The sequence below is a fragment of the Ochotona curzoniae genome, unplaced genomic scaffold, assembly GCF_017591425.1.
Source record: "Ochotona curzoniae isolate NIBS_2020 unplaced genomic scaffold, NIBS_Ocur_1.0 contig_4501, whole genome shotgun sequence".
Lineage (NCBI taxonomy): Eukaryota > Metazoa > Chordata > Mammalia > Lagomorpha > Ochotonidae > Ochotona > Ochotona curzoniae.
In genome coordinates this window covers 9,697,847-10,167,300 of record NW_024466307.1, presented here as the reverse complement: position 1 = coordinate 10,167,300, position 469,454 = coordinate 9,697,847, and the positions used below count along the sequence as shown (strand labels likewise).

At 41.1% G+C, this 469,454-nt stretch overlaps 1 protein-coding gene and 1 long non-coding RNA gene across 9 annotated transcripts; one reads left to right on the top strand and one right to left on the bottom strand.

The window, feature by feature from the left end:
• The first annotated feature begins 57,869 nt into the window (after positions 1–57,869).
• Positions 57,870–464,480, top strand: MCTP1 (multiple C2 and transmembrane domain containing 1). Of its 8 annotated transcripts, XM_040986050.1 has the most exons (24): positions 57,870–58,601; positions 74,181–74,191; positions 214,012–214,118; positions 242,267–242,409; positions 245,529–245,608; positions 248,138–248,249; positions 255,757–255,795; positions 264,317–264,376; positions 268,392–268,460; positions 272,033–272,203; positions 276,131–276,261; positions 287,837–288,023; positions 292,730–292,823; positions 310,175–310,277; positions 312,011–312,113; positions 312,448–312,549; positions 312,939–313,013; positions 314,984–315,103; positions 371,162–371,281; positions 390,215–390,268; positions 449,007–449,116; positions 452,918–453,027; positions 455,036–455,133; positions 462,590–464,480. In XM_040986050.1, the coding sequence occupies exons 1-24, from the start codon at positions 57,870–57,872 to the stop codon at positions 462,659–462,661; spliced, it is 3,003 nt and encodes a 1,000-aa protein (XP_040841984.1). In that variant the 3' UTR covers positions 462,662–464,480. The 8 variants fall into 8 exon arrangements, with proteins under 8 accessions (XP_040841984.1, XP_040841985.1, XP_040841986.1 ...); XM_040986051.1 differs by lacking the exon at positions 268,392–268,460; XM_040986054.1 differs by lacking the exon at positions 74,181–74,191 and having other exon boundaries at positions 57,945–58,601; positions 214,004–214,118; positions 268,392–268,454.
• LOC121160330 lies at positions 449,115–455,036 on the bottom strand. The gene is made up of 4 exons (XR_005884533.1): positions 453,827–455,036; positions 452,757–453,146; positions 451,163–451,304; positions 449,115–449,299 (listed from the first exon to the last, which is right to left on the bottom strand). It is a non-coding gene; the product is annotated as an uncharacterized LOC121160330 (long non-coding RNA).
• Positions 464,481–469,454: the final 4,974 nt, after the last annotated feature.

The following is a 469,454-nucleotide window of genomic DNA, read 5'->3' as shown; positions in this document are numbered from 1 at the left end:
GAGTTATCAAAGACGTTCTTGCAGAATGAGTTACTGATGACATACTGATTTTTAAGGAAGTCAGTTAAGATTCAAATATGAAGCCCAGAACTAGAAAACTAGTCTTGGTAATTTTATTTTGTAACAGAGGGATGTGAAGCTTATTGAATGAAATCAATGAGAAATAAAAGCACAAAGTTTAGCTTTATACATAATTTATTACTATTAAGTATAGTGGGCTTTATGAATACTTAACTGATAATATTTAGTCCGATAAAATTATACTACTTAGAAAGTTCTTTCTACATGTAAATTGGTAACTTGGCAGCATTTCTATAAGGAAAGAGGATATCAAATGTGTTTGCTATTTTACATATGCTGAAAATACTTTAAGCTCTTCAAGGTTTTGTTTTTCAGTTTAAGTGTAAGAATCGGGCTACAGATTTATGTTAATTTTAGTTAATTTGCATAGCCTATCCCTGAACTGAATTCAACCAGAAGAGTAAGAGTGGTATTTTATCTAGTTCAGAAAATTAAACCAAATAAATCCCTAGGGTGTTTTTTTTCTTGGTTTATGTTACTAAGTATCATATGGGCAACATGTCTGAAGACATACACAGAAATCCATCCTATTGCAAATACCTGATGAACCACCTCTTTTAAATTGATGGCCAAAAAACACCTTTAGAAAGTTCCCGCTTGAACACACAGCAGTAACAGCAACCCAAAATCAGATTTGGCAAGTCCATTATCAAGGGAGTGAACAAAGGCCGGGTGTCCAGTGCACCTGATTGAGTCCAAAAGGATTATGGCTGCTCAGAATGGAGTCCTTGACTCTTAGGTACTGGGTTGTCTCTTATTGTGGAATGGGGTCTGATGCTGGTAGGCCCAGCCTTCATGGAGAGAAAGGCCCTGCTGCTCTACTCAGTACCCCAGTGTCCACGTGATGACAGCCATCCTAACTCGCTGGAGGACTTGACTGATCTGCCTTGGTGCCCATCCATTCTCCTTCCTTCTGGAAGCATGGTGGACCCTGGGTTTCCCCCTACTTCCTGTGAGTTCGTTCCTCCTGCATGTTCACTGCTCCCTTGACCAGTGGGAGTCCATCTTTGGTAGTTCTTCAACAACTGGTTGGTCTCAGTGGTTTGGCTTCTACTACCCCTCTGTAAGTATTTGTGCATTGTGAAACAGTGCCATGAATAACGTGTCCAAGGTTGCTAAGTCAATGGATTTTTGTCCTTCCTCCTAGAGTGCAACTCTTGGAAATATATCTGTTATTTTTCTCCTGATTATTTTTTATGTCTTATTTGAAAGACCACAAGTAGCATTCCTTTAAAAACATACCCAGGACACACACTTTCTAAGTGTCCAATGTTAAGCAAAATGATGGAGGGGAAAATTGTAAAAATACAAAAATGTAAATTCCAGATTAAAAACCGCCTCCCTTGAAATTCTACCACCTATTGGTGCTAACACTGTAATATAATTTTCTTGTTTTAATACATTGTTATGTAACAGACAGTATTTACATTCTTATCTTTGCAAATTAACACAGAAGTTCTGATATATCTCATACCCACAGCTAGGTTGTAAATATCAATACAAATTTTCACGAAAAGTTTGACTGGTAGGGTTTGTTTTTTTGATGTTTGTCAGTTTTCATTAATTTCATAATACTTGCAAATATTATAATCCCTTATGGTTCTGTGGACCATAAACATTTTTAAAATATTGTACAATTTCTTCTAATTCCATTAAGGTGAAAAATGGGATTAAAAGATAAGTCTGGGGTATAAAATTTTAAAAATCCATGTGTAATTTCTTTCATAGAATGTATTTCATGAACTTTTGAGGATTGCTCTTGGGATTTCAATAGTTCTTTTTTTGTCCCCAAAATAAGCTTTTAATTCCATTTTCCAGGAGCTTTCTGACATATTCCTGTAGTTCACTTTATGAATGACATTGTAACTTTGTGTGACTGAAACCTTCCCTTACCCAGGATTAGTTGAAGATGCTGATTTTTATAGGTGACAAAGCAAAGGCTCTGGGAAGGTAATGGACTTGCTCCAGATCAGGCAGATTTCAAAGAATGTAGTGACTGGGCTCTGCCTACCTGTTCAGCGCGTTATCAAAGTGAATTACACCTTGCAATGGCTGCAGGGTAGGTCTAATTAATTCATTTTAGAGGAGAGGAAACAGTCTGACAAAATTACCCAACCTCCCAGGGCTACCGACCGAGCAGTACCTGCAACAGGCAACCCAGGAGCAGCATTCGCTCTTGATTTTTTTTTCTGTTGCCCTTTTCATGACAAGAGGCTGCATCCACAAGTCAGGTGTTTGGGGAATTGCAAAGCATTGTCTAAAAACACTGCTTGTTTTGAAGGTCCACGTTTGTTCATGAAAAAGGTACAGCAAGTACTAATAAACTATTCTACGTAACCATTCTTTTTCCTGTTATATAAAGTCTACACCCGGAGGTTATCAGGGCTTCTTTTGATCTTTAGAGCATCATGATCAAATTTTTAAAAATCCTTAGGTCGACATAGTAAAAGTCAGCCCAAATATGTGTAGACCAATTGAGATCCTTTTCTTCCTTCCTTTTTTTCCTTATTAGTGTGTGGCATTCTCAGCCACTTGATCATGGCAGAACAAGCTAGGGATATGGCCAGAGTGAAAGGAGAAACCATTCTGCCAGGACCCCGTGAAATTCCCTAAGCCACCCTCCGCTCTAAGGAAGCTGAGTAAAGATTCCACTTTGGGAATGAACTTCTAAAGTACTTGCTTTCTGTTCTTGGTCAGCGGCTGAGTCGGAAGCTGGGCCATCAGGTTCATCAGGCAGCTGCTGTTCCTCCGCAGTCGGGGAGACACTTTTGTTGACAACTGTATCTAGGCAACCAGAATGCTGAGTCAGATTAGGAACTCTGGCAAATGAACTTGTGACATGGTGGATTTCTTTTTCTTTTTCTTTCTCTCTCTCTCTCTTTTTTTTTTTTTTATAAGTATGGACAGTAGTTTTTGAACCTATGGTGGAACCTCAAGGGAAATCTCCAATTTGTTTTACTTTTGTCCTCTTCCAGCCCCGATTTTGACTCTATCGCCCCTGGACCCAAAAAGTGTAGAGTTGGTTTGATGACCATAACTTGCAAGCATTTATCGAAGCAGAAGCTTCAGAGGGCTGACATTGTGGTGTAACTGATTAAGCTGCTACCTGCCACACCAGCATTGCATATGGGGACCTACTGCTATCCTTAACGCTCCACTTCCCATCCTGCTAACTGTGCACCCATGTCTGGGAGACCCTCATAAAGCTCTAGACCTTTGCCTGCCCAGAACTTGCCACGGTGGCCGTTTGGGGGAGTGAACCAGCTGATGGGAAATCTAACTCTGCCCTTCAGAATAAATCAGTTTTAAGAAAGACACTAACTGCATGAGGTCTAGCCATTCTGGAATAATGGGGGATGATCCTCAGGCTGTGGGGCCCAAGTCGGCTGAGGGTCTTTCCTGGGATTCATTAAGTTTGGAATAAGGAATACAGGGATGGGGTACTAGTGCTGTGACATAGCAAGTTAAACCACCACTTGTAACATTGGCATCTCATATGGCCTCTGGCTGCTAATGTTCCCAGGAAGGTGACAGATGACTCCCCCTGTTACCCAAGTGGGAGACCAAGAGGATTCCTGGTTTCTGGGATCAGCCTGGCCACCTTAGGGAAGTGCCCAGTTGATGGAAGATTTCTCTCATTTAGTCCCTCATTGATCTCATTTATCTCTCTGTATTTCAAATATATAAAACGTGACCTTGTATACTTCAGAGAATAAATACCTGAGCTCATGACTTTGAATTCCCAGCTCTATTTTCAGTTGATTTGATGGTTCTGGTTTGTTTTCTTCTCTTTCTCAGAAAGTCGAAGCACTAAGGAATCTTGGTTGTGTTCTAGCAAAAGTCTTCCTTGGGCATCTTCCTAAAAGTTGCTCAGTGGCATTGTGACTGCACAAAGCATTTGTGATGTCAGTGGGGTTGACACTCACGTTCTGTGTTTGGCCCTGGGGACTTCGGTGCATCCGGAGATTTCCTCAATGCTCTTTATCATAAAAATCCCTGGGTCTTTGCTTCTTTAGCTCCTTGAGTGGGAAGTAGCTCTTATGAAACCAGTAGTTCACACCATTCTTCTGATTCCTTCTTTGAGGTTGGTTATGAGAGCAGTTTCCACCAGTCAAATTAGAATGTGAAATGCTTCAGCATGGCCCAGGTTTTCTCCAGAGATACTAGGTGAGGAACCAAGCTGTCCAGCCATCCACCAGGGACACTACCAGGTGAGGAACCAAGCTGTCCAGCCATCCACCAGGGACACTAGGTGAGGAACCAAGCTGTCCAGCCAGAGGGAAGAGGCTCACAAATAACACAGCAGTGGATGTGGGTCAGGGTGGAATTCAAAGAAGATTGTCAACTTTTTCTTTGAAAGTTTTATTCAGTCACTTGGCTTAAAAGGAGAGGATTGTTTGAGATGTAAAATGTTCTAAGTTAAGAAATTAGAATTTACAGGTTCTGTAATCTGCAGTTTAGATGCAGAAATGATGCAGTTAGTGAAGTTATAGCCCAGTCATATGGTGTTGAATGTGCTTTACTCTATGAACTCCTGGTGTTCAAGGTGACAAATGCCAACCTTGTATCAGGCAGGTTAAGAGCACCGTGGTTTGGGCTTCAGGGGTATAACCTGCAGGATCCCAAGGCTGTGGGCCATCCTCAACTGTTTTCCCAGGCCACAAGCAAGAAGCTGGATGGGAAATGCAGCAGCCAGGATATGAACTAGCGCCCAAATGGGATCCCAGTGTGTGCAAGGCAAGGACTTGAGCCACTAGGCCACCACACTGGGCACTAAAATGGCACTTTTAAATGCCTCTAGAGAAGACTGTTTTGTTCAAGAGGCATATCTTGTATCTATAAAGTTGCTACTATATTCAATCAATCCACTCCCCACCTATACAATTAACCATTCACCCATCTACATCCATATATCTATCCATCCATCATCTACCTGGCCATCCATCCATCAATCCATCATCTACCCATCATCCACCTATCCATCTTTCTAGTCAGCCGGCCATCGTCCATCCATCCCCAATTGCAAGTTCTGTGCTCATCCACACACTTGTAGCAGTGTTGGAACAATTTTCAGAGCAGTTCCCCCAGGTCCTAATGACCACCTACACCTCCCACAGGCTGAGGGGAAGTACCAGGTGCCAACAGGCAATCTGCTTTCAATTCCTACCTTGGTTTTCTATCTAGTTATTCTACCTCCTCCCAACTGTCTGAGTTTTCTTTGTCTCTTCTTCATTTTCCTGTCACCACTTCTGTCCCTATGAATTCTGAACGAAGTTTTTCTACTGACGCAAAACTGTTGTCAGACTACTCTGAGAAATTTCTGTTCTCATGTTAGCTACCTTTAATTCCCATCACCACTTGTCTGGTTTTGGCTGACATCAGCCAAACAAAAGGGATCCTCCAGTTGGAAGGTGCAGTGCAGTAAAAAACAGTGACTGATACCTTCCAACAAAATAAAATGTCAAGGAAAAACTATACTCAGGAAACGTACCAGTTTGTTACATTATATTCAGACATGTAGATAACAGAACACAACCTAAAATTTGATTAAAAACCTATCTGACTGCAAAAGCCATCTAAAGGCAAGTTAGCTAAGGTTTCAAAGACAAGGAATACACAAGTTGCTGTTTACCGTGTTGCCACCAGGTTCAGGGACCATTGGCCTTGGCGAGGTTCTAGGAGCCTGTGTATAGTGTTTTATTATTTTACAGGGCTGCCTTGGTCTATTTTTTGTTCCTAATACCACAATAATGCAGGCTGGGTAACGGATAAAGAGATATATTTTGGCTCACGGTTTTGGTCCAAAGCCAAGGGATGACATCTGTTGACGGTCTTGCTGGATGGGACTTGAGGCAGTGCAAGTGCCCACATAGTGAGATAGGGAGTGCCTGAGAGAGCCAGAATTTAGAACTGGTTTTCCTAACAGAATCACCCTCAAGGTGACCATTAACTCATGCTGTGATAGTGACAGCAGAGTGCTAGTCACCTGTCCCAAGTTCCCACTGTTTCTAACGGATTATCTCATTATTGGGGTGATATCTCAGTGCATCGCCAGAGGTGACAGCCCTGAGGCAAACTGGATTTCTGGAGCACTGGCAGCGGGAATGCCAAATTTCTGGCTGCCAAAATCTCTTTTGCTTTGTGGCAATCTCTGGCTCTGCCAGAGAGGTTTCTGAGGAAGGCTCTAGGATTTAGCAGTCTCCTGAGAGCGCCTTGGTTCAATCTTCCTGCAAGTGGCCAGCCACCAGACACAGGCTGGTGTTAGGCAGCCCTGTCCCAGCTGCTGGCTCTAATGGCCTCAGGGATCCTATTGATGTTGTGGAGTGAGCTTGGTGTCCCCATCCAACCAGCCTAAAGCAAGTACCAGGGCTTCAAGGTGACCAGAAATGTCTGGAAAGTGCGTAAATTTCAATCCCACAATCAATGGATGTGTTTTTGGCCTTAGACTTCTATGTGTTTAGCCAAATGGCTCTAGGACAGAATTTAATGTGTTTTGTCTCGGTAATAGGAAGGGTAATGACAGAAGCAAGAAGTTTTCCTGGGCTCTAGGATTAACCTAGGTCCCACCAGGAAGAAGTAGGAGATTCTGTTCTCCAAAACTTACCCGAGTGACTTGGTTCTTCTGCAGAAAGGCCTGTCACCGTGGGCTACACACCCTCACGGCCTTATGACTGTGAAGTCCAACCTTGAAAGTGTTTGGCCTGCTTTCTGTAGCCTATGCAAGCCACCAAGTATGATTCATATTTCATAAGAAATGTTTCATTTATTTGAAAAACAGAAAGATAAGGATAGAGAGCTTGCCTCTGTTGGTTTACTCACCAAATGCCTGTAGGGGCCGGGATGAGGCCATACCAAATGTTTGGGAAACTTGGTCTTTCTACCAAAACCCAATTTAGACATTGGAATTTCTGGCTTTTCAGGAAGAGTCATTGTTTTATTTCATTGCAGTTCTGCATGATTGAATCTTCATGAATTTTTTCATTGAACAAGAACGTGAAACCTAAAATGTGAAATGAATAGCTTTTAGCAATGCTGTATATAAGAGAAGGTTAAAGACAGATACCAAGGTTGACATGGTTATCTCAGCATCCAAATGCTGTGAAGTGTGAGAAAGATCATGCCAGACAAATCTAGAATATATTAAGGAGTCTTTGTTAACCAAGCTTGGTGATAGCAGTGCCCACTAGAAATTAGCGAATGACAAGTCCACATGGTAATCCAGTCTGAACTGAAACTCTGAGAAGAACAAATGGTCATTACTGTGAAACTCATCCATTAAACTGAAGACCTATGTTCCAGCTTCAACAATATAAATTATTCTATGAGACATGCAGCAAAGAACCTGAACACACAAAGCTGCAAACATTCATTTTTTCCCCTGGCTTCTTTGTCCATATTTCATTACTGCTAGGCCTCATCTCTCCTGGAACTCTTTAAAGTATACAAATTAGAAATACAAAGCATCTTAGCATTTGCATCTTGACTGACTCGCATAAATCAGTGAACAAAGAGGGTTATAGACATACAGGGGCCATGATCAGCGGCTACTTGTCCTTGGAGTCTGTTTGTGGAAAGCCAGAGAGCAGGTACTGTGGAAGGCTAGGAATTGGAGTGCCAGAGTGACAGAAGTGCACGACCGAGAGAGCCATCGTATCACTGGACTTTATGGGCACTTGCAAGGGGAATGGTTATGCAACAACAAAATACCGCCCCCTCTCAGGTTCCAGGTGATGATGGGTGGGCAGAAGGGACCACATAGCTGGGGGAGGTGTGGCTTTCAAGCTCCTGATCCCAAGCTAGATGCCCGAGACGACAACACAAAATGATAGTTCAATGCAAAAAATAAGAGCTTCCAACACTAAACATAGCTGGAATTACTTACAAAAATTGAATGGAAAAATATTATTTGGATAAGAGGCCATTGGGAAAAAATTTTGCTGTAGAGTTGGAGAAATGGTTGAAATGGCAAAACACTGTGTCCACGCAAACACTATTTTCATAGTTATGAACCTATCCAAAGGGCAAAATATAAGAAAATTGCTCTATAAATATTTTATAAGTAGAGAACATTTTAGCTGAGCAGCCTAAACATAGCCTTTTATGTTGGAGGCAGCATACTCTCTTCATAGACTATGAAGAAGTCATCCATCATTTGAGAAAAAAATTTTGCACTTAAAAATTTTTTTTTTGGATGAAACAGCCCTGCTGATTAAGGATATTTGAGGAAAAAGGGTTATTATCTTTCAAGAATTCTTCTGATCTGTCTTGATTGAGTTGTTCTTTCCAAGTTGTGATGTTTTGAAGATTTTGGTGATCAATTGGCACAAGTCTTACAGGAAAGCAGTTTCTTTTCTAGGAGGTAGGAGACTTAGAGGAGATAGGACGAACCAGGTAGAGTTACCATGTCCATATACAGGACTGTGCCCAGGAATATTGGTGAATGGCCAATTTTGGGGGGAAGGTCACAACCCTTTCTACAAGAATATTTACCTCTTCCCATCTTAGTACCTTCATGTGGAGGTTCTAACCTTTAAGTTACCAACAGATTCTTCTTGGGACCCCTTGTGGCCCGCTTCTGTAATGCACCTATCCGTAATTTTTAACTTTAAATCTTGCCTTCTGACCTTATTCACAGAAGCAAAAACAAATTTGAAAAAATAGATTATGATGAGATAGTAATCAATAATAGCACAATTATTGATTACTAAAAACTGCCATGTGAAAAGAAATATCAATTTTACTTATATGATCTGCAAGTAAAAGCTATACATTGTATACACATATAAATTCTACATAAGCTCTCGATGCACACCTATCTACACAAAAGTATACACACAGGTGTTAATAGTGCTGCCTCTTTGTACAATTGATTTTTCTCTTTCATTCATTCCAAATACCTTATAACAAATAGGTATTACTTTGCTAATGAGAAAGAATAAGAATTATTTAAAAATAATTGAATTATTTTCTTATGGCTTATTTCCTTGAATAACTAGGATTTGCTACAGTAACAATCTCTTTGTGTCATTATGTTAACATCTGCTGTGCAGCCTTTCACACTTTATGTGAAGGAGCCCTGTCCTTGGGGGCCCTGTGACCTTGACAAGGAACCTCAACACCCTCATCATCAAGAGGTTTGCAGGAAATGATGCTGAGGTACTACACTGGGAACTTGAATCTGCAAATGTCATTTCCCCGCTTTTAAAAAAACTTCTGTTTCTACTCGAATGACAGAGACATAGAATGTATAGAGAGATCTTCCCTTCTCTAGCCTACCTTCAAAAATGGCTGTAATGGCTCACTGGGATGTGCCAAAGCCAGGAGCCTGGAATTCCGTCCAGGTCTCTCTCACATGTGGCAGGGTTCCCAACACTTGGCCTTCGGCCATCTTCCACTGCTTACCCAGGCTCATTAGCAGGGAGTTGGATTGAAAGTGAAGCAGCTGGAATTGATTGGCTCCTAAGTGGGATGCCAGTGTCACAGGTCAGTTTAACTTGCTGTGCCACAAAATCAGCCCATTACCTCGATGTATATGTATGTATAGATTAGGCCAAATTGATTCTGGTATGTAGTTTTGTATGTTTATAATTTTTTATTTTAGATGATGGGGTCCAAGTAATTTTTAAACTCTTGGTTTTTTTCTGATTAGCTTTGATACAACTCCCTGCAACAGCTCTAGGCTTAAGCCAGGAGGCAGGAGTTCAACCCATGTCACTCACGTGAGTGTCAGGAAGCAGACTCCTTGAGTCCTCCCTTGCTGCCTCCCACAATGCACATGATCAGGAAGCTGGACTTGGAAGTTGAACCAGGACTTGATGTAACCTCTGTAATGTAGGATATAGGTGTCCTAGCTGGTAGGCGTAGCCATCAGGCCATACAGTTACCTCTGTCCTGTTATTTAGAAGGCACAACATGAAGATGCACATAGACTTGGGTGACCAAACCCCAGAGGAGGATAGAATGATGACTTTGTTTTCAGTGGGTTTGGATTCTGTACACCTGCTGAGAGGAAATTGGGTACTTTCCAGTCTGTTGTTCATGGAACACGCTCTTGGGAATGAATTGGATATTCTTCCAGGAAGATGAAAGAGGTGCTGTTGCAGGGGGCAGGAGTCAAAGTGTCGCTATTTGTCAAGCTTTCCCCCAATAGGCATGTGACCTCAGAGATGAAAAATAGAGTACAAGGTGGCTGTGACCTAAGATTCTCCAGTGAAGAGGCAATGGAAGGTTGCTGTTCAAATGCTTAGGGTGAAGAATCTTCTTGTTTATCTGGATGACTTTAGGGGGTTTTGGTGCTGCTATAGGCTAGCTATACTGTTGTTGGCACTAGGGCATGTGAGTGGGATTTTTGGCTTTATTCTCAGCTGATAAGTTCCAGATCATAAATTTGAGTGAGCTATTAGAACACAGCATCCTATGGTCATTTCCAAGAAAATATCCAAAAAAATAGTTGCATGATTTGGATACATCTACCACAAGGATGAAAAAAGTCAGTAGTTGGAGATGGAGAATGATGTCATTGGATAAAGTGGCCCCAAAATGAAAGGGGTGTGTGTGTGTGTGTGTGTGTGTGTGTGTGTTTACAGTACTTACTTGAAGCCCAAAGAGCAGCCCTTCTGTTGGATTCCTGGAAGAACATGATGTATGTCCCTTTAAGTTAAAGCACACATTTGTAGGTGTCTGGTTCCTTCAAAGGAAATACTCCTACTAACCTTAGCAAATATCATGGTCCAGAGACGAGAGCTGCTCTGAGCTCAGGATTCCGTCTATACGATGGCTTGCTTCATATTGGGGCCTACAGGCCAGGGACAGGCAAACGAAGCAGAGCAGTCAGGCCTGTGGCTCGGATGCTCCATACAGATTTGGGTATGTCAGGGTTACTGAGCCCATTACTGTAGGTTTTTGTGTGCAGTGTCTTAGGCACTCCAGAGATGTTAATGCAGTCCATCTGTCAATGCATGCAGTGTCCTCAAGTGGAAATTCAAATAACAAAATCGCAAGATGGAGCCAAGCAACTGACAAACCAGCTGCTTGCAGGCAGTCCCCACGCTGTTACATGTTGAACCAATTAGGGCCACATGCTGTGGTTAGTTGTGTACCTATGGCTCACTGTAGTTATGTCCGAAGTCCATACGTCCACTTCGCAACCACAAGTCCTTCCCTAAAACCACACTGCACATCCATTTGCTTCACAGAAACAACAAGGTTGGGGCATTTTGAGCATAGATCCATGAGATAAAAATACCCCATCAACTTGAGTTAGAGTACATGACTTAATTTGGTGGATTTTAAGTTCCAACAAACACTTCTTTATTTGAAAAGAACATGTTTCAGCATGGTAGCTTATCAGGCAAATCCTCTACCTGCAAGCACTTGTTCTAGAGCCAGCTGCTCCACTTCTATCCAGCTCCCTGCTTATGGACTGGGAAAGCAGCAAAGGATGGTCCAAGTCCTTGAGCCCTTGTACTCACATGTGAGATCTGGATGAAGCGCTTGGCTCCAGGTTTTAAAATGCCTTGACTCCAGCTGTTGTGGGCCTTTGAGGAGTGAAGCAGTGAAAGGGAAGGTTGTATGTGTGTGTCTTTGTAAATCTGCATTTCAAATAAAAATCTTATTTAAAAACAGGAAACAATGGGAGGCTGTCATCACATGGATTTGTGGAGACTTGAATCAGACATCACATTTTAGAGTAAAGGCAACCAAACTTAAGTTATATATGTTGTTTTGTCTTATAAAATTTGATCATTGGATGTCTATTTGGGAGGGAATTTCAGGGATATTGATTTGTAAGTTCCATACTAGATTATGCTATATAGAGAAACTTAATTTTTCTTTTCCTTTTTGAATATTTCTTTTTTGAGAGGCAGAGTGAAAGGACCTATCTTTCATCTGCTGGTTCATTCCACAAATGACCACAGTTGGCTGGATGGTCAGGACAAAACCAAGAGGCCTAGAATTCCAACCATGACCCCTGCCACTGCAGTCCAGTGAGAACTAAATACTTGGACAAGCTTCTGCTGCTTTCCCAGGCACATTAGTGGGAATCTAGATTATAAGTAAAGCAGGCAGGGGGCAGTGCTATAGATTAAAAGGCTGAGTCTCTGCCTACAATGTTGGTATCTCATATAGGCACTGGTTCATGTCCCAGTGGCTCCACTTCAAATCCAGCTCCCTGCTTATGGCCTGGAAAAGCAGCGGAGGATGATTCAAGTCCTTGGGCTCCCATACCACATGGGAGACCTGGAAGAAGCTCTTGACTCCTAGCTCCAGCTGTTGGCAACCATTTGGGGAGTGAACCAGTGGATGGAAGATCTCTTTTCTTTTCTCTGTAACTCTATTTTTCAAATAAAAATGAAATAAATCTTAAAGCAATGAATTGGAGCATCTGAGTCTCAAACCAGTGTTCATATGGGATGTGGCATGGCAGATGGTGGCTTAACACATTAGGCCATCACACCAGCCCCAGAAACCTCATTTCTTACAGTGTTCATAACAGAAAATGGTTTTTCTTGGGAAGTTCATTTAACCATAGGAGGCTGAGTGTTGATAATAATTGACCACTGGTATCATTAATGTAGGTCAAATGAACTCAAAAGGAAAAAAAGAACTAGCATTTTTGAACCGTAAGGAGCATAGCTGAGGTTTTCCTTGTGGTATTTGTTCATAGTTGAGTAATCTAACACTAATTTAGGACATTTTGAGAGTCTTGGTTTCTTTCTATAGGTCCTAGTCACCTGTATCCTTACTTACTCAGCCCAGTCTTCCTTTGTAACTGAGGAAGCCACAGATGTGATCCTGAAAACCAGAGAACTATGACTCATTTGGGCCTCTCCACTCAAGCATTATTCAGAACCCTTTTTGTTACAATTTACAATCCATATAAACCTGATTCCAGTAACAGAGCTCAGCTCCCGTAGCTATGAAGGTTCACAGTGGGTATTTCAGCATGTTCCAGTGGCCTGAGGCTGTCAAGGACTGGCTCTGTCAGCCCTGGCGTGAACTTCATCCTCAGGCAGCTTCTCAATCTGCTCAGACAGCCACTAGCTATTGCAGCCTGCAGCTGAGCCATCCCAGCGGCAAGAGAATTGCATTGCCAATGCCTATAGCAAAATGTCCTGAAACTGGTTCTCCGTGGTTCTGGCCCACAGTCATTATTGCAGAAGGATGCAGTGCTCTGGCTGGCTGAGCCTTGGTTGCATCTCTCCTTCTGACTAGCAGGATGCAGACCTGTCTGTCACATAGAGCCAGCGTGCAATGTGGCTTTAGTAAGACAGAGATGCCTGTGTGTTGTATACTCTCTCTCGTCAGGTCTGTGCTTGCATTCCCTTTTCCTGGTTACATCCTGTGGTTGTCACAGACTGGGCCATACACATCATGCCTGCCCCTCACCATCTTCATTTGTTCTCTGCATCCTCTGCCTTATAACCTTGGCTCCACATTGGAAGTCATGTGGGACATTTTAACTTTAGAAATGAACACTGCCCAGGGCATTCTGTTTCAATCAGCTTAAGGTAGAGGGCCCTGACTGTTGTCCTGTATGAAAATGCCCTCAGGTTTTTACGGGCAGGCAAGTTGAGAAGAGCCTTGAGCTTGACTTGTTGCAGGGGATGGGAGTGGGGGCCCCTAGCCACCTTTCATGCAGCGGAAGCACAAGTGTCAGTGCTAACTTTCTTGGGAGAATGAGCTTTGTAACCAGATCTGACCCTCAGGTGAAAGGAGCAAAGCACCAGTGACATTTTGGTCTTTTCCAAGGACAGAGAAGGCGTTTGGAGAACTACCAAGGCCTTCTCAAAGTCTGAGATTATGTCAGAAGCATTTCCTGGCTGTGCCTTTGCATGTAGTTAACTCTGTAGCCATTTATTGACTTTTATTAACTTTTAGACCTGAGAGATGTTTTTAAGTGCAGGCATATGCATGTGTATGTATCTTTATCAAAAAGATAGTCTTCCATACCACTGGATTTTTTTGTTTGTTTGTTTTTTTCTTTTCTGTCTCAGGATTGAGCTGTTGCCAGAATCAAACTGTGTATTTTCTACCGTGTGAATCATGGTAAACAGTAGCTTTTGAAAGTCACTCGAGGGCCAGTAATTACCCTGATGAAACAGGAGACTGCCTTCCAAGTGAGGTTAATTTTAGCAGAAGTCAGATCAAAATGTTGTCAACGCACCGGCAAACGTGCTGGTGGGGGCGCCCAAGTCACTGATGGCACAGGCTGGGTGTAGAGGCTGCGCAGTTCCCAGGGTCACTGCAGGGAGCAGACTGGATCCTCAACCAGCCGCTGGCAGTCCCAAGTTGCTTTCAAAGCTCAGGCAGATGCATGGAGATGATTAGGGAGCAACTCTGAGGAATTACAAGTGAAAAGTCATTTTCTGTTAGAAGTAAAAGCAAGAATAGAGAATGCTGATGGTGTGCGTGTGTGTGTGTGTGTGTGTGTGTGTGTGTGTGTGTGTGTGTATGTCAAGAGCATATTCATGCCAGACAGCTTAAAGGCTCGTGGACCTAGATGGCCCAGAACTATTATGTAACAAGAAATCATAATCTTTCTCTTCATTCAGGGAAAGTCATTCAGATAGTGCTTTGATGAATTTGTGTTGAAATACTGCTCAGAATTCTATTTCCTGTGAAGAATACAATCCCTATTCCTAAAAGGATCCTCATGCAGTTTACAGAAATGATAGTTACTATTTAATTGCCCTAGTCTTTCTGGGAAAAATTGAGAGGTAGGCACTGTGGCACCTAGGACATCCACAACCCAGATAAAAGTGCTGGCTTTACAAGTTCCCACCACTCTGCTTCTGCTCCAGCTCCCTGCTGATGTACCTGGAAGGTAGCTAGAGGATGGCTTAAGGAGAGTCCCCACCTCTCAATTGGGAGATCTGGAATGAGTTCCCGGCTCTCAATCCAGCCTGGCCCAACCTAACTGTTGTGGCCATTTGGGGAATGAACAGTGGATAAAAGTGCTTTCTCTTTGCTTTTCAAGTGAATTAATAAAAAAAAATCTTCTAAAAAAAATTAAGCGCAAAACTCTAAATTAGATTTGTAAATCAATCTTCCATGGAAGAAGACTTTAAGGAATTTAAAACTTAAAAAGTGAAGAACTTCCAAGAAACTCAGTTTGTTTTTGGAGAATACAAAGGTACAAACCCATTACAAATATGATCAATACAGGGACATTATCGAGTATTCTGATTTTCCTAAATGAGGTCTCTCTTACTTAGAGGAACCAAAAAGGTTGATAAGACCACTTTTCCTTAGCCAGGTATTTTAACAAAGGAAGGGATGAAACCATTAGCAAATCACCATTTTACAACTCTTACTGAATTAGTGGAGCTCTGAGTTTGTCAGCATTTTTCTAACATCATGGGAAAAGGGGCAGTGCCCAAAAGGCTTGAACACAGTACTTCTCATCAGGTGGTGTGGCCAAAAAAAAAAAAAAAAAAGGCACAGAAATACCTGTTGCTGTATCAGGTGATAGGGCGATCTATCCATCCACTCTCAATGCAGCCAAGCTTTTAGATACTGCTGTCAATGTACAGGAAATAAAAAGGCTGGGGAATAGACTAAAAGCCCCATTGCGAATGCACACAGCGCAAGTCAGATTACGGGAAATGCCATGAGACAGACAACTTGGTGTCTTTAGGAACAAAACAGCCAGGGAGAGACACCGTATGTTGTGGAACCAGCGGCTTGCTGCAGATGTATGTCATGCTAAGTGACAGTGTTGTGTTCTTATGAATTCCAATTTTGGCTGAAGAGACTTCAGAAATCCATGTAAGCCAGTTGTACAAACATGAGCACACAATGGATCTTGGAAACAAAGCACAACTGCTGACTTTTAAAAGTATTTCACTGAAGATGTACAGGGAAAGAATTCATGAATGAAATGCTTAATGCTTGGAATTTGCCTCGAGCTAATGTAATTGGAGTAGAGAAATGGGAAAGAATTAAGAAAGTTACGTGACCCACCTGACAATTTCTGAAGCTAGTGGCAGGGACCTTGAGTTTAACATGACTTACAAGGGATCCAATTCTTTTAAACTTTTTATTTGAAAGAGAGAATGATGGAGATTCCCCGTTCACTTTCCACGTCGCTGGAATGAGGTCAGACTGAAGCTCGCAGCCAGGAACTTAGCTCAGGTCTCCCACGGGGGTGATGGGTGTCAGCTGTGTCACTGTTCACCGGCTCTGTCAGGATAACACTTCTTTTCTGTTTCACTGGGGACACCAGGGAGCCTTTAGAGAGAAAGTCAGGTTGAAATTTTATTAGCAGGTGTTGATTTAAAGTGCGTGAATCTGAGTTTCCTCTCACCAGAGGGGGCAGTGCTCAGGCCATGGTCCTCCTGAAGCCCCTAGTAGTAGGCAAAGCAGGGTGATGTGATGGAATGGGTACCAGATGGCCTTGGGAAGTTGTTGACTTAGTACCCCCTCGACACCTGCTGTGTCTCTGCGGTGCGGAGTGGTTAGTGGGTATTCCTCTGCTCACCTGAAGAATGGACTTCATTAACAAGGATCAGGAAATCGGCATCTGCTTTTGTTGATGTGCCATGTCGGTTATATGTGTTTTTGCACTTTATTCTCAGAACAAACCAGATGTGTAGTTATCCTTCTTTAATTGATTAAAAAAGTGTGGCAGGAAGAAGTACATGTGTTACCTATGGTTTTGATGCTGGGGAATGGGACCCTGTAATGTGTATTTTTGTTTGCTGGAAGTCAAAGTCCCTCTTTCGGGTGAGTGCCCCATTGTGCTCCTGCAGGGAACCTCCTCTGTTGTTCCTGTGGATCTGGGGCAAAGCTGGAGCTGCAGTTCATCTGCTGTGCCTGGCTTCTTCCTGGCCTTGTGCCTCTCAGGGAGCAGATGGAGCGAACGCCAGATCGTGCTGAGCTCAAAGAGGCCGCCAAGGCCTGCTCCATCCGTCTCTCTCACATGACATTTCATTAGACAAACTGAAATGTTATTAAAATCGGGCACCAACAGTCCAAGAGAAGCAGAGCCTGGCTCAGTAGCTGTGTGCCGAGAGAGGCTGCTTGTTACGATATTGAAAGTAAGAAGGATTGTTTTTGTGTCTCTAAAACACTGGCCAGTGTGTGTGTGTGTTTCTTTAAATAGGACCAACATTTTCTATCCAGATTTTCTGACTGGGAGGGTTTCTTGGCAGCTAACCTGGCATTTGAGGGAGGTGTATTAACTCTCGGTGACCACTGATGTGGTAATGGATGTTTTTCCTATGTGGACGGAAAATGTTTTGTTGCTGTTCCTGAAGGGTTAAAGACACTCATTCAGACTGGAAGCACTTCCTCTCTGTCTCTCTCTCTGTATATCCGCCTTTCCAATAAAAAAATAATAAAAATAAATCTTTAAAAAAAAATTACCTAATCATGTATGGAAAATAAGTCCTTGTTAAGTCTAACAGTGATTAACTAACCAGGAAACAAACAATGCATTCAGTCTTTCTATGGGGCACAGCTGTGACCACAGTGATAGCTGAGAATGACCTGGCCATGCTGGCTGCCTTTCCCCATCGCAGCCACTGGACATTTGCGTGTGATGCCTTGGTCTGGAACGCTTCCCCAGCCCAACTCCCTGGCTGTAGTGCCTGGAGTTTTGGGGAGATCCATAAAGATAGAGAATTCAACAAGTTCAAGGAAAAAATGGGATTAAAAGTAAATTAATGTTGTTAAAAGAAACTTTGAAATTCCAGCGTAAGTGGCATCTTTGAAGTGTTAGTTGAAAAGATATATTATGAAAAAACTATACATGGACTTGTAGGTGTTTGCACCAAAATAAATTGATTATGGAATCAATTTTTTGAAGTACCTTTATATTTAAGAAATTAATGATCAGCTATGCTTTGGTATGTTTCGATGATTTAACATGTCAAATCTATTTATATTAAAAAGCTGGAAATTGTCTACCAAGTTGATCTTCCTCTCAATAGTTGGTTTTCAGAAGAAGTTGACAAACATAATGCATTGGAAATAACAAGTAGATATATGAAACAATGTGTTTTAATTTTTTTTTTTATTTGTGAGCGCGGGAGACAGACGAGAAAAGATGTTTCCACCCATACATCCACTGCTCAATGCTTGGAACGATTTTGGCTAAGCGAGGCCTAGAACTGGGAGCCAAATACTCAATCCGGGTCTCCCCTGTTGGTGGCAGGAATCCATTTCCTGAGCGACAGTTGCCAGCTACCAGGGTCTGTATTAGCCGGAAGTTGGATTCTGGAGCCAGCACTAGATATGGAACCCTGGCAGTGGCATCAGAGTGTTAGCATTAAGAGTAAATGCCCCTTTCTTTTGTTTGGAAAGGAAAATTAAAAATTATTGCAGATGGTTCTGTAGAGACTGAGGGCGGAGACAGTGTTGAAGTGGTAATGGGCTTGCCTGGCCTCCACTTGCCTGAGTGGGAGGAGTATGGACAGAAAACACCAGAAGCAAGCTTAATCTAGGACTCTGCTGAGAGTTCATGAACATGGGAGACTGCTGGCTTAGCCTGGCCCAGCCACGGCTGTTGCGACCATTTTGGAAGTTAAATGGATGGACGAGGACACATTTTCTTTGAAGTATGTTGTTTGCTTGCTGAGTATTCGTTTTTTTTTTTCCTTTCAAGCTTCAAGGTAGTCGTTGAAAAACCCATTTCCTCTCTTTTAGAGAGTACTGCAGAGCTGACGGAATGCTTGTTGATGTTTGCAGCAGTACTGTGGTGCCCAGCATGAGGCAGCCTCGTGCTTCCTCTGGGGAAGCCATCCCAGGATGTGGCCAGGCATGGTCCCAAGCTTATCCCATCTTGTGGGGAGATGAAGAAACTTGGGGGTGGCAGAGCCCCAAGATGGGGAGAGGAGGCTTCCCACGCATTGGGAGCGCCTGACTTCGGTGTGTCCATTGATCTTCGTTTGAGTGGAGAGTTGCCTGTCCAGAGTTTTCATGTTGGTTTCCTTACCAATGACTGCCTAGGATAGTTATCAAACACTCCTGGTGAAATGGGAACGATCAGCTTAGAGTAAAGGGCTTTGTAAGAACTAGCATCTCCAGGGCCCAGCGCGATAGCATAGTGGTTAAAGTCCTCATCTTGCACATGCTGGGATCCCATATCGGCACCAGTTTGTGTCCTGGCAGACCCTCTCTCCATCTAGTTCCCTTCTTGTGGCCTGGGAAAGCAGTTGAGGACAGCCCAAAGCCTTGGGACCCTGCACCCGTATGGGAGACCTGGAAGAAGCTCCTGGCTTCAGATTGGCACAGCTCCAGCTTGCAGCCACTTGGGGAGTGAATCATTAGACAGAAGATCTTCCTCTCCCTCTCCTCCTCTCTGTGTATCTCTTTCCAAAAATAAATAAATCTTTATAAGGATAAGAGTTAGCATCTCCATTTGAAGCATTGCTCGTGTTTCTCTTACATTTTTTTTGTCCTTTCTTGGTGACAGTAGATGGTACTTTTCAAAGCCTCCATCTTTGGAATGTCAGTTTTGGCAATTACAGCTGCTCTAATCCCCAGATACCAATGAAGTTACCTAATTAATTCTGTCTTCCTTAAATTCATTGTAACTCCAAGGTGTACCCTTTATGCTTACTGTGAATCTAGGCTTGTTCTCTTTTGGGCTTCTACCCTCTCTTAGGTCACCATATCCTCTTTCCAGTCTCCCATGCAGGAAGAGAAAGGACTCGTAAGAGATTCTGATTGGCCAAACCAGAGATGGAGAATAATTGTTTCTATTTCTGTTTCATTGCTAACAACTCAGTGCGGCCAAATCTACCAGCAAATGATTCTGGGACATTCATTTAGCAGTATGCCTGGGAGAAAAAAGAAGCAGAGTTAGTGGCAAATTAGCCAAAATGTCTTATATTTGGCAAAATTAGGTTTCAAGACTTCTGCCTTATCTCCATTTTGCCTTTGAAAATCTAGTTCATAAAGATCCGATAGTGTGGTAAATAAATACTATTCTACTTCACTCTCTCTGCTTTACAAATGAGCAAGTGTTTTCCAGAGGGTTAAGTGGCTTACCCATCAGTACTGCTATAGAAGGGCACATGTGTACTTAAGTGAACTGAAGTCAGGACAGCCAGTATTACCCAATTTCAATCGTTCAGATCATTCCATTGCTATCTATTGACTGGTACCCTCCCCCAGTGTTTGGAAATAAGGCCATTACAAAGAACATCAGGTCAAAATGAGCCAATGAAGGTGGGTCTTCATCTTATAAGACTGATGTGCTTATTAAAGAGGGAAATGTGGACACAGGGCCAGAGGCGCGTGGTAGGGACATGACTGAAGATACAGAGAGTGGGCCACATGCAAAGGTTAGGATGCCCAGGGGAGAGGCACCTTGAGCGTGCACTTCCCACCCTCATGAGCTGAGAGACAAGAGCTGGCTGCTGCTTGAGTCCACTGGTTAGCAATACTTTGCTATGGTAGCCCTGGGCAAGAAAAACAACCTGCACGATTTTGCCATGTTTGTGAACCTCTTGCCATTGTAATTACTGAGGATTTTTTTCTCAGATGAGTCACTTTTAAAAATGCAAATCCACGTGCTGTGCTGAGTCCTCTGTGTGCAGCTTCACGGCTCCCTGTCCTTAGTGTGGGTGGGCGCTCCCACCTGCTTCTCTCTTCCGAGTGGAGCAGGCTGGGTGGGAGGGAGATTCCTCTGCTAGTAGGGGAATGTAGCCCAGCATCTGTTCTTGTCCTGGGGTTTTCTCACTGCTCACTCCTCCAGAATGTCTTGGTCTCTGGACTTACACAGGTGCTAAGGGTCCTGCACCTGACAGTAGGAAGCAGGAGCTAGTTTCTGGCAGTCCTACTGTGTGGTGATATGTCTGGCCTCACCTCCTATGTTTGATTTTCAGGTATTAAATGTGAGGTGATTGTCCTTGCATTGGTTGAACTGATGCTTCAGCTCCAGTGTTGCAAGGTCTATGCTTTGGGATCAAACTCTTGTCAGCATGTTATGTCACATTGCCTTTCCTGCCTACCTGGCAGGTCCTCACCTCCTCATCTTGTTATGCACGTCTCAGCACATATTGACTGCTCTTCCCGGACTCACCATTTCCCTCTTCCAAGTCCTAGCCTTAGGTTGTTATTTACCTGCTCAGGGATTCATGTCCTTTGCGTTTCTATATCTTCATGCACATTTTCATAATTAGGCATGTTGAAAAAAATTTTATTTATTTAAAAGGAAGAATTACCAAGAGAGAAGAAAAAAGAAGGAAAAACAAGAAAGTGGAGAAGGAAGAGGTGGAGGAGGAGGAGGAGGAGAGAGAGAGAGAGAGAGAGAGAGAGAGAGAGTTAATCTGCTGATTCACTCTTCAAATGGCCACGATGATCCAAAGCTGAGAGCCAGAAGCTTATTCTGGATCTCCCATGTGGGTGCAGGGTCCTAAAGTTTTGGGCCATTTTCCATTGCTTTCCCAGGCCACTAGTAGGGAGCTGTATCAACAGCCAGACTGGATCTGATTTTCATGTGGGGTTCTGATGCCTCAGTAAGAGGATTAGCATGTTGTGCCATGGCACCATCCCCTGTGATTAAGCACTCTTTGAGCAAGGGCATGGCAGATGAGATAAATGAAGTCAAAACAAAAAACAGTGATATCTCAATCTGTTTTAAAAATACCCATGAAGACATTAAGGTTCTCCAAAGGCAGGTAATGTCAGAATTGAAATAGGAGTCACGAAATGGGTCAAACCTGTTTTTGTCAGGCAAGACTCTAGATGAATTTTGACAAGGGCCAGGGAATGAAGAGGCAGAAGGGGAAGGAGAATAGAGGGAGGGAACTTCCTGTAGTCCTACAGAAGAGCTGGAAGGAAATTGTAAATATAATGAAATCAGATTACTTTGCTCGTCTTCCCAACTGCACAGAGCATCACTTTGTAGCTTGTTCGCCTTATCTTCTGTCTGGAACAGTTCCCTGTTTACAGGTTCTTCCATCAGGGACTAGAGGTGGCTGCCAAGGACAGGTGGGGTGATCAGGCCACCGTTAAGTGATGATACGGCTCAGGTTCTGCAGGGGGAAATCCTTTGTGTTCCCTTCCAGGGACACAGTACCACCTCTAGGGTTTGTCTTCTCACTTCTAGTGGTCTTTTGTGCACTTTGCATGTGACATGAACCACTCGTGCTTGAGGACCAGAGTCTGCTGAATGAAACCATATTTTATTTCAGTCGAGTTCTCACAGGGAAGTAGGGATTTTTTTTCAAAACCCTGTTAGATTTACTATTTTTATTTCAGCCAGAGAATTGAATACTGAATGACTGGGGAAGGAGAGTAGTTAGTAAAGGGTTAAAAATACTTATACATTTAGTTTTAGAAATAATTGAGATGGGAGGAGTGAAGAAAGTACTCAGTGTTATTTTATGCCAGATATTGTGTGATGCACACATTCATTTGTTTGTTGTTTTTCAGATAGACAATATATTTGTTGGTTCAAAATTAAAAGAGGGTAAGCACTATGGTAGTCTAAGCTGCTGTTGAGGCTACCTACAGCCAAGTATGCGAGTCCCAGGAGCAGTAGATGCTGGTGCAAGTACTTGGGGCTGTGCTAATTCCATGGGAGTTCCTGCCTGGCTCCTGGCTTCAGCCTGGCTCAACCTGGGCTCTTGTTAGGCTTTTAGGGAGTGAACTAGTGAATGGAAGATTTCTGTTTTTTCCTGTTTTTCTGTCACTCTGCTTTCAAACATATGAACAAATTTTGGTGGAAAAAATCATGACAGTAGAAAAGGATGCATAGAGACAGGGTGTCTCCCCCAGCTCTGTTCTCTAGCCTCTCTGTCTTCTCTTTTAGGAGTCACCAAGCTGATGTGATCCTTCTGTGTCCCTACCAATGCCATGTGCATTAAAACAAATCCTTTTCTTCATAAAGGATACAAATGGCGATGATACATGGGCACAATCTTGTAGCCCACTATTCCATTGGACTATTTACCTTGTAGATTATTCCACATAAGTACACAGATACCTTATTTTTTTTATAGACTTTTAAAATTGTATGGATATAAGCCCATGTAATTACAATCCAGTAATGAAAAACCAAGCACATTTTGTCATTTATTAATTGGAGGCACGTGTGATCAATTCCTTGAGGTAGAATTGCCTGTTCAAAATATGGGCACATTACATGTGACAGACATTATCACGTATGCCTCCATATGTGTTGTATGAGTTGTGATTCTCATGAGTTAAGAATGGACTTTGGTGTTAGGACCTTGATATAGGATCCTGGTATTATCCCATTTTGCAGGTGAAGAAATGTAAGCTCCAAGGAATTTGTACACTTGCCAAAGTTGTCCCAGCTGAGGGCCAGGCTGCACTTGGGCCTGTCTGCGTAGGCATTGATCTACAGTTTTTCTCTGGGGCTAGGAAAAACTTCAGGCAGAGCAAGCTCCTACTCACTGGTTCACTTATTAGATGTCTACAGTGGTCCCTGGCTGGTGATAAACCAAGAGCACAACTCAATCTAGGTCTGTCATGTAGGTGAAAGGAACCAGTTACTTGGGCCAATACTAATACCCTCGAGGTCTATACTAGCAGGAAACTCGAATCAGAAACAGAGCCAACTTTTGAACCCAGACACTTTTTAAGGTTATGACTTGAGTCCTGGACCTTCCACTTTGGCTCCAGCTGCAGTACCTTTGGAGGCTGCAGAGGACGGCCTAGTGCTTGTGTCCCTGCCACCCGCGTGGGAAGAAGATAAAGTTCCAGGTTCTTGGTTTTAGCTTGGCCTTAGCCCTGGCTGTTGCAGGTGTTTTGGGGATGAATCATTGGATGGAAGAGCTTTCTGTAAATTTGTTTTTCTCTCACTTTGCCTGTTTATTAAATAGGTGAAAATTAAAAAAATAAATAACCCAAATTCACATGCTTTTAAAAAAATCCTTATAGCAGTACACAGCTTAAGTGTAGCACTTAAACTTTAAAACATTTGGGCCTGGCGTGATAGTGTAGTGGTTAAAGTCCTTGCCTTTGCATGCCTGGGATCCCACATGGTCACTGATTCCTATCCTGGCAGCCCTGCTTCCCATCCAGATCCCTGCTTGTGGCCTGGGACAGCAATTGAGGATGGCCCAAATCCTAGGGACAGAGAGAAGGAGAAACAGGAAGATCTTCATCTGATGGTTCACTCACCAAGTGTTCACAAAGAATGGAACTGAGACAATGTAAAGCTGGTAGCCTTTTCTGGGTCTTCCACAAAGGTGCAGGATCCCAAAGCTTGGGCTGTCCTTGGCTGCTTTCCCAAGCCACAAGCAGGGAGATGGATGGGAAGTAGGGCTGCCAGGATTAGAACTGGTGGCCATCTGGGATCCTGGTGCATGCAAGGTGAGGACTCTAGGCACTAGGCTACCACACTGGGGCCCTGATAGTCCCTTTTTAAAGCAAATACTTGATGAATAGAGTATATGTCTGGTATAAATCATAATGATAGAAGACACAAGGAGCTAGCATGCAACCCGACATCCTGACTCTACCTCAAAGGTCACCTGTAGATTCCTCACTTAGCCCACCTCCCTGTGTCCCCCAGTTTGTGGCTTTTAAAATCATTTCAATCCCTTACATAAATATTCCTAAACAGTATGTGGTTTATCTTTTGAGAGTTTCATTATTTCTAGAATAATGCACAAACTTAATAAGCATTTGTGGAAAGGATGAGTGAATGAATGACAAACCAGGAAGCCCAATTCATTTTCTTTCACCAACCAATGAAACTAGCATGGGGCTTTACTGAAATCTCTTTGGAACAACACCAACAATGCCCTTTGCTATATATATTTTTAATGTATTTAGCTATTTTTTATGATGAAAGTGATTTTTCTTAAAGCCATTAAGAGTATGAGAGTGGGACTCCCCAAACTATTGAGAGGCCCATTTTCCTACTCGGTAGGCATGAAGATGGATGTTCCCTGAGGTTGTGATCTGTGGGAGGATCCCAGAAGCTATTAAACATAAAAAGACTTTCTATTTTATGTAGGTGACAAAAGCGTGTTTTTGTGACATATTTTGGAGAAAGTAAATTAAGCTAATCAAATGCTGTCACACCATTAGATTTCCCAAATAAAAAGGCTAGGTGTACTATAAATATATCAAATATGATATACTGCAGGAAGAAGTAAAATTTGAAGAATGGCTGATGTTGCTAAGGACCATGAAGTCATGGGTCATGGTGGTGAGTTTATCCCCCTGTCCTGCCTGATGCACTATGAAGCCCCCAGGATAACCATGGAAGGCACCTTGGCTCTCTCAGTTGGATCCAGAACTGAAATGACTAAGTTTATTTCCGGGTCTTGGTTTCAAATGTGAAGTCATCTGCCAGCAGCCCTATAATTACAATGTTAAGGAATGGGAGAGTTATTTTTAAAAAACAGTGTAGCACGGCTAGTACCAGTGAGAAACAGGCAAGATCAGTTAATAGTTCAAGATTAAAAACACAAGTTCTGTAGAAGGAATTCCAGGCAGCTGAGGACAGCAGAGCTCTTATGTACTTGGTGAGCATTTTTCTTATGCTGTGTAGATGGAATTAGGAAAATCTCACATTTGCATATGGTTCTCAGACAAACTCTCATGCTAAAAATCAAAGGGAAAAGTAAATGAAAACCAGCAGCCAAATGATAGCATTTAACATTTGTTGAGCCTGTGCTACGTGTCTGTTTATTATAAGTATGATCTGGATCATCTAATTTAATCCCCAAGAATATATCATTACTCAGTCTCATTCTCATGAAACACTAAGTAACTTTCCCCAAACCCCAGATAGTCAAGACTTACATTATGCAGTTTATTGATTTTCTCTTGTTGCTACATATCTGGCTACAAAGTTAGCAGTTTAATACAAACGTGTTCTCTTACATTGCTGTAGGGTGCAAGTCGGAAGCAGGTCTCACTGGAGGAGAGCAAGATCTATCACAGAACTCTAGGAACTAAAGACCATATGTTTCCTTCTTCAGACAGCCCGTTTCTCCTGACCTGTGGCCGCCTTCCTCCATGGCCTAAGCCAACAGCAGCCAGCTGAGCCCTGCTTACTCCTTTGACTTCTCTTGTTAACTTTGCACTTGATCTTAGTCAGGGGACTGAGACGCAGTTTGGCTTGCTCACCCTGAAAGTCCTCTGACTGCATTTCCTACATCTGTTGGCGGTGGGAGCCTCTGGCTTTGAAGGCCAAGTTGACTGGCAGCCTGAATCCCATCTGCAGCTCTGATTTCCCTTTGGCCTGTAGCATTGTACAGTTTCCAGCTTGAGAATGCTAAGGTCTTGTAGGGAACAGCCTTCTATGTACCACACAGTCTGATTCCAAAATTCATGCTTTTAATACCTCCCGGTTATTAGTAGGATGCAGAACTGTTTATTATTTTGGGAGAATTGGTTGATAGGTTTTGGGTTGTCTAAAATAGATACTTATAATAGGAGGTTACCAGATGCAGAAACCATTTAAAGTTGAAAATGTCATCTACTGAGGCTGGCATTGTGTTATTAGTGGGTTAAGCTGTCTCCTGGGTGCTGCCATCCCTAATGGGTGCTGGTTCAAGTCCTGCTGCTCCATTTCCAATCCAGCTTGCTGCTAATGAGCCTGGGAAAGCAATGAAAGATGGCCCAAGTGCATTGGTTCCTACCATCCACATGGGGTACTCAGAAAAAGCTCGTAGCTTTGGCCTTGCACAGCTCTGGCTGTTGCTGCCATGTGGGGAGTGAACCGGCAGATGAAGGAACTCTCTTGCTATACCTGTGTTGCTAGGCTACAGTGTTTGACAACTTAGGTATGTTAAATGAGTCTTTAATACATGACATTTCCTTTTTCTATTTTTGATAAGTGCATTTCTTTGTAAGACAGAATTGCCTCCTTTGCCCATTGTTTCTGTTCATAGCAGTCATGATGCATAAGAGCTTTTTTTGGGAAGGACAGGAGGGAGAGAGGATTGGGTGGAAATTACCATTTCTCTCTCTTCCCCTTTTTAAAAAATTTACTTTTATTAGAAAGATTTGATTTATTAGAAAAATCTTCCATCCACTAGTTCACCCCGCTCCTTGCGGCTGCAAGGCAAGGACTTTAGCCACTAAGCTACTATGCTGGGCCCATCATTTTTCTCTGAAGTGTAGCTCTTATACATTAAATTTGATCCCTTTACATAAATTAGTTAAATTAAAAAGAAAAAATAAAGACTTCTCATATAATTTCATAAAAAATCTTTTGTCTTTTGATACTTGCTCCTGTATTTCTAATCCACATGCAGATTTGGCTAATTCAAAATATTACAGACCGGTTCACTGCAGATTGGTTTTTACAAGATGGAAGGTTCCCTTTTTTAAAGATTTATTTATTTTTATTGGGAAGTCAGATATACAGAGAGGAGGAGAGACAGAGAGGAAGATCTTCCATCCAATGATTCACTTCCCAAGTGGCCACAGGGGCCAGAGTTGAGCAGATCCTGAAGTCAGGAGCTTCTTGCAGGTCTCCCATGTGGGTGCTGGGTGTCAAGGCTTTGGGCCATCCTCAACTACTTTCCTAGGCCAGAAGCAGGGAGCTGGATGGGAAGCAGGGCTGCCAGGATTAGAACTGGCGCCCATATGGGATCCTGGCGCATTCAAGGCAAGGAGTTTAGGTGCTAGGCTATTGTGCCAGTCCCTCAAGATGGAAGATTCCCTTTAAACAACTCTTGTCCTGATTTCCATTTTATACATACTCATGTCTCTCCCAGTCTTTCATACCTCTTGTTAGGATCAACAGCCAATGTTGATGTGACCGTGAGTAAATGCTAGTCACAACTCAACCACACACTGTACCTTGGTTGCCTCTCCTGCTGCTTCACTCAGCTTTCTCTGGACTTTGTGGTGGTGCTCACTTGCTTAGTGTTCTGTGTGCTTAATAAAGGCCGATGGATGTCCTAAAGTTCTTCATGTATGGCCTCGACCAATGGACGTGTTCCCAGCACTGGTCTGAATCGTTTGCTCTCCAAGCCCTGTTCATTCCTGTTATGTTGGCTTCTTTTGTTTCTGTCTTTTATTAAGCAATCTGTGTCTTTGTTTTACATCTTGCTTCATTTTGATTCACTTCCTTATTTTGGTAGGACCCAATATGAGTTATCATCCTAGGAAAGGGTACGAGGGGAAGAGGGCGGGAATACTTGTATCTGGCAAACCTGTCAGTTTCACTTGGTTTGCTGTGTGGGATTTTTCTTTCTGGCTGAGAGCATGCTTCTGTACAGGGTCGGCGGGGAGGTGAGTATTGGGAGCTTTTGTGAATCACAGACTTTCTGGCACAATGGTGCTGTAGTGTGAAATGAGCCGTAGAGAGGATGCAAACAAATGAGCCAAGCAGTGTGTTCCAGGAAGAGGTTATTTGTAAAAACAGGTGGTGAGGGTGTGGCTTGTGAGGGTAGTTGGCTGACACCTGATTTAGAGGCTTAGGAGATTTTTCGGGGGGGTGTCCATCGTTCTGAAATCACTTCATAGGCCTTTGGGCAGGCCCTGTTGAGCTGGGCTTTCCTGTATCATACTGGACTATGAGGCCACATGGCTTCTTAGGTCTGCAAAATTGTCTCAAATTCTTTCTTGGAAAGTTGATTTTTCTACATTTTTTTTTTCTGTCTGAAAATGCTGTTGCTGGATCTTCAGAGCTATTTTTCTAACTATATCTTTTTCTTGGCTATGTCTATATATTCTAATTTTGCAGAGATTTCTTCAATTTTATCTGCCACCTCCTCTATTATACTTTGTTTATATGAACTTGTTTTCTGAAGAGCCGATATATGAGTGTTACTTATTTTAAATTATTTTCTTTAAAAAAATTTTAACCAGTACATAAAATATAAGAGATATTATTGATACATATGCACATGGCATAATATCTAAATATATCTAGCTCTTCAACTTGTTGACATTTCTCTATGGTGAAAACATTTAAAATTCTATCCTAAGTTTAAAAAAAAAATTGCAGGGAAGTATGCAACGCATCCACATATATAGTTATCCTACTGTTCATTACAACCCTGTAAGTCAGTGCAGTGAACTAGAAACTAGACCCGTTAACCAGCTTTTCCTATTCCTATTGCTGCCTTTGCTCCTCAGCCTCTGGTAACCACCATTATAATTTTTTACTTCTATGAGATGACCTTTTCTCATTCTGTTGTTTCCTTTGTAATACAAAAGGTCTTTGGTTTGATGAAATATGCTTTTACTTTCATTTCCTGTGCTTTTAAAATCGAATCCCCCAAAGAATTCTAATTCAGGATTTCAATGTCCTAAAGCATTTTCCCTAAGGTTTCTCCTAGTCAGTTCTAAGTTTCAGATCTTACACTGAGATCTTTAACTTATTCTGAATTTTAAATGTTGTAACTATCGGGATCTAGTTTCCTTCTTCAGCATCTCAAATTTCCTTAGCACCATCTACTGGAAAGACCACAGGAGGACCTGGGGTCAAGTCTCACCCTGCTTCTGATCCAGCTTCCTGCTAATGGACCTGGAAGAGAGTTCCTGGCTCCTTGGTTCAGCCTTAGGCATTTGAGGAATGAACCAAGGAGAAGTGTTTGTCTCTTTCTCCTAGCCTCACTCTTTTCATCTTTTCCCCTTCCTCTTTCTCTGTCCTTCTGCCTTTTAAACAGATCTTTTTTTAAAAAAAAAAGACTATCCTTTCCCCTTAGTGCATATTAGCACATTGGAACAATGAATTGGCTGTAGATGTGAGTTTACTTCTAGAATTCCTTTTCTGTTCCATTGGCTTATTGATCCACTTTTATGCCAGTAGCACACTGTTCTAATTACAGTAGCTTTGTAATATATTTAAAGTCAATGAGTGTAATGCCTCCTGTGGTGTGTTTTGTTGAAGATCATTTTGGTTATATACATATAAGCCAATATGTATATAAAGGAGAGGGTCAGGGTTGGGGCCCTGCCTTCCTTATTGTTTTTAAAATTGTGCAACATGTAATACCTGTATGTCTTTGTGGTTCCCAGTATAGTATCTCCACACACCCCCTATGATCCATCAGATCAAATCAAGCCATGAGGTTTTCTACCCTTCTCAGTTTATGGCACCCATCAACGCCCCTCCTCCAGGTATACATTATCATGTAGATATCATGTAGTCATCATGATACCATCATCACTCACCCTGTGCTGCGGTGTTCTAGACCCTGTTACTTCCATCTAACTGTGTGCTGGGGCCTCTGACCCAACCCTTCCTCCTCTAACCACTCTGGGAACTGCCACTTCAAGTGATACTTGTCAAAGTTTTTCATATGTGAGAAAGAAGGGACAGTATCTGTATTTCTGTGTGTTTTACATCGTATAATACAACGCCTTTTGGAAAGTCTCTTCCAGCCTGAACAAGGACATTTGAAGGGCATGTGAGTGAAATTCTCAGTTGTTTGGTCTGGATGGGGGAGGATAGCCCGGTGGGAGGGCCAAATAGAGGATGAAGCAGAAACTTCAGCAAGGGTCTTAGATGCTCAGCAGAAGCGTGGACATTCTGGAGAGTGAAGTGTACAGCTCCTGAGGAAGTAATCGCCACAGTGGGAGCTGGAAATTAGGTCAGTGATGGGTACCATGATGGAGGCTAACCTGGAAAGAACAAAAGCTGGGAATGACTGCTGCGTTGTGGAGTTGCTCATGGAGCCCATGTGGGACCAAATAACTGTCACAGAAGGTATCATATTTGTCCAAATGATGGACCACTGTTGCTGCATTTGGTAGTAATGCCACACTGCCCTAAATTTCATGGAAAAGTCTGTAATTTAGAGTATTTCAGACTATGAACCATTTCAAATTGAAGACATAGCTAAATAGGCTAAACTGTAGGGCCTTCCAACTCCAGAATTTAAAAAAATATATCTATTTTTAAAAGAGAAAGAAAGAAATTCTTATGCCCTGGTTCACTCACCAAATGTCTGGACTAGTCCAAAGCCGGGAGTCAGGAACTCTCATGTGGGTGACAGGAATCCAAGTATTTGACTTATCATCTGGTGCTTCCCAGGTATATCAGCAGAGAGCTGGATCAGAAGTGGAGTAGCTGGGACTCAAACTGGCATTCTGCTAGGGATTTAGACATCTCAAGCATCAAGGTTGACTTATTTCACTCCACTGTAACAACCCTCTCAATTTCTTTCATTCTAACTGGAAGCCTTCTTTGGGCTGATAGTCTTCAGATATGAAAAAAGTATTTTGTGGTGAAACACATGAGATTTGATTTAGGATAGACATGAATTTCAACCCTGTCTTCATTTCCTGATCCTATGATTATGATCAAATGCATCATTGATCATGAGTGTGACTTTTCTGTCTTTAAAATAGATATGATATTCACCACATTGTGTGTTTGTAAGTGATATTATATGTAAAGAGCAAAAGCAGGGCTCGGGACCTTGCTGGTGCAGAGGCCCCATAGCTCCTAACTCCTAACACCTCATTTTCAGGAGAATATTTGCTTTGTGGAAGGTCTGTAAGACTAGAAATAACCCAAGGGCATCTAACAAGGACATGGGAGAAAGAGATGGAATGGAGGCAGACAATAAAGATCTTTTGCCTAGGGAAGAACTTGGGTGGCCTTGTAAGACTCATCTGGGACCGAGGACTGGGCGGATGGGACCTGATTAAAATTCATCTTCTGGCATTTGTCTTGAAGTTGGCTCTCAGGAGAAGATCTTTCACTGACATTAACTCATCTGTTAGCTGAAATGATTTTCAGATGATCTATAGGCCATTCTTTCACTGGGAAATTAAGATCTCTGTAAAAACTGCGACTGGTTTATTCTCAGAGCAGATACGTGGTGGCAGGCAGTGGATTGTGGAAGCGTGTAGCACATAGCTGGGCTCCTGTCCAGCTCTGTTCTCCCTGGGAGAAAGAATAAACAACATAAGCGTGATAGAACACCAGCCCTTATTGCGAGTGGGGGTATGGGAAGGATATTTTCAGCCCCAGAATTTGAGGATTTGCCTAATACTTTCTAATTATGTGTTTTCCAAAAAATGGTGGCATTCAGAGGAATTAAGGTATATGGCACCTGGTGCCAGAGAGTGGTACCCTCAGTTGCAGACTGGCATGTCAACCTACTGTGGGTACTGGCCAGTATGACTCAGCATATCTGTTACTAATTCCCCTTCCAAGGAAAATTCCTAGTAATAAAAAAAACCCCTCAACATTTGGTAACCCTTATGCTGGTGCTTGCATTTAATCTTCAAAAGAAACGACTGAACTAGATGAGGAAACTGAGGTGCAGTTAAATGAATTTGTTTGCACACCTTCGTGGGGGCAATTGTGGAAGAGGATAGAAAGTGGTTCGAAAGAGTGACTATAATCACTGCATGAATTTTCCTAGACACAGCTGTAGTGAATTCCATGGGAAGAAAGCCCATGCTTGGTTAGATAATGGAACCAACACCTAGTCTGGTATGGAGTTGGAGAAATTTCTTATGTCTTGGCTGTCCACTAATAACGCGAGAGGAAGGAATAGAATGAAAAGTTCTCAGGAGGCTGAGTAGAACGGGCCACCTTGTGCCAAGCTGGACTCTGAGAGCAGGTGGGAAGCAGAAAGGGCTGCAGTTAGAGGAGAGAAGATGGGAGTAGGGACTGATCTAGGAAGCAGGAAGTTAGAGCCAGGAGCCAGGGGAGCATACATGAGAATTCCTGACAAATCCATGTTTTGGACACATATCATATACATTGGGGTTTCTTCCTGTAGGATCCCACCCAGAGGTCCTCAATGATTTTCAAGGTGATTTGGGAGAATTTGGCAGGGAGTTAGGCAGGAATAAATATTGGAACATTTTCTCACAGTTTCTGTCTCTTGGTCCTGTGCTGAAACCACCCACTACCTGCCAATCCAGTATGTTTGCTTTCCCATGATGCAGCTTTGCTGCCGTGATGAGCACATGGAAGTTCAATTCCATGTGGAGATGCCATGGAACTCCCAGAATACCTCACCAACTTGCAACCCTGCCCCAAATCCATCCTGTTTGTGTATTTGATTAAGGTTTTTACTCCCCTACCTCAGAAATGGGACTGTTGGACATGGGAGCAGGCTTTCTTTTTGACCTCCATTCTCTTGCCTACTCTTGTACTCTCTCCTCCAAAGCAGCTTTCTGGTCCACTAATGGCAGATAAGTCTCATCAGAAGGTTGTCTGTGCCCACCTGTGAATATCTGTTCATGCTCTCATTTTAATAAACCCTGCTGTCATTTTTGTGTTGCTTTTTAAAAAAGAGTTATTTTTATTGCAAAGTCAGATATACAGAGAAGAGGAGAGATAGGAAGATGTTCTGTCTGATTCACTCCCCAAGTGAACACAACGGCCATCCGAAGCCAGGAGCCAGGAACTTCCTCCAGGTTTCCTACACTGGTGCAGGATCCCAAAGCACTGGGCCATACTCAGCTGCTTTCCCAGGCCACAATCAGGGAGCTGGATGGGAAGTGGAGCTGCTGGGATTAGAACAGATTCCCATATGGGATCCTGGCGTGTTCAAGGTGAGGACTTTAGCTGCCAGGCCACACCACCAGGCCCATTGTTGTGTTACTAATGCCTGTCTTTCAAATGCTTATCTCACTTGGGGTGAGAACTTGGCATCCATTCTGTGATGCATATTTTTTTTTAACAAAGGTAGCGCATCCCATCTCACTATTAAATTAGTGGCTTTATCTCTTTGTATCAAAATAAACCTCACCAAAAATAAACTTCAATTAATTCTGTCAGTGAGCTTTTTGAAATGTTCTATATTTCTCTTCCTAAAATTCTCAGTCTTAAGCAGAGTTAGTGGACTTGTACCAACAGAGAACCTCTATCTTGCTGGCCATCATGGGCCTCTGAAGTCATTTAGTCTGGCCCGGTCAAGGTAAACGCAGGCTGGACTCGAAAATCAGTGAATTCATAGCAGGCTGCTTGTTAAGGTGATGATTTTGTATGGCCCATAAATGATGTTATAAATACCCAAACAGTCCTTCGAAGAAAACAAGACTTCTCCTTCCTGCTAAATAATGAAAGGTAAGGTGGCCCCAGTGAGTGTGGGCCCCAGCACTGGTGGTAGTGAGTGACCGTGAAGGATTTAACTCCTGGGGTCAGGGGTAATCCCCTGAAGCCCAGCTGCTTCCTGGGTGTGTGTGCTCTGCATTGCACAGGCAACACTAGCACATGGGGAAACAGAGGCAGCTCAGCTGTCCTAATCTGGGCTCCTGCTCAAGTGCACCCAGCTCCAGGCTGTCACTCCTGGGTGTGCACAAGTTCCTCGTTCTGTATGGTTTTCCGCTGTTGTGTTTGTGGGAACAATTCCGTCGTATCCAAGGAATTCTCACTGGAGAGTACAAAAGCGCTAAAGAAGTAGTCATAGCTTAATAGCCACACAGTGTTCAGTTGAACTAAAAGCATGCTTTGTTGGGTCCAGGTGAGGATTTAGTCTATAAGGTAACATTAAAGCTGAGTTTACTCCCTTGTGTTTTTAGTGGAATTCGTGTATCTCAGTTCAACATGAGCTAACACTGCATGATATGAAGTAGATGGATCAGGAGGGTAAGGCTGATGTGTCACGGAAGAGCACTGTGTAGCTAATACATAATTCTGTTGGAGTAAAGGGGGGGTGGTGTTTGACCTAGTGGTTAAATCAGTTGAGATGCCCATATGGCACACTGAAGTGGCTATGTTTGGCCTCTAATCCCAACTCTGTGCTTACACAGGCCCTGGGAGGCAGCGAATGATAGCTCAAGTCATGGAATTCCTTCCACACTGGGAGGACTGGGAACAAGTTTCTAGGTTACTCTTCAGTCTGACCCAGACCTGTAGGTGTGGGTATTTGGGGAGTCAATCGACACATAGGATCTGTTCTCTTTCTGCTTCTCTGAAATAAGAACAGTGTTGATGGAAACTAAGAGAGGAACACTGAATTGAGGTCCTATCTGTATTCTTTTAATAAAGAAATATATCGTAAATAGCCATGTCTCCATGGCAATGGCAATCTAACGCTTTCTTTAATTTTTATGGATATATTCTAGACTACATGCTCTCGAGCTCTTACAATTCTTTCACTCATTCCACATTTATGTGGAAATGATGCCTTTTTGAAGCCCATCTGGGAGATAGAAAATAAAAAAAGCAGGACAAGCAAGTAGTCAAAATAGATCCAGTGCAGGTCTTAACTCTAAGGACTGCCCGAGGAAAAAATTTTGTTGGCTAAATGAATGCTTAAGTCAATTTATGATTTTATTTAAAGAAGTTTTTTTTAAATATTTCTTTTTTTTTTTTACCAGTCAATAGGAAATTAGGAGAAATACCAGGGAAGGAATTGGTAGCATACATGGCAGGGATTGGAAGAGACAGATGTTGAAGCACTGTAAAATGCAGACATGAGAATGAAAAAAGGCACAGTTATTGAACTTACTACTCAGTAGTGTAGGGCTTTAGAAAGTGTGGTCCTTGGACCAGCAGGATCCCTTGTGAATTTAGAAATAAAGTACTTGAGCCCTACTCCAGGACTTCTGAATCAAACTTTGACAGGGAGTACTTATAAATGTTTTGTCACCCCCTAGGTGATTCTGTTGCCCACACAGGGCAAGGTCCACTCATAGAGTGGTACAGGATATCTTAGATGGGACATGGTGTGAGGGCATCTCTGCATGTCAGTAGGGAAGAATGACTGTTGACTTGGAACATGGTGGAACGGTTGCTTCTGTAATATTCTGTCTGGGAATGGAGGAAAGTTACTTCCAGTTGAGCAGGTGACTTGTTTCCTGGGACATGTTGCCTGAAAGTGATGAAAGCATCATGTGTGCTTCTGAAAGCTTCTCCATTGGGTTGATAAGAGATAGAAGATCTTCCATCTGCTGGTTTACTCCCAAAATGGCCACAATGGCTAGAGCTGAGTTGATCTGGAGCCAGGAGCTTCTTCCAGGTTGCCTATGTAGGTACATTGTCCCAAGGCTTTGAGCCATCCTTGCCTGTCTTCCTAGGCCACAAGCAGGAGCTGGATGGGAAATGAAGCAGCTGGAAGATGAACCAGTGCCAGTAGGGGATGCTGGTTCTTGCAGGTGGAGGTTTAGCCAATTGAACCAGCTTGCCAGCCCAGTTTTCTGGTCTTTTTTCATCCCTCATTTCTTGATATTGGCAGAAGTTAATAAGAATTAGCTTCTCCCTACTTTTCTTGCCAAGACTTACTTCACTGTTCTACCACCAAAGGTGTATTTTCACCCTTCTCACAGTTTTGTTTTTATCCTTTGCTGAAGAAGACATAGACCACCATGTGACCCCATTCATGTCAAACCTATAGTCAGTGATGGAGAAGGATCAGAAATCAGAGCATCTTGCCCATCCCAATGAATCCAAGTGCCAATATACTTCAATGTCAATAAATGTGATCACTGAACTTCAGGTCTTTGATCTTGTACCCTGCTCCCTGAACCCAATCAAATAAGTGTTGGAAATACTATATACCTTGATTAAATCTGTAAATGAGGTTGCTTCACTCAATTGGCTGTTAGAATAATTTATTTTGATACATTTTGGAGTTAGATGGAGAGCAGTTAAATAAGAGATCAGTATCTTGTCCATAAACACATGAGTGATTTTGTTTAAGATTTATTTTAATTTCAAAGGTGGAGTTACAACAGCAGGGTTGGGCAAGGCTGAAGCCAGGAGCCAGGGCTTTCATTTGTTCCCCCATTTGGGTGCAGGGTCCCAAAGCCTTGGATCATTCTCTTCTGTTTTCCCAGGTCATGAACAGTGAGCTTGATGGGAAATGGAGCAACCAGAACTTGAACCAGTGCCCATATGGGATGCTGGCACCATAAGTGGAAGCTTAGATTACTGTGCTGCAGTGCTGGCTCCACATAAATGATTGTTTTAAGGACTAAGACAGGAACACAAATATTCTGAGGAGGGGAAGGATTGGGAGAAGAGAAGAATAGAGAAGAGATCTTACATCCACTGGTTGACTTCACAAATGGCTGTAATGGCCAGGGATACTGAAGCTGAAATCGGGAGCCAAGAATCGCATCCAGGCCTCCTACAGGGCAGGGACTCAAGCACTTGAGTCATCTGAAGATTTCCCAGGTGCATTAGTTGGGAGCTGGATAGGAAGTGGGGTTACTGGCATCCTGTTCAGGGCTCATATGAGATGTTTGCTTCCCACGCAGCAGCTTAGTCACAGCACTGGCCCAACACTACTTTTTAAAATTCACTTTGGGGATGGTAAAAGTGAAAATACCATTATACAGAACTTTCCAAATATTTTTAGTAGAATGTTACTTTTTTCCACACTCTAAGTGAAACAATAGAATAAGCTTATTTATGCACATTTTTAACATCTCCACGTAGAATAGGAGTCCTATTTTAGTCACATGACTTTTCAGATGAGTGAGCCACTTCCTCCCACTTCACAGCCCATGCTGCCAGCGAGAATCTAGGAGAGCAGGATGCTTTGGTGCTTGATAATACTAATAACAGGCCAGCCAGTGCTGTGCAGTGGTGGGTTTAGCATCGCCTGCAACCCTGGTGTCTCATAGCCAAAGGCTTGCTCTGCTTCCAATCCCGCTGCTTATTAATGTCCCTGAGAAGGCAACAGAAGTTGACCTGAGCACTTGGACTCTTGCCACCCAAAGGGAATCCCAGAGTTCCTGGCTTCTGGCCAACAACAGCCCTCGTTGTTGTGGGCACTTAGAGAATGAATAAGTGGATGGAAGATCCAGGTCTCTCTTTCTCACGTTCCTTCTGTGTCACTCTGCTTTTGAAATAAGTGTTATCTTTACAGAACCCCTGATACTGATAGGAAATGGCTGAGAGTTTCCCAATCTCGCCATCTGCTCCAGTTTGGGAGGAAGGCTCACTGTTTCTCCAAGCAGCTTCCCTTAGGGCATCCGTCATCAGTCGGATGGTTCAAGAGCATCACTCTGCACTCATGGAAAATGAGGAATCTGGGCAAAGATGCGGCTAAAACCGTATGTGAGTCTCAGGGTTTTGTACAGTACACTTTTCTGATTTTCTATAGAAGAAAAACGCAGTAGGTGTTAGGTTGAAATTTAATATATCATGAAATCTGCATTCACATTAGTAGTTATAAGTGTTGTGCTAATATTTCATTATGTGTTTTAGAAAGGGTTTTATTGGTTTGCTTGAACAGCAGAATGATAGTGATGGTATTTTCATCCTGGCTGGGGGTGGCCTAGTAGAAGCCAGAAGCCTGGAATTCTCCCACAAGTGCAGAGGCCCAGGAACCTAGCTAAACCCTTACTGCTTTTCCAGTTGCTTTAGTGGAGAACTGGATGGAAAGTAGAGCAGCTGGCACTCTTATTCTGATGTGAAACGTTTCAGTTACAACTGGCAGCTTAGTTCATTATGCCATAACAGCAACTGCCTTTATTAAGTTTTAGAACACCGATCATCTAACAAATCATATCAAACAATTACCTAACCCAAGGAGAAAGTGTATTTTTCAACTGACCTCTCTTTTCAACAAAATGATCATTGGTTAAAATGTAGTTGTAGTACATTTTTAAAAAAGATTATTTTTATTGGAAAGGTAGATCAGATTTATGAAGAGAAAAAGAAGCAGAGAGAAGGATTGTCCATCCACTGGGTCACTTCCCAAAGGCTATAGTGGCCGGAGATGAGCCAATCCAAACCTAGGAGTCAGGAGATTCTTCTGGGTTTCCCATGTGAATGCATGGTCCCAAGGCTGTTGGCCATCACCTGCTTGTGGCCTGGGAAAGCAATAGAGGATGGCCGAGAGCCTTGGGATCCTGCACCCATGTGAGAGACCCAGAAGAGGCTCCTGGCTCCTGCCTTCAGATTGGCTTAGCTCTGGCCATTGCAGTCACTTGGGGAGTGAATCAATGGACGAGGTTCTTCCTCTCTCTTCCTCTCTGTGTATCTGACTTTGCAATAAAAATAAATGCATCTTTAAAAAAAGAACAAGAGGCCTCTTAAGATTACATCTGGAGAAGGGAGAGAGAAACCATCTCATTAAGGCATGTACCTACTGTTTAAAGGATAGTTCCTCATTGAAGTGAACTTAAAAGCAAACTTAAATGGAAAAGAAAAGTTCTAGGATGTGATATTTATGGCTCGAAAACAGCCTGAAGTGTGAATTCATTTTATTCAAGAGAAGAAAGTTGGTTTATAACATAAGTATTATTTGAAACCATTCCAAAGAAAGAGAAAAATTTCAAAACAAAGATTAGAACTCATGCATCAGTGAAATGCATCTGAACTTTACCTGTGGACCCATTCCATATCATAAAACCAAGGTAAACAGCAGAGCAGTTACTAGCTCTTGTCAGTTTTGTTTAATTCAGTGAAAACAAATGAGAAAAAAATTAGTTGAATTATATTGTAGTTCATTTTAAATCTACACATCTTAGAAGTGTAATAAAAGGGGTCTTCCAAAAGTTCATAGGAGGACTTACATTGTTGCATAAGAGGTTAAGTTGTCAGCTATGACAGTGGTACTGGTGAATTCCAGGCTGCTCCACTTCTGATCCAGCTTCCTGCTAATGTGCCTGGGAAAGCAGCTAAAGATATCCCAGGTACTTGGGCACTAGGCCCATGTGGGAGAATGAGATGGAGTTCTAGGCACTTGGCTGCAGCTTGGGCCTGTCCTGGCCACTGCAGTTATTTAGGAAATGAATCAATGGACTAAAGATCTTTCTCTATCTCCCTCTTGTTCTCTATGCCTTTTTATTAGAACACAAGATATACAGAGAGGAGAGACAGAGGAAGATCTTCTGTTCACTGGTTTGCTCCACAAGTGGCCGCAGTGGCGGCATCTGCTCTGATCCAAAGCCAGGAGCCAGGAGACTCTTCCAGGTCTCCCACGCGGGTGCAGAATCCCAAGGCTTTGTCCTGTCCTTGACTGCTTTCCCAGGTCACAAGCAGGGAGCTGGATGGGAAACGGGGATGCTGGGATTAGGACCAGCACCTATAGAGGATCCTGGTGCATGCAAGGCAAGGACTTGAGCTGCTAGGCTACCACACTGGGCCTAAAATACGAATTCTTGATATACCGATAATAAGTTCAGTAAATGCAGAAATAACCCATTTGTTTTGGCGGGGGTGGGGTGCGGGGGGAGGAAGGATGTTGAAAGTAATTGTTAAAGTAAAAAGACCACTGTTCACCAGTAATATAGAAAAGAGCTCTTACATAAAATATGAAAGGCATTAAATTATATAAGACAGAGGCTGGAGATTAAATCATAACTCTTTTAAAGGCATTTTTAAAATCTTTAATGGAGATCAACCATGTAGGGACTTTAAAAAGTTCATAGAAAAGGGAATTAAAAGGCACATTTAGTTTGGTTTAAATCTTTGAAATAGATGTATAGATTTTCTTATTTTTTGAGAAAATATTACACATTTTATGGACAGATGTCAAGGTGAAAATGAAACTACTTTACAAGATGAAGAAACATGAAAAAAAAAATAGCAAAACAGTAGTCTTCACCTTGGTGACTCCAGGGAACCCCCGCATGAGCAACATGTTGGTGTTGATGGGAATGCCTGCCGTGGAAATTGTGACATGGCTTCCCTGGGGTGGTGAGGACCTGAAGTGCTGGCTGAGGCTTGGGCTGTCAGACGGAGCTGACTACACAAGTGAGGACTGTCACCTCCAGCGGCCAGCCAGGGGCCTGCCTGCCCTGCCCCTCTCTCCTGGCTTCCCTTCCTGGAGCTTCTGTCGGTACCCCAGCCACTGGAGTTCTTTCCTGGTAGTCTCTCTGGTGTCTGTGGCACTCTGTTGAACATTCTCACAGGCCCGTATCCTGCTCAGGCCTCCGCAGAGCCAAGCTAGCTTCCTACGGGGAAAACAGTGCCAATCCATTGAAGGCAAGAAACGAAACATAGGAGTCTTAGCCATCTTGTAGGCAGTCAAGTATGTTGGAAGCTAGGAGTCATTTTCGCGTCAAAGTTCATTTGACCAAGATGCAATTAGTAGGAGCCTGCACTGTACTGATTTATATTTTAATTTTACCTCTCTCATCCCCTCATTAGGTTCAAATTCTTGGTGGGTGGACTCAGAAGCCCAGTTCTAGAGAGCTAGAAAGTGCTGGTGACATGATAAAGAGCATGTGACCAGAGTTGATGATACAATGTTTTATGCCTAAAATTTACTAAGAGCCATAGCTAGCCATGGAGAGCAGGAATTTGGGGAGTGGCCAATGGATGAAAGTACTTCTCTTGTTCTCCGACTCTCCCTCCTTCTCAAATAATTAATTTTTTTAAAAAATCAAGTTGTATATACTAAATATATACAGTCTTTGTCAACTCTACCTCGTTTAAAGTGGGGGAAGAACATCGAAGCACAAACTCGGCACTTGCCTTCAGACCTCTGTCAGCTGAGTGTAGCTGGAGCTCTGCCTTAACTCTTCCTCCCTTATTTCCTTCTGCCACTACAGAACTCCTGGTCCTGTCATTCTGTCACTTGCTGCTTCATAACATGTAGGTTACAGGGAATCAATGGACATTTAAATTGTTTGCCTATATTGGCAACCGTGAATAGTACTGCAATGAATACTATTTTCTGACATGCTGATTTCATTTCCATCAGATTTATACCGACTAGTGAGACAGCTGGACCTTGCTTTTTTACTGGCAATAGAAATACAGTAAATCATAAATGTTATATCATAAGCATGTAAGAAGCATTTTGCAGTCAGGATGCATTTTGAAGATAGAGCCATCAGAATGTCCTCATATGCTAGGCATGTTTAGTCTGATAGTTGGCAGGATGGAGTTGCTACCAGTAGGGATTAGGAAGGCTGCAGAAACAACGTGGGATGGAAGATTAGAGGTCTTACTTAGACATGCTTGATCTGAGACAACTATTTCTATCCTATCTCTAAAATGTTTTCTGTCTTTATCTTAGAAGTATGCATCATTTTTTTTATTTAATATTGGCTTATTCCATCATAGCTCCCTTTTCAGAATGTATACTTGGAAAGGGCAAAGACCAGATATGATTCATTTCTGTGTCCACTTTGCACCTGGGACACTTGGAATGCTCAGAATGTGGGCACTGAATTGTATTACCGGTTCCATTTCTGGCATTCTTGTTTTCAAAATGAAATTACTGACTGAAAAGTAAGTCTTATCACTGAAAACTTCTTAGTTGTTTATTTTCTACCAGAAAGACAAAGTCAGAAAATATAACACCAAATCCCCCGAAGACAGTATTTGACTGAAATAAGCACAGTCTGCACTTACAGAATATTTTCCCAGTAAAAAATAACAAGATTACTTCTAATTCAAGTTGATCAAATGATTTCCAAACTGAAATATAGTTTGTAGTTATTAGATAAGTCATGATGGTGCTTAGGAAGTTTGGCGGGGGGGGGGGGGGAAGGAATGACAAATTCATTCCTAAGCAGAAAGCTTCCAAAGTCCATGCATAGTTTTCCCATAATACAAGTTTCTTGAAAACTTTTGAAGACCCCCACGTATATTGATCGAAAAGCAATTATCTTTATTGTTCTCAGTGTGCTCAACATATTAACTTTTCTGCCTATCTCTTTACCTACCTCTTACTGATTTCATCCTTTTGTATTGCTAGTGTAGTTGAGTAACTCAATTAAAATATTTGTTTCTAAGTTATTTGCAATGGTGTCATAAACAAAGGTGTTTGAAACATATTTATAATATACATTGTAAAGATAAAATCAGGTTACTCAATATTTGAGAAAGAATTATGTGAAAGCAATCCCAGCAGCTTGCATTTACAGATTCAAGCTGGGAATTCTGGGATATGAGGCTGGCAAAAATGAGCAAATCCAAAGAGCTTTTTTAGGGAAGACATATGCCAGTCTGACATATAACAACCAACGTTTGATCACAGATTGATGACAAATTCACTCAAATGAAATAATATTTCTATCTTTGCTGTCTCTAAGAAGTGATATTCTTTCATGTACTAAGTTTGTGAACATTATTTTCTGTAAGATGTTTTGCAAGGAAAGGTATGTTTGCTGTCTATTTGCACTAGAACCAAGCTAAGGAGTTTAGTTGTGATGGCACATCCTTCATACTCAAGAAGTAATTTTGGAATGCTCATTAAAGTCAATGCAGCTTAACTGGTTTTCCCAATAATTTGGGAGATAATTTTTCAGATGCAGAAATTGCATTCTAAATAGGTTATGTGACAACCAGTAAATGGGGTTGTTGGCTCCAGAGGGAGAATGCCTGTTCTTCCCTCTTCGTTGGTAGATTTCCACGACTTAGGAGAGATGCACTAATATTTCAGGAAGTATAGTTTTGATGAAAGAATGAGAGTAAATTGGGAAGCAAGCTGAATTCCCATGTGGTCCTTCTAGGATTTAGCCTTAATTTCCAGCTTTGTCTTCAGCTTCCGGCTTCCTTCCAATTCAGACCTTGGGAAGCAGTGGTGACGGCCCAAGTGATTGAGTTCATGCCGCCACATTGGAAGACCAGCTTGGGGCCTTGCACAGCTCCATTTGGAAGACACTGGGGAGAGATCCAGTGATGCAAGCACTCTGCCTGTCTGTCTCTTTACTGCTCCAAAAACAAAACCCAAAATGCCACAGCTGTTAAAATATCAAGCCTCTGTTGATTCCACAATCTTGCATTAAATTCATGATTATCAATTTTAAAGTTCTCCCACATCATTTTAACAAATTAGTCAGAAAAACAAGTCTTTAAAAGTTCTTTGTTTTCTTTTTTTATAACAAAGCTATCCAATGATTGCTACAGAAGGTCTGCTAGCTCAGAGCTCTGAGAAACCACTGACGCGGCTGCCTGTAGGTGATGTGTGTGTCCTTGCAGACACACTGGGCACATGCAGGGTGTGAGCGGAGGACCAGTTGTATTCAGGTTTCTGCAGGGAAACAGAACTTGGAGAATGTCAAATCTTAAAATTCCCGGTGCCCTGATTTGGGATTACATCAATTTCATTGGTTCATTAAGCAGAAATAACATCTCTTCACTAACAAATCATTCCACCTAAGTGTTTTCTGACACATTTAAGAGCTTTAAACCTTGGCCCAGTGTCATGGACTAGTAGCTATTTCCTTACTTGGCATCCGCTGGAGCTCGATATGGGCACTGCTTCATGTCCCAGCTGATCCACTTCCCATCCAGCTCTCTGCTTGTGACCTGGGAGGGCCAGGTCACAAGCAGAGAGCTTGTGGAGGATGACCCAAAAGCTGGGGACCTGCATTGGTTACCCAGAGGAGGCTTGTGGCTCCTGACTTTGGAGCTGCTCAGTTCTGCCCATTGCAACCACTTTGGGGAATGAACCAGCAGACGGAGGATCTTTCTCTCTGCAGATCCTTCTGAGTATCTGTCTTTCCAATTAAATAAAAAAAAAGTCTAAGTCTTCAAAATACTTTCCTCATGTAGTTTTTGATTTATGTTATCAGGTTTTTAAACTTGTTCCAATGTTTGGTATATAACATAGACTATGCATAATATATAATAGAATGGAAAACTCTTGTCTGATATATGATGATTAACCTCACAGCTGATCATGCCACTAGCATCTCTTGTTTCTAGTTCTTTTTTTTTTTCAACTTCGGTTATCAAGTATGCAATGTCATCTGTAAATAAGGGGAACATTTTCTCCTCTTTTCTACATTGACACATCCAGTTTCCTTTTCTTGTTTAAAACCATTGGCATGCTCCGGCAGTCACTTGGAGTAGTCAGTACTTCTGGCGGCATGCTTGCCTGATTTTGACACCCACAGTGTTGTTTCTACTACTGCTTTATTCTGGATGGCATTAGGGGTGGGTTTTTAATAAGCAGAAATATACTACTCCATTACATGAAGAAAAGAATTCATCTTTTTCTATTCTACTGAGATTTTACATTTTAAATTGGAAAATGATGTTGAATTTGTTAGATGCCTTCACAGTGTTAATTGATGTCATATAGCAATTAATAGTGCAGTGCATATTCTTTTAATGTCCAAATGTTGAACATTTATTCCACTGTGGAGATGAAGCAAAAGGATTCTGGTATGTTATTTTTTCAACATACCATGGACCTCCATTTGTGAATTTTATGTTATAACAAAGTAAATGTCAGTCTATGGCTTGCTATCTTCAATTTTCATGATTGATTTCACATACAATGGTGGTCTACCCATTTTGTTTTTGAGTGTTGTGTAGTATTTTACATGTAAATCAGTTTGTTGAAATATATCCTTATCCCCTGCCCAACCACCACTTTTCCCTTCCTATCATTGGCCATTGCTGCCATTTCTAACAAGACTGCAATATAGTTCTTACACCTGTCTCCTATTGTGTGTACAGTATTTTATAGAAGTGGCATTGCAGAGTCATAAATTATGTGTATTTAGATGTTGTGACAATGACCTAGTAAGTGGCTATAACATTTACCCTGACCATTAGTAACAATTAAGATATCCATTACCCATACCAATACCAACAGCTGATGTAAGCTATTTTATATTTTGTTGCTGAGAAAGAGTTTAAACTGCATGTTAGTGGGATTTAAATTCTATTTTTTCTTCTTTCACTGGTGAGATTTTTATTGTGAATTTCCTGTCTTCAGTTTTGTCTGTTACCCACAGGGATGCTTGTTTTTTTTTTTTTTTCTTGTCTAAGGAGTTCTTTTTACTTTCTGCATTTTAGTCTCTTGCCAGTATCTTGTTACTTTCAACCTTATTTATGATGCCTTTTCCTGCATTTAACCTCTGCGTAATTAAATTTAGGCATGTTTCATTTTATGATCTCCCACCAACCTGTATAGCATCAAAGGTTTTGTTCTTTTTATCAAAGCATAAGCTTATTCTAGTATATTTCCTTCTAATACGTATTTACTGCATATGTATATATTTATATGAACGTCTTTGCATCTTTGTGAAGTTCATATGAGGCAAGAAACTTCCTTTACTTTCTTCACTTTCCATTCATTTCTCAGCTAGCCATCTTTCATGATTTGGAACAGTGTATTTACTGTGAACTGATTCCATGGGTACAGGAATCCTTATTCTTATCTACTCTCCTATTTATTCCTAATGGATCAACTATTTTAATTACTATAACCCAACAATTCTTGGACATATGCCTAAAAATTCTTTATCTTCGGTCTTTTAAAAGTAATGTCTGGCTCTCTGTGTATTGTAGTCAGCTTCTTAAGTTCAACGGGCGGTGTAGTTTCTTTTTCTAAAATGGTATCTCACACTATCGCTATGTGAGAACAGAGTATTTGCTTATATTTCATGAAACTTGGGACATATGGTCTTATTTATTTAAGTGACTTCACATGCCCGTTAACAGATGCAGAAATTTCCGCATGCAAAGGAATGGAATCAGACCTTTTTCTTATGCTCTACTGAGAAAAAAAGCAGTTAATATGGATAAAAGACCCTAAATATGACCCCAAAACAGAACACCCAGAAGAGACCATAGGAGGAAATCCCCCCGCATTTGTATTGGCAGTGGATTTTTTTTTGGATAGCACAGTGAAGAAGGCTCAGGCTAAAGACAAATGTGAATAAATGGGACTACATTGAACTGAGCAGTTTCTGCAAAGCAAACAATCAGCAAAAGGAACAAGCAATCCTATGGGAATGGATCAGGATGCTACAAATTTATTCTTTATTATATATTTAGAGTATATTAAGAATGTGAATGATGAATATGTACAAATTGAAATTATATATATATCTAATTAGAACATACATTTTCACTTGGCTAAAAATTTTTGTTTAGGGGTAGGCATACATATATTTGAGCATATGTGAGAGTATTTTAGCAAAAGAAGGTCCTGAAAGTGAAATATTTTAGAGACAGTGCAATGACATGCCCCCTTTCAATTTATACATTTTCATATATTTGTAGTCCTATTATTAATAACACTGGTAACTTGAATTTTATGGTCTGTGGTAACATGGTAAGGGAAACATATGATTTTTTTTTAAGATTTTATTTTTATTATTTTTTTCATTGGAAAGGCAGATATACAGAGAGGAGAGACAGAGAGGAAGATCCTCCGTCCGATGATTCACTCCCCAAGTGAGCGCAACGGGCCGATGCTATGCCGATCCGAAGCCAGGAGCCTCCTCCGGGTCTCCCACGCAGGCGCAGGTTCCCAAAGCTTTGGGCCGTCCTCGACTGCTTTCCCAGGCCACGGGCAGGAAGCTGGAAGGGAAGCGGGGCTGCCGGGATTAGAACCGGCGCCCATATGGGATCCTGGGCGTGCAAGGCGAGGACCTTTAACCACTTGCGCCACCGTGCCGGGCCCGAAACATATGATTTTAATTTTATACTAGTTTCTTCCCCTCTTTTAAATGTTATCAATAACAATGAACAAAAATATAGTGACATTTGCTTATATTCTTCATGTATGTTTCATGTGGGCTTTTTTTGTTTTTCTTTTTAAGAGTTGTAGTACTTCAGAGTAGCAGGTATACCCACCCTATACTTTATTCCTGAGGCTACTATCACCAGTCACCATGAATTAATGGCTCAAAACAACTGGAGTTTATTCTCTACACTTGTGGAATTGGAGCTCTATAGCAACAATGCCAAGGGGGCTGTGTTCTCCCCAGAGGCTCTCCGAGAGAATTAATTCTTTGTCAAGATTCTGGTGGTAGTCAACCTTCTGACTAGTGGCTGCATCAGTACAATCTTTCTCCATCATCCCACTGACTCTTGGCTGTCAATCTCCTTCTGTCTCACCCTTATAAAAACACTTAGGACTGGATTTAAGGCTAAACAGGTAATTCAGGATCATCTCCTTATCTCAGAATCACTAACAAGTGGCCTTGCAACTACTTCCCTCTCTTTTTTGCCTGATCAAGTTGACATTCATAGATTCCAGGGATCAGTCCTCCAGATTTTAATTTCTCAAGATTTGAAATGGACATGAAATGAATAACTATAACTTTAGGTGAAAACCAAGGATCACTTAAAAAAAAGCTCTTGTGTTCTCAAATAATGGCAGTGATGGATTTACAATGTATAATTTTGTCGTCTTTTCTGCTTTTCTGAGTGTGAAACCATTGACCTGTTTTATTGAGGAAACCAGAAAAGTTTACAAGTTGGCGCACAAAAACTAGAAAGAAAAGGATCATTGTATATTTTAGTCACTCACTCATGTGCCAAATAGGTTACCTTAATGGAAAACTCATCTTGTTTGTAGGCTCTGTATTTTAAGATTTTAATGAAGACTTTGACTTCCCATTCTAACATGCATGACAGCAGCTGAGCCTAAGACAGTGGTGGAAGGGAAAAGCCCCCATGATTTTCTTCAATGGGCTGGCTGAAGTAAGAAGGCCAGCCCTGGAAAGGGTGGCTTCCCAGGGGCCTTATTTCTAACTTGGGAGTGTCACTCTGCTGCCTCCTCCATCCTATTCAGGGCAGGAGAATGGGACCTGCAAAGGCATCCGCAGAGACTCTGGTATACCCTGGTTTCTGCTGGAATCTGTCTAAGGGAGCCACCCTATCTCAGAGCTGTCCTGCATTTTATCTTCCTAGCACGTTCCTTTTATACTGGAAAATCATTAAGCATTGCAAGGAGGTTGCATTTCTCTGTTGTATTTCTTCATACTTTGTCAGAAATCAACACAAGGACAAGTTGGAAACACTAACTTGCTAATTCATTAAAATGTCAATAATGAAACTATTCCACATTAACATAAATATTAAGATAGTTATATAAAGGATACTTGTAAAAGTTCATAGAAATGGAAATAAAAGATGCATTTTGGTGCCATTTTTATATCTATGCATTACTTTACAATACATCTTTCTAATGAATTTTAGGGCCACCCCTATAATTTTTCAAAACAGAAACAGCAGTGAGAAGAATAATAGTTTTATACTTTTGCTTTAATGTCTGGATTAATAAAAAAAATAGCTCAAACCTAATATCTACTTCTTTGAGGTGCTAGGATATGACACACCATCTCGTTTCTGGAAAATTCCACTGTGCACTCTGAGAGACTCAGAGTGAAAAAGACAAACGGCATCTTAGCATTATTGTGAAAATGGCTTTGATCTTGTAGATTCCCCCAAAGAATTCGAAGTCCTCCAATTACCTTCTGAGAGTCCTGGCTGTAAACTTTGTTAGACTTTTGAAAATATTTAAATGCATACCACAGCTTCTTATTTGAATGTCATGCATTTACTATTGAGACAGCAACTGAAGAATCTATTCTGTCTGGATACTAAAACACTAGAGGATGGAGGGACAGGCAGGTAGGGAAAGGAAAGAAGAATGCATAAGTGTTCCAGTTATGTGCTGCTAGGATGGAGCTTTTGCAAAATGATTTAGGATGAAACCACAACTGAAAAAACTAGGAACTGCTCTATGACTGGCAGGAAGAGTACCTGGCATTCAGATTTGGTGAACTTACTCCATTAAAATTATTTACTTGAAAGGCAAAGTTACAGGGAGGGAGGGATAGAAAGGAGAAGAAAGGGGAAGGAAGAGAGAAAACCAGGTCATGAACTCTTGTACAGATGGGATTCTGGCATTGCAGGCAGTGGCTTACCTATTATGCTACAGTGGTAGCCTCCATCTCATTTTTTGAGGAACTGTTGCTTAACTGAGAGGCAGTGAGCCTCTGAGACCTGTAGCAGAAAGTCAGCATGGTTAGGTAATCGGGTGAAGTACAAGATAACGGAAGTGCAGGTGTCAGTGGCAGACAAGGGGAGGCTTGATTCCTCTGGAAGCCCCTGGGAGACCAGATGGTGGGAATGGAATCTTGCTCATTTGCATCAGCAGGCACACTAGATGGACAAGGGATATCTCTGCTACACCAAGGGAGGCAGAGGACACTATCGTCACATTCACTTTCCTTCCTTGATGTGACAGTTACCTCCCCCAACCATTCAGATAACTCCGGAGGAACACAAAAGCAGAAGAGAAATCTAGCTGTGAGACGACTGTTTTTCCCAAGGAGGCACTGGACATGTCCTGAAGGAGCGTTTAAATGATTAAGTCATAATGACTTAAAATTAGATTGAATATCTCATTAATTGTTCTACTCATCTTCGGTTGAGTGGGGTTCCTCTAAAGGAAAATCAGATTAGTTAAAAAAAAAACGTTAAAAGGTCTATATTTTCTGCACATTTGCATAAAATAGGATTTTGGACTCCAAACCACTTCCATGTGCAGTGTGAAGCTGTCTGCACTGGTGCTTAGCCTCTTGTCATATACTTAATCTCATTAGAGTACAGGTCTCATTTATATATGCCCAAGCTCTTAGGATGTTTATACTTCTGTTTCTGTTTTAGTAGTAATTGTAACCATCTCAAATTAGCTCTCCAACCCAATATTGGCAAAGTTGTAGCGTGTTCCCCGGGGCAGCTGGCCAGACCCAGGCAGGAGCTTGTAGTTCCTGACCCAGTGTCTTTGGATTTCAGACTGGCATCCAATGAAGCCTCATAGACAAATGACTCACGACCTTGGAGTAATTAAATTGTTGTTGGAGCCGATATACTGAATTGGGGAATTGAATGAACATCCTAGCAGAAACACTGGGAGTAGTGGGAGTCAGGGAGGCTTACTCCAGAGGACCCTTAAAGGATGCCACTGTTGTCATCTCTGCCCTGGTTCTCCACTGACTGCAGGTGAGACCTGGCCAGCTGCCCTCATGCCTCCATTTATTGGTCACTTTATCAGAGGTCACAAACAAGATCAGTACTAGCTATCCACCTATATGACATACTGAGTATTCACCACGGATGAAGGCAAAAGTTGAGATTTAGAGCAAGCCCCACTTCAGGGAATGGACTGTAGGCTCCTATCAGAGTTGTATGATCCAAAGGAATTGTGTTGAAGAACATTGCCTTTATTCTGATAGAGTGGCCCAGCTAGGGAGTGACACACCCCCTTGGGGTTCCCTCAGTGCCAGGGAGAGAGGGAAGCACAGGGGAGCCAATAAAAGGCATGTTGCAGAATCGGCTACCACAGCTGAGCGCCGCATTTGGAGAAAAACAGAATCTCTGCTTCTCAGTTGTCCCTGAGTGGGAGGGATCCAGGGATGCCGTGGCCATCATCAGTTCAACACTCATTGCTTGAGGGTTGATTCAGGCACTTGGTGGGAAGCCTGCAGCTTGGAAAGCAGTGTTCAGGCACATACCTGCACTGGAAGACTGAGAGATTGATGTAAGGGCTTCTGTCACACAGTTTGCCTCCAAGGAGGTCTAGCCACTTGCTCACCAAGCTCTGTCTGCTTTTCTGCATGCCCTCTGCAAGCAGGAAACAAGATTAGCAATGAGTGGATGGATTGTATTCTCTACTGGAGAATTGATTCCAGAGCCTTGCCCAATATTTAAGCTGAAAGGGACTCTGGAGTGTAGCTAGTCCTTATGACTTAAAGCAGGAAAACCCAGGAGCTGCCCATTGTTACAGGACACTGGATCTGCATCTTCTGGCTTCTGTCAGCTCAGCATTGATGTCCAGGGAGACCAGGGGGACACTTGGGGTTTTTTCAACTCTCATTCTTGATGTGGGCAACTGATTTTTCAAACATTTGTATAAATGTACCTGTAAGTCATCTTTTTACTTTCTATCCTGTGGACTGTGGACTGTTCTATACTCCTGTTTAGAAATGGTAGAGTCTCTTTGGGTCTGTGGTTCTAGAGTTTCTACGACTTTGAGGTTGAAAACATGCAGTGGTTCAGGGCCCTTAGGACAAGGAGAAATGGCCCCTCTGAAATTACCCTAGTGAGAAATCACATGTGAGAACTCTGCTGAGATCATTTTCAAGGAGAAAAAAAGGCAGAAATGAGTTTACACTGCAGCAGAAATGTATCCCATACGTCAGCTTGTGAAGATTGCGATCCTGACCGAGAAGGTTTCAACATGCTTCCCTTCCCCGTCTCCAGTGCGACACACCACTCTGGCAGCTCTTCTTGTTTGGATTCCCAAAGCTACAGTGGTGTCTCTCTTTGGACAGGATTTAGCAATCAAAATTATATTGGTCTGCGCACTGGGTCCTGGGGTGGTGGAGTCAGGTGGATAGATATTCTCCCCATTTCAGAGACCGTGAGAGCTAATGAGGGCCTGAAAGCGTTTGGCCCAGGGCTGGGAGCTGGGCTGGCAGCCAGGCCTCCTCTGAGAGGAGGGCTCCTTAAGTGCCGTTTAGTTGGCCTTCAACTCAATTAGTCTCAGAAACAATGTTTTTATACTTCCATTTGGGCCTTGGAGCTCATCAGTGGGAGCTGTGGCTCTGCCCAAGTCACCTGCAGCAAGGACAAGCATCAGTTTCTCTTCTAGAGCTTCTTTCAATCCTGTATTCAATTTATCTGTGTGTGTAGTTTGAAATTAGAGAGACTGTGGGAGTGCTGGGAGCTGATGCACTTGAAGTCTATTGCCACATTTACTGATGAGTTGGCAAGTGACCATGTCAGTCAAGTAACACTTCAGACTCAGCTTCTTTGTCTCTAAAAGCAGGTTGCTGAGAGAATTACATTTGGTAAAGGGGGCAGTTTTGCCACCAGCTTGAGGATCCCATTTTGAGTTTGTGACCAATCCTCTGAGTTACTTCCTCAATGCATCATGTATTGAGAAGGTGACCTCAGGTGGCACTGCTCACCACTGCTGGGCAAACCCCCATTGTCCCTTCTGCTGCTTCCTGTCTAAATAAGCCCACTTAGGCCCTTCCTCTATTCTGTCAACACAGAAGCTAGCATGAGTCTTTTCAATGGCAAGTACATGGTAGAGAAGCTGAGACCCTGCTTCAATGCCTTCCCATCTTGCCCAGATCAGAAAGCCTTCCTTTTGCCTACAAAGCCCCACCAGACATGTGAGCCTCCTCCAGGCTGTCTTCAGTTCTCACTCACTCCAGTTTGACTCTGTCCTTCCTCACCATCCCACCACCTGCATGTGTTCTTGCCTCCCCCTCTTTACCCTTCATCTTCCTTGTTCATACAACAATTTCCCCTCAGATTCCTTACTTGGTACCCTCCTCTCTCACATCTTTTGAGTTTCTGTATAACTATCACCTTATATTTTGGAGCTGGTGCGTAGTAGACTAAGCGTCTCTCTTTAGTGCTAGCTTCCCATATGGATACCAGTTTGTGTCCCAGCTGCTCTATATCTCATCCAGCTCCCTGCTTATGGCCTGGAAGGAAACAGAGGATGGCTCAAGTATTGGGCCCCTGCACCTACATGGGATACCCAAAGGAAGCTTCTGGCTCCCAGTTTTAGATCGGCCCAGCTCCTACCATAGCCAGCACAACATAAACAGGGTTGGAGAGCAGGTGATATGCAATTGAGGAAATAAGAAATAAGACAGACAAGATAAGGACTATGAAAGCAAACAACCAGAGGGGAAATATCTTCTCGGAGGAAGGAGATACACTAGAAAGCTCACTGCCTCCATCTTTCATTGGGCTGCTTGGGGAGTCAAATTACAAGAATTAATATGGCACAAACATTGATAGCTACATCCCATAGTGATGCTGACCAGCTAATACTTGATGATCGGGAAGTAACAGTGTGACCCACATACAGAAGTCAGTATGTGACTGTCTCAAGGATATCTTAAAACACACAATCCTGGGGCCTTGGACTTTCACCCAGCTGTGAACCCTTGCCCACAGGCCTCATCCTTGGTCTCAAACTTTTGCCCATTCGCAGACTGTTGCCTGCAGAAGTTGACCTTGGATTGGGCACCAGTAGTCTGTGAACTCAATATTCCAAACATAGTCTGTTTTGCTTTTTTTTTTTTTTTAGATGAAGTCTTGGCTTTGTTTTTCACAAACTGCTTGTGGAAGTTCTGGCCATTGTGGCCTTTTTGGGAGTGAACTGGCAGTTAGAAGACCTCTCCTTTTGTCTCTCCATCTCTGTGTAACTCCATCTTTCAAATAAAAATAAAATCTTAAAAAAATCACCTTATATCTTCCCAACCTTCTGTATATCTTTGCTTGATATATATATTGATTTCATGTAAATCAAAGGACTAGATATATTGACAATATTTAAGATCGCTAGTAAAATTCATAGTGACAAAATAGTAGCTGCCATTCTTGTCACATGGTTAGAATTTTGTTTTGACTTGCTGGTTGCAATCTACCTTCTTGGTATACCTTGTCACCTGCACAAGATGCCTCCAACAAGAAGTCTTATTTTATTTTTATTGGAAAAGCAGATTTACAGAGAATGAGAAAGATCTTCTATCTTCTGGTTCACTCCCCAAATGGACTTAACAGCTGGAGCTGAGCTGATTCAAAGCAGGAGCCAGGAGCTTCTCTCCAGGTCTCTCACATGGGTGCAGGCGGGACACAAACCGGAGCCCCTCTGGCACGCCAGTGTTTGAAAGGGGAGTATTAGCTAATCGAACCACTGCACCAGGCCCCACATGTGCTCTTTCAAGTTTTGAGCTCACCTTGACAGTCCCCTGTTATAGGGAATCAGAGTACAGAGCTCAAAATCTGATTATTCTTTAAGACAAAATCAACAGTAAGAGAAGTAAAAACACTAAACTACAAAAGCTGCATGAACGTTAAAGTTGAATTGCGTAGGAGTCTCTCCAGCATCAACTATGACAAACTTGGCATAGTGATGAAGTCCTTGTAGAAAACAGCCACTTCTGCTTCTCCAAGCTTCTTTTTTTAATCTCATGTCACAGAACTGGCAGCAAAGTATTTGTCCTCTGTTCGAGGAAGACTTTGTGTATTGTAGTGTCTCTGGAGGCTATCAGAAGAGTTCTATGCTGAGACATTTGCTTATGGTCTTCGGACATTCAGCTTGTCTGGTGTGGGAAAGATGGTATTCCCTGGGCTTTTGAAAATGAACACTTTTCATCGATTGAATAAAGGCTGAGACAGATTGAGAACCCTCGAATGACGGTGGGCAGCTCATTTTGCAAAACGAATGCCACCCTGAGTAGCCAGGTCTGGAATTGCAATTTCTATTGATTTCCAAGAGGCTGTGCTGACCTCTGCATACACTCGCCATCACTTGCGCTCTCCCCGTGTGCAGAAGCAGCAGGCATGGCATTTTCCTGGGGGGCTCTTCCTTCTTCTCCACTCCCATCTTTTTTTCAGAGTCTGATTATTCAATTTCATCATGAACATCATGACTTACTGATCTACATTGGTTCCTGGCAGCTCAAAGGGACACCTCTTCCTAGAGTGTATCAGTGGAGGTCCATAAAACCCAATAGCTGTAATTGAAGCCAACAGAAATTGGCGATCTTGTCCCAGCCTGGGTTCTGGATGATCCATGTTGGTCTTCCACTCGGTTGCCTGCCAGGGGCTCCCTGGCTGATGCAGGGGCCAGGTGGGCAGTGAGAACACAGCTGGAGGCAGAGCAGTCCACTTGACTTTCAAGACCACTTTGGTTCTCCAGTCTGGAAAGCGCCATAGGAAACATTCAGATGTTTTATTTATGTATGTATTACAAATCCCACTTGATGACCACTTCTTTATTCTGAACTAATTAGAAATGGACAGAAATTTGCCAAAATACTAGAAATTGGTCCTAGGGGGCCTTGATCCAATATCCCTCAGTGTAGTCATGCACCACTCTGGTATAATATTGAAATCAGGAAATTGCCACTGGTCGGGCTCAATGTCACCGTTTTAGATCACACCAATTTTTGCCTACACTCGTGTGTGTGTGTGTGTGTGTGTGTGTGGGCAGGAGGGAGAAGGGGTTTCTGTATCGTTTAATCAACATACAGATCTGCCCCACTGTCACAAACGAGCCTCCATATGCCCCCCTTTCCACTTGCACCATCACTAACCCCTGCCAAACATGATCTGCTTTCTACATCTGTAACTTTGTCATGACATGGACATTATTGCAATGCAGCCTACAATCTTTCACCACCCACTTCCTCTCTTCCCAAAGCACAGTATTCATAAACTTACCAAACGCTGTATGCTTGCCGTGTGCATGGCCCTGAACTAAACCCCTTTTCCACGAATTCATACAGTAGCTATATGAGGCATGTATTAGCAAGTCACATCACTGCTGACTTTAAAACTCTCTACTGGCTCCCCTTTCACTACAGTACACTCAGATTCTCACTATAGCCAGGCCCACCCTCCTAGAATTTTTAACATTTTTTTTCCAACCCACCTGTTAGCAGCCCCATCCTCGTTGCTCCTCTCTGAGCATACACAGCCATCTTCCTCTGTCTCAGGGCCTTGACAACTACTGGCCCTGCTTTATCTGTCTCTGACTAGCTCTTTGTCCTCAAGTCTCAAATTTTATCTTCTTGAGAAATCCTCTATACATGTTTATCCCCCACCCCCTACCAAACCAAGAAAACTCCATATGGAGACCCCAGACTTCACATACAAAAATACAAACATCCAGTTAGTTTTAGTTCCAGATAAACAAGTATGTAGTTGTTCAGTTTAAGTGTGCCCTGTGTTTGGAAAGGTATTCGTTGCTTCTCTGAAGCACAGTTGGGTGCCTAGCACGTTCTTTGTCAGCCCTTGCCTAAAGCCACTCTGTTAGGACCCTGTTTCACGATTACGTGAGCCCTTTGATGGTTAGAAAAGCGATTCGTTGTCTGGCTCTCTCCGTGTGGTGGGAACCCTGCTCTTGTATCCACAGGAGTATCCCCAGAACCTAACACAGTGCTTGGCTTCCATTGGGTGCTCACTGAAACTTAATTGTTTTCAATTATGGCAAATATTTTTTTAAAAGTAGAGAAGTAGGTTAACACCGCCAATGGTAGCCAGTAGCCAGACCAAACAGTAATCAAATTGTGGGGTGCCAACTCTTATGCGCCTCTCCCCTGTTATGCATACTTACAGGTACAGTGGAACAAAAGAAGGGGCATTGGGCTGCCTGCCTTTCAGAAAGCTCTCCTGCCTAAGAAACTTTACTGTAGCGTCGACAAGTAGATTGCCAGAGAAGCAAAGCCTTGCCCGTTTGCTGTGCTGGGAACCGCATGAAGTCGCTAAAGAAAGCACTGGATTGACAAGAGCGAAATGCTCTTTATAGCGAATGGGGTTGGAGGCAGCGATCACCGCTCCTTCTCCCACCTTGGTCCCCAGTAAAAGCCTGCACAGTCTTTATCTGTAGACTCGGGAAACTGCTAGATGCTAATGCTCAGAGGAGTCACCTGCGCACATGCAAATCGAGGGCGGGGAGGGGCGGGAGGAGACGGACTGAGACGGGAGAAATCAAAACTCTCCTCCTAGATCGGGGGGAGCGCCGCGGGGGCCCCGGCAGGCACGGGCAGTTGTCAGAGCTGGAGAGGTTCTGGGCGCGACTCGGCCGAGGCTCACTTCCAGAGACTCTTAAGATCGCCAGCAAACGAGCTGCGGGGGAAAGCGTGGCCCGATCCCTGGACACAGGCGGGCTCCAGGCCCTGCCCTGCTCCGCCTGCCTCTCGTCTGCCCTTCCACCTGGGAGCTGGATCATGGTCCTGGCGTGCTTGGCCCGGGCTGCTGGTCCGTGGCAGCATCTCCAACCAGACGCGCCCGGTGCTGCGAGCTGCGTGCGCGCCCAGTTTGGAGGCAGCAGTCCCTGCTGTTGACAGGTGCTGCCCAGAGGGCGCCGGGTGCGGTCCCTGGCGCTGCTGGACGCTCACGCCCGGGCTTGTGCAGCTTCGCGAGCTTGGCCCCCACGAAGAGGGCGCCAGGGCGCGGCCTGGGGTACTCAAGTGGACTGGAGCCGCGGAACTCGGAGCTAGAAACTTTGCAGGCATCTCGGCCTGGAGTCGGTGACGGCGCCGGCTCAGATCCGCAGGTGCAGGAGGAAGAGGCGGCGCCGGATACCCGCGGCCGGCGAGCCTCAGCAGCTTCTCTGCTAGGAGCTGGCCTGAAGCCGCTGGGCACCCAGGGCTTTTGCTGCTGCGTCCGCCGCCGCCGGGCTCGGAGAGGAGGCGCCGCCGGCGCGGGGGAAGGAGAAGCAGGAGGAGGAAGAGAAGGAGGAGGGGAGAGGAGGGGCAGGGGGTGGAGGATGGAGCCCCGGGCTGCGGTGGCGGCTGGAGAGCCCGAGCCGGCGCCGTCCTCCTCCTCCTCCTCCTCCTCCTCCTTCCAGGCCCGGCTCTGGAAGAACCTGCAGCTGGGAGTGGGCAAGGGCAAGGGCGGCGGGGGCGGGCGCACGGGGGGCTCTGAGCGCCGCACTGCGGACACCCCGTCGGCCTCCCCGCCGCCCCCAGGGCGCACGCGGGACGTGCTGGCCGGTGTGGGCAGCAGGTGGAGCGGTTTTAAGAAACGGAAGCAGGTGCTGGATCGGGTCTTCTCCTCCTCCCAGCCCAACCTGTGCTGCTCCTCGCCCGAGCCCCTGGAGCCCGGAGGCGCAGGCAGAGCGGAGCAGGGCTCCACGCTGCGCCGCCGACTCCGCGAACATTTGCTGCCCGCCGGAAAGGGGCCCTCGGTGGGCGCCGGAGCATCCCGAGCGACGCCTCCTGGCGGACGTTCCCCGGACTCGGCTCTCTCATCTTCCTCCGCCTCATCCTCCCTGTCCTCCTCGCCCCAGCCACCCCCGAGGGGCGACCGCGCCCGCGACCAAGATGCCCGGCGTCGGGACTCCGGGGCGCACTTGTGCCATCAAAAGAGCTCATCTCTGCCGGGCACCGCCTGTCTGGAACAGCTGCTGGAACCGCCGCCACCGCAGCCCTCAGAGTCAGTGCCGAGCCCTGCAGAGCCCGGGACCCCGGAGAAGGGCGAGGAACTGGGCAGCAGCCAGGTGAGTGCCCAGTGGGCCCGGCGGAAACTCTGGTGTTTGCGGTCACACCTCCCGCGGTGCGAGGGCTCCAACCTGTCAGCTGGAGTGAGGGTCAAGCTGCTAGGTGGGATCAGACAGTGGGAAAGCTGGCATCGGGTGTAGTAGAGGCGAAGAGCCCTAACTTGCACCCGGACTTTAGTATTTTTGGTAAAGCTGACACCTGTTGCCGGAAGCAGTTTGGGTGGCTTCAAGACGGGCCAGGGAAACCACAGATACGAGGTGGATACATTTTGGAGGTCTCCTGGAAGGAGATGTTCTTGCTAAGTCCCAAATAGGCGTAAGAGAAAGTCAAGAACTTTAACGGCGGCGTGTATGGCTGTATGAAAGGAACTAATAGGAGGCACATGGCATAGAAATGCGCGCAGGTGCGTTGATGGCGCAGGTGAGCTCCCTGGCTGGGAAAGCCATCCGTAGGCGTTGTTTGCCCCTTTGCCGGACCGCACGCTGAGCCTGGGACTGGGGCCTCCTCTGGGTCGCTGCTTAGCAGTGTAGAACGTGACAGTTCCTCCTAGTTCATCCACACCTGGGGCTTAGGTTAGCTTAGGCTGATTCTAAGTATGCTGCCTAATCGCCCAGTTGGCTCTTTGCTTGGACAAGGGTCGTTCCTGTGTGTGTTTATTGAACATTTTGCCTTTAAGATTTGTAAGATGACTCCTTGGGAGGCTTGCTAGGATCAGAGAGCGCTCTTCTTTTTAAAAATTACAAATGTTGGCTCAGAGCACATTAGTGCTAGGATATGCATTTCAGAAACTTCACCCTGCCTTTTCTCTCAAGACATTTAAACTCTCCTCTCGGCCCGGAGTAATTAGGAAAGATAGATGACAGGTGTAGTGAAGTTTTAATTAAGGTAAAAGGCCAAGTTTTCAAAAGTAAGGTAAAGGAACAGGTGGGCTTTTGAGTTGAAAAATTTTGTTTAACTGTATGAGTGTGGTTTTAGACAGTAAACCAGAGTGAGGGTGTATCTTAGGGTTAGGCACATTTTCTTGTTGTAGCCAACACTTGTTCTGTGTGAAGAGTTCATTTCCAGAAAATTATGTATGGATAATAATGAGTAAAAGAATCAGTAGCTGTATCTGATCTGTCATCTTGAATATGGCCTGGAGGGAAGCTCTGTATTTGGATTCCAACAGAATTAAAAAGCATAATTTTAATTCAGCATGAATTATGTCACAGAAAATACTTATTGTTGACTTGCACAGAATTTGAATGTTGGGGTATATTTATAATTTATTTTTCCTTCCGGAATAATAGAGCAATAAGTGATTGATTTACTTTGAGAGATAAATGTCACAGTGCTGTGGCTGTAAACTTGATAAATCACTTTGCAGGAATAATAGAACAGTAATTGATTTATTTTGCAAGATATGTGTCATGGTGAACATTAGCTTGCTAAATCACTTTGTGGTTCACTGAACCAAAATAGTTGCAAAGCTAGAGAATTTTAAATTAATCTTTATGTTCTACCAAAAAATTTTAAGAAATTTAACAGGGTGTTCTAAAATACTAGTATCTGACTTTGAATTTTATATTCAGGAGATCTGAACTGCCTTTGGAGAAGATCCCAAACCAACATCATGCATGTCTTGGTTTGATGCAACCCTGTGTGCTCTATCCCTTACAGGAGCTCTGAGCTGCAACTTATAATTGTCAACTTGTAGATTAGGGAACCAGTGTTCAAAGAGATTAATCTGTCCTGGGCTCACACTGTTAGTAGCTGTCAAAAAAGATACCATCTAGCCAGGCTCTAGGTTCTTTCCATTATTGTAGCTGCTTGGGATAACTTGTAGAACTTGGTACATTTTGGGGGAGACTTTAGTCTCATTGATAGTACTGGAAGTATGTATATAGATGCACTCTGAAGCTCCCCCCTTCCACTGCTACCATGGAATCAATTTTATGATGGGAGAGCCCTAGTGTGGTCTATGCTGTGGTACTATGTATTGTTGCCTGTTTGACTTCGCATTTACATAGGGTGCTGTCACTTGAAATCTAATTTTAAAGGAGTTTTTCATGTAAAAGAACCAGCATTGTAATGGGGGGAAAGTTAATAGCAATCTTTCAAAAACTAGGTGACAGGTGGGATGTAGGCAGGAAGGACAATAGCCTAGAAGGGCTTACTGGCTCAAGAAGAGATGCCATGGGGCTCTCAGTTTTGTCCCCGGAAGAAGCAGACAGCTTTGCTTGTCGTCAGCCATAGATGCAGCTTGGGGATAAGCACTGTTTCACCAATGTAGCAGGGGTGTCCCCAGGTCCTTGGGGCCCAAATGCAAAGAATCTCTGAGAAAGAGGATAAGGAGAGAGGAAACTGGAGCCAGGATTCATTGGACTGTTCAGGAGCTGCTAATCTGCCTTGGCTGTGCCCCTTAGAGCCTCCTGCCTGTCAGGGGTCTTGTCTCACCTTGCTCTCCTGTCTCAAAAAATACCTGAGTGTGCGGAGGGACTGCCTAGCAGGAGCGGGAGCACCCGGCCCTTGTATTCCCAGTTCATTTGTATAGCTGGGTGCATTTTCATGAAGACAACACAAGCATTTACTACCTCTTCAGATCACATAGGTGCAAAGATCTTCCATGGCAGAAATGAAATTGGTTGCAAAAACAGGTGGATTCTTGACTATGTTCTGTTGTTCTCTGCTTGTGCCTGGCATCACCCGTGTTCTCCAACACACTCCCCTGTGTCTCCACCCGCAGCCCAGCATGAGGCTCCAAAAGCATATGTACACACACCTGACAGAGGCTGGAGATGTTGAGCCAAGGCACAAAAGGCAGTTTGTACTGCTGAGCCAAGAGATTTGGAAGTCCCTGATGTACAGTGATGGAAGCCAGCAAGCTCTGCCGCCTCCATGCCCCTGCCTGCCTTCTCACTATTATGTCTTTGGTAGCGGCATGTACCTCTGGAACACAGATCAACAGACTTAATAATGCCTTGCTGTTGGCATGTGTGCATTATTTAAAATGCTCTGCTTTGAGACTAAGAAAAACAGAGCAAAGAAGCTCCTTTCTTCCCACTGATCTAGTTCACGTGTCAGGCCATATTGTCACACCAGATGCATTTTCATTTTCTGCAGCACAGTTGGGAAAGCTGGTTTCTCGATTTGTGTGCATATCAGAAACATGCCAATTTTATGTATTATGCCTTGATGAGTTACTAAAATTATATTTTGCTAGAATCAGTCAGTATTTTAAGATAGTTAGGGATGAATATGTTGCATTTTTTTCTTTCTTAGTGTTTTAACAAAAGCATGTCATGTTGAGGAATGTTTACCTTTTTTTTTTCTCCTTTTAAATAAATTTTACAAGATTGTTTTCACAGAGCAGAAAAAGTATTTTTGAAAAGAAGTGGGCAAATTATGCAGTATATGATAGAAATATTTTTAAATATAGCAAGAGGAGTGTTTATTCATTGGGATAGAATTTCTAAAGCATAATTGGAAGCCTTTATCAGATTATGGAAAATTATTTTTTTAAGATTTGATTTGTTCCCAGAATGTGTCTTGCCTTACTAAGTACTTGAACTTGAGTATAAAGCCCATATTTCTGAAAAGCTATCCCCAAATGTGATTTGGGTTAATTTTTGCTATCTATGAATATTTTTCAGTTGTTTTAAACATTACTTCAAAGTACACAGATTGATCTTGGGGGAGGCATAGATTTAAAAGCATGATTTCTGATGTTAATTTCCGTAAAGCTATCCTAAAGCTCCTGAAAGCATCGACAGTGGCTTAGCTTCACAAGTAGCACCTTTCAAATTCACAGTAAGAGAGGGTATATGAAATCTAGGAACATTTTGGAGCTGGATTTGACAGGTTAAAACATCCCAGAGAGGGATGCCGGGACCATCAGTTTATTCCCAAAGAAAAGAATTAGGCAGTGGAACAGGCTTCCTTTGCAAAAGAATATTCCCCGTTAACCATTTACTTCTGTCATGTGTTTTCAAGGTTTGACAACTACAACTCTTGCCTGGTTGGGAGTGGCACATGTCCATCTTGTGAGAGAAGGACTTGAAACACAGTAGATACTCAATATGAACAGTGTATTGAGGTTTTGCAACTGTCGTGTGTGTGTGTGTATGCGCACGTTATGGCTTAAAAATTTATCTGAGACTTCTTCCAGCTTTTTTCCTTGAATGTAAGATGTGTATTAGTTTAATGGAAGTGATAGCAAAGTTAGCTCAAGAGTAACCAAGGAAGTGCTGGTGACATCATAGCCTCACACAGTAAACAGGAAAATATTACTTTTATCAAGTGTGTATGCATTGTAATGAAAGAGTAAATAAGTACTTTGAAGGCAAAAATAGCATGAATGGATTCAGGAAAGTAGGACAAACATTCCTCCCTTTCCTTGTGTAGTGCTTGTTTGGTAATACCACACAGTTTCACAAAATAAGGGTTAGTAGTGTATCCTTGGAACCTCAGAGAAAATGCAGTATGGCTCCTTTGCTTATCACGACTATTAAAACATTATCTCTTGATGAATGAAGAGTGAGTGATGTGTCTAGATAAATTTGTAATCATTGTTGAACTCTTCAGATTCAAAGTCAGTTTCATGTGTTTTTTCCTGATCTCCATTTTTTTGTAACATAGCAAGCACGTTATGAATGTATGTGTTTCAGATACACATTTTTTTTGGGGCGGGGAATCACATTGGTTTGACTTTTGCTGCTGGAAAACATAACAAAGTTTCATTGTTTCTCACGTCAGTGAACTAAGCATTTAAATAAAATTGCTTTTTGATATTAAGGGTCACTGAAAACTTTTTTTCTTGTTTGGTTTGTTTAATGTGAACTAGATATTATCCTAGAACATGCTTGTGTAAACTTGTGTTTTGGTGCAAAATTGGAGTGAAAACCACACCTACTTATGACATATTTCCCTTTTGGCAAAGTTAAACACAGAGTCAACATACATTTTTCTAAAGTCATTTTTTTTTTCACTTGAAAGATAATCTTGGTGTACAGTTCGGTTTGTCCAGACCATTAAAAGTGTCGTCATCATCTTCAATTTCCTGCACACTTTTAATTTTCTCATCACAGTAAATGTTTTCTTCTAGCTAACACTTTTTCTGATCAGTGTAGAATGTAATTCCCGTCCCTTTGAAATTCAATATTTTATTCAAAACATTTTATTCCCTCTCATTTGTACAGATCTCTTGTCATTATGACCTTTTTATCCCCAAACACAAAAATCAGAATATCATGATTTTCATGAGGTCTCCAATTATTTTTGCTTGATGTTAATGTAAGCACAACATAGAAATTGTATTTTCATTAAGATTTCTAATTTATGTGTACTCTCACCTTCAGGGAACAATTTTAGTGTGAAGTCCCTTGAGTTTTTTTTTTTTTTTTTTTTTTAACAGCTGAAGTTATTTGAAAAGCAGAAAGATGGGGAGACAGGGTGTGGCACTGGTGTTGGGACTAGACTGCCTCAAGGAGCCGAGACCTCCGTCCAGCTCTTCTGCACGAGTGGCAGTAGAACAAATACTCGGGCTGGCTTTCATTCCCAGGTGCATTGGTAGGGAATGGGTATGAAATGGAACAGCCAAGACTCAAACCAGCAGTCTGATGTGTGCTTGCAAGTAGCAGCTTAACCTGTTGAAACACAAATAGGTCCTTCTCTTGAGATTTTGCACCAGGTTTATTTTGTGTTCTTTTGTGCTGTAAGTAATCTTGCAATATAGCACAGATGACAAAGCATTGCTTCTTTGGACATCTTAGGGTCACTACAGTTTCCTCCTCTCTGGATTATCTGGTTATGTAGCCTAGTGTCTTCTGACAGTGTACCTATACCTCTGGAGTCTAGCTCCCTGCCAGCATGACCTCACGCATGGCCTGAGCGTCTTGAATTCTACTTGGGTCGTTGCTCTACATACCCTCCTGCCTGATTCACTGCCACTTCTTGGCCCATCTGCTTAACCTGCTTTGTGTCCTGAACATGTTTGCATTCCATGCCATTCCTTGCGAAGTAGTCCTTGTTCATCCTCTCCCAGCCAAGATTCAGAGAGATCCTGGTGCTGATGGAGAATCCAGTCTTCACCCGCCTGCTCTGTTCTGTTGCCACATGCAGTTCAGTTGCCTGGTTGTGTTTATGGGGATCTCCTGTCTGCTACTGAGCCTAATTAGAAAGCACCACAGTCTCTTACCAGAATATCTAAAGTGCTGGTCAGCTGCATTTGTTGTTCAAGGATGATTCTCCTGGACAACAGCTGATTCTCATTGCCTTCTGAGTTGCTACTCCCGTCTCTCCCATTTTACACATCTCCAATGCCTGCCCTTTAGCATCAATACTCTGTTTTGTTCTTTTCCCTCAGTATTTCTCTCCCCATTCTTTTAGCTCCAGCTGGAATTGAGATGTATTGGAAGAGTCAAATACAAAGAAAAAATGTGAACTCTCCTATTATGAAACTTGGTTGTTGCATGCTGCAGTAAGATTTTGAATAAGGTTTGAACCTCTGCCTCAGAGCTCATCTCTGACTATCCTTTTCTATTTCCTTTACTCCATGTGCCAGGCATTTGTTGTCCAGGATGTAGCAGGTACCAGGGTGGAAGCTGTCCTTGGTAAGATGTGTGTGAGCATGCAGTGGGTTGAAGGTGTGGAAAGGAGGCAGGTGGGCACAAGGACTTGATTTTTTACGGGGTATGTAAGCAGTGGTAGCAGGAGAAAAAAAAACTGTTGAAAGGGGTCATGGGATGCTTTTAAAAAATGAGGAATGCTGGACCTGGTGCAGGTTCATGTCCTGGCTGCTCCACTTTCCATCCAGCTCCTTGATTGTGGCCTGGGAAAACAGTGGAGGATGGCCCAAAATCTTTGGATCCCGCACTAGTGTGGGAGACCTGGAAGAATTTCCTTGTTCCTGGCTTCAGATCAGCTCAGTTCTGACCCTTGTAGCTACTTGGAGAGTGAACCCGCAAATGAATGATCTTTCTCTGCCCCTTTCTCTCTGTAAATATGCCTTCCAGTAAAAATAAATAAATCTTTTAAAAATTTGTATTGGAAAGTTAGATATACAGAGAGGAGAGACAGAGAGGAAGATCCTTCATCCTCTGATTCATTCCCCAAGTGGCTGAAGCTGAGCTGATCCGAAGTCAGGATGCAGGAGCCTCTTCCATGTATCCCATGCAGGGTCCCAAAACTTTGGGCCTTCCTTGACTGCTTTTGCAGCTCACAAGCAGGTAGCTGGATGGAAAACAGAGCCACTAGGACAGGAGCTGGCTCCCATATGGGATTGCGGTGTGTGCGAAATAAGGACTTTTGCTACTAGGTTATTGCACCAGACCCAAGGATTGATATTTTAAAAAGAAAATCATTCATTCATCCTGTTTTTAAAAAGATTGATTTTAATTTGAAGGACTGATTTAGAGAAAAAAGTAGTAACAGAGAGGGAAAGACCCTCTATCCATTGGATCACTCGAATGGTCACAATGGAGCCTCTTCCACAGGTGTATGGTTCCAAGGACTTGAACCACCCTTCACTGCTTTCCCAGTTTGTAAGCAGGGAGTTCAGTCAGAAGTAGAGCACCCGGGATAGGAACCTGCACTGATGTGGGATACCAAGACTGCAAGATTGGAATCAGCCTGTTGAGTTACCTAACCGGCCGCTAGGAAGATAATTTTGATGAAAAGTGAGGAGAAATTGAAGAAATAGAGATGAGAGCCAGCCACCTGCTCGAGTGTGCTGCTGTTGGGTGGATTCTTGTCAAAGTAGGACAATGGTGGAGAAGCAGACATCTGCCTGAACTTTGCATTTCTTCCATATGCAGTTATTTCTACTGAACCATGAGTGGATCTGAAAAACATTAAATAACGTCTTCCACTGTTTTCAGCTGCTTCTCAAACTTCAGAGTGAGGACTAATGTGACAGTAATAGCAGATGACAAAAGTCTAAGTCAAGAGTATTCAGAAATAAGCAGGAGCATCATGAAGTAACTCAAGTATCGGGAATAAGTTTGCTAGTTTCTCAAAACTCGTTTCTTCTGGAGCCCTGGGCACTGGAAGTGGTGATTGGTGCTGGAGCAAAAGAAATGGAGAAATGTAGTTTTGTTGATTTAAAAATATTGTACAAAGAAAGCAAGCCTCTTCTGCTTCCTTGTAGCCTGAATTATTACGGTGCCTGATTTCAGAGTGGCCTTGTAGAGAGTCCTGAGAGGGTGTGCAATCCAAGAGCTTGGCTGGAAGTTTTCATACAAGCGAAGCATTTTTTCCCCCTTTGAAGCAAGATTGAGATGTACATGTGGCAAATGGTGAATTCCCAGATCCTCTGAAAACAGAAGTTATGTTCTGTTTAGATCCTTGAAGCCATGGTGGACTCGTGTTTTTTTTTTTTTTTTTTTGTGGGAAATGCAGAATAGCTTTTCATAAAAAGAAAATCCAGCACTTTGTAAATGTCCTTGAACTGTTTTCTCACCATCCTAAATTAGAAACCTGAGCACTTTCCTAAGTGTCTCTGGGGATGATGGGAATAGATAGAGGAGACAAGCTCTGCCAGCGCAGTGCTGTGGCCAACACCTTGTAGGATGAGGGCCCTGGCTCAGTGGGGGCCTTGCTGCCTGTGGCTCAGCATGTACAAGGCCAACAACTTCCCCTCTCCTCCCTTTCTGCTGCTTTGGCTTCCTTCATTCCCACTGTTGCATCTTTTCTTCTCCATTGACAGCTTTTAACTGCTACATAGTTATGTGGGCTACAGTGTGATATTTCAAGACAATGTGGAATGATCAAATCAGAGTAATTCACATATGCATTCCCTCAAATATTTTCAAAGTCCCATTCTCTAGTTGTTTTGAAATACACGATGAATTATTTTCACTCGTTCCTGTGCCGTGCCACAGAATGCTCAAATGTATCCCTCCTCTAATTGCAGTTTTATACATGTTAACCCATCCTCCCCAACTCCTCCTCCCTGTCCCAGCCTCCAGTAGCCACTGCTCTGTTTTTTTTTTGTTTGTTTGTTTTGTTTTGTTTTTTTTGCATCCGTGAGATCAACTTCTTTAGCTTTCCCACATGAGCATATATTTGTTATTCTGTGTCTGGCTAATTTAACTTGGCAACCTCCAGGTCCTTTATAATAGCAACATAACATTCCATTGTGTGTATATGATTCCTGTTCACTTAACCCATTGGTTTGGTGAGAAACAGATGATTTGTAGTTCTGATCGTGACTTGGCTTGGCTGTCCAGCCTTGCACATGTGCAATTCAGCTCCAAGAAAAAGACAAAAACAGCATTGCTGGGTTCCTTGAGTTTCCCCCTATCCCTTTGCAGGAAGTAATGGCACTGACAGAGCTAGTAGGTAACCTATAGTATGTGGAGTTCCCAGGTCCCATGCTCTCCACCTCTGAGCTTTAAAGGAAAGTGAGATTCTGTCAAGTGATCTTACATCTGCTCCCATCTAGTTGCTGTTTTCCCTTTCTTTGCCTTCAGCCTTTCTTCTCTCATGAGTTTTGTCAAACCCGAGGAAGAACCACCTGGCACTTGGCATGGAAAGATGTGGCATGTGAATGAGTGACCAGTCAGGATTCATGTACTGAATTCTGTCCCAAAACTGTCCAGTGGGGCTATGGCCTGGGTCTTGGCTCTTCTCTTTCTGCCTTGCTAATCTCTGTCACAAAGCTATTTGGCTTCTGTTTCCCTGCTTGGAAAATGGGCAGGGAAAGGAAAGGCCGGTGGGACCAGTGGTCAGGTTAATCCTGTGGTGCCAGCATCTCATAGGGCCACCAGTTTGAGTCCCAGCTGTTCCACTTCTGATCCACCTCCCTGCTAATGACCTGAGAAAGCAGCAGAAGATGGTCCAGGTCATTGGGCCTCTGCACCCACGTGGGTGATCTGTAAGAAGCTCCTGGTTCCTGACTTCCTATTGGTTGAGCTCTGGCTGTTCCAGCCATCTGGGGTATGATTCAGAGACATCTCTGTCTCTCCTTCTCTATGTAATTGGCCTTTTAAATATAAATAAATATTTTTTTTAAAAAAAGGCCAGGCAGTTTTTAGCTTTTGTGATGTGTGTGTGTGTGTGTGTATGTATATGTGAATATATATGATATATAAACTCTTCCTGTAGTGTTTGTGGTGTTTGGGGTTTCTTTGACATTCTTTATACTTGCACAGGTACCTTCTCTTCACATACTTCCTGTTTTCCCCTTGGCCAAAGATCATTAAAAAGCCAGTATCCCTCCTTATCTAATTTTAACCTTCTGTTTAAATCTGAAAAATGTCTGTGCTGAAACAATTTTTACAAATGGTTTGTTTCATCTGCATAGATGTGCAATGAGCATCCTAGCCAAAGAGAAAGATGGGTGAGAAGATGGTATGTTTGGCCCATGATGGGCTGTGTTCCTCAGAGAATGAGGAACCCTCCTTTGAACTGTATTGTAAAATGACAACAGCATTTCCCCATAAGAAAATGTGATATTTACAGTCTCTGTGGGAGAGGGCGCATTAGATCATCTTCTTAATCCTTCTAAACCCAGCTGCTACAATCACAGATGGCCATGATGTGTGTCCCCAAGCCTGGTCTGATTTTACCCTCACCAGATGATCCTTACAGATGACAAATGAGGCAGCATTTTGGCGAGCTACTCTGTGGATGTAGTTGATCTTCTTTAATCCAAGAAAAGGATCATAGAGATGTGTGTTCTCATAATTACTGGCTGCTCATTCTTTGAAATCTCAGAGTGAGAATGAGGAATGAATGGATCCGGGACAGCAGGGGCTTGCTTTGTGGGAGAGGCTTAAAGACCTGGGTTTTCTGCTGATATTTCTCTTTGGCATTAAGGAAAAAATTCTTATACTACTTATTGCTTTTGATTATAACCTAAAGTGATAAGAAATGGAAATAATAGGTAAATTTATTTTGATGTAAAAAAATTGAAATTCCCTTGTAGATTTTTTCGTACTAAACATTTCCCATGAACTTTTTGAATAGCTCTTGCGAAAATAATGACCTTTAGAAGACCTCATGCTGACGTGGCATCTCTTGCATATTGGGTGTCATTCCAAGTGCTTGCTGTGTTGTATTAACACACTGATTCGGTGCAGCATTTGGGCTATGTGTCTTTTGCAGTTCCCAGAAGAGGAAACCCAACCACAGGGCATGAACTAATGTCCTAGAAGTTACTCATCAGTGTCATTGGTATGTAGGTTTCTTCTGCCATGGTCCCTACCTCAAGCACCAGACAGTAGGGCTCTGAGCTGTAGGTTGTACCCTGTCAACACAGTCAAGGAAAATAGGATCCCAAGCGCAAGCTTTTGTCCACTGTCTCATGTAACACTGAAGTCTTTTTCTACTTCCATTTTCTCCCCAGATTCCTAAAATAAAGATTAGCTTCTAGAAAGTAAGTTAATAAAGACAGTGTAATAGATAATACTGGAGTCAGACGTATCCCTGGCTTCACTATTTATTGGTTGAAAGCCACCTAAGCTCTCTTTGATTACCAGGAAAAAATGTCACTAGTAATTCTTGATTGGCAGGTCATCCTCACCAGATAGCCCACTAGGTCATCATTGTTGCTTTTATTGTTGCTTTCATTGTTAGGAACATATAATGAATTGTAACTCTTTCGCCGTTGCATATTTTCTGTGTAATAGCCACATTATATTTCTGTCAGTGTTTTCTTATCTCTCTGAAAGGTTTGGAATTTTGAGGGAGTAAATAAAACTATCTGGTAGGTATTTTATGCACAGAATGTCAAAATATTGATTATGATTATGTACACTGTCCCATTTAAATCTCGTAACAGTTTTGACAGAAGTTATTGTCTTGAAAGTTTTATTTTCTTTTGAATGACAAAGAGAGAGACAGACACACAGAGGAGGGCAGACATGTTCTTCCATCCCTTTGGTTCACTTCTCAAGTACCTATAATTGCCATAGTTGGGCCAGGCTGAAGCCACAATATTGAAGAAACAAGAAGATAAAGGTGCCATTACAAATTGGAGAAAGTTATCCATGATTGGAGTGGTTGGTGTTTACAGGCTGAGTTCCAAAAACTCGAATGTGAATATTTTTTAGGACCTCCTTGTCGGTTTGGTGTGTGTTCATGACTTCCAGCCACGTTAAACCCCTCTGGAAAATAAAGCTATGTGTTCTGAGTCTAGTTATGATCTGTAGGCAGGCAAGCAAATTGTTGGCTGAATATCTAGCTCTTTTTTGAAGAAGTCCTTTTTGGATATTTTTCTTTAACGAAGAGAAGACAAAATGAGATAATGTCTTCTGCTTTTAGCAGAACTTCCAATGTTTCATGCTAATAATAATTCCAAGTGCTGTGCCAGTCACTGTCATATGCTTCGCAGGCATTGCTTTGTTTAGTCTTTGTGACAGCTCTGGGAGTTAGGAGATATTCACCTCATTTTGTAGATGAATGCTTGGAGGCTCAGCAAGGAAATGGCCCAGGGTTCCACAGCTGGTGAGTATCAGAGTTGTGATTTGGAACTGATGTGGCTGACTTCCAAACTCCTAAGTCTGACTGCTGTGTTACCTGGCTTCCCTGGGTGTGCTCTAGGGTTGCTAGGTCTGGTCATGGGCGTTGTCACTTTGCCCCACCTTCACCCTGGGGGAAGGGTTCAGGCAGGGAAAGGTTTCTTCAAGATGTGACCTGTAGGGTGAAATGTAAAGAGTGAATCAGAGTTGGCCAGAATTGGGCGATGTGGGGGCACATGTGAGGTGTCAGACCATTCTGGGCAGAGAAACTGCAGCAGAAGGCAGGCACAGAAAGACTACAGGGGCAGCTGGGATAAAAGAAAGGAGTGTGTGTGTATGCATATGTGTGGGTGTTTGTGTGAGATGGGCTTCAGGTGGCTGGGAGAGGATAGACTATGTGGGACTTCATAGTGGCACGAGGAGATTTTGAACTTCAGCAACTAATGATGACCATGGGAGCCTAGATTCCTAGCCAGGGGAATGAAAGCCATCTTCAGGAAGGTTCCCAACTTTGGGAATAGCTTTGCTGTCATGTGTGAAACAACACTGCACCCATGGAACTGTGGGAAGATAGGGAGGTAGGTGGAGCTACTTTTTGTCTATTTGGGATTTCTTTTTTTCAGTTTATTGCAATGTAACATTTATTCATTTTTAAATTATTTTACTATGTAGTTCCATAGGCTTTGAGATTTCTCTTACCTGCTTTCCAAAAAAGCCCCTCCCCCAAATGATTTCTCCTCTATTATTGCAATAGTGTAGTTCTTCATAAATAGTCATAAGTCCATCATTGCAGGCATGGTCAGTGACATAGTCCAGTATCCTATTGTCAAGATATATTCAAGCTTCATTCAGAGTCCATTTTTGATCTAAAAGTAGAGATGCATACTGCATTGTATCTTCACATCTATATATGATAGTCTTCATTGCACAGTTACTGTACATCCCCTTAAATGAAAAGCCACAAAGCAAAATCAACAGGAAGAAAGCTAGAAATTTATAATGCCATGAAGTTAAATAACACCTTACCGAATGACTAATGTGTTGCTAAAGAACTGAAAATCAAGACCTTTTTGAAGAAAATGATGCTACTGTATGACCTATAAGTCAGTGAAGAATTTAATATGAGGAAAAAACTGTTTTGAAGAAATGAAAATAAAAACATCAAAATCCATGAGATAGTGTTTCTGCTAATCTTTATTAGTGAGATGTAGGCAACGGAAAGATGGGTTTTTTTTTCTTTGTTCCAGTCCACAAATCTTTGATGTTTGATCAATAAGTTTAAGCCATTTACATTCAGCATTAATATGAATAGGTAGTAATTTGGTTTCATCATTCTAGAGATGGGTTGTTCATTGATTGTGTGACATTGCTTCTCTGGGCCAGTGAGGCCGGTGACCAGTCAGTGCTCTAGTGACCTTCTGAACCTGCCCCCTTCAGGAAGTCAGGGCTCTCTGCACTTTGTAGATAATGTTTCATAATGCTTAGGCCTCCTAAGAATTTCTCTTTGTCATGTCTTAAGTGGTGGGTGTTAAAAGGAGTCATTTGTTGTTACTTCCTGTCCTTCATACATGCCTTATTCATGGAAAGTAGCCTAGGAATGAGAAATAAAACCAAGTAACTAATGGGTGGTATTTTCTGCTAAAGTGGATCCTAGGAGGCAACAGGTGATGGTCCAAGTCCTTGCGTCCCTGCCTCCCACAGGGTGGTTGAGCTGAATTGAGTTCTCCATTTGTATCTTCATCCTGGCTCTGCCCGGGCCATGAAGAGACATGGAGAGTCCGCAGCAGATGGGAAATGGCTGTTTCTGTCAGTGAAGCATCTATATTGATTGTAGAGACTTTTTTTTTTTCAGTAGCTGGGTCACTTTGGTTTAAGATGCACTGAGAAGATAAATGCACAGTGACTTAGGACTGACCCTCACCCATGGACACAGTGCTGCAGCACCCAGGCTCTCTCATCTCAGGATATGCCCATCCCCCTCCTGCTGGGCTTGTAGACTGTAATGGCTTCACAAGGTGCACCCCCACAGGACATGTCCTCCAGTATGGGCCAAGTCCTGCCCTCTGTCACAAGAAATCAGCTTCCCAAAGCAGTGCCCTGTCAAGGACCAGTGATCGGGTGATGAGGGCACATAAAAACCCAACATTCTTGACTCTGTTGGGGACAACTGGGTCACGCTTCTCTACCCAAACTTGCTTCTTCACTCCTTTATCTTCCCTCCCTTCTTGCTCAGCAGTCTATAGCTCTCCACTGCAAACAACATTGGCAGGGGACTTGGTCTTACTGACACTGTTGTGGGGTTTCTTGAGGTGATCTGTAAGTGTGAGGAAGAAATAGTCAGGTATCCTGGAAATGGAAGCAATGGTTTTGAAGGGCTTGATGATGGATGGACATTTGGAAGACAATCAAGGGAAGTTTTGCTGCTAGGGACACACCCAGTCCCAAAATAATTATTGGAGCATAAAGCACAGGTGTGTCAGGATGAGCATTAGGTGGCACTACAGGACAGTCAAGTCACATTCAGATTGCAAATGCTGGGGGGAAATAATTTATGAAAGAAACAATTTATATTTTAAAAGCAGTCAAGGTATAAGAAGTGTTAATGTGAGAGGATTTTTTTTAAGATTTATTTTTATTGGAAAGTCAGATATACATAGAGGAGGAGAGACAGAGAGGAAGATCTTCACTCCCCAAGAGACCACAACGACCGGAGCTGTGGTGCTGTGCTGATCCGAAGCTGGGAACCAGGAACCTCCCCCAGGTCTCCACTCAGTGCAGGGTCCCAAGGCTTTGGGCTCTCCTCGCCTGCTATCCCAGGTCATAAGCAGGGGGCTGGTTGGGAAGTGGAGCTGCCAGGATTAGAACTGGTTCCCATATGGGATCCCGGCACGTTCAAGGCGAGGACTTTAGCTGCTAGGCCATGCCGCTGGGCCCAGGAGGATTTTTTTTTTTTCAGTTACAAAATCACATAGTGGTCTGGAGATTGAATTGCTGCAGAAAATTAGTATATAAACATTCACAACTTAAAGGCATGTACTATGTTGTTGTCAGGACAGTGACATGGTCTTCAGCTATCAATTGTAAGAATTGTGTAAATGAAGGGGCTGGGGTGGGCTGCTTCATTAAGAAGCAGGCTAGAAGCTTTTAAAGTGTTTGCTGCAGGACAGTTGCTCATTCACTGAATGAATGCATGAGGCAGTAAGGCTGGGAGTTGAATACAGGGCTGGGCATTTTCCTTACTATCTAGAGAAATGTAAATGAAGTCAGGAAAGTTTCCCAGTGCAATGGCACTGCAGCTGCTCTGGGCTGTCTGCTGTACTCACAGGTGTCATTTTAGCTTTTCTGGAAATTAGAGTGAACTTTAAGAATCTATTGCAAAGGTATAATCAAAGATGTGAACCAAAAGTTCATATAGAATTATTTCTCATTCTGCTAATTTTAATGGGAAAAGATGGAAAAGACTAAATTTTTCAACATTAGGAAAGTGTTGAAACATGATGAAAAGTAAATCCTGTGGGGTTATTATGTTGATCATTTAAAATGTTTTCACTGGTGTTTGGCTTGGTGGTTAAGACACCTTGAAGTGCCCGAGTTTGAGTCCTGGATCTGTTTTCTAGTCCGGCTTCCAGCTAATATGAACCCTGGGGCAGCAAGTGATGGCTCAGTATTTGGGTCTCTGCTGTTTACATGGGGTACCCCGAGTGAATTCTGAGCTCTTTGCTGTCTCCAGGCTGATCCAGCTCCTGCAGCTGTAGGCATCTGGAGAGTGAACCAGAGTTTGAGAACTCTTACAAATAAATGAAACAACTAAAAAAATTTGAAAAATGATTTAAAAATATTTAGGTTTTTGTTACATTTTAGTTTTTAGAATAATCTTAGATTCATGAAAGGATAACCAAATAGTAAAGGGTGCTCCCTTTCTTACGCTGTGAATGCATTCTTTGTTTTTAATATCTTGTGTTGCAATTGTACTTGCTATAGTGATTATACCACCATGGACTCTCATGATGAGCTTTGAGTATTCAGATGTCTTTGTGTATGATGACCTTGTCAGGTCTGGGGTGGACAGGACAAACATTTCGTAAAGCATTTGTCAGGAGGATGTGTCTTCCGTTTCAGGAATAGGTTGGAGTTACGGGTGGTAGGGAGGAAGCCTACAGTGTTGTTTTTAAGCCCCTCTTTCGTTGCATTCACGTCAAGGGTACTGACCATCACCATAACTCGGGATGGCTGAGTCTGACCTTCATCACCTGGCAGAAACAGGATTTCTCAGGTTTCTCTCTTGGCAGGTTGTCCTGCACCTCTCTGCTCTTCCATGTTGCAGTCTGGAGGCAGGATTGGGGTGAGAAGGTCACTGTGCCGGCCTTGCACTTACTGGGAAGCTGCGTTCACCTCTTTAGGGGGTCAGCCTCTAAATGGACTACTTAATTTCAGTGCAGATTTGCCTGTTATCCTCCATGACTTATTCAATCGTTTATTTGTACCACAATTGACTCCTGAATGTTTGTTTCCTGTGTGAGGATTTTAACTAACCCAGTGCTCCTGTGGATATTTCTTGGCTCAGATTGTTGTAGCTTTGGCTAGGGGATCTTTTTCACTTGGCCCTTTATGTCCCTTTGACACACACCTATTGTGTGTGTTTTGTTGAATGTTCCTTCCTTCCTCTCCTACTAAATCAACCTCCAGAATGTCTTGTAATTCCTGTGCTAGTTCTAGACTGAGTGATTCTTGCAGATATCGCTGGTTTCTTTTATTGAAGAATGGTATTAGCCACAATATCAGCATGAAATTTGGCCATTGCTATTGAAGTATTTTAAAAAATATTTGAGGGGCAAAGAGAAGAGAAAGATGAGAAAGAGAAAGAGGAGACAGATTCCCTCTGCTGGTTCACTCCCCAGATGCCCGCGTGAGACAGGGTTGTGTTGGTCTTTGGGTGTGAAGTTGGTGGCTAGAGATTCAAGCCAGGACTCCCACGCAGGTGACAGCATGATTACTTGAGCTGTCACTGTTGTCCCCTGTGGTCTACATTAGCAGGAATCTGGATCAGGGGTGGAGCTGGACTTGAACCTGAAACTCTCATTACTGATGACCTAACCAGTAGGGCACACCCTTGTCCTTGGAGGAGCATTTTAAAAACCACAAAATTGGGTAACTTGTATATCCATTGTGTGTGTATATATGAATATAAATATAAATCTATAAGTCCATAAAATAAAGAAAAATGTCAACAATCCATTTTTCAATTGTGATACATTTTATAATACTTTCCTATTTTTATCCAAGTTCTTTGTCATGGATTATGTACATTTTAATTATGAAAAAGTAGCAAATATTTTTCAAAAATATTTTTCAAACAGTGAAATATCATTTATGTCCTCAAACTGTTTTTCTTGTTTATTATGCTACTGTATCCTTCAATCTCTTGTCATGTACCCAAGAAATTGAGCCAGAAGCTCTCATCAACATCTGTTTGGGGGAGAGTTTGAGGACAGTATTCTGAGGGACATGTCCTGGCAATCTGCAATATCATTAAATGCCTTTACCGGTTTTGAAGTGATTCAAGAACTTTGAAATTTCTTAGTCCAAGTTTTCCTAAGGCTTTAGCAATTATATCTACCCCATCAAGTATGTAGGATTTGTTTGGCACTGGTTTACTCTAAGCCAAGTTTTAAAACTTTTAATTAAAAAGTAAAATGCATATTTCAGAAAAATTTTCACTAGGATAAATAAAAATCCCATGGTTTGGACTAAATGTAAACATATAATATGATGAAACATGACAGTGTTAATATATTCAGAAAGTTACTGAAAGGATGCTCTAAACCTCCTGCCTGGTTTTAGACCCTTTCTCATTTCCTTATCCTGCTTTTCCTTTCTTCCTTGTCTTTACTGGAGAACTTTTAATTGGTCATAGCCTTCCTGCTATGCTGTTTTCTTAATTGGGAGCATTTGGCTTATGCCTGCTCATTTCCCAGCTGTCAACACAGCCTTGGAGAAGCAGTTCCCCATCTCCCCAGCTTGGCCACACTCCCAATCTGAGCTCTCTGTGTCTTGTTACTTGACTTCTGCTTAGAATGTTCCCAAGGTGAACTTACTGGATTGCCCATCTCTCTGGCTGCTGCTTCTCCACAAGGATGCGGATTTTGAGTCACTTTGATAATTCCCAGTAGCTAGAGTGATGCTTAGTCTAAACTGAGGACTCATCACACCCTGACACAAATAAATAACTCTAACACTCTAGACTTAGGACTTTTTAATTAGTAAATTGGAATCATTCCCATTGAGTATGTTTTCCTCTGTCTTCAGTGTTTCCAATGGTCTCTAGGCCATGTTGAATTTGATGAGCCAACCAAAAGCAACCAACATTCCTCTCTGAAGACTCTTAAACAACAGAATTCTTTACTGCTCTCAGATAATACTCTGCCAGTTGCTTCTAAACCCAGTGCTCTGATTTTCACATAGTAAAATGCCTGCTCTGGCAAATCTGAAGTTTGAGCACACTAAAAATTGCCTGTCTAATTAGATCAGTTATACATCCTCAAAAATAATGTTGCACACCCATAATGATCATGTGAACGTGACTTTAGAGCTGGCAGGAGATGAAGAAGAAATTTTTAAAAACATTTTTTTCTTATTATCCATTCTGCAGTTTAGGTATAGGGATTCCCTCTTTCCTTCCCCATTATCCCCTATCTCCATTTTCTACCATATTATTACAGTACTATAGCCCTCTAGTAATAGTTGCAAGTTGAACATTTTGTTATTTACATGCACCACGGCATTGTATGTATAGATAAAGGTAGAAACTGATTATCATATTGCCAACGTATATTTGACACTTTCATGGAGGGAATCCTTTTATTTGCAAGTATAAATGTGTGCTGTAGTGTATCTTCACTTCCTGGTAAGCTAGTCTCCTTTATATAGTTCATCTAACAGAATATATGTCTATACTTGTTCACCTATGTATCTATTTGTACTTTGTATGAATGTTACCTTATGTCAGAGAGAACATGTGATATTTGTCCTTTGGGATTGGCTTATTTCACTGAACATAATGGTGTCCTGTTAGGGCTGTTGTAATGCTTATGGTAGACTCTCATCCTTTTAGTGGCTGAGTAGTATTTCATGGAGTAGATATACCATGGTTTCCTTAGCCATTCTTCTTTCAATGGACATCTGGGTTATTTCCATGTCTTCACTATTGTGGATTGTGTTATTATAGAGTTATAGGTCTCTTTCTCATATGCAGGTTCCACTTTATTTGGATATATTCCCAAAAGTGGGATAGCTGGGTCAGTTCTTAGTTGTCTTAGCAATCTCCATACTGACTTTCATAATAGCTGTACTAGCCTGCACTTCCACCAACAGTGAAGTAGGGTATCTTTTCCCCCACACCGCTGTCTACAGGTGGTGTTAGTAGATTTCTAAATGTAGGTATTTCTCGCTGGAGTTAGGTGGAACCTCAATGTGGTTTTTGTATTTCCCTGATAGCTAAGGGAGCCTGAGTTTTTTTTTAATGTCTTTTAGCCGTTTGAATTTGTTCTTTTGAAAAATGCCTGTTCATTTCCTAAAAGGATTTTTTTTAAAAGTAATTTACTATATTACCAAAAAGAATTTTATCACCATCACAATTTTATAAAGATTTATTCCCTCATCCTTTAGCTAAATTTCTGAAAAAATTCCCTTAGAAAAACAAACAGAATTACACAGAGAAAGTAACATGAGGAATTGTTGATTCAGACTTGAAACTGTCCTTGGGACTGTGTTAGTCAGCTTCTCATTATTGCAATGAAATACCCCAGACAGCTAAATAAAGAAGTTTGGGCTTATTGTTTGGAGGCTTGGGAATCCAAGATCAGTCAGGTCATGTGTTACTGCTGCCAGGGTGCCAAAGCAGCAGGGCTCCAAGTGGCCAGAGAAAACACATATGTCTCCTTACAGAGTACCAGGATTCAGTCACAGGAACTCCACCCAGATGACCTGATCTGGTCATCTCCCAAAGGCCCCGGCATCGAACACTGTAACCAGAGCAGCTCCTTTCCTCCTTGGCACCATTCGTAGGAAGCTTGTGGGGTTCCAAGCCTGTTACCCACATGGGGTGTTGTGGGGATAGGCAGCATCCAAAGTAACATCTAAGCCGTAGTGGGCACTGGCAGATTGCCGAGAGTTTGGCAGCGGCAGGAGACCACTGCTAGGAGGTAAAGAGGGCAGTGGCACTGGAACCCCATATTACAGTCCCCCAGAGCAGCAGGTGCCAGGTGCTCCTGCTTTCCCCTTTTAAGCCTCTCCTGTTGGTTGAACCCAGCTTAGTGCCAGCTGACATCTAGCAGGCAGAGTTTGAGGCAAGCAAGAGCTTGGCAAGCAGTGGATCAGCTAGCCAACCAGCAGTGCTCTGGCCAGACATGCCAGGCCCCTTGATAGATGGAGGACAAATTCTTCCTTTATCTCAGCATCTGTTCAGCATCCTTTTTCCTTACTGCCAGAAAAAAAGTGTTCATCAATTTTCCTAGCTTATTTTTTTCTCTTTTTTTTTTTCTCCTTTCTTCCCATTTTCTCTTCCCTTTCTTGGAAATCTCAAAGATGAACTCAAGGCAGAAAGCAAAGGAACAAACACAGAAAGGATTGAAATGCAGTCCCTTGGACTTGAGTGTCACAGAGTGGGCCTTGGTTGAATGTATCCAGTTTTCCCGAGGCTAACGTGCAGCCCTTTATAGAAGAGCCGTCCACCCACCAGGTTTTGGATTGGGTGAGGTGCAAGGAATCCATCTTCCTTTGTGCTAGGTCAGGACTGAATTTGCACTTGGTTCAGAACTGGGATACACAGATGGCCTAGGGCAATATGTTATTGATTTCTCTGGAAGATTTCCTGAGCTGTTCTAGGGAACCAACTCTGAAAAGCAGAAGGCAGTTAGATACTTAATTAGAATTTATCTTAGGTCTTCCATTCCTGCCTGTCTGGTCCTCTCCTTTGTAAGCAATGTCTAAGCTTTCTGTACTGTGGTTTAAATTAGGAATCATGGAACAAGGTCCTCCAGTATCCACATTTTCTAAGAAAAGGTGACTCAGCCTTTGTCAGTCTTGGGCTACAGGACCTGTTACATCTTATTTAGAGTGGGGTGGGATCAGTCCTCAGGGGAAAGATGCCTCCCAGTTCCCTAGCTCACTCTTCTTGCTCCAAATCTTTTGTTCTGTTTCCTTTCCAATCCTAGTAAGTAGTCAGGGAATGAAAGAATAAATCTTAGGAATATTTGCTGCCCCATTGCAGTAGCCTAATGGTTAAGTCCTCACCTTGCATGCAGCAGGATCCCATATGTGTGCCAGTTCATGTTCTGGCTGCTCCACTTCCATCCAGCTCCCTGCTTGTGGACTGGGAAAGCAATCGAGGATGGCCCAAAGTCTTGGGCTCCTGCACCTGTGTGAAAGACCTGGAGAAGCTCGTGGCTCCTGGCTTCAGATTAGCTCAGCTTTGGCTATTGTGGTCAGTCAAGGAGTGAACGAGTGGATAGAAGACCTTTCTCTCCTTCTCTCTGTAAATCTGACATTCCAATAAAAATAAGTAAATCATTTTTGTTTAAAGAATGTTTGCTCCTCGCTTAAATTCCAATTGCTTGGAAAGTCTATTTCTGTTTCCCCCTCATTTGTTGAAGATTGACTCTGCTTTGGCACTGCTGGGGCCCCTGCTGGGGATACAGATGTTCGGTTCCTTCCTTTGAGTTTACAGTGTGGGAAAAGTGGTTTGCTCACCCTAGCAAAGAACTCAGATAAACAAGAATTTATCCCTCATGTGATCTCTTTGAACTCCTGTCAGTTTGCAGAACTGTGACTTTCAAACTTTTATGGCTCTTATATTAAGAAATACATGTTGTAGCAGATTTTTGACTGAAATTTACATTCACACTTAGCAGATTTTGTAAAAAAACTTTTTTTTTAAATTAAAGTCTGAGATTATTTTCCACTCTTGTTTTTGGGTTTGATTTCACTTTATTGATTTGGCAACTCACTAATGGATTGGAACCCACAATTTGAAAAAAGCTTGTGTCAGTAGAATTTGTAATTATACAAATTGGAAGAACAATGATTCCCAGAAGCAAATTGACTTGGCCAAACCATAGACTGGTGGGTTCAAATGTCAGAACTGGGCCCATATCCAGTAGTTGTCCTACCTCCTTTGGAGCTGCATAATATGTGTAGATAGCTCACTTGGAAATTAACATAAGCACTTACTTTTTGAATTGCATTCTAAAGCCAACATTCTATCTTATATTTTGCATAGCTTTGAAATTTACTTTTTGAAATTCTATTTTGTTGGTTTGTTTGAAAGGCAAAATTAGAGTGGGGGAGAGACAGAACTTTCCATCTGCTGGTACACTATCCAAATGGCTGTAGCAGCTGTGGCTTGGCCAATGTGATGCCAGGAGCCTGGAGCTTCTTTTGGGTCTCCCATGTGGTATAGCAGCCCAAGCACAGGGGCCATCTTTAGCTGCTTTCACAGGCATATCAGGGAGCTGGATTGAAAGTGAAGCAGCTGGGATTTGAACTGGTGCCCATATGGGCTGACAGCATCACAGGTGGAGGCTTAGTCAGCCCCCTAAATTAATTAATTAATAATTAATTGAGATATGTTGTCCCATTTCCTATTTCACTCCCCCAGATACTTTCAGTGTAGAGGGCGAAGTTAAGGTCAAAGCTGGAAGATGAGAATTCCATTCAAGAATCCCATATGAGTGATTGGAACTCTATTACTTGAGCCGTGACTGCTACATCCAGGTTCTGTTTTATCAGATAGTTACAGCTAGACTCAGAGATTGAACCCAAGGTATTCTGATGTAGGATAAAGGTGTCTTTAAGTACTAGGTTAAATAAATGCTTGGTTCTATTTTGAATCTGTTGATAAAATACCACAGCGACATGGCTCAACATAATGACTGATCAGAAGAGAACCAATGTTAGCTTACTTTGAGAGTAAGTACTGAAGGGCATCATTTGTAGGTGATCTTCAAGGGCAAAATGCTGGATTGTCAACTTTGTGAATGCCAAGTGGGTTGTAAATCCAGTCTGCTTGGGTTGCAATTCTGACTCTTCTACTTATTTACTGTGTGACCTTAAGTGTGGTTGATTTTATAGGTTGCTTTTAAAGAAATGGAAACGTAAGGTCATGAATATAAAATTGATGGGAATACAACAAGGGAGGGAATTCTGTGGTGCTCTGTTAGTCTATTATGAATGAAAAATGCCTCAGTAGTTTGTGGTTTGGTTGACTAAATTATTTACATTTTTATTGACTGACTTTTTAGCAGGAGTAGTAAAATTGCCTGACTTAAGAACTCTAGGAATTTATTGCTGGTTCAATAAAAAAGTTAATGCAATAATAGGTATTTGTGGTATGTGGACTATATTTAGGAATTAGACTTAGAAAATGAACAGCAAACTGTCTGCTCTTAGGACGTTGTGTTACGCTTTCAAAATAAGCAAGGTTGCAAGTTCCTTCCATACCAGTCCCTACTATAGGATTTCATATGCAATGAAATAAAATAAAATCCTGTCTTTCCACAACCGTAAGTAGTTTTGTCTGTTTGTGTTTGAGTTTGTGTATTTACTGATGGCTTTACGTTCTTCTATGAAGTCTCTCATAGAATGTTCTATGTGAATTTGGCTATCTTTCTGCTGATTCTTTATGTATAGTCATTAGTTGAGGATAGATATTCACCATGCAAATGTGAAAGACAGAATGTGTATTGGTTCATTGTTTCATTGCATTTTTGCTAGTTTTCTGTTAGATTTAATTCAGCACATCTTATTTACTATCCCCCTTTCCCCTTTTTGAGTCGTTAAACTTACTGTAATCAAAGGGAAGTATTCAAATTATATTGACAAGTGTTTATCCTTACTCCAGCATTATAACTTCTGTATAAGAATTCCTGGATGGCATATGGATGAAAGATTTTAATAAATGTTTCTTTAAAATAGCTTTTCATATATATGGAATTAAAAAATTCATCTACAGTTCTTGCTGCATCTTGATCTCCTGTATACTCTGCTTGTCTGATCTGTTGGACGTATTACACTCAGTGTTCATTTTGCAGATATACTGAGTGTTTTTGCTTTGAACATAAAAGGGGAGGTATCTAGAGTTTTATTCATATAATATTAATTCCCTTTTCTTGTTGAATAACATTCTGTTGTTTGGACACATTAGGATTTGTTCATCCTTTGGCCTGCTTTTGGAAATTGGGTTGGCTCTATTTTGGTGCTGGGCTGACCAGAAATATAAAGCTCATTCTTCCAGTAGAATCTTCTCCAATTACTCCTTATAACTGAGTAACTTGGAGCTTCTTGTTGAAAAACAAGTTTTTCCTAGAGGCCACCCACCAGGAAACGTCCCGAATTTTGATTTGGTCATCCAGTGACCAAGTTTGCTTCGTACTTTTTTCTTTTGCTTTTCCACTGTCTCTTTTCAATGATACTTCAGCATAAATCAGTGGCAAACCAAAAATGGGGAAAGGAGCAGCAGGATAGGGGAAACGGAAAAAAAAAAAATCTAGCTTTTGTTGGTGGGAAATGAATCTGATGATTTCTTATTTGGAAACTGCTTGAGGATTGTGAACTTTCGATGAATAAGTGCCACTTTATTGAATGAAATGATTATAAGCATTTTTCTGAGAATGATTTTCTGCCCCACGGAGTGCATGGGCGTTTTTGACTCATCAAGGTGTTGGTGTTCTTAGACCTTTACTCAGTTTATAGACTTATTTTCTCTGCCTGTGTTCACTTGCCAAGTAACAATGGCTCAGCATTGCCTTTTCTGGTACACGTGGAACTTTCTAGCTTTTCAGAGTTGTGCTGTATGTCTCCCCCAGGAAGGGAAGTGACTCACTTCTGTACAGTGGCATGTAGGAGTTGGATGAATACAGCTGCCAGGTAATAGGCCGAAATGCTTGTGTAAATGGAATTTAGAGCTACTCCAATCAGTCAAATTTGCTTTATTTTTTCACTTTAAATTGAAGGGAAATAATTTCAGAAGATGACAAAGGCTCTGTGTTCCCAGGGAAAACTTTGGGTACATTAAAATGTTGCATACATGTTGTGAAATTTGCCAGGAGCCCAATGCAAGAATGAGGTTTTCTTGTACCTGGAGATGCTTTGTATTTGCGAGAGCCTGGCTTGGGCCTTGAGAAGCTCTGACAGGATGAAGCTCTGGGGTTGGCACAGGCTTCCTGGATCACTTATTTGGACTTGCACTGCCTTGAATTCATGGCAACCTCCAAGTCTGTGTGATCTCACAAAATAAATGAGGAAGTAAGCTGCATGGTTATCTTCCTCTGGCAGACTTCTTGTGCTAAAAATAAAGGCACCATCACTGCCATTATGAGCTGTGAGAAAGATCTTGAGTTGTTTGCGGAGCTAGTGTCAGTGTTGGTAGACGCTTCTCCCACATGGACAGGGCTCATAAACTATGCAGGGCGGTAATAGGTAGGAGATACCTGGCTAATTCAAAATTGTTCTTCCTGAGGAGACCACATCCCACGAGTCACGGCAGAACCTAGGTATGGATATGTAGTGGAACCTTGATGGTTTATAAAAATAGATAAGAGAGCTGAAAGGCAGTGCTGTTACACTTAAAACTCTTCCTTGAGGTGTGATTATGAAGCTGTCTGTTTTACACTTTGTGATTCATGGGCAAAATGTATTTCAGCACAAAGCATGGTCCTGTTATTGTAGCTTAGTGGGTTAAGATGTGGCATGCAGCACTGATGGTCCACATGGGCATCAGTTAAGTCCTGGGTGCTCCACTTTGAATCTAGCTCTCCGCTAATGACCTGGGAAAACAACGAGGGGTGGCTAAAGTCCTTGGACCCTGCCAGCCACGTGGGAGAACCTAGATGGTGCTCCTGGCATTCGCCCGGTCCAACCCTGGTCTTTATGGCCATCTGGTGAATAAACCAGCAGATGGAAGAACTCTTGCTCTCTTAGTTTGTTTCTCCTTCTATAACTCTGAGTTTCAAATAAATAAATCTTTGAAAAAGCAAAGTGACAAACATAAAAGAAATGGAATATTTCATTGGTTTAGAATAAAATGCAGTTAATAAAATTAACTGGATATTCTCTAATATGAAATTCTCCTTTAAAACAAAGAAAGATGTTCAGCATAATGGAAGTAAAAACAGGGATTTTAAAAAGTCATTTATTTATTTAAAAGAACATCAGAGGAGGGAGAAACAGAGGCCTTCCATCTGCTTTTCACTTCCCAAATAGCCACACAACAAGAAAGCTCGAGGCCAAACTGAAGCCAAAAGCCACAGCTCCATTTTAATCTCCTGTATGAGCATCAAGAGTCCAAGTACTTTTGCATAGTCTTCTGTTCCCTTCCTAGGCACAGTAGCAGAGAGCTGGCTTGAAAGTGGAGTAGCTGGAACACCGATAGACATTCCAGTCTGACTTGTTATTTCTACCTGGGGCTTTAACCCACAATGGTAAATGGTGGATTCATTTCATGGTGGAATATTTTTAAAGGTTATTAAACATTCACTGTTGGTTGAAATTATCCTGTGAGAAATAACGTAGAGCACCTGCCTTCAGAAGTTCCTTGCTGTGTTGAGGGAGACAGAAGTAAACCAGAAATGACTATGAGGGGTTTACAGTGGTGCCCCCCATGGTTCTCATGGCTGCTGTCAGATGTCAATCTTCAGGGACTTGAGGGCAAGTCTCTATCTTGGCCTTTTTGCCCTCCATGAACTTGTATGTGAACTTTGGGTTAGCATTGTATCTAAACTGTATGACCACACCTCTTATGTGCACAAGACATGACCTTTAAATTTCACGTAGATTTTAGGATACTAACTTTTAAATAGTGGACATTATAGATATAGCATAAAATATTGAATAATGTGTCCCTCCAAAAAAATTAAATAGAGGAATTAGATGAATAAGTAATATAAATATGAAGAGATATTGCTTCTAGGTAACTAGAAAGAGTATACTTTCAATTAATACATGTTTATAAAAATCATAAAACTTGCAGGTAAACCAAAATGTGTGTTACAATATTTTCATTGTCCATATACAGAAGAGAACAAATGAAATCATGTTTATAGTCTTTGTAGAAAGGTTAATTTAGTAGAAAACTTCAATTTAAAATTTTGCAAGGGGAAAAAAATCACTTTCATAGTATATAATATCCATGAGCAATAACCAGTCAGACACAATAAGTGACCTATGAGGTGTGAGGAAGAAAATATTTGAGAAAATGGAGTGCCACACAGGAACAACCCATCTCTGAATCAAGTGAGCATGTATTTATAATACAGATGTGTAAGTAAGTGCAGGCTCAGTGGGAGACAGGCTGGGCTGGGGAGGGGTTAATTGTTATTTTGGAATGCAGTTTCAATAGCTTTTGTGTGAATGGCCATGTGGGAGGATCTTTCAGAGTGACTGTTACAGTGTGCAGATCCATTCTGTCCTGGGAAAAGCCATCTCTGCCTCAGCTTTGGTTGAAGGTGGGTTTTTGACCTCAGCTCCCATGTGGCTGAGCTCGGCACAGGGCAGTAGGAGCATTTCCTGGAAGGGCCGCTAACCCCACATGGGCTCAGGGAAGGGGCATCCCTGGGCTGTCTGGAAGGATATATGGGACTCACAAGGTAAGGGCAGGATGTGGTGAGTAAAAGGAATGAGATGGGCTCCACGGACACAGTCTGCCATGGTGGGTGTGAGGCAGGGAGCAGCTAGGGTGTGTAGGATTTATCTGCTGGGTGGAGGGGGGAATGATGGAGGCTTTTTTTAAAGTTTAAACATTTTTTAAAATGCATTTTAAAGACGCACATGCACAAACACACACTCACTCCCTTCTTTCCCTCCCTCCTTCCTTTCCATATGCTCATTCATTCTCCAAGTGACCATACAGCCAGTGCATGGCCAGGCCAAAACCAGGAGTCTGGTACTCAATCCATGTCTGTCATAGGGTGGCTAGGACCCAGATACTTGAACCATCATTTGCTGCCTCCTCAGCTGTGCATTAACAAGAAGGTAGAGTTAGAAGTAGAGCCAAGATCTGAACCCACGATCTCTAAAAGTAATGTGGTCCTGACAATAACATCTTAACTGCTGTGAAGGGATGAGATAGTGAAACAGACTGAGACACTGGAGGAGGTGAGGTGTACTTCGGAGGTCAAGTCAATGGAACTGGGAATGTGTAGCTTGAAGAGAAAGAACTCAAAGAAGCTGCCTAAGATGCAAGGAGGGGGAAGCAGTTCCAGGGATGACTGTAGGAGGACATTGGTGGAAAGGATGGTGTAAGGGTGAGCTCTCGTGCTGGGGGGTTTCAGGTGGTCAGGATCGTGGCTGTGTGGACAGACACATGTCAGGCTGAGAGACATCTTGGGTGTGACCATGTAGAAAATACGCTGTGCACAGATGGACTCACTTGAAGAGAGCAGCACAGTGTTGGAGATGATGAAAAAAACAAAGAAAATGTAACAAAGAAAGATGAGGGCTGGAGTATAGCAGAACATGTAGGCCTTTTGTCAAGACTTTGCTTTTTACAAGATATATTTTTGTTTGCAAGGCAGAGATGGAGTAGGGAGGAAGGCAGAGAGAGAGAGGGAGAGAGAGAGAGAATGCGAATGCTTCCGTCTGCTGGTTTACTCCCCAAATAGCCACAACAGCTGAAGCTGAGTCTGTTCAAGGTCAGGAGCCAGGAGCTTCTTTCAGGTCTCCTTCACAGGTGCTGGGCCCCAAGTCCTTGATCCATCTTCTGCTGCTTTCCCAAGCCATAACAAGGAGTTGGCATGGAAGTGGAGCAGCTGGGACATGAACTGACATCCATTTGGGATGCCAGCATAGCAGATGAAGGAATAATGCTGTGCTCTGACTTAAATCACATGAGTTGTTGTGGCTGCTGTGCTGGAGCTGTGTGGGTCAGCACAATCGTGTAAGCCAATGGGACCATATGAGGTGTGACAGCAATGAAGCCAGAGCGTCCAGGCTTGTTTCCTGCTGGTCTCTGGGCTCCTGGAACATGGAGTCTTCACTTGCAGACTCACTGTAAGGGACAGTGCATGCATATCATCTTCCACGTGAAGTGTCATTCTGTTGGCCCTGCATCTTTGCCTAATTAGCCCTCTGCTATTCTATGTCAATCTTGAACACCACTTTCTCAAAAAAGAGTTCTCCCTAATAGGTGCTACTGTTATGTCCTCAAGGCTCCTCATATTCCTCCTTCTTGTAGCTGGTTTATGAGTGCCTGAGTTATACCCTGTGAAGACTCCACACTTCGTGAGGGTGGGGGAGCCATGGCACCTGCTCCCTAACTGTTGGGTGAGCTATGAGTGAGTGTGTGTTTGAGTGGATGGAGGAGGGAGGTGGAAAGAAGATGCTAAGCCTGTGGTTGACGTGGTCTGTAAGCTTGGCCCTTGGTTTGGTAATGGCAGTGAGGAGACAGAAGAAATCAGCAAAGCCAGAAGCCTCAGAGGTCCAGGAGTCTTCAGTGTGAATCAGCTATAAAGTAAGTGCCTCTTGCCTGACTGCACCCCACGAGAACGTTAGAAAAGGAAAGAAGGGGATTGTAAATTAAAATTAAATTATTGATTAAAATATATGGCTGTGAAAGGCAACAAACCTTAGGTAAATATATTGGAGAGAAGTTAGCTGTCATCAGTATTACCTGAGAGAGAATTTTTCCAGAAAATGAAATGCTTCGAAAGTGGTTACAATTGAAGTTGAGCTGCTGATGTTTACTTGCAGAGTCCAGGAACTTGACAAGTCAGATTTGATTTTGGCTACTGTCTTCCCACTTGTCTGCAAGACAGGTAAGCCAGAGTGCTTGGATGTGCATCACAGCATTTTCATCATTTTGCCACTGGAGGGCTCAGTGGTCCTTTTGAAGTTTCTATTAGGAAACAAAGTCTTACAGTTGAAAACCGTGAGACTTTGAAACAGAGCTTGTCATCGAGTTTTTGAGGAAAACCTCTTTAGAAGGGTATGCTCAGAAAGTGGACTATCCAGGATTCAGACTGGCCCTGTGATGTGGGATGTGTGTGTGTGTCCCAAATGTCGGCCTATCCCACTGCAGTACACACCCATCCCGAGACTCTAAACCTTAGACTTCCTTACGTGGTGCTAGGTATTTGCTGCTTCTAAAATTTTAAATCACCAACAAATTACCCTTGTTCTGATGTCAGGCTTATTCTTCTTCATTGTGTTTGTGATTGGCCTTGCTATAGAGTTTCTACTGCAGAGAATGCACTGGTTGTGTCAGTGTGAGTAGTCCAGTCCATGTGCTGTTATGATGTTCACATGAGCTCAGTGCCTACCAGCATGTTGTGCTGAAGCCAGAAGTATCCAGAACAAAGCCCTGGTTCATGGTGAATTCCACAAGGTAAATGTTATGTTCTCAGGCTTACATGCAGCCAACCAGAGGACCTGCTTTAGGAACGCCTCTCACTGTCCAGCTTCCTTGTAGTCCCTACGAATTCTGTAAACTATTTCCAGCAATAAATCAGAGAAGGAGGCTGGTACCAGGGGAACTATAATTTTCAAAGTGAAATATCAAGTTTCATTAAATTTTCTCATCATATTTAATTAATGCATCCAGGAAATAATTTGCTACTTACAGTGTACTTAATATTTTACATTCCCTTCTAGTCCCTCTGTAATTTACCAAGGCAATAAGGTGAAATGATGCTGCTTAAGAGCAGCCACAGCTTCCAGCTAAGGGTTCCCTGGGAGGTGGAAAACAGCCAGCAGGGCTTAACAGTGGGGCGCCATACTGCTTTTATGTCCAGAGGACCTAGTGGTTCATCACTCACAGGTTTGGGGTCCATCCTACCAAATATATTCACTTTTTAAAACAAGATTCATTTATTTTTGTTACAAATTCAGATACATATATAGAGAAGAGGAGAGATAAAAGGATCTTCCATCTGATGATTCATTCCCCAAGTAACCACCACGGCCGGAGCTGAGCCGATCCGAAGCCAGGAGCTTCTTCGAGGTCTCCCACACAGGTGCAGGGTCCCAAGGATTTGGGCTGTCCTTGACTGCTTTCCCAGGCTACAACACAGGCACGGAGCTGGATGGGAAGCAGGGCTGCCAGGATTAGAACCAGTGCCCTTATGGGATCCCAGCACATTTAAGGCAAGGACTTTAGCTCTAGGCCACTCTGCCAGACCCCTTAACAGATATATTCTGCCCAGTTACAGCCTTCTCAGAAATTTCCATGATCAGCCAAGTTCACTGGCACCTTGTTGACTTCCAGATGAGTTCAGGGTTCTGCCTAAGAAACCAGCTGCAGAGAGACAGTACACATTTGATCATCCTGACAATGTTAACTCACAGGAAGTAGCTGAGTGTGCAAGGACTAGAGGGAGGGGCCAGAACACCCAAGTGAAAAAAAAAAAGCCATGTGGCAAGCTCACCTGGTGAGAGATTTTGTGATAGTCGTTCAGAGTTCAGCTGCTCCCCAGAGTTGGCAGTGACGCAGGCCTCTTATAGGTGCTGTCATCCTCAGGGCATTGGTAATATCTTATCCATTGTCACAACATGCTTGTGGCCATTCTGATTTCCCCATCTTCTTGCGTGTGTTATGGCTGCTCTTGTCCAACTTCAGAGAGGTAGATGCTGCAATATGGGTTGGAAAAAAGGAATTCTGCCATAGTTACTGTATTGATATGATATCTGCATCATGTGTGTACATGTGTCATTTTTAGGAGGGAGATAAATGATAGCCAACAAGGAAGGTTTAGTCATATTCATCCAGTAGGCTTTGTTTTGGATTAAGTATTGTTAAAACTGGATAGCAGACCCATCAATGCCCAGTTGCATGGGCATTTCAAAAAGTTCATCTGAAAATGGAATTCGATTATGAGTTTGCATAGGTCCAAAGAAAGCAAAATCTGTATATCGTAGTATAATGCATATTTTCATGAACATTTTGTAATTCTGATACAGTATGTAGTGTATGTTTTAATGTACAACGATATGTCTTCTTTTGAGCTCCTATGCCTGTATTATCTGTGCAGTTTGGGTTAACATGCACTGACCTTCCCACCCAACTAGAGTATAAACATCTTCAGAGTAGAGCTATCTTTTCCTTTGAAGCAAAGGATCATTAACTGTGGTATTAATGTAAGAAGGTGCTGAAATGTAGTAGGATGCGTATAATAGAATGTCCCTCCTCTATGTCTTTTGGTGGATGATTTTCAGACCTGGCCCATCCTCAGAGAACAGGTAACATTCTTCTAAGACAGCTATGCAGCTTCACTGACCACAGAAGATGGAAATACTTACGACTGCCATCATGCTGCCTTGCAGCTCATACCAAGTCTGCTTCCCATGGGAATCTGTTGCTCCTCAGATCTCATTTTCTCCTCTTTGTCTTATCTGAGTTCTGGAGACTGCTGCGGTTTGGCACTTGGTCTGCTAGAAATGGATGAATGAGTGACACACTCATACTTAATAGAACAATACTTGAAGTATGGAGTGGAACATCTTTTCTCATGCTCCTACTAATCATCTCTGAGTGTAACTTGGAGGTGTTAGATGTGGAATAAGTCACCTTTTCTAGCCTGCTTTTACTCCTTTGGAGATTAGGAGTAAGATGAAAAGATCTTAGCAGAAAAGAAAACCTGATAATGTCAGAGTAAAATGGGATTGCCACGTGAAACATGGATGGACAGAATAAAATCTTCCACAATTGTAAACTTACCATTTATATCAGGACTTGAATTGTCAGGTTTACATTTTTCTTTTAAACTAAGGAAATGAATCATGTTTGGTTTTTGGCTTATTGGAGCTGAGTCTGTGGGTCTCAGAGGTGGGCAGAGGCAGAAAATGATACTGTGGATCTTCTAATCCAAATCCTCTGTATTTATAGGCATTTTGATGTGGAAGAAGTAGGATCTAATTTTATTAATTCATGTCCTTGCCTTTTATTTACAAAGCATTTTAATAGGCTAGGGTGATGATTTAACCAGCTAATCCTCTGTGTGCAAGTGCCAGCATCCTAAATGGGCACTGGTTTGTGTCCTGGATGCTCTACTTTCCATCCAGATCCCTGCTTTTGACCTGGGAAAGAAGCAGAGGGTGGCCCAATGCATTGGACCCCTACATGTACAGAGCAGACTTGGAAGAAGTTCCAGGGTTTGGATTGGCTCAGCTTTGACCAATGTAGTTGTTAGAGTGAACCACCACATGGAAGATCTTTGTTCTTCTCTCTCCTCTGTATAAATCTGCCTTTCCAATAAAAATAAATAAATTTCTAAAAAACGTTTTAGGAACAGACATATATATGGTGCACAAGGTGATAGTTTATTTAGAAGAAGGCAAATGCCTGACATAATTGGAGTGGGCTGGACAGAGGAGTTAAAGAAGGGAGGTGATAGGATGGGGGTGGGCATCTTCATCACTTTCTCTTGTCCTTATCTCCAGCTGAAGAGAATGAGCAATTCCCAGCACCTCCTTTTTTAGGCGGTGATGGGGTCACTTACATGATTCATGGTACTTTCCTAAGGTTTAGCGTAATACACATGTTGATATGGTGACCTTTCCCTGGGTCCTGGAGGACAGTAAAGTATTGGGGAAATAGTGTGTTCGGAGAAGACAATTACATGGGCAGGGCTTTGTGATTTTTGACCTCTGACTCAACTTGCTATGGCATCCCATATCAGTCTGATCTCTTCTCTTAGTGACCTGAAATCCCATTATGGTTTGTACTGTGCCTTTTATCTGAACTGGCATAGCTATTTTGGCAATTTCTTCTGAAAAGGAAGGATTCGTCTTTGACCTTATGAGGAAAATCTCAAGATAACTGTTGGTCTTGCATTCATCTTGCTGTTACTGTAATTTGAAATAGGACTGCTTATTTGAAGCAAGTCATTAGAGTTTGGTAGGCATTGAATTTTTCTTTGAAAAGTTACATTTTTGTTTAACAGCAAATATTTTCACAAGACAAAAATTCCAAAACCTGTAAAACTTAATAAAAACTATGAAAAATAGAGGCAGAAGCTTTCCACAGCTATCAAGGTAAAAAAAAAAGTGTTTTTAAGGAAGTGGTAAAAGATTCCTACTGAAGAGCACCCTGAGGTGCAGTGGACATCATTTAAGTGATGAGATACCTGCCGTGCATGTAAGAGATCAAGATGTAGTTCCTAGCTTTTGACCTGTGTTTGGTGCAGCCCTGGCTGATGCTAGCATTTGAAGCATGAACAAGCAGATGGGAACCTTCTCTGCCTGTCAAAAATGAATACATAACTTTATAAAAAAAGACACATTTGCTGCAGAATAACTTGCAACTTATGCATAGTTTTTTTCATCACATATGATTTCCATCAACTATTTGAAGATTCCTTGGATGCATGAATGTCAAGATTTTTCTGTATCACAACACTTATTTTTAAATTCTTTTTTTCCCACAACTTAAGAGTATCAGAGTATCATCACACATGATATTTTCCTAATAAAACAAACTAATAAACACAAGAGCATTCATCAAATATATTCCTTAGGTCTAGGTTATAGACAGGTCAGGGAGATCGGGGGAAGAAAGCAGGAGCCAGGGAGATGGAGGGAAGAGAGAAACAATCTGGAAGAGAGTAGCCAGGAAAAGGCCCCAGCATGAGAGCAAGACAGATGGGGGAAGGGCAAGGAGGCCGAGGGGGAGAGCGGAGACCCAGAAGTGAAACAGGGAGGCAATAGCAGCACTCTCCACCCTAGTATCTAGAATGCAAGTGAAAATGTCAAGGGCTGTCTTCCATTTGAACTTGGAGCATGTACCACTCCTAGTATTGGCTCATTTGTAGTATAGGACAGTGTGTGGTGTGAATTTTCACTTTAGCATTTATTCATTTGCTCCTGGTTGTTGGAAGTTATGCCAGTCTATTAGCAGCTGATTGCTTCTGGTCCTGGTATGTCTCCGTTCCCTGGATGTTCTCATATTCTAGGTCAGAGCTGGATCTGGAAGATGCTAAACCTGACAGAGTTACCATTCAGAGTTATTGCCACATCTCCATTATCCATCCTAATTACACTTTGCATGAATAAATGATCTGTTAGCTGCCAGACCTTTTTAAAGAAGAATCTTTTAGGAAGAATCTTTTAAACCATAGCAAGTAAGTAGGCTGTAACGTGTTATTAATAGCAGGTTAAGTCCATAGAGAATGCAGAAAAAGCAATACTGTGTGGCAGCTCGTTATTCTCTGCTGAGACACCTTTGAGCTATTTTTGCATACTTAGCTGAAACTCTAGGAAAAGTTTCTTCATGTAAACTAAAAAAGTCTCTCTAGTTGCATAGTTTATATTTTCAGTGAAAGTTTTCTCCTATGACTTTCACTGCTATTCAAACATGTGTTCTGATGCATGCTCTTGCTATTACTAGTAGAGAGGCAGCCAAAAGGTGGAATGCCATGCTTTCTCAACTGGGGAGTTACATATGTGTTTTTCTCTTGAAGTGTTTGAAGCATTCAGGAAGAGAACACATGGCTGGGGATGGGGGTTGTAGAGGCCCCACCTGCACCAGGCAGCTGTGCCTGGATGATGTTACTAAGAGGTTCTGAGGTTCTGTTCCTAAAAAGTGGGAGTTTTTGCTGTTTGTATGAATCTTAGGAAGGCAGTGGTTCTCCCATCTATCAGAAAGTGACTTTTTTTTTTATAACAAGTCATCTGTGATAGGAGGAATTTAAGAGCGGGAATGACTGGGTTAATGACTGGTTCAGCTATTTCTAGTGTGATGTCATACATGGTAATTTTGACCATAGGTGACTTACCTGGCACACACCACACTTGCTCTACCATTGAAAAAAGAAGTTACTGGCACTGATGGATAAAATACAAAACGTGCTTAAGGAAACCTATGAGCCAAGGCGATATCATTGTAATAGTTATTAAAAATGAAATGTTCTAAATCTAGATGTTAAATATTGCCCAAAGGGAATATGGCATTGCAATATTTTGTTGGTAGATTATGTGTTTATACTTTCAATAATTAAGAATCAAGATTAAGTAGTTCATACTTTAGTCTGGTAAGGTAAGTTAAAGGATAGATGAGTATTTCAAAAATACAAATTGAGGATTGGAAACTATAATTATTGACAGAAGACATCATATCCGTGGTTATGGATTTATCTGATTTTAATCTTTGGATATCACTTCACCTTAATGCTGTGGTAAAGGAAAATTTAGATAAAATATAATTGTTAAATACTTTCTGTCTTTTGAAAACCTGTGGCAAACTGTTCCATAATGTTTGTTTCTTAAGCCAGATAGCTTAGCTAGCTATAGAGATGTCCTGACAGGCAGGTTAAGGGGATTTTAGAAGTTTTCACAACATACAAATGATAATCTTTGGAGGACATAAGTTGGCACTGATAATTTGATATTATACTGTACCTACATGTATTGAAACTTCATATAGCAGCCTGTACAAATGTATGATTTCATGTATCCATTAAACAGTTTTTAATAAAGATTTTTGCTTATTTTTCTTGAAAAGTCGAATTCATACAGAGGAGAGGCAGAAATAAGGTTATTCCATATGCTGTTTTCTTCCCTATGTAGCCAAAATAGCTGGAGCTGAGCCATTTCGAAGCCAGGAGCCTCTTCTGGGTTTCTCATGCAGGTGCAGGGTCCCAAGGCTTCGAACCATCCTAGACTGCTTTCCCAGGCCACAAGCAGGGAGTTGGATGGAAAGTGGGGCTGCCAGGATTAGAACCAGTGCACATCTGGGATCCTGGTGTGTTCAAGGTGAGGAGTTGAGCCACTAGGCCACTGCACCGGGTAAAGTTGACATAGCACAGGGAAATGAAATCCTGTGTGATTCCAGAGAAGAATGCTGAGTGCTGCAGTATTAGCTGTTTCTTACTCTGAAGTCTCCTAGGTGGTTCTTTTCTCTTTCAGAATTGACATTTTCTATTGCAATAATTGGCCTACTTCCTGGCAATAGGTGAAAGAGACTTGGGGAATTGTTAATAATTAAATAATAATGACTAATCATTGTTAATGTTCCTGTATAGCAGTTATAACTAATAATGAGCTCCCTGGTGAGCAAACTGCTGGTCTACTCCCCCTTACAGAGGAGTGGGTTGGTGAACTCTGTCTACGTGAGGTGAGGTTTTAGATGAATATTTAAACTGGTGAATTTCGAGTATGCAGATTGCCCGCTGTTACATGACTGGGGTGAATGAGCCCCATCCAACAAAGCCAAATGGCATACTGGCCCACACTGTGCATTTTTGGTCTTGCCAGCCTTCATATTCGAGTGAGCCACTTCCTCATCATTGTCTTTCCGTGTACATCTGTATGGATGGTCCCTGACTGGCAATGATGCAACTTTACAGTAGCATAGAAACAAAATGCATTCTGCAGAAAAGGTACTATGGTTTTGGATTTTGTATTTTTTTTCCTGGGCTAGCAGTAGATAATGAGCTCCTCTCTTACAATTGTATGGGGGAGGGAGGGGAGAAAGCAGCGTACGTTATATCCATTTATTAAAAATGAGGCTAAGTTTTTGAAAAGGTACATAAATGAAGGAAGTATGGTAATAGTAGTTATGTCCACTATTGAATGTCCCCATTCTTACAGACCGTGTTTCTGACCACATGTCTCATAGGTACAAGCAGAGCACAAACTCAGAGTTACTAATGCATAGGGCCTTGAGACTCATTGCTTTTGTCTTGGTCTGTATATGTGATACACCCAGCAGATAGCTTTGCTCAAGTTGGAGACACATTTAGTTCACCTAACTGTTTAAGATGAAGCAGATTCACTTGGAATAAGCTTCTTTTGCTGGAACTTTGTGCTTTTTCAATATTATGAACACAAAAAGCTGTTAATTGGCTCTTCTTAATGGTTTCCCCCCCTTATTATAATAAGCTTTACATGTCCAGTACTGCCATCCTTCATTCACTGCACATTGACATGTTGGTTGACTTGTCAAACTTGGAACTGCTCTGGCTGGCATGCTTTCCCATGCTGATGTAGACGTCTACACTGGACAATGTAATTTGGGCATTCTAAAAATGTCACTTTCTTTCCCCCATGAAGTGAAGAATGTTTTGATCTTATTTTAAGCTTGTGAGGTCTTTTCTGCATAATTTGTCTTGCCTTTAGTGATGTTTGCAGCACTTCTCAATTTAGTACCATCTGTGAATCCATCAGCTTGCTATTTACTGCCTTTTCTAGATCATTAAGGGAGATGTTATGGCAGTAATGCTTTGTTTACATGCCACTTTTCCAGGAAGTTGAGCGTATGTTTGTAGGCGTTACTGTGTTAAACAATGGCACCGTGTGCAGTAGGCAGTTTTATAGTGAGAGCATTGTAACATTATGAGGTAACATGATGTAACATTTGTTAATTATGGTATAATGTACATACATACAATAATCATACATAGAGGTATGATTTAGCTTAGCAGACAGGATTGCAGTGGTTGTGGAGTTGCTTGTTACTTCTGCACCTCATCAGAGAAGTAGGTACAGGAGCTTCTGGTATTTGTGTCATAAGCTGGGAGGCAAGTAATGGGATTAATCAATGAGATTTATGTTTTTTTCCCCAAATCCTTCCTGTCTTAATTATTGTGAAATTGTGGGAAACCAATTAGTATCAGTCTTTGTGATAGTCAAATGGCTAACAGCCAGTACAATTAGAAGAATATGAAAAAGAAAAGAACCAGGTAAAATGACTAAGAAGGATCCTTTTGGATCATGTTTTACACATGAGTCTGGAAGCCTTCGAACTCAGGAATCCTTTGTAAAAATGGAGAAAAGAAACTATCCATTTTGATTACTGAATGTGTAGACTTTGTTATTTTATTGTTCAATGGTTGTATTCTGTTGGTCTGGTTGTGCTTGTTTAGATAAATTCATCTCTTTGAAGTTAATCACATCTTTATTGACTATTCAGGGATTCATGTTGTTGGCAGTTGCTTGAAGTACAATTTCTCTGTCTTTCCTCATCACTCCTTTGTAATGTCTAGCTTTATAGTCCAAAATTAAATATCATCTGTTAGTAATTAATGCTACCTTTGCAACTGAGTTCAACAACTCAGGGCTCCTAGTTTAGAGAATCTAGGCTGTTGCTGAATTTAGTTTGAGACCTACCAATTATTGACAATAAAATTAGAATCATCATTCCACAGATTTTTGATGCTCAAATGGATTTCTACAGGATTTTAGTCTTCTAAAGTTATGATATTTCTTTTTACACCAATTAACTCATTAGCTTAGTAACAGTATTTGTCTCTACATTGATTTAATAGTAAGGAATCAAGTGAATAAATATGAGAGGACAGTTACGGATATCTCAAGAGTAGAAAATTGATAGTAGATTTTGGAAAATTGAGTTTTTGTGATTGCCTTGAGGTTGCTCAGCAGGAAGTTGAAGGCTTCAGTTGGATCGGTTGGTTGACTTTTTGCCCTAGGTGGCTGGGTTTTCTTCCGAGAAGCCTTGATTTCTGACCTCACGGCTGGTTCAGTGGGCTCCATGAGGTCTCCCCAAAGCTGACAGCTGCTTTAGGTCTTCATTGTTGGAACAGCCATGAAACCTAACCACATGGAACCTTAGGAGATTTGAGTAGCGCCTCCTACATTTAATTCACTTGAGTAAAATCATCTGATTGTTTTTTTTTCTTTTATCCAGTATACATATGGGATTGGTTATTTCCTTTTGAAAAATCAGTATATTTTGTGATTAAGTAAATGATTTTAAAGGCAATTTATATTACTATGATTAACTACAGAAACCAAAATCATTTCCTAAAATAGATTAAAAGGCATGGAAAAAGGGGTGAGGAGATAAACAAAGCAGAGTCTTCACTCTGGATCCACAGGTTCTGCCTGTGCAGATTTAGCCCACGGGACATTGACATTTCAGGGGGAAAGCTCCGTCTATCTGGGCATGCAGAGCCTTTCGTTTCCTTGCTGTTATTTCCTTTAAAATATCTGGCACTATAACTGTCTTTTAAAAGGATTTATTTTTACTTGAAAGGGAGACTTGTAGAGAGGAGAAGAGACAGAAAAAGACCTTTTACCTACTGGTTCATGCTCCGAGTCGCTGCAACGGCCAGACGTGAGCTAAACCAAAGTCAGGATCTAAGGGTTTCTTCCCAGTCTCCTAAGTGCTTGCAGGGGGCCAAGGACCTGGGCCATCTTCTACTGCTTTCCCAAGTCATAAACATAGAGCTAGATCAGAAGTGGAGCATGCTGGATATAAACCAGTGCCCATATGGGATGCCAATACTTACAGGTGAAAAGTTAGCTTATTGAGCCACTGTGCCAGTTCCTAATAACTGTTTTTATAGCACATATGCTGTAGTAAGTATTGCAAGTACTCAAAGATGATAGAAATATATGGGAGGATTGATTATGCAAATACTATATCATTTTATGTAAGCGATTTGAGCATCTGCAGATTTGGGTATGCATGGCAATGGCGAGGGCAAGGTGGTCCTGCAATAACCTTGTGAAGGTATTGAGGAACAAATACATACAGGTCTACTTGGCTACCTTTATTTGCATGCTTGGTGCCTGTCAGCATCTGCCTCCTTATTAGACAGGAATAGGGAGACATGACCCTCTGCCCCTCCCACCCCCACCCCAGGGTGCAGCAGACTGAGTTTCTGCCTGTGGTGCCAATAATCCCATACCGGCACTGGTTTGTGCCCTAGCAGCTCCACTTTTGCTTATGGCCTGGGAAAGCATTGCAAGATGGCCCATGTAGGAGACCTGGAGGAAAATTGTAGATCCTGGCTTTGAATTTGCTCAGCTCTGACTGTTTCTGGCCATTTGGAGAGTGAATTAGTGGATGGAATCTTTCTCTTTCCATCTGTAACTCTGCATTTCAAGTAAAAATAAATTCAATATTTTATTTTACATAAGAGGCTGAACTGGTGCCAAACTGAAAATTTTCTCATTGACATTGGAACATTAAAAAGGAAGCTAGTTGTTACTGGAGTTGGAGCTTTTAATATATCCTAATGATGTAAAATGATGTCCTAGATCACTCATAGAAACATGGCAAATATTAAATGAACAGGAAAAGGAATCAATCTCGTTCCCTCTTTACTCATCCATGAATGTTATTTTGCATCCTAAACTGCACATGCAATATTGAAGAAGGCGCCCACCCCACTGCCCCTGTTTACTGAGCTATTGAGCACTGATCCTCACGAACAACCTGTTGCACCATGCATCTTACTCCCTACAAATCTCTTCCTCCCAGCTCTTTTTTCTTTGCTATCTGAATCCAGCATAACTTATTTATTGCACAAAAACTCCTTGGAATTCTTGTTCTCTTCTGAAATTACTGTAGTCCTTTTATCTAAGGCTCTGCTTTAGCCTGTCCAGTGGAGGGCTATGTTTTTACCCATGGGCTGCTGCTTTTCCAGCTTCTAGAAAATTTGAACAGCAGATTAGGTTTATTAGGTTTTTTAGGTACTTGCATGATCACACAATGTTACTAGACAGCCTAGAGACCTGATTTTTCTGTCCTTTGATGAAAGCTTGGTTTTAATCTTAAAGTGTATTCTTAGGCCTCAAGTATGCAACAAGGCTATATCAATTACATAAACATTGCCTGTATTTCAAAGGGTAATGATTAATAGAAGATAAGTATCTTTTAATAATTTTATTTAGTATGTTTATATATATATATGTTTTATAGTCATTTGTCTATTTCCATATATAGCCTTATCTTCTATGTTATTACCAAGACTCAGGACTTCTTCAGAATTAATATCTGTGAATTTGCAGCATTACATCTCCCTATAAAATAATTGCCTGATGTCGTAGGGGCTTAATAACAGATTATGGCCTCATGTCCATTAGCCAAATGTTAAATGGCCTAGAGCAGCTTAACTAAAATCCTCACCTTCATTGTTTGTTAAAACAAAAAGAAAACTAGATGGTCAGAATGTGGAACTCCTACAGTCTGTCTGTTATCCTGGTTAAACTTTAGCTGATTTCTATAAAGTACTTTGTGAAAAAGTTATAGCTTTTTTTTTTTTAATTACTGTTCTCAACTTAGAACTGATCAATTCTGACATCCTCTAGGGAAAGAGAAATCTTGAACATTCTGATGAGAGCAAACTCATGAAGAAATTGAAAAAGTAATATCAGTGTTCAATTCTGGGAAAGAAAATTATTTACATGATACGCTAGGAATATGTGGAGACAATACTAGGAAATATGAATGTGTTAGAGTCCATGATTAATAACTATTTTTAAAGTGAGAAGCTCATGTTAGTGATTCTACATCTGGGATCGTAGATGTGGCTCCGCTTTGTTGCTTCTTAACATACTCACTGGTCCTGTCTTCAGTGACACAAGGGCTGCATGTGACCTTATACATCTGCTCATCATGGATCCTTCGGGGTGTCAATACAAATGTGAAGAGAAGAGGGTTGGAATCCTCTGTGTTTAGGCCTTTTCTTTCTGAGATAGCTTTAGGACAGACCATACTGGCTACATGCTTGTCATTTACTGATGGTAGTAATTTGGAAGCGAAGCCTTTGTAAAGCTTGGCAAGCAAGTCAGCAGGGAGGCGGCTGTACAGTTTAGACAGAAAAAAAAACAACCCCAAAATACAAGTTTGTTTGCTGCCAGTTTATCCATCAGCTTAATTGAACTCTGCAGTGCCGCACTTTGTTATGACAGTGTTTGTAACAAGAGTCCATCATCCTGCCGTCTCATTTCTCTGTGTGTGTGACCTGTGTTTGTGCTACATGACTACTTCTGAGTGCTGTGAAGTGGGTACCTTGGACAGCCACTGGAATTTCCTCTGAGCACCTGGGCAGACACTCAGGTGGATGTTTCTGGGCAGGATAGGAGGTGCATCTCAGGTTACTGTGAGGCTTGGGAGCCTCCCTGTCCACTGCTGGAGAAATGTCACTTTAACACACCACCAGGGGAAAGCAGCCAAGAGAGCACTCCCATTATGAACAGCTGTGGGGAAAGAAAAAAGGGGGAACCCACTGGATGGGAAGGTTTCTTAGTCAAGCTCTGCAAAGACAAGAGATGATTTTTCCAGCACTAGTTCCTTGGCCCAGATCCCAGGCTGCAATGGACATATCCTAGCGAGACTTCTGGGCAACAAGCAGTGTCTCCAATGATACCAGACTCATACACTCTTTCAAAATCATCTGTGAATAGAAAGGACATTGACCCAAGGCCATTTACAAAGTCATAATTATCTTGTAGGGACGACTGAGTATATCTTTTTCTTCATCAGAAACTAAGACTCTGTTGATCATAAACTCTCTTAAGAAATGTAAAAGAGCCAGGGGACATTTATGTGAGATGTATCATTTTAAGTCAAAGGTGATAAGCTGTTGGTTTAGCAAGTCAATAATACCTTGAAGGTCTGTGAGCACAAATTAATGTAAATGAATGCTGAATTATTTCAGTTATCCTGTCAAGTCTTATAAAGACTTTTGTGTGGATTTTTTGTTTTATTTTTGGTGCTCTTGGTACTAAAGTAAACTCAAGCTAATTGAGTCAAATGTTGAATTCCCAGTGTTTCCCATACCACTTACTTGTAAATCAGTTACATGAGCATGGAATCCTTCGCGTTTGGGCTACTGAAAATGATCATTGTTACTCGAATGTTTCTGGAGCTCATGTCCTCTGACAGTCCTGCTGAGTCTGACTTCAGCAAAGGCCTTGGCCATAAACCAAGAGTGGAGTATCTCAGGCAAATTTCCTAAGTGTTTGTCAAAGAGGTTGCATTTTTTCCTGAAAAACCATCACATGTGGGAAGATTGTTTAAAGAATTGGATGGATAAATGGAATCTGGGGCAATTGTCATTTTTATGGCCATCCAAAGCCTATTGCATTTTACTGGACTAGAAGCCCTGCATTCCTTTTTTCCTTTATCATATCAGATGTTCTTGGAGAAGTAGATACAATTCATGAGCTATGGGCTATGGACTTTGAATTCCAAATGGAAGCTCTACTTATAGCAAGTTTGAAGCTAAGATGGCAGAAAAGCAACATTGCTTTGATGCTCACTTCTCTGCTCCACAGGACAGTAGACCTGGAAACCAATAAAGAGATTTAAAATACTCAGAGGTTTGCAGCTTCAGGAGCAGATTCACTAGTCTATACCCATATAAGTCTGCTACCCATGATTGAGAGGACTTGTGGGTCAATAAAGAGTTATGTTCTTTACAGAATAAAATCTTTCCCAAAAGCAGTGGGAACAAATGCATGTATATGATGGTGTTGAGTGTGCATTTCTGTTTTGATATCTTACCATACAATTTCAGTGGCTTGATTACTTTTTGTTAACACAGTGTGGAGATTTGATGGTCCTAATTTAACTTTTGCCGGAGTGATGACCATTGTGTTGCTTCAGCTTTTTCTCTAGGACTATGCTTTGTGTGTTGTTGCACTTGCCAGCATGGGAGATCTATAGGTTAAACACTTGGTCTGACCGCTCTGTTGTGGCTTATGTACCTTTTCTGTTTTGTTAGATACTTCTAAATTGCCAAGTTGATTTGTTTGGAGAGAGATAATCTTATCATCCTACAAGCTATTACATCTTTACAACTGGGCTTTGTGAAAAACCAACTTGTTCCTTCTGCCCAGTTTAATTTCTTCAGTGACAAACTGCAGTTGTGTAGATAAGGGAGAATGAAGGAAAAGCAATATATTGGAAGTGGAACTTTTGATATGAATTATAATAAGATTCTAATGAACTTGGGGAAGTTACCTTGAAACACAATGATCAGACACACAGTAGCAATAGTGCTAGAGAAAATGCCAGGAATCAATATTTTTGCATCAATTAGTGTCTTTATTGAGGCTCTTCTGTTTAATACTCTTAATTAAGAAATAAATCTGTCGAATAGTGTAGGATACTTAAGATGCTTAGGAATAACGAAGCTTCTTAAAGAAATGACTACTGAGGACCTGCACTGAGTGATTTAGGCTGCACCCCACCAAACAAGCATTTCCCATGGGAGCACCACTCTTGATGCTCCCTGTCTGATCTAGCTCCCTGCTGATGTGCCTGGGAAGGTAGCAGATGGTGATGGTCTAAGCACTTGGGCCCCTGCACCCATGTGGGACATTTCGGTGGAGTACTAGGATGCTGGTCTCAACCCGTCTCAACCCCAGCTTTTGTGGTCATTTGGGGGAATGAAGCAACAGATGAAAGAACGTTCTCCCTCTTCTCATCTCTTTACCATTCCATCTTCCAAATATGTACATATATACTTACCTACATCTCTTTTAAAAATAAAAAGAATAGTGACTGTTAAATCTAGAATGTTCCTTATGGGTGATTCCATTCAACAATTTGGTCCAGTGCAATAGAGGATGGATTCTGTTGGACAGTAAGAGGCTCTCCTCCTGGCTGGGGACTTTCAGCTCTTCACTCCACTTCCACCTGCTGGTTGTCCCTCAAACTGAGGCCTGGTGCAAACACGCCTTCCCTCCCTCTTCATCATTAGACTATTGTTGCCAAGTCTGTGGATTCTTGCATAACTCTCCCTTGTTGTAACAGATTGTACCCATTCTTTATTGTCCCCTTTCATGACCACATGGATTCCTTAAAGATGGACAAGTGACTTACTGTATTCCCAGCTGACAGCACTGTGCCTAGGAACCTGGTGGTTCAAAGTTTCTATTTAAGGCAAGTCAGTGTCTGAACTTCATTTCTGCTACTCACCAAATCTGTGTATCTGTGGAGAAATTACTTAGGAGACCCACCATCATTTTTTTTCATACAATTTCAGATAATTATTTGGCAGAGTCTGTTGGTATTAGTTGCACACTTGGCAGAATAAAGACAGTACAAGAATGGCTGTCAATAATGATTATATTGGAGATACATGATATCTGCATAATATTTGCTCAGTATCAACAATAAAATGACGGGGGCTGCTGCTACTACTTTTGAAGCAAGGTTAGATAAAAGAGGGGTAATAGAGAACTGCAACTTCTATTTTCCAATCTCTTATTTTCCAATACAGAGAATAGATGAGTTTGTTTTTGTCTAGCACAGATACACTCTGCTCACTCCAAGATAAAATCAGGATTCCAAGATATTTGTCTCTTCTGGCATTTAAAAAAATCGACACTTAAGGTGATAGACATACCCAGGAATGGACTGGCATCTGGGCTCGGTGGTCTCCTGTCTTGCCCTGTGTAGAGATTTTGGAAAGGTGAGGGAACACATTAAAAGGAAATTCTTCAGCATTTTCAGCCACAGCCTCAAGGCTAGATTTATCATCTTCCCAGGAAGGCTGCATGCTTCACAAAACGTATCTTGGAAAATGTTTCAACAGTGCTCATGTATTAAAAAGATCGTTCATCTCTCTTTGAGAAGCAAACCATAACAAGTTTGCTATTTGGACTTCTATACTTGCATAAAACATTCTTTCTACTGACAGCTGCCCTACTACTGCAATTTGAGTCTGAGTCCAATTATTTTCCCCTGTCATTTTATGGCCCTTCTACCTCACTGAATTCACTGACTGTAAGCTGTGCAGTTGGCCACTTGGATTTGGTCCCATCTCTTTTTATAACAACTAGTTGAAGGTTAGGGCTCACTGTGCATTCTACTCCTGAAACCACTCCATCTCCCGCTCCCTTTTTTTCCTTCTGTGTTTCATGTGTGTCTCTCAAGTTTTAAAAAATGATCTATTTTAGAGAGGAGAGAGTGGTCCCATCCCTGATTCCTTCTTGAAGTGCCTGTAATGTTTAGGACTGGGCTGGAGGCAAAGATAGCAGCCTAGAACCCACTCCAGGTCTCTCCAACAGGTGGCAGAGACCCAAGTAGTTGATCCATCAGTGCTTCACCCGGTTTTAATTGAATTCATCTATCACTGAAGCTGGAGTCAGGAGCTGAAACTTGGAATGGAACATAGGCCCTGCGGTGTGGAGCATGGTATGTTTACTGCCTTAACCACAGGGTTAAGCATCCAATTCTGTGTCTGCATTTTTTTTTTCAAAAGATGCATGCATTTGGCAGAGGGGTACAGAGAATCAGGGAGATGAAGGGGGAGCGGGGGGAGAGAGAGAGAGAGACAACTTCCATCACTATTTTATCCTTGCCTCCTGTAGAAATATATGTAACAGCCAGCCCTGGGCTAGCCCAAGGCAAGGGAGCCCAGAATTCCATCTGGACCTGGGTGACAAAGCTTGAACACTTAGGTCATGATCTGCTCTTTGGTGTGTTAGCAGGAAGTTAATATCAGACACAGAGGAACTGGGACAAAGCGGGCACTCTAATATGAGCTGCAGGCGTCCTAAGTGGGGCCTCAACTCCAGTCTCAGGGCTCCTCCTCCTCCCTCACAGTGTATCTATCAAATTCCTCTTTCCTCCTGGAAAAATACAAGTCCCTAACAGAAATCCTCTTGTACTCATGCCACCTCAACAGCTCCATTGCCTGTGCCCCTTGCCACTTTGAAGGTCTGTCTTTGCCCAGTGGCATCTTTCTTTTTCTTCCTTGCTTTTCTGCTCCTCTTAGAAACAGATTTCAAGCCATTTTAGTCTTTTTGAAGAGTCAATATTGTCTTATTTTCATGTCCCTCTGAGATTCTCGGGATGGTGGTAACAAGGAGAGCAGGATTGTTTTTGTGTGTTCAAAATGGGCACCTCTAGTTGAGTTGTCTCAGGAGCACGACTTGAGATGCTGTGAGCCTGCTGTGTTCTGTTTTTCCTGGAAACCATTAGCAAGAATCTGCTGCGAGTTCTGGATCATTCTTAATCCCTGGAGGATCTTCTGGGATGCCCAGAGAAGGACCTTCCTGTACACGGTGACTTGATGTCTCCTCTCTCAGGATTCCAGACCTCCTGAGCTTGGCCCAGCTCCACCTCGTCCTCTGCCTGCAGGTGCCACATGAACTCATCTGCCTTTCTAATCTTGAGCTGCCTCTGAAATCCATCCAGCAGTTTCATAATGCACAGGTTTCTGCCCTTGACATTATATCCCCGAAGGTTCACCTTACCCCTCCTTCTGTCTGGCCTTGTCGTGACATTAGTTGAATGCAAGGTGCTAATGTGCTAATACTAATGTGCTAATGAGAGCACAAATCTCTGAGAGGAGCATCACACAGGGGATTTTCGAAAGCATATTTGAAAAGGGGAAGTGCTAATAGTGAACTCTCAGCGAAGTACATGTTTTAAGGGCATATCTTAATTAGTTTTCCCTGAAATCATGCCTCCCAGGTACCACATGATCCTGATATAAGCCCTCCCTTCTTGCCTCGTTTTGCAGTTTCAACATCTGTGCTCCCCATAGCAGGTAACATCCTCCTGCCTAAAGTGGCAGGAGGCTGAGGACAAGTCTGCCTGCCTTTGAATGCCCCTCTGCCTACTTGTCAGTTGTGCAGTTTTGAAGTATGTTTATGCATGTGTGTGCCTTAGTTTCCATGTGTATCAAATGGGCATAAAGATAGCACCTACCTACCTCATCATGTTCTTGCAAAAATTGCAAAGTCAAAATCTACTGTTTTGAAGGAGAAGACATTCTAATCTCTCTCTAGTATCACTCCCGTGGATTTGGGCATTGACTTATAAAGTAGATTTTTTTCCCTTTTGGTTTTGTTCATTGATCAGGTTTTGGTTCTTTGTCTACTATTCATGTGTTTCTCCCCATTAATGGTTTACAAAATGTCCTGGAAAACAGCACTCCAAACACGTTGCCTAGTGGAAGCTTCCCCCTGATTTTGAAGTTGAAAAGCAACTTCTTAATTTTGCAAAGCCTTCACCTCACCTGCATTATGAATTGTCCTAGTTTGGCTGTGCATGTTTGCATTCTTGCTTGGTCTGTGTGTTAGCTTTTTATGCAAGTGAATGCTGTTTTTCCAGAGTGATGGATCTTGAGTGAGGTAATGCATACATAGAAATCTTTCTTAAAAACCAAAGTGCTGTGCAAAGCTTTGATAATATTAATATTAAATAGTCTTATGGGCTCACAAAGTAGTGCATTCCTTTGAGAGAAAAAGGAGAGCAGCTGGGGTTAGAATCAGGTGGTTGGAAAAGCCTTGCAGAAGCTGTAAAGTGTGTGAGATGCTTTTTTTGTGATGTGCTGAACCATTGCTGCCATTACTGGTTTGCTTGTAAATCTCTTTAGACCTTCATTAAACTTCAATCATTCTACAAAATGATTTTTTAACAGATTTATTAAGGTCAACAGAGCATCAGTTTGTGGCTTGCTAATGTCTCTTTGGACACAACTTATTCAATTTTGAGGAAACCAGTGACCACTCAGTGTGAACGCACTCAGCAGGCCAAGTGCAATGGCAAGTTTGACTTGTGATGAAACTCCGTTGTCTAGCTTCCCACCCAGGACCCAGCTTAGCCTCTGTTCTCTGTCAGAGCTCATCAGCAAATGACAGTCTGTCCCTTTAAGATAATCTTGCTGATGTGGAAAACCAGGAAGAGGATCTTGCTGGAACCCTCCTAGGCCTTTGTAAATCTTGGCTTTAATATGGACACAAAAAGGCAGCATGTTCCTAAATCCTCTGATAAAGCCCCCAAGAAGCCAAAAAATTGCTTTATTATTCAATGCAATATGGTTTTCAATGCTTTCCAAAAATATACATTTTTGTGAAATAAATATGAACAGATATTTACTAAACTCAAGTGATTTCTTTAATCTTCAGTGTTCATGTTTACCTGCCTTATTTCCTATGTGTTCACAAGGAGAGATGTGGAAAGGTTATAATATATAACCTTTATACAGAGCATTAATCAACTATTACTAGATCTATTGAATTACTTGAAAAAGGACAGAAATCAATTTATACAAAGAAAGTCTAAAATCTATGCATCTTTTTTTGTAATATGCATTTTCATGAATTTCTGGAAGACCTCGCTTATACATGGAGAGATATACAAAACAGAAACACATTTGTTTACTGAAAGATCACTGGAAACAATTATATTCTGCTTTGTGACATGCCATCGCTTAACACAGTGCTGCCCAGACTCAACAAGCGTTTGATAGTCAGAATCTTCAGTTGGGAAACCGAAGATCCTCCCAAGTGCTTTCACACCAGCTAGTTCATTTGATTTTCTCTAGGAAAGGCCTCTACTTAGGAATCACCATTGTGCATCCTAAGAGATTAGACCCGACTGTCCTAAATCAGGTTTTCCTGTTGGGTTTCTTTACCCCGAGCTTGCCATTTATCTATTGTCTGATGTTTTTTCAGCCCTACTGTAAAACAACAGACAATTTTTTTTGCAGTCATTTTTTTTTCCTGTTTGATTTGGGTTTTGAGAACCAGTTTTTAATTTCCCTGTGTGTGAAGCTGAATTCAGTTTGCTGAGAGTTTTGCTTGGGGAATCCAGGTTAGCCCTGGCAGGTGTGGGTGTTTGGAGCCTTGTGGGGGCAGTGTGTGGTTCCACAGGATACCTCGTTTGTTGGGCAGAGGAAGCCTGCCTGCGGAAAGGCACGTCCCCTTCCACTTCAGCTGTGATTGTCCTGCAAACCTGAACAGGCCAGAAACTATTTCCAACAGACTTTAGCAAATGTATCCTTGAGAATGCTTCAGCATTTGAATGAAAAATTGGGTTCTGGAGGTACTGAAGTCTGGCTGCTTTGCAGGGTAGGAAGTTCTGACTTGGAGATGGTTCTAGCAACTTCATGTGCCTCAGATTCTAAATGTCCTTCTGTTTTCTTTTGGACTGAAAAGATAGCCTCCTGAAGGCCGAGTTGACCAGTACTTACATTTGTTTAAGCAGGTGCTAGAACAAAAAACAAATGGAGGCTAAGAATACGAGGTTAGTTTAAAACTCTTGCATGTTTGCCTGGATAAAGGGAAGTGAATGTTGAAAGGTAGTTCTCTTAGTTCAAAATTTTCCTGACAGTAATACAACTCGTCAGCCAGGAAAGGCATTCAGATCTGGACACATGGTCCATGGCTTGTAACTTGGCATTAGCAAATGGATTGTAATCTCATGGGGTGATTTTCAGTTACAACTTTCAATTTTGAAAAATCGATTAAAAAGCACACCATGAATTTCATTTTTTTTCTAAGTCTAAAAACCATCTCTCTTCTTGCATCCTTTCATAATATAGCATTTCTTATGTAAGTATATACCTTATGTCATTTTTGGCTCAGTAGAAACATAGCATATAAATGCTGAAGTCAGGAGGACAGGGAGACAAAACAGGGCAGGCAGAGAATGCCAAATATGGGTGATTATGTTGAAAAATACAAATGGCTTTCTAACAACCAATGCATATGTACCCATGAACTTAGGGAATAGCTTGCAAACCTATAGAAACTTTCTTTTCTCGTCTAGAGGAATTAAAATTATTGAGATCCAGAAAGACAAATACCACTTGTTTAACCTTATGTGGAGGAGCAAAATTATGGGGGAAAAAAAAGTAAAAGGAAATGTCTGTATTGCTATTGCTGTAAACATAGTTTTGTAAAACTTTATTTTGTAGTTTTGTCAAGCCAATGGTTAGGAATGTTCTGCTGCTGTATCTTTAATGACCCGTGATTAAACTGAACGTTTAAACTGTGAAATAGTCATTTACTGTTCAATTATTGTTTATAATGCTTGTCTGTTTTCCCAGTAAACTTAGCTCTTTCGCTTTTGACTTGTGAAACTTCTTATTCTATCTGGTGAAGATATTCAAGCTTTTTACTGTAATGTAGATTTAAATATATTATCTTACAAAACACTAAAGAACAAAAGGGAAAAGAAATGAGAGGCAAGAAAGGAATCTAATTATGTTCTTAGAAGTGCATCTACAGATCACATTGAATTTTTTAAAAAGTCGATTCAAATGCAGGGTTATTGAGTTCTTACTTCAGTTGGGATGTGCTCCCGGGACTCTGAAACAGCTTACATATGTTGTCACACACACACAGAGTCAACGGGGTAGCAGAAGAGTCTTCATTTCTCATGTGACCTCCAGGAGGTGGGGGGGGGTGGATGGCTAATTATCTTCAGGTCATACTGTTAAAAGTAGTGGAGGACTCTCTGCCATTGTCCATGCCTGCAATAATGGACATATGACTGTGTATGCAGAACTGTACTTTGGTAATGATATAAAGGAACTCGGGGAGGAAGGGAATTGGGGAGGGAATAAGGGAAATCCCAGGGTCTGTAGAACTGTATCATATAATACCAATAATAATAAAGACTTAAAAAAATTTAAAAAGTAGTGGAGGTAAAGATTCTGACAGGCAGAATGCCCTGGATCAAACAGGGTTAACTACTGTGTGTGTCACCACAGCTTTTGTTGCTTGTCAGCACTGGTATTTTTTCATGTGATTATAAGCAACTGTTTTGAAACAAAAACCTGTTTTGTTTTGTCATGTCATTATCTAAACAAATTTAGTGAAGTTTCTAATTTCTATACCCAGCAAACATTAAATCTAGTAGGTAAATATGGCTTTAAAAATTAGTAGCCATTTTAAAATTATAATGTAGCACTTTAAATTGTATTTATTGGCCTTAAGTGCTATGAAAAAGTCATCCGTATATACAGACTGAAACATCCAATGACTAGAGGGCTTATAATAAAAGACTACAAGTCTCTTAATACCCCATAACATGTTAAAATGAGAATTTCAGCTTTCTCATCCTCTCTGTACGTTCTCCCAATATTACTAATTGATTGTTCAGAGTGTGTCTCTCATCCTTTTGAGTGTATATACTTATTTCACAATTAGAATTATTTCCATTTCATATGTAACTTGTTTTACTTGTACTAAATTTCTTCTCCATTTGCTTAATTTTCTTTGATATATTGGATTTTTCTTGTTTTTAAAGGTTTACTTATTTTTATTACAGTCAGGTATAGAGAGGAGGAGAGACGGGAAAATATGTCTGATTCACTCCCTGAACGACCTCAACAGCTGGAGGTCGCCAATCCAAAGCCAGGAGCCCAGAGCCTCTGCCAGGTTTCCCACACAGGTGCAGGGTCCCAAGGCTTTGGGCTATCCTTGACTGCTTTCCTAGGCTACAAGACAGGCAGGGAGCTGGATGGGAAGTGGAGCCGCCAGGATTAGAACCAGTGCCCATTTGGGATCCTACTGCATTCAAGGCGAGGACTTTAGTTGCTAGGCCACCATGCTGGGCCTGATATATTGGGTTTTTTCACTCCCTTAGCACAATAAGTTTTACCTTGTGGTCCAATTTGTCATGTCTTTTGCTCTCCTTTTTCCCCTTAGATACGTTCCTTCTGCAACTTCCCATTTTCTGGCTTCCTTTGGACTAATTATCCATCATGCTTTATTGAACACTTGTCTTCCTCAGAGTTTCTATTGCTCCTTTTGTACATGGGATTCCCCTATTTAATAATGTGCATATCTCCTTGTTAATTTTCCTCTTTGTTTTGGAGTATTCCTATAAAAGTTCTTTAAGACAATAAATATGAAACAAATTTTATCTTTCACAAAAAAATGGCTCTATTTTGCCCTATGGTCTGATTCATTATTCTGAGATAAGAAATATTTTTTAACTATCAATATCTCTTAAGATATGTTTATGTATTTGAAAGTCAGAGTTACAGAGAAGGGGGAGAGACACAAATGGAGAAATCTTCCTACTATTTTACTTCCAAGATGGCTTTAATGGTTAGAACTGGGTGAGCTTCATCTGGTCTCCCATGTGGGTAGCAGGGATCCAAACACTTGGGCCATCTTCTGCTGTTTATCCTAGGTCATTGTCAGGGGACCAGATCAGAAATGGAGTAGCTGGGATGTGACTAGGCACCCATATGGGATGCTGGCAAGCTATATAGGATTGTAGAAGGCTATATACAAGCCTAATATACTTATTATATCACTAGCACTAGCTTATAATATATCTTTGAAAAATTCAAGTCATTCTAGTTTCTGTTAGTATATGGTCAGCTTGCTGCTTTCTCTTTTCTAGCAGAAGGACAGAGAGACCCTTAGAAAGCTTCCATCCTCTTACTCCTCACGCACCACAAACAGCTAGGGCTGGAGCAAGCCAAAGCCCTGAGCTAGGGACACAAATCAGGTCTCCTATGTGGATTGCAGGAACCCACCTAAATGAGCCATTACTTGCTTTCTTGCAAATTGTGCGTGAGCAGGAAACTGGCTCAGAAGCAGAGCCAGGACACAAACAAGTTGCTTGGATATGGGATGTAGAAATCCAGGCTGGTAACGTAACTCTTGCCTGACAGCTGCTCCTTGTTGGCCTGTTATGTAAAATGTTTCTCATTTTGAGTCTTGTTTGTTTTCTTCTTGTTGTAGTCCCATTGTTGCTTCTTTGTTTTCTCTTTGAAATATTCACTCAAGAAATAGCTCTGCAGTTCCTTTAAGCAAGGCATCATCATAATTTTGCTAAAAGTCATGTCTGTGAGCAAAAACATTGTCCTCAAGAACAAGTATGTCAGATATTGAGCCTTCTTCATTGAGCCTTCAGTTTCCTTAGTTTGTTTTTCCAACTGTCTGTCCTGTCATCTTTTATTCAACTTTGAGAGATTTGTCTAGTTTTGTTTCAATTCTGTAGCCGATTTATTTTTAAAACTATTAAAATTACATTTATTTGAGAGATACATGGAGACAGATTTCCCATCTTCTAGCTCATTCCAAAACTGACTGCTGTGATCAGTGTGCAGCCATGGCTGAAGCCCAAAACAAGAGGAGCTCAATCCAGATCTCCCTGGTGGGTAACAAGTATCCGATTCCTTGAGCCATCACTGCTGCTTCCTGGGGTCTATAATGGGGTAAGAAACTGGAGACTGAACTAGAGCAATTAGAGCTGGGAATCTAGCCCAGCTTCCAAGGTGTGTGAGATGCAAGCCATTGTCATTGCTAAACTACATGGCCACTCTGGTGGTTTTATGCTTCATTTCCAATTGCTCTTTCTAGTCTTGAGCATTTTCCTGTTACAGAATCCTTTGATCTCTTACCCCACTTTTCCTGAGTGGTATACAGCAACCTTTCCATAGTTTGTTTACTCAGGTGTCTTTCATATTGATAGCTTCCCATGAGTGTCTGAGGCCTCAAGTCTGTGCATTCTGTTTAGTAGTGAAGTTCTAAAATGTTGATCAGAGCTCTTGCCTGCATGTGAGAGTTTATGATCTAATAAGCTGCTGTAACGGTCAGGTAGGTAGCCAGGAAGCAAAGGGGGAAAGAAAAGGGGATTCAGGATGGATATGACTGACAGGTTCCATGCACAGCATGCTGTGCACACCAAGGTACACGGCTGAAACCTTCTTGCATAGGTGTTGGGACTTGGTGGTGGTATTGCTTTTGAGACACATTTTTTTGTAGTCATTTGCATTCATCCTAGGATGTAAATTTCCTTGCTTTGTTACATTCACCATAATATTTTTCCTGGCTATGATTGTATTTTGTTTTCAGTGACTAAACATTGCTATGGCTCCGTGGTTTCCATCTGCTGTGTCTAATGCTAAAACAGTTTAGCTTTTGCCTTTTGAGCATAAGCATCAGTCATAATTCAAACCAATTATCTCCTTGCTCTTCAGGAAATCCCACTGTTCTAGCCAATTGAAATCATTTGTGACTTCACTGGCTTCAATATGTGTGAATCAATAATGTGTGTTTGTGGGGTTTAATAAATATGCTTTAGATAAAGTAACTTCCTAGGTCTATCTTTTCCATAGGACCCAAAAATTTTATTTGTTCTGAGTGATTTCAAATAAATGTGTGGCAGTATTCTTTTGAACAAGTTACACAAAATTTCCTCAAAGCACAATCTCCTTTATTGAGAAAAATCGAAAGACTAAAGATTTTTGAAGATCGTAGTGAATGATTGGCGTGACTGTTTTATGAGTTTGGGTGTTTTTATTTATTGGTCAGCTCTGGGGCATTTATTGGGGTCTCTCAGATCAGTCCGCAGTCATGTATCCTGGGAGATTTACCCAGTGCCAATCTTACCCCTACCCAGAAGCAGTATGGTTCTTGGCTTTAAAGCACAAGAAAAAAGTACACACACGGTACAAGAGATACTTTCCTCACTCACATCCTTTTACATGCAGCTGATACATGCTATGAGTGTTTTGTTAACCAGGCACCATTGCAAGGGACAAAATTTACGTCATGGTAAGTCTCTGCAGCCCGTTGTATGGTGCCAGGCTACACTCAGGCACTAAATGGCTGTGAGGAACATGGTGATAGATCCATGCTTGTGAAAAAGGCCAGGGAGAACTTTCAGCAGTCTGGCTGAGTAGAACAGAGCTCTCAGTGCAGCTGGCAGCACAGCTAGTCTTAGAGGTAATCTGAATTACTAGGCTGCTTTTGACAAGAAGAGCTCAGCCATATTACAGAAGAACACCCTCGGACTAGCTTTTATACGCGTTTTGATAGATACGCTTACCTACTTTTGATTGCCTTGGTGTTGGGGAGATTGAATCCCTACGGAGAAGCAAACAAATAACAACAACAACAAAAAAAACCCTGAGAGACAATTTTATTAATTTATTAATTTATTTTATTAATTCTCCAGAAAGTGAGCACATAGACTCCCAATTTCTCCTTGGAGAGAAAAGTGTAGAAGAGCAGATCCCTTGGGGATTCTGAACAATTTTCACCTGCATGCAAGATAGAGACTTCCTGTGGAGGGTGCAAGAGTAAGAGGTCACCTCTTGTCATTTCTCCTGTGGCATGAGGTGCTTCTAAAATGATCGTTTAATGGTACTGAAGCAGGGCATCTGGTAGAATTATGGAGACTGAGTCAGGAGTCCAGTTGCACTAGAACAGAGGCTGCTCAGATTTAACAGTAGGTTAAAAACGAAATTGCAAAGGTCACATCATGATCAATGGGTGAAAGTCCCTAGATAGACAGGACATGGGAAGCAGAAGAATACGCAGCCTTTTAAAGTCTTTGTTTCAGAGGTCAGATCAAACAAGGCAAGAACTGGGCCCTTTGTGGCTGGCCACATGCAAACACATGTGACAAGGTAATATCAGGATTTTCAGCATCCTCAAGAGCTGATGTATCCTAGAGAGAAGGGAAATTTGGATACTGGTGGTCCTGTCAGCAGGGGGTAGGTCTTCTATGAGGCTCCAATTGTAAGGTGCATTTTGACTTTAAGATTTTAGGCACTCGTGGTGCTTTACTTCCTCTAATCATTCACCTCTCTTACCATGTGGCTCTCATGTTACATCTTTGACATAGATTGATGTAGGTGTGAAATAATACTTTCTGGAGAAAGGATTCTGCACAGAACTGTCAAGTAGGTCAAGTTCTTATCTGTGACTTAGGAAACAACCATAGATTGTGCATGACTAATCCAGAGGGGAGAGGTCCCCAGAGTGTCAGTGAAGTGTTTCTCCCAAATGCATAGCGAAATGGTTTGGGGTGATTTTTGTCCATCTTTCCTTTGGTTCTATGCTGCAGTGCAGATGACTGAGTTTTCATCACGGTGTCGCCTGTCCTTTCCATTATGTGGAATTAACTCTGGCAAATTGCTACCCAGCTTGAGGTTAACTTTCTCAGCCTTTGGTGAGCCTTAGTGGGCATGGGACCACATGACTGCTTCTCACCATTGACTCATGAGTGGAAATTATGTCATGTTTGGGCCTGGACAGGTGATTCTTGAGTGCAATTTATTCCTCCTGTATCTTCCTTTGCTACCTCAATCTTGGGCACTCGCTTGAAAGCCTAAGGAAGAGGAGGTTGAGTTCTAGAATGGTCATGTAGAGACAGGCCACTTTCCCAGTAGGAACAATTCACATTACAAAATGAAAAACAGGATTCTATTGTGTTAGGTGATACGAGATTTACACTAAAGTATCTAGCACCACCCTGGTATCTTTACCAATAGAAATTAGAGTCACCAGATATGCCAAATAAAACTGAAGGTTTTCAATGAAGTCTGATTTTTCTTTTAGGTAAAGGAGAAGTTATTTTAATGTATTAAGCCTTTAAAATATATCAATGTATTCACTGTTTATCTGGAATCCAAATTCTCACTGGGTATCCTATAGTTTATCTGACAAGTCTCAGATAATAAGGAAGCAAGTCAAGAGTCATTGACATAACTGGTTTTACATAACTCATTTTTCATGTTCAATATTTTATTTTAGACAAGTTTATGTCTGAGTAAATGTTTTCTGTAATTTGGCCCTCAGTGGTAGATTGCAGAGTCAAAAACCCCAAGGCAATTATTGTGGCAGACACTCTAAAGTGAAAATTTGCTGAGAGTCTGCTTGTAAACCTGCCTGGAGATAAGAAAGAAATGAAAGTGATTTTTTTTAAAGCAATTAAAAATGAGAAGCAGGTGTTTAGCCTGGTGGTTAAGGTGTCTGCACCCCATGTTGTAGTATCTGGATTTGATTTTCAGCTGTGTTTGATTCTGTTTCTGTTCCTGCAGACAGAAAGGCAGCGGGCACAGATCATGTACCTGGGTTACTGCCACACACACCACCCACATGAGACATCAGGACTGAGTTCCTAACCTTGACCCTTGCCCAGCCTCAGCTGTTGATTTGGGCAGTGAACCAGCAGATGAAAATGTGCTGCTCATTCTCTCTCCCTTCCTCTCTCCCTCCCTCTCCCCTTATTTCTATCTAACCCCTCCTCCAAATAAACAGCTTGTCCTAAAATAATGCAAATGGAGATAACTCTACTGCTTTAATTTCATACTTGATGGTAACCAAATCCTGTTGATGGAGCTGAAACAGAAACAAAACAAAACTCGGTGTATTTCTAAAGAAAATTACGTAGAGCCTAGGAATGCAGTCACTGCTTGCCAGGGCTGTTCCCTTTCCTAGGATGGAAAGCTAGGATGCTGGGAAGTCAGGAAACCAAATCTATGAACTCAGAAGTTGAGGCCGTAAATCATAGAATTTCAAAGAAATATCAATTAGAGAAAAGATGGTTGACATTCCAATATTTTAATTAAATCCTCTTCCTAAACTAGAGCTATAGGAGAAATGCTTTTCTAAAATAAGAGAAGTGTGATAATGTGCCAGGTTTTAATTAAGAGAAAACCAGTGATTGTATCCTTTATTTAAATCCTCTCTTTTTCTTGAGAGAGAACTTGGGTCTCCCAAAGTCACACAGCTGCTGAATGCTCTGAGGCCCATCATGTGCTTTTTCTTAAAAGAAGTCACGTCGTTCTGTTAAAATTACTATAAATGGAAGCAAACTCAGGAAAAAAAAAAAGGTCAAATTCTGGTTGACTGTGAAAAGAACAATGCCTGTGTTTAATTACCTTGATGAAAAAAAGTCGAATTTCTTGGTGATCTGACACATCTCTCTGATAAAAGTAGCAAATCATAAAAAAATCCTTGCAAGTGTTGAAATGGATGTATGCTACCAGATGTGTACCATTGCCCATCACCTGTGAAGCACTCCTGTTTTTCTGATCATGACAATACCAAAGCTTCCCTTTGGTACTTTCATTTGAAGTTCCAGAGGGATTTCGTCTACAGAAGTGGACTAAAAGAACATTTGGAAGGCTTCCTTTTGCAAGGATAGGTTTCTAAGGTCAAGCTAATGCCAACCAGAAAATATCAATACATGGTGATTCTTATGTTGGGACTATAGAACATTCTGCAGACATTCTCTGCTGAGCCTAGAAGGTCACCATATGCCTCTCTCACCTTGGCAGCTAAAACATTGTTCATTAAACCTCTGTGGGGTTTGGCCAGTGCCAGGCCCTGGCACAAACCTGAGCTTTCCTGAGTCCTTTCCATTTCACTGTATTAAAGCATTAACCCCTTAACAATCAAAACAAAGTTAATGTGTGTAGAGTGAAATAGTAATTACAGTCATTGATTTTTAGATAGTCATATGCAAACTAGAAAACTCAAATATATTATTTTAGAAAAATCAACAGAATGAACACTTTAAAGGTCTGCTAAGGCATGGGGATGTTATTTCTAATATTGCTCTCTAGTTTGTGCTTGCTTTTCAGCATGACTTCGTGTTTCTCCATCATGCCCGTGTTGTGCCTTGGCTGAGCAAAGGGGCTGTCAGCTTTACATTTAAATCCCTGGGGGAAAAGCACAGAGTTAAGTACTGTTCACACCTGACAGGTTGATGGTGTTAGTGACAAGGACTCTCATTGTTGCAGAATGAATTAGGCTATTATTGAAGCTGGAAGGAATGAAAGTAATCCAGCATTTTCCTTGCTGCTGAAATGATGTGTGTATAGCATTTCTAGCATCACATTGGGTTAATATTTTAGCTGAAATATCTCATTGCAATATAATGAGCCTTTTTATATAATCCTTCTTAAAAAATAGTTTGTAACAAAGTCTTGCTGATAATATATTTTGCAGGTTTTGCTGCAGGTGCAGTAGCTTGACTGGTGACAGCCATGGTTTTACTCCCCATAATAATCTGAAAGAGAAAATCACATTACTTGCTTTTTGCTTTTCATCTTAGAATCCCTCCACTTCCCTCCTCCCCTGCTGTGGATTTCTCTCCTGAATTATCAGGCCAACAAACAGTATTTCTTAAAAGTCTTAAAAAAATACTGGCAAGTCATGGTGTCATTTCCTTATGGTATTATACTATTTACTGATGAGAGAAAACTTTCTGAAACCCCATTTGTAATGTAATAGATACGAATAAATAGTTATAAGCTGCATGCATTGACATGGAACATTGCATTGCAAGAACCATGGGTCTGTTATTCTCAGCTGACTTCTCTGTAGTCTTGTTCTGCTCAAACATCTCCTTAAAACTATTGGTGTAAATCTACCTTTGTGCCTTCCCTGTCTTAGATGCCAAGAGACTGCTAACTTGTAGATCTACATTCTCCACTGCCCAGAATGTCTCAAAGTTCACATCTTGTAAATGGACTGCCGTGTCTTGTCTGCAAAGCTATTTCTAATTCCACCCCCTTCCCTGATATTTCCACATTTCTTACTATGTCAGGGTATAGGAGTGGTTAAAAAGAGTACAGGGTGGAGAACCGAACTGGGTTCATGTCCTGGCTTTTTCTAGTTGATGACCTTACATTCTAAGCCATTGCACGTAGACAGACTCTAAGATAAGTGCACATCCATGTGTAAGAAAAGTAATGTTTAGTGATCTCTTTATACATTGAATATAGCACAACTCAGAGTGTGTATATTATGAGCACTTTACAAAGCTTGTTCAAATAAGACATTCTGTTTCTAGTAAATAAAAACAAGTAAATGGGGATTGAACAACTAGGATCCCTGGTACATAATAGATCAACAGTAAATAATGTTAGCAATAAATGAATGAATGGCCAGAGCTTAGAGAACCAAGATAAACCAGCTGTTAGCACAGCCTCTTGTGGCAAGTAACAAATGCTATACAAGTTATCTAAGTTATGGGTAATTGGAATAAATCAATGATAACGTTGATGTTTCTCTAGAGACATACTGTGGGGTTTTTTAGTACTGGATCAAAGGATACAGTGCTTTATTGACAAACGTTTATGAAAATCAGGTACTCTGATTTGAATCCTTTCCTGGGTACTGGATCATTTTACTTCTATATTGTTTTAGTCCAAGTTGGATGCCTATAGTTTATGTGAAGTGTTTTTTCAAAAATCATCTTCTCCAGGTTAGATAAATATTCATCATAACCTTAAAAATCCTGCACCACAAATGAATAGGTTTTATTAAGCTTATCAATTTAATCATTCTGAAAATGTCTTCAGTGCCTTTGTTTTATAAAATCTGGGAAATGGATTTAATGGATTTATGTGTTTACTTTTTCTGGCTGTTCAATGATGCTATCCCCCTTAAAGCACTGCAGTTTAAAAGGCAACCACAGCACCTTTTCATTGCCATTTTTCTCCAGTTCCCATCTCATTCAGACTGTGAAATTAGTTTGTGCACAGAAAACCGTATGGGTCTTACAAAACTATGTTACACAAATGCTGAAAGAAAAGTAAATTGTTCTCAAGTTTTGTAATTCACGTGGCAAGGGGAGATTTGCAATAAAAGAATAATATGAATGATGAAACAAAGCAATTGGTTGTATTTGCAAGGATATTCACATGCAAGGCACAATGTTGTCATAGTTTACACTGTGTGGGATCTGTGACGTCACCTTTCAGGTTCAGTGTGTGGCAGCTGCTTATCTGCAACGGACATATTTTAAGACCACCAGCAAATGTCTGAAACCACAGATAGTTCTAATCTCCCTATATAGTGTTTTGTTATGCCTGTGAATGCCAGTTTAATGCTTTTTCTTCTTAACCAAACACTTGCACATCACACTCCTAACTTCTGCAGTTTGAAGTATATCAGCAAATCTATCATCAATTTTTTCTTCCTTCACATTTTTGCAAGTAAGAGGTCATTCTTAATCATAGCTGTTAGCAACCTCAGTAAATGATTTAGTCTCTCCTTATTAATTCAAGAATGTTCTCCTTTTCACTTACAGGAGCACCTGTGGCTCTTCTTGGGCACATCCAACTTGCCAGCAATACCACTCTTTTTTTTTTTTTATTGTTGCTTACATTGTATTATGTAGTACAGTTTTATAGGCACTGGGGATTCACTCTTGAGCTTTGCAGCTGTCTTTAGTAAAATGGAATTGCTCGAATTTAGATACCATGACAGTCGATGAGATTACAGATAGTACTAAATGACGAATGGGCAGGCAGTGCAAACAGTGTGGAGACATTAGACAAAGTGATGCTTCAGGTCTGGCTTTGGGTGAGGCAGGATGGTGTCACATTAGCTTCCTTGGAGCAGCATGCAATTTAAAACTGAGGAATTATTTCTATCTGGGATTTTCCAGTTCATCTTTTTGTGTCACAGTTGACAGAGGGTAACTGAAATCATGGAAAGACACAGATAATGGGGAATTAGTATGGAATGTTTTGGTGATGGTCACTTAAGATCAATTCTGTTTATTTGCCTGACTAGCCAAGGACTTTTTAAAAATAGGTTCATTCACAGTTTGTTCTAGGTGTTATTAATATAGTTATCCAGCTTATCATATTCAGGAGAAATTATTTTTTAAAGACTTTTTAATCTGGAAAAAACAGATTCACAGAGGCAAAGAGAAAGAATTTTCCAACTGCTGGTTGACTCCCCAGGTGGCTGCAATACCTGGGTATGAGCCAATGCGATACTAAGGTCCAGAATATTCTTCTGGGTTTCCCACGTGATTTCAGAGGCTCAAGGACTTGAATCATCCTCTGCTGCTTTTTCAGAACCTTAGTAGGGAGGTGGATTGAAAATGGAGCAGCTGGGATTAGAACCAGCACCTACATGGGATGCCAGCACTACAAAGTAGAGGATTAGCCTATTGAGCTACTGCACCAGCCCTGGGATATCATATATTTTACTGCCAAAACAGTGCATGAAAATACATAGTTTTGAAATGTCAGTTGTAGCTTTAGCTGACCAGTGATATGGATTTAAAATGGTTTGTGATTTGTTCAAATATTTATAGTTAATTGCCAGAGGAGGCCAAAACATTGCTCGTAAATATAGATTTAGACGTGAGTCCAGGTTTTCTAAGTTGGCATCTAATTAGGAATGTTCACTGAGTCATTTAAGTGATTTCCTTTGTTTTCTATCTACAGAAGCACTGTCACGGTGGCTGTGAAAAAGCAGTTAATTATTTTTTAAATACTCTAGAATGTGACATGCTAGCAATGTGGTGCTCTTGAACAAAATTGGTTTTGAGTTAAAAAGAAAACTAGTATCATGGCTTAACCGAATCTTAGAGCACAGATGCATGACATAGTAGTGTGTATGATTAAAACCCACAACAGAGGGAGTGGGCATTTAGACTAGCATGTTAATATGCCCACACAGCAGTGGATGTGCTACATGGGAGTGCCACGGTTTGATGCTCAGCTCCAGATTCCTGACAATGTGGACCGGGAGACCTGGGTTACGTTCCTGCCTCATTCCCCTGCCCGCCCCTGACCCTTGTGGGTATTCAGGGAGTGAACCAGCAGTTGGAACTCTCCCTCTCTGTCCCTCTGCCTCGTGACAGAATACAACACAAGTAGATACTTAGATAAGCATCTGTATACATATATTCATGCAGAGGAATTGTATAATGGAGATGAACATGCCGAGACATGAAGAATATATTCTGCAGTATATATCTTTACTCCCACATAAAAGATGGACTCCTAATGAAGCTGTTGAATGCATGTTGACAATAGGATGCTGGACTTTCAGCCATTGTCTATACTTACATTGTCGTGATGCTCTTAAATAGAATGATAGACTTGTGAATGTTGAAGGACTGTACTATCATAATAATGGGAAATCAGGGTGAGACGGGATAGGGAAAGGGTAGACAGGCAAATCCCTGACCCTGTGGAATTGTGTCATGGAAAATTAAAATTAAAAGCACACACACAAAGGAGGCATTGCAAATGCTTCAGACATTGGCTTCAGACTATCTTTGATCTGCTTTGTGGGACAGTTCATGGACATGTGAGCTGTGTCATGAACAGCCAGGTGTTGGTCCTTGGTTTTTTCTTCCTGTGCAATAGATGACCACCTGTGTAGCAACTTAGAGCACTGTGGGTATGTTGTCTCCAGTTCCCTTCCCAGCCTCCTCCTGGTCTTTGGCTCATGGGGAGGCTCTATCAGTTCCCAGTGCTGTGGCCAGCTGCCAGTATGGATGCTTAAGTTTGCAAAGCCAGCAACCATATATTCATATAACCATGTATACTAGCATCTTTGCATCTTTGTCACCTGGTGAAACCTAAAGAAGGGAATGACTGTTGAGTTGGCATCCCAGGTCTCTTCTGTACTCAAGATGAATGGGCTAGACAGGGTGAGAACACAGGGAGAGGGCCATTTCCGCTGCCAGTTACTGCAGTTAGCACGCAGTCCATGTCTCCTTCCATGGGTTTGAAGCTTGCGGAGTTGGTAGTTGCAGTCAATTGGAAGACAGAAGGTCTTTGTCTCTCTCTCTTTCAAATAACTGACTAGCTAAATCTTTTTTTTTTTTTAAATCCTGTGTACAGGAATGTGCCCAGCTTGATGTTCCACAAATTACCTTTCTGTCCTTGGAAATACCCATTTCCAGTGTGGTGTTAATTTCACACCTCTTTGCCTGTGTTTGCAGGACGGTTAGGCAAGCCTTTCTTTTTGTTGTTGTTGTTGTTGTTGCAGTCATTCTACTTATTGCTGAGTATAATTTTCAATTTCTAATGTTTCTCTTAAAAGCTGAGAAGGAAATTTTGATTACAATAATGATTATCCATGTGTTTACATTCCTCGTGTCATCTGTTTTGTTTTCATTATAGAATCACACAGGCTGTAGTTTTCTGTCTAGGAAACTTTGCTACCCACCATAGTGCCTACATTGCGATCTCTCCTTTAATCCCTTCAGCTCTTTGTACTCCTCTTCAGCCACTTACCTGTATGTATTGACAAAGGAAACTTCCTCAGTTTGAGGGAGATGTAATTAAAACATAAAATCATTTTTGTGCAAGAGAACTTTAAATCCATTCATCATATTTTCATCATATGCATTATCCGTGAACTGTTTCAAGACCTCTCATATTCCCAGATTTTTAAAATGTTTTAGAACAAAATAGATTTCTTTTAATTCTGTCATCTGTGAACATTGAGAAGTCATCTCATAGATCTATCAAGGTTCCTTAATAGATTACGGAAAAAAATTGTCAAATATATCCACTATTTTATACTTTTTGTTCTGATTGTTATGAAAGGTATATCATAAATTTAATTTTTGATATTCTAGTCTTCTGATTGTTTTAGTTTTCTTTTTAACATTTTATTTGATTGTTTCATTGAAAGAATGGTAGAGAGGGAAAGATAGATTTCCTATCTACCAGCTGACTTCCCAAGTGGCCAAAAGAGCCAGGCCAAACCCAGGAGCCAGGAGCTGTACTTGGGTCTTCCGTGTGTGTGTGGCAAGGACCTGAGTACTTATTTAATCATTTGCTGCTTTCTCCAGGACCTCAGCAGGGAGCTGGGTCAGAAATGGAGCTGCTAGGACACGAGCCGGTACGCTAGTGGTAAGCCGACATTGGAGGCAGAGGCTTTACTTCCTGTGCCACAGCAATGACTGCCCCTCACCCACGTATTTTAAAAATCAGCTGATAGAGGCATTTTGGACAACTTCTACCAAATTTTGGAGGTGAGATTGAATATTTGGTTTGCCATAAAGAGAGCCCGGCTTTTTTAGTTTTTAAATAGAATCCTGTATAATTTCATATTGAGGAAATTAAGTGAAAAAGAGAAAAAGGAAAATCTCCTACATTAATACGTAAATATGGCAGTTTTCCTGTTCATGAAGTCAGTTGTTGGAGTTTTACAGCTAAAATTGGTCTGACCTTCACCTTACTCTACTTCTGTTTTTTCACAAATGGGGAAACTAAGATGCAGGGAGTTAACATTTTATAGAAATATGTTGCAAGTTGAGAATGACTTTGTTCTTGGCTGAGAGACACTCTAGCCAGGATAAGCACAGCCACATCAGCAGGATGACAAAACAACAGTGCCATGGCCCGCTCTGGCAGGGTTTTGGTCTGAAACACCTTGAAAGTGTTCACATTAAAAGTGGATAAAATGGTAAATGAATTCGATCAAAAAGAAATAGTTCTTTCTTCTTTGAAAATGACTAAGCAGGGCTTTTGCCTGATTTTCAGAGGTGAGAGATAAAAATTCAGCCTCTTACTTGCTTTTGAAGGTTAATAAAGGCCTTTGATTTTAAGAAGATAATTAGATAATTCGGAGACCTTTAATTCTGCATTCTCTTTGGAGAGAACCATGAGAAAGAGAACTTTAAAATGATAGCCTGTCTAATACGTCTCCTCCCTGCGTGCACCAGTCCTGCAACACGATTGGCCAAGGAGAACTTCACACCTTGTCGGAGAAGAGCACTCAGGCCTAACTATTTTGCCAAGTAAAACTGCAAACTGGTTGGAGGCACTGGGGGCTGACATGGTGGCTTGGCACCAGTAATAATGGTATCCCATCTGAGCAGCAGTTCAAGTCAGGTTGTTCCATTTCTGATCCAGCTCCTTGATTATGGCTTGGGAAATCAGCAAATAATGACCTAAAGCCTTGGACCTCTGCACCTGCTTGGAACACCTTGAAGAAGCTCTTGGTCCTCGGCCTGGAGGACCAGCCAGTTCAGCCTGGCTCAACTCAGCTCTGGCTGTTGTAGCCCTCTGGGGAGTGAACCAGTGGATGGAGGATCTCTCCATCTCTCTCTGCTACTTTTTTTTTTTTTTGCTTAAAATTCATTTAATCTCTGAAACAGAACCCCCAAACTGGATCTGCTTGTTAAGTGTGCAGAAAGCCAATCACTGACTTTGGGGTTGTGGAACCAAGTAAGTATTGCCAAGCTCAGAGCAAGGAGCTGGGCAGTGAATACTTAAATCCCATGCTCCCTGAGGAGATAAGGGTGAAGGTTCTTATACATTGAAATTGGGGCTAAAAGGCATGTGATCAGCTGTCTTCAAATTCCTGGTTGGTGACTGAAGCTCGGGACCTTCCTTTGATTCCTTCCAGTTGCTCTGGGGCTTCAGTGAATTCTGCCACTATCTGGAATTCCCCTATACAAACCATCTCAGGACAACGCTGGTCGTTGAGGTTCCTATCTATTGGAGAAGCAAATGATTCCTTGAACATGGTGATTAGAATCTTGTAAGGTCAGCTGGATCACTTCCTTAAGTCAGTGAACTCGTTTTGATAAGGGACATGCAAGGACACCTCAGGCTAGGGGAGACAGACAAGGGGCTGAATCCTGTTTTTACATTATAGGGGTTTGTTTTCACTACCTCTTGATATCTCTTGGGAGAGAGCTGCGCGCAGCAGATTTAAGGATCAGTTACTCACTGGTTCATAACCCTGTCAATTGTCCCTAAGGACTGAACCTTCCAAACTCCTGTGCAGGCTTTCCTGTGTGGGAACAGTCCGTTCTTGGCATTTCTTCTTTGTCACCACCTGCAGACTTGAGTGTCAGGTGAAGTGGTCAGGGTCTGTACACCTGAGGCTGCTGCTCTGGGCACAGCTGCATATGTGTGTCTGGCCTGCTCAGCCTGTTAGATGAACCAGCAAGAGTTCATGGGGTGTTCATTTTACCACCTTTCCACGGTGGTGGCGTGTTAAGAGTGACTTTGGTGGCTTCCTTCTCCTTGCACGGCAATGCTGGGTTTACAAGGGTACGTTATGCCTGCTAGACTTTTTAAGTTAGGTTCTAGGAGTTTAGAGTACATGGAAGGAGAGGAGGCAGCTAATTAGAGATGGCTGTATTATAGAGGAAAGAGAGGCTAAGGAGAGAGCAGGGGTAGATCCTGGGCAGAGAGCTTGAAATCAGGCTTCATTCTGTCTGAGCAGAAGGCAGATTCCTTAAGAGGCAAGCAGAAGGGGGTGTCCGCTTCTGTATGCTCTTTGGTGAAGCTCATTATATTAGCAGTATAGCTTTCTGGAGCAATATGCATTTCACTAGTCTTTCACTGAGCTATCTGCGCTCGGTTTCATCAGGTGTGGGGTTAACTCTTGTTTATAGTCCAGGAACTATCATGTCTGGGGGTCTAAAATGGCTGTGACTTGCGTCCTTGCTCCATGCACGCCTGTATCCCCAACTTAGCCTGTGTCTCATCTGGAGGAAGACCGGGCAGGAATAGGGAAGTGTGTGCTCTGTCTGGGAAGGAAAGGCTGTCTGGGACCAAGTTCCTGTCTTTGGTATCCTTTGCAGGTAAATTAGGCAGTTGAGCTAAGCAGCTACAGAGCTTGTGTGGACATTGCTTCCTGCATCTGATTAGCTGTGTGGGTTTTTTTTTCTATTTTGGGAAACTAAAGGCTCACGCACGTGTGCATGAGCACATACACGCGCACATATAAATAAAAAATGAAGCCAAGAGCTATTTTTCTTTAGTGAACCTGCCCTGCAGGAGTATCTGCCAGAAGAACAAAACAGACAAATTAAATTCTACCCACAACCCTCATTAATGAAGCTAAGTAGATACAGCATCATTTGCTCAGCCCAAATTTGTCATTTCTAAGAGGTTTTGCTTGTCCCCCTACACCTGGTAACATTTCCTAGTTTCTAAATGAGAGAATTAATCTAGAAGGTATTGACATCTCTGATGAATTTGCAAAAAGAATAGCTGAGCTTTAAGGCTTGGTCTCTGAGTGATGCTATCTGCCCCCTGTCCCCTTCCACCCACACCTACATGCAGAAATGCCTTTCTCTGGTTATTGATTTCCCGTCTGATGTGCCTAAGGCTTCCTGCCCAAGCTCATTTCCATTGCATGTGTAATTTAAAGATGCAAAAATAGTGGGAAGAGAATCTGGGGTGATCGTGGTGTTTTGATCAGATTTAAATAAGGAATATATCCAAATCCATTTATCCCAGTGACACCAGAGTGATGGAGAGTAATTCTCCTAGCTCTATTTTTTTTAGTTCAATTTTTCTTCAGTTACACTTTTGACTACATTAAATGATTTAAAATTTTTTTTAAAAAAACTGGTGTCATTCCAAATGCTCATAATCCAAAGCTTTTTCAAAACTAGTTTAAAGGAAAAATGAAAGGCAAATGATTATCCCTGGGTATAACCTAAATATCACTGAAGCATTCAACAGTGTGTCATTCACAGCTGTTGGTTGTTGCACTAGGGAATGCATGTGTTTGTGTACGTAAGGGGGAGTTGTTAGGGACTTGTTCTGGAAATGCTGGCATTTCTAGTTAGAGGGAGGCCCTAGTCAACGGGTGGAGAAAAGAAATGTGGTGAGAGACCCCTGCTGTTCTGTGTAAGGAGGAATTTTGCTTAGAGTCCAACAAATAGCAGCTGGTCGGATAGCCATGGACAGAGGCAGTTAAGTGAGAGGATGCCATCCATAGACCTGAGGACCCAAGCATCCGCAGAGTCCACGGGGTATCCAGAGTAAGCTGGGAGGATTATTCCGTAACTGACGAACTTCTCTTTTCCTGTGCTGTGACCCTTTCATAAGCTGTCACATGATAACATAGGGATATTCCAGAAAGCTCATGAAAAATGTAATTAAAAGATAATGCATAGTTGTTTTATAACATACACTTGCCATATGCCATTTAAAGATCCTTTCTATGTGTGGATTTTTTTAAAAAGTCGTTTAAATTCATTTATAAAGCAGAGAAAGCAAATCTCCCATCTGCTGGTTCACTCATGGAATGCTCACCACAGGCAGGGTTCAGCTAGTCTGAAGCCAGGGGCCCAAGACTCCATGCAGGGCTTCCATGTGCATGGCAGGGATGCAGCTCATTGAGCCACACGTGCTGTCTCAGGGTGTGCATTAGCAAGAGGCTGGACTCAAGAGCAGAGCTGGACTCGAACCCAGGCCTTCTCCTCTGGGACACTCTCATCCAAGCAGCATTGTAACTGCTGTACCAATGCCTGCCCTCATTTCTACTTGTATTTCCTGCAGGCCTTTTGAAAACTTTTGTACATTCAGTGCAGTAATATTAGATTTGAACACATGTCCAAGTTCTTTCCATTGTATCATTTTTTGATATAGTCAAAGTTATGAAATATAAATTCAGTCAAACTTGAGCATTCTTTTTACTTGGGCAGAAGAAATGGTAAGTAATTTTACTTCTAGGATCCTTATAATAGTAGAATTGGATACCATACCCACATTCCTTTGAAGAAAATACTTGATTGATTTATTAGTTGCATTTTGTTTTTTTTTTTTTTTTGCTAACTTTAGTTTGTTGTTGTTGTTGTTTTGTTTTGAATCCAGAATCCCTGGATAAGGTTGTCAATGAGAAAAACATGTTGGTTGAAGTCAAAGTTTGTACCCTTAGGCCTCCCATTTATCTAGTTAATTCTTACTTAGGATACTAGTGTGTAGCTTTTTATCTTTTTCCAAAATGATTAAAACTTTATAAAAAAGATTGTTCTGCAAAAAAGAGGCTTTATGACAGCTGAGCAAACATCAGAAGCAGAAAGAAAGAAATTGGGAAGAAGAGGCAAAGTTGTAAGCATGAACTAGTAAAGATGTTGATAACATACCAACCATCAACAAAAGTCTGAATGACCATCATTCACGTGTGCTCTTCTATATAGAGAAGGAATGTTGTGTTTTGGAAAGCATTTGTCAGAAAACACTCAAGTGTGTAAAGGTAATGCTTTTGTTGTCTGAGGTGTTAAGTCTATTTCTTCAGGATTCACTTCTGTCTGTTCCACAGCTGTCACATATGATATGAAATTGTTGGTAGAGAATCACGCCAGTTGGGAGCCTATGGAGTTGGCCAGTGATTTTGTGAAACTCTGCAACCTGCTATTGATGACAGAACCTTTTTCCATGAAGAGTTCCATGACAAGAAACCATGTTGAGCCTCTGGGAATTTCTGCCAGGGATGAAGTAGCGTCATGGTGGGTGGATGTCCTAGGGAGCGAGCGAGAAAGAGCTGATATGTGGTAATCTTCCATGACAGGGACAAAAGCCTCCTTCTTAGTAATCCAAATTCTCTTACATTTTGGCCCTGGGCCCTTGAGTCTTTCCTTTATAGATACTAATTTTCTTGTCATTAGGAAAAGTCCTATTTTTTTTTCCTAGTAATGTCCAGATTCTTCTCCAACATCCATCCTCTCACTCTAAGCACTTCGCCTTGAATATCTCCATTCCTTCTGACCTCAGCAGCGTGGCTACCCTGTAACTGTCCTTTTTGGCTTTTAAGGTATTAATTTTTGTTACTAGATAATCAAAGTTCCCTGCTTCCTGCACCATATGTGGTGGCTCTATGAAAAAAGGATATTCACATAGAAAATAGATTTGTTAAGGCTCCCTTCCCTCAACATTTACAGAGATTTCATTAGAACTTACCCTGTGTCCACTGTATTCTGAAACTAAGTCCTTCCTTGGATTGGGTCTATTTCCCTTCCTTACCCACAGTGACAGTAATAATGGGAAAGATAATTATAATTTTCAGTTTTCTGGAAACTGAAGATTTTGATCACATATGTCTGCAGGAAATGTGACATTGGCCTAATTTGGAAAGAAATTTCCAAACCTGCTGTGTAGTTTTCCCTTTTGTAAGATTCCTCTGCTTGACTTCTAATTATAAGCTAAGGTTGTTTTGTGAAAAATTATTATGTTTCCCGCTAGTGTTACTTCTTGGCAGACAGTTCAAATTAGTAACAACAATAGAGATGCATGATAAGCTATGATTCTTGGTAACTGGAGACTTGGCAGTCAGTAGGATCACATGATATCTTTTTTGAGACAATGAGTAAGCTAGGTTTGTGTTGGTAAAATACTGAGGAACTGAGATGAATTTTGTATGCAACCTTCATGAGACCTGCATTAGAGATTTTAGATGATTAGCTTCAAAAACCTTATTTATTCATTTGAAAGGAGAGGGATCTTCCATCTGTTGGTTTTCTTCCCAATGGCCACGATGGCCAGAGTTGAGCTAATTTATGAAGCCAAGAATGAACTGCTTCCAGGTCTTTAGAAGAACTGACAGAAATGATGGGAAAATTCCTATGCAAGTTAATCTGAGTCAATGAAGAGGGAAAAATTTGAGGATGTGCTTGTGAAAGGAATGATGTCTTCTTGAAATTTTAGCAATTTCTTGAAATTTTAGCAACTCTAGTGCAACAACACTCTTAAAGAATGCATTACTGATGCTTTACTGATGAAATTTTCAGAAAACACAGGTCTAATGTTTTTATTTTGGCAGCTCTTGTTAAATCCTCCACCAACAATTCATCTAAAGAAAAGCTTAATGTTCTAATAAAAATCATGATCTGAGCAAACATGAAATTTGTATTTCTCTGTACCTACTGACCCTAGCATACCAAAGAAAGGAAGGTGGAATTAAAAAAAAAAAGAGTAAAGACAGAGAAATTGAGCAGAACGGTGGTAGGTGAACGCTGGCATACAGGAGCTGCCTTTTGACATTTTGTTTATAGTTGACAGAAAAGAGTAAAACACAGTGTTTTAGGCCTTTGCTTTTCCCACATTGGCCAAGCTCTTAATGTTACTCATTTGGAGCACTGATTTAAACTAAGCCTGGGCCCAGAAGCTGCAACAGTGAAGACTTCTCTGCAGGGAATGTGTTCTGGTTGGAAAATATTCCTGATTTACTGCAACCAGTTCTTGAGTCTTTCAAAACGCAAGGTAATCTCTCAAGCAACCAATATATGATGCTGTTTGTATACTTTTTGTTTGTGTGGCCAAATCCTCTTAAATATTCGTAATAATGAAAGCAAAAATGTATTTAGCGGTGATAAGTCTATAGGAACCAAATAAAGAAAAATTTTACTGATATGTCAAAAGGTGTGGGTCTTAGTCATCCTGTTAGGGGTTTCAGGGAAGTGAAACAGGTGCACTGCTTTACGGTAAAGCAAAGAGGAGGAGAGGACAACCTCAGCTAAGGACACATGTCCTTGCTCTTAGGCTTGTCCCATGCCTGTTCTGTCACAACACATTTCTACTCTGACATTGTTAATCATGAAGGGCTGCCTACTCTTGTCAGTGTCTTCTCATTAAATAGTTCCCAAAGTAAAGTGATAGCCCAGAGGTTTACTGGGATTCCCTGCTCAAAGGCTCAAAGGAAAATATTTTTCACTCTTTGGAGATCCCCGGGCTTTAACCTCCCAGTTTGTTTTGAATGTTTGCACATAGAATGATTTCCTCCTTGACGACAGTTTCCTTCTCGTCTCCGGAGGTTTCCTCTGGAGTGTAGAGGAGCAATCAAAGAAGCAATTCTGTTCACTTTTATTTTTCCCTGTCACTAATGTGGGTAACATACCTTCAGTATTTTATACCCAGGTTCCAGATTGCAGGCAAGGGAAGGAATGAGAGCTGACACTTTTCAAAGCAGGAAGGGGTCAATAAAACTGGTGGTAAATATGTGTATGTATTTGCAAATATATATACATATAATATGTATTTTAAATTTGTATGTTAAAGAGAGAATGAAGGATTACTATCCTAAAGGCAACAACATACCCATTCTGACATAGTTCCTAAAATTCTAAGTCTTGGCTACATCTGAGGGTTGAAAGGAGGCTGAAGGTCAAGTTGAAGGAAAAATTAATGTGTTTTGGTATGGGGACTCCAACCCCGTGAAAGCAGCATGGCAGGGTGGCTACAACCGTTGCTTTAAATGTGCAAGATTTAAAGTCAGAGTTTTAAAATGTCTGTCCTCTGGATCATCCTTATTTGAAAAACAGCTTCTAAAACTTGAAGTTGATCATTACTTCCTCATACATTTTCTGCTCAGCCTCTTCTTAGGCCCTATGTGTTAAGCAGTGTGCTAGTTACTAAGAAAAAAAATGAGTAATGATTGTCACAGTTAACATACTGCTGTCCATGGGGGGACAACTCTGTGGACATGAAGTTGCTTAGATTGAGATTTGTGCTCTTGTGGAGGTGCTGAAACTAGAAACCTTTGGTCTAGAGGCTTTTTCTGAGGAGCAGAAGTTTCTCTTGGCTAATATAAGCCTCAAACTATCTTTTCAAAATTAACTTGAAAGATTGCGTTGATTTTAACTGGCTAAAATACTTAGAAAAGAAAGAGAGGGAGAAATATAACATGAAGTTTTCTTGTTCTAGAAGGCAGAGGCAAGGATACTGCAACAGGCAAATCTTGCTTCACCTGCAGTCATTTTATTTGACAAGCGGGGATTTTTAGATCTTTTTGTATCCTTCAGACATTTGCATTTGCCAGAAGAAAAGCATGCAAATCTCTAACCCTGGCTTCTCTTGTTGGGTGTGTTCTTGCAAAACCTCCTATGTGACAATGGCATCAAGAATAACAGGGGTTAGTTATGTTTCCTTTGTTTTGAGCAGCTAATATTCTGACAATCAGTATTCATGCATTTGCTTTCTGTTCTGAGTGTTTACTGTTTTGGCTTTAACAGGAAGAAAATCCTACTTTGGATGTGTTAAGGTCATAGTCCTGTTACTTAATTGATGTTAAATTGTTAGGACTGTTTGAAAGACAAAATCTTGTATAGTTTGTACAAGTTTCGTACAACACTTTGTACACATTCTAAGTATTTTGCAGATGCATTCTATAAGAGCATGCTGGCTGTCTACTAAAAATGAAAAAGAAAAACATTGATAAACCAGCTCATGGAGGAGTCTACTTTGTATCCTCTGGCGGCAGCCTCAGTCCACCCGCCTCCAAAGAGAGTGCAAAAGATAAAAGAGGCAGTGTTAAGTTGTGGTAAGAGATGGGAGAGTGGGCTGAGGGTGGCAGCAGAAAGGATGGCTGCTCACATGGGCTGCCAGTCAAGGCCATATCCATTATGTGAACTGAGATGTAGGAGGGCAGACTGTTACATTGATGAGCAAACTTTGTCCTAAACTCTTTAAAGACTGCCAAGCCAGTAGTATCAGTTGCACAAAATCCCTATTCAAGCAGTTCATGTAATAAGGTGTTTTACACAGAAGACTCAAGCTGAGAGAGTAGAGGATTCTTTCTTCTGATGCATGTGTGACTAATTTAGTTCCATCAATATGACACTTGCTGTCCTAGAAAGTCACAGGGGGATGTACTGAGAAGGACTTGGAAGGGGCTGGGAGAGTGTGATTGCACAACTCTGCTGTCACTGTCTTCCTGCTGTGCAAGTTCTTGACTTTGTTCTCTCATGTAATAAGTAGTTCAGCCGAGTGGAAACTTGGCCAGGGGTTCAAACATTGCTTCCCACATTGGAGCACCTGGGTTCAAGTCCAAGCTCTGTGTCCGGGTCTGGCTTCTTGCTAACATGCATCTTGGGAGTCAGCAAATGATGACTGAAGTACTTGGGTCCTTGCTATGTATATGAAAGACCTATTTGAGTTCCCCGCTCTGGGTTCTGTTCTGGCCTAGACATAGGTGTTGCAGGAATTCAAATACTTAGTTTAAGTGAGTGTTCTCAGAGTTTATGTTCAAAATCTAGGCTGTTTAAATGAACAGATAGGATGTATGTCCCCCAAAACTGTGTCTGCAAAATATGGTTTTTCTCCATTGTGATCTTGAAGAAATCAATCAGTACTCAGTTCCAGGCAAGAGCCTGGAGCCCCTCTTTTCCTTAAGATTTATTTATTTCATTTGTTTCAAGAGAAGAGTGTGTGTGAAAGAGAGGGGAGGTAAGGGGATGGGAGGAGAGTTTGAGATTCATGTATTCATCCATTCATTGCTCAAATGGCTGCAGCAAAAGAGCTGGGGCTGGTGCAAGCCAAGGCCAGGAATCCTGAGCTCCATGTGGGTTTCCCGTGAGGGTGGCAGAGATCTAAACAGGCCATCTCCCCCTGATTTTCCCAGATATATTAGCAGGATGCTGGATTGGAAGCAGAGCAGCTAGCAGTTGAACCAGAGCTCTCAACATGCGGTGTTGCCATTTCTGGCTCCAGCTTAGCTCAGTGGGCCACAGCACTGGTCCTTAAGGTTCCTTTTGTTGCTGGAAGGACACACCAGTGTGAGGTAGGAAGGCTTAGTGGCTGTTGCCTTAGTTTAAGGGTGTTTAAATTATTGTTGATGTTCTTGCCCTATGTCTTCCTGACTCTCAGATTCTAGACAAGTTACTCAGTGTCTCACTGCTTTGGTATCTTCATCCATAAAGTAGGATGATAATAGTCCTTACCTGATTAGATTATTATAAACATTAAAATAAAAAGTTATAATGCCTTATCTTTGGAAAACCCTACGGAGGGACAAGAATTTAGCCTAGCTATTCAAACACTGGTTAGAACGCCCACATTCCTACTTGGCTTCTTCGCCCCTAAGTCCCTGTTCTGGCTGCAGGCTCCAGGCTCCAGGCAATGATGTCAATCACTGGGGTAAACCAAGTGGGAGACTTGGTTGGAGTTCCTGGCTCCCCGTATCACCCTGGCCCAGTTCCAGGCCTTAGGGAGTGAACCACTGGGTGGAATGCAATCTTACCTCCCCTACCGCTCTTACCTTGCCTCCTTCCCCCATTCAAATAAATACACAAATAAGTACATAACTGTTTCTAGAATCCTGGAGTGGTAAACATAAGAGATGCAGCTGCTGCTTTCTTCCTGCCTCTTCCTTTCTTTCTTTCTTCCTCTCAGACTTCTTCCACGACTCCTTTCTTTTTTTTTTCATTTATTTAATTGCACTTTATGACAGTTTCATAGATTACCCCGACCCCTCCCCTCATGTTGGATTCCTCCACATTGTTGCAGTATCACCATTCAAATCCAGTCATGGTTCCTTCATTGCAAGCATGTACCATGCATAGAGTCCAACATCTTATTGTCCAGATAAATTCACCAGTTTCTTGGGGAGACCATCTCTGGTCTGAAAATAATGCTGGAAGAATATCATTCCATCCAATGAAAAGTCACAACATAACATTAACAACAATTTACAACATTATGGAGTTAATTGACAAGGTATTGAGTGACCAATATGTTAGAAAATGCAAGTTCTTAACCACATCCTGTGACTACTTCGTTGACATTTCAATTTTAGTTTATACAGAACTGGCTGCTATACACCTTAAAATGGTTATAGGGTACTATTCAGCTGTCTTGTGTCTATTTTCAATTTTATATTTAACAGTTTATAGTACTGAAGCATGATTTTTACTGAACTTGGTGAATTTTAGTATAGTCTAAACCAGCTTATAACTCTAACTAGGCCTATGTTAACAATTGAGGCACAAAACAGTTTTAGGAGGAGTGTGCAGAGAAAGTTTCAATACCTTAGTGAGGAGTAACTTATCTTTGTGTCCTACCTAGTAAGGTATATGTGAGTCCAAGCTGACCATTTCCTGTCTGGTTCAGCTTTCCTTTTTGGTCTCTATCTAATCTAATTTTAATTTTTTTTTTTTTTTGGAGGGGGAACCAGAGCGAACCTGATGGTCATTGTAAGAGAGGGTGGGGATCCAAAGTTGGAACTAAGTAAGGATCAGAGAAAGCTCCCTTCCCTAGTCCCAAAGGAAGTTTATTGTTCTGTTCCTGAAGACCACTCAGGGCTCCTGGCTGTTGTTTTGATGACATTAGATCCTGTGAGGAAGGATCTGGGCATCTTCCATCCCATGTGGGAGAACTGAAATGGAGTGGATGACCTCAGAACACAACTCCTTTCTTTTTTGAGACTATTTCGCCTGCGTCTTCTTTCCCTCTTCTTCCCTCTCCAACCTTTCATTTTTCATCCTCCGTCTCCTCTCCCTCCCTCTCCTTTCTGCAGTTGAGCCAGTAGTTGGACCTGATTGCAGCACATGAATCTGAGGCACTCACCTGGGCTCTTCTTGGCAGGACAGAGCCATCAGCCCAGAAAACCTCCCCAGGGGAGCCCAAGAATCACCAGGGAGGACAGCAGAGCGGAAGTGTGAGTGAGTGAGTCTGAGTGCATTAAGAATGGGTTCCCAAAGGAACAACTTTTCAGTGAATCTTTAGAAAGTGAAAGAGTGAGGGCGTCAAACATTGCAAGGGTGTTGGCACATTGAAATGATGATCAAAGTGTGAAAGAAACACTTGTTTCGATATGGGTAGAGGGAGAGAGGTTCATGCTATTCAGAAGGGGAGGATAGCAGAGTTTAGAGAAGTTTTGGAAACTTCTCCAGTTACACTGAAAGTCATTCTCCTCAGACTTACCAAATGAATGTGAGAAAGAGCTTGCTACTCATGTTTGTTATTCTCTGAAATATGTAACACTTAATGAGTTGATTTTAGGCAGTAAACCAGGCTTTTTAAAAATTTATTGACCCAGATAATGCTCACCGCAACTGTGACATTTTGTTTAGCCTGATAACTCATTTATTTCACACAATGTTTTGAATGCAGATTAGATAGTTAAACCATAATTTTCATTACTGTCCTCAACTTATCAGCATTAGTTATGTTTGTGTTTTTGTTCTTTGTGACTCTTTTGGTGTTTTTGGTCCCTGACTGGAAAGTTGCACATATCTATTGTTTATTGTTCATTGTATTTTTCATAGTTATAGTAATTGTCTATTTGCTCCACAAATATTTTTTTCTTCAGTTTAATTTCCCTGTACTGCTGTTGGAACTATGCCTGATCCAATGAAATATTGATTTTCACATAACTCTCTGTCTGAGGCTGACCTTCTTTTTTCTAATTTTGAAAAAGAAGGAAATGTTTCTTGCCATCAGGCCAAAGTGAATCAAGATCCTGGAAGAACAATGTAAACACAGAAGTTAAAATAAACCGAAGGTGCAATCCAGAGATGTCTACTGCTTGTTCAAAATACAGTAATGTGTTGAAAATTGAGAAAGATTTTTAAGATTTAATTTATTGCATTTTCTAGTAAATTGATACGTTAATAGTATCCAGTCGATCAGTCCTACCTATAGCATTGTTCCTCTCATTGAGCCTGACCATGTGATTTGCATTGACCAATAGAGTATCAGCATGATGCAATATGTGCCTTGAACAGTGCTTTAGCATGGGGCCCTTTTTGTGCAGCAGCTTCCAGAATGCTGGTTTTATGTAGGGAACCCTCTCTGAGCTGCCAGATGGGCGTGGCCCAGCCAGTTGCCAGCACCACCACCTGCCAGTGAGGCTGTCTCAGACCAGGCAATGTCATCTGGAATGCCAAAAGATGGCCGCTGCAGTGTAAGGCCTGCAAATGACCCACCAGCTGAATTTCCCCCACCGAGCTGCTGATCCACTGGGTTTTGAGTGAGGAAGGCAGCTGCTGTGTTGCAGTGCTGAGTGGAATGATTTGTCACATACAGCAGTGCTGGTGCGCTGTCTGCCATTCTTTTGCTATCTCACCTGCAACAGCAGAGGACATTGACAGTATCACAATGGAGGTAGTCAAAGTGTTCAGATTTTCTTACTGGAAGAATTTATGGTCACATCAGAGATGGTGAAAAATAGTTTCAAAGATGTGTGAGCTAACTGATGAAGATACCTAATTTTAGAAAAATGATATGATTAGTGTTATCCTATTATTTATAGTCTCATCTTTTTCTGTAATGTTTTTGAAGAATCTTACAGCACTCAAACATGCAGGCCCAATGTCATTAAAAGAGTGGAACAAAACTCAGAGAAACAGATGAAAAAGCACCAAGATGTGTTCAATATTGTAAGGAGCTTGCTGTTAGTCCGACCTTCCTAGTAGCTAAGAAATGGAAAATGTGGGGGTTCTTATCAAATAGGAAGCAGACAAATGCATAGCAAGAATGAGCCTCTTCTTCCCCCATAGCAGAACTTGACTATCTAGGCCTTAATTGCTGCCTATAGAATTTAGTCAAGATGCATCAGTGTTCAGATCCAACCTTTCCCAACTCATCCCTGGCTTCTGATTGGGTAAATGTATTTAATGGGCACCTAACAACTAGTGCTGGGCTTGTTACCAGGAACTTAAGGGCTACAGAGATTGAATCCTCTGTGATCCCTGGCCTCCTGTCGATTAGATGGATGTAGGGACAGCTGTGAAACCAGTACTCCTGCAGTGTGTAAGCACGTGCTGTGAAGAATGCCACAACACAAAGCTCAAAGGACCTACCAGGTGCTGAGAGAAGGGCCACCTGCTGCGCAGGAATCCAGGCTGTGCCTAAGATGAGCTTCCACCTCCATCCTGCCCCTGTCCTCCTGCCTGCACACAGGTGATTCCATCAGAACCCTGTGCTCTTCCCTTAGGTACCTCTCATGTTTCTGCCACATAACCCAACCTTTTAAATTGTCGGGGTGGAGGGAATCTAGTTTGCACCTAGAGATACCTTGGAAAGAAATATCACTTAGCTCAGTTGTCATGATTTTGCTTGCTTTGATGCTAGCCTGCCCAGTTTACTTAATTTTAAAACTTAATGAGATCAGCAATCGATATCAAAAGACCTGGATATAGGAAAACATACTCCCAAGTGAGATTATCCAAATGCCCCATTGCAAGGGAGAGTTACAAGTCCTATCTAAATGTTATATGCCATCTGTACTGTTAACAGTATGAAATGTTCCCAGGTGCTTTTTCTTCAGTCTAGTAGCTCATGAACTGAAACTTAAGAAACTTTGAATATTTTCCTTAATAACAGCCTACCTAGGATAAGCCCATATTCCCCTAGGGTATCAATTTCAAAGAACAGCACACTTGTATAATTATGAATTTCAGAATGCATAGTTTAAAAATATTCTGAAAGATGAGACGTAGTCATTCACTTACATACTTATTCAAGCAATCAATCTATTGAATATCTGCTCTGGGACCAGATCTATTCTAGATGTTGGAAATATATAGCTATTAATAAATGAGGCAGAGCTCCTGGTCTATGGGAATTGCAGTTTAATGTAGCAAAGATAGATAAAGAGTTAATAAAATAAGTAAGTAGTTTGTGATGATAGTACCATTATGAAAACAAAAACCAGAACAGAGTAAGGATGATGGAGGACATATTAGAACTATATACCTAATGTTATAAAACTAAAAAAGGAGGCCAAAGAATGGTAATAATTAGACTGACTTTTCAGATTTCTCTCATCATCAAAAGCCTGGCTCTATTTGAAGTCCTCATCCTATGCTTCCATTTCATGATCATAATATCGGCCACTTGTTAGTCTAACTCTTGTGTCTTAACCATCAACTCTCAAAATGCTAATGATCTGAAGAGTTAGGACAAAGTGCTTAACATCAAAGTGTGGCCTTGTGAAGAGAATCATGTCTATCAAAACCAAACCCTGTTAGCAGCTCACAACATCTCATTTACCATGAAGCTGCTTATGAGCAAGAAGACATTTTTCCTCAGTGAACTAGACAGAGTTCTCTAGAAAAACAAAAAAGACCCAGGAATGTAATTTGTCGGTACCCAAGAGGAAAGATGTGTCGCACGAATTGTGTCACTCCATGATGGAGACTAGTGAGAGTCATGATGAATTGGGAATCTGGGAGAGCCCAAGGTATAATTCAGTTTTAGTCAGAGGGCCTGAGGACTTGGTGGTGAAGGTGGGGAGCCAGCCTAAGTCCTAGGAAAGTTCAAGGAGTGAAGGGGAAAGAATGAAAAGGTAAATTTACCCTTCTTGCATCCTTGCTCTGTGTGGATCCAAAAAGGTTGATGTTCACTCACCTTAGAAAGAGCAGATCTTCTTTTCCCAGTTACAGGCTCAAAGCCCAGTGTCCTGAGGAAACACAAGGTATTCTCTAGACAACTCTTGTCCCAGTCACACTGACACAGGCAATTAGCAGCAATATTCACAAAAAGGTCTTGGGAGTTCCTGGCTCCTGCTTCAGATCAGATCAACTCTGGCTGTTGTGGTCACTTGGGAGTGAATCATTAGACAGAATATCTTCTTCTCTGTATATCTGCTTTTCCAATAAAAATAAATAAATCTTTTTTTAAAAATTAACAAAATGATGGACTCTTGCAATAAGGGGTGCACTTGCTAGTTGCCCATTTATTCTATTTGCATATTTTACAAGCTCGTTCCTTATTCTTTCATGGGTATGCTCCCCTTCCCACTCAAAGACCTCCTGTCTCACACCCTCCATCTGGAGCCAGTACAGCTCCTCTAGGCTCCTACATGCCCCTGTAGCTTGTGAAAATATCAATGTTCTTCCTTCCTTATTGTTGAATAGATTCCAATGCCAGATGCCCCAAAACGGCATCCTCATCTCCGTGGCTCTAAGCGCTGTCCAGAGCTCCTCAGCTTGTTTCCTTCGGCTGCAGTGGGTGGAGGACGGGGCCACGAGGAGCTCTCAGAACTGGCCTCGACCTTGGCCCTGTAGCACGTATGTTCCTCTTCAGGAGCCCTGGGATACTGGTGGTTAGTTATTGTGAATGTCGCCCTGGCTGTCCTACCATAGGGCTCTTTCTACTTGTCCTCTAATAGACACACATGAAGTATTTGGAATGGACAAATAATGAGAAACTGTCTCCATTTCAAAGGTTAGATATCACAAGGGGAAAATTCCCTTTAGGTCCAATGTCATGTTCTCTGTCGCTGATCCATCTCGAGGGTACTTTGCCTCTCATCCAAACGGTATTAATGTTTACCAAAGCCTGAATGTGGGATTTGCTTGCTACAGTTGAAATCTCCAAAAAGCATCTAGTTTTTTCTTTCTTTCTTTCCTGCTTCTTGTAAAATCACTTCTATAAATCCAGACCCAGTGTGCTGCTCTGATTTTCTTCAATGAAATGGAGAGCTGGAGGGAATCATTACCAGACATAACAAAGTTATTATTTTTAAAATAAATGATTCCCACTGATTTCTAAGAAAAGGAAAAGAACTGTGGCCTCAGTTTATGGGTTTGGCTTAATTTTTTTTTCTCATTACAGATTATCATAGGGAGCAAATGAGTTGAACATAAGGAATTTATCTGAAAGCGTTTGCCAGTGAGGGACACACAGCCCTCCTGGAGGTGTCACCCATGATATATTATTCATCCCCACTGGAACAATCCCGTTCATTATCAGAAAATGTGACTTACTGGTACAGTCAAGTGCAATCCCAGCATTTACCTGCCTTAGTTTGTCAAAAAAATTTTGTGCAGAAAAAATGGAGGCAGAGTTTTTCTTCAAACAAGCAGACCCTCGGTATTTTTTTAAACAAGAAGACACTCAGGCACACAGAATTTAAGAACAGAAAGAAATGTGTGCGTGGTTTTATGACTGTTCTGTGGTGGGATGGCTTTTTATATATGACTCGCTTTCATTCCTTTGAAATGAGTCAAAGTACAAGTAGCTCTCAAGAGTAGCATCCTCATTAGTTTGCCAGAATCAATACTACTAGATAAGTAGGAGGAGGCTGAAATTTCCCTACCTGCTATCCTTGGTTTACCTCTGGTTTCTTTAAATGTGAAGGAAACTTTTGACCCACTTAGTTATGCAGGCATGGAGGTCAGAGAATCTGTTACATTTGAGCGGTTCCTCCATTCCTTGTCTCTGTCACATACCAAGAACACATGATGCAGACATAAAAAAAAAATCAAAAACCACAAATTATTGCATAAATCAGCACTGTTCTTTAGATTTGTTTTAAAAGTCACACCTCAAGTATTCAACTTGAGAGTACCTTGCTGGTTTGTATTATATTTTTAAAGATACAGTATTTTCCTCTGATCTACTGTTTCACTTTTTGTAGTTTCAGTTACCCAAAGTCAACCACAGTTCAAAAATATTGAATGGAAAATTCCAGAGGCAGACTGTTCGTGACTGTTCAATTGGGCACTGTTTTGGGTATTGTGATAAAAATCTCACACCATTCCTCTCCATTCAACTTGAAAAGGTGAATCTTCATTTTGTCCTGTGTATCCATGCTGCTCACACTTCTTGTCCACAGTCACCTGATAGTGTCTTGGTTATCAGACCCATTGTGGGAGTTTTGCAGAGAGGAGAAGTAGAGAGTGAATGTGTATGTGTGTGTTTACCTTATTTTAATAGTAATCCCTCAAAACCTAGGTGTGCTTAGCTTCTGATAATTCAGAAACACAAGTCAGCAGCCTTAAGTATTGCCTATAAGAGGATTGTCGTGGAAAGAAAACAAACCATAGGCTACAATTGTTCCCTATGGTGAAATGTTTTGCTGTTCCATTTCAAAGCATAGGCTTTGACCACAGTGTGTGCTAAGTGTTAACGTGGAAGAGTGTAAGTTATAGTGGAAAGCAAGAACAGAAAAACTGTTTTGATTGACAGCAGTGTGTTCTGCCAGAATGTACTCAGGCTCACTTTATCTGATCATGTAGATATGATTATCTCACCTTATTACAAAAAGTAGGAATAGAGGATGGTAAATTTTGGAGATTACATCACATGTACTAAATGATATACTGTAATAATTGCTCTATTATTGCTGTTCAATCTCCTGTTGTACCTAATGTATAAATTAAACTTTATCACAGCTGTGGTTGTATAGGAAAAGAAGCATAGTGTGCGAAAGATCAGACACTATTCACGGTTACCTAGTCTGGGAGGCTTGGAACAAATGTGGGACCACCACATTGGTTTGTAGGACTCTGAATCTGATGCTCACTCTTGTAGAGTAAGCTGGAGGGTAGCATCTAATGATTTTCTTGGATTATTAGAAATTTGGTATATATGCATCAAATCAATGTGTACTGGGTGAATTTACTCAGATTTTTTGACCTAATAAGCTGTACACACTGACTTCCAGACACCTGTTGTTCATGTACTTTAACTATATTTATTTATTCACTGATCTTTTATTTGTTAGTTCATTGAACCTTGTTTGATCCTCTAGTATATGCCAAGTTCTACTTGTATTTTACCACTGAGGATGCACCTGTCAATAGGTGTAGTCTTTCTAGTCATAAGGTTTAGGTTTTATTAAGAAAATCTTAATAAATTAATTAAATACATGCAGGTATTTGTGTTGTGAGGAGTCTCAAGGGCAGATACCACAAAGTGTCCTTGCCTAAGGGTGGGAAAAACATTAACCAGAAAAACTTTGCTGCATGGGCAACACTTGAGCTGATGTTTTACAGATGAGGAAAAGGGGAGGTAAAGGACAAAATTCCAGACAAAGGGGTCTTGGTGTGCAGAGTTGAAATGACAGCTGGCAACTGAGGTTAATTACCTCCCAGCATACTTACATTATCAAACTGCTGCTGTGTCCTTAGGCTAGTCACATGTTTGCAACAATTCTACCAAAACTCACACCAGAGAAATCTTGGTTTATCTCAAAGTTACCAGATATATACTTGACTCATTTAAGCACTGGCGTAAAGGGAACTATGATCAATTATGTAAACAGTTTTGTTGGGAGATACAGTGGTAGAGGACTGCCCCATAGACTGATTCCTAATGAGTGGACATTCCCCCTCTCTGCACAAACTCACACATCTTCATTCTTCATGGGTGTATCTTTAATGTTGAAGATGCTTGACCTTTTAAGATACTTTGCAGTTTAAGGATGAGAGTCCATTGTAGTCTGGCTGTTAACTGCCTTTCATTACATATAGGTAGTCAAAGATCTTCTAGTTTCAGCAAAACCTCTCCTGGGTGAAGTGATATCTTTGATGTCAGGATGAAAGCACTTTTGAGCTTTAACAAAATAAAATTAAAAGACATGCCAAAGATGAATGTTATCAGGTAATGAAAGAAGAGATGGAGAAGACCAAGATAGATATCACTGGGCCTCTAATACATTTCTCCATTTTGTTAAGTTGGCTAAGTGGTTCAGTCACTGCAAAACTCAACATGGTGGAATTGAATAGTTATGGGGGCATGGTAAAGATTTTAAGTTCTACAAACACAGGATTGCCCTCAGCTTACGCTTCATAAACATCAGTGATGGAAGAAACAAGACTATAAATACTCAAGTATCATTTCGAAGAGACAGTATCAGCCTGCAGTTCTAGAATCTTCTTCATATTCAGAGAAGAACATTGCATTCCTGAACCTAGCATCTGATAGATACCTGTATTGGCCAAGGTACTCTTGAGAAACAAAACCAATGGGAAATGCATATATGCACCTATGTATATGTGTGTAGAAACCCAATAAAACAGCCTGTTACTAATTAATATTTCCAAGCCACCTTAAAAAAATTGATGGAAAATGTATCATCTTTTAATTTCACTATTGTCCATAAACTTTCTGAATTACTCTGGCAGGTATGTACATCATACAAATAAAATGATCTCATGATTATGGATATGTTTATCCCAGGTACTGATAGTTGCATTGATGAAAATACCTGCTAGCAGAAAAGGAAAAAGGTCCCAACTTAAGCTCAAGAATAATGAAAGAAGAAATTCCCTTGAAATTTCTCTTCTTTGTGTTGTATTCTGGCCTTGCATGGATGAGAGTGAGTCTTCTTTATTGTTTCTTTATTCAAATGCCGATCTCTTCTGGAAACACCCTCACAGATTTATGCAGAAATGTTTTAGTAACTATCTGGGCATCTCTTAGCCTAGTCAAGATGGCATTTAAAATTACCCATCGTAACACCTGGTGTGCTGAACCGCACTGTTCCAATGAATATGACCCTAATCTCTATTTATTTATTTATTTATTTTAAAAAAGCATTCATCCTCTTTGGGCATCGCATGATCCAGTATGAAAATATTTGTCCCCATTGAATAATAAAATATTTAAATGTATCATGCAGTTGTTTATATAGTGACTGTTCGGATTCATAACTTCAGGAATGAATTTTAAATAAATCACAGTAAAATGTAGTTATCTATCATGACTATAATCTAAAATAGAAGTTCTTTTTTTATATAAAGCTATAGAAGTACTAATATTGGGGGAAGGTTGGAAGACTTATAACTGGCCTCACCACAAATTTATGGTTTGCCAATTTCTCATGATGCTCAGCACTGTTCCTTTCCTCTCATAAACCCATGTCCTCTGAGACTCGGATGCTTCTGTTTTCTTCTCAAAGCCCTGCCACACTGCTTTTCAGCTGATAGCCTTCTCCAAGTACTGACTGAAAAAATTGACATTTAGCCAGGCTGGCCTCATCTTCCCACACTCACTAGAACACTCTCTCCCTGCCTGCTGCTTTGGCCAAGGAGTTGTGTGTGGTCTTGCACCTTCTAAGACCATCTCTGCCACTCAGCGTCCTAAGTCTCACAGTGACCCCTTCTGCCTCCTGTTTCTGAGGTGATCCTTTTTAAAGATGCTTTAATACCATCCAGTTACAAGTACAGAGCAAAATACCCTCTCTCAACCCATATTGTCCTGAAGCTACTACTCTATTTTCACATCTTAAAGGCTTTCTTCCTTACATACATGAGATCTTCAACAGCATTCATGGAAAAATAGAATTAAAACATTATGTTAGCTCAAAGTATTTTTTGAATCATGCTTTTGCCCCCTGCTACAAATATGTGTTTTTTCATCAACTTTTTGAAGAGCTCTCATATATGCTTTTTATTCATATCATATCCTTTCAACACAGTTGAGGTCATCACTGATAGAAGGCTTATTAGATGTCAGTCGTTACTGTAGGTAGTTGTTGTATAGTATTCCATTTAATTTTCATAAGCACTGTATAAGGTATACCATTACAAAACCCATTGCGCAAATGAAGAAACTGGAATGTTAAACTGCTTGGCCTTAGTCTACCAGGTAACGAGTAGAGCCAGGGCATTCTGACTAAGGATGTCTGCCCTGATCCACTTGGATGTCCCCCTTTCGATCTGCTTTCTCGGTAGCCCCCTGCCATCTCAACGGCAGTGAATGTGGGTGACGGGAACCTTCATGAGCCATCCCGCTCTCCAGGCCTCTGAGTCATGGCGAGTCTTAAGGTTCACTTTCTCAAGTAGTTCGTGTCTGTGTTCTTAGTTATTTGGAATCTTCCTGTGTTTGCCCCTAGTCCTCATGAACCCTCCAAAGACTGCATTTCCCCCTAGATCTCTCTGTCCTCACCTCTCTTCTTCACCTGAGCTGTAGCCTCATGACTTACCCCAGCCCTACCCTATTGACATCCTAAGGAGAAAGAAATGTTGGTAACGGAAAGGACATGAGTTGATCCGAAGAGTCAAGTTTATGGGCATTGGGTCTAATTTGTGGGGATGGCTTTGGAGGCACACAGCTATTTCTTCTCACAGTAGGTAGCTGGAGAACAACTACAGGAGCCAGAAACAGCTGGAGATCTGGGAAGGAAGAAAGGATGAGAGCCTTGCCTCAGAATATAGATTCATTTAAAAAGTAGGATTGTCTCAAAGTGTCAACTGTCCATTTGATTTGTGGTCATTTCCTTCACAAACACCAGGCTTACCGAGCTGATGACTAACCCAACAGTTGACTTGGATGTCTGATAGATTTCTGATTCTTAACAATGACAAACAGGTTTCTTGATTCTGTACTCTATTCACCTCTGCCAATATATCCTTCCCTTAAGTCTTTTGAGCCTCAATGAATGAGGGGCCACAGCCAATATGTTAAGTGTATTCAATGAAAATTGATCTGGATATTTTTAGTGGTACTGTGGATTCCCATGAGTTTTTGGAGGGCTGCTGAAAACCTAGGGAAGCATTTTGGCAAGAGAATTAGTTAACCAAGTAGTTGAGCAAAGATAGCACATGTCTTTCTGTCATACATGTTCTGCCTGGCTGTATGTTGTAGATGTTAGGGAATTGTTTTTGGCCACAGCATCACATCAAATGTGAGGGGGCCTTCTGAAACACAAGCTAGGGATGTCATCAAGCATGGCCTTGAGCCCTTTGTCTGATCCATACATTTCTGAGTCAGATTTTCTCATTTTATGAAATGCCCTTCCCCATTTTATGAAGGCAGTCTGATGATGACAGATAGTATGCATTCTCCCACACAAAGCTGTCAGTTTGCTTCTCATTATCCACCACACCCACCTATGGTTCAAATTTGAAACCTTGTTGAAGTAGAGAATGCTAGTCAGCTAGAGGCAGTTTGCTGAAAATCGAAAAGTGAGAATTCATCTCAAGCCTTCATTTATCTGCAATTCTAAGCAGCACCATGGCAGGAGACAGCTGAATAGTCTCTCTGATCCCACAGCATGGGCATGCACGTTGGATATCACTTTACATCTATGTGTGTTACCCTTAAAATCCTTTTTTGTATGCATTTAGTTATTCAAGAGTTTCCAGAAAAGCCTTGTTTATGTATTAACACATGATTTTTCCCAACAAAATTAGACTTTCTTATAACCTGACACTGTTTTGTAAACCAAAATGTGCAACTTGTTCTGAATCATGTATTCTGCCTCTCCTGAAGAGACTCTGTGATGCCTCAATGAAAGAGCAGGACATGTGGTCTGTATGCAAGGCAGTGGCTGGTTTTTTTGCAGAGTGGATGTCATTCCTTAAAGGGATTTCTGATCTTCCAAACTATGCATTGTGGACCCTCAGGGATATGTAAACTTCATGGGCAGGCACAACACATGAGTCCTATCTCATGGCTTTTTTATTATGCCTAGCTCCATATTTGACAAAAAGAAAAAAGTTCTGTACATACAAAGGAACTTTGAAATGTTTGTGGAAAGTTTTCACTATCATTTATTTCAATTTTTCCTGTGAATTTTTGCTAGCTCACCCATATATTCTGTTGTATTCTGTTTTCCCAGTGTTTTCCAGAAGAGAGCCTATGTTGATTAAATTTTTAACTTGCATAATTAACACATGTGCGTGGTACTCAATTCAAACAGTACCGAATGATACAGTAGAAATTCTCTTTCGTGTAATTGTTTCTCATTCCCTAGTTTTCTTTCTAGAGAAAGCATATATGATTCTGTATATTCTTGTCTATATAAATCACTCAAAGTCAGAATGTGTTATACATTAAATATTTTATAATTATATGGGTTGTTTCTACTAATTGAAGAGAGTAAAAAGACCTTACAAAATTTTCTTTAAAAAAAATATTTATATAGGGTTAAGAGACCAGCAATGGGGAACCTTTTGCCTGTAGGTTCCCGCCCAGCAAGGAGGCTTAAAATCCCAAGACCCTTCCTCAAACCTTTGATGTCTCTCTCTCTCCTTTCAAGAGGTACCCCAGCTCTTTCCTTTCTCTTGGGAGGTGCTTTCCACTTCTTCCTTCTCCTATTCACCTGGTTACTTCTCAAATTAACATGTATGCAAAAAAAAAATTATATAAGGTGGATAAATTTCATGTATTTCATTTTTACACATTTAGGAGTATAGAAATAGTTCACTCCCATCCTCTCCTTTTTTGTAACACATTTCCATAGAGTATTTTTTATACTGTATATCTTCTTAGTCAAATAACTCTTTTCACCTAAGATGTTTATTTTGCATTTTACCATTTCAGAAATAAAATACGTTTTGAAACTGTATAACCATTAATTGACAGTTTTTATTTATTAATAATACATTAATGATAACATGACACAAACTAATTTTTGCATCTTTAAAATAGATAAAATAGTAAATTCAGTTATTTTGTCCTCTTTCATAATATAAATACCAAGTTAGAGCTGATTGATTGACCAAATGAGCAGGTTGCAAGATCTCTTCTTAGGTCTTCAGATGAAAGTTAAAGACCCTTTGAAATTTATTCCCAATTATTTATTGCTTTAATGCTTTAGGTTACAGTGATAGATAGAGGTAACATTTAAAAAATATAATATTATGGCTTTCAAATGTCACTGTGTGATGGAGATGAAAAAAATACTATGAAAACATTAGAGACTGTTCAATAGCATGATTGATTGTATGCATTGTAAAATCTCAGTGTTTGGTATTCGTTTTAGGCACAGTGCCTCTCCTAAAATCCTTCAAGTGTTTCCTCTGACGTTGTTCAAAGAGGAATTTTATCGGGAGAGTGTCAACAGCATTTCCACTCTAGTTGCCTTGTTGCGGAAGTGAAGAAACTCCATTCTCATTTCCTCTGACACGTGGGCGTGACTTTTTTCCTATAAGATATTTCAGACATGAGCTCAAGTGGGTTGTTTTCTAAGCTGGACTTCTTTTAAAATATGAAGGAATTCCAAAAGTTCTTGAAAGTGGAATTCAAAGTGTATTTGGGAGCAAAAGAAAAAGTTCTTAAAATGTATGCATAGAGGGGCAAAACATGTGTTAGAAAAAAATGCAGAAATGTCCCACTTTTTTTTCCCCAAAACAAGCTTAATTTTCAATTCTACTTCTCCACAAAATTTGTGAAGTCTCCCATATTTCTGAAGGATTCTGTCTGCGTGTGTGAACCCTGTATTCTAGAGTACAGGAGAGATGATGATAGATCAGACATGGATGCTGTCTCAGGGGTTGAATGTATCAGTAGAGGTATGCTGTGAAAAATTGGCCATGAAAACAAGTTAGTCATCAGGACCACCAAAAGGTACATATGTAGATATCCCATCCAAAAGAGAAACCTAAAGAAAACAATGAAGAAAATGTTGCTACTGAACAGAGATCTTTAGCCTCAGTTATTGGGCTCATGTTCACCTCGAAGAAATAGACCCTTTTAAAAGGTAATAATGGTGGTTTTTTGGTACGTGCAGTTTTAAGTGAAAACTTGTCTATATCAAAACTTTTTTTTTTAAAAAAAACAAGATTTGTTGTTTGAAAAGCAGATTGTCAGAAAGAGACTGAGGAAGTTCTTCCATCTGCTAGTTAACTCCTCAAATGGTCTTTGTCCCTAGATCTGGGCCAGGCCAAAGCCAGAGCCAGAAACTCCTTCCAGGTCTCCCATGTAAGTGCATGAGCCCAAGGATTTGGATCCTCTTCCACTGTGTTTCCAGCACATTAATAGGAAGCTGAGTTGGACATGGACTACCCAGCACTTGAACCAGACCTCGTTTGAGATTCTAGCATTGCAAAATGGTGATTTAACTCAATGTGCCACAACACCTAGCTCCTATGTCAAACTCCTCCTAGGGCCTGGCACTGTGGCTTAGCAGCTAAAGTCCTCATTTTGAATGCACAAGGATCCCATATGGGCGCCTGTTCTAATCTCAGCACCCCTGCTTCCCATCTAGCTCTCTGCTTGTGACCTGGGAAAGCAGCTGAGGATGGCTCAAAGCTTTGGGACCCTGCACCCACGTGGGAGACCTGGAAAAAGCTCCAGGACCCTGGCTGCAGATTGGCTCAGCTCCAGCAATTGCAGCCACCTGTGGAGTGAACCATAGACAGATCTTCCTGTCTTACCTCCTCTCCATGTATCTGCCTTTCCAATAAAATAAATCTTTAAAGTAAAAACCTCTTCCTGAATCATCTTAATTGTGGTGGGTAAACAGATATTTTAAAAAGCTAATTTTTTTCCACCAAAACTTTAAATTCTACTTTCCCATGTCCTTGTTGATGTCTTCTCATATCACTGTAAAAACTGTGAAATCATATGTGAGTTTGAGAAAGTGCATCATGCAAATGCCCCAGAGATGAAGCAACCAGCAGCTGTGTTAAAAATAATGTGTGGCTTGGTCCAAACAATATGTGTATCAATTTGGGTCATTTTAAATTGTGGGACCCTCTAGTTCTCATTAATTTCAAACCTTTATTCTTCATCATGATGACAAATGATGACATACCTTCACAGTCCCATTTCCCCAGCATAATGCTGAGTCAGCAGCTGGTTCGTTGATTTTTCTTTTAAAAGGAACCATCATCATTAGTTTTTGTATAAGCAAATGCAAAATAAACTATAAATATTTCTGTTGGAATTAACTCATTTAAACAAAGATGTATTCGCTGTAGAAGTTACACTTTTTTCTTTGTATACAATGTTACTTTAATAATCTCTAACATGCAAACATGTGTTAGGATCTTTTTGTTGCATATTATGAAGTGTCCCCAGAAGAATTCTGCATATTATACTGAGAACTGATACTTTCTTTTTTCTACTTAGAAAATAGCAAGTCCTCTCACTTGGGACCACTGCCAAGGGTTTAAAAAAAAAAGATTGCTTTTCCTGGATCTCAAGAAAGAGTCCCAAAGAAATATCTCTGAATCTCATAGATTTGCCAGATGCATTTTACAGGAGAAATCTGTAGTTGGGTATAATTATCTACATTATTGTTAGAATGAGATGTTCATCTAAAAGCTTAGATTTACCATAAATACTTCTGAATTGATGCTGCACTTAGTGTGGCAAAAGCATTAACAGAGATCTTAGAAGCATGACAGGAGAAATTTAATAACAGAATTGATAGATGCATCTACTGTGTCAGATTTTTTGGCTACTGCTCTCTGGATGTTCAGACCATTTGCCCATGAATGTGACCAGTAAAGTTTGGCAAATGGCTACAGCAAGTTAAAATCCAGATTTTCAGTGTTTATGTCTCCTAATATCCAATGTGTATGTTCCTCAGCTTTTCTCGAGTTCAGGTTCCTTCCATGTGGGGACTGTAGTATTTGTTGGGGCCCCCGGAGTTGTCAATGCTTGGGTAGAAAGAGACAACTGAAGGGCAGACCCCGCCTCCTCTCGTCTACCTTTGCTTGGAAGAGACACATACTTTCTGCAAATGCATCCCATTGGTGACAACTAGTTATATAACCCACTTAGTGACAAATAAGATAGATGAAATGTCACTGGATGGGAAGCTGCTTTCCAGAAAATAAGACAAGAAAACATAAGATTCTAAGTCTGTTGGACTCAGAGACTCTGTATTATGGCAGGAGTGTTCTTTAGATTTTGTTAGGGAGTATGTTACCCTAACTTCACAGCCTTAAAGTCGGTCACCTCTGTTCCCAGAAGATGCTGTGAAACATGCAGTTGAATTTGTTTTGCAAAGCCGTGTTGTTTTGCCAGAAATGTTTCCTGCCTACCAGTTGGGTATTTGCAAATTTTTTGAGAGATGTAACTAAGATATGTTGGTCATAAACACCTGTGCCCAGGACAGTAATTAATAATTTACTTGTTGAAGTCATGATACAGTAATGATTCTATTGGCTGATTGATTCCAACAAAACAGTCTGTTCTTTTTTTCCCTTAATTTTGCATATCCCTTCTAAAATGAAATGGAAATTTATGCAAAAGTACCTGTGACTTGTTTTGCTTCTGACAAAGATTTTAAACTACTGAATATGATGACTAAAAACTACTGGACTCACAGACATAAGGTGGGTGCAGAAGAATGAATTCCCTCCAAAAAGGCAGTGGATTGCTTTTCTGATCTCATTGTTGCCTCTCTGTAATGCCTCACCAGCCTTAACCGTGAAATGAGACTTGAACCTGGTGATCCATCTCTGGTTCTGTTTCTGGGGATCCCTAGTTTTTTTTTTTCAATCTATACTTAGAAAATTCTGGAATTTAGAAGGACAGAAGCCATGTGCTGAAGAGTTCATTGTGAAGGAGGAATCTGAAGGCTCAATTATAAGAAGAACATGGCTGGTATATCAAGTATTTCCTTGGCAAAGCATTTTCATCTTCTGATCATTTGTTTTCAGAGAAAAGATTTTTAGATAAACCTGAGTGTGGTTTTGTCGTTAATTGCCAGTCGGGGAATGGGGTGTGGTGGAATGTTTTGGACTGTTATGTCTTTCAGGTATTGCCTCATCTGTATCATCTAAGCCTTATATTGGTAACTCTCTTGCTTTTGCTGAAGGGTCTATCCTTCTTGAAGGGGAAACAGGAGTTTGCGGTGTTAGGAGCAAACATGAGCAGTGCAGATCGTGTGGAATGTGACATTCCTGAGCTATTGAGAGCAACTCTGTCTCATGAAAAATGCCATGGACTCAGCCTGCATGTCCAGCTTGTGTGTTGACTTAAATGCACTGAATGCGGTCTGCTCGGATAACCTTCATGTGCTGGGCATCAGCCGTTCTCTAAGGCGAAGCGTTTTACTTCTGCTTAATATCGCTTCTGTGATTGCTGTGAAAGGCCTATTAACTCATAGTTGGGTTTTATTCTGTTCTATTTCCCCTGACTTTTCATCTATCTAAGACTATGTTGATTCTTTTTCCTTTATTTCAACCTGTGCTGAGATCTCTTTACAAATATTTATTAACACCCAGCTGGTGTGCGAGATCATGTTGTGATTATCAGGGGACTTGAAAAAACTTACAAGAGAGTAGAGATAAAGTTTGGGTACAAAACAATCTTGAAATCCAAATGTAGTTTTCTCATAGTAGATGTTTACATGAACCCTTGGTAAATAATTTTTTGTGTACAAAATATTAGAAATACTCTGGTACGGATAGAGTTTATGACTTGTAGGTGTGTGTGTCAGATGATACAAAAGGCAAAGATGCTTGGCATTGTGAATTTTCCAGTTGTTAGCAGGGCCAGCTTTCCTTTATGCTGGGAAGAATCAGTGTGATGGAATGGATTTGATTTGAGGGATCACAGATTGCTTGATGAGGCTTCCTAAGACAACAAGGTTGTCATCAGTGTTCTACTGTAACATTCCATACCCTGTTTTTGTAATAGTCTCTTCTCAGATGTATTCCTGGCTTGTGTTGGCACCTGCTAACATGTTAAACTTGGTTATTAACGCTTTGCTGGGAGTCACTTTTTGGGGCTGTTCTGGGATAATCCACAGGGGAATCAAGGCCTGGGGCAGCAGAAAGAGACCGGTTTAGAGCCATCGGGGTCTGTTCCTGGCTGACCCAGAGAATATGTGAGGGGAGGCAGGCAGATACCCCAAGGTTAGCTGTGTCTTCTCAAGAAACTTCCTAAGAGAAAGTGGACCCAGGAAATTCAAGCTCTGCACGTGGTAATGCAGAGGCATGCAGAGCCCAGGTATCTGGGATTCTTCACTGTTGTCCACTCCTGGGGGTCCAGGCTGTGTCCTTCACCTTGATTACCGCAGAATTGGAAATGGAACCCCAATCGTTCCCTCAGGTGCAGACATGTCATGTTGCTTCTAAATGGGCAGACTTTGTAGATTGGAAATTGAAGCTTTCTGAGCCCCACCTCACCTTAACAAAAATAGTTCCTTAAGTTATACACCAGTGAGCAATACTTTAGGCATTTAAAGAACATTCCAGAGTAAAGGAGATTAGGGGTACCTGGCACCTGAAGATGGAGTAACAGACACTCAGAGAAACTGAAGTAGTACATTACTTCTGGTTTAATATTCAACTTATTTTTTTTATCAAAGAAATATGCTAACTCTTATTTTACCTTTTTTTAATAGTATTTTTTAAAAATTATTTTTAGTTAAAAGATGAAAAGAGAGAGGATGGGAAGAAGGAAGGGAGAGAGAGAATCTTTCATCTCCTCTTTCACTCTCTAAATGACTGCAACAGCTAGAGCCGGGTCAGGCCCTAGCCGAAAGCCTGGGACTCAGTTCCAGTGTTCCATATGGATTACATGGGCCAAGTACTGGAGCCCTTGCTGTTGTTTTCCAGAATGTGAGTTACTGGGAAGCTGGAATCAGAGCCAGGATTTGAAGGCATGCACTGTTGTATATGGGATGCTGGCATCACTAGCAGTGTCTTAACCTCGGTGCCAAATGCCTGCCCAACTAGAATCTACTTTTATAATTCAGCATGACTTTTATTTGTAAATGTCAGATGATATTTCTATGAGATCTTGAGAAATGTCTCTATCAATTCATTTAGTTTTGTGAAGGCTGTTGCTATGTAACTCTTCATTTATTATAGGCTGTCATACTGCGTACCTGCCTGATCGTATGAACTAAGTAAATCTGCATTCATTTGGCAGAGTAATCTGATCATGTGCTTTCAGATTCAAAATGGTCCTGATTAGTGGTGTCAAAGTCAATTATTTAAAATAGAAAACTGGGACGTGCATTTGATCTTCCAGTTAAGATGCCAGCTATGACACCCACGTCTCACCATTAGAATACTTGAGTTCAATTCCCAGCTTTAGTTCCTCACCCCAGCTTTCTGCTTGCAAAGGCCTGGAGAGGCAGTAGTGCTGTCTCCAATAACTGGATTCCTGCCACACATGTGGGAGACCAGGATTGAATTCCAGGTTCCCAGTTTCATTCCATCTCAAATCTGCTCAATGCTTCCTGTTGATTCCTTTGTTTGCCATAATTAGTGGTTACCTAAATTTAGTATGAGTTCATTTCTCTGTTATGTTCAGTAATTTTGGAATAAGTATTTACTGTTGTGTTCTAGAATACTATTTTTAGGGGAGAGAGTCTGCTTCTCATTGAATAGTTTCTCTTTCCTTATTCGTCTATTTGAATATATGACTTGGGAGCACGTTTCTGAAGGATGCCCACCGGAAGCTTTTGCAAGTGACTATTCTAGTTCAGTGACTTGGGTCAGTATCTCATCCTTGCACAACAGCTGGCCTTAACCTGGAGGTCTCCTGCCAAGCACAGAGTTCCCAGGAGACCAGTGACTGCATCTTGTTAACATTTTCAACCCCAGATCCTAGTACAATCCCTGGCCCTCAGTCATCCACAGTCACTATTTCTTGAATTAAAGTGAATGGAAATGCAAGCATGTTGGTATGGATTCTTTGGGTGGTAAGTGATGGAAAAGCCAGCACGAACCGCCTGAACAAAGTACCAAGTTAGGGGCTTACATGTCTGAGCTGTTCCAGGCACTCGAGTGACCACAAGGGCCTCTCCAGTGTCATTACAACCCAGTGTCCCTTCACTGCTGTTGCCCTGGATTCTCTCCTCTCTTCTGGAAAAGGGCTCCTTGCATGTGGAGGCATGGAGGACTAGTGGCACCTCAGGTTTTTGTATCCTGGTGAGATTGTCTGGAAGAGAAGGTCTTCAGCACCGACCGCAGGTGACTCCTAAATTCCTTATAACTTGGCTCTGGGAACCTCACTGACCCAGGATGCTAGCCCTTCCCAGTCAACGTGCAGTTGAGAGGAAAAGTTCTACAAAATAGGAGGAATCACCTGAGGAAGAGGAGCATGGCTTAGATTCGCCAAGCTAGTCAGAAATGTAGTGACTGCTGAGAATTCCATCTTTCGTTATAAGAAACCCCCATAGTGTCAGTTCATTAGAATATCCTTGAATGTGTGGATTTCAAAAAAATTTTTTTGGACCAAAATCAACTGCCTTGTGCAGAAATTGGAGTCAAAGAAATGAACAGAGACTGGCTTCCTGTTGTATTAAATGAACTACTCCTTTCTGACTTTCTTCTTTAACTTCTCTGTCACTCCCCAAGTCCCAGATTTAGCGCTTCTAACCCAGTGTGCTTATACAACTTAATCCTTTCCCTGTGACAGCACAGCATACTGAGACGTGGCTGTTTGCTTCCAAAGCCATCTTATCCAAAGGCCTGGAAAGCCTTCCAAAGTGCATCCCGTATCATCTGAATTGCAGTCGCCTGTGTTGAAGTGCTGACTTAAAAAGAAGCTGAAAAAATTGTTGTTGACTAAATTAAATGGTGTCCTCCCACCGTTCCTGAAATGGCAAGTTTATGTTTGGATTGTTTTCCAGGAGACTGTTGTACAGATGGAAACCAATGAAGGGGCAGCAGTGGCTTCCTTTAGCCTGTGGGATAAATTTCCAACAGCTTTCATTGCAAATGAGCTATTTTGTGACTGCCTGTAGCTGTTTTCTCTGCCTCATCTATCACAGCTCTGTCCCTTGCACATTGAATTTTGGTCAGATTTATACTTGCCATTGTCACACTATACTGTGACAATCCTCGGTGCTTCATATGCTCAATTGATGACAAAAACCCAGAGTACAGAAAGCCAGATAAACAATTTAGTTTTTGCTCAGATTCACCTAAATGTACTTGCAGTATTCAGTGACTTTTTTTTAAAATTAAGCATTACTTTTTACTTTGTTGAGACATTTTCAAATCCAAGAAAATAGGTGCTTATGGCAACAAGAAAAAATACTAGCCTTGATGCAGCACATATCACATATTGGTACTCTACTAGAACTTTCACAGATGAGCTTATTGCTCCGAGTGACTTTCTGAATTACTAATCGGATCCTGATTGGCTGATTAGGTAACAAAGACTTAGAAAAAAGTTATTTGCTGAAGTTCACATACCCATTAGTTAGAACAACCACTGAAAGTTAATATCGTCCCCCTCTCCGACTCCACTTTCATGCTCCGTGCAGTTAACTGCCACTCTATGCCTTTGTTTCTGCACAGTGCACATGCAGGCACACAGCACTGTTAATTCATGTAGTTGTTTTGGGGCTCATTTTTATAATGGTCTTACTAATATACCACCTACTCGAGAGACTACGCTTAACTCCCCACACCTATCTACGGAGGCTGGCACCTCCCATTTGACTTTGAACATGTCAGTGCCATAGATTGCTCCACTGTTTATATCCCTGCAATTCAGTTGTTTGTGTCTTCTAGCCCAGACCCCCTTGATGACAGTGACCACATTCATTATCTCTGTCTTTGATGGGGCACAGCCATGGCACATAATAGCTATTATTTAACAATTTTTCCACTTTTTCTGGGCACCTTTTAAATATCTTGAACTGCAGTGCTCTATGCACAATGAAGACTCGTGGCCTCAGATGTGAGTGCTGGACGAAGTGAAAAATTGTGGCTATGCCCACAATTTCCCAGTGGTGAGGAACAAAACTGCTCATTCCTGTCCTGAGAGATTACAAAAGCCAGGGGCTGAAGCACAGTCGTACCTGTGAAATCCAAGAAACAGCTGTATTTTCCATGACACCTGACCACTGATGCTATTCAGTTAACCTTTAACTTTAACCTTTAATTTGACTCCTTAGCCTATTGGTGAACAATGAGGACTCTTCATTTCCTGCTCCTGGTGGGCCACTTGGCCAACAGATAGGACTCCCTGCAGGAAACTTCCAAATTAGGCAGACTGGGATTGCTGGCCAGTGCAGTGTCAGCATCACCTGCTGTGTTCTTCCTGCCTGCCAGGTGGACTCCAACCCAGCCTACACTGGGCGCACACAGGAACATTCACACTGATTGCTTGGAGCTCTGGCCTGAGAGGCAGTGAACCACTTACACCCCTGGTTCTGGACCAGGCCTCCCATTAAGTGGATTGAACCAAGCCTGCAACATAGATACATGAAAACTTTACTTTGGCTACAAGTAAAGGCTGTATAGGTCTCAACTATATAGCTTGTCACTGAAGTACACCAAAAACAAACAAGGTATTTCTCCCCTTGGATATGCTATTCTGTATTTTGACCAAAAAAAAAAGTTACTTCGAAATAAGATGGCTTATTTTAGGGCAGACCAGTTTATTTTTTCATATGCAAATTCATGGAATAGGATTTTTTTCCATTTTAGTTTGTAAAGCTTCATTTTTATCAGCACACCTGTATTAACTAACTATATTTATGTATATATATAGTTATTTTTTTAAACAAAGAAGAGCTCTTCTCTACTCCCTTTTCTCTCAAATGTTGTTATGGACTCAGGGATTTTCCTTTCCTATGTTCCTTTCCTGTGTTCCTTTCCATCTATGTTCAGGCATCTTTCATAGGATTTATGGCATGATCTGTTCATCTCTAGTCTTGGCTCATTTTAGGTCCAAATGCATCTTGTGCTTTGCCTGCAACAGACCTGGACTTGGAAATTGATTTATGAGTTTCTACTTCTTTTTGCTGGGAATGGCTGAAACAAATATCTTTCTGTGGCTGTGTGAACAACTTGATGAACTGTTAGTGTAGTGTGTTTCTGTTTGTATTTGGTTTTGATCCTTGGTCTTTTTCTTTAGTGAGTTGATTTGGGGCTTCCTCATTCAATAAATGTTTCCAGTCAAAATTTGATCATTTCAACGAAGGACCAAGTCTCTGGGACCCACCCCCGTAGAAGCCACATTTCATGAGTAACAACCTGATTCTTACTTGGCCTTCCACTGGACTCCATCCTAGCTCTTCTGCACTGAAAGCTCGTTCTTACCCCAGGGCCTTGGCATGCGCTCACATGTGTTCTTTGTGCAGTCTTGCAACCTTCCCCTGGAGTGTGCCTGGATTGCTTCCCTCTTACCAAGCAGCTCTTTGCTTAGTTGTTAATTTGTCAAAGTGACGCTCCCTTTCTGTACTAGCACAAGCTCTTTCCTGTCCCCAGCTGTCACCCAATGCCATCACATTAACTTCCTATTTTATTCACATTATCTTTTAGATTTAAAACTATTTTTATAGGTTTGTTTGTTTTCGCTTCTTCTCACTCATAGGATACAGGTTGTGCTGCATCCATTATAAAGCAAATAGATACTATATTTATCTTATCCATATATTTAAGAAATATCCCAGTATATAAAAGCAAATATTGACTTCTTATATAATCAGGGAAAAAAATCTTAACCATGACTCACTGTCATGCTAGAACTTCACATTGGTATGTCTGAACCATTATAATAGCTAATGTATTTTTTTATAGATTTTAAAATTTTAAACGCGGAGTGGGATGGAGAGTAGCAAAGGCAGAAAAACAGAATCTTTCATTTATTGGTTTACTCCCCAGTGGCCAGGGATGGTCTAAGCTGAAGCCCAGAACTTGGAGATACCTCTAGTTCTCTCTCATGGAAGCCTGGAACCCAAGCACTTGAGCCACCTTTGGCTTTTTTTTTCCCCAGAGCCATTAACTGGGTTAGAAACAACGAGCCAGGACTGGAAACATTGCTCTAGTTTTGCATGTTAATATCATTAGTGGCAGCTTAACTCACTGTAGGTGTCCCCAACACTAACCCCTTAATGCATTGAACACCAGGAAAATGTAGGCATGTGATCAACTCACTCAAAACTATATAACCCAGGCTTATGCTCTTTAGAATAATGAGATATATAACATATATATGTCATAACAAGATTTGTTGATGGGCTGAGAGCCACTTTGAAAATCCAGTTTATTATTTCATTGTTCCATGCAATGTTCACGACCAGACTTTACAAATTAAAATCCTACCTTTTCTAGGAAAAAGGCATTTTCTACCTTTCTGGGTACTTAGCTTTGGTTCCTGGGGCTCAGCTCAAATTGATGACTGCACCTAAAAGCTTCTGTTATGTTTGCAGAGACTGCAAGAATCAGCGCTCCTTGTATTTACACAGGCTTTTTCAGTGAACCTGTTTTCTCCAGCAAAATTTGAAGCAACTTGTTTTTTTTTTTTCCTTTCTCTGTTGTCTCTTTTGCTCTTTGTTTTCCTTTATTCCTATCGAGGCTCAGCCAGGCATAAGCCTAGAAACCCCCATGTCCTCCTGGAAGTCTCTCTGTGGTCGTATGTGGGAGCTCCATGGACTCAGAGAGGTCCTTTGCCTTCAGTGAGGGTACAACTGCATCAAACCGAACCAAGAACACTCAAAAGCATGTCAAGTTTTGTCTACCAAATGTAATTGGCTCACAAAAGCCTCTTAAGGAGGCTCTTGAGATGCTTTGCTTTTTTTTTTTTTTTCCCTTATCAAATTGTGTCTCAAGAAACCCCAGCCACCACTAGGGAGATGCTGAGCACTCTTGCATGGCTCAGCCGGCATGCTGGCATGATCTTCTCAAATTTGTTTTGTTGAAAATGTGGTACTTTTGAGCGCATCTCTACCCACAAAATCAAGGTACATGAAGTGTGTAACATTCTTTACTCTCAATCAGTTTAGTTCTGAGTCACCATTTCAAGTGTCTCAAGTCCTGTCTTCCCAAATGTGGCAGAGCAACTGTCCCTTGAAGATCTGATCACTGCCCAGAGCAAGAAACCCCAAAACCTTTCACCCCGAACATTTGTGCTTTCTTTTCCATCTTTCATTTTTAAAAATCCTCAGCATTTCACTTTCTGTAATTTTATTGTAGAGAGAGGGAGGAATACTATCAACTGATTCACTTGCATAGTATCTCAGTAACCATCATTGGGCTCAGCCAAACTGGGAGCTGGGAACCCCATCCAAGTCCAAGCAACAGTAACACTTTCTTTAGTGATTTTATGTACAACTAAAGTCAACTGGCATGACTGACTTGAGGCTGTTTTGACCTTCAGTCTTGCCCAAATGTTATATAATATATACAGAGAGGGGATTGCTACTCAATTTTTAATCACTTAAAATGTACATTAGCAATTGGAAGAAGCAGTGAAGCCTGGAATCAGAAATCCTGAAATCAGCCTAAAAATGAAAAATCAGGACCCCCTTTTTCCTCGGGGGTAGTACTTGGCTTTAAAGTGTCCATGGTTTGGATGCGTACATTTTCTCAATTCCTGCACAGACACTGCTCTACAAATGAACCAGCCGTTGTTGACCTTTGACCCAGTTGCCCCATGCCTTCTCTGTGAGATTTTCCTTCTGATGTTCTTGTTCTTAGCCATTGCAAGATGTGGAAGACATGCGTGAGACAAAACAACACCAAAAATGTTTGTATGCTCGGCACCTCAGCTCTTTGGAGGAAAGAAGTGTTAGAAAAATCTAGCACAGATAATAAAGGAGAAAATTGTCTATCTTGCCCAGCAGTATGCACAAAAAATGTGCAAATACGGAAAATTTGATAGAAGGGATGTTTGGGAGTTGCTATGAACTTAGGTGCAACCTTTATGAAAGCCAGATATGGCACTTTATTAAATGAAATTCTGAAATTTTTGGAAATTGTAATGACCAGTATGATTGATGTTCAAGCTATTGAGAATGACACGACTCTACATTTTCATGTGGTAGTGCAAAAATGTTATTTATGTTTAGCATTCATCAAAATCAAGTTATTGAAGTTTAGGCAAAACAAAGATATTTTCATCAGAATATAGACTATTTGAACTTTTGAAAATGAACGAATCCTTTAAAAAGTGTCCTTTATGCCTCTTAAAGGAAAAAAAAAATCAACAGTATTACTAATTTGGAAATCCAGTTTCACAGATTTTGTGTCTTGTTAAACAGGATTTTAAATGGAATCTTGACTTAAGTTTCAGGGTATTCTGATAATTCATGGATTTGCCAGCTTTTTAATGCTACTATAGTGTTAACAAATTATTCGCAGGACTACCAATGTAGTGCAGTGGGTTAACCTGCTGATTGCCAGTATCCCATGTAAAGTTACTAGTTCTAGTCTTGGCTGCTCTGCTGCTAATACAATTCTTTGCTAATGTGCACGCACATAAAGGCAGTAGAATATGGTCCAAATGTTTGAACTCTCCCACCCATTCTGGAGACATGTCATAGGCCAGTGACTATTGTGTGTCATGAAATCCAGCCAAGCTCACGTGGCCAGGTTCTTCATTAATGTATGGCCCTGCTGCTGGGAAGGGTCATTTTCCAGCTCTTAATTCTACCCTCTGGACTCTGCCCCCTGCTCCAGGATCAGCCTTATTTTACTTCAAAACCAAAAATTGCCTTTGCAACTAACTCCCTTCTCAGCCTGTTTTCTATCCTTGCACTGTTGCATGTCCAAAGCCCACACTTCATTTTGTACTGTCTTTCTCTTTGTTCCCAGTTGAACTTCCTCTAGCAGAAGCATTCTCTCAAATCCTCTCTTGTGAGTTTGCTGTGAATACATTTCTCCCAGCATCCTCAACGTAAGTCTTTACCACTTCAGGTTCCCTGGGCAGTGACTTGACACTACTTGGGACATTTCAAAACCCTGTTTTAGTGAACGATTTAGGAAACATATACCTAAGACACATAGAGGGCTGGTGTTCATCAGGGAAATTTAGGGAGCTGCCATCATGAAGTTTTCTGAAGAGGTAATGAATCCTTTAGTCTACTTAGAGTGTTGGATCCTTTGGCCCAAATCCCTTTCTTAAAGCGAAGACTTGTTTGTTCTTTGGGGAAGTTGACAAGAAGAGTTTTGTTTGCTTTTAGTCATGGAGTCCTAACTGCTTTTTAGCCCTCTATTTGCTCTTGTGTGATACGAGAGGCAGAAAAACAGCACCACGTAAGTCCACCCACCAGCAGGCCCTTTTCCTCAACCAGACCACTGCCTTGGTTAGAGAGTTTTCTGACTCCCAACTTCCCATACATGATGGTGATGCGGAACTCTCTGCATCTCTGTAGCAAAGGACCACGTATGTCCCACATTCAGTCACATTTTCCTACCTTTCCTGTGAGTCTTCACTGGTGGCTCCAAGTCAGGCTTTGTTCCTGAGGTTTCATTTTAGCTGTATTCTTACACTCAATATTATCTGGTCTTTAACAGGCCCACAGAGCTGTACTGGGCACAGCAGGACAGCGGCATTGCCTTAGGACAGCTGAGAGCACCCATGTCCACTGCCAGCTCCTTCCCCCTTCCCTTCCCGTCATGTTCCTGTGTGCTCTGCCTCATGGGATTAAGCCCAAAAAGCTGAGGAACGGGACGGGACTACTCCAGCACAGCAGTGTGTAAGGGCCGTGCAACCCAAACAAGAAAGTCTGAGAAGCAAAGAGAAAGCATGGTTGCTAACCGCTAATAAAACTAACATTTCAAGTCAAGACATTAATGAAGGACAAACCTGGGTTGTTTATATATACAATTAAGTTTTTAAAAAATTTATCAAGGTTAAATGAGTCAACATAACATGTTGATGATGATAACAAAGACTATGATATGGAAACAGCTTTGATGTACTTGACGTTTTGGTGGTGTGATTGTCAGCATACTTTCTGAATTACTGTGTTTTAGTATCTTGGACATTTGCTTCAGAGCCCTGAAAATGGCTTTGTAGTGTGGAGTGGAATGAAAGGAGGAAGGGAATCAGTAGGAGAGGCAAGTAATAGAGCAAGGAAATAAATTGGGATACTGGTAACAAACTCTATGAATGTGAAACTCACCAAATCCTGCTGCTGAGGGATTAAGTTGTGTATGGTAACCAGATGACAAAATCATGCTGGCCAAAAATGGTTGGACCATAAAGGTCCACAGGGCAGGATGGATGTGTTGTCCCTTTATGTTCCATGTTGTGGTGTGAGCTGATTGTGTGCTGTGTCCCCCGAGGTAAAGTTTTCTGGGACTGGGTAATGGACTACATCAAACCACTGCAGGGCTTAAAAGGCCTCTGGATGCAGGAGTGAGGGTTGGCCTCCGCTTAGAGCATCTCGACAGAGATGTTTGGCCGGGGTAGGAGGAGCCAGTGAAGACCTTACTTGCTGTTGAATTAGAGAAGGTTCGTTTCATTGACAGCATGAGTCAGAGGGTGTTATTTCTTTACCAAATCAGTCCCAAAGCCCTATTCTTAATAAAAGCTAGCAATATATGAATCTGAATGTTCCATTTTCAGTTCAACAGAAAGTTAGGTTGAATGTGGGAGGCCGTTCACATCTTCATTTTCATCAAAGCGTTTTAATTCTGAAGTTAAACATGCTCAACTTCTAGGAGAAAATGGCTTTTAAATTAAACTCTAGAATATTTGCTTCCTCTCAAATTTCTGAAAAGTTCCAAGTTTTGCCTCGCAGATTTTATCAGCACAGATAAAAAACGTTTCTTTCATTCCCTCCGCAGTCGCCCGCCTTCATAGATGTCTCCTAAGAGCCATTGTACCCAGGCCCATAACACTTTATGCTGGTTGCTTGCACAGTAGTCCTTAAATCCAGAAGAAAAATTGCAGTTTTTCCAAGTGGACTGTAATAAAGAGAAATGGTGTGACCTGAGAGATTTCTTTCCCTCATGTTTTCACCAATCCTTCTGAGAAATTGGACTGATTGCAGCCCTGAAATTAGCATTTAAACTTGGGGTCCTCATCAGTCCTGCCATGGAAGCTGTGGAACCGGAGCAGCAGGACTGTAGACCCCTTCATGCCTCCTGCTGGCTGCGTTGTCTTGGCCGAGTGATAGGATTTTCTCTGCTTCAGTTTGCTTACCAGAGTGGAGTAATTGCAGTGGCCCTTTCTTAAGGCTGTTCTGAGGGCTACATGAGTTAAAACTAGTAAACTTGTCCAGATCCATGTAAGTGTTAAATCCATACTTGAGATAAGAAAAAAGATATAAAGAAGTGAAAAATACAACATGGTATAGGTTCTTTTAGAATCTAATTATTGAATTTTAAATGCACAGTGGCCAAAAAGAGAAGAGAGAGGAAGAGAGAAATTGCATCTGCTGATTTATTCCTCAAGGGCCTGCAGTGATTATAGCGAGACAAAGCCACAGTCGGAAACCCAGAACTCCATCCATGTCTCTCACTTGGCTGGCTGGAACTCAGGCATTTGACCCATCATCCACTGCCTTCCCAGATGCATTAGCAGGAGTCTGGATCCGAAGCTGAGCGGCCAGAACTCAAACTTGTGCTCCAGTGTGACATACTGGTAGCTTAACCCACTGCTCACCACTGCTCACTTTGAGAATGTGGTTTTTATACCACTTGCCAAATGTGTGCATATGGTCCACTTAGCCTGCTTAAGCCTCAGTTCATTCTTTGCAAACTAGAAAAATTGCTCACAAGTTGCACTTGGAACTCGTTGTTGGCAGGTGCACAGCTTGCTTCCTATTGCCTGTTATCTGCTACCAAATGTTTGTAAACACTTTAATTTCTGCGGACTTTCTGCCCTTGTCCATTTGCGTGTATCTTTAATAACTACTTGCAAATTTTAGGTCATTTTTTTGTTTCTAGAGACCAGGTTAGAAGCCTTGGAAGTGGAGGCAGAATGAAGGAAAGCAGGGCTGTCAGATCCATGACTTAGGAGCCCACAGGCTGCATGGGGTGGATTGGGACTAAAGCCTTTGCCACTCTCCTCAGCTTGGCCTGTAGCCTTGTGGGCCTAGGAATGCCACGTGTCAGCAGTTTCATAGCACATCTGCCCTCTAGAGCTGGCATTATGCTAATGATCCTCATAGGATACACATGCAGAATCAAAATGCCAATGCATGCATTTACAAGAGGAAGTGAAACTGTGGGAGACGGGCAGGCAGCCCTGTGCCCACCCTGCCCACTCTGTGCATGTAGGCTGGCTGTTGGGGAGGGGAGGCCAATCTCCAACCAGGCTATGGTTTGTTTATTTAGAATAAGAAGCATTGCTGCAGAGCTGCTCCCCATGTCCCTCAAAGATAAAACACCAATTCTGACCAGAAGAACAGATGATTGCTGAGTTTCCAGGTTTCCTAGAATTAGAGGGGACAACACTATGGTAAGAAAGAACCTTCCAGGCCTGGTGTGATGGCTCAATTAACTAATCCTCCCTCTGCAAACACCAGAATCCCGTATAAGCACTGATTCGTGTTGCATGTGCTGCAGTTTCTATCCAGTTCCCTGCTTGTAGCCTGGGAAGGCAGTAGAGGATGGGTCAAAGCTTGGGACACTGCACCCACATGAAGACCCAGAAAAAGCTCCTGGCTTCGGATCAGCTCAGCTCAAGCCATTGCAGCCATTTGGGGAGTGAACTAGCAGATGGAAGATTGTTCTTTTTGTCTCTCCTCTCTATAAGTCTGCCTTTCCATTGAATTAAATCTTAAAAAAAAAAAGAGGGGGTTGTGGAGAGAAATTGCCACCAGCCTATACAATATTTGGACAGCACCTGGCCATGCTTGTTTGTTAATGTTTTCTTAACTTATTTCCTGGTCTACACTCTGTTTTACCTGCTTGACATATTGTGCCTTTAGGTAGAACCAATATGTTTAATCAGATTATTGCTGTACCTGAAGTTCCAAGATTGATTAGCCATGATTTTCAGAGCTGTGCAGAGCTAATATTTAAAAGTCAGCAGCTGCAGCAGTCGATATGGTGCCTTGAGTTAAGCCGTCTCTTGCGTCTCCATATTCCATATCGGAGTACTTGTTCAAGTCCCTGCTCCTCCTCTTCTGATTCAGCATTTTACTGTTGCTTCCTCTGAGGCAACAGAATATGACTTGAGTGTCTAAACCCTGCCACCCATGTGGGAAAACCAGATGGAGCATCTGGCCCACCCTGCACTGTTTGGGGCATTTGGGGAGTAAATCAAAGATATTCATTCTCTTTTTTCTCTCTCCCTCTCTCTCTGTGTACACATCATTATCTGTCCCCGTTTTTTTTATTCTGCTTTCAATTAAGGGACAATAAGCATTTTGTTTAAAACTGGGAATATTCACATTACAATCCAGATATATAGATTTTATTGAAAAATCCAGAGTTTTCCAAGTGGTTGGAGACTCCTACTTAGAAAAGGCTGGAGCCCTGCCCTTCCTTCAGCACCTGTGACTCCCCACATGCCACATGGGTCTGCAGTACTGGCTGGCAATGTCCCTGCCTTGAGGCATTTGAGTTTGCACCATTCTGACAGCTGAAGTTGCCTTCATTTCTCTGCTCCGACCAGCTATGTTTCTAATGCAGCGTTTAAGTCTCACATGGAATTATCATTTTCTCATCTTCAGACTTGCTTCCCTGTCCCTCCCAAGCAGGAAAATACATTTTCCTTTGTAAGACCTAGGGGCTGAAAGAGATAGAAAGGTTCAAGTGGAAACCCTGCGGTTTCAAGAAGGTGGATCACCCTTTATGCTTCCCCAGAAAATACGGGGTGCTTACAGCCATCCTTCTGTTTGCAGCTCCGGAGCCTTGTCTTCCTTCTGGGAGATGAACACTTAGCAGTCTCCAGTGCTGCTCTCTGTACAGGCTGCAGCTCTGGCCTACACTGAGAAATTGATACCAACATTTGTGTTTATGGGAGAGGTGCATTCCCATGCATTGTTTAGAAACACAAGTGTCATGGGGTTTCCTAAAAGAGCAAGAGCTTATTTTTATCTTCAGTGTTTGTTATCAATTTTTAATCATTGGTTACAGTGAGCTGTGGGCACTGTTACGATTCTCCTAAGAATGAGAAGCGTTTTGACTAATGTGTGTCTAATGAATGGAGTAAATGCCAGGGGCCAGGATAGCTCATTGTAAAAATGAATTTGTCTCCTAGGTAACACTTCTTTTCTTCGCATGAATAATCTGCTTCCCTCCTCTCTCACGTTGATTTTTATTAATCTTCTAAATAAATTAGGATTAATTTCAGAGTGATTTGTTTGGGAAACAGATTTACCTGAGAAAAAATATAAATGTCAGCTCATGGTTTTATTTTACTGTATCTCCCAGGTTTGTAATAGAATAAGTGAGTGAGTAAGCGTGTGTCTGTGTGTTTGTGAATAGAGGGAAAGAGAGAGAGAGAGAGAGAGAGAGAGGTGTTTCATGTACTGGTTTAATCCTCAGATGTCTGCAATGTCTAGCACTAGGCCAGAGGAAAGCTATGAGACTGAAGCTCCATCCTGTTCTTCCCCTTGGGTAGCAGAAGCCCAAGCGCTTGGGTCATCTTCTGCCTTCCCAGGCACATTAACAAGAGGTTGGATCAGAAGTGGAGCAGCCAGGGATTGAGCTGACCCTCCTCTGACATGTTGGCATCACAGGTGGTATTTTAATCCCCTGCGCTGAAACACTAGACCCTTTGACCACTTTATCGTAAAGATCTTTGCAATAAAATGTTGTACCATCCTATCTTCCCTCTGTGCCCAGAATATCTTGTATGTTTCTTACAGTAACATTTACTATGTTAACTATTGCTAAGTTAAAGAATCCACTAGCACAATGTCTACCACATGATTACTTTTCTGTTATTTTATCATCCTGCCTACAAGGCTTTTTTCCTTAGACCTAAAATTGCCTGATTGTGTGATCTGCTTGTGTTTGTTCCCATTAATACAGTGTGAGGCACACAGTAGGTACTCGTTAATCTTCCCCTTCAGATACAACCAGCACTGTTGATTCTGCTTCAGGAAAGGTGGTTGCTGCCTTCCATAATCTGCATTAGGAAGAAGCTAGAGGCAGGAGCCCGACCTAAGAATTAAACCCAGGTACTCCAGTGTGGGAGGCAGGCCCCTTAACTACTGGAGTGAAATGTATGCCCTAATTTTTATACATTTGACTCAAGAAATACAGCTAAATGATGAATAAGTGTTTCAACATATGCCACATATTTTATAATTAAACACATTAAAGACTTGTAAATAATGGTTATACAAACAACCCTAAGGATGTTATTTGTAGTTCATACAACTGACTAAATAGAAGTATTATATAAAGACCTCCAAAAAGCAAGCAAGGGTAAAAGCAAACAACCCAATATGAGAAATGCCAATAATCATGAGACAAAAATTTCTCAACTTCAGTTTCAGTTATCCAAATGCAGATTGAAACATTGACATTCAGTACCAATCACAAAGAACAAAATGTTGAATCTGAAACATCAGTAACCTTAACAGCTCAGCATCTGGAATAACAGTAATATAGTGTTTGAAAGAGTGTCGGGGCCCACAACCCTCCCACTTCTGGCTGAATTGTCAACTAGGCAGGCTGTGTGGAAGGCACCCTGGCAATTCCTAGTCAAAGGGAAACTGCGCTTGCTGCGATTCATCCGTGAACTTGTCATTAAACATGTCCAAGGAGCTGACAGTAACAGGTTAGAAATGCCCTAACTGTTCACCAGTGCTAGAATGAATACGTCCAGTGGGAATTCTGTTGACCGGCTAAAATGAGTGAACTGTGTAGAACTCACGATAAATCTCAGGAAGATAAGATTCAGGAAAGGAAAAGGGGATTCAGTGGATCGTATACCACAAAACCATTCTGTTTTTCTCAAAAGTGTTTTCAGTTCGTATTTATTTGAAAGAGTTACAGGGGGAGAGAGAGATCTTGTATTCAGTGATTTCACACCCCAGATTGCCACAGCAGCCTGGGGTGGGCTAAGTAGAAATCAAGTGTTTCTTCCAAGTGTCCAATGTGAATGTCGGGGGCCCCAGTACTTGGACCGCCTTCTGCTGCTTCCCCACGTTCATTAGCAGGGAGCTGGATTGGAAATGGAGCCACTGGGACACACACTGCGGCCCGCTTGAGGTGCTGGTGGTATAGGTGGTGACTTAACTGCACCAGATCATTCTTCATAAAACTCCAAACATGCAAATCCGTGTCTTATTTATGGGTGTGCACATATCGAAATAAAGAATAAAATGTCTACGTAGAAATGAGAAGTTAACCCAGGATTCACCTTTGGGGATTTTTCCTCTTTGGGGAAAGAGAAGAAATAATGAGGATGAGGCTTCACTCGTATTGCTAATACATCCTTTCTTCCAGAAGATCTGAAGGAAGTTTGGCATGATTGGCATGATTGCAAGTGGAAGCAAGGATTGTCTAAAGGGAATGCCAACAGACTGTACAGGAAGCTTAAGCGTGAATAAGTGGGCTTTGGGATGAAAACAGAGAAGCATTTGGATCAGTTTGTCAGCACTGTGTAAATTCCAGTCCTTGACCATGTGAGTGAAGAGGGCCCCAGCAGCTGCCTCACTCAGCATCATTAGCTGCATAATTTTTACACCGGGAGTACTGTGAAATCTAAGGAAATACGGAAATCAGAGATGGGATTAACATACCTGAGGTAATGTGAGGATTCCCAAGGACTAGAACAAGCCAGAAAAGCAACTAGATTTAAATTTTTAGACAATTAGAAAGTCAATATTTTTGAGCAATTCAGAAGCTAGAAATTTTTCTGTGAGCAAGCTTGTTTATTCTGATCCAAGCCTAGCTGAATTAATATAAGTCATGTTGATATAAACAATGGATTGTTGATGTTTACAAATGAATAAATTCAAGCTGTAATTTATGAAGCTAATGAAAGAGCTTGCAGGAAGCCAAGACAACAGAAAAATTAAAAACCATAGTCAATGTTAGAAGGTCCGTTGGAGGTTCTAATGTAGCTTAGTATCTGTTTCTATTTCTTGTTCTCTGTCCTCTTTGTTTCTCTCATCTTTTTGACATATCCTTTCACCAGACTAAAAAATCATAGAACACCGGTTGAGCCTGGTTAACAGTAGAGGGTGAGGCACAAAAGAACGCTATCAACTGTTTCATTGTTTCAAGAAAAGAGTCTAAGAGAATCCAGCTAGAGTGTGAATAATGGAGCAAGGCGTGCAGATATGAGTTGCTGTGTGATTGTTTGAGAACATTGCGTTTAAATGTCTAAGGTAATGTGTCTACTCGTCTTTGCAGGATTTATGCATTGAGTGCTAGACTGAGTGCAAGGATTCATCTATTGGTCCTACATCCATTCCTTTCCTTTCCCTTCCTTTCCAAGACATAACCACCTGTCCACAGGCGGAATGATGCCATCATGGCCTTGCTATGTGACTTTGCATGTAAGAATTCATGAATTTACTACCAGGTTAGTGCACCTTTTCTGTATCGCATTGAATTTCACTTTAGGGGAAGCTCATCTAGGTAATCATTTATAAAATCGCTCGCAGTAATCCTTATCATTTTATTATAAAAGGAGTCCTGTAGTGAACATTGTAGCAGGACACATGTGGCTTAATATTGCCGACATCCCAACAGTACAAACGTATTGTCGGGAATCTGCCTGCGTGTCTTTGGCTTTGTTTTGTTTTTGATTGGCCTCATTGGCCTCATTGTCAGACAGCCTCACATGGTGTGCTGGCAAATATGACAGCTGGCAGCTCTCACCTCATGTACTACAACTCATCTCATTTCAGTGAAAGTGAAGACACTGGCTCCAGTTGGCTCATCCTTGACCCTGATATTGTAGCTCTGTGAAATAGTGTTGGTGGCTTTACGGGGCCTTGCTTTTATTTCTTTTGTTTTTGTTGAAAAGGGGAGAAAAAAATAGACATTCTAAGAGTATTGATATTTGTGTCCTAAGTACCAAGGCATCCTAAGTATCTTCACCATTTTCCTAAACTCATCAAATAAGTATGTTGCTTGATCGTAACATTCTATATGAGGATAAACCGTATGAGAGACGAGGATTATTAATGGATAGTTCTTCAATTCAGAAAACTGCTGTCAAATATATTTGCTAAAATTTCATTGCTGTGACAAGTACGTATTTCACAATGCAGATTTAGGAGCGTAGTGCTGCTTCCCATGCGACCCTCCCTTCTGCCTGCATTCTACACTCACCCTCTTGGTCCCACACCCCTCCCTCCTTAATTTTTACAATGGTATGTTTTCAATTCACTTTGTAATCACAAGCTTGACACTCAAAGGGTACAAACAATGGTGTAACCCCAGGATGTCAGTCTCACTCACATAGATTACGTTTCTTTGTACTCTGTATTCATTGTACCAAGTCAGGGAAACATGATATTTGCCATTGTGGGACTTACTTATTTCATTAACCATAATGGCTTTTAGCTGGGTTCATTTAATTGCAAAAGATAGATTTCCTTTTTATGACTTAATAATATTCCATAGTGATATATACCACACTGTCTTAAAATTTTCAAACATCACTGCTAACCTGTTTAGCGTGATGTAGGTTCATCATTTTCTTTCCATTTGATAACTCTCCTATAGGCTGTTTCAGTCTGCTGTCATTTACATGTATATTTTCATATTTTTCCCTCCTCATGACAGTGATGGCAATTGAAATTAACGTGGTAGATTTTTCACCAAGGATCTAAGTCTGTACTAGATATGGACTGAAATTTATGTAGCTTTTCTCTGAGCAGCTAAGTCTAAAACATATACTGACTGAGATGTTCAAATGTAATAATTCAGTGTGTGATCAAATGTAACAGCTCAGACTTCAGGAATAGTGACTGCTAGAGAAAGCACAGAAAATTGTAATGTTGACGAGAGGAGTCATGACATTAGTCACATTGCTTGAGAAATGGAACAGGTCACAGAAGTCTCTGACCACGAGAGGTGGGCAGAGCTAGCAACACAAGGTAAAGGCAGTAGAGGGACAGGATTTCTGTGGGAAACAAGAGCCTAGCCTAGAGATTCCTACTCTCTACTTCGTGCAGAACATTCTGCTGTTTTCCATGAGTTGTTCCTGCTTATATATTAAGATAGTTTTTATTCTACACATTATTCTGATGCATGTCCTGCTTGTGATACATCTGTCAGGATGTTGGCCAAATTCACACACTTTGAATAACTGCAGAGAGCAAGCTGACATTCTTTAGATGCAGTGTTATTTTGCTTTGCTTTTGTGGCTTTTGTTGTGACAAAAAGGTTGACTGCTAAGAAAAATGCATGTTGGATGTAGCAGGTGCAAGGTTAAATATTAGTCTGTAAGCATTTGAGGACCCCAAATGTGATGTTTGTTATGCAACCTGCACTCACAGTTTCATGAAGGGGAACTCTTCCCCTACTGGTGTGAGTTGAGTCATATCCTGTGCTTCTGAAGCAAGGGTATTTAACCATCACGGGTTCTCTTCCTCTCATTCCAACTCGCCGCAGTTCGGAGCAGCAAGTGCTCTGTGCAAGAGGTTGTTGCTCTCACTTGGAGGTGAACAGCTTCTCTTGCTGGCGTGCAGTGAAGGCAGCCAAGTCTGGAGATGCAGTTCTCTCCCTGGAGTGAAAGATGTTTGGTTCGTTTTTAACCAACTATGCTGGATAGCTGTAAGCTGAAAAGTGTTTGCAACTTGCCGTTGATTTGTCATAGGGTAAGTAGCATATTTTTGGTTTACTCATGGGTCTGTGGCAGCCTTGAGTGAATGCAGCAGGATTAGTCTGTCATGAGCCTTAGAAAATGTCTTCTCACGGGGACCAGATGATAGCATTTGAGATTCTAATACAAGTGATTTTGAACTTACAGTACAATCTATTTGTGAGATTCTGAGTTTAAAGATCATAACCCTTTTATAATTGGGGATAATGAAAAATGATAGTGCCTAAGAAAGGAAAACATTCTAGAAGCTTTGAATTGCTTTAATGAGTTATTTTTTTAAAGAGTTAAATAACTACCCAGGCTCTTAATTGTTTTTCTTTTTGTTACTCTGTGATCTTGATTAAAAATGAAATGTATGTAAGACTTACATGATTTTGTTTGAGTTGTATTCTGAATAAGTCTAGCTCAATAGCTCTATCCCTCCTTGAAATAATAAGTAGCCTTGGTATTATTGGAAAGTTTAAAGTGAAAAACTAGCGCAGGTCTCTTATCCTTTATATTTGGCTTTCCGTTTAAACAAACGACTCCTGAATTTATAAACTTCTGAGCGATGTGCTTGCTTTGAAATTTTCATGAGTTGATCACAACCTGCCTGGTTCGGTGCTGCTGGAGACACTCCTGTGTGAGTTCTGTGAATAGAAACAAATGTGTGAATAGAGAGTAAATGAGAGGCTTATTGTTGGATTTATTTAAAGCCCACAACTGACCTTTGGCTAGGAGTTTCAAGTGCCTCTTTTTGAAAATGTAGTGAAAAGCTAGAAGAATGAGCTCACCAAGCAAGGACCTCAGAGCACATCTCACGTCTGTCAGAAGAATTTAAAGGGAAGAAGTGGCAGTGAAAGTCGGGTTGGGAGCACCTGCTGCTGTCACTGCACACGTGGCGGGGGTTGTTGACATTCTGTGTGTTGAATGCTGTCATTCGTGGTTGGGACAGAACCACAGGCTGTGCACACTGACAGCTGACTCTCTCGTTTTCTTCTTGCTTTCACCCCCTACAAATTTATCTGCTGTCTCATCTTGGCTTATAAGCAAAACCTGGCAAACCTGCAGGAACAAGTGTTTGATGACATCTCTAGCAATAATGTAGGAAATACCATATCCGTTCTGATCAAAGAGTGAATCTTGTGCAGTTTATTTCAGTCTAATTGAAATGTGAGTTTGGGGGAGAACAATCTTTAAGCTTGCCACTATGAGATTGGAATGAAAGGAATGTTGTCTTTGTTTTCATCTATTAAAGGAATAATATTAAATCAGAATTTAAAGTGGTGTCTAGAGTCACATTCGATCAGATACTTATATTTTAGGCCTTTCACTCCTTTGAGGTAGAAAAGGCTGATTTGATTTTGAGAGCCATAGCAGTGGGTTTTTAAGATATTAATGAATTAAGGCTTTAAAAATGCCTAATAACTGGTGGCATTATGCATACTTTGACTTTTCTTAATTGGTTCAATGTTGTGCGTAGGGGTTGTTTCGTTTCTGTTCAATATTATGCCCATTACAAAATTGCATGTTTCTAACAAAGACATAGAAATTAATTTTCATTAGATATAGATTCAATCATTCATTTTTTTTTTGGTCAAAGCCAAAATGTTAATAAGATGACGGAGGAAAAGGAGCTTCTGTCTTCTTTGGAAGGGAAATGATTTCAACTTGCGAGCATGTTAGAGGGTGGTATCTCAAATTAGAAGAGGGAAACTTTGAAGAAAATGACTTTGCCCTAGTGAAGCCTTGGGGACCCTGCACAGTGAAAATGCAACTGCCCTTAAAGGATCATGGCATGAGATGGCATCCTTAGGACATAGTGGAGTATGTATCACACGGTGCTTTATATCCTCGATAGGAAGGAGCTGTTCAGATTAGTCGGATACCCTGTTTAAGAACCTTTCTTTATGCTGTACTTCAGTGATCAAATTCCCACACAATGAAGAGAGGCAAATACATATGCTTCAAGACAGTGCCTGATTATTGCACCTGCATTGTTCCAGAGTCTGTCTTGCGGTTACTAGTGGCCACACATATTGTCCTCTGTTACTCTATCCTTTGGTTGTTTTCCTGGGTCAGTACAAGTGGTTTTGGCAAGAAGAGCAGCGTGGAAGAGCAAGACATCTGTCTATTTTTCCTTCTCATAATGGTTCTGGCGAAAGAGGCTCATCTGGTTAGCTAACATGGGTCTTGGAAGCAAATTATAGAATTCAGTTAGTAGGAGATTCTTAACCTCTGAGATGAGCAATAATGGGGAACTTGAGACAGATTTTTCTGATCTTAAATGCCTGATTGGATTTTGCAAACATGAAACAATATCACATCTTTTGCTGTATTGTAGTAAGAGTAAATTTTTTAACCTATTTTTGAAATACTGGCTTTGTATCTTCCTGAAGTAAAAGGGGTAAAGACATCAGAAATACCCAGGAATTTTTAGGAGCATGTCTAATTTCTAATTTTTCTTCTCTAAATGAACTATTGTTATTAAATTCCATTTTCTGTAAAAAAATTTTTGTTTTGGAAAGATAGACTCTGAATATAAAAACCAAAATTTTATTTAAGTTCCAGGGCTCTTTTAGATTTATTTTTTTCTGAAATTTTATTTATTTTTATTGGAAAGGCAAATATGCAGAGAGGAAGATAGAGGAAGCATTTCCATCTGATAATCCACTCCCCAAGCAGCTGCAATGGCTGGAGCTGAGCCAGTCTGAAGCCAGGAGCCAGGAGCTTCTTTCTGGTCTCCCATGCGGATACAGGGTCCCAAAACTCCGGGCCATCCTCAGCTGCTTTCCCAGGCCACAAGCAGAGAGGTAGATGGGAAGTAGGGCTGCCAGGATTAGAACCAGCACCCATATGGGATCCCGGCTCATTCAAGGCGAGGACTCCAGCTGCTAGGCTATCACACCAGGTCCCTCTTAAAATTCAAACAGGCATAACTTGAGGGAATACCATCTCACTCAAAAGTTGTTCACTGAGTAACCATCTCATGCTGTTTGGAAGGGAGGGTCAACCTGTGATGCTTCTATCGTGTTCTGCATCATTGGAGGCACACGGTAGGATGTTTCTTCTCTAATCTGTTTTTAGTAAGGCTCTGAGGTGATGGTGATGTGGAACTAATGCATAGAAGGCAATTATGTAGGAAGAGCACATCCTGATCTCTAACAACTTCCTTAGATGTTGCTAGAGTTGACACTGTGTTGGAAGAAGCCTGCTGGTTTACCAGACAGTGAGAGGAAATGGGACCAATGGCTGTCCTCTAACTACTAACATCAGTTCTCAAGATCCAATGACACCTTTGACAGGAGGGTGCTTTGCTTGCACCATTGAAGTCTCAACTGATGACACCACAATAAGACATATGCAACTCTGAGCTTGATTTATTCACCATCTCATATTATTCCACAAAGGCCTTGAAGTGAAGAAGGGTTAAGAAAGGTACTTTGTTTTGCTCAGCAAATATCTGTGTAAAGACCTAAATCTTGATCAGAAAACTCATTTCTTGTGTATATGTACCATCGAACTGTCTCTTCCAGTAACAACTGCTAATTTCTGATGGAATCCTTCTAGGAAGTTCTGTTCCTTGTAAATGTTCTGCAGAGCCGCCTCTGCAGGCTCCGTGGGCTGAAGGAGTTTCTGTTAGGCCTCATCTGATAGAGCATTGATTTCTGCAATGATTATCAAAATAGAACATCTGGCTTTTGCTACTGCCACAGTTGTGTGTCCAAGCTCTTACTCTGGGCAAATGACCCATAATGTAAAAGTGCCTAATGGATTGGGGTGGGATTTTATAGCTCTTAAAATTGCAAATGTTTGGGCTGGTGTAGTGCCATAATTGGCTAGATTTCACATGGGAACTGGTTCGTGTTCCAACTGCTCTACTTCTGATCCAGCTCCCTGCTTATTGCCTGGAGCTCAGCTCTAGCCTTTGTGGCCATGTGAGAGTAAGCCAGGAAATGGAAGATCAGTCTTTCTATTGTGTGTGTGTGTGTCCGTGTCCCCTTCTCTTTATAACTCTTCCTTTCAAATAAAAATAATGGCACTTGAATATATTTATTGAAAGTATTTAGCAGAGACAAAGAGTTCCTGAAGGATTATAGAAAAAGATAAAGAAAATTTCAACAATTGATGAATTTACAGCTACTTGTTAGAATTGGTCTGGCTCTGTTATATTAATAGAATGCTACAGTGAGAACAATGAAGAAAGCTAAAGGTAACTTTTCACAATTATAGAAATGAAGTATAGCCTACTCTACTAAAGGACACAGGAGATTTAAAGGGAAAATTCTGCAGGATCCCTTACCGTTGAAGTTAGAAGACGGAATCACTAAGTTTCCTTGTGTTGATGGTATTAATAAAGGTTATTCCTTAGTCAGAAGAATTCAAACTAAAACCATTATTTCTTTAAGATCTATTTTATTTTTATTGGAAAGTTAGATATACATAGAGGAGGAGAGACAGAAAGGAAGATCTTCCATCTGTTGATTCACTCCCCAAATGGCCACACCGACCAGAGCTGGGCTGATCTGAAGCCAGGAGCCAGGAGCTTCCCCTGAGTCTCCCATGCAAGCACAGGGTCCCAAGGCTTTGAGTCATCCTCAGCTGCTTTCCCAAGCCACAGGCAGGGATCTGGATGGGAAGCGGGGACGCTGGGATTAGAACTGGCGCCCACATGGGATCCAGGTACATTCAAGGTGAGGACTTAAGCCACTATGCTATGGCACCAGGCCCCACTATTTCTTTTAATAAAACATACTTCTTAAAATGAAAAGTGTATGCTGTCTTCATATTCTGTTCTTCAATTTAGGATTTGAAGAAATAGATGGGCTATATCATGTTATCTCATGAGTAAGTGCTAGTTCTGCTTTGTAGCAAAATTCTTGCTTGATTGGATTTTAAGAATTAAATGAGTTGGCTGTGTAACCACAGGGAGATAAAGGAAAACAGGTGAATAAATAGGTATGGATCTTAAGAAATTGCTAAGGGAACAACGTGTTGTCTAGAGGAAAGAACTCGGGGCTCTGGGACGTCAGGGGGACGAATCCACACTTCTTCATCATGTTGAACCCTCTTCTTGTGCTGGCTATAATAATGCAGCTCTTGTCTCCTTGCTAGTTGCTTCTGGTTTACCAGTCCATAAGTTCCTAGGTGCTTTGTAAATGTTGACCACATCAGGACTGAGTGAAGAGTCGCTCTGAACCTAGTGGAAGAATCCATAGTTGTGTCATTGCTGTAACTTCTGAAGTTTGTCATGAGCTAGTCTGTGAGCAGAGTCCAAGTAAGAAAGCTTTGGAAAAGGTCTGTATGGTTTTAATTATATCTTAATTTAGAAGAAATAATCAAATTAGTCACTTGGTCTTCCTTTGTTTGAGTCATTTCAGTAGTGGGATGGGGATTAGTAACATCTCATGGCAATGTATGGCATACTCAGATATTAAAAATAAGCTGCAAATCCCCCCACTTTGTGTTTTTCTCCAAGATGAAAATTATAATGACAAGTGTTTGAATCAGTCTGTGTACTTTCATTCTGAGATAATTCATTTTCCATTACCATTATAAGAACTGAGCACTATTGTTATGATATTGTACTTTTACAGAAGGAGAAACTGAAGTATAAACAAATCAAATGATATAGGCCTGATGTCACTCAAATCATCATTGTTGTGGAGTGACCAGATTGTCAGGCTTCGTGGCCAAGACACCTGCCTTTGTTGTCTGCTGCCTCTAGTTAGAATCCCCTGACATTAATAACGTGAAACAATCTTGTAGAGAGCTACAGAAATGATAAAAAAATTATTTAATGTTACCACTTTTAATGATTTTGACTTCTCCAATGCTCTTGACCTGAATGAAACCCAGGTCTTTCGTAAATCAGAAATTTATTGAAAGAACTATATTGCATCTGTTTAAAATGATCGAAAATTTAAATTATAATCTTTAATGAAAGATATATCGAAATTATTTGTGAACTCGTGTAAAATGGGATGAGTATTAATGCAATATGTGTCTAACATGAAGAAATTAGTAGTTCTGGATGATTTTTTTTTTTGGTAATGCTTTTTTTTTTTTTTTTTTTGAGGCAGAGGGTCAGACATAAATACGCATTTTCACAGTATGCAGTTGTCTAGTGTAGTCTGAGTGCTGTGGGAAGCTTTGTGGTTTCAGGGAAGATTCACATAGTGTCTGCTTTTCTCTGTCCACTCCCTAGAAATCTCCTAATGAAAGTCATTCTTTGGGCCAAGGAGCACATCGAACAATGGCAGAATGGAAAACTTTAAGTCTGTCATGCAACTAGGTCCGTTTTTGTCTGCTTTCCCCAGAGATTGCATGAATCCTGCTTAAAATTTTTTGGTAGTTTTGAAACGTTTGTGTTTTCTTCAGATCTTGTAACAGTAACTTGCTTCACAATGTGAACTGTTAGCCAATACAGTACTAATAGTAAGAGACCTTCCTCAACGCTCCTTCTCCAGCTAGCTTAAGATGGATGGATGGATGTGTGGGTAAATGATGGTTGAGATGGATGGTGGGAAGATGGATGGTGGAGGGACAGAAGGATGGAAGGGAAGAAAGGAAGGGTTGGATGGCTAGGATAGCTGGAACTTTCCCAGATACACTCTGACTCATGATTTTTGTACCTGACACTGGATTGAAAACACACTGCCTTGATTGAGCTTGTGGGCTCAGAGGAATGATGTGAAATGTCAAAGAGTTTTCTCAGTCTGTCTCATATTTTATTATCTGATAGCTTTCAATATGGAATGGACATAGCTATGAGTCATTTCTTGTCTAAAGCTTTTCCAACCATTTTTTATTAGTTTTTTTAAATATATGATGAACCGTAATTGTTTGTCTAAAGTCAAAGACTAAATTTATGCATGTATATATGTATGTATATTTAAGCATTACATATGCATGGAGTGAGATACAAATAAATAATTAGCAGGTCAATTTGAACACATAGCTTCATGAGAAGTGTCAAAACTGTATTTTATTATTGGGGACATCAACCAAAATGAAGAAAAACTAATTAAAGCTGAATATTTAAAAAGGTATTTCTTAAATCACGGTTCAGTGCCTGTTTACAAAACCCACCATGTTTCTTGCAGGGTTGAAACAAAGGGTCTTCCTTTCCTCCACAAAATTATATCTGAAGTTTAAACTAAATCTGGGAACCAACGCTTAGGTGGCATTGTCAGTCAGCATGAGTGCTGGTTTCCAAAAGGAGGATGATGACTAAGGCCTTGAGCTAGGACATTTTTCAGGTTTTTTTTGGGGGGGGTATTAAGATGATTATTGTTTCAAGTTTTCCAGGGAAAGCAGGGCACAGAAAATTTTCCTGCAAAGAAAAAAAATCACTTGATTGAGTACGACAAAGTAGAGCCAAAATATGTCCAAGTGTCAGACAATGGGAACAACTCTATTGGGAAAATTACATCTCTGGCCTTGACCCAAAACAATCATCATTAAAATCAAAATGAAGAAGGAAGAAAAGACTGCAGTCAGCACGAGACCTTTGGAAGGATTTTCTTGCCCCTAGCCCTCAATAAAGCAGCATGTGGTCACCACTGGTGGATGTCCCATTCCTAGGTATACAGGCACCCTACTTACTGGAAGTCTGTTACTGTGTTTCTGTTTTTTGAGGGTGAGTTCCTTTCCTTAGATGTAGCACCTTTCACATCAACAATCAATGGAAAAAGCATTACCCTGGTCCACAGGAGACATGGTCTTCCTGATGGTTTGATATCCTACATTGAAAACTTCATCCTCTAGCCTATCTCACATTCAGAATCCATGAATTATTTTAGGTTAAGACTTTTTTTTCCCCCAATTCAGTAGTTGCTGTGATATTTGCAGTCAATTCTGGGAAAAAAAATACCTTCAGGTTTGTTCACTTGAAAACATTTTTACTCAGTCCCTGCCTCAGAATTTAAGACCTGTTCATATTTAGCACGAATGAATGGATGACTTTGGACAAACCTGTCCCTATGTTTAAGTAGCTACAAGGAATTATTGATACACCTACTGGAGAAGGACCATGTGGCCTCATTCGTTGTTTCCAGTTATTGATGAATCATACAGTGTATGGATGCTTGAAGTGTTGAAAAGGTATATTACAATGCCAGAGGGATTTCGTTTACCACAAGGTCACTGGTGCTGACAACAGTTTTGAGTGAGGGAAAGTTGAAAGTTCTTGCTTGAAGTTTTCCAAGGGGAGGAAGCATAGAGAAATATTTCCTGTAAAGGTATTTGAAATGAGGTCAAATTACATCTCTTTTGGACAATTGAATCAGGTCTATTAAAAAAATATGCTTCTTCCTGGATGTCACGTGGAAGGTGCTTTAAAAATGGCACAGTCCCTATTTGGGTGTTTTATATATATGTGAAGCATCCATGTTACTTTTTTTTTAAAGGAATCATCTGAAATTTGAAAACCATATCAAAAAAGTCACATACTTTTCTCATTACAGTCTGATCACTTCCTTTGCATCTATTGCTTCTGCAAGTTTATGTGAAAGGTTCTTGCATTTTATTGCTCTAAAGCTTTGTAAGCAAAGTATAAAAGAAAGTTAACTAAAAGAGAAACCAAAGTTTCATTTAAAAAGATCTGTTCAATAAATCCAAATTATTTGAAGTATTGCACCACCCATTAACTTTCATGATCTCTTCTGTATGTGAATATTGTATAAATTATATTTCCATATTATGGAACTAAAGTATCAGAGATCAACTAGCTCAACTCATCTCACTTTGCAGGCACCTTAAGTGACTTTTCCAAGGTCGTACAAAGCCAGTCCCAGGACAGCCCAGCTGGGCCTGGGGTTCCTGACATTTACTTCTGCAATCTCTTGACCACATCAGTGAGAGCATCGTTTTGTTTACATGCACATTGGCACGAAAGGTTTTTGCTTCTTGTTAAAATGTTTCCTGTAGATAGTGTAAGTCAATTTAAGCTCAGTCTAATTTCCTGTTGAGCACTAAAAAAAAAAAGATTTTTTGGGAAAAAAAAAAAGAGTGATTTTTCACCCCTGAATCCTACGGAGAAACTTTTTCAGACCTGAAATTTTGTCTTTATTTTATTCAATTGGTACTGCAGGTACACCTGTAATCCCACATTGAGGGCCAGACTTCACTAGTTAAGTACCTCAAGAACCTTCCAGGTTTTCTTATCCTAAAAATTGGTGCAACCTGAAAATGACAGAGAATCATATTCAGCAGGCAGCATGCCCCTATTCAAATTATGCAGCCTGGATGCCAATACTTACGAAACCATGTTTTATAAGCTGTGACTGTACTTCTGTCCTTAAAGTAATGCAGCACTGGAAGTTGCCACCTGCTACCTCTTCTAGTGACTCCATTGAGAGCCGGCAGCCACGCCCAGGCCAGTGTTTGGAGCTGTGCAGCGCCCTGGCTCTCCAGGGGGTGGCGCTCAGGAGCATGACCTTTACTTTATGAGTCTGTGATTCTTTACTGTCTGGTACAACAACATATTCACCAGGGACTCATGTTCAGACCAAGTGTTCTCAGGCCTAGGCTTGGGAAATTCATGGATGTAGCTCAAGAATGGAAATAAACCCCTTCTGGGGCAATCTGGGGAATCAAGGCAGGCACTGATGTAGACTGCAGGGCAGGAAAGCTGCAGGTGACCACGTACACCTGCTCATTCCTCACTCATGACTTTCCTTGTACAGCTTCATGACCTTTGCTACACGAGGTATATTCCTATCTCCTAGCACTGTCGTCTTCCATAGCCAAGGGAACCCTTCTGAGTATTGAGTAACCATTTGGAAAGACACAGGCAAACAGGGAATGTCTGTAGGTGAACTTACAGAAAGCATTGTAGCTTCAGTCTTCAAAGTGTCTCCGGCCCCTTCCCACTGCATGCTCAGTATGGATGGCGAGGAGAGTGGGCAGAGTTGGGGGAATGTAGCCATGCAATGCAGCAGTGACTGCGTATCTTCAGTCTTGAACCAAAGACTCCCCCTGGTCTTTGTCAGCAGAGAGACGCTGAGCTCTGAGACCAGAACAAGACAAAGCGATAGACGAAGCAGCTGGGATCTGGCAACTAAACAAACAGCAAATGCACTGATGTGTGCTTGGTCTCTCTTCCCTCCGAGCCTAAGAGAGAAGGAATGAACTCCTGGGAAGGAGGAAGGTCAGGCAGGGACAGTGGGCTGTAAATGCATATGTCTGGGGTCAGGGAGACACTGTGACAATGAGCAGAAGGGTCTTGAGGTCCCCAGGACTGGAGAATTCATCTGAGGAAAACAGCTGATGAACAGGGTTCAAACTTGAAACTAGAAGCCATGGGTTCAAACGTAGAACCCACCCCACCATCTGCTGTGAGGCTATGAGAATATTATTTGACATCTCTGGACTTCCAGATGCTTCTTCCTCCTAAATGAAGAATAAAAATGCAGGCTTTGGTACTAGCAATAGTGAGGTTTGTATGCCATTATCACACTTTGTGCCACCAGGATTTCACCAGAATCAAGGCAAAGCCCCTTTCCTGGTATGTCATTCAGGTATATGCTGGTCCACAGTCAGTGGGGCCATCAGTTCATGTGAGACGATCCTGAGCAAAATGTGGAAAAAGGCTCATACTATGCAAAGGGTAAATTTGACAAGCAGATTCATTGTACTGCTGTTTCCACGTTCTTATTTATGCTCATGTTTCCTCAGCCTTATGTAATTTGTTTTGTTCAGCGTGTATCCACCAGGGTTAGGAGGTTACGACTTCATATATAACAGAACTGATCATGTTTCTTGATTCTGATTTTATCCTGACAGAATGGCCAACTTGTCAAACTGTTCCAAAGGAAAAGACACTCCAATCTCCAGTAAATTAACTGACCCTCCCCCCTCCCTCATACTCCCAACAAGAAAGTCATAAGGAGTTGTCTCCTATTAGATTTTGGGAAAGTCTGATAGTTACAAATGAATTAAACTTGATTTTCCCATGCATTTGATGCATTTTCTAGTGGTCTTCTTATATGGAAGATCTGGAAACTAATACAAATAGATTGACTTCCTCATGTGCCAACTTCTAGCTGATCTGTTTTCCTGGAAGTTCAATGGATAATTAAAGTTCATTGCACAACTCTAAGATTGCCAGGTTTTAATTAAAATCTAATCTGTAGTAAATTGATTTGGAGAATCTCGTTTATGTGGCTGTGGATGCCATTCTGGCCTTTAGATGTCTGTGCAGTAGCCACATTTCCCCAGAGTGAAACTTGAAACCCACAAGGTCTGTGAGCTCATGGACTATGCCCTGGTGACTCAAGTCATCTCTGTCTGCATTCAGCTGATGTAAACAGATTGTTTGTTGTTGATTTTTAAAGATTTATTCTTTTTATTGAAAAGTCAAATCTACAGAGAGAAGGACAGAAAGATTGTTCATCCACTGGTTCACTCTCCACGTAGCCACAATGGAGCTGAGCTGATCCAAAGTCAGGAGCCAGGAGCCTCTTGGGTCTACCATGTGGGTGCAGAGTCTCAAAGCCTTAGGCCATCCTCTACTGTTTTCCTAGGCCACAAGTGGGGAGCTGGAAGGGAAGTGGAGCAGCTGGGACACAAACAGGCACCCATGTGAGATCCCAGTGCATGCAAGGTGAGGACTTTAGCCACTAGTCTACCATGCCAGGCATGAAATTGAGTTTTTCAAGAGCCTATGGCCCAGAGAGTACAGGGGAAATCAGTTGGCAGACAAAATGGGCATAGCATATACTAACAAGGAACTTGAATCACAGTCATAAATATCAAATTGCGAACTATACTGAATGGCAATGGATACAGTAGAAAATGTTACAGGACACAATGAAGGAAGGTGTTTGAATTGAGAGGCTAAAAGATAATGACTTTGAAACTGAGGCCAAAAAGATGGAGAACTGGTTGGTTTGAGTGTGATTTTATTTCTCCTCACTCACAGGAGCATAGGCAGTTCTATCCTTGCAGCAGTGTTAGCTAGGAGGGACATCAACACGTGGGATGCCTCAGGGGAAGTTGCTGTCTGAGTCCTTTCTCAGGCTTCCTGATGATGTACAGCACGGATGCAGCAGGAAGCAGATCATGTGCTTGCGACTCTTCCACCCACATGGGAGACCTGGATTGAGTCCCTGACTCCCAGCTTCCATCTGCCCCACTCGCAGCTGTTGCAGGCGTCTGGAAAATGACTCAGCAGATGGAAGCTTTCCATCTCTCTCTGTCCTTGCCTCTCAAACAGTAAATAAATAAATGAAAAGCTTTTTAAATGTAATGTATTTCCATGTGTGAGATTTATAGATTTCAAAGGTCCATGGTAAATGGAATGTGAAGATAAGTTTATTGTGATGATCATCCATGCAGTTTTTCATATTACACATTTGCATGAAGTAAATGTATAGTTCATGCGAAACTTTATCAAAATAAACTTATCTTTGAATTCTTTTTTCCATGTAACTTTTCAAGTACCCTCCTGTTAGCCTATTGAAATAAATGCTGTGTCCGCAAAGGCTAGGTGGACTAAGGAAAGGCACCAGTAAGCAGCTTTTTTTTTGTTTGGCACAAAGTTCAACTTAGCTACTTTGTGGAAGAAAGCAGTCACATGGTGAACCCCATAATCTGTAAGGTGAGGAATGCATAGAGAATTTCATGTGGACATCTGGAGTTGGTATCATGGCACAGCAAGTTAAGCAGTTATATATAATACTGGCGTCCCATACGAGTGCCTGCTAATGTTCTGACTGCTCCAATTCTGATCCAGCTCCCTGCTAATGCAACTGAGAAAACAGCAGAAGATGGCCCAAGTGTTTGGGCCCCTTCACCCATACGGGCAATCTGAATGGAGCTCCAGGCTGCTAGCTTCAGCCTGCTTCAGCCTTGGCTGTTGAAGCTATTTGGGGGAGTGAACCACTCTGCGCTTCAAATATGTGAAATTAATATTTTATTTAAAAAAACTAACAAGTGCTATGCTCTCAAAGGCTGGGTTAATTTAGGAAAGGTGCTTGTAAGATTTACCCATGTGATCAAGTTGGCATCTGCCAGAGAAGACCCTCCCAAGGCAATGAGCGTACCCAAAGTGAGGAATGCATGGGATATTTCATATGGACTTCAGAATTATTACCAATATCCACAGTAACTATTTGCGCTCAGTGGCCTGTGAGTGAGATGGCAGATTCTTGCATGGATATGCACCATCAACACATCCTGTGCTTTCTGAGCAGTCATAGAGGGCAATGAGAAAAATGGAGCACATTTCAGAGAAAATAGATGGCTATACAAAAGACGAGCACATTTCTTTGGCTGTCAAAATTAGCAATGAAAAGTATGACTGAGAACATCTGTCTTAATTATGTATGTAGCACAGACTGTTCTGTTGTTTCAATTTTTCTCCAGGGGGGAAAAAAAAGACAAAAAGAGAAAAAGAGAACTGGTGTTCCCTTCCAGTCTTCCCCTGGAGCAAAGTCTAACTTGCTTTTTGTTTCAAAAGAGCTGCTGTTGAAAGTGAATGATGTCCTTGTGTGCATTTATTGTGTAGAAGTATTACAGTTCCCCTTGGAGACCCTGTGAAAGTGAAGAATATGGGGAAACGCCATTGAACTTCAATCTCAAAATAGAACTGGTGGCCCAGGTATAAACTGTGTGTTGATTTAGACGTAGATGCTTTGCTTTAATTTTATTGTTTTTGAGTCATGAAAACCATGGTACTGCAAACTGACACCACTAAGAAAGCAACCAGGAATAGCAAAGTAGAGACAAAGCAGGCACAAATTAGATGCGCTCATCAAGCAGTTGGAGCCTTCAAGTGTGTCCTACCTAGCAAGTGTCCCAGGGTGCTGGACCCTGTGACATTTTCCTATAGAGCTACAAGGCTCTGTGTGTGTCTATCTGCCACCAAGTGGATACAGATATTGTACTTGGCACTCCTGCATATAGAGTCTCTTAGAATCAAGTACTATTTATCCATTCAGTTAACATTTCTTTTTCTTTCCTGGTCTACAAAAGAAATCTACGAAAAAGAAAAAAAAAAAAAGAAATCTACCAAACATTTACTCAGTGTTAAGAAACTTGAAGCCAGATGTGTCCGAATTCTGTTTGACCCTATATTCTCTGTTGGAGGGGGTCTTCAAAATGTACAGGGAGGATGCATTCTAGAAGAGAATGATGCATGGATTTTTAAACAATTCACCCAAATAAATGCCTTTTCACTCCCTTTCCCCAGACTTGTAAAAGCGTTTTTGAGAGGCTAAAAGAAACCGAGAGCTCTCTCGTCCACTGGATTATTTCCTAGTTGCCTACAGGAACGTCAGATCAAAGGACCAAAACGGATCCAGGAACCCAATTCAGGTGTCCTACGTGGGTGACCCAGTCTTTTGATTGATTCATCAGCATTACCTCTTGGTGTCTGTTTTCACCAGGAAGCTGGAACTAGGAGATGAATCCCAGCATCAACTCCAGGAACTCTGTCATGGGACTTACTTGGGCATCTTCATTGCTGACTTAACCATGAGACCAAATGACCAGCCCTCCCCAAGCTATTGAAGTATCCTATCATAGAGAAGATGTATAAACATATATAGAAGATTTATTTATTAAATTCTTGTTGAACACAGCGTTTGTTTTAAGTGACTTTCAAAAGGATAACAATGGATTTACTGGAATAGTAGAGTTACTTCTTTATCCCTGTCAGAAAAGATCTGGGACAGGGCCCAGTACATTAGCCTAGCAGCTAAAGTCCTCTCTTTGCGTGCACCGGAATCCCATGTAGAAGCTATTTCTGCTGCCAGGGCCCTGCTTCCCATCCATCTCTCTGCTTATGGCCTGGGAAAGTGGTTGAGGACAGCCTAAAACTTTGGAACCCTGTAGCCATGTGGGAGACTCGAAAAAGGCTCCAGGATCCTGGCTTCGGATAGGCATAACTCCAGCCAGTGCAGCCACCTGGAGAGTAAATCAATGGACGGAAGATCTTTGTTTCCCCTCCTCTGTATATCTGACTTTCCAATAAAAAATAAAAGAGATCTTAAAAAAAAAAAAAAAGGTCTGGGACAGGCGTTTGGCCCAGAGGTTAAGACACAGCCTAAGGTGCCCACATCCTAAATTGGAATCTTGGCTTTAACTTTGAGCTCCACTGTGGCTTCCTGATTCCTGCTAATTAAAGCTTAGGATGCAGGATGTGATGGCTCACGTAGCTGGGTCCCTCACACTCACACAGGTGACTGGGTTGAGTTCCCAGCTTACAGTCTTGGTCTGGCCCAGCCCTGGCTATTGCGGGAACTTTAGAAGGAACTTTATCTCTCTGCCTCTGTGTCCTTCAAATAAAGTCTTGGGGTCTTTGGGACCTTATTGTATTACAAAATACAGGGCTCAGAAAACCCAAGTTGACAAAGGTAATATAATGGTACTTTGAACACTTTGTGGAAACTGGAAGTTGGTGTTTGTCCCAGGATGTGCACCCTGGAAGGCAGCAGGTGATGGCTCAAGTGCTTTGACCCCTGCGACTCACAAGAGTTGACTCTCTAGCTTTTGACTTTGACCTGGTCTACCCTTGGCTGTTGTAGGCATTTGGAGAATGGACAGGATGGAAGAGCACTCTCTCTCCAAACAGATAAATCTTTTAAAAAGTCATATTTGTGTAAATGGAATTAAAAGGTAAATTTACTTTGGAGAAGATTTTGAAATCCATACAGTGCTTTTTTTAATGTGCATTTGTTGTGAATTTTTTCAAGACTCTTCATATGCATGGATTCCAAAATGTTTCGTATCATCAGGAAGTTGCCTTTTAATTCTGTTTTCCATTAACTTTTTGAACTGTTCTTACATAGAAGGTGTGTAGTACAGACCCAGGCCAGGAAATTCAATTATTACTTCACTCTTTTAACTTCATATTGAAATTCTGCCTGTGCTTCTGATCTTGACTCATGGTTTAGCAAAAAATACAATGATGTGTATAGCTCAGATGGTTCAAAACCTAAACGGTGTAAAAGTTTGTACTGAAGCATGTATGTCTTTTTCTTTACGATTTCTTCAACAAATAATGTTATATTGTATCTTCCCTCAAGATGAAACATAAATCATTTACGCATTTAAATTATTTGGTAGAGCTTTAATAGGTGAAAAAATAGCTAATTTACTCTACTTGAGTAAATAAATAGAGCAAATCCAAAGCCGTAAAAATCACTAGGTTGCAAATGATCAGTCAGGATACTGATTTATCTTGAGAAGCCTGTTTTTCTTTTTTTCTTTCCTGAAATTTAATCAAAATAGCCCCAATTGGTAGAAATAGTTACCCTTTCATTAGAACCCAGCCTTCAGCCTTGGAACACACCCCAAGCCGTGGTGCTGGGAGCACGTATTGGTCTTCATGGCATGGAATATACATTGATGCTCTCTGCCCTTGCTTCCCCTTCTTCGGTTTGACTTGACTTCCATGGGACATGCTGCCAGTGAGTTTCACACCAGGGGCTGCAAAGTAAAGACAAATTGCTGCTTCTCTCCTGCACTGAGCTTTCTGGACATCAACCTAGGGGTGCCAGGAGCCACTTATCCTGTGACTTACAAGTCTTTGTTACCCCAGACTGTTTTTGCCCCACATTATCAAGAATTTAGGAGCCATCTGCTCCCCAAATATGCATTTTAAAAATCATTGTAGTACTGTATGCATATCTGATGAACACTTTTCTTGTTTTCTAAGTAGTTTCTATGAACTAATATGATGGTAATTTTTTTATAGGAATTTTCTTCTGATGCTTTTTCATTTTAGTGCAGTATTGATGCGAGGTGACATACTCAGTGTAGCTCATGGCTGCAGTTCTAAGGATGCACAATGCCTCCCTCCATCTAACCATTTCTCCCTCTCTCTTTTTCCTTTTATTGCTCCTTTCCTTCCATCCTTTCTTCTTTTTTTAAGTTTTTGAAATAATGCACTTTCTAAAAAAGATTTATTTAGTTATTTAGTATTGGGAAGTCAGATACCCAGAGAGGTGAATAAGCTCTTAATTAGCATTAATCAATGATTTAATTCTTTATTAAATGAAAATATCAACAAGGAGAAAAGCATAGTTTAGAATATAGGCAAGGGCTGTGAATAATAATCAAATGGTGGTGGGGAGGGGAGAGGCAAAACATTGGCTCAATGGGCTAATCCTCTGCCTGCATCCCATAGGGTCACCACTTTGTGTCCCAGCTGCTCCACCTCCTGTTCAGCTCCCTGCTTGTGGGCTAAGAATGCTAGAGGATAGCCCCAAACCTGGGAACCGTGCACTCACATGGGAGACCTGGAAGAAGCTCCTGGCTCCTGGCTTCCCATCAGCTGAACTCTGGCTGGTGAGGTCACCTGGGGAGTAAACCATCAGATGGAAGATCTTTATCTTTGTGCTTCCTTCTCTCTGTAAATCTGTTTTTCCAATAAAAATAAATAAACCTTAAATAATCAAATAATCAAGATGCCCAATTCACCCATATACAGTAAGTCTTAAAATACAGATCACTAAAATTATAGTAGTATAATATTCTTAACCATGGGTTTGGTAAAGATGTCAAATAAACTTTAATAAAACATGCAGCAAAACCGACATACTCAGACGTTTCTTTCTTCCCCTGGCTTTTTTTTTTTTGCTGTTTATTTACTTTTTAAATTTCAGCTCCCACATATAAGAGAGAACATGTTTCAAAATTACATTTCTACAGAAAGCATTACTAATACTATTTCCTAACAACTAAATTATACTCACTAATGAGTCATTTCCCCAATGCATCACACTTCAAAACATTTGAGTTTTAAAAATAAAAAAGCTTTTTTTATTCAGAAGCTTTTTTTTTAAGTTTTATTTTTATTTGAAAACCAGATTTACAAAGAGAAGGAGAGAGACAAACATCTTCCATCCCCTGGTTCACATCTTGAATGGCTGCAGTGGAAGCCAGGAGCCTGTTTGGGTCTCCCACATGGGGGGCAGGTCCCAAGAAGTTGAGCCATCTCTCGCTGCTTTCCCAGTCCATAAGCAGGAGTTGGACCAGAAGTGGAACAGCTGGCATGTGTATGGGATTGACCTGTTGAGCCACTGGCCAGTCCCAGTGGTTTTTAAATTTGGCCAGTCCTGTGATAGCTTTCTACTTCTCCTAATAGTTTATATAATTCTTATTTCTAAAGACTTTATTATTTTCCAGGATACAGTTTGGTAGGTTAGGGTTTCTTCCCTCGACCTCCCAATCCTCTCTTCCTGCCATCATAGTAGTATAGTTCTTTAGTAAGAATTACATATTTAACATTCTGCTACTTAGTGTATCATAAAGATATTTTTAAACTACAGAAATAGGAATATACACCTCAATTTCCACTCTTGAAAAAATAATGCTAATGCCTTGCAATATTTTCTTCCAGTTTCACTTTCCCTTGAAATGTTATAGATAGCGTCAGAGATGCTATGGCCATGAAGCTGGCATTCTTCCCATCCCCTTTTATATAAATATTATGGTACTTAAGAATTTTGAAGAAAACAGAAGAAAAAGTCACTTCAATGGAAGAAGTATTGGAATTCCTGCATGTGAGGGGTCTGTTAAACCCTTGCATATGAAGGATCTCCTTTATGAAAAAAAAATATGTACTATGAAAATATCTACATGGATTTTAAAAATTATACCCAAAGAAGCTTAGCTTTCAAATCCAGTTTCCACAGACTTGCTGAACCTTCAGAAGTTTGGGTTTATAAGCAAAATGGACTTTGTTTGTAGAAATGGAATCGTATAACCTACTTATCTGCAACTTGTTTATATTCACGAGGATTTCTTTAATACAAGTTATTGGAAGTAAATGTGTATGTGTGTGTAAGTTTATTTCTTTCCTTGAAGACCCAGAATGGGCAGTATTTGGGCCTTTAAGAACTTACAATTTCAGCCAGCGTACCCTCTGAAGCAAGATCACTAAGATAGGAATCTTCCCTGTGAAATCAGAATGCACAGTGCAAACCCTAGCACTGGAACCGGAGTGCGGTGAGTTACTCGGGTCCAAGTGTGGCAGAAACATCTTCCCTAGGCGGCGTCCAGGAGGGAAGACCAAATTCTGCTGCTCACTGTTGAGAAATGACTAGCCCAAGTACTCGGAATGTGAACTTTTAGAGTATGAGTTAATCCTGGAGTCGTCTTTAAGTGCAGAAATCCTACTGGGTCCATTTTATATATTTTTAAATGTCCTATGACATTTGGTTTGTATACTTGCTAATATCTTAGGTAGGTGAGAAACCTGTGAGATATAATTTGAAAATCCCCAATAGTTTATCAGAATCTGATTTTCTCAGGATCTTTCTGTTAAACATGTCTCTACACACGCTATCTGTCAAGCTTCCTGTTAGTAAACTATCCTGAAATGAGAGAGCTTCGAAGGCTGCGTTAATGAGATTGTAAGGGCAGGCATTCTTCTTGAAGTGAATGTATTGAGCTAATGATTCCCTCTAGCTAGAATATTAAATGTGTGGAAAGCCAAGCCAACAAAGAAATGGCTGCATTTGCAATTTTATATAATATTATAATCCTATAATAATGTTTTATATAATATTCTGAGAAGACTTTCACATTTTGATCCTGGTCAGATATGCACCATGACTTACAAGGAAAGCATGCATGAGTAAGTGTATATTATTTTTATACCATATAAGTTATATCGCATTAAAAATTAACTAAAGTTTAGTTGTTTTTACTAACTTAAGTATTGGTTTTTCCAGTAGTGTTTATTGCTTATAAGACAAGTAAAGTAGCATCCTCATTTTGTTTGGTTTTGGTGCACTGCTTCCAATTGTCTCTAAAATCCTGCCTAGGAGATATTGATCCTATTTCATGTGGAGAAAGCTGAAGCTTGTAGTATTATGCAAGTTACTCAATGGGATGTAGCTCACATGCAAGAGAGACACAAGATGAACTTAACAACTTCAAACAAACAGACTTCAAAGCCAGTGCCTTTCTGGTATAGCACATGTATTCTTAGGAATACATAAAGACTTTATACACCTGACACTGGCTAGGAGCAGCACTAATGGGCATATCAGCTACCTCAGGAATTAGCATATTCCTAAGCTCCATAATGGCTTGAATTCTTGTCGGCTTTGGAGCACATGATTTCACAGGGACTGGGCAGCTTGTCTTCCTGATTTATGGGAGGTGGGGCTGTGCTTACTTAAAACCATGAAAAGAGTTCATGCCTCATGTGCTGTTGGAAATATCTAGAAATAATTCTATCACTTCTAGCTTTGGTCTACATCTCTCTAAAGTATTATTTCTCTGATTTGCATGACAAAATATGGAACTTTCACAAATACATTGCTGTGTGTCTCAAAATAGATCCATGGCTTTTTGAATAACAAAAAGACTTATTTTAATGTCAAAAGTATTTCTTTGCCACATTTTACCTCCCTATTGCTAACCTTCCAAGGTGAAGAAAAAGTTGTAAAATGTATTTTCCAATTGAGAAAGAGATTGGGCCTTTTTATTTCTGTATTGAATGGCCACAGTGAAGCAAAAGCCTCTGATTTTGGTTCTGGTATTAAAACTCAGATTTTAGTGGGCAACTACTATAGTCTTATCAAATTTGATTTGTGTGTGTGTGTGTGTGTGTGTGTACATGTTTAAACATCACATAGATAGCCTTGTAAATTGAATCTGGGCCCCTTCACAAATCATGTATGCTATTTGTCTGTTACCAGTTTGTCTCCAGACACCATCTCCCACCAGAGCCACAGCCCTTCCACCTGGGACTCTGGCCTTGCTGGATATAGAGACAGAGGACTTAAAGAGGATATATCAGAGGATATATCAGGAGGCAGCTTTAAATCTTAAGATGGGAGTTATCTAACCTATGAATCTGAAAACAAGAATTCAGTTTGGAATATGTAGAAGAGGAATGGTAGAGAGTATTTGCCAACCACCCAAACACTTACATCATCTCTGATTTTAATAAGTGCAACAGTCTCTGGAAAAATCCCTAGGTCTATTCCATCAAGAGTCTGAATGACTCAGTAGCTCTAAGGAGGAACCCACGACACCATCATGGGTTCAAGCTGATGAAGATGGCTCAGGGGACCCCATTTTGAGAATTACATATTTCAATTATCTGGAAGAATAATCTGTCTCTAAGAGATAGTGGTGATTCTTATTTCACAGCTCTGGCACTGATTGAGAAAATAACCCATCACCTTTCCCAAAATTTCAGATAAAACGTACCTCACTATTATATGTAAATGCTCTAGTCATATGTTATGATCTGATAGTTATTTCTTTTACTCTTTTTAATGTACAGAAATAACATTTCCCCAGGTATGTTTTATCATTTTATTCCTGCTTAAAGTTTGGTAACCAGCAGATCAGGGTTAACAGGTGACTGAGCCCAAGAAGAGCTCAGTGTAGAATGCTTCTCTTGCAGAGTAGTATGTTTCAGGGGTCATACCTCATGGAACCTAGGTATGCTAAGAAGCCAGGAAGGCTAGCAAGGAATGCTCTGGGGAGGTAGACGTCATCTCAGAAGGGAGAGTGTGTCACTGTCACAGGGCTGGGAAAGCCCTGGAATCCACTCTGGGATTTATGAGCTTGTCTGTAATTCCTTCACGATTGGGAGACTGTAGGACTTCAAATTTTGAAGCCAAAACACTAATTAGAGACTCGGGCCTTGTATGGAATTGGGTAAGAAAGAAGTACAAAGCTGACTGTCATGAAAGCACCTTTCGCAGAGCCCAGATCCTGTAGCTGGAACAAAAGCTTCAGTAAGTAAATCAGACAGTAGAATGCTAACTTATTGCATGTGTTGGTTTCCTGGGGCTGCCCCTAACAACATAACCCAAACTGAATGGCTACAGAAATGTGTTGTCTCACAGTTTTGAGGCTGTAGATCATGATCAGGGTATTGGTAGGGCCACATTCCCTATGAAGGTGCTAGAGAAAGACCTGCTCCAGTCTTAGCCTCCTTGGTTTGTAGCAACATTAATTGTAGTCTTCATATGGTTCTCATCCTTTGTGTTTCTGTGTCCAACTTGTGCATTTCGTAAGGTCGCCAGTTTTAGCAAACTACATTCACAGCAACCCTATTTCTATGTAGGATTCTAAAGTACCAGGGATCTGGACTTCAGCTTTTAACTTTAATGGGACATAGTCTGGCTCACAGCAAAGCTCCTCTGCTCAGGCAGTTCCAAAGGTCAGATATCAGCAGGCATGAACTTGGCAGCTGTGAGGGGACATCTTGGTGTGATCTGGGCTTGCCTTGTGGCTGGGCTAAGGAACAGCTTGGAACAGAGTAGGGAAAAGCTGTGATACTTGGACTCAGATTGCATGCTACATGCAGCTGTTGCCTGCAGATACTTATGAAGAGGAGAATTTAGCAGTGTCCCCATGCATTTGAGACAGCTAACTGTGGTTAGTGGTGTCTGGTGCTTTCATTCTTTCATCTCCAACATCCTTATCAAAGCAGGAGAAGCAGGAAGTGGAGCTCATTTCTTCTATAGCTAGGAGATGTGGTTGCCACATAAAATGCAGGATTGCAAGTTAAGTTAGAATTCCAGGGTAGAAACAACAATAAATGCTTTTTTGGTATAAGTATTTCCAAGAAATGTTTAACTAAAAAATATCTTTGAAAATCAGTACTTCTGTATTTGTTTTTCCTTCATTTGACCTTCCTCAATAGCACACTGTCAAGATCTTCCTAAACCTCAAGGAGGTGAATTGAAGCCTGATGCTCTGGACTATGTTTCCAGATGTTTCTTGGTGACATGAAGAGTGCTGCATTATCTAAGTGCTACCGAACACATCTTAGGGACTAAGATGGCTCAACTAGGGTCCTATCTCTCCCCAACTCTTGACATCCAAAGAGGTAAAGCTGAAGGTGTTTGTCAAATATTTATTTGGGGATATTCTGGAATATTCTTTTTCATCCCAAATTTCATAGAATTTTGATCTGTGTCACTTAGAAGAGAGAGTGATAGGGAAGGTTTTTCTTTTTGGCAGCCATGGCTAAGCTAATTTATTTGTTTTCAGGTGGATACAGGAAGTTTATTCTTTTAGATTTTTTTGATTAATGAACTTGAGCATCTGTATGCATTCACACTGAATGCTGTCATACTTAGATAATTGTTATTAAATTGCTGAGGAGTGGATAAAGTGTAAAGTGAGGTGATTTCTTTTTCTCTAAGAGGAACTATTTACACAATAGATCAGCAATTTCTGGAAATGCAAGTCCTTTCATAACCATTATTTTGCATTGTGCTTTTTGACTTCTGTGTTTCTGGATGCAGGCAACATTACCCTTCTTTTACTGTCCAGTGCAGTGATATGAATATTTAACTTACATAGGTCATGTTAGAATAATTGAGTGGACTTCCTGATAGCTCAGATTTTTATATTTGCTTCTGTGGCCTCTGCTTCAATAACCTTTATTCTCCTTAACATGCAGCAATTCAAGCCTTCTCAGCAGAGCTCTGGCATTAGACTGGGTGGGTGTTTTTCTTGAATGAGTGTGTTGTTTCTCAGGAAACAAATGTTATGGAACCTAATGGGAAGTACTTAATCCAGAGGTGTCTTGCTAGCATTTTTGTTTTGTTTTGCAGGGAAGTGAGCTAATCAGCTCTGAGAACTCCTCACCCTTGAGTTTGGTGAAAAAGATGCTAGGGACCCAAATGTATCATTTTTTAATCAAAGATGGTGCCATTAAATAAATTAGGGGCATTGAGCTCTTGCCAACACTTGTGAAGTTCTGATGCTGATGTCTTTTAGTATTCGATATATCCCAAGACATGAATATTTTCCATTAGTGCAAATTCCTGGCTACACATTTCTCTTTTCCATCAACCTGGGATTGAGTTTTTGGGAAGTAGATTTGAGCACTTAAGTACCAAGAGCTCTTGGCTACAGAATCTAACTTCTTTGGTTTCTGCAAAGAGGAAGATGATGGCCATCCATGATCTTTGGATCTCCTTTCCTCTCTGTATATCGTTTGTGTTTGTTGGACATGAGTCAAATTTTAGAGCTCTATTAGTCATTGTAACTTTCAGTAAATCTCTTCTCAGCTAAGGAGCCTCAGAAGTGGAACCTCCAGTGACTTGAAAAGCAGTCACAGAACACTTATGGCTTCCAGTCTTCAGGAGAATTCCAATCCGCTTCTTAGATTTCTCATTGCTACTAATTCTTAGGTGGTATTTTAATGGCTCCAGTAACTGCAACATTAGCATGGGTGTAGGCAGTGTACCCCTAACTAGTGACAATGATTTATCCATTTTAGTGGCTTCCCCACTTCCCTCTGGGAGGATTTTGACTAGATCGGTAATAACATTTATCATGATTTGGTATTTTCATACAATAGTGGGCATAGAATCTTTATGAAATTAATCTCAATGACAAAGGAATTATCATCATAATGTGCTTTCCTAGGGCACAAATTCTAGCAAATATTGTTAGTCAAAACAATTCACTTCATGTGCAAATCTCATATAAACCATATGTGATGCCATGGCTTTGCCAGCTTTAGTTTACAGCAGCGGTTAGAACCAGTGACAGGCAAAGATTGCGTCAGTGTCCTCCTCACATCCTAACTTCTAAATCCTCCTTTTTAAAGACACAAACTCTGCACCTTTGTCAGATGTGTTGGCAAAAGCAGTTATACTGCATTTGTGTTAGTTTGTGCTATTCAAGCACAAGTATAAGCTCTCTATACTGAACGTATTTTAAATGGAATTATTATCAGAAACCTTCCTTTGAATATATTATCTGATTTAATAACTTTTCTACTTAAAGTCTTGTTATATGCAATACCAAATTTTGAGTTTCCTAATAAGTGAGAGTTAAGTCTTACTCCATGTTTGTTTATCCATCCCCTGGTCAGGATGAGGACATTTTCTAATGGTGCTTTGGTGCAGGGGGCAAGGATGGGGTGGTGGTGGATGGATAGATGGAGTGTAGGGAAATGGAGGGGGAGGTAGGCATTATTTTTGGTCTCTGAATTCATTTTCCTTAGAAATATTGACATAAATACCTTGTTTAGATGTCATGATCTTAATTGCCACCACTTTTAGCTTCATAGGGCTAACCTCTGAGTGTTATTCAAAAAATAGGAAGACACAAGGATAACGATGTTTGACTTTCTTTATTTTTACGAGCATAGACGATATGTAAATAGTGGTCAAGTAGTCATGAGAAATCATATGGTACTACTAAGGAGCTTAGGAAGCAAAATTCTCTACCCAGGCCTTACTTGACTCTTTGTTTTTAAAGATTTATTTATTTTTGTTACAAAGTTAGATTTATGTATAGAGAGTATGATTCACTCCCCAAGTGATTGCAATGGCTGGTGCTGGGCCAATCTGAAGCTGGAAGCCAGGAGCTTCTTCTGGGTCTCCCACATGGGTGCAGGGTCCCAAGGCTTTGGACCATCCTCAACTGCTTTCCCAGGCCACAAGCAGGGAGCTAGATGGAAAGCAGGGCTGCTGGGATTAGAACCGGTCCCCTTATGAGATACCAGCGTAGTCAAGGCAAGGACTTCAGCCACTGGGCCATGCTAGGCCATGGTGCTGGGCCCCTTACTTGACTTCCATGGGACAAATAGACCACACCAAGGACAAACCTTGAGTGGAGGAGCAGGGCAAGTCTACGCCACATGCCTAAGAAGTGCCACATGGACCATTAACCAAGCTGATGTGAGACCCACAGAAGAACAGATGTCCCTGGGGCCACCATGCTGTTAGCTCAGGTGTCATTGACAGTTCCATGCTGTGCATCTTCTCTACAGAATGAAAATATCTCTCTGGTTAGTGCCCATTAATGTTGATAGTTACTGTTCTGTCACACACATAGTGGAAGATGTAACTAGTAAGGAGTTCCCCCAAGAAAAGGTATGTGATATAAGGGTTAATCTCTGCTCCCTCAAGGCAAATCCACAGAGGAGCAGGTATTGCCATCTGCACCTGTGCCCCCTTTATGGCTGCAGGCAGCATTACAGGGTCCCCTATGCCATTCCTTAGCCAGTCTGGAGACCCTGGCAAATGGAATCCTGTCTTGAGAATGGAAAACAAGCCAAACACTGTGAAAATGAAACCACAACAAGGCTGACACACTTCCTAAATTCTGATAACCCAAAGACTGTAGATCATATTTGCAGAAGATGAACAAAATAAAACAGAAGCTCATGTACCTGGGGGAACCAACAGTAGTCAGTGACATCATCTCGAGGCCTATTGCCCTCTAGATAATACAGGTAGTGCTGGATGTTACAGGCATCTCCATAACTCACTTGTTTGGTATCTAGAGGGTGTTGTCATGTCGCATGCTGTCCTGGTTACTTGCAGGAGGGAACTGAGTGCATGCACATTATTCCTGTCGAAGAGCTGGGGTGCTTTTGGAAGGAACTATGTTCTGTGTCAAGTAGGAACGTGCATACCAATGATCCGGGTTCCAAGCACGATGAACCAGGCACAGCACTGATGGCTAGAATATACCATCTAGAGAGTATAGTCAGGAAGTGTGGACAAGCACTCAAAAGTAGTGTTACAGTAAGAGAGGGGTACAGAGCGCTGCAGGGAAAGCAAGCATCAGAGCGAAGGGCTATCAGAACAGGCATGGACAGAAAAATATCTACGAAGCAGCCCTAGTCAGCCAATTCCTTATATCCCTTTAGAACACTCACGACTTGATTTTTGTGGTGGAAGTTGTGAGCCAGAAATAATATTTATGCTTGTGCTCGTATTCCTATATTCTTTAATCCTTGCCTATTTTTTTTTTTACCATTTCTTTCTTGAAAAACAAGATGAATAGACTTAATCAGTAGGAAGACTATTAGCACAATGAAGTAACAGCCAAGATAAAAGTGAATATAATGGAAAGATGCATTTCTTAGAACTCCGCCTCTGAGTGTTGAAGGGCTGTCAAGTTGTGTAAATAGCTGTTAGAGCTGGTATGGATTTCACATTCATTTAGTTGCCCAGAGCTTTGTTCGGGGTTTCTGTGCATTTTCTAAAGTGTATGTGTGGCTAATTAGCCTTTCAAATGAATTCTTTTCAAGGTGATGGTAGAAATTAAATTACAGCATCTATGCTCATGTAAATTTTTATGATCCCCTCGTGTGGTTGGTCCTTGGAATACCATCTTGGTGGGGCAGGGGTGGGGGGGCAGGTGTTGTTCTCAGAGTTCATCGTCTTTCATTGCAAATTTGCCTGGCATTTCTGGAAACAACCCTGCTATTTGACATTATCATGGTGTTTACTAAGTCCTTGGCACTTGTAAGTGCTATACAATTATTAACTCATTTACTTTTCACAGCCCTTAGCTCACTTAATTTTTACAGCCCAGTGAGGCATGACCCATTACTATCTCCACTTCAATGGAAGAAAATTGAGACATAAAGAGGTTAAGCCACTTGCCCATGACTAGAAAATGTCAGAGCTAGGATTCAAACTCTAGCAGGCTGGCTATGAAATTGCCATAGTGCACTGTTGCTGAAAGAGTGAGCCCAAAATAATCATGGGATTGTTTTTAAGACCTTGAAATATCAGAACTACTCTGTGGACCATGGCAGATATTTGGCTGTGTGAGCATGCTGAGTACCTACCCCACATCCAATGAAAGCACCATAGTCCACGAAACTCGCCTGACTCAGACATAACTGTGGACCCTGGGCCCCTTTCATCAGCAATTTTGGCTGCTTCTGACCTCATTCCCTTCATTTCTGAGACATTGCACCAAACTTAGAAGCTTCTGTTCCCCCTTTTAAGATGTATGTTCCTCTTTCTACAAGCAAGAGCTCTAACTGGGTACCTTCTGCATTCAGTCAAGGTGTAGTAATCAACTCTGGCCAGGCACTGTCTGTAACAATGGCAATTTTAGGATGTCCCACCTAGACATAACGTCCACTAGTAGGAGGCCAGAATGGAAGGAGGAGGGTGCTAATAATGATGGAGACACTAAAGTCGGAAGCAGATTTGATGTTAGCACAGGGCCCACCACGTCTTGAGTTGCCCATGAGACGGCCCAGGAGAAAGGTCAGGTAGGCAGGGGGCTAAGTGGACTTGGAAGCAGGGAGAGTGAGCCCCAGGCAACAAGGTTATTGACAGCTGTGGGAATTGCTGACTCACCCAGGCACAGTCAGTAAATTTGAACGAGAAGAAGGCTGTAAATCACGTCCCAGAAAAGAGGCAGCATTTAGAAGGGACACAGCACTCTGTTCTGTGCCAAGCAGCCTTGCTGCTCCTCTGCAACCTCCTGGGAAGGGCCAGGCCACCTATCCCGCTGTTTCCCTGTGCCAGTACCTGGCTGAGGACTACGTGAATCCTGCAGGTGGGAGGAACTTCATCCCATTGCGGCTTCTTTTGTTGGCTCATAGCTCCTGGTTCTCACCTGCACGTGCCTTTTGAAGAAACAACTTCTGGGGTAGAAAAAGTTATTTACCATTTCTGTGCTTTGTACACCATATAAAGGCCTGTGTGTGGCTCTAATTATAAAGCCCTGACTTTTATATATCATAAACCATGTATTTTTTCCTAAAATAGTTTCCAACGAATTAGCTTAGTGACACCAAAGCCATTTGACTAGAAGCCAAAAGAGAAAAGCTCCACAAATTATTTAAAATAACTTAAAAGCAATAGATAATACTTAAAGCAATAGAAGGCAGAGAAGAATACCTTTTCTATGGAACAAATTCTGAATCTTTTTGTTAGAGCTTTATCTTCAACCGCAACCTCTACTCCCATTTGTATATGAGCCAAGTAAGATGTTGTAATGAAATTTAGGGGAACTTAAATTGCCATATCATTTTAGGTGTCTCATTCACTTGCTAATCTTCTCATCAGAAAGCAAAACATTAGCACAGTAGCTAGGAGCAAGCCTTTGGTCCCACATCTCATTTCCAATTTTTTTTAGCAGAAGCAAGTTAGGCAACCTTTCTAATCACAACTTTCACAACTGTACATCTAGATTAATGAGAGCGATTATCTCGTAGGCTTATTATGTGCAATGAATCAGGCATTTGTATTCCATTACTCTTGGCTATCTCCTCATTGGCATGCCTTTGGTGACAAGTATCAAAAGGCAACTCTGATTTACGTTATAATGGAAATTAATTGGCTCACATAATTCAAACGTTCCAAAGTGAACTTGAGCTTAATTCGGTCACTGCACCCTTCCCTCCCTATCATCTGCTGGATCTCATGTTGGCCACCTACGAACCCGAGATGGCTCTGGCTCCTCACTCAGCCAGCCGTGTGTTTGCTCTTTCTCATGTAGGGGGGAAATCAGTCTCAAACTTCATTCCAGCATTCTTGTGTGTGTCCCAGATTTACCCTGAGCAGAAGAGCTTAGGTTGGGGCTGGCATTGTGGCAGAGCAGGCTAAGCTGCTGCATATGATGCAACTCTGCTTCCGCTGCAGGTTCCTGCTGATATGTCGGGAAAGCAGCAGACAATGGTGTAAGCTACTGGGCCCCACCCCACCACCATGCGGGAGACATTAATGGAGTTGTAGGTTCTGGCTTTGTCCTGACCCAGCCTTGGATGTTGAGGAGATTTGGAGAGTGATCAGCAGATGAAAGATTTGTCTCTCTCTTTCTTTTTAAAAATAAATAAATAAATAATTTTTTAAAAATGAGCTAAGGGCTTAGGTTGCATTCCCATCGCTGGAGCAGGACGGTGATCAGGTTGTTGCCCTGGCTTAAGCTTGGAGCTGAGGAGCAAGTCTGCTTCTCCAGCACATTGATTATCAAGAGGAAATTAAGCTATGATGTTAAAGGGAAAAGCAGAAACATATGCTGGGGGAGTAACTGGAATGTTCAAACTTCAAAAAACTTGTGGAAAGTAGAATTGAAAGATGTATTGAGGGCCTGGCACAGTGGCCTGTTGACTAAATGCTTGCCTTGCATCTGCCCACTTTCCATGTAGTCACCTGTTTGTGTCTTAGCTGCTCCAGTTCTCATCCAGCTTCCTGCTTGTGGTCTGGGAAAACAGCTGAGGATGCACCAAAGCGTTGGGACCCTGCATCTATGTGGGAGACCCAGAAGAAGCTCTTGGCTTCAGATTAGCTCAGCTGTGGCCATTGTGACCACTGGAGAAGTGAACCAGTGGACAGATCTTTCTGTCACTCCTTCTCTCTGTAAATCTGACTTTCCAATAAAAATTTTTTTAATCTCAAAAAAAGATAATTGATTTTAGTGCAAAATTTTTTAATTGCCTGTATAATTTATTTTCATAATATGCATTTTCCAGGAACTTGTTGAAGATTTCCTATCTTCAAAGATTTTGAGCTTTTCCACAGACTTTTTTGTAATCTTCTACTTGTTACCACCTTCATCATTTTATCCAGGCACTGCAAAGAGCACTATCAGCTTCCCTGGCAAAAAGTTATCTAGGGCCCTGGTGAGTTTGGGGAACACTTATCCCCATTCCTATCCTTGAATGGGTATTTGGCACAATGGTTAAGATGCCAGTTGGGATGTGTCCACCCTATGCTGCAAAGCCTTGGTTTGAGTCCTACTTCCACTGCTGACCCCAGCTTCCTGCTAATGCACACTGAGAAGCAGCTGTTTGTGGTGCAAGTACTCAATTCCAGACATCCAGACAGGAGATGTGGGTTAAGTTCTGAATTCTAATTTAGGCTTGTACCAAATCAGGAATGTTCTAGCTGTATGGGGGCATTTGGAAAGTGAACCAGTGGATGAGTCTGTCTCATTTTCAAATGCATAAATAAATGTTTATAAATAATAAAATCAATATATGAAGTAGAGAAGTTTTGAGTAGAAAAAGAAATCTCACATGCTAAGATGAATAGAATGTTACTATAATAATTTTTACAAAATTTCACACATTAGGGCTTGGCGTGGTAGACTAGCAGCTAAAGTCCTTGCTTTGCATGCAACAGGATCCCATATGGGTGCTGGTTCTAATCCCAGCAGCCCCAGTTGCCATCCAGCTCCCTGCTTGTGGCCTGGGAAGGCAGTTGAGGATGGCCCAAAGCCTTGGGACCCTGCACCATTGTGGGACATCTGGAGTTGGCTGCTAGCTCCTGGCTTCAGATTGGCTAAGTTCCAGCCATAGCGGCCACTTGGGGTGAGCCAGTGAATGGAAGATCTTCTCTGTCTTTTCTCCTCTGTACAGCTGCCTTTCGAGTAAAAATAATAAATAAATCTTTAAAAATTTTTACACATTAAACATTTGTCACTGAGAACCACTTGTCACAGCAAATGAGAGCCGATGTTGATAGATTAATTAAAGTCCATCATTTTCTCTCTGGAAAACTTGAGTTTTTGTACAGGATTTTTTCTGCCTCAGGATCTCATCCAAAGCACCGCCTCCGTTTGGATTTCATGGCTCCCTGGGCTCTTCCAAGCTGTGGGAGATTTTCAGACTCTCCCTGTTTGTTTTTTATAACCTTGAAAGCTTTGAGGTAGTTTGACCAGCTTTGACCAGGTAGTTTGTAGAATTTTGTTTGCTTTGAGTGCCTGATGCTTTTCTCATGGTTGGGCACAGTAGTACTGGTTTGAAGAAAGTCGGCCACGGGGGTAAAGTCTGTTCTCATCACACCTGATAAAGGATGCTGTGGTCAGGACCTTTCACCGTTGCTGTGAGGTGCTTGTCCTTCACTCTTTCCTGTCCATCTTGTGCCCTTCGGACCATAGCATTCAGCTCACACCAGAGTGTAAGTGTGTGGAAGGGGCTCTGTCCTATCTCCCTAGAAGGAGGTCTGCAGCAATTATTTGGATTTCTGCCCTGTAGATTTTTCTATTCTCCCCATTTACATTTTTGTAATGGTTATTTATTCAAATCTTGTATTTCTTTCAGTATAGAATAATGGAGATGTATTTTCTATTATGAGCTATTATCCAATGTTGTATAATTTATTTTGTTGTTGGAAAACTTTTTAATAACATTTTCTCCCAGGGTTTGCTGAGACGATATCTAATAAAATAGAAATCACCGTGTTCTCTAAGAGCTACTCTGTATCTGTACTGCTGCTTTGGGTTGTACTAGTCTGGAATAGCTTGCTATTTGTACAATTGAGTGAATAAGACCCTGCTCTATGTACTTATGGCTGTGAGATTATAACGGGATAAAAAGACCCCAGCTTCATTTTAAACTCAGACATGCATATGTGAGACACTTGGACAGCTTTGCCTGTGGGAAAGTAGTTGTTATACCAAAGCAAGTTTATGAACCTATTCCATAGCATTTTCAATGGTTGAGTAAAAGCAGCAACGCATGATGTTATTTTGAAATGTTTAAGGTATTGGAATAATCCATATCTCACAGCTTCTGAAAATGTGAAAATTTCTTGAAAGTAAGAAGAAAACAGCATGACCCCTGAGCTCATCATTCATACAGTAACACACCTTAGTGTGTGATTATATTTTCACCTTTTTGAATGATTTATTAGATTCATTTGAAAGGCAAAGTAGCAGAGGGATGGAATGAAGGAGGCAGGTGCAGGTCGGGGGAATAGTCCACTTGCCAGTTGACTTCCCAAATGGCTGCCAAAGCTGGCACTGGACCAGGCCAAAATCAGGAACCTGGAACTCTATCTGGGTCTACTATGTGGATGGCAGGGACCCATGTACCTGGGCCATCAACTGCTGCCTTCCTAGTCACTTTAGCAGAAAGCTAGATTAAATCAAGAGTACTGAGCTCGAACCAGCAATCTGATATGGGATGCTGGCTGCAACTTACCTTACTGTACCACGACTCCAGCCCCATGATTTTTTGTTAATGCATAAATGTGTTTAAGCGGATGAATATTCTGCATCCAGTGTGGGGTCCTTCTTTTCCTCGCTGACGAAAGTAGCTACTCTCACATCTCTACTTTGACTATAAGAACTTTGCATCCGATAAAGCAAACACTGGTAACCTAGTCTAATTGTGAAAGGGAATGACCTGAGATAGAAAATTCTCTGTGCCTTCGTCTTGGGTCATTTCCTATCATGTAAGTGTGGGTGAAAATGGTATCAGCAGTATTGATGCAATGGGGTCCACAACTGCCAATTTCATGCCAGCCATGGGAGAGCAGTAAGTGCGGTGGGAGTTCCAGAAAAGAGATTCTGGGAATCCCAATTTCAAACTTTTCCAGCAGTGGTAAATGCTGCCCTTTACAAGGCCTGGATATCTACAGTGCCCTTTGGTTAGGTTTGGGCTGCTAGGAAATCAGATGCCTAGAATTAAACACAGGATTGTAGCTCAGTTTAAAAAAAAAAGATAGGATTGTGTTTTCTGCTTTCTAGTTAATTCAAGGCTAGCTTTAGACATTTCTGGAATATTCTTGTTTATAGTGCAGAATGGTTGTTATTGTTTGAGCAACAGAAAGACCAAAACAAAGAGCTCCGCTGGCTGGTCCTCAAATGCTGCCAACAGCCAGGGCTGGGCCAAGCCAAAGCCTGGAGCCAAGCACTTGGTGCGCGTCTCCACGTGTGGCAGACAGAACAACGTGCCACTTCACCACCGCCTCCCACGGTAGGCATCAGCAGGAAGCTGGAATCAGGATTGGAGCCAGAACTTGAATTCCAGCAGGCTGGTCCTCGGCCGCATCTTACTGTAGATCTTACGTCTGCCCCATTTAATTCTTTATAACATTCTTTTTCACTCTCCAAGAATGCTAAAAGGTACGGTCATGTTAACTGTAAGACTTTTCTTCAGTTCTTATTGAATGTGCTCCTACAGCTCAGTCTTGCTTCGTGCAGAAGTCTGACCATGGTGTTCCCCTGATGGCTGCACCACACCAAGAGGAAGAAGGCTGAGCCGAGAGCCTTGCCTGTCTGCAGCCTCCCTCGAGGACTTCCTCCCATGCACCTTGACAACACGGGGACTTTAGCTGACCCTCATTCTTGTTGTCTTTCCTTTGCTCCCCTTATGTTGTGAGTGCCAAGGACTCCAGGAGTTCTGGCCCCTCCGAGGTCAGATGAAGGTCCCAAGCTGCCCTTCTCTGCCTTGCTCTGATTGTGACTGCGTTGGTTAGTTGTGTCTCATTGCTGTCACAGCATCCTTCTCCACCCTCTGCTCTGTGTGTAATCTTTTTTTAATTTTATATTCAATGATTCCTATTTTTGGGGAATATAAAGGGATTTAATATAGTTAATGGATACAATTCTAGGATTGTAATGATATTCTTTTTCTTCATTTCTTCTTTTCCCTTCTTCTTTCCCACTCTCCTTATTTTTTCATTTGTGTGTGTATGTCATAAGATAGCATAGTTTCAGTTATGTTACAATCAAGGACTTAGCTCCACCAAATAAAAAGTTCAACAAGTAGAAAAGCAAAAATCTCCACTTTAGTGGGAATCGAGGTCAGGGTTGTAAACAATCAGATCTTTACCCTACAGACTTCCACCTAGTTCCAACATCTGTTTCCTGATTGGGATTTTACACAAATCTTGTGGCTTCTCCGGTTCTTCTATTATGACCATGGAGCCTGACAACGTTTTCTTGTCTTTGATCTTAGTCCTCATAACTCTTACCTCGGAGTATCCAATTCTAAATAACAACTATCACCCACCAGCTAGCTCCATGCCTCTTGAACAGCTCCAGTCTGTTCAACTCTGACCAGTGGAGAGGGAATTTAAGTTTGCTTGAATCAAGCATAAGGTTTTCTTCCTTTGGCACTGTGGGTTAATCGGACGCTGTGAGTAACATGTATAATGGGATATACCCATTCATTGTCATGGATTTTCTCAGTTCTGCCTAAGGTGCCAGTCCTCAAAGTGGTCATAGTAGACCTTCAACTAACTATGATTTCTTTGACAAATGGATCTTCGAGCTTCCTTGAACTGTGAAAATCTCATTGGCTTTGAATTCTGTCTTAGAAAATACGCTTAAAAAATATCAGTTGATGGAAGTTTCAATATATAATGTTTATTATATAGTGATATTAAATATCATATAATGTAGGAGAGATACTAAAATAGAAATTGGTAATGACTCACGCGACATTCTTTCAATGCTAGCTCTTAATTTCCTTAACAATGTTGTTAAATATTTGGAACTTGAACATTCAGAGTTTTTTAAACTTCACTATATGAGTGAAAGCACCTTTGTCTGTCTGGTTTATTTCACTTAGCATAATTATATCCAAGTTTAAAAATAATAAAAAATATATATATAGTCTACAGAGGACAAACTATTCAAGTTTTCTCCTACTTCTAATTTGTTAAGGAGTTTTGCTTGATCATAAATGAGCACTGAGCTTTATGATTTTACTGCAGCTGGCAGTATTTTTTAAATTTGTTAATGTAATGATGTATTTATTTTTAAAGTTTATTTTTGGGCCTAATGTGGTAGCCTAGTGGCTAAAGTCCTCCTCTTGCACATGACGGGATCCCATATGGGTGCTGATGGGCAGCCCTGCTTACCATGCAGCCCCCTGCTTGTAGGCTGGGAAAGCAGTTGAGGATGGCTCAAAGCTTTAGGACCCTGCACCCATGTGGGAGACCCGGAAGAGGCTCCTGGCTTTGGATCAGCTCAGCTGTAGCCATTGCGGTTGCTTGGGGAGTCTCTGGTACACAGAGTGGCACCCATATGGGATCTTAGCACATGCGAGCTTAGGACCTTAGTCACTAGGCTACTGAATAAAGCTGTGCATTAGGTTTTTAAGTTCTATTGGTGCACAAAGTTAGACCTGCCATGAATAATCTGAAAAATGTGTAGAACAGTGTAGCTGACTGTCATCCACAGGGTGTGACAGTTCTGGGAGGACCCAAGGAAATCCCCAAGGACTTAGGCATGCTCCTCCCTGCTGTGCACAGCTGTAGGATTGCTACTTCCGGTTGATCTGAGAACTGACGACCTGTGTTCCCAGAATAGATCCATGTTCGCCCAGAATGGAAAACTCAGAAAAGCCACTTGGCTCGCTCACCTGCCAGTGCGTCAGTGTTTTTCTGTCTCCTGGCAGAAGCTCTCCTCATTCAGCAAGAAGACCTTCCACACAGCGCAGTTGCGAGTCCCATGGATCCTCTTGCTGATACTGTATGCATTACCCAGGTGCTTCATGGCATAAATATAAAAAATCTGCAAGGCCCTCTGGTGTAAGTCTCTTGAAAGTCTTGCTTCTGTCTTTGGCAGTGAGCCCAAGGGGAGATGTCCCCCTAAATCTATTTCAGTCCTTGCTCCGCTCTCTTGTATAGAGCTAGGGCTGCCCTTGGGACCTGACATGACAGTGGCCTGCAGCTGGCTGTCCTTTTTTTTCTGCTGTCCACCACCAGCATGGCCACCCTCCCAGGAGCCGGACTTCAACAAACCTATGACTCACCCATCCATTCCCCACATTGGTCACATCCTGTCACTGGGGAGATTCAGTTGACTGAGCCTCCTCAGTATCTCACATCCATCTTTTGTTTCTGTGACCACTAATGAGATTATGTTCTTGTAACTTCAACTGAGCTGTTGGCAACTTGACAAATGATTCCTAAATCTGCAGGATTTCCCTACTCTTGTCTGCCCTGCAGAGAGAAACATCCAGCTTTTGTTGATGTCTGCATGCTGAACACTTAGCCCAGAGCATGGTTCTAATATTTCTCTCTTACAAAGCCTAAGATGTCTCCCTGCTACCCACAGACTCAATCCCTTCAGGGTGGTACCCTGCCATCACTCTACCTTACTTCTCATAGCCCACTGAGGCACCATTTGATCATTGACCACTACTGAAATCATGTTGATTTCCCTGATACTCCCTTCTTTAGAGTATTAAATGTGTTTTTTTTTTCCTGTTACTTCTTTTTATTTATTGGAAAAGCTGCGAGACAGAATCAAGAAGCTCTTGCTTCCACTGATTGACTCCCGAAGTGCACACAGCTGTCAGGGTTGGGCCAGGATCCAGAGCCTGCAGTTCAGTCTAGGTCTCCCATATGGGTCTCAGGTACTCACCCATGTTTGCCATTTCAACTACTTCTGCATCTCGGAGCGCACTTGAGGAAGTTGGAATTTGGAGCAGAGATGGGACTTACACATAGGTCCCTTCTTTGAGTCTTGCCATTGTCTTACCCATATTTTTAGATCTGTGCCACTGTCATCTCTAGGAAATGTTCTTAGATTCTTTGTCATAGTTGTTGGCTTTTATTCATGCTCTACTGATGGCACTAATCTCCATTATGTTGCATCTCTTGTTTATTATAGCTGCTGAGTGCACAGAATTTCACTTTAACAGTGTTGATTAATTTGTAATGGCTGCCTCGATGGAAAAGGAAACTCTTAGTACATTGGGAGGCCAGAGCGTATTAGGTACCCTACAAAGCAAAGGAGAAGAGAGAAAACAAAGAACTCACACATTAGCCAGCTTTGATGCAGATCCCCAACTATATGTCTGTTCATCTAGGTCATGTTAAGCTCTAAAACCCAACCCTCTGTAGGTTATATGTTCTAAACTCCAAGAAGCACTGAAGAGAACGAAGGCTTAGAAACGCGTTGTGTGAACCTTGAGATGTGTCTGCCTCTAAGATGCTCACGCATCAGGGCATTGCAAGGAGATGTGCAAAGGAGGGCAATGCACATTGCCTTCGCTTTTCTTGAAAGTAGTAAATCTATCTAAGCTTAATGTTTGTAAGTTTATGTCTTTGGAAGCAATAAAAGAACCTAATGGAAGTTTCAGAACACACTTAGGCCTGAGCATATGTATACTACACCTAAATTTAAACCTTACTTAATAAACCCTTCACTAAGAAGTGGTGTAGACGACCTTAGTTGGCTGGCTGTATTTCCAGGGTGGTGTCTGTGCAGCCATTGAGTGGCGTCTGTCTCGTGTTCCTCACACTGGCTGCAGTGCACTTTATAGTTCCGGAAATAGTGTTGGAGGATGGGTTTTATAATTGGTAGATTCTGTGCTGGCAAGAGTAGATGGGAAATGGTCATTTTAGCACGTTTTTCATAGGAGTGTGAAGTGTTTGAGCTTTTTTTTTGAAAAATATGTTCTCCTTTAATAATTTATTTTTGATGATGTTTACATAGTTAGGAAGGATGCATGGCCATGTGGCCCATCGATTAGAATGGTGAGGGTCAAGGAATGGGGAAAAGTAGATGAGACAACTGTTTGCAATCTTTTTTTTTTCCTTCTTGTATCTGGGGAAAGAGGGGGAAGGGCCACTCTCAGCAGCCCAGCTTCATTAGTACCCGGAAATGGGGGATGGCCATTCCATGTCATCCCAGGGTAAAATACATTCTGTAAGGGAAATGAAAGCACTGGATCATGACAAATACTGAAACCAATGCAAATGTCTACAGTAGGAGAATACTTAAGTAAACTATGCTGCTAACATAACAGATAACATACGATACTAGCCTTCTTGAAAAGAAAGTCTGAAACCCAACCACAGGACACAGGTGCCAACACACGAGTGTGTACATGTTTGTGTAAGACTTTGCAAACCATGCAAGGATATTCCTTCAATCGTTTCAGTTGTTAGCTGCTGGCGTGTGGAGCACCTGGATCATTTTGTTTCTTGCGCATCAGTGGTTTGCAGGCCTGAATCAAATTAATGATAAAAGAAATAAAACATAAAAAAGGCAATGGGGAGAAGTAATATGGAAATGAAGTGGATGAGATTGAACAACTATTTGGATGCGAGGAGGAGGCAAAGAAGTCAAGGGTGGCTCTGGGATTCCTTGCCCGGGTAACTGGGGGGTACTTGCTCCCATTTATAGAAACAAGGAAATCACAAGAAGATGCAGTTTATTGCTGCCAGCAGAAAGACGATGAGTCCAGGCAATCAATCAATCTTGGGCTTCTTGCCTCTGGTCATAATTGCTCCTACAGGAAAACTTCTTGTCTCAGTCTTAAGAACTAAAAAGAAAAAAATGCTGCTTTCATTAAAAGGTGAATTCATAGCATGTGAGTTATATCTCAATGGTATCTGTTAAGTGACTTTATTTCTAAAAAAAAAAAAAAGAATTGAAAATCTTGTGATTTTACATTGTCTGTATATATTCCCAGAAAAAGAGACATGCTTTCTGAACCAGAAAAATAATAATTTAATTTCAAAAAATGTAAAGAAAGGTTCTATTATGTACAAAGGAACAGCATTTATAAATTATGACCCATGCATTTTTTTTCCTGTGTGTTTCTTTTGCATTGCTTTTAGGCTCGTTTTCCTTTCATGGCCTTTGTAACTCAGCACCTAGTAAATTATTGAGTGTATTGTTGCTAAAAATATTTCATAGAGGAAGTCTTGCAAAGATGGATTTAGAAATAGCATGTGTACATTTTATTCAGTAGAAAGCCTCAGAAGCAATTGAGCAACACTCAGAATTTATTTCTTGCAAATGTTGTCAAAATGCAGGACAAATTTATTCCTGAATAATTATATCATGTTTTATGGTGGGCTGGAAGCAGAAGTGTATAATCCATCAGTCTGAGATCTTGTGCATAGATAAGCAAGTCAGCAGAGTCACTGAATAAATCATTCTCTTTTTTCAGTTTTGTGAAACTGAGTTGCTGTTGCATGCTTTTTGTTCCCCGGCCTTGATCGTATTCTTGTGTCTGAGTTACTCTGTTAGTGGCCGTCTCTCTTGGGAAATGTTTCCTTGTCAGAGTTAAAGCTGGTTATTTCTGTAACTGCCCTGTTTTTATTTTGGATCTAGAATGTTTTTGCAAATTTCAAAACCTTCAGTGGACTGGACATATATGAAATTGGGCTCACTCACAAGATGACTTATTTTATTGACTAGTTCTTATAATTTAGGTAAAGGATGCAGTTTGACCCTAGAGCCAGTGGAGCAGAGATAGTAGACTGACTGTCCTGTGCATTTCCTGTTTTGCAGAAGATCAGTACTGCTGGAACCAGTAATGCAGATGTCTCTACAGCTGATCCAGGAATGTACCAGTTGGACATTACATTAAGAAGGGGTCAAAGTTTAGCTGCCCGAGATCGGGGAGGTAAGCACAAAATACCCTTTATTAGCTTCATCTGGATTTGTGATGAACTTTCTTTCCCTTAGGCTTGCTTAAGTGAGCGAGAGAGAGAGAGATTATAATTTTTAAGGGTCTAATGACATGGTTTAATATAGTGCATGACTCACTTGACAATAGAGGAGGAGGAGGAGTTGATGGAAGACCCAAAATGTGAATCTACTCCCAACCCTGAAAGCAAGACCCTTCTAACCTGCTGACAGATCAGACTCTTGTTTTTAATAACGGACACACAGATGAGACATGTATTTGAAGTCAAATCAAGAGCGATCTAGAAATTCTTTTGGCCGCATGGATTTGCAGGATCCAGGACTAATCTCACTAAACCTGCAAAATGATCTTCCTCGTAGTTGCTGGTTGCCGTTCTTTGCAGTGGCCTTGTCTTTGGAGGTCATGGTGCAGAGCAAGACAAGGCAAGTACCATTCAGTTCCTGGATTCCAAAGCCCAGAGCTACTCCTAACGGAATAAACCTAGGCCACGAGAGGGATTCTTAGAATAGAGGCAGGACCAACGGAAAGAGCACACAGAGATAATGCAGCATTATTTGCACATATGAGATACAAGCAGTGCATGAGGCAGGACTTGAGAACCCCCCAGTTCCAGGGCAGTCCTGTGGGACGCCTCCCACCACAAGGAAGGCAAGTTCCTAAGCCTGTACCAGCTGACTGTCAGACCACCTGTGAAGTGCCTTTGGCATCATGTTCCTGTTCTCCTCCCATCCTATTTGATATCCATGTCATGGAGTAGAATGAAGGAGATTAGAGCTACAGTTGTAGTTTCAGTGTCCTGTCTCTACAGGAATAAAATAAAGAAAATAAGTTAGTATGATAACAAAGGTTTACTATTTCTAGAAAATATATAAATAATGCTTATGTTTACATTAAAAATTCACAAGTATCAGAATATCCTTAATGAAAGAGGAGGTAGTTGAAAATATTGGAATTTAAAACAGGTAGGGACTGCTTTTAAAGTTAGCCATCTCTTTTGGCAGTTGAGGACAAATGTTTGTTGAATTGAACTGCCTGTCTCAAAAAATGTTACAATGGGATTAGAAAAAGGGAAAAGTGCTAATAGCAATGTTTTTGTTTTATTTGTGTAGCACTCAGTATTTAATCAGTTCTCAATTGTATGGCATCTTTCGAACCAAAATGTAAGTTGAACAGGTGACAGATCACAAGTTCACTCCTGAATATACACCCCTCAAAATTTTAAATATTTTGAGACATACAAATATTTATTGTAATATTGTTTGTAATTATAAAATAGTTGAAATGAGTAAATATCAATAAATTGCAGATTTGGTGAATAAGTTATGGCATATCTATGTGGAAGAATACTACATAGCTTCAGATATAATTGCTAAAAATTTTGTAGGACAATTAACAGTATGTATCACTAAGTTTACTTAAGCAAAGTGCAAGAGAGGGTCAACAGTATGCCATACCTCATGTCACAACAGAGGGATATCAGACATTATGTCTTATCTGTTCAGGGGTGCAAGACATGAAGACACCCTGACTAGGCTGGGGACACAGAATGTAGGTGAGAACAGGCAGCAAGGAGGAGACAGAAAGGGCTTAAACGTTAGCAGTAAATGGGGTTCAGTAGTTCTCTTGATCCATCCCAGATCCCAGCATGCCAGAATGGGTAGTGAATAAAGTCAGCCTGAATGTGGGAGATGGAAATAATGAAAGAGCTAATCTAAGACACATGTCGTACACTGAAACATGATTATTGTGTAACTACTTCATTTGCATGCTAGTAACTAGCAAATCAGTTACTTCCAGATAGAGAGCCAGACTGCTTACTCCTGGGGAGAGAAAGAGGGAAGGGGAAGGTAGGATTGCTTTCTTTGAATTGTATCCATATATATGTGAAATCTGTTCTCTTTATATCCATAAAATATTTTTAACCAGAAATAGAGAAACAGAGAACCTGTAGGGTTAGACGGATATAAAGAAGAGCCAATGGGTAAATCCTTTCCTTGCATGTACCAGGATCCCCTGTGGGTACCGCTTTGTATGCCAGCTGCTCCACTTGCCATCCAGCTGTGTGCCTGTGGCTTGGGAAAGCAGTCAAGAATGACTCAAAGGTTTGGTACCCTGCACCCATGTGGGAGACCTGGAAGAAGCTCCTGGCTCCTGGCTTCAGATCAGCTCAGCTCCAACCATTGCAGCTACTTGGGGAGCGAACTGGCAAACAGAAGAACTTCTGTCTCTTCTCCTCTCTGTAAATCTGCCTTTCCAATAAGAATAAATACATCTTTTAAAAAAGGAAAAGAAGATCCAATCGCTTTTAATATATGTAAAAATTATTGGAAAGGTGCAAGAGAAGGAGAGAGACAGACAGTGAGTGCAAGTGAGAGGGGGATTTGTAGGTCCATCACCCAAGAGGATTTGGCAACACTGACAAAGGTGTAATGCCAGAGTAGCAGCACATTCAGGCCTCAGGACTAATTTCTAAATAAAATATCTGCACCAAATGTATTCAAAAATCCTAGAGATGTGATATCTGACCTGTGGCAGAGGAAGTACAAGATGGGCTGAAACAGTTTACAGTGCTGCAAAGAAAAACTTTGAAGGCAGAATCTCAAAACAACACAGCGCCACCTCCAGGAGCTCCTGAGCGACAGCCAGGACAGTCTCAGTAACAAAATGACCAATGGCCGTAACAGCTTACAACCTTTTGAATGAAATAAGTATCTGTGAGGGGAAGGTCATGCCAATCAATAAACAATGGAATCCATAAAAATAATGTGAGACAGACGTATTTTCCCTTGTGATGGAATTAGAAGGAGTGAATGCAGGAACAGGGACACAGAAAAAAAAAACTAGGTTTTAGCAAGCATCACACTGATAATCGCAGGCAGAAAGTCCTCAATGGTCGCTAAAATTATATTGCAGAATGATGATGGGAAACAACATTTGCAGCATTTCCAAGGTTTTATGCATAAGGCAGCCATGGATTATTTTCTTTCTGAAGAACAACAGCAACTTTACAGTAGAGAATTGTGTAACACTGGGTATCTGCGTTATGCTGCTTCTACCTTCAGGTCAGGGTATGCAGAAGCTTGCCATGTCCTACCCTGTGACCTGGACCTCACAGTACGTGAGCCACTATGCTGCTCACACTGGCAAGTTATTCTCCATGGCATGTCTAGCAGCAGAAGAAGAGGACCAAGGACTTAAAAAAAATAGGAAAGAAAATCTTTTTGAGAGTGAAGAATATTCTGATGTGTTTAAAAGGTCAACTCCAACCAGTTTCACTATTTTGTTATCTGCCCAATGTTAAGATCCAGATATTGAGTGTTCCCTGGAGACCCTCATAACTTTGTCCACAGGGTGGCACTGTTGGAGTGTGGGGGAGACTTCAGGAGGTGGGACCTGTTAAGAGGTCTCTTGGTGGACCGTGGGACCCTAGTCTCCAGCTTTCTCTGCCTCTTTGCTCACCAGCAGTTTTTTCCTCTATGTGTCCTCTGTAACTTGTCATGAGACCTTTGCCAGAGCCTGCACCATTCAATCTTTCTGTTGCAAAAGCTATGCAATAAACCACAAGTAGCTTGTGTCAGGCATTTTGTGATAGTAACAAAAAATCGTCACCAGAAAACCTAATACCTGTGGATCTTTTTATTTGGTGTATCTAAGAGATATTTAAATGGAAAAAAAAAACAACCTGAGTGTTATGTCTTCCACCAATCTGTGAATAGGAAATATGTTAAACCTTTGAGTGGCATTAGTTGGAGAGTTAGATAAAAATGTATCATTGGAATTGAGAAGAAAGTTTAGAACGTACTTAATTCAAAAGGGAGTATAAGTTCGAAGGCTTGAGCTAAGGTAATGGCTGTGAAAATGGAGCAGGGGGAACAATGTAAGAGGGAACATTCAAGTCAATCTCCATTTTGGCTTAGGATCAATTGAAAGCAAAAATGACTAAGGCTTTCAGATGTAGGTTGCCTGGAAGCCATGTGGAGGCTGGAGAAAGATGCCCATAAACGAAACCCTTACATAGCTGTTAGAAGAAACTACCCAGCAAACCCAAAATGTCCTGCACCCACTGCCTCATGTCCATAACTCTCACGTCCCACCCCCGCTCGCTACTGCAGAGAACAGTGGGATGTGGTTTCAGGATCCTCCCTGAAATGCAATAGACACTAAGGAGCACGCTCAGCAGTCGGAGCTCACCATTGCCTTTGTGTTTGTGTTAGTGTTTGCCAGGACTACAAGCAGTTGGTTTCTTGATGTCTTCCCTTCTTTGTATGAGTTCTGTCATCTCTGGTGTAGGCCATCCAGGGCACTTTAATGTACATGATCTTGGGGGAGCTGAGACACACAAGTTCAGAGTCGAGTCCCACATTCTGTGAGCTGGGTGACTTTGAGAAGTGTAGTCTCTCTCTATGGAAGGGATAAGATTCCATAGTTAATAAATAAAAATGCAGATTGCTTGCTTAAATTTAAACTGCCAATTAATAATGCATTATCTGTTACATAAGTGTGTAAGTTGTCCCCTAATATTCGGGGCATATTTATACTACAATTTATTTTTTCTTTATAAGGAAATATGATTGGGATCATTTTCTCTAGCAGCTCTGTGTACTTGTAATGTTTGATTATTATTGGAAATGAGCTGTTTGCATTTTATTCAGGTTTGACTTTTAAGGAGAGAGGTTTTGGCAAAGGCATCTATAAGTTCAGCTATCAAACTTTGAATGCAATGTTTTGACCTGATTATTTGTATTGTTAGAAAAATAAGATGTTTAGGGATACCAATTTCTTAGAAATCGATTTCTTAAAATTTGGATCATGGAAGTTGTAATAGTTTACTACTGCTGCCTGAACACAGGATTCAGATGATGGAAGTTCATGTTCTAGAAGCCAGGGGTCCAAAACTCAGGTTCTGCAAGAGAATTGTAGCTTCTGGCAGTTCCAAGCAATCCATGGCTTTTAGATGTGTCACTCCAATCTCTGTCTTCACATGACCTCCTCTGTATATTATCTCTGTCCTTTCTTCTGTAAGGACAACAGCTATTGGACTTAAAGGCAACCCTAAATCCAGGATAATCATCTCATTATCCTTAACTACATCTGCCAAGATAATGTCTAATTCATAGGGATTTGGCATTAGCCTAATCCATCTTTGGTCCTGGTTAACTCAGGATCCAAGGTGTTAACCCACAATCTTTGAACTTGTTGGCTGTGTTTGTGTTGGTAACAGTTTTGGAAATGCCTGCATTGAGTGGAGTTGGAGAATCTCGGACACACAGCTGAGTGTCTCCTGAATTCCGCTGCAGGGCTGTGATGCACCAGTGCAGCAGGGGAGCCGCAGGTGCTATGAGGATGCTGCAGTTTCTAGGGTGGGCTTAGTAAGATGCATGGAAACCTGGAGGACAGCAAAGGATTTAGGAGTTCACCCTCAGTTACGCTTCCCTTTTCTCACGAAGCTTGTTAATTGAACGCTAATACCAACATGACAGCTAGATCTAGGAAAATAAATGGGAGAGATTTTTCCCCCCATGAAGAATTTCATTTTAATAAAACTGAAATGTACTCTGAATTCTAAGTGTAAACAAAGCCTTTTCAAGGTAAAATTGCGTGTCTTGAATTTTATCATTCCTGTGTGCCAAAATTTGGGTGATGTTGGTTGCACCAGAGGTTCTTGTGCTGGAAACTTGATCTCCAGGTGGTAGCAATGGGTGACAATGGAAAATTTAAAGCATGAATGATGAGGGAGAGCTAGTGGGAATCTTGGATCAGTTGAGAGCATGCCTTTGTAAAGGATTAGTGAATTTCTTATGGGATGCAGTTTAGTCCTTGCCAAAGATGTTTTATAAAATCCTGACCCTTGTCCCCATCCGGTCTCTCTCTGACTTCCCACTTGCTGATGCACTCCATTTCTTTTTCAAATGGGTCCCCGTTTCAGAGAAATAGTATAGACTGCTACTTCCTAGAACAGAGCTTTTTAAAATCTCTCATTCTATTAATTTTAAAAAGGAGCAAGAAAAAGGAGAGAGGAGCTTGGGTGGCGGGGGTGGGAGGGAAGCAGAGGAGAGGAAGAGGTCTCCCATCTGCTTGTTTGCTCAGCCAATGCCCAGGATCACCAGGGCTTTGTCAAGATGAACCTGAATCTGGGAACTCAGGCTGGTTTGCCTGTGTATGTGGCAGGGACTCAGGTACTCAAACCATTTACACCTTAGGGTGCACAACAACAGAAAGCTGAACTGGAGAGCAGAGCAGTTGGCATTCTGATAAGGGATGCGAGGTGCCCAAGCATTGTCAACTACTATGCTACACACCTGTCCTTAGAAAGAAATTCCAATCCTGGAAGTTTAGCAGGAAATGGGAGCATTATGAATCTTTTTTTCCTCCCTTGCAGCCTCAGAAAGAGTTGTGTCTCTGAGGGGATTCGAGACACTTTCAATGTACACAGCTTTAATGATGAATTAGTTATCTTGTTAAAGAGAAGGCCTGCAATGTTGTATTTTTTTGTGTGTGCTTCAATCATGAATTGGGTTCATTGTTAGTAATTTGGTTTGGTATTTCTTTACAGCTCTTGGACATTAACCCAACATAGGCATAATTATTAACATACATGTTAATGTTGCTTTCTTTAACCAGTGTGCTAACACAGGGGAAGGATCTACATTGAAAAACATGGTGACTTAGTTTTTCTGATAGTTATTTTGTATAGTCTATGATCTTAATCTTCAAATACACACACACACACACACACACACACACATGCGCGCACGCTCAGGCACACGAGAATACTTTTAAAAGTTCATGAAAAATGGATTTAAAAAGTAAGCTTAGGAGTGGTTTTTAACCTAGCCCTTAAGACACTGCTACCTCTCTTCCCTCTCCTAGCTGCAGCTTCCTGCTGCTGACTCAGACCCTAGGAGGCAGCAGTGATGGCTCAGGTAATTTGATTCCTGCCACTCACGTGGGAGACTTGGACTGATTTCCCAGTTCCTGTCTTTGGCCACAACCCAGTTCCCCGGCATTGCCTCAGAAGAGAACCGGCAGGTGGAAAAGGTCCCTCTCTCTCCCTCCATCCATCTTCTCTCTGTGTGTATATGTATCTGTCTCTATTTGTCTCCCAAGTAAATATAAAAATATTTTTTAAAGTTTGAGTGAAAAATATTTTGAAATCTACATTTTTTCATAAGCTTCATTTTCCATGAAGTTTTTGAAAACCACACACACACTTGCAAAAAGTTGAAATCCTTTTCTATTTTTACTATTTCTGTCAATGCAGAAAGATACATCACTGGCACAAAGCCTCCCTTGCTTGATGTTAATGAAACAATAGCAACCATAGTCAAATCATTAACAAGACCTTGACAATGAGCTGCTAACTAGAGATTTGTACGTGACTCCAGAGTACAAGTAAGAGCAGTAAACATCCTGCTTCCTTCAGCATTGTACAGACTTAATCAGTGGTGGTTTCCAAAGTAACTTTTTGTTTATAGAACAATGTGACTTTGCCTAAGCGTAATTCAGTGTCTATTAACAAATCATTTTAAGCTTAAATGATTATACTAATGTATCTGAGTTCCATTTTTAAAAATATTTTCAAAATTCCCCTGGAGTTCATATTTAGCTTTTTATTCATGATTTTCATTAAGATTTCTTTTCAAAAACTATTTTGACTTATTTGAACTCAGATTGAAAGAATGAGACAGAGCTTCCATCTGCTCTCTCCAAATGCCCTGAGCAGCAGGTACTGGGCCAGGCCAAAATTGGGAGCCCAGAACTTAGTCCGAGTCTCCTACACAAGTGGCAGGGACCCAAGGACACCAGCCATCACCTCCCACTTCCCAGGATGCACATTGGCAGGAATCTAGAGTCGAAAGCACTGTCAAAACATGACCCCAGGCACCCCATTGGAAAGGCGAGCATCCCAGGTGCTCCAAATGCCTTCCTTCATACTCAGACATCTTAAAGGATGAGTTCCGCCTCCCTCTAGCATACGGCCAATTTTATGTGTTCTTGTATTTTTTAAATTTTGTCAATATGAAACAATATTCTCAGGAATTTAGCTACATGTTTCTTGAAATTAGATAATATAAACTATACAGAATTATTATTTGCATAAGGATTGAAGGATCAGTTGTTATGGTAACCAGTTAAGAATGAGCTCATTTTTGGGGGGTACATCTATTTGATATAAATGAAACTATATATAAGCCATTGATTAGGATCAAGGGAGTATGTTTATTCTAATTAGTACTAGTTTAAATCTAAATTTAAGGTTAAAGCAAAACAAAAAAAGAAATAGATGTACTTTATCATGTCTATCATAAAATGTTAAAAATAGTACCAACAACATTGGAAAACAAGTACATTTAGATATGTACATGATTCTCTTACTTGCTGCTGTTGTGTTTTTCCCAAAGCCATTTGCCTGTAGGTAAAAACTGTTCTGGAAATTTTTTAACTTGTTAAGGATTTATTTATTTTTATTTTAAAGGCAAAATTAGAGAGAAGGAGAGACAGAGTGGGAAAGATCTTCCATGTGCTGGTTTACTCCCCAAATGGCTGCAATGGCCAGAGCTGTGTTGATCCAAAACAAGAATCCTGTAGCTTCTTCTGGGTTTTCTACGTGGTTGCAGGGGCCAAGGGTTTTGCCATCTTCTGCCACCTTCTAACAAGGAGCTAGAGCAGAAGTGGAGCAGCTAGGACTTGAACTGGTGCACATATGAAATACTGACACTGCCAGCAGAGGATTAATTTGTTACACCACAGTGTTGGCTCCATGAAAATTTTAATCCTTAAGTCCTATTGAATAATCCATCAAGTTTTTACTTAAAATGCAAATTTCAGATCACATTTCGAAACCTGCACTTGGGAGGTTTTTTTTTTCCTTTGTAGATTTAGTGGTCCTTTATCCCAGCACCTTGAGACTGACTGTAGTTTCCCCAGGAGACATGCTCTGGTCTATTACTAATTGTAGGAACCTTTAGGTAAGGTGTTGCTGAAAGATAACTGATTTTGATTAACTGATTTCAGAACCTGATGTCAGATGACTTATTCTGCATTTATGTACCAGTTAATGTCAAGACCAATCAAAACATGAGCTCTATTCAATTTGAAAGATCATATAGTCTTGTTTTTTTTTTTTCCAAAGGCAGGCATTGGTACCTTATACAAATGAATCATTTTGTCTTAATGTTGTTTATGGGGCAGGCATGTAGTACAGCAGGTTAAGCCACAGATGGGACTTTGAAATCCTGTGTCAAAGTGCCAGGAGTAGAATCCCACCTTTACTTCCCCGCCAACTTTCCCCGTGGCTGGGAGGCAGCACACGATGGCCCGAGGACTTGTGTTCCTGCCACCCATGTCAGACACACAGATGGAGTTCCTGGCTCCTGGCTTTGGCCTGACTCAGCTCCGGCTGTTACAGTTGGGGAGTCAATCAGTGGAGGAAGAGTTAGTTCACTCACTCATGGGCTCGCGCTCTCTCCCCCTTCAAATAAATAGATCTTGAAAAAGCATGGAACAGGGGCAGATCTTTTAACTCCAGGGTAAGACATCTTGTTCAACTGTTTGTCTTACAAACTAGAACTGTATTTTCAATTCACTCCTCGAGGAGAGTATCCTCTTCAAATCCCAGTGAGATTGCTGTCTGATTCTTTCATCTCATTTTTCTAACGGTCATACTCGTTTAGCTAGATGTTCTTGTAAGGGACATGCCTTACATTTTAGAGAAACTCTGAGAGAACACATAGCTGTGGCTTCAGAGCAATGATTCCAGAGTTTGATACTCAAACCTACAACCTCAGACTCTGAAATTTATAAGCTCTTGGGCCCTACCCCCAACCGCCTGAGTCTGGAAGTTGGGACCGTTGATTGATTACTGTCGGAAGAAACCATCTAGGTGATTCTGACAAGTGTTAACGTTTGAGAACCACTGACATATAAAAGATGCCCAAACAATCTCACTGCATCTGTTCATACACTGCCCCCATACACACATTGGAAATATGAAGGCTCTTCTAAAAGTTCATGATAAATATGTAAAATTTAGGGGAAAAAAGTTTACATCGGTTTCAGATTTCTTTTTTTAATAATAATAAGTTTCTATGACTTTTACAAAGAAGGATGCATGCCCTTGTGGACCACTGATTAGAGTGGGGAGGGTCAAGGGAAAGTGGGTGAGACAACTGCTTCCAATCTCCTTTTTTTCTTCCTACATATGGGAAAAGTGAGAATCAGATTTTATTATGTGCCAAAATCAACTTATCTTTTAACTCTGTTTTCTACAGACTTTCTGATGTACCCTCATAATCATTTGCAGTCAGACAACCAAAAAAACCATCGTGCTAATGATCCCATATAGTTTTAACTCATTGCTAACTAAAACCACAGATAGAGACCATATGTAAGGGCAGCTTTTAGGGAAGAACCACAAGTGCAGCTAAAAGATTTTGGTGAAGGATTATGTGCTCATCGAAACCTTTTCTCTGAGCATTTTGATCACAAAGTTCCCAAAGATAACAGATGACAGAATTCTTCACATCTTTTAAGAACCCTCTGGTTGTGTGCTGTGGTGACACACCTTCAGCTTTGCCCCAACAAGTGACTGATGTTGTTGACAGCCTATTCATTGTGTGTCTTTGTGCTGCTTACTCCAACGCAACAGCTCAGCTGACTCACAGAGAAAGGGAAATGGGATTTGGTTGAGAGTTTCAAAAAACAACTGCTTTTCTGATAGTGAGAATCCACCTCTTTATAGCACAAAACATACTAATCTTTTCAGAATGGCATCAGGATCGTTAAAAGAAAATTCTGTAAAGAAAGTGTTTTTCAAGAGACAAGAAAATAAAGCTAGGGAAAGTAGTAGTATTCAAAAGAGTATTTTATATTATTTAAAGTTATTTTTTTCTCTGTTCCAACTCAGTAGAGTTGAAAACAAAGATATTATTCTGTACTGTTATGAAAAATGACAGAGCAGAAGTCAGTAGAGTCTCTTTCTGATTCTATCAGTTGCACAGAAAAATCAAGACAGTGAAAGAAAAATACATTTCAAATGGACTATTATTGCCCTGGGAATGCTCTAATGTAGGGTGTCAGTACTACAGAAAACTGAACAAGGCTGGCAGTTAAAATGTTGCACATTTTAAAAAAAAATTCTGTTAGCAAGGAAAAGCACATTTCAGTCTTATCACTGCTCAGTGGTACATGCACTGAATCATGTTAGATTTCAAACTGATGAGGCTCCTTCGTCCTGTGCTCTTTGATTGGCATCTGGGCCCTGGGCTTTCTGGGTGCGTTGTGTGGCACTGACCACTTTCAGTAGGACTGCATGGCTGCAGGGATGTGACAGGAAACGTGATGGGGCAGTCCCCGTGGAGAGAGATCTGGTTCTACCAATTATTGGAATTGATAATTTCGTGGTGTAACCCTGCCTTGAGCATCTAGCTGGAGAAGAACTGAGGGTTAGAAAATAGATGTCATGAGGGAGGTAGAAGCAGAAATCTAAAATGACCCTTGATGGCTCATGTTCTTGTGTGGCCCTTACTCCTTTCGAATGGATGGAATCTGTGACTGACTATCCTATGCTTGTGCTGTTTTTGTTTTTGCTATGTATGCGAATGAGTAAATGTCCTAAGTGAGTGGGCTCCTGAGTTCATCAAAAAGATCTTCACAGGATTTCTCTCAAGGGGCCTGGAGTTCTTCCTGAGTTACTGATGTTGAAGAAATGAACAGCCTTGCTGTGAACTACCCATTGAGATGAACGAATTCCGGAAGCTGAAGATCTCAGTCCCACAACTGCACCTGGATTGCCCAGAAGCATGAAATAAAATCCTTGGTCCACATGCAGACTCAATCCTGCTAAGAGTGCAGCTAAAATGGCAGGTGTTTCTTGTTAACACCAACTGTGTCCAGTGATTCAATTTAGTTCGGACTCCCCAGGGTCAGCTTTTCTGATAGTGAGAATCTCCTGTACTCTAAGCAAAGGAGCTCATGATGAAGGGCTCCTCTGGCATGACTTGCCTCACATCAGATGCCACAGCCGAAGCCTCCATTACTTCTGACGAGTCAGCTTTACATATACCTCTTTAGGTACAATCATTTACTGGAATGGCTCATAGAACTCCTAACACAGATGACTTGATTATATGGAAATAGCCAAATGGAAAAGAGCATTGGGCAAGCTAAAGGACGGGATGCCAAACTTCACTGGCCTCTCTGGAATGCCCTCCTCCCTACACATCTCAATGGGCAGTATTTTTATGGGGTTTCCATTATGTAGCCACGGCTGATGAAATTGCCTATCATTGGTGATTGGGCTTATTCCCCTCTCCCTTCCCTGGGTGGTGGGGAGAGGGGAAGTTACAGAAGTCAAGTGAGAGCCTCTGGTCCTGGGTTGGTTCGCTTGGCAAACAATCCCATCTGTAAGTTATCTAGGGACCCTAGTCAAGAGCTGTACATTAGCATTCAAAATAACACATTATTCCAGAGATTCCCAGGGCCTTCAGTGGTTCTAGTAGCAAGATATGAGAACTAAGACCAAATGTTGTAGCAAAAAATGTTAATGGCATCCCTTATGGCCAGGAAGTTAACAAGGATTTGAGAAGCTCTGTGCAGCAAATGAGACTAGATTCCTAGTATATGTTTCTTAGTATTTCACAGCTGCCTGCCAGGTCTTCATCAGTTAAGTCAAGCTTGAACTACAGAAACTGTGAGACTACAAATGTGTGTTGTTTCAACCATCATATTGGCAGTTTGTTATGTTGCCATGAAAAATTAATGCAGGGAGTGAGTTGACAGTGAGATAAGCCTGTTGTCCTTCTTTACAGATTGATTGTCCAGCCATTTCAACTCTGGAAAATATTCTTAAACTCTTCTCTTAGGCATTGATTTTCATGTTAAAGGCTAGAAAGTGGAGAACAAATAACAGGAGTATCACATGTCAGGTTTTTTTCAAGAAACTACCCTCCAGAGGCCATTTTGATAACATCCAGTGAACAGAATTGCTTCAGAGTATTCTCATTTCACTAAAAGATTAGCTTTTGGAAAAACAGATTAATTAGTTCTCGAGTTGGCAGCCTTTGAATACAATGGAAATCAACTGTCACATTTCTAAATAGAAATGGGAATATTAGACAAACTTGCAATGACTCAGGGTGCTCTGTGCAACATCGTACATCAGTGCAAAAAGAAAAAATCCCAGTATCTGTTGACATCAGGATGTTTCTAAAAGATCTAGCTCCATCTCATAAGTATTAGCATAAACTTTTGGTGCTTTTAGTATCCACAAAAAGTAATATTCTTTAGCTTGTGGGAAAAAAACCCTGTGTTAGTACATTTATAGTGAGACAATGTTAAAGTAAGAACTTGGTATTTAAAAAACAAGACATACCACTACCCCCAAGTAGTTTCCAGTCTATTCACAATGAACAATTTAGGTAGCACTCAGGTTTGGTTATCCTTGGGACTGGCAGGTGTTATGAGGCTATCTGAATCACCCCATGACCTTACTGGCCTTATTAAAGAATGTGAAATTATTGGTCAGGTTCCAAAGTAGATCTTCAGTGGCATCTCCTGTTGCTGCCTTGTATTAAAATGCCTGGTATCACAAGTTCTCCCAGACTGTGAAGATGATGGTTTTTGTTAGCTCACTCTGATCCAAACTACTTCTTAATTGCTTGTTCCCTGGAAACATGGGGGAGATTTGGAGATATGTAAGTGAGAAATAATGTGACCATAGGGGGATTTTAATTACTTCTCTGACATGCTACATAAATCTTTGTATAATTTTTAAAATGCTGAGGGTATTTTATTCACATCAGAACTCAGATTAAATGAGACGTGAAATAACACTGATGTATATATAACTGCCTCTGTTGTTAATTTTATTAGTAAATGATTTTCTGATTAAAGAAAATGTCAGAGTTAAGGTAGTACCTGGTATTAAAATACTGTATGTTTAATATTTATAGTGTGTTTTGGGCACTTTACCTTTGTATTCATTATAAGGTATATTTCTAGTTAAAATTTTGCAAATAATGGGAACTTATTTGTGGTTAAGTCTGCCACATAATGGAAACAAATGAAAAGCCGTGTATCTCTAGAAGGCGATTATTCCCTGCAATCACGGTTATCCCTTGCTCTCCTTTGTTTGATGTTTGTGTAGTTTGGGTGGTAGTAGACCTCGACTCACAGCCAGCATGGCCCCCTTTCTATCAATAGAGGATCGTCTAGCAATATGATCATCTTCAGCTAGTATTCGACCCTCTTGAATAACTGTCTGCATAAGAATTATTGAATTTTCTATTTCCCATTAATCCCTAAAACAGATTTTCTACTTCAACCAATGTGGTTTTCATAGATTTCCTGAAAGTATAATACCCATTTGTTATTGCAGATATAAGCTTTTTCAATTCTTTAAATATCCCATTGGCCTCTTCACCAATTCAAGAATGGAGTTGAGAGTTTTTCAGTGGGTGGTGTGTTCTTAGCTGAAGGCCAAGGATTCCTCACTACCCAAGAATGAGTCCTGAGCAATGCAGACACAGGGGATGATAAACAGTAAAGAATGAGTGAGGAGTTAGAGGGTAGTAAGCTTGAGATATTCTAAAGGATACCGACATCCTGATTCAGATATTTGAAAATATTTGGTCATACTCCTTTCTGACTAACTCAGAATCAACTAAGCTACAACTTTACTTCTTTGTGCACAATCCCTTTTGTCATGTAATTATCTTCATGACTGGTATGTTACTTCATCGTATGTGCTCACAGGGATTAGGATAGAGGTTATGAGTGCATTTTAAAATTCTGCATACCACAGTGAGAAAGACATTCACCAACTGCTCCCAGTAGTAATTTCCTGATCATGAGTTAGACATCAATTAAGTATATTAAGCATTTATTATGTGCATATTGCCTTACGGATATTTTAGTAATGAGTATTTGCGACCAAATCTAATGTTGTGTTACCATTGAGATATATTGACAATTAATAGGAGTGATAACAGATACTGCAAGTGTATTGAATTATAAATGTCTTATAAATCTAGATTTTAAAGGATGTGACATAGGCTAAAACTAAAAAATATCAAAAGGTCCATTTGATATGCATTATTAACCTTTAAAATTGGCTTTGTTAATATTTTTCAGGCCCAGTGGTCTCAAAGTAGTCATTGCCTGGAACAACTTAAGGAAAACAGTGTTTTTGCCCTTTGATAATTGGACCTTTGAGTACATTCTGGTTTTCAGTACATTCAGATGCCTTCATCAGATGAGATATTTTTCTGTGTGCTCATCTGATCTTTTGTTTTAACTCCCCTGCAGACAAATCCCCAGTTCCTACCTCAGGCTTGGAGAGCTTAGAGGATCTTTTCAGTGCACACTGACTTTATCTGCCGCTCACGTCTTCCGTGTTGGAATAGCAGTGCCTTTTGTATTTGCTTTTCCTCCTTGCAGTGCTCCCCCATTGCCTCCCGTCCTCTTTCAAGCATCTCTTTTTAGATGAGGTGTTTCCTCTTGCATCCTTTCCACAATAGCAGGCCCCTCGGCCCATCATCCCTTTCCCGACTTCTGTCTGGTTTCTCAACAACCACACTGCACATGAGTTTTATTGGGTCATCGTCTATCTCCCTGTGCTGGAAGGAGAGCTCCTGAAGCATGGGGACTTCCTCATCTGCACTGCTGAATCCCCAGTGCCTGGCAAATAATTGGCATCCAGTGAATATGGTTGAATGCACATATGTGTTTCCAAAAGGGAAAATTGTGCTATCTGGAAAACTCATTGTGAAAAGCAGCGCAGACTTGATAACAAGCAGGAGTTCTGTCTGTCTTCACAAGGCAATAAAGCAGTGATGGCAAATGGAAAAATAACAAAGCAGGCAAAAGGCAGAAGCCAAGAAAGGTTGTTTTCCTTGGGAAATGTAACATTTAGGAGAGTGCTGCAGCTTTTAGTAAATATTCTAGTACCAACCACAGGCTTTCTCCACACCGCACCAGACAGAGATGCTGTGTGGAAGACCAGGGACTTCTAATGCCTGTCACCATGTCCTGCCTGCAGCCTGTGCCTGTACCAGTAATGTCTTGGCTTAGCAGGATGAACGCACGTTTTGAAATCACCTGTCACATTGAACACTTAGCTGTTTTCAGCTTAAGGATTAAAGGGTTTATTGCATTGTTATTCAGATATTTTAGTTACATCATGGGTGTTAACATTTTATTTTGCTTACCTTTTTACTTGCTTATAAAACCTATATAATCATTGGCTAAATTATGTAATAGGATAATTGAGTGAAAGCCTTTAATAATCTGAAATGTGGAGGATGCTGCAATTATTCCGTTGAAGTCTGTATTTTTTTTTAAAAATGATTGATGTTTTTTAAATATTTCATGTACTTTAAATGTTTAATTGAAACGTAGTTATTATGGATATATGTATGAGATATAATGGCATTCTAAGATCCTTCAACTCAAACATTTATCATCTCTATATTTTGAGTCTTCAAAATCTCCTTTGTTAGCTTAGGATATGTGGAATAATGAATGACGTTGTTATTTTTACCTTTTTTACTGTAGGCAATCTAACTAGAGTGAGATAATGCATCATGGTGGTTTGAAATTGTAGCTCTCTGATGAGTAGTGCTATTGAACATTTTTTTAATTGAAATTGTCTGTCTCAATGTCTTTGGGAGAACTATGTGTTCAGGATTTTTGCTCATTTTCTAATTGGACTGTTTGGCTTTTTGGTTGTTAAGTTGATTGGTTTCCTCATGTATCAGGGCATTCATCTTTTATTGGGCATGCAGTTGGCAAAGCACTCTCCTATTCCTTAGGTTTTCTCTTAGCTTGTTGGCTTTTTCTTTCCTGTGCGAAAGATTTTTTAAATTTGATGTTATCTTATTTCTCAAGTTTTGCTTTTGTTTGTCTTTGCTTTTGGGATTATACACCTCAAAAAAAAAAATCTTTTGCTTCAGGTCAATGTCCCAAAGGTTTTTTCCCACTGGGTGAATTCAAAGGTAAAGAAATCAATATTTAGGAGAAATATCTGTACCCTCATGTGTACTACTGTGTTCATAGCAGCCAAGATGTGGGCATAACCAGGTGTCCATTAAGAGCAAATAGATTATAAAATGTGAAATATATCTACGTAGGCATGTATACACCCACATTTGTATGTATCACAATGGAATATTATTCAGCCATAAAACAAAGTGAAATCCTTTCGTTTGTGGCAACAGGGTTAAAGGTGTAGAATGATGGGGTAAGTGAAGTAAGTCGAGTACAGAAAGACAAATACTGCAGGTTCTCATAATCGGAAGCTAAAATGTTGATCGCAGAGAAATGGAGAACAGAATAGTAGCTACCAAAGTTTAGGATGGAAGGAGAAAGGGACAGGAGAAGTGGTGTTAATGGATACAGGGTGCAGGTGCAGAGGGAAAAAAGTATCTGATGTTCTAGAGCACAGTAGGACCACTGTGGTTAACAATGATGTGTTCCTTTTATTGAAGAAGGATATTCTTCAAATAATGAAGAGGGATGAACAGGATAGGCTTAAATTATCATTCTTTTAATGATCTCAGTTATATAACTGAATGGCTAAATGTTTGGGAGAAATGTGTGACACATAGAATAAGTCATTTTCTCAAAGCTCTAAAGATTCAGAGGAGTCAGATGAGTTCTGAAAGCATACACTCATAGCAGACCTGCCCTGAATCAAAATATACCACATCATGTAACATATGTGTTCAGAAAATATTGAATTTATTTTTGGAACACTGAACTGGGAAGCATCCGTGCTGCCTCCATAATCTGTCTACATGACCATCTGTCATATGTCACTTGCTTTTGTAGCTAGAATTCTTCAATGAGTCAAAAACTGGATGAGTGCTCTTCAGAATCAACACTTCTTTTCCATAATATTACTCAATTGACATTGCTAAATGGAAATACGAGAAAATACACAGTATGGCTTTTACTACTTTGTTGGTATTGTTAATTAAAATAGATTACACAGCTGAAAGAAGTGCTTCTTTTTGATGTTACCAAGTTCCATGAAACTGTGATGAGTAGTTCTAAGTTGTTAGAACTTTAGTATTAACTTATTATAAAGAATGATTATTAGGCTGGTGATCAGTTGATGAGACAAGTTTTTTTCATATAGAATTATTTATTTTTGTTTTTATCTTTCTGAACAGATTTTTATACACAGGGAAGTTTCCAAGTGTATAATGAAGTCTGTTTGCTTAAGGGCTATATAGCTTACCTTTCTGTTATTTGCACAAAGGTAAAAGTGGTAGGTTTTGTCTTAATTGATATTTTTTTATAAAGATTTATTCATTTTCATTGTAAAGTCAGATATACAGAGAGAAGTAGAGACAGAGAGGAACACAGTTTTTCTCTGGTCTTATCTAGGAGTCTTAGTTTCTGGTTTTATATTTAATATTTTTTTTCACCTGTTTTGACTTAATTTTTGCTACTGGTGTAAGAAAGTGGTCCCATTTCTTTTGTTTACATGTGCTAATCTAGATTTCTCCAGCATCATTTATTGAACAGCTTTTGCCCAATGTGTGTTTTTGGTGCAGTTGTTGAAAGTAAGTTAGTCATCTATATTTTAGTTTATGTCTGGACTCTCTATTCCATTCTGTTGATTTGCATGTTTGTTTTGATGCCAGTGCCATATTATTTTGATTACTGGGATTCTATAATATAACTCGAATGTACGTAGCATAATTCTTCTAACTTTGTTGTCCTTTTTCAGAATTGTTTTGGCTGCTTGAAGTCTTGTGGTTCTCTATAAATTTTAGATTTTTTTTTCTTTTTCCATAAAGAATGACATTGGAATTTTGATAGTAGTTAAACTGTTGCTGTGGGTGATGTGCAGATTTTAACAATATTAATTCTTCTAATAAATGAAGTATCCTTTCATTTGTCTTCAAGTTCTGTCATCACTGTTTTGTAGTTTTCAGTGAACAAGTGTTTTAGTTTCTTAGTTCAGCATATTCCTAAGTATTTTCATTTTAAGTCATGTACAAAATAGATATTTTATAAAATTTCCTTTTCAAATCACTCGTTTTATTTAGAAATGCAACAGATTTTGTGTGTTGATTTTGTGTCTTGCAGCTTTATTGAGTTGACTTGGTAGTTGGTAAAATTTTTTTGCGTTTAATTTTTTTGGTGTTTGTGTGTGTGTGGTGTTTTTAGGGTTTCTCTAAAGAAGACCATGTCATAATCAAACAGACGCAACTTTCCTCCTTTCTCCTCCATTTTTTTAGAGGACTGGGGTCGGCCCTATTCCCTTTGCCTACCTAATTTCTCTGGGTCTTTTCGGTCTCAGGTGGAATTGAAGTGACAGTCTTACCTTATTCCTCGTCTTACAGGACATTTTCACCTATTCATTTTTTAAAAAGATTTATTTATTTTTATGGCTTTTCTTATGTTGAGATAATCTCTTGCTATTCCAAGTTCGTTAGAGCATCTGTATGGATGGGTGTTGAATTTTACCCGATGTTTTCCCTGCATCTCTCACAGTGATGTTGTTCCTTGACCTGCATTCTGTTGAAGTGGTATGTCATGTCATGTTAAATATGTTTCCTATGTTGAATCAGCCTTGCTTCCCAGAGATAAACCCCACTTAGAATCAGCGTGGGACACTTTTAATGTGGTTTCAAGTTTGATTTGTTAAGATCCAATGTTCTCGCCTAGGAATTCTCCTCCAAGTGGTTTATTCCTTTGCTATTTCCTTACAGCAGAAACCCAGCTCCCTTTGCGCCATTATAATTGTGTAGGGAGAACAAATGCCTTTGCTTCTGCATTTTTTGGTATGCCTTTGCTTCTCAAAGTCTAAAACTGTTTTCTCTGATTCTTTTTGCTTCTTTTCACTTCTGCTTGCAAACCAGCCTATTTTTACTTGTGCTCATCTCTTTTTATTATACATTACTGAAGACACACAATTTCAGGAAATGCACGTCTAAATACTGGTTCTTTCCAAGGTTATACTCAAAGATTCAGTGGCAGGTGGTCTCCCTTCCTGGCCAGCACAGGAATGTGCCTCCCAGGTGTTTTTCATGGTCTCCCTGTGTCACCTTCATCGTACCAATCAAGTACAAAGTTCAAGTCACATGTTTTAAGGTCATTTTTATTGGCAACACCCATTCTTGGAATTGATTTTTTTTTTTTTGTACCAGTTAAGGTAAGCAATGTTAGGACTTGTCAAAGAAGTACTCAAATCTCTGTGGCTTAACAAAATGAAATCCATTTCTTCAGAAATCCACTTCCTTAGAGTCCATTACTGAGATAAGGTTTCTGTTTATCAGACCATTTAGAAATTCATTGACTTAGTCATGTGCCCCTGCCTTTATCTAGTTTTATTATGCTGGAGAAAAAAATAGTAGAATTGCATTTTAGACGTCTACGTGTAGAAGTAAGGGAAAACATATGTTCCTATTCCAGTGAGTAGAAATCGATTTTTAGACACATAGCCTTGCCAAGTGAAGGAACTACAAACCATAGCACAGCTTAGTGCTTGGAAAGTTCAGGCAAAACTATATGCTTCTGTTTGGAGTAGCAGTCTCCACCTTAACTTCTCCTTACACATAAGAATAATCTTTTTAAGTATTTTTGTGCAAAAGCTAAAGCAGTTTTGCTGCATGCTTAATATTATGACACAATCATAGATGAAATTTATCACAAATATCGCATTTGTCCTCTAATTCCAGTACAGCTTCTAGTTGATTGTTCTGAGTGAAGCCAAGTCAATCAACTAAATAAACACTCTAAGCTGATTGCTAATAAAATGAGATTGTCTAGAGAAGGGTATTTGGCATAGTAATTAGTAACTCTTTGGAATGCCCTCATTCCATACTGGAGTCCCAATTCCAATTTCCTGCTGATGTGCATGTTGGGGGCAGCAGTCGATGGCTCAAGGGTTGACTTCCTGCCACCCCCATGGAAGACCTGCATTAACTTCCTCTCTATTGAGTTTCCTCCTTGAGTTCCATGTATGAGAAATGCCAGTACTTAGAAACAGCCAAGCTGAAGCAAGCGTTTGGTACAGTGGGTAGGATGCTGCTGTTGTGGTTCACATCCTCTGTCAGAGTGCCTGCCTGGAGTCCCAGTTCTGCTCCCAACTGCAGCTTCCTGCCAATGTGCTCCTTAGAAGGCAGCAGGTGATGGCTCAAGTTCTTGGCACCCTGTACCCGTGTGGGAGATCTGGAATGAGTCTCTGCGTCCTGGCTGTGGCCTGGTGCAGCCCCAAATGTTTCAGGCATGTGGAGGATGAGCTGCAATAGGAACAAAGAAAACAAACAGCCACCCTGTTCTTATTAAACTGAACTGAATGGAATTGGCACAAGATTGATTAGCCACAGCAAGTCAAATAAATCACTCCAATAGGAAACAGTTTTCTAGAAGGAAAAGTCATTGGGGAAGTTTTATCAGTGAGGATGCTGTGAGGCTTCTGGGAACAAGAAATCCAAACACAAAACCTATTTTTGAAAGTTGCATATTCCTGCCCTGAGTAGTCCAGAGGAAGCAGGGTGATGCTGGGGCTCTGCCTCATCCCACTGTGGCTTCCCTCTCTGGTCTGATGCAGCTGCTCCCCTTCTCACCAGGTAACTCAGGAGAAGCCCCATCACCTCTGCTCCCCACATGCACACAGGCCCTCAGTCAGATACTCACACCTGTTACCCGGAGAGTAAGAAATTATCCAATGGGATGATCACATATCCTGCTAATGCAGAGAATCTATTACTAAAGGGGAAAGGCAAAAAGGGTTTTGGGGAGTTCAGCTTGCTTCGGAGGCTGCACTGGGATGAGAAGACTCTGTGTTAGGAGTTTAAGATAATGTAAATGCAGGCCCAGTGTGGTAGCCTACTGGCTAAAAGTCCTTGCCTTACACACGCTAGAATCCCATAAGGGTGCTGGTTCTAATCCCAGCAGCCCTGCTTTCCATCCAGCTCCCTGCGTGTGACCTGGGAAAGCAGTAGAGGACAGCCCAAAGCCATGGGACCCTGCATCTGTGTGGGAGACCTGGAAGAAGCTCCTGGCTCCTGATTTTGGTTCTGTACAATTCTAGCCATTGCCTCACTTGTGTGTGACAGATATCTCTGGCAGCAATTAGAGGAGAGATCTGAAGGGAGGCAACAAGACAAGCAGGTGCTGCTGAAAAGAATTTAGGTAAGATTAAAGAGGCGGAGGCAGAAATGATGGTTTCCAGAAACATTTTCCAAATTAGAACCAGAGGACTCTGAAACACGTCTGGTATCAGGTTCGGTAGGCCAACCAGTAACTGAGTTGAAATGGTCAACGTTCAAATCCCTAAGACTTAGGAACCTAGAGTGGTTAATGCAGGGTGAAGCATGGGATGGTTGCCATGGGAAAGAAGCTTATTTCTTAGCCGCCCAATACTCCAGGGCAGGAGTTCCTGATTGGCAGGTGGCTTTCTGTTTAGATACTAAAACTCAGGCTTGCTCAACCTCAAATCACTTTTAACTTGTTATGGCTTAAGAAACACATTCTGTTCTTCTCTGGCATGTGGAGTAATGGAAATATTATTGTCACTGTCTTGAGAGCCATGATAAAATGAAAGATGGGGGAGGGAAGCAATGATTATGTAGAATTAACAAATTACAGAAAAAGTCTGTAAGAAAGGTTCTATTTTGACCTTTAGCAACCCTGGCCTGGGAGTTTCAGAAATTGAAATATCTCTGCTCATGTTTCATGAGTTTCTACAGAAGACATCACTGTAAAGCTAGAAGTTTGGTAATAATTTCCCGGACACATGTCAGCAAATGTTGCCCACTCTGCCCCATTTCCTAAAAATGGCATCGCTTATTTACCCAGTGAGAACCATGTAATAAATAGTGGAAATGGTTTCCTGGAGTGTATTTATAGAAGCAGTCTTACTGTCTGACACGGTGGTGCTTTGTAGTTTCCCGGAAAATTCACTCGTGTGGAAGGAATGATTCCTCCTGTATCAGGGACCTGCCGGTGAGATGTTACCCCGGGGAGCTTAGGATGTCCCTCATGTTAAGGCGACAAAGCTGTAGCAAGAGAGTAAGGGACTTTTCTAAGATCATGCCGATCATCACTAGCAAACTGACTCTCCGTGATCTTTCCACCACAGGAGTACGGTGAGTGGTGTGGCACAATGACAAAGAACACACCAGATCTGAATTTCTAACGTTCAATGTCATCCTCACAGGGGAAGCAGGCAGACTAAACAAAGGCTGTAGGAATTAACGTGGTTTTCTAGAAAAGTCCCTGATGACACTCAACGGAAGCACTTTTGGAAAAAAAAAAAAACATTGGAATAGTCAGGAAAACAAGGGGTTCACTAGGGTTTAGATATGGGAGATTTGCATGTAACTTTTCAAATATTTTGCCATCTATTTTTTTTTTATTAGGATGGCTGTGAGATACATCATAAAATTCTAGAAGAAACTGCTTTTCTTTGCATTAAAAAAAAAATAGATGTTTTTCTAACAGTGAAGAATTCAGTGTAAAGTGTCAGTACGTTCAGGGTCACGGGGTATTTCTGGAGATTATGAGCTGAAGGACCTTTGGAAAGTGACATCCAACACACGCTTCTGTGGTTGTTCGTGCATCATAGGCTAATACGCAACTTTTGTCCAAAATTAAAGCAGTGTTTGTTGAAAGCAGGAAGAAAATGTGCATGAAACCACTACCCTTCCACGTTTTATTTTACCCAAACTTCCAGAAACCACCAGGAGATGGATACCAACTATTCATGCCACATATAAAGGGAAGTTTGATGAAGTCGTATTCATCCCAAGCAGACCATGAATACATATCAGGCCTATTTCTGTCTTTTATACCTTATCCGTATGAAGGGGCTTCAAGTAGTTTGGAGGGAAATGGCATAAAAAATAATGCTCAATTTCTGTGAATTTGATGAAGAACTCGTACTTCTGTGAAGTCTCTTCTGTTTCTCAAGTAAACTTTCCAAGTTCAAGCCAATGCTGCCTTTTCACATAGTATCATTTTTAATCCATCTATGTGTTACATCACAGTAAGGTCATTAGCTAAAATTTATCTTTTTTCTAATTTTATTTATTTTTATTCTTGATGTTTGCATAGTTAATTGGGGGGGGGATCAAGGGTTAGGGAAACGTGAGTGGGACCATTAATCCAAGTTTTCTTTTTCTTCCCCTGTACCTGGGGTGAAAATGGAGGTAATGGGAGAAGCTCTGCCGAGCCTGCCGACTGCCTCCGTACCTGGGGATGGGGAACGGCCATCTGCTACCAACCCACGATGCTCCAAGTGTTCTGCTAAAGTGGCCTCAGTAGTTCTGGAATGCTGTCAGTCTTGTCAATCCAAGGATGGGGAAATCTTTCCAAGGTCCGTTGGCTGACACTTTAGAGCCTCCATGCTCTCAAACATTTCACTAAAGTTTCAATTCATTCGAATAGCAATTTTACTGATGCTGAAGAATCTTAGTTTTATTATGTGAAACATATGCGCTTAGAAACCTATTTTATTTGTATTTAACTGTATTTAGTTAATTCTACGAAATATTTCCATTGTAGGGTATTGCAAATATCAAAAAAAAAAAAAAAAGAATAGGAATGCTTAAGGGGAAACTTAATACCTCCAGTTCCTGTTTTGAAGATTTGAAAAGCCTTCACTGCAGATACGTGCTGGTGTAAAGACAGAATCTGTTGCTCAGGGTGTGTTTAGGATCTCTTGGGGGAGGGAGGAACCTTCTGTGCAAAGATATCCCACTGTCGCCTTTGGACGGCCGAGGCACCCTCCACCTCTGCGTTTGCAGTCAGGCTGGGTAGTTTTAAGAAGGTCTGGCTTAAACTTGAACTCTTTTTAACTATCTGTGCAGTATTCACTTGTTTTTCCCCTTCTTTCATTACAATTTGGTGTGGTTTTTATTAGGACCCAGAATTAATGCATTCTAGGTTCAAGAGCAGATGGAATTATACCTGCTAATCAGGAAGTGCATTTATTCTGAAAATGAAAGCCATTCCTTGGCTGGTGGCATTTTAAACACTCAGGTTGGAAATGTGGTCTTAAAGGAAGAGAGGCTGCCCCCTTGTGTAGGAAGTGTTTATTGCTTGCACTTTTGTTCATACCAGTTTTAATTTTGTTGGGCTTAAGTTACCTGAAGAGCGCAATATCACAAAATGAAGTTTTTTTCAGTAATCTGATTTTTACTCTATTCACTTGAAAATCAGAGAGACACGAAAACGGAGAGCATTATTCCATCTGCTAGTCACCTTCCATCCGAACACCCACAGCCGCCTGAGCTGGGCGGGGCCAAAGCTAAGAGCAGGAACCCAATTCAGGTCTTCCTCATGGGTGACGGGGACCCAAGGCCCTGAGCCATCCAGGATGCACATGAGCAGGGGCTGAAATGAGCAGAGCCGGGACTCAAAGCCACGCACTGCACTATGGGACGCAGGCTGTCTTAAGCACAGCAAGCACTGTCGCAGTGGTCTGAGATCTAATCTTTAAAAAGACAACAGTGGGGATATCTGTTTCATTTCTAAAAGAGAAGTGGTGGTTCCTCTTTTTAAAACCATGTGATGCAAGAGTTCAGAAATAAACAAGTGAACTTTCCAAGGTCTATAATGTTCCAGAACTTTAAAAAAATATGGAATTCATAGAATAATCTTGCAAAAAGTAAATTCTTAAGTTAAGGCTGCCAACCAAGTAGTTTTTCTTACTTGATAAAATAAGATCTTAATTTTGTTGTAGGACCAACAGTTCCTGGTCCAATCATCCATGCTTTTTCATTCACCACAAAAATGTTTTAATGAAAATAATTTCCCAAAGCTAACGTTGCCACAAAATGCAGTAGAAATACTCTTGAAGAGCAAAAACATGGGATGTTCACTTATTTGATGTGTATTAGTGCCATCTTGTGGCTCCATACAATATTACAACAAAACTCTATGGTTTGTTCAATCATGACACTGAATATTTTGTATAATACATTAAAGTTAGCTGAATATTAGGGCTTTAATTGAGTAGGAATCCTAATACAATAGAATTACTTGAGTTCAGTGGAAAGCCTGTTATCACAAGACTCCAAAGCGTGTAAACTTCCTCATTATCAAACAGTGTGGTGACATTTCTCCCTTAGCACTGGATAAGCATCGCTGAGACCCGCTGTGGGGAAGTAGTAACCACAGACACGGAGTCTTGGAAGAATCACATGCCAGCCCGCCTTGGAGACCCATGGTGTACATACATGGATTAAATGGCTGGAGAAAACAAATCTATTGGATTTTCTTCTAAACTGGCGTTTTCTATATACTCTTGACCACTGGATTTCTTTTTAGAAAAATGATAGTTATAGACGTTAATAGGTGGGTCGAAGTGAACTTGACCCTTCAGTCCAGTTAGGAGGCACTAACACTTTCACAAGGGCTGAGTGCCCAGCATCTAATCACCACTGAAGAGCCTCACTCTCATACTGTTACACTGGGGGTATAATTTGAGTGTGGATTTGAGAGGCGCTGCCAACATTCAGACCCCAGCCTGGCCATTGTAGCCACTTGTGGAAGCAACCAGCAAATAGATGATCTTTCTGTCTCTTCCTCTCCCTGTAACTCTGACTTTGAAATGAATAGAGAGAGACGAAGCAAGCGAGGAAGGAGGAAAGGCAAGGAAAGAGGGAGGGATGAGAGAAAAAAAATCTGTTTATACTTTTTGTTCAGGTCTCAACTGGATTGTTTTTGTTACGGTGGTTAGGTTTCTTGAGCTCCTTGTATGTCCTGGGTATTAATCCATTATAGGATGCACAGTTTGCAAAGATCTTCTCCCACTCTGGCAGGTGTCTCTTCACCTTGTTAATTTGTTCCTTTGTTGTGCAGAAGCCACTTAGCTTAGCCCCGTTTGCCCATGCTTTGCTTTTGTGAGGTCTTATACAAGAAGTGATTGCCTAGGCCAATGTTTTTGCAGTGTTTCCCTGTATTTTGCCCTGATGATTTGATGGTTTCAGGCCTTACATTTAGACTCTTAATCCGTTGTGAGTTAATTTTTTTTTAATAGAATGTAAGGTAGGGCTCGAATGTCAAATTTCTGCATGTGAGAAGCCCAACACTAGTTGTTGAAGAGACTGTCCTTTCTCCAGGGAGTGATTTGTGAATACACAAAGTTTAGTTCATTGTGAATACGTGGATTAATTTCTGGGGTTTCTGTACTGTCCATGGGTCTATATGTGCAGGTTGTTTGACTATAACATCCCTGTAGTATGCATTGAAATCTAGGCTCATAGTGCCTCCAATTTGCTTTTATTGTTTATGATTTCTTTGGCTATTCAAGGTCTTTTATGTTTACTTATGGGATTTTAATATTTTTTCTAGTTCTGTGAAAAATATATTCATCAATAGAAAAAAGAATGAAGGACTATACTATTGCAGCAACATGGGGAAAATCTGTCAGGGGTGGGAGTTTGGGGGTGAATTCCAGTCTAGATGAAATTGTATCACAAAATTCAAAAATTCAAAATAAAAATATAACCAAAAAAAGAGAGAACTGAATCTGGACATTTGAACTAGTTGGATGGAACTGGAGCTAATTATGCCAAGCAATAGATATACCAGACCCAGAAAGACAAATATTATGTGACTTTTCTTACTTCTTGAAGCTAATGTATGTTGCAAATAGGAAAATTGTATGTGTCATAACACTTGGAATTAGCTATAAGTATTGCTTCACTGAATCAATTTATATAAATGACAGTATACCCTTTGTCCCTTTTATGACCATTGTCACTTATTCTATGATATTAATATCAGTTTTTAAAGATAATTAATAATATTAATATCAATTTTAGGATCACATATGCGCATAGAGATGACATACACATGAATGTCAGATTAATCTCTGATTTATAGCTTGAATTAAATTTACATGTGCACCATGCAGTTTTTTGAAAATAGGACATACAAAGTTAAAATCAGAAGATGACATAATGATAAAAAAAAAGTAATAATTGACTATGCCTTCCACAGAGAAAGAAAAAAAAGTAGGAAGGAGACATTTGAAGCTTGCTTTGCTGTGTGACTAATTTGTGTTTCTTTGATCCGTTTGTGCTGTTTCCTTAAGCAGGTCTCTGAACTCCTCAGGAGGCACATTTAATAGAGACAAATTCGTATCTTTTTAACAGGGACAAGTGATCCATACGTGAAGTTTAAAATTGGAGGAAAAGAAGTTTTTAGAAGTAAAATAATACACAAGAACCTCAATCCTGTGTGGGAAGAAAAAGCTTGCCTTCTTGTGGATCACCTTAGGGAGCCACTGTACGTAAAGGTGAGAGATTTGTGTTTCCCTAATGGAATCTGTCATGGAAAGACCTGCTGGATAGCTTTTATAAGCCTGTCTGTCTGATGAGATTTTTCCCTCAAGGGGTATACTCTGATATTCCTGGCACTGTTGACACTGCGCTGGAGACAGGAAGGAAGGGTGAGCAGCTGGCCTTCAGGATGGTTCTCTTGCCCCCTAGTGGGGAGGCTTCCGGAAGCCCAGCCTTTGCTGCTTGGTGCAGCCGCTGATGGAGTGCACGCTGGGAGCCTGGAGACAGAGAAAGGCCCACTCACAGCCTACGCTATCTCCGTGCAGATGATACAGTGTTCCTGGAATTGTAGTTGAAAATGATGTCATAAAAAGGAGAGGCTGGGGAGTGTAACAACCAGGAGGACACCACTCCCTTCCCTTCCCCCTCCCTCTCTCTCCACCTTCCCCTTCTTTCTCCACTTTGCTCTTTGTCCCTCCCGCTCTCATTCCCTCCATCTTTCACTTTCCCTCTCCCTCGCTCTCTTCCTCTTTTGCCTTTTCCTTTTTTCCCTCTTGCTGTCACTCTATCTTTAAAATTAAACAATTTAAAATGACTTTTTTTTTTACGATGAAGAGAGGAGGAACTTAAGAAAGTTACAAGCTGAATGTCTGTTAAAATTCTAATTCCCAGTTTTATTTCCATACCAGAATTCCATTCATATCTCTCAACGTTTGCGTTTGGTGCACTCTGACCATCTGTTCAGTCACCCATTCCTTCTGTCACCACAGTACTGCATTTCCTCCCTCCCTAAATGACCACCATTGTCGGAGCCGCAGATCTCACACAGTCAGTCATAGGACATTCTGCTTCCCCTCAAATCTCCATTCCATTGTCTGCTGCTGTTTCTTTCCTCCACACCATAGAAACAAATAGCCCAGTTGCTACTGAAACGATGGCAAGAGGACACTGATTTGGCTTCTGGTTAGGCTTTCATTAGGATACCCAAGTTACATATCCAAATACTTGGTTTCCTACCCACCTGCAGCTCCTGACTGCAGCGTTTTGCTAATGCAAGGCTCTTGGAGACAGCTCAAGCTGTTAGATTCCTCAGACCATTTGAGAGACCTCAACTGTGTTCCCAGCTTCCACCCTTGGCTCCCCAAGCAGCTGCAATGGCTGGAGTTGAGCCAAACCAAAGCCTGGAGCCTCTTCCGGGTCTCCCATGGGGGTGCAGGTTTCCAAGGCTGTGGGCCATTCTCCACTACTTTCCCAGGCCACAAGCAGAGAGCTGGATGGGAAGCAAGGCTGCCAGGATTAGAACCAGAGCCCATGTGGGACCTCAGAATATGCAAGGTGAGGACTTTAGCCACTAGGTTACCGCACCATGCCCAGATTTATTTATTTTCATTTGAAAGTCAGAAATACAGAGAGGAGGAGAGGCAAAGAGAAAAATCTTCCATCCGTTGATTCATTCTCCGAGCAGCCACAACAGCCGGAGCTGTGCTGGTCCAAAGCCAGGAGCCACAAGGCTCCTTCAAGTCTCTCTTGCAGGTGCAGAGTCCCAAGGCTTTGGGTCATTCTCAAGTGCATTCCCAGCCCACAGAGAGCTGGATGGGAAGCAAGGCTGCCAGGATTAGAACTGGTGCCCATATGCGATCCCTGGTGCATGCAAGGTGAGGACCTCAGCTGCTAGGCTACTGCACCGGGTCCCATGTGCAGGATTCTTAATAAGAGCGTGTTTTTAATTCAAGAGTGTTTATGAAATAGTTGTGAGACTGTGTGTCATGGCCACCACCAAGCGGAGATGCTTGTGGTCAGACATGTGTTTCTTTGACCTTACTCTTAGAAAGAAATAGCCATATGAGGAAAAAATTACCTTTATGGTCAAGTGACGAGATGGGGAATGAAAAAGGACAAGTAGAAGACCGGTGGGTTATGAAGAAGGATTTTGGGGAGCAGATGGTCAGGCAAATTAAAGGTGCTGCAGCGGAGAGAAAAATGGGCTGGGAGAAGAAGCAGGTGCTGACAAGGACAGCACCCAAATGTTTGGATCTCATTACCGTCACTTCAGAAAAAATGCATAAAAAAGGAATTTATTTTTCATTACTTCTCCTGTAAATCTACCCGTTTGTTATGAGTAATTGCTTCAGTTCATGTAAGAGCCATATGGATTGGGCCAGAACTGTGGCACGTGGGTTATACCTCTGCCTGCACTGCTGGCATCTCATGTGGACAACAGTTCAATCCCCGCTGCTCCACTTCTGGTTCATATCCCTGCAATGATCCTGGGAGAGCAGCAAAGATGGTCCAAGTCCTTAGCCGTGGTACCCCTATGAGAAGCCTGGAAGAAGCTCCAGGCTTCAGATTAGCCCAACTCCGGCTGTTGTGTTCACTCGGAGAGTGAACCAGCATATGGAAGATCTGTCTCTCTGTTTTTGCCTTTTCTTTGTAAATCTCCCTTTCAAGTAAATGTAACAGGAATTTTTATAAAAAGGAAACGTGTAGATCTTCAGTGTTTTTATTTCAAATTTTATGTGTTTATGAGAGAGAATTTATCTCTCCCGTTCTGACTCATTGCCCAAAACAGCCTGGGATTGTCTGAGATGAAACCAGGTGTGGGGAACTCAGTGCTTCCCACATGTCCTCACTTGAGTCCACATTGCTGTCAACGTGGAAAGAGTGATGGACTTGGGAGCTGGTACCAAAAGTACTCTGCAAAGGGATGACTGTGTCTTAACCGGCATGTTGGCGGTGGTGTTTTATTTGAAGCACAGATTCTCTCTCTCACACACACACACAAAATAGAAAGAGGTCCTCTAGCCAGGGATGGAGCAGGTCAATCCAGGTCTCTCACATGGATGGCAGAGACCCAAGGTCACGAGCAACAGTAGGAGCTGGGATCAGAAGCAGAGTCAACGCCAGCCATGCTCTCCAGTACAGGATGGAAGCTGCACAAACAGAAACTTCATCTTTGCCAAGCACGCATTAACCACTGCACTGGACACCCATGCCTTTAGCCTGTAATGGTACAGGTGAACTTTCTAAAGTTGTATGAGATGGTTTGGTTCTTTTGATATTTCTGTTTGTTCAACAATAAAGATTCATCTAGAATCCTAGTCATTTGTAACAATGCCTTGTCTATTTGGGATTTTAGGTATTTGATTATGATTTTGGACTACAAGATGACTTCATGGGCTCAGCCTTTCTGGATCTCACACAGCTGGAATTAAACAGGTAACTTCTGAGCTGTCGCAGTATCGCTACACCTTGACACATGCAGCTGAGTTTTTGCAATGGACCATTCCTGTCACCTCACTTCTCATCACTCCTGTTTTATGGCTGCGAGTCTTCAAGCCTGCCAGCCCATGTCTGCTCCACCTTCCTCATCTACCCATTGAAATAAGAACTACCTGATCCAACAGTTATTCACCACAAAAATCTGGGGTTACCTGCTCTGGCCCACAACACTCTACCAAACAACGAATCTAGAGACGAGAGACACACTACTTGCCCTGCCGTTGTACAGATGGTATATTGGGGCATAAAGACATTACACCTGTTCACCGTAATTCTTATATTGAAGAATCAGGTTACCATATGTGAAATCAAACCTGTGCTCTTTGCTTGGGTATCAGTAACTCTCATCACCTGAGCTAGGGAGAAACCTGATTTTATTATCCCAGTTTACTATCATTTGCTGCTATTCTAAAAGTGTGGGCAGATTGGCTGTGAATTCTTATCATGGCTTGACTAGCTGCAAAGTTACATTGTTATCACTGCAGTTTAAATATTCTCTTATCTAAAATGCCTATAACTAAAAGTATTGTAGATTTGAGAGCTTTTTTTAGGTCTTGATATATACACACACACACCCTGGAGTAGAGCCTAAATCTGTATACAAAATTTACTTACGTTCTGTAGAAGCTATATGGTAATATTAATGCAGTAATTTATTTTGAATGTTCATTTCTTTACTTTTGTCTGTTAAAAGGTAGAACAGTTCCCCAAATGCCCACAGAACCCAAGGCTTGGCTAGGTTGAAACCCGATTGTGGAACTCCATCTGGGTCTCCCACGTGGTGTTGGGGTACAAGTTTTTGATCCATCATTTGCTGCTTCCCTGAATATGTTATCAGGAAACTAGATAGGAAGTGGAATAGTTGTGACTCAAGGTGACACTGTTATACAAGATTATAGATGTTTCAGTTGCAGTTTAATCCCTAGAGCCACAAAGGCTGCTCCTGTACAATCTTTTGAACAGTTTTGTCCATGAAATATGATTTCATGACGTGGATTTTTTTTCATTGTGGCATCATTGTCAGAGTTCAAAAAGTTTCAGATTTGAGACCATTTCAGATTTTAGATGTTCAGACTAGAGATAATCTACAATGTTAATTTTCCCTTGCACCAATAATGGGCATATATTTTTTCTGATGGCATTTGTACATAGGGACTAGGCACAACATATGCTGCAGAAGGGGGGGGGGGCTTTAAAGGAGATCAATAACACTGGGAGGGAGTCCCAAAGAAAGCTTGGGGAACTTTGATGGGCTGAAGAAGAGGGAACCCTGTCTGTTCTAGATGGTTCTGTGGCACTCCATGGCAGGGCTAGTGGAAACTGAAGGATGAGACATGGTCCCTGTTGCTGCTGTCAAGTCCACAGATGCAGATGCTCAGAGAAAGGCACTCAGGACATTACAGGCTGCTCGGTTTGGACACAGTGGCAGTGGTCAGGTCTCTTTCTGGTCATTTTGTCTCCAGTGGGACTAACAGCAACCTCTCCTGGACTTCCTAACTACCTTGATTTCCAACCTGCAGCCCAGTCCAGGTGTGACTGAAGGTCAGAGTTTAAGGATCTGCTGGGCCCCACCTCCCTGCTGCTAGAGGAAATGTCCTTTATAAAAGGCTCTGAATGGTGTGCTTCATCATGAAAATAGCTCACTGTAGAATGGGCTTGCTCTGCTTCTAGAAATGCCACAGGGACTTTCTCCATAGACCCTGCATGCATATATGCAAATCGCTGAACTTCATCCAGAACATACATTCATCTTGTTCTCCACTGAAGATAAATCATGGATGAAAAACCATTTTTAAATGGAGAACTGTGATCATTAAAACTTTAGAAGATTATATGCAAGCTTTGGGTGTGGATTCATTCTACCACCATCAGCTATTGAATCGATTTAGCTTGTCATTTTCTCTGCCCTCAAGTCCTTGTAAACATCAAATTAATACATTAAAAAAGATTGATTTGTTCATTTATTTTTAAAGGATGAGTTAGAGAGTTAGAGTGAGAGAGGATCTTCCACCACAACCACAGTGGTCAGCTCAACCAACAGGTGCTTTTAAAGAGTACTAATTTAGGGCCAGCATCACCTTTGTAGCAAGTAAGATGCCACCTGTGACTCCAGCAGTTTGATAGGCTCTGGTTTGTATCCTGGCTGTTCCACTTTGGATTCTGCTCTCTGTGAGTTTAAAACTCAGAGAGAAGGGATTTCCAACTTTCCAGTAGTGTTGTCGTTTCTTGGCCTTTTCAGGAACTTTCTAATACACCATAAAGGGTCAAAATTTATCCAATGAAGTAAAAAATCCCCAGTTGGCCCAAAGACTACTGGATACAATAATGCTCTTAATTTGATGGCAATAGTCACATTTGTACTAAGAAAGTAAAGGAAGATAAAATGTTCTCTTTAATAAATCATTGATCAAAACCTATTTTGGCATATTTATTTAATAACTGCTCACAATCTATTTTACATCCCAGGCCCACTGATGTGACCTTGCCTCTGAAGGACCCTCATTATCCTGATCATGATCTTGGAATCATTTTGCTCTCGGTGGTTCTTACCCCTAAAGAAGGAGAATCCAGACATGTGGTAAGTTGCTCCATAACCCCAGCCGAGCTCTCTTTTCTCGCTCTCGTTTATTCAAAGATTGTGAGCTTCCCCTTGACCCAGAGATAATCTGAAAGAGAAACTGCGTGTGAAATGCTGGCCTGTCCTTTGTTCTGTGAGTATCCTGCACATCATGTGTACCTACCTCTTCTGTCTTTTCAACTCAAATTTTCTTTTTCATGCTCCAGATCAGAACCTCTTGTTGTAAAGAAGGTATTCCTTCTCTGTAGACTTGAATCTCATAATTTTAAGTCTTAATTTCAAAAGTGTTATTTATTCAAGGAAAACATTTATTAGTGATTTAAGTATTGGGAATTCCGCAACATGGTATCCAGACTCTAGTATTCTAACCGTATTGTCAAGCGTACTATAACAAAGAAAATGGTCTGAACCTATAACAGAGTTTCTGCTTTCTGGTATTTGTTGACTGAATGATAAATTAGTACTTCTCATCTTCTTGATGGGCTCCCATGTTGGTTTTACCCATATTGTCAACATTAGTTGTCCATACTTCCTTGCACACCATGCTGCTATGAGAAACTTACAGAGACACAGAAGGACCAGTTACTGCCATGCTGTGGAAGTGATGCTATGGAAGATGTGTTTTGGTCAGTGTGCTAGCCAGCACACCTGCTGCCACACTTTACCAGAGATGTTTTATTGGGTACAATGTGCATTCAGTCAGCTGGGAACTACTCCCACTGGCTTTGATTATGACATATTATAGTGATGGGCATCAACATTTAAAGCAAGTTCAAGAATCTATTTTAGTAGCATGACTATTGCTGTATATAAGAATAGATGACCCAAGCAGGTATGTATCATTTTCCAAAAAGGTGATAATAGCAGTTTTCCCAAGATTACAACTGGTGAAATTTCTGACTATTCTTTTAAAAAGATGAGAGAGTGAGCACATTAATTCATAAATAATATTTTCCAAGTAGAGTTAAGGATCCATGCTTTATTTGCATTTTTCCCAGAAAGTATTGCCAAATAACACTTATGGTGGGAACCTAGCATGATGAAATTATAAATATATATGTGTGCTGATGGAACAATGGATGAGGATTTTTTTTTTACGGAGAATGTTTAGAAATGGAAGCCAAGCATTTGAGAGATCATCAATTCAGTAGATATTGAGTCAGCTGGTACACACCAAGAAGGATATTCTAGGTGGCTGATCCATACACAGGACTAAAATATAAAATGTTAAATTTGTGTTCTGATCAAGTATTCTGGTATTCACTAAGGCCCTGCTGTAAGTTCATTACTGTGCTACTCATGGTAGAGTAGACCAAAGATTTGGGGTAGAATTTGGAGATCAATTGATAATAAAAGGAAGTATAAAATGGCAAGTGCTTTAAAGCCATGGAAGACAGGCATATGTTTCTGAAGAGCAATTGTAGGAAACTTGTTCCATCCAGAGAGACAGATTATCTATAAAGAAATGAAATCTGAAGTGTGAATTGGAGCTAATAAGGAAACGTCTAGAAACGAAATAGCCTACCAACACATGTGAAAGTCCTATGGCCAGAGGTTCCAGGCTGTATTCTACGAACTGAAAAGTACCAAAGCTTAGAGCAATTGGAAGCCAAAAATGTATCTGGAATCTCTGCGCGTGGTGACTCTAGAGTGGAAGGGAAATCACACTCTCTAGCGCCCCTGGGTCTTGTTAAGGTTTTGGTCTTTTCCCAATGAACATTAAGGAGCCATTGAGAAGTCTGCAAAGGGGAAGTAACATAACATGCTATTTATCTTCAAAGTAGCTCAATAATCATATTGTGGATAACAGAGTGGAGGAGTAAAAATAGATATCTGGAGACCAATTGGGAAACTGTTCCATGGATCCAAGGGGAAAATTATAGTCTTGTCAGGAGAGATGGAAGGAAGTCAGCAGGCTTACCTGCAGGAGGTAAAACCAACATAACTTGGTGATAAAATATTCTTGTGTTAGGGTTCTTGTTATTTTACTGAAGAGCAACATCTCAGAAACCAAAACATTGAAGTACCTGAGGTTTTATGTGCCAAACAAACCTTCCATACTGGAGATGGGAAGGAAAGTTCGGATACTGTCATCATTTGAGTGATCTGATATTGGATAGTTTGCTGAATTTTCACACTCAGGGAATTCTTATTAAGTACCCCCACCTACAGCTGAACATTTGAGTGATCAAGTCAGTGTTTAAAGATCTGATCATTACACTACTGAGTTCTAAATGACACAGAAATATGTGTCAACACAGGCAAATTGGTTCCTAGGAGTAAGTGTTTCTTGGATAGTCATGCGAGTTCTATAATTCATGGCTACTCAGAATTTTAGGGTACATCTTCTTCATAACAAAAACATTATCTGAAAATATTATGGCTCAAAAGAGTGGGTTATTACTGAGTTCTAAAATATGAATAGTGAAGGAGAAATAGGGCTACTTGAAACAGTCACCCACCTTAAAAATCTGGTTTCATTTCTCTTCTTTGCTCTTTTTTTCCATTTTTCTCATTCCATTTTTGCAACATTCATGATGATATAAGATTTCACCCTGACATCATTCTGCCATTTCCTTGACTCATATCTTTGGGATACCCCAGCTTTTGGAAAACATTATTTACTCTCGGGTATTTTTCTTTCAGTGTCTGACTTACGCTCCCCTCTTTCAGAGCTCCTGATTGTCCTGGGGTGATCCTGCTGTGTGAAGTAAAACAAGTGGTCTTTTTTTCCTCCCATGTTGTGGTTTTGCTTTGCTCTGTGAAAATTCCCAATAAGTACAGGCAAACATTTTTTTTTTCACTTCTGTATATTCTTTATCTTGGTCTGTTGACCATTCTATTTAATCTCTAAAGTAGTTATTGCATTTACCAATTCTGATCATGAGGTTTTAATACTCTGAACAAAGATCATTTGCAGGCCTCTGTTAAATATATATCCAGCACAACCAAGCATTGTGTTAGTTCTCCAATACCTTCATTCTTTTTCTTCTAAGTCCCCACAGCCTGTGAATGTTTCCCTGCTTCATGGAATTCATGATGAAAAAATTTACATCTCTGCAATAAACAACATGGGCTCCCTTGCTTACAATGCTTGCCCCAGTTCACTGTCTCTTAGTTTAAGCCTTCTTCAATGTCGTTATCCTACCTAAGACATGCCTACATTTCACCTTGCCTCCACCTTGCATCCTATTACTACTGAGGTTGAGGCGATGTATGCATGAAACCTTTCTGTTGATGACTTCTCTCAGGCCCCAGTCTGACATTCCATACCTCATTGTTGTTCAGTGGGTTGCAGGCCAATCTCTGAGGATTGGAAGGACCACTGGAAAGGCCCAGGGGAAGACAGTTGAAGACTGTTTATTCTTGCTTCAGTATTCAAATCTCTGGTTGTCACAATCTTGCCTTGTGATTAAATAATACTTAATTTTCTTTTGCAAACTGTTAAGGATTGTCTGCTTAAATAATCCTTCAGGAATCTTTCCGAGGACTTCTAATGATGACAATGCATTATTAGTCCATCACTATATTTTCACTTTGAACTTGTCAAAGTTTTATATTTTCACTTTGAACTTGTCAAAGTTTTAGTTCAATACATTTTTTTCTGGGCTCTGTTTGAAGTTTCTTGGTTGAAAACAATCTGAGATCCAGTCTACAAATTAAATTTTCATAACCCTAAAATATGTGTCATACTTCTGCAGTGTATATGATGTGCCGAATTTTCACAAATTATCCAGCCATAAATCTTATTTATGGAAATTCAAATTGAAAATCTGGAAAACCAAACATTAGTTTCTGAGTACTTCTCAATCCATTTAATATTCAGAATGTTATATTGGGGAAGAATATAGGGGGCGGTTTTGAATTTGCTCTCATATGCCACAGTAAAACGAGCAGTTCTGTTCTCTTCAATTATTATCTTAGAAATAATTTATTTTAAGCTCTTGGAAATTTCTAATTCAAAAAAACCACATGTTTATGCTTATGTCTGTGTTTATAAAATGTTGCTAAATATTTTATGTGTATTAAAATAGAGAATGGAAAAGGTGAGCCTCAAAAGCCTTTCGCAAATAAATCTTAGTAATCAAATAGGGAATACAGCATTAACATCTAGAAAGATACAATGTTAAAAGGCAAGCAAAAATAAATAACTGGAAATACAGAGTACTTAATGATAAGGTTGCCAGAATTTCCAAATCACTTCTCTGGTGGATTTTTACATGCTGTTAAATACTGACAGTATGTCCCATGATTTCTGCGTATGTGGACTGCCAGGTTAGAAAGTATTAACACTGAAAAAGGGGTTGAAAAACTTACTCAGTTCTCTAGCATGGGCAATGTCTAGTTAAAGCTATTGAAAACATATATTATCAGGACTAGGAGATATATTTTGTAGTTTCCTATCAAAAAAATCTTCATCATTGGCTTCATATTGGAGTCCTACCAAAAAACTCCAGATGTGAATGGATGTGTATTTCTTTAAGTCTCCAGCATTGTGTGTACAAGGGACCAACACCAGCCTCCGTTGGGGGCATGCTGAGAAATGCATGGCACCTTTGTCCTTGCTGTGCTCACTGCATGTCCTGTTTGTGAACTGTGAACATGTGCGATGCTTCTGTTTGTGCTCTATCTATGGCATTTGAGCGTGACAGTGTGTTTGAGTTCTTTCTGGCTCTCTTTCTAGCAGAGTTCAATCCACAGCTTTCTTCATTGGAGAATTTGTGAAATAAAAGTGAGTTAATTTGTATTACACACTCTCTTAGATAACCTTGACCTACAAATTGTTAGACTATGATTAAGAACTAGAAAAGTCACAGAAACATAGGAATTAACCCTATGTGACTTTTAATTATTTTGTAAAGATGTACTTGAATATTGTTTAATTCTTATATTTCTCACGATTATTAAATAACCAGCAAATTTCCACCTACAGAGGTTGAATATGCATGTTTTATAAGGAATACTAAGTAATATCTAATCATCATGTAGGTGTTTTTTTTTGATATGTACAGTAACTGTATCATTGTCTTGAAGTTTGCTATAACAAAAGATGAAAGTAAAAATGGATCTGTATTTTAGGATCTGTTAAAAATAATCCCTGATGCTATTCTATCACAGGCCATATTTTATGCTTTTTATTCCTTGTGTTGATTTCAAGTCAGATGTTAGTGAGGAATTTAAATCATCGTATACTAGTACCATCAGACTATATATTGACACTCTCAAACTTTGTGCACGTGTTTCTCAGCTGAAATTAAAATCATTCAGCAAAAAAACTTTACTCTTCTAGAATTTTCTTCATCTCTTTTGTTTAAGCTTCTATAATCTAACATGCCTTGTAGTGAAGATATCAATATTAATAATACATTAAAATTCACATTATTTTTAAACTTTGTACTATATGCAGCTTATTGATTCTACCTTAACCCAGCTATTGTTTTTAAAAAGGCGGGGATAGAGCCTTGATGATGGCATGTTTTGACCCCATTGCTTAGCTGTTGGATTTGGTTCCAAGAGGGGAAATTTTGTTTAAAAATCTAGGATCATTGAATCACTGAATCCAAAAATAAAATTCTAGGTACTGAATTGGGAACTGAGCAGACTAGACTGGTTCTTGTAACTGCCCATTCTTTCACATTATACTTAAGGGAAATCACTGACATTCTGCTGGTATCAATTTCTCAGTCTGAAAAAGAAAACCATAGAGCATGCTGATGAAACAAACCTTGAGAGCAGAAGCCTCGGCCTCTGCTTTGTCTTCTGCGTGGAAGATTTATCACATGCAGGGCTCTGAGCCAGGACCGTGACCTTGAGCGGTACAGAATCCTTGTGATGTAGACTAGTGTTGACCTTCTCTTCTTCCTAAACCCCTTTCTCAGACCATCACCTTCTTCACAGAGTGTAAGTTTGTAACATTTTATATGTTAGGGGAAGATGATATAGCCCCATGCGTTAACAAATTTTAGTCTTTTGTTTATTTGTCTGAATTGACTTGAAGTGTTATCCTTAGAACTACTGTTCTCTGTCAGTGGAAATTGTGTGTCCAGAGCAAGTTGACTGTGATGTACGAGTGAAGCAATGGGTTTCCAGTTGTCTTTGGGTGACGATGGAGCAAGTGGTATTGATGTTGATACCTGATTTAATATCAACCACGCACATATATTACAAGTCCGGTAGATGTCCACCCCCATCACTCCATGGAGCAATGTTGCTTCAAAAGGAGTTGACATTAGTACTCAGAAAACATGCAAGAGTTTCTTAGCAGCATTTGATAGCAACGGTTTCAATTCCCTGGCTGTGTTTGGGGGAGAAAAATTATATACAGGGAGGAATTAATGTAGTTTAGGAATTGCATTTCGGTTCCATGTTTTGGCCAATATTTAACAAGGAACATATAAATGAATCATTATTTATAGAAAGAAGGGATGTGATGTGTCACAGCCATTAGCAATTCTTAATTACAATCGTCTGCATAACTCTATTCTCTTGGTTTAGATCAGTGACTGCGTTTATCATTTCATTTAGTGCCTTAGAATTCTTTCTGTGTGTGTGTTTTTTTTTTGTAATCTATAAGTAGTTTCTGGAATGGTCCATCTTGATAGGGATTTTTGCTGAAAAGGGTGCAGTGGTTAGAGGCATCTATGAATCTGCTAGATACACAACCTTGACCACCATTGCTGTCATCCGTAATCTTTGCTCCACATAGCCATGATTCTCTGCTTCATCTGCCTTTAAAGATGATAAAATGAAGACTAGCTTAAGAGTTCATCAGGAAGCTTAACGCCTCATTGTTCCCTTAGGGATTCTTTAAGGTGAAATGAAGACGCAAACTCCTATTTGGCCTTTACATTTTACTTTGTATGGGAAAGTGTGATCTCATTCCACACCACAAATCTTTAGAAACTGGCTTACAACTCCTGACCAAGCAAATTCAATGGACACAAGCAAATTAATGACACAAGCAAATTCAAAGGAAATATTTTAGCCAGAAACTCAAGTGGAAGTTATACAAATAGCCACCATCACCACATGTAGCATTTTTCTCAACGCAGAGAAGACCCTGGAAGCTGGGGTGGTTCTAAGATTCTGCCAAGGAAGTAGGCTTTGAATGCATTTGAAAAGCGAAAGCTGTTGCGTACCACGTGATGCCCTGTACATCCTAGGCAAATACTGCCAAAAGAAATAGTAATAAACCACAAGACTGCTCTTTTCCAGTCAGTAGTTAGGCTATTTGAAAAAATTCTGTTTCATGCAAAAGCTACTGCCCTATTGTTTTGTATTAAAAAAAAAAAAGCAAGTGAACTCTCACCAGAAAGACTGAATGTTACAGGTACTCATTAATTGTGTATGCACGGACAACAGTTTTTGTCTTGTGTAGTTGTTGCTGGAAAACTGTATGCTGTTTTAAAGGCCTAATAGATGTTGCATTTCCGCAAAAAAAAACCAATCGGCTGCCCTGTTCTGTAGTTGAATGAAAGATAATGAAAATGCTTTATTTCATTTGCAGACAATGCTAATGAGGAAGAGTTGGAAAAGATCAAGTAAGGTAATTCCTGGCATGTGATCTTTCAGCTTTCCTTGTTGGGAAGAATTATCAACCTCGCTTTCCCAAATCTCTCTCATACCTCCTCCAACTGTACCTGCAGGGCTCATCCCTTTGCGATTGTTCTTTTTGTTTATCCTCATACACTTTAAGCAAACCATGCGATGCTTTTGGAGTGAGTAGAAATCACCCTGATCAACAGCATCCGAATCATCCTCGCGCTAATCCCTGCTCACTTCTCAACATCCTTTTCAGCATCCAGTCTCTGTTTTGTGTACAACAGGGTCTAGAAAATCACTTTCCTGCAGGAGTAGGACAGTGAGCCAGGCCAGGAGGGACAACTCCAGATGGAAGGGAAACCCAGGCAACTTTCTATTTTGTTCACGGAAAGTTGAATGTGAGGTTTTCTAAACTCAAAAATCCCTCTAATGCTACCTCTTTGAAGAATACTTGCCCTGCACTGCCTCTCACTTCAAGAAATCAGTGAGTCTTGGCAGTGGGAGGATTTGCTGTTCTTACAACTTCCTAAACCCTTGCATCAACACTTGTAAGATGGATAAGTTATAAAGAAGGCTTTGATTTTTGTTCAGTGGTGGTCTACCCCACTTTTAGACACAGAAAAACGTCAAGAAGAAACTGAAATATACTTCAAAATAGATCAAAGAGGTTTTATTGATAAAAAAAATCTTGCTGGCTCAAATTTCTACTTTAAAAGTCAGTATTCTTTTTAAACTGTGACTAATTTTTTTAGACCCTGGGACATGCCAATCTTTTTTCTTCCATTCTGATTGAATCATGCTATTACCTAAGTTCTTTGATTTTGTCCTCTTTATTACTGTGATTTAAGAAAAAAAATACATACATTAAAATGCTTTTCTGTGTTTGTGATAATGCCTTAATCTGTTTTTCTTAGTAGAATGGTTGCTCAATTATTACACCATTAGTAATGAAAAGATACCTCAAAATAGATCAAGGCCTCATTAATAATCACTTTTATCATTTTAATAACATAAGAAGCACATCTTCAAAAGAGTTGTTGAATGTTTCTGATTCTGTATACACTATGATTTTAGGTAAATAAAATTTCAAACTTTTAAATAAATATGTGCAGTGTAAATACTTGTATTACTTTTTTCTTGTATGTTACAAATAGTGTTATTAAAAGCATATGTATTTATATTTTATGTAATTTGGTGTTTCTCATCCTATTTGTTTTTAAAGTAGCAATATGTTAAGAGGTAGAACTCATCTTTCATATGTGCTTAATTTTTAATACTAGAGCAAGCGATTGCACAGTAGTCAGTATTAATGAATTTGGTCCATTTTTATTGGAGCATTTAAAAAACAGAAATTAAGACTTTTCTTTTAAAATATGCTTTTGATTTAAATTTATATTTAATTTTAATGATAAAATATATAAACATAAATGCACATATCTGCTTTCAGCCTACAAAAAGATTGAATGCATATTCTCCACTATTATAGAAAGAATTCTTTCTTTATTTGTCAGAATTACAGTTGAGAGAGAGAGAGATCTTCTATCCGCCAGATCATTCTATAGATGGCTACCACGGCTGGGGTTGGCCCAGACTAAAGCCAAGGAGCCTGGAAATCCATTCAGGTCTCCCACATGAATAGCAGGGACCCAGGCACTTGTTCCATCCACCCTTGCTTTCCTAGGCAGATTCGTGAGGAGCTGGATCAGAAGTGGAACGAGGGACCTGGGACTCATTGGAGCTGCCAGCCTTGCAAATGGAGACTGACCTTGATGCTCCACAGTGCCAGCCAACCCATTATTTACATAGCTACAAGTCTGAAAGTTTTTCTGTGTCGTTAATAATTCAGCTATGCATTCAGTCTAGTCTGTTTTTAAAGCTTGTCACAGAATTCCTACATGCAGCTCAGTACTGATTTAAGTGTGTTATGGATAATATGTGAGATTTTAGCTGAAAGAGTTTTTAATTTTGTAAAGTTTAATGAGGGTACAGAATTGCTGAGTTAACTCATTTTTCTTTTTTTGTGATAATGTTCTGAACACTTGTTCATTCATCAGATTTTCACTGTGCCCTAAAACATTTGTGTGTATTTATCTATATTCATGTTACATGACACAGGATTAAATTCACAATCCACAGACAGCTTAGCATTTTCGTCACTTCCTGGTTCACCATCCCTCTGTGTTGTTAGGTGGAATCTGCATTGAGTGTTTTCCTTCAGCAAATTGTTTTTCCTGGGAATCTAAGGGAGAAGTCAGTAGATCCTGTAGTTCCCTAAATTTTACTATATCGTCTCTTCCTTGAAAATGCACCGCTTTTGTAAATCACTCTCCTGAAAAATGCTTGACTGAGAAAGGAGTTTTCCTGTTTTGTTTTTGGAAAGTGTGTGCAATTATTAATTTGTATGACACCTGAGTTAGGTTACAGTTGATGTATCTTTGATCACAGAGGTGCATTTTCGTATAAACACCTGCACTTCTCTTTCTTGGAATCTTGACTTACAAGAATGGGGTCTCATGTATTATGATGGCGGGTCTTCTAATAGGCAGCCTCGTCTTTTGAAGGTCAATGGTGCCCTGAAACTGAGATGTAGTAACTTTGCCGCAAAGACTTAGAATGGTATGCTACTGTTACTGAATCTTTTCAGGACACAGGTTTTACTCTTGTGCTCAGGTTCTTGCAGAAGGTTCTTCCAGAGGGACAAAAGTCAAATTGATGTTATGTGCTTAATGCACATGTCTCCCTTCCATACTTGGAATGTCCCACTACCTAGATATCTGCTTGTCATATCCATCATCTTGAATTTCAGGGAAGAGGTTCCTTATCCATATTTTGGTGCCCAAGATTTTGTCAATCGTGGATGCTCACAGAGGGAATACTAATTGTGGCACTCACCTAAGTTGGGGTTACATGTACTGTTGAAATCAAGAATATATCATGTGTGAGGACCAGGAGATCATGGTGGCTGTTCAGGATCAATTTATATGTTATTTGGATTAAATGCATTAGCCTTTCATAACAAGTAGGTGAAAAGTAGAGAGAAATCCTTAGCCTTGCCTCTGAAAACTGAGGATATATAAAATGGGTGTTGTGTTATTATGGTACACATAGGCAGCCATGAGATGGTTATAAATTCAACAATAGCTTGTCTTCCATGCAGCATAATGTCTTCAAACACTCATTCTGATTTTCTAAGCTTACCCTCTCCATCATGCACATGTTAAAGTATGCCTCACACTCAGCTGTACCACAAGATTGTTATTTTAAGAAGAAAGACAGTGATGTCTCCCTAAACTTGGGCAACTGGATAATTATCCCGGTCAAAGAGTTACATTTATGTGACAAAATGTGTTTTGGCAGAGAAATGGTAATACTTTGAGTTATTGCAGTATTTTATTCTTCAGAGGAGACTTTTCATTGATAATTTATTATATGGGTTAAATTATTCATCAGGGAAGTTTTATAAGCTTAAAAGAGAAGATTTCTATATATCTTTGAGTAGACTTTGAAGGGTCAAACCAAACATAGGAAACGATGAAATAATTGGCTCTGTCCAATGATAAGATGTTATGATTTTATACTGCTTTGAGTGTGTGTCTAGCTTCAATGAGAAAGTATATTTCTCAATGGATAAGAGTGAAATAATAATGAACTTATGTGCTTTCACTGAATGAATTACATGAGAAAACTGTTGTGATACTGTAAACATGGGGAAGCTCCCATCCACAATAATAACTGTTTAGAATTATTTTCTTTAACAGGAGCTCATCATTTGCATAATATGATATGGATCACTGACGATGTTTCATTATCAAAATTGCTATTACTTGAGAGCTTATATCTTTTTTGTGATACTCCTTCTTATAAAGATTTTATTGTTGTCACTTATTCTAGCTTTAATGAACTATAAAGCATTTTATTCCTTGGTTGAATTAAGCAATTTTTAATAAGACATTTGGCAAGGATAACATTAATTTAAACAAGACTTCTTTCAACAAGTCTGCAGGGCGTAGTCAAACCTGACACCTTGGATGACACATTAAAAATGCATCAGTGAAAACCTGTAAATGCTTTCATTTAAGTAACAGTGGAGAAACAGATTAACACGTTTTTGAAGATCTCACGCAGCCAGTAAGAATAATGGGAAAAAGTCATTATTTAACAATTATCAAGTCCTTGCTAGTGAAACCTCACATCCTGTTCAAGAACAGGTGACTTTTTTCAGCTATAATAAGCGAACACTTTACTGGTCGACCAAGAATGAGCAAAAGAACTTTGGTGTCTCAGGTCTAATAATAAACTTTCATGTTTTTGATGGGGAAAATTAAACTTAATTTTAAAATTGTCATTTTGCTATTCCCTGTGTACCCAAATCCCTGTTCTTTGGAAGCACTGTAAAGTCATTGTCATAATTAACACTCCTGAGATTCCAGAATTCAAGAACAAACCACAAAAAGCAATTCTAGGATGTGTATGTTTTGACTCCAGGAAACAAACTACTGAAATTTCTAGTAGGCTATTTACAACATGGATATAATCATAGTGCCAGTTAATATTTGATTATTCTACAAAATACATCAAACTATAGTTAAATTTCATAGTGAGATGATATGTTCTTGTTGTTGTCAGAATATTTAACCAGGGGCAGAAATATCATGCATTTTTATGTGCTATCATTCATAACTTCAGAGATCTACTGTAACAATGACATTGCTTTTATTTGCCCATGTTGAGTATTTTAAATGGCACAGGTGCTTCTGAGAGCACATCTGGGTGAGTTGGCACAAAGGACAAAATGTCATCTCGCACCCAGGGCAGATTCCTCAAAGTCTGTGTCCTTGGCTATGATGCTTACTGGTTGATTGCTACTCCGCCTTCACCTGGCTGCCATGTGTCAGAAGTGACCCAAGACCCTCCCTGGGCTGATCCAGGGGGACTCCAGCATAACACACCCATGGACAGGTTCTAAGATTGCGGCATTTTAACTCTAAACAAATAAGTAAGGTAGACATTAGTTAGAAAGGTAGACAGATGCTTGGTTAGGTAGACGTTAAGTGGAGTATGAGAACATTATTTTTTTATTCTTGCATTAGTATACCCCCAAATGTCTGCAGTTGAAACAATTTTTAATTTTGTGAAATTTTGCTTCCAAGGGCCTGGTTGATGTAACTGTGGATAGGCCTGCTTGACGTTCATGAATCAACTTCACTGGTAGGATGGGATCTCCAGGAACCACAGGTTTAATGAACAGTGAATATAGTCTGTCCAGGAAGCTTAATGTAAATGATTTACTTACATACTTCATCACTTTTTACTCCCATCATTGCCCAAGATAGCACTGACCAAAAGAAATCCTAGTCTTACAAATAGATGCTGTGTAATGAGAATGGCTACCTCACTTAAATTAGATCTAAAACTGATGCACTGGGTTGGTGTTAACCACTTTAGTAAATGAGAGACTTCAGAAATAATTCAACAGGTTATTATTGTGAATAACTTTCATCATTTTCCTTTATCACTTGGACGCCTCTAGCTTGTGTTTTGTTTCCTTTTGTTGTAACGTCTTAATTTTATCACATAGCCTTGTTCTTCATGAAGATTGAAGTGGAACTAAATATTTACGATTGCTCTAGAATTCATTAATGGATCATGCTGGGTTTCTTTCCCTGCATAATGAAATCAACATGTGTCATTAGAATGCCAGGTGTTTTGTTATCTTGTTCTTGTTATTACAAACTCCAGTGATTGGAAGGTCTTAGCTGACCTGTTGTTTATTTCATACCCAGACAGAGCAATAAGTGGCACAACGGCCCACAAGAAAATTAAATTGTTTCATTTAAAATAAAGACCTGTATTTATGCGAGAATGTAAGTTATAAAGTGAAATTGTTGTTGATTAACAGAAGTAATTTAATATGGCATGAAAAGTACACCCTAGGGAATTCAGTGGACTCAGTGTAGCTAATGTCTTTGTTGCTCACATGTAGAATAGAGATGCGTAAGTCCTAAATCTCCATCATTAAAACTCCCACCCCACTCCCAAAAGTCATCAATCTCTTTTTAAATACCAGACACACAACGAGATCAGTATTGTCTGCCTTTTTCTGAGGAAAGTGGGAAAGAATGACGTTGGTAGAGTTACAGTATTAATCTCCTTAGACCAGAAGAAACCTTAATGAATTAATGCTTTGATTGTTCAGTGATGACCTCGTTTGCGCAACAGTATGTTGAGTGTAGAGCCAAGAGCCTTCACCTCCATTAAACTTGCCTTTTCATATTTACATCAGGATAAATTTCACAGCTATATAATTTGTGTCATTGACTCAAATCGTATAGAGAGAAACTATGTAAGATTTGGTAGTAAGATTTTATATGTTATTTTAACATTTTTAGCCATGTTGCTAAGTATACTGATCAATTAAAATAATTGCAAATCAAGGTGAAGAGAATTAAGCATTGAAACAGTATTTTTGTGCTTGTTCCTTGGGATGGAAAAATAACATAGCATCCAAAAAAAAAAAAAACTGCAATTACTTGATATAAGGTTTTTGCCCCAGTGTCTGAAGACAAGTGTCTTTTTCTAGAGAATTTTTTCATCAGCTTGGAAATTGAAGCGGTAGTGTGCAAAATATAGGGGATGAAAAACGTAAGTGGAAATATAGATCGGTTGTTATTCTACAGTGATGGTAAAACAGTGCCTTAAGTGTGCTTTGTCACTTGACGATCTCTTGGCATGAGGCATCTATGTGGCTGAAATTAATCCTAACCAAGAACTTGGGGAAATGTTACTGGTTTTTATTAAAGAGTAGATTTCCCCAAGGGGGATAAATGACAGCACAGGTAGAATTGCATAAAGTTAGATTGCTCAAAATGCTAAACATCCTAAAGTATTTTGGTCTATTATTCTTTTCTAATATGATTTTTTTATGCCATGTTTGGAAAGAAAATACATCCCAGCCAAATTTCAATCCAACTGGCTGCTAACTGTCTATGGAGCATTAGGCATCTCCCAGGTGCTGGGGCACAACCATCTCAGGTGTTAAGACAAAATACATAGCACAGTTGACACTGTTGCATCATAGCTTCCTCTTTATATAAGCGTCAAAGATTCATGCCTTCCCATAAGGGTGATCAGTTTCCCATGTTATCATAAGTGACACCCAGAGACAAAATGCAAACATTTAAAGTTCTAAGGAAGTATGTCATTTAAAAGGTCTGTTTAAAAATGGGTGTTCTACCCCTTGGTTCCAGTGGAAGACAGGGCTGGAAACAGAACTGACCCAGCAATTGCAACCACCAGCTGATTGGGGTGATGGACTGTACCAGACCCTGTACTTGCAAGTACACACAAGAATCTGGTCTGGGATCACCTCAGATAAAGTTTCTTTTGGGATCTCCCCAATCAAACTGCCAGACTCAGAACCCTAATCATGAAGAGAAGTGCAGATTCCATGGTCTGCCATTGACTGCAAGTGCCAGAGCCGAGCCTCTTCAGAGGCTCAGACAGAGCAGTGGAGAGTATAACCAGCTGCACATGGAGGATATGGCAGTCTATCGGAACCTGCAGAGGACACCTGGCACCACAACAGAGGACAGAACAAATCAATCAACTACCCCAGCCATATGTTGGCAGTGTAAAAGTGAGTAAATGGAGACTCTAAGGTGGACTATGTCAATCAGTGGATTCTGCAGTGACCTCATCGTGCTTGAAATGGCAAGATTGGCAGCAATTCATAACTGTTGAACTGTTGAAATCACTTGAGCAAGACCCTTGGAGCATGCCCCACATCGGGGACCTGGGATGGGTGGGAGACTGGGTGGAGCTTCTCCCTTTATCTCCCCCTTTACCCGAGACACAGAAAAAAATGTGGAAATAACAGTCTTACCCACTTTCCTGTAGCCCTTGAACCTTTGTGCCCTAATTAACCATGTAAAGATTGTCAAAAATAAAGAAAAAAATGAAAAAAGGGTGTTTTCCACCTACTGAATTTAAGTTGATTTCACTTTATCAAAATTTTGTAATATTTTAGTGTAGAATATTGTCTCATAGAATTAAGAAATCAATTTGCAGTGAATTAAGCCAACTTTGATCTGATGAAAGTTTTTAATGTAAAAATTCTACCTTTTTACAAAAAATTGGATGGAGGCCTGTGATTAACCCACTTATTTCTAAAAGGGATAGATAAATCTTAAGTTATGTTTAAGTAGTTCTGTTTTCTGTAATGAAACATCAGATGCTGAGACATGCTAAGCAATAACTAAAAACAAAGGAAAAAAAGAGGTAAGGATACTTTAAAAAAATAACACAAACAATACTCTCTAAACTTCACTATCCCCATTATCATAGATGAGTAGGAAAAATCTATTCAAGGGAAAAAATTTTTACTTTCTATCTATTCAAAGTATCGTTGGTGTATATAATTTGTTTTTGTTATGCTTTAATTTTATTTGTTTTGTTTGTCCTGATTTAGAATTCTAAGTATTCTCAAAAACATCCCCAAGTTTGGCTAAATATTTGTTTGTTTCTAGGAGCTCTCAGAAAATGAAGTGATTGGATCTTATTTCTCTGTGAAGTCTTTCTTTTGGAGGGTAATGTTTAAATCCTTTATGTTAATATTTCACAAACGTTGGTTCTGGATAGTGGCTTTAAAAGGTGAAGGTGAATCAGGAATTATGCTGTTAAAAACAGGCTCTCAGAGTGACATGCTCATTTATTGCCTTTGTTAACTTTTATGCCTCATCATCCATGTGACCGGCTCTTCCTTCTTCACCTGTCACATTCGTTGATGTGTTTAGCATATTCCTTCGGTCAGTTCTTCCTGGGACCAGGTTTATTCCAAATGCTTAATTCCATTCAAATAATGTGATGGGATTGACGGATGACCCACTAAGGTTTTTTCCTTCATAAAGTAGGATCACTTTCCTTCCATATCTGATAGAGGAAAACAAAATTATTTGTGTTACACCAACTTTACTTGAAATATCTAAGTATGCTATAATTGGTATGATCAACTTTGCTCTGGATTTAAAGAAGAAAAAATGAAAATTTCCCTGAGCATTGGCTTTCAATGCCATTACAATGTGATTCGCTCTTTGCTGACTTAAACATGATAAGCTCTGTCATCCACGTTTTTCTCTGCTCCAACACGGTGCACAGCATGATTCATTTTTAACATGCTTCGTCCTTTAAGAACATCCTTCTTTCTTTGAAAATCCACACGTCACACATGCACATAGCAGTAGATGTTGCAATAAAAATGCTATCGTCTTACAGCTTTGCACTTTTCCTTTCTTGGCTCTCAAACTTCTCGAGAGTGAAAACTACCTTTTGTCCAGAGCGATAAGTACAAGAGGGACTCATTAGTCATTGGGGTACTATAAAGCACCTCTCCTCATCACCCTTCTCTGACACACATTTGTCGTGGCACCACTGAATGCTTCATTCATAAATGTTATCTCTTCACTTCCTTTCCCTCTACTCTCTTAGCCTGTAATTGCGAAAGGAGCAGGAATTCTTACATATCCACGGATTGTTATTGATCTCACAGGATGACTGCTTTTGATTCGTTCCATAATATTCCATGGAAGGTGACTTTTTACAACATTGCTTTTCACTTTTTTCTCAAGACCTACCAATACTGTGATTTTATCAGATACCTTATCTTAGGACCCACCACATTAAGCACCATGTATGGCTAATCGACGTTGAGTCTGAAAACAATGAAACGTCTATGAAACAATTATTTAAAGTCATCATTTCACTAATGACTTGACTTCTCATTAAAGTGTGGTCATCTTAACATCCTTGCTTTTTCCCAGCCTTCCCCATTGAGTGACCATCTAGTCTCTGCAATTAATTAAACCATCTTACAAGTACATTTTACTGTATTAAAGAGAAAATGTCATGTGGGAAGATGCGAAAAGCTAGGCTAGGCCAAGGTAACTCATATAAAGTCGAAGAAAAGGATCATAAAACAGAAAAAAATGGAGTTATGTAGTCCGTCACCTTGTGGTAGGGTCAGGTAAAAGTGTGGTTGAAAAAGGTTTGAAGACCTTTTACTGACTAAAATAAGAACGTGACTGTGCTAAGACACTTGCATTTTGAACAAATCAACTATTATATGACATGAGAAGTTATTAGTTCCATATTTAGGTATGGAAATAAGACAAAAATCTTATAATTTTTTTTAATATCATAAGAGGTTTTCTTTGCAAAAGTTACCTTTGCATGCAAGTCAGTTGTGCAACTGCCCCCAAGGAACTTGACTGTGGCAGCATTTCCAGTGACGAATCTATTTAAGAAAGTCAACCGTGCAATTAATATTTCCTGTGTCAAAACACGTGTAACTTGTAATCATCGGACTCCAAAAAAAGTCTTCATAAATCAAACTCCATATAATTATTTATTTTCCATGCCATTAATAGAAAATTTTAGAATATTTTAGCAAGCCAACAAGATTACAACGTATATGATGACTTTATACTAGTTTCATTTTGAGCAAACAGTAGAAGTTTGTGCTTGGTCAGCCACAAAAGCTGAAACATCATATTTAAATACAAATGACTTCTTGCACCATAAATGATATTAGGGAGTCATAGAAATTTAAAAAATAAAACTCAAAGCGAAAAACCAGGAGCATGTCTCTGAAGATTAAAGGGTCAGTGGAATACCTAAGAAAGGACAGATCGAAACTGTGTTATTAGATGAAGACTGTTGGGCAGAGGCCGGACAAAGCCCCAGGACAGCTTTGGGAAAAGGCAATCCTGCCTCGAGAGAATGACGCCTGCTGAACGGATTTGCTGTAAGGATTTCATCATCCAGGGGCCTTTCACTGGAATCAACTGTGCAGGCAAAGGGAAGGATGGGACATGTCTGTGCCTGGGATTGAGTAAATAATTGCCCCGCACTCTAGCCCTGGCAGCACAATGCAGTCATTCGAGGCGGTCATTATCTCTTCTTTGTCATGTCTGCTGGATCATTTGATTAAATGAAAGCATGTGGCCTCCTGTGCTGACAATGGAGGAGACAGCTCTCCCCACACAGGGCTTATTGTAAACACAGGTCTCATTTGGAAGGAGTGGGTTGTGTACAGGTAATGAAAACCGAGGTGATCAAAGCCAAGGATTATTTGTTCATAACACAGAGGCGACTGCCACCAGTATGTTCCTTTGGTCACTTGTGAAATCCAAATATGTTTTTTCTTGGTTTTGATCTATTTTTAAGTCAGAATCCAAAATAGTAGAAGTCCTATTGCTACTGATCTGGTTTTTAGGGAATAAGTAAAGTTCTTAACTAGAATTGGAATATAGAAGTATTCTCATTATGTGCTTGAGGCTACAATTTCATCAGTTTTAAGCAGACAATAGACTATAATTTATTCTATGACACAGTTAATTCTCATATGTTTTACTGAGTAGCATATGCTAAGATTATTACCGTCTGCCTGCTGTGGCTTCCTTGAAGCTCCTAATTAGCCTTTCTTCATAATCTATAAAATATTGCATCTAAATGGAAGACATAGCATTTTGAAAAATTCTGTACCAGTTTTTCTTCTTTATTGTATCATGAACTTCTTGAGCTATGTCCCCAAAATGAGATCTCATGGGAGAAATCATGGCTTAGGTATCAGCAGCCCCAAGTTCCAATGTCAGCCTTGCCCATCTCTATCCTTTTGACTAGAGACTTGTCCTGTCTGTGCCCTGTTTATCCTTTGCCTGGACAATGATACGCCTGTCATGAGAAGTACAAAAATTGCAGCACCTCTTAACTGTTGGATGCATTTCTGTATTTGTGTTGATCTAACCCCTCTCTCGATTGACCTCATCCTCAACTCCTTGTTGATATTATTAGGGCCGATACCTCTCCTCCCATCACAGTACTGTTGTTTAAAAACTTGTAGCTGCTCTCCAACTCCTTTCATTCATACCATCAGCTCCACCATCTTAATTTCCCTCCAGGATTTCCTGTCCAGCTGTATCGTTGTTCGTTCATCTCTCGCTGCTCCGTTGCTTTTGGTTTTACTAATAAAAGGATTTGGGGAGGGGGTTGCTTTGGTTAGCAAAGACAGAAAAGAAGTCTTGTATGAGGTGAAGCTTTTCTAATATCACATACATCTCTTTAATCATTATGGGAGACCCACAGATTGATGCAAGGTTAACAGGTCATACTTGCTGGCTCTGGTCCATGTAATGCTCATTCTTTCCAAGCATTAGAATTTTGGCCCCAGGGGAAAATAACTCCAAAAAGTTTTGAAGCCATGGAGTTGAAAAAATTACTGTTCCTGATTCCTTTTGCCCTGTTTCTTTTCTCTGACACATCAGTCTACTAACCTAAATGCACCTAAGCAGTTTCTGCCACATGTAACCTCTGAGCTTTATTTCTTGACCACTGCAACATCGTTCTCCTAAGAGAACTATATAGAATTGCATGGGCACTTTATCCTCACTGTGCTAGAAAGAGATTTTCTAAGATGTGTGAGAAGCAAGTATCTGTTTTGTCGAATTCTGGGCTTTGAAGAAGAAATTGTAAATGCTGATTAAAACTTGGGAGGGTTGAGTCGGGCAAAGCTTTTCTGGACAGCTCTGATGGTTCATTTCCATCCAGACACGTGGCAGGCCTGCATCCCGAGTCTTGGGCTTCTGCAGAGCAGAGCTTCCGTGCACACAAGTAAGTGCCACTGCTCGTTTCCTGTACCTTTGTGGGGCTTGCATGAGCTGTCAGCTCTCAGAACCAACACTGCCCTGACATAAACGCTCGGATCCTCTGCATCTGTTCCATACATGTGAGAGGGAATTGTGTTCAAGGTTTTGTTTTGTTTTGCTTTCTTTTCTTTAAAGAAATGATGGAAGTCAACTAATATACTCTTTAGAGTTCCAGCTTACTACTTCTAAAATCTTAGTAAGAACTCATGCTGTTGACTAGCTGATCTCCAACTTTGCAGTTAATGTTGTTACCTGGTAGTTTGCTATTCTTCCTTAATTTGGCACATGGAAGAACTTTTCTTATGCAAATGGTGGTGCCTTTGGTGGGTCTGAGGGTCACGTGGGTACATGTTGAGGTAAACATGAAACTGCACTTTTCAAGAACTGACTCCCAGCCTGGAAGGCCAGATGCAACGTCAACAAAGGGACCACTAAAAGGACCACTTTGAAAGTTCACAACTCCGTGTGTTATTTTTTTTTCTCCTTTTGCAGACTTGAATCTTTGCTTTGAAGCTGAGTTGTATTTTGTTTTTCTTGTCCTTTTCTCTTTCTCCCTTCTGAAATAGCTCTAATATAATCAATAGCTGCTTGAAAACCTAACTTCAATAACTAATACAACTAATACCAACCATACCAGGCTACTCTGTTGAGAAGCATCTTGGATTGATTAGTTACCCCTTGCCCTTTTGGTACTCCATAAGTGATGTTTTGCTGACTGATCATCAACCCTTCAGGAAATATGTGTTATTAACATGCATTCTATGACTTAAAATTACAAAGGAAGAAAGTTAAATGGACCTTGTCTTAGTTGTCCGGAGGGCTTCTAATGCTTTTATGTGCTCCAGATAGCTAGACTGCAGTCTTTTCCTGAATACTGTAGAAGGAATTTACGTGGCAGAAATAATGTGTGCCAGAAGGTGGGAAGTGTTAGTGATTCTGCTAACAGTAGGTGTTGTGACCTAGTGGGAGAGCAGGTCCAGGACGCTGTACACGCATCCTTTCATGGAGGTTTTCTCATGCTGGAACAGGTATATCAGCCATCTGAAGAGCAGATGCAACCAGCATTCAGGATCCATCCTGGAGTCCCTGAGGTGGTTAGACTGGGATGGATTCAAAGAATATGAAATTCTAGCAAGTTCCCAGAAGGGATACTGATCTGTGGGCCACTCATTGAGAAAATACCTCCACAGCAGAAGGAAATCTTTTTAAACAGGCAAACAAATGACTCAGAAAGCATCAGAGTTGGGAGTTTTCAGAGTTTGCTTAAATGTGGAATTTAGTTCAATACCACTCCTACAATAAGTTCCCTAAAAGTAACTACTAACATGGAAGAAGTTCTGACAGTCTCACCAAAAATTTGATTGGTGCTGGTCTAAGTATTGGGTGTAACATCCATCCTCTAAAGAACTCATGAAAAATGGCCTGAAGCTGCAACAAGTTGAGCCGTTGTAATTGTATGTCCTCACACACAAGATAACTCAGGGTGGTTGCATGAATTACCATGGAGGAAAATCTGCACTGTAACCAGTATGCTTGCCTGGAGAAGACCCTGTGGCAGCATCCCGTGTAAATTACCAGGGCCTTTAAACCAACAAGAGAGTATACCCTCAACACCTACTTTTGGAGAAGCTCAGGAATCAAGGCCAGAAATAGTAAGATTCTAGTCCCATGCCCACCATTGGTGAGTCCGGGCACTCCAAGCCTTAGATCCCTCATCAGTCAAGTGTGGTTAAGAGCCCTTGCCTTCCTGCTTCGTAAGGTTTTAGTGGAAACCAAATGATCCTAAAGCTCACTATAAATAGACAGTTTCTAGCATATTGGTCGTTGCTAAGATAATCATCCTTGCTTTGCATGGTATTGCTTTCCCTTCTTTTCCTCCTTTGCGCTTATATCCCATAACAGAAATGTCAGATGGACAATCCGGCCTGATTGTCCAGCGTCTGCTGCTCCAGGCAGTGTCGCCAGCTGTACAAGCAAGGGGATCAGTCACCCAAGCGCTCACAGGCTGAAATGGCTTGCTGCATTTTCTAATCCTAAAACACGTTAACTCTCTGAACCAAAATGAAAACAAAAACCTTGACCACCCCTGATGCAACAGGTTCTAGATAGATGTTAATCTTTGTTCAAATAAAATCCATTCTAGAAAGCCAGTGCTTGTATAGGCAGCAGATGGATTGGATTGTTATTGAAGTGGGCATGGAATCTGATGGCATTGTGGGTACCCCCACAAACCCCTCACTGTTAGGTGGAACGCAGTCACACACTTGAGCTCACAGAGAAGTGTGGAGACCAAGTCCTATGTTGACATTCACAAGCCTGAACTCCCAGCAATGTATTCAAGACTTCCTTTTCACAAGGCACAAGGGCAATATACAATGCTATTTAGAAACAATTCAATTGGAATGTTCAGATATTAAAAATATTACTTTTCAAAGGGTCTAGTTTTCATTTTCCGTGAAAAGTATCCTGGAAGGCATGAGTTTTTGATGATGATGAATAAAATGCCTGTGGAATTGATATGAAATGGAAGAGGGTCAGTAGTTTAACTGAGAGGATGAGAGACCTGAAATAGGCTCTTTATAATGTTAGCTAGAAGGGGTTAGGTAGAAAAGGAGCAACTCATAATTTAGAAGTATGCTACCTCAGGATCGAGGGTTTCTTCATGAAATGCCTATAAGTAGAAGAAACATTTTTGGTAAGGAAAATGGTAATTCTATAGCATTGGTTGGTGTTGAATATGTAATTACTTTCTCTGGCTTGTTCCTATAGTATTTGCTTCAAGACTTAATATGACCATCTCCAGTAGACATACTTTTTTTAGAATTCCTATTTTGCTCACAGTTTTTAATATTGTGATTTAGAATTGAGCATAGTAAAAATCATTAAAGAAAGTTGATCAGATTCCGAAATGAATGGAGTAAATCCAGAAACATACTTGCCAATATAAATCAGATATGTAATTTTAAAAACAATCTAAAATATTTGTGATGCATGTTTCAGACATAAGGAAGACATCTTAGGTTGGCATAATGATCGAGTTTCCTGTTCCGTAACACTTAAATAGTTTTCTTCTGAGCAAAATTCAGCTTTCAAATAACATGGCAAAAAGTTTTTAAAGTACCCAAACAAATTGCAACTATTCTTGCAACTTAAAAAGTCCATTTGTAGCAAGAAAAAGATAGATCTTCAGAAACCATTAATGTTAAAATTAAATATCACAATATAAAACCTTTGGGATTTATAATATTTTTATGTATTTTGACAAAAATGTATTTGACACTCAGAATAACTTGATTTTTTGAAGTATATATGTCTTACAATATTAAAAATTAATATTCTTTGAGCACTCTCTGGAATACAAAAATATATCATGAGATAGTTTTATAGTTTGTTAACAATTTTATAATCAGTACATAATACTCCATAAATCTTTTCTAAAATTTTAACCATTTTGTTAAAGAAAATCTAAAACAACAAGGGAAGGATTAATGAGATATTTGGATTTCAAATACAATAAACTAACTCAGTTTCCCTTGACTAAAGTTTCAGACCCAAAGTTTACGTCTATCAGACCTACACAGAAAATCACACTTGTGGAGAGGAATCGTCAGCATCACCTTGATTGAGGGGCGAGACCTGAAGGCCATGGACTCCAATGGGCTGAGCGATCCTTATGTCAAGTTTCGTCTTGGACATCAAAAGTACAAGAGCAAGGTAGCCCTCTATTATCTTGTGTGTGCATGTCACTGTTTACAGGACACCAGCTGATGAATGGCCAATCTCGGGGGGCTGAAAGCAGTAGACACTTTTTTAAATGCTTAGCACAACTTCTTCTGAATACAGTGGCAGACCAGACTGACAACTACATTACATTTGTTCCTTGATGTGCCTTGGATAAACTTCTTAACTTCCCTGTCTCAGTGTTTTCAGCTGTAACACAAAAAACATGGTAAGACCTATCTCTTAGTGTACCTGTGCAGATGTTTAAAAAGAACAAGAAGCAATCACCTGTAAGGAGCCTAGTGGAAGTCTGCATTTGAGGAGCTTAATGAGTACTGACTGATGTGACAATGACAACAGGTACTAGTATCAGTCCTGAAAATACCTCAAAATCTCCCATCACATGCCCAGAGTCTTCGCACATTATTCTAGTTCACTTGACCCAACCTGAATGGCTGCAGTGCAGTACGCAGGTTTCTAAATTGATGTGGAAGCAAAGGATCAAATTCCTGCTGCTACAACAAGGGACATACTGCAGGACAAGTTATTTTGTCTTTACAGGCCCTAATTTCTCTATCTGTAAAACTCACAACTAAACGAATGTCAGCTAACAAAGTTATGGAGGAGATTTGATGGATATATGTTATTCATGTAAAAACTTAAGATGAGTGCCTCGCCCATTGTGGACACTCAACAGATGGTATTGACAGAAGAGTAGCAGCAGTTATGGTATATAACGATCATTACATTAGTAGTAGTCAGGTATTGCTTAGCATGAATTTAGATGTTGTAGCCCATGATGTAGCAAGGCTATAAAGGATGGATGGATGGATGAATAGATACATACATGACTAGATGATAGAGTGTATTGCTCCTAGGGCTAGAATGAATGATACAGCATGAGATGAAATCAAATGCAAGGAAAAATTAAACAATCAAGAGACCATTGTAAACACAAAGTGTGGGAGATCCTGGGCTACAACACAGCATACTGTTGGACAGTAAACTTTTTTTTTTGTAAGCATAAAGTGTATAAGCTAATGGTAAAAAAAAAAAAGAAAGATTATAGTCAATATCAATACATATGTCAGTAAAGTAGTCCTTTCGCTTCACTGTGTTGCTGTACTTTTATACAACTGGCATTGTACCAGGTTTGCTTACATCAGCACCACCACAAGCACTGGAGTGCTGGCATTGAGCTACAACATAGCACAAAGTCATAGGAATTTCAGTTCCATTGAAATCACATGGGACTGCAGTTGTATTTGCACTGTATCCTTGACCAAAATGTTCTTATGTTATACAGTACATGACTGCATCATATTAAATAAGAATAGTATTATCATTATACTGTTGGTTTAATTAATAAAATTAGTAAAAGCCATGATATTGAGAGCTGTATCCTGGGAGCATCCAATTACATTAGTATAGTGTTAATGCAGCATTCAACCATGACCTCTATGCTGGTATAATTCATGTTTAGAGTTAACTGATCCTGAACATTGCGTACTGAAGATCATGTTTCATTTGATGGGACTTCCTTCACCTTGGTGTCGATGTCCTGGATTTTGATGAACAACCTGCCGAGATCCCTCCTGGTCCAGGAAGTTTATATGCTTGCTTCAGAAAGTCAGAAATCCCCAGAGCTGACTCATTAACCCGCAGTGAGTCCTGCTGGCAGCTGGCTTCTAACCTCGTGGAGTTGCCAGTGCAAAGGGATGGCTTCGTTTCTCTCCAGAACAAAATTTTGCAGGGAAGACAATCCTAAAAAAAGAAACTGGATAAGTTTAAGGTTTATGGCTAGATAAAGAAGACAGAATACACCCCAAAAGTACCATCACAGTTCATCTGAGCCCCGTTATAAGACAAATGAATTATCAAAGCGTTCACCCAGGGCCACATGTGTGGCTGAAGACATTTTAAAGTAGCTACAGATTCCAAAAATAGGTACCTATGACCACTTCTGGGTTGTCCTTTCTCAGATAACATCATTTCCATATTCTGGTAGGCTTAAAACATTACTTATTTTTATAGTTGTGCTCTTTAGGAATAAAATATGGAGCCCAGCTATGGAGATGTGCCTCTCTTTGCTCTTTCTTGCCATGATCTATTACTGATTAACTTCAGTTTATGAACTTTAAAAATTGTGATTCATTTTCATTACCTTTGCACATAACATACTTCACTGCTTCCAAACTCTTTACTTCTGAATATCTGTCAGTCATACATTAAAAAGAAAAGACTAGTGTATGTCCTCCAGCTGAAAAGAAAGAGCAGGGAAACAAATAGGAGTGTTGTTTAGGGCAGTGATGACTGGGATTTTAAACAGCTCAATAGAAGTCACTTGGTTGATTGAGTCTACTCAGTTTCTTATCTGAGTTCTTAGTTAAAAAGTGCACTTCTGGGGCCCAGTGCCTAAAGTCCTCGCCTTGCATGCACCAGGATCCCATATGGCCGCCAGTTCCAATCCCGGCAGCCCTGCTTGTGGCCTGGGAAAGCAGCCGAGGATGGCCCAAAGCCTTGGGACACTGTACCTGCGTGGGAGACCTGGAAGAAGCTCCTGGCTTTGGATTGGCTCAGCTCCACCTGTTGCGGCCACTTGGGGAGTAAACCGTTGGACAGAAGATCTTCCTCTCTGTCTCTCCTCCTCTCTGTATATCCACCTTTCCAATAGAAATAATTTTTTAAAAAGAAGTGCACTTCTCTTGTGCATACAACATGAAGGATATGTATGAGCTACTTTAAGAGCTTCAGGGAGGCTGAAATAAAAATCTTTGGAGTACAAAAAAAAATGAAATCTATGTATATGAGAGAGAGATCAAAAACTCAGGGGAAATGTATATTAACAAATTTATATTAGGCTGTGGGTGTTTGGCAAAGCATATAAGACACGACTTGGGACACTTATACATGTTCATTCCAAAGTATCTGGGTTGGAGTCTTGCTTCGCTCCCAATTCTACCTTCTTGCTAAGGTGCACCCTGGCAGACAAGAAGTGCTTTCGGTTCTGGGGTACCCAGAGCCCACGTGGGAGAATCCAATGGAGTTCCAGGCTCCTTACTTCATTCTTGCCCGACCTCAGGAAAAAATGTGCATGGATTTCAAATTTTTGCACCAAAATAAATTTATATTTTGATTCTATTTTCCACGAACTTTTAAAATGTGTATATACATATCACATACATATTCCCATATGATATGTAAAAAGTGCTTCATACGTGTGTGTGTAAACATATATCTATTTACCCGCACATATCTGTGTTCACTTACTAGGGCACAAAGATCATTTTGCATGTGGCCTTGAGGGAACAATCCTGGATCCCAACAAATAGTAAGCGTTCGTGGCTCATTGAAACACCCAGTCTTAATCCCTCCCTGTATGCAACAAGGTCGGTCTGGTGGTGTTGACATTCCAAGGTAGAAATCCTTGACTTTCATTTCTCTTTTTCCTCCCACTCTCTTGGAATTGCCTGATCTCTTTTTCTTGTACTGAGCTCAGGATTCCAGTGTGTGTGCAAATTAACGATAAAAAAAAGGAAAGCCTCAGAATCCTCATGTTCCTTTAGGATGAGGTAACCGAGAACGAGACCTTTACAGTGATGATACAGAATAAATGCTGGCGTCTGACTGAGCCATTTAATTTCTAGACTGCTTCTGTTTTCTATATAATTCACATTTTTGTAACCTGTTGAAGATTATCAAGAGATGTCATCTGATTTACAGGTCACATTCCTTAGCATCTACTCAGGTTTTCAATAACAAAGGTCGTAGAGGTCCAGTTATTTCTGTATTATTCCTATTATTTCTGGATTCTTGTTCAAATGGATATGTACATTCTTTTTCCAGTTTTATTGGGAGTGCTAAGTCAAATGTTTTAGTGATTTTTCTATGGAAAAGCAATCATGACTTTGCGTTTTCCAGATTATGCCAAAAACTTTGAATCCTCAGTGGCGAGAACAATTTGATTTCCATCTCTATGAGGAGAGAGGAGGAATCATTGATATCACAGCGTGGGACAAGGATGCTGGAAAAAGGGACGATTTCATCGGCAGGTTGGTGCCCTTGGTCATTTTTGGTTCACTCTGGAGAGTCTGAGTTTTGTTAAAAAGAATGTTTATACTTTGATGGTCATAAATGCCCTTTCCCTGTCTTGCCACAGTGAAACAATGCTTGGCTAAACTGAAAAGCAGATTTGAAGACTGACCAGTAGGTGGCAGTTTTGACCAGTTGTTCGAGACGAGTCCTCCCAAGTCTTATTTCTAGAAAATTTCCCCAGATGTCAGAAACATGGTGCACAAAAGTTATGGGAGTTGAGAAGGAGGAATTTCATCTGATATGAGATGCTTGATGGAACAAAGAGCATATTCAGGCTCTCCAGTGATCTCAGACCGTACTTATTTTCACAAAGCACATTGTGACCATGAAATACATTATTTCTTACAACTCCCTACAAAGTAGGGAATCTTTATAATCTTTTGGGAGTTCATAAATCTGTAGAAGAGTTCCTGTGAGTTAGCAAAAGGAGCACGTTAAGTGGGGCAGACGCATATACATCTGCAACCGCAGTTAAGAAAGAAGTGTTTCTAACAACGTGCCATTTCTTCACCAAGTTAAGCTCATTTTCGTAGGATAACTTGAGTCAGAATTGTTTTTTTTTAAAAAAAAACTGATTTTTAAAATATATTTTTGGAAAATCAGGTGTGTGCGTTGGTAACAGAATACTTTGAGAACAGCCAGTAAATAATGAGATAAAAGAAATTATACAGTAAGTTTAAGAGTACTTATTGATTGTGGCTCACGTGAATTACAAATCCTTAAATGTACACTCTGATGAAAATGCATATGTATTAACAATAAGGGAATTTTACTCTTAAAAAGTAAGAATAGGAATCCAATCCAATGTATGTGCTTGTTTACTTATGATTTTGCCATATGTTTTAAGCAGTCATTTTCATCATAGGATTCTAAAGTAAAAGGTTGACAATTAGTTTCTGTTAATCTTTCCTATTTTGCTTATAAAATGGAATTTGAAAAAAGAAACAGTATAATCAATGCTATGTTCTGATTTAGTCCTTTTTAAAGTACAGGCCTTCTTTGCATAACTTTCCCTCGAGTGGGCATTATTTTCAGGGTTTTCTTTAAGCTTTATTATGTTCTCTTTGGGGATTACTACTAGGAACTAGCAGGGCACATCTGTTAACACACTGAACACATTTCACTGTGGTTATGGGTTCGTCATCCTGTCTCCGTTAGTAGCCTATTAGCTCTTTTGGTGAGGTAAGGTCCAACTATTTCTTGAATGATTAATTCATTTTCACACTATATGACAACACTGGTTATCTTTAGTGCCTGCATGATAATCATAGTGATGGCCATGTGTGACTTGCTCCCATAATTTCATTATATTATATTCCAACTTCCGTATGTTGGTAAAATAATGAAGAGGATTATGCTGTGCAACATACTGGCTTCCTGCTCATCTGAGTATAGATTTAACAAAGTCCTCCTATTTCACTTTTTACTTCATTTTACTGTGACAGGTACCTTCTTACATCTATTTTTTACTTTGAAGAATTTCCAAATTTTCAAAGTATGACAGTTTCTCACCCCATTTGCTACAGTTCTTTGCCTCTGTCTCATGATGGTGGTAGGGGTTCCTCCAAGGTAGAAGTGGTTACTCATCTCATTTCACGTTGTTTCTATGGTTTCGTCTCCAGTTTAGCAAATGTGGAGAGGACAGTGACAGAAAACTGAATGAAAGATCATAGGAGTGTTTCAGAAGTAGCTGAGGAAGATTGGGAAGGTATCTTGTAATTTGGGAAAGAAGAAACCTGTTTTTTTTTTATTGTATTAATGAAATTAAAAGGTGGGTACATGAGTTTTTCAAGTCTGTGCATAGATTTTATAGAATAGGCATCTCCTGTAAACATTTTTAGAGTCAGAAAGAAGGGAACACACACATAGTTGAAACCAAATGAGGGAGAATTGTTGTTGAATTGGAGGTCATCAAAGGTGCACTCTCCAACCTTGCTGTGTGGTCTGCTGATTAACAAAGATGTCCACTGCAGGCGAAGGAAATGACCGTGGTGAAATACTCACTTCAAATCATGTCCGGATAACATGGGCAGCTCTCACTGTCTAACTTTATGCTTGTTACGTTGAACTTTAAATACATCCTGTCACTGGCAAGCCTATCATTATACCTAAATGGCTTGAAAGTTGTGTTTGCTTATTTGAAGGTTGCAGACTAACAGAGGAGACAATGCAGATTGCAATAGAGTTCCTTAACTCCAAGAATAGCTTAGAATGCACTTGACTTGCATTCCAATTACATTTGAGAGTAAAGTAACAGAAGTAAAACCGTTATGGTGACCTCCTGTTTTCTTTTCCTTGGGATCTTGCACTCACATAGGAGACCTGGAAGATGTTTCTAGATTTGGACCAGCTCAGCTCTGGGCATTGCAGCCATTTGGGGATTGAAACAATGAATGGAAGATATTTTCTCTCTCTCTCTCCCTCTCCCTCCCCGCCCCCAATCTACTTCTTAAATAAAAACTAAATCTTTTTTAAAGTGCATGAGAATTTTTTAAAAAGATTTATTAACTTTTTTTATTGGAAAGGAGGATATACAGAGAGGAGGAGAGACAGAGAAAGATCTTCTGCTCAATGGTTTATTCCCTGAGTGGCCACAACGGCTGGAGCTGAGCCAATCCAAAGCCAAGAGCTTCTTCCAGGTCTCCCACGCAGGTACAGGGTCCCAAGGCTTTGGGCCGTCCTCGACTGCTTTCCCAGGACACAAGCAGGGAGCTGGATGGGAAATGGGACTTCCGGGATTAGAACCAGCGCCCATATGAGATCCCGGCACGTGCAAGGCGAGGACTTCTCAACATTTAGGAGCAACAACATTGAACCTGTTTTGCAATTGCAAATAGTGAAACCAAAGGAGAGAAGGGAGTTGCTCAGTGAGTGTGCAAATGGGACCATGAGTCTGAGTTTTACACTCAGGTCTTCTGTCTCCAGTTCACCCTTATTTCAAGATCATTCTTGCATTCAGCAAGTTCTCCTAACGCTGTGAAAGGCTCCATAAAATACCAAAGAGTCTATGAGGACAACCTGAGGAACGTACGCTCTATTGCAAGTTTGAATGGCAAACTTTACCTGTCACTGAACTGCTCGTGTCAGGGGAAGGTGAAATCACGTTAATCTGCATGTAATTATTTAACTTTCTGATCACCTGCATTTTGGCAAGCAAGATGGACTGCCACCTTTACGATAATCAGCTAATAAATCCTCATGATTGCTACACTTTTATGCAGAGCGGTAATCTGAACAAATTGGCTGCTGACAGCTGTGGTAAATTGCCAAGAAAGAGTGCTGTCAGAGAACAAGTTGTTGTGAACGTGCAGAATAAGTAAATCCATGTCATACAATTTTATTCCCTTGGAGTTATTTGCAATCCAATATTGCAGGATTTATAGCATTATTCATTATCATGCAAAATGCTTGCTTATCCATAAAGAGCCATTGATTTGGGGTACATTTATTTTAGCCGGGTGGATTGCCACGGGTTTTATTTATTGCATCATTTTCAAAGGCCTGTCCACTTGGTACTGTCCATGATAACAGAAGACTTCAAACGTAAGGTTGCATGGAGACTTTGATTTTAGCAACATTTTAATTGATAATGTATGAGTAAAAAACCAAACCAAACCAAAACAAAACAAAACAAAAAACACTGTAAACTGGCTAGATCAAACCGAGTAAATCCATGGCTGTTGAATGCTGATGGAAGGAGACCGAAGAACGTATACATGCACGCGGATGTATGTTCAGGCTTACTGGGCGACGAGAAAAAGCAAACTTTGGCTTTGATTTTAAGTTTACATTTCTTCAAGATTGAAAGTCAACCATCTTAGTGTTTGACAGAATCAATTCTGATTTGGAACTTTTTATTTGTGTTGCCGGAATAAAAGCGATTTTTAGAACTTCCTACGTCGGTATGATTGAGCAGTCTTGCTACAGCATTAATTTGCAAGCACGGTGACAGGAGATGTGTAGCTAAAGACAGTTCTTTATGAAATTATTTCTTTCTTGCCATAAATTGAGTGGAGTAGTTCATAAAAGAAAGTGCCAACATTTGAAGATGCATGTTGTCATTGATTTTTTTTATTGATTTTTCATAAGCTCAACTTAAATGTTTCATGATTTTTAGTTCCTTTCACGAGTTACTATGAAAAACTTGAAGGAAAAAACTAATAAATTTATACCCATAGAATTTAGTAAAGAATAGGCAAAAATGTCCAAGGACAATTTCCATGATCTACCATATATACAGTATGGTGCTACATGGAGGGCAATGAGTAGGGAATGTTCTAGGTTTGCAGAAGATGAAGCAGTCTCCCCAGAGGCAGTTGAACAGTAACAACTTCTGACAGTAGAAATAGATCTAAAAAGCTGGAATAAAACTGAGCATTCTGCAGTGTCATGATGGCATGACTAATGTACTAGTTGTCATACAACTATAACTAGTTCTCATGTACTAAGAAATCTCAAAATGTCTCATTCATTATTGTGAAATTTAGGTTGCAATATGTAGAATGTTATGTAATGGTGGGAAAGTTCCCCTAAAGAAAACCTGTAGAAACATGTTCCCGTTCAAGTGTTGTGCCAAAATGTCATTAACTAACACCATAAGACATAACACACGCGTGGAAGTTCATTGTTAGAGAGTAGGCAAAAATTGCTTTATTTCTGACCATTTGGGATGTGAATTCTGGCCAGATCTGATTATGCCACCATGGGATTGTGAATCAAAATGCAGCTGCTCAGAGTTCAAGTAGGGGTGGAAGTACGGGTCCCGCACATTCTTGCTTGGTATTGTCGCTCACTTGAGCATGCTTGATCAGCATTATCTTCAATCCACAGTTCCTTTATTGGGATCTTTTAAAACCAACTGTCCATTTTGTGAGGATTAGATTAGTGAAAACTAGATTATATGATCTGTAAATCCCTTTAGCAGGTTCTGCATGAACACGCAGGGCACATGTGCACCTGTAATGGGGCCATTTCCTACCTTTTCATGTTATGTGGCTCCTATTGTAGCCTGGAAATACTTGGAGACCACATGCGACACTTCAGGTGTATGGAAGTATAGACACTTCCCCTGTATTGTTGCATGGGATACATAGTGACAGCTTTAGGTTTCTGTCTGTCCTTTAATTAAAAGTAATTCCAGATTGTACTCATCTTTACTTCCTGTAGCCCAGAGGACTTACATATGGACCACCAGGGTGCTAATGACAAGACTTTCATTTGGGAAGAAAAGTTGTTGGCAAGGATGTCAGAGCAGGCAAGTGGTCCAGCCGGGAGAAGAAAGGTGATGAGAATTCGGAGATGCTTTTCTTCAGTTCTCAGGGGAGGAACTATCAGTAAATAAAGATGAGTAACATTTCTTTTATGTTGTCAAAAAATTCAAATGTGTCTAATGCTTTTTATGTAAGGTACAAGGAATTTCAAACTCTGAAAGTCAGGAAATGTGGCTCAAGTCCTTGCCATCACTAGAATTCTCTAAGCTATAATTTTTCCATTTGTGGACTAAAGGAAAGTAACTCCAGATTCTCCTTCAGTTTTGAGTCTGTGTTGATGAATCTATTGATGGACTGATGATGTGAATTCAGTACAGGTTAAATTTTCTCATTTCGAACTAAATGTGATAGTAGAAGTGTGATAATAGAGCCAGATATTATATTTATATATGGCACTTTCAACTTTTTTCAAAGTACTTTTCATCTATTATTCCTGTGTTCTTATAAAAATATGCAGAAAGAAGACATTTGAAAAATATCTTCATCTGAAGCCAAAGCAGAAAGAGCTTAAGTGACAGCTTAATATCACAACAACAATGAATAATTGAAGTTTATTAAAATTTTAGTGTTCTGAACTCCTGGCCTTGGACTCTGAAGACTGTAACTTTGTTCAAAGCTACAAGTCTGTGGTAGTTCTAGAAACTGGGATCTAAGAAGCCAGAGGGTTTGGAAGGGGTTGAATTCTCTATATCCATCAACGGATCACACACATAGACAATGAATAGTTGATGACTGAATTGATGCATAAGTCAGTGAAGTAGATGTTGGAAAGAAATTAAAGTACTTTCTAGATAGAAAATATTGAAGCAATAGAATGAGCATATTAGGTGTTCCTCTTGGCTATGCCACTGTCAAGTATTGTGGCATTTATTTCTTTACCTTTTCTGAACCTCCATTGGTACTTTAATACTTAGAGACTACCAATGATGTAGGTTAGGTGCTATGCCAGGTGTTGATAATAAGGCATCCCTTGCCTCAAGCTGTCAAAACATTGAGGAATAAAAACTTAAGTTATTTCTATGAGAATGAGTAAAAATGACCCAAAGATTGGTAGATCCCCCATGCCAGGTAGAAGCAGAAGGGATTTCTCATCCAAACATAAAGACACGGATGGGCGCAGCCATGGATGATGGGGAATTAAAAGCTGACTCAAATGACAAGTAGGAAGTGTGCATCAGCAAGCGACAAAAGCTGATGATAGGTTGTGGAGGCACTAGTGACTTATTAAGAATATTTCAGAGGAAGCCAGGGGTTGGATTTGTGTTTTGGACATCTGTAACTGGGAAGGTTGAAAAATAACAGCAGTTTTTTAGTTTGGTTTAAGTTTGTTTGTTAAGTCTTGGTCCAACTTCTCTAAAATTTAAGGCAACCTTGAAATGTTTGTGCTTTATTGGGAAGGAGGTGCAATCCGAGACAGTGAGAATGAAAGAACACGAGGCAGAAAAGACAAAGATGCCATACAGGGGAACAGGGTGCTGGGTTGGTTGCTGTTTGCTTTGTGGTAGTGACCCAGTGGCTACCTAGCAGGTACACACACTTTGCTATGGGTGGACCAGAAATAGGGAGAATGATGTGTTAGATCGGCCATTTGGAAGAAATGTGGGAAATGATCTTCCCATCTCCTGCTCCATTAATCAAAGTCCATCTTAGAAACACATTCTGCACTGTTTCATACAATTGCTTCGCCAGCCAAATCCCATCCCCGTAGTGTGACTGCACTCAAGTACAGGAAGCCCTTGATTCCCCAGGTTTGTGGCAGCTGATCTGGGGTCCACATCTGAGTGCTGGTCAAGGAGAGTGATCTGGGCATGTGTAGGAGAAGCTGGCTAGTGGTCCCAAGTCGAGCCAGTTGGTCATGGTGGGAGGATGAAAGATATCTGTTTGGAGTGGCACCACCGAAGAAGTAGCTGAGGACTCAGGAGCCCATGGAGCCTGGAGAGATGCATGTGATATATCAAGGAAATTTTTTAAATTCCCAACATAAAACAGATGTAAAGAGAGCGACTCAGAGTCAGCGCTCAAATCCTGTTTTTTTAATCCAGTCCACATATCTACAACTTTCTTGCAGTACGACGTGAAAGTAAATTAGATCCCTTATTGTACCAACATTATTATATTTTTTGAGGTAATACATTTAGTAATAGTATTTCACTGCCTGTAAAATATTTTTGATTCCTTAATTTTGGGGTTTATGAAGTTGTCAAGGAAGTAAGATGCAGCAGCTGTCAATATGGACAGTTATACCAAAATTTAGAATCGGATTTTTTAAATGTTAAGTTCATTTACTTTAATTAATTCATAATTACAACACAAAACCTGCAATTCAAGAGAATACATTGTCTTGAGAAAGGTCAAACAGCTAGTTAGTGAAAACCAGAGGGCTAGATCCAGGGGAATCGGTTTTCTGTTGTTGGCCCCTTTTCTCTGTGTGTGCATGTGTGAGCCGACTTTCAAAGTTCATGAGTTTGCACAAGAGCATTTGAATTGGCACCATTTTGCACTTTGATAATAACATGACTGATGCATTCCCAAACTGGGCCAAATGAATGACCACTTAGTGTTTTGATAGTCATGCCAATGTGAGTCCTTCCTTTGAGGGAACATGCTGCCACAGGAAAGTCTGATTTCAGAAGAGTCTTCCTGCCCCGTAGCTATCAGGGCTGTTTCCAGCTTGCAGCAGACTGGGCTGCACAGATTACATCATTGTAGATTGTCGCCGTCCAGCAGCCACACTAAAATGATGACGAACACTCTTGAGAGTCTGGAGAAACAGGTACTGCCACTGCAACCGGAACACACAATGAACGAACACACAAACACACCAACACACCAATGAACCAACAACCGAAAAACCTTTATTGCCGAAAGCTGGCTGCTTGTATACAGTTCTCCACCAATCACTTCTCCCCATGGGTCCACTTGGCGCTAGCTGATAGGCCGGTAGCAATGACATAATCACAGCAAAGGCATCAGTCTATCCCCGTGACTTCCTGTTTGCCTACTGGTGGGACCAACCCCACCTCCTGGCCCTCCGCCAGCCGCCATCTTGCGACTGCCTATCATACACATGGGGTCCGCTCCGGTGCACCACTCCCCACAGTAGATACTTTAAAACTATGAGAGGGTGGCAAATGCCTTTTATTCTAATTCCAGCAGTAATTTGATTCAAAACCCATCGGTGAGGCCATAATGTCAACTTCATCCTCAAGTTAACAAGGGCATTTTGCTTGGTGATGGCCAACCTCTCACTTAAATTGACATCTTATTTCTGAGCAGAATTTTTAGGAAAGTACAAGGTCTGAGTAGCCTCAACAAAGAAAAAGACCTTTGAAGTCAACTAATACTCGTTCATTCAGTATGTTTAAGTACAAGAGTGGATCTGACATTGACACTTTGTATCAGTACACCTGACATTGAAAATCTTAGTTTTCAGAGAAAAGAGATTCTTCTCTATACATTTATGACATTAATTTAGATTTCATTAATTTCATAATTTTAAAAAGTTCGGTTAGTGGCTTTGCCTTTAATTCTCTTGGTAGATCTATAGCTTGTAGCCTTTTTTCCTAATTTATGCAAGTTTAAGAAAGAGTCAAATAACAAATACTTAGTTGGACATCATTTGTCCCTTTAAAAACAAGGCCTTGGGACTGGTGTCCAGTAGATTAAACCTGTGTTAGCATCCCATATGGATCCCAGTTCAAGTACTGGCTGCTCCACTTCCTGCTGGTGTGCCTGAAAAGCAGCACAAGAAAATTCTAGTCTTTGGGCCCCTGCACCCATGTGGGTAACTGGAAGAATTCTCCTGCTTCTGGTTTCAGATTGGCTCAGCAACAGCTGTTCGGGTCATTTAGGGAATGAATTAGGGATTGGAAAGTCTCTCACTCTGTCCCTCCTTCTCTCTGTGGAAATCTACCTTTAAAATGAAAATACATGTTCTAAAAAATTAAAAATAATGAAACAAGGCTCTCCCAGCTGAGGACCCCTTGAGACTGCACAGTGTTACTAGTTGGTAACTGCTGGGGAGATGCTCCATCTCGGATTCTGCGGTCACAGGTTCAGGCCATGGCTCTGCTGCTGGTCACCTGTGTGTTTCCAGTAAGTCGCATCACTGCCCAATATTCTTTACGGTAAATTAAGATTTCAGGGCTCACAAATCCTGTGACTAATGGAGCCAGGTAGAAAAATTAAGTCAAATGCTCAGTTCAGGGGATGGTAACTAACTCAGAGAATAATTGCTCTGTTTTTTTAAATTTTTAAGTCAGAATGTTTCCAGCCTTCAAAGGAGAAAACGGCACGGCAGTGGCTCAGATGCCGTCTTGATACTCCTCAGAGCACCCTGGCCAACTCAACAGACTTAACTGTGTCTGTGATCCCAATGAAGGAAAGCTTCAGGGAGGCTTGTTAACATCGCAAGAGTGAATGGGGTTTCATATAAAAGGGCATACAGGCCAAGCACTGAGCAAAACACACCATCAAAGCCATTGCAAGATACTGCCCAGTTCCAATGGTTTTCAACCCCAAGGAGTCTGAATCCCAAGCCTTATTTTGTTTTCTTGGGTCAAGCTCCCAATCCAAAACAAGGATTCACTCACATCCAACCAACCATGAGCCAGACACATGCTGGGAAGATCCCTAGAAAACAGATTCATACTCTTCCTTTCGGATAGAGAACACTTATGAGTGATGATTTTTAATGGTTACATTTTTTTTCCCTGAACTCTTGATTTGTTACAGGTGTTCTTGATAAGCAGTTCTGAATAAAATTGGAACATTAAAATATTAAAAGGGAGAATTTCTATGCTTTTATAGTAGTAGTATTATAGTGAATATGCCCACGTGACGTATGTTTGTCTAGTTAAAAACTAGGAGATAGAATTTTCAATGTTTTCACCATAAAATATTATACGTTTGAGATGTATTTACCCCGATTGGCTATTAGACATTATATGTGTATTAAAGCATCACATCATAACCTATAAATATGCACAATTTGAAGTTAAAATGGTTTCTATTTAAAAATGTTGATCAGAAATAGAAGTTTAAGAATTTCAGATAAGGTCTTTTGATGAGGTCTTTCCATCCTTTAGAATTTAAGGAGGCAGCCTGGGAATGTTTAGAAATGGATGTTTTGGGAGTAGAGACTGAGGTTGTTCGAGGAACTTTCTAGCTTGAGGACAGGCTTAGTAGTCTAGGTGGGGACTCTCATTTCTTGCTTTCTCAGTCATAGCCCATCTCTTCCCATCTGTGTCTAGTTCTAGTCATCTCCCATGACAGCCAATAGTCAAACCAGAAAGTCAGTGTTGGGGTTCATGACTCCATCACGCTCCAGAGCTGTTCGAACCTAACCACAAGCTCTGAAGCCCCACTGAGAGGCAGCGTGAAAGTCAACAGTCCACAGTAAACAGACGGAGGAGTAAGGAGCAGGCAGCTAAAATGTCCGTCGTCATGGAGCACCCCACACGTGTGACAGTATTGCATTCATTCCTATAGCAGGCTGTTTCCTGGTTCTGATGCCCTTGTCTCGTGTCTTCCACCTTCCCCTTGGCTTCTGAGTCTTGGGATCCCCACATTAACAGTTGACATTTTCATGAACACATGTGCAAAAAGGTGTTGAGGCCTGGCAGTGTGGCTGTGAGCAAATGCACACCCAGGTTAGGACACCCCCATCAGCAAGTCTCAGATGCGTCACACTTGAGCTGCAATGTTTGTGGGTGCTTTTATGTCTCTGCTTGGATGTATATGGTGGAATGTTAATAAGCTGGCATGGTTTTAACAACACAGAGCTATGGGCATCGCCATAGTACGTACCCTATTCGCTGCTTAGTAGCATTTAAGAATTGGGGAGAAACAGCCATTGTCTCTAAAGTGATATGAAAGTTAAGATCCTGCTCTCGCACCTCTGTGGGTCACTCCTTCTATATGCAAAACTTCCCATTAATCCCCTGGGCCCGACAGGGATAGGAAGCTCCCAGCACCATCTAACCATAGTGACTGGTGCTAATCCCATTTCAGAAAAGCATCATTTTTAACAGTCTTACAGGGAATAATTAATGACAGGTCCCAAAATAATCGTGATCTGATGTTTGGGGAAAAAAGAGTCACTGATACAAAAGACTTCTTCTGATGCTCCAAACAGCATTTCTATTGACTGGGGCTTTTGTGTTTTTCTGCACATATGGCTCTGCGCAGCCCGTTGGGCCGCTATTTGAAGTGGCGGGGCAGGAAGGAAAGGCACTTGCTGATGCAGAACATCTGTTTCTAGGTGCCAGGTTGACCTGTCGGCCCTCAGTAGGGAACAGACGCACAAGTTGGAACTGCAGCTGGAGGAGGGCGAGGGCCACCTCGTGCTGCTGGTCACCCTGACAGCCTCGGCCACCGTCAGTATCTCTGACCTCTCCATCAACTCCGTGGAGGACCAGAAGGAACGGGAGGAGATTTTAAAGCGATACGTACGTACGCAACCATCCTGCTTGTGCAGTTTCGTGTGTGGCTGAATGAGGTGGGAAACAGTTCCCTCGGAGAGATGGAGGATTTCTGAGGGGCTGCTTGGTGGGGCAAGGAATAAGGGCAGAGTGCCAAACACACAGAGAGAGAGAGAGAGAGAGAGAGAGAGAGAGAGAGAGAGAGAGAGTGTGTGTGTGTGTGTGTGTGTGTGTGTGTGTGTGTGTGTGTGTGTGTGTGTGTGTGTGTGTGTGTGTTCACCCACGTCTGGAGGCTTGATCTCTCTCGAATCCTTTCTAAAGGAGGTCTGGGTAGCTGAGATGTTCTTGATTGATGTTATCCCACGGGAGCCTTCCCACAAAGCCAAGCCAAGTTTAGGCAACATGAAGATCAGTTCACAGACTCTGGCCTAGCCATGAAGATGACTCAGCCTCTCCAAGCTCAGAGTGGAGTTTGCAGGCTTTACATCATTTAGTAGCTTAGCAACTGCAGGGGGTTCACAGAATTTTGTTTTCAACTGCTCAGAGAATCCTTGCTTCACTGATTTGTTTTAATTGGATGTGAAAAAAGGTCATAAAAAAGCTTCACCCCTTTGGATACAATGTAGGGATAATGGGACAGAATAACGGGTCACTGAAACAGCCAGACCAAGGTGTGCGAGCACAGCCTGACTCCTATTTCCTGCCGTACATTTCCCAGCCTGTAGTTCCCCCGGCCAACAGAGAGGGGAGCTCTCACTCCACTGTTCTCTCCCCACTGGGCTTGTGAAAAAGGAAAATGCCTCAGAACTCGGGGAGCTGGGAGAAAAGCTTTTCCACTTAAAATTACAAAGCTTGTATTGTACAATGCTGCCAGGTGTTTAGAAGGCCCCTCTAGACTCTCTGCCATGAAACCAAGCTCTGATTAACAAAGCATGGCGCACGTTCCCTCTCTCTGTCTCTCTCTTTTTAGGATTTTAAAATATTCCTATTTGCTGACTGACATCCTTTCAATAACTGAATTTAATAAAGATGTACCTTATCAGGCTGTGCAGATAACATGAAGTGCTGGTACTAATGCCCTACAATATTCTTCAAACAGATTAGCAGGATGTACGCTTCAGCAAATTTATTCTGGCTATCTCCCCTGAATCAGCTGTCTGCTAATGCTTGTACAACTCACCCACCAATGGTGTTATCATAAACAGTTTAATAGAGGTGACTTAGCAAGGCTAAACGGTATATATATTTTTAAAGCACCTAAGAAAGCAAGGTATTATGCGACATCTCCTGCTATATAATTGCAGTGGTGGAAACAATTTCACATTTTGGCACCCAGCAGAATATCTTCTTCTGTCAAACCAGATGTGCACCTCAGAATTTAAAATCGCTTCACATTGTAATCAGTATATAGGCATAACAGTTCCTCAAGGCATTAGAATTCTGGCGATGATGGATTACCATCCTAAAGTCATCCCATGTATTAAAATGATCCCGCTGCCTAGGTAATTAGAAGTCATCCCCCTATTATTAATTTTTTTTTCTAATGAACTTCCTGCAAGTGGCCATTTTCATTCAGAATTTGGCTAGGTGTTCACATGCCTTCTTTTAGTTGTTATTTCAGTAAAGTGTGACATAGGCTGTGGATGCCCCTGGTAATTCTCAGATTATGTATTCTATTCAGTCCATTTGAAAATGTCTAAATTTGCTCATTTTCACCCTGGGAAGCAGGTCAGGCTGGTGTCTTTCTCTGTTCATGTTAGAAGCTTCTGGAGGCAGCAGCATAGCACAGGTGTTGTCCTTCAGTGTTGCCAGGACCGAGACTCGGTCTCTAGGGCTCTCTCTCCATTGTGGGTGTGGTGAGATGAATGGGTACCCTTCTTGTAGCCTGAATTGTTCCTTGCTTTTGGAGAACCACGCCCTCAAGACAATTTGGAGAATTACTTCTGTGTTTTCCTGAAAGAGCAAAGTTGAGGTGAAGCTGAAGGATGTCATCTGCCACGGTGGTCAGGAAAGAACTTGAATTGTCCCCAGCCTGAGGAAACAACCCCTAGGAATTTGGTCATGGCAGTTCCCCACTGCTTGTGCCCATGTGTGGGAGGCCCCACGAATGCAACAGACACAGCCTTGTAAGCTGTTATTGCATCACCCCATTCTGAAAAGCTGGCACATTCCATTTTTCTCTTTTTTTTTCTTTTTTTGGGGGGCAGTGGAGGGGTGGGCGGGTGAGGGCAGGTCAACAGGGGGCAGGTAGTAATGGGCGGTAGAGCCAGCGGGATGGCGTGACCTTTTCAGAACGGGTGTGCTGCACCCTTGCTCCTCCTTGTCACCGTTTAAAAACCAGAGGAGCTGGTTTAGAGAAGAAGTTGTTAGCATTCCGTTTTTATTATGACATTTCACAGTCATCTGATTTAATGTCCCTTGACCGGACTGTCCACCACGAGACGATGGGCTTGAAATGTTATTTAGAACATTGATAAAAGGTGAGCGGCTCTAAGATGACAGCGAGTCATAAGGCTGGTGGTGTGACATTAATTTTCTCCATAACAGAGATGGAATAAGACGTCACGGTGACAAGCTGTCAATCAGCGCCGGCCCCTCAGAGCATCTCCATGCCGCAGGATGGGGTATTGCCTCTCCCGTAATAGAGCTGAACTAAGGTGCTCTCTCTCTGACAGCTGCTGCAGCCATAGAAAAAATATATTATACAGCCTTTCATTAAAAAAATAAAGAGGACTTCTCTCCAGAGCATTTCAATCTTTTCCCATCTATTGAGGGCTGAAAGGATTCAGCGCAATCGTAGATTCCTGTGCTATGGAAATTTCTGGCTTCAGAACCCTGCAGGTTGAGAGACCCTTGGAAAATCACCATAAATAACAAGGCAGGAATATTTCTGGAGGAAGCGTTATTTAAAGTTATATTTTGAAGCAGAGATTTCTTTGCCTTTTTTTTTTTGAGTTCTTATTATAATCTGTGTCAGCAGCCTCAGCCATTGAAATTCGCCATCAGTGATTGAGTGTCAGCTGACTTGGGGGAATAAAACGTTCAAACAATAATTATCCCTCCAATTGGAAGGCGCAGGCTCTCGGCTAACGCGCCCGGTGGACAATGCGACAGGGCAGGGAGGTTGCCGCTATGAAATGGTTCACAGGCATGAGAACTGATGATATTTGTTTTAGTCACAATGAAACTTGCTTTAAATTGCTGCTGAAAATTAAAGTCCAGGACTCTGTGACTGAACCATTTCCTATCCTCGAAGCCCGGAGACTCATCAGGCTTATAGCACTGGGTGGGCTCTGGGATGAGACACTTCCCCGGCTTGCTGGTTACTGGAGGAACACAGCGTTCCCACAGACCTCTGAATTCGCAGCCTTTACCGTGTTGAGCCCCCACCGGTAAACCCTTCATTTACGGTAGCTGAACTTGACACACAACAGGCATTTTTGACTAAACCTGGTCATCTGGGTATTCTAAACAGATTGTTGGCGATAAACAACTGTTTAAAAACAATACAAGATTAAGAGTTAATCCTTGTGCTAAACATTATTTTTTAGAGTTATCCTGTGAGATCACACACATATCTGCATGTCCTGTCCTGTGTGAGCCAAGGTCGCAGCTGCAGCATACACAATGCCTGCTAGGCTGGGACTGATAAAGTTCCTATCACAGGAAGCTTTGGCTTGCCCGGATTCTCACGCAAACATGCGACAGCTCTGGACTCCACTAACATTCTACCACATCACTTTATAATGCAACACTATGGTATGCCCCCTCAGCATGAAACACTGTGGAGTTTAAAAAGATACCTCCAATTTGCCGAGTAGAAGTGCTGATCTTGCCATTGAAAAATATATGAAGTGTAAAATGACTAATGCATATCTGTATTTTATAGCTTTTTTCACTCACAGAGTATTTGTACCCAGGAAGCAGGCTTAAGTTACTGCGTTTTCTGTCTTTGAATTCCTTCAAGCACTGCATCTTCGAACCCACCGTCATTGTTAAGGTGGAGAACTAGGCTTTTCCATTTGAATTTGTTTCTCTTGCCGAAGTTTCCATCGAGGTTCTTCTCTACCACTGAACTAGCAGGAAACCTGTAACATTGCAGAAAACCTGTTCATTCTTTTGGATTTCTTTTCAAAAATTCTACAAACCTTTTCTTTACAAAGTTGTAGAGCTCCATAAGTCAAATCATAGAAAAATATCCGTTCATTAATTTGACTTTCATCTAGTACATCCAAGTTCCAAAACCTGCTAAGAAGAAAATAGTAAGAAAAAATAATTGGTTAAGTGGTGACTGTTCTTATACTGCCAAATCTGAAGATTGTTATGTCACCAACTCATTAGATGCAAGGTTAAGAATCATCAGTCTCTAAGCCAGGATGTCCAGAGATGAAGGATATCTTGGGGTGCTTCGGTAGAGAATGAAGGAAGGAAGCAGATGTAGCAAATCTAGGATTTATTGTTTACCATCTCTTGATGATTATTCATGGGGAGTAAGTGCAGCTTTTTTTATTGTTAGAAAATCTATATAGAAATATTTATCTGCATATATGCTCATGCACATACATTCAGGATGGCGGGGGTGGGGGGAGTTTACATTAGAAAAACCCGAGTGAGCCTTGGGACCCCTGAAACAGCAGCCTGAGATTAACTATAGCACTTAGTGTTTCTTCAGCTCTAGCTTTAGAGATGTATTTAGCCCTTTCTCTTCTCATACCACTGTTGGGATCTTTCAGAGCCCCCTGCGGATATTTCACAACATCAAAGATGTGGGATTTCTCCAGGTAAAAGTCATCAGAGCAGAAGGATTGATGGCCGCTGATGTCACAGGTAGGACACACTACAATTCTATGTACAATTCTATTGCCGGGGCCATGCAACCGTGTAACTCTTCACTTGACTAGCTGAGTCATCACAGAAGGATCATGTGAAGTTTTAAGGTGGATCTTGCAAAGATTTGCCGACCCCTGGGTTTTAAGATTGTTACTGCTTTTGAAAGACACAGTCAAGTGTTGCAAACAGGAAGCAGCCAAGTGACTTTGAGTGGTAGCTGCTCCAAAGCTTGATCTGTGGAGGAGGAATGTGTATTGCTAGTGCTGCCACGCAGGCAGTACTGAGGCCTGGCTCAATCAGCCCCTCTCTGACATGAGCAGCATCCCTTGCAGCAGCAACTGTTGTGAATCAAATGTGCATATTGTACAATGTTGCACAGTTCTCTGACAACTTTGGATTTAGGACATTCAGGATCTTGCTGTGAGCTCTTGATCTTTGGATTACCAACCCGATTCCTTCAATATCCATGTCCTTTAGGATAGATCAGATAGAATTCGGAATCTAAACTAAGTTATCTAGATTGCTCAGAAGTTGTTGAACTAGGAAACAGGCCTGTCAAAATGCCAGAATTGTTGGGTGTGTTACAGCTTCCTGATTTGAATATTGCTATTTCTGTGACATATTAACAAATGGACTGATGGTAATTATTTCAGTGATTTCCAGAATTAAATCTCTGTTTTGAATTTACAACAATACGATCATTCATTTGTTATTTAATCTCATAAAATATGGAGGATATTTATCCCATTCCTTAAATTATCCTTCTCAAATTGGATAATAAATAGGACTGACTTGCTCAATTTTTATGCAAATGTCACTGTTCATGAAAGTACTCACTTCTTATTTATGGAAATATGTTTACTGTTGCATATGCTTAGCAAGATGGCCCTGACAAAGTCATGGATATATGTGAGAAAAAGAAATTTACTGCCATCCAAAAGTTGGGAGTCCACATCATCAGTGCTTGCTTCTAGAACTCAGGCAGAATCAAAACCAAAGTAAAGGAAACTAAACTGAAATGCAGATGTTTGCTTCAAAGTGGCAATGTTTTAAAATTTGAATGCTGTACATGCTCAGGTGACTACCAGGTGATAAAATAACACTGGGTGGTTATAATTTCTTTTACAAGAGAAGTATCCATGAATCAGCCAACACAAAAAAATACCTAAAGTAGTCCTTCAAAATAGGTATACCTGGAGATAGTGAGGGGCGGCCCAGACCTTGGTTCTGTCTGTGTATTCTGCTGTACTGTACTCCTCAGACTAAGCACTTAGTGAATGATGAGTTTCTTTCCTTTCAGATTTTAAGACTAGGATGGGTAATAATCAACTAATCTGAGCAGTCATTTTTTTTTTTACAGAAATACTCAAGTAGCAATCACTTCTGAAGTTTATGCACCTGCCCATTCAACAAGTTGGGTGCAATTATAGATGTTCACCTTCTGTTGGAGAACTCTCGTTGTTTTTAAAACTTCATGAGTGTGCAAACCCCATGAATCCAGTTGGCCTGTTAGCCACCATGAAAGTTAGAGTTCATCTTTAAAAGCTAGAAAACATAGATATTTCTTTCTGAATGCTGCTGTGTAAATTGTTATGAATAACAAAAGCCTCTCCCCCAAGGGAGCCATTGAGGCATAGTTCTGATTTGGTAGCAAGAACATTAATTTGGGGGAATACTAAATAACAGTCTTCAATTTCTTTCATCCAATTTTAATGGTATAAATGTAATGGTTCCACATTCCATGCTGGCCTGATAATCTAATATATTCTAAATGGAACAAGAGAGATGTTGAATACAGAGGCAAGAGGATTACTCAGCCTCGGACCTTGTTCGCTCTCAGATCTCTTGTGGTCTTGATGATATGTGTGGCAGCAAAAATGGGGAGCTCAGTTATTTCAACCAGAAACATCTGAATGTCTGACCACCAGTGTTTGCATTGATATTTACTGGGGGGAAGGGTGAATCTTATATATATATTTATATGTGTCTTCTGATGCTTCGTGGTCCTTCTCATTAACTTGAGGCCACGAAGAAGCTCACTGTGCACTTTATCTCTTAACTTGTCCAAAGAAGATTCATGATGTGCGTCTTCCTGGATAACAGGCAAGGCCCACCCGGCATTCAGTAAGTCATCGTTTGAGGAGAGGGAGCGCGCTGAGTGGTGTGGTCTCACATATTCATGTGATTGTGTGGTTAGAAGTGTTGTGGGTGGAGAGGAGAGGCCCAAGATCATTGGGTAACTTTGTACTAAACCCAGAATACTTTCTGATCCAGTACAATTGAGGCAATTGTTATCAGATACTCGGCTTTAGATCACTTGTCTAACAAGACAGACTTTCATATCTTGGCCATAACTTAGAAACGCGTTAGTGATCTGAACCTAAACCTACACTGACATGGCTGAAGCAGAAATGTTTTAAATTCTGAGAGTCCATCTGTAAGAGCTGATAGAAAGATTCTGTAACCATTTAAGGAGCCCTTCATCTTGCTGCAGTGACCAAGAATTTTTTTCTCTTTCAAAATGGAAAATTTTTCTTTTGTGACAACACATTCATTGAGAAACATTGTGATACTGTGTGAATAAAGGGCAATTGAGACTCTCTTTGAATGAGTGAGTATAAAGCACAAATTACTTTTTAATGAAACCCTCGATTCTTTCCCTGGCCACAAAAAGTCTATAGCTTTGTTCAGCTAAACACTACTACAGTGGGTCACTTCAGTTAAGTCCCTAATAAACTGTTGATAGTCGAGGGCAGTTTTTTCTGCGGTCTCAATAGGCCAGTGTTGGACAGTGCACTTCAAATCATTAAGGTTAATACAGATTTTAAAAAGAGATTAACTCTGCTAGTTAAGGCTTCCTTTGACACGTCCCACACATCCACAAGCATTAAGCAAGGCACAAGAGGGGGATTGAAATTTCACCCTGAGAAAGTGGTCCTGGGGTCTTGCAGCCTTGGGCTGTACTCCATTCTTCAGGAAGGAAAAAGTTGAAGTGACTAAGAAACAGCATTGGCTATCACTTACCGACCTGTCCTCCAGCCGTGAAAAGTCCATGCTGGAGACTGGCCCTGCATTCACTGATGGCAGACACCCTGAGCCAGGCTGGGCAGGGAGAAACAGGGATGGCGGTGGGTGGTGGTGGTGGGAGCCAGTTCAGGCTATAGTTTTGTCTTTTCTAGCTTTTCATTATGATTTTTTTTTTCTTTGTCCTTGAGCAGAGCCTAATTTCTGTTTTCAGCAGAACATTTCAAGTTCTCTTGGCTGAGGGAGGCTTTCTTTGCACAGTATTTAGTCTTGGGCTAGTGATTCTTTGAAGTTCGCAGCAAGGAAGACTTCTCTCTGGGGCCCCTCCCCTTCATTTTCCTTGTTTTTGTCTGCTCCCTCCCACCCGCACCCCTACCCTCCTCCTGGGGAAGAGGTCGTAGCCTCCCGAGGGAGACCAGCCAGCCCGGCAGTTTTCAGCAACCATGACAGAGGAGATTGCGAAACCTTTCAAAAGACCCCTACCTTTCCCTGTTTGCAGCCCCCCAGATTTAAACGTACACTAATAGAAAACTTCACCTCCCCAGGTAAATTGATCTCTTAAATTAATGCACCATCTCTTTCCGGAAACAATAGCAGGGAGCCAGAGAGCAAAAGGAAGAGACAGAATTTACAATGAACAGACTCTGGCGCTGAAATTGTCCCATTAAATGAGTATATCTTTTTCTAAAACCAGCCCAGGCAGAAAGACTCGTGTCTCGCCAGCTCTGTAGCCTGGGAACCTATGAGTTATTAAGAGAGATGTTTACTATTCCTGTATTTGCATAGAATTCTCCCATGTTTTTTCTTTTGGAAAACTGTCTTCATTGTTGGAAAATATTTAAGTAACAAAACAGCAGAAAAAAAAAAACATGCTACAGTTCGGTTTTTTTTTTTATCAGCTTCCGTGAGAGTCTTATTATCTTAAGAAATAACATTTAGCAGCTCGGATTCATTAGTAGAGCTAAATTTAAGCCCCATTTGACAGGCTGCCTAGAAAACATTTTGTTTTGCTGTCTGTGGGCTTTAATTAAGATGTGTTCAATTTCAGTCCTCTTCAGACCAGCCCCCGTTCCCCCCACCCCCAACTTGCTGTGTCACAGACCGGCGATCAGACACTTTTAGATGGTTCAGCCCATGACTTTGACCTTCTGCGCAGTCCAGCGTTCCCTGGGGAACCGTTCAACTCATGAGGTCTGATTTCACACTTCCAGGATGCCTCAGCTCTCTTAACAATGACAGGGAGACAAAGCCCTTTAGAGTAGGCCGCATGGGGACTTGTTTAAATTGGAAACCAGAGAGGAGTCAAGAAACAAGGTTATGGACTACAGAATAGTGCTTTTAATAAAGAGCTCACAGCCCTGGCTCGGCTCAAAGAGGTCTACCTCTGTACAATTAATTGAGCCATTTATCTGGAGCATCTTAGGCATCTACTTTCTCACAGCGTTGCGTGGTAAATATCAGCGAAGAAGCAAAGGAGATATGCATGAAATGAATTTTAACACTTTGATGACTGTGCCTCTAGTCTTCATTAAAAGTAAATTTATTTGTATTTCTGACCTCATTATCAGTAGGCTGCCTGCATTTTTATTGGTTCCTATGATTTCCAGCTTGAGTGGCTCACAAAGGTATATTTTATAAAGAGATGTGGATTTATTGTTCTTGGTACTTTCTTCCCTGAATATTATGGGTCTACCCAGAGAGTGAAAATGAAAAGGAAGCGGTACAGAAAGAGGCATTTCTGCTCTTTCCAAGTTTTATCGAGAGTTGGGGAAATACCAAACACACATACATAACACAGCCAAGATATTGGCCTTAAAGAAAACTAACGTTTTTTGTGGATTGCTGTAATAAATAGCCTACTGTGTTTCCAGTGCAGCTTCAAGTAGCCTGCCAGTCCAGCTGTTTAACTGGAAAAAGTAGCTAAGTTGCTTTTGTAGAGTTCTAGGAAGTGAACATTTAATGTCATGTGCCCCTACCACCAGTGTATTCAACAGTGGTTGTTATTTAAAAATCTATGGTGGAAGAAGAGAGAATATATAGCCTTTAAGCTCTACCAAGTTCCATTGGATGAACTGCAAGAATATAGTGGGAATCCTTGATACTTAAAAAGTATCAAAGACAAATATAATTTACCAAATAGAGATATGGGTAGAAGTTCTTCTTGTTTTTTCGTAGGTTAATATCTTACAAGTATATTGTTTGAAACACTTTAAACCTTAACACAAAATGTATTGAAAATTTCCCAACTACAATTTGTTTCCATTTACAAGCTACTGTCTCCATTCACATTTTAGTAATTAAAGAGAAGAGCTTTTATTAGACAGTATGCTTTGAAATTATATACATTTTATAACAATACCTCAAAAATATCCAACAATTGAGAGTCATGCTGTATTGAGAAATTAACATTTATATATACTTGTGTGATACAGGTACCTAATTCTACCTAAATCTCTTCCTGAACAATACAACTACGCAAAAGCATCACAAAGAAAATAAATCATTACTGTTCTTTCACGTCACCATATCCTACATAGAAATGTAAGATATTTCCACAATTGCATTTAAATTCATCCTATTTTAATTATAGCAGTGGAAATACATATTTCATATCAAGTATCTGTGGGAAAAGGAATGAAAATGATGGGTTGACACATGCCTGGTGAAGCCAGAGTTTGACCCAGTGTTTTAAAGGGAAATGCGCTATCTGTGTGTGTGTTTTAATGCAAGTCACATGGCTAGAACACACGGCCGTGGGAGAGTAAGTGGAATGACAAAGGAGATGCGTAATTGACTTTGATACGCTACAGAGGTGAAGGACTATGGGTTGTGGAAGTGGCGCACCCATTACCAATGGGAAATGGAGAGAAATACTATCAAGTCACGAGTGGAATTTTGTGGGGCTAATATCCTAAGGTGATCTATTGAATAAAGAAATGGAGAATTGCCAGTTAGGCTTGGAGGGTTACCACCAGGATCACCCCAGGAAGTGCTTCGAGAAACACTTTCTGATGCCAGAGTGATGGATGCACTCTTCTTTGTGTTTTGCGATATTACAAATCATGGTATGAATAGATGGTGCCTTCCCTAGAATGATGCATCAGAGAAATGTATCCAGGAGGATCTTAATTTAAATTAAATGAAGAAAAAAGAAAGAAAGAAAAACTTAGCAGATGAACATTTAGGGTCTAGGAAGCTTGGTAAGATTCCTCCTTAAGGACAGGTGTCAGTAGAAATGCCACACGGAGGCTCTGTCCTTAGTCCAGCTGCTACAGGAATGTGCTGACTGTGAGATCATGCTGACTGCTTCCTTCTCAAACTCACCAAGAGTTAGCTCATTCATCTTATGGGACTCTAATATACATATACTCATATGGGTTGGGGCTGATGGCTCTAAGATGGACTTAAAAGAGTATACTTCTAAAATTTTACTAGGAGGAAAAAAACCCAGGCTGTCTTGTATTAATAATAGAATTTGAGCTGAGTTTATACTCCTTGAGAGAATTACATGCATGCCAATCTCATCTATTTAAAGAAAAATGCAATGTTGAGCTTGATAACTACATTGTGGGCTCATTAGACGTCCTGTAGTGTGAATTCAGTGTGGAAAGCTACTCTCTAAAGAACAGCACTGACACACTCACCAGCATGTGGTTTCCTATTGGGATATTTAGTGTTTGAAAGTCGTATCACCCGGAATTACTTCATGGATTGTACTAAAGACAGTGGAAACAGTGGCAGGCAGTTCTTGAGCCCTGAGCTGCTTGGTTCGAAGATTTAACCTCATAGCAATGTGACTGAATATTGTTATGATATCCCACCTAATAAATGAGAAAAATAAAGTGAAGCAAAATGAAATGATTTACCCATAGTTGCCACAGACGCATAAAACACAGCTTGTGAATGACAGCAGGAACACTGGTGGGGATGGGCCACCTGAAGCCTCTGACTTACCTTTATTGCAGAAAGGAAGATGAGGAAGGTAATTGCTTTCCTCAAGCGTTCAAAAGCCTGTTGTGGGGAGAGTGAGGAGTGGGGAAAGTTAGCAAGAACATAAAGTCCAAGGTTCGGATGCAGAGGGCAAACTTCCTTCTCACAAGTTTAACCAAAGGAAAATCTGCTGTAGAGTAGCCTTTGGATCATAGAATCTTTGGGGTTATATCAGTCCAAGAAAGTATACTTCTAAACTTAGTCACCAGCCACATGGCCAAATCTAGGAGTTGCTGCTTGTGGTACATCCACACATTGAGAAGACAACATGATAGCCTCTAATGCCAGTCCCCCTTCAGTCAGCAGTAGCCAGATGAATTCCATGTGCCCTCAGCCAACTGCCTGTGAGCACCAAGTCTTGGGTAAATACATCTACTGTGTGCAGTCTGCCTCAGATCTGCAACCGTAGCTGCAAGGGAGTCTAGAAATGTTGCTTGGGGCTCCATGACTTCTTTAGTTCCAGAAGAGACATGAGAAGGTGGTATGAATGGATATTTCCCAGACCACCCGCAGGCTCCAGCACCAAAGGCAGGTCATGAACATGGGTCATAAACATAAAGTAATGATGCTATTAGACCTTCTTTTATACCTGTCATTTTGTATAGATTTTAGATTTGCTACCCAAGGCAAGTTACAGAACAGATAAAAACCTATAAAATCATGGTTCTTATGCATGATGTAAAAAAAATAAATTTTTTTCCCAGACATTAGAATATCCCCAATTAGATCAGAATATTCTAGTGGAGGTCATGACTTCTCTGGAGCTGCTGAGGCAGAGCCCAGATAACCAGCTGGTTGTGGGGAAATGGGGGCTTCACACCCTGCAGGAACTTGTGAACCTGGCCTCCATGGCTTCCCACATGCCCGCACACTTGGAGACATTGTGCTAGGAACAAAGATTAATAACAAATCCTGAATGAGACATTTTTGTAGAAGAGAAAAAGAAAGACAAAGACACCATTCTAATGGCAAAGACTTGACAGATGACATTCATCAGCTGCATTACCTTTGATTAAAAAAATACATTAAAAGTTTAATTGTCTAATACAGTATTTAACTTTTCAAGCATGAAGAATTTTATTTCACTGCAAAAAAATCTCTGCAGCTCATTCACTGACTTATAGGAAAGCTGATCTAAAAACTTACCTGTTCCTACAGAGAGCGATTTTACTATGGATCCTGAAATATCTAGGAGGGCATACAAAAACATACTAACTTTTAATACTTGTAAGAAATTTTATAATCATTATAGACCAAAGAACTTCTGCATTCATAAGTAAGAAAATGACCTGAATATAATTTATCAAATATGAATTAAAAATTAAATCTTCCAATTTTTAAAATCATAGCTTATCTAAGTTTTTAGAGTTGAGGCATTATTTTCTCTTGCATGCTCTCCACTTTCTTGATACCCCAGTCTCCCTCTTTGTTTGCTTCCAGTTTCTCTCCTGTCTTATTTCTCTGCCGATTCTGCCGTCGTACATTTCAAGCTTCCCAGTGTCTATCAGGATGATGCAACTCTAAAACTCCAGATGGCACCGGGTTACGTGTGATCTTATCATACTTTTGCATCTAGTTCTACATCCCAAGGAAAAGAAAATCATTTGCATTGGGCTGTATCTGTTCCTGTTGCTCTTGGTCATGATGCTCGAAGTGTGATTCTAGAACCTTTGGGACATCCCGAAGGCTGTTTCAGCAATCAGGGGAGCCAAGACTATTTTGATGGGAATACTAATATGTTTGACTTTTTCAGCCCCATTCTCCCCAAGTGCCTGCAATGGCTGGAGCTGAGCCAATCTGAAGCCAGGAACCAGGAGGCCCCTTTGGCTCTCCTGTGAGCACAGGATCCCAAGGCCTTCGGCCATTCTCTACTGCTTTCCCAAGCCATTGGCAAAGAGCTGGCTGAGAGGTAGAGCAGCCAGGATATGAACCAGTGACCATATGGGATCCTGGTGCTTGCAAGGTGAGGATTTAGCTACTAGGCCATCATACCAGACCCTCTCATGTCAACATATTAAAAAGATTAATTTTTAAAAGACTTATTTATTTTTATTGCAAAGGTATTGGATATACAGAGAAGAGGAGAGACAGAGAGGAAGTTCTTCCATCCAATGATTCACTCCCCAAATAGCCACAATGACCAGAGCTGAGTCAATCCTAAGCCAAGAACACGGAGACTTTTCTAGGTCTCCCATGTGGGTGCAGGGTCCCAAGGCTTTGGACCATCCTTGACTGCTTTCCCAAGCCACAAGCAGGGATGGGAAGAGGGGCTACCAGGATTAGAACTGGCCACCATATGGAATCCCAGTGTATGTGAGGACTTTAGCCACTAGGCCACTGCACCAGGCCCTAAAGAGATTAATTTTTAATGTTCTTAGTTATAATGTCTAAAATTATAAATTTCATTGTGTGTAGCCCATATGTGCAACTCTCTGACATCCTCAGTAAGTTTTAGTGATCTATGCATGTGTGTATTTGTTTAAATGTCAGAGTAAAAGAGAAAAAAATCTTCCAGCCTCTGGTTCACTCTCCAGATGTTGTCTGTATTAGCCAGGGATGGGCCAAATTGAAGCAAGGAGCCAAGAACTCCATCCAGGTTTCTCACCTGAGTGACAGGAATTCAAGTACTTGAGTCCTAATCCACTGCTTCCCAGGCACATGAACAGAGAGCTGCATCTGTAGTGGTGTAAGCTGGACTTGAACTGGTGCTCCGAGATGGGATACTATTGTGGCAAGCAGTATTAATCCACTGCGCCATGACACCAGTCCCATTATAGCCTCAATTTGCAAGAGTTCCAAGAGCAAAATGTTTAGGAAGTATTGCTGCAGGGCAATGATTCTCAACTGAGGGGGAAGATGGAATTGTTCCCTTGAATGTCTTAGGGATTTGGGGAAGGGATTGTTACAATGACTAGGAAACCCTGTTGACGTTTGGTAGCTAGGTCTTGGAAGTACCAAGGGTGCTGTAAAGTATTAGATAATCATTTGTTGTGAAAAAAAAAATTGTGCATGTGACCAAATGCAGACTTTGGTTTAAAATAGGTTTCATGTTTCTCTGAGCCTGGGTTGCATTCCCAAATACACAATTCTTTCTTCAAGTCTGGCTTGCGGCTGCCATTTTACACTGAGCACATCAAGTCCTTGCTGTGGCCTCCAGTGCATGTCAGGATCTGAGTCCCATTCTGTTTCTGCCATCTTTGGCTGCCCTCCCACTTCGACTGTGCCTGTGCACAGCCATCAGCTGGTCCAGCTCTTGTTCACCTTCATGGAGACAACCACTTGCCCGTTCCTTTATCTCTTCCAGTTCCTTGCTCACAGCTTGGCTCCTCAGGGAGGCCTTTTCCATTTGTTCTAATTATTACTAATTTGTCATAACGTTAAATGTATATTAAATGTGTAAACTGTGCCCTTCCACCACACTCTCGGAAACCCCATCCTACTTCACGTTTTTCCTTGAACAGCCACCGTTCTCTGGCATGCAATATAGTGTGTTTATTGAGTTCAGTATTCTCTTTTTTTCCCCACCTCCTCACTACAAACAGATTCCAAGAGCACAAAGACCTTTCTCTCGTTTGCTTGTAGGGGCTGGCCAAAAGTAGACATTCAATAAAATAAATGAATGCCTGATTTTTATCAGAGACAACTTTGATATTTATCCTGGAGTGCAGGCTTTATATTCAAATTTTCAATCCTGCTTAAGTCAACTTGATTTTGTTTCAGGATAGTAAAGCAAAATCAAGATTAGCCAGTCTTTAACATGAGAAAGTAAAAGGGATGTATTGCCTCTGGTGGGACCAGAACCCTGATTCTGAGATGTCAATTTTCTACCACATCGCGAGAAGAGAAAAGCCCGAGAGGTGATCACTGTCTTCCCCACACAGTGTACAGGGAACGTATCCCATCCAGCACGCAGTCCATTGTTAGCAGCAAAATGGCCCTGGATAAAGCTCACCACCAATGGCTCAGGATTAACTGTTACAGAAGCACAAAGATCACTCGCTGTCTTTTGAGTGATTTTAATGCTCAGACAAGAAGTTGGCACAATCTAAAGAGTCCACCTGTCTACAAAGCAAAAACAGGGATGGCATAAGACTTATGCCTAGTTCTTGATCCATAAATTAGCATCCTGACCTCAAAGAGCAGGGGCTGGAGGGGAAAGAGATTTGGTCACCCCATTTCATCTGTGATGATGTTTGAAAGATTGCTGAAAGAGTTGCCTGCTGGAGACAATTCCAGAACTTTTCATCCAGAGAAGAATGGCACTGAGAGACAGTACATGCTTTAAAATCTGTGTAGATGTAGTAATTAAGAAAATGTGCTTCGCTTAGAGTAAATTGTAGGAGATAGGGTAAAAGAGTCTATTTTGCTGAGATTTGTTTTGTTTTTCTGTGAAAGGCAGAACAATAGCGGGGCAAAGAGATAGATCTCCCACCAGCTGGTTCAATCTCCAAATGGCCACAATGGCTGCAGAGGCTAGGGCTGAGTTGATCTAAAATCTGGCATCAGGAGCTTCTTCCAGATCTCTCTAGTGGATGCAGGTGCCAAGGCCATGGGCCATCTTGTGCTACCTTCCCAGGCCAAGGGCGGGGAGCTGCAGAAGCCATGTGGGATGCAGATGCCTTAAGCAGAGTGTTAGCCTAATAAACCACTGAACCAGTCCCCAAAGTACCTCTTTCTAATGTTTATTTTTGGGGGGATATTTTTCCCCCTGTTAAAAATCCTTGGGATTGGGCCCGGCGTGATAGCCTAGTGGCTAATGTCCTCGCCTTGATCATGCAGGGAGTCCATATGAGCACCGGTTCTAATCCTGGCAGCTCCACTTCCCATCCTGCTCCCTGCTTGTAACCTAGGAAAGCAGTTGAGGACGGCCCAAAGTCTTGGGACCCTGCACCTGTGTGGGAGACCTGGAGGAAGTTCGTGGCTCCTGACTTTGGATCAGCACAGCACCGGTCATTGCGGACACTTGGGGAGTGATTCATTGATCGGAAGATCTTCCTCTCTGTCTCTCCTCCTCTCTGTATATCTGACTTCACAATAAAAATAAATCTTAAAAACAAATCCTTGCGATGAGACCAGGAATACACCCTGATACTAAACAAGATTGATTAATATTTTTAAGTTCCTGTTTTTCTGTAGTTTTGGGGGCACATAACTAGGTTTTTTTAAATAAAGATCTTATTAAAGGGACACATGAGGGAAACTTGAATATTCCTAATCATAAATTGTGAATGACCACTTTTCTGTTGTTGTCCGTCTAAGAGTGCTGAGGGGCTGATGCCAGTGAGGCACAATCCTTAGCATGTGTGTCACCTGTGCAAGGAGATGTACACTTCTCCCCGTTTCCTGTTCTACACAATGATGTGCTTCCTGCCCGGCCCCCTGCTCTGTCTCCTGCACTTACCTTTATTACAGTACTGCATTCTCATTGTGTACTTACATGTCTGTTACCCATCACTAAATTGTGTGCCCTGAGAACAAGACCATGTGTTAAACACGTTGATGATTCCAGGAGACAATAAGTAATGAAGGCTTCAAAAGGTGCTCTTATTTCTCTCTAGAAAATCGTCATGTTCTCAAAGAAGGCTGAGGCGGTTATAGCTGTTCCAGGAGTTAAAGCAGTTCACTCCACAGTGCCCATCCTCACCCAGTACTGTTCCCATTCCCATCTAACAATGGTCAGAACGCCTGCATTCCACACCAGAGTACCTGGGTTCAGCCCCTGCTGTGGCTCCTGACTCCAGCTTCGTGCTAATGCAGCCCCTTGGAGGCAATGATGATGGCTCAAGTAGATGGGTTGTTAGGACCACAGTGCAGTTGCTTGTGGGGTGATCCAGTGGAGGGCACCCCTCCTGGCTTCACCACCATTTATCTTCCATCCAAGCCACTTGTGTTGCTACAGTGTATTGCATTGCTAAGGGGGTAAATGGATACTTTGCGACCAAAATGATGGGGATTGAGAGAGAGCCGATTGGTAGACACAGGTCTGCTTGAGTGACAGGAACAAAGAGGATGTCATCTGTGTTCCCATATATTCAGTGAGCTCTTCAAAGCAAGTGATCAGAAAAGAAACATGTCACCACTGGCTGCTGCTTTTATACTTTGAACTTCCAGCTGTATGGTCTGCTAATGACAGGGGCAGCCTCCAGCCCCTCTGGCATATGGACCACCAGCAACCCCATCACTCAGGTACTGTGTGCAAGCACTGCAGCACACACAGGGACCCAGTGGAAAGATAAAAGGATGAAAGGAAGGAATAATTAAGAAGATAATTAGTGGTTAGTCCCATCACTAGTATTTCTGATTGTTTTTGTTGGTTAAGTGGCAGATAATCAAAGCTTCAAAATCCAGATACTAAAAGGCAGTCATTTAAGGCATTATTTAGCCAACCAGATAAAGCATATTAACATGTGTGGCCACTGCTGGAATACAACCAGTTTCTGCTTTTCAGTGGGAAGTTTAGAGAATTTGACATTGTGAATGTACTATCATTTTGGTCAAAATTGCTGTTAATTGATTGATCTAAATTTGTTTGGTGGCAGAATACCTTCTAAATTACTGAAAGATGACATGGTACACAAAGAAGTGATGTTGGTATTTACCAGTAACCATAAAACAATAAGACAAATGAAATTGGGTATAAAATTGCATACTCTCTCCTTACCTAAAATTTCTCCCACCAGATATTAGAAACATCCAGTGTGAGCAATTTGCAGAGGGTTTAGTGCCCCCACAAGTCAAGAACAGGCTTGGAACTGGGGCAATAGCCTAGTGGCTAAAGTCCTCGCTTTGCATGCACTGGGATCCCATATGGGCGCTGGTTGGTATCCTGGCTGCTCTTTTTCCCTTCCAGCTCCCTGCTTATAGCCTGGGAAAGCAATAGAGGATGGCCCAAAGCCTTGGGACCCTACAGCCACATGGGAGACCTAGAAGATTTTCAAGACTCCTGGCTTTGAATCAGCTCAGTGCTGGCCATTGTGGCCACTTGAGGAGTGAACCAGCAGATGGAAGATCTTTCTCTCTGTCTCTCCTCTCTATAAATCTGACTTTCTGAAAATAAATAATATTTTAAAAAATAACAAGGTCAGCTAAGCTCCATGAATTGTTTTGCATATTCAAAGAGTAATATTAGGGCAATCAGATTGTTCAGTATCAGTAGGTACAGATTCTGTTGATTCTGCTTTCAGATTGCATTGAGAAGCAACCCCTTTTTACCACCTGTATCATTGCAAAAGCCTCCTGATGCTGCTTCTTGCTTTTCCCATGGCGCTCGCTCGCTCTCTCCCTCTCTCTCTTAATTTTACTTCTTTTTATTATTATCATTTTATTATTCTTTTTATGATACAGTTCCATAGGCCCTGGGATTTCCTGTATCCCCTCCCGAATCCCCTCCCCCTTCACTGAGTCCCCCTATATCATTACTATGATACAGTTCTTCATACACAATCATATGCCCATTATTGCAGGCATGGACAATGGCAGAGAGTCCAGCATCCTGTTGTCAAGATAGTAAGCAGTTTCACTGGGAGTCCATCTTTGTCTGGAAGTAGTGATGCATACTGCATTGTATCCTCACATCTGGATATGATAGTCTCCATTATACAGTTACTATACATCCCCTTAAATGAAAAGCCACAATACAAAATCAACAGGAAGAAAAATAGAAATTTACAATGCCATGAAGTTAAATTACATACTGCTAGATTTGATAGTCCCCATTATACAGTTACTGACCAGCCCCTTAAATGAAAACCCACAAACAAAATCAATAACAGGAAGAAAAAACGAATTAACAACACCATGAAGTTAAATAACATGCTACTGAACGACTAATGAGTTGCTGAAGAAATGAAAAAATCAAGAACCTTCTTAAAGAAAATGATGCTACTGTATGATCTATGAATCATTGAAGAATTTAATCAGAAAGAAGTGTTTTGAAGAGATGAAACTAACCAAAAAAAAATCTAAATCCATGCAATATAGTTTCTGCTGATCTTTGTTGGTGAATGAAATGTATCTCCTGTAGGCAACAATAGCTGGGTTTTGTTTTTTTCTATTAATCTATGACATTTAATGAGTTTAAACCATTTACATTCAGGGTGAACACAAGTAGGTTGGTCCTGTCATTTTCCCCTTTCTCTCATTCTCCAACTAGTAGCCATCAGAACATTGCATCCCTGAGCTCAGATCCTTCCAGAAAATGTCCCCTCCTGTTGAGTGAAAGCCCTGCCTCTCTTCCCACACCTGCCTCTGTCATCTGCTTTCCTTTTCTTCAGCCCCGCCACCATTCCTCTACTTTCCCAGGCTCGTTGAGTGTTGTTGTAGAAGCACCAGGATCAGCATCTGCTCTGATCTTTCCATCACGTTCACTGGGAAACCCAAGGTTCACTCCCTAACTTCCTTCCTTTCTTTGCCTGTATTGTCCCAGTCTCTGTGAGCACGTGTGTTCTGCCTGTTTGGACATTCCCTCTAGGTACTAGTGCTCTTCCTTTCTGCTCTCTCATGAGCGTCAACTTGTAAAATATGGCAGATTGTCCCCGTGAATACCGGGACACCCCATGAGATGGAGGATATTGGTTTTAGTTGTTTTGTGTAGTGCTGATCTTCCCACACATGTAATACAGTCTGGCTCATGGAAAGCAACCTGTATTTGCTAAATGCATAAACCTGTTGTCAAAACATTTGCCTACTTTCTGCTGTGTGTGTGTGGTGTACTAGCCAGTGAGATATGGCACCCTTACTGGGGAAGGTCTTACTTAGAGGTTTTTATTTAACTTACTTTGAAAAATTGTTTCGTTCTATTTTTTCTACTTACATCTGAATTCTGTGAGAAAAAAAAGAAAGCCTATTATAAGGGGTTTTCATGAACAACATAGTCCTTTTTTGAACATTACTTTCAATGGTATATGTAAGTTGGAAATGAAAATGACAACTGTTGGGCAAGAGGAATTAAGAAGGTAAGAAAAGAAAAAGAGATCAGAGACTAAAGTGAAAGTAAAATTTTAGCTAGACTTTGAAGATTCTAGCTTTCTATTCCTTACTGAAAATTCTTTCAGAGTCCCCCAATTGAGAAGGCTATCCTGATATTAAATTATGCAATTCTTCAGGGGTGTATAAAGCCCTCATGAACTAAAGCACACATATTAAATATCTTAATATAAAATTAATAAATTAAAGTTGAGTCCAAGTTTGTCTAGCTCCTTTGAAGGATTACAGTATGGAAAGTAAATACACTATTGGGTAGGAATACATAACATCTGTGTTGGTGATGGGCTAATAAATTCCTTCCCATTAAAATTTAATTGAAAATCTTCAATGATATTTAAGCTTTCGCAGAAGTGTAAATTATTGTGGCTACAATTCACAATGCATTTAAAACAATTATTCTTTATCATTAAAGTTAATAATATGCACATTAACCTCTTATGTGGTCTAAATCAATATTGTAGTTTAAAAGATATGACCTCTGGACAGCTTTGTCTAAATATTGATTTCATTGTCATTTGTATAAGGGATCAAACAAATTACATGCTGCGCTAATATCATTAATGCCGCCCCTGCAGAGCCTCTGACTTTCTGAGTTCTTACGATACAGGACATGACATTACAGAAGTATCGAGGACATCAGGAAACATAATTGCCAATTGGACAGGATGTGACAGTGGCAGAGCCAAGTCTGCGTAAACAGACAATAACTTACAGATTCTTTATGTTCAGTGGACAGAAGAAGGAAAAAAAACTGAGCTTTTTAATATGCAGATTGGTTGTTGAGGCTAAGTACCTCAGAGGGTCTAATTTACCTTCTGGTGATTCCGTATATGTCTGAAGGAAAAATTTGGTCTGATTCAGTCTGGTAAATTCTGCAGTAGATCGCTTTTCTCAAAATATTCTTGCTTGGAAACTCTGTTACAAGTTCCCTAGACTCAGAGACTCAGAAATATGTCCAGCCACATGCATCAGTTAAACATTTCCAGTGGTCATTGTCAAGTTAAATGAAAACTGAGAAAAGGAGGAAGGTCCTATTTTGTTTCCTCTTCATTGGCAATGATAGTGTTATTTTTGTTGTTAAAAATTTTACAAGTTGAAATGCCAGCTATTTAATTCACCTCTTTTGGATCCTAAGTGACTATGAATCATCATGATTCCTAAAATTGTCAAATGATATCTAACTCCTTGTTGATTTTTTTTAAAAAGCTTTAAGATTATATTCTCCCCTTTTGTTGACTGGACCACTTTTTTGAGGGATGCGGGAGGAGGAAGAGATAAGGCCACGGTTATAAAGTGTGCCCTGTGGGTACTATGTATACTAAAAAACACACCTCCCTAATCTCTCCTAGGTAAAAGTGACCCGTTTTGTGTGGTGGAGCTGAATAACGACAGGCTGCTGACACATACTGTCTACAAGAATCTCAATCCCGAGTGGAACAAAGTCTTCACATTGTAAGTGGCCGTGGCCGTGACTTCATCTCGCAGAAGGTGTTCAGTTACGTTTCTCGTTGAGACCGTGTGCGTGCACACACGTTTGTGGTGTGTTCTTCGCCGTGTCACAACCCTGCATCTGGCCTGACTTCACTCCTAGGGAGGAAATTCCTAACCTCTTACCTTCCGGAGAGTGAAATCTGGGGGTGCCCTGTGTCTTTGTTCTGTGCTTTTCTATGATTTGAGGAGGGGCTTTGCTCCCATCAACTGCCTGGCCATACTGCTTCTTCCTTTTATACTTTCTATTGAAATCCGTCTCCCACCACATTGACATGGAGGGGACAAAGCTCTATTTGTTCCATTGCTGAAATCAGCAAACAACCCCGGGCAGGGATTCAGCAGGTGCTTCGTTTGGGCTTTGTTTCATTTTAGCACAGTAAAAAATATTAAGCATTGTTCCAGACACCCTTTGAGTTCATGTTTCTTTTGTTTTTGAAGAGTTTTGTAAGCCTTCCATCACTCCTTGTAACAGCTACAGATACTACCTTAAAAATATCCCCCAGAATTGGTTTCTTGAAGCTGGGCTTAAGAAATGAACTCAGAACAAAGGAAAACTCTCCAAGCGGGAAGACTTGTTCAAACTTTTTTTTTTTTTAACATAGTTCTATTTTTGTGTGTATATGTAAGAACTACTACTAAATTCCTCATTAATTCTTTATAATGCCTCAGTTTAAGAGCCAGTAATTAATCAGCCTTCATGATCTCACTGCTTTAATATTAAGAAATGTCTCATATTTATAAGAGATTAAAGCATGGTCAGCAGACCTGCACTGCTAAGGGAGCTATGAGGAGTGTTTTCTCAATTGTGCGTAACTGAATGAATAGGTTTGATTATTATCAAAGCCATTAATTGTGTCCTGATAGGCCTCTTCTCACACGTGATGGTGGCTTGTCAGTAATGAATAAATTCAGCGGTGTTTGTGGTTTCTTTTTTTTCTGGTATGTTTGTTTTCTCTTAATTCATGTTTTCTTGGTAAACAATTTGATCAAAGAATAACTGCTTCCAACAATTTACACTTACTTTTTTTTTCAGAGACAAAAATATGAAAGGCTCACACAGTTGTTTATTAGCATAGATTTTCTTTGGACCGCAAGGGAAGCTACTTAATCTCTAAATTTCAGGGTGGTACAGTAGCTGTGAATGTTACGTTTTTCTCCATTCTGTTTTCTTTGTTCATTTTTATGGTAAATCTAGTGGAAATGAAGCCAATGTTTTGGTGAGAGCTGTAAACCAAAAGGAGATGTCCTGTTATTATAAAAAGAAAGGACAGTTTTTTTTTTTATATATATATATACAGTGAGTGCTGCTGATACCAAACCTGGTGGTAACAAGAAAATAAACCATTGTCATCATGTTAAGAAAAATTCTTTTAAAAAGCCAATGCCATTTATTGATATTTTTGTAATAATATATTCTGTGCCCATCCAGACCAAAAAAAAAAATTTATATTTCCTAAACCAGTTACAGCTTGACATTACAATATTGTTTGAAGTTGTACAGAACAGAACCTTCCTTTTGGGCGACTATGTTGCATTCTGGGAAAATTCTGTCAGCTCCCAAGCTACCCTGTGCATGTGTGTGTATGCAAATAACAGAGAGAAACACACACACAGTCAGCTGGAGCCATTCAAATTCTCCAACCCATTTTAGACCACTGATGAAATATTTTTCCTCCCATATGCTTATTCTGCAGCAACATTAAAGATATCCATTCCATTCTTGAAGTGACAGTTTATGATGAAGATCGGGACCGAAGTGCCGACTTTCTGGGCAAAGTTGCTATCCCGTTGCTCTCTGTAAGTTTTATCCGCCTGACACACTGTTCTGGGTTGCTTTTGCTCAAGGAAAAAAAAAAAAAAAGCCCTCAGTTCTGTGTCTGTCATTTCTCAACCAAGGTCTGTAATAAGAACACTAAAAATTTTAACATACTCAATTCCCGGCCATGTTGAATCCCATGATAGTTAATTTTTCCTGACAGACTTGATCGTGGTAATGAACAGGTACTTGTCAGAATTGCCACAGTTGTTTTGGGTTTTCTGTCAGTTTCAGCAGCTGGGGGTCAAAGGTCGCCGAGGGAGTGTATTCAGTGGAGACTGCGAGACAGACGGCTGTCATGTCCTTTTCCCGCAGATTCAAAATGGTGAACAGAAAGCCTACGTCTTGAAAAACAAGCAGCTGACAGGGCCAACAAAAGGGGTCATCTATCTTGAAATAGATGTGATTTTTAATGCTGTAAGTCTTAACTTTGGCTTTTTTGTACTGCTAAAGAGTTCAGTTTCATGAAAGCTTTTGTTCCTGATTTGTAGAGAATTTCTGTCATTCCTCGTTTTCTCTAAACCTTGATATATCTTGGCGATAGCGCTTCTGCCACCGCCCGGCACATCCGCACCGTGTGTGCGAGCTGGCCACAGGCGCTGCGGTCGCCGGTGCTCCGGCCCTGCTGCTCTGCCGGCATTGCGAAGGGCGAATGCGTGCATGCGCAACTGTCAACATTTATATTTTATGAGCACAGGAGCCAAGACTTTGAAAACTATAGAAATGATTGCAAATTGAACTGCGTGAATAGCTTGTAAACATTTGTACTCTATTAATCCATAACAGACACATGTGTTGATGTGTAGGTAAAAGCCAGTTTACGGACGTTAATACCCAAAGAACAGAAGTACATTGAAGAGGAAAACAGACTCTCTAAACAGGTAATAAAAAGAAAAGAAAAAAAAAGTCAAGATGACTCCCTCTGGGCAAGCCTGAGTATAAAACATCGAAGTAAATTCAGATACACTACGGAGGTAGGAGGGGGCAGGCGGTGGGGTTTTTGATCATCTACTGATTGAAAATGGCTATTTCTTGCTTTTTCCCCTTTGTTCCTCTCTACTCTCTCCTTTCTTTCCAAGATCAAACAAGGACAACACTAAACTCATAAACTGGAGGGGGCAGTGCTCAGAAGGGAAAGGGGATACTATAGGGGCTGTGTATAATGGATATGTGGTTCATGCATTAGCCACAGAGTGGTCATTTGGAACAGAAAATACAATTTGATTGCCATGGAATGTGTAAATGAGAATGCCAAAAGCTGAGGTTCCAATCTACGTGCAGACCACCCACAGGTACGCTGCAGGTGTGTGTAAAGCAAGCACTCCGAGAGCTCCTCCCGCTAATCCAGCTGACGGGGGCTCCCCCTTCTAAGGGGAACCTTCCTGTTAATTAGATTTTGACCATGATCTTTGAGAAGTGAACTTTTATTGGCCTTTTTAGCAGAGCAAATAAAAAAAAATCTGGAAATCTGAGATTTTGTTTCCTATGTTGAAGAATTTTTCAATTAAACTCAGTATCCACCATGATCATTTTAAATGAGATCTGATCTCAAAGTGTGAGGAATTAGTAAATGATCTCTCTTTAAAAATCGTGGAAAGTCAATTAACACAGCTAAACCCATGTGTGTTTATAACAGACCGGAAGGTTACTGGACCGATTTGCACCTTGAAATACTTTTTGATTTTCTGTGACATTAGAGACCTAAAAATATTCTTTTGGTTTTTCGCCTAACAAATTCATCATGAACAGTGATATTTTAAAGCAGCACATGGGTTAAAATTGTAATATTTGTCTCAATAGAAATATAGGTTATATATGTATATCTATGATTAGAGAGACAGTGACAGTAGCTTTCAAAGGCAGGTGATCAGAACAAAGAAGGAAAAAAAATGGGGCATCCTTTATTTTGTCTGAGAGAAATTTCAGTTTTAGTAACTTGTTAAATTGGTACGCACATATGTGTGTCTATATTAATCCATATCTATTCTGATATGATTGGACCTCAGTAAACACTAATTATCTAGTGCTGTAAAATAGCAAAACAGCATTGAAATATGTACTTGAAAGTAGAAAAATATTATCCTGTATATATATTATTGTAGTATCAAGTATGTATGTTTGTAATTTTTGAGCTGTTCTCCATTACAGGGACTCTTTGTATAGCTGAGGTCATGTTGTAGTTTTAAAGTGGAAATTGCATCCATTCTTATACACCTTTTTTAAGAGAGACGATTTTTGTAGAACATTTGGTCACATAAAACTTTCTCTAGTTTCAGAAGTATGGAAAATAATGAGAAAACATAGACTCAGTTTCAAGTGGAAGACAGAGAATGGTAGAAAGAAGGGCAGATACGAGGCTAAAAGGGTGACAAAGTTTTGTTTTCTAGAATAAAGCAACAATACTCGACCAGTTTCTAAGATCCTTAAAAAAAACACCCAAGTTATCCATTTTAATTTGAGATCTGTTGACATTAAGACATTTAGTGAATATGAAGACCACAATGTGGTTTAAGCATCTACAATTAATAAATGTACATAGTGTGAGTCGCAAAATAAAAATTCAAATCTATTGGTGATGTTTTCTCAAGCACAAAGGTAGCCCAACCTACATTCGTCCTATTTTTAAAACATGTATTTTGGTAAGAATTTATGCTTCGAAGTCAGTTCTATCCGACTTCCCCAGGAATACTGCATTTCCTTTAGCTTGTGAGGCACAGTGTGTGGGGGGTGTCTTGCACCTTTATGCACTTGCTGAATCCTTTGTGAAGCACAGTAAACTTGAAGCATTTGTCAGGGGACCTGATGGCTTGTAGCCCTGCAAGTTCTGATCACAGTTGCGTTTTCCTTACAGCTCCTACTAAGAAACTTTATCAGAATGAAACGCTGTGTCATGGTGCTTGTGAATGCCGCGTACTACGTGAATAGCTGCTTTGACTGGGATTCACCCCCGAGGAGTCTTGCTGCTTTTGTGGTATGACTTACATTGTTATTCATTAAATGCAGTCATCGGGGCTACGTGTTTCTGTGGCTATAGTAACAGTTCCGTTGATGTGGCCATTTAAAAACTCCTATTTTAAGACTTGACTGGACAGATTTGCCGTGGGCAGGGACCTGATGGATTGTACAAGGTCTGAATCCAAGAATACATCTCCCTCCCCTCAGATTTCCGGAACGCGAGCCATCTCAGCCAATGTATAATTTTCCCTGTGACAGTTAAAAAGTGAAATTTTTGCATATTGCATAATTCCAAAATGCCAATAGGAAGGCCAGGAAAACTCTTGAGTATGAGATACAATCACAGCCATAGTCTTGACAGTCCTCGGCTTGATTTTATGCGTTCCTTTATTTTGTCAAGTTATGAAAATCCTTGACAATGGAAGGCCCATTGGTTGGGCTCTAATACGTGACTCAGTTGTCAGTGGATAGGACATATTTAGCAGATGTTTTGTCCTATCCAAGGTTTTCCCTTTTTAAAGTCACCAGTGAGGTGATGATAGGGTCAAATAGCCCTGTGTGTTCCACTTGCAGCCTTTTACTCTGATCAATTAATAACTCACAATGAAATCTAATGGCAGAGTGGGAAAATCAAAACAAACAAGTAAAAAAAAAAAAACTTTCCCATTAGCTTTTGCTGGAATTTTCTGCTCTCCTGTTATTGTTGCTTGTGAAGGATTTTAGTTGGAAGTTTCGTGGGAGTCCTCCTTTTGCAATCCTTTATTTTATTTTTGTGTGTGTGAGAATATGAGGACCTTATGTTTCCTGAGAGTTGCCAGTTTAGCAAAACCCAACTTTATTATGGGCTCTTCCAAGAAGAGCCTTAATTACTAACAAATCAACCTTTTTAGTATTACCATTCAAATGAGGGGTTGCACAGCTGTTTGGTCCTTGGAGTCTGTCTTCCTCTCCAGCCTTGTATGGAGACTTTCTTTAATGGCTGAGCACAGAAACAAAGAGTGTGCGTGTCCCTTTGTGTTGTAAGTTACCAGAAAGTTAGGCAGCCTTCTTCCCATAGACATGCTGTTGTCTCCTTAAAGAAAGCATTACTGTTAAGTTTTAGGGAAAAACTCCTTCTGTCAATGGTCTTTTAGTTACCCTGTCACATAAGAAGTTTATCGGCGTGTTCTAACAGCAACTTTATTCGGATCTTTTTTTCCCCTGGCAAAAGACATTTTGACATTCGTGAGAAAAAATGATGCTGAGTTTCTAGGTCTATTTTATATCATTACTTCCAGAATCTATAGGGCCTTAGAATAGCAGTAAAATTCCACTGCAAAGGTCACACTGCCATTTTTGATTCACTCTTTCCAAAGTCATTCTCCACAGCTGTTTGCAAAATTCAAAAACAGGGCAGTGTACAAAAGTCTGTCATTGGTTCAGGAATATTCGTTTTGAGTTCTGTAACATGACTGGGGTGTGCACCTTTTTCTAATTTCTGTCTTCTAGAAGACACACATGTCAATGTCAAGTGAGTTCAAGATGGCAGCCTTCCTTCAAAATTCGCTTGTTCTTAAAAGAAAAAAAATCAAACACCAGAATTCCGGGAAATGTGGGTCCATGTACATAGTATTTCTCAAGCGACTTCACTCTGAGACAAACCCCACTACTAGGGCAGAAATGTGGCTGCCTTTCTTAGCAGGTGGTCATATTCAGTCCTGTTATACACAGTTGAATGTGCGAGGCTTATAAAAAAGAGGAACAGATGTAGGATAAGGGTCCACAGACTCTCATGGTAAAAACAGACCCCCAGCTACAAAGTGCACACACAGGAGGAAAAAAGGATAGTATGGAGTGTTTCCTTGGAGAAAAGTACAGAGTTGGCTTGCTACTGGAGGAGATTTAACAATGAATAATACAGCCCAAAGGCGTTGCTGTAGATCTGGCCCAGGAGCTGATGATGGTGGGAACTGGTTTCTTGCCCTGAGCCTTCAGTGGCACCTGCACTTGGTGCCTCAAGCAAATAGCTGAGTGAGTCTGTGGAGGAATCAGTCCAGCTGCACACGTTCCTTTTTTTGGAGAAATTCATTCTTGAATGATGCCAGGTAAATAATAGTTTATTGTAATAAAGGTAGTTATTAAATCATAATAGACATAACTTAATGCTATTGTGTAATTCTTCCCCGCAGTTTCCTTTTAGATTTTAAACTCTTTCATAATTCGTTGTCAATCATCTGTTTCAACCTGAAATTCTGACATACAAAGGTGCTTATGTAATCATCACAACAGTATTTATTAGGTGTTTAACATATGCCAGGGGACTGCTTCTTGTGCATTTACGATTTTTGTATCCCTAAAGCCTTTCTAGATAGATTCTGATGTTTTCCCAGGACACAAAGGAAGAAACTTCAGCACAGAGAAGTTAACTCTTGCCCAGGGCCACACAGCACACATCAGTTCCTCTGTAAAGGAGTTTTTAAAATATATGTCTTATAATTTTAGTATCACGTCAGTGCAGATAAAAGCTACTGGGGAACTTATTCATCTCACAGATGCTAAATGATGTCTTTTAAAACTGAAGGTTTCAAAGTTTCTCTCTGTGAACATAGAGCCTTCATGGGCAAGTTACTGAAGAGAACTCCTCCAACTGGAAGAGTGTGTGAGAAGCACCCCATTGCTATACACATGTTGTTTCCATTATTCCCTCTTGATGCCTCATGGGCTTATTATAATGATATTGGTTGCACTTGGCCCACTTTTTATAAATGCAGCTGCCTCATTCAGCCATGCTTTTGTATCATTGCACACCTTGGTTTTTGTCCGAGATCAGTCAAGCATATAAGGGTTACTTTTTAAATTACATTTTGGTTTTTTGTTTCTAATGTACTGTCCAAAAATAAATATAGAACAATGAAATCAAGGCATAAATCTATATAGTTAGATAGATAGATAGATAGATAGATAGATAGATAGATAGATAGATAGATAGATAGATAGGTAGGTAGGTAGATGATTCCAGTTTCTGTGAAGGAAGACTTAGCATAAGCCCCGCCTCCCAACCACTCCCTGTGTGCCATGGGGAAGACCTAAAGTCATTTGACATTTGCAAAAAATGCAGTAGGTCTGCAGGTGGATCAACTATAAGCAAATGTGTTTCTGAATAGCCTCACTTTTTTTGTGCTGTAAAGAAGGTCTTTACATTGACCTTCAAGCTTGGCCTGAAAGCAAACACAGGTATGTATGGTGCAGTAGGCCTGTTCATCTTCAGGAATCATCTATTGTAGACTTGGGAATGTCTCATAAATTGGGCCTAATTTTCATCAGGCTTTTGACCAGACCTTTGTATTCTTGTGGATGTCAGTGGGTGCAACATGGGAGAAAAAAAAAATGCGGTACATCTCTCCTTCCAGTACTGTCATTTCTCACTGTAATGAGCACAAAAATAATTGGACAACTGAGCTATCAGTAAAAGGACACACTTCAGTGTGCGTCAGAGAATTATTCTGCAGGACAAACTTTAATCTTTAAATGTGATTGTAGATAATTTGTGGTACCATCTGTCCATTTGGAATTGTTTTAGCCTTTTCTGTCGTTATACAGTAAGTGCCGCTGTGTTTAACATTAACATTTGATATTTTACACATTTAATTTCTGTTCTGCTGTGTAGGTCCTTGGGGAGTGGAGCGGTAGTGCTACATGAGAGAGACAAAGTATTGATCAGTTAACATTTCAGCTACATTTATGTATGTCGCAAAATTAATGAAAATGCCAGACAAAAATGTCAGAGTGCACAAAAAGGTAGAATTTAAATTTGGTACTTTAATGAAAAGTCTTAAGATGTGCATTATCAAAAATGTCCTCTTGCCTTCAAAGTACCATTTCTAACAGAATAACTAAAGGGAGACACATATTTTACTTAGAGGAGCAATGAACATGAATTATGAAGAGATGTCAACTCGTAGCAGGACCTTGTATTCCAAAAAGGCATGTTTGAATGCTGAAGTCTCAGCTCGTGAAAGCCATTTGTTTCCGTTCCTTTCTGGAGTGCTGCTGGTTTCAAACCTCTCGCAAGGCATAGCTTGCTGATGGAGATTCTCCCCGCTAGCTTCAACTTGGTGTTCCTGAATGTGTGTGCGTGTGTGTGTGTGTGAGAGAGAGAGAGAGAGAGAGAGAGAGAGAGAGAGAGAGAGAGATTTGCCTCCGCAGCAGTTCACTGGGGCCACTCTGGTTCATTATTTATCCCTTTCTGGGTCCTTTTCAAAGGCCTAGTTTTCCTTTGCCTTCAGATAATTTGTGCTTTACTTTCATTCAATCCCTATTTTAGAAAAAGATCACACTTGGGAACATCAGCTACCCGCAGAAAAGCTGGGCCATTATGCAGGGAGAGAAAGGAAAAAAAAAATGGAGATGATGTATGCAAAGAATGGCATGAGGCAGCTCTGTGTAGCCAAATGATTGTGTTTTTTTTAAAAAATGGAGGAGGCACTAGCAAAAAAAACACCAAGAACTGGGCCTGCAGAGGCTGATGGGTACAACACAAGGACCAGAAGACAATAGACCCTCATGGAGCCTTGTGATAGGTTTGCCGTCTACTGCTATTAAGATGCTGATGGATTTTATAAGAATTATTGCAAACCATAGTGATATTTAAAGTAGTCTTCATGGTCAAGGTCTCAAAAGAGAGAGTTGCTTAAGAAGAAATAGCAGTGCGAAAACAAAGACATGTCTCTATCGCCTGTAGTTCAAGTCCTGGCGTTCGTATTGCTGAACAATGAAATATAGAGTAATGACTTAACACTACATATAGATGGAAGGTCATGCTAAGTTTACATCAGAAATTACTATTTTTGCAAATCTAAGAGCCGTCAGGAGAGCCTCACCAACAAAGATTATGCTTCAAGACTATGACAGTTTTCAAATAATATTGACACGTCTTATTTGAAAACTGTAGCTTTTTGTTGTTGCTACAGTAGTTCCAGAAAAACCAGAATGTGAAAAGCTTGTATGTTCTAAGTACATTTTGTTGGTTTCCACACAACACAGAAATACAAAGACACCAAAAAATTGAACAAGCACAAAACCAAAACTGCTTACAATTGATGATCCTATCAGATACTCAAGAATTTATCAAAAATCATGTAAGTCTATACTTCAAGCCATTTTCCTGTCCTGCTTCAAGCACTAGGTTTACCAGACAGTATTTCCATTTAATATATACAATGCTTAAGCTCTGTTACACATTTCCTTTGCAGGTAAGGAAAAAGAAAAAGAAAACTTAACAATATCACAGATTTACAAAACAGCTACATACCTGCAAAGTTACCCAGAATTCCTTTTACTGAGTGAAAAAGTATGGATACTTAAAATCATTTAGTTCTGAGATTCTTTTTTTCTGTAAAGACTTTTGCCTGATTCATATAGGCATTCTGGCACATCAAATTGATACTGAAAATATAAGCTTTTCCTTAAAATGTATCTCATTGCCAGAGAATTTTTTTTTCCAAATATTGTCCTAAATTACCTGAAAAGTAAGTTAGATTTCACTACACATTACATATAAATTCCTGCAATTACTTGAAAGCCCATTATGCCCACCCACCCAAAGACCAGGAATTAAACGTGAATTGGACTTGAAGATAGATCACTGCTAGTTGAAAACCAATGCTGAATCTTAGTTAAGACTAAAAAAAAAAAAAAAAGCATGCAAACAGTGGAACAGTTTTCTGTAATCTTTCATGAGGATTGACGCTCTAGTTTTGTTGGTAGGCTTATTTGAGTGTATGGTCATTTTCCCTTTGTTGTTTTATGTATTATATATGCAACAGAGTACATTTGCAAATCAGATTTTTGTTCTGTTTAGATGATACAAACGTCCTTTTTTGTTTATTTTAATAAATGTCACCAAAAGGGTTTTGTGGTCTTTGGAAGGAAATAATCGCATAAGCCACAGGGAATGCTACTCTGAAAAGCTTATTCCTCCTAAATTTTATTTTATATTTACAGTAAGGGTTTAATCCCAACAGCAGCTGATGTGCATGCTTTGTTAGACCTCAGTTCTGTCTTCTTTGTCCACTAACATAAAACCAGGTTGTTCTAATCTGGAGATATGCTCTTCTTGAGTAATTTGGGGAACATGAAACTATTTCATGTTTTCTCATATATATATATATATAATGTTGTGCTATATTGTTGTCAAACATAAGCCCCTTCCACAAAACTATGATAGTAGTTCAAACGCAAGAAGTGGCCTTCTTGCAAACCTAAAGGGTGCATGCAATAAAAGTTAGGAGTGTGGAAGATGTCACAGTTCTTGGGGCCATCTCTGCCATTGTAGACACTGTCTCATTTTACCTCCAGCTGCCTCCTCTTGTCACTTGTCCTATGGTCTCAGCTCCTACCCATTTATGAGATTCTTCAATCTCCTCTACATGGATCATGTTTTACAACTGAGTTAACAAAAGATCAAGATATTATAAAATAAGAGTTCAGAGATGTCTTGCTGTTACAGTCCAATTTCCTAAACCAATGTTCTGGTCCTCTGAACAAATTCCTTCTTTGAAACTTGGAATTTAAATTCTAAGGGACACACATGCTGAGCAAAATGACAAACCACATTCCATTGCAATTTTAAGTATTTTGCAAAGGGAAGATTTAAATGGATGTAATACTTACATTACTGATTTTAATTAAATTGTATAGAAAGAGTAATATCTCTTCAAACAATGTAAATCATGGCATAGATACTGTTGGTAATATCCATGATCCTTAAGTTCCCTCTGCATGTGATTTCTTTTCCCCTTTGTACTGGATCCATGCTAAGAAATAGAAACACAAATTTTCTGTGGTGCCAACTGTCTGTTGTGACTAGTTCTAAAGCCATTTGTTAGAATGATGAATGTATTAGGAGCCAATCTCGCAAGCGAAAAGCTAGCCTGAAATATTGTGAAAGAAGTTGTTCCTGTTTTTCCTTGCCTATTCTCTTGCCTTCATCTTACCACATTTTACCATTACAGTAAAAATTGGAGATAGACATAGTAGTCAACCTTTGACACTGGGAAGCCTGTGGGTCATGGCTTTACATTGCATCTTCTACTTTGCTGTGATGGCAGGCCCAACCCTCAGCCATCAGTAACATTTAGAGATCAATAACAGAGTAAAAGATGTTCCCAGCAGTCATCAGCTTGCAGCTCAAAGGGCATAATGACCAGAAAATCAGAGAAAACTCAGAATCAAAGAACAGTGGAAAGTCAAGGTTAACCTTGACTTTTAAGGAAGAAATAAAAATTACAGGGATAAAATGTGGCTCTTATTTGCTCTTAAATCAGTGCTTCTCGAATTTTTTCTTATAACCACTCTAGTTTAAAAAAAATTTAAATGAATGAAAAAATAAGGGAATAAGGGAAAAGATGTTGTTCAGAGGACTGTGCATTGGAGGGCCACATGTGGTGGTGGTATCTCAGGTTTTTGCTGTCCGCCCACCAAGAACCATGACACCTCTGATGAGAATGTATGCTGTAGACAAGCCTCAATGGCAGCTGAGCCACGTTTGCTCTCCCACTTGCAGTGGTAAAGTCTGACATGCATGTGATGTAAGTTATCCCTATATGGAGGCATTCTAGAGAAACAGAATTTGTGGTTATTGTGCAAAATTAGCAATTACTTTGGAGTCTGATTGAAGGGGGAAATTTGACTTTGCAGAAATTGAAAAATTTGATTTCCTCCTCCATCCAAATCTAGATGAAGGTTTACTTCCTTCCTCTGTCTCCAAAGGTGCCTTGCTGTGTTTTGCTAAGATGTGGAAGTAGGGTGAACATGAACTCTGGTCTATATACTATAACCTCTCTCATTATGTGGGTTTGATGGGTTTTGTCCATACATTGCTTGGTATTTATGGCTAATAGCTGATCTTTATGTTCTTAAATGACTATCATATGTCAGAGGTATAAAAGCATACTTCATTAGGCTCAATTGCCCATTAGATCTTCACTGGAAGGGCAGGGGGAAAAGGTTAGGGAATAGATAAGTCACTTAAAACCATGAGGACACTTCTGACTGTTCTGCATGATGATTCACTCAGCTCAACATAGGAATCAAAAACTTTTCAATACTATCTAGGTACATGATGTTCTATATTCCACATTGCTGCACACAAGCAATTCTACCACACTTTCTGTAGTTTGTATCGTAAACAATCCCTGCCAAGCAAATTCCAGACAATGCTCAAAAGTTTGAAACAAAAAAAGCTCATCCAGTTTTATCATGAAATACTGGTGAATTAAATAATGTTCCCATTTTTTTTTATTAGAGAAATAGAAAATAAGGGGTCACCAAGTAAAAAAAATGCCAAAAGTGACCCATTGATTGTGCACAAGTTAATACCCAGGGGGTTGTAGAAGAGAGCAGCTTTATTTTGAGGTGGTGTTAGTAGAGCCATGATTACTACTCAGAGAAAATGTGTTCATAAATGTTGAAGGTCAGACGGCTCTGTTTGCTTTCTGTAGACAACAGTAGTGAAAGCTTCCAAGAAGCCAGATATATCTGATTTTGTTCAGATTCTTTAAAAAAGGAGTTTGGTTCTTCCATTGCATAATCCCACTGCAAACCTCTGCCAGAGGCTGGTATTTAGGGACCTTTCAGTTCCTCCTCTGAGTGAGTGTGCACTGTGTCTTTCACTGTTTATATTCTCGGAGTATGAGCCTCCTGTAGCAGTTATATTTCCGAATGCTAAATCTCAGCTGCTGTGTGTTTCATGCAGTCCTGTCTCTCCAGATAAGATGCCTGAGTCCATTGTGTAAGATGGGCGCTTAAGCTACAGAGAGGCAACCTTCTCTCAAAACTTCCTGATCCCTTCCCAGAGCAGCAGCTGTGGAATGGGAATATTGGTGTTTAGGATGCTAGCAACACATCTGTCCCAACCTCAGCTCCAGCCATCCCAAACCCAGCCTTCCTAACACAAAGAGGTAGGGCCTAAGAAGGTCCCTAAATCATGTGCCCTGAGTTTTGAGTAACTTTTCTACTAGTTGAGATTACATCACGCTATTGCTTTCTGAAACACTGGGCAGAGGTGTGCGTGTAGTAATAGAGGGATCTTAAGGGAGTCACAGTTTGAGTAAGATATGTTTTAGGTAAGAAGTTTTATTTGACCTCTAAGTAATATAATTGACTGAATCCCAAAGTAAATGTTGACTCATTAAAAATATATTTTCCAGAATCCAAACATACATTCTCACAGGCTTGTGTAAATAGTTTAAGCTACTAGCAATGGCCCAAGTTAAAGACTGCTGAGATGAATCTGTTCACGGCCTACATTTCCATTAGACTAACCAAATGCTGAGAAACCAGTGAATGAATTGCTTAGAAAAATTGGCGACCCAGCTTCATTGTATTATTATATATATATTTTTTTGGTCTTTGTACATTTTGCATTAAAGCTTTATGGATCTAAACTATCCCAGAAGAAAATTAAACAACATGATGGAATGGACTATCCCTTTACAAAGTAGTGCCCATAATGAAATAAAAATTGAGGTGTATTCTGATAGGATTCAAAATAAAAATAGCAACAGCATTGCCCACTTTAGTGTATAAATTACTTACAGGTTGCTGTAAACTTGTAGTATCAATTGATCGCTACTAGAGTTATTGGAGTGAAGACAGCTAAATTGAATCATCTTTATGAAATGCTTTTAAGTGGTAATGGAAGGTCCTGTACATTATTTGGACTTGGCTAATATGCAAAAGCACAACAACACAGCGTTCTGTTAAGAGCTCAGTCATCTTTCAGCTTTTGTATCAGTATGAAAAAAGCTTTCACTTAGCATTATTTCTGGAAGCTCTTCTATCCCGGGCTGAAGAGTGAAGGAGGATTTACAAGGGGAGATGTCCCAGCAGTGTTTGCTGCAAACACATGACAGTAAAAATATACCAGAAGCATATCTGACAATACTTGAGTTCCATTTCCAACTGGCATGACTGTTTAACCTGAGTTTAAGGAACTTGGAAATAAAACAAATTCTAAGCTGAGAACTGCCTTTTTGTTGTTGTTGTTGTTGTTGTTGTTGTTGCTTAGTATTTTTAACGCCTTTCCAGTGCCCATGGCAGGAAGTTCTTTTCGGAATACAGTTCAGCTGCCATGCACATGTCTTTCCCAGTTTTCCTAGACTCTCAGTAATGGAGGCGTTAAATGACCAACCCAGATGACTTCAGTGGCAAAACTCAAAATCGTCAGGGAAATCCGCTCTGCTGTGCTGGACGAGGCTGAGAACAGACATCCGCAGACGGGGAGTGGAGAGTGTGTCTTCTGCTCTCCTCTCACACCAAGGTACCTAGGCAGGATTCGCACTCATTGTTCCTGTCATTCTAGTGAGATCAGTACGGGAACATTTCTCCCCTTTTCCTCCTGTCAGAAATGAACAACTCCAGGCCTTCCCCTTCCTCTCTCTGCTTCCTGGAAGGCCAGCCATGGTAGCTGTTTACAACAGGCAGCCCCAGAGTGGCACACAGAAGGGCTTGGGGATTGGGGGGCAGAGGTTAGCGTACTGATGCCTTTCCCAATCTGCCTTTCTCTCTGCATCTTCTTCTTCTCCCGCTCCGTCTCATTGTCTGGTTCTCTCTCATGTCCTTTCACTGTCTTCATCTTGGAGACTTTTACCATCTGCCCTGTTTACCAGGGGTGATGCTTTGGAAAAGAAAGGAGAAAATGGTTTCTCTGTGTACCTGAGTGGGAAATGGACTTGCTATCGTCTTTGTAAGACTGTTGCATGCAGTCTCTCTGAACCAGGGCTGAACGCAGCCCATTTGTGTGTCCAAGCCAGACACACACCCAGCCTTGAACTAAAAGGCAAAATGGGCAAGGCACCAACATCTGTGGCTTCTTATGTCTAAATAAATTGTCAGATCTTTCAAGAAATAGTCACTATGTGTAATTCAAGTTGCTAGGAGAGAGTTTTTATCATAGGTTTGTAGTGTGAATTCTCTTAAATTTTAAGATCAGTAACACAAGTTATGAAACACTGTTTCAATGATCTGGGTCTGTCAATGAGTAAATCCAGTCTTTATAAACCACAGTGTTCTGGGCGCTGCTTTGCCTTGACGACTTTGGCTAAAGGATTCCTTTTAACGTGATTGAAGAACTTTAGTGTAGGCATTTTTAATATTTGCTGCCCTCTTAATTATTTCTTGTTTAATGCACACTGTTAGCACAGGGATTATGAGTTAATAAAAATGTCATAGCATTAGTGTATAAAACACTATATAATTTTCCCCAGGTAATGATTAACAGCATAAGGTTATATTAGCAATACGCTTAGTGCTTGTTTGATTCTTGTCTTCAGAAATAATTTTATGCTGCAATTTAGTGATAAAATATTTGTGGGATTTAGGTAAGCTACTTCATGCAACTTTGTCAGGTGCGTGGTTTTTTCCCCAGTTGTTTACCTTGGGTATATTACTATGTGAAAAAATAAAAACACTATTTTAAAATCAATCTGATCATTTTAAATATTGTCTTGACACTTGTCAGTGCAAACTTATTGAGATGCATAAACAATGTGTTTATCTCATCTCACTGTTGGTTAGAAAAGTTGAAAAATAAAATTAATAAGCCACTAGGTCATTATTACTTGATGGTTTTGTTCACGTAGATAAATGGGTTTCTTTTTCCCCCTCTTTCTTCCTAAATAATGTCTTGCTGGCTTTCTTCCATGGCTACAGCAGGCTGTAAGTATGTATCTTTATACCATCAGAATGAATGAGATATATCTGTATAAATTATTGATTCACTGGAAGCTACCTCGGTAATTCAGAGCTGCAAATGCTGGCAGCTTATCTAATAGAACGGTAGAGCTAGCAGACTGAAGTTACCTACCACAGCTACAGTTGCCAGTTGAGGGGTCAAATGCCCCTTTACCTTTATACCTGAACACCTGCAAATTGAGCCGTATCCCATTCAGCATTTCAAGAACAGGTCCATTGTTGCAGGAAGTAGAGTTTGTTTCTGGGGGAAAATTATGCCAGTTCTAGTTCTGAATGAAAGACAAGGCTTTTATTACTCAAGGGATATTAGGGCTGACTGCTTTTTTGAGAAAACAAATTTGCTGTAACTTTATCTGTAATTTAGTCCTGAATGGGTGCAAATAGACCGCACATTGTATGGAGTAGAAAGAAGAAAATAGGGGTTTGTTAAAGCTCCACAAGGGCTATGTAACCATTATATTTCCGAGGGAAGTCTTATCAGAGTTGCAGACTATATGAGGGAATATTTTGGTTTCAGCCTTAGCATTAAACACCTGTTTGGGATTTTAGTTTAGAATGCCATCGAACAGGAAAAGGGTTTTTTTGACCTAAAATTGTGGAGGATGAGACATCCCGCTCCTGCAAGTGACCCTGTAGGCTTTGACTTCCATGCTGGACCTGGATAGAGACTAGAAATAAACAGGTTCACTCATCATGAAAGATGAAAATGCTTCACGTAGACCCCCTGGGATTGTGCTTTCCACTCAGAAATGAAATCGTGGACTACTTGGTTCATGTGAGAGTCTGATTTAAGCTTCACCCAAGCTAAGAGTAATGTGCGGGGTTTGAGAGAGGGAGGTACACAGGCATTACATCAGCCAATGAGCCCCTGGGTCACGGAGTGCAGACCACAGATCATGCAGTATTTGGAGGAACTCATCCCTCACGTTGGTCATCCACTTCTTAGCAAGTTCGGGAGTTGTCATAGAAACACCCATTTTTACAGTATTGGGAATTGACCCCTGACTTGGAACAGAACTGGGTGATGAGACATGTTAACCGTATGCTTCTTCTAAGCTCCAGCCTGGTCAACTAACACCTGTTCTATGAAAAAAAAGAAAAAAGACTTGGTGGGTGTAGAGCTTTAGGAGCTGGTTAACTCAGTTATTCCACCTCACAACCACATTTTCAGATTCTGAGTGGAAATAGATCCAACAACATGCTGAGCCCCACCTCAGGTGAGTCATCATCTCCACCTGAAACAACCTGTTTGAGCTTTATCCAAGCATCAAGGCTTCATTTTTCTTAAAATGCTTTGCACCGATGAAGAAAACGAAACCCCTTTTCAGTCTCTCAAAATTTCTAGTTTCTTAACTGACTAGGTGCAAATGATAAAACATCTAGACTGTGACTACCTTCTACTATAAATGCATTCCTCTTTCATCGTTTTCCCATCTTGCTACCAGATACCAATCATTACTGCCACTCTTTGCCACTCTGTTCTTGTGCTTGCCGTGTTGTCATTGAAACTGCCCAGGGCATTGTTTAGGATCATTTTCTAGGGTTAGGACCAAGGCTACCCTTATACAACATATGTACATGTTACCACTGGCTCTGGTTTTCTGAGATGCGCAGGCCTTGGTTTCAAGCCACTCATAAGACTGTCACTGAGCTCTCAGGACAGGCACATTGGAGGAGCTTTCAGACAATGCCATGTAGGAGGAAGGGCTGGTGCCATCCTTTCACGGGGGTGCCCTTTCTGGTTGGGAAGAGCTGCGCCTCTGTCTTCATTATAAGATGATGAATATGAAACAACCCGGAAGGGAATTTGTCACAAAGGATTTCTGAGCAGGGTAGCCTCCTTGTGCTTTGCTCAGTGAGATCCAAAGTGGCAGCCAAAGCACCGTCCTCCTAAGAAGTGTTAACAAACCACCCTCCGCTTAGAGACGCAGGGTCCCCCTTCTCTGCATAATGAGTGTCGGAGCTGTGGCTTTGCAGCCCTCCAAGTGGCTCATGAAAAGCAGGAAGGAATCAAAGTCCTGAGAGCTCTCCTGTCCCTGCCCACTGCCTGGGACGTGGTGGGGTCCTTGCTAATGCAGCCATCCTGGCCCACTAAGTCTTTGCGAGACAAGAATGTAAATAGTTTCAAGGATGACAGATTACATCTGGTTTCTCCTCCGCTCACAACCCCCGAGTTCACCTTTATAGCTTTGCTTTTTTTTTTTTCTAAAAGTAATGTGGTTTAAAAATCATTTTAAGTTGCCCAACGTAAATGATAAAATCAAATATTGGATTCGCAAACAATGGCCGTTATTGGTTTGAGACAAGTGATCCATCTTTTTCCGTTCGTACAGCTTTCTGAACCAGATTATTTTTCATAATTGATCATTTGTGAGTCATATATTTGTTATCTGTTCTTTTATGGCTTTGAAAATAGTGAATGATGCCAAAGATCACCAAGCTTTTATAAAGGAAATTATTTTAGTGTAGTTTATTGCCTGGTGTTTTCTGAAAGTCTGTTTTAGAGAGCATGTAGCAGAGATAAAAGTAGCATGCATGGCAGGGAAGGGAGCTGGTAGGTCTAGGGTTCATACTGATGAGGCAAATTTGGTGTTGCAGTTCATTCCTGTTAAGTGTAAGAACAATGCAGATAAATAAAGAAGAAATAAATGTTCTGAATATAGTTGTGCAAAGTAAGAAACTCAGCTTTATTACATATACACACATTTGGGCTCTGACACAGTCTACAGTACAAAACAGCACCCAAACACAGCAGGCCAAATGATACCAACAGGACAATGATACTATTTCTTATGGTGGATAATTTTTGTTGGTTTGGGTAGATGGCCTTAGGGTAAGTATTTAGCAATCTGTAATATGATTTTTATTATTTAGTTTTATATGTTGTTCCCAAAGTACAGTAGGAAAATTCTTACCCTTTATTACTGTTTATAATTATGTTACAGTGGAATTATGGCTCTACACATGAATTTATTTACCCCAGGTAAATAATAATAATTAGGCCTTTAAGCAATCTAGTTTGCCTAAGAGGACAATATTAAAAACTTTCCTTCCATTAATTAATAATTCTCTCACACATCCTGAACATCCTAACCACTTAGCTCACAACTGTTGTGACTGCACAAAGTATAAAATCAGTGGGAAATGCAACAATCTAATTTGCTGAGTGCTGTGGAAGGGGAGATGTATTTTTAGACAAATTAAATATTAATTCATAGAAAACTTGCTATGAATCTGCTTCTGGAAATTATATGGTCCTCGCTTCAATCTTTATTAGAATTTCTCCTGCACAATTTAATTATGGAGAGCTATTTCTAATAAAAAGATGATCTGCTTAATTACAACCAAATTGAGATCATTTAATCATAGCCTAATTACATTATGATTACGTAAAGTTAAACACCATATAGAAAACATTTACTCTTCCAGAGACTCTCACACTGGAAGCGACTAAAACAAGCAACACCTATAGGTTAATGCCTCTGTCACTCCACTTTTATGGTTCTAAATTAGAGACTGTTAAACACATTCACTGCATCACCTGATGGCTTAAGGTTCGTACTTTAGCCAAGGCAAATGCTGAACAGTGTGCAGTTGTCCTTATATCAGACTAAACTGAATGAGCAAGTGGACGCCTAGCCCTAGGACGCTTTTGCATGTAGGAGCGCTAGTCAGATGTCATCTAAGGTTCTTAGTCTTGAATGCTGCAAACATGATTTCCAATTTGTATTCTTCAAGCCCCAAATCCGGTGCAAGAACCGTATTCTTTCTTTCTGCAAACCAAGTGTGTCCTAAATTGTGTTTAAAAATAAGGATATGTGGAACAGCCCCGTCAGACTGGCAAGCGGAATGTCTGAGCTGTAGAAATAGCAGTATTACCGACGAGTGGCTTGCCTTTATGCAAATCCTAGGAAATGTTGACAGTGTTAGGGAGCGTCTTTTACACTATGAGGAGCGAGGCATGCTACCTTTTCAGATGTTTCCTTGGCCCTCTTCGTAGCATGTGCACTGAATTGGGAATGTTTATTTGTGCATATGGAGTGCCACATTGTGGAGGTATTTTACCCATCATATGTTATTCAGTTTTGAAACCCACTCTCACCGAAGTTGGAATCTCCTTGGGAAAATGCATTCTGATAACTTGCCTTGTGGTTTTCTGTGTGTTTCACAGACACTGAACTTTTACCTATAGGATCAGGAGCTCAGTGGTCATCTGTATATTGTTTTTTGTTTTGCTTTTGCCAATGTAAATCTGCTTCCTTTATTATAAGACAAGCCACATCTAAGGTTCAGAATTCAAGTATTAAATATTTTATGATTTAAAAAATAATATCCCCTCTGGTTGTTCTAAATGTCGAATGTAGAGAGCTTTAGAAGAATTGAAGTTTAGAGAGTCAGGGATTATAAAACATAAGGAAATCCTCCCTGTACCCCGCACCCCCCCCTTCAAAAAAAACACTGCCGCGGAAACAGATCTAGATTCCAGGACTGGCCACTCTACCAAACACAAGGCAAGTGATCAGAATAGATTCTCTGTGGAATTTACGTGAAGAATTGATGTAGACTCAGAGGTATTGGCAGTCACAAGCAACTTTATCAGTTTACATTTTTCAGAAGCCAAAAATAAAGACCCAAAAGGAAAGAGAAATAATGCAGAACTCCAAAACGGGATTGTGGTTTTAAAACAGAAGCTGTCAGTGCGTTCCCTCCTGTGTATTAAGCACTCTTCTCCTGGGCTTTTCTCCTTGTCAGTAAATAACTTAGATTCCATTATATAAAATTGTTTACTACTTTTCCTATTTGTCTCTCATGCCATTCTGCAGTTCGGCCGGTAGGTAGCAGTCTTGCACCACAAAAGCTCCCCCAACTTACTCCTTTATTTAGACTGCCAGAGTTGACACACTGTCACAGCTCTGTTGCAGGGAAGCCTTGGGATTTGCATAAGTCCCAGACTTTGCTGATGGACTGTGATCTTAAAACAGTGGCCTACAGATTATTTATGCAAGTGTTTGGCCTGAAAGTTCATGCTTTGACTACGGGGTGATTTTACTTTGCGTTGTGACCCCATGTAGGTGGAAGGCAGCAGAATGTTTCCGTGCCTAACCTGGAATCTCAAAAATTAGGACACAATGTAATGCCCTGTTTCTCATGTAGCCCTTCCGAGAGAGAAATCCAAGGGTGTTCTGGAGTGCAAGAGAACAATTCAGTACTGATACATGAAAGACTTCAAAATAAATGCCTCTGAGGTCAGACGCTCTCATGCAAGGTGTTAATGCTATGAGCTCATTTCAGAATCTCCATCAGCTTACCTTACACCTGCTGAATGAAGAGCCACAAGGACCAGCATTATTGTGACCAGTTCTTTTTAAACATATAGTGCAGAATGCCCTTTCATATATATTTTTCAAATGGCAAAAGGAAAATGTTTCCTCCTTTTAGCACTGTTTTTGGAATAATTGACAGCAGTATATTCATTGGCGCCATCACAGAGCGTGTATCCCATACCACACATACCTTGCTGATTCGCAGAGTGAAAAAGCACAGGGTGTTTTTAGGACTTTGATCACTGATTACCTCTAGGAAGAGAATCCTCTTTTGTCATCGAGATGATTTAGTTGGACCCATCTTTGCTGCTTCATTCCTTCTGTCACTACACAGACAGGGAGGTCTCTGCATTCTAGAATAGAAGTCCACATTGGTTCTGCCCTGAACCCTGTGACACAGACGGATGGAGACCAGCTCCAGGAAAGACTGGCCATTTGAGTTTGGGCTCAGGGGATGCATAGGAGTTTGCTGATAAAGAGGAATGAGAAAGAGCATCTGAAGCCTAAGGACACTTTGTTCTGTAGCACATATTAATTAGTGTCACTAGAAAATGTCAACAGAATAACGATCCATTCTTCCCAAAAATATGTTTGCTTTGTTTTATTATTGCTTACAGTAGAATGCTGATTAGTAATGTGTGGGGGGGGAATCATGCTTTAATTATCATCTTGCCAATGAGGGAAATAGGTTTATAGGATACTAGAATGTCGCCAAAACTACATCTGTGTTATACAATTAGCTAATATAATACCTATATTAGCTAATATGTCATGTGAATGTCTAATTACTTGTTTGTGTGGAATTCAAAAAAATCCTATTCATGTATTTTCCTTTCCTATCAAGGAATTCGTTACATTTGCAGACTGAACTTTAGTATATTTCAGGATGTCTGGATGACTTTGGTTATTAGAATGAAAGATACTGCCTGGTGAGGGGGAAGCTAATCCTTGTCCATGTTGTGTCACCTTATCTCAGCCTGTCAGGATTTGAAGTTCCCAGTGTTGATCCATCAATTAGGAATACTGTGCATCTTATTTCCCAGAAATTATCCCGTTCCTAGAAACTGCATGTCAATAAAACATCAATGATTTCCTTTGTAGAGTTGGAAAACAAATCCAATCAGAGTAAGAATCTTAATGGCTGAGATTGCACTTGGGGCCCACCGTGCCTGCTGTCCAGGACAGCAGGGAAGATCCCAGACTGCAGTTTTAGGGATGAGAAGAGCTCATTGTTCGAAAGGCATGGCCTTTGAATCCATGCATCAGTGGTTATTAGAGCTGCAGCTGGTTCGCAGAAAATATTCACATCTTGAGTGCCGAGATAGAGAAGTCGTTTCCTTACAAAGTGACCCCAGGGCTGTAGGATGGAGGGAAGCTCCGACAGAAAGCATCGATAAACTTGGGACAAGGAAAGTAGTCTTAGCATGCTTGAGAGGCTGGTGTGTTTAAAGCTCCACATGTGGTTTTATTTTTCTAAGATTTTCCAGTTATAAAATTCAATGGTATATCCCTTCATGAAGTGTAGTTGACTTACATATAGAAGATACTTTGCAAACTTTCTTCCCATTAAATATACATATAGATCATCCCACAGTCCTTGCACCTGCTCAGCACCCTCCCCCTACCCCCGAGCCAAGGCTTAGACTAGGATACCACACAGGTGTGTTACCTGTGGTTTCAGTCTAATCTGAACTAAATGAGGCTGAAGCTGCAGATGCAAATAGAAGAATAGAAAACCCAGGTGCCTGGACAGGTGGGTTTGTGATCTTTTCCCATTACACTGGTCCTCCACAGTCTGAGGATAATCACAAGAAAGTATAGAGCCCCCTCTGTTTGGAGACAGCTGGGGCATCCTCACACAAGGGGTTGACCCTGTGGGGTGATGAACTTGACTGAGTGGGGTGAGGTTTCCCTCTTTCTAATTTACCTCCCTCCATCATATCCTGTACACACACACACACACACTGATGCCTCAAGCTAGTCAATAAAGGTTTGTTCTAAAGAGATTCCGTCCATCCTGGAAGGGCAGTGAGGATGAGGAGGGGCAAAGAACAACAGCAACAAACATCCATCTTTGTTCCCAGTCCAGCCTCGGAGATCTCTCTGGAGAATGGGATGGAAGTGACTGAGAACAAAGAAACACAGCAGAAATTTCACCTTTTATTTTTCTTCGTTGCCTCAAAAGATGTGAAAATACCCTTGGCACAGACACAGCATTGTGAAAAAAAATTTAGACCTGCTGCCACACAGGAAAGCCAACGTGGCATAGCTTTTAAGAGTTAAAAGGACAGTTGAGCTAGAGACTGGGAAGATGGACGAAAATGACACTAGTCACATAGATCCTCTGGGTCGGCAAGTTGGCGGAGTCCCTGTAACTTTGTGTTCTGACAGCAGTTCCTTGACCTGTGCTTGTGCATACGTCACCCGCGTGTCTTGTTAAAACCAGGTTGGAATTCACAGATGAAGGGTAGCTTTCAGGAGATACTGCTGCTACTGATAAGGGACTTTGAGTTCTCCACATTTCAGTGGTTGAGAAAAGTGTTCTCCGGAGTTAACATGCTGCACGCACAGCTAGAAGATTGTTGAAAGCACAGAAGCCTAGATCCTGCTTCCATGTTTTGTGCTGTGGTCAAGTGGAAGTGGTCCTGGAGAATCGGTTTTTGTAAGCAGTTGACAAGGGGAGGCAGGTGATGTTGGGTCACCTTTTGGAAACCGCAGGCTCCTGCCTTCTATTATGTAAAATGTTCATTGGGACCACTAAAGGTACTGTAGAAGAACACACACACACACACACACACTCCACAGCTTCTCCCCCTCACTGGGACTGACTTCACTGGTCCTGGGTGGAGCTATGTCAGGAGGAGTGAAGTTCAACTGCCCTCAAGATATTACAGCATGAAGTCAGCCTGCAGAGCCCACTGGGGTCCTCCCACAGAAGGCCAATGGGTACCTCAAAAAACTCCTGGAAAAATGGAAATTAAAGATACATTTATTTTAAAGTTGGACTTTTCAAGATCCAAGCATAGATTTTTTTTCCTTAGTATATATTTTAATGAATTTTTTTGAAACCCCACTGTATGTAATTCATCGACAAAGAAATAACTCCATCCACAAAATGAATGAGTTTCAAAAGGCAGAAAAGAGAATTAAGAAATTGCTGTAGGATGGGAGGAAAGGAGGCAGTAAACAACCGTGTTTGAAACCATGTTATTGTAGTCCAAGGGTCGCGCGTGAGTGGAGGAGTCCAGAAGGTTACACCTACAACAGACAGAAGGGGAGAGCCAGGATGTCCACAAGACCTACATTCTGACAATTTCCTCCTGCCTTCCTCTTCGCTACCACCTGCAGCCTGAAGGATGACCAGGCGCTTGAGCCGACACCCCTGAGTGTCAGTGCTGGGCAGAGCTGCAAACGCTGATGAAGGCAGCGACTAAGGATGATGTGGTCACACGATGGTTGACAGCATCTAGAACTTGCTTCTCTCTCCGCTGCTGCTGCTGACGGGAAGCCGTGTTAGTCTCCCAGTGCTGATGGATCAGTGCTGAGTATCTGGGGAGTGGGGGGTCCCATAGGCTGCTTGGGAGTATCCTATTAAGACAGAGCAGCTGCTTCCAGCTAATCTTACTGAGCTAACGTTTGGAGACAAAAATTACTCTTGCAAAACCAAGACCTTTGTCTTGCCCTGATAAACCAGTCTGTTCACCTCACTCAGATGTATTGGTTCCATCTTGTAACATCCCAGAACCCATGAACAAAGTTAGAAACAATCTCTTTATTTTACGTACCTGAAAGTTACAAACTGCTCTGTCTTCAGCTTTAGTATTGAACATTTTGTTGATGCTTTTACTTTCTAGGTGTCAAAATTTATATAAAGACAGACAGTGGTCCTAAAACCAATGTTTACAATTCATTGTTTCTTGGAAAGTTATTGAAAAGAAAACTAAATTAGAACCAACTTTTGGGGATAAAGTTCATTACCTAACTCCAACCTATCATCTTCCCGTCATGTCTGTTTTTTTTGAGAGAGAGTTGTGATATATTTTTCTTGGAAAAGCAGCTTTGCAGAGAGAAGGAAGGAGGCAGGGGTGGGGGGAAATCCTTTCATCCACTGGTTTACTCCCCAGATGGCCATAATGACCAGAGCTGAGCTGAGCTGAAAGCAGGAACCAGGCTCCTCTCCCAGTCTCCCATGTGAATGCAGGTCTCAAGATTTGGATTATCCTCCACTAGTCTCCCAGAACACCAGCAGGAAGCTGGATGGAAAGTGGAGCAGCTGGGACTAAAGCCAGTGCCCATGTGGGATGCTGAAGCTACAGGGCAGAGGATCAGCCAGTTGAGCCATTGCACCAGTCCACCTCGACGCCCTCATTTCTTACAGAGACTTTGCCTTGAGCACTCGCATTCCATCCTGTGGGATATACCTGGTGAAACACGCCACTCTCCTTTCTCAGTGCATGAGCTTGCGCACATGTGTCATGATCTGTGTGGAAAACCTGCTTCAGGTAGCAGTTCATGACCGGAATTAATTCTCGAGATGAACCTGTTTGCTAACTGAATCTTCTTCCCTCCTCAGTTCAAGTCTGGGAAGGATGAAGAACAGCTTGTGCTGTTAACTTAGCTCAGGGGGTGGTAGAAGACGTGATTCAGGCACATAAATGGTGTCAGTACATCTTTGCTGAATCTTATTTTATCAGCTAGGTCAAGCTATTGATATATATATGTGTGTGCATGTGTGTTATTCAAATGTGCTTATTCTTAATAAGCAACATCTGCATTAACAAGGTAAAATATGAGAGGTCTTAAAGAAAACCCATGGACATACATACTGTGAAAATGTGCAAATTTCAAAAATAAATTAGTCTTTTAATCCATTTTCCATGAACTTTTGGAAGTAGCTTCATACAGCAAGTGCAGTTACCCCAGGTCAGGAATGATTCCAGTTAGCTGGGAGCTGCTTCAGGTATCGAGTTTAAAGTAGGTATTTTCTCCCTGCCCTCCTTTTTGTTATTGTCATTTTCTTTAATAAACACTTGGTCAGGGCAAAGCAATCAATTACAACTCTTAAATTCTCCCAGTCTGACCTCATTTGTTTCCTCTGTGTTTGCTCTCACATTTCAGGGGTCAGTTGAAAAGATTACTGAGACCGCTGCGTTTATCCCACTGCGCTCTTCCACCATCATGGTCTAGGTGATTGTTCCCGTGGTACCTTCTCTCATTTTAAGGAAGAACTTTTAAAAATCATTAGGGTTTCTTCTCACCTTATCATTTTATAGATAGTTTCATAAAAAAAAAAAAAGCAATTGTGCGTGCCCTTTTAGTCCTTGGTGATTCTTCCCTCCCAATCCTATGACTGGTGAATCAATTGGCTTAAAATCCAAATAATAAATCAGAAAACAGAGGGAGGGGCAGTCAGCGCGATTATTGTGGTTAGGATGATAGGATTACTGTGTTAGCACCGAACAGAGCTTGTTCGTTAGGTAAAATGGGCGCTTTTTTCCTAGCTGCCATCTGTAGGCCCTGTGTGAGTGAGTGAGTGTGTGTGTGTGTGTGTGTGTGTGTGTGTCTAATTTTGACGTGGAAGGAAACATAAAATCAAGGCAGGCACGTTCTTCATGGCAACATTAATAGTTTTTCCAAAGTTTCCCTAATGTCTTCAGGGGGAAGAAGCAGACCTTAGCACCTTTTAATTTTGCAGCTGTTTTTGCACTTTTATTTCCTCTTCTCTCCTCCCACGTTTACACAAAACCCTCCTCAAGTCCCTTTTAAGCGCGGCAGCGACTAAATCAGTCCTAAGTGACAAGCGCTCGGAACAGCTCCACGCCCGAGTGTGCGCTAATTAGCTGCAGTCGATTATCCCCCGGTGAGCAGCCGAGCGGCGCTGGGAACCTCGCAATGTGCTCAGCGTGCGGAGGATTGCGTGTTTATTTTCATGTATCGAGGCAAATTCTCAGTATGTCTTCAAATTATCTCCTTGGGGGTGTTTTTTCCTGAGCTAATCCTGACAGAATCTCTCTGTCAGAGGTGCCCATCATCAAGAACAGTAGAACGGTACGCGTGGAGGAACCCGTGTGCTTCAGGCTGTATGCAAATTTAATGCCCAGCTCATTTCTGTCTCTCTTCTGTGGATGACAGACATTTTAACAATGTGTTGCACACTGCCCTCTGGGAATCCAGTTGGAATCCTATATGTATAGGAGTGTCTATATGCATCCACTTGGAATGTATCTTTGAATACAATATAGGGAAACATATATGCATAAAACGTGTTGATCTGTGTTCATATGAGCACATTTATTAGGAGGGATGTGGGGATGGGGAGACATGTGGGAAGATGGGAAAAAGCCAAGCAGCTGTTGATCAGAGATGTGTCTACATCCCAGGGAGACTCATCAGCTGCTGGAAAAATGGAGAGGTAGAAGACCTGGTAAACAAATCTATACTGAATATAATTCCACAACATTTGGGATGGGAGGTGCACCTCTCCGCTGTGCTGAGTAACACAGCAGCATAGAAAATAAGCTTTGGTTTTCAGCTGTATTTATCAGAAAACATCTATCCTAAGAGCTTTTTGCAGTCGAAGCATCAGTCTTGGTGATTGACCGTGAATTTTTTGACACTGAGGTTACCACGTGCCATGATTGTGTCTGAGGCTGCCAGCATACTTTCTTTGCAGTGACATTTGATTTTTAGTGGCACCTTGCATGCAGGGATGTGTCTTTGAGTCCCCTGTCTCTGTTCCTTGGTGAACTTGGCTGGCAACTCTAGGAGGACATCTGCCTCTTGCCTTTAAACCTGGGATTCATGCCAAACAGCCAGTTACATGTTTTCAGTCTCATTGGCTCTCTGAGTCTATGATGCCTTTCACATTGGGCACCTACTCTTTGCAAAGTATTGAGCGGTTTCATCTGCATTGCATAAACCCGAGGGAGGCACTGTCTAGCAACATTTCCTTCCAGTCACTCAGGAAAAAGACAATCTACCTCAAGTAAACATACTTGCAGCTGCTTGCTGAAAACATCTTGGCTTAACTGTTTACATGTGGTGTGGGCCTTTGGGTTGGCAGTTAGAGCTCTCTGGGAATGACCACACCCTATTTTGGGTACCCAGCTTCAAGTTCCGACTTTGCCTCTTAATCCAGCTTTTTGCTAATGCAGGCCCTGAGAGGCAGCAGGGTATAGCTTAATTTGTTGGATCCCTGGCACCCAGATGTGAAGCCTGGGCTGGGATGCACATTCCTTTCTTTGGCCTGGCCTAGCCCTGGCTCTGTCAGAAATTTGAAGAATAAATCATGAGGTGGAAGATATTCCTGTCTCTTCCCCCTTCTCTCTCTTTCAAAGCAAACTTTAAAAATTCTTAAATCTATTCAAGTGCACCCTCAGAATAAATCTCTTTGAAATTCTTCCTTCAAGAGCACACAAATCATATGGGGGGGGGTGAATAGGGGTAGGGTACAAGAATGGTGGCAGCACCAGCATCCCAAATGGGAGCTGGTTCCTACCCCTGCTGCTCCACTTCTAATCCAGCTGTCTGCTCTGTGGCCTAGGAATGCAGCAGAGGAAGACCCAAGGCCCAGGTACGTGGGAGACCAGGAGGAAACTCCTGGCTCTCAGCTTCAGTCAGCCCAGTTCTGGCCATTGTGGCCATTTGGGAAGTGAGCCAGTGGACGGAAGACACACACACTCTGTCTGTAAAATTTACCTTTCAAAAAAAATATGTAGATATGTGTGTGTGTATTTTAGGATGGTGTTTTCTCTATTACATCCCAAGTATTAGATGATTTTGTTGGTTCTTGAATCTTGTCCTAGAATTTTTGTAAGTATGGAATTTAAGCTCAGTGATTTTCTAGTAATTGTTGGGTTATACTTGGCTGTCAAACCCTGGTAAGTCCAGGTGTTTGATGACTTGGCACGATGTCCATTTCCTCTTCTGACCCAATATAAATGAAGAAGAAATAAAGGTGCTACATGGAAAGGGTGTGAGAGCCTTAATAAACCTAGGGCAATGGGTGACAATTAAAGTTCCAGTTCAGTGGTCCCAGTATGTGTCAACATCTCCTCTCCCATGTAAACTGTTCAGTTGGAAGATCTAAGCAAAAACTTTGCCTTCCAACCTCCCCACACCCCTGGGGTTGCAATTAAGGGAGAAAAAAGGAGGAAAGAGAGGTCATCTTTGTCTGTATCACCCTCTTTACACATCTGCATCCTTGATCTTCTCAAAACTGAAAATGGTTTTGCATTCCTCAAAAAGATCACACTTCTTAAGTTCTTCCATTGTCAGACTTAACTAGAAAGGATGAAGCTCCTACAAGTTGGGGGAAAGAAGCATTGTTTTGTTAGATGGTGTATATTTGAGGTGGATGTCCCTTTGAGCCCAACCCAGCTGGCACATTTGGGATTCATTTCTGGTGATTCCTAGTCAGTCCCAAATGGTGGGCTTAGTCTGCCCTGTGGGGTCTGAGATAGCTCAGCTTCTAGGTCTTGCTGGAGATCAGGACCCTGGATCACTGGTTATTACCTGCAGACATAGTTAAATGCTGAATCAAGGGTCTAAAATTGCTAGAATCTGATTTGTGAATCCATTTCTTTCAATTAGGGAGAACAAATATTTATTGAACCTATATACTAGGCTAGGCAGCATGCCAACACCATCATGCCATCTTTATAATCTTTTAAAGGAAGTGCTGCTGTTGTAGTATTTCTTATGGGAAAAGAAATCAGAGCTCTGAAAGAGAAAATTGCCTGTGGTCCTAGAGTTAGAAAGTGCCAGAACCAGGTTTCAGAGCCGTGACTTGTATTGCCTCTCAGTGCTTCTCACAGACTCGGCTAGCTGTGTGAGGAAAAAAACATCTCCACTCAGAGGGGACCTTGGTAGGCCCCGCCTGATGAAAGCCACATGGTGGGCAAGACATCTTTCTTTGTAGTCCCCTACACTTTGAAATAACTGTGACTTGGCTATTCTAAAATTTTTCCACACTTAATTTTACTTCTTTTAAAAAATTACTATCAAGGAAAAAACTGTTTCCTCTGCCGATTAACTTTCTGTCTGAATATACCCAGTAGCCTACTGCGTACACTCTAAAGTATTTTGGGTTCCAATGTGAAAACTTGACTACTGGGGAGGTACTAGGCACAAGATGGTGGCTTTGTGTCCACTTCTTTGGGCTAGCAAGCGATACTTGATATAAAACTTTCTAGACTCTCAGCTGGGGTGGCATCCCCTGGGGCAGAGCTGAGTGACAGCAGAGGATTGGTATTGGATAGCAACTGGTGCTATCGTGTTTCCCTATGAGCTCAGTAATACTGGAAGGATGCCTGAATGGAGGAAATGTCTGTGCCCAAGCACCTGGCACGTGGCCTGGTGGGTCAGTTCATTCACCGGTCAGTTGGCTAATCAGCAAGAAAGCCTAGATCTTCACGGTACTGCAGCCAATGTGATTTCCAGCCTAGAGACCTACAATTCCATAGGAGTAATACTAGGCTAAATCATGAAGTTACTGATCATATTGATGATGAGATTTTGTCTTTAATGACACCATACTCCATTGTGTATTTTACTACCTGCATCTCTGGGTATTCCTATAGTCCAACTAGACCTTGTCTGCTCTGGCAAATCAATCATCATATCTCTTGCCCAGCATTCATCTTCTTGTTCTTTCTGTGTCCAAATTTATCACACCTATTCTAAACATGTACCATAACCCTCCTCTTGTTACGCTGCAGGAGAACAATCATGCAGTTACTAGATTTATTTGCTCACTTAACACTTCTCTATTGAACATCTCCTATGGCTCTGGCCCAGTGATGGATGTTAAGAAATCTATTTGAATGTAATCGAAAATTTCAAGATCAGATAAAGAATTAAGGTAACAAAATGAACTATCCTCCCAGACTTTTCCAGAAATTTCTGGAAATGAAACCACGATTATTCTCTGATTATACAGTGGTGTATCTAAGAATTTAGTTAAGAATCTTCTTTGGTATATTATTTCAAAAGTGAAAAAAAAAAAAGGGGGAGAAGGGAGATGAAGGGAGTGTGAGAAGGAGGGAATGGAGAGAGACAGTGAGGCAGGGGGAGGAAGAGAAGAAATGTCATTATATTCTTAGAATTATATCTATGAACTATATTGAAAATGTTAAAAATTTAAAAATTTTAAATTATTTAAAAAATAATCTTCTCTGAGATCTAAGAGCAGGTCTTCCGCCTGCTTCTCATGCTATAGGATTTCACAGTTTAGACTTTGTCCATTGTAAAATTAAACTATGATAAGACTACAGTGTACTTTGAGAAATTCATGCATAGTGGTTCACTAGGGGAAGAAGTAAACCAAACCACAACAGTTAAGTGATTGCCCTTTTGGAATTCGGGTTAACACCTCTGTCTTAATGAAACTTTATAACTTATATAACATTCTGGCAGGAGAGACACTGGCTAAATGTAAAGCATGGTGATGGCTGCTGTTGCTGCTTCTGTGACATTTGGACAACTTAAACCATATGGCCTCAGAGTAACTCTAGATAAGTGTATAATTTTAGGCTGATTTGGTTTCAGAGCACTTGGAGGTCTGTTTGAACTAGAAGCCAAATCAAATCCCAGAAACAGGTGTATTTCCAAAAAAAGGAAGGAATATGTGTTATATATGACCCAGTTAGCAAATCCCTGCCTTACATGCAGTAGTGGTATGTAAAGCAATGCTTCAATGTCATTGCCAAGAGCCCTGTCCAAGGGCTGTGCTTCAAAGTTGGCCTTTCTTGACTCCTTGCAAAAGTAATGGTCTGGTTCTATAGATCTATCTTTATCTCTCCATATCAAACTCTAGCTACTAATCTACCTAAGTGTTCACATTTTACCCCTCCATGAGCAGGGAGAAGAATCTAATTTGGAACACTCACTGAGACTCTACCAAGGTCACTGACCCCTTAGCCGAGGCTCCAATCTCTGCCCAGCATTTTCAGATTCTAGGTTGCCTATTATCTCATTTCTTGAAAAAGAGGTATGCTCAAAGAAAACCAGTTCCAGAGATAGGCAGGTCAGCACAAACCTTTGGAAAGAGAGGGTCAGATTTGCACTAAGAAGCTGTTCTTTTAGGAGAGAAGGAAAACCAGCGTCACTAATGCTTCTGACTACAACAAAACACGCCTCCAGTCCAAACCTGCTTCCTGGGATGCAAGTTGCCTCCTAGTGTTTAAGTCCCTGATTTTTCACACTCTAGGGCAGGATCCAGTAGTTACCTTTTTTATATTCCCCTTGCTCCTAAGGAAAACAAAGGCATTGTAAATAGGAAATTACCAATTTGGTTGGCTCCCGTCTATAGGAAACCAACACTGTTGCTTAGGATAGAACTGTGAGCAGTCAGGTGGGTCTTGGCATCTCTTAGAGGCTCAGATCATGAATTCATAAAGCCACCGGGGAAATGGGAATTTCATAGTGTAAACCTCCCAGTCTTAAGTCTCCACAATGGATTCAAGTTGATTGCAGCCTCCATGGAAATCAGAAACGCACAGGAGCCCTGAGAAAGGTGAAGAAAATGCAATAATGGAAACTGCTCAGTTCCTCACGAGCCTTCTGTCCAAACCATTAAGAACGCAGCATCATGTTTTATGTGTTAAATTGGTCCTCCCCAGATGAAGGCTAACCTCTTGTGAACTAGTAAGAATGTTGTCCCCTTCGGCACCTCTCACTAACACAATGGAGATGGACAGATGGGTTTTTCTCTCTCATGAATCTCTTTCTATAATCCTTTCTTAGAATTGGGGGTTGGGAAACCTTTTTTTTTTTTTTCTCTACCATGGGTGATATGCCTGTTTATAACATCATTTATGACCCATACAGAAGTGTAAAAAATATTAGCCTGCTTGGATTTGGTGATTTTTCAAGTCCTGCCTGTAGTTGCCTTGGCAGGGCCAGACCATAGGATGTGGCAGGTCTTCTAAGGACTGTAGGTTGGACATTTCACACTACTGCTTTGATGGATCCAGAATAAAAAAGCCTTTTAAAAAATTATTTTAGATGATGCTTGCATAATTGATCAGGATGGGAAGGATTGAGGGTCAGGGAAAAGTAGGTGTGATCATTGTTTCCGAGTTTCCCATTTCTTTTTCCTATATCTGGTGGGGGGCGGGGGGGGAGGTGGAGGAGGACAAGCAGAGAAGCCACGCCCAGTCTACCTGGGGATGAAGAACAGCTGCCCAATATCAACCCAGGGTCCTGAAGTGGCATACATTCCATGGGTGCTGCCCAGGTAGTTTCAATAGTTCTAAAATGTTGTTGATCTTGCCAATCCAAGGACGAGGAATCCCTTCCAGTGTCCATTGGTTGATACAGTCCATTTTAGAGTCCCCATTCACTCAGATATTTGCTGTCATATTTGGGCTGGGGTAATGTTCAATCTTAGAACGAAAACCCTTAAGACAAACTGAATTAGGCCCCTCAAGACTTGCCTGTGAAAGACGGTGGTTTGGAGAAGCGCTAGGGTTTACCACATGGAAGAAGCACCTTTCTAGGAGTGCTTCCTGTGGACAGCTGAACACAGCATCTCTGTACTGGCAGTGCCCTCCTCCAAAAAAGATCTTGAAGTCCAGAGACTTTTAAGTCTCTTGTCCACTGTCAGGTGGCAGGACAGCCAGATTACATTCAGGTTATTGTGATGCTTTGCTCTGTATTGTACTTCTCACCTCAGATGAGTTCTCTAACCTTGGCCTTCAGGTGCATCCTTTTTCAGAATGTTGAAAACCCAAACGTGTAGAGTTGTGTGAGATAGGAGCTAGAAAACATAAGAAATGCTGTATGACTGGACTCCCATAGCAGATACTTTAAAACATCAGCTTGCCTTTGTTTTCAAAATCCCTCCCCAGCCCTCAGCCCCTCAAACCTGCGCGTCCAAACATGGCTCACAAAGCCAAGAACATGCAGAAAACTAATTCACATCATCAGTTACTAGGTTTTCCCGTGAAGCTAGACTTCGCAAAAGCTTATCAAGGGTTAGATGATTTCTGGTCTAGAAGCACTACAACAGTATTCACCACAAGAGCTTGAAGAGCACAGGTTTTGTCTTGTGGAATTGTCAGGCGAGTTGGAAGCAAGTGTGAAGCCATGCTGAAAGTTGCCCATGTACCCCACCCATGGCGTGCACCATCCCTGGCACCAACCGCTTCCACACTCTCCCTTGATGCCTCATCTCCCCGTTGGTCCAGGTGACTGCTGTCCTGGCTGCTGTCTCCTCCTCCTGCTTCATGAGCAAAAATCACTAGTACCTAGTGAAGTATTTGCAGACCTGCTAATATTTATAATGAAAAAGAAAGCTAGTGGTTGTATTTCCTGGACTAAGAATCACATATTCAGTGCTTAATATCTTTCTGTTCATTGCAAAAACATATATGAAGTCTTGAATTCCAGGATATGAGGGTGATTCAAACACTTCATGGAAAAGTGGAATTCAAGGAAACATTTGGGTGCAAAAAAGAACCAAAATGAAACCTATGTTGATTTTGTTGATTGTAGTACTCATTTTCCATGTGGAAAACCCCCCCACGATGTATGCATTTGATTTTTTTTTTTTGCTCCAAGATGAATGTATGTTGAAATTCCATGTTTCAGGAATATTTTGAAGTACACTCATACGCTTGCAGGTTGTCAAAGGACGGTGAGTGGTGGGAAGTGTGAGGATCTTTCCCGATGAACATGGTAAGCTGCCTCACCCTCGGCAAATCCCTGTGCTCTTGCTCAGTGTGGACCCACACTCACAAAGATCACACACGTAGGCAAGCTTCTTTTGCTTTGCAGTGGGGAAATTTCACTGCCTGGAAGCCTGCATTTTTTCCCCCCTTTTACAAACTTGTCACAAACTTTCACCATAATGTCCAAGTCTTCCCTGAAGGTTGGGCAAAGCAAAAAATCAAAATTCTTGCACAGTTTTAATGATGACATCAGTGGTGAGAAAAAGATTATGCGCGCACATACACAAATCCAGCTGGCACATGAGCATAAATAACAGTTTGGTGACAGCAGAAAAGTATTGATGCCTTTCAAATTTGATGTCTTTCCCTGAAGAAATTTGCTGATTTGCTGTGTTGAATTTAAGAGAGTTCTCTCTTTTCTTGATAAATCCGTTTTTTTTTCTCACTTTTGTAAGTTATTATACATTCATAAACTCCACTCTGAAAGATCATGTTGTCATCACCCACCCCAATTTTTCTTCTGGAGATAAGCTAAGGAACTGTTTTAACCTTTATTTTGATACTTGATGAACAGCAAGATATTAATACATTGATCTGAAATGGGAAACACAACTTGAAGCGCCAACATCAGAACTCTAGAGAGAAAAGTTTTGGTAGCACAAACAAAGTAATAATACCAGTAATAATTTAGGAACATGCATATATTAGTATGCCTCTAATTTAAGAGCTAATTATCTTTCTTTTCATTCTTAAAAACAAATTTGTTTTTTCCATTAAATATAAAAATGGTTCCACCTCTTAGCAACCCCTTCATTAAAACTATGCAAATAATTAAAACAAAGAAATTACCACATAATTGGGCCATATTACACATAATTTATTATGCCTTTTCAGGCTTTAGATAATAGTTTATTTGTATAAATAATTTTTAGAGTGATTTGGGGTTGTATAGGGAGGATGTAGGGCTGAGAATGAATGAAACTATGGCTGGTTGATGAGGTGTTGACACTGTCTATTTTATTATAGCTACATAGGTTGATTAGCATCGTAACATTGGAATAAATCTGCATACAATTAAAATGAAGCATATTGCAAAACAAACAAACAAAAAAAAGCACACAGAACTTACTGGCCTGATTCAATAAGTTCTGGAATAGCTGAAATTTTGTTTGTGAATATATATATATTCACAAAGATCCAAGTAAAAGAAGAGCTATATCTCTACTTTTACTTGGATCTTTGTGATTTGTTTCCTTGAACTGTTTTTCTTTACCTTTCTGGAAAATATGTGTAACTCTGTGGGGTGCACCACCCACGGAGATAACCGGGTTCTCAGATGCTCAAAGACAAAGACGAACAACTCACTTGTAGTGTGTGGTTATCTCATTATCTCTGCCCACCCTGTTGCTGGGGACTGCTCCAGCTACAGTGGACCATTTGGCCTGCGAGCAAACAAGCCCCTTGCAGCTCATGACAGGAGTTTTAACCGTTATTTAGGCCAGTGTTTCGCAGTGAGCCTGAATATGCCCCAGGGCTCCCAATGAAAAGGGAGCTTAATGATGTGTCAAAAATTGCACTACAAGGACCCACAATAAATTCAGACTTTGTAAGTATAGGAGCCAACAGGGCAGCTGAAATTTAAGGGAGTGCTTACAACCACTAGTTGGGGTAGCCAAAGAGAAAGAACAGGACTGTGTCAGAATGACTGAAGGAAGAAGTCAAAAGATAAATCATAGACTCTGAGTCCCAGCAGCTGAGTGCAGTTTTTCAAGGCAATTTGTAGAGGGATATCTAAATGTTTAAGTTGTCGATCAAAGAAACAGTGCACATATTTCTTCTGCAAAAATAACTTTCTGAGATGGAAAGGCCGCTGTGGAAGCAGGGGAGAGTCTCTGTAGGGAGGATGTGGCAGTAAGTCACAAGTTTGGTCTCGGGCTGAACAAAGTGAAGGTAGTCTCCATGGTTTTTTGAACTTCCTTAGCAATGGAATTAGCCCCTCTCTGCAATTTCTCCTACTCCACTTTACAACAAATGGCTGTCTTGCACAAGGAGGGGCGGCGCTAAGAAATAACTCTCAAACGTTTTCGTTAAGAGATGCAGACCTCTTATTTTCCAAAAGCAGCTGTTGAACAATGAAGCCAAAGCGGAATTAATTAAGGATACCACAGAAACTGTGGAGCCCTTGGGATTGTCTTAGTTCTTCTGAAATCTTTTAGTAGCCTGATCAGGCATCAGCAGGTTCATTAAAGAAAAGTGTCCTTAAGTTGCTACTTGGACAGTAAAGGACTCCATAGAGGTGTTTCTTTTTTTAAAAAATTATATCTATAAAGGGTTCTCTTTTTACTGTATTGTTGTTATATTTGAGAGCCAGGAGGAAAGAGTGAGCTTCCCCAGTTACCAGCTCACACTTAGAATGTCCACAAAGGCCAGGGCTGGAATAGGTCAGAATGAGTAGCTGGAATCTCAAAACCGGCATGGGTGGCAGGAGCCCCAATATTAAAGCCATCACCTGCAGCCTGCCAGGTTCCCTGATGGAAGGAGCCCAAAGCGAGGCACCACACACGGTGTGACTATCTCAAATGATATCCCAACCTGTTTCTTCTTAAGAAATACCATTTTTCCTGATTTCTAGCCAATATCTAGCCCTGATGTATTTCTTATCTTTTTCTTTAAATATTTATTTTATTTTTATTGGAAAGGCAGATACACAGATGAGAGACAGAAAAGAAAATCTTCCATTCAATAATTTACTCTCCAAGAGGCTGCAGTAGCTGGAGTAGGGCCGAACCAAAGCCAGGAGCCTGAGTCCTCCTCCAGGTCCCCCACACAGGCACAGGGTCCTAAGATTTTGTGCCGTCCTTGACTGCTTTTCCTAGGGCACAAGCAGGGAGCTGGTTGGGAAGCAGGACTGCCAGGATTAGAACCAGCGCCCATATGGGATCCCAGCATGTGCAAGGCAAGGACTGTAACTGCTAGGCTACCATGCCAGGCCCTTCTTCTCATCTTTTGAATTGTGTTGGAAATGAGTCAATACCTGAATTTTTGGCACCAGAAAAGACACACATCCAGGCTAAGTGACACTTAAGAATTTAAGAACTTACACTAAAGGTATATTTGCCCCCAGCAATGTGGAAATGCTGTGTTCCCAGAAAATTGCCATGGATATATACAATCTCAGACAAACTGAGTTGAACTCAAGGTATTTAAAATAAAATTCACAAAAGCTTAGGTAAGTCACATTACACAAAAAATTCTTGTTTAAGCTAAGCCCCTTTGACTGCTAAAGCTGGATTCTGTAGAGAAGCCGAGCACCCAGCTTGAGGGCTAAAATGTCAGATGTCTGTTAGCTAAGAGAAGAGAATTCAGTGTCCTTAAAATGAGGCATTCTGTGGTTAGTTCTGACATTACAGTTTGGAAGTTGAAGACTGTAGAAGGATCTTATAAATATTATTTGTGAATATATTTTGTTCTGTGTAAGGGTATAAAAGACTTAGTGTTGTATGGTTTGTTGCAAGCTGAAAGCATAGCGCATGCCGTGGTTTGGAAGTACATGTTGGATGCCTAGCGACAAAAAATTGGATGAGCCAGAAGATAACATGTCCAGTCATGTTTGCTCTTTTGCTGCACATCCTCGAATACATCTTGAATGTTTTTAACATTCCCGCGTAATTCTCAGTGTCCAGGTTGCTGGCAAAGCCGGGTGTTACACCGACAGAGGCGTCTAGTTCTTGGTGTGCCTTAACACTGTAGTGGTCTCTACTTTCCATGTGTTCTGATGACCTAACAGCGACTCCATCAGTGTGAGTTAGTTGGCACAGAAGAATGAAAAATCCAGAGTCTTTTATTTATATCTAGAGATAGCCCTGGATCTGGATCTAATTATGCTTAATTTGTTAATGTAGAACCATTTGCAATGCATGTTCAGATCCATTCCCTTCAAAACCATCTTACGTGACTAGTGGCGCTGTGGTTTGTCCAAAGTGGCCTGCTTCATGGTGGTGGAGTTGGGCTGACCCTGTGCCCTCGTCCAGGACTTACTTCACCTTCAGTAATCCCTCCAAGTTTGTTGGCAGAGCGTTCGTGAAATTTAAGCAATGGTCCACCTTGTCTGTGTTTAGAGAGCCCTGCCTTATGGAGGACCAAAAGCTACGGAGGGAAGCTGTGTGGGACCATGAAGTAGCAACCTCCTGTGGAAAGATGAGCATTGTTCACTTCGGTCTGTGTTTCATCCAGAAGAACCAACCTAAATCAAAAACTAGATTTGATCTAAAAAAAATACTTTCTACAAAAATTCAAAGCATGTGCTCATATTTAGAATAACAGATTATGGGGCACAGTTCTCTCCAAGACCATCAGTGTTACAGATAATAGATCTGGAAGCTATTTTTGTTGGGAAGTTACTACAGAAGTCCTCTGTGATTCCACTGTGAACTTTTAGAACCCATGTCATCCCTTATTCTATGGAAAATTCCCTACAATCCAATGGCAAAACAAACCAAACCACAAAAGCTCCCCTGTAAAACCTGGGCAAGCCCATGGTGGTGAGTGCTGCTGCGGCTAGGCCTCCTGTTCTGGGCTGTGTCCTGACCTGGACAGCTCTTGATGTGAAAGGAGGCCACTCACAAGGTGAGACACAAGCCCGCTCAGGCAGCCTTGGCAATGGCACATGTTAACTTCCAGCAAAGAACTGCGCAGGTTTTTTTTTAAAATTCCAAAGAAATTGCTCTGTTACCATTCATATGGGTAAACAGAAAGCAGATTCAAAGAAATTTTTTAAAAATGTCTAAAAGCAAACAGCATTTTTTTTTCTTGATCTCAGACCAGGAAAGCATCAGCTGGACCAGGCAGAAGCTGAGGACCAGGAACTCCACGCTAGTCTCCCGCGTGGGAGGCAAAAGCTGAAGCCCTTGAGGCACCTTAGCAAGGTGCTGGATCTGAGGCAGAGCAGCCAGTTGTCAAACCAAGTGCTTGGGTATGGGATGTGGCACTGTGCTGGTTAGCTCTTGTGTCACCACACCAGTTCATTGTGGCCATTTGGAAAATGAATGAGCAGATGAACAAAATCTCTCTCTCTCTTTCCCCCTGCCTTTCAAATAAAGAAATAATAACCTTTCAAAGTTTTTAGAAAAGTGATAAAACAAACTTTAGGCATAGCTTATCCCATGGCTATAGTGTAAGGTTGACCTCCTCACGTTGGCCTTTTTTGTCTCCATGCTTTCCTGCACAGCCCAGAACAGGAGGCCTAGCAGCAGCACTCACCACCATGGGCTTGCCAGGGGGAAGGGGCTCAGGAAGTTTCTCCTACAGAACTGTCATGTGGGTGTCTGTTGTCCAGAGCGCTGCACCTGCAAGGGTAGAAGCTTCTCTGGAAGGTTCTGAGACAGGGCTGTGAATGCCTGCACTCTCTAGCCTGTGTCTGACTTTTCTCTCAACTCTTGTTGCTTTGGTAAGATGCCCTGTCCTATCTGTCCTCTTCACCTTCATCTTTATGTCTCCTTCTAGCATGAACTAAGAGTTCTTCTGGTAGTTAGGAGTCCAGATGCTGGACTCAGCTGGAAACCTCACTGTGCTGCATGATTGTGGGCATTTGGCTTAACCTGTATGAATCTGCATCTTCTCATCTGTAGAATAGGCTGACAAGAGAAACTAATTCACAATTACAGTGAGAATTTTAAAAAGAATGTACCATGCCATTTAGTGCAGTTTCTGAAGCACATGAGATACTCCATTTGTGTAAGTTTCTTACTTCCATTTTATGCATATTGAAAACTACGCAAATAATGGAAATGGGTGACAAAAGTGCATAGAATCACCTAATTAAGTTTGGCAGCAAATGTCTCCCACTGATGGCTGGGGAGGGGGAGGGACTGTCGAGGTTCTCTTAGGTGCGAAAGTGGCAAATAAAATATGTAAATCAAGGGCTGGACGGGGCAAGGCCACACGTAGGACCTGTGAGGGGAAGGGAAGGTCAGTTGCATGACTGAGTGTTCTGTAGAGTTCCACACCCAGCCTGTTCGCATGTCAGGACCAGGCCAGTGTTTTTTAGTATCAAGGCGTCCCAAATTCTCCTTGAAGAGCCTCCCCTGGAATCAACATGGGGTCAGTGAGGCCCCCTCCACAGAGTTAAGCATGTGTGTCTTTTCAACGTACTTCCCTCAATAAAGACTGCTGCTGTGCCGCCAAAAATGCCTGCCATTCTGTCAAAGCAGCCCTGGCTCAGTAGACTGGACAGGAAGCGTGGAGCCAGACGGCCTTGCATTGGGCTCGTGTCAAAATGCCGCTGACTGCCTGGGAGGCTTTGGATAAGTGATCTGACATTGCTGGGAGTGTTTCCTGTTCTAGAAGACAGAGCCATTTACCTCAATTGATCAATTTATAGAGGATTCCCACCTCAGGGCCAAGTGCATGACCACTGATGATTGCTGTTATTTTCAGGTGGCACAGCCTTGGGGTTGAAGTACAGGCTTGCCTTTGCATATGGTTTGGCTCAACCCGAAAATCAAAAATGTGGAAGATCTGAAAAGGGAATGTATGTCCTTCAGGCAACCTTCCACAAATCCAGCTCCCCTCGCAACTGATTTTTGATAGGCACTGGGCAGCCAGCTTTTTGCGTTATCCTCTTCTGACAAGTACTTGGAGTGCAAAGATTCTGTTGCCAATTAGGGACAGAGCATGCTTGAAGCCCGTGCTGAGATGGGGATATAGTTGACAACTCTCTTAAAAGTTGAGAAGCCTAACCAAAACAGAAGCCTATAAAATGCCACCTCGCCTCCACATGGACATGGGCTGAGAAAAGGACCAAGATTTTTTTCCTGCAAACCTCAGGATTCTCTGCCAGAGAGCATGACTGTGATTATTTTAGCCTGCAACATGTTAGAGAGGGTGGTGTGAGTTTCCCGCAACCATCAACACAAGGGGTCCCTTAGAGTACCCATTAAACAGCAAGCCTTGTAAGGTCCTGCTACAGTCCCGCCAGACCTTGCTCCCCTTCATTGCTGAAGTCTTATTCAGTGTGGTTCCCTGTGAGCAGCTTGAGCAACTGAGAGCATCTGCCAGATGCCATCATTTAGGTTTGCAGGATGAGTATTCTTAAGCTATTTTTCCAATTCCCATTAAATAGTAAGACAGTTGTGGTTTTTTTTTTTTCAAACTCACTTCCATTTTGTGGTAATAAAGCTGTGATGTATGAATATATTAGGAAATGCTTTTCCCACATCCCTTCATTCTGTATCCAGATTAATCAAAAGTGACAAGATCACTAAGGTATACATGTTAAAAAGAAGAAAGTGTGGGAGAGTATAATAATGATGGTGAACATGCTTGTCATTCAAGGAAACTCTCTACAAAACCCGGTCCAGGATGATCCAGAAAGTCATTGGTCATTGGACCTCCGGAAGACCTCATGCAGCTTGTCCACGTGGAGTTCCTGTCCCTTTTGAAAAGGCCCAGAGTGAACTGTCTGAAGGCAGTCTAGGAAATCTGCCTGCTCCCAGGTAGAATTTTCACCTGAGAAGGTCGACTTGCAAATGAGCATGAGGAGAAGTAGCCTAGCATGCCTCATGATATCAATGGCCTTTTTGATTGGAGAGGCCACGCTGCACTTCCTGTTGTCATTCGGAGTTGACCTACAGGGCTATCTCTTCAAAGATGACAAACTCCTTTAAGCAGAACTGCAGGTGGGAAATCTGCTCTGAAGATTTTTGTTTATCTTAGCCTTTCAAAACAGTTACACTTTGTCCTGGTTGCTCTTGCAAGTCGATCAGAAACACAGGAGGGTAAATTTGTACCAATTTTTTTCTTTTTTTTTTTTTTTTTTTTGCTTTATAATGTGAGGGAAGAATCCTTTGAGATCTGGAAATGCATACTTGTACTCTATTTGTACTTGAACCTTTGTCCACGAAATAACCCTCATCCCTAAGTTCTTTGATACCACCTCAAACTCAAACTCTTCACTGTTAGTTACCTGAATTTTTCTTAGAAAATGAGAAAAATTGATTCCAGGAAAATTTCAGGTGTTCTATTCCAAACTGAATTTTGCCTGGTCATACTGCCTTTCCGACCTGTGCTGCTCTAACAAGCCAGGTCCTACCCTACAGGGCTGGGTCCTCCTCTGATAGCTCCATATTTTCCAAAACACAGGCAGGATTAGAGAAAGTTTTTGTGTACCGGCCTGTTGGGAAGATGGAGGAAAGAAGACCTCCCTCCCTTGGCATGCAGCTGCTGAAGCAGCTGTGCACTCTCCTGGCTGCTGCTGATGCCTCACCGTGAGCGAGAACCCGTAGTGAGTGAGCATTCTGGTTCACTACAATGAGGATCACCAGTAACATTGAAGGAATAATTAAAAATGCAGATTTCAGGGCTCCACTGACAAAGATTGTAATGTGGTTGGCCTGCTGGAAGCCTGGGAAGGGTGAATGAATTTTACATTTTCTCAACAGCTCTAAGAATTGTATTTAAACATTTAAATTGCCTTTTTAAAAAATATCATTGGTGTATGTATGTGCAAAGGCCAAAGTACATCTCTACGTATCTGGTTCTTGAGGCATACATGACTCACTCAGACTTCAGATTTTTCCTGGGTCATAGGTTGGTTTTCCTTCTGTGTTAACATTGGTCTTAGACAAGAGTCTCCCTCCATACCATCAGCATCCTAGGTTTACATTCTTCTGGAATTTGGTCAGAGGGAAAAAAGTATTTTTTCTAATAATTCCAAAGATCCACAGTTGAGTTCACTTGTTCTGACTGGCTCATCATTGAATGAATGGCTATACCCCAGCACAGGTCAAATGCTCATCTAACTGGAACCAGAGAAGGATCGAACTCCATTGGACACCATGGAGGAAGAGGAAGGAAGGACTGCCCAAGGATAATCAAGATACTGAATATTCAAAGCAAGAAAGACATCAGCTGTAGGAATGGAAAACAGGCCACCAGCTCCTACTAAAGGCAGGAGCGCCACGTCTTCAACCAACAATTGAAGAAGAGGTGTTGTCAAATATGATAATAAGCTTATTTGACAATTCTTGAAGACCTACTAACTTAACAGTCTCATTAACTTTGCAGTGGGGTAAAGCAAACCAGACTCACTGGATTCTAGGCTAGAACTGAGGCTAAAGTAGAGAAAAACCCACGAAAGTAGCAACTAAAACACCCTCCAGAACCCTCATGGCATGAGAAAGCTTCAAGACATTCATGGAAAATTTATATCAAGAAGAAAACTGTGCATCTATTTGAAAAGCTTTTGCACCAAAATCATCTTCTCTTTTAATTTCATTTTCCCAAAGTTTTCTGAAGCATCCTTATTCTTATTCTTGAAGGAATCAGTGCACCCAGTGGTGTGGGCTCTGGTCATGATCAGACCTGTGGAGGAGTTGAAAGGCTGAGAGGTGACAAGCTTCAGCTACTTCTGTGTAATAGGTCGGATGCATATTAGTTGTGCCAAGGCACTAAGTAGGTCTTGAGGTTGTGAAAAGATAAGAGGCTTTCAGCGAAGTGTAGGATTTCTCTGTTACAAGTTTTCAATACACATTATTAAGAACATTTGTTATCTTTCATACCCTTATCTTTAACACAGTCTTGAAAATGGATCTCAAAATGGGGAGGGAGAGGTTCTTAACAAAGATTAATATAACAATGCCTTTAAATCATATAACAAAAGAATGCCGTTTTACAGTGAGCAATTTTTCAAGGTTTCCATTGAGGATCTTTTCAGATGACTTTGAAGAGAGTCTGTATAAACCGTTTGGTTTCCTATAAAACTTTTCCATCTTAGTTTTACAATGAAGATCATGAAGTAAAAATCAGAAATGATTGATGCTGTACATATTAGAAATGCTTTTTTTTTCCCCTCTAAACTCAACATTTCCATCTATAGAGTGGGAATCAAAAGATAATGTTAGCATGATAAAGGAGAGAGAAAGTATGACCCTTGGGACATAAAATGCTTAGTTTTTCACCCACAGTAGTAATTGTATTTAATTAAAATAGTTCATTCCAGCTTCATATTCACTTCCTATTTAGATTCTAAAATAACATAATTCATTAACTGTATTATCAGTACTCTCTTAATCCTGCATAAAATTATTCCCTTCTATGTGAAATAGCCTAGACCATTCACAGTATTTTAGGAACTTTCACAATGTGATTATAACACTTCTATTTCACACTTGAGAGAAGGGGACTCACCAGTAAGTACTGAGTATCTATGAATACTGGCGCCCATGGGCTAAGGCCATAAAAGAGTAGGTATAATATAAATTTATATCCCTACTCCTTTACACATATACACAAACATGTGCTATCCATGTCCATATTTATGTATCTGGTAAACTTATTTATATATACCTATTTTCCTTGAACCCCAAAATGTTTCCACTGATTAAGGGCTTATGCTTTCCATCATGTTCTCTATAGGAAGACAGAAGAAAGAAAAAGTGGAGCTTACTCATTCTCTGGGAGAAACCTTGGCATTGGAGAACACTCTTTCATCGACCTTTCCATGGTCTCCTTGTCAGATTTTTTTTTCTCCACATTGTAAACTGGTTACGCTTTGTTTTCCGTAGAGCAGGTATAGAAGAAAAGACAGCAAAACTCTGTAGGCTTTCCATCACAGTGCGTGAGAATCGGTGTGGAGTTTCTGTGTGCTGCCCTTTCTTTGACACTAACTCCAGTCCATTTACTTCTGCTCTACTTTGTAATGTGACCAAAGCCAAGTCTTGAGCCAGCACGGTCCTCTACCTGCTACCTCCAGCCCCCTTCAAGGTTAAGCTAAAGCTAGTAAAGAAGAAACAGCTGGTTTCCCACTGAATGCTCTAGTAAAATGCTGGGTCCAGGGTTGCCACCGCCACTCTGTCTTCATTATAGTGAGAAATGTGCTGGAACACTTCTGGGCTGGAGAGTTGTCTGGCATGTCCAAAGGGCAAAAAAGTAAATGAAGGACAGAGCAGTATTGCTCAGCACCGTGTGCTACCATAAGTGCCTATTGCTGTGTCCTTAGAAGACAACAGCTGAGTGGAGAGTGATGGCTGAACAGGCAGCTGGAAAGGTTACAGCAATTAATAGAGTATAAAAAGGTGGGAACTCCACCAGGGCTCACCTGCTTCTCCAAGTGTCACATAACTTAGTTAACCTGCAAACACATGCATTAAGCTCTATTGTTAAAATTATATATATCAAGTGTTGTATAGCCATAAGAGAAGTTCAAGGGTTATCTCCAAATTTTAGAAATGTTCGTGTAAAAGCAGCTGGAAGCTGTTTTCAGATTTATTTCCTTTGGCCTGCTGTGTTCAGCACTTTTCATTTCTGTTTTCTTGATGTCGTATACTGAGAGGGAAAAAACAAAAACTCAATCAACCAACCAACCAACCATCCATCCAGTCAAGGCAGTTGCTGACGGCTGCTGACTGGAAAAAGAAAATGAATTCTTCCTGACATGCTTTCCTGCTATGTGTGTGGCTGGAGGTGTGGTTGAGAAGTTCTGTTTCCTGACAGGTGGTACTAACATTGAGGAATGCACATGGAAACAGGAAATTCTAGGCTCAACTTCCTGATGATGAACTGTGGAGAAACATGGTTGTATATGGTTGGTAGCGCGTTCTCACACACCCATTGAAGACCTCATATGCTCTGTCCTGATTCTCCTGGGCATGAGTTTGCATTTGTATTGTTTGGTTTTATTTTACCTTCTGCTTTGAGTATGCTGGTCCAAGCTGTCCTTCCTTTCTTTTTGTATTTCTTTTCATGTCTTCTCTGAGTTTTGTTTCATTTCCTCTCAGCCACCCAACTGTTCGCCATGTCTTCTTTAAAAGGTATGAACATTTCTTTTTTTCATTCAAAACTAATCATACTGTTCATGGGGTATTAGGACTGGTTGTATAATCATCTCGCCCTAGTATAACAACTTTCTGTTGCTACTTTCATTGCCTGATGCTAGGGCTTTGCTTTCTCAATTAAAACGTGCAGCAACTGCTGCTTGCTCTAGCTATTTCTCTGAACTTGAATGAGGATCCACTTAGTGAAGAGTTGTCACGTGCACAGGGTCATTCATGGGCATTTAAAAACATTTTAGGACTATTGGCAAGACCCGTTACCATTCGTTGCCTCAGTCTATTTTATCTCAGTTATTTGTGTTGGAATTTACCTCCTGCCGTGCTTACAGGTTTTTACTTCGAACAACCTTGTTGAAGTGAAATTTACATGCCATAATTCTGCCCGTTTCCAGCTAGTGAGCTGTGAGTTTTAGTAAATGCACAGACTTGTGTCGCTGTCGCCTATCAAGGATCCTTGTTGCCTAATTTCAGGGACCTCCAGTTCCTTATCTTAGCCCTTGGCTGTCGCTGCTCTGTTTTCTTTGTTTAGTGACTTGAGTTTTCTGGAAATTTCATAGACACGGCATCATGCAGTTTGCCCTTTGCATCTGACTTCCTTGGCTAAAGCGTCATGGTGTTGAATCCCTGCAGTAGGATATGGCAGGAACTTCATTACTGGGTGGTATTCCATGAAAGGTGCAGAGAGACGGAAGCCTATGCAAGGCCAAAGCTGGCAGCCAGAAACTCAACCCAAGTTTCCCAAGTGAGTGACAGGAGCCCCATGACTTGAGCTACCACCTCTGCCATGTGAGGTCTCCACTAACAGGGACCTGGGATGGGAACCAAGCTGAGGTGCCCCAGGTTAGGATGCTGTCCTCTTAAATGTGTTCTTACCACCAGGCCAGTACCCATACCCATTCACTACTTGATCCATTCACTGCTTGATAAATATTTTTGTTGTTTCTCTTTTGGAGTTATCATGAATAATGCTGTCATGGATATTCAAATACAAATCATTTTTTAAAAAGATGTTTTTATTGCAAAGGCAGATTTACAGAAAAAGGGAGAGATAGACAGATCTTCCATTCACTGGTTCACTCCCCAGATTTCTACAATAGCCAGAACTGAGCCAACCTAAAGTCAGGAACTAGGATCCCGCATGGATCTCCATGTGGGTGCATGCTTCCAGTGTGCAGGTCCTACTCCTATGTTTCCCCAGGCCATAGGCAGGAAGCTGAATGAAAGTGGAGCAACTGGGACGTGAACCACCAGCAAAATGCATGTTAGTGTCTACGGGTGGAGGGTTAGCCAATGAAGCCATTACACTGCTTCCTCCCTCCCCCCCCCCCACCATATATATGTCTTTAACTGAGCACATTTTCACTTTTATTGGAAAGGCAGACGTAGGAATGGAATTTTTGGTTTATTTAGTAAGTTTATATTTGCTTTAAAAAAACAGTAATATTTTCCAGAGTGGCTGCATGATGGCTCATCTCCACCAACAGTACTTCTGATCTTTTTGTTTGTTTGTTTTTTAAAATTTATTTTATTTTTATTGGAAAGGCGGATATACAGAGAGGAGGAGAGACAGGGTGGAAGGTCTTCCGTCCAATGGTTCACTCCCCAAGTGAGCGCAGCGGCTGAAGCTGAGCCAATCCAAAACCAGGAGCCAGGAGTTCTTCCGGGTCTCCCATGCAGGTGCAAGATACCCAGGATTTGGGCTGTCCTCAATTGCTGTCCCAGGCCACAAGTGGGGAGCCAGATGGGAAGTGGGCTGCCGGGATTAGAACCAGCACCCGTATGGGATCCCGGTACGTGCAATGTGAGGACTTTAACCTCTGTGCTATCGTGCCGGGCCCAGTACTTCTGATCTTAATCAGAGCCACTCAGTTGTGTTCATCGTGGTATCCCACTGGGGTTTCCCTAGCAACTTTCCATGTACTTATTAGCCATTTGTATTTTTCTTTCGATAAAATGTCCATTTAAATCCTTAGCCCATTTTTAATGGAGTTTTGTCTTGATTTTTAGTGTTCTCTCATCTCCTTTACTGCATATGTAATCCACAGTTTCTTTATTGTATGTCTTATCATTGCATTTTCTTAATGATACCTTTTAGAACTCAAAAGTCCAAAATTATGATAGGTAAGCATAGATCATATTTTTTGTTGTCTCTATGAATTTGCTACCTGCCCAAGGCCACAAGTACTTTGCAAAAACTTTTCTTCTAGAGGTTCTAGTTTTATGACCAATTTTGTTATTAAGTTTTTATGTTGTAATAATTTAATTATTTGTGAAGATAGGCTCCCGGGTAGTATCCTGCTCACCGTAGCAGGTATACGTGCAGATAGCTTTGTGAAAGTTCTGAACATGTACTGAAGGAATGTTGATATATTGAATGTAGTCTCGAACTGCCACACCTTTCTGCTAATAATTAAATTTGCTTGTTGAGATAGTTGATGTGTCTTTGAGAGCCTTGAGTAGCTCCTCCCCATAAATAAAAGAGAAAGCAAAGTCCTTTTAGCAACTGTCCCAACAATGACTACCCAACTTGTCAGTAAGACACAGAAGGCTGTGAGATCCTGTTATCAAAGATACCCCATCTGAATCTGAGACTAATGCCTATTTAGTATCACTTTTTGACTGAAATAGACTGCAACATTTAGTTATTCAGGAGAATCGATCATAGTAACACACCGATAGGAATGATTCAAATATTTTTCTTTTTATTAAGCATTGAAGAAGTAGAAATGTTGATGGAGGATCATGTATCGGTATCATGTGGCTCAGCAGCATACCCCCAACTCCTGACAGGTTGAGAGGCATGGTTCTGTAGGCAATCAGATAGAATAAGGAAAATGCCTAAAAGACAACCCATGTCAGCATCTCCATGTCAATGAAGTGTGTGCTTCGCTGAAAATGAAATGGCCTTCTTTTAGAACTCTGGGATCCTAAACGACAAGGCATTTCAGGAACTATGTTGGCTGGGAAGGATAGGAAAGATTTTTCTTTTTCATAATTTTTATTACAGTGGAAATGGTTTTTGTATTTCCAACAGTTTGACAAGAGCTAATTACAATGCGCTCATCTGTTTTGCCGACTAATTTGAGCCATCGGCGTCAACACCAGAGACACGCAGCAGCACTGCAAATGATACGCACGTCTCCCCTGCTCCAAGAATTTGTACTTGCTATAAAAGAAAACAGATTTGGACAGCCCTGAAAAAGTTGGGTTTGGTTTGAAGAAAACATTTCAGAATTACATTAGAGCTGGCCTACAAGGGAACTAAAAATACCTGCTCGACTCAGTGGTCTTGGCCCAGGGCCTGGCCTATTCCTTTTACTGTAAAAGTCAGGCTGTTGGAACAGTTGGAGTTCGGTTTGCTTGCTGTCTAAACTAGTATTCTCTGATAACTTCTGTTACCCTTGAAACGCAAGCCCTATTGCATTTGAGAGAATGCGTAGGGGGTCTGGAAAATAGTCGTAAGACATGTTGACCTCGCAAGCAAACCTGTGGGCTCCCAGTACAGTTAAGAGACCTCTTGGGTCTGTTAAGAAATGGGAGAAGCAAACCTCAGCAAACATTACGTAGCAAGGGTAAAAGATGGGCTGGAGTAAAGAAGCCTGTTAAAAGCAGCCCAAGATGATTATTTGAATTGCAAAGAGAAATGTTCAGACATAGCTAGAGCTGCTAAACATAACTCTTGACGTTTTTCCAGAACAGAGGGAATGGGAGAATGAGACCAGTGAAGGAGAAAATTAGAAAATTATAAGACAGAATGGGAGACGAAGCTCCGGAAGCTGGTAGGATAGCTGGAATCTATGATATTATTAGGTCTTAACTCTATTTATGAGGGTAAAAATGTAAAGAACGCTCTCTCTGACTTTGGCTCTGTGATCATGAGATTGAAATGTAGATATTAAATTTGGATAAAGAATCCCCAGGAACTGCAGGGTTATATATCTTGAAGGATTACAAAGCAAGCTCAGAAATCGATAGCCCAGGCACAGTATGCATGATAAGTTGGATAAGTCAGAGTCAAAATATTTGAGTGGAAATGAGTCAGAATGGCATCAAACAACCCCAGACTTGGCAGAGTGCTACCCTGCCCCTTAACTACTGTAATAAAGAAATCAGCATAAATGAAGCCTCTGCTTTTCCTTAAAGGTTTTCCTGTTCAGTGAGTTAGGGCTGGGATTAGAAAGACCACAGGGCTACAGACTTTGTTAACATGTGTTTGGCTTGTTAGATAGCTGGGTATCCTATTTTCTGGCATGGAATATAGAGCAGAGGGAGTTTCCCCCCATGAGCAAATGAAGTGCCAGCTGTTGCCTTAAATATTGTACCTGTTTGTGATGGAGAGAGCTCAGAAGCCAAATTTCAAGCCTAGGGAAAAATGTTACATTTGGTACATGAGCAAACATTGCTGTAAAATGTGTGTTGTCTAGACGCAGCATTTACAGAGCCAAAAAGGATAACTGACCAAGAACCTGTTTCAAAAATAGTAATGACAAAAGCATTTCTTTAAAAAGGTAGAAGGTAACTGCTTAAATGCACGTTGATAAATTGTCACAGTGCTTCTAAAGCCCTAGAATATACACAGATTTGGGCACATTTATATAGATATGTTCCTCTATTTTATTTTTCAAATTGAAGAATTTGGAAAGTGGGTAGTGATTTCAGCACACTGTGTGAATGACTTGATGACTACACACAAAAACAAATGCCCTTTCCGCTGACACTGGATACACAAGGGAAAAGCAGCAAATCACTCTAAAATATACTATATCAAACATTGAAGAAGGAGGAAAAGCTATTAAGCTCATTGCAAGGTGTCTCCCTCTACTATTGTCATTTCTGCAGAATGCACCTTTTTCTGGTAGGCCCATGATTGTCTATCTCACTAGCATCCTAAATAATCCTGCTTTTAATTATTTTTAAATGGGCAAGAAAGTGTTAATGTTGTTCTAGTTTAATTTGTTCTAGTTTTTAGAATGACTTGCTTCCTATCAGCAGCCTCCTCGTGGCCCAGGTCATTCCAGTTCTCCCTAATTGTCCACAGTTGGTCATTTAAAATAATAGAGATGACAGTACTTCCAAATGTTTGTGGAGATATTGGATTAAAAGATCTGTGTAGAGATGAAGGTTTGGTGTAGTGAATGAAATCCTCCCAGGGTGCTCATATCCTGTGCCAGAGTATGTGAGTTCAAGTCCGAGCTGCACTGCTGATTCCAATTACCTGCTAATGCACATCTTGGGACACAGCAAGAGATGGCTCACTGCTATCCACCTGCAATGCCTAGATTGAATCCCTGAGTCATAGCATCAGACTGAGCTTGCCCTAGGTGCTATAAGAATTTGGGGAGTGAACCAGCAGGTGAGAGATATGTCTCTGTCTCTGTCACACTGTCTCATTATTATTCAAGTAAGTAACTAAGATCAGTTTATTTCAGTGTAAAAGAATTACGAAATCTGTATATCATTTTTTTGTAGTACGCATTTCCTAAGAAATTTGTGAAGACCCCTGTGAAAGAATGGCTTTGTCTGATGCCTGATTTTGAATTGTCTGAAACTCTGTGATAATGCAGTTAGCGTTAAAGAGGCCAACATCTGTAGTGGGTAGCACACCAGTAAAGGACTCTGGCATCCCATATTGTAGTACTTGGGTGCAATGGCTGACTTCAACTCCAACTCCAGCTTCCTGCCAGTGTGGACAGTGGGAGATACCAGGGACTGCTCAAGTAGTTGTGTCCCTGCCGCCTGCACAGGAAATCTGTAAGGTTGAGCTCCTGGCTCCAGCTTTGGCACTGGCCACAGTGGGCACTGAGGAAGTAAACCAGCAAACTAGAGATCTCTCTCTCTCTCTCTCTCTCTGCCGCTCAGATTTTTTAAAAATCAAAATAAGAGGTGTGTTTGGTAACATGATAGACCTTACAAACTACTGGGTAAAAGATAGGTGTCTAATGCAAAGGATCTCAGAGAATCAACATCCTCCTTGCATCTTTAAGTGTTTGTCCCTTTCATTCTACATCCAAACAATCACCTGCATTAAACCTACAGCAAGTGTGTTGTAGATTTTGATGATGTGATGGAGTCTGGCTCAGTTCAAAGGATGCTGAAAGGGTATGGGCGTTAGCCTCCAGGTTGTCAAGCATATTTTAAAGAAATATCACGTATTAGTACATAGAGAATCTCCTTTAGTCATTCGTGAGGAAATGGTGTTTGTTTTCTCTTCCATTGATGCGGTCTAAGTCCACCTATTTCTGAGGACTGAGGACTGAGGACTGCCCCTTTAATATGCACTTGTTTGTGGGAGCCTTGAAAGGTTCACGGTGAATGGAATGAGACGTGGGATTCTTTCTGTGCAAAAGAAAAATAAATTAAAATACACGTTTTCTATGAATGTTTTTGAAGGCTTCTTGTGTACATACGATTTCTTCTTGGTTCATTGGAGGGGATTTTGTTGTCTAGGTGAGAAGCTAGCAATGTTTCTCTGACACTAAGGAACTCAGCACTGGAGCGGGAAATTCTTCATTGGATGAAGTTGTCCCTTGCTTTTCAGATAATTCACCACTTGTTCCCATCAAGTAAATGTCACTAGTAAAAGAGCTCCCTTGTGGCACCCTCAGCATCATGACAAGGAAAAATACACTCTTTGCAAATGTGCCCTGGAGGAGAGAAGCATTTGAAAGCTGACCCAAATCCTCCTGCACTATCTTGCCCTTCTTCTCTCTGGTGCTGCAAGCTCCCCACGGAGGCGGTTGTTGGAATGACTCACAAACGCTGCTTTCCTTGGCTTCCTACTGTGCTTTTCAGTCAGCTTTTTAGCTGCTTATCAAATCTGATGATGGCTTTTCCCAAAATGAGGAGAAATTGTTTCATTTTACGAATTCATTACCAAAATCAAATTTTAGATGCCGTTAATTACCTTGGATTTTTTTTTTTTAAATCCTTGCCTTGCTCCTCAAAAGCCATATTTATTATCTTTCTGATTTCGGGCCTCTGTCACATCAGGCAATATTCCCATATCAAATGTTCTGTTAGGACCTGGGAAGGAGGAAGAACCTTCAGGATTAACACTTGTCAGTATATGTGCACTTTTGACACATTTCATCTTTCTTTTTGTCTGAGATAGATATTGTTGAGTGATGAAACAAATAGGAAAACATCAGGGAGTGGAGTTTGGGTAGAAAATGGGTTAATCCAGTGAAGGCCTGAGTGTAAATGTGTGTTAAGTTTAAGGGAAAAAATGAGATGATGGGGGGAGGATTTTCTAAAAGGACCATGAAATAATTAATTGTTTTGCAGGAGATGGCCTTTCCATGTAGGCAGAAATTTTTTTTTTCTTCACTTCTTTCTGAAGAGACCATCAAATAGAGAATCTCATCTCTTAATTAGAAAGAAAAATACTCATCAAACACATCTCATCGCTAGAGAGCTAATGATCCACAGCTGTTCGTCTGAAAGGGCAGGCTTTTTTGCCTGAACAGTAGGAAGTGTTAATCATCTTGGATGAGATTCCTTTTTAAAATATACTGTAGTTTGCAAAAGAATAGGATATTCAATATTCCAACTGAAATGATGTTTTTTAGGAGTGGGTTTCCCCAGGGATGCTGTCATGTATGGCCTGGAGTGATCGGTGAAGGCAGGCATCTTACCACCCCCCCACTCCCCTCCCCGTGCATCAGTGAGATCATCAGTCGATGGGACCATCTCAGTGACCCGATGCTGCCTGGGACTCCCAAAACCCCAAGCTCAAAGAAATTTTTAAAAATCATATCTGGATCACATCTCCTAAGAAATGGCCTTACTTGAAAATGCTCACCTTTTGAATCACTCAATCAACTTTGTGTCATTTGCCTGGTTTCAGAGAAGTGAAAAATGTTACTCCACCTTCACTTAGGCTCCTGATAGAACTGATTTTTTTTATTGTTTGTTTAATCTTCATGTAAAAACGTGGGGCTTTTTATCCATGAAAAAGTAATTGGCTCACTCAGTTTCCAGTCTTTGATGTGACGGTCACCTTGCTAACCTCTTCTAAACATTTTGGACAGAAGAAAACCCCACTTAATAGGGGCCTTGTGAATAGCCAACTTTTGATTATCCCGAGCCATTTGAGACAGGGAGAAAAAGGAAAAGTGAAATTGCTTCCACCGACCTCAGACCCACCATTAGTTGTTGACCTCTTTGTCGGAGAATTGGTGGACTTGTTTTCCTTTTATCCCCCTGGATGCAGAAAAAAAAAATCATAGAGCAAAGGAAGAGAAAAGAGAGAGACATGGAAGAGAAAATCTGCAAACTGAATAACCAGCCCCTAATGACTGGCACCTTCAAACTTTCAACATTCGCTGCACAATCTTTTGTCTTAGAGTTAGTGGGGCTTGGTGGGAAAGTCCGCTGTGGCTCAGAACTTGAAATTCTGGGTTCAGCAGATGATGTCCCTGTATGTGCGTCCAGTTGCTAAGTTGGATAGAAGGTAGGGAATTGTCTGTCTTCCTGGTCTCTTCTGTCAGTGTGATATAGAAACCTTATTAGGACAAGTTATGTCACTTACTTTTCATTAGATTTTTAAAAATATTTTTAATTTATCTTTTTCAAAGATTTATTTTTATTTGAAAGTCAGAATTACAGAGAGAGAAAGACAAAGAAAGATTTTCTGTCGGTTCACTCCCCAAGTGGCCACGGTAGCCGGAGCTGAGCAGATTGAAAACCAGAAGCCAGGAGCTCTAAAAAATATTTCAAAGCCATACTTTATGTTTAACATTAAGAATGCTTTTAAACCCTGACCCAAAATAAATACTTAAGACTACATGTTATGTTGATGCTAATATCACAGGCAAGATGATATTAATATAGAAAGTTATTTGGACTTAAAACTGAAAAAATCTATTATGGGCAGAAATTGACATTCAGAAAATGGCTATTTTGGAATTAGTTTTTATTTAAATTTTGTGGACATAAAGATGCTTAAAAAAAAGTTGATATTTTGAATCCTAATTGTTTTAGCCATGTAGGTGCATCAGTAGACTGAAGAAAATAAACCCACAACAAATGGGAGAACAGCAAAAGTAATTGTTTTAACTCTAAAATTCACAAAATCTGCAGGAGATGATAATACTATTCAATAGCAGCAAAGATTTACTCAAAAGATGTGGCTTTTTTTTTGGTTTCTATTATTAGTAAAAATCATTAAGGAAAAACAAGTGAACAAAAATTTTAGCACAACTCATATGTTGAACACTTGTGGTTTTGTTTCAATAAGCCTCTTCCCACACCAGATTCATTCTATGATCCACCATCATCTTCTAAAACAGCCCCAAGAATGACTTCTCATGGAGCATTACTTTATAAAATCGGTGTAATTCTCTCAAAAATTATGTTAAGCATGAAAAGCTTTAAGCTCATAGCAGATTTAGGTAGTGCTGTGTGACTTAGAAACTGTACAGCTGTCACTTGCTCCTCCCAGACAACGTGTGAAATAGGCTGATGTTACTGGTGTCTCAGAAAATGTCTTAGAACTAGAAGAGGTGACGTGGCCATGTCCCTGTGGTAACCAAATGACACAAATGGCACTAAAACAACACTATAGGCTTCTGGTCCAGAGTGCTTATTTGCCATGCCACAGCTTCACCAGTTAGTTCTTATTGTACATTTTATGGATTTGAATTGTCTGAATGTGTCAGAGATTTTTTTTACCTTGATTTTTTTTAGTCATCCCATTTTTAGTTCATTCTTGTATCTTCCCACCGCCAACTGACCAAAGAAAAAAGTAATCAGAACCAAGGACAGCTCCTGCGTGGCTTTGGAGTTCTATGAACTTGTTCCTTTTTCCTCCTGTCCTTGCAACATCAAAAGCATGGCCTCAAGTAGTGCCTTGACTCTGTTGGCAAGGAGGATGGGATTAAACGCAAAGGAGACCCCGGGAGGAGGCTTCCATGTGGAGAGAATAAAATGAAAAATCTTAGTCCTCAGGAATCCTCACTAGGTGACAGAAAATGTCGGATCCTCACTAACTGGGAGGGACTGGGCAGTTACTTTTGTACTCCGTCATTCTTAGCAGTCTAAGTGCAGAGATGTTTTTATGGTACTTTGAACACACCACTGTTCCTAACAAATGATAAGTATGAAATCTGTTTTCATTTTTAACTGATACTGAAAAAATACATATGTTCATGGAATACTGTGTGATAATTGAATACACATTGGGTAATGTTCAAATCAGGGTAAATGTGCCTATCTTCCCAAGCATTTATCATTTCTTTATGATGAACACATGGAAACCTGTACATGTATAATTACCCATTGTCACTCTACAGTTCATTAGAGTATTAGACCTTCTTAGTCTTGGATGTATAACAGAGTATACGTTAATCAACTTTCCCCATCTCTCCCACCCTACTAATTAATTTTATCAACCTCTGGTAACTACCATTCTACTTTTATCTTCCTTTATTTAATTATCTAAACTTTTTAAAATTATTTTTTAGATTTCATGTACAAGTGAGGCATTCTAGTACTTACCTTTCTGTGCTAATTTGCTTTACTTAGCATAATAATTTCTCATTCTATATGGGGTATTGCAAAAAATAAGATTTCATCCATTTTTTTAAAGATTTATTTATTTTTATTGCAAAGTCAGATATACAGAGAGGAGGAGAGACAGAGAGGAAGATCTTCTGTCTGATGGTTCACTCCCCAAGTGAGCACAATGGCTGAAGCTGAGCCAATCTGAAGCCAGGAGCTCTTCTAGGTATCCCACGTGGGTGCAGAGTCCCAAGGATTTGGGCCGTCCTCGACTGCTGTCCCAGGCCACAAGCAGGGAGCTGGATGGGAAGTGGGGCTGCCAGGATTAGAATTGGCACCCATATGGGATCCCATTGTGTGCAAGCTGAGGACTTTAACCACTATGCTATCGCGCCGGGCCCCTATGTCATCCGTTTGTATTACTGAATAATACTCCTTGTGTATATGTTCAGCACTTTTTCCATTCACCAATGAATGCACAGTTTGGGTAACTCCACTTCTTAGCTATTGAGGACAGCCCGCAGTAAACATGGATTTTCAGATGTCAGATGTCTCAACAGGCTGATTTCATTTCCTTACACATGTGCAGTTTAGTGGCACTTCCACTTCCCATCCAGCTCCTTGTATGGGGTCTGGAAAAGCAGTGGAGGACCGAAGTCCTTGGGCCACACCCATTTGTGGGAAACCCAGCAGAAACTCCTGGCTCCTGGCTTCAGCACGGCCTAGTTCCCCCCTGTTGTATTGCTTGAGGGAGTGAATCAGTGGGTGGAAGATCTGCCTTTTTCTGTAAGTCTGCCTTTCAAATACATAAATAACTCTTTTAAAAAAAATAAGACTACTATGGACTGTACCCAAAAATAATTTTCCCATTACTTGTGTTAGCATCTGTCAAGTTTACCCAAATTCATTTCCTAAAAAAAAAGTCATAAAAATATATTTTAATAATCATAGCCATCAAATGAAATTTACATTATCCTTGTACATATTTTAGATTTTAAAAATTAGTATTTTCTTTTTATGTAGATTGTCCTACTTTCTGTGAAAGGAGAGATCCAGCTCTTGTTTCGTGTGCTGCAGTATTTGGGATTTTTTGTTACCAAGAACTTGAGTTTATAGTTATTGTGTAATTCTGTCCAAAATTCGTTTGTTGGACTAACTAGCCAGTGTTTATACTGTTTGCTGTCTGTTGGGGCTCGGACTATCCAAAACTTCAATGAAACATGATCTTTTTTTAAAATCTAATGTTGAAAAGCCAGATATTACAGAAACGCCATGCAGATGTGCCATACATCACAGAACAGGTGCTAGAGGTGTTCATTTCAGTGTTCGTAGCAACTGTGTGCCATGATCAAGCTAGGCACAAACGTAGAAATATTTTTTGTATCAAAATAAACTTAGTTTTTCATTTTGCTTTTTCATGATGTTTCTTTTTTTTTCTCTTGGAGTGGCCTCATATGAGTCGATGTGAATTTGAAAACACCTGAGGTGACGTGGGCCCGAGTCTCATGCTCGAGTTCTCTCTCACTTGGCACAATTCTGCACCGTGTGAGTGAGCTGCAGGCTTGGGAAGCAGTCTTGATCAGTCCTCCTGGCCTTTCCTTAACTCACCTGACCTATGACTACCTGTAAGAGGCTGTGTCACCGTCCCTGGCCCCAGTGGGCTGAAATTCAGTTATTCTATCTTCTGCCAAAGCTCTGGAGGTATAAAACTTCTGCCAAATTAGAATTTGCATTACCCAGCTTTTCTGAGTGTTTTTTAGTTTTACCCACTTCCTGGATACCAAGCACTGGGTTACATCTTTAAGATGTTGTAGCTGTTTCATTCTCACAACTATTCAGTAGATATTCCTGTTATCGCCATTTTGCACAAGAGGAAACTGAAAGATACGTAAGTCGCTAAAAGGTCAGATGGCTACTCAGCAGTAGTCAAGAATAGAACCCAGCTCTCTTTTAAAAACTGTTATATATTTGGAAGGCAGAGTGATATGAAGAAACAGAAGAGAGATCTTCCATCTGCTGATTCCTTCTCCAAGTTGTTACAAAGGCCCGGGGATTGGCCAGGCCTATGCCAGGAGCCTGGAACGCCATCCAGTTCTCCCAGAATGGGTGGAGGGGCCCAAGTACTTGGACTCTCTCCTGCTATCCCAGGTGCATTCATAGGAAGCTTGATTGAGTGTGCCCTCCAATGTGGGAAGCCAGTGCCACAAGGTGCAGCTCAACCCTCCGTGCCACAGTGCCAGCACCAACTCCGACTCGTAAACCAGCTGACTCAGCATGAGCTTCATTTAGCAGGAGGAGCCACAGAGTCAGAGAATGCGTAGGCCTTGTCTGGAGTGACAGGAGTTTGGGGGTGGGCAGTGAGTCACACTATGTGTGCTACACAGGGTGGTTTTATGATGTAAACCCTCTTAGGATGGCTTCGTCTGCTATCCTGAGCTCTTAATCTAACATTGTCTTACGATAGAAGAGAGTTTATGTCCTTAGAGAAATGGGTAGCGTTTCAGACAACGCCAACCAGCATTTAAAATGTTCCTTTGGCAAAATAGCTTGACAAAATGACTCTGCATTTTCATGTAATAGCTGCTTGACTTTTATGGCCATGCGGAATGTTAAGCCAACTTATTTTTACATTTGTTTGTGCTTTTTTTTGTTAATGTGAAATCTTTGGGAATCTCTGGTGTAGACTTGGTATTTTCCATCTACCTATAATGCTTGTTAAGTTGCGTTATCCAAATGGGAGAAGAAAAATTTTTTTAAGTCCCAGATATTAAGCAGTGATTCACTCTTTCTGGCAACCCATCTCTAAAAATGCAGGGAAACTCGTTTTGGGGCCTGCTTTCCTCTTCCTGTATGTGGTCCGGCCTGACAGTAATTCAGCCTATGCTGAAACATTTAGTGTTGCAGATATTTTGTTTTTTGGTTGGTTTTTTTTTTTTTAAGCCAAGTGTGAATGACAGGCTGCATTGAATGAAAGATAGAGTTGACTCGTTTCTTTTTGTGTCTCTTCTCTCCTTAGCTCTTTCTGTTTGTTGTTTGGAACTTTGAGCTCTACATGATACCGCTGGTCTTGTTGTTGCTACTAACATGGAATTACTTCTTGATAATATCAGGAAAAGATAACAGGCAACGGGACACGGTAAGTCTCTACTCCCTGTGTTAATTTGTTCTGTTCCCTCTGACAAGATCAACATTGCATTTTTTTTTTTTTTTAACAAGCCAGACCTTTTCTCAATACTCAAGTTTGATCTGATCAAAACTCACAACTCTTTGGTCCTAACATGGTAAAAGATATCCACCTCTTTCTAACATTACTCAGCTTGGTATGAAATAAAACAGAGAGCAGATTTAAGAATGAACTAGGAGTTGTAGTCAAAACAAAAGAAAATGATTGTTTCTTTTTCTTATTTGTTTTCATGACTTGATGAACCCTAAATTAAGAATTTGTGTCATCAAAAATTATTCATAAATCAAACTAATGCACTGCAATTCTGACAGTTTTCCATGCTTTGTCATTGCAAGGAAGGATGGCCAGATGGTGGTTGACCTAGGAAGTGTATTAAGCACGAGGATGAGGGACACAGCCACTGGCCGGCGGGGATGTATTGAGAGACCAGCTCAGGGATGAAGAATTGGTATTTGATCTAGAGAAAGTGGTGCTGAACCTACTCTGGCATTTCTGAAGTTGTTTTAGACTGAGCAGCAGAAACTGCAACACCACAGGGGGCTTCCAAAAGTTTATGGACAACTCCTACTGCTGTTGAATTCCGTTTTTCCCATGAGCTGTTAGAAACTTCTTCATTTGGTCTCAGGCAGTGTTCTCCGGCCAGTCTGTGGCTCTGTGGATTATCTGGGTCACTTACACGCCTAAAAAAAAAAAATCAACTTTGAGAGTTTTTTTTTACATTGAAATAAGAAGTTATTTCAAAAAGTATAAGGAAAAATGAAACTAAAAGCCAGGTTTCGTTTGGTAGGAAACATCATTAAATCCAGGCTTAGTTTTCTCAACATACACATTTTCTGAAAACTTTTTGAAGACCTCTTCTGTGACTAGATTTAAAAATGTTTTGCACCCAAGTAAATGTATTTTTAAGATCATTTCAACAAGCTTTTTGAAGTATCTTTATAAATGGAGGTGAGCTGGGGGCTGTTCTTCAAGTGTGATGTTTACTGTTCATAGATAGCTCTTCAGAGGAGTTGAAAAGTTTGTCACACAAGAGAGTGTATTTAGTAGCTATCTTTCTTCATCAAATTACACAGCTTTTTTTTAAAAAAATGTCTTTTGGTTTATAGTCATAAAATAAATTTTTGCTAGTAACTGTACCCACAAAGTGAAGTTACTTGATCATTAGTTTGGAAATAGTGAAATCTTTTATTATTATTATAAGATCAAAGCACATTTACAAATATACCCATCACATTCAAAACTCCCTCTTTTAAACAATACCAGCAAGATACACTTCCCATGGCATCATAAAGCAAAATGTACCTCTTCAAAGTGATTTTTCTCTTTCATCAAAAGAAAACCCCTGGGGCACTGTCACCAAGTACATGGCCAAGTTGTCAAGAGCATGTTTACTTGCCTAATGCATTTCTGTTTCTCTCTCCACATTATACATTGGAGGGAAGGGACTCTGTTCATCTCTGCATTCACCACTGTCTCTAGCTCATTCTTTGCAAATTAGAGGTGTGCAAGCACTTTTCTGTGGAGCCTATCAAACCAAACCTGAGATTGCTAATAGAGATCTTAATGGTTAGGCAGCATCAGTAGACACCAAGTTATTATTATGGGCTAGGATTTTATGGTTATCTGTTTAAATTGCATGTTGACAGACAAGCCCCAATGCTGTAAGCATTGGTGTCGTGGGAACTAATAGGTACTTTTGTCAATTAATCCAGGATGCTTTCCTTAAGAAAATGGGACTCTCTCAGACAATTGCTTTCTTGTTCCATTTTAGAGAGATTGTCAAGAGAGGAGAATATCTGCTTTTCATTCAGTTGCCTTGAGACAGATTTGCAAATAAGATTATTTGCAAATAGGAAGAAGTAATAATTTCATTTTAGCGTCTTAATCCTGTGAGGGGTCTTAGCTTCAATACTTAGTCATTGGTGTGAGCATTCTTAGGAGAAAATCCTGAAGCTCTAGACTTTGCTCATTATCTCCTTCAGAATCTCCCTACTTTGGACTAGAGAGGACTGTTTTAGAGGTTGGAAATATGTCTTTAAAAGCACATATGTGTGACACAAAATTCCCTATTACTTTTTTTGTAAGCCCATAATAATATATAATCGTTCCATTGCCCTTTGTGTCTTTAAACTCTTTAACTCCAAAAGAGCCCTTAGTGCCAATCGTTTCCTTTTCAGCCCATCTCTCCCGGACTAGACTCACCCTTTCAGCTGCGGACGACATTCCATGCCCCGGCACAGCCCACTGTGACACATTCTATAGCCCAAATCTCCTGAAATGCCAACCACACTCCATAACTCCCAGTAATTGCCTTTTATTTGCCCCAAACACACATATCCACATGTTCTGTGCTTCCCAGGCAGCAGGGCAGCAATCACAACGTTTCATTCAGCCCCTTATTCACTGGCTCAGTTGAGACCTTACGTAACTCTTCGATCCAATTTGTCTAATGATGTGTTTTCTGGCATATCCAGCTGTGCATTTGAACTGTTTTTGAAAAGAAACCTGGATTATACTTGGCAGGTTGCAGGTTCCATATATCCATACACACATGTATGAGATTATGAGAGAACTCCGGAAAGTTTCTGAAAAAATGGAATTTACAGATAAATGCAAAAAAAAAAAAAGGAGAGAGAAAGAAAAGAATTGAAACCCATATATACATTGTCCTTAATGCACATTGCTCCATGTGGTTTTCAGGGTACCCCGCCATACGTACACAGAGAAGTTAAGGGGTAATGTTCGTGGGTTTACCATGCTTGACTGCATGAGGTTCATGCATGATACAAAACTCTGGGGAATGGTGTCTCGCCCTAAGACGCATATCCCAGAAATGCTGCAGAATCTTTCAACATGTGTGAGGATTTCACAGGATCTCTGAGTTTCCAACCCAGGATAGTTTCTGCTTTAGAAAAACATAGGGAAACAGAAAGAGGAATTTCTGCCATGAGAAAGCAAAAATAAACCCAACGAAATAGCTGTACATTCAGCTAAGCACGTTTAATTAGGATAAAAACCATAAAAGAAAAAGGGAAATAAACTTCACAGCAAAAAAAAAAAAAAAGGAAATTATATTTTCATGACATAAGAAATTGAGAAGTACATGGAAGGGTAAGACTGATGCCGGAACAGGAAAAGATTCCTTATGTATGTGATATTTCTTTTTTTTTAAAATATTTTTATTTTGAATTTTTAATTAGGTGGTACATTTTTGTATAGGCTGGGATTCCCCCACAAACTCCCACCCCCGTCAGATTTTTCCCATTTTGTTACAATAGTGTAGTATTTCTTAAGAAGACCCCTTCCTTTCCTGGGGGTCCTTCAGGCCACAGAGCCCCTCCCCCGACACTGTTTGCCCACTATGGCACCTGCTTCTGCTTTTATGAGAGAAGTGAGGTGTCATACTGGCTGAACATCTTTTCCACGTTTAATGAGCTGAACTCTTAAGGATGGAATAAGTACACAATCATTCCAGGGCCTCAAGCAAGATACACGGGGTGTACCAGAGGAGAGGCAGGGCTCAGAGCTGTCTCTCACCTCCTCAGTTCTCCAGCCAGACTTACGAAAAAGCAAATAATTCTCCATCTGAATCTGCTTCGACTTGAACCATGACATTAAAATGTCTGGCTTGAAAACTGTTAGGCTTTTCCAGGAAAAAAAAAATGGTTGAAGACGTGCTTCATTCTGAAATATCCCTGGCACCAAAGGAATTTGGAGATGGAATGTCATTCTTCTCTCAATTTAAGCTGTCACTCCAAACCCTGGAGGGATTCTCCTGACTGCCCAGTAGGCTCATGCCAACTTTCCAAATAAGACTTATTGTGGACACAAACTTTGTAAGTTGAAGTAGAATGTCAGGAAATGGGCCTGGCCTTGGGCCTAAAAACTACTGAGCTTTTCTCGTTATTCTGGGTGCTTGTGATCGAAGCTGTCTACGCGTCACTTCATGGAATCCTCTCTTGGGAAAGAGAAGCTGAGCGTAAAAGCCCAGCTAATGGATTGGGGTCTCCTCAGCCAGGTGACTCACCTGGTCTCTCCTCCTCTGACAGGCAAGGGAACACACTGGGCTCCCAGAGCCCATCTGTGGGAAAAGAACATCAAATCTTAGAGAATGAAGGCAATGGGCTGGCTGAGCAGGCAAGGGTTGGGGAGTAGGCGGTCTATTGCATCCGTATTAGGTACAAGGAAGCCGACAAGTTAAATCACTCACCCAAAGGCACACAGAAAGAAAGTGGTGGAGCCAGCATAAGAACACAGACCAGTCTATCTGCTGTGGGCTCCTAGATGCCAGTCAAGTCCCACTACCCTTTTGGAGCTGCAACTTGGTGTATCCCATCTCTGCCCAGGCAGCTGTTTCCCCAGGTCACAGAACCAACAGCAGTCACACTGCCATCAGAAAGTTGAGTTGATGGTAGAACATTCGTCTTTCCCCGCCCGATCCCTTACTTTTCATTCAGGAAAGCAGCATGGATATTCTGAGCATCAGGTGGTCCTATACATCAGGTATCCTGCCAAGCCTCTCAAAGCACATCACCTGCTGTTGGTCTTCATGGTAATCATATCAAGTCAATAATTCATAAATGATGTTTTACCCCATCTTACGAATGAAAAACTTGACAATCCTAGAGGATAAGCAACATAACACAGAGTTGATGTGCTGTGAACCCAGCACTGCCCTGACCTAAAGCGCCAGGCAGCTCCCATGCTGTATACCACTTCCCAAGTGTCCCAGGGGTCCCCAAATTCCTTCCGGTGTCTAGGGATCCCTCAATATGTGGTGCTGGTCATCTGCTCTGTGGCAGGTGCCTCCTATTAATTGTGCTCTAGAAGCCCTCTTTGAATTCACACCAGTGAGCAGGACCGGCATTTGACTAAGCCACAAATCCTCCAAGTAAGCGAAAAATCTCCTTGGATTTCTTTGATTTACAGAAATCCTGCACACAGCATGTTTTTAATTCTACCCGAAAAGAACAGTCATTCTTACTGGCATGATATTCCTCCCACACAGCCATCTCAGTTGCCTCATCAATGGTGGCATGAAAAGACAGCAGAGAGGGGCACATCGATGAAGTCACTCTCTGACTCACGAAGTGACTAGGAGACGAAGTCTGCCTCGCAAAGAGATTCAGGAAATAGCGAACTGTTTCATTAGCTTCCCCACCACCAACCCCAGATGACTAAGCACTCAGTCTTTCCTTTTTTCCTCACAATAGTGCTGGCCACTGTGTCTCGTTGGGGCCCACTCAAGCAGACCTTAAAAATAAAGATAAGGTGAAAAAAGTCTTAGCCCCTATAAAGGCTGTTGGTGGACCTATTTGGAGACGATCCCTTCGAGAAAGAATGGATGGGGCGACCTGAGTCCCTGTAGATCAGGCACAGAGATGACGTTCTCAGACAGGGCACTCACTCCCAAGTATCCACAGTGGAATTGGATGTATGGAATGCAGTCCGTGAAATTCACTAATGGGATCTAAAAAAGCTGGCCAAAGCTAAGCTGAGAGATGAGGCGATTGTAAATTCAAAACATTTGACTGCGCAGTTAGACTCTATAGCAAGAGGGGAATTTATGATTCACTCAGAGTGGTATAGGCCCCGAGTCTCCTGTGCTTACATCTCAGTTGCAAACAAGACCACAGACTCAGAGTTCTCTGTGTTCTGCAGCTACAAGCACATTTAGAACCAGGTGACCACTCTTGCTTTGTTCTTGGCCACTTAGCCACTCCCCCAACATCTTCAAGCATAGCATACAAGGCCACACCTAAGCAGGCCCCACACAACCATAGCTTCAGTTTTATTTTGAAGGATTTACTTATTTTTATTGGAAAACCAGATTTACAGAGAGAAGGAGAAACAGGAAGGTCTTCCATCTGCTGGTTCACTTCCCAAATGGTCATGATGCCTGGAGCTGAGCTGAACTGATCTGAAGCCCGGAGTCAGGAGCTTCTTCCGGGCCTCCCACACAGTACTGTAGCCATGTCACTTTAAAAGGCTGCAGTATACCCTTTTAAAATATATATATATATTTTTTATTAGAGAGGCAGATAAGATTTATGGAAAGAGAGAAAGATCTTCCATCTGCTGGCTTTCTCCTAAATGGCCACAATACCCAGAGCTGAGCCAATCCAAAGCCAGGAGTTTCTTTCTGGGTCCCACACTGGTGCAGGTTTCCAAGGCTTTAGCCATTCTCACTGTTTTCCCAGGCCACAAGCACGATACTGGAAGGGAGGTAGAGTGGCTGGGACAAGAACCAGTGCTCTTATGGGATCCCTATGCTTGCAGGGTGAGGATTTTACCATTGAGCCATTGTGCTGGGCATGCAAGCACCTTTTTTTATTTCATGATTAAACACTACTCTTTAGGAAATTTTACTTCAAGTGTTTATGGACAACTTAATAGTGGTATAAGGAAAGTCCTAAACAAATCTCTGGGCATCTCTCTGCCAGTGGCATTTGGCAGTGCCCTCGAAGAATCTAGACCAGAGGATGCAAATTTTGGAGATTTTTTTGGTAGCTAATGTTAATTTGCTACACATTAGGTTTTTACGATTACTTATTTGAGGGCCTCGTGCAATGGCTCAATAGTTAAATACTCACCTTGCAGGAGCTGGGATCCCATATAGGTGCCTGTTTGTGTCCCAGCTGCTTCACTTCCCATCCAGCTTCCTGCTTATGGCCTGTGAAGGTAGTAGTGGTTGGCCCGCAAGCATTGATACCCTGCTCCTGGTTCCTGGCTTTAGATAGGCTTAATTCCAGGCATTGTAGCCATTTGGGGAGTGAACCAGCAGATGTCTCTCCTCTCTGTGAATCTGATCTGTCTTTCCAATCAGGATAAACAAATCTTAGAAGAAAAAAACCAAAAGATTATTTGAGAGGTAGACAGGGAGTTCTTACCCATGGGGTCACTTCCAAGCCGAAGTCAAGAGTAGGGGACTCAAGGTGGGTGACAGGCACTCAGTGACTTGAACCATTACTGCCACCCCCCACTGGGAGTACATCTGCAGGAAGCTGGACTCGCAAGTGGAGCAGGGACTCAAACGCAAAATGTCTGCCCCTGCTTATCTGGTTCTAATGGCTTATACACATGTGCTCGGTTAACCACTAATTGCCTTTTTAATTTCTTCTGGAGGAGCAGTCCTAACTTCTCACTCCCCTTCTCCCGCCATATATCCCTACCATCTCACATTCTAAGCGGTTAAATGAGCCCACCTCTCTGAGTTTCTATCGCTATGCCTCTCTCATAGATGTGTTGTGTATGATTGATATCTCCCTCCTTTTTAGGCCTAATGCAAGTTCTTTGAACTCCAATAGGAGTTGAGACAGTGAAAACTTGGCCTTCTGTGTGGCTGGTGGTGATACAACCCCACTTGTTCCTTATCTTGCTGGCCAAACACATCCTACAGGTGCTAGCCATGTGGAAACCTAGTAGTCAATACATATTAGCATAATTAGGCTCACCCGTGCCCCACACACGTGTTTTCTTTAAATCAGCCGGGTTATAATGGCCCAGGCTTTCGGTAAGGCCGACTCCCGTGGGTCTCTGCTTCTCCCGACCACGCGTGGTTCGAGCTTCCAGCCACCTCCAGGTTTCTCTCAGAGTTCCATCGTCCCCGACCTCTCTGGGAACCTGTAAGTAAAACGTTTCTTTCCTTTGTTGTATTGCTTGCTTCGGGTCCTCATTGTGTCTCACCTGAACCTTAAGTTTGCTTGTCAAAGCTCTCCTGGAAAGTGGCTATCTCGGTTTATGACTAGAGCCCTCAAGACCAAAACTGCAAAAAAACATAATAAAAATCACAGTTCTTCTGTGCTAAATGGCCCACTGTGGGTCTTGGGCCCCGCCTGGGACTGTTTGAATTGTATGTTCCATGGGTGTCTTCACTAGCAGCATACAGCTTGGCATCTCAAACAAGGCAGCATGGTTCTCAACAAACACTTCGTAAATCAGTGCCTTATTCTAATCTTTGCATATCAGATTTTCTCTATTTTTTTATGTGTAATTATTTCTAATCAGCCAAAAGTCAGTGAACACTTATGGGCACTAACAGTGATGGGGCTGTTGCCCAGAGTTGACTGAGAAACGCTGCTTAGGACAGGCATTGGTGCCAGTGGTTAAGATACTGTTTGGGGTGCACGCATCCCATATTGGAGTACTTGGGTTCGGGGCTCGGCTTCCTGCCAGTGTGTGCGCTCAGAGGTAGCAGAGAATGGGCCAGGTGAGAATGGGCTCACCTACAGGGGAGACACCCAGGCTGAGCTCCAGACTCCTGGCTTTGCCTGCCCCAGCCCTTGCTGTCGTGGACATTTGGGGAGTGAACCCTTGGATGAGAGATATCTCTGGCTCTCAAAACCAGGAATAAATGACATGTTTGTTGCTCGTGTTTAGGGAGGTCACCAACTAAACTGAGAGCATTCATATGATGACGTGACTGAGGTCTGTGTCCAGTAAGCCAAGTATACTTTCAAAGGACAGGTCTTTCTAGAAGTAGGTTATGCCCTGCGCAGGTGAGGGAAAAGAGTGGCTTAATGTCTGTGTCCCTGCAGTTCTCACCTCACGCCTCAATCTGTCTTTTCAGCTCCGTAAATGCGTGTTTGCTTTTAATACTCCCTGCGTTGATTGGCTAGCCTGTCCCCCTCTTCAACTGAAGCTAAATTAACAATTGGAAAGATCCAAGTGTACAGTGGTGGCAGTGAGTGTTACCTGTACGTGACATGGCAGTTCCTATAGAGCAAGATGTAAAGGAAACCGCTTCTATTTTTAAACGTCAATTTACTAAAGATCCTCTTCACTACAAGTTTAGATCTGTGAGGATTCAGAAGTGAGATATGGAGTTAGTGGAAATTGCCATAAAAGAGGCTGATGGTTACTCCCATGTTGTAACTCTCCCCCAGGCTTCCTGAACTTGACCTGCCTTGCTAAGAGTCTCCAGAGATGCATAATAAAGGTGTCATGAAGCTAAGAGGTGTGCCATGTTCTTACAGAGCCTGAAACACAGCTGCTTTTCCAGAAAATAAGTGACTTTGGAACTTGGAAGGAAACCCAATTTTCCTTGGTGGCAAAAAAAAAAAAAAAAAAAAAAAACTCAGTGGATCTACTGCTGCTGATCATGCTAAAACCTAGTGGTCAACACCAGACTAAAATAATTAAGTTCATTCTCCTCCCTGCCTTCCCCCCGTCCACACACACGTGTTTTCCTTAAACCAGCCAGGTTGTAACGACCCAGGCCTTCAGCAAGGTAGACTCCCTTGCATCTATGCTTCTCCCACTCGCTGCCCATGGCTTCAGCTTCTGGCCACCTCCCGGTTCCCCCTCAGAGTCCCATTGCCACCCGCAACTTCTCTGGGAACCTGTAAGTAAAATTTCTTTCCTTTGTTGCATTTCTTGTTTTCAAGTCCTCATCGTGCCTTGCCTGAACCTCACCTTATGCATGACTGCTGCTCCTCCTTGAGCCCCAGCTCTCATCCAAGAGTCCCAGGGAGTCACTGAAAGGCCAGCTCCCTTCCCTCCAAGCTTCCCAGGGAATTCACAGTCCTCTAAAGTGTCCAACTCAAAGGTCTACCTGTAAGTCAGCCAGGTGGTTTTATCACCGTTTTCCTTCCTGAAGGTCTGTCTGCAAAATTCTATCATTTCTGTTAGTGATAACTGAAATCTAAGAGAGAGGGAAGGGAAAAAGGATACTTTTAGTTTTGGTCACATGTCTTAGGGTGGATGTGTCATCATACCTAATTCAAACGATTTCTGTTGAGCTTTCTGAATGCCTTTTGACCTTCCTCCTGGCTAACAGCCACGCTCCGACACATGTGGTGATGAATGAGGAGGGAATCGGGCCCCGTGGAAGCACCTGCTTGCTCACTGCTGGTCCTGATGCTTGTTTGCACTAATGCTCAAGCCCAGTGTGTGGATGGTGTTTGTGGATCATTACTGTCTTTGGTTCAACAAATTGACAGAACACTTCAAGAGTTCAGATATCAAATCGGAAGAGGAAAGCAAATGGATATCCATTTATCTGTGAGGAAAAATTATAAATAAGCTATGATTGGAATTGTAATAATCCTCAGTTTTATATTCATTTTTGGAAGCATTGCACAAGATATAGTTCTAGCAGGGATGGGAAACGGCTGACCCCAAGGGAGTTATCAGGCCTCGCAAAATGATTTGCTCTGCAGAGCAACAACAGGTGGGACTCAAAAGTTGGTAAATCTTGCAGGTGAATTTTTAAGTTGGTAATTGGGCGTGGCCTGTGAGTAATGATACAAATATCCAAATGGCCCTGGACAGAGAAGCTTCCTGCCCGAGGAAGGCATAGTCTGCAGGCCTGTATATAGTCTACTAGCCTGTATATAGAACTGGGACAGAACATTTTAGTGACCAGACTAAAATACACCTTAGCAGCATTTTCTCTTACTGGCTGCTAAATTTATCGCATCATGCAAGAAAAAGAAAATAACTACTACCCACTGTTATTTTAAAATAAAGATTCTATTCTGGTAGCAAGAGAAAGTTGATTTGTCTAAACAAAGTTCCCGAATCGGTTCCACTGCCATGAACAGCAGTAGCAGCTTCTCACCTGCAGGTGTAACCCCTGTGCCTTCCCCTCGTTAGAGGATAAGAGGCCACACTTTGAACCACAGAAGACCTGGGATTAAATCCCAAGCCTTCTCCAGTTAGCTTTGCAAATCTGTCCTTTCAAACCTCAATTTTGTTGAGCTGTGAAATGGGACCAAAAGTACCTCATCGGGGTCTTTCAAGAATCTAACACAATAAACATAATGTGCTGAACATACAGCAAATGCTCAATGAATGACAGCTGGGCAATTTGCAACTGCTAAAACAGGGCTAGCTCCTGGGTATCACTGGAGTTCAGGCTTTTTATATAACGTCACTGACTTTTGAATAGTTCTCTTTTAAAATTCTGTCAGAGAGGGTGTTTTTTTCCATAGGTTCTTGTCAGTCTTGGGTTTAACCTTGTGGACTGATAGAGGAGCCACTGTCATGTTTGCTGTGTCCATAATCCTACGACAGAGGAGAACTAAAATTTCATGGAAAATGTAAAATGTATTATGAGAAAACCATACATGGCTGTCAAAATGATATTGCACTAAAATAAGTGTCTCTCCTCATTCCACTTTTCCATAACATTTTTGAGGGCTCCTAAAATGTGAAAGTCCAGAAAAACAAGTTTTTACTCCATAAAAAGGCATAGGAAGAAAATGGACAGCAAGCAGTCTTCAAACAAATGAGAGCTTCTCAGAAATCGAACTTTACAGAAGTTTGAGCCACAACTGTGGGCCATTTGATAGGTTAGAAGTAGTTTTCTTGACTATTGCAATATAAATAGCCCAGGAGGCCTACACACAGCAGCTAGGGACAAAGCGAGGCAGCAGTTAAGAGCCTTCGAATGGGGCATCTCACTGAAGTCATTCTGGTTTCTGCAAGCCAAATTGTTCTTCCCAATAGTCTGGTTCGGGAAGTTGGGAAAGGTAGATTGACAGCGCCATAGCAAGCCTGGAGACAGGGGCTCATTTTAATAAATCAGAATGGGACATGAAAATGTCAACTTAATCAAGCATTTAAATTTTATTAATCAAGCCTAATTTTTATGAGTGCAAATAATCACTGAAGCTGGACAAATTTGTTCTCGATTGCATCAGAAACATCATTTTAATATTTAATGGACTAGTGAATTTAAATGGAGAATTATCTTTATGAAACATGCTGCTCATAATTTGCCATTAAATTAAAAATATAAAAAATCAACATAAATCTTACATAAAGGTTATTTAACTAAATGTTGGTACTATAAATATTATAAATGCATTATGCACTCATTCGGCAGCCACACAGCACACTACATAAAGCAGAAATGATAAGTGGACCAGGCAAGGCTGTCCTGGAATACGGAGCCCTGTGCTAGAGTGTGGAAAGCTTGTGATATAGCAGTCAGGTTTTGTGTGAGATTTCGTAGCATTCTTTTCATTCAGGCTTTTATGCTACAACCCACCATTCACCACAGACAGCGTCTGCAATCCAAATGTAGGTCTAAACCCAATGGGGCTTCCTTTGTGAGGTCAATATTCTTTGTAGAAAAAGAAATGTTTAATCTTTAACGTGGTTTATACAAAAGGAGTTTAAGAAAAGGACTGTAATTTTTTTTTACTATGATTTTTCTAACATGCTTTATTTTCTAAGTTAAATTTTCTGGTAATATCTTCAGGCCTCAATATATTTGAGGAAAAAAAAATTCAAATTAGTGTTGGAATATTCTTTGCAGAACTATACTCATTCTATTCACCCCTCCATGGCCCTGATCTTGATAACAGGAGTTACTGCAAATTGGTAGGTTTGATTCATTTTTTCTAATACATCAATATGGCCCAAAAGTTAGCTGATACCAACCTCTAGGATAAATGCTTTGTCTCCCGGTGCTATCCCTTAAATACCCTCTCATCTTTCAAAAGTGCAGTGTTTACATGTAAAACCTGTGCTAGGCTGTATCCTTAACATGAGCAAGAACTTTGGCCTATTGCATCTTTAATATTCCTGAATACATCAGACAGGATCAGAGCCAAGTTCATCTCTGCGGAGATGGCAGTGTGTGGAATTCAGAGGTCACCGTAGCTCTTTTCTTGTTCTACCAAAAAGGTATTGAAAAAGACTGTGGCATGTTCATTAGACTCTTAAAAATGAAAGTTCCTGAGGCGGTTCTCAGATCTGGAAGCATTTAATATGCTATCCTTTTCCTGCAGAATTGCAGCTCTGGACTGGAAATTTGGCTTTAAACACAGAGGAGTGTCAATAAGATATTTTTATTTGGATTGAATAAAACATTTGGTTTTGAGAAAATTAAATTGTATAAAGCAGATCCTAGAGAGTTCTCTTTGAGTTTTACTTGTAAAGCACATTTAACCACTCGATCTCTTTGATTTTGACACTGGTTTAACCTGATGAATAATAATTTTGAGAAGGCATTATTATCCAAAAAGCATACTATTAGGTTAATAGTTGACCAGTTTCCCTACTCGATTGAATTAATATGCAGTATCCCAAAGCCACCAAGATTAATATTTTCCTGCAAGCCAAAAATACAATACATCCAGAAGCCTTTAGATGGAGACATAGCTCAAATAAACCCTGAAATTCCACTTCACAGTGCTTTGTGTAAGAATGAGCATTTAATAATACTGAGTAGGAAATATGGGAGGAAATTCATTTAGGATGCTTATAGTGATCACAGAATATATATTAGTTATTGTTTAGTCTTCCTTTAATGGAACGTTTTTTTTCTGCATATTAAACTGACACTTAAGAAAATAAAAGGTTACATATTCTTGGCCAGTGAAGTAAATTTACTGTCCTTGCACCTTACAGCAAAGCCTATTAGACTGCAGTTCAGAATCCCATTGTTGATAATGCAGAATACAGGCAGTGTGTAATCAGTAGCATGCATCAAAAGTCATCCGATAGCCACATTAAAGCCACATTTCCTATTAAGAGTGAGACTAAATTACAACGTGGCACTTCCCAGAATGAATCAAGGAAATGCATTCTGCGAGAAGAAATAATTGTATTTGAGTGTCTCCGTAAAAATCAGGAAGTCTTTTAGTAATAAGTACTAATGTCTTTCTTTCAGTCAGCCTTCTTTTGTGCTGCAATATATTCAGCCTCACTGGCAAGCCTATCACACTAATTATTATTACATCTAGTGGTTCAGTTATCTTGATGACTACCATAGCTGAAATACTTCAAGGTCAAATTCTTAATAGCGTGAATCAAACGCAGCAGTCCTTGTACAAGCAGTTGCTTTCAAGATATTCTGAATGAAATAGTGTATCCCAGAATGTGAGTTTCATTCTGACAAACATGGGGTAAATCCTATGGGCAGTGTGACTGTGCCTCTCATGTTGCCAGAGTCTTACTGGGAGTTGATGCCCTTTTGTAAAAATGCCTATGCAAGCACATCGTTTATGATGGACTTGGCCATGAGTCTTCAGCCTGACCTTTGATGCTTCCAAGCATTCTAAAGTCATTTAAATGGTCAAATGCATATTCCCAATCCTTAGCCATACTGTAATTTCATATTCTATTTCTACACACGTATGATCCATTGACACATAAATGTATGTTCTACATGGTTCACACACCCATACATACACAATGATATAAATGAACTCCGGACCATGGTGACTGCTCTCTCCTAATTTTTTCATATCTGTAGGGTGGAAATAGGCCATCTGTAATGTATCCAAATACAAGCATCTGTACACTTTTGAGTGTTCTATGAATATAAAATTAAATATGAAGCTTGACAGTTTAACATGGTTGCACATCTGGTCAACAGTGGTTTCTTCCTTAAATATGCTGCTTTTTTATAGAACATTTGAATGGTGCAACTATTCATTCTGAACAGGGCAAAACAGCCATTTCATTTTAAGATTACTTCCCAGGGAGAAAAATGAACTGGTCCGTGTCAACCTTGTGTTTCTAGAGTTGAGCTATGTAGTATTGAGTCCTTACGTTACACCCTGAAGGTAACTGGGATTCTCTTGATTACATTTAGTTTAAAGGGATTTAAATAAATGGGAGGTTTTTATTCCTAGAAAAGTAATATCAATATTTTGAAGAATTATTAATGTTTAACTCCCTCTTATCACTTTGGTTTTAAACACGAACCCTAAATTGGCACTCAAAGGAGTATTATTTACTGTCCTGTGATGATTTTAGTCCTGAAGTTCACCTCCAACCACGATTTCTCATCTTAGTTGGCCTTCCTTTTGTATCCTTCGTGTTACCCCTGATTTACATTTTGGTGGAATCTTTCTGGCAGAATTGTTTTTGTTAGCCAACATCACGATCATTTTCATATGTTAGATAACATACTTGCAAACCACAGTGTGGTTCATTTTGTGGGGTTTTAATGGTGAAGATATTAAAACAGCTCATCTATGAGATATAGATTCCAGACATGCAATTTTGCTTCATTTTTGGAAATGGATTTTTTTAAATGCACAGCCATATATATTTTATAAGTAAGTGGCAAATGTTAAACAAATAGTGAATATGGAAGAGGAAATATTATGCCTTTTAAAACAATGTTATCTGTTGATTCTTGAGCTGCAATGTAGCTAGCATACTACATCTGGGGCTGCCTGTGTGTTTTTTAAAATGTCATCTTTATTAGTATTACATTCAAGGAATAGTTCCCGATTGGAGAAGCAGTTTCTTTCAAGACCGTCCTCCAGTGTGTGGCATATAAGTCTGTGAGGAGCGACATTATAGAAGGTCATGTCACTTTTAACTGCTTGCATTACATCTTTCTGATTTCCCTGGTGCCCTTCCCTTGTTTGATTAATACTACTAGCTTTCAAGCGAGGCATCAGAAAGCATAATTTGGGAAGAGGATTCTACAGCTGATCTGTGATATGCCCCCTAAAGAACAAAAGAACTCCCATTCACGAAGTTGTCTTTTTTTTTTTAACATATGCATGTTTTTATCTCTTTGCCTTTTTCTTTCCCTCAAGGAGATTCTATGTGTGTGTTGTAATTGCTGACAAATATTTAGGCAACTTGACTTAAGAACATAAATATGTAATGCTTATTTGGTTTTATTTGAAGAGGAAAGAGCTGGAATTTGAGATGACGACTCCGTTGTCCTACTTGTTTTCCTTAGTTAAGTGTGAAAGTCCAGTGCTAGCTTTCTAAATAGCAGGCGTTGTTTGAGTTCTCTGGGAAAGGTTATGGTGCTGTACAGCTGTTACATGCACTTCAATGATAGGCACAGTTTGCAAAAACTCAGTTTGCAGTTCCTATGCATGTTGTGTTTGGCTCACACTCAGATCTTCCAATACAGCTCAATCTCAGAGATGTTCTTCAAAGCCATCCATCTCACTGAACCACCAATACCCGAAGATCAGTCAAAGCATCATTTTAAGTTGTAATCTTATTCATAGCTTCTGCTTGCTCCCTTCCGGTAGGATGCTTAGTGTCAAGGAAAACCTCCAATCGGCGTTTTCTGCTGTTGAGTACACCGGGTCTGCCATCCAGGGAAAGTTTCATTGTAGCTTTCATTAGTTATATTAGTGTGTGAAATACTAAGTTGGTGTGATTTTTGCTTTTATGCATGGCTAACACTTTGGAGCCATTTGATCCAGGGAGCTGTGCTGAGCAGTTTCGGTGCATTATCTCATTGCAGCCTTAATGAACACTGTGCTGTTATCGCCTCCATTTGCCCAGGCACCTCTAGCCTCACCTGAGCAAAATGGAGTAGCTGGATCCATTCTGAAGCAGCTGAAAGCCATCCATCGGAATCCATCTGTATTATAAATCCTCACTGGTGGATGTTTATGATGTAACATTAAAAGGCACTGGAACAGGGAAAAAGCCCTCACTAGAGCGTTTAAACACAACACAAAGGGTTCTCACTGACACAGCGCTTCTCAGCCAAATGTAACAGCGAATGGTTGTGCTGGGTGGTTCTGAGTGCACATTTGCAGAGCGGTTGTGCGTAGCCAATTACCCACTTGTGCAGAGTGGGAACAGTTTGGGTTTTGCGAACGAGGAGTCTGATTGTGGAGCCCTCTTTGAGTCGCGCTTGGATGCCTTCAGATCTGCAGCTGATTTGTGAAATGTGTAAACTAAGTGGGTGGCCTGTTTCATCGTCCACCAGCATTTTGATTTGGGGGAGGTTAATTAGAAAAGGTTTGGGGGTCTCCTAGGCTTAAAGGGAAATGTTTCTGGATTCTGATCCTCACAAATATTTGAGAGCGTTTTGAGTATTTGTTTTTACTACTCTACCTTGCTGTCTGCATCTTTGCAGGTGAGCAAAGTCAACCCCCTGAGATAAATGACAGGTACCCTACCAGAAAGCATCTCTGAGGACAGGAAGTATAAGAAATGCATCTAGCAACCCACTGCATCCACAGAATATTTCTTGCATTCCTAGGCATAGTCCAAAACCATCCTGGCCTCATAGTACCTCCTGTCTGATAAATATTATAGGCAGGAGGCATGCAATAGATACATCCTTAATAAAAGCTAGATGCAGGCATCCTATAAATAATTCACAGGAATAAAAATATGGTGTTCAGGGGCTAGCTTTGTGGCATCACAGGTGACCCATCAATCTACTTTCCAAGGAGCTTCTTTAAATGCCCTTGTATATTTCCAAAGTAAATTTAAGTTCTCAAGTGGTAAACTATGGAAAATGATGTATCATTACTATGATTCATTTGAAATACTGTCCAAATGAGAGATAATATAATTCTACCATTTAACGGGAGATGAAAAGTATGATGTGGACTAAAGGACAGTCACAGCTCCTCTGCTACTTGTGGCTCTGTGTTGGTTCATAACGCATACATCTTTGTGCGGTGGTATTCTTCAAATCTGTGAACACATTGAGGATGTTCAAGGAGTTTTAGGAATAACTGAGAGGCTTGTGTATTATCTTGATTTCTACATCTCTTTACATTATATAGTCATTGTTACCGAAGTTTAGATTTAAACCTTCTGTCAATGTAAAAACTACAGGAAGTAGTTAGTGGGCTTTGAAAAAATCATTCTGTAAAATTTGAAAACCATGATTCTGTTGACTTCAAAAGCAGATATACAGACTGGATTAGAAGCACAGAATAAAAGTTTAAATATCACATCAAATGTCATAAATATATTGGAACATACATGAACAAAAATCCAGTGTCAAAGTTTTCAGAATGTTTGATTTCCATGATATGGATGTATATTTGTATAAATGTTTAAGATCAGTTAAAAAAATAACCTTGGACCCGGCAACATGGCCTAGGACTTAAGTCCTCGCTTTGAATGCTCTGGGATCTCATATGGGTGCTGGTTCTAATCCCAGCAACCCAGTTTCCCATCCAGCTCCCTGCTTGTGGCCTGGGAAGGCAGTCGAGGACAGCCCAAAGCTTTGGGACCCTGTACCCATGTGGGAGACTCAGAAGAGATTCTGGGCTCCTGGCTTCAGATTGGCTCGGCTCCAGTCATTATGGCCACTTGGGGAGTGAATCATTGGACGGAAAATCTTCCTCTCTGTTTCTCCTTCTCTCTGTATATCTGACTTTGCAATAAAAAAAAATCTTTAAAATAACCTTGATATGCAATGAAACCCTGTTCTCCATGCCTGTAGTTACATATTGATTGAGACAGGAAAATCTGCTAGCAAATCAAAAAGAACTGTTCTGTTCCACTGAAGTATATGAATCAGGAGCCATTGAAAACACACCTGCTCTTGTCTTTTACGTATTGTATGTATTTGATAGAGTATGTTCCCACTTTCCATCATGATACTGTTCTCATAATCCTATGTAAAAAGCAAAGAATTAAGAGTGTTGGGTGATCCAGGCAATCAGAAAGTTACAGTAATCAAGAGTTGAAGTTTGTACATCTGATTTAAAATGTGAGCCTTAATGATAATGCTAACTTTGTCAGATCACCAGTACAAATCAACTAACAGACACAACATTCTATCTTAGAGTGTGGTGAAAAGTAAATTCAAACTAGCAGAACTGTTTTCTTGCTCAGTTATCTGGCTCTACATTTCATGTATCTGATTAACAGACAGCAGACTAGACAGAAAGGAAATTTCCTGATTTAAAGCATCCCCCATATTAATATAAGTTTATGCACATTTCAAATTCTTGGAAGTTGTCACAAAACCTTTCACATATACAGGGTTCCCTTGCTGGGATTCAGCTCGCTGAGTTTAATCAGTTCAAGGCACTCGCCTGATCACTGCCTCAAGATCAAACATGGCTTCGAAGCGCATGTATCTCACATGTTAATAAAGTTTTCATTTCCAAAAGGCTCAAAATGACAAGACCAAATTCTCCCCTCTAAGAGCACACACAAAAAATCAACTTTTGTTTCTGTCTGCAGGTAGTGGAGGACATGCTAGAGGACGAGGAAGAAGATGATGACAAAGATGACAAGGTAATTATCTTCCCCAGCACTCGGGTGCCTGGGGATGGAGAAATGTAGACATGACACTGTTTTCACAGACAGTTAAAAAAAAAAGGAGTTGAAGTGTTTGAGTCCAGAAAATTGGACAGTGCTGTTTATCATCCTAACAATGCCTCCGCATGTTGCGAACAGGCAGAGAAGGCTATAAATCCTCCTCGCTTTTGTCCAGAGCTGGGTCAAATATTTTTCTGCCAGGAACAACAACAACAACAACAAAATAATTCAGCTTGTCTGGAACTTGATAGCTCTTGTGAAGATAATGGCAGTGACAACTGTTTTTGAAGGGCAAAAATTTGTTCTGTCTTCAGTATTACAAATCGAGCAATGCTTTGCAGGGGAGTAGAGAGGGGTGAGTAATAAAAAAAAATAGCCAGTGTGAGTCGAAGGTGGCTATTGTCCTCTGTTATTTTTGAGAATTGCTCAGCCAAAGATCACGCGTGTCCCAGGGGCTGGGCTGGCTGCTCGGCAGGACATTGGCGTCACCCCGGGACTCGCTGCCCTTGCCTGGGTTGAGAATGGCCTTGGCTGAGCCTCATTCAGACAGGCTCCTGTTTGCACTGCTGGTTGACTCGGGAGGTTGACCACAGCCAACAGTGGCTGCATCCTAAGACTGCTTGGTTTGGTTGTCCATGGAGAGAGGGAACGACTAGGGGCAAGCGGATTTAGAATGCCCTTGCTCTGATGTGGCCACCGCCAGAATTGGAGGACTGCTTTCTGCAATGAGGCTGTTATGTAATTACCTCTGAGTATTCACAGACCTAAAACGAAGAAAAGTCCTCAGGTGATATGGGAAGGCAGAGAAGGGAATGTCATGAATTGCACATTGCTGAGCAAATAAAATCAGATTGTGACCTTCTTTAGAATCTCCCTAGACTTCAGTTACAGCAGAGCAATACAGGTTGGTGAAGAGAAACAGTGTTAGCTTAATTTATACCCTTGAACTTAGAGTCCAGTGGCATTGTGGAGCTATGTCCCAGTGTGAGAATGTCTGCTAACAGCAAGCATTGTTAGGAGAAATCAGGGATTATTTACCTCCTAAAGGACTTAATTTCTTATCTAATATTCAGTAATTAAAGGAAGAAATATACATACATACTTTCCGCCTTCTGCTATCTTAAGTAACTCAAAATCAGTAGATCTTATTTTTAAATTTTTCTATATTTAGTCATTAGCAGCATCAGCAAGCAAAAACTTTTCCCACAAAAAGAAAAATTTGTGGTTGTGTTTAATGTTAAATAACATGAGCATACACTGCTGGCAATAAATGATATGATTTATTGTTAAGGTCAGCTGTCGAGCTGTGGAGAGCTTGTATTTTAACTCGCCATGCCGGCTCTGAATCATCATTTCTCTGCTGATAAACACTGAGCTGCCACCCGTTTATGGCCATTTTCCCTTGCTTGTCGCTGCTTTATTGTTAAAGCCGCCATAAGGAGCCATCCCAGCAGCATGCGTTTCCCCAGAAATGTTAATAAATGGAAACTTTCAGTGAAGTCTAGCACTTCAATGTCCCTGCTTGAAGTCAACCTATATTTTTCTGGCCAGTTTGTTGGTATTTTTATACCTCCGTCTCTCCTTTTTCCAACCACCCTTTAGTAGGGAGGATGTTACGTGTGAGAAACGAATAGATACACCTGGCTGGTGGCTGAACGGCTCACTCAAATGAGTGTCAAGTGGGTTAGTGTCTGCTATAATCTAGTGCTTGGTTGTCTGAAATTGACACCCTGGTTCTACCACATATTCAGATCTGGTTACTAAAGTTGATTGAAAGTGAGGGCTCTAATAACAGTGAATTCTGCTGTATTCCTCCGGAAGGCATGCCAACCACACTTTGTTTTCCATGTAAAAAGGAATGTGAGTTGATTTTCATAAACCCAAACATTTATTTACCTGATAGAGGTTTTTCTTTTGCTACTCATAATGCAATTGATAGCCTTAACATCATCCCCAAGCACAAAAGAAACTCTCCAATGTGATCACTTACAGTAGGGTCTCTAAGTGGGTGCATCTTAGAGTCTTACAATGCATATCTTGAACTAGAAAAGTTTTGACTAAAAGGGATGGCACTCAAGGTCCTTGTACGGATCCATTCAGCACCTTTGAGATCTCGCCTGGCCCGTGAGAGCAGGTTGCAAGTCCTGGCTATCAGTTATGTCAGAATAGAAGGGCAATTTCCTACTTTAGAAGAACTCATTGGTTCCTCTGTTTAAAGTTTGTGTATAGAGTCATGCATCATGGAATTTCATGAGAAAACAAATGTATTTTCACCATCAGGGCAGGTACTGACCTCTAGCTCTCATTATTTCTCTGTTTTCTCATATGGTGGAATAGTGGGGTCAGGTCAGTGGGTCCTCTTATAGGATAAAAGTAAAAAAGATTAATAAATATGCCAAAGCCTCACTTTAATTGAACCTGAAGCATATGTTGCAAGTATGTAAAATATGTCCCAGATGTTTCACCAGGGTAGTGTCTTGCCTTTCGCTGATTACCACAAGGCAGCTATTAGTTCTATAACCTTTGGACTTGGGGGTAAATGGGGTATTACATGGTGCAGAATGGGAGCACCTGTTTTCCATTCAGCAAAGACCCCTGGCAGGCTGTGCCTGAGCCCAGCCATATGTTTTCACTTAGCAGATTGTTGGGAGATTATGAAAAGTGTCTTTCTTTAGAGCTAGCACTGATACTAGTCACTCACAATGAAAGAGCAGGTCGGTGGCTACCTGACAAGGTCCGTGTGGGCAGAAACTGAAGTCCGTTATTGCATTTGAGCTACGCGTGGTTGCCTCCCACATAATTACACACATGGCGAAGACACAGGCCTAAGACATTGAAGCAAAGATTATGATTACTTCACATAATTGCTTCATAATAGCTTTTCTTCAGGGCTGATGTTAGCACCTGGGGAAACTCGGGTTCAAGGCAGTAAAAGCTAAATCATCACTACCTGGATCCCCAGATTTTGAAGCTTTTCCAGTTTCTGACCTTTAGGATGTCTTTAGTCTCTTGACTTCTTTTGCTATGAAAATAATCATTATTCAGATGAGGGTTTGGGATGTAGATACTTTTTCATTCTAAGACCCATTGTCTACATTTGCTTAGATCTAAAATGAATTGGCTTCCTTCTTAACCCAATGCGATGGTTTTCACAAAAGCAGAGAACATGGGTGTTAAATGGTGAGTCTGAGTTATGAATCATTGACTTGTTAATGCTTCCACTTGTCTGCATTGTGTAGTCGCACTATGTTCAGCTGTGCTGGAGGTGACGTTTTTCCTGAATTAAGTGTTGAAAGACATCACACTGTGTTCTCGGTTGCCTTTGTTGTAGAGCATTCTCTCCACCACCAACCACGAAGTCACAGTGTGATCTGAGTTTTTGACCTGACACCAAGTCCTGCCTTTGTGGTTAATAGCATGACTTAGCTAAATTTCCACGGTGCAGCTACCCACCAGCCATAGAACAGTGCTTTTTGCTGTGTTGTATGTAATAGTGGTCAATATGCATAATCAAGACATCTAATTAACGAACATCAGCTTTCCTTTTGTAGTTTAAAAAGTTTAGGTATGCGTCCCATGGTGCATCCTACCCTGGTAATAAGACCCAGCTGTGATATCAGGAAGCGAATGCTAGAATGCGGGCAGGAACATGGATTCACATGTGTGGCATTCAAGCCATGCTTATTGACAAGATACTAAAAGGTTCAGGCATGTGTGCTTACATTGCTTTTCCTTTTTCTTCAAATATTATGACATGGTTGCTGTGGTTCAAGATAACTGGAGGCAGTGAATGGAACATCTGAGTTGTTTGCTTTTGAATTCTGGAAACCTATGTTTTCTGGTTTGATTCTACAAGCCCTAAACAAGTGTAGGACATATCTGAGGCTCACATGCCTCTGCATCCCCCATCAACTTTAGAAAGGGGAAACGGCTCAGTGTGATAGGAGGGCAGATTTTAATCTGACAATGTCTAGTTCTAGTTGATAAAATAATTTCATGGCAGGCAAACAGATCAAGACATTGGAGAGAGACAGGACCAGAGGGGATGAAGATTTATTTTAAAATAAACCCCTGGCCGGCACTGTGGCGCAAGCAGGTTCAGCCACACTTATGGAGCCCCCATTCCATAAAGGTGTGCCTCGTATGGAGACTCATCTCTGCTCCCTATCCTGCTTCCTGCTAATGTGTACCCTGGGAGGCAACAGATGATGATTCAAGTTTGTGACCTCTGCAGAAGACCTGAATGGATTTCTTCATTCATGACTTTAGCCTAATCAGGACTAGCCTAGCTGATGCATGGATTAGAAAAGATCTTTCTCTGTCTCTCAAATAGAAAGATAAAAGTGAACTTGAAAAGGGATATGCTAGGGCCAACATCATGGCACAGCCTGTTAATAGCCACCTATCATGCCAGTGTCCTATATGGTAGCCAGGTTGAGTGTTGGATACTCCACATCCCATACAATTCTGTGCTAGTGTGCCTAGCAACGCAGCCAGAGAGGGCCCCTGCACCTAAGTGGGAAACCTAAATAAAGTCTGAGGCACTGAGCTTTGGCCTGGCCTAACCCTGGCTATTCTGGCAATTTAGGGAGTTGAATCAGTGGATGGAAGATCTCTCCCTATCTGTCTCTCTATACCTTTTAGATAAACAAGTATTTTTACTGGAATACCGTTAATTTTTAGTTGTTGTTGTGTGTGTGTTCTATTTTTTCCAAGAAATTAGCACAGGAGTAGAGGTTTAAAACACCCATTTTTCAAGCTCTCAGTTCACTAGGACAGAAGTTCAAGGGAAGCTCAGCTTCACCCTTCACTTGGGTGGGGGGTGTCACTCTCCAATGTCAGGATGTTACCTGCAGGTTTCAAAGAACTGCCTGCCAGACACTCATAGTTGGTGGTGAAGTTCAATCCGTGGATTGGAAGGACCAATGTCCTTGTTCCCCAATTGTTTTTTTGCTCCCAGTGCCCCAGTGTCCACAGCCTCTCCATCTGTAAGGCTCTCAGTATAGACCGTTTCTGGGTTGAGTCTTTGTGATGCCTCAAAACTCTCTAAGAAAAGGTCAGTTCTGTTTCAGAGTTCTCCTGATTAGGTCAGGCCCACCAGTGACAGTCATGTCCCACCAGTACATGCCAGTGATGATGCATGACATATACTTCAGGAGTTGCGACTCTTGACAGCTGTCATCGTTGCATTCCTCCTGTCATGTATGAAAGTAAAAATTAAACCGTGTCTTGTTCCTTGGGTGGATGTACTGCTGGGCCATGACCCAGCTACTCTACAGGAAACAAGAGGAGAACCAACCCATCTAGACAAGGCCTTTCAGAGATGGTGGGAACATCTTATTTGAGAAGTAGAATCTAGCACATGTTTCCCAATCATAGTATAGTACATCCTTCCAGCTTACTATTTAATTCTGATCCTGGGATGAGGAGTGTTTGAGGAGGCGCAAGAACTACTCCTTTCCAGCATTATCTCCTTCTGGGGACAAGAGCATAAGAATAAGCTAGCACCACATGGGGGAGGATGCATTCTTGTCTTGCAGAAAGGTTGGTACCCAGCTGACAGCCCGAGTCTAAGACACTGCCTCAAATCCACAGAAACTTTTGATGCTTTTAAAGTCACAGTGACACTTCCACTAGAGGGAGCTCTAGAAAGGACCCAGGAACGCATTCTCATGTTAAAAATATGATTCGGTGAAACCTGAGTGAACTGGGACAAGTGACACAGACCCTAAGTTGTCAGAGCTGAGCCAGCGTCAGGTTTTCTGTCTCTGTTTGGCATCTGACCTCTTCCTAAGGATTAGGTTTTTCTGGGAGACAAAGAGAAGGGATCAAAATACAAATGCAGACTGCCACAGGCATGATCTTCTAAGTGTCCTGGGTGGTGCCATTAGGAAACACATACTCCATCCCAGCGAGGGGCTTCTCTCCTTTAGTTTTGTTCCTCTTCCCCTACCCAGCCTTTGCCCATTATATAAGCTAAGGGTTACAGGGTAAGAATACCCAACATGCTTTTGTTCTGGACCCTGGAAGTTATGAAAATGTCACACTATTAGCGATAGGAACGGAAGTAGCAAATAGGACTCACCTTGGTACTCAGCTGACATGAAAATGGGGAGACTCTTCTGCATCTGATATCCTCACAAGTGTCATTAAAAATGGAAGTCATGGCCAAGGTCAAGCAGGAGGGTCTTGGCAGCAAGAATAAGGAGCTGCCGAAACAGCTGGACCAGTTTCAGCTGTGAGTCTTGAAAGTGACAGGTGGCAGGAGGTCTGCTGACTGTCACCCTTGTTCTCGCTCCCATTAATCAGAAAGGAAACCTCAAAGTCCTACAAAGGCAAGGTGTCCCAGCTCCTGGATCTGGAGCCTGACAAGTTAAGAGCCTGTACCCGTGACTCAGCAAACACAAAGAATCTGAAAACCAAGAAAGGGATGTGAAAAGAGCAGCATTGACCTCCCGCTGGTCCCTGTGAAGTCCATGCTGGAGGCTTGAGTGATGGTAGCATCAGTGAAACACAGAGAATGGGAGAAGCTGCTCTTGCTGCTTGAAGATGGACCAAGGGAGTCTCATGTTGACCAACTGGGCATAGCCTCCAAAGCTGGAAAGAAAAAAGGGAGAGCCCTGGTGCTTCCAGAAATAAATGCTGTCCTGCCCACAGCTTGGATGTTTTCTTATTTATCCTGGTTGGATCCATTTTGGGTTTCTGTCCTACAGAAATGTCTGATAATATATTTCTCTTCAGTTACTAGAGTCACAGCAATTTGTGATAGCAGTGACAGGAACCTAATATAGGTAACCACCTTCCAATTGCTGTGTCTAAACTTCAGAAAACACTTTACTATGTTTTTCTAGCTTTTATTGGATTTTTTTTGAGAGGCAAAGACAAAGAGAGAGCCTGCACATTGGTTTACTCCCCAAATGTCGACGACAGCCAGAGTGGACCAGGGTCAAAACCAGGACCTGGATACACAATCCAGGTCTCCCAGGCTGGGGCAGGGGCATGCCTAGCCATCGCTCCTGTCTCGGGGTCTTCTGAGGCTGGAGTCAGCACCCAGAGCCAAGTATTGAAAATAGGCATTTGATATGGGATGTGGGCATTTCATTGCCATGATAGATGCACATCACCCCCTTCCCACTCCTGCCAACCAGTACATACACACACACACACGTTGTGTTTGTTTTGGTATGGAAGCTAAATTATTTTCCAGAAACTTTAAATTATCATTGAGACCTAGAGGCTTGGGTGACCGCTTGCCCCACCTGCATGCCATCTTGGATGTAGCTGCTCGGCTTGTATTCCAGCTCCCTGTTCCTGCAACTAGAAAAGCAGCAAACGATGGTGAAGGTACCCGGGTCCCTGCCACCTAGATAGGGTCAGGGTGAAGTTCCTGGCTCCTAACATCAGCCTGGCCCAGATGTAACTGTTGTAACCATTTGGGGCATAAACCAGCAAACAGTAGGAGTCACTCTGTTTTTCAAAAATCATCTTAAAATCCTATTTATTGTTCTCACCAAATTCCTGTTGACCTCAATATCCCATTTTTGCAAATTCCTAAGATAAATGCAAATTTTGTAAGTCAAACTTTTAACTTAGTTCAACAGCAGCACCCTTGTATCGAATTCTGATCATGTAGAATGGTCTAATACAGCAAGGGACTTGTCATCTTTGAGGTCCCTTTGTCTGGCTTTCCAGTTTCTTAGCGGTAAGTGTTAGAAATACTGATTGGACCGAAGAAGGCAGTAGCAGACAAAATGAGAGTTTGTAGCTATGAGATGAGGGTTAGGCATGATGAGGATTCCTGGAATTCTCCAGAATTCTAGCATTCTAATGATCTCAGTGAGGTCATCTTTTAAAAAACATGAATGCATCATTTTGAAAATGGGAGCCTTTCTGGTCACAGTAATTCCAGGCAGAATTTGCTTTCAGAGTTAAGCAGTGATCCCAGTGGTTGGGTTCAGCATGTAAGAACATTGAAAAGTTTGTCCCTCTCTGCTGCACCCTGAGGGAGCATCATTCCGTAGTTTTAGAATGTGCTAGAGGAATGCCTCCAATATGCCCTCTCAGATAGGCCAAGGGGCTCAGAAGAATCAGTGAATTTTACGTAGATCACTGGGCAAAAATACCTCTTAAGGAAAGCCAACTGTGAACAGACTCTCCCCTTGGGTTAGTCTGAGAGTTGGGTTTCCTTTGCTTTAACAACAAAAATCAGAACAGTCCTTGGAAGGTCAACATGTTCTGAAACTGGTCCTCTGGAAATCGGTTAACTTCTGAACTGCAGCCAGAAACGACGGCTTCTCCCGTTCGTTTCATGACAACGACTCTCGCGGTAGCACCGTGTCAGCTCTGGCTCAGGAGGCTGACAGCATTTGTAGGCACAGACACGATTTTTTCTGGCTCGCGGGCAGCGTCGTTGACACCGGCTGACACCACTGCCTGTGGAGATGTGAAGCCGGTTTCTTCACCACAGCAGCAGAGCCAGATGTGTTGCCAAGCATCACAGATGCTCCCTCTGGGCCCGCTGTGCCAACATTTTTCTTCTGCCTGAAAGTTTGTTTGGCAAAGAAATGCTTAACCATGTTAGAGGCCTTGACTCTGCAATTCTAGAAGGAGTTCACAAAAGAGTATCTTGACTGTGAAAGCTTACTAAAAGGAGTCGGCTATGTCAACAAAACTGTTTTCATTAAGTTGTACACAAAGGAAATTAAAGAGATATCAGAGACCCTGGAGTGTGGACATCGTTCAGTGAGAACACAGCCTTCCAAGAAATGGGTGGCTTCCGCCAAGGAATCTCCAGTGATTTGTGACTTATTTTCCTTTGTGATGGGAACTTGCCAAAAGTGTTGCAAAATGAGTCTTTATTCTTGAAGCAAATCCAAAACCAGGTGCAAGTCCCAGCCTTTAAGTGAGCAGGTGTAACGCTGGCTGCTCTTTATAGTCCAGCTCGCTACAATACACCCAGCAAGCAATGAAAGATGGCTTCCGGTGCTCACGGGGGGGAGGGAGGGCTGGATGGATTGTCTGACTCCTGACTTCAGCCTGGCCCAGCCCCTGGCTATTTGGAGTATGAACCAATACATGGAAGATACCTTTCTTTGTCTAACTCAAGCTATGAAATAAAATCTTTGGATCTTATCATCGTAGGCAGAATTTGCTTTCAGTAAGAAAATTCTAGTTTTTTAAAAGAGACTTTTATGTTAAAAAAAAAAAAGGTGGGGGCACTCTAATAGACTTCCTGAGCAGTTGTCTAAGACACCCTTGAATTTATTCATCCCATGCTTCTGTTGGCCAGAATCTTGCCACACATGAATTGCTGTTGTTGTAGCATTTTGGAATACTACATAAGTAATATAAAACAAATAGATATGAAGACTTCATAGCAGTATTTTTTTCTTAAGCTAAATTTTTAAAAATCTGATTTGTATGACTTCATGAGCAGGGCATCTTTTCTTAGAGGCTTATGAGAAACTGTTCTAGAACTCTTAATATAATAGCGATGCTGTCACCCATCTTTACACCTTCAGTATTATCTGGAAAATTGCTTTCTGTTTAAAATTCTCTGCTCACCTGTGTTATTGCATCAACCCATATGAAGAGAAGGACCTAAGAGTTGTCACCGATGGGTTTTGCCATCTCTGTTCCTTGTTCATGGAGGTTGGAACTATTCACAAAGAAGCTGCTTTGGTCTGAGTCTTGAGTTCCAGATAACATGGAGCAAGCCCATGTAGACGTGGTAGTATGAGCAAAAACATAAGTCTGTTTCAGAGGCAGTAAGGATTTTGAGGACATGTAGCCTACTAGGCAGGACACCCACGTCAGGATGCATGGCTCTTCAGTTCAACTTCCTGTTCTTACAGACCCAAGGAGAAGTTGGATGGCTCAAGCATAGCATTGGGGTTTCTTGACTCCCTGCTTCAGCTTGTCCCAGCCCTGGCTGCTGCTGGCATCTGGGGAGTAAGTCTGTCTGGTTCTTGAATTTTTAAAGAGTTTTATATCATTGTTATTGTAAGATAATTAGGTGTAGGATAATACCCTGTCTCATACCATGCTTATGACTTCATCTCTTAATAGAATTTTACAGAAAATGTGTATACATATATATATATTTTTTCTGTAAATAAAAAATATATCCAGTGCAATGAGAACTAATGAGAAGGAAGCTTTAAAATATTTTTTCTTCCTAAGTTCACAGATCTGCACTTTTCTCCCTGGAAACCAACTCTCAGATAAAGGTTGGAAAGTTTTTTTGTGGCTTTTTTGTTTTGTTTTGTTTGCTATTGCATCTCTCATTGAAAAATTATATCCTTGTTCCGTAAGCATATATTGAAGGACATGTTACTAGAAAGACAAAGATAAATTTAACTCTGTATGAGGCATGCAGGAATCACTGTCTGGGGTCAGCTTTTGTTTTGTAAGACAAATACAATCAGAAAAAAAAATGTTACAATAAGGTTATGAACAGTTTTTGTGAGAAAACAGGAGAGAGCCAACTCTACATTTAGCAAGTGGTTCCACAAATGAAGTGGTCTTTGTTTTTGGGTCCTGATGGATGAATGAGAAGGTAGCAAGAGAAGTAATACACAAAATCGGGGCAAGTATGGTATGGCAGCTGCAAGAATACAAGAGAAGACTCAGAAGAGACTGATGCTATTAATGTTTAAGATTGGAGGATTTGCTATGATCTAAGGAGTTAGACTATTTTCTTCAGGTAATGAATAATATGGGAGTTGTTGTTTTGTTTTACTTTTAGGGCTTTGTGCATTATTACTTGGGAGCAAGAGTTTTCATGTTCTATTTCACTTCCTCAGTGCTTGCATTGGCTGGTGCTGGGCCAGCCTGCAGCCAGGAGCCAGAAACTCAACCTCTGTCTCCCACATGGGTGTCAGGAATTCAGTCACTCCAGTTGTCAACTCCTCCCTCCAAGTCTGCATCAGCAGGAGTTTGGAGTTGGGAGCAAAGCCAGAGGTCAAAGGCAAGCACTCCATTGTGGAATGCCGGAGTCCCGTCTAGCATCTGAATCATTAGAACAATTGTTCAATTGCTGTGATGAACCTGTGTTCTAACAAGAGATCATAGGCGTGAGAACAGAGTAGAATAAGAAGTAAATGACTGACTTAATTGTGACCAAGAGGGAGAGCCACCGCCATACCAAGCTGGAATCCTATATGGATGCCAACTGGTGTCTCAGCTAGTCCACTTCTGATCTGTGTGCCTGGGAAAAGCAGCAGAATATGCCCCAAGTGCTTGGATCCCTGCTTCTCACATAAGGAAACTTAGAAGAAGCTCCTGACTTCAGCCTGATCCAATCCTGGCCATTGCCACCCTGAGGGGAGTAAACCAATGGGTGGGAGGTCTCTTGATTCATTCTCTCTCTCCTCTGTATCTCTTCTGAACATATCATTTTACAAAAGCTGAAACTTTCTGAGAAGCACCATCATGACTTTAATTTTTAAAAACTAACATCTTTAAACAGTAATGGTGGCAATTAAAAAAAAAAAACCCTAACAATGTTAGTAGTAAATGTTATAAGATTATAGGCCATTGTCTGTCACTTTCTCAGGGCATAAGCAGGGAGCCAGATGGGAAGTGGAGCAGCTGGGATACAAACCGTTGCCCACACAGAATGCCAGTGCTTGAAGGTGGAGGATTAGCTTCTGGCACCAGCCTCCACTTTGCAGGACTAAGTTACCTCAAGCACGACCCCTTCCTATTGCCAGAAACATCCTATTTTTTGGTTTTGACTTGCAGATAGCAAAGGAGTGACTGAAGTGAGCTCTGAATCTCTACTGTGGTGCTAAAAAACTGGCTCATTTTCATGTTGAGCTCAAAGTTGAGGATCACATCTGGAAAACTCACCTTTTGGCTGGGCGCTGCCACTGAGGCTAATTCAGAAGTAGAAAGGAGTTTCCAAAAACCATTCAAAAATTCTTATGTACATTGCAGTGACGTCCTTTACCATTCATTGACAAGGAGGGTAAAATCCCAAAGCACTGAATTCAGGCTTTACCTACTGTCCTAAAGAAAAAAGTCAGATATGGCAGGTGAAATTGTAGAACATAAGCTCTCAAAACATACTAACTTCTCACTTTTTAGAAAACACCATTTGAAATTACCAGCAGTACGCATCCAGCATTTTCCTATTTGCTTGTAGTGTTTTAGTAAAGCACAATATCTTGGAAGAAATTTTGTTGTAGGAACTCCTGGGTAGCTCAGTCAAGACCCTTTTCCAATGTTCCTAAGCTAATGTTTCTCTGACATGGTGGGGTGGCAGCTTTGTGTGGCAGTTCAAATCCATATCCTCTATGCTATGCACATCAGTGCTCTTTCTTGATTCTGGTGTCTTAGCCAAGTATTCGGATTATCGGAGATTCGGGAATGCAGACAGCACTCGTGTTTTCTTTGTGATTCTATACTTGGATATTTTGGAGAGACACAGGCAATATGGTTAACAAAGGTACAGCTGCAGCAGTCTGATAATGTAAGATTGTATCAATTATCCACCAGAGTAACTATGCTAAGTGTTAGGTTTGCTTGTCAGGAACATCAGTGCCTGGGGTAGTTGAACAATTTTTTTTTTCCTATTGAACTAACCTCAAAGTCACATGGCTTCTGAATCAAGGCACTCAGATTTCATACTCTGGCAATTTCTTTCCTTTCTAATGGGGTATATTAGAGAAAACATGTCACCTTTTGTACCATGTAATACCAAATCAGATCAGAATTCATGCACAATTATGTCAGTGGAAATCTAATAGGACAAGCTTCCTTATCTCTAGATAACATGTGGGAAAATAAACTTCCAGAACTGACAGATTTACCTGATGTATTTCAGATAAGTTATTTGTAAGCATTTGAGCTAAAGAATATAACTGGATTATTTTTCATACCACACACACACACAGAAAAATCAAACCCTTCTACAGTGAAATAACTGCTAAGTGTATTCAATCTTTGTTGCCACTTTTATCCCATTTTTTCTCTTTGAAAAAGTTCCTGGATAATGAATGAGAAGGACAAAAGAGTGTGAGGAAGAAATGCTTTGTGCCAGCTATACTTATTAGAACTGAAGACTTAAGGAAAGCAAAATTTACAGAAAACACTTAAGTGAAAATGCTATGCATTGATAGTTAATGACGTTTAAATGACATAGGTCACATGGTTGTCTACCTGGGAGTGATGTTAAGCTGCCTAAAAAGCATTTGTCTGTTTCCCTTTTATCATCAGGAAAATATCAGAGCCCATCACTAATCTGAAGACTGCTTAAACCAATTAAAATAATTTAAGATAAGTTGTACTGCAAATGTGCTTTTTAAGTGTTTTAGACTTAGGGTGGTTTAGAGATGCTGTAACCCCTTTTAATGTTACTATTTATATGTAACTACCATGTGTATAACATTACGCCTTTAATGGACTATATTAGCTGTCACTTGAAATGAAGTGCAGGCGTGTTCTTCTTTGGTCTTTAGCTTCTCTGTTAAATGTTTAAATAATGATAGCACTAGTATTGGGGAGGGGGTCGCCTTCCCGGTGGGAACTAACTGTTGCATCTGGTGGGCTTCAGTTTGGGTTTCTACTCGGCCAATTCTGGAATACCAGACTCTCTCAGTGTTTACACACCTGGCATCCAGAACTTTACCTGATGTCTGTTCACAGGGAATTAATAGAATCACATCTTAGAGTAGGCATGTTTGATAGATATGCTTTGTCTGTTGAGATCTGGTGATAACTCCATCAAAATGTGTCCCCAGTTGATCATATATCTATGCATTTTTATACCTTGTGGTTTTCTTCACCAACTCTGTGCTTGCTCCAGTGCTTGCATTAGAAGGTCATATTTTGAGGATTTTCTGATTCACCTTGAAAATGTACCTAAGTTGAATGTATCTTGCCTGGATTTTCCTCCACTCAGCATGAATTTCATAGCATTAAGAAAAGGCAAATCCATAACTAAAATTGTTTCTTAAAATCTGTTTTTGATTTCTATAAATAAATATAAATAGATGCTGATTGGTTGCAGGTGTTCCTAGGTCTACAAGTCACATTGGCTTTGTGTGCTCTAATGATATCGTACAGACTTTGTTCTGTGATAATAAAACTGCATTCTTCAGACATGCGAAACAATTACTTCTAGGAAAAGAAACCATCCAGTTGACAGTTACAGGGGTGGGGGGCACTTAGAATTTCTATTGAAGCAATTGATAGGAAGATTAACATTTTTGTATTTATTCAAAAATACCACCTTCCAATAGCCAAATTCATATTGATAGACTTGTTGAGTCTTTTTTTCACAACAGGTAGGAGTAATATATTTTACCTCCTGAAAGTTGATTGGCCATGTCTCCTTACAGTACTTTTGCATTGATTTGCATGTTCATAGCATGGAAATGAAGGTGAAAATGTTTTAATTTTTTCAAAAAGGATACAGTATTTTATAGTATTTAATGTGGTTGTTTCAGCTCATTTGCTCATCAATTCTAGCAATAATCACTTACCGGAAGTACATAAACAATATCTATTCATGCATCATATACTTTTTAGGAAAGATTGGGGGGAATTTTATTTTCCATCCTTTATGCTCAGTCTCATCTGCAGTCTACATTTACACCCCACTCCCATCCAATCTTAATTTTTTCCTTTGTAGCTTCCGCCTGTAACACTTGACCAAACTTGTACCTGAAGCCATCAGTAACATCCCCTGGTTCTCCTCTTCCGTAGGTCCCAGTGTTCCTATGACCACCACTGGATTCCCTTCTCTTCTCCCTGTGCACTCTTGCTTCTGGTACTCAGAGATTTCAGTTTTATCTGCATTGTTTGGATGCCTTCTATTTTTGTTCTTTCTTGGAGACCAATCTATGTCCTCAATTGTAACTTTTTTCAATGAAGCTATTTCAGAAATGTTGACTTTCGTCCTTTTATGTAGTCACACACACACAATAAGTATATTGTACTTTCAAAACACCATGCTAGGGGGGGAGGGAATTGGGGAGGGGATAAGGGAATATGGAACTGTATTATAAAATGATAGCAATAATAATAAAATGTGAAAAAAAAAACACCATGCTAGATGGTCCAAAGGATGTAGAGAGAAATTAGAGTTACTCTTCGTTAGGAGCTAAAAGACCCCAGTGTTTCCCTTCATTCCAAGCTTGTTGTCTTTTTCCAGCCTTTGGAATGTTGCAAGTTGTCCCTTCATAACCTCAAACTCATTACATTTCAATGTGAACTCGTGTTCTTCCTCTAAAATGAGCTCTCTTTTGTGGCTGATGAATTCCTACCAGTAGCAGAATTATTGCACTCATGAAGACTAAAAAACTCAAATAATCTTTTGATTCCCTGATTTGTAATCAAAGACCTTTAGATTTGCTGTTGTGATATTCCTGTTTGGTGCCTTCCTCTTAAATCCTGATGAGCTCTGCTTTGCTGTCTAGATGAAATGCTTTCTGCATATCTTCAAGCCCCATGAATCCTTTGAGATCCAGTTGAAATCTTCCCATTGAACTTTTTAGTCAATAGAGAGCCCCCCTTCAGAATATTTAATAATGCATTTGTTCCACCAAGTTGACTTTCATCTTTTTTCCTCTACCGTGTGTGTGTGTGTGTGTGAGATAGACAAACAAGCAGGCCCTGTGGAGTTCTTCATGTGCACTATCTCATTTCTACTTTAGGATAACTTGATTAGGTAATTCTGTCATCCATATTTTACAAATGAAAAAAAAAAAAACTGTCCCACTTACTAAGGAAAGTTGATATTATAACCCAGTTCCATATAAATTCCAAGGGCCATGTTTTAAGCCTCCGTGCCTTGTTGCTTTATTACATCTATTCACTGACGTTATTTACTTGACTTTATATAGCCTTATGTCCAGAAGTAAAATGTAGTGACCACGACTAACACATATTATTCCCAAAGCCATACAAAAAGGTAGCAGTTTGTCGAATATGCAGTGACTAAGAGGTTTGTGAATGGAAAAGTCATTGATGTGTGCTCACACTTGCATGTTACTATTTAGCAAAAGAAAAGTGAATGTCAAATGCTTTTCATGTTTCCAGTATCTTATCTTCTGTTTGATATTTACAAGAGCTACACCTACCATTGCCAGTGTGCCAGTGTGGCAGAGAGTAGAACTGTTGCTTCCACTGTGTATCATGCATTCCTGTCCCCATTCACCCATCTTAGACACAGCCCCTTGCACCCAATGACAGAATTGAGTCCTGGTCCTCTGAGTGCTCTGCAGTCTCTTGCCTGTCACTCGTCTTTCCATTCCCATAACTGTTAAGCTTCATATCAAATTTCTCAGACCTCAGATTAGCCATATTCTGGCCATTGTCTTCTTTATCCCATCTTTAAAATACTGCCAGCAATCACTGACAAATTCTTGAGGTACCATAGGGTATTATCTAAGAGGGTTAGTTATGGATCCAGGCTGCTGTGTGATGTTAGTGGATTGCCCCTTTATCTCTGTCTTTGTGTGTAAAGTGGCATCACTAATAGATGCTATTTCATATGGTTGTTGCAAGGATTCAATGATAAAGTATAAGCTGAGAACAGGAGTGGCAAGTAGTATGAATTCTGTAAGTGTTGAATAGGAACAGTAGTAGCATTACTGTCCCCCATTATCATTATGAGCAGCTGTGCCCTCATCATTCATGGAGATCCAGGGAAACTGCCAGGTTATCAAATGAGAGAGAATTTGAGTGGGGATAAACTTTAGTTAGTAAGAAAATTTCTTCTGATGATTTTGAACTTTCACCAAGACATCCAGTTGGATAGTCCAGCAGACATTAGAAATTGAAATCTGGATGCCAGCTTGGTAGCTCCACTGATTAATCCTCTTCCTACAATTGGCAGCATCGCATATGGATGTTGGTTCATGTTGCAGCTGCTCCACTTCCCATCCAGCTCCCTCATTGTGGCCTGGGAAAGCAATGGAGGATGGCCTAAAGCCTTGGGACCCTGCACCCATGTGGGAGACCCAGAAGAGCCTCCTGGCTTCTGCCTTTGGATTGGATCAGTCCCAGCCATTGTGGTCATTTAGGGAGTGAATCAGCAGATGGAATAACTTTGCCTGCCCTTCTCTCTGTAAATCTGCCTTTCCAATAAAAATCTTAAAGAAATAGGTATCTGGAGTTCAGACTTAGCCATAGACTTAAAGTGGGAGACATCTGGTCAACTGACTTCATGTCAAAGTCAAAGCATCCATATGAGGGACTTGAAATGCAATACATCTAGAGCAGGATAATGTTAAGTTGATCCTTTCTATGGCTCATGAATAATATTTACAACTATCCAAATGGTCCTTGGCAGAAAAAACAAAAATGTTTGATGCTCCTGAAAGTAATAGAGGACTTGGATGGGTTTAAGAAGGAGCTAGAAGAGAATTCAGAACTGCAGGGCTCAGGAGTCTGGATTCCAAAGGGATGGATGGTGGGAGGGTGGCAGCTCTCTGGGGCTCTGAATGAGGAGTGTGGGTGCTAAGGGAGCACCCATGGCTTCAGTAATCATCACTATGCCAGAGAAAGGTAACCTGTATGAGGTGAGGGTTGGGGTGGGAAGCTCCAGGAGGGAGGGTGACTGCAGAAGAAATGAGACAGCCAATCAGCAGGAAAGAAATGATTAGATGGCCCAGTACCTTTGAAGGCCTAGCCAGGCTACCTGACATGATGGGAGCCAATTAGAACCAAAACATGGCAGTTCTCAGCTTAGCAACTTACAGTGATTTGTTTAGAAAGGCAATAATTCAGAAAGCTCCTGAGAATAAGGCACAACAAAACCCATCTAGGTGAACATGTAGGGGGTGGACTCGGGGCAGGTAAGGTGCTGGGCAATGGAAACCTTGACATCAGTACATCAGTAATCTAGGGATGACTTCCCGTTAAGTGATGGTGTAGATCGCGTCCAACTGGAGATTTTGCTACTGTACACATTTGGGTTTCTTCCTAGATCCTGAGAGCAGAGAGAGAGAGAGAGAGAGAGAGAGAGAGAGAGAGAGAGAGAGAGAGAGTGTGTGTGTGTGTGTGTGTGTAAGTAAAAACAGGTATCTTCTATTCATTGGTTTGCATGCCCCAAATGGCTGCCATGCCTTGGCTGAGCCAGGCTGAAACCAGAAGCCTGGGATTCTATTCAGGTCTCTCAAGTAGGTGGGAGGGGCCAAAGCACTTGGACCATCTTCTGTCATTTTCCCAGGCAAATTAGCAGGGAGCTGAATCAGAAGCCGAGGCTCAAACTGTCATTCATCTGGGCTTCCATCCCTGCAGACTACAGCCTGAGCCACTGTCATAACACCAGCCCCTAAAGGACGTAATTTTTACATTTTTATTGGAAAAGGAGGTTAATGCAGAGAAGGAAAGATAGAGAAAGATCTTCCATCCTCTGCGTCGCTCCTGAAATGACCACAACAGCCGGAGCTGAGCTGATATGAGGCCAGGAGCTTCTTCCATGTCTCCACATGGGTGTAGAAGATCAAAGACTTAGGCCATCCTCCTCTGCTTTTCCAGGCCAAAAGCAGAGAGCTGCATCAGAAGTAGAGCAGCCAGAGCATGAACCAGTGTCTGGATGGTATTCCAGGACTTGCGGGCAGAGGATTTGCTAGTTGGACCCATTGTGCTGGCCCCTAGAGGATATTCTTTTAAAGTCCAGGATACTTTTGGCTACTTAGAAAGCATCAGTTGAACTACTTATTAAGGGCAGATGAGTTTCGTTTTGCCACCATCTTTGCTGTTTCACCTATGCCTCTACAGTCTGCTTTTTAAAAAGATGTCAAAGAGAGCTGTATGTTACAGAGTGACACGTAGCATGGAGTGCCTCTGTCACTCTCGCTAATATAGCCTCACATTCTGAGCTTTAAAAATAACCGTTACTGAGACTTAAAACTCAGTGGATACAGAACGTGTTTTTGAAAATAAGACTTTTTGCTATGCATAGCCAATTATAGTCCACTGAGAAAATGATGTATTTTTCCAATACATTTTTATTATATGCTGAACCGACGAACCTGCCCAGCCTCTTCATAGGCATTCGACTCCATCCGCTGCTGCACTGATAATGTGCTTCTTAGGAATCTGCTTAAATTTGTATTTACCTGTGAGGCGAGATTGGCTCCAGAGGACACAGCCCTTTCTTCCTTGAGTAAATTATACATATTTTAGGAAACTATCTAAAAACATATTTATCTCATATGGAATTCTGGTCTCCAGGGTAATTAAGACCAGTTTTTAAAAAGCACAGCCAAGGCACTTTAGCTCTCCCAGGTAAATAAGATATATTTTATAATCATCCAGAGTGATTTCTTTCTTCCTTTCCCTCTCGCTGCCTCCTACTGTAACCATCACCATGCCTCTTTTATGCACGTAGTTCGTAATTATCTCAATGTTTCCTCAGACGCTACTTTCCTCCTGGGGGCCAGCACACCAATTATGTTTTTCTTCCATTCCATGCACACAGAAGGGGCACCGTCTACTCAACACGGACTTTGTAGAAGTTGCTTTCTGAAGGTCCTAATTCCTCTGCATCTACATTTCGTTGGTCTTCAGGGTTTAAGAAAGCAGTTCCGATATTGGGGAGTTTAGCCATAAGAGTAAGAGTAGAGTTTCTTTTGCCAACATAAGCCTCATGGAATGAACACTGTATTTCAAGAATGTTTGGAAAATGAAAGTCATGCATGAAAATAAAGATGTACCTGCTTCATTATTACTAATGGCAAAAGCAACTTTATGCCACAATCATTCTTAAGTAAATAAGTAAAGTAAAATAGTAAATGAGATTTCCTGGACATGATTTGTCTTTTTATTTGTGGGCACTTTTGAACTATCAACTGCACAGAAAAATCTTTACATACACTAACTACTGACTAGTACAATTCATTGTGCAATATTAGAGTATTTCCTCCCAGAAAGACTACAGGAAGGTGTGTGACAGTACTGGTTTGCTGCTTCGTGCAGACTGAATAAGAAAGCTGAAAGCCTGCAGGGAAGGCATTTCCCAGAAAGTGTAAGGTGTAAGACTCTGGCCTGGTTTACTTCTCCTCACCTCTGCCTCTCTGGACCATTCCTTTTCGTGGCGTGAGGTTGACTTCTCACGTTGCTGTGGGTCAGTGTCACTGGGGTCCATACACATGCTTCCACTGTGAAGGTGCACGCCTTCTTCTACTGGTCCCTTCCCACTCAGGCCAGGTAGAACCTCTGAGATCAATCTCCCAGGCCCAAGCTATGGTGAATTCAGAATTAAATCCTCCAAGGTTCTGGGCTTATAAAACCTTCTTCCTTTAAAAAAAAAAAGCTTCGGAGGGGTTGGCATTGTGGCATGACAGGTTAAGCCAAAGCCTGGGATGTTGGCATGCCATATGAACAGTGTTTTAAGTCCTGGCAGCCTGTGAGCCAGCTCCCTACCACCACACCATGGGAGAGACCCAGGTGAAGCTTCTGGCTTCAGTCTGGCCCAACTGCACCCACAACCCTGCCCTCGAAGAGTGAACCAGCACATGGATGATATCTCTTCCTCTCTTCCTCCCTTCCTACCCACTTCCCTCTTTCCCTTTCTCCCTTTCTTCCTCTCTAATTCTGCCTTTCAACTAAGTTAACCTTTTTGTTTTTTAAAAAAATGCTATTAAAAAAATAAAGTCTGTTGTGGTTGCTAAACTTTAAGAATTGGAAGAAGGCTTTCTGCTGGGTTGGTAGCCAAACCCTAACGAAGTTCCCTGCCCAGGTTAGTTTGGAAACGTGCAAGGTCCTGGTTGATGGACTCAGCGCCCAGTGTAGACAGCTTTCTGGTTATAATTCCTAGCACTGCTCCAGGTCACACTCAGGAGTATCCGGCTGGAACGGCAGATGATTGGAGCTGTCTGCTTGAGTGAGGTCTTCAGATGCATGTTTTATGTTTGTGTTTTATGTTTATAGAGTTAGTGTTTTTTGTCCTCTCAGACAAGTTTGAGGAGAGTTTAAAAACAAAGCCAAGTGTTTAAGGTAGCCTTGGGGCTGTGTTTAAGCACAGACTCTTGGGACAGGTGCTCAGGGCAGACGCCCAGCCTTGTGGTTAAGCGTTACCATGCCACTGTCTCTCACCCTCACCAGCTTGCTGGGGTTCCGTGCTGGACTCTGGGCCCGGAGTCCAACTGCCTGCTGTGTGGCCCCTTGGAGGCAGCCTTGCTGGTCGAAGTAGTGAGATTCTTGCCACTGGGGAGTGGGATGCCTATGCTGAGCTGTTCCTAGAGCCACCGTCTCACAGACTGTGCCATTGCGGGTGTTGAAGGAATGACCCAGCTTTTGGAGAAGCACCCTCTCTCATCCTCTCCCTTTCTCTTTGCTGTGCAGACAATACATTTGAAAACAACTGAGAATAGACTCTTGAGCCCCACTCCCAAAAAATCAAAAAATTCTGATTCAGTCTTTGGGTGAGACCCAGAAATTGTTGTCTAAATATGTGGTTCCTGGGTGCTTGAATTTTACTTTGTGGCATCTACAAACAGGCCTCCCTAGCTGACATTTCATCTCTGAACTTGGGTCCATGTGGGGGTAGGGGGCATGGCTGTCCGAGAGGCAGTGGGGAGCCTCAGGCAAGCTGTACCCAGATTCCCCCCAGCTGTGCTGCCAAACACACAGGCGCTGCTTCGTCCAGGGGGTTCCATGGCTTTACCTGAGGGAGCTTTTTGTGAGTGCGGACTGAACAGTGGTCGGTTTTATCTGGAAGGCTGATCCTAGAACAAAAGATGAGCCATTGGATGCCTGGGCCCCCTCCCTCCCTTCACACAGCACTGTGCGCACTCAAGGACACATGCCATTCAATGATGCGGGCTCTGCTGGCTTCTCAAAGTCATTCTTCCTTTCCCAGCTGTCAGCGCTCCTGCACGCATCACACATTCCTTCTGGGCACTCGATCCTTGCTTTCTACTAGGCAGAGAGGCCGACACCTGAACAAAAGAAACCAGGGGACTCTTCGCCTCTCCGAGATCAGGGGCTGTAGGCCTTGCATACATTAACGAGCTGTCATTTACCAACTCAGGGTCACTTTGGCTAGTCTTTCAAAGGCACCTGTGTTTACTAGATTTATGTATGTCTTCCCTCTTGCTTCTCCTTGTGTTTGCTCCCTTGCCCTCCCACCCCCCACACCACCACTCCAACCACTGTCTCATAGGCCTGGGCTCCGTAGAAGGAAATTAAACTGTGATTTGGTATGCTAAATTACCTGAACTAAAAACTGTAATTTGCAATATTATTAAGTCATCACTGTCATGGATTTCAATTTCTTTCTGCTTAAGTCCCTAACTCACAGCATCACTCTGTGTGATTATTACTCATTAGAGAGGAGAGGGAAGCCCCAGCTTGCCCTGCTGGCTTGTCCTGTGTGTTAGGAAAGCGACAGCATGATGCTTCCAGCTGCTTTTGATGTAGACTTTCCCATGGCGGTTCCAGGTGTGTGCATGTCCCATTGGAGGGCACATGGGGAAGAGGTGGCGCCCTTGGATGCTCCTCACGGTTTGGCTCTGTTGTCAAGAGTTGGAAACTGTCACGCCAGAGAAATTCAAACTAGCCTTCAGTGCTAGAAAGTGATGTTTTCTGTGTTTCTGCTTCTGCCCTCTACTATGTCCAGCTACTACTTCTGGACTCCCAAAACATTTCCTGCTAAGTGGCAGTCCCCCTCTTCTGCCATAGTCTTAGCATTGCTGCTAAGATGTTTTCTGTTAAGAGCAACAGCTAGGCTGGGTTTTGTTGCTGTGACCCTAACAAGTCTTAGAGTCTTAAGTCTCCAGCTTGTCTGTCCATACTGTGTGTCTTTTAAGGGAGGCTAGAGGACCCAGCTTTATGCCTTCTTTGTCACCCTTGTCTTAGACCCTAAGCCAAAATATTGTACCATTTGGAATAGTAGCAGTCACCAGATTGCAAAAAGAGGCACTGGCTCTCAGAGCTTTTCTCCTGGAAGAAACATACCAGATCTGCTCACCTCTCATTAGCCAAAGCCCATTACTGCCAGGGAGTGGGGTGTCAGCTACTACTTCAGGCCCAGCCAGCATGACCCAGAGTATTTGGGTATGGCCCTAATGACTACTGGAAGAATCCAGCAGGCTTGAGGGTATACAACGATAGAGAGAATGCATATGTAAACGAAGTTTCCTTTACCAAAAAAAATGTGTCATTCCAATCACTGAGGATGTGGGCTTTCCCTCTGTACTTCAGTCATGTCACAGAGTTAAGAGCAGCTTTGATACCTATTGGAGACTGTGATAGTAAGATATCTGAGCATGGGTTCTGGTAGCCAGTGCCACGGAGAGGCAATTATGTCACAGCATTAGTAAAATACAACTCTAGGTGCAAGGTTCCATTGAATTTAGGTTTTAGCAGGAGATTATTCACAATTTTCTCATGCACTTAAATACTAATACTTGAAGATTCTGAAATTTGAAGAAAAAACTTTTCCACTACCTGGATAAAATATATTGTGTAATGTTTCAGCCAAGTTTCAGGAAATGGACTTCAGAGGTCTTAGATGCGTGGAGGTATTCCCTGCAAGATCCCATTACAAGTGTCATTTTGCCTGGAAACCCACAGTAAATAATATTCTCTATCCAAACAAAAATTTTTTCTTTTGTCTTCTTGGTGATTAGTGGACATCACAAAAATTACACAGACTGGGGAGGACTTTGAACTTCTTTCCTGGTTGAGCTCAGGATGTAGATAGGGTGCCCATAATCTGAGAGGTGTGAATGCAACATCAGGCCACAATGTAAGTCAAGGTCAAGAACATTCAGGGGCCACAGTCACTTTTTCAGAGCCAGGTCATCTCCCAGCCTTCCAGTTGGGTTGCACACGACTGGATAGAATGGCCATCTGTAGAGATAGTGCCCTGTGCTATCATGGTAACAGAATTCTCTCTTTACCCAGGTAGTTTCTTTTAATGCTCTGCTGAGCTTGGTGATGCAACAGAGAGCCAGAAATGTAGTTTCATGGTACTTCCGTCTCAAGAGATGCTTCTTGAAAGCTTCATTACTGTCATCACGGAGTCCTGGGACAATCACAGCAAAACTGGGAGTACCAATAATGGTGAACTGAATAACTATATTTTCATGGCATTCCAAGGCAATTAATAGAAGGACAAAGGTCACATAATAACAGCTTGCCACACAGAAATTTCATTTCCGTTAAGAGAGTTGGAACAAAAATGCGGAACTAAATTTTTTAAAGCATGGGGCTCAGAAGGTCAGGCAATCATAGGTTTTGTCCTGTGTCCACAGGGGATGTAGCTACCATTCTGCCCTGGAAAAGCAGGTGGCAGGGCAGAGGGGCAAGTTACAAAATTGTCAGGGAGCTGTGTGAATTCAGAATCTCTCCCAGGATTCTTACATGAGGACAACTGTCATGACAAAAAAAAAAGCTTCAATGCTTTTATAACCACCACACTCTGCTTCTTTTTAACAAGCTGCAAGTCGTGACTGTACCTGTGCATGTGGAAAGTATCAAATTGGAGAAATGCTTCTCACTGAAAGAGAAGCAAAGAAACCAAGTACAGGACCCATTCTCTGGGGCCAGCGTTATGCTGTGGTGGGTTTAAGCACTGCAATGCCAGTACCCCATTTGGAGTACCAGTTTGAGTCCTGGCTACATTGCTTCCTACCCATCTCCCTATTAATGTGTCTAGGAAGACCAACAGGCAATTTTTGGATTCCAGCACTCATGTGGGAGACCCAGATGGAGTTCTGGATCCTGGTTTTGGCTCAGACCAGCTCCAGTCTTAGAGCCATTTAGGAAATGAGCCAGTGGATTGGAGATCCATCTCTCTCTCTCTCTCGTTCTGCTTTTGAATTTTTTTTTTAAGAAACAGCCTGTTTTCTTTCAGATCCAGAAAATGGAATAAAGTCCACATTGAATTACATGAATTGTGCAGCAAAATCATCTAAATGTCATCAGATCAGATCTGATAGCTGCAAAAGTTCAATGTCTTGGAGAATAAATGTTCTAATTCAATCATTAAAGAGGATGAACAGGGGCTAATGTAGTGGTGAAGCAGATAAAGCCATCACCTATGTGGTGCTGCCTCCTGTATCAGCACTAGTTTGTGTCCCATCTGCTCTACTTCTGATCCAGCTGCCTGCTAATATCTAGGAAAAAGTAGAATGTGGCTCAAGTGCGGGGCCCATTGCCACTCCTGTCAATCAGAAGATCTCAATTCCAGATCAGCCCAACTTTGGTTGCCGTCTGTGATGCTGACATGTAATCTGGGTTATTTGGGCTACAAACCATGGCCCTTACTCAACCTTCTCTCTGTTTTTATAACTCAGCCTGTATAAGAACATTACTGTATTTTTATTTCTCTTTTTAATTCTTTATTTTCATGCTGCCAGTATTGACTTTGAGTAGTTATTACAGAGACCTGTGCCCTACAAAACCTAAAACACCTTCTATCCAGCCCTTTATGCATGTGTTTAAAGCTGAAATTTCTTTCTTAATTTATAAAATGTGGGTAAAAGTAGTACTTACCTTAAGAGAGTGTAAGACTCAAATGATAGTTCTTTGTTTAAAAGTTATTTCTTGATATATTTGAAAGGCAGAGTGATAGAGGGGGAAAGAAAGACACAAATCTTCCATCCACTCCCTAAATAGCTCAAAAGCTAGGCCTGAGCAGGTCAGAGTCAGGAGGCAGAAACTCCATCCAGGTTTCCTATGTATGTAGCAGAAACCCAAGCAAAGGGCAATCTTCTGGTTCCTTGGTATCTGTGCGCAGACCTGTATCGGGAGCAGAGTAGCAGCACTGTAACTTGAGATGCCAGCATTATAAGGTAGGGCTTATCCACAATACCAGCCCAACCAGTTTGGAAATAATTATTATATAGTAAATATTAGCAAGTGCATAGCTATTAAATTTTGAAGTAGTACTTAGGTTTTCCTTACTACACAGAAAATATCCAAAGAGAGCTTCTTAGGAAGGAAGAAAATTTATTTGGTCTCACAATTCTAAAAGTTGATTAATCTTGCATCTGATGAGGGTGGTAGGTGACAAAACACATATGACACAAGAATTAAGTGGCAAGGCAGGAATCCGACAAGGAGCACACTCAGCTTATCTAATTAGCTTTCTCATGCAAGTTACCTGCTGAGGTCAAGTTCCCAGTGATCTACAGACCTGTCTCTAGACTCGCCCCCTGACAACCCAGTTGGATGCTTTAACCATTAACAGGAATCCGTTAACAATTTACCTAGGACTTCAGGGGGGAAAGTTCCCAATATATGGTCTTCTGTGAGACACTCAGATTATCATCCAAATCATATTAAATGATGAGTGTGACCTCTATCCAAATTCTAGCCATCCGCGATTCTTTATGGAAGAGTTTTCTCCTGAGGAAGGGAGAGAGAGGTAGGATGAAGTTTGCAGATCTAATTCTCAAATGCTGGGAGTAATGAGACCCGTATGGCAGAAGCCATGCCAACGGCCAACTGTATTTCCAACCTAAACACAGATGGCACATTGCATTGTCTTAATGCCAACTTGATAACTGTCAAATCAGATTCAGATAAGCCAAGAGAGAAGCTAAAGGTGATCAAGGGCAAAAGGAAGGGAGTACCCGGGGTCTTTGAGTAGAAGAATGTGCCAGAGAAAAGGATTCTGATACACCAGTTGTAGATGACAGAATGGTTCGTAGGGATTACTATGGTGTGGAGTTTGGGGCCAGGCACTGAGATCCCCTGAAGTTTTCTGAACCTGAAAGAATCATTATTTCTGGAATACTTTATGTATCTTTATGGTACAAAATGCATTAGCGGACAAAGAACCAGGAAATTAACTTTATTTTCCAGAGATGGTTTTCAATTTTTGTCTGCATTGTGGTTATGATTGTAAAACTATTTCATATTTGTTTATATATGTTCTCATTCTCTTCTTGAAACTTCACTTAAGCCTACTTTATCTAGTGTTTTGAGAATGGAATTGTAGTTAGTGTAAAAAGAACTTTGAGCTTTTCTTCCCATAACTACTTAAACAGCATCATTTACACGTGCTTAAGAAAAATCTGCAGTGTTTTTAGCATCTTCAACAGCACTTACTGGGGACCTGTTCTGTAAATGATGGAGGGAGAAATGGGTAAAACATGTTCTGCCTTTAGTCTTGAAGGGAAAATAAGTGACGTAAATAAATTAATATAGACTCTGTGTTACTCAAGCGTTCAAAAGGAGTAGGCGGCAGAGAGAGTCCCCCAAGAGTGGCTGATGCTGTTAGCAACCTACCCAACATCCATTTCCCATTGCTAATGGATTACTCAGTATATGATGGCAAAAACCCTTGCTAAGTAGATCATTGTCTAATGGGTCATTGAAGCTATGCATGATCACCTAATGTAGTTCTGGCCAAAAGGGTGGAAGAAAACATTGTCTGAGGGGTTCTGGAAAAGCATTATACCTTCCTGGTGAGAGAAAACAGATACTATGATAGCAGATCCTTCCTTCCTCGTCTCATCTACCCTTGAATGTGGATATAATGCTTACAGTGGGGCAACCTTGTTACTGCTATGAGACAGTGTACAAAAGGATGCTAAAATGGGAAGACTGGACTCCTGGGGCCCAAACGCTGTCCTTGAACATCTACAGCAACATTGCTGACCAACAAGTTGGAAAAAACCTACTACATAAGGAAACTTAACTCTAATACTTAAACTACATTTAGAACAGTCCATCACTGATAGCTGAAATGCTAAACACTTCACTAAAGTTGCTTATGTGTTTATTCACCTCACATACAGACATTCTTTCAATGGGTATTAAGCACCTACTGGAAGACAAATATGATTTTGCTCCAATATTTAAAAATTTTAATTGACATGTAATGGCACATACTTAAGTTATGTAATTCAACACTTCAAAACATGTTTATTGTGTAATGATCAGATCATGGTAATTTGCCTGTCCATCACCTCAAACACTGCTCATTTCTTAGTGTTGAACATTCAAAATCCTTCTTGTCAACCATTTTGAAATATGCATTTGTTTTCAAGCAGTTACCCTACTATGCTACACAGTATCAGAAGTTACATGTTGATTTGATTGAAGATAATGAGATGGAGAAAAATAGAATGCATCTTTCTCTGTGCCTCTGTATTTCCTGTCACCTGTCAGCCCTTTGTTCTCATCCCCCAAAAAAGAGACAAAGGAAAAAAGGGAGCCTAGAAGAGCCCCTATGAGGGGAGGTCGAGAGGTCTGCAGTAAACAGAGAGACATTGATTAGAATGGAAGCAAAGTTTGAAATCTGTATTTTTTCGGATAGCCATCTCTGTGAGCGATTTGGAAAATTCCAACGTGCATGAATTTCAAAATGTTCTTGCATCGAAGTGAACTTTCCATTTCCATGAGGTTTTGAAATATCCTCATGGGTGTTTGGTACATGCCTCCTCCCCACCCCCTCAGAAGAAACAGAAAGTGGCTGCTTGGTAAGAGAGCAGGAAAACCAGAGTGCCTCCAGCCCACCTCACATCCCATGTCAGGAGTACTTGTGTGGAATCCCCATCTCCAACAGTGCAACACCCCCATTTGAGAAAAAATGGTAGTTCACCTGTGGATGCACTGCCCACCCCCAGAAAGCATTCAGAAAGCAAGCTCCCAAGCCCCAAAACTCCCTCTCACACTAAGCGCTGTTCAGGTTCTACCTTCGATGTGTGTTTTGAGAAGTGAGCTGGAGACATGTTTAACCCCAGTACCAAATCTCCCAGCTGTCAATTCCTCCAAAGATCACCTGTTGCAGAGAACACTCAGCAGCTTCCAGTATATGTAGCAACAGGAGGCTGCCGTGGTGGAGCCATTAACCAATGGCAGATGTTTCTTTTCACTTTTTTTTTTTTTTTTACTATTTATCTGAAAGGTAAAAGTAAGAAACAGAGAGGGAAGAGAGGGAGAAACACAGAGGTCTATGCAAATGCCTGCTACGGCCAGAGATGGGCCAGACCGAATCTAAGAACCAGGAGCTCTCACCAGGTCTCCATGTGGATGGCAGGGACCCAGTTATCTGGGCATCTGCCTTCCCAGGTGTGGCAGCAGAATGCTGGCTCCTGACCAGGCTCCTCCACTACGGGCTGTAGGGGTCCCAAGACACAGCTAAACACACTACAGGGCAAAACCCACCCGAAACTGGTATTTGTCTCTAATATCTTCTGCACTTTCATTCTGCCCTACCTCAGAAACCTGAGTTACCCAGCAACCTCAGAGGCTTCTCTCCCCCACTCAGGGATTCAGAACAAGGTTTCAAAGCTAAGGGCAGGACCTAAATGTGGTACCAATGCCCATGGGCTCAACCCTGCATCCTTGCCTTCCCCTTATCCGCCAGCACTGATCCTTCTGCATGGTGGAAGCAGTGAGAGTACCCAGTGGCTGAAGTCAGTGACAGATAGGATTAATAAACAATCTGGAAAAATCTGCAGATCTCAAAACAGGCTGAGCTTCTATGGAAAACCAGTGCCAATAGCCCTGAGACTGGGGTCCCCCAGGGTCGTGATCAGATGGCACTGAGTGGCACGCTCCCTCTGTGGGGTCCACACTCCCTCCCCAGCCTGGCTCACATGAACATGGGAGTGTGCATTTCTGCTAGCTCCTCGTTGGCACCTGTCACAAAGCATTTTTCACATTCTCCCTCATCTTATCTCACCTTCCCCAGCCTGCCAGCATTTTCTTTCATGTCTGTCTCATCTGCCATGATTCCTCCTCCCGTGCATGAAATTGGTGCTTGGTGTATTGTCAGCTCTCGATTAATATTATTTTTTTATTGAACAGAATATAAGAAAGACCATAGGTTTTCTAACAAGCGTCACAGTGGATAATTTGTATTCATTTGAATAGAGCCAGCTCTTATTTAGTCCCGTTTACAGCAAAGTCTTAGCAGTAACAAACCAGTGACCGACCCCCCAGATTATCTGTTTATGTTGGATTTTGTTAATGTTTTCATTAGATTTTCATTGTGTGGCACTGGTTCATAGCTCTGTTATGGCAGTGCTTCTTAAATTTTTTTCTTTCCCTGTAAAATCTTCCCTTTGCCTCTCGGCCACCTCCCACCCAGCTATTCCTCTGTTGCAAAGTCTATGAGATGCCTTCTAAGGATGCTTTCCTATCCTGGTCCCTTCCTGGACAGGGACCTTGCATTTGTTCATCTTTGTAGTATTTCTTGCTTAGCATACGCCCTGGTGGATGACAAGTGTTCAGTGTGGTTTCAGTGAATGAATTCTTTTTAAGTTTTATTTTACTTACTTGAAAGACTGCATGACGAAAAAACACCTTCCATCAGCTGGTTCACTCCAAAAATGGCCACAGTCGTTGGGGCTGGACCAGACTGAAGTCAGGAGCAGAGTTCCAGTCTCCCAAGTGGGTGGCAGAGGCCCAACCATTAAACTGTCTCCCACAGCTTTCCTAGGTGCGTGAGCAGGAAGCTCCATCAGGAGAGGAGTGGCTACATCCGGATGGATGTCCATATGGGAACCAGTGTAACGAGTAACCACCTGCATCAATCCCAGTGACTAATTATTATTGCATGAAGTAAAATATACAGCAAACATATGATCCTTAGTGACATTTTTCTTACATTTTTTAGAGACTTATTTATTTTTAATCAAAAAGTCAGATTTACAGAGAGAAGGGAAGACAAAGATTTGTCCACTAGTTCACTCCTCAAGTGGCCTCAACTGCCAAAACTGAGCCGATCCAAAGCCAGGAGCCAGGAGCTTCTTAATGGTACCCATCTGAGTGCAGGATCCCAAGGTTTTAGATCATCCTCTACTGCTTTCCCAGGCTACAAGCAGGGAGCTGGATGGGAAGTAGAGCAGGTAGAACATGAACTGGCACCTACATGGGATCCTAGCACATGCAAGTTGAGGACTTTAGCCTCTAGGCTATCAAGCTGGATCCCATGTTGACATTTCTTTCCCCTGGCAGGAAGATGCATGTATACTACTTTCTCAAGTTAATCAATAGCATGGTAGTGTAATATGGTATTTGTTTTTTCCTCCCTATCCTTTTATTTGAACAAAATATGTCTCATTTTCTAATTTACTCTCCAAATGCTCATAACAGCTAGAATCAGCCAGCCTGAAGGCAGTAGTTGGGAATTCAGTCTCCTATATGTGGGATAGAAATCTAGTCCCTTGAGCCACTGTGAATTCTTCCTAGGTCTGCATGGGTAGAAAACTGAAGATGGGAGCTAGAGCTGAGACTCAAATCCAGGTGTCTTAATGCTAAGCCAAATGTTGTGATGTCCAGTGTCTGTCTTTGTATTTCTTCTAGTTAAAATTTTAACATCAGGGGCTGGCATAGTGACATAGCAAGCTAATCCCCAGCCTGTGGTGCCAGCAGCCCATATGCATGCCAGTTTTAGTCCCAGCTGCTCCACTTCCAATGCAGCTGTCTGTTTAGGATCTGAGAAAGCAGCAGAAGATGACCCATGTTCTTAGGCCCCTGCAACCACATAGGGAGACCTGGAAAAAAACTACTGGTTCCCGGCTTCAGATTAGCTCAGCTCTGACCATTGCCATTTAGGGAATGAAGCAGCAGATGGAAGATCTCTATTTCTGTTTCACTCTTTGTAAAATCTGTCTTTTCAAATAAATAAATGTGTTTTTAAAAATGAATGGATTTGTAAATAGCTCGGTTCATTTGTTTCTGTTTGAAAGACAGAGGTACTCGCAGAGAGGAGGAGAAAGCAAGCATCTGGAATAGCCAGGACTGGACCAGGCTGAGGTCAGAGGTCAGAAATTCTGCCATGGTCTCCCCAGTGGCTGGATGGTGGAGACCCAAGTCTGTGAGCCAGCAGCTGCTGCTTCTCAGAGTGTATCCCGAGCAATGACCTAACCAGCTGTGCCATTAGGCCTGCCCATTTGTGTTTTCTTCTTTTGAACTAGTGTAATTGAATTCATTGGCCTGGGATTCTCTTTACCTTTTGCTTCAGAGGCAAGCCATGGGGCCAGTTTGTGAGGGGCTCATGGGCTTGATCTAAGGCAGTTAAGCAGTCACAGTTTCTGGCTCAACCCCTACTTCCTTAGCAGCAAACATTAATCATGCTGCCTCATGTACTTGGTTTCACCAAACCCAAGATGGAAAAACCCATAGAAATACTTCCAAGTAGCAGAAGCCAAAGATACTATCTTAATTTTATAAAATCACTGTGCTATAGTAGAGGTGTTAGACAATCATTTTTTCCCCTGTAAGTTCTTACTTTCCTGAAATTTTACTGTAATATTTTGTTACCTGACTGATATTCAGGATTTCACCTTGACCTTCACAGCATGAGTGATATCATTCAAACATTTCAGAAAGAAAGTGAAGTCTAACAGTTATGGAACACTGCTGTGTAGACCAAATGGGGAGATACACGCATTCGTTGGGTTGTTAGCTTTCACCCTTAGAGCAAGTCTAAGAAATAGATTTTACTGTGAAACTTGAACCTGTGAGACAAGTGAAGTTTGGAGAGGTTAAGGGATTCCTGCAACGTCACTGCCAGGAAACCACATAATGAAGTTCATGTCCAAGCCACACCAAGCGTTTGCACCTGCACTATCCAGTCGTTGTGCTCATATTGCTGCCTTGCAGAACTTCCTCATCCACAAGGTGCCAGTGGCTTTGTCTACAGATGATTTCTAGCTTGGTGACATGCACTTGTGGTGCTTACTCACGTGCCTGAAAAGAAGCTAGAGACATACTAAGATTGTGTAGCAAAGTCTGCCAAAGTGGGAGTGCCATGTCTTAGTCCTCAAGCTTGCATGAGTTCCCCTCTCATCTTTCAGATTTGCCTGCATAGCAGGTTCCATCTTGAATGTAATACCAGCATTCTTAGCACAATAAGTCAAGTCATTTTATTTGCTGAAAGCAGAGAGAAATGGTTGAACATGAGAAACCAGAGTGTTTCTTAATGTTTTCTCTCATGCTTGCATCAGATTCAAGAGGCATAGCTGGAGATATAAAAAGCAGGGCTCCCATCCTACACTTTATTGTCAGGGACCATCTTTGGCTTCCCAAAGATTTGGATTCCCAAGAGTCACTGACAATGATCCAAGAAGCCCAGTGTGTCCCATGTAAGATATCTATGAATTTACAGCGTTTTGGCAGCTAAGGTATAAATACGGTTCTCATCTACTCTTGGGAGTTGCCTCACATCACCATCTGAGGGTGGCAAGTGAACACTGGATTCTCTGGGGAGGAAGGCAATGGAATAGGGAAGACTAAGCAGGTGCCTGTGGTCATCAGGGTCCTTGGTGGCTTCCCACCAGCATCCTGGAATCTCTGTTCTCTTTGGTGTAGATTCTTGACTATGATCCAACTTTGATTTCTCGTCATCCTCTGATATCATGTCTGTTTATGCCTCCTGGATCCTCGCCTTCTCCAAGGAGGATTCTTGGATGGGTCCTGCCTTGCTGATGAATCCATGATCTGGAAAAGGTCTCCCAGGGGTCCATGGATTCAGGATCCTGATGTATTTTTGCAGATGTTTTCAAGTAGGGTCTGTTCATCTCAGCAAGGGCCCAAAAATTCAGTGTCTTTTGGAAAGCCCAGCCTATGGCTGTCTGTCTGCAGTGGGTAGCCAGCAAATGTACCCTGACTAGCTACGTAAGCAGAGGCAGGGCCTCTCTCAGAGTGAAGTCTGATGAAGTTTGCCTACAAATTGCTGAGTATCAGGATGTCACTCTCATAAAAATTATGAAACCAAGCAGACGAGTTTCTACCACTTACAATCACACCAGATTTGCTCCCAAGGGGCAGCTTGTTCCCTGGGAAAACCTGACTCAGCAGGCTTAAACGATTCCTTTTGAGCCACTTAACTTCTAAATTTCCTCATTCAGTGGCTGAAACTCGACTTTAATACTGCATGCACTCAATACATTTGCATTTAATTGCCGCCGTCGTATGTTTTCCTGTTGCCATCTGAAACATATTCATTATCAGTGTCAGGCTTATGTGGAGAGAGTTGGGTTATTTATATCTCAAAAATCAAATTCAACAAAGATAACTGAAGGCATGTAAGTTGATTTTTCTACTTGTTTATTGTGAGAGTATGCGCCTGTAGATACACAAATTCAAATCCTTGGCAAATCATATTTTCAATGACTGTTTGTCTCGAGATAAATAGATATGTGGAGAGTAAAGTTATTTGCAGAACGATAAGTCAAACATGAATTTTATTTTTGAAATATGTACATATATTTTCCAAATGTGTAGGAGTCCCAAAAATATTGTGTCTGGCAAGTAATTACTGTAGCACTTCATGTGATGAAACAATTTGAGCCTTATACGAGTTGATTTAAAACTATCTTAGACCTTATTCCAAATGAAGGGAGATTAGGATCCAGCCATACACTTATACCTGTGGGGTTACAGTTGAGGTTTGCGATACCGAGGGGCTGAGTGTGCTCTGTGGGTTATTCATTATTAAGATCCCCATTAGAATGCCATGCCATTAAGGGCACCTCTGGGGAAGCTCAATACCTTTTTGTTATTCCAGGATATATTTAAATTAATTTAGGAATTAAGTGTCCTGCTAAATCCTCCAGTTGTTGTAGCTTTAATCAGAGCCAGAAGGGCAGTGGTTGCTACAGGTGACATCATGGGAATAAAGGCTGATTTCATGAATCCCAGGCTCTGTTCATCAAACCACATTCGTGTCTATATGTGTTTGTGAAGCAGCAAAAAAAAAAAAAAATCTCTCTTCAAAGGTGGAAGGTTGCCCACTTAGGATTGATGCATTTTGAAGATGGATAGTGACCTTTGGAAGGTATTCATAAATCTTACCAGCACCCTGCCTATACAAATGAAATGAATCAAAGAGACAAACTCTTGCCAAATTTCAGCCCTGAATTTCACCCTCACTACCCAGATAATCACGAAGAACAATCTTTCACTTGGCGCAAATGACTGGCAAACATCCTGCCCATATTCCTCCTTGAATAGGCAGGCAGAGCGACAAGAGATTGCTGCTGTTCCTGAACAGGGCACATGCGCTGTAAGCAGGGAAGGATGACAGGGTGAGCCGAAGCACACCTGGGAAACATTTGCAGCATGGAGAGCAGAATCGTGATGCAAAGAAGGATCAGTGGACACTACCCTCAAGGTCTCCTCAAGCTTCGTGTTTGTCCCTGAGCTGGGTGCGGTAGAGGTGGGACAGTTAAAAGAACAGAAGAATCATCATGGTCCTCGAGGTGTATCCCACCACCTGCTAGGTTACAGGCACAGTGGGAGCAGCAGCAACCAAGTTAGGCTTGCGTCTTGGGCTGTGGTGCTCGACACCCCAGGAGTTTGGAGATACTCAGCAATCAGAGAGAGCTGCAGGCAGAGACAGGGCATCAAGAAATGGGTCAATCTCCAAAGCGAAGAAAGAGGTGCCTGAGTATGGAGATGGTCTAGATGGTCCAATATGTATCCCCAGATATCCACCCTTGAGCTTCTTGGCAAAGTTTAGCTTGCTGAATGAGATCAGAGTGGGAGACTGTGTGCATGGAACCTAGATGTTCCTACTGGATTTGTTGCAAACAAACCTATGTCCTGTCTTTTAAGCAAAGGAATGATAAGAATCGGGCAGGTACATAGCACAATGCCAGGATGATGTGTGGGTTGTCATGGTTCAGTGAAAATGGAAAAGAAATCAAAAGGGAAGTGTGTTAAGTTGCTTGTGGTCAAAATACTCTATGTTGTCTAAAATACTGGGACTTCTGCGTAGAGTTCCTGATGTTGTCCAGGTGTTCCGTGAGCAGAGCATGCTGTGTAAGTGCAGTCGGCCACAAGTACCACTAGGTGGTGAGCGTGCATTATTCGTGACTTGAGATGGGCCCTTTCCTACGCTGGGTGAATGGAATTTGACTAATTTTGAGAATCCAAATTCTAATGAAATCAAATTCGTTTCCCGTTTGTGAAATATAACTCTATAATTTATATAACTAGTTTTTAATGGAGGAAACTTAAATCTTCATTGGTAGTTACGTCAAAGAACCTGAATGCAAAGGTGGAACTGAGTGAAACATGTACAGAAATCTTCATTTTAATGTTTCTATCCTGTATTTTCTCAGGAAACAACCCGATTTAATCTTGAGAGAATAAAAGGTACACGGGGCCTTCAAAATTTTCTTGGAAATGCATATTATAAAAAAATAGATACAGATTTAAAATTTTTTGCGCCAAAATAAACTTTTAATTCCATTTTTCCATGAGTTTTTGGAAGTGCCCTCATAACCTGGTTGATTTTAAATTTTTTACGTTCATGGAGATATGGAACTTACACCACACTTTATTATTTAAGCTACCTGCCTGCTGTTTCCAGCAGTTAGCCCTGATATCTAGCTCTGGCTCTTTTTGGCAGTGCCCTCTCTACCAGCACAAAGATCATGAAAAGATGTTACTTGCTGGACACTCTGTCCCAGTGCCTGGAATTGTTCCATCACAGAGTAGACCCTCAGTGAATTAATGTCCTAGTTCTCACCTGAAATTGAATGTATCATTCTTTCCACTGGATCTCAGAAAACCAGGTCCAACTGAACCTTATCATTAACTACCTGTTTGTCTCTGGAACTGTGCTGCCATACCGACATTGTGAGGGTTAGTGGTAACTGTGATGGCCATGTATTGAGGGACCAAATACTACCGATTGTATTTTATAGTAAAGGAGTTGAAAAGCAGATGGAGTAAGTCACCTGCAGACACAGAATTAGCAAGTCCAGACGCAGGTGCAGGGTGAATCGACGGTCCCTCTAGTGCTCTGGCTGCGATGCTTTGGCTCTGTAGCTTATCTGCTTCACCAAATGCTGTACTGCCTGTCTCTATTACTGTGTGGAATTTTCCTGCTTGAAAGAGCATAAAAAGAAATAAAATAGGAGCCTTTATTCAAGTTTATGTATTGGGTTAGGTATTATGTACACATCTTATTGAAAGAATTTCTTGGTGTAGTGATTTTTGTGGAAGTTGTCACTAAAGAAGAATTCTACTTATTGTATCAGCAGTTTGGGAATTATTCATGAACTTCCTCTTTTATAAAAGAGTCAACTGCTTTGGCTATATCTAAAAGCAGAGTGAAACTTTTATCCTCTTATCTAGTATATATTATACGTTCAGCCTTGTTCATGAAAATGGGAATCAGTTAGTTCAAAACACAATGTAGCTGAATTCTGTAAAAAGTATAGAAACTCAGCCTTCTGGAGCCCCCCACGGCAGCCAGTCTGGTCTCCAAACATTGCTGGTATTACCTGGAAAGGAGGAAGCACAGGCGTGCCTCGGCCTGGCAAGGAAACGCATGCATCGTGTCTTCCCGGTGGGAGTGGAAACTGTACAATCTATTTTGGAAGGCGTTTTGGCAGGAGGAGCCCAGCTTACAAAAACACAAATCCTTTGGCCAAATGTTTCCGTTTCCAGAAGTTTATCCTGCAGAGACACTCACATGTGTGGATTACCCCACACACAGGTGTTCTTTGCTTCCACTTTTTTTTTTGTAAGAGGGAAAAAAATTGTAAAGAAGCTGAACATGAAAGAAACCAGATAAATATGGCACATCAATACCATGGGCCATTATGTAGTTATGAGAAGGGGGTGGGTGCCTTTTAATCCTGATTTTTAAGCTCTGACAAAAGAGATGCATGGCTATATTTATAATGTGTGACAATGGGAGTTTTAAGAAAAATGAGAGCTAATACACACTAGTGCATTTTTATTTGACTGTGTATAGGATAATTTCTGGAAGGATGCCTCAGATTGTATCTAAGGAAAGAAAAAAAACGAGAGCTCCAAGCGAGGCTTTTTCATTCTAATTTGAACATGTGTTGTCCATTTTAAAAATGAATTTAAAAACATTTTCAAATACACATATCATTTCAAGTTTTAGGTCCTTGGTCTTTTGTTTAAAAAACATTTTCAAATACACTTGCATTTCAAGTTTTAGGTCTTTGGTTTGAAGATATTATACAAGACAGAGCAATGACAAAGATGTTCTTTGCATTATTATACTTTTCATACTTACACTGGCAACTTGGGGAAATGAATGAAGTGTTCAGCATGGAGTAGTGAAAAGCCAGTAATATGTGCCTGTGTATCTGTGTGCATTCATGCTTTTGTGCATACCTGGGTACTATGCATCTCCTTGTAGAATGTAGCAAACATCGTGTGTCAACTGACAGGTGTTCTAGCTCGAGCTCACCTCCTTCGTGGAATCCACAGTTGTATGCTGGGATGCTTGCCATGTGAAAATTCTGTGATTAATAATTTCAGGAAGACAGTCAAGTAAAAACAGACGAGAAGGACAGAGCCTACAATGAAAACAGTTTTGATCATAGACTTCTGTTTTCCTCTGTGGTTGTCTTTATTTCTCCAAGTTTTGCAAGATGAAGTTACTGCTTTATGTAGGGTTTTGAGACAGCATCCTGAGAAAATTGAAGGCTCCATCAGGCTGGCTGTGCCAGGAATACACAGCCATCTTGAGGACCAGCAAGTGCATGTATTTGATCGGTAGTGCTCATGGAGATTCTGGAAAGGAGGCTGATGCGATGTAAGGGACACCTGGATTGTTTGGTGTGCCTTGGTGATACAGGAGAGGGGACTTTGGATGGTAATGATGCTATCACTCCGCTTGTTGAAGGGATCTCAGAATGGAAGTTTGTGACTGAAGAGAATTCTTCAAACAGGGAGATCTCAGGTTGGTTTCTTCCAGGCTTTTGACCACACCGAGATTCATGTTCTGGTCCTCACTCAGCCACAAAGACACTGTGACAGTTGCAGGGTGAGGCTGACAGTGCAGTATCTAAGGTTGCTTGGGGTGGGGAAAGTGGTGCATTTCGATAGAAAGTGAAAGGTTTGTATAGTCCCTTGTATACAAGCTGCAAGGTGGTCAGGGTGCCCTCTGCCCTTTCTGCTTCTCCCGCATCTGTCACTGAACCCTGGATGTGAATAAAGAACTAACAAGTGGTTTAGAAGTGTGGAAGGGGCTGATGTTGCAGCCAAACCCAATCTCACTGGCATTCCTTCAAGACCAAGACCCTCCTTTGGTTTGGGGAATGTGGGACCATCCCAACCAAGATCTCCAGTGAGAACGCCTACAATGTGCTGCCACAGGGTACACCCACAGCAGCCTCGTGACCTCCAGAAATCTATTTTAGGAAGATGGACACTCCCTGTGGACCCCATGGCTGTACCTGAGGATGCTGGGGAAATTACTACATTAGTATGGGTTTTGGATGTTTGCCTAAAATCATACAGCGTTTGATATCCACTTTCCAGCCCTGAGAAATTCCTCACCACTCCTGAATCCTGTAAATAAGATAAAGCAGGACTTTTACTGCAAAATTCTCTGCTCTTCCTCACTCTTGACTTCAATTGCATTTAAAAAAATTTTTTTGAAATACTAATTTCACAAAGGGATTTTCCAGCATGAGTTCCAAATAACTTTTTAAAATACATTTTTATTTTGAATTCTGAATTATGTGGCACAGTTGTGTATAGGCTGGGATTCCCCCCACCCACTGACAGAATTTCCCCATTTTAATAGTGTAGTCCTTCATAAGGAATCATAACTTTATTAGTCTAAGTCTCCTCACAGCTAATTTACTTAAATAATAGATGGGAATAATCGTATTGGTTATATTGGGAATAGATGAAACTGCTTGGTAAGTAATTATGCAAAATTCAACTTTTTTTCATAACAAAATCATCAAGTTTTTAAGGTTCATTACAGAGTTGAGGGGTTGGGAATTGCAGACCCATATGCGCCTTTGAAAGGCCCAAGAGAGGGCTTGGGAAGGGAGGAGAGGTGAGAGAGATACGTGTGTGGCAGAGGTTGGGTTGGGGAAGAGAGGGCACATGGGTCCCAAGGCTTTGGGCCGTCCTCCATTGCTTTCCCAGGCCACAGGCAGAGAGCTGGATGGGAAGTAGAGCAACCAGGACTGAAACTGTTGTCCATATGGGATGCTGATGCTCGCAAGAGGAGCATTATCCAATCAGGTCATTATGCTATACTCTTAATATTTCCTAGAAGCCCTGTTTCATGAGTGAGTCACCTAAGGACTAGCCTCTCGCCATAGAGGTGAAATTCAGAAAGGTTTCCTACTTAGTGGCTCTTCTGCAAAATGACCCCACAGGAGTAATGCTACCTGTTTTTACTGATTTTACATTTTAATTCAATGCTGCTCATTTCTCTTAAAGAATGAATAATTGCTCATTTATTCCTCGAAGATATTTATTGGATTCTCAGAAACAGAAACCAAGGATGGAAAAATTAGAAGGAGAATGGTGACAATTAGACTAATAAAGGGGATGGTAAAAATACTCGATGCTAATTGAAAACCTGTTTTCCTAGCTATCTATCTGTCTGGAGAATGCTATTTCTATTTGTATTTCTGCATAGCAGCAGTTTGGCTCAGATGAAAGGTCTAATTCATAATACTGGTATATGTGCCAAAAAGTCACACAAACCAGAAGGTTCAAAATAATTTGTATCAACTATCGAGAGTGTATTTGAGGAGCAACAGATTGCTGTAACTTTCATGCTTACCATTAAGGAGCGCTCATAAACAGAGACATTTAAGTGTGTGTGTGTGTATGTGTGTGTGTGTGTGTGTGTCTAGTATCCTAGGAACACCCAGATGTGGTGAGGAAAGTCAGCTTTTATTGTAATCATCTTCTAACACATGATGATGATAATTAACAATAACAATGGTAATAAGTAACATTTTTTGAGAATTTTCCATCAGGCAGCAGGTTAAACAGTACAAATTCAGCATGAATTTATCATATTATACTCAGAATAATCCTAAATTTTTTCAAGGGTACAGTGGCACTTCAAAAAACTTGTAGAAAAGTGGAATTAAAAACTAAGTTTACTATGGTACAAAAAAATATTGAAATTCATGCATTGGCATTTTTATAATATATATTTCATGCAAGCATTTTGAAGATCGCCTCTCTAGCAATTTATTAAGCTCTGTAAGAATTGTATTTTTCCTTCTAGAAAAACTAAAAATGATTCGCACTTGAACTAGCACTGCTACCAGTTGCTGGGTTTTTGTTTGTTTTGAGATTAACTTATTTGAAAGGCAGAGTTAGACTCTTCCATTCACTGGTTCCTTCCCCAAGTGGCAACAATGGCTTGATCTGGACCAGGGAGAAACCAGGAGCCAGGTATTCTATACAGGTGTTTCAGAAGCCTAAGCATTTGAACCATCTTCCACTGCTTTCCCGGGCACATTAGAAGGGAGCCGGAGGACCTGGTGCAATAGCCTAGTGGCTAAATCCTCACCTTGCATGTGCCAATTTGTGCCCTGGCTGCTCCACTTCCCTTCCAGTTCCCTGCTTGTGACCTGGGAAAGCAGTTGAGGATAGCCCAAAGCCTTGGGACCCTGCACCTATGTGGGAGACCTGGAGAAAACGCCTGGCTTCAGATCAACTTCACTCCAGTCATTGCGGCCACTTGGGGAGTGAACCAGCAGATGTAAACTCTTTCTGTCTCTCCTTCTCTCTGTACATCTGCATTTCCAATAAAACAAATTTTAAAACAAGAGGGCCAGGGAACTGGATCAGGAGTGGATGCTGGCATTGGAGGAGGTGGCTTAGCCAGCTGCAACACGCCACCAGCGCCCCAGCTGATGCCATGCAAAAGTTTCCTTCTTATATTTTATACTTGGGTTCTTGAGTGCATGTTAGTCAAATTCCTCCATAATCTGTGTGCTTCTTTGGAATTTGGAGTGTAGATGACTTATACTAGAGGCTCCCAAATGACCTGGGAGTGGGATCAGCAGGTTAAGATCCCCGTGAAAGGATGAGGGGAGGGCAGATTATACTTCAGTGGGAGGGGGTCGTGGGGGGCACATTCTGGGTTGCCCGATGGGCTCCTTCCCCTCCAGGGTATGGCTTTAAAACCTGCCTCAGGTTCGCCAGGTGTGATTTGGTCTTCATTGTCACCAAATCTATTTCACTGGAACCAATTGATCCTTCTCATTTGATGCTGGAATCTCAGACAGAAAAGGACTTGGGTAAAAGGCCCAGTCAGAGTGGAGGGGTGTTTATCTGAAGAGACAGGGCAAGGACCATGCACTTTACTAAACTTCCAGGAAACATGTGGTCGGCAATGGCACCCCCCTCTCCCGCATAGGACCCTTTAGACGCAAGTGGTCAAAAAGGTCCTTTCAGAGCGCAGCAGACAGATCCCACTGGGGAGACCCTCTGCCACTGTGCCAGCAAAATGAAGCACATTGATATCACCCGAGGCTTTGGATCAAGTTGTGATTTGGTTACCAGTTACTCAGCTGAGAACCACCCTTGGTTGCTTTCAGTGTCAGTAATAAGCAGCCTTTGCTGGCTGCCTCTGTGGCTGCTGGCTTGGCGTTCCTTGCGCAGGCTGGATGGCCTGAGCAAAGTGTGTAGTCAGTCTGTGGAAAGAAACGGTCTCTCTCTCTCCTCTTCCTGTCTGGACAAATCAAGGTTGTTGAATCTGACGTTGGCTTAGATGTCTTACCAGCAAGGTGTGTACCATTTTTGTTAGGTTTATAAAAAGATGCTAAGTACAAGATTGGAATGGCAAGGTGGATAAATTCTAAATCAAGGCAGTGGAATAGGCACTGAAATGCCAGACTGTGAGAGAGGACAAGACAGGGCAGTGCTTGGAGGAACCAGTCCTGAGAGGGAGCCTGTGATTCTGCCATGAAAAGGCACATTGGCACTGGTTGCCATCCCTACCCCTCTCTTTTCCCAGTCATGGCTTCCCGCTCATTTTGACCTGATGGGTTTGCCACTGGAGTCAACTGAGGAAAAAAAAAACAGAGCAAGTAGGAGATCCCACATCCTTTACCTCTTCATGTCCCCAAAGATTGACTCTGTCAGTATCAGTGTTTGATGTGTGAGATTGAGAGTCAGAGAATTTATCTGCATGCGTTGGTTTGTTTCCTCCGAATGCCTGCAACAGCCAGGACTGATTTAAGTTGAAGTAGGGCACCAGGAACTCCATTCAGGCCTCCATGTGGGTGGCAGGATCTCGATGATGCGAGCCATCACTGATCTTACCAGGGTCTGCTTTAGCAGGAAGCTGGGATAGAGCCAATAAATACCAAGGTGCTCTGATGTGGTTTGAACCAGTCTTAACCGCTATGCCAAGCCCCTCCCCTGTGCCACAATCTTTCCTTCTCTCCATTTGCTGGGGAAGCAGCACCCAGCTTTCACCTTCCATGTGGGCTCCATCCCTTCATGAATACATTGCTCCTGCAGTTCTGTTCTCTGTACTCAAGAGCTAAGCACATGTGCTCTAAAATGGTCCTTCACAAGTTTGCACCTGCATAGGAGTGAGTTCACTTAACAAAGTGAATGTTACAGTTGGAATTGCAAGGGAACTTCAGAAAGTTCACAAAAAAAAAAAAATGGAATTGAAAATAAAGAATTTGGTGCAAAGCTTTTTCTCATATGCAGTCCCATGAATTGTTTGAAGACCCCTCATATTTCTTCCATCTTAGCATCCCATTCAGTCTGCAGCACCTTTCCGCTTTTCTTAAGCAACTGTTCACACTCAAACTTTGTGAGACAACTGTGTCCACTGAGTGTGTCCATGCTGCACTCACATTCTGCTCGTTCTAGGCAAAGCTTTCATCTCTTTACTGGATCTTCATTTCAACTGCTATCAAGCACCACCATGGCCACCAGGTTCTTATTGTAGGGTGGATTCATGTGGTCCAACATTAGAGTTCCAGGGACATCACATCCCTCCAGGAATGGCTTCCTAAATTGCTACAGTCTGCCACATCAGTCGACTCTCAATTCTCCCCATAGCTGTGTAGCCACGCCCTTGAGTTGAATTTCCTCTATTGGAAATACCTAAAGTAGTTTGTTTTCTCAACTACAAAGTTCATTTGGAACCGGGGTCACTATTCAGCACATGTTCTCATGTCAAGCTTCTTCCCTGGACTGTCCACCTTCTGCTGTTTCTAGTTAATTTACAGAGGTGCTTTGTGCTGTCTTGCTTATCACTGTGTCCCTGGAGTCTGTAATCCACCTGTTGTGGAATTGGTACTCAAGAATTTCATGTGTTCATGTGTAAAAGAATTTGACTAAACAGTATACTATTCAGGTGGGATGGGAGGGAAGGGATTAATAAGCGTGGTTCTAATTGTGAACTCCAAGAAAACAGGAAAAGAGACGAGCCGGGGGTGGGGGAGAAAGAACTAGTTCTACCAGTGAGCTGGTGGCTTTGCAGACCTGCTTTCATTTTTGTCCCACATCACAGCATCAGGTAGAACCTCTCTGGGAGACTAAGTAACTTACATGAGAAAGCACAACATGTACCCATACACAGCAGGAGTGACAGGCACAACATCTATCCGTTCTGATCAGGACAAGCCTGGGAAATTACACCATGACCTTGATGTGTGCCCATCCTGTTTCTGTTTTCGAGGCAGATAGAAAAACCATTTCTCACAGGTTTATTTCACCCTGCCAAACCATCAGCCTTCCCTAGGATTGTCAGAATATGAATTTTTCAAGTGAGTTCTCTTCTTTGCGGTACCTGTTTCTTCTTCCCCAATCCACTGAAAGCGACAATGTGTTCCCTCCACATGACCAAGCACGTAGCACCACCGCAGCTGTGAACTACACAAAGTCGACCTTTGGCATTGTCCTGTAGGTTAACCTCAGAATGAGCCTGTTGTGATTTAGCCTGCAGGAAGGCTGGGGCTTGGGGTGAAGGTGGGGGCTCCCCATATATCAGCAGCATCCCATAGGGCACTAAGTTGTTACTCAGGTATGTGTTCCATATGGCATCAATAGAGGAATGAGGGGTGACTCCCTCCACACTTGTAGGTAGGCCCTTTATCTGTGCTGACATCACTCTGTCCGTTATCTCCTGCAGGAGAACAATGCATGTCACGCTGCTATTCTGGACTTTTCATATGAAGGTCTGCAAATGTGGATGATGATAGGATGTACTTGATAGGGAAATTCAAGGAGAAAAACTCCAAATGGTGGAACAAATCATTATGTCTTGCCACTCATTCCCTTCTGTGGTAGATCCAAGTCAGGCTATTTGCATGACTCTGACATTACTTGTCTCTCGATTGGTACTTAAGATTTTCTTCCCACTCGAACCTCGTGCTCTCAGAGTACTGAAAACTTGGACAGTAAACAAACAAATCATGGAAATTAAATTGCAGTAAAACTGTTGTTGACTTTGTGTAAAAAAAATTATTTGGTATTTAAATGGCGATTATTTCCAGAAACTTGGCGATTGTAACCATACAAATGATGAAATTGATTCCAGTTGCAGTCCTTCTTGGTTCGGGGAGGAAATACCAGTAGTGTTTGAAAAATGGATTATTAAAGACCGTGGGTCGCTAAAGGTGGCTCCTATATTCTCTTTGCTAACACAGCATCTTGTGGAGGGTGGGGGGAAGTGCAGCATTTTCCTCCTCCAGATTATTTTCACTACAGATCTTTAGAGCAGGAAATAAAAAACAGCTAATGGTTCCTGGGGCATGTGGAATTGGTTTAGGCAGAGCCAAAGCTGGTCCTGCTCACCGCCTCCTCCTTCCTGTGCTGTTTCGTCTATGCTGGCCTTAGAATATGTCAACAAATCTCTTTTAAGCTCAGATGGAGAGAAGGGATGGTGATTCTGTCTTTCTGTAAGGCAGTAATTTTTAACAGATGTGCTTTTTCTAGGAAAGGTACAAGTTTGTCTTGTAAAATATTTGTGAAGAAAAATGACCTCTGGATTTAACAAAGCAATCTTGCCTTGGTTCCAGGGATGTGGCAGGGAGCCTTGTTTTTCTAATGCTAATGTGGTTTCTTCTCTCACACAATTTGATTATAACTCAAGGTTAGCTTTCGGCAAGAGCCTGGCTTGAGTATCTGAAACAATGCTGTGAGAAAATCCCATATGTGACTCGATGTCTTTTTGACAGTGACCAGAAAGAATTCTGATTTCCACCACGGGACATATGTTGTAGTCTTTGGAAATCTGTTCAACTGATAATGAGAGCTATCTCAGGTCCATAGGTTCCTCATGGGTAAAATGGGAGCAGGGTGGGGAGAACCCTCTGACCATGCCCACCTCATGTGGGAAAAGGTAAACTAAAAATGCTTTATAAGCCTTCAAGTCCTGTGAGAATAGAATGATCATCTTTCTAATAAGCTTATTTTTAAGAAAGAAAAATCTTTCAGGGTCCCTAAGATGTTCTATGGCTTTTTGTGTGTATACTAAAAGAGGGTAGGTGTTTGATACTAAAATTAAGCTGCCATTTTGGGATGCCTGTATCCCATGTCAGTGCCTGGGTTTCAGTCCAGGATGTTTTTTCCTCCTTCCAGCTTCTTGCTAATGCACACTCTTGGAGGTAGCAGGCGATGCCTCAAGTACTAGACTGATCTCGGCCACTCTCATGGGAGACATGAACTGGGTTCTGAGCTCTTGGGTTTGACCTGGTCCACCTCCGTTTTAGGTTTTTGGGTGGTAAACACATGGAGGGAACAACTCTCTCTATCAAACATGAACTGATAAAAATTGAATAAATAATCTTTCCTTGATAAACAACTGTACTACTCAGATTGGTAGTGGAGGGTATAAGGTTTATGATGAAATTAGCCTGGACCTGATTCAGCTGTGAAGCTTGCTAAAGAACCAGCATGGGTTTGAGTAGGCAGCTGCATGTGCAGAAGCACCAACAGATACAATCCCATGATAAAAGGCACGTGTCTGCAATGGCTTGTCCAGTGACCTGCAGGGGACAGACAACTTTTTGTGGGTGGGAAGGACTGTAATCTGATGACATGTCTGCTCAGATGCCAGTTGTCAGTTCTGGATGCCAGTTGAACAAAAGGAGAGAACCTAGATTGAGGTAGAAGTGTAAGGTGTGGGACTTCTAGTCAATTAGTCTGCAAGTTGAGGAATGAGAGTATTATCTGCCAGGGCATATTGGATGATAGAGTTTGCATCCAGTGATATCTCTGACAAAGCAGTTATGTAAATTAATACCCATAAATAAATAAGTAAAAAAATCTTCCTTAAGACTCTTTATGAAGGTATCCTTTTATTAAGATTTAATAAATGGTACAGGGTTTTTTTTTCCCTTTATTTGAAAGGCAGAGTTACAGAGAGGGAGCGAGAGACAAAGATCTTAGGTCAACTGGCCATTCCCTAAGTTTTGCAATGAGCCTGGCTGAGTCAGGTCAAACCAAGAGCTTAGAACTCCATTGGAGTTTCCCACATGGGTACCTGGACCAGCCTCCACCGTTTTTTTCCCAGGCTCCCTAGTAGGACGCTGGATAGCAAGTGGAGCCAACGAGACCTGAGCTGCCACTCTTACGGAATGCGAGTGAGGCAGGTGACACCTTAGCTTGTTACACCACAGCGACAGCCGCTTTATTCCCATTTTATAGTTTAAGTGGAATAAACTGCTTCCATTGCAGATTTAACGAAGCAGGCAGCGTTTGACCCAGGCTCAGCAGCAGAACCGGTTGCTCAGAAACCTGGTCATCATTTCAGTGAGCTGGTGACCGTGTTGGAAGATAGCATGGCCGTAGACTTCTCTGAACTCCGTAAGGCCCACTGAGCCTTGCATGTCAACTTCAACCATATTCAAACATGCAGTAGAAATTAAAAGGAACAATTGTGAAAGACAAATTTATGTATACACAACTTTGGCATTAGAGGTTGACATAACCAAATCTTAGGCCAGCAATTGCTGTTTAGATTTGAAAATAAGCTCTGTGTTCACTTTCAAAAGTCTTAAACTGGAACTGCTCACAGAATCCAGAGGAGATGGAGATGTAGTGGGTGTGTGTGTGGGTCAGGAAGTATAAGTGATGGTTGGGACACCAACTTCCCTCTATCAGAATGTCTGATTTGAGCCCTCGCAAAGTAGTTTTGATCCAGTTCCCTGATGTGTGCCTGGCAACCTAGCAGGAGATGGGACAGGTATTTGGGTCCATGCCACCCTGCTGGGAGAGACTCAGCTGGAATTCTTGCTCCAAGCTTTGGCTCAGTCTAATTCTAGTTGTCGTGGGTACTTGAGGGAGTGAACCAAAAGACAGGAGATCTATTTCTCCGTCTCTGCCTTTCAAATAAATAACTTTTCAAATACTAAGATAATTTCGACCTAACTGTAACATCCTCAAATGAGCGTTCAAATGGCTTTGAAAGACAGAGGTTGTACTGTACCCCCTTGATATATGTAAGAATAGCTAAATTAAACCACGTGAAGTTTTATGACACATCTTACTCAACCTCTTTCTCCCTGTATCCCACCATGAGATCTGGTGGGAATCACCCCAGGCCACCATGAGTCTGAATGTTCTTAAATTTCAAAACCTTTCTATGCTAGTACAGTGGCACGCTAGGCTAATTCTTTACCTTGGGCTTTGGTTCATATCCTGGCTGCTCTGCTTCTGATCCAGCGCCCTGCTTATGGCCTCAGAAGGTGGCAGAGAATGGCTCAGGTCCTTGAGTTTCTGTGCCCACATGGCTCTTGGCTTCAGATCAACTCAGACCCATTCGTTGCAGTCATTTGTGGAGTGAATGAGTGGTTGAAAGACATCTTTGTCTGTCTCCTTCTTTTTGTAAAACCTGTCTTTCAAATAAAAATAAATCTTTGTATAAAGGAAACTGGGATTCAATTGCCACAATTTTTTTTAAAGATTTATTTTTATTATTTTTTTGTTGGAAAGGCAGATATACAGAGAGGAGAGACAGAGAGGAAGATCTTTTGTCCGATGATTCACTCCCCATGTGAGCCGCAACAGCCGATGCTATGCAGCCAGGAGCCTCTTCCGGGTCTCCCACGCGGGTGCAGGGTCCCAAAGCTTTGGGCAGTCCTCGGCTGCTTTCCCGGGCCACAGGCAGGGAGCTGGAAGGGAAGTGGGGCTGCCGGGATTAGAACCGGTGCCCATATGGGATCCCGGGCGTGCAAGGCGAGGACCTTAACCACTGTGCCACCGTGCCCGGCCCTCAATTGACACAATTTTAAAAAGCCTTTCCAGAATCTATTTTAAGCAATTCTTCAAAGACTGTATTTGGGATAGGGAGACAGATCTTCCATCCACTGGTTCATTCTTTTTTTTTTTTTTTAAAGATTTATTTTCACTACAAAGTCAGATATACAGAGAGGAGGAGAGACAGAGAGGAAGATCTTCCGTCCGATGATTCACTCCCCAAGTGAGCCGCAATGGCTGCTATTGCGCCGATCCGAAGCTGGGAACCATGAATTTCTTCCGGGTATCCCACACAGGTGCAGGATCCCAAAGCTTTGGGCCATCCTCAACTGCTTTCCCAGGCCACAAGCTGGGGGCTGGATGGGAAGTGGAGCTGCCGGGTTTAGAACCGGTGCCCATATGGGATCCTGGCGTGCTCAAGGCTAGAACTTTAGCCGCTAGGCCACGCTGCCAGGCCCAGTTCATTCTTTAAATGGCCACAACAGCCAGAGCTAGACCAGGCCACAGCCAGCAGCTTGGATCACCTCAGCTCTGGCTGTTGTGGCCACTTGGGGAGTGAACCAGTGAACGGAAGACTTTTCTGTCTCCAATTCCTCCTGTATATCTGCTTCTCCCTTCTGCATATCTACATTTCCAATAAAAATAAATCTTCAAAAAAGAGAAAAATTGAAAATAAAGAGCAATACGAAGACAAGGCGAGACATGCTCCCAGCCAGAGCAGAGAACGAGGTTCAGGGAACACAGTTATGAAGGGCTCACTGCTGGTGGCCACGTGGTTAAGGGCCTTTTGCAAACACGTCATCAAGACCGCTGGTCCTGTGCAGACTTGATGATCACATGGCGTGAGATGGCTGCAGAGGGGCCTTGGACTGAGGCTTAGCTAGTAAGATCATGAGGAGGATTTTGGCTAAGGCTCAGTCCTTCAGGTACAGTTGGAAGAGTCTGGGAGGGCTGGGAATAATGATCATGGCAGGGTCAAGCTGGTTGAGAAAGAATGCAAGGATTTGGGGTCTGTTGTCAGCCACGTGGGCAGATAAATAAGTTGAAGGCTCTTTTCCTTGCTCTGTCACTGCATAGTCCAGGTTCTTGTTCCAAATTCTTGTTACTTTACAATCACCTTTAGAGTTGTATGCAAACAGATGAAACAGCCAGCAGCCTGAGGGACGAAATACAACTTTAGATGCAGAAGGCTACCTTGCAAGAGGCTGCAGGGATAGAAACAAAACAGAAAGAGAAGGGCAGGTCACAGCAGGACTCAGCACCCCAGAAGTACATGTGGTGCTACAGCACACAAGAGCCTCATCTGAGTGCTGCCTGGAGAGCTGTCTCCTGTGCTTTGCCCCGTCTTCCCGCTCCTGCCCCTGGGAAGGCAGCAGAGAACAGCCCAGGTACTTGGACCTGTGCCACCCATGGGGGAAGCCTGGATAGAGTTCCAAGTACCTGGCTCCTGGCCTGCCCCCATCATGGTGACTCTGTGGGTATTTGGGGCGGGAACTAGCAGATGAAGGAGCTCTCGCATGCTCTTTCTCTCTCCCTCCTCATTTCCTCCACTTCTCTTCCCTCCTTTCGCTCTTCTTCTGCTCTCAAACTTTCAGAAAGGAATCTACCATAGTTTCTGAAAATGGAATCTGACAAGTTAGCACTAAATCATCTGGAGCAAAACCAAGCAAGCCTAAGAGGTCCCACAATTTGGAAATTCCCTCTAGTATTTTAAAATTGTTTTTAATGTAAACCAAAATGTCTCATTAAAACTATTATATACTTCATTTGCGTGAAGTAGTATGATAGCTCCTCCCACCCCCAAGATTTCCTTATTATACTTGGATTTAGTGAGATTTACCATCCACTGTTTTACTCCCCAGATGTTTACAACAGCTAGAGAGGGCTGGCCTAAAGCTGGGAGCAAGGAGCTTCTTCTAGGTCTCTATTGTGGGGATAGGGGCCCAAGGACTTGGGCCATCCTCTGCTTTTTCAGACCATTAGCAAGGAGCTGGAGCAAGAGTAGAGCAGCTGGGACACAAATCAGCGCCCACAGGGGATGCCAGTTCCACAGAGGATTAACATGAAATGCCACAGTGGCAGCCCAATGATAGAAATACTTTAGATGTATTATTTTAGTCTTCGTCTGCACTGTAAAATGTTGTTTTGGAGAACTTTCTTTAGTTGAGAGAAAAGTATACTAGCTTGTTAATGGTATCCCTCTATTCTCTTAATCTGAAATAGCTCACTGAGTTTCCCATTCTCAGTGAAGGCACCGTTGTTTTAGACGAGTTGTCAGGAGTAGAGGCGAGGCAAGTGGGCCGAGAAGCCAGGTAAGACAGGATGCTGTCAGAACGAAGACACTTGGGGCAGAGCCATTCGCAAAGGGACTCTGAGCTGCCAAGCTGTTCTCTAGAATTCCACTCTTCTAGACTTTGGGCTGGGAGAAGATCATTTTGTAGATCTGAAAAATGAGGAATATTGGCAAAGAGAAAACACTGTACCACTTCTTTGTGCAACTTTATCCATCACACAGGGAATTATGCCTCATAGATTCTCTTGAGGTCCGTTTTTGTGTGCCATGAGGGACTGTGGTACACTGCGTCCACTTTAAGCATAGAAAATCAACCTCAGGAAACCTGAGCAGATTCCATACACACCTGGAGACATCCTGTGGCATAACAGTTGTTTACGGAGCTGTGCTTCATGGTAAACTGTGCTTAACAGCCAAGTCAAACATATCACTGTCCTCTGGGGCCAGCACTTTGGTGCGGCAGGTAAAGCCAACACCTGCAGCGCCAGGTGCTAGTTAAGTCGCACACAGTTCCACTCCCAGCCCAGCTCATTGGGCCCCTGCACACATGTGGGAGACCCAGATGAAGCTTCAGACTTCAGTCTGCCCCAGCCAAGGCTTTTGCACCCATGTGGAAAGGTAGAAGGCCTTTCTTCTTTAGCTGTGCCTTTTAAAGAAATAACTGTTTATGTAAAAATACATAAAAAATATTCCTTAAAAAAAAAATTGGCCAGCCAGCATTTTACATAGCAGGAGTTTAGAGGAGAAGCAACATTAGGATCCAGATTAGCTCTTTGGGGTAGATCTCTCAGATCTGAGTCCCTCCGGGAAGCCATCAGGTGGCCACATGCGCTGGTTTGCTGCCACAGGTCCATGTATGTTCGTTATGCTCATATTAGATTTCACGGCCCCTCCCTCCTTCTCACTTAGGATACTCTTTTACACTCTGCAAAAAAGAACACTCATTTTTTTTATCAGTCATATTGGGAGCAAGTGCTCACCATACCTGCTGACTGTGATGCACACAGAACATGTACCCTATGGAACACTATTCAGCCATAGTAAGGATGAAATTTTACCATTGCCAAGAACATGGATGGCACTGGAGGTTATTGTGTTCAATGAAGTAAGCGAGAACCAGATGATTTCACACACAAGCAACTTAAAAGTGTTGGTTTCAGGAAGGTCAGAGTGTGATGGTGTGTTTCCAGCATAGGGATGAAAAAGGGGCAGGGAAAGGCGAAGTGCTGTGCAGGCAGCCACTGCTGGAGAGGAGGATGCTCTGGTCCTCTTGCACAGCAAAGTGTAGATAATGCTACTGGCCCAGAAGGTAAAGATAAGGTAGTCCAAAGAAAGGATTTTAAAATAAGTTTTTGTATTAAAGAAATGATAAGTATTTGTGATTACCTTGCATGGATATTATACAATGTATACATGAATAAAGACACCACATGGTATCCTATAATCAGGTATAGTTTTTATGTGTCAGCTAAAACAATGTATGAGTGTTTCTAAAGTTGCTAACATTAGAACAAGACAAAAAACACAGCACAGGTGTTCAACAGACTTGTTGCTGAGCTGCCAGGATCCTTGACAGTGACCACTTTGGCAGGGCCCCTCCATGCATTAATGAGTGAGGCAGGATGCGGCTCGGCATGAGGAACCGGTCCCAGAATACACCGTCCCCATGCCTGTCGCCTTGGCTCTTTGTCCCCGTTCAGAGCAGAATCAATGACGGAGGGCATCTGTTATTTTGGCTTACAAGGCAATGATCAGGGATCTCCAAACATGTAAGGTACTCCTACTAAATCTTGAGATTTTCTCAAAGACCTTTAAGCAAGGAAGTGGTTAACTTTGTGTGATAGTAACACACACAGCAGACAAGGACAGTAATTTGTTATTGGTGTGAGGTGGACTTTTTCTAATTGGGTAGATTAATTAGAAATAGTTGTGCAGTATACATTTCATATGTTCTCAAATTTATACTTACAGGTTTCATTTTTCTTAAATCTTCAAAAGAAATCCTAATAAAACACTTTTAAAGAAAAGTGTCACTGCCAAGCCTTTGGATGATTAACTGCCCTTTGATATTTCATTCCTCCAAGCTGCTTTATAAAGGAAAGCAAAAAACGACAATAACAGAAATGTATCCATTTATTCTGTACTAATAAAGTATTGAACATTAGTGACAAAAAGCATGAAAGAATGAAATGTAACAGACCAATTCCATTACCCATTGTAGTTTGGGGTTATAGAGTAATTACTTCATTGGTTGAAGACCACAGCAGAGGAATATAGAATCTTAGAAGAGATTTAAAATACATATTCTACCCCTAAGCGTTTGCTTTTCCAAATGTTCCCAGTGTTACAAAGGTACCATCTTAGTGTGACCTTTCATGACTTGTACTGGGGTAGCAGCAGTGGGCTGGCAAGAGAATCAGAAGCGAGCACATTTCTAACGTATCCAAGCCAACAGTCTTTATCAGCACTTGCATGTTAGAGGATCTTTCACTAATTGCCTTTGCATATGCCTTACATGGCATCACATTAACCAATGTCCCACATGTCATATTTAGACATTATTGAGCTTAGTTTCATAGTTTGTAACACACATTTCACTTTCTTTGAATTCAACCTTGAGATTTCCTTTTTTCCAATTTTAAAAATTTTTAGTTGATTTGGAAGGCAGAGAGATCTAGTCACTGGTTCACTCCCCTAATGCTTTGAACAGTTGGGACTGGGCCAGGCTGAAGCTCCTGGAATGCAATCTGGGTCTTATGTGGGTGGCAGAGACTGAAGTATTTGAGTCGTTGTCTGATCCTCTTCAGGGTATGAATTAGCAGGAAGCTGGAATCAGGAGCGAGGCCGGGCCCTGAACCCAGACATCCCCGTATAGAGTGCAGGTGTCCCAAGGGACTTCCTAACTACTGCAGAGGAGTAGGCTGTGGGGTTGGCCAGTTGCAGTACCAGTGCTAGCTCTGTTGGGTTTCTCAGGGCCTCAGTGTCCTCTTCTGCTGAGAAGTTAGCTGCACGTCTTTGTCTGCTATCTGCGGGGGTCTGGCTGCAGGAGTCCCTGCAGTGTCTGTGGACGCTCAAATTCCTTCCATAAAATAGTTTTGTATCAACCAATCATTTGCTCCAGTACTTTCTGCAAGTAATTTCTGTAAGACTTAATATTCCAAATACAATGTAAACGCCATGTATGTAGTTATTATACTGTGTTGGTATGGAAATAATGGCAGTAGATGACCTGAATGTATTCAGTACAGATGAAATTAATATTCAGTATTTTGCAGATATGGAACTTGTGGGCACTGTTCTGACTTGATGCTGTAGGGTGGCAGTGATGACTGAATGAGCCTTGAGAAAACTACTAAACAGCGCCTACTGTGGCTTCATATTTTAACCTTTTACCTGAAAGTCATTCACATGATCACTTACAAAAATTTTTAAAAATTAAGATTAGGGCCTGGTGCTATGGCTCAATGGCTAAATTCTCACCTTGCATGTGCCAGGATCCAATGTGGGCACCAGTAACTGTTCCACTCCCACCTAGCTCGCTGTGTGTAACCTGGAAAAGCAGTGGAAGATGCCCCAATGCCTTGGGATCCTGCATCTGCATGGGAGAACCTTAAGAAGCTCCTTGCTTCTGGCTTTGGACTAGCTCAGCTCTAGCCATTGCGGCCACTTGAGTGAACCAGCAGATGGGAAATCTTTGTCTCTGTAAATCTGATCTGCATTTCCAATTAAAAATATATAAATCTTAAAAAAATTAGTTACGGTAAAACCATGCTTGCAATAAGCAGTTAATATTTCTTTTACCCATTCTCCTTTAATAGGAAAATGTGGGAGTTTCCTGAGCAGAGGCAAAACATATTAAGCACAAGGATCTGAATGTTACAGGACTATACTATATATATCACTGGCTTCCTAACAATTACATTAGATACTTTAGATGTTTTTACAATTAAAAAAATTCTAACTGCTGCTGGTTCACTTCCCAAATGCTGGCAATTATGAGGGGTGGGCCTAGAACTCAACACTTCTCATTTGGGTGGCAGAGGCCATAGTACTCGAGTTGTCAAGTGCTTCTACAGCATGCATTAGCAGGAAGCTGGAGTACCAAGTGGATTTGGAACCTGCATCCAGGCACTATAACATGGGATGCTTGTGACCCAAATGCTGTGTTAACACTATGTGGATGTCCAGCCTAGTGCTATAAGCATTTTTGGTATCATTCAACATTGAAAAAATATTTTCTGGCTTTGCAAATCTTCCAATTATATATACACCAAGTTAAAACCAACATGTTGATTTTTATTATTATAAACAAAACCGCAGTTTTCAGATGTTTCTTGAATATACCGGAAATAACCATCCCACAATGTCACATGTTGCATTTTTCTTCACTTAGCATTTCGAATGAGATGTTTTGATGTTGTTTCACCCATGTTAATAGTTCTTTCCTTTGTGATTTCTTTTACTGTTTGTATCTCCCCTGTCCCAAGGTCAGTAAGTAACTCACCTGTTTTGTCCGAGTAAATTCATTTTCGATTTTTACAAAATTCTTATGTAGCCCGTATGAAGCCATCTGCTGAGGTAGACTTGTTCTATTTCAAGTAGAGTTAAGTCTGAGGAAGGATTTTAATTATCTTAAGTTTATTTGAAGGGCACAGAAGTTGTAAAAGGCCCACAACCAGAAGGGTTAGGTTAGGCCGAAGCCAGGACGCCAGACCACAATCTGAGCTTCCCATGCAGGTGACTGGGACCCTAGGATCTGAGCTGCTCCCCATGGAGCAAGTTAGCAGGCAGCATCGGCAGCGGAGCTGGTACTGGGAACGTAGGTAGTCTGAATTGGCATGTGGGTATCTTTAACAGCACCCAGACCATCGCACCAACTACTCTAAGGATTTAAAATGATGGTCTCCGAATGGTTAACACAATTGCCCAGTAACATGGCACTCTGTTCATTATCACAGTGTCTCATCACATATCAATCTCTTTTTAATACCCACAATCTTATTATTCCTCTTTGGCAAGCATTTCTAGGCAGTATTTACTTCTCCAAACATGCTTTAGAAACACTTTATCACATTCTTACAGTTCTTCTCTACTCCAAACATTAGGGCTGCTTGAAATTGCATTAAACCGACACAAGCAATGAAAAACAAGTATTTTAATATTTAGTGTTGCTATATAGAAATGTGGTACTTTTACATTCTACGTTTAAATTTTGTACACTTCTTGTTAAAATTATGCCTAACTACTTTACATATTTTATTGTTACTGCGAAAGAAATATTTTTCACAGCCTTTTGAGCTAGAAAGGCATTATTCTTAATGGGCTTTCATTGTATAACCAGCTTGCTTCAGTAGTTTCATTCTGTATGTCGAAAAATGTAAGAGCATTTTGCTTTATAAACATTAAATGGATTTAGCTGGTGCTGGAGAGAACACTAAACATTGTGCATATCAGGGTAAATCAACTTTGCAGTTTTCTAAGAAAGAAACTGGAGCCACTGGCTAATTGTTGTATTCTTAGGTGTACTGCTGCCTGAGGGAAACCAGTGCATTGTACTTCACTACTTGAAACTGAGGAGAAAGTGATGTACCCATGTCTGTCAGTGTGACTTGGAGACAGCGGGGAACATTCGAGAGTGGCTGTGCTGTTAGAGCTCCATGTGGCTCCTTTACCTCACTGCTTGACAATGCATTTTGGCATAAGCAAGATGAATGACGTACATATTTTTTTTTTCCCATGGCAGTTAGATTTGACATGAATGCCCTAAGTAACTGGTGTACACACAAAAGATGAAGTTGGGAAGCCGGCCTCCCATCCGTGGGCCTGGTGTACACCAGTCCTCGGAGGATGCACGCACACCTGCCACTCACACGCCCCTTGTTTCTGAAGTGGCAAGATGCCAGCCCTGGCCAAGTGTTCACAGTGGAAACTGCCTTAGACGCCTCTGAAATGAGAGTCAGTATGTAAATGTGCAACATGACATTATTATTCTAGCTTCCTGGCTGCTTTCAGCAAGCACTGACTGCCACATGAGGTCTCAAGTGTTTTGGCATAGTGAAGAAATGTTCAAAAGAAGCTAAAGTAATGAAGTTGGATCTGCATTTCTGTAGATATTCAAGCTGGCATGGAGGAATGAAGTCCTGGAATCAGGGCTGGATGGTCTCCACTAAACACTAGGCAAGGGCCTTGGATGCCAGGCTACAAAGCAGAATTTTCCATCGTGAAAGGTCACTACTATTTCTTCCTCTAGGTCTAAATTTACACAATATGCACACTTCCCCTAACCTTATAGCATACTCTGGGTACTCTATGCTCAATCTTACCAGTTTCCTGAAGTATATCAACTTTGCACAATTTTAAAATGAAGAGGAGCTAAGGACAAAGAGGTGGGATATGAATATGCATTTAGAACCCTAATATAGCATATGCTACTTGATAATTAACTTCTTTTTAAGAGTTAGGGCTTTAGGGCCAATGTTGCGGTATGGCAGTATAAGCCACTGCTTGTAACATCTCATGTCAGAATGCTGGTTTAAATATTGGCTGCTTTTGTTCCCTGATCTTTAAGTGTGTGTGCGTGTATATAATGCTTATTGTTTTTTGGAAAGGAAGATATACACAGAGAAGAAAGATCTTCCTGCCATTGGTTCACTCCCCAAGTAGCCACAATGGCTGGGACTGAGACAATCTGAAGCCAGAAGCCAGGAGCTTCTTTCAGGTCTCCCACTCAAATGCAGGGTCTCAAGGCTTTGGGCTGTCCTCAACAGGTCACAAGTAGGGAGCTGGATGGGAAGTGCAGCACTCGAGACAAAAACTGTTCCGCATGGGATCCTGGCACATGCAAAGCGAGGATTTAGCCAATAGGCCATTGCGCCAGGCCCCAAGCAAGCTGCTTAAAACACTTCAGAAAGCAGCAGTAAATGGCCCAAGTTCTTGGCTCCCTAGTCTTCATATGAGATACACAGATGAGTTTTGGGCTCTGGTCTGGACCAGCCTCAGCCATTGTGACTGTTTGGGGAGTGAACCAGTGGATGCAAGATCTGTCTCTTTCTCTTTTTTAAATACATATTTGAGTTGACGTCAGGCTCTGTGTGATCCAGGATAAGTTCTTAGTGGAGTTCATCGACTGTCAGTTTTTGCAGTTCCCATGACTCACTGGTCTTATTTGCATGTGGCAATCTCTGCAGCTGAACTACTATTGGACCTAGGCCTGTGGGTGACGAGGTCAAGGAACTGGAGGTTTGCGAAGTGCAACTGTAGTGGGATCTGGGGTGGTGCAAGGTACAGGTTAGGTGCTCCTCAGCTCTGCCCTTCCTCCTCCATTCCAGTCACCACTGCCTGACACATTTCTGTTCACGAGAACAGCAACAGAACCATCTCCTGTGCTGCGACTATGTTTACGGCAGCACATATCCCTGACTCTGCACTGCTCTGCATCGGCTCCAGGGACCCCTGTGCATATTACAGAGACAGAGCTGACGCTGAAAGAGAGGACAAACACAAAAACGCAAGTCCAAAGAATACTCTTACTCATACAGCATTTTCTCTTCTGTGTTTCAGGACAGTGAAAGAAAGGGATTCATCAATAAGATCTATGCCATCCAGGAGGTGTGTGTCAGCGTCCAGAACATCCTGGATGAAGTGGCTTCCTTTGGCGAAAGGATCAAGAAGTGAGTGATGCTGACTGAGAGTCCCGGCCTTGTGCGGGGCAGCGTGTCCATGTTTGTCTAAGAGGGTGAAGTGCCAGGTTCTTTTTGGCAGGGGACATTCCTTCTGGGTGGTCTGTTGCTCAGTTTCATCATTATTTGTCTCTGCCAGCCTTAGGTTTTATGAAAGTTCTGACAATTTCCTTCCTGAAATTTAGAACATATTGGTTGGAAAGAAGTCATACTTGTAGCTTTGAAGAAGTAACACCGTCCCAAATTCTTAACACATTTTTCACAGTGAAAGACTTTGTTCTTAAATGGAATACCATGAAATAAATAGAGGAAAAAAAAAAAAAAAAACAAACACCAAGCTAAATGAGGATTTCAGGTGATTAAGAGACCTGCACTTTATTATTAGTCCAGTTTATATTTTGCATTATTCTAGATTGTTAAAAAATATATATATGGTACCTTGCAAAAAACATTCCTAAATTCTTTCAAATTTATGTAGTGAACAACTGTGACCTAAGCTAATACTTTGTAACCTGGAAAATGCATGAAAAAAAAATACTTTTACAATGATTGTTTCAATATAAAAACAGTAAGGCTGATTTTAAATGATTAAAAAAATACCCTAAGGCTTCACACTACTGAATCTATGTGAGAATTAGCCAATCTAGGTTGATTACCAGTGATATGAGAAAGGATACTATGCATCCAAAGATGCGTGAATTTGCTTTATTTTCCATATCTATCCCTTATTTATTATTTATAACTCGAAGTTTCCTATAGATTTAGAAACTTGGACGCACAGAATTTGAAAGGAGTAAATTATTTAAACCAAAGGTGTGAGGCATTTGTCCAGCGTCTTTCGTGTGAGAAGAGATAATGCATTTTCTTTGTGTTACTGTTTTCAGAGTTGCTGAGTTTCCACTTTATTGTATTAGAACAGACTCTCCCTTGCTCCCATACAGCATTCAATCTGAGACTTTTTGAAGACTGGCACAGCTTCCCTGTTTTATTTGTATTCCTGATGCTATTCCGTTGTCTTGCTACCCCATCCATGGAGGCACTAACTTCAAGGCATTTCCCTACTGGGTGTTATCCTTTCCTCGGGTGCTGATATCTGCCAGCAGGTCCTGAGTTAGCTCTGACCCCGGCTAGCAAACCAATACCTGGAAGGTGGAAGCCCTACTGTAACTCTGGGTGGTTGGAGGCCTAAAAACAGGTACTGGTTGGAAACCTGGGGCTGGCTGACTAGCTTCTGGCAGTGGACCAGCCTTGGATTTTGTGTCACTTTGAGCTAGGTACATAAAGATGGCATAGGCTCCAAGTGGTATTAGTAAAGCTAAGAAACAATGCAATGATAAGGGCCCTCAGAACACATTAGAAAAGCAGGAAGGTTAGTACAGTGTGGGGTCACAGTGTTTTAAATTTATCTTAATCTCCACTAATGTATGTTGTAGTCCTTTGGGGTGGGGTTTGTCCAGAGCAGTTTTGACCCCAAAAAGATAACTCCTGAGGACTGCATCTCAGAGCAGTCCTCTTTTCTCCCCAACAATCTTTTGGATTCAAAAGCAAGAGTCTCCTGGGGTCACATCATCCAGAACACAGATTCAGAAGCAATCTTTAAGCACAAAATGAAAAGCCTCTATAATTACCATATCTTGTTACTAAATAATCATTCCAGAACTTCCTTGAATTGCATCTCTTTTTGGGGTAAGATCATATTCTAGATTTAGATTCCATAATGTCGAGTGTGGAAATAGAAAAGGGTGGTCTCTCTTTTTTTCTTTCTTTCTTCCAACATAAGCTACATTGGTGAGGATTCTTTGCCATTTAGCCTTCCAACAGGAATAAGGAGAACACAGGGAGCCATCAGTGGGGCTGCCCAGAAGGAAGGTTTTCTGAGGGAAGAGCCAGTGCCCTCACACATGGGGTAGTGTGATGGATGGCTCTGAACTGAGCCACGGGAAAGCAAGCAGACCCTCAGCCTTCTGTTCTCTCCACAAGCAGGCAGACACAAGGGAAGCACAGGTGTGCATCAGGGAGGGAGGCATGTGTCCTTACCTGGTGACAGCTACAGGATGCTCGCTCTGGCCGTGAGGAGACAAGGAGCAAAGCCAGACCCCAAGGGTTACTGAAAACAGGATCAGCAGATGGACCCAATGTTGGCTCTTCAACCAGAAAACAGTTCTCGGAAACAATTGACCTAGTGAAACATAAAAAGTGAGCCATGCTCAACAGCTGAGGAACAATTTTCTTGTGTAACACTGCGGAAGAAAATCTCTCAGTAGTTATCTTTTAGGGTCAAAACTGCTCTGGACAAACCCCACCCCAAAGGACTACAACATACATTAGTGGAGATTAAGATAAATTTAAAACACTGCGGCTCCACAGTGTACTAACCTTCCTGCTTTTCTAACGTGTTCTGGAGGCCCTTCTCGTTGTACTGTTTCTTAGCTCTACTAATACCACCTTGACTAATATCATAAACATGTTACCATAACCAGTCTTCCTTGACATGAGTTATTCCAATGTTATATAGGTGAAACGGAGGGCTATAGTCACATACAGAATGTAGTCTACGAACAAAGATTTGCTAACTGGCTCTTCGTTACTAAGGATAGAGCTCACATAGGGTGAGGTCTTCATAGAGTTCATGGAAGATGTGCACTAGGAAAACTGCATGGTTTTCAAAAAAAGTTTATCAAATTTCCACTTTTTCATGGCCTTTTTGAAGTACCTTTTGATAGTTCCTCTTTGGTGGCTGAACACTGAGGGTCTCCAAGAATGTAACATCATGTCTATGAATGCGATTACGTTTATCTGCTTAGCCCTGGAGGTGCTGTCCAGTGTTTCTGATTTCTGTGTAATTCTGTCAGTTTCTCTTCGAATCTACCAGAAATTCATGCCGGAACTTCTACACAAAAAGCCTTAAATGATTACCATTTTTCCACGATCCATTTCCCTAGTTATCCAGATTTAAAAAAAAAAAAAAAAAACAACTTTGGTAACACCTTTTGTCTGAATAAATTCCTTCCACTCTCCATAGTACTGTCTTTTCCGACTTTCTACTTCTGTTCACTGGTCCCATTTCTGTCCTTTGTTAGCTGTCAGACTCAGCCAGGCAGCCCTCTCTGCCAGGCTCTCTGTAGTATCCATCCCTGGCAGCTGAGCCATAGAGCCCGCAGTTCTATGCTGCTGGCCCCACACTCTCCTTTCCCACAGGCATACGGGGACAGCAGTAGGGTTAGGGTTTGACCCTCCCCTACCTATGCCTTTCTTGGAAGAACAGCTGTGACAGCAGGCTAACTGCATTGCCCCGTTGCCGGATTTCCAATGAACTGAAACATAGCTAAGTAGGTAACAGCCTTTTAAGGAATTCTCGAATTCAGAGTGTTTCTAGAATGCATGTATGTGTGTATATTTACACATATATACACATATATTCTACAGATAATCATTAGGGAAGTTTGGTTTCCAACATGGGAAATATCAAAAATTGATGAAAAGAGGAACAGTAACTTCAGGGACATTCAGCTGGGAAAACTTGGTAAAAAACAAGGCTGAGTCTTAGCTTTGGCAGTAAAAACAAACCCTTGTTCAGGCAGGGAATCCCCTACATAGAGCAAGAGCTAATTTAGACCCTGCAGTGGCTTACCTTTGACTTGGGCTCTGGGTTTTATCTTCTGGTAGCTTACTGTACTGGGATTCCAGTCCAGAGAGAAATGCAGTTTCAAGTTAGCATCACATTTATTTGAATATTTGTTTGAAAAAGGTATGAAGTGTTTGAAATTGCTGATGTGTTAATTTTCCATTCAGTACTTTCAACTGGACCGTCCCATTCTTAAGCTGGCTGGCGATTGTAGCCTTGTGTGTGTTCACACTCATCCTGTACTTCATTCCACTGAGATACATTGTCCTTGTCTGGGGTAAGTAAAGCCACTGCTGCTTTTCTTTTTTTAAACTCACTTAGCTTCTGAAATCAAACTGTTTTTAAAGCATGAGTTACACTGTCGGTAGTTTCTATATTTATGGACGTGAAGCTGTTCTGTAATGAGAAAAGACAGGTCCGTTAAAAATAACAATAGTCTCAAGATTTAGGGCTACCTGCAAAATGCATTTTTCTTATCTGGCACCATAGGTTCCATCATACCATAAACATGTAGCAGTACGGACTCTTCATATATCACAGAGTAGCTGTGTCTACATACCGCTCTGATTTCGCTTATTAAGTGATGAAAATAAGAGGCACTTCACTCCATTCGGTGCGTTCAGGACAATGTGGGGTTTTGTTTTTGCTGTGATACTTTGTTGTAGAGGAATATGTATATGTGGTTTACACATGGTGCCTGCTTGAGAGGTCACCTTTAGAATTCAGGAAAAGGGTCCCCAGTATTTACAAGCTTCTTAGGAATAAAATGTCTGCTTTATGTGGACCAAGTAAGAATGCCCCTGCAAAAAGCCAATAAAGGCACATCTTACTGTTTTCTTTCTTCCTATTTTGTCTTTTATTTTGGGGGCCTGGTTCTTAAAGCTGTCATACAGCATACCAGTTTCTGAGCACTGTATGCGGGGGCGGGGGTCAGTTTCAGCATTCTGTATAGCTTTGTCTCCTGACAAAATTCCTTAGTGTTTGTGATTTATTGACTAATAAAACTAGGACATAATGACACTTACATACACAAGGGTACTGTCAAGGAGTTCATGGGAAATGGAATTAAAACCTACCTTTATTTGGTGCAGAAAATTCTGAAATCCATGCTTAGTTTTTTTATGGTACACATTTTCCATGAACATTTTTGGAAGTACCTTCCTGGGTGACAAAGAAATTCTTTGGTTACCACTCACTCACCTGTGCATGCATTCAAGTAACACTGCTAAACCTAAAACCAAATGGGTCCTCACTTGAAAAAATGTTTACATACACACGCACACACACAAGATGTAGTCAGAAATACACTGACACTGGAGTGCTTGAAACATCGGATTTACTCACAGTTTTGAGAATGCTATTTCCTTTGTGCTCCTTCCTGTTATGTCGTTACGCTCTGTTAAGGAGGTAAGTGAAAGTGACCATTCTGATGAGAAACTGCCCAATTTCTACAGTTCGTTAAAACAGCACTTGCGTTTTACAGACTCCTATCCAGTGTCTGGTCAAGTGCTTGTTTTTGACCCCTTCCCCGATCTGTTTGACTGAAGGAACTGCGCTGGAGAGTGTGGGTGGTAACCTACCTGCCTTGAGCTGCAGCAGCCCTGTCTTCTTGCCAGAGGTGACACACGTCCCACGTTTCCCCAGGGTCTCTGACACTGGAGCCCAAAGCTCACATGTGGCTGTGTAACCTGTATGGCCTCACTTTAAAAAGTAGTTTTAGAGAATGTGTCTGAGCTTCCCATTTCATCAAATGGAATAAGCTACATGATTACTAAAATATTCCACAAAAATGAAAGCCAGAGGTCTTTGGGTCTTACGTGTTGAGACACAGTCCAAAATCAAGATTCCAGAAGTTTACTCTGAATAAACTCTCTTAGAAAACTTGGCTTCTCTTCAAACTTAATGCAAATCCTTTGTTATGTTCGAAAAAAAATCAAGAGCAACCACCTGTCGTGTAAACATTTAGTTTGCATTAAGAGCACCAATTCCTACCACCAAAAGAAGCAAAGGAGGAAACCAGTAAATTTACTGCTTTACCAATCTCCATCCCAAAACACAAGAGATGTTTCATTTAAGTGAAACAGTAAAGCACAGATTTGAAATTCTTCTTCCCAGTGAACCTCCCCTTGTCTCCCGGATAGACTTTCCTGCTGGGAAGGAAGGGGGAGAAGTTGCGGGTACTGCTTTCTTCAGTGAAGCCTGAGGAACGATACACAAGTGAAACGTCAGGTTTGTTCACACCTTTGCGAGAATCACGGTTTAATACTTGACCTATCATTTTTCAGGCATCAATAAATTTACAAAAAAGCTTCGGAGTCCATATGCAATTGATAACAATGAACTACTTGATTTCCTTTCCAGAGTCCCTTCAGATGTACAAGTGGTATGTACTGCATGTTTTATTATTACCTTTATGGTTTGAATGTCGTGTAGATTTCCTCACACAGCAATCTTTTTTTTTTTTTTTTTTTTTTTTTTTTTTTTTTTTTTTTTTTTTATTATTGTTGCTTACATTGTATTGTGTAGTACAGTTTCATAGGCGCTAGGGATTCCCCCCACCCCTCCCATACCCCTCCCCCCATGGTGGATTCCTCCACCTTGTTGCATAACCATAGTTCAAGTTCGGTTGAGATTCATTGCTTGCAGACACATGCCTAGCATAAAGTTCAGCGTCTTATTGTCCAGATAAGTTCAGTGGCCTCTTGGGGAGACCTTCTATGGTCTGAAAATAGGTCTAACAGAGTAAAGATCCAGTCAGTTAAAAGCCCCAACGAGGCCACAGTATCAATATACAACATTATGGAATTAATTGACATAGTATTGGGTAAACAATATGTTAAAAATAATGCAAGTTCCCTTCTTCGAAACATCTGGGTTGAGACAGTATCAATGACAGGTTCAAAAAAAAAAAAAAAAAATAACAAACAACCAAACAAAAAATTACAGGTTAAATCAAGGCAAACATGTGGTATCTAATCTTTTGGGATTCGCTCATTTCCCTTAGCATTATAGTTTCCAGTTGTACCCATTTAGCCACAAAGAACTGCATTTTGTTTTTTTTAATAGCTGAGTAGTATTCCATGGAGTAGATGAACCAAAGCTTTCTTATCCAATCTTCTGCTGATGGGCATTTCGGTTGCTTCCATGTTTTTGCAATTACTGATTGTGCTGCAATGAACATAGGGATGCATGTTGGTTTGTCGTAAAACAGGTGTTTTGGATATATTCCTAGGAGTGCTATTGCTGGGTCATATGGTATGCAGATTTTGAGTTGTTTGAGTGTTCTCCAGACTGATTTCCATAAAGGCTGTACCAATTTGCAGCTCCACCAGCAGTGGAGTAGGGTTCCCTTTTCCCCGCATCCTCGCCAGCAAGCGTCGTTGGTGTTCTTGTTTATGTGGGCCAATCTTACTGGTGTTAGGTGGTACCTCATCGATGTTTTAATTTGGATTTCCCTTATTGCTAGGGAGCTGGAACATTTTTTCATATGTTTGTTTGCCATTTGGACTTGTTCCTTTGTGAAATGTTTGCCCATTTCCCGTGCCCATTTCTTGAGTGGCTTGTTTGTTTTGGTTTTTTGGTTGTTTTGAAGTTCTTTATATATCCTGGAAATTAGCCCCCTATCGCCTATATCGTGTGCAAAGATCTTCTCCCACTCTGTGGGTTGCTTTTTTACTTTGTTGATTGTTTCCCTTGCTGTACAGAAGCTTCTTAGTTTGATGAGGTCCCATTTGTTTATTCTGTTCTCAACTGCTATTGCTTTTGGTGTCCTTCTTAGAAAGTCGGGACCTACTCCTAGGTCTTGCAGGGTATTTCCTACATTTTCTTGCAAGAGTTTGAAGGTTTCTGGATGTAGGTTTAGGTCTTTTATCCATGTAGATTGGATCTTAGTGTATGGTGATAGATGTGGGTCTATTTTTTTGTTTCTACAGGCTATCAGCCAGTTGTCCCAACAACATTTACCAAAGAGGCCTTCCCACTTGCTTGAGCTGTCATTGGTCTTTTTGTCAAAGATTAATTGGCTGTATTTGTGTGGGTTCCCTTTTGGTGCTTCTATTCTATTCCATTGATCTTCCTTTCTGTCTTTGTGCCAGTACCAGGCTGTTTTGATAACCACTGCTCTATAGTATGTCCAGAGGTCCGGGATTGTGATTCCCCCTGCTGACTTCTTATTTTTCAGGATGGTTCTAGCTATTCGTGGTTTTTTGTGCTTCCAGATGAACTTTTGAATCATTGTATCCAGTTCCGTGAAGAATGTTTTGGGCAATTTGATTGGAATTGCATTGAAAATGTATATTGCTTGTGGTAGTATAGACATTTTAATGATATTGATTTTGCCTATCCAGGAGCACGGGATGTTATTCCATCTTTTGAGGTTTTGTTCAATTTCCTTTTTAAATAGTTTGTAGTTTTCTTCGAATAGGTCTCCTACGCTTTTGGTTAGATTTATTCCCAAATACTTCATACTTCTCTCTGCTATTTTGAATGGTATCCTGTTGGTTAGATCTTCTTCCATCTTGGTGTTATTTGCGTACACTATGGCTGTTGATTTTCGTTCGTTAATTTTGTACCCCGCCACTCTGCCAAACTCTCGTATAAGTTCTAGCAGTTTCTGTATTGAGTCTCCTGGTTTTTCTATGTATAGGATTATGTCATCTGCATATAGTGAAAGCTTGACTTCTTCGTTTCCTATACGTATGCCTTTGATTTCTTTTTCTTGTCTTATGGCCTCTGCAAGTACCTCTAGGACTATGTTGAATAGCAGTGGTGATAGCGGGCACCCTTGTCTTGTTCCAGATCTCAGTGGGAAGGGTTCTAGCTTTTCTCCATTCAGTATGATACTGGCGTTGGGTTTTTCATAAATTGCTTTGATTATGTTGTGGATTTTCCCATCTATGCCTACTTTGGCTAGAGTTTTTAGCATGAAGAGGTGTTGGATTTTGTCGAAAGCTTTTTCTGCATCTATTGAAACTATTATGTGGTTCTTGTTTTGCTGTTTTTGGATATGGTTTATAACATTTATGGATTTCCGAATGTTGAACCATCCCTGCATCCCAGGGATGAATCCTACTTGATCCGGATGAATGATCTGTCTGATGATTTTTTGAATTCTATTGGCTAGGATTTTGTTGAGAATTTTAGCATCAATGTTCATCAGAGAAATAGGTCTGTAGTTTTCCTTCTCTGATGGTTCTCTGTCCGGTTTTGGGATTAAGGTGATGTTGGCTTCATAGAATGAGTTTGGGAGGGTTGCTTCCTCCTCTATTGTTTTGAAGAGCTTGTAGAGGATTGGGGTTAGTTCTGTTCGGAATGTTTTGTAGAATTCTGTAGTGAAGCCGTCTGGGCCTGGGCTTTTTTTCGTTGGGAGATCCTTGATGACTGTTTCAATCTCTACCTCGGTTATGGGTTTATTTAATTCTGCAGTTGCCTCCGGACTGAGTTTTGGTAAGTGGTGGGAGTCCAAGAACTTTTCTATTTCTTGGTGGTCCTCAAATTTGTGGGAGTACAGTTCTTTGTAGTAATTTCTAATTATTTTCTTAATGATTGCAGTGTCTGTTGTTATGTTGCCTTTTTCATCTTTAATGCTATTAATTCTCACTTTCTCTTGTTTTTTTTTGGTCAATCGGGCCAGTGGAGTGTCTATTTTGTTTATTTTCTCAAAAAACCAACTTTTTGATTTGTTGATTTTATGTATAGTTTTTTTGATTTCTATTTGGTTTATCTCCTCCCTTGTTTTGATGATTTCTTGTTTCCTATTGTGCGTGGGACTCTTCTGCTGCTGTTTTTCCAGATCCTGGAGGTGTGAGGTTAGTTCCTGTATTTGGCGTCTTTCTTGGGCCTTGACATGCGCTCCGATTGCGATGAATCTACCTCGTAGCACTGCTTTGGCGGTGTCCCACAAGTTTTGGAATGTTGTATCAGAGTTTTCATTGGTTTCCATAAATTTTTTGATCTCATCTTTGATTTCTTCTCTGACCCAATGTTCGTTTAATAGCATATTGTTCAATTTCCAAGAGTGCGTGTACTTCTTGGGGAGTTTTGAGTTGTTGATTTCCAGTTTCATCCCATGGTGGTCTGAGAGGGTACATGGTATGATACTAATGTTTTGGAAGTTGTTTAGATTCGCTTTATGTCCTATCATGTGGTCGATTCTGGAGAAGGTGCCATGCACCGCTGAGAAGAATGTATAGTCTGTGGCCTTAGGATAAAAAGTTCTATATATGTCTACTAAGTCCAGTTGTTCTATTGTTTGTGTGAGCTCTGTTGTTTCTTTGTTGAGTTTTTGTTTCGTTGACCGGTCCATTGTTGTTAGAGGTGTGTTGAGATCGCCTACAAGAATTGTGCGGGTGTCTATGTCTTCCCTTAAGTCTGTAAGTAATTGCTTTACGTAACTAGGTGCATTAAGATTCGGTGCATAAACATTAATGATGGTGATTGCTTCTTGATGGATCATTCCTTTCACCAGTATAAAATGGCCTTCCCTGTCTCTTTTGATGTTAGTTAGAATGAAATCTATCTCGTCTGAAATTAGGATAGCTACCCCAGCTTTTTTTTCTCGTCCATTAGCGTGAAATATCTTTTTCCATCCCTTCACTTTCAGTTTCTTTGCATCCTTTCTGGTTAGATGCGTTTCTTGTAGGCAACAGATGGTTGGGTCTTGTTTGATGATCCATTCTATTAATCTCTGTCTTTTGATTGGTGAATTTAGACCATTTGTGTTGAGAGTTAAAATTGAGAGGTTGCAATTTTGCCCTGCCATGTGTTTGTGTTGTGTATGTGTTGTTGCCTATGTAGTTGTCTTGTTTGTGCGGCCTTTAGTTTGGAGACCTTCTTATTTGCCAACTTTGTTTGTGATTTGCCTCCTTTTTGTCCGGGACTAGCGCATTTCTAAGGAGACTTTGCAGGGCTGGTTTTGTGTAGACATATTCTTCTAGTTTTTCTTTGCTATTGAAGTATCTGATTTCGTTCTCAAATACAAATGAGATCTTTGCTGGGTAGATTATTTTTGGTTGACAGTTGTTTTGTTTCAGGACTTGGAAGATCTTTGTCCATTCTCTCCTTGCTTGTAGGGTCTCTTCGGAGAAGTCAGCAGTAATTCTGATGGGTTTTCCCCTGTATGTGATCTTTTCTCTACTTCGTACTTGTCTCAGGATTCCTTCTTTGTCTTCATTGGAGTAGAACTTGAGCACCGTGTGTCTGGGTGAAGATCTCTTTGGATCATGTCTGTTGGGAGTTCTCTGTCCATCCTGTATGCGGGGTGGATTCGTGTTCCAAGTGTTTTGGAAGTTTTCCTGTATAATTTCATCAAGCACTGCTTGCATCCCAGATTCTCTTTCTACTCCCTCGGGGAGGCCGATGATCCGAATATTCAATTTTCTAAGGTAATCCTTCATCTCTTGCATCATTTTATTAGTTTTGCTGAGGTTTGTCTCTAGCTGTTTAATTCGCTGGGCACTTTCATTTTGTGTGTCTTCTGTTTCAGAGATCCTTTCCTCTGCCGCATTTATTCTGTTGATGAGGCTTTCAATTTTATTCTCTTGGGCATCCAGTTTGGTTTTGATTTGTTGTATTTCGGTGATTATGCGGTTCTGGTAGTCTTCCAGCTTTGTGTCCACGTCTCTGAGAAATTTTAGCATTATTTTCATCAATTCCTTTGCTGGTAACACGTCCATGTCTTCATCTCGCATCGCCGATATTGATAATGGCTTTTGGCCCATGTTTGGTGGGGTGCTGGCTCTTTCATCTGGAGCACAGCTCTTTCTAGTGGTTTTTCCCATTGCGTTGGTGTATTCTGGTAAGGCAAATGGACCCGTGTGTTGAGGGGCTGTCAGGTGCTTTCCTGTAGAGATTGGAGCCTGCAAGCGTGGTGTTGCCGGGCGTGGTAATTTTCAAGGCACCGTTGGTGCGTTCTCAGGGCCCGGGGCTGTAGAGCACCACCTTGGGGGCCCAGTGGATTCCAGGCACACTCTGGGCACCTCTTCTACAGGTGTGCCACCGCAGGGCGTGGAGGGATGGAGGCGCTCTCTGGGCGCGCCCCCTGCACGGGAATCCACAGGACGTAGAAGGTTTTATGTGCTTTCTCCCTGCGTTCTCCTTGTCAGGGACTGCAGGGTTTTTCAGAGCCCGCCTGGTGTGTCTCCCACACACAAGACTGTGGTTGAGGCACTTTCTGGGCGTGGCTCTTGTGCAGTGATTCCACCACTCGTGGTGTGTGTGTGGCTCCTCCTCACAGGACCGTAGAGGAGGTGTGACCCAGGCGCCCTGTTAAAATAACTTCTCAGCGGGATCGCACAGTGCCAGTGTGGCACAGGAGATTTCAGAGCTCTCCCGGTGTGTCGCCTACACTCAGGACTGCGGGGTGGGAGGCGAGGAATGGACAGTTCACACTATGGGAGTGGCATCTGCGTGTCAGGGACACACAGCGCTACACTTCCCAGTTCAGCACCCTCCTGACTCCTGCGCTACGGAGGCGGCTGCTGCAGGCGGGACCGCCTAGCCCAGCCCGGCGCGGCGCTCAGAGTCCTCCTGGTGCTGTCGCCCACCCACAGGGTTTCAGGGTGTCGGGGATTCCAGACTCCCACCAGCAGCCTCCGCGCGCTGAGATGCACTGGCCCACTTAGCGCAGGAAGATCTGAGGCGCTTTCCCGGGACCTTTTCAGCCACCAACACGCACCGCTGTTCCCAAGGCACAGACCTGACAGTTTCAGGTTGCGCCCCTTGTGTTCTCAGAGGCTGGAGCCTCAGCAGGGGGTGGGGAATGCGGAGGCTGCCACGTTAATCCCCAGCTCACCAAAGTCCGGCTGCTGCAGTCTGCTTCTGCTGTTGTTGAAGAATTCCGCCGGCGACAATCCCTCCGATTTCCCTGTCTCCAAGCTGGCCGCGTCTCCCGTCAGGCCGCTCTCAAAGGTGACTCAGCAGGTCTGGAGTGGGATGTCGGCTTCTCTACCTTTGCCCTGCTCCGTTCTCGTTGTTCTTCCGAGTTGTGTGGAACTTTTTGGCTCCACACTGTCCCAGGGAGTTTCACGGACCTCTCCCTACGGTTTCCTGCCGCTCCTCTTCGCTGCCTCTGCAGCACTCTAACCTTCTCTCACTGAACTCTCCCTCATAGCCTTTCTCCTACGTCGGCCATCTTCCCTTCTCACACAGCAATCTAATACGCCTGGGCTGTCATCTACAAACAATTGATAATGAACAGGAACACTAGGCTAGGTTATATGAAGAACTTACCAGGGCTGTCATGGAGGTGTGGATTTCAGTCTCTGAAAGGAAGTCATTATGTCCTGAGAAGTGGAAATATCACATGGGGAACATTTAATAGAAAAGCATTTATCTTAGAATTTGCCAGAGTAAATGAGTGAGTATGGCGGGGTGGGACATACTGGTTGCTTTTTGAAGATTGGGCACAACTCGAAAACCTTTCAAATCTTTGGAGATCGATGCCTTTAACCATTAACTGATTTCTGAAGAGCGGCAATTACCTTTTTACCTCCGTTTTCATTGAGTTCTCATTTGATGTGGTGGGAGAGATGGCTGGATGGAGATTATGACTGCACTAAACAAATAGGAAATTGGAAGGAATTACTATGCAGTCCTTCAAATGGATCCAGGTGGCTTTTTAAAAAAATGTGATATGTGAAGACCACAATGTTCACTTCAGGGTTCCAAGTGGTTTCCACCAGGATTTCCCTCCGAGTGTCACTCCATGTCTCTATTTTCTGCAGCCAGCTGCAGATCCCACAGAACTTCTAGCTGAGCATTCCCTCCACCCCAAGCAGTCTCTCCTTCCTTTGCCAGAAAATGACCACCTGACCAAGTTTCTCTGAACTCTGTTTAAACAGGTGCAATACCAAGAACTGAAACCAGATCCTTCTCATAGCCCATGTAAAAGGAAGAAAAACACTCTTGGCTAGCCCGCTCCCAGCACCAAGGAGCACAGCATCTGTCTGGGAAGATGAAAAGCCTTCAGCCTCAACAGCATTTCCTTTCTTTGTGCTTTTTATTTATTTTGTCTTTTTTTTAAATCACGATTGAGAGAATTTGTAAATAGTGTACAAAGGCATATGTCTTTGAAAATATATTTCCATTGTACAGACTCGATAAAGGTTGAGTTCGTGCTGTGTGAAAGCTTTGTTAGCTGTAGACAGTAAAACACATTGCAAGAACTAATCTAAGAATCTTAGCACTGCAGGTGCATACTTGTTTAATTACAAGTGAAAGAACTAAAATGCTCAAGTGTGATCTAACTAAAAAAAAAATGTTGATTGTAAATGTGATTATTTTTTACCTGAAAAGTAGCCCATTGCAGCCTCCTATGTTTTATATATCTCAAAAGGAGGGGGGAAAAATCCTAAAGCCTGAAAAACGAAATGGATGCATTTCAATGCAGTGTGGTTTTTTGGCTTTAAGATACTGGTATCTACTCATGGGTAAATTACATAAGTCTGACAAGGCTGAATTCAGCTAATGACTGAAGGTCCACTCACCTACCTGAAGAGAATTTTCAACTCCGAAATCCTACAGGAAGCTTTAAACCTTCCAGCATTCCGTCTAAAAAAGAAAAAAACAATCTCTACAGGACCATCCAACCACAATACTGCCAGGTTTATAGTGTTCGCCTATGTGAATTTTTATAACTATGACTTACTTTAACTCATACCAACTTAGCAAATTAGCAACACAATTCAGCTGTCAAAAATGAGTGAACTAAATCCATTAAGCTTTTGTGTCTAATATAGCTTTGTGCATCGAAAATGGTTTGTTAATACTCATGTGTTCTCACAGAAAAATAATCTGCCTTCGCATCAGGTTACTGAAATGCTTTAATACCATGATTTTTTTGTTACTGATGTGAATTTTAATATAGAGAAGAATGCAGTGTGCTCAGTGACATGCTAGTGTTTCATTACATTCATTTATGAAAAATCATTGTTGATATGAATGCATGAAAACTTTTGTACAATAAACGGCTTACTGGGGAGTGGGGGGTGCCTTTAAGAATGTTTCACTACTTACCAAGGAATCTATACTTACACATTGCATTTCCGGCTCTTAGGGTAGATTTTGTACCTAACTCCTTGACACATGGAGGGAATATACCTCTGAAGAAAGAATGAATTCAGTTGGTGAGAATGTTTTACTTCCCTGACTTGGTAGGGGATTCAACTCAGTTGAAATTGCTGCAGCCAATGTTTTGCACTACTTTATATAATAATAGACTGGGATGGGATGAAGATGGGGTTACACTGGGAAAGCTGAAACAGTTTTCACTCCAGAAGAAGAGTCCCTAAATTTAATCTCATCAGAGCTGATTTTTAAAGTATTTTTATTTTAGAGATAAGTTGTTAAATACTATTTCTTATACTATAACTATTTTGATCTGTTTATACAGTATGCTTGAAAGAATGTCAATTAAATTCCCTTTCCATGACCTCAGTATGCTCTGTCCAGTGCGTCATGTTTAAAATTATGTGCTCATATTTGCATACCGTCACTGTTTGTTGCTGAAACAATTCTCCATAAAGCTGATGTTACTACAGAAAGTTTCCCGGTGAGTTATGTGAGATTTATGTTCTGCCCCGAGACCGTGTCTACTCGACCTCCAGAGTACCGACTGCACAGTAACCATTCACAGATGACCAATTTGTTTCCTTGTATCAGATTTCAGATGTTTAGGTCAATGGTAATGTTGACTACACATTCACTCATTAAATACAAAAGAAAATAATCTTTTCTAAGTATCATCTGTATTTTCTGGGGGGAGAAGAGGTGGTTCAGAGAGGAACGATGAGTGACTGCATGCATATGAATGATGTTTTATTTAAAGACCTACACATGTGGTTTAAACAAACATGGCCTTTCCTGAACCCTTGACTGTTGCATAAAACTCCATACCCTCAGAGATGTGAGCACTGACTAGCTTGAGATATGAAAATGATATTGGGGGGAAGCACTGCAGTTAGAAAACACTAGATTCACAGATAGAAAATGGAACCTCTCTCCAAATTTTAGTTATCTAAGACATGACATTTGCCTTGGTTTTGATTCACAATACAAATTCAGATATTGATATCACTCTAGCTATTTGAACAATAAATACAGTATAGCTTAGTGAGTATATACAGAAAAAAACGTTCACATTCCAAGCTACAAACAGTTAATGTGATTTTTAAGTACAATTAACAGTACTCACCTGTAGGAACTTAGTACTTTTGTCCTGCTCCAGAATAAGTTTGTAGAAATTTCCAGCTGATATCCTAGGCCATGGTCAAACTGGTAACATCTTATTAAAATTACAACTAGAATTGAAGCAGAATGAAAGTTAAATTAGCTGACAGATTTCTGAATGTGTATTCTGGAAGATTTTTAATCCTGCATTTAAAAGTGAAGAGAAGTTCCCTGCTAAGCTCTTTCACTCAAGGACCACAGACAGCTTTTTCTTTATTCCACTTTGATCTCTTTATGGAAAGGTCTCCAAAGCATGGAAGAAGTCTAATTGGTATTAAGTATTACATCGAGGCTGTAATTCCAGTTTATAAACTTGTTAAATGAAAAAGGGCAGCAGTTAATCCAGAAACGCCAGAAAAGACTCACCACTGCGCTTCCTGAAAAAGCTTCAGGTGCTGTTACATGAATAAACATGCGGTGTGCGTGTACGTGCACAGATGCCTATGAACAGTGGCTTGACTGGGCGACTACAATCAGCCTTTTCCAACTGCTCAGTTGAAAAGGAATTAAAACTATGAAAAATAGCACAAAGGTGATACTTACAACAGCATCATTGCTTTAGATTTTAACTCTTTCCTGAGATGACTGGCATAACTTTTGAAAGGGAAAAAAAACGCACTGTGTTTTGATGAGAGTTCTCTTTCTTAGCAGTTCCTACATTTCAGCTACTTCAGTGGTAAACTGTGTAACGATAGTCTCTCCAAGTGAATCTGTGAAGTATAAAAATATAGGAAATGAGAGATCATGCAAATGAAGTCCATTAGCTGTCCAAAGTTTTCACATACTGTAGAATCCAACAACACAATGAAGATATGCTGGAAATCAATGACTGTTTATGCATTACTGAGGGAATCTGGGTTAAGAATAAAAACAAAACAATCAGATATGTAACTGGTCTCAAGTGAGTTGTAATTTATTGGGACCCTGCTGTTTCTCACTCTGAGCTTTTTACACAAAGCAGTCTATTAAATGCACAAGCAGTATTTTTGCAAATATAGGTTTTTAAAGCAACAATTATGTACTGGTTCTTTGTCTCTCCAAATGTCACTGAAAACTAGTGACTCCATTTTGTAGAAAGTAACCAAATGGCACTGCTCTTCTGTGCTAGTCAATTAGCGATGTTACTGTGTTGGGCAGAAGGCTTTGTTTTAGGAGAAAAAAGCACAGTTTTGATAATAACTCTGCCAAAATTTGTAGTATGTAGCAAAGTTGAAACTGTAACAATTTCCCCCACTGTAGATTTTTCAACATTCCTTAAAAGAGAGAGAGAGAAATGAATGACCAACCTCAATCAGACTGTGATGCTGAAAATCATCTTCTCACAAGGAACTGATGTGAAGGGATCACGAGCTGTAGCCAAGTAGAACTGTGGCTGCCCCTAGTGAGGAAAGGACAGTGATGACGAAGGCTTAATTTTGCTTCCTAGTCGAGGATGAACTTCAAAATGACTTGAGTCAAGTTGAGGGGTTTAAGTTGTCCGGGTCCAAGTCCTGGAGGAGATGGTAAATGCACAAGGAAAGCAGCCTGTCTTTGGCATCGCTAGACTCCCGAGACGAGAGCTACACAGTATCACACAGAGAGCTGGGCGTGAGGGGAAGCACAGGCCAGTCACCTGCTCCAGTTTCAGAGACCCCCATTTAATAGAGCTACCAGAGAACCAGAAATCTACTCCCGCTAGAAAACACGCACTCAGACAGCGGTGGTTGTGACAATCATGACACCTAAATATATGTGCTTTGAAATGCTGCAGATCTATTGGTGTCAAGACTTAAGGCAAGCTTTACAAAAGTGTGTGTCATTTTCCTCTTACCCAGAGGGAGCTACTTTGCTGCTAGTGCTCCATTTTATGTTTGAACCTGAACAATGAATTTTAAAATTTCTTTCCAGGACATACATGGGAAAATATATCCTCAGAAATAACAGAGGAAAACCTTTTAGATTACGTGTTTGGTAATTTAACCAGAGACCATACTCAATGACATTTGTGGGTATAAGGTATCAGGTACATGCCATTTATTCTTGTACATGGTGATGCTAAAACAAATAAGGTATATGTACTTTATCCCTATAATTGAGACAACCACAGAAACCATGTAGGTATCCGTTACGTGGCAGAGTTTCTGCAAGTTAGTGGAAGGGTTGCCAGGTGTTTCAGTGAGTTAAACCCCAACTTGTGATGCGAGCACAGTGCCAGCTGGAGTGTCAGTTGCTTCACCCGAGAGGCAGCTTTCTGGCACTGCACCTGAGAAGGCAGAAGAGGATGGTCAAAGTACTTGGGCCCTCCATCCGTCCTGTGAGAGCAGGATGGAGCTCCAAGCTCCTGGCTGGGGCCTGGCCCAGCTCTGGCCACGGTGGCCACTTGAGTAACAAAACACATGAGCAATCCCTCTGCCTTTCAAATAAATCTGTTTATAAAATTTATGGAAAATATTACTCAAAGCTTGCTTTGGTACATAATTTTGAAATCCAGTCTTTTCATAACAGGCATGTTTTAAGAACATTTGAAGATCTTGCATAAGCCTGCATTTCAAATATTTTGCACCAAAATTTAACTTTTGATTACTAATTGCAGTTTTTAAAAATACTCATGTGTATGTGTGTGTCTGAATATAATGATCATAATTGTAAAAGTAGATTGTTTTGAGTTGCAATACAGAAAACAGAACAAGACTCCACTTTCCTGGTATTCACAGAAGAGGAGGTAGATAGCGTATTCTGCAGAACACTGGCAAGACATTCTCTGAATTCTTATACCAAATGGATGTTTGTTACCTGCATTAATGTTCCAAATAGTAAGTTTTAAAATAATTTTTTTTCCAGACAGATGATAAGATTATAAAGTTAGTAATCCTTCAAAGGGATTTAAGGTATAACCTCTGATAAATTTAGCTATCATTTAATCTTACCAGTTTCGCCCCGCGTTTGTGTGCTGATCATGAAGATCCATTAGAGGACAAATAACTCCTCAGATTTCATGAATACTCCTGAAATCAGAAAGTAAAGGCATGTTGCCATGGCACCACATGGTATCCACACCAAGCAGTTTAATCTTTAGCAATTTCAGAATACTTCTGAAGAAGAGTCTACAGGACCCACTCTCTAGTTCAGCAATGGTAATGATCCGCCTTAATGCGGCAAAAAAGCAAAGACTGCAGGATCCTGGCAGCAAAACCCTAAGTTGGTTTCCCTCTCAAGGAGGACATGTAGAACAAGTGTAATTTATTTGAAATCTATAGTAATAGGATACGGATTACATTTTTAATTACAGAAAATGATGCAAAATTTTGTCTTTTGAAAGTTCAGCAGATGCCAATTTAAGTAACACAATACGTATTTTACTTAGAAGTGTTACTTTCAAAATAAATTGATTATTGACATGATACACAAATATGTATAAGCTGGACAACTGGAAAAGTAATATTGTAAATCATGTCATATATTATCAATGTATTTCTTTAGAATCTTGTGGCCAATACCACAATCTAGAGAAATTTTTAATTAAACCTACATAGTTCCATTTTAAAGAAATAACTAAAATTAATGAGGCAAAATGGTATTTAGAGGGTATTTAGGAGACCAGTAAAATCACTTCTAACAAACACGTTCTCATCTCTTTTTCAGTCTATTTTCCCAATAGTATACCTTGGTAACAACTTAGCAGTTTTTTGGAATTGACTGTAAAAAAACTAAAGTGATAGGAAAATAACAAATGAGACATCCATAGATAAGTAACCTTGAAGAAAGCACTGAATATTATTACTTAAAACACTGTTGTTTCTGATGACACCATTACAAGTGCCATCTGTTATTCTTTATTTTTTGAGAAAATTTCAATGAACAAATCTCTGCAAAGCCTTTTTTTTGCAACCTTCCTTTACTTCTCAGATTGGGTTTATCTATATGCATTCTGCCTGATTTTATCCTCTAACTGCAGTTTATCAAACAGTACCTGGTGGCCTTGAACCCCTGTGAACCTGAAGGATTATGACTTAGTTTTTCCTTCAGCCTTTCACCCAGTTTTCTTCTGTTACACTTTTAATTTTATGTTTTCAGAGTACTTAAAATGTTTTCACTTTATCAAATTCCGTTAGTTGCTCTATAACTCTAGCTCTAAAAGAGAGGCAATGCAAAGGATGCTAAGTAGAAAAATGCATCAGGAGGATAAAGTCAAGATAGCCAAGACAGTCAGTCTTCAAAACAAAACCATTGTAAATCAAGCCGTTTTGATCATTAGGAAGTTATCAAGAGTCTTGACACAAACCATTTCTGACCTAACCTTTGAGAAGTCAATGACAACCAACTAAGTTCTTTTTATCTGTCACCACTTTAAGATGAATGGTTTTTCCAACATGGGGACAGAAAGATGGTAATTTTAACTTACTCTCAAGACAAATGACAGTACAACCGGTATCAACTCAAAAGTGGACTCCAGATTTCCAGTTTAGTGCAGCTTACCTTTTTGCAAGTGCGAGACATGCT

What these genes read in the sequence shown, in the direction of transcription:
- MCTP1 (XM_040986050.1), top strand. Translation starts at nt 57,870, where the DNA reads ATGGAGCCCCGGGCTGCGGTGGCGGCTGGAGAGCCCGAGCCGGCGCCG. An exon ending in AGCTGCCCGAGATCGGGGAG is followed by an intron (nt 214,119 to 242,266) that starts GTAAGCACAAAA and finishes TCTTTTTAACAG; the next exon opens with GGACAAGTGATCCATACGTG. An exon ending in GGGAGCCACTGTACGTAAAG is followed by an intron (nt 242,410 to 245,528) that starts GTGAGAGATTTG and finishes TTGGGATTTTAG; the next exon opens with GTATTTGATTATGATTTTGG.